The sequence below is a fragment of the Botrytis byssoidea genome (assembly GCF_014898295.1).
Source record: "Botrytis byssoidea strain MUCL 94 chromosome Unknown BBYS_005, whole genome shotgun sequence".
Classification (NCBI taxonomy): domain Eukaryota; kingdom Fungi; phylum Ascomycota; class Leotiomycetes; order Helotiales; family Sclerotiniaceae; genus Botrytis; species Botrytis byssoidea.
The window spans coordinates 620698-1174033 of NW_024065846.1; the positions used below are offsets into that span (position 1 = coordinate 620698).

Here is a 553336-nt window from a genome sequence, read left to right on the forward strand (position 1 = left end):
TAACAAGAAGATGTCTAATAAGCACCAAAAGTTTTGCAAAGTGATTCTGAATTCTAAATTCTGTGAAATTTTTAAGTAAGCAGTGAGCAGTGAGCAGTGAGCACATGGAAGTAGATTGGGGGTGGCTAGGGGGGAAAAGAATTGGATATCGGACAGCACGAAACACCCTTGGATACTTGGCGCGCTAAGAGAAATGGAGAGTGGAGAGTGGATTTTGAATGCTCAAAATGTTCATGCAGGGTGGGAGGTCTCAAACCAAAATAGCCCCTTATTTGAATTAGTTGCATGAAACTAAACTTATCAAAGATTAGTCGAGAGATTTGCTATTGCCCAATCTGATTAAAGCAGGTACGGAAATGCTAAAAACAGGGGTATTACTGCAAAAGTTCCATCTGTATTTGGTTGGAAGGGGAAGAAGACGGAGGAGGAGTGAGGGAAAAGGGAAAAGTAAGAGGGACGATCAAAGAACATACTCTGACTGGTCAACACTGAAAGGGAGATCATTTGAAGAGAGAGAGAGAGAGAGAGAGAGAGAGAGAGAGTGTGTGTGTGTGTGTGTGTGTGAGAGAGAGAGAGGAAGAGAGGAAGAGAGAGAGAGAGAGAGAGAGAGAGAGCAAAAGATTAAAAAGAGAGAGAGAGAGAGAGAGAGAGAGAGAGAGAAAATATCTTACCACACCACAACATGAGATTAATCATCGATCTATACTCCGTGCTAATGTTCACAAATTCATCAATCTGCCTATTACATTAATAACTATACCATCTCGTCTCACCAAAAAGATCGTATCATTCGCATCTTTATCGATCCTTCCCTTCTTACACCCCAACCTTGCCAGCTCGTCCACTATCTGCCTGCTTGCTTGGCGATTGTGTCCGGTACTTTTCATCATTTTTCTATCCTTCTATCATTGTACTCTACCTTACCTCCCTACCAAACTTTTGGATGTCTTTCAATCATTTTTACGCCTACCTAATATCTATATTTTGATTAATCTTTCGTCCCCCAATTTTAGGAACCGGCAACGAATCTTATGAACCCATATAGAACAATTGATGGATAACGACAACGACCTATGACGAACCAAAAGACATACGAAGTTCCACTTTCTACCACACATCATACGGATTCATACCAGAAAGCCTCTCCGTTCTCCACTCAGGTATTGAAATCCATACAAATTACATACATATGAATATCGCGTGCGTCGCATACAGCAATACATCCACAGGTCCCATACATCCCATCCATACCCATACCCATTTCCAACCCAGAATCCCCGTCCTTCGGCTCGAAAACGAAATTGAAGAACCTTTCACCCATTCAAGGATCCATTCAACTCCTTGCCAGTCAAGCCCATTAAGCTCACCAAAGCCTGAGACTTCTACAATTTCATTCCATCCTGGGTTTGGAATCATTGATTGTTCTTCTTTGAATTCTAGGAATACCATCCATCCACTGGATCATCGAAAGAAAATTTGATGGTCTTGCAATTTAGTATCTACCTGTGATAATACATTCGAAACCAGACATATAAAGCGTACTGACACAAATCGCATTGAGCGCTTCAGAAACAGCACATCCTCGGCTTTTATACTATTGTAGATCAAAGCAGGGCGGGTCCTCGCTCGTACCATTCGTGGCCTGCCCCAGGAAGCGGACGTGATTGTTCGACAGCCGGTCGACTCCTATTATACCGTGGGTGCCAAATACCATACCGATCTCATCAGTTGTCATACTGGCATACTTGTTTGTACCATTCGCGTTTCGATTGCTGTGCATTCTTTGCAGTTTCTTTTTCTTTTGAGGCGCCATTCACCATCTCAAGAGTCGCCTTCGTTCTATGATCTGAGAAAACAACGTTGCAATCTTAGGTCCTTTATCTACACTTAGTTGTTTCAGCTTGCCCGCACTTAGAGGATCTGTCGCCAAACGCCTTACACTTCGAAATCGGGACGAACTGAATTTTCATTACAAATTCGACTTGATTGGACATCTTGACGGTGATTTCTTACGGGCTTTCGACGCCTCTTGTTAAAGCATTGTAGCTTGCTGGAAGACATACCTACCCGTCGTTGACGACTCCGTTCGAATTCCAACACCCACCGAGACCTAACCTCCGACAATTGGTTTCGTCGCTTTGACAGCATCCTTTCAACTTATCAATTGATAGACATCTTCTACATTTTTCTTACTTGGCTCATAATGTGCCAAGATACATAACGGAAACGAGGACAAACCTTTTACCATTCGTAGCGTCGATCGGCCTACCCGACGACCTGAATAACGAATGAACACGACCACGACTGAGCAAGATAATAATGGCTCTACCAAAACCAAAATATTCTCTGGATGATTCCTGTTCGATACTCTATAACAATACATTATACGCATACAACAGCGAAGCGTTTCAATCGCTATCGTTAGTCCAAGGAGCGAATTGGACGCAGTTATCCCAAGGAGAATCTGTATCGGGAGGAGTGTGTGTAAAGGCAACACCTGCTAACGGACAGGATGCATTGTATATTGTCGGTGGAACGAGCAAAAATGCTACAAGCCTGTATACGGGTCTTCAACGATATAATTTTAATGATGGAACATGGGACACCTTAACTACTACAGTGCTAGTCGCTCAAAATCGACTTTGGCACAGTGCTGTATACTTGAATGCATCGGACTCCATTCTAATGTATGCAGGAAGTCAAGATGGTAGTAAAGATCCATCATCTCAAACCTTCACAATTTCCGCGTCGCCTCCATACAATGTTCTGTCATATGGGGCTTCTATTACACCCCCCGTACCCGCTGTGCAGCCTCTATTACTTCCATGGTCATCAGACTCGGCAATCTATATTGGCGGTACTGACACAAACACTGCCGTGATGGAATTCAATCCAACAACGGCCTGGGCTAACACAAACAGCAGCTTGGCCACTCCGATATATAACACTTCAGCAGTCAAGGCAGTTGTGATGACAGGCGATGACGGAAGCAAGAACCTTTATACTTTCGATATGACAGTGGCACCAAACACTGTGAATAGGACCATTCTGGTTGATGGTTCTGGAAGTCCCGTGCAAAGCGCGGAGGCTGTTGTGTCAACAAGTACCTCTACAAAAAGAGCTACGCAAGAAGTAAAAAGAAGTAGTCTTACGGAAGCTAATTGGCCTGCTTATAATGGTACACTAGCTCCAACATCTACCAGGACATCATATTCGGTCGCGATGGGCGCATCTGGACAGGTAGTAATATCAGGTGGAAATGAGGATGATGTTCTTTGCATATTTGGAGCGGGAACAAATTCTTGGGTTAATGCAACATCAATGTTGGTCAAGTCTACCACACAGCAAATTGTTATACCATCAGCGTCCCCATCGATTGCAAGTTCCTCGGTACCTACAAGTACTGGTAATACCACTGCAGCAGCCGCAGAATCGACCGATAAGGTTGCCGACAAGTTTCCGGTAAAAGTATTGGGTGCAGTACTTGGGTCTATAATTGGGGCCGCTCTACTACTCATTGGTGTGTTGATCCTTTTTCGATGGCGACGGAAGAAGAGGGATCTCAAAAACGCAGATGCGAATGGATATCCTCTCGAAAAAGATGGGTTAGAGTTCTCGGACAGAGGCCTGGCAAATATGCACTCATCAATGCATCCGCCGCGACATGGACAATCGGCGTCCCAAGGTTCATTTTCATCAATGGCCATCTTGATGGGTCGTATAGGACATCGAAGAGGAGAGGACGACAAAGGCAACGGGAGTGCGGGAAGTGGCAGCAGCAGTCAATTTAACAAGAACTACAAAACTACAATAAATGAGCCTACATCACCTGATCAGACTTACGCTCAAGATGCATTGGCAAAGGAAGTTTCATTCGGTCAAGATACGGTTACACCACGACCTAGAAATCCTGGAGCGCAGAGACGAGGCAGTACAAGAAGATCATCGGGGTGGAATCGATATTGGTCTGGTGGAAGTGCAATGACGAGTTTCTTGGGTTTTGGAGAATCAAAACAAAATCTTTCTAATAGTGACGATGACGCCGCCTCACGATACTCGGATCCAAGGCTGAATACACAGCTTAATGCTTCCAGACTTCCAAGTCAGATTACCACCACATCCGCTTTGGTCCCTCCATTGAAGATTCCGATTCCGGGGGATACTCCATTATATCGGGTTGCTACCAATAGTCCTACTGTATCGACCGCTGGGTCTCATTTCCCAGTAGCAGCAGAGATGTCTGGCAAAATTGAAGGGCTCCGACCTGACTCTTACGCAAGCAATGCTTCATCTTATGATGGAAGATCTGATGCATACTCGAGTGGAGTTCCGGAAAGTGTAAATGATCCGGACTCATGGGCAATGGGTAATCAAGGCTGGTCTCAAAACAGACCAAGTAATGCATATACTGTTAGTGTATACAACACCAACAGAGATACTGTTGGAGGGAATAATTTCTCGCTCCAATCACCTCAACCACCACCACCTACTCAACGACAAAACCAACCCTCAATCCCTTCGGATATGAGCTGGTTAAACCTTGGTACCAAAACTCGAATATGATACCCTCTCTTTTTGTACTGTAATCTCACATTCCAAACTCTCACTATATGTTCTTATCTTTTATTCGTCGACATTAGCGCTGCTGCAATTTTATGTCCTTGTTTACAATATATCCCGTATTGTTGCATATGCTGGGGGTTCTTCCTTGCACGGCGTGGAAATGGGTCATTATTGTTAAAAAAAAATCCGATTAGTCCGGCCGCGTCTGGCGTTTTTTCCTTTTTACCATATCTTTTCTGGACTCATTTCCACAAAATTCCCTCTCATGTTCTCCGTACTCGACTTTTCGTCCAATTTTTTTGATTTCTTGGATAACAATACTAGTACTACTACTACTGCTTTTTTCTTGTTGGCGAATACTGATGTCTTGTATGACATTGTACTGTACTAGATCTTGATCTTGCATGATCGGAGTTATTATCTCTTTTCTTTGGATGTTTGGGTTGAGGCGGAGAGTGTACCTTGCCGTGCAAAAAGATCTCTTGGGGAAGGGGGGTGTAGGAGATGTTGCATTATGGTATGGGCCGTTTATTGGAATGGATATAATGCTTAAATTTTGAGGAGGTGATGCGGAGGATAGGAAGTCGAAAGTGGCAGAGTAGAGATAAATGTGATGGTGGTTCGTTATACATGTCGTGTACGATGTAGTGGTGTGTAGTGAAGAGAGGATTCAGTAGTAGTAGTTGTTGTTGTTATTGTCGCGAGGCTGGTGATGAATGAGAATCTTGCGTATTCAAGAGATGCTATGTTGTTTCCGTGTGTGTGTGTGTGAGTGTGAATGACTATGTGTTTCTTGATGTGAGATGATGATCTGTATAAGTATATTGTTTGAGTTATTAGATAGGTATCTATACTTGAAACTTCCGTATCGTTCCTCTCTGATATCCCCTCTTCTTTCTTTGGAGAATGTATCATTGGTACCTATGGACAGTTATTTCACCAGTCAACCTACCATTTCGCATTTCGCATTTTGCATTTTGCATCCCTTCATTTCTATCTCATTTTCCTCCTATCTATAGCCATACATCTCGACTTTTACAAATCATCGACCGATGATGAGACAATGTTCAATATGCAGACAGATACGAGAGAAGAGTTTCCGTGTTCTTATTTTATAAGATGAGAAAGACGGGGGAGGGGGTAAACCTGGAGTTTGGGTTTGGGATTGGTTCTGGGATTGGTTCTGGGGTTTGATTCGGGGGTTTGGTTCTGGGATTTGTAGTGAGTGGCGGAATGGAATGGAATGTAGGTGGTTAGTTAGTTAGACTTTTGAGGGGGGGGGTTGGTTGGGGGTATGGGGTTTATGTTTGTGTAGGTAGATATGATTATAGAGCTGTAAATGGTCAAGTATTGGCCGGTGAATGGATACTCGATCCTCGTATGAGGATTATGTGATTGAGGATATACAATCTGGTGTTTTGCATTTGGTTTCTGGAGTTCAGATGAATGTCACTGTGTATTCAGATGGGTCTGAGATGGATGTGGGTTGGTGGTATATGGTATATTATTCTTGGTTGGTATGATATGACAGGTGGACGGATGGTCAATAGAGCGGTTGATGGAGATGAATATGATTATGATCTGATTGATAGTGCATTTTGATATGAAGCTCATTTCACAAGAGTTTGTGGATCAGGTGGATTTAGAAAGTTGGGGGGTGATGAATGGTGTTTCTTCAGTTAGGTGTGTTTTGATAGGGCTTGATTTGTTTATTGATTCTATGTCTCTTGGTTCTTTTCTTCGCTTTGGCTTTGGTGGTTGTGGACTTTGGGGGGTTTTCTTGGTGGATTATCTTTCTCTGGATCTCTACAATATATTTGTGTTGGTGATCACATTAGCGAGAGCATGGCTAGAGCTGGACGAGGAATCGAATGGATTTTGCGATTTATCGCCATCGTCTGCGTCCCAATCTACTTCGAAGCCTCGCCAAGAAATGACTGCGATGCAAGTTCCAATTTATGTTGCTTCACGACTGTGCCTGTTCGTTTTCGTAAAGTTCCATCTTTTGACCTGGACTATAATGGTATCATATGATACAAATACACTATGAGAGTTTGACAGTCGACGAACCCAAGAAAGCAAAAATGACATCTTGATATTATATCGCCTGATTCATCCCCGCGACTCCAAGCAAGCCTCCTAGCGACTCAATCCTATACTTCCTCTTCTTCAACCCTCCAAGAACCAACTCAATCTCGGCAGCCGAATACGATCGTCTATCGTGCATGATGATGATACCTCCCGGTCTCGCCATACTCAGAACATGCTTCGCGTTAATCCTCGCATTGTGGATTTGCGGATCATGAGGATAGATACTCCCCAACGCAACGCGATAACCCCACTGTCTTGCCTTCTCCAACATTTGCGCATTGAAGAATCCGGAACCGGGACGAAAGTACTTGGGTGGGATTTTGGAACCGGAGATCGGACGATTGGGCGGGAGAAGATCCTCGACTTCTTTGATTTGACGCTCGAGCTCAGAGATGGGGAGCGAGATGGATGGCTCGTCGGCCCAGGCGTGGTTTCCTAACTCGTGACCTTCGGCGTGGATGCGTTGGATTAGAGAGGGGTGCGAGGAAACTTGGCTGCCGATGATGAAAAAGGTAGCTTTGGCGTCGTAGATCTTGAGTAGATCTAAGATTCGAGATGTTTCTCCCGAAGGTGCATCGTCGATTGTCAAAGCGATGACGCGGTGGGCATTTGAGAGAGGAATTTGGAATAGGACGTCAGGATACTTCCATTGGAGGTAATTGATGACGAACTGGGGTGGTTTGTAAATGGTATATCCTAATAAGAGGACTATGAATAGAATAGCTAGGAGGACCAGGAGAATCATTTTAATCATGTGGAAAGATGATTGATGGTGTAGTCGAGTCGGTAAATCATAGGAGTCTACACCGCGCTCTTCGTCATCTATCTTGACATGCTTTGCAGGACCTGATGCAGACCACGAGGAGGCACTAAAACGCTGGATTCTGCGCATGAGACCACCTATTCTGAGACGCATTGGAATGTAAAATGTTGATGGCAAGTCTTAACCATGCTTATAAGTGTGTTTGTTCTCGGAAAATAGATGTCCTTGCTCTATCTAGGTCCATGGGTAGGTTCCTATGCATTGAGTATTGAAATAGGGGATAACGTTTTGTTCAAGTCAACATCTGATGTGGCTGAAAGTATTTACTAGGTCCACAGGTACCTAGGTACCGGTAGGTTGCTGCCCCCCTCTTTTCAGCCACATCTCTGAGCCACCAATTCTTATCGGACAACCTTATCTAATGGCCCGAGGTTTGTTTTTTCCATCTGGAAGCGATTCTATGGATGAGTGATAGTGATGAATGACATTGGTTGTTGGGTTCACCGGTTGTAATGATTGATGGTTTATTATTCCATTACTTTATGACATTACCTCATACTGTATCGGATTCCACGAGCAACTACTAGGTAGCTCACCATCGCATCGCACTAGAGATGACATTCTTCTAGAAGGGAAGGGGCTCACTGTATTATTGACTTTAAGCTAAAGATTCGGAGCTGCCCGCGAAAGTATGATGTTCATGGCAGTCAGTAGTGACTACCTACCTAGGTGTGTACCAGTATGTATCTAGTAATTGCTTACAAAGTTACACTTGAATGGCTGTCTACTGGAACTTTATTTGGTAGACACCTACGAATAATGGATCAACAGACCATCATCCTGTCTGTCTGTCTGTCTGTCTGTCTACTCTAACCTATATTCCATCCCATCTTGCTGCTCGCCAAGTGATAATCGTCTAATAAGACATGTAAAGTGTTCTATCTTAAATATAAGCTTAAACTTCATCTCTGTTCTTCACCACAATAAATGGAATTTGCATGGGAAATTACCAACTACCGGTCTATCGTACTGGTGTTGGTGGTATATATGAACCTGAATGCCTGTCATCAGTGTGAACCTTGAAAGTTAGTGAGTTCGTGGGGAACCGATGACATTCATCATCATTCTCATTCATGATCGTTTGTTAGATGCGGTGTGAGATTTCCAGCTGACATTCCAATTCCTTGGCATCTTTTTCCCCCCAATTTGCCTTCCAAGTACTAGGTAGGTATGTAGATATTCTTGAACCTATTCCCAAAAAGCTCAAGGCAATTCGATACGTAAACCGTATGGCACAGCCTCGTCTTCAATGTACATGCACATACTCGTACATGTACATGTAATTACTACCTAGCAGTCTTACAATCGATTCAATCCAATTATATTTCAACTTGACTTGCCCTTTATTGGCGCCTGAAATCTGATCCATTTCACGACGATTATCTATCCACGTGTGGTATTCACGTTTCTTGGCTCCAAACGGTCGTTACAAACAATTTGTGCTTGAGAAGATGATGCGTTAATTATCACAATCTCATCTTACTCTATAAGCCTATGGAGTTTTTTGAAGTTATCGGGTCTCTCTCAGGTCTGTTACTCTTGCGAAAATTTTCCATCCCATGTCGAACTTTAACTGATTTCTGCCCAACAGGTATCATCCAAAGGAGCGATTCACATCTAGAGTGTCTCATATACTGTGATCGCCTCAATAGAGCGTTGGATATCCATAGTACCTTTGCCGACTTTAACAAGGCTGCGAAATCACCTGAGGATACTTTGGAATTCCCATTGCATCGAAGTTATCTTTTGAGGACATCGAGATACATTCTCGTCACCATTTATTCAACAAACTCGGTTGCTTGTGATATTTTCGTCGCATAGAACTTTTCAGCATGACGGCAGAGAGTCTTGATACCGATAAAATTAAAGAATGGCGATCTATAATCACACTCATTGTTTTTGTCATAACTAGTAAGTGCTAAAATTTTCCCGAATATGCTGCTTTTCCAGAAAGACGTAGTTAGTTAACTTTACCGGAATCACATAGATATTATTGTCCTTTTCCCTTTTCATGTTCCAGTATATGTTCCTCGAAAATTATCCAACGCTTTTCTGGACACCTTAAGTCATTTGCGATTGATCTCGCCAAGGGAGGAAGACTATAAGCATGATCACCAAGATGGCGAAAGCGGAAAAGTCACGCGTTTCGTTAAATTGAACTTCCCTTTAAATTTCGTGACAGCGCCTTTGATAGCAGATCTCTTTCTACTCGCTATCTTGGCAATCGGCCGACAAGAAGTACACGATGGGACAGTTGGGGCAAATAGTATCAATCCGATTGATATCATGGTTTTCTTCATCACCCTAGCATATATTGCCATTTCGATCGATGCTTCTGGTCTCATCAGATATTTGGCATTCAAAGTGCTTCAAAAGGGAGGCAAAGTTGGGCATAGACTGTTCTTCTTCCTCTACGCATTTTTCTTCTGCCTGGGCGCCTTCATTGGAAATGATCCCATTATTCTGTCTGGTACTGCATTCCTTGCTTACTTGACCAGAGTATCGAGCAATATCATTCACCCAAGAGCATGGATCTTCACTCAGTTCGCAATCGCCAATATTGCCTCGGCCATTCTTGTCTCTTCCAACCCAACCAATCTTGTTCTAGCTGGTGCGTTCGGTATCAAATTTATCAATTACACAGCGAACATGATTGTTCCAGTAGTCGCAACAGCGGTTGTTTTGTTCCCATTCTTACTATATATCGTCTTTGCTGATGAAGCTCTGATTCCACTTTCGATTAAAATGCATGAGCTCTCCGAGGAAGCCAAGGCCAAGAAGCCTGTAAATCCGAATATTCCTAATGCTAAAGGAAGCTCCGGTGAGGAACAGGACAATGAACCCTCAGAAGATAAACAACTTTCTCTCGAGGAAATTATGAACCCTTTTGTCGATAAAAAAGGTGCAGCATTTGGAGCTATTCTCATGGCCATAACACTTATTATGGTTCTGGTTCTCAATGCTATTAGTCAGAGCAAAGGCGAGTATCCAGTGTTCTGGGTAACTTTGCCAGCGGCCTTTGTGATGTTTGTTTGGGAGATTTCATTAGGGTGGATTAACCGACATGAAACACGCGAGATCGCTCGCAACGGACGACACGAGGTCGAACTTGCCCGAGCTGAGCGAGCGATCAGAGAAGAGCAAGAAGCGAGTCGAGTCATTTTGGAACAAGAGAAGCGAGATATTCAAAGTCCGAATGGAGCTTCTTTGGTGCTAACAAAATCGCCCGAAGAGTTCGAGATGAAGCTAATGGAAGGCGAAAATGGCCCAAGGAATAGCCGAACTCCCACGCTTTTGGTATCGCAAAGTTTCAATGAGCAAACCCCAAAACCAAGTGATCCCCTGGACTCATCTATCTCAACCCTTGTTCCAACAGAAGACAATTTGCAAAACAATCGCTCTTCGACCAGTGTAATGAGCACACTAGATGAAAAGAAGGAACCAAAGCTCGCGGAATCTCTTTCTTCCCCACCAGGAGCATCGGGTCCACGGATAAGTCATAGATCGGAGTCAAATGACCGAGCAATATCTGAGAAAGCTTACCGCAAGGTCGAAGTCCAAAAGCAGCGTGGTCGTTCAACATTAGTTTCGCTTTTTGGCGAGGGATATCTATGGTGTCAAGAAACATTTCCAACTGTTACAGCAGTAGTTGCTCATCTTCCCTTCGCCCTTGTTCCATTTGCCTTTTCAATGTTCGTTCTCGTACAAGCATTAGTAACCAAAGGATGGGTTCCAGTATTCGCTTACGGCTGGGATCACTGGGTTGATAAGACCGGTACTGTTGGGGCTATTGGCGGTATGGGATTTCTCTCTTGTATTCTTTCTAACGTGAGTACCTCCTTATCAATACCTGGGCCCTCTCAAAACTAATCTAACCCCTTTACATAGTTCGCGGGTACAAACATCGGCACTACAATCCTTCTCTGTCGCATAATCCAAGCGTGGCAAGAGATCCATCGTGACAATGGTCTTCCTATCAGCGATCGAACTTTCTGGGGAACAGTATATTCGATGGCTGTTGGTGTAAACTATGGTGCATTTAGTACGGCGTTTAGCGCATCGCTGGCTGGCTTGTTATGGAGGGATATTCTGGCGAGGAAACATATTCATGTTAGAAGGCTAGATTTTGCAAGAGTAAATTTGCCAATCATCGCTATTTCGATGGCGGTGGGGTGTGCGGTACTTGTCGGACAAATTTATGTGGTAAGGGGTAATGGTCGTTATGATGTGTGAGTGGCTTTTGATCGTGGAAGATGGGGAAAATAGATTTTTGTTATGTATGTATGTATGTATGTATATATTATGATGACGAAATTAGATTTGCATTTCTTGTTAGTATCATTCAAAGGCTAGAAAGATCATTGTTGTCTCGAAGATTTTTGAGAATTGATCAGGGGTTGATTGTTTGATTTTGATGCAGACTTTGAGATGGTGATGACGTTACAGAGTTACCCGATTCATTGATTTCTTCTTCTTCTTCTTCTTCTTTTTCTTCTTCTTCTTCAAACTCCGGATCTTAACTCAACTCCCAATTAATTCATGCATTTCTGCTATCTGTATATCGGGATCTCCATCCAAGTCCTAACTAGTACAAAGCCTCTCAGCTTCGTATATCTCATGTCTAACGAAGAAATATACACACTATATTTCAACGTATACTGCTATCCTCCTGATGACTTCATCATTTGATATCACCGTGTAAGCGACGTGATGGAAGTGAGATTCGGAGTGTGAATCTTTGAGAAGAATGGAGTGGAGATGATGTGTTCGAAGAGGTATTTGGAGAGTTATCCTGGGTTCAGAAAACTTTTTTAAGGCTTTCTATTTGGGTTTCCGAGGGAGGCTGCCTAGGCATGGAAATCATCTATGAGAGATGAAGAATAGAAATACGTACGAAGTCAAAGTTCAGAAAAGAAATACATTTTCAGGATGGAGTGGTTTTTTGACGAGATAGGTTGCGTTTTTGAGAATGCTATGATTTGGCAGCTTCACACTGGTGAGTAGGTATAGAAAGTGGGTGGTTGTGTGGAAGGGTTGAGAGTAATGGACACTTGGGTTTTATTCTGCTGTTTTAGTTCCGTACTAATTTGAAGCCTATTCTACTTCGCGGGTTGTCATCTTGGATGCGAGTATCTAATACGGATTAAGTATCAAGTTCTGTCTGGTTACTGGAGATTTTACGCTGTGAGAGCCAGATGCCTATCGCATTATGTACGAATTCGGTATTGACCCTTGGCTTAGAAAGAAACTTGGAGTGTTTTCATCTGATCATCACGAGATGCACACTTGATATGAGATTACAGAATAGTGCAATATAGGTAGGTATCCGATGCTACCATTGATATATTTCACCCTTCTCAATGTTTGGAATATCAAAGGACGCTCTTGTAGCAACACTGGGAATAGTGTATATATTATGCACGTCCATCATCCAATATTCCTAGCATATACAAACCGTATCTTTGGAATCTGCCACCCATAACCCCTTTCCCGACGAGAAAATAGACGTTCCAAACCCGGATACATCCCTCTATCATCCAATTGAGGAAACCTCAACCCATCATCCCTATCTACTTCCCTTTTCACATCTTCCAACCTCCTCCTCACTCTCTCTTCCGCATCAACCATCTCAAACGATACCTCCGTATTTCCTCTTCCCACTCCCTCCCCACCCTCCACATCAAGCACAAAATAAACTTCTTCCAAGAACTCAAACAAATATAACACGCAAACTAATCCATACCAACCAACCTTAAACCGCTTCCTCCAATAATAACTATCCTCCTCATAATCTAAAACCGCATAATCCAGCGCCACCTTCCGCACATCTTCGTATCTCTGCATATGGCCCTCAGGATAACCAATCGATAGTTTCTTGACCGTGGAAATGCCTTTGAACCAGAAAATATCGGAATCCCAATTTACCAGATCGCTTCCGGGAGAGGCGAGAAAAGATGTGGGGCCGAAAGTTGCGGGGGTCGGGTGTCGAATCGGGGGGTGAGGCTGGATGTGCATTCGTTGGAGAGTTTCTAGCCAGCAGGTTTGTTGGTAGATAGAGCGGGATTCGTGGGATATGAGGAGCGAGGGATGGAAATGGGGTGAGCGGGATAGTGTTAGAGGCCAAGGATCTGAAGCTGTGGGTTGGGAGCCGAGAGCGGTGATGTGGATGCGGGGAAAGGTGAAATAGATAGCCCATACCATGCCGCGAATTTCGGAGGGGAGTTGGGAGAAGAAGTGGAATTCTGGGAGAGGGTTGGTGGGGGGTTTGGATGCAGATGAGCGGAGGGGAGTCAGGGTGAGGAGTCTCGAGAGCTGGCGTGGATGACATGGTGAGAGGAATGTTTTGATGGATCGTTTGGACCTTGGAGGGAGGGTTGGGAGGATGGTGTCTTCTTGTTTAGTATGTGATAAATGCATGGTGATTATAACAACCGGATATAGATAGTCGAGGTAGCGAGATGTTGAATATTCTTATTGTATAAAATGTGTTGACGATCGAATTGTACAGATTTGAAATCAAAAGCATCTAAAGAATCATCCTCAAACATTCGAATAGCATTCATCAGAATCCCAGCTGCTCAAACCCCGAAAAGAAGCATCTAAAATAAGGAGTTCAAAGCAAACGCACGCCAATGCATCCCAATACTTATAGCCAAACGCATGCGAAATTTCTCTCCTAATCATGCTCTCCGATATCCTCAGACCAGCTTCGACGTGGATGATACATGCATATAGTGTAAGCACTACGATGCAGCGTTCCGGGATTTTCCAAACTCGACCTCTCGGAGGATTTAGCTGGATCCACAGTTGGACGGTGATGCATGTAAGACAGATGGGAAGCACGTGGCACCCATGCATCTCTCGTGCCATTCATTACTGATCAGAGCATACCGCATCTTGCAGAGCTGTTGAGATGAACTTTTGGGTATTGCATTGGGGTTGGAAAATGCAAGTCGAGCCGAGAAGAAATCTTTGTGGGTTTTGTATACTTGGATGGATTTATTTATCCGGTCTAATGGTAGTAAATTAGTTCCAATTAACACGTTTTTTCTTTACTCATTTACATAGCTATATTATATATCGCTATATTGTATTGTTATACAATTGCTTCTCCATCTCCTCGATATGTTGATTGACATCCATAAGTTTTTAAACCTATGTAGTTTTGAGTCTTTTTGAAGAAAAGTAAATATAAGGTTGTTTTGAGTTGTAAAGGCGTCATGATATAGTTGATGGAACACGTCCTGCCCTTATCCCCTACCTTTTACAAAGCTAGGGGGCGCGCTCAAGTTGGATACTGGATACGGTAAAATTGTTTCAAGCTCATATATATATCATCTAATGAACCTACAGTGAGATTGGAAAGTGATAAATGAATTTATTTATCAAAATTAATATCAACACACTACTATGTAGTATATACAGCGTCAGAACCAAATATCGGAAAAAACTATCCACAATACAATACAAGAAGCCAAATTTTCATTCCGTCTTTTACTCTCCAGTTCCTCCCAATCTGTCGTCTCCGTCGAGTTCGAAGATACGTCAAGATGTAACCTAAGGACGTTTAGTAGACAGGAATCTTAAATGCATCAAAGGTGTAAGTCCAGCTATCAATCGAAGCCTCATCATGGACGCAATCGAAAGTAGTACTGTTGCTCTGCCAGAGAGGACGAGTTGGCCATTGACAAAGCATCTGAGTCTCGCCTGCATATGTACCCGAAGATACAGTTGCATTGAGAGCAATGGGCTTGACTCCATTTTCAACCCAGTCGATCATAATTTCCATTTTATCCTCGGGATAGGGACCAGGCTGAAGAGAGTTGGTTCCGCAGTGGGCTGCACCAGGAACAAGGTAGAATTGATACCAGTTCTGGAGTGCCTCTAGACCCTCTTCAGCAGTAGCATTGCTGTACATAGCGGAACGAACGGATTGCCAGTAGTGTACGGATGAGGCGGATGGAATACTTGGATCGGATTCACCGTGGTAGTGAAGCAACTTACCCCCAGAAGATTGGAAAGTAGTTAAATCAGGGAGGGTAGTTTGTAAGCTATCCATATATCTCACCATACCAATGTTCATCCACTCAACAAGAGTATCGTAAGTAACGTTATCAAGGTCGGAAAGATTGTCGAGATCGAGCAATTGAACGTACTTGGTGACATACGCTCCTCCAGTAGATGGAATGCTAAGTTCCCAGGATCCAATGTTGTTGTTGTACGTGGTAGCGGCATCTCCAAGGTTGGAAGCAATCTGCCAGGAAAGGTATGCACGCTCGTTATCGGAGTTGTGGAGACCGTCATAGATGGCTTGAGCGACAGCGATACCCTCAGCAGTCACTGTTCCATTCTGGGCAGGTGTAGTGCTGGTTGTACTACCTTGTGCACGCTTACTGAATCCGAAACCGAGAGAATAGGGGGTAGTTGCTGCGCAGTAGTATGATTCGCCGATAATCGAACTGAGGTTGAAGTTAAGCTTGCAAAGATCTGTGCGAGAAACCACACCGTCTGTTCGTCCATCGAGAGGATCGCAAGCAGCGATGGTAGCATTTACAATTTTATCCATCTCTCAAGGTGGTGGGTAGTAATCCAATGTGTGTTCAACGGCGGATGAGAAAACGTGATGGACTTGTTGCTGCGCGAAACGGAAAGCCGGAGCACCTGCAATAACTCCATCGTATTCCTCGCCCCAGCGCTGAACTTGACTCATACCCTCTCTTCCTCCATCCGAACATCCTTCATAATAGGTATAGACCTTTGTGTCATCGGAAAAGCCGTAGAAGCCCTTCGTAAGCGTCTTTCCAACCTGAGTCATCTCACCTAATGCTTGGTACCCAAACATGTACGTCGCGTCCCAGTTGATAGATCCGTTGCCATATAGAACTACCTCATCATAACTGTAGTCGAAGGCGTCGTACCCTGCATCAGTGGCACCACCAACGGCGCCATATGCAAGCCCTCCAGTTGCGTCACTGGAAAGAGAATAACCACCTCCACCAGCGACGTAGAAGCGATTTTCAAAATCTGAAGGACTTGGGAAAGCATACTTTATGACCACCTTATCGCCCTTTCCAGTGTGGGTGTAGGTTACTGTAACATTACAGTAGGTGTAGGTGGTAGTGCTACCCATACCAGCAGATGCATTGTAGACAGCGCCCGCTGTCACGGCTGAAGGGATCAAATCGATATCTAGCAAGGTTCCATTTGCAGGTATTGCGGCCTGAACATTGGATACAGTGCATACATCGGAAAGCGATGCAGCATTCACTGTCACCGCAAGAGCTGCGGGAGCTGTGCGCGAAGATTGGCGCATATTGATGAATCTAATCAAAGTATTGAACAAGAGGAATAAGAGTGAATCAAGAGAATGTCTGATTTAGGTTGAAACAACGAATGTGAAGCAAGTGCCGAGAGTAAATCATCACCGGTACTTGCAAAGAATTATATATACATTATTACAGGCTTAATTGAGGCATTGAACGGGTCCGTTCATCATCATGGTCTCGAGATGAAGATGACCAGGAGGATACCGTCGCCGCGTCATGTGCAGACGTATAGGTTGGCCCATAAGATTAGCTTAAGGCATAGAAACAAAAATAGGTGATTGTCTTCTCAGAACGAAACGAAACGAATAGTCAAGCAGTTCCTTCCTTAGCCGCGATTGACTACACCCCTCTTCCAGGCTTCGTAAGCTCCGTCAAGAGGATGTCACTGCAAACCTAAGCTTAAAAACAAATACTGCCACGATATAGGGCTGGGTTGGAATATCCCTATCACTACGAAGTACATGTGGCGTATACCAGTAACTACCGTGCATGATTACGTAATTACCTGGCGAAGATCACCAGGATCTCGGTTTAGAGTGTGTATACTCCACTTAGTCTACATTGCATGGTGGATCGAGACAGGCCTTATATAAACGACGATGTCACTGAATGTAAACCATTGGTGGCCAAGCTGCTTTTTGGTAGTGAAGTACACAGTTATAGACTTATAGTATTGAAGACTTCGGGACCGAAACTCTTGGTCAACTTGATCGCAGCTGTGATTGCAAAATTGTGCCGCGTGTCGCTTGTCCTCTGATATCACAGGCTTCTAGCTTCAATTTATATTATGGTGGCTGATGTTGAAGCCTTCTAGTGTATATGAGTTATCGAATTATTCTTTGGAATATGTACAAGCCATACGGTATGATAAAAAACTGATAACATACTAAAGTACTAGAATCTCATAAATTCTTTAGTGTCTCAGCCACATCCTTTGAGCGCATAAGGATATTCAATAGATTTCTCCCTTCCTCAATAAGCGATATTGAAGCTATCTTAATTGGACTTTACTTGGATCCATTGAACCCGGTATTTCCTTATCTTTTCAGCAGTGTAAAGTATCATGCAACAATATCAATAGTTTCTATGATATGATTTTCGATATCGCATGTTAGAATGCGTAATAGAAAATGCAATACCCTTCACCACAGTGGGGCGTATATTCAATACTTGCTATACCGCTTCAACTACCAGGACTTGTATTACATGTGAGCTAAAGATAGATACATATGTATCGATCTGAATGTCATAGTCTGGATGTATTCTAGTACAGAATGAGAGCATCCACAAGGAAACTGCCGATATTCTACAAAGTGACCACAAAAAAGGGAGAAGCGAATTAGATTAGAAGGTGTGCCATGGAAATGTTACAGAAATGTAGACACGTCTTTGATAAGCCTGCCTCATTATTTGACAAAGGGCAACGAGTTTTGAAACTACCTTCACCTCACGCTTTGTACTAATCGGCATGAATATCAAATGCAACAAGTGTAGGAAGTAATAACCTTGGTCTAGGCTCACCCCTATCTTACTGCCGGGCGAGAAAGATAATAGCGGTGACAGTGAATCAAGCGTCAAGCTGATCAGCCAGCAACGCTCGGAGTAGAGAGGCGCGATTATGGCGCAAAAAAACTGACCAAATTATCTTTTCAGCTTCCAGAAGTCGGACGGAGAATGAGCTGCAAGATATTGTCTCAACCCCGTTAGGATACCAGCTGTAATAGATTATGTTGCCCCATTCACGAGGGAAATAGATTGAGACCTACAGATAATCAAACAGATACATTCTTTTTTTAGTTCGGTCAATTTTGCCCGACCCAGAACTCGTATTGTCTCGAAGCAAGTGCGATAAAACGTTGGAAAAGATCGTAGCACCGTAACATAAATAAAGGAAACACCACTTCTAACTCGAGTTGTGAAATCTTGTCGAGTATTCATCACCACTACCATCGTTATTCTGCCTATTCGTTATTTCTCTGAGCCACTCAAAGCGAACGCGTATAACTTTAATGACCAGCAACAGTGATTATTAAACTTGCCTCGTCTTTCACACAAGAATAAATCAGTGCCTGCATGATACAGTATAATGCAAATCACGAAAAGGGGTTTCTCGGATGCAATTCCAAGTGTTCATAACGACCATAATGGATTCATTATCTGGAACCGCATGAAAACTCTAGTAGATAAGAGGCCTAAGACAAACCGGCCTCGGGATTGCTCATCCGTTTCTGGTTTCTTATCCTTTGATATTCAAAGTGGGCGATGGGTTGTGTTAGCAGCTACAAGGTACGTGAAGTTACTTACAAGTGAAATCTTCAGAGGTAGTAACAACTGATGTGTAATTAATTGAAAAATTCTTAAATATTATTGCTATTAAGCACACACATTCAGGAGACTACAGACCAGAGCTTTCCGGCTATTACTAATATTTCCCTTCTAGAGAATCACGATGAGAGAAATAGTCGAGCAAAAAGTAATGTTGATACTGCAGCCAGATTGAACATAGTTATTAGTATGAAAACCAGACTACGTGATCTAATAGCCTCTGGTCTGCGAAGTAAGATTCTCAAGGGGCATGTAACGGATGAGTTTCTCCACTATAACGGCCAACTTGACTGTATTATGAAAGGAACAATTGTAATTAGGGTCAATTGAAAAGTTTGGTTATTCTCATTTGTGCATTAGTAGAGCCGTTACAGAATTTGGTTAAGAGAGTGTAGGCAATGACTCATGTTTCGAAAATACGTTATATTTGAGGATAACAAGGCTTAATTTTGTTGGATCTGAGAGATATTCTACATCTCTGCTCACAACTTTTTGGGCGATGAAATTGATCAATACAAAATCGATCAAGAGCCCTGTTGGTGAGGACAACGCAGAAATCGACCAAAGTCAGTTCGAATATCTTGAGAATTATTTCAATGATTGAATGCAGACTGAACAATCGAACAATGGGTTCTGATACTAAGTAATTATAGAATGAATGTATTACAGGCTTTGAAAGTTGAGAAATATTCTATCAGTTTACAAATCTATAAGAGTTCCTAACTTTGAGTTATTCGTAATGATTGCCGCACCTAGATGTCATGTTCCTCAGACAAAAAAGATCAGGACATTATTCTCTAGCCCTAATACACAATCTAAATGTAAGTCCTTAGTACAACAAGCAACAAACACAAGATTGTTAAGATCCAATAATCTACTAGGTCGTCAGTTCCGCAACTCGTGTCGACTAGCAGTAGTTCGGCTATACTTATACAGAAGAACCAATATAAGATGGAATTTATTACTGACATAGAAGTTTGTATATTCTCCTACACGTAGAATTGTATTTAGATTGAAATCGAGAGGAAGAATTAGAAACTTATAAACTTATGTAAATAAATGTTAATGATTGAAAATTGATATCATAATATGTCTAATTATAAGCGTCTTGTAGTTAACTCTATGAATTTAACCGATATTAGCGGCGCTAAGTAGATATTGTATGAGGATCTAAACATTAATTACGATTGAAAGACTACTTCACTCTAAGCTTAACTCTTTAAATAGATGTTCTGATAGATAGTACTTAGGTATACAATATAGAACTCTATCTAAATTTGATTAAAAAGTAAGATTCAAAGCTTGTAAAATTTTGTGGATGAAATACTGATTTTTTAAATTCTCTTTGAATATAGTATAACTGTAATCCACACAAACAAATATCAAATACAAAAGAGTTAATTTACATCTGATTACTTTCCCTAAGCCCTGTAATGTTATTTTGCTCTGGGCTCAAGCAAGATAATTTCTCAGGACATACTTCTTCGAGGGTTTTCCATTTTTGTATCTTGTAATTTACAAGTTTCACTTGATTAGATCATTATATATTTGAGAGTGTGTTCGCTAAATAAATTTCAAGAACAAGTACGAAGAAAGTGTCTCTCTATCAAGATAAAATTAATCAAGCGTCAACTGGAAATTTCCACGTGCACAGACAGAAGGGGGGAGGGAAAAGACCGATAAACAAGCGAACGCATCTCCCACTATCTTGATGTTCACAACAAGCTAAGAAAATCATATCCCAAGCTTTGTATTGTATGATATTATAATTGACTTTGGAAGATTCTACCACTTTCCTTCAGCCTGCAATTATATTACAATAATTGTGATCACCTGGACTTCGGGATAGGATTTCAACTTCTCGGATCAAACTCCTCCATCTCACATATACAGATATGCAGTCGCCTCTGAAAGGAGATCTGATCCCGCAAGATGGAGTGGCATTCAATGACGAATGCCAATATTTCAATAAACTCAATTCCTTGATGCAATCAATCAACACTCATCACTGCGGAAAAACATCACATGCCCACATATTTCACCAAGACATACAGTTTATCTCACGTTTTTCAAGCAATTGGTTGTGTTGAATGGATATACCAACGTGTATGTACATGGAAAATATGCAGGGGTAATAGAAACTAATTCATTCTATTAACCTTCTTCACATGAAGAAGGAATGCTAAAATGTCTGGTGTTCTCATCCCACTCTATGAATGGATATGCCACGTACACAGTATGCATGAGAGCGGGATGGAATATGATCGATGTAACCGTTTTACACGTCAGTATTCCGACAGGTTGGAACGCATTTTTCTCCGCTGAGCCCCGCACATAAGCCAATCAACTCGAATTGCGTTTCTTCAGACGTTGAATTTTAAATGAAGTTTATTAGTCGATTTGCTAGAACGATGCCACCCTCATCTAGCTAATGCAATTATATCCCGAAAAACCGTTTGAACTTTAGTACCGTTGGTACCGTTGGTATCGGTGAGGTTTTTGGTAAGAGCATTGCCGGAGGAAGGAGTAGCAACAACCAGTAGCATGATAAAGATTGAAAATGGCTTGGCGTTAGCTTCAAGGTGATAATTAGGGCTGCAATCGAGCTTTTGGAAATGTCAATTACAATACTTTGTAAGAACATAAAAAGCCCAAACGTTTAGTGAACCAGTTCAATTCACCAGTATTATCTTGAACGCTTTACTTTGCTTCTTTTACCTGCCACCATGCCTACCGAAGAGATTTTCGCGCAGTCCCCCCCCTTCCCCAACGATGTTCCAACAGCTGAAATCCCTATAATCTCATACAAAGCCCTGCAGAGCAATTCCTCTTCTGAATCGGATAGGCTCTTCGATTCTTGTAGAGAGCATGGTGTTTTCTTGCTTAACCTGCGTGGTTCTGAGGAAGGAGAGGCACTTCTGAAAGATGCTGAATCCATGTTCAAGATTAGCAACGCCACTTTTGATCTTGAGCAGAATGAGCTCATGAAATACGTCAGCGATCCTCCTCGGGATCTCAGAGGGTAAGTACACAAACATAGCTCATTTTAATTTCGCAAAGAAAAAAATAAACTGACATCTTGATAAGCTACAAACCAGTTGGAACTTTGAAGACTGGCGATGGCAAATTCGATGCCATTGAAGTTTACAACGTCAACCAGGACGACGCACTGGGTCTTGAGCCAAATCCAAAGCCCGATCCTTATCCATTTGTTGAAAAAAAATCTTCAATTCAGTCATTTTTCCGCCGTGCACACTCTGGGATCTGCGCTGTATTTTCTCATCTCGACAATCACCTTGGACTCCCGTCTGGAACCCTAGCTTCTACTTGCCCAATTGATAAGCGCTCAGATACATCCCTTCGCATGGTATACACACGCCCCCAACCCGTTGTTGACCACCGTGTTGCCTTCGCGAGTCATACCGACGTCGGCTTGATAACCATGCTGTTCAATGTTGTTGGCGGCCTTCAAATCCTCCCTGCAGGCGTCGAAAACAAGAATGAGAATTGGTTATACATAAAGCCACAGCCGGGCTGTGCAGTGATCAATTTGGGCGACACTTTGGTCGAGCGTACTGGCGGTGTCTTACGTAGTGCTTTGCATAGAGTCATAACACCTCCCGGTGAGCAGGGAATGCATGTCAGGAGGAGCTTAGCATATTTGGTCCGGTGCGAGAATGATGGGAGTATGAAAAGGTTCAAGGGCAGCGGCATTCCAGCCTTGGCGAAAGAGGAGGCTGATCAGTCGAAAACCGTACGAGAGTGGGGTGAGTGGAGGATCAGACAGATCATGAACGGGGACTTAAAGCCGCAAACAATGGGGGGAAAAGCATTCGTCGGGGCGCCTGCTATCAGTGTATAAGCTTGATAAATATTACGGAAAAGTAAACGAATCTAGCAAAGCTTTAATAGATCTTATATTTTTCATTATTTGATGCGTCTTAATTGAGCAGAGAGAATCGAATCTTGTAAATTCAAAACAGCTCGTGCTTAAAAGTGTAAATTAAAAGTAACATTCTAGGGAAATTGGTACCTCCATTCAAAATGCTAGGTGCCTGGAAGTCATTCAGAGTCGATTGCTGTACTGTCTAGGGATTGAATTTAGGGATTGAACAGGAAACTGCCTAGGCTAATTATTGGCGAAATTTAAAATGTTATCCAAAGATGTGAAAAAATACCGGAATAAAGAGTGCTCGAGTCTTAAATACTCTCACAGTCCCACTACAAATCCGAATCTACTGACAGCATTTGAGCTTGTACATGTGATGCGAACAGCGTCGCAACAGAAAACTACCACGATATTATTTAGCACAAAACTAAATGTCCAAGTGGTTACTTTTTGTCTTTATAGCTTAGAACTTTAAACTGACAGATCAAGTATTGGATAAAACATAGAGAAGCGACCTGATTACTAATCAAGAAAGATGCTTAACATTCCAATTCGCTCTGGTCCAGGATAACCTTAGAGGAATCGTAGGAAATCAGGCTGAACATTCGACGACGAGAGTGTCACAATTGGAGAAAGCGATGGAGTAGTTATGATCTTGAGAGATTTTATCTTCATAAAGAGAGAGTCAGCCATTAAGTGTCCCGCGAAGACAAGACAAAAAATAGTCATGAGGCAATTCGAATCAAAGGTGACTAGAGCTTGAGATTGAAATTGAGGAAATCGCGATTTTGAGGAAACGCGGTGATGAGAGTGATAAAGAGTTGATCGGAAAATGCCGAGGAGAAATAGGGTCAAACAAAAATAGTGGTTTCTCTTGATGGGAATCAAAAAGAAAACGTGCTATCCCTTCGAGCGAAAGGAAAAGTTCTAGTACCTAGATATAGGTGCTGATATTGCGTGCTGGATGACGAGAGCACTTGACGAGAAGATCTTTGATTGGCTCGGAAGATTGCCGAAAAGGGGTATGTTTAATCATTGCAAGAACATGAAAACAAAAATAAAAGCTTTAACGAGATCCAGATTCAAGTTCGACTCTGAAGCAGCTAGATCTAGGCTCATCTTCAAAGCATTCTCGGCTCTCGCAAAAATTGAGTGTAAGATTTGTTCTCATTGCATTTATTCGATTATTTCTTATCAAGTCGATCGATCCTCTCCCTTAGTTTCCCGATCTCTCTAGGCGTAGTTTTGCAACAACCTCCAACAATGATATCCTTCCACAATCCCCTATCTCTTGCCCTTCTGACAATCTCAAGAACCGCCTCATCCCACTGCAAATCTTCTTTTCCGGGTGGCTCTCTAATTTCCCATACTTTGGTAGAGGTATTATAGACTTCTCCCTTGATCGTTCCATCGGGATATACTACCAAAGATGGCCATTCACTGATATCCCCTTTCTCGATTAAAGCCTTAACTTCTTGCTCAAATTCCACTATCAAAGATTCAACTTTTCCGACTTTGGTACAATTCAGACCGATTCCAAATGGTACTGGAGAACCATCTTTGTTGCCCAACATTGCTTGTACAATTTGTTGCACAGAGCTTCCACCGGGTAAGCAATTTCCTTCGCCAGGGAATACACACGTGATCCAAAATGGCTTGCTTCCAGCCGTTCCACTGTTCGAGTTTTCAACTTCTCCCATGGATTTTCTTACACCCTCAATCTCCTCCAATAATGGGATGGTTTCAAATGCCACATAGTCAACTCTATCCCAGCATTTTGGATCTCTCGAGAATACTGAAATTCTCTCATGGTGCCATGAGCTTAATTGTTCGCTCGATTTATGGTCATCATCGTATTTCCCGGTATATTCTTGTCCCGGAGCCATGATCGCACCGTATGCTCCAAGGCTTAGTGCAATTCTGCCATTTGAATCTCTTTTGGTGGAAAATGCATCGGAAGCGATGTCTACAGCGCTTCTCATAATGCTATTTACCTCCTCCTTGTCCCCATCTTCTTTTCCCGAGTTAGAAGATGAATGTGAATGAACAGCATATCCTGATCCTCTAAATCCCTCATAACTCGTTTGATAAGTTGCAGTTAACAAAATATCAGCACCAGCATCCACAAAGGATTTTTGAGTAGCGAGGAGTGTTTTGGGTCCATGGGGATGAGTTGGAATGAGTAGCTGAGAAGACCATAGAGGTTCCTTTTCTGTGAATTGTACTTGGTGGGAATCACCTAGGGTAGTGCCAAGACCTCCGTCAAGGAGGTGGATTTTACAACCAGGGGACATTTTGAGAAGCTGTAAAATCTGACGAACACAGGATAGAGGATCGACAGAACCAATGACAGTTGGAAAGTTGGACTACAAGTCTGTATGTGAGATACAGTAGAGGGCAGATTGAGGAAGAAAAGTATGCGAAGTGGGGTATTCAAAGGGTTTTCTCTCGGCCCGCTCTCGCTGAAAAGATGGCGTTATCAATGGATAGCCTTACGCGGCAGATTAAAAGTTACCTAAGAAGACGCGATGAGTAGTTTGAGGGTTTAGACTTGCTCTTGCTTTGAAACAACAGCATCTACATAAAGATTTTGTTTGGACTACTCCCCTCATGCTTATATCATCCACACAAAATCCTTAGTCCTCCCCTCCAGAGAAAATGAAATTGATAATAGCAAAATTATGGAAAAATTGATCAAAGCCTCTTCTTTTTGCAGCTAAGATGAGAAGTCATTTGTGTGTGTATTACTTGGAGCGCACTTGAAGTGTATTGTCTCATTTCATAGAAGAAAATGTAGAGCTTGATATTCCAGCTCTTCGATACAAATGATCAATTGCTCTCGCCCAAATTTGGTTGGTTGCCTCGAGGTTGCATGCACACGAGTATCAATGCCAAGATTTTCACATGTCAGCCACATTTCCTTACGCCACAACTATGACGCAGCAGCCAGTCAAGTGAATCCAGGTATCACTTATCATTTCTTGAATCTCGAGGTGTCCTTTCCACCTCTCATGTTCATATTTGCGGTCGAATCTGCATACCTAGAACTCTTTTCTACATACTACCATATCTTATTGAAAAGTCTAATACTACACGAAATCCTAGAATATTCTTAAGTACCGCATCCTATAAGCATTTTCGAACCTGGAAGAATGACATTGCCTTCAGATTATTGTGAGTCCTTCAGACTATTCCACTCACCCATTGAGATGGCCAATATGCTAATAGTTTTCATTTGCTAGATGCCGTTCTTGGCGTACCATCCACTGCAACCCAGCAACAGATCCGCAATGCCTACAAAAAGTACAAACTTCTTCCCTACCCCTCTTTCCAGATCACCAACTAACCTTCGTCACTCAATAGAGCAGCTTTAAAAACCCACCCCGATCGGGTTGCCTCTGACTCCCCCGAACGTGCAGAAAGAACCCGTAAATTTCAACAAATTAACGACGCATACTATACACTCTCGGAACCCACTCGTCGTCGCGATTATGACGCTGCCCGTACATATCATGGATTTGGCTCTGGAGCCTCCACAGCCTCCACGTCTATGGATGATGATGAAGAAATTCCCGATCCATCTGCTGGACCTGGTGGATTCCCATGGTCTAGTTTTGGCTTCTCGTCGAAGGCGAAGAACCCAGAGGAGGAAGAGAAATTTCAAGACGCACAATTTGGAGATGTATTTGAAGAGATGTTGAGAGAAGAAGGAATGGCAGAGAATAATAATTCCCCTACCGGGAAGTTCTGGAGTATGGTGGGTGGATTGAGTGGAGGAGCTATGGGATTTATTGTTGCGAATTTCCCGGGAATGTTAGCTGGAGCTGTGGCAGGGAATAGGTTGGGTGCTGTGAGAGACGCCAGGGGAAAGAGCGTTTATTCTGTTTTCCAAGTAAGTTGAGATTGAGTGTTAAACGTGGGAGAGAATGAAAGGAAATTATGCTAATATGTGTGCTGTATAGGAACTCCCTCAAGGCGATAAAGCAAGACTATTAAGTCAGCTCGCCGCAAAGGTTTTCAGTCATGCTGTGGGTTCATAAATTACGATTTGTCACGAATTTGAAGAGATATCTTTTGCTTTGGACTTATTGACAATGGGGCTGGCGTTAGAGGACTACAGGGTTAGGTTATTGAGGGTATTGGGTACAGTTGATACAATACAGCAAGCGAACAGGAGATTTATACGATGGTCGGGTAGCGTGGATAGGTCAAATTATGTATGTAGATATCCAATACAGCAGCATAAGGAGCTGAATTTTCAATGTCCGTGAGGTAAATCAGGTGATATGTTAAGGGGCTGCACTACTAACGGAAAAGAAGTCAGGCAGATGAAACAAATAGATCGTGGGGAGCATTCTTTGAAGATGCATGTATTCGTGTTCGCCTGCAATTAATAGGCAATGGAAGCTTGATACTGAGCGTCGCTTGTGAAACTCATCAAGACCACCAAAAGTATATGGCTTGAGTCTGGAGAGAAGATCGAGTTAATCCTACTATGTAGCCGAACTCACTCATTGATTCCCCTCATCTAATCACATCATGAAATTCCAACTATATTCCAAATCTTTTGTATTCAAGAACAGTTACACACTATCACCTCTAATCATGGTATCTATATCCGCAAAAAAAAATGCAGGCTTTTGTGAAAGAAAGAAAGCGAGAAGAGAAGAAATCAAAAGGAAAAGAATCGACCCAAATATCCAACGCCATACCCAGCCCGATCAAGATATCCTCATCACGTCATGTCACCTCATCTCTCATCCAATTCGCAATCATTCCAGACTCCACATCAGATGAACAATTTCGCCAACTTCATCGCCCCTCCTACTCCTTCCATGCCGCCCGCCAACATTCCCAATTTCCCCATTGCGCCTCCAGTGCTCTTCACGGTACTTCTCTCATACTCGTAAGTTCCATTACCTCCATTTCCTCCGAAGAATCCGCTTCCCCCACTTCCCCTTCCCTTTCCGCCGCCAATCAACTTGTCTAGTCCTCCAGGTAGCCTAACCCCGAATTTTTTCAATAGTCCGGCTAGCGCACCACCTGTTATGAGAGGCATGATCACGAGCATGAATACTTTTAGCGGGTGGCGCTTCATGTAATAGATGAGATCGCGCAGAAGTTCGCGCAATTTGGCATAGATGCGTTTTAAATAGTTGGGACGAGGAGAACGCTTGTAGTGGGATGTGGAGCGGGGGATGCCTAGAAAGAGGAATTTATTAATTCATTATTCGATTGCGCGATGGGAATATGGATATTAGATAGATTGAATTACGAAAACAATAATAGAATTGTAGAAATAAATAGAGATACATACCAAAGAAACTACTCCGACTAGAATTATGTTTCGCATCTCCGCTGCCAAAAATGCTGTCGGTGCCTCGCGTACGACTTCTGGAACGCTCGCGATGGCTGTGACTTGATTTGGGAGATTTGGGAGATTTAGGAGATCTGGGTGATTTGGGAGATGTACCTCCTAAAACACTTCCGATAATTCCAGAAGAATCTTTGTGATGGGTAGAATGAGAGGAGGAAGGGCGTTTTTTGCTGGAATGCGAATGAGAAGAGTGACGTTTTGAGGAGTGGGAGCGACCTGATTCGGAGGCGCCATCAAACCAACCCATTTTTGCGAGATTTTAGGGTTCTTACTTTGATGTGAAGAGAAAGAGAGGAATTGAAGAATTGTTGATGTAATTGAGAGTTGTGAAAGGGAACTAGAAGTAATAGAGAGTGAAATTAAAGTAAGTGAATAATGTAACCTCAAACCCTACGGATAAGTAAGGTAACCGATACTCGTCTCGTATCACCAGGTTATGAGGGGTTCAGAGCTTCAGTTCTTGTTCGCCCGCCGCTATGTCCAAATAACGTCCCGTTCCTAAATTTTCCCGCAATCAATTCAATCGATAATAATCGATAAGGAGAAAGAAACTCGTGGAGGAGTGGAGTCATGACCGAACCACCAGTTTCTGCAAAAAATGCAAGACAGAAAAAGAAGTGGAGGAAGAAAAGGTGGTTCTTGACTCTGTCTTCTCGTCTGGAAAAAGAAAAGTAAGCTTGCACGGTTTGCAGAAGCATCTTCTCACAGCTGACAGGTGGACCAAATGCGAACTCCTCTAGGATCAGTGCCATCCCAACCTCCTGAATTCTGGCGGTGAAGAGAAGGCTAATGCATGGATTCTGCGTGGCTACAGGGATGCCCCAGTACACGTGACAGTATCGAGAAGAACGGTTGGGGTGCTATTTGTGGGAAGGAAACCCGTTAAGTATATGTCCCATGTGGGCATATCGTGGTCGTAGTTTGTTGAGTTTTGAGTTGGAATGAGATATGGGAAAGTAGGGGAGGGGGGACGAAGGGTTTTTAGATTTGTGATTTGCGAGGCATTTAGTTTAAAAGAGCGTTCGTTGCGTGAGTAGCGTTGTCACAGTCTTGGCCGTGAGGGAATTATATATATGGTCAAGAATGCATAATCTTATGTTGAAATATCATGAATTCAATGAGACCTCGAATTTTATCCGATGAGTTGGTTACCATTGTTGAATGAAATCGTTCGGAACCCTTCTACCTAGGTAGTCAAGTAGGGCCTCATTATATCTGCACACTCACTGATGGACGCCCTTTCGGACGCCCTACAGGGATCGCTATGATGGCATGAGATGGAAATGTAGGCGCCTTACAAGCCAGAAGCAGCTGGAATATATCACTATCTTCGCTTAAGCCTGCTGTCGATATTGCATCAATACAGGCAAGTTTTTCAAAACTCTCTAAAAGTTGATCCAGTAATAGTTCGTCGACTTTATGACGATGATATTAACATGCCACTGCTAAAGCATTCAATTTCTCATTGTTTTCGAAGATTCCTGATCTAGAATTAAGGAGTTCCTCGTCTACTTCGAGTCTGTCGTACTTTACATAGGGCCGTACCATAACAGTTTGAATGGCTGCATTTACCTCCAGCACAGCGATTTTTCCTGTATACGTTGCCATTTGTCATGGACTTTTCGATTGGGACGCGAATATCGTCTTCTTCTCATCAAATCCCACTCTAAAGCTGTTAGTTTCTTCTACCTCGACCTCTAATTCAATACATGCTCCATACTCAATCAAGACTTTTGCAATGTTCTCAAGACCACTGCCACAGAACATATGGAGGGCAGTAACTCGCTGATCTGAGTAGCCACGATCGGCATCGAAAAGTGAAGGAGGCATGCACCATTTGACTTCAGCGTTTGTAGAAATCCACTGGCTTATTTTGTGTTGAGACATGTTGAGACATGTTGACTTGAAGCTGCAAGGTTCTTCTCTTTCTTATTCCTTCCAAGAAAAATCTTGAATCAAATTTATGGAACACCTTCGTTGAAACGAAAGGGTTTGATCGAGAGCGAGCTGCACGAAGTCGACCCCTCTTGCGCCCTCTGTTGTGCCACTTCAAGACTTGCCTATGAATTTTTACACGTTTGTGGTCCCTTAGAAGATATGGGTCCACTTGTCGACCTATACTTCCAAGCCCTCTTTTCTCGCTATCGAAATATGGCCATCTCTGGTAAATTATGCTAAGAATGATTTTCACCAACAACCATACAAGCAATTATACCGACTACTTTCATGCCATCTCAACCCACCTGTACTCGCAAGAACCTCGTACTTCAGCACCACAGCAGGACTTTCATGCTTGGAATTGTCGGCTTCAAGCATTGTAATGAGAGTGTGTCGAGTGGAAGATGGGTGAGAGGGTGGGTGATGAGTAGAGGTGATCTTCTATTTCAAAGCTTCCACGGTTTGCCATCAGGAGACTGCTAGTGAAATTGAGACCTGGTCTCAAAGAATTAAGGTACACTTATTCAATCTCCAATATGATTCCAACACTTGCAGGTTTAAACCTATTCATAATTTGATCATACCTACCTACCTACCTATATGAAGATCACGCTTGAAGGTTATTGTGGTTGACTTGAACTGGTCTGACTAATCAAACCATAGTAGAAAAAAAAGCGTTAGCGTGTGCCGCTCCCGAGCCGCTTTTAAAGAGAAAAAAAATTGAAGCTGGAAACAAGCGACAAAGCCCTCTGTAGCCTCGCCTTCTACCTACCTACATATGTACCTAATCGGAGCGACTGACTCCTCCAAAGAAAATTTACCCAAATATGGCGCAAGCAACAAAAGACAGCTTTCTCGACTTGGAGAAGTATCGCCTACAACTTGAGGATAACATAGCAAAACTTCGAAAATCGCTACAGCACTGGCAGACGTGGGATGCGGAATATGATGGCTTGAAAGAAGAAATTCTTTCAGCAGATCCTACCCCAAATCGCGAGGAACTCATCTCTATCGCGCGAAGTTACGAAGCCGATCTGGTCAAAGGAAAAGAAATCGAAGATATACTTGGTACTAGTACCCAAAGAAGCGCCGAACAAGTTGTGAATCTGTTAGATCGACGACTAGACTATGTTCAGCAAAACATCAGAACAATCGAGAAGCAAATCGAGACCGCAGAGGAAAAATTGGCCAAAGCGACTATCATTAGTACTCCGGACGTAAGAAATGAGGAAGGACTTCCTGTAACAGAAATCATCGAAGAGTTGGATGATGAAGGAAATGTCATTTCATCAAGACTATCAACACCAGGAAATGTGAAGCCACAATTATTAGAGGTACTACACAAAGCCGGAATAATAGAGCCGGTATCAAAGGATGAATCGGGTGTCGTGGAAGAGGTAGAAGATGATGGACCAGCCAGCAAAGCTTCAATACAAGTCGACACTACCCCCCAGGCGACCGAAACGAAGAGCGTTAAGGAATCCACCCCACCCACTACATCTTCCAAGCCTGGACCGAAGAGTGTGAAGTTTACAGATGATTCGAAAACAGAGTCCGCGGAATCAAATGCAACGATTTCTCCAGCCGCAAAGCGCCTTGAACAAATTATGCAAGCTGCGAGAGAATCGGAAAAGCTTTCATTTGAACCTGCCGTCATACCTACCGATGAATCTCCAGAGGATGCTGCTTTACGACGAGATATGTTACAATATGGAATGTCAGAAGTTGGATCTGTAGTGGCGGAAATCAATCTAGAAGATGGAAGTGACTGGGAATCTGAAGACTATGCAGACGATTCTGATAGCGATGATGAGGATCAATTTGGAAAATCAACACGTCAAGTTATGGATGATGAGCTCCGTCAACGTATGATTGAGCTTGAAGAAAAGCTTGGTGTTAGGATGATGGAGAATGTTGGAAAGAGTTCTGATGATTATGGCATGGTCCAAGAAGGAATTGGACGGATATCTATTAGTGGCGAGGATAACAAGGACTCTAGCAAGGGAATCCTCACAACCTCCAGCAAGGGAAAATTGAAGGATTCCAATGCCGCTAATTCCGATGACTCTTCAAAGAAAAGCGTCAAGTTTGCAGAGGAGCTAGATGTTTCACCAGCCCCCGATCAGCCAGTCACCTCCTCCTCAAAGGCCGAGATGAAAACTGCCCCCGTGGGAGACATCATTGAGAGAAAAGCTCCAGGGCCATCTTCTTTTGCTCCACCTGTTCAAAAGAAGGCTTCTCGTTTCAAGACATCTCGAGCTCCATTAAGCAATAGCACTAATGGCATTTCTTCTACCACTTCGATCACCACAAATCCTTCCCATCTCAAATTATTCCCTGCCACTCCAGCTACCCCTAAGCCCTTCTCTCAACCAATTCAATTTGCACCGGCCATCGAAAAGCCCCGAGAAGTTCCCACAGGTCCCGCAAACCGTACACTCGCGCCCAACATCATCGAACGAGATGTACCACATGACACCAACGCAGCCCCACCAGATGAATTTGATCCGCAATTATTACACCAAGAAGTTGCGACTGAATATCATCGAATGAGAAACAAGATCATCGGTAAACAAGGTGGATTTGGTCCGGAGGAAGAAGGTGAGATTGTACCATTTACGGAAGAAGAAGGGGGCCCAAAGAAAGTTAGTAGGTTCAAGGCAGCGAGACTGGCGAAATCTTGATGTTGGTAGGTGTTTTGTAGACTCGAGAATTCAAATCACGACAAATTTTTGGTGGCTAGTCATCAATACACATTTCTCTATTACTGTCAAATCTTGCTATATTTTCTTCAATCGAGCCTCTTTAGCGATCTCATTTCAGCCTGCTGCATTGAATGTTCAGCCAGTCAGATGAAGGTCCCAAGATCTCACACACTGCGGAGATTACTAGAATGCACTTGAAGCATACAGATCAATCGCGCTCTTATCAGTAAGTCATGGGTTTCCTCTCATAATTAGTCACTGGTGTACACTCATATCATACTTTTCTCAGCACAATGAGGCTAGCGTTACAAACATTGCTGCGAATAGTACGTATCTATATTTCTTTCGCGCATTCTTCTTCTTTCTCCCGCTTTTGAGGCATTTGATTGGAACGTACAAACATGACAATTGATGTACTATGCAGCTTCAATCTGCTAGCACATTACAAACGTTCCTAGATTGACTTTCTTGTGCAAGCAAGCAAGACTGGGCTCTCTGACGTCGCGATCTCTATTCCGTGGTTGCGGGGATTCGTTTCACCCTGGACATTCTTTTTTAATTCTTATGTTTCTCTGGTGGTATGGTTCTACACTGTATTATTCTTAAAAATAATCCGTAGAAAGGCTTTGAGTACTCAACATTTAAGATTTGTATGACTGGATATTCTTTGTGAGATTTCGTCTTCAGATACTTTTCTTTTTTTAATGTCTTTTTACATGGCCACTGTTTGCTGGCGTCTCTTCACATGGATTGTAACATTTCCCGAATTCAAAGGAGATTCATGACCGCGATTGATAGTGACAGAAACAGTAACCTCTGGACGTTTCAATTGCTATTCTCACCCAATACCGCTCTGGTAACATCCATAGCTCGGCCGACTAATTGAAGAAATATGGCTTCTATTAGTAACCGCTGCAAAACAGTAACCCCCGTTTTGTGTTCACTGGGGTCTTCAGCCTCAATTCAACGATTAGTAATAATTGGTCGATATCAATCGCTCAACAGACAAGCGACATTACTCAGGTTACTTCGCGCACTTGAACGCGGGCGTCGAGCCATTCTGAGAATCTTCGACAGCATGTGGATAATACACTGCGCAGGAGTTCCGCATCTTTATATGTCTTCCAAATCTATTTGCGAATTTGCGATGAATTATCATACTGTTAAGCAAAAGAAACATTGTCTGAAGATACACACATTCGCGAAATTTCATCTCGGGAGTCTCAGAAGTATGTCAGTATTGACTTATAGTTCCTTCTCTCACATTACATCAAGTCATCTATCGGGTATCTCATAGGCCCAGTCCGATAAATAATGCTTCATGTTGCTTCGAGCCAGCCATTATGCCCCTCTTTCTCTCAATATCTCCATCCGCGAGAGCAGCCCAGGAAGGAAAAGGGCTAGCAAGGACTTCCACAGTATAGTTTTCGCACCATTCTCCTGAAGTCCCGAAGAAGCCCGAAGATGTCAGCTAAATAAAATAGCTAGCGCTGAGTACCCAACACCAATTAAATTTCGAGTTTCGATTCAGCTCGGTAAAAATTTGACATGGGCGAAGTATTGTATTTCCTCTCTGGATACTTACCGTATTTTCAACCATCTTCTACCCAACTGCTTGCGAAGATCGAGAAATAATATTTAGTCTGTCCATACATAGTAGTGACACTCTGAAACCGCTTCGGCGGGTAGGGATCTATTCAACATAATCCAAGTATCTTTTATGTCCCAAACCGAGTTCTCAGCTCGAGGAGATAATTTCGACGAAATTTAACGTTCTGTCACGGCAAAGCTCACAAGCGATTACGCATTCACACTCTGCCTACCCACTTCACGGTACTACTTCAAGTTCGATCAAAAGAATCTGCACAATATTCAATAACTTGATTGTTCTAGGTGATCTGTTACGAAAGTGAATAGGGAATGATTTGGAGCGTCCTTCGCTAATCTAAATCGCGTACAATTTCGCATCTACTCAATTTGAATTCCAATAATCGACACTGGCTGCCACTCTCTCAAGAAATCCAAGTATAGGATAGAGCTCATTTATTCGTCTGTAAGTGATGTGTTGGCTTCAGTCATTCTACATTAATCAATACCCAAGCCCCCTTAATGAATTTCAATTTCAATCCTCGACACACCCCTCGCCTCCACCACTCTCGCCAAATCCCCACTCACCACAGCCCTCTCCCACCACCGTCTATACCCTATCGCGGATCTCGGCCAACGAGATTGTAAATATTGGTACTGTTGATCTTTTAACGGTTCATCCTCATCATATTCTCTCTCTGGCTTCGACCACGCTGCCGGCATGTCCACACCCGGACCATAAATATCTTCCATGACCACATCACCATCTTCATCATAATTAACACTTTGATAGCTCCAGCCCGAGCCTCTTCGTGCTGTGATGATTGTTGATATATCAGGAAATACTTTACTATCTAGATCTGGCGACATTGCTCCATCGAAAGATTGTTGTTCGAGCGATGAGCGATGTTGAAGGATTTCTGATGTGAGAGAATCGCTGTTCATTTCACCGTTGGCATAATCGTCCGGGACATTTTCACGAATAGTACCATCTCTCGACACACTTAAATTTGTGAAGTCTCTATGCTTTCCATCATCCAAACGCCAGATTTTGGCAATTCCATCAGTACTAAAAGCCCAAACTGTGATACCATTTGTTAAATCAATCGCAAGATCGACTACTCCAGAGCATATACCAATTCTCTGACCTTTTATTCTAATTGGCCACATATTTCCCGTAAGAATACCAGGTACTGGATGCCGAATGAGATTGAGCCATTCTTGAAGTCCCTCATCAGGCCACCAGTCCAGCCATAGCATGTTTTTAGAATTTTTAGGAATGTTTCGTTTGTGGCTTACAGAGCTCTCTAAAGCATTCTGAGAGCTCTGGGCTGCATGAAACACATCTCCGGGAACAGAAAACATCCAGATACTCTGTTCTGTCCAACTTCCAAATGCTGCCACGACTCTTACTCCCCAGCTTAGATCAGAGCCTCCAGCATAAACCGTTGGACTACCCCTACCTTCCGGTCCCTGAAACCAAAATTTTCGAAGTAATTTGGTAGGTCCTCCGACAGGGGCATCACTGCCTAAGCAAAGTGCTCCTGTACTTGGATCTGTAAATAAAATATGATATCCATCACTTAGTGGTATGGCGCGATAGTGATCTGAATGATCAACCCTTCGACCAGAATCACTACGGAATCTTCCCACTGGTGTTAGTACCTGCTGAGTGTGTTCTATTTCCTCGCTATTGTCCCCGTGGCTTCCGCTCCACCCAATTCTTTGCCAAAATGAAGCACCTCGTGGTCTTCTTCCATATGATCTTTCGTGTACAGCTGTACACTCACTGGGTCTAGCCGCACCTATAAATTGATTAGCGGGTCTTGCGCGAAAGTCGCTATCCAAATTAAAATTTATGTCCAATGTTTACGCTTAAGTTACATTGCTGTCTCCTATGGGGTACACAAGGTGACGATAACTTACTGCTAATAAGTCTCAGCTTCTTCGCCGAGTCTACACTTTTACGTGGAGGCAAAAAGAACAAAAAATCACTTGGAGCGGTAAGTGGAAACCATCTATTTAGATCCTGCCCAGTCAAAGCATCAACCCAATGCAACTCGATACCAGCCGAGCATCCAAAAGCCACACATCTTCGTTGAGGACAAATTGCCACAGAACGAGGAGGGTCATCCTCAGAACAAAGATTTCGATATATTGAACGTGGGCCGGTTTCGACTGGCATTTCTCTTGCATCTGAGTTCAAAACTCTATGAGCTGGTAGCTTGCTTCGCAATCGACTTCCTGCTCCAACAGAGTGGAGGCTAGCTTCCTCAGGAGGGTATGAATTCTTCGTGGCACTGGCTGATCGAAGCGCTTCATGGTATTCTGGTCGTTGTATAACCCCTGGAGAAGTACCATCACTACGAGTTGTAGCTATTCCGGGGAAAACGAAAGCGGTTGTAGATCTTCCAGCCCTTTGCACAGGAGCCGAACTATCCAAGCTAACGCGATCGAGAAATGAGACACCATGGTGAAAATCGTTTGCTGGAGAGAGGGAAAGATTTGACCGACTTGAATGAGGCGAGGAAAGATCCGAGGTCTCAGGATCCGAAGAAACAGGGGGAGCAATATTGCTAAGAGAAATATCACACACAAGACCCATGCGCCCATCAAGCAAAATAGCAATTGCATATCTATGTGAAGAAGTATCCATACTGCATGCTAATACTCTGTGTGGACATATGATACTGGTGACTGGACGCAAAGAGCCAGCTTGAACCTCATACCAATCATCCACATCGCGATGGCTTTTGTTTAGTTCGTATACATAGACTAGACACCCATTCGCAGCCATCAAAAACTTCCCACAACTACTCACCGTGAAAATGGTTCCAGCAGGAGTTGTTTCCTTGTATTGAACAGCGACTTCTGTGAAATCCACAGTCGAAGCTTGCAAAAAAGGTGAATCCTTTGATTCTAGTGGAAAGTGGTCCGGGCTTACCGGTACTTTAGACCCCGTCCAATCTGGACCAAGAGCACATTCTCTCGAGATTCGTTTGCTCATGAACCATTCATATTCGGAGCTACGTCGAAAGGTCGAGCTTTTTGTATCGGAGATTTCCTGTTGACAACTAGTCACCCAACCTCCACGCCGGATCATGTTTTCAAGAAGGGAACGATCTATACTAGTAAGAAGCCATGCTCGGCATGTATGTCTGGCTGAATTAAAATCAACCGGTGTGAGGTAATTGTATACTTGTTGAATGATTTCTGTTGGTAATTTCGAGAACGTGAATGATGTTGATTGACGAGCAGATTCTTCCAATCGAACAACACTGGGTAGACGATTGGAACGTGATTCAACCGGTAAAGTTGGTTCGGGAGAAACAGGAGAGGAATTGCTGTAAACTTTTCTAACTGTCCGTGTGAGTGGTTCGATTGGAGATATAGTGGAGCTTATAGAACTTCCTCCAGAAGTCCTAGATCGAAGTCGACTCTTTATCTCTTTCGCCTCAAGGGAGCCATTCAGACTGCTTGGAGATGTATGTCCGCTAAGTACCTCCGAAAAGCTATCTTGCTGAGATATCCCTCTTAATGGTTCTAATACCTGGTCATCTAATATTGCAGCAGGATCATCCGGGTTATCATGAAGAGTATGACTTCGATCACGCCTTCGTATGGGCCGGCCATCCACCTCGATGGTTGTTTTGTTTCTTCTAAGTCGTGATTCAGCCTTTTCAAGAGGATTGCAATATCTCGGGCTTCGTTCTAATGTTCTTCCACGTTCAGCTCCTTTTCCTTTATCACGTTTCTCCTGGTTTTTTGGGACAACGTCGAGTTGTGAAAGCTCCCACGGGTTGTACGGAAACTGAGGATCGACAACTGTATCATTAACTGAAGTTATCTACAGGTATATGAGTTAGTGTCCAAGTTTTATCACTCTCATCGAAAGATCCCAAAGCATACGCATTGATGATATACAGGCATGATTGCTTTAGACGGGTCTCCTTACTAAATTTGATAAGCTATGGGACACGGAGGCTTCATTCACTCCTAAAGCCGATGAGCGCCGCCTGCCCAGGGAATCTAAATAGATGTAAATATTAGATCATTAATCCTCCTCTAATAGCAACCAGTCACAATCGAGTCAGGTACTACGAACCAACACATTGCTCCAATACCCCACCATCCAATCGTACATCTTTCGATGTGCTGGATGCGTCTCCAACGGTCATGATATGTCTTGTCGGGGATTCGTAAAGAGATGTGACAGCAATCGAAGAGTATGTTTTCCCAACAGCTTGCGGACAAGATGTTGAAGTGTGATCGGCAATCGCTCTTGATAAGAGAATCTGGGAAGACGTTGTGTCGACAGCCCCCGGCTGGGTGGCTACGTTATTAATAATAGTTGAATGATAGGAAATAATTGGCACTACTAGGAGATTGTCCTTATGTTATGCTTTTTAGGATCTTCACTAATGAATGTTGAAAAGTAGAAGGTCGATTTTTAGGTGCAGAATTTTGTGTCATCTCTCTGAAAAGACGATGTTGAACAGTAAGGATAAGTCACAGTCTTTATGGCGGAAAAGGTTAGGAAAAGATAGAATTTCCACAAGTTCAAGCTTGTTGCAATGAGAGATAACCTTTTAGGAAAGAACACTGGGTATATATAATTCAAACAATATCAAATCATGAAATGAAGGCCCGACCCACCCCTGAATAACACGACCGAAAACGCCATTCATGCCATTAACTTCAGGACCATAACTAACTAACCACTGCCTCATGCTGACAATAAGATATACGCTTGATTTACAATTACATCATACATTTTCATCGCCAACTTCTCTCCAAATGTGAGTATCGCCAAGACTCAGCGAACTTGCGGCAGATTCTTCACGATTTAACTGTGGAGTGCTACCATTCGGCTCGCTATCTGGGTCGTTGTTTATCCAGATCTTTTCTAATCTATGTAAGGTCAGTATAGAACAGTAAGTTTGCTTGGGAACAACATACGGTACAACGAGACTTGGGTTTATATATCTCATCCCTTTTTCCCTTGCTTCATCAACTGTGCTACCTCTCCTCCGAATGTGTCCTGGAGGTCTGTCGATGCCAATATTTTCGCCAGCAATATTTATGTCTGGATCGCTATCTCTTCTTATACTTCTCAGAGCGATGAACTTAATGAATGGCTGGAATGTTCGACGGAAATAGTAGCTGTACCAGATTGTAAATGGTATGAGAGGAACAACAAGTATAGCTGGAGTGAATGCTTTCCTCAGAGCAATAACTCCGGCCATGGTCAGTTGGAAGAAGCCTAAGCCGACAAGAAGACGATAGACTATCATAGGCCAAGCTCCTCCAGTAGCATGTTGTGGATGGTCCATGGCATATAGAAGCTGATACTTGTATGTGTAATAACCTAGAGCAAAGTACGCCATTCCAAATAATAGGACTAGATATCCTGCTGGCTGTATACTATAGACCATGCATAGAATGTAGATAAGAAGTGCTGAAGGAAGATAAAACCCGTAACTAAAAATAGGTGGCTGTACCAGCTCAGCATAATCTCTAGGAGTCTTGGCACCCATAAGTGTGATAGGGTACAAAGACACACTCCCGAATTCCAGCAGCCTGAAAGGTAGAAGACCGAGAGCTTGTAGCAAAATAAAGTTGGTATAAAACATGGAGAGATCAGAGATTGACTGGGCTAGTGTATATGCAATCTTCGTTGTGTCTTTCAATGTTTCCTGTAATACTGGCCAGAACTTACTCGCTGCGCCAAAAACGGTAAAAACCAGGAATACATTGAAAAATGTGAAGTAGAAGTTTTTGGATATGACGGAAAGCTCTACTTCGCCTTGTGAGATTGATCCTTGCCTGTTTGCAAGGTAATCATACAAAAATGGAATTGCCAAATTGAGTAATGAGACAACAAGTGTAGGCAAGCCAGTCTGGACCAAAGCCTTGAGTATATCGTGGCTTTCCAAAACATCCGCAAGACCCGGCCAAACCTGTCGAATCGAGCATAAACTGACAAGACCAGCTAGGGCAGCCACTGGAATAAGCCAAAAGATGGTAAGTATAAGAATGAAGATAGTGATTGTCCAAGAACGAATCATACGATTTGATCTAGGTAGATAAGTATTCGTCCAAACTATATCTGATGGTGCAGGAGCTGGCCTTGCCATCAGCTGCATTGGCGTTGGGTCTAGGAGGGCTTGCACCGCCATTTGACAAGCGGGAATCGAGTCCATGGTGACAAATGCAAGTGCTGTAGGGCTGTATTCCTTTTTCCTTGCATCATTGATCATATCATCTAGCCTTCGTAGCTGTTCTTCGTAGTGGTCGATTGTATCTACTTTCCTGCTCTGAAAATTAAAAAAGCCGTACCAGATTCGCGTAGCCGGTCTCGGTTGATCGTGTGAGGTAATGTGATCGCTTCCTAAAAGATTATCACCCTCGTGACTTTGCGATCCATCCTCAGCATTCGCATCAGATGCCGAATGTTGTCTCCGTATTGGCCCTACACTCGGACGTTGTTGTTGACCAAGATGTACAGTCCATGCCTCTTCAAGCCTCCTTACGACTTGCACTCTCTTGTCCATCATGTCATCAAGTTTTTTCCAGTTACGACATAAAGTCACACTCTCCACTTTCCCTATCTGAAGTTTCTCCAAAAATTCTGTGATCTTTTCTTCAGACCTCAAATCCTCCGGTATACCAGAAAGTTTGATTGTTCGGTCGGTAATTGTGGATTGGCTTCCCAGGTAGTCCTGGCGAACCCTGATTACGCGGTGGGTTTGTCTATTCATGAAAAATATTGCGAGTCCAGTGAAAACGTAGGTGAAGACAAGGTATGACCAGAGATAGTTGGTATCAGGTAGTTTATCGTCAGAATCTTTTGGTACTTCTAAAGTCGAAGCCCCGTCCCATCCGCCATGCCAACCGTCCAACTTTGAGTAATCTGGAATATCGGGAGGACTCGTTGTATTTCCAAATGGATCGAATACGTAATAGTAGTGTTGATTTATTGGGGCAAGAATGGCAGCTGCCATGATAAACATGACCCCGAACAGTTTCATTGACATCTTGAAAAATGATAGGAACTAATTGAAGTTAGTGATGTTCATTCTATTGGTGAAGTAGGTCGTCAAGACATACCACATATGCATCTAATCCAGCAGATGCAAGTACTTGTTCTTCTGTGACTCTATACAAAATAGGCATCCAACCAAAAAAGGTATCCGGAAGCTCTGGCAGATTCGCAGCAGCATCAACATGTCTTTTGCGCGCAGCATATAAACTCTTCCATTTTGGTCGCAGAATCTACAAATATCAGCAAAGTTCCATTGATTAGGCATACTCTGGTCGTTACTTACACAGAATCCAAAGAAAGCAGACACACCGAGAGTTAGTGAAAGGACCAGTTGAACATATATCGCAGTCTGTTGTCCTTCAACATGTGTAGGGTCGTATGTTGGACAATCCTTTTCCGGTGCTCTGAGAGCATCCATAGTGGAAGCCATGATAATTTTTGGTAGACTGTTTGAATTATTGAAAGAATAACATTACCAACAAGGTAAACAATTAATTTAGCTGAAGGAATCCATCTTTTGTTATGGCGGTGATGGATTGCCAAGCTATGACGCTTAATCGTTATGTAAGCGGGTTAGCCAGGAACATTAGGTACGTCCAGCCACCGGCGAACATGGGTGACCTCGGGATGTTGAAGCACCGCCACATCACCATCAAACTTCACTTTGAAAGACACTACATCACTTCGAAGCCCTCTCTGCTGCAAAGCGATTGATATAGGAGATTGGGTTGAATTCAACTTACTATTTGCTGGTATCAAGCATGATCACATCTTTCCTCCTCATTCTGTTGATTGGGGTCTTGTCAAACAAGATTTGCTACGGATTCATTCTCACTCCTGTGGACGAATCTCCCTAAAGAGATTTGAAAGATCTTCTGGAGCGGAGCGAAACAGTCTCCACGGCAGTAGCATCGCGGAGCTTCAGATTAGTGTTTTTTGTTTCAAATGTTTCTTCTTCACACATTTCACATAGGAGATGATGATCATGTGAAGAGGCCTCGATATTTTGGATTGATTACGATTTGTTCTTTCTATCATCTACTATGCACAGAGTGATGCTTGAGATACTCATCTATGCGTCTGAGTTACCATGTCAGACGGTCATGGCAATGGGACAGGAGCTTGATTCAACAAAGTTTCAAGAGGTATTGAGGCTTATCCTATGCTTCATATCAGACATGAGCAAGATTTTATTCAATTCTTGTGCTGGAGATAAGTTCATGCATTGAAGTGATATGATCTCGCCGTACCCACAACGTAATGGTTGCATGATCAAATTCTGTGTGAGCGTCGGAAGGTTCTACTCTCACCTAGTAAATAGTAGGTAGTCGTGCGGTATTTTTGAGTATGGATCTTTTGATGTTCACACAGAACTTATTGCCTTGTACACATTATAGATACATGGTCAATATTTGAGGCAGAAAATTCCAAAACTGGATTATAATAACTACGGATTTCAAGTCTTGAATATAGCTATCAAGGGCTCCAGGCCTCCTGTTATCCAGCAGTAATTTGAGAATTCAAGCTTACCTAAGTCAAAAGTTCAACTGCTCCAGTGCTCCTTCCATTTGTGTTCCTTCCTTCCTCTATCCTACTCTCCCTAGTGTACTTTTATCTCCATATGCATTTCATCTTTCACCTTCTGCCTACAATTTCGATGATTCCAGATCCATCTCCATACATTTCAACCATTCTCATTCTTCTCTATACATCCATCTCCACGACATCGACTCTCCTCACATCCTTCAGTTCAATTCATTATATATAAAATAGAATTGAAAATAATACTGAAGGCTCATTATGGAGATTGTTCCGGCTCAGCCAATTCCTGCAAAACCGACTGTTATCTTCGAGGCAAGACTTCGATCATTCGTTGAGGATGATTTAGGTTGCAATGATTTGAAAGCTGTATGGAGATGAGACAATCCCAATTTTCGTTCCAAAGATCTGACTAATCCTCTATACACTAGACTCACAAGGTTCTTTCTGAGTTTATTCAGAAGCCAGAAGTTGAAGACATTATTTGCAGCATTGACGTTGACATATTGCCTCTTCTTGCACGTAGGTCTCCTGGCATCAATTATCTTTCTTCGTTGGAATCAATACTTATCAAGAATCAACAGAACGTAGTACTGAGTGGGGGGTCAAAGGTATAGCTTTACATATGGAGTCTTTAGTCCCAGTTGAAATCGTCGCCGTTGAAAATCAAGAAAAGCCTACTCATCTCACACTTCGAGATGTATCAAGCCGTTTCTGTGTCTACAGGATGCATGGTACTCCGCCACCGCCACCGTTGACACGTTCATCTGAAGACCCCGATGGCGTGGATTCAGATGTTGAATACGATGAGGATCCAGAGATACCATCGGCTGAAGTTTTTGACATGCCTCATCATGATTTTGATGGATGTTGGGAGGAGTAAGTTTCAAAATGATTGTCATCAAATGCTCTTTTAACTAACGCTTCGCACAGGCTCATCTTTGATCAAAATCATAAGGAAGATCTGTCTTGGATGATATCGAATATGCGTAGGGACAGCTTTCCAGTGGCGTTGAATTTGTTTGTTAGCTAATTGGCTGTTAACAGTGTTGCTTTCTGCAATCGCAGTACCTGCAAAGAAAAAAATGAGTCCAATGGCTCTTTTTCATGGTGCGTCTACGCAATCCTCTATCCCTAATAATCAGAATTAAGTCTAATTTTTATGGGGTTACCAATGACCATCATTGCTATTAATGCAATGGTGGCTAGGTAGCCCCCCCACTCAACCTAGGTCCTCCAGGAACGGGAAAGACAACACTATGCCAAGCAATTGCACAACGATTAGCCATTCGGTTGGTCGAACAATTCCCACATACGAAACTCATCCAAGTCAAGACAGCGACGCTTTTATCGAAATACTATAGTGAAAGCGCCAGCCAAGTCGATGATTTGCTTACCAAGATCAAGATAATGTGCCAAGTCAATCCAAAACGCATCATCATTGTGTTGATTGATGAGGTTGAATCTATTGCCGTATCAAGACACTCGGGTGTTATGCATGGAGAAGCTCAGGATTCACTACGAGCCACCAATGCTCTACTCACTGGTTTTGACAGGGTCAGAGCTTGTCCAAATGTTGTTTTCATGTCGACTTCAAACATGATTGATTGCCTAGATGAAGCATTTGTCGATAGATGCGCTATTCAGATTCCATTTCAACCACCTTCTGAGGAATCTCAATACAAAATCTTAAAGGCAAGTGTGTTAGAGCTTGTGAGAAGACAGATTATCATAGCCGATGTTTCTAGACTCATAGATCACACACAGTTGATACAATCCTGGCAGGAGGCTACTCTCTACTCCGTCTTCCAGAATGAAACTCCTACAGGAAAGCTGCTCTACATCATCATTCAGTTGAACTCTCCGGCTGCTAAGGGAAAACTTGGTATATCTGGTCGATTCCTAACACAGATTCCTGAACAGGCTTTGATGAGATGCGCCAGGCCAAACAAGATCTTGCATCTGGCTGTCGCTTTGGATTGCATTAAAAAGTTCGTGGAAGATTTGTTGAGTTCACGGGTCCAGAAACGAAGACCTTCGGAACTTGAAGCACAACCAGATACAAAACACCACTGCTGCTGTCATGCCAAAAAGGATGGATGATCTTACACTGATGAGATGGATTTCAAGGATTTGAGATATCAATCGAGGCTGATTGATACTTGAAACGCGAAGCAAATATGCATAATTGTGGAGTATTTTGCATTGTGTACTCATGGGGAAAAATTCTAGGCGAAAAGCTTCTTCAACCACTCATCATTTAGAATTGCGTTTGTTGCTGTGTCATCAAATGGCCGAAATTGTAGAATCAAACAATTTGCTGTATTTCAATGGACCTGATTGTTACACTACTGGATGATTATGCTTTCACGTTGACTAAGTCCATGTGAATAGAAAATGACAATAAAGTACTTGAGTCTGCATGCCTTAAAATTCTGATTTAGTAAGCTTGATACTTCATTTGAGTCTCGAGTCTTGAGTCCTAAAATCTGAATGAAATGTGACGAAAATGATGTGATGAAGAATGGAGTGACAAAAAGTTGGTGCGCAATTTTGCACAATGTTGAACGAATGTTGGTGTAGTTTGTTCTTTGCCATGATATTAGTATAGACAGCTGTAAACCTCTATGGGATATCATGTAGAGATATCGTACCTACTAGGTATCTATATTAAGTACTGGGTACCAAGCAATATATATGTAAGATCCAGCTATGACTCCTGAGATGAATACATATACAATCCCAAATTCCAAATCGTTCTTACTGTCACTTTAGATTTTGGGGAATTTAGAGTTAGAGACTTAGAATTGTTTGTGGTAAATGGTACGATGGTAGTTGTCTAGAGGGTCGGAAGATACTTCGGGGGTTGGACTGGCTCTTGTGTGGGAGTTTGTGTGGGATTTTGATATATATTATTTAGGGCTCTGGGTGTGGGTGTGGGTGTGGGTGAGGGGGAGGGGGAGGATGGAGAGGGATGGGAATGGGGATGTGGAGGGTGAGGGTGAGGGTGAGGGTGAGGGGATAGAAGATACCTTTACGAGGGAGGAAGTGGGTATGTGGGGTCTTTTCTAGGTAGGTAGGTAGGTGGGGAGGGAGAGAAGGAATTCCCATTCCCATTCCCATTCCCATTCGCGAAGAGAGGGGTGAGGGGTGAGGGATGAGGGGTGAGGGGTTAAGATGTAGTGTAGTGTAGTGTAGATATTTGGGTAAGTAATATGTAGGTAATATACGAAAGAGAAATGGTTGATTTACAGAGGGTTTGAATCTAGCTGCTTAGCTTTGAGGTATGGTAGGGTATTCTGGAGAGAGGGAAGGCAGGAAAGATTGTGTGGTTGTGATTGGATGTATATGTATATATTTATGCATGGAGAATGGGGATGGGGAGCGGCGGATATGTGTATTAATACCTACCATCCGGCGTTTGGGGGGATTTTCAATTCTTCCGAGAAATGCGAGAAGGTGGTGATGATGTTCTGTATGTGTGTGTTCACTTGAGATGAGAAGATCGGGGCTTTTATTGGATGTTTATTGTAGACTGCTGCTGATGCTGCTGCTGATTAAAAGACTGGTTGTGAGTGTTAGGTAGAGAGTAAGTCACTGATTGAATCGCAGTCCGGGCTCCAAAATATATACAAGTGATAGTCATGGAGAGCGAGGAAGAAGGGAGAAGTGAATATGGAACGCTTTTCATAATGATGAAGCGAGTCGATAATTACCTAGCTAAGGAGACCTGGTTTGAGGATAGATTTTGCGCGATTGTTTCAAAGGCTTTGAAAAATTCCAATCTTACAAAGACTCATTTTCGATCAAGTATTTAGATTGTAGGATTTTTATCAAAATTAATCGATCTTTGAATGAGTCGTGATTCTTCTCTTTTTGAAGCGTCCCACAAACCCGTGCACCAGCTGTTGGAGTCTAGATCTGTGAAAGAATTTAGATAGAATTTGGTTCGGAGATGGAAAATTGCTGTACGAATATGTGAATGGAAATGATGGGAAATTGAATTCCGTAAACTTGATGGGCTATTGACAGAGTGTGTAATACTGAGCTGGACACTAATCCCCTTGTTGTCCCTTGAGAACGGAAGAACTTCAAGTATCAATACAGCCTGTTGTCGGCAAAATGAGCAAGTCGATGGTGGTGAGTTGAAAAACGGTGACCTTATCGTCACCATCATTTAAACACCAAGAAGTCATACAAAGTTGAACTCTTGCGGACCAACCAGCGAAAGGCGCTGGTGGTTTGACTCAGAAGATTGGTAGATAAGGATTGATGAGCTCATCACTATAACCGTCATCTTCTTCACTACATGCGCAAATAACCGTCCTCCATTACTAAATAAGGCTGTCGAATACAATAAGAACATAGAGTTGTACGACGAGACTTCTCAGATGTAGAACGCAAGCTCCAATTTCCTTCCTTTCTTGTCTCATCGGGCCATCCTAGTGGGAGCCAGTGAAACCGGCTGGACTGCGAGACAATTCTTTTTCGGCATCGATGATGTCCATTCGATGAGTGCTGTGATTGACGATTCACAATGAGTTCTGTTGTTGGAAGGTTACTCTCACATCCACATGTCCGAAGAAAAAATATCCCAATCATTTCGAGATCCTGTGGTCCGAACTTGGCCAAGTTGTGTAACCGGCAGGCCTCGACGGGTACGAAATACGACATTAAAACCTGGAAAACTTCCGGGAGAATGGTTTCCATTTCATGTGTCTGTATGGTTTGTTTCCTTAAAATCTGAAATTGATGTGTATTGAGGTATTCGCCATTAGGCAGCAAATGTGGTATTTCCTACAAATACCGGTATATAGATTGATAAGGATAAATGATATATCGCGTTACATTGCGTTTGCATCACGGCATAGAAGGAATCTATTCTTGTTCCTCGTTTCTTTGAAGCCATCTCGAGAAAGTTCTACTCGTTTGGGTCTTGACTCATCGTGTAACCACAGAAGCTCCAAACCTTGAAACATATCAAGATGAAGATGGTGGTTCGTGATTAGGAGGCGGATCAATTCGTAACGAGGATGATTGGCGATGATAACAAACATCAGGAAGAGGTTGCAAGCGGCCCGGTTCGTACGGTGCGAATTCTGAGATGTGATAGGATTTTGTGCCCAACGCTCATTAATGGATGTAGATGACCTTATTTTTGATCTGGATATCAAATTTTCCCCATGTCCCAAACGAGGTAGTAGACATTGCAGATCATGCAATCTATCGGAGCTTTTCACCGCATCAGCCAGGAAACGAATTTAGTCGGGAAAAGTCGGTTCAGAAAGTTGTGCATCTACAGAGAAGGGAGCGCGGTAGATGTTTGATATGGAAGGGATTATTCCATATTAAGCCATGTTTGTAATATCCATTCCAAGTTTTGTGTGTGGTTGAGCGTTAAAAAGAATCAAGAGGAGCATACGACGCACGCGTTTGCATGGAGATTGGTGAGTGGTCCAGTGAAATTTGGCGTCCGTTTGATATCTTACTACTTTCTACCTAGTCTCTAGTATTTACCTGAAGAAGAGTACTAGGTAGTATTATAAAGTAGGTAGGTAACCTTAGTTACTCTGTCGTCTTCCAAAAAGCGGAGCGAGTGAGCGAAGTACCTACACTCGTGCAGAAAGACAGCCCACCAGTAATTAACTTTTCAGGGATTTAATGATCAAGCTGTGGCTGATGAGATCGTTTTTTGACACACATTCTATGAGTTCTAGCCCTTTCAAGTCTTGACTAGAGCGCCAAGTTTCCTTTTTGGAGGTGGAGCTTCTCTGCCTTGGAAATAGATATAACATGAATTTGGAAGTCAAGGAAGGAAACAGGTGAATGGATTAATAAATGATACATGATAAATAAATAACTAAGTACTCGTAAACAAACAAACAAACAAACACACAGATAAATGGATAAATGGATAAATGGATCAATAGAATAAAGCATTGAATATATCTGAGAATTGCATTTTATATGTCACAATAAATAAGAATGCAAACCGCGAAACATTACCAACTACATACAACAAAGAGTGTGATAGTTCTGGTGCCAATGCTAGTCAGTCACACCTAGGTATGGAGGTCTGTACTGACAGATGTCTTTGAGTTTGTGGAAACCAATTCAATACGAGTCCGAAACATTGGTTGGTCGAGAGGAATTGTTGAGTAGGTGTAGGTAAGAATAGTTAGCTACAGAGGTCCTGAGCACATCACCACCATCAAAGGCTTTCTTGTGATCAAGTTGACGGTGGTTTTGATTGGTTGAAATAGAGTTCTTGATATAGACTTGGTAGAGGCACAGAGTCGCGAGGTACTTTGGCCACTTACCGTACATAGGTACACATTAACCTTACACGCTTGATGCCAAAGCTAGCTAGATGGCGCGTTCGTCCTAGTCGTGAGGGGTCTTGACTGTTGGGGAACGATGTTTCCACGTATATACTAAGGGACTAACCTTATATCCAAGATGATCTTCCGGGCTGGGCTATAATTAACGATAAATGGCTCAAGTATACGGGTATCTAGGGAAGATATCTTGGTATACAAAATATCGCTTGACGAGAATTGGTATGGAACAATGAACAGAGAGACAGTGAGCGTTTGCTCTGAAAGAGGATATTATAATCTATCTTAAACATTTGATAGAGAACAATTGCGGCGGGATGTGGATTCACATTGCATACTTGCATCTCTAATCCATGTCATGATTGTCATGATTGTCATGTTATATTCATTTTCTCGTGCCTGACGTAAACTCAATGGATAAATTGCTCCGGCTATGAGATAATGGTTTTTATGAAGAAACGGAATTCTCTAGAAAGTACCATGTCAGAAACTTTTTAGCTTTGATGTATAAAAAAGAAAAGAAGGAAAGAAATAATTGGAAAAAATCGAAAAAACTCAGATCATATTGAACGAATACCACCAGGACTGATAGATAGATATATCTACCGACCTCCTTCTACTTTCCTACCTCTCTCTCTCTCTCTCTCTCTCTCTCTCTCTCTCTCTCTCTCTCTTTACCATACGAGCCAAAGTATCGACTGGTACCACGAAGAAGTATACCTACCTAGTACTTCACTTCATACCTTACCTCATCCTGCTAGCATTGCATCTCTCCCACATTTCCCCAACCCAAAATAAGTCATAAATCATTCGACTAGTTGAATCCAACTTCCAAACTTCCAACTTGTAAGTTGAAACAAAGCATGCGTGCTTCCTCTGCTCTGTTACTGGTCCGGCAATACCCTTGTGTCCCTTGGAACTTTCCCTTCCTTTACACCTTTCACCACACCACGTATCGGCCTCCAGAAATATTTTACTAACTACCTTCTCATTACTCGTGGAACAGACCAGACCAAACTTCAAATACAGCTCAGCCCCTTCAAAACAAACACAATCCCTCGTTTTCTCTATCGGCAATCATATCTATCGATCTATTTGTTGCATTACTTCTTGCTCTGCTTTACACATCTACCGCCATTCCTGATTTCACTGATTCGATTTCACACAACTGCCCCACCATCTATCTATCTACCTATCTATCGATCGATTTATTCACTGCCCCTCCTTCGAACTTGCTCTCCTCGAATAAAGAAAGTTCCTGTTAAGCTATAAAGCTACACAACACAACCCAGCATACAATCACAAAGCTCATGATTGCGCGATTACCAATTTACAAAACAAATTACATTGAATTTCATTCTCCTTCTTCGTTCTTGAGGATCTCTCCACAAATTTCATCATGACCGTCTTTGTGGTCTCCCTGTAAGTGTTTCCCTCCCAAAATCATTTCGGTGCTAGACGTATGTCTATTGTCTCTCTGGAACATCACAGTTGAAATCCAACACTGTTTTGTACTACAATACATGCCTCCAGAGATCCGCAAGTTATGCCATTTAACTTGGCAGGCTTCTGGCTTTGAAGTTACAGAGATTGGAGACATTTGTCTGGCTGCCATTCCATCTAGCTTTTTTTTTTGGACAAAAACTAACATGAGTATTTCTATTATAGTTTTCTCCCAAACACAATTAACTTCAAACTTCCTTCCAATAATTCTCGTCCCCCTACCAGATCCAAGCTTCACCCAGATTCCCAATCAGACGCTTCCCGCTCTGGACGTCCAGGTGCTGCCAGAAGAACTACTACCAGAATCGATACTGGCAAACCAAGTCTTTTCGGCCACCAAAGAGATATCACTCCCCCAGCAACACCAATACACGATGTTGATCATGAACAATTCTTCGCTCAAACCGACCCTTTAAATCTAAAAGCCTCCCTTCCCATACAAGAGAACCAACATTCCATAATCGCGCCCAGCGATCCCCATTCACCAGCATGGGGTGCAGGAAAGATGTTCAACCAACCACGCTCCCGAGCCAGTTCTCCTCCTCCCGCAGATATTCTCAAACATAATAAAATGAAGGAGAAGGCAGAGCTTCTTGGAAGCGCTGGAGTTCGTCAACCACAATACAAAAGAAGTGACAGTCATGATAGGGTTTTTGCAAATGCCGAATGGGAAGTTGAGCCAGCGGAGCAAGGTAATGGGGGTTTAAGAAATGCCGTGCAAGCTGCAGTCAGAAGCGGAAACCTTGAGGATAAGATTTGGGTCGGTACACTAGGAATGCCAACGGATGCTCTCGAACGTCAACAAAAGCAGGACATTGACGATCGTATGGCTACGGAGTACGATTCTTTGACGGTTTTCTGCAAAGATAGCGATTTCGATGGTCATTATACGCACTATTGCAAGCAGATTTTATGGCCCGTCTTCCACTACCAGATTCCCGACAATCCCAAAAGCAAGGCTTACGAGGATCATTCTTGGGTTTATTATGTCAAAGTGAATCAAGCTTTCGCAGACAAGATCGTCAAGTCATGGAAGAGAGGTGATGTTATCTGGATCCATGACTACCATCTTCTACTGGTACCTTCAATGATCCGTAAAAAGCTTCCAGACGCTAAGATCGGGTTCTTCCTTCACGTTGCATTTCCATCTTCAGAAGTATTTCGATGCTTGGCGGTTCGCAAGGAACTACTTGAAGGTATGTTAGGAGCAAATCTTATTGGGTTCCAGATTCAAGAGTATGCACGCCATTTCTTGCAAACCTGCAGTCGTATCTTGATGGTCGAAGCCACAAACGATGGTATTCAACTCGAGGATCGATTTATCGATGTTATTAATCTCGCAATTGGAATTGATCCCGTTGCTCTGGATATGAACCGCCTGGACCCTAAAGCTACCCATTGGTTGAACACGATGCAAGAGAGATACCGTGGTAAGAAACTCATTGTTGCACGAGATAAGTTGGATCATGTACGAGGTGTACGACCTAAGCTCTTGGTATGTTTTCTGTCTCCTTTATCAAATCCTCGGTGGAATTACTCGATGATACAGAATTCTTGATGAAACTCTCCGTGAACAACTACTAATATTTCTCTCCTCACAGGCGTATGAGCTGTTCCTAAACAAATACCCTGAATGGCGAGACAAAGTTGTTCTTATCCAGGTAGCAACCTCTACCACAGAGAATGCCGAACTCGACGCGACTGTTTCAGATATTGTTACTCGAATCAACTCTTCATGGGCAAATCTCGCTTATCAACCAGTCGTTTACCTGAAGCAAGATATCATCTATCCACAATACCTAGCTTTACTCACAGTCGCTGATGCCTTGATGATTGCAAGTCAGCGTGAAGGAATGAATTTGACATGTCATGAGTATCTGTTTTGTCAAGATGGCAAGTTCGAAGGTCACAACAAGCATGGATCTCTTATCCTTAGTGAATTCACTGGTAGTTCTTCTATCTTCGGTGGTAATGAGCTATCTGTTAATCCTTGGGATTATCGCCAATGCGCCGATGCAATCAAACAAGCTCTTGAAATGGAGGATGAAGAGAAAGAAGAACGATTCACAAAACTTCATGCAGCTGTCATGCACCACACAGGAGAACATTGGTTTAACGAATTCCTTCATCGCCTCGACAAGGTCTATGATGAGCAGCACAAGAGGGAAACCACATCTGTTCCTCGTCTCTCGATCAACATACTTGGCCAAAAGTATCAGAAGTCGGAGCGTAGGCTCTTCATTATTGATTATGAAGGAACTTTGGCATCATGGGGCTCACCGAGCAGTATTATTTTAACAAGCCCGCAAGTAAGTGGTTTTGAAGTACTTGATCTCGGGTAAATGCTGACAGTACATAGCGCACAATTGATACTCTTAATGATATTCTACAAGACGAAAGAAATACAGTCTATGTAATGTCTAGCAGACAACCAGAGGAGCTTGACCGTTTATTCAAACGAGTTCCACGTCTTGGCCTCATTGCTGAAAATGGCTGTTTCCTTAGACAATTTGGAACTTCGGAATGGACCGAGATGGCCGACCCCGAAAAAATGCGCGCATGGAAAGATTCGGTTGAAGGTATCATGGCTTATTATACCGAGCGAACCCCAGGATCTTGGATTGAGACAAGACACTGTAGTTTGATCTTCCATTACAAGAATGCTGAAGACTTCGAAACTGCAACTCGACAAGCAGGTGATTGTGCAAGCCACATTAATGATGCATGTGTTGAGCAAAGAGTTAGAGCTCTTCCTCTTGAAGGTACGGATTCCTAGCTTTTTACATTACAAAAAACCTACTAACTTCTATTATAGGAGCTGTTGCAGTAGAACCAATTGACTGGTCAAAGGGTACAGCTGCCATGAAGATATTCGAAGGCCTTGCCAAAGACATGTCACCTAACGCTGAACACACTTCTCCTGTCGATTTCTTACTAGTGATAGGTGATGGTAGAGATGATGAGGTTATCTTCAGATGGGCCAATGATTTGGGCAGAGCTAAGAAGGTTGATAATGTTACAACTGTTAGTCTGGGGAGTAGAAATACTGAAGCTGGGTATACACTTACCCAGGGTGTTACTGGTATGTCTCTACTTATCACAATTGTGTGATTGGTCGATTGCTAATGTTTCAATAGGTGTCTTGACAGCTTTACAAAAGCTAGCTCAATTATCTTAGAATGTTTTTATTGATGGGTTGCATTTCTTTACAAGAAGAAATGATTGAAATGGGATAGTTTTCGGGAATAACACACTGAGACGATGATATAGATGATTTTATGAATGGTTCTAATATGGCGGCATAGCGAGGGCGTTCTTTCGTTGTTATCTTTTCTGTTTCTTTTCCTCTTTCTGTAAAGTTTTTTTTTTCTTTTCTTTCCTTTTGGATTGGATTGAGGGAATAGAATTAAACACATACTTACAGACAGAACATACATACATATGTTATGAGAAAGTACTCGGAAATTATGATATACATATATGCGTACACACACACAGGTATATAAGATGATGTGATGTAATATGATGTGATGTGACATGACATGACATGATATAATTTGCTAGCGCATATTTAAAATGGTCTTTTTGCCTTAAGCCTCTGATTTCAGATATCCGAGATACCCCCCAAAAATTCTACAACTCAACTCTATTTTTTTCCCCCTCCGTCTTCCGCTTCCTCGTTTAGGATATGTGAGTAAGTTGCCTAGGTAGACAGGTAGAGGTAGAGGTAGGTGTGTAGAGAGATGACAAAGTAGATGTTGGAGTGAAGTGGATAGATGTGGTGGATAGCGAGTGGGTTGAGTAAGTAAGTAAGTAGTAAGTAATAAATAAGTAAGTAAGTATTGAGATATGAGATGAGATGAGATATGAGAAGGCTAAAATAGAATAGAAGATGGGAAGATGGAAAGATTAAAAGAAATGAACTAGCTATACGCAGCAAAAGATTCGATGTGAAGGAGGAGGGGGGAGAGAGGTAACAGAAGAAAAGGAAATATTGCGTGAGAGAGTGATGGTGAAAATGAATAAAGCAAAAAGACAAAGAATGCACAGTAATCTACATTACATCCAATTCAGACTTGAGGAAGAAGAAGCTTATAAATAGAGCAAAGAAGAGTGTTCATAAGATTGAGATCACAGCACCCTTGCAGCACCCTTGATCACACCAAAAATCAAAATTTATAAAATAATTGTATATTTCATTTCATATATACGTTCAATATATGCCTATACTACGGGGAAAGAATATGGGCATGAATAAAACAAACGAAAATCCCGGTCCGGATCCAGATCCAATATGTTTGATGGTATAGTTGCCAGTCCAGAAGGGGGGAGCTTTCAAGTGAGTAGTAAGAGGTATTTTAGTCAAAAGGGGTGGGGCGGGGAAGCTGAAGAGATGGGTATTGATGCGTACCTTGAGTAGCGAATGCCGTTGATGTTGATGTGATTTGAAGTTGAAAGTGACACATAAAACTGGAGTGAAAAGGTATGGAATGCTGAGTGTTGTAGAGTAGAGGGAGAGGGGGGCAGGGTAAAGGAGAAAGGGTAGAGGGGCGGGTCGATCAGAAGGTACGTACCTCACACAAAGAGAACAATAAATCAAGAGGACAAGAAGAAATACATGAAAGACAAATATATCATCGTCCTTGACCAACCACCAGCCTTCAAAAACACAATTTGTAGAAGAATGCGCATGCAGATATACTCCATGCATGAATGACCTAATAACCCTCCAGATACTCCTCCAAAAACAGAAACAGAATCCATGTAATGTCTCGCCGAACAATAATAACTTTCCCCATATTCCATGCCTAATATGCTCATCTCTATAGAAGTGCTAACTATAGCTACCTAGAGTAAAACAGGTTCTTATTTACAACATCTCCTCGTCCTCGCCTTCATTTGTGTATCCACCAAACTGATAATTCTGAAATTCTCCATATCTGCAATGATCGAGTTAGTAAAAACCACGTGTGCAGAAAAGCTACTCAAAGATGGGCAAGAATTTGAAAAGGTGGGGTTGTACTCGGAGTGGGGATCGTTTGAGGTGGGGTTAAAGAAAAAGGGGAGAGGGGAAAGGTCAAGGTGCCAACACATTAACTTGAGATATAGGGAATACTCACTGGTTCTCCATCGCTTCAACATTTGGGTATCCATGAACGGCCTCGACATTGTTATAGACTGGGTCTGTAGACTGTTTGTATTGAGGTCCACCAACCGCCGATCCAAAGTGCGAGTAGATATCCTTTGAAGGACCAGTCGATTGTTCGTATTCTCGTGCAGCTAAGATTTCATAGCCAGATGCCATATAAGGTTCAACATGCTCAACATGATTCCAACGGGCATCTCCACCTTGAATTGGCGTCAATGGAGCGTGGCTACTACCATCACTCATAGTGTCGTCGTCCATACTTGAATCTTGTGTTCGAGACATTCTTTCTTCCATCATTTGACGTTCATATCTCATCTTGGCCATGGACTCTTCCTGCTCAAGACTAGTAGAAGGGCCAGCCCACAGATCTTGTGCCAACGCACGTCCTCCATTGTATGGTGGGCAGATTCTCCATAACTCAATCAATCGCATCTGCTGAGTAGCATCTGCAGTTTTGAAAAGTTCGATCTGGGTAGGATATAAAGAAGACGAATCGACACCATGTCTGGCAAGTATAATATCTACTGTAAGTTGATCTGTTTGAGGTGGTTCGGAAGCAGGTCTGGCAGCTTGCTTAGCAACATGTGCGGAATGGGTATAATGTTGAGAAATTGAGTATGTGTATGTTGGTTCAACTTCCTTTGGCTCTTCTACGGGGGCAGGAGGAGGGTTGTGGAGGGAAAGGTTACGAGCGAAAAGCATCGCGAGCTCTTCTTGTGTAGCCATGACGTATATGTGTGCAAGTAGTTACTCGATACTATGGCAGATAGATGCGTTAGTTGGGCTATTTTGAGGAGAAAGGGCAGAAGAAGGAATAGCATACCTTATGTTGTAAATGATTTGATAACCTGCAAGACACACGTTGCAAATGATTCTGACTGTTGCGGGATGTCTTTGAGAAAGCAGAAATGTTCGAATCGAATGTTGACCTGATTTGTAGTAAAGGCTAAAAGTCAGAGGAACATGCAGGTATGTATGCAAGAGAATGGAGCAGCAGACTGTGTGGACAAATGCAAAATGATTTTGCTTGTTATTATTGACTATGCTATGTATGTACTGAAGTAAAGGGGAAGGAGGATAGAATTACTCCCGAGAGAGATTAAGGGAAGGGAATTCTGAGATTGATTGAATAGAAGTGGTGGCGGAGATGGCGGGTAGGGGAGGGAAGAAAGATGGGTGACCTTTTGTAGGTAATGAATGGGAGGTATTGGTAGGAATTGGTAATGATTGATAAATGAGCTTATTTGGAATGGTTCAGCAAAGTAGCGGTACCCAATCCAATAAGCCACAGAAGTTGGGATGAATCTGAATGTTTCAAGTGTCTTATAATCTCGTGTGTGATTGTGATTGTGATTGTGATTCTTTTCCAAACATTTAATGGCAAAGGCAAGATAATATAGTAAATTGAAAAGGGTTTTGAGAGTTTGTGTTTATGGGAGTTTATCGAGGGAGAAAGTCGAAGGAAGGATGGAAGGAAGGAGTTGAAGGAAGATAGATGTATAGATATATATATATATATATATATATACTAGGTAGATATAGATATATATATATATATATATATATACTAGGTAGATATAGATATATATATATATATATATACTAGGTAGATATAGATATATATATACTAGGTAGATATAGATATATGATCTCAATGTGGATATTGATATTCCCCCTCATCAATATGCTCCGGACTAATACAAATATCGTATCGTATCGTATCGTATCGTATCGTATCAAAGAGAGATAAGCACGTGCTACTCAGTAACCCCTCTTTGTTAAATTATAAAAGATGATGAAAGACGAGACGATAAAAGACGGTAAAAGACGATATTCAAACCATGAAATCCTATTAAAGAGAATCAAAGGCGGATGATTTTCTATTTTCGAAACATATTGGGCTCCAGCTGTTAGCGTCACACTGTTAATTGCTTTATCTGCCAATTGTTCCATGACACGAGTATCACCTGGGTTCAATTTGCGGGCTCGACTGGATAAGGATTTTCTTTCATTTCAGATCTCCATGCTTTACAATGCAGTGTGCACATAAAAAAATACAGATGAACAACTGTTTGTAGATCATTAGGTACCAATTAATTAGATGGATACTGGGTATGTATGAAGGGTGTATCTCCTATGTCTCCTATGTCTCCTATGTCCCCTATGTCCCCTATGTCCCCTATGTCCCCTATGTCCCCTATGTCCCCTATGTCCCCTATGTCTCCTATATCTCCCTTTAGTTGATTTGAGTAATAAAACTCATCTACCCACTACAAATACGCAATCAAAGACGCTCCGCTGGGCCACTGCCGTGGAGGCTTCTTCGCTACGCTCTAGGTTTTCCCATCTACATCTTCTGGTTCAAAATATTAATATTCATATTCATGTTCATATTCATTCAATTATCTGATCTGAAGACCACTTACTCCGTACCTAGTATTTGAAAGAGTACCGATGAGTACCTACTGTACCTACTGGGCAGGTATTAAGAAACATCCATCCGTACGCAGAGGAGCTGGAGCGAAGCGAAAAAGCCCCCACGGCAGTGGCCCAGCGGAGCGTCACCAGATCTAATCCAATGTTGTATGTATTCGTATATCGTTCGTATAAACTTTGAGAAATCTCTATACTTTCCTTACCTTTCATCACACGCAGGTATAAATAAGATGGACGTAAAATGGAAGTATATCAATTTTAAGGCCAAAAAGATGATGAATGAAAATCAAGTGACCTGCCATGTGTCTGTATAAGACTTCCCTTCGCTTCTCTTCTCTCCTCTTTCTCAGCTCAGTGACGCCCTCTCCCTCTTCCCCTCAAAGCCCCCCCATGTCATTATTGTCATTGGGTATCTCGGTATTACCTATTGAGCATCACTTTCTGTCAGGGGTTCATGACCCTTTGCCTTCTTTCAACTTTCTTTATCGCCCACCACTTGACCTTATCCGATCATTTTTCCGATCATTGTTCTTATCGTCATGTGATTCAAATCCGATCTGATAGATATGTACATACCTTATTTTTAAGGCTTGAATTTCAAAGATGACGCTAAGAGCCGCCCTCCAACCTAAACGCGTTTCGTGGTGGCCTGGAGCTCTAAATATACAGAGTCTAAAGAGCTTCATTAATAAATCTCTCTCAAATTTCACCACCGTATCCCAATTATTTGTCTTTAAAGCTCCCAAATATCTTCCATTAAAATCTTGAAATCATGGTAAGCTTCAATTTATCCAAATTGGCAGTTTGGATCCAGTAAATGAGCTTCTTAAGCTAACTTCCTGCCCTATATTAGACTTCGATAGGTACAGGTTACGATCTCTCGAATTCCGTCTTTTCCCCTGATGGACGAAACTTTCAAGTCGAATATGCAGTAAAGGCAGTTGAAAATGGTGGAACCTCTGTTGGAATCAAATGTAAAGATGGTGTTGTGCTTGCAGTTGAGAAAGTCATTACCAGCAAGCTCCTAAAGGCGGGAGCCAACAAACGTATTGCGACAATCGATAGACATATGGGTGCTGTATGTACAATCCTGATACTTGGATGGTCATTTTGAAGTGATAAAATGGCTAATGATCCTTTTATAGGTATCTTCGGGATTAGTACCAGATGGTAGACATTTCGTTTCCCGTGCCCGCGATGAAGCTGCAAGCTGGCGTAACGTTTACAAAACTCCAATTACAACCGCAGATTTGGCTAGTCGAATGGGTGGATATCTTCAAGCATATACTCTATATTCATCCGTACGACCATTCGGTATAACTGCAATCGTCGCAGGCTACGATTCCGAACAAGAATTGCCAGTTGATGGACAAGTAGGAAGTGGACCAATCATTGGTTCCGGAGGAAAGGTTGAGGGCAAGAAATATGGAGGACCAGGTCTTTACATGATTGAACCAAGTGGATTATACTGGGGTTACTATGGAGCTGCTACCGGTAAAGGACGTCAAGTCGCAAAGGCCGAATTGGAGAAGTTGGATCTTGCAGCTGGCAATTTGAGTTTATTAGATGGTGTTAAGGAGGCTGCACGAATTATCTATGTTGCACATGATGACAACAAGGATAAGGAATTTGAGCTTGAGATGACTTGGATTAGTAACCTTGATGGGCCAACAAAGGGAAGACATGAGGAAGTACCCAAGGATATCCTTGAGGAAGCTGAAAAATTAGCGAAGAAGGCTTTGGAGGGTGACGATGATGAGGAAGAAGAGAAGCCGGCTGAGACGGCGGCTGAAGGAGATAAGATGGAGGAATAGTTGAAGAAGTATGTGTGAGAACCTCACTGTATCAACACCTGCCTTCACATTTTACATGGCTCAAAAGGTTTTGAGCTTGATCACAGCATATGATACTCTAATGATGCATTTTACGCCCTGATCTGAGTTTGGTTGATTATTTTGACTGTTGAATTTGGTGAATACTTTGGATTGTGATTCTATAACTTAGCTGGGTTGCCTGCGTTATCTGCTTCAAGTTAGACATGGCTCCATGATTACAATCTTCGTTCACATTAATGATTGAGAAAAGGTGGTACGTTTTCTATTCTACTGCTTTCATTATATAGCGTTACGTGATCCGTTACAGACAAGTCAGTCTGACGCTGGAAAGTTCTAGGTGGTTGAGAAGAGTCAACAGTTACCATACCTCCCTACCATTTAGCTCTAGTATAGTGTCAGGCAAACTTTCCCATTTTTCAGATTTGCAACAAAACCTCTCCAACGTTATTCTATTGGGTGTCGTATGCAAGGCAATTTACACGTACAGTTAGCATCTTGTCTCTAGTCGACAGTGGTGGAAAATTTCTCCTCAATTTAAGATATGCAACAAAATTCTGCTATATTATCTTATTGGTTGCATAGTTCTTACAATCTCATTCAAAGCCAGGAGCTCCTTCTCCACACAATCTTCTAGAAATAGCAGTCGCCAAAATTCGTCTGAGAAATGGAACGAAGTTACAGTGCAGTAATTTACGGGGTAACGCCTCTTTGTACTCTGTCCCCTGGACTTTTCTCCCACTTTGTAATTTTTGCGGTGACCAATTGTCAAGTTACCATCCCTTCGTCATTTCATTTGCCATCATTACAGTCATTTATCCTGGAACTGGATTTCCATGGGATTTAGATGATAATGGCGGCGGCGGTAAGGATCCACATAACTCATGGTTGATTCGTACATCCCCTGGAGAAAGAGCTGAATAGCTTGAAGGTTCTCCGCATTTGGCTGATACTTTTATCGATCATTGCCTCTGCAGTGAGTCGAATGGCCGTTTTCAAGACCTAGCGATTGGTACCCGGTGAAAACTGGTGGGCACTTTCGGGTTGAAGCCTCGTGTGAAGATGGGAGACTGCTAAATCTTCAGGGGGTGGTTATCGTCACAGTATCTGGGTCTACTCTCATCAATTATCTAGAATATACCTCACCTACCAAGAAGAAGCACAATTTACAAGAAATTCTCGCATCAATAATCGATCAAGTAGAAGAATAGTTTTTTCTTTCCTTTTCAATTTTACCCCCGACCTATTTCAAGGCCCATCCCATCCACCACCACACGCCTCCGTGGCCACTTCACCCCCGCTCTCCTGATCCTTCCTTCCAAAAGCCTTGGAGAGATAAATACTCTCCCATTCACGTGGATCCGTGACTACAGAAGAAATAGTCAGAGCATATTAACCCATGATGATTTATCACCTAATACATTACAGTATATGCAACCCCTCCCCCCAGTCCAGTAAACCACAAGTGGCTAACGCGTTGGGCAGAAATGTATCTCCTGGGTAATACCTGGCTAGCCACCACTCGCTACGGAGTACCTAGTCGCATCGCCTTTCGTGATGTGTGCCCTTTTCTTCCCGAATGACTTCATGGGTTTCTGCTCCTCCTTCTCCGTCCGGGATATATGGTGTGGTGTCTTCTTTCGCTGTATATTTATTTATTTATTTATATATATATGTATAGATTTGAGCATACTAGAGACTCTAAACTAAAACTCGAGATTCTAGCTCTAGCTCTAGCTCCAGCCCTAGCTTCTTCCTCTAATTCGTGCACCAGTATACAGGAACTCGGGAGTTGTACATTCAAGACTTATATCGCTTCGAGGTCTCGATTTTCGAATTTCATCTATCAGTTCCTAACGTTCAACCAAAAGCAAGAAGTCAAAGCAAAGTAATCATGGGTTTCTGGTCATCGCGAAAATCATCTCCTTCCCCGTCCACAACACAACGGGAGAATGGTAAATCGAAACCAAAACCGGCTCCGAAGAAAGCAGTTCCTCCTCCTTCTAAACCCAAATCGAAACCCAAACCCAAACCCAAACCTCGTCCAGGAAGAATAATCGTACATTTTGTTCGTCACGCCGAAGTATTTTTCCCCCTCTTTCAACCCCCTCAAATCCATCCTAACCACCCCCACAGGGCTACAACAACCTGCGCGAGCGCGGCGCCGGAGACCTCACCGATCCGCTCCTCACACCCCATGGCAAATCCCAATGTCTAACGCTCCGCACACAATTCGCGCATCTCCATCCCCAACACATCCTCTGCTCGCCGCTACGACGCACGCTGCAGACGGCACTGCTCGCTCTCTCCCCCCGCACCCGCATCCCCATCACCGTCGACCCGGATCTGCGCGAATACGGGTCCGTGCCGAATTGCACGGGGTCGCCGGTGGCGGAGCTGAAGAGGAAACATGAGGGTGTAAAGTTGAAGATGGATTTTGAGAGGGTGGAAGACGGGTGGGAGAGGAATGTAGAGAGGGATGGGCGGTTTGTGGAGGGGAGATGGAGGAGGAGTCGCGAGCAGAAGGAGAGGAGTCAGCGGGTTTTGAAGAGATTGTGGGAGTTGGGGAGGGAGGGGGTGAAGGCGGCCGAAGGCGATGTGGAGATTTTGGTTATTTCACATGGAGATTTTTTGCATGGGTTGACGGGGGATTGTGAGTTTTTTTTTTTTTTTTTTTTTGAGTTTTTTGTTTTCTTTTACTTCCCTGCTCACCCCCTTTCTCTTCACATTCTTCTCTCCCTCTTCCTCCCCCTTCCACTCCAATCCTCAAAATTCCAATCCAAAAATCCAAACTAACCAACTCCCCCCCCCCCCCCACCAGACTGGCACAACGCCGACATCATCTCCCTCACCATGATAAAAAGTAGTCGTGGCTATGGATTTATCGATCCGCCGAATCGGTTTGCGTATCATTGATTTTATTTTCATATCCATATCCATTCTCACTTCCATATTATCATTACTATTATTATTATTTCTCAGGGGCTGGGAAGGGGAGAGATTGGAGGTTCGTTGGTTAGTTTAGATTGATTGATTGATTGGTTGATTAATTAGTTTCGCAAGACAATTACGAACTCATCGTTATCATCATTATCATCATTGTCGTTAAGACTTCCGATGAGATGTAAGATATGAGATATAAGATACAAGATATATAAGATACAAAATTCAACGTTTAACGTTTCTATGATGACTACGAGAGAGATATAAGACTATCTACCTACCTACCAAGCTCATACCAATACCTATACCAATACCAATACCAATACCAACATCAACATCAAACCCCCACCAAACATAAAAATACCAACTAGCCTTCCGAGGGAATGCATACCACATAGGTAGCGATTATTCAGAATTACTTGGAGATGAATGGTGATGATGTATTATTCCCACTCCTCTTACATATACCTAGCTACCTACCCACCCACCTGCCTCCTTTCTTCCCTTCACATTCACATCCCATATAACACAATATAAACAATATAACACAATATCATTCTTAAATACACTCATTTATTAATTCATTCCTTCATTCATTTATTCAACACAATATACAATATATTGTTAACACCTCTATTTATATATTCATTCATTCATCTACATACATACATATCCTTGTTTAACTCTCATAGCCACATATATATATACAAACATTGGGAGAACAAGTAAATAGATATTTGATACATTTCTCTCCTTTCCTCTCTTCTCCTCTCTTCTCCTCTCTTCTCCTCTCTTCTCCTCTCTTCTCCTCTCTTCTCCTCTCTTCTCCTCTCCTATTCCTCCCCCTTCCCTCTCCTCCCCCTTCCCTCTCCTCCCCCTTCCCTCTCCTCTTCCTTCCCTTTCCTCTTCTCTTCTTCCCCTTTACTCTCCTCCCTCACACTCCCTCTTCCTCCTTATCTTCCCTATCCTCGCCCAAAAAAAGTCCTCTAATCTACTCGTATAAATATTAATTGTTGATATCAAGTAAGCATCCATTCCGGATACTTTGCCGAGATATATTGATTCAATGTTGATATTAATACAAACATGAAAAATATTAACATAAACATAAACATAAACATAAACATATATCATATACAAGTCACATACGCACACACACACACACTACGCATTATACACCACAAACATATTCAATTCAATACAATGCAATTAAATCCAATCAAAATTAATCAATCCATTCAATTCTCACATCACATCACATCGCCTCACCCCACTCTTCAAACTACATAACTCCTCACTCTACACACCTAAAGAAAGATGAAGAAAAGAAGGAAAAGAAAAAACAAAAAAGAGAAAGCTACCTAACAAAAACATATAAGAAAGAGACACACACATAAATGAGCGCTAATCGCGAACCAATTACTCCCCCAACGCCTCCATCCATCCATCCATCATCTCCAACGTGTGTAATCATCATAACTCATATCATAGCTTCTGCTCTGCTCTGCTCTGTTCTGGTTCTGCTCTGCTGTTCCATGCCATCAAATCTTGAGATCCATCCGCCTATCTTCGAGCAACCAAAGCTACACTTGATAGTCATCAACTCCAATCCAAATCAATGCAAACCAGCTGTGTTTTCTGATCATCTTTCTCCATCTCTCAAAATAGTGCATAGATATAAGACTACTCGACCATGTATCTGCTGCATCTTCGTGTCTCTCCATGCATGATGAAGTCCTCCTAGATGGGAAAGAAAGAAACATGTGAAATCTACGTCATCCCATGTCATCCTAGACAGTGACCGCACCAGCAAAAAAATCAGGCTATCAAAAAGAAGGCAGTTGCTCCTTGATAGAACCAACTAAAGTTCTTATAGTCTTTGCGAATGGATATTAAGAGAGAGTAAAAGGAGAAGGGTATCTTTTATGATCGATTGCTCCAAAACCAAAACCATCTCAAATACGAGGTATAGAAAGGAGAGAAGCCGTTGATCTCGCATACAAAAGTGGAAGAAATTCTATCTCGCTGAAAGATCATCATCATCATCATTATTGAGCGCCGTTATCATCCATTTGTCTTAACATAACCAACATCTGTTATACCCACAGACAATCATTGACATAGGAAGAAGAAATATTTCGTGGTTTTCTTACATTCGAAAACATGAGTACCGTTGACATCTCAAGATGCTACTTCTTGTTTATATGCCATATCTGTCATACCACTTGCTCGTTTCTGATCAACAATCTCTCGAGCATAAAAATCCACAAGCATTGTGCCATAAGCCTCTAATACTTCAACGGGAACAGATAATCGGAAGTCGTTTAATAATAAAAATTGAAGCTCCAAATGGTTCAATTCATTCAACGGCAATCCACCAACCTAGACAGACGTTAGCATAAGGAAAGAAGTATTTCATGATAAAATTTACCTTGGCGTATCTAGAATTTGTGTAAAAAACATCAGAGAAGAATTTGCTGGCACAAGTGACACCAGCAATAACCAAACGATGGATGTTAAAACTGTCAACTACAAAGAAGTGGGAGAGGGGAAACTGAGCCAATCCAGGTTCAGGATCTTGTGAGTGAGAGTATTGAGCATTTTCAAACTCGGATTTGAGCTCAGGAACGCTTCTAGCTCCTGGTGGGGTATCCGCCAAATCAGAACCCTCTGCAGAATAAGTAGACGAAGGTCGAGAACCATCTAGATCCATGGCTTCTTGTCGCATGGCATTTATGGGTTCCGCATTAACTCTCTCCGTCATTCTATCAAAGTAGACTAACAAACTCAAGAATACCTCGTATGTTGTTGGGCAGTATTTGTGTATTCTGGTTAAGTAACTCAAAATGGTAATGCTAGGCACATTCTTTCCGTGAAATGCGAGTACGCTCGAAGATAGTCCAGTAAGATTGGCTGTATTTTCGGCAGATGGAATGGATCTTTGTAAACTTTCATGTTGACGATCGTTTGTGGTGGTGATTTTGGTCAAGAGTCCGGCTACCATTTCGATAATATCTGTAATGGGCATACCACTGATCTCGTATTTTAATCCAGCCTCACCTGCTGTCCGTGAGCCTCCAATCTGACCTCTGGATGAAAGGAATTCTGGGCTGGCGAAACTTTCAATATGTGCCAAATCTCTAACTTTGATCGTGTTACCACCATAATTCTGTACATCATCGAGAGACTTTGCCGATCTTGGTATTGTCCGCTCGGATGTCCCAGATGCCATTCGAGGCCTTAAAGGAGAATCGGTGCTCAAAGTATGCGAATGCTCGGCTCGTGTAGGAGGCGCTGAAGATGGAGGGAAATTTCGCTGACTTGTAAATTGTTGTTGTGTATGTGAATTCGGGTTTGGACTGGAACTCGAAGGAGGAGAGATAGGTTCGGACTTGATATGAGGCTCGGTTTTAACTCTGGTGCGGTGGTCTACATCATGAGAGTCACCATATTTGGCTTGCATATTTGCGCTTGGAGGAGGGGTACCATCATCTACTGATGTGGGGTGGGGGTTCGGACTTGGTGGAGGCTCGACTCTCGACCGGGAAGGTTGTCGATATGGTGAATCCTCTGAAGAACCATGATGCCCTGCAGCGGGTATCATTGTATGGGGGTGGAAGCGTGATGAATCTGACACAAAATCAATCACCGCAGCCATATCAAGAAAATGTGATGGTCGTGAAAACCTGATCAGTCGTTGCGATTAGCTCTTCTGTTCTCTCCCAAAGACTGCGATGGCTTGAACAATATGGAGACGAGAGAGAATATAATAATGATAGGAATGTCTTTTTTCAAAAGTGAGCGCCGACTGAGTCCTTGCTGTTGATGTAGGGTGGCTAGGATGGCCAGAAGGTTCAGAAAGTCTTATCGTGAAGGTACTTTGCCTATCGATCGGTCTTTAACTACCTAGTAGGTACCGGATAAAAAGGTAAATGAACAAGCCAACATCAACACAATCCTTCCTGAGTCTTTGAACATCTGCCGACTATCTTCTGGTGCAAACTTCCATTTCTCGAAGATTGTTTATGAATTGTGAGATTGCGACGACAAACTCCACGGTTGACAAACGACGCGCCATTTTATGGCCATTCTATCAATCTTTCGTGGGGGTAACAAGAGATTCCAATACAACAAAACAAACAGACACACACACACACGCAGAGACTGGGCACTGATTGATGACTTGAATAGGCAGGCATGCACCGTATTGGCACCGATATAAAGAAGATTCAAAAAAGACTGAGACTTACCTGCAGCATTCCTAATCAAAACAATTTAAAGATTAATGGAGGAAAGAGGACAAATTTCTCCCACGAGAATAGAAAAGGTTGATATTTTAATTGTTTTGTTGTATTAAGAGAAGATGAGTAGGGTGACAAGTGTAGGTCGATCGAGAGAGGAAGAGGGCAAGAGAGAGAACAGGTCGTTAATCATTTGATAAGTTTGATTGGGGGGGGGGGGGGATTTTATTATTATTATTATAATTATTATTGAGGGACGTGAATTATGGAAAAGAGATTTGTACGGAGAAGGTGGTTGATTGATGAGTACTGACTGGGTAGATACTGGGTATGTAGGTATGGGACTATGTACTGACTGGGGCGGCTGGACTGTCGGGTTGAAAGAAGATGTGGAGAGGGCGCTGGGTGTGGTACAATCGATTCACTACCACTGGCCGAAGGCTGCCCGACTGCAGTAAAAGTACCTAGTAATAAGTGCAAATAAGTTACCTATGACGAAAAGTTGGAGATCTACGAGAACCCTGGATTTACGAGGGAGAGAGAGGATTGCCTGAGGTAATAAGGTAATAAATAAATCATGGATTGAATCGCACTGATCGATCAATCGAATTATGGAGATAGAAGATAGAAAAAGAAGAGAGAAAAGAAATACGAGAGAGTATTGATTCATATAGTGGATTTATATATATAACTCTAATAAATACATTGAAGCATCAATCAATATCTCCCAGGCCCTAGGAAGGGTTCATACCTACATACTCAACTTGATACATTCTTCAATGGTAGTCTACCACTCTCAGATAGACTACGCTATCTAATTATCTTCCGTTGGACCCAATTACTTTTCGCCGTCAAAATTCTACTCATCTAGAGCGAATCGATATTTCCTATCTATCTCAAGAGTACGTAGGCATCTATGTAGGCAAGATCTTACCTATTCTCTATCATGAATCTAGACCGGTATCGCACTTGAAATCTAAAAGGAGTTGTTGGAGTTAACGCTTGTGTTCCCTTCAAATTCATACCAAGAGTACCTAGTAACCACAGGTACATCCATCCACAACTCAACAAACCGAGATACCCTTAATTCCATATCATTAAAAGCATAAAGAAGATCCTATTGAATCTTCTTCATTTAAAATTGCCCCGTAGCCTATAACAATCACACATGTTGTAACCCTGAAAAGTATCAAATCATACTAGGTACTCCTACAAGAAATGTGATACGATTAAAATTCGGAAAGAAAGCCACACATGAGAATCTTCCTATTCTTAATCTCACCGCTTCAATTAAAATGCAAATTTCCCTGGATTGACCACCATTACGAAACCTTGCAAATAAATCCATTGCGTAAACTCCATGGTATTATGGTCGGGTTCTATTCGTACATTGATTCATCATCTATTGATGACGGACGGTATAATTCGTGTCTGGCAAGTACAGATGCCTGTTTGCTCCCTTAGCCGTCAAAACCACCATTCTAATGACACCTCCGGAACTCCCATCCCATTTGATAGCCTCCTGCAATGCGCCCTTAACAAAGTCAACAGCATCAGCCTCTTCCATACCTTCCTTCCAGTTTGCATCACAGTATCCGTAGATGTATGTTGAGCCGGAACCTCCAATAGCATAAGATTGCTTGTGTAACGATCCTCCCAATGGTATTGAGTAGACTTGACCTCCGTGTCGCTCATCCCAACCAGCAATAATCAAACCAGCACTAAATTCAAATCAGAACAAGAAACTCGCGGAGTTGAACATCATTCATACCTCAATTGATCTTTGTTATCGTAGCAAAGTTCCTGAAACATAGCGGCGGCCGTTTGTGTAGTTGGTGTTTTGCCATTCAAAACTCCATACATTCCCAGCTGGTAATGAACAATATCCGCAACAGCTTGGGTATCAGCCGCAGAACCCGATCGACAACACCAAATTGTATCATGTACTTGGGTGAGCTTGTCTGTAACTCGATTTGCGATATATGAGCCGGTTGTTGTTCTACTGTCCGCACCTATCCAATACAACCATCAGTAACTCGTATACCCCGCAGATTGTTAGTTAAAAGAACTGACCCAAAATGACACCATCCTTAAAGTTTATGGCCATACTGTAATCAATGTCAACGCTGATCTCCAGTCGAACATTATTGTTATCGTGGTCTCTAGGCTTCTTACATGGAGGTTCCTAAACTATCATATCAATCAGTAAAGCTCAAAATGTAGGGCTAGGATACCTAGGTATCTTACTTGACTTCTCCCTTCTTCAAACGATCCATATCCACATGGATACCATCTTCAAGAAGCTCTCGTTAGCTTTCACTCCACTGGTAGCTGAGTTGGATACCGAAATACCTTCATTCAACATTCCTGTGTTTCCAAACTCCATCTTGAAAGTTTTAATATTGGTGTTATTTAATTTTGAATATGTAGAAAAAACAAATGCGAATCGTTAATCGTTATGTTCGTTGGGGTGGAAGATGAGCTACCGATTTGAAGCTCTCGAACAGGCAGACCTTAGACGCGAGGCAAGGCAAGCAAGCGCGAAGGTGAGGCAGATCACGTGGTGATAATGATTTGAGCTTGGGCGGTTATTCCCATTTCTTAGGGCTGCTCCCGGTGAGATTTCTTAGGCCTCGTAAGTTGGTAGCTAGCGTGTGCCTAGTCTTCTTATATACATACCTAGCAGTGAAAGTTCGAGTTCAAGAAATAAATATTTACGAACTAATAAATGCTATTTACAATTTATACAAATGGATACCGGGCGTGATTGAATATCCCCTACCTATTACAATCCAGATAACAATACCCCCAATACTCCAAAATCTAATCAACGCCCTCTTTCGATCAGTTCCTGACCTCGATTCCTAATTGTACATGGCCTTGCATACCCATAGTTGTGAGAGACCTAAGGCAAGCTCTTTCTTGTTCTTGCGAATGAGAATCAGATAAACGTGCTTTGTGCCAGACGAGAAGCTCCTTTCCTGGACTAATGCTCAATTCCAAGTGCTTTAACCTCCCCGAGTCAAACTACACCCATTGTATTAGCATCACATCATCCCCTCAAGAAGATGCTTGAGCTCAAAGGAGAACCTACCCTTCCTTATCCAACTCTAATGGTGTGAAACCCTCTCCCTCCCCCTTCTTAACCTGTGTCTTTGCCTCGCCAGCTTTCCCCGGCTCACCATCCTCGGCACATCCACAGTCGTAGAAGTCTCCAATCTTACTACAATCGAATATCTCCTTCTTCAAACGCTTGTTAACTTCGTTATGGACATGACATGCCCACGCCGCTGCCGTACTCCTCGTTGCCACTTGAGGTGGATATTTCTTCAATAGCCCTTGGAAATGTCGCGCACAGTCGCCACATGGATAGAGGCGCGCAAATAAATGGATATAAGATTTCAAAGCCGAGCTGTCTTCTTCTGTAGGCTTATCGGGGAATTTGGCCATCATCGTGTGTAGAACTTTCCAGGCTGCATGGCCGAGTTCCGCTCTAAAGGGTGAGAATGTTAATAAGTACAAAGATAACATCATTCCAACCGTATTTTGCAGATGAGTGACATACTTTAACGTGGCATTTTCCAGCTTAGGGGCAGTGGCTGCTCCATGAAGAAGATTGTCATCGACGAGAATTGGCGTTTTATCCAGAGGGAATTCGGCGTTATAATCACTCTCTGTGCCATAATCTACAGCTCTCGTTCCATGATTTTGATTGCGAAATGTGAGTACAAAGAATATGCATAGAAAAGCTGCTACCGCTATTCCCGCAAGAGTAAAGTGCGGCTTTCGAGCCATGATGTATTGTGACCGAAGAGGAATTATTTGTACTGATGATTGTGATATGGTTGGCTAACGGTACAGAATAAGGGCCAACTTCTTAGATTGAACTCGGCTCCGAATGTTTCGATGAATACCACGTAGCGTTGTTCGAGATGTCAGCAACAAAGGAAAAGAGAAGCATTAATTCAAAGTAATGAATGACAAAGTTAGTTTGAGAAATCAGTGAGGAAGAAACTAATTCCGAGCATTCGACAAATTCATCTCAACTACCTACCTACTTATTTAGGTACATACATAGCGTGATAAATTCCTATTTTAGCAATCACCGTCCCTCGAATAAATTAATTCCAAGACTCTTATTCGTTCTATTTGACTGTTTCATATTCATTCAAGATCTTATCTTGATTGGCTACAAAGCTGTAACATTTCTCTTTCTCCACCCCCATTTATTCAGGTACATTTCGGAGCATCATTCCTCCCTTCCGTCATTTCTGCCCCGCGTTCTCCGAGCTCGGAAACATGAAATATTTTTTGAGCTAGATGACTGTGTTGTATTTACCACATCTCCGTGGAAACATTGAAAGACTTATTAACAATCTTGAATCCTTCACGATCTTAAATACTTGCTGTGCTACTTCCAAATTTCTGGATATCTTGACTTTCAAAACAAATCTCATCAGATTTTTTTTTTTTTGCAAATCAATATGACTTTCCCCCCACCCCCTGTTAGCACAATCGACTGGAGTGATATTGGCTTCAAATTCCGTGAAGGTAATATCAATTTCTCTGTCCAAGCCTTCCTACCATTGCTCAATTGATTGCTGTCAGAAGGCTCGTCAACAGAAAGCTAATTCTTCCTTCAGTCAACGGTCATATCGAATCCCACTACTCAGTTAAAACCGGCCAATGGACCCCTCCAAAATTCATTACCGATCCCTACCTCCGTCTTCATGGCATGTCCCCCGCTCTCAATTATGGCCAACAAGCATACGAAGGCATGAAAGCTTTCCGCACTCCCGGAGACTCCTCCATTACCATTTTCCGTCCTACCAAAAATGCCGCTCGTCTAGCCCACTCTGCAGAATTCATCTCCATTCCTCCTGTTCCTGAGAATGTCTTCATGGACTGTGTACATGCTGCTGTCTCTTTGAATGCAGAATATGTACCACCTCATGAGACAGGCGCTGCCATGTATATCCGACCTTTGATCTTTGGTTCCAGTGCTCAGTTGGGATTGAGTCCCCCAGAGGAGTATACTTTCTGTGTCTATGTCCTCCCAGTGGGTGTTTACCATGGTGTACATCCAGTTAAGTGCTTGATTCTCGAGGAATTCGATCGTTCTGCACCACATGGAACCGGAAGCGCAAAAGTGGGAGGAAACTACGCGCCAGTGTTGAGATGGAGTGACAAAGCCAGAAACGAGGGATATGGTATAACATTGCATTTGGATAGTCAAACGCGCAGCGAAATCGACGAATTTTCTACAAGTGGATTCATTGGCGCGAAGAAGGAGGGGGATTCCATTACATTGGTGGTACCGGATAGCAAGAATGTTATTGCTAGTGTAACATCTGATAGTATCTTGGAAATTGGAAAGAGTCTTGGATGGAAGACAGAAGTTCGCTCGGTTAGTCAATCCTCCCCTCCTTTGTTTCTTGCGCATTTCCCGTGTCCCATCCATTTTATTACCTCCATTTCGCCTTCAACATATTCTAACTCTCATCTTTCTAGATCAAATATGAAGAACTCCCCACTTTCACCGAAGTAATGGCCGCCGGAACTGCCGCTGCTCTCGTCCCAATTCGCTCCATAACCCGTTACTCCGATAACAAAACTACAGAGTATATCCCTTCATCCTCCGAAGAACCCGGTGCTATCTGTGAGAAGCTTCTCACCACCCTTAAGGGAATTCAAGCAGGAAAGCTTAAGGATACATTTGGCTGGAATAAAATTGTCGAAAAATTGGACGTCAAGGACTTCACGACAGAGACAAATGATACCAATGGTTTGAATGGAAATGTGGATAAATTGCCTTAGATGTCAAGGAGACTTTCAATTGAAATAGTCTAAAAAGAATGATAGCGGCGTTGAGTGGCTGGGCATTAACAAATTGTACTATCTACAAGGTATTCTTCAATAAAATTTAAAGTGCGAACCCTTAGGAATTAAGACTTCTCCTCGGATTTCGTGCAACTAATTTAACAGCGTCATTACGTCATAGCCCCCAAGCGCCCGTTTTCTCGCTTAGTCATTCGGTCTGGATCTTTCTTATTATTACGCTTCTTCACGACCAACCATGCTTCGCGAGACACGAAATCAAGAAACAAGTAAATAAATGAAAATCATCCATCCATTTGGCACCAGCATAACATGATTAATATATCGAAACGACGTGAGATGGGGACTTCTTTATTAAGTGGAGGTTTCTTGTAAGGTTAGTGGTCGGGAATCAGAGTAAAAAGGCGAATGTATGGCCAAGGGTTCTCCGGATCTTTTCTTTGTACACCGGTGAGGCAATGCTGGTCATATGCTACTTTTTTGGTCCTTGATTTACACTATCCAAGCTCGGAGTTATAGGACTGATGAACATTGGGTTCCAATCAAAGGCAATAGAGTATATGCGAGGACTTGCAGGACTTGGGGTGAGATTTATATGATGTCGATGACCACAGACTTCATCTCACTTTCATCTCACGACTTTTCTTGCTTATGACGCGAGTTTATATGTTATACACATTTGTATATTCTGCTGCCACGGTATACTTTTTGCTATCACCGTAACCTTGATTTTTTTCCATACTCTGGTTTACATAGAATCACTTTTACAAGCCCATTACAAAACCACATCTCACAATGCTTATCCGCATACCCATAAATCTGCTTTTCCTGATACCTCTGGCAACCGCGAAAACCACAACTGTTACAACAGTCACGGAATCAGCAGCCTCTCAACCAACTTCTACATCATATACCTCTGATTCTCAATTCCAATCCGATATGATCGCGGCGCACAATTTCTATCGGGCAGAACAAAATGTTAGTAACTTGGAGTGGAATGATACCAGTGCGAAAATTGCGAAGAATTGGTCCAAAGGTTGTGAATTTAAACATTCTGTACGTCAAGTCCTTCTTTTCTGTCTCCCGCCCCCTTTCTCAAGTTGGACACTGCACAAATTCAAGCCTCCAAAATAATAACAAATAACTAACACCCATTATCAGGGCGGACCGACAGGCGAAAATCTAGCAGCCGGCTATCCCAATGCGACCTCATCCGTCGACGCCTGGGGTCTCGAACGCCTCAAATATTCGTACTCCTCTCCAGGTTTTAGCGAAGATACAGGTCACTTTACACAATTAGTCTGGTCAAACACCACATCTGTCGGATGCGCGCGTACCAATTGTGCAGGCGAAAACGATACGCCGGGATGGTATGTAGTGTGTGAGTATTGGCCAGCAGGGAATGTTGTAAATGGGAGGAAGGGGGATAAAGAGGAGTTTTTTAAAGACAATGTGAAAGAGCAGGTTAAAGGGGAAGCGAGTGATACGGTGGAGAGTGGAGTTACGAGTGCAGGGAGTAGTATTGCGGGAGGTAGTGTGGTGGGGTGGAGGGGGAGAGAAGGAGAATTGAGATGGGGTGTTTTAATGGGAGTTGTGGCTGTAGGGGCTGCGGGGTTAATGTTTTAAGATGTGTATTTGATTGGGATTTTGGGACGGGGAAAGGCGAATGGAGGAGAGACACAAGAAGGGTGTTTTGCTTAAGCGCGGTGTTTGGGGCTCTGTATTTACCCTGGGAAAAAGGATACAGACATGATATCAGGTGTAGAGGAACTAGTTTGGCAATTTGTTCAGTCAGAAGAATATACCCCATGATATAGAAGAATGGGGCTAGGTACCTCCTCGATGGATTTGATATGTCACAGGGCAGAATAAATCTTAGCTATTCCTGTTCAGGTATAAATGCGATTTCTCCATTCATCATGAAAGTGCTGATATCAATTTTTGTTTCTTGACAATAGCTCGATGGATCAGCAATACGTGTATTCGGCTAGAGTAGAAAATGGATAAAATAAAAGGGGGGTGAGAGGAGAGTGGGGCTCAACACAACTGGAACTATTGTTACCTATGATTTTTTGTTTATTTCGAAGAGAAGCTTTGTAAGTTGGAGATATGAAGTTTTGACATCTACGATTGAATTTGAGATGGAATGTTTTGGGAGTGGATGTGATGCTTTGTTATTTATGTTATTTGTGTACGCTTACCTATTTATTTATCTATCTACAAAGAGAACATCGCTTCGCTCTGGGAGGTCGATGTACATCTAGGTAGGTATTACTTGTTGTATTTTTGCATGGCAATTTTCTTAATCGAGAAAATCTATTTTCGATACTAAAGACCGGAGACTCTGAGAGCGCTGGAAACGTGGTCTGGAAGATCAGGAACGAGTATACAGCTTGATGCTGATGTTGTTTTGCAGCTGCGGAGCTCACTACTCGGATTGAGAAAGGCCTGGACGGGTATGTATTGTGGAATAGAATGAGGATGAGTGTTGATAATCGTATTGGGTTAGAATTGGAGATTTGTTACGCCTGAGCAGTAATTGTATCCCAAATGATGGGCAGTGAGGCCTTGTAGAGTTATCTTTACTGTAAATTACCTAGAAATTTCACAGGGAATTAAATCTCCTGCTCATTCCCGTTCCTTTGTTTTCTTGGTGAAAATAAATTCTCTGCATCTTATTTATTTGTACGTGTTATGATCGCATGCTGTCTAGCCTTTGGGGAAGATACATCCATCCTCATTCTGACCATATAATATTCTCTTTCGTCCAGTACTCAGCTCTTGATTCCTTACTTGAGCCTCGCATTTCAAAAAGGAAAACAAGACCTTTTAATCTCAAGATGCGCGTTATAGATTGCCCCCCAAGATTGATGTGTGGTATTCTTTACAGTCGGAACTCAGGATGCTGAAGTAGGTAAAGCTTGGTAATTCCAGAGGTGAGCATACGTAGTAGTTTGTGGGAATTGAAGAAGGTGCGTCTCACCTGTTTGCCATTTAGCCAAAACTTTGGGGGAAGTTTCCGTCTCGAGCAATTATGTTCGATGTGAATCTTTTGGTCATGATAGAAGCTTAATTCGATGCAGCACGAAGACTTTTCAAACAATTTTAGGCTTGCAATCTTCGGAAATGAGGAAGTATCATCACAGTCTTCATCACACATGATTCACAGAAGCATCAAAGCCCTCAGTAGAACAGGTCAATTCACACGAAAACAGCAGAAATTATTGTTGGAAGAATACATTCTCAGCTTAACTTTACTTTATAAAGCCAACAAGCATGTGTGTTGCCGCAATGAGCGCGGAACAAAATACCTATCATCTCTCCTCCCACCTCCAATAGCATCCCATATCAGTCTGTGTGAACCTGTATACACAACGAACTCATAGCTGAACATATCCTTCAACTATTTCCCACATCAAAGTAAGCTGTGTGCGCTCTCCACGAAGCACAATGCTGAAAGTTCATTGTCCGACTCTCGTCAATCGACCAGAGAAACCACCTTTCGCAGCCATTCTTCGCAAAATTGCTCGATCCCGGATCCAATCAAGATTCTATTGTTCAGTTAGTCAGGATATTAGAAGATGCAGAGAGAACTGCTTACCGGTAGTTGAATCCTCCTCAACCAGATAGTTCTCCCCAATCATCTGAGTACATTTCTTTGCCCTAAAATTCTCAGGTAATTGTCTTTCTAAGGCCAGGATTATGTCTCCCAACGCCTCCACCGGGTAAGAAAACAAATCTTTGTCACGAAAGCTAGAGGTCTTCCCCCAGCAACTGTGCTCAATCACAAAGCGTCGAAGAACACTGCCCTCAGCAGTATTATCATAGACGTATCTACAATCTCTAGAAGACAGATTTGTATTACAAATAAAGATTTTGTTACAAAGAACGCGGATAGTATAATTCTGAAGTCGGGGAATCAGAAACTTTTCGGCCAAAATCCAAAGCTAAAGCAGGGCACTATCTTCAGCCATGCACTGGATTATTGAATCGAAATCTTTGTGGGCGGCATTCAACTCTCCTGAATGAACATGGTCGAACTCCTCTCGGTAAACCCATTGCGTCAATAATCGAAATACCTCAGGGACAGTGTCTTCAATACGATAAGTCTGCGTTTGTCCCTCGACAAATACGCTATTGAAAGCACGATTCCAGACTTCCGAATGTTCGCATGCGATTTGTTTGTGGATCTGAAAGGTCTCTTGTTTGTCGCCTGTGCCAACGATAAAAGTGACCATTTCGTTTGGTGAAGAGAACGGCTTCTTTTTAGGATTTGTTGGAGGAGGAGTTGCGATCTTCTCAGCCGGCGGCTTAACTAGCGAAGACATTGTTGTCGTTGAAGTGGAAATCAGGTAATCGGTTTGTGAGATAGACGTGATGTGGTTTGATCTGGGGAGATATCAATTACACTATCGAATGGAAGTGGTTGTAGAAATGATGGAGAAATTATGATTTTGGAGGATGAGAAAAGTCTTTATAGGTTCGGTACTAGTCGAGTTAATATTACAGAACTTATTTTCGTTGAAGATGAAAAATAAAATGTGCAAGCAAAGTGAATGTTTAGTGGTTGGACTTGAACTGACTTCAGTGGCCTACAAAACGTTGATGTTTCAATCCAGTAGCGACTTTTCACTCAATTCGATGTGACAGACAGATCCCATTCATAAAAATGCCTTTAAAAACGAGTTTCTCATTGTTGCATTATAGTAGGTACGATTAAGGAGCTCGTTAGTATAGAATGTGAACCTCCAACTCTCTTTCAAGACCGGATCCAACTAACAACATCCAATTTCCTACGCCTTCAATCCAATAGTTCGCTAATACCGATTACCAGAATTCTCTGCATTCCTTCCTGTCATATCCTTTTACACCTATTCGCCTATACCATCCCGTTGAAAAATCAGGAAGACCTTCCACGGCCAGATAATTTCTGATTTTTCAGCCACCAAGAAACCACTGCAATTTGTCGCCATTTTTCTTCTTGTATGAAGATGCTGTAGCTTCCACTTTGTCCTGATCCTCCAAAGCTTGCCTACATTCGAAATCTTCATATGAGGGACCTACTTGTATACAGTCTAAGTCCGGACAGCAAACTCTTATACCGCTTATGGGATTGCATTTCACTAGTCCCTCTTTAATCTCAAATTTTCAAGAGAGGCAAGAAGAAAGAACTTACTGTTCATTGGTTTACACTTGGGCAACTCGGTGATATCGTCCAGTCTATGCGGCGGTTTCATTACTTCAAGAAAATCCCACTTGCTTGCTTCTTCTATCTTCTCTCCCTCTGACTCAAGACTTTCATCCATATTCGAGTTCAAGTTCAAGTTCTGTTCAAGTGACAGATATGGTTTCCGCAGTATATCCAGAGTTTCTTCGTCTTCAGACTTTACATCGGAAGGTGGACGGCATTCACTTATGCTTGAACTCCTGGAAATGTAGCAAACAAGTGACGGGCAACAGTATTCACCTTTCTGGAAATCGCAAGATGCTATTTTTCTAGTCATGAGTTTTCATAAGAGTGTATGAGTTTTGGAAAGGTCAATACGTACAGCCGGCTTTGCTACAAGATTCCTTCGCAGCAACAGTTTCATCACCTAGTCTCAAAGAAACCTCTAACTTCATACCAAAATCTTCACCAACCTCTTGATGTTTAGACTGAGGGGCGAGGGTATTCAGAACTGTCGAAGCCATTCCCCCAAATGCTCGAGAAATTTCACGGAAAGCATCCAGTGTCGATCTAGTAATCGGAGGCGCATTATCTTTTTCAAATTCGCAAACATGGATGCCATAGCCGTCTAGCTGACATTTTAGGCCCGAGTCTCTACAACAGGGTGTTTGGGCACAGCGACCTTATTTCATTTTAGTACAGCGCGATAGAACGAGATAAGAGGAAGGTTTTACCGCCTTGCTTGATGCATGCTCCATCTTGGGCGGTCGCTTTGGACCCGATACTACCAGCTGGATTTAAGACAGCAAAGGAGGATGCGATCGATAAGAAAAATATGACTTGTAATATTGGGGCGATGAGTAGCATCTTAAGTGGCAATCTTTGTCGTCTGTTATCGAGCTGCTATCTAATTTAAGGGGGGCGAGGGTCAACGAGTTTTAAGATCGTTGGTCAATGTTAATATCGCGATTCCCCGCATTCTTGGATCCCGTATATCGGGAATCGCATTCCACGCACAATTTAAGTTTTGATGTTTTACATTCCAGACCGTTGAGGCGCGGCAATTGATAGTGAATCACTAAAAAATCACGAGTTTTGTAATTAAAATGGAGAATTCATATTTGTATTGAAATTTGAAATAATGTTCTCCGGAAGATGTTGGCATAAATTCTTGGTGTGGCTTATACAACGCCATTTAGCCAGCGAGTAATATGTTGCGCTAGTGTACAGATTTCTAGGCTATTAGTACCTCTTTTCGGTGTGCGCTTAGAGAAGTGACATTGGAGGAAATAGTGAATGGACTTTCGATCGATCAGAAGCTTGAATAACCAAGGGATTGAAGAATCTTGATTATAATTTTTAGGATAGTTTTTGTTCAATGCGGATGAAAGTTGCCATTCTTAAAATTCGCGAGATCTTACGTCAAAAAATTGAGCATTCGGTCGACCCAAGATGTTCAGCTCCGAATTCAAATATGACCAGTATTCAAAAGAAATCATAAATATGATGAATATTGAAAGGCAGTAAGGGTTTCTGCCACTTCCTGGCGTCAGCTATGATGAATATATATTGTTGCTTCCTTTTTGTCTGCTAGGATGAAATGTTGCGGATCTCAAGAGGATAAAGTTTAAATCAAGGTCCGAGTGATAATGCTAGGTAGGTAGTCAGCTCCCCGGACCTACCTATCGGGAAAGGAGTCAGCGGAAGAACCTCCATACTGTATGAATTTGGCCTCCCATGATTAAGTGAATGGTGAAAGTGGATTGCATCCCAAGAGAATTGGAATCTGGAAGTTTCTGCTGAGATTTCCATTTCAAAATAGGCAATAGGAAATAGGAGATGGATGATTTTTGTTTATTTGTCAACTGAGAGCTAACTGCTAGAAACGGTGAGGTTACAGCTGGACTTGGTCTAACGGGCTACCATACCTAGAGCCTGGCTACTGTACGTAGGTGTTGTTCTGCGATGTAGGTCTGGTAGCTTTTAGCCTAGCCTTGAATATCGGGTCACATCGTACACGGCCATACATGGATCATATTGAATGGTCAGCATGGGTAGGTACTCTAGAGTCTGTTTACGCAGAAGGTAGCACGATCTAAATGGCACGATCTTCAGAGCTCTTTTTCACTACTTCCTCATCGAAATGTATCTTCTCCATCCTATTCATCAGTCTGATATCCATCAACAGTATGAATTGGTATGATGCAGCAGCTGTGTCTTAGCTGACTATCTATAGAAATTCCAGGTAGTCCGGGCTGAGTTTGATTTCTTTTTATATGTACGAAGAACCACTTTTGATAGAAGCCCCCGTAATAACAATAATAAGTAACAACTCTCTACTCTAACAGAGTTTGGAGAGTGCATTTACCCCATTCACGGAGCACGGGAAGATTTGTACCTTTGGGTCTAGCTTGACTTTCCTGACCCTCCAAAAACTCGTAGTTGATAGAATCGTGAAACTTGAAACCATTCCTTAGGAAAAGTAACGTCTCTATGACAGCTCTTGTCAGCATTATAAAGATTTAAGACTCGATGTCTTCTCAAATGCTACGCAGGATTTGGAATTTTACGCGGCGAGTCAGGAAAGGATCAACCGATACCGATGCCAATGGCAAATATTGCACAATCCCATCGTTGCTTCCCGTTCGCACGGGCCACATACGTCCTTTCCTGCTGCAGTAGTGGTATTATTAATAAGCTTCAATGATAGGCTTTCTACTCGTAGAAACTAATTGGAAAGTAAATGGCAAGCAAACACACTGTGATACTCGTATATTCTCTCAATTTCTGATCCTGCTCTGCGCAGTCATCTCCTCCGTGATGATGAGTATGAAGTATAAAGTGACGTCTTCTTTGGCTAAATTTTACGCCCTTGAAGTAAGTCAAGATCAATAATGTATCACGTCAAGAGATATGAAGTAGGTTGGTTGTTATTACATTGGGGCAAAATCTTCCATTACCGGTATCAAAATTCAAGATGATAATGGACTCTCTCGTCTTTGTCATGCACGATCTTTAGCCTTGCCAATTCCCACCTTTTGTGAATTCTTTGGTATGCTTTGATGAAGTTGGAGGAGGGGTAACTGAGATATACTGTACAAAATTTCAAATTGCTCCCATCGAGCCCATTTTTAAACATTTGTTTGCTTCTCCGAATTCTAGAGCTCCTTGCACTTCACGCATAAAGTTTTCGATATCCTTGTCATTACGGAGCATTTTCCGTGGCTGGTGTCGATAGGGATTCACTTCGATCTCCATACCATCGCAACTAACCATGGGATCGCTCGTCGAGCGGTCTCTCTAGACTTCAAGCTAGACCAAGACTTTGCTCAAATAAAATTAGTCCCCATGCACTGATGGATCTCTATATTGATCACCATTTCTTTTCTACACGTCAACCAAGCGTCTAGAGATGGATACATTCAATATTCAATATTCTGCTTGGTAGGATACAACATGCTGAATGATGTCCAACATAGATACAACACCTTCCAAGTCGGTGGTTTACCCATCGGTTGAAGAGTTTCAAGTCGAACGGATATTTCCTATTCGAAATCTTGTCAATGGAAGAGACCTCGATACAGAATCAACCTCGCAGAATACCGACGATGTTTCTTCATCGAATTCAAGCTGTCGAGGTCCTAATTCGGCTCAAGAGCCTTACGATAAAGATGACATTTTGAATGACAGCCATTCCGATGGCTCTAGCGAAACGAACGTCTTGCCACCGCCTTACCCACCAATAACTCCCGATGACCAAATTCGCAGATTACCTAAATATTCAATACATGACTATTCCACAAAGATTGAAGGTGCTGAAGGCCCATCTGAGAACGAAGATAGGAAGATGTCGCAACGTTCACAATTGATCCCTTCGAAATCGGGTCCTCCAGGCATAGCCCCCGGCGAACCTGTGAGAACTGAGGAGCGGACATTTTTCAAGTGTGAAGATGAACCTATACATATTCCAGGAGCAATTCAACAGTATGGTGCATTGCTAGCCTTGAGATATAATGATCAGGGAGATCTCATGGTTCGGATCGCCAGCGAGAATGCGTACAAAATATTAAAATATACCCCGGAGCAACTCTTCTCGTTAAATTCTTTCCTTGACCTTCTTGGCGTCGACGTTCGCGAAGATTTTATGGCACGAGTGGATCATGCCCTTCGAGCTGTCACCAAAAACCCATGTGCCGATACCAAACTGGATGTCTTCTCCATGTCAGTTGTTGCACACACAGGATTGGTAAATCTTTGGTGTGCGATTCATATATCTAAAGGCACAGATGATTTGATCATCTGTGAATTTGAACCATTTTCTGATGAAATGTTTTTTTCTGAAGAACCTCATAATACCACGAACGATTTACCCAAATTGCCGACGCGAACTATCGACAACGAAACAGTACTTGGAGAACGATTGAAAAGTATCTCCAGTGGAAGCCAACCTCTTCGCGTATTGCAGATTGCAAAACGAAAGGGCAGACATGCTGTTGGTTCTTTGGAAGTGTTTAATGCCATGACACAAGCACAAGAGCAACTTGCTGCGTGTACTTCGGTTCAAAAGCTTCAGGACGTCTTGGTGGGCCTCATATTTGACTTGACGGGCTTTCATCGAGTCATGTTCTATCGATTCGATTCCACCAAAAATGGATGTGTGGAGGCTGAGTTACTCAATCCCAAAGCCAGTGATGATATATTTAGAGGACTGCATTTTCCAGGTTCGTTTTTGAATTCCTCCGTTCCTCTTCCATTCCAAACGGATCAGCAATAGCTTATAATCGATAGCTTCGGATATCCCCAAGCAGGCTCGGGACTTGTATAAAATCAACAGGATTCGAATGCTCCATGACCGAGATGAAGAGACCGCGCGACTCGTAAGCAACGTTTTAATTACTTTGTTATTGTTTTTTGTACAGCTATGTAAAGACTTTCCTTTTTCTTTTTTTTCTTTTGCCATGCGCCAGAAGCCACGATAATCAACTCAGCCTGAAATGTTTGGAGTGTTTGTTACTCTGGAGCAAAGCCGAACTTCGCCGTGCTGACAGTATGAAAGGTCTGTCGTGATCAGTCAGATTTTGAAAACCCCCTGGATTTAACGCACGCTTATTTACGCGCCATGTCGCCACTTCATTTGAAGTATCTTTTGAATATGGGGGTACGTTCGACAATGTCAGTTTCCATTGTAATTGATGGCGATCTCTGGGGACTTATTGCATGCCATGGGTATGGCAGTCATGGTACCCGCGTAACTTTACCGATGCGCGAACGTGAGTATTCTCCGAGCTGTCATACTCTCTTTCAGACTGATTTTCTAGATTGGTTGTTGTCTCTAGACGCATCAGATATATGTTGTATTCAAAAGAATCATTTCCCTATTTATTGTTTCGAACACGAAAAGCTAATTGTGCTATTCGTTATATAGTCGCCAGAAATATTGGAGAGTGTGCTTCAACAAATATTGAGCGATTGTTGATGCATCAACGTATTGAAGCTCGCAAAGCACCACGTCAGAACCCAGGAAAGACACCTTCTGGGTTTATTGCGGCATCTTCCGACGACTTACTACGAGTATTCGATGCCGACTTTGGTCTTTTGAACATTCAGGATGAAGCCCGAGCAATTGGAAAACTTCGCCCCTATCGCGAGGCATTGACTATTCTTGCATACCTACAGTCTCGCCATTTTACTGAAATATTCTCCTCGCACAATATTACAAAAGACTTGCCAAAACTGAAAGATTCTCCAGGAATCAGCGCTGTAGCTGGGATACTAGTCATACCTCTTAGCACCGGAGGGAATGATTTCTTGGTTTTTTTCAGAAGAGGCCAACTTCGCGAAGTCAGATGGGCGGGTAACCCTTATGAAAAGATCAAGCCTGCAAAAGGGCAGTATCTAGAGCCAAGAAGTAGTTTTAGTCGCTGGACACAGACTATCAAAGGAACTTCTAAAATATGGAACGCTGATGATTTCGAGACTGCGTCTGTGCTAAGTCTTTTGTATGGAAGGTTCATTCAAATATGGCGACAGAAGGAATCAACAGGACTTAACCGAATGACTCGCCTTCTATTGAAAAATACTAGTCATGAAGTTCGCACTCCGTTGAATGCCGTTGTCAACTATCTCGAAATGGCACTTGAGGACAAAATTGAAAGTCCAACCCGTGAGTTGTTAGACAAAGCTCATAGAGCTTCAAGATCCTTGGTTTATGTCATCGACGACCTCCTGAAGCTCACCAAAGCTGAAGCTGGCCCGGTGAATTCCATGAAAGATGTTTTCGATCTTTCAGCTACAGTTTCAGAAGTCATGTCAGCTTTCCAAAAAGAAGCTGTCCGAAAGAATCTAGATTTGACCGTCACAATTCAACAAGGCATCCCAGAAATGGTGAGGGGTGATGCTACCCGATTGCGACAGGTTATCTCTAACATTACAAGCAACGCATTCCAAAACTCCGTGGTTGGCGGTGTCAAAATTGATATCAAACCCATACAGATATGGCCAGCCAGCACTGTTATTTCTCTCACTGTTCAAGATGTGGGAGTCGGAATGTCGGAGTCACAGCTTGATGAATTGTTCCAGGAGTTTGAACAGATATTGGATGAGGTTGATTGCTCTACAACTAAAAAGCCGCCACAACCACTAAGTGATGTGAGAGAGACACTTGGTATCGGCCTTGCTGTAGTCGCGCGATACGTCCGTAACTCCAATGGCCAAATTCGGGTACATAGTGAGGTAGGCAAAGGGACTATATTCGGCATTGAGTTACCTTTTGAACACGCCTTGGCTGCATCAAGTGCTCAAGATATCCCAATTAGTAGTACTGCTAGACCGATTCGTCCATTTTCCGATTCCGGAAGCAATTACGATGAGAGTGAGAAAATGAATTCTAGTTATACGATGTCAACTTTCGGAAGCACTCCTTTAGCTACACCAATCGAAGAGGGTTCATCTATTACTACATCATTTTTCGATCTCGCAATGCATTCGAAAGAAGAATTTGTCGAGCCACCATCCGCTCGCCGAAGATCAAGCCTACCTTTCTTAACTATGATCGATCTTATGTCAACAAAGAAATCGCTTTCGATCCTAATCGCAGAGGATAATCCTATCAACTCAAAGCTTCTGCATAAAAGACTCAGCAAATTTTTACATAAACCTGAAGTTACAGCTGAAGGGCAATCATGTTACGATCACTACACATCTGGAATCAATAATGTCGACGTCATCTTGATGGACTTACAAGTAAGTCATCACTCTAATCCTATTTAAGATTGATATGTGACAGCTAACATTTCGTAGATGCCACTTGTTGATGGTACGAAGGCAACGAGAATGATACGCAAATTTGAGAGGGAATATCTCGAATCACATCAAGTCAGGAGGAGAGTTCCTATTATTGCTGCTTCAGCCTCACTTACAGAGGAACAACGATTTGATTATATCGAAGCGGGGTATGCTTATTCCTCTTTTTCAATCTTTATCATTTACGAAAGAAACTAATGAACCTTCTCTTTTAGCTTCGATGGCTGGATAATGAAACCTATCAATTTTAGCCGACTAGATTTTCTCCTACAAGGGTTAAATAACCCGCAGCTCAAACAACGGGCTCTTTACCTTCCAGGGATGTGGGAATTGGGTGGATGGTTTTTCGCTTGAACATTATGTTCTTGTTGTACAAAAGTGTTATAGGCGTGGCACGTGTTATTCTGGGCGTTCTACACATTTCATACTTACGTAGAGCGCCTGAGTTCAAATAAAAGGTGTTTCGGGCGTTGGTTGAGTACTACTTGGGAATCTGACCATGGCACTGCAATTATTCTGCCGGCTGGAGTAAGGGACTAAGAAGGTTTCGATTTTGCGACTTTGCGACTTTGCCAACAGGAAGAGTTCCTTAGGCTAATAGAGGGGTGGATTAGATGAATGTATAATATCAATTTCTGTGGGTGCCGAATTTAACTACGGGGAAACGGCGGAGGGAATGGAGGAAGAAACAAATGTGAGGTGAATTATGGTGCTTGAGCCGGATGATACGATGCAGGATTCGGTTACAGGATACTCGACATGCCAGATCGAAGATGAATGAAACTGTTTTCGGGATTGGGGATGGATAGGTCTAGAATCGAACGTGGGAACAAAGATGACTAGGGTACTAGAATTCAAAGCTTCTTACAGCCAGAAAAGTTGTATGTTCGCTCGTGATGAAAGTAACCTTTTTGTGAATGGTACATGTGTGACCCCTTTTGAAAGGCTTAAAAAATGAATCAGGATTGACTGTTTGATAGAATTATAGAATCTTTTGGAATATTATGTAGATAGTGGTGGCTTGATTTGATTTGGTGTAAATTTTGGGTTGATATTCCCCTCTGCTCCCCTGTTTTTTTCCAAATCTAAACCAATTGTCATACCCTCTCGTGCGAAAGATAGGACGGGAGTTTCAATTGCAAAAGGCGGCATCAATTGTGGTGAAGTTTTTGCATATTGTCTCTGGGTTCATGATGGAGTTGTAGTGTACTGGTGACTATGCGCATTTGGTAGCTAGTGAGTCAAAGGTTTATGCCGAGATCTTGTGAGTTTACAGAACTTTTGAACTAGTGACAATGCGAGCTCATGTAAATGGGAATTTCTATCGCTCGTTGTAGGTAGAAATCTGGTATCGGTTAGTTACCAGCCCCCTTCGTTGAATAGTCGGAAGCTAAATGTGAAGATGTAGATATTCGATCATGTGAATCTAATGGTCTTGACAATGACTAGGTAGGTATGGCAGAAATCACTGGGTGGGCTGGGAGTGATTTCATGTAGATGACGTCATGAAGCTATGCTCTAGCTCACGATCTCAGTACGTACTCGATGGAGACTGTAAAGATTTGATATATAACGCGCATAGGATTTGTGATATACGGATTTGCGAAGTCCTTTCTTTGCTGAAGATCTATCTAGTGGGCATATTATTTCTAGTCAACAGCAATGATTACCAAGTACAGGAAGCCCTCCTGCTTGAGTGGAAAGTGCTTCCTAAGTCTTGCAATTGTTTCATGCTAAATGCCTGTCGCCTTTATTTTAGACCATCAAATGTGAAACATAGTACAATACCACAAGGTCTAATGGATCTTCCCTTAAGCTACATCTATTCAGTTACTGGCAACGGTCCATTTGATGAGGAGTGTCATGGGATCAATTCGTTCAAGGGGTTAGTTCTTAGCCGTGTCTACCTAGTTAGGGTATTCGAAACCTAATAATTTGCGAAGGGTTTGCTAGACTCAATACTCGATGCTCTTGGAAACGTTACCACGTACTATCCAAGAAATACTCTCAACACAAAAATGTTTGATATCTGTCATACTTCATCATTCAAGAGCTCTGGATGGTCAATTGATAGAAAACCCATCAAACGCTAGAGTGATAAGATCCTGTTCTTGATACAATTGAAAGATATATTAGATATCTTAAATTAGGTACTCACTATGAACTGATTCGGGATATTGAAGAGGGGTTATGAGGCCTTGATATATGTCTGTGATACATGAAGGATTTGCGATTGAAAACGCCATCTAGTCTAGACATCTGGATCTATATCATTGTTTCATTGCTGGATTTGTTTGAATTGGGGAATGCCAAAGAAACATATAGTTATATATATATGTCAACTCGGGGTTCATTATCTGTGGAGATAGTTATTTACACTTATCAGAGAATGACGCTCCGCTGGCCCTATGGAAGCCACTGCCGTGGAGGCAGAACAAATATTTCATCGGATAGAATGTCTAGATGTTCAACCCCCAAAGTACTACGAATTTGATTGTCTAATCCGAGTTAATTGGGATATTAGAAAGAGCTAACTCATGCCAACTGTCAAGTCTGGAATGCGATATGTCTTCCATTATGTAATATCTACGTGTAGATCTCTATTCCCAAAGCACCATATCATTGTCTAATTCCAAATCGGACTTTGAGAAGAGCTATGGTGTACATGATGTAAATGATATGTGAATAGCTTCGTTATCAAGTGCTTAGTAAATGATCATTTCCTAATTCGGCTAGAGCATATATTTAGTGGGTGAGTCGAAAATCTGTAGCGCACAGGGATTTCTATAATACTCGTCTCCCGCCCGGTCCCTCTTACAACCTTTTGTCGCGTTCTGATTGTTTACTTTTGATTCAAAACATTAAATTCTGTGAATTCTGTACATTGTACCTTCTCAACAATCAATTAATTTTCGACATGGCTCGCAATAACTACGAGGATACTTTATCCTCCATCTCAAGTTCTCAAAATCTCCCGCAACGGCCCAAGAGTCGATTTCAATCAAACCATTCCATCAGCTCCTCCTCATCTTCTCGTGATCTCAATTTGAATTCAACAAATACTCAGCACCATACCGTCAGCGACGACAGTCATAACACACTCAATTACTTCGATCCCGATGACTCCGCAGAGCAATGCTTTATGTCAACTGAATTGGATATCGAAAGACTGAAGCGTAAACAAACACAACGTCCGGATATTGACATTCGCGATACCGCAAAAAAATACAATCGATGGAGCCCAAGAAGAGAGCCTGATATATCTGCCAACATTGTGGATTTCAACAATTTTTTCGAAGACTTCACAGGAGGATCTTCTCAAATTAATGGAACAAATAACAGTTCTAGATTGGCATCCAAACTTCAAAGATTGGACAGATTGGACCAAGATCATACACCTTGCCGCATTTCAAAATCGAAAATGTCTGAACGATCAAACTCACTCTCGAAAAACAACTCCAAAATGAACACTAGAGCAGCACCTGAGTATGTCCAGCCTGCAAATACACCAAGACGAGTTGTCAAGAATACACTTGATGACCACGAATTTTCCTTGGATCTATCGCATCCAATCCATAACAAGGAAAACATCCTACCTAAACAACGAACACATATCTCAGCAAACTCCCAGCATGAGAAGATTGCTCAAGCTGATTATAATGAAAGACAAGTGCTTGCAGAGCTCGAAACCCTTATCAAGGACCATCCAGCAAACGCATCTATCAAATCTGGCAGATTTGCTAAAGCTGCCAGCCCAACCTTTACAATGTCCACTACTGTTAATAACTCATTCGCAATTCCGGAAGTCCACAACATCACCAAGTTGGTAGACACCACATCAACTTCTTTACTTAGAAAAGTTGAAATTCTTAAACAACCCGCCCACCCTATGGGAAAAGAGGAGGTCGACATCTATCGCTCCATTGACGAACTTCAACAGCAAGTGGCTATATTGTTGAATGAACGCAAGGAGCGCGATTTTGTTATAAACTCTCTCCAGAAGGAAAGAAGGGAGCGAGATTCTATTATGTCTTCTCTTCAGAAAGAACTGAATGAGAAGAGCGAGCAAGATAACATCATATCTACTCTTCGCAACGAAAAAAAGGCACAAGACGCCATCATATCTACCCTTCGCAACGAAAAAAGAGCACAGGATGAAGTCATATTCAACCTTGAAGACGAAAAACGCGCACACGATGCAATTACAACCACTCTTCGCACACAGAACAATCACATGAACGAGACCATACGAGAACTCGAACGTGATGCCCATACACAGCGCCAAGAAAACGAGCAGATGATGAAGTCCATTTCTAACGTCGAGGCTATGGCGAGATCACATCAGACAGAGAAGAAGGCAATGGAAAAGACCTTGGCCGAAATGTCTTCCTCAAATGAGGAACTCAAAGCCGATATTGAGAACATTTCAAAGCAACGAGATATGGTTCTTGCTCGTTACAAGAACTTAGTCGAGCGATTCGACACTCTACAACATTCAGCGTCAGCTGAGACATCACAACGTCCAGTAGATGCTGAGACGTCACCATCCAAGGAACATGACAACATTGAGCTATTACCAATTCAACTACCTAAGACGAATGAGACATCGAATGGGCAGGAGAAGATGGCCCAGCATGATGAAGAAGAGGAGGAGGAAGATTGCGATGAGGCTGACATGACCATACGTCCGACCATGGAGCCCCAACTTGCACTGGAGCAGATCATGGCAAACGTACGCAAACAAATTGAGCAAATGAGTGCTCAACATGCAGCTAAATCGGCTGAATTACGTGCTCTGGATAAGAGCAAAAATCTCAGACTGAGAAGATCACTTGCGGAATCCTTGAAGTTGCTTGTCGATCAGATTTCTTCACACAGCGATTTCCTATATCGCTTGAAGGATGTTTCCTATGCATTCTAATAATTCGAGAGAAGAAGGGAGGATGGATTGAAGTGTCAGATTATAATGTTTATAATGGAGTTAGGGGTATCAAATGGTATCCGGTATGGAACTTGGTGTTTTTCTTCTGTTTGCTCTTCCTTTGCTTGTTTTATATTCAATGGAGTAACATGAAACACTATTGGGCTCTGGACGAGAGCTTTTTCTCATCTTCTTTTTCTTGTGCTTGTTATTTTTGGACAGGAGTTTTCAAGGGATAGGATAATGGAGTGGTGTGTTGAGATTTTTTGTTTTCGAAGGAGTTATTTCAGGAAAATTCAGTATCGATACCACATCATGAGGGACTTGGGTTAAAAACGGGACAAACGGATCACAGTTAGCATTGTTAGTATAGGAATAACAATGAACATTAAAATGAATAAATACTCTTGCCAATCATTTGAGGTGATTCTTTTTGTAAATCTTTGAGTCTGCCTTCCCCCAATGATCCACGTGGTAAAAGACAAGGTGATTGGTGTGTATGCGTGGGGAAATTCAACTTCGTTGATATAAATATGTAAGATGAGCTTGCTCACTAGGAAATTTGCGATGGGATATTGGACTATCCAGCAACTTGAAGGATGGGAAAGATAGGTGGGAGGGAGTATGGAAGGGAATGTGAGGAAATGGAAAAAGATAGGTTGGTGAGTTGGTGTTGACTCGGTCAGAAGAGAAGAGAAGGGATGGGATGAGATGGGATTAAGATGCATATTCATTCTGGACTTCATGAGCTAATAGCTTGTCCCCGTCGCCAGCGAGTCGACATGTGGAAATATATGGACTTTAAGAACGATATGAACATGGACAGAGATGCAAACGAACTGTGGTATACGATGCTAGAAGATATATTCATATATCAACTTCATGTATTGTGGATATTACTCTACAGCAAATCAGAGTTCGTAAGCAAGAAGCAAAGTATAAAATTCATTTCCAGGGGGTATCAAAATTATTCAAACAGCCTTCTTTCCCTCAAACGCCAATGCAGCCCGTTCCATAAATGCATTGAATGCCTTGATCTGTTTGAGGACGCCTCCATCATCACTTGCACTGCTTGCCTCAGAAGCAATCCGCTTCAACATGAGCTCTATATTTGTTTTCCCGTCATCCGTATTATCGGAAGAGGATTTTCCTCGCTCAACTGCAAGTTCGATATCATGAACTGTTGTGTTGAGAACTTCCCGTTGCTGTGATGTAAGATTAGTGACAGGCAATTTTGACAAGACGGGAGCATTACCTGAGCATCATGAGAATTTTTCTCGTGAGCAATTCGGATTCCATCCATGCGTAAAGCGACTTTCTCTCGTTCTGCTCTCACACGAAGGATTTCCTCCCGCAAAGAGAGCTTCTTTTTCTGGCCTTCACGCAGACGTTTCTCAAGAGAGTACGAATTGTCGAGGTTGATTGTCTTGGAAGACATTAGCGGAGAAGGCAACTATTAGTAGTTGAGTACTTACATGTTCCAGAAGGCGGACTCGCAATTCCTTACCAAAACTATCTACAGCTCGCATTTTGGTTTTGTATTCAAGTCTTTGAGCAGCGTCCTGAGTTTTAACAGCATTATCCCCAAGAGTTTCTAAGCCAGCAGTAACTAACTCTTGGCAAATTTGACCAAGAACATCCACCGCATTGACACCTGCTCTTGTCGCACATGGTATTTCGGAATTCAGGATCTCAGCATCCGAATCGTCCTCATCATACACAGGACCTTTCGTCAAACGATGTACAATAACAGGTATCGGGCTTCCTTCGCGAACCTTCTGTTTCTTGTTCTTTTTCTCTGCTCTTTGAGGTTTGGATTTCGGAGGTGCTGGTTGGCGTTGCTGTACTGGGCTAGTAACTTGCCGAACCCTACCTCGCTTTTTCTTTGCGATGGGAGATCTTGGAGGTGCAGCATCTTCTGGAATAGATTCATCGGAAGCAACAATACTTCTAGATATTCTCCGTCCTCGACTTTTCTTCAACGTTACTGCGGCTTCATAATCGTCTATTGCCTCCGCTTGCTCGGTATTATTTTCAATCATTTCTTCCTGTTTGGCTCCTGCATCTTCCTGCAAAGCCGATTTTCTACGAGATCGTCTCGGTTTTTGAGGTAGAACTTCCTCAATGTCATCGTTAGTAGTATCCAGTGTGTTAGCTGCAGTAAGAATTGATTCATCTACGGCTAAAGGTTCAAAAGATGGCTCGTCTCTCTTTCTTTTGTTCCGTGATGGGCGTGGTGGCTTTCTATGAGATTTCGTTGCTTTCACTGCAGCGAGTGCGGCTTCTTCTTCCAACGAAGTGTTTGCGCCCACCAACGAGTCTTCCTCGACCTCGATCTCGACCTCGACTTCTTCCAATCCAATTTCATTTGAAGGATCCCTTTCGATGGACTCAATTGGTTCGGAAGGGAGATGGGTAGGTGATAGGACGGTCTCTGCCATTCCTGATTCTAAAACATTATCCTTCGACGTTTCTAATATTGACAAGTTTGAATGGTCCGTCACAGGTTGCTCTAGCTCTTCATCTTCTGGTAAATCATATACATCTTTCCTAGCAGAACTCCGAGAAGACCGCATGCTCCTGGTAGAGGAAGATGGTGGTTCATCAGTCTCCAACTTCCTTCTCTTTGCGGAAGTATTTGCATCGTTCCCAGTATTAGATCTTATAACATTATTCGATTGTAAGCCCAGTATATTCGAGGATCTTTCACGACTTCTGGTCGCAGTAGCAGGCGTTTGACTTATGGGCTGTGAAGGTAACTCGGGTTGAGGAGTTTCTGGATTTGCTGGAGCTTCTGGAAGTGAATGTGCAATTGTTGGAGCTGGAGTTGGGACTGGAGATGGTTCTGCTGCTGGTGGCGGTGCAGCAAAAGCTGGTAACATAAAACCGAAGTCGACATCTTTGACTTGACGTCTACACAATCGATGGTCAATTCCGCATAACGGAGAGGGGTTAATTCTTAGAACTTACTGGGCACCTCCTCGTAACCGTTGTTGCATGCGCTCCTCTCTAGCTATGAATCAATTAGCATTAACTTATTCCAACAACAAGTATCGGCTTACTGGACTCCATTTCTACTTGATTGGGAGAGGATGATATCTCTCTCTCGTCATTGAAGTCGCGTTTGTCTTATGTTTCAATAGATTGAGATTGTAATATTATAAATGCGCACTACAGCCTGCTTACCCACACCCTATCACGCTTGGTTGCCCCAGTGATGGATTAGCATCACCCAATATATTACTATACACACGACTAGTTGAATCCAATCATTCAAATGCTCATACAATCCTTTGAGGTGGCGTTGTGAAACGCGTTGTATTGCTATTGAAATGTTTGCTTCAGTGTTGCCAGGTCGGTTCCCTTTCACAATCTTCAAAGGTCTTTCCATTTTGCTATTCAACGTATGGTGCCATAATGGATTATATACCAATTCCCTCCTTCATCAGCAAGGCTCTTCAAGGAAGAAGTCAACCCAGGAATCAAGATGTATCATCAAAAACTCCCAATCCCTTGAGTTATCCTAAAAGCTCTTTGCCTTATGATTCTCAATTATTCAAGAACCCATCATCGGAATATCGAGGTTGTCCCTTCTGGGCATGGAATACAAAGCTCGACAAGGGACAACTTCTCCGTCAAATTGATTATTTCGCAGAAATGGGGCTGGGGGGATTTCATATCCATGTTCGCACTGGTCTTGATACGGAATACATAGGAACAGAATTCATGGACTTGATACGTGCTTGTGTCGATTATGCCGAAACTAAAAACATGTTGGCATGTTTATACGATGATGATAGATGGCCTTCTGGAGCTGCTGGTGGGAAGGTTATTGAGAAATATCCTGAGCATAAAGGAAAACATCTCCTTTTTACACCTCATGCTTACGGAACGATACCACTTGGCGGGTAAGTTATGAACCAATCAAATCCCCCCCATGTTCTGATTCAATTCATCAGAGGTGCTCCCGCGTCTGCCAGAGCTAGTAGGAGTGAGAATGGACACCTCATAGCAAGGTTTGATATTGAATTGGATAACAATGGTGCACTCAAATCAAGCCGCATCCTGAAAAATGACGAGCATGGGGAGAATGTGTGGTACGCCTATGTTGAGACGAATCCCAATTCATCTTGGTTCAATGATCAAACATATATCGATACTCTTAGCGAAGATGCAATGGCTCGATTTATTGAGATGACGCATGAAGTTTACAAGAAGAAGTGCGGCGACAAATTTGGAACTGTTATACCCTGCATATTCACCGACGAGCCTCAATTCGCTACCAAAATACGTCTCCCTCATCCCCGAGCTAACGATGATATATTTCTTCCATGGACCACTGATTTACCGGAAAGTTTCGAGAAAGAGTACCATGCTGACATTGTCGAATCCTTGCCACAAGTTATATGGAATCTTCCAAATAACAACCCAAGTTTATCAAGGTATCGATATCATGATCATGTTTGTGAAAGATTTGTCTCTGCTTTTATTGATCAAATTAGTGGCTGGTGTCGGAAAAACAACTTGTACCTGGATGGACACATGATGGAAGAGCCAACGCTTTATTCTCAAACTACTGCTCTTGGCGAAGCTATGCGATGTTATCGAAACATGGATATGCCGGGCATAGACTTACTTGTTGATGGTGTCGAATACAATACAGCGAAACAAGCTTCCAGTGTTTCTAGACAAATGGGTCGTCGAGGTACAATGTGTGAAATATACGGTGTTACTCATTGGTATTTTACATTTGAGGGCCACAAAGGTTGTGGTGATTGGCAAGCAGCTCTTGGTATTACTTTTCGTGTTCATCATCTTGCTTGGCTAAGCATGGCTGGAGAAGGGAAAAGAGACTATCCGGCGTCCATCAATTATCAAAGTCCCTGGTACAAAGAGTATGGTTATGTCGAAGATCATTTTGCAAGAGTTGGTGTTGCAATGACCCGAGGAAAAGCTGTTACTCGAGTTGGTGTCATTCATCCGATTGAGAGCTATTGGTTATGTTTTGGTCCTGATCAAAGTGGTGATGAGGCAGGGTCTCGTGATCGTGCATTCTCCGACCTCACAAACTGGTTACTTCATGGTTTAATTGACTTTGATTTCATATCTGAGAGCTTATTGCCAACTCAAGTGAGTAAAACCCAGAAAGGCAAAAAGCTGACAATAGGATTTTGTGAATACGAAGTGATTATTGTGCCAAATCTACGTACCATCAGATCATCAACTCTTAACATCTTACAAGCATTCTCAAAGGCTGGCGGGCATGTGATCATTGCTGGTAGTTCACCCGAGTAAGTGATAACTGCTTTACAATTATTGGCTCTGCTTATTCCTGGCTTATGATTTTTGTGGTTGAAGAGTACTAATTAAATTCTCTAGATTAATCAATGCCGCAGCCCCATCAGAGAAGCCTACAATCAAGCATAGCATTAACGTATTCTGGAGCCAGCAGAATATTTTGTGTGCACTAAATGAATATCGTGATCTTCGAGTAACGGATGAGAATGGCTCATCTACTGAACATTTGTTGTATCAGATGAGGGAAGACGGAGCTGAAAGATATATCTTCATCTGTAATACAGATCGTAATTCTCCAACCATGACGAAGATTGAGCTGAGAGGCCATTGGGATGTTTCCGAAATGGACACTTTCAATAGAGAAGAGACTCTGGTGGGCAGTCAGCTTTCAAAGGACTGGACACAATTGCATTATAAGTTTGAAGGATGCGCAAGTCTTCTCATGCGATTGAGACCAAGAACAGGGCAATCTATCACAGAGCTCTTACCATTGAATAAGATTTCTGAGAAAATCCCTATCCTTGAAGAAGATATTACTCTCGCAGAAGTAGAACTTTCTGAGCCAAATGTCCTCATACTTGACTATGCATCCTACAAACTAGATTCTGATGAACATTGGTCAGATTCCACCGAAGTTCTCAGGATTGATAATGCTATTCGGGATCTACTGAAATTACCTCACAAAGGCGCTGCATTTAGACAACCTTGGTCAATACCGGCTTCGGAAAGAGCACCTAAGACGCACGTTACCATGCGTTTTCTGATAATTTCAGCATTTATGATCAACGTGCCAACCAAACTTGCATTGGAATATGTTCAAGGAATGAAAATAAAGTTAAATAGGACCGAGCTGGATTCCCCAAAATTTGATGGTTGGTGGGTTGATGAAGACATCCGAACTTTGGAAATACCAGCCTACACAATCAGACCTGGAATGAATACTCTTACACTTTCTTTTCCCTTTGGCATTCTGACAAATATTGAACGTCTTTATTTGTTGGGCGACTTTTCTGTTGGTAACAGGCATAATAGCTCTCTTGGTACCGATTCATATTATCTCCAACAACCGAGAACTGTATCTTGGGGAGATATCACAAAGCAAGGTCTCCCATTCTATGCCGGAAACTTAACCTACATCTGCGATATATCAATACCACCAACAAGCCCTAACAAAACTATTCATCTTTCAATACCTGAATATTCTTCACCAGTACTCGTCGTGGCTTTAGCTGACACAAAACAAAAGCTTGGGCGAGTAGCTTTTCAACCTCGAACACTAGATATCACAACTCTTGGACCAGGAAAACATAAGATTGCAATAACAGCTTTTGGGAATAGGTATAATTCTTTTGGGCATGTTCATTTGCCTGATGGACTTACGAACGGTTGTTCCCCGGATACCTGGAGAAGTAGGTTGTCCTATTTGCCTCTTGCCCTCATGATCATCTACTAATTAAATTAGCTGGTGGAGATTGGTGGACAGATACTTACAATGTAAAACCTGTTGGTATATTGGAATGTCCGAGTTTGAAGTCGGACATGAAGCTTATTTATGCGGCCGACGAGAACGACGAGGAAGGATGGGAAGTGATTGAATGAGCCCTGTCTCGCGAAACAATTTTCTACGTAGCAATAATTTCTTTAACTTTACAGGTCTACTCTATCTCCACTGTTTATCGACCCAGGAGTTCTGAAAACTGTCCTTGAACCTGCTGAATTCATCCTTTCCAATTTAATGTCATGTGAAATCCCTTCTTCAACAGCTACCACATTTTCAGTTCCATTTCCATTTCCCCCTTCATTCTCGCGTCTCTTTTGAATCCTTCTTTTGATCCGAGGTAGAAGGTTGAAGTATCCACCACAAGCAAATATTCCACACCAAAGAATAAACTCCGAGGCGTAAATCACTATCCCAAGTATATCAAGGTGTGGTTGAAAGACTAAGACATTAGTTTTCATTTAAAGATGGACCATGAAGAAACATTAGACTTACAAACAGAAACTAGAGAAAATACATCTCCAGCAGCATCAATACCTACAAAGATGAATGATATACCACGGACAGTACGATGAACATAGATATCATAGTAGTGTGTCAATACTCCAGCAGACAATAGAACAGCTGATGATACACCCATCAATATGACGGGCCATTCGAGATCTCGACGTTGACCGGCCTGATGTGATCTTTAGTGACTGCAACCAACTTATTGCCGTGCATGATATTTAGCATACCTTCAACCCCGCCACAAATGCTACTTCAATTCCTTCAAAGACCATCCCAAGACCTCCCGTAGCCAAAACACATTTCTTCAAACTCCAACCCTAAATCTCAAGATTAGCACTCCATAATGCATTCCTCACACACAACCCCTCCCCTCCGTTCCTCCATCCTAATCAGAAGATAAAAAACATACTTCACTATAATACAAGCACTGTCCCCAAGTGATCAAACTCAAAACAGTTAGTATCTGCGGCTGCACTAACAGCGCAACATTGAATCCGGATGCGATATTAAATGCCCCTAAAGGCACGCCAGCACAAGCCCAGAGTAGCATCATAGAGCGTTGGAGCCCGATTGTGTGGTGCCGATTATAATTTATTATGATTTGGGGTATGAGCTAAGGGGCTGTTAGCTTGAGAATTGAGGGGAGTTACAGCGGAGAATATGGAGGTGGAAAGAGAGAGGAAGTGATGGGGCAAGGAGGGGGTAAAACGCGGGGAGGGACGTACTTGGACGGACCAACATATTGCACCTAATGTTCCGAGAACATTAGCAGCGATAGGAATATCCATTGAGAATAGAATTAATAGATTTGACAGATTGTATTGAGATTGAGAAATGAGAAATTTCAAAGAGAAATCGATTTGTTTTGTTCGAGACTAAACTTTATGATAGCGATATCGGACAACGCCACAGCTAAAATCTTGGACGACTCAATGTATCATCAATGTCACCCGTCAAGAGTTTGTGATCCTGGAAAAGGTGCCCGAAGAGCTTAGAACCCTCACTGAATGAGCATTTAGCATCAAAAGATAGACCTGTGGTCTGAGGATTTACCGGAGCCGGCTGCTAGAACAAGCGGGCACTCCCAATTCGGATAGTCTTATCTAGGAGAGCATTATCCGTCGGCTAGTGGTAGGGGGTATCACGAAGATTCAGTCTTTGGCGAGGATTAACGACAATTGCTCGATATTATTGACTACTTAGTACCTAGGGAATTTATAGCCGGATTTATGGTGAATGATATCTTGAGCCGAAGTAAATGCAGATTGTCATGAATCATTCAAGCAGATCATTTCAAAAGGGTTATTCTTCCTATTTTTATTCCATCCTTTACTTGCAAGGGCATTGCCATTATCATATTCCCTGGGAGATCCGAACTAATGATAAATACTATACAAATCAAGTAGCTATTACTTGTAAACCAGCAAAGTGGAGATTTCGTAATTTCCCGATGAATAAAAACATTGCCGCAGGTTCTTCTATCTACACTATCAAACATACTTGGCCAGTAGCGAGTTCGAAGATTAGAAGCTCTAAAAATGGGCAGCTCTTGAGATAACGAAGCTGGGTGCTTTTGGGTGAGAGGTGAGCACCTGGAAGGTGCGATGCCTTGCTATAGCCTTCCTGTATGATACTCGTATTTTTGAGGCCAAGCACCTGGCGCGTGAAGGTGGTGAGAGAAAGGCATATGCGGGTCTTGAGCAGCCATGCCATGACTCTCATCATCGTCCACGGAAGATCGAGAAAAATTTATCACTAATAGTTTCCCTGCCCTGCTCTTTTCTTTGCCTTCTTTCTTCATCCTGTTTCTCGTAGATCTTTCCTAGCTGACCTGCAACTTGTTCACCAGCTTCGATTTCGGCTTGGATTGCTCGCTCCTCGACTAGTCTTTCATCATCGTTCAGTCCCTCAAGTCGCTTCTTAAACGAAGCTTGTACCTTTGGCGAAAGATCAGATGCCTTGAGCTTAGTATTTTCTTGTGCAGCATCCGATTGACCAGGTCTTGATTTTGATATGAGTGGAGGAAATATAGGCACAGGTCTTCCTTCTGCCTTTGCTTCTTCAATCTGTTTCTCTTGGTCAATCATTCGATGGTATAATGTATCGGCATGCATTTGAATCTGTTCATCGACTGCGGGTGGACGATCGTATGTCGATAAGTAGCCTAAAGCTTTCAAGAATTTCTATACCAATTAGATTTCGAACTTCTCATTCTTGGTGCGTGCAAAACTTACACCTTGCATAGTATAACATCTTTCAAGCTTCCTATTCTCCTCTCTGCACATAGTTAATCGAGCTTGCCATCCTCCTGAACGAAAACACTCATTCACATCCCATTGTTCCAAAGCGCAATTCTCCAAAGCTGCCCTTCCAATCTCTGCCTTTCTATATTTGTATCCGTCGATAACATCTTGAATCTTTTCGGCATCCGATTTAGCTGCTTGCTCGACCTCTGCTTGTGGTTGGTACGTTTTCCATAAGTGTGCGTAGCGTCCATCTTGGTATAAACTCTGCGAAGGCACACTGGGTTTTGTAGGATCCTCAATCGTACTTGTCGATGTGGGCTCCGGCGTTTTTGTTTGCGACGAGACTGTTGTATCCGCAGATTTTGTAGAGTCGTACTTGACTGGTGATTCTTTTTTAAGAAATTCTCGTAAACTAGGATCGAGATTCTTTAGAGGATCTTGGGATTTATCCTTGTCGCCATCATTTGAATCACCCCAAAACCAACCCATTTTGAATCTGTGAATCTTTGAGAAACGCGGGGGACCAAAATTTCCAGAGCTGGAGAGCTTGTTCAATGGGGTGCTTAGTCATCAGGGTGGATGGGGAAAACTAGCCCAGAACCTAGCGATGGCACGTTAGGAACGACCTTAAACTTTGAGGTTACAAGATCTACAACAATAGAGCTTTGCAGTCATATATCACTGGATCGAGTTACAAAGTTTGGTTATTTTGTTATTCGCTTTTCTGAATTTTTTAGATATTATTTTCCTCCACAACCGATGTATGGTTCAAACTAAAACATCGAACGAGACATTCGCTCCGAGAGTGGTATATGTTTTTATTCAACCCCGACCGCCACTCCAAGAGTGGTATATATTAAACCCAAGACGCTACCAATAACCAAGCAATACACAGTCCTTTCCACCCACATTTCCCTTAGACACACGGGTGGCCAATCGACGCTTCTCTAGCTCACATATTGTATGGACACTGTGGAAGCGGGCGGTCCTTCCCACATCGATAACAGCCCTTCATACACACCGAGCCCTCATGATCGCTACCGCCACAGTTAAAGCAACCCTGATCAAAGTACTGAAGCACTCCAGTGGTCCGGAATTTCTCTTCTTTATCGATAAAACACCAGCTTTTCTACCATTAGGCATTGTCTTCGGCTGAATGGTTGGGGGTAAGGGACCCTTAGCTTTCTCACAAATTGCTTCTGTTTTAGCACGATCTTTCAGAACCTTTGGCGAACTTGGATCACCAAGAAGGTTTTCGGCGACGCTGACGATAGGCTTAGGTGGCCTCGGGATTGAGGTAGAAGGTTGAGAAGGCTCTTCTTCCTCCTCGGTTTTGATCATGTTATCAAGTGCTCGTTCAGGCTGGCGTGGTGCTCCAGAATTGCTCATACGTGATTGGCGATAAGTGTCTGGCAACTCATTTACTACGCCCGTGAATCTGTCTGAGATATCCCATTTTTTGTGGCTCTGGACAGACCACTGAGCATAGACTCTTCTTGTAAAGGTTGAGTCAATGTATTTAGCGGAAGATGATGTTGGAAATCACCAAATGTAGTAGTTACTGCGTTCAGAAGTACACTTGGCTGCTGTAGAATGCAGCCATTGACTCCATCAAACATGGATTCCTCTTTTATTGGTGATCTGGGTTGTGATTGATGAGGTTGTTGTGAACCCGAGTAAGCATTACCTGCAAAACGATCATAACCACCGAATATCGATTCCTCTTTAGGCAATACCTTGGGCGGCTGTTTAGAGACAGCGGGATTGAAGTTATAGAATGTAGAAGTATTGCTATGTAGAGTTGCATTTGGCCGTTGTGTGATAGAGCGACTAGGGCTACCAAATATAGATTCCTGCTTCAATAGAAGTTCGGGCTGCGATTGATTATGTGTTGAACTCAAGTGAGCACTTTTCGCAAGGCGATTAAAGCCACCAAATATAGATTCTTGTTTTATTCGAGGATTTTTGTGTGATCCAGGATTGGGATTGCTAGGCTTAAAGTTGTCGAATGTAGACGTACTTGGCTGCGATTGCTGGGCATGTGGTGCATAAACATTGGCACCGAGGTGATTACGTCTCGTGCTTATTGTCTTTCCACTACCAGTGACTCCACCTCCACGATCGCCGCAACCAGAAGTCTCATGTTGATTACCACGTGGTGGAGGATGTTCGTTATTGGCGCTATCCATTTGCGGACCATAGAAGCTTTGCTCCTCCTTGATGTCGGCAGGCCTATTGTGTTCTACGAATACATAGAAAGGACGATCGCCATTGGCGCCACCCATCTGCTGGTAATTGGAAGTGTTCATTTGACCATCGCGGATATCCTTTTGTTCTGCCTTCCATTCAAATTCGGAAACTGAATCTCCAGCATTTAGATCTTCGTCTGGACCCCAATCATCTCTCTTGAGAATACCAAATCGTTCCTGGTAGAGGTGCAATGTTTCTTCCTTCTCTCTGACCTGATTATCTAAAGTCGCGATTCTATCTTGAAAAGTGACCATTAAATTGGGTGGTAACTTGCCATCAATAGTACCATTTCCAGTGTGCGCAGGATGATTCTTGACAGCCTCTCCAACATCTGGATGCGATAAAGCACCGTCTGGAATAATTCCTGGAGTGTCCCACGTTGGATCTCTGTCCTCTTCCTTACGCCAATCAAGTCCTCCTAGTCCTTCATTGAATCTTTTTTAAGCATAAAGCGGAGCATCGGGTGTCCATGGTCTATAGTCCTTCTGCCAAAATTCGGGCATTTCGCGAATATCTTGCGAATGTGCCAAGGGAGGCTTGTTGTTGCGCATCTTTAAGCGATAAAGCAAATCTCCGCCAGCTCTCTTCTTCGAATTTGTACAGAGCTCATGTGGATGATCAACAGTCTGACATCGAGGACATCCCAACAAAAAAGCATGATAGTCAATCGATTCCGCGCATTTCTTTAATTCGTGCCCGAGTCCCCCGCAAGCTGCGCAAACCAATTTCTCGCGTGGCCTATTTGGTGAGCCCGATCGATTAAGCTTTTTTCGAATTGAAAAAGGGTCCTGAGACTCATTTCCACGTTTGGTTGAGTTCAATTGGCGAGAAGGTGCGTTTTGACGCCGATGAGCTTGTGGAAATCCAGATGGTGGTGGTAGCACATTACTCGGGCTATATTGCTGTTCAATCGGACCAAATCTGATTCGTGCCTCCATATGGGCTTGTTGCCAGGGATCTCGATTTACTTGCGGCGGGTTGTGTGGCGCAGTTTGTTGTCCACCACGAGGGGCGGACTGGCTCCCCTTCGATCTGAAACTCTCTAGAAGCCCAGAACCACTACTGCGATTACTACTACGGCCACGGTCTAAGTTTCCACCTCTATATAGAGGTGTTCGATGTGTCAAATGAGCTGTCGGACCTCTGTGGTTATTTTCATAAATAATATCACCTTGATGCGAATCTTCGAACCATTTACTGATAGGGGTTCGGGCTCCGGTTGATCCTCAAGCATTTTTGCAATTTCTCTCAAGAGTTAGAGGCGTACCTCGCTTTGAGTTTGACTGTGAATTGTATGATTCGGAATCCATCTTGAATCCGTGTCACCGAAGACTTATTTGATAACGTTCTTTTCATTGAGAATTTGTTGAATGTGGTTCGTGAATTGTGACTCGTGATTTGTGACTTATGGTTCGTGGTTTGTGGTTTGTGATTGATTTTTGGATTGCTTGGATCGATCTTGCGTTGTTGTGGAGGAAAGGTGCGAGAACTTCCAAAAATACCTAGTGGCAAGCGAAAGGTGAGCCTTTTTTATTCACGTGTCGAATGATAGGAACTATCTATGCCTTTCTAGGCGGTATTCAGTCTCTTCGCATGTCTCTGGATTATCGGTAAAATTGCACAATCCCTAATACATATATCTATTTGAAGCCAAGTTTACAGGTATTACCATCCAAAGTCTTCACGATATTTGAAGTTATAAGATCTACAACAGCTATCCTTATGCAATAAATACACTATTTGTGGGAAACTAAGTATATTGCATAGGAATCAAGTCCTATGTTATCAAGAAGGAAACAAACAAATACATTGCACGGACTCTAAACCCATGATCTACCGCAAAGAAACAAATAAATCCTCACACGGGGGCCTAGCCCTCGTGCTATTAGTGAGGAAACATATGTATTCCCCAGAACCGAGTTTATAGTAGAAACGCCAAGAAAACCGCTGAGAAGGCTTCAATCCATACCTCTCTCCTCTGATCTTCGCCCTCAACTCCCTGTCGTTACCCACACCCTTTCGTCCAACAATATTTTACTCCTAATGCGGACCGAGCATATAGGTCGACAGCAACAGCTTGTCGAGATCAGAGGTTTTATGGGCAATCTTGGAGTTTATGGCCGCGGCTGCTCCATTTCCAACATCCTATCGTGCAATCCTTCTTTCTATGATTCTTCATCCCATAATTATACCGAGAGCTTTTGGGAAACACAATGGCAATGCCACCCGTCATCCATATGCTGTTATGGTTGATACAAAGTTCAGTCGGTTTCCCATTGGGCATAATGTCTGGTGCACAGGGTGGCCCGCTTGCAAAGCAATTCGGATTCGCAGATTTGGATCGTTATCCCTCCGTAACGTTGTTGAGTGGATGATTTTGACTATTGATTGGAACCATTGAGCCAGGAGGAGAATGTACGAATCGATCTCGATTAGTCGCTGGACGCTGATGATGAATGTCGGTATCAAGTAGATCTATAGGCGAAGCACCTCTCCATGTACGTTTGACACGATTTTTGATTGCCCAAAGCCATTGGCTGTCGCTACGATGGATAGGCATCGTTGATTGTCTTCTCAAATAAACAGATGGGAAGAATTAAATGAGTACAATTGAAGGAAATTATTTGATGATATCTTTATGATTCGCGGAAGAAGTTTGGATGATTGTTGGTTGTCAATTTGAATATTTTGACGGTTGGTGTTGTGGTTGATGGGAGAAGAAACGAAGAGCGAAGCAGAGCGACAGCAACAATCAATCACTTCACTTTCGTTTACCATTTTTCTTACCCACCAAATCTCTTCCAAAATTTGGTTACCTGGATAGTTGCCAGTTTTCTCACTTCTCTCTCATAATTGTAATGGTACTTCTGTAACTCACAATGCTTTTATGAGGTGATAGTGAGGCAGTCCTCACTCGTCATCTTCATGTAGAATTCCATGAAGTAAGTCTATATCTTCCTTAATAACAAGGCATAACTAGAAACTTTTGAAGCCTCTCCCAATAACCGGAATATGTTCCTATGTAAGACATCTATTGATGCTAGAGAGACTTCGCCAGTAGCGTTGTTAGCAACTGAATAGTTTGCAACTTGGGAAGAGAACGCAATAATTCGCCGTATATATATATTGACCTACAAGCAAAGCAAATCTTTAAAAAAGTCGTACCATTACATGTGACATCAGCCACGAAGTGTATATCCATGACTCTGCGCAATTGTAAAAGTTTTGATGGGCCATAGGCAAATTGGAAAACCTTATTTGGCGGTGATAGTGATCATCTCTTGTAATAGTAGTTACACGATTCGAGCAGTAAGCTTTAGCTAAACCCCTCATGCGAGCCCTGCCCACAGAATCTGGGAGCTCCTGTCGAGTTCGATTGAGTTGATCGAAGCTTCTCGGCGCATTACCAAAAATTCCTCCTTGCTCAATCATCAACGGTGCTGATCGCATGTTTGGATCGGGACTTTGTATCGCCCATGCAGAAATTTGTCCGTCACTGACAGAATGTATTCGGATTCGAGGCGAATCTCAAGCTCTATCTCGTGAGCTCCCGGAGCGAACATAGTTTGTTCGTTACGCGGGCATAGCGTATTGCTTTTCTTGTCCAAGAGTGGCAGTAGAAGGAGCAGTAACATCAGGAATGGCACCATCACTAGCAGCTGTACAATGAGCTTCCGTAGCGATGTCAACTGACATGGTGATATATCTCTTTTGCTCAGCCTATAAATAATCGCGTTCGGTTTGGACTGCACATTCGATAGCAGCATCGAAGAAAGTGCTTTTGTGCCAAGTATCCTCAACTCTTGTTCGTCTTTCTCATGAAATTGTGACAGGTGAAGGCACTGATCTCTATAGATGTTGTATATTATACCTCAATTACGGCCTGTAACGACTGAATAGTCCTCGTAGCCTCTTCAATGTTCAACATGATCCATACAATAGGTTCTTCTGTATTCGTGATAATTCGAGGACTTGCAACGATTTGTGGATGGGAAATGAGTGGACTATATCCTTATCTATTGTATTATTCCCATGAAGTGACAGATCAATCGCTGAAATCAACTCATAGTTTGAAATCTGATCATAGTCTAAATCCATCCATACTTTGTAATGGGGGAAGTGACAATAGAGATATGAAGTATCAGATTGAGGACAGGCTATTAATAATCTCAGAAGTAGGACGCTTTTTGTTCTGAATGTTGAACCCCAAAGTCTTAGATTCAACCAGACAATAAGATGAACCAAAAGCAAGATGCTCCTCGGTTCTGTAGTTCAGAGAGCGAGATCGTGTCCGGATCTGAAGTCATCATATCTGATTATTGTCAAGCAGAGCATTTCACATTCAAAGATTTTCAATATTGAGCTCAAGTAACCATCTATTTTTTTAATTTTCCAAGCAAAACACCAAACTCCATAACTCCATAACGAATCATTAAACGCCAAATTTATCTTTTTTTTTTCTGATCTCTTCTTCTGCACTGCAATACGGATCAATCAGTTTCGAAAATTCCAACCATCATCCTTTGGCGCTTCTTCTATCATTCTAGTATCTGTTTTTCTGCTTATTTGACTCGCTCTATCGAGAGACTCGCGTCTGGAACTGCGCTTTTCGGGATCGCGAGAACTTCTATGTGAACTTCTGCGACTAGATTTAGGTGCCCTTGGGACCTCAGTTTCGTTTCCGGAATCAGATTCCTCGTCATGCTGTGAACTCTCATGTGTAGCACTCGACCTTGAAGTTCCTGTCGAAGAACTTGCTGCAGATGCAGGGGCCCTGGGGTTGCTACTTCTCTTGGAAGCACCAGATCCCCTGCTTGTCGAGGAAGGCTCAGCCATTCTAGTACTACCACTATCTTTCCTGTGTCTTTCAGTCTCCTCACGTGGTTTATCATACTGGACTTCGTTTGGGTCGTGGCTTCTTCGATGAGGCTCATGTCTATCCCTGACAATATCAACATTTCTACCATGTGTTGTGGGATTCAATAACCTGCTGGGTGCAACACTTGGTGGCGCCCGCTGTACAGATTCCGCATAATCTACATATTCGGGATCAGGTTCCATGAGCCTTAAACCCCGAGCAAATTCTTCCCTTCTTCTATCGTCATCCTTTTGGGATCTATCACATAAGAATTAGTCTTCGCGAAGTTCAACGCAACCAACATAGATTGACAAATGGCACGGGGGGCTATAACTTACCCCTGAGTATTTGATGTTCTGTGTGATTTGCTTTTTCTACCTGCATCAGATTGCCGTAATGTTTGATCTGACTGCTCTGACCGCTCTGTTTGCCCTGATGGTGAGTCACCTCTCTTAGATCCTCTACTATTATTTTCTATTGATCTATCTGGTTTTGGTGGTTTGCCTTCTGAATATTCAGTTGGGGTACGACTACTGTGAGTTCGCGCTCCTGATCTACTTCCTGAAATTTTGCTTCTGGCATCTTGCTCTATTGGTGCATTTGTGTTCGATTGTTCTAATTTTCTTGTTCTTGATGAACTTCCTGAGATTACGCTTTCATCATCTTGCTCTGGCTTCGGCTTTCGACTTGATCGCTCTGTTTTTGATGTACTTCCTGAAATTACACTTTCATTATCTTGCTCCGTTCGACTTGATCGCTTTGTTTTTGATGTACTTCCTGAGATTACGCTTTCATCATCTTGCTCTGGCTTCGGCTTTCGACTTGATCGCTCTGTTTTTGATGTACTTCCTGAAATTACACTTTCATCATCTTGCTCCATTCGACTTGATCGCTTTGTTTTTGATGTACTTCCTGAGATTAGACTTCTATTATCTTCCTCTATTGACGCCTTTCCACTCGTCTGCTTTGAATTTGGTGCACCACTCTCAGATTTCTGATGTGTACTTCTTGCTTTTGATGCGCTAACTTCGCGAGCTTCTGACTGGGTGTGGTAACTCTCAACTGAGATCTTGGGACGAAGCGTTGGCGGACGTTCTTTATCTTTGCTTTCATCATCATTTCGCTCTGTCATCATCTTTTTTTCTGCGTATCCTAATTGTAATGTTTCGTTCTTAGGAACATGACCATTGCTACTACGACCCGCACCGTCTTGATCCTTCGAGCGCCTGCTGCTTTCACCAGCTTTCTTGCTGGGATCTTTAGGATGTTTGTCATTTTTACTGCCCTTGTCCTCTGGTTCTTTTTTTGGTTTATGGTAGACCAAAGCATTGGTTTTTGTCCCATCCTTTTTTGTCCTTCCTTGTATTTCTAGTATTCCTGTATCTTTCCTTTTCAGTGTCTCTTTCTGATCCTCATGGGGCACCTTTTTTAGATCACCTCCAGTTTTGATAACCTGTTTAGCTAATTTGATTTGTCCTCCTATGGCTGTTCCTGACATGATGGCTTGCTGTTATAAAAGGAAATTGGTTGTGGCAAAGGTGTTATGTTTTTGTAGTAGAATAAAATGAATTCAATGAACGATCTCGATAGTATTGCTACTTGCTTGGATGGTTTAAAATGTGTTTATCAAGGTGATGATTGTGCTGATGATTCTATTGAGTGTGTTGTATGTGGAATAATATTTGCTATTCAGAATACTCTGGTATATTTATACTCAGACTCATGTTACACACCCGGTCATCCCAATCATCAATTCCAACTGAAGTGTTCTGTTGAAACCAATATTAATTTCAGATAACTCGTGATGACCTGGTCTCTAGTGCAATCTATTACTACAAACATGCCATAAAGCAGAAATTTGGAGACCGGAGACAACTCACCATGTGGTTGAAGCAGGATTGAGATTATCAACTAGGTCACATTCAAAAACACCACTCATGTAAAAGAACATCTTATGACCTAGCCTAAAATTCATCTTTGATGAATTTACGTACGGCCAAGCCAGTTATATCGAGATGATCCATTTACTGGACTAAAATATGGTTGAGCGATCAACATGTGTCCTTAAGAGGTGGCCATTGCGTTGACCTCTGGTGTCTCTTCAGGGCCACGCTAGAGATTACTATTACCCGCTTTTTGATCGGTTAGAATTTCATGATTCTATTCATAGATTTTGAATTTTGGGGCTCTGGGTCGCTAGACCCCTTTTGAGCGCCCATGGCGCGAAAATCCCACGGGTTGAGTTGGGTAATGGCCGCGACGACCGCCCACTTTAAGCGCAGCGAAACACAACAGTTTATTAGCAATTGTTTTGAGATATTAAATAGAGCAGACATCCCGGGCTGTAATATACTCTGAACCCCCCCCTTTCTTCAATTGACAATTTTCAATCGGAGTTTTATTGCTACTCGTGCCGTAAGCGAACACTCCCGTCCACCAGTGGGTGAACAGACTCACGGGACAGTACAAAAATAAACTTGTGAATATCTTTTGATCTATTGAATCATTTATTTTAGGAATTGTTATAATTCTTGAATAGAGATGAAACAATCAAAATACGAATTCTGATATCAAACAATTGAAGAATGAATTTATGAAAAATATTGAAAATTGGGAAGTGTCCCGTTAGTCCATGCACCCACTGGTGGTCTCCACAGCTAAACGCGAAATTATCTACAACTCACTTGATTATGATACTTACTCCAGAGAACTTTCAAGCAGATAATTAAATTATCGAGATCTATAGAGAAGAAATCGAACGTCCATGAAATAGCCACTACACTTACACAATACAAATATCCGATTTAAAACTTCTTTCTCGATTCAAACCTAAAAATTCTAGTCGAATTTTATGGGTGTTCTCAAAGTGTCACATACCCGTGTCAAATCCGCACACATCTTCTATTAGTAATTGCATAAATCGTACTCAATCACTAGCATCCGTAACACATCATGGATCAAATCAATCCCTATACTTTCAAATACTATAATAAAACATTCCCGAAGCTATCTCGTAAAAGCCACATGGGCATACCTAAAACTACCCCTATCTGTCCACCCCATCATAGCCTCCTTCTCCAATCTAATCCAACCCAACCCAATACAAATCTCGTCCCATCCCATCCATCAAACCCTAAATCCCAAGCTCCACTCCATATCAACATATCAACACATCAAAACACAAGAGCAAACAAACCTACTACTGATAATTCCCAATACCCAGAAAAAATCAAGACCTTCCACATTCCACATTCCAAACTAACCAATATAATCAATATAACCAAGCAACAAATTGAATCAACACATATATACACATATAATTCAAACCAATCTCTCACAACCCACAACCCACAACCCACCCACTAACCCACTCACCAATTTCAAAATCTCAAATCACATTAAGAAAAAACTAAGTTCAATTGTTTATAATAATCAAAAAAATCAAAATCCCTTCTACCATGCTAGGAATGAACATCGACTCGAGCTGTATTTACCTCACTTTGCATTTGCCTGACTACCTATCTACCCATACCCCTACCCCTATCATCAACAAGAACTTTCCCAATCTACTCCTCCAACAACTTCTTCACCCTCCCAAAAACAACCTTAACACTCTCATTTCTTTCGCCCTCGAGTGCCTCACTCATTCCCTTTATCATCTCACCCCTCACCTCCTCTCTCCCCTCACTCCACATACCAAAAACTCCCGCCTTCCACGCCTCTACAATCATTTCCGCCGCTTCTCCCCTCTTAATTCTAATTCCTTCACTTCCGGCTCCACTAGCCAATTCCAACACTTCAAAAAATTGCGCACACATTTTATAGTTATTTTCCTTTTGTGCATGAGTCCTCTTTCTCAATCCATCAAACAACACTTTGATACGTTCGTAAAGTGTTGCGCGCGTAGTTATTGTCATGAGAGGTGATTTGAGAAGGGGAGGAAGGGTTTCGATGAGCTTTGGAAGATGAGTAAGAGGTGATGGATCGAGATGTTTAATATTGATACCTCGAAACAAAGCTTCGATACCCGCAGTTATTGTTTCCGATTCCGTGGACTCTCCTCCCTTGCTAACTCCATCTTTCTTCCTAGAATCAGAAGTCGAAGTAGTTGTACTTGTATCCATGTGATCTTCACTACTCAAATCTTCTAATATAGGTGTGATCATATTATAGATCTCATCCCACATATCTACCTCTGTTCTTGTTTCTGCATATTTGCCTAGTTCTGCAAAAGCGAATGGTCGATAGATGTCATTATTACGTTTAGCTTCTCTGATTGCAATCTTCTTTGTCTGAGCTGCGATACTGGATTCGGCATCTAGGAATGCAGTAGATGCCTTTGCGAATTTCACAAAACTAGCCAGTACAATTTCCTTTCCGGCAAAAGTTTTGAGTGCAAGAGCTTTTTCGAGAGCAGGCCAAATGAGAGCAGATGTTTCGGCAGGAATCGTCGGCGATGTGGTGGAGGTTGTGGATTTGACAACATCGGCTATAGTTAGAGCGGCTGTATGTTTGATAGTCCATTTGGGAGAGTCAATATATTTGAGCACTAACTCGTTGATTTCTCTTGTATATAATAAGACCGCTCTGCTTCCCCCTACATTTTCATCCCAAGTTTTCTCAAATTGCTTCTTAGTCGCATCGTCGAAATCATGCTTAGCAAAGAAGACAAAAGGGACTATAATATTTGGAGTCAGCGTTTAATTCGGGTTTAGATTGCACATTCGACCTGAGCTAAATGTTTGATGAATTCGGGTATCAGAAGAATTGTCAAAACTTACGGAAATCGGAAGCCAAAGAGTTGAAATGATCTGTGGCGAATTTGGAGATAGCATAAATCAAATCTGACGATACTTGGCGGCGAGTTTCATCCTCGGCACTGAAATAAAGGTCTTGAGAATAAGTGAGAAGTCTAAGAAGTGCTTTATCAGAGGCCAATCGAGAAACATAGCCAGCTGCACGAGCATAAGACGCGCTGACAGCATTATTGCGATCAAGGACAGATTTCTCAATGATTTTAAGAAAGTGGTCGGCGTGAGGGCGAAAGGTGACGCTATGACGAGTTGCGAGACTGACAAGAACACCACCGCAACCAACCTTAGATGGCATACCGACAGTGGTCTTGATCACATTTTCGAGGTGAGGAATAAATTCTTTCATGGTAGGTTCGTCGATGATATCAAGGCAACGCTCGATAGCTTCCATGAGGGGAGATTGAGTAACAGCATTTGTGCGGGCACTATCAATTTTCTCTTCGGTGAGATTGTAATGAGCGGCACGTAGGTATAGATAGTCAACACCTTCCATTTCCATAGTACTCAAAAGACCCAAAAGTCGCTCAACGAGATTGGGTACAAATGGCAAAAGTGCTTTACCACCACTCTTGATAAGTTTGAGTACGGTAATGGTTGCGAATGTTCGGACTTCTTCGGCCGAACTTTCGAGGCCTTGATCTGAAAGTAAAAATGGCAACACATCTTTCAACATTGCTTGTGCATGCTTCGAAGATGTACCTGCCTCTACTTGTCGGACAAGTATACCAGTAAGAGCCATACTAGAGTTCGCAAGTCAGTGAATGTATATCAAGGAAAAATTCCGGAGAAGCGATTATCCAGAGCAGCGCTTCCAACGCTAGAGCTGTGAGAGATGATGTAGAATATATAAAGGCAAGACATCCCAATACTGTCAGATATCCTAGAATATAAAAAACGGACACAACACATACCTAAGAGACAAAGCTGCTTTTCTCACGGATCCCTTAATATCATCCAGAACTTTGAAAGCCACATGCCAAATATCATGAAGATATTTTTCATACTTTTCGAAATCTCTACCTTGAACTAAATCAGCAATGGCAGCACAACTTGCTTCTCTTGTTCGCCATTCTTTTCCTAAAATACTTTTCAACAAATCTGTAATGATCTCGTCAAAATATTGATTAACAGTAGCATTTGAGTCTTTGACGAGTGCACTCCAAATATCATTCATGGACCGCTGTACATTAGGATTTGGATCAAATCGATATCGGTACAATTTTGGGTATAACTTGGGATCAATCTCAGATTCGGAGAGAATGTTACTTAAACCAAATCTATAAATCATATGTTAGCGGACGAGTCAGAATTCAACATGGAAGAATCAATTACTTACCGACCAAATGCTGCTCTAGTAGACCAAGTAGCCGCATTTGTAGCAAGAGACATAAATTTGTACACAAGACTTTGATCGCCAACCTCATTGGCAAGACTAACAATATCCTTGTATGATGTGATGGATTTGCCCTCGCCGGTAGGAAGTGCACCAGGCTCAAACAATTCAGTTTCTTCATGAACCTTAATTTGAGTGCTGGTACCAGTAAAGCTTGCCACAAGATCCTTGACAAGTCTTTCTCTGAGTTCTTTATCACCTTGTTCATAAACAAGACTTAAGCCCCGAGAAGCAGTTTCTTGTACGATTTCTTCACGTGCTGAAAGCAGTCCCATGAATGCAGCTTGGCACTCACGTAGTCGTGCTTGAATTTGCTCCAAATGTCCACTGTATTGAATTAAACAGAAAAGCCAGATACCAGATGCCTTTTTGAGTGATGGCTTCGTGGTTTTACAGTCTTGTAAAAGCTTTTCAAGAATCTTCTCAAAAGTATGCGATCGTTTGGGACGTCCAGTATATCCAGCATCAACATCCAAACTGATTTGTAAGACCTCCGAGTCCCAACAAGCACCAACGCAACTGAGAGCTTCACCAATAGTGAAATGAATTTCAGGTTGCTTCAACTCATACAAATCATAGAGACCTTTGATGATAGTATGGAGCGGACTATCTCCTGTGGAAGTATCAGGCTCGTCGAATATAATGGAAAGGCGACCCAGGGTTGACATTGCCTTCTCATTTGCTTTCTTGGCCTCAGCAAGTAGAAGTTTAACAAGACCGTCGATTTTGAGAGGCGATTTCTCTATAATTTCTGTTGTCAAAACTCCCGATGCACTTGTCTGACCAACAGCGTTCAGCACAGCTTCTCTCGTTGATACGTCTTTTACACCTTCGATTATGGTCAAGAATTGTGCGAGAACTTCTCCTACAATCTCTCCTTGAATAAAGCTACTACGTCCGTAATAGGATGATCTACTTAACACATAGCCCAGTGCAAGAATCGATCCGTGTACTTTATTTGCATCAGCACCCACAGCCGTTGACCAGAGTTGTACATCAGTCATGAGTATCTCGATTAGTTTCTCGAGAGAACCTTCATCCCTATCTGAATGAGATGCGAGGATACCAATGGCTTGAGCTGCAAGGAATCTGGTTGCAACATTATTGGATCTAATACACGGAAGAAGTTCAATAGATCTCTCCGCCAGTCGACCAATAACATCCTTTGGCGCAATTGAAGCGATTTCTACAAAACATTTGCCACACTCTCCTAATCCATTTCCATCATTACGTAGCATACCTTCAAAAGCAGCTGAAAGATAGGTGTATAACGCGTCCTGATCAACAGTCATGATATGGTCTTTCATGGCTTTCCTTGAAATTTTGTCAGAGCGAAACAGTACATCTAGTTGGCGTTCCCAGTCTGCGTCGATTCCAAGGGGCGTTTCAGTCTTTTCCAGAGCACGTAACAATATTATTCTCCTGCAATAGTTTATAGCTGCTGGAAAAGCATTAATTCTTGTACCGGAGAAATTTCCAAATACAGACACGCTGTCGACTTCCATACCAGTTTTCATGGCATTGGCAATATTGGAGTTCTCGACTAATGCTTGAGTGCCGAAAAAGACTTTAATCATCTCGTTCCATTCAGGAAGTGGGCATTCGACAGAAGCACTGGTAGAATTAAGAAGTCGATACCAATATGGATCCTGGATAAAATCAGTTTGAGTTCCAAGCGAGTAGTTGCCGATAGCCTAGGTTGTAGCTCAAAGAAAACTTGTAATTTTAGGAAAGCTTGAAGGCCCCAAGAATGACTCCATAATCTGGACCTAATTGAAATGTTTTACAGATTTAAGAAGTTCTCTTTATCAAGCTACAATTCAGACTATTGGAATGTCAATATGGATAAACTTACCAGACCTTTTGCTCCCTCTTCTATAACATCACTACGCTCATCTGTGCGTGCACTTAATGCAAGGATATCTATCCAACGAGCTACGATATCGCTATACTCTAAGCATCGATTTGCCCAGCGAACAGTTGCAAAACGAGCACTTCTGACGATTTCGCCCTCTTCCTTGAGTGTCATATATTTGAGGAGTAACAATCTGAGTTTATCCCGAAGATTTGAAGATAAAGGTGCTTTGAACGCACTCAATAAACTCGCTAATGCTCCTTCTATGCTCACAAAGATATCATCAGATGAGCCTTCTTCTGTGAGTGATCGAAAAAGCCAACGAATTAAAGAAAGATCCTCTTCAACAACGATGGATGGTGTAGTCTTCGCAAGTGAGCCAAGAGTTTCATAAGCTAAAGCTCGTAAAGAAGTTGCGTCGGAAGATCTCTCATGAGGTATTGGCCATCCTTGATCTTCAATATAAGTCCTTAAGAATCCGACAAGCTGTGGTGCAACTTGACTGAGATCGTGAATGGATCCTATGCGAGATACCCAATTCATGTAATTGAACAATGCATTTCGAAATTTAATAGTTTCTAAGCCTGGTGCAGGGAGATTTGTGTTATCATCAGGTTGAACTCCATCTTGCACAATTTTGACGATATCAGTAGGAAAGGTAGTTGAAATTGCGGACTTCGTTAAGAGTACAAGCACCCTCGTCTTTAGCGCGGGTTTGAGACTAAAATAGATGCCTAGCAAATTGCGTACAATTTCAGCATCTTCCAATGAAACACTTGAACGCTTTACTAGGTCGTCACCAATGCTCGAAATACGAGAGTTGGTGTCAGCAGACGCGAACAATGCAGGCAAGAATCTCTCCTCATCTGTAAAAGCACCAGAAGCAAGAAAATTGAGGACTGTGATTTTTGTTTGGGTGAGATTCAATCCTTCACTTGAGGTTGGATCCCATGCTTCTTGTTTGCCGTTGAGTGTTAAGAATTCGTATTCTTTGACGGTAAGTCCTGGGCAAGTTACTCCAGATGGCGCTGCTCGTACAATAGATAGCAGTACAAGCTTTCCAAACCACGATGCTATAAATTTTGAATCTTCTTGGTGTTCATCAAGACCTAGTTGGTGCCTCAATTCTGTATCTTCTTTACTTCCACGAGAAGGTACTTTGAGTTGCGGTAAGAGACGAAGAAATAGATTAAATATAGTAGCACAAGTTGGCTTCTCAGCATCTTGAGCCAACCCATGTATTAATGTTGGAATTAAATCCATTTGGTCCTGGAGACAAATTAGACCAAATGATCCGCCAAAGTCTCTTAAAGCATCACTTACCTTGGAAGATAGTTTGCCCACACTTTGTTGAATGAACATGAGATCAAAATGCCGTAACATTGATGATTCTGGATGCTCTTTATATTGCTTTAAAAGAGCTGCCACGGGTAATACAATGTCCCTGCAAAATTAATCAGTAAATTTTCAAGAATATCGAGCAAGAATCCCTGACTTGTTACCAGCAAGGCGAATTTTGATATGTTGACATGTTGAAATGACCTATGACAACTAAATTAGCAAGCATTTTCATTGGCAATAAATTATATGACGCTCCTCCGGCCCCCCAGGAGCCACTACTGCGGGGTAACAATATTTGGAGATATAATATCAAGAGTGACAGGACTATTTAGAGAGAAGCTTTCCTCTATCCTCCACCCGCCCTCCCCACCATTCTCCCCGACCACGTACTTCCCCCAAAGAAATCAAAAACCACAGCAATATCAACAGTCTCCCCTCCTCACTCTTTTCTGCTCCTCCAGACCCAAATCCGCAACCAAATTCAATAAAAATAACCTCAAACAAACCACGTACCTTATTCCTAACACTCTGATGTTCACTCGCAAGTTTAAGAAGCAACGGTGGCAAATACGGTTTCAATATAGCTTCAAGTTTATCATCTTTCGCCAGCGCAATCCGCATTTCCACTTTCCCAACGAGTTCCAGTTCTCTAGCTTCGGTAGTTGTCGCCATATTGATGTAATCTCAAGGTTAAGTAAGGTTCCAATCCTCTGTATGTGTATTCTCTCGGTCTACGAAATTTGAAATCGTGAAAGAAGGTAGATTTCTTTTTTTTAATAGAATGATTATCGTGAAGCAGAAAGAAAGCAAGAAAATGAATTTCGTATTATTTGAAAGAAGTAAAATGAAAGCGTTACGAATTCATCCGCGCCTTCCAGCTTCCTTCTTGTGCGCGTCAAATCTGCCTTAAGATACACGCCGGTGGAAGATAATCACGTGACGTGTCATCATTTTGGTCTTAAATACGAGGCATTTATACTGACCACCTCAGTCAAACCAAAAACTACAACTCCTATTTCCATGTTGATTGAATAATTAAGAAACAGTTATTTCAATATCCAAGGGTGAAGAAACTAATCGAATTCAATAAATATGCCATATTGTAAATTCAAGAGCCATTTTTTACATTTTCCGTGATACATAACCTCCAGGAAACAGAATCTGGACGATTTTCCGTCCCACTTCCCATCTCATTCAAGACAAGATTGTTTCCTTGATTTCATTCACACTGCAAACTTCATTGGGTTATAGGACTGGTATTAAGGTTCTAGTATATGTTGTTATGATTCATGTGAGAGTAACGCTTGGATCTGATATTCGAGTGACATGTTCATGAGAGACAGGCTGAATTGATCTTTCCTTGAATGCCACCAATGAATCCCTCAGTCAAAGCCGTACAAATGAGAAGCAATAGGTAGGTAAAATGGACAAGCTTCTAAAACCTAGGTTTCCTCCCTCTCCTTTCCTCAAATCCTCTTCCATAGCCTTGTACTCTGCCCAACCACCATCTTCACTTCTTTCTTCCTCAAAACCGTCATCCCCCCCTTTCATCCTTCATCTTTACTCACCCATCGTTCCTCAATTACCAAATCCAACCACAGGCCGTCACTGTACTCTCTCCAAGCCCGCAGGCAAACCTATCTCTCTTGAAGGAGAAAGCATAATAGACAAGTCAACGTCAGAATGATTTCTCGGGCCTCTCACGTAGTCCAATTGAACAATGGAACAGGAGATGATTCAATGGGGAATTTCATAAAATGCATTAGAACAATACAGCCTTGGTCGTATACTACTTACTATCAAGTGCAAACACAATAATTCAATACAACTATAACTCACAATTCACCATTACCATTGACGTTCACGAAAGTCCTTATGTACACGATTCATTCAACAAGAAATCAAAAAACAGTTCCTATCATGCGATTGCATTTGGTTTGGAGACAACAAGAAAATAGTGTTAGGTGAGTACGTTAGGCTATTCGCTATGACAACATTGATATGTAAGAAATCCGAGGGATATCTAGACCAGAAAAAGCACGCCAACCACAGAGTACGCAATCCCCCAATGTGTAAAAACTTATAAAAGAGATTACGAGAATGGGCGATCTATTGTCCTGCCATAGAGGCACTGTGTGTTCTGAGAGGAAAATATGCATTCTGTCGAGCAGATACTTGTACGATCAAACTTCAAGAATCCTTATCTCGTGAGAATGAGGAGAAAAGGGTGACCATTTGTTAAAAGACAAGCAACTGACTTGAGAATACCGCAAGGAAACATCGCAATCAGAAAAGAAAAACATTGATCATCAGGATTCACAAAATCTTGGTGCCTTTGACAAATCGCAAGTATTTGCAAATATGCACCTAATTCTGCTTTTCATATCAACTCCTATGCCCTAGCCATCATGCTGCAATCACTCCACCAGCAAGCTAGGTATATTCCAGCCACTCCAGAAGATGAACAACATCAAAGAACGAAGACGAAGAGATTCCGAAACAGTTAAGAGATCTAAGATTCAGGTGCAGGGGCAGCCTCGGTAGCTGGCTCATCTGCCTTGGTCTCTGGCTCGACTGCCTTCTCAGCCTCCTTTGGTGCATCACCAGCAGCGGCAGCCTCAGGGTCACCGTTGTCGGATGAAGTCCAGAGGGTTAAGTTATCTCTGAGAAGTTGCATGATAAGAGTGCTGTCGCGGTAAGACTCCTCGGAAAGCGAATCAAGCTCGGCGATAGCATCATCGAAAGCTTGCTTGGCAAGATGGCATGCACGGTCTGGGGAGTTCAAGATCTCGTAGTAGAATACAGAGAAGTTAAGAGCCAAACCGAGACGGATTGGGTGGGTTGGGGTCAACTCTGTTTGTGCGACATCGGTAGCGTTCTATTTATGTGATTAGATCGTGTCATTCAATGAAGAGAGTTGGGATAATGTATACCTTGTAAGCCTCGTGAGCAGCAGTAGCAGCAACCTTGCGCTTATCACCAGAGGCAAACTCGGCCAAATAACGGTGGTAGTCTCCCTTCCTGTACCAATCATTAGCCAGAAACTCAGGAAGCCGTGGAATCCGGCGCAAAGAAATGTGAAGCGATAAGACTTACATCTTGTGGTAGAAGACCTTGGACTCTCCAGACTCAGCTTTTGGGATCAAGGACTCATCCAAGACGTCGAGGACATCTTGGCAGACCTTCTCCAACTCGGTCTCGATCTTTTGACGGTAATCACGGATGGTGGAAACGTGCTTATCGGTACCCTTGGACTCCTCTTTCTGTTCGATCGAGGAGATGATGCGCCAGGAAGCACGTCTGGTGCCGACAACGTTCTTGTAGGCGACAGATAAGAGGTTACGCTCGTCAACGGTGAGTTCCCCGCCCAACTGCATCACGCGTCATCAGTATTTTGTATATCGCGCCGCAATCTGCAACGGCAAACAAATGAATTTGGGAGTCGCATACCTTGGCCACCTCCTTCATGTATGTAACCATCTCATCGTAACGTTCAGCCTGCTCGCAGAGCCTAGCAAGGAAAGTCTTGCTGTAAGGTAGTCGTTAGTACCACGTACGTCAAGTAAAGGAGGGTTTTGGGAGCCGCATGGAAACAAATCGAATCATACCTTTCACGCTGCAATTATCATAGTATTAGCATAAAGCTCGAAAAGAGTAAATAGACAGGACAACAATGTAAACATGCTGTTGGATGGCAGTTGGGGGGGAGGGGGTAAGATTCGGGAATATTGACAAACGATGGAGGGGGAACGAATTCAAGGGAAAAGTGAAATGGAGAATGAGATTCACAGTAGCAAGCAAAGGGATTTGAACTTACTTCAGTAGTCATATTTGCTGATGTTTGAAGGGTATTGTTTTGTTGTAAATAGTATTAGGTAGAGAGAGAGTCGAAGTGGTTAGATGGAAAGAAGGTTTTGTGGTTGGGTTTCTTGGTGGTTTATTAGAGAAAGATGGGAAGTTTGCAAGTGCAAGAGTTGGGTATTAAGTGCGAGGAAGATCCAATCCATGGATCTGGTGTGAAGGTAATAATGGAGAAACTGACGCTAATTGTGATTGATTCAATAACCGAGCGGTCAATATTATATGATTGATTGTTGTTGGTAGGAGGAAAGGACTTGGAATAGATGTGAATGAATGCTTTTTTTTCCATGGTAAGATACGGTAACCATCAATTCATTGGAAAATAATTAAAAAGAAATAAAATTACATGTAATTTAATTCTGAAGGGAGTGAATACGTCCCAGTATTGGATTATTGGATTATGAGTGTGATATCGTCACAAACGGAGCACAATACCCAAGTTCAAGGGATTTCTATTGACTTTGAATGACACAAAGCAATCCCTCAACTCAACTACCTACCTAGGGAGGGAGGAGGGAGGAGGGAGGAGGTAGCAGTACCATAGTGTGGATGTATCAAATAAAAGATCTTCACAAGTGAATGAATGATTCACATCACATCACGGAGTATATTACACAGGATCCTATGGGACAGGAGCCAAAGAAAGAAAGTTTTTAGAATGCTTCTAGAATGAAAGATAATGAAAGATATGGTGATATGGTGATATACATCCCTCATACTGTGTACGGAATAATGTCAATAACAAAATTGATAAGTAGAGTCTCAATTCACTGGCACGGAGATGCGACATTTGTTAGCCAATACCTCAATAATCATTATTTCATTGGTCTTCATTAACTGAGGGGTTCAATAGATATTACCCAGGTAGGTACGAGTAGTTGTGGTCGGTATCTCTTCTACCCAATACATGTATGGCCTCACCTTACCTATCTTCTCTTCTCTTCTCTTCTATCTTACCTACACCTACACCTACATCCTATCAAAAGAAGATCATTGAAACTTGATATCTGGCGGGCTGATGTACAATGATGAAGGAATGAGTCAACTTTTGTTGTATGGCAACCCTCTTAAATTACACTCCTTGACAAACAGCGAAAGGATCATATCCTCCCTACCATACATTCAAAGGCATATCGAACATTACGAGATTTTAGAGATTCTAAGGAGTAATCGTAGGGATTCTTCAGAAACATAAAGCTTGGTCTGGCCTCAACTATGAATAAAGTCATGAGTCCCTTGATCCATTAAAGGGTGTTGGTATGGGATATCTGCCCCACGCAGATGTGGATTGTTTCCCTTGTGACAAGTGGAAATTCAACAACAACCTCAAAGAAATGTTTGGAGTATCCGCATGGCGAAGTATTGTTCTTGTCTCCCTAGTAGGTGTAAAGTCAGAAAGGATTAAGTCTTCATCAAATACAGAACACTTTACCAATAATTTGTCTCATTAGTGAAAAGGGTCACCATCAATTCCAGGGTTTAGTTGCAATCTAGAAAATCTAGGGATTGAAGGCAGAACTTCCGGTAATCTGATAATGGGGAGCTATCAAGGATTTGTGTCTCAAGTCTATTTCCTACATATTGGTTCAAGATCATATTATAACTTATTCGCCTTCGATTTGATCGGGATCGACAAAGCCCCTGTTTGCTTAATTCTATTGCATGCTTATGCCTATGCCTATGCATTCAATCCCAAATTTCAGACGAAAGACGAAAGACGAAAGACGAAAGACGAAATACCAACCTGCCTTCAGTCAGATCAAGCGGTTCATCACAACGCTTATGAGATCCGAGGGCTTCAGGAGTGTTGGAAGTATATACCTAGTATCTTGCTTTCCTGAAACTATATATGGTAACAAATGAGTTCTCAGAACAGTGGGGAAAAGTGTGCTTAGAACTCTAATACTGTACAGCTGGCGGCATTTTTATCATGCGACGAAGGTGGGAGTTAAGACTTAGGAGATGCCAGCAGTGACCCAGCTCCCCAGCACCTATGTTTTTCCGACCCATCAGAGAATAATGAGTGACGAACAATCATGTCTACCTACCTCGTGGTAGGCAAGGATTACTACAACTTATAACCAATCGGAGACCGGTTGTTGATGGAGTTGGGACGGATTGAAATGTGAATTTTCCATAGAACCCAGTTAATAGGAGGATCCGAAAGAAACGAGGCTGCATGTTAATAAACCAAGCTTCATGTGAAGAGAATCAAGAGATGCCGTTGGATCTAGGTTGCCGAGTTATATCGCTTCCTGGGCACTTTCGGTGCACTCGCTTCGCCCCCTCTGTTCCTTCTTCGTTCCAACATGAAAGCTCATCCTTGTGAATATCTCTTGATCAAAAATGAAGTTGAGATGGAGGGAGTACATCAATCATGAGATTGATGCTTTGCTACTCCTGGACTCAATTCCATCGGTGAATACAATCGTTTCTTCGGAGAATAAATATTCGGATACTAGAGGTAGTACGCTGAATCTGCTCTTGACAAACAAACGGCATCAAAGTTACCCAGGCTAGGTGGCTGGCGGGTTCTTCTTTCAGATGAAGATACGGTGCCGGTGTATCTGTGAAACGAACGCCTTGAAAGGTCTGTGAGATTGAAACCTGTAAGTATCATGCCTTTCATCTATCACTATCATGCACCTCCTAAGGATGGTGATAAACAACGATTCATTCCATCTCAATGAATGAAATGACGCTCTGCTGGCTCTCCGAGGGCCACTGCCGTGGAGGCAGACAATGTGAAAAGGAGATATAGAAGATTGTTGATTTGATATTATTGATTATTCGGGGTCCAATTGAAAGATATAATCCATAAATAGATGGATAGGTACCTAGGTGAATCTATCTGTCCAAGTTACAACATGCACAGGCAGGTCGGTGAGTAGTCCCAACCTCAACGTCCGATTCAAATATTCAAAATCAATATCCAGAATCAATATCAATTATAATCTGTACCTATCAAGAATAGAGACAGTTACATATCTCCAAGAAGCAGACCTTCATTACTCAATTACTTCTACCGTTGCTTCTACTACTTTCTAAAGATCAACGCACAGACCAAGCAGTATCAACAATCAAGCTTCACTCAAGTCACAAATGATTACAGTTACAGTCACAATCACACTCACTCTAAACATGCGCATCCGGATCGGCAATGTCATACCCGTTTCAATGAAAGGCGACTTCTTTTACTAATCAATAATAACTAAGGGAATCTGGATAAAATCTGGAATTTCAACCAATCAAATCAATATATGATTCATGATTTATGATTAAGATAGATTCCTAGAAAGGACACTTGTTCAAGAAAGATACTACCCAGATATTATTAAATAATCCCATCTCTTTTTACTAGTAGAAACCTCCAGATTCATCATCTTGTTTGAATAGAACATCTACCCTACCTACAATAGAATTCTCTTTCTTGTTCAACCTACTTCTTTTAATTTTTCAGAAAAAGGAGATCTGTCCATAATTCTTCCTATTTAGATGAGACAATCAATTTGAACGAAGTGGCTATTATCGCTACAATCCTTCCTCTCTCTACATATTGCCCCACGTTGTCTTCAACATAACATAAAGTCATGGACAGTGCATATTCCCAATCGACCTCTGAGGTCTTGGATCATTTCTCCGTATCCGAATCTCAAGGTCTCACAGATGCTCAAATTACTGCATCAAGGGAGAAGCATGGTCGTAATGGTAAGCACGCAATATCCCTCTCTCCAGCATCATTTGCGCCGGTTGAATTAGAGCTTTAGCTAATCATAAAACAGCTATCGCAGATGAGCCTCCAACTCCCATTTGGGAACTTATTCTCGAACAATTCAAAGATCAGCTAGTTATTATTTTACTCGGTTCCGCAGCCATTTCCTTCGTTTTAGCTCTTTTCGAAGATGAAGGAGGATGGACTGCTTTTGTCGACCCCGCAGTGGTATGTTTCGACTCTTCCGCCAGCATTGACTTTTTCGCGGTGCTAATGTATCAATACAGATTCTTACTATTTTAATTCTTAATGCCGTCGTCGGTGTATCGCAGGAAAGTAGTGCGGAGAAAGCAATTGCGGCCCTTCAAGAATACTCAGCAAATGAAGCCAAAGTCATTCGAAATGGACATGTCACTCGAGTTCGTGCGGAAGAGTTGGTTCCTGGAGATATCATCACAATCGCAGTAGGAGATAGAATTCCTGCAGACTGCAGAGTCCTCGCAATTCAGAGCAACAGTTTCTCGGTCGATCAAGCCATTCTTACAGGAGAGAGTGAGAGTGTTGGAAAAAGTACCGCGGCTGTCAAGGATTTGAAGGCCGTTAAGCAGGATCAAGTAAACATGCTTTTCTCTGGAACCACTGTTGTCACTGGGCATGCAACTGCAATTGTCGTTCTTACTGGATCTTCTACAGCTATTGGTGATATCCACGAAAGTATTACGGCACAAATTTCGGAGCCAACTCCACTCAAGCAAAAACTCAACGATTTTGGAGACACTTTGGCAAAGGTTATCTCGGTTATCTGTATTGTGGTCTGGCTTATCAATATTCCTCATTTCAGTGACCCTTCTCACGGAAGTTTTGCCAAGGGTGCGATTTACTACTTGAAGATTGCGGTATCTCTCGGTGTTGCAGCTATTCCAGAAGGTCTCGCTGTTGTCATTACAACCTGTCTGGCCCTTGGTACCCGGAAAATGGCCGCCAAGAATGCCGTTGTTAGAAGTTTGCCTTCAGTAGAAACTCTAGGTAGCTGCAGCGTGATCTGTTCGGACAAAACTGGTACCTTGACTACAAACCAAATGAGTGTCAACAAAGTTGTCTATATCAATGAAGCAGGTTCTGATCTTGAGGAATTGGAGGTTGAAGGAACTACCTTCTCTCCTAATGGTAACATTCTTTCAAATGGCACTGTGGTAACAGATGTAGCCACAAAGTCGAATACCATCTTTCAAATGGCCGAAGTAGCAGCTCTTTGTAACGAATCTGCACTTGCATTTGATTCCAAGTCTAACACTTATTCAAACGTCGGAGAACCTACTGAAGGCGCTCTACGGGTCTTGGTAGAGAAGATTGGCACCTTGGACGGAGCTCACAATCAAGCAAGAGCCAGCATTGCGGCAAGTGACTCTCTCCACCACGCAAGCTCTTGGTATGAAAAGAGAACTCCTCATCTCGCTACTTATGAATTCTCTCGCGATAGAAAGAGCATGTCTGTTCTTGTCGGAAACGGCCAGGAACAAAAATTGCTTGTCAAAGGAGCCCCGGAAAATGTTATCAATCGTTGCACTCACACTTTGATTGGATCCAATGGCAAGAGAGTCCCACTTACAGAGACACTTGAGAAGCTTTTGTTGAAAGAAGTCGTCGAATATGGTAATAGAGGTCTACGGGTTATCGCACTTGCCAGCGTGGAAGATGTTGGATCCAATCCATTATTGAAGTCGGCAACTACTACTACTGAATACACCCAACTTGAGCAGAATCTAACTCTCCTTGGTCTTGTCGGTATGCTTGATCCCCCTCGCCCAGAGGTAGCAGGATCCATCCGAAAATGTAAGGAAGCCGGAATTCGAGTCATTGTCATTACTGGTGATAACCGCAACACTGCCGAAGCAATCTGCAAACAAATTGGCGTTTTCGGAGAATTTGAGGATCTTAAGGGCAAAAGTTACACTGGCCGAGAATTTGATAATCTTAGCGAAAGCGAACAATTGGTTGCTGCTAAGACTGCCTCATTATTTTCTCGTGTTGAACCAAGCCACAAATCCAAGCTCGTAGATCTTCTACAATCAGCTGGTGAAGTGGTAGCTATGACTGGTGACGGTGTCAATGATGCACCTGCTCTCAAGAAAGCCGATATTGGTGTTGCTATGGGTTCTGGTACTGATGTCTCTAAACTTGCTTCCGATATGGTTCTTGCCGATAATAACTTTGCTACGATTGAGGTCGCCATTGAAGAAGGTCGATCTATCTACAACAACACTCAACAATTCATCCGTTATCTCATCTCCTCCAACATTGGCGAGGTCGTTTCTATCTTCTTGACAGCAGCAGTGGGTATGCCAGAGGCTTTAATTCCTGTTCAACTTTTGTGGGTCAACCTTGTTACCGATGGTCTCCCAGCTACAGCTTTATCATTCAACCCTCCTGATCATGATATCATGAAGAGACAACCAAGAAAGCGTGATGAAGCGTTGATCGGTGGCTGGCTCTTCTTCCGTTACATGGTCATTGGTGTCTATGTCGGTCTTGCTACTGTAGCTGGTTATGCATGGTGGTTCATGTACAACTCTGAAGGACCACAAATTACCTTCTGGCAATTATCTCACTTCCACAAATGTTCGGCTCAGTTCTCGGATATTGGCTGCCAAATGTTTTCAAACGATATGGCTAAATCTGCATCCACGGTCTCCCTCTCGATCCTTGTTGTCATCGAAATGTTCAACGCTGTCAACGCTCTCTCTTCTAGTGAATCTCTTCTTACCCTTCCTCTTTGGGAGAACATGATGCTAGTCTACGCGATTGCCTTATCCATGGCTTTACACTTTGCACTCCTCTATACACCTATCCTGCAAACTCTCTTCTCAATTCTCCCATTGAACTGGAACGAGTGGCAGGCGGTTCTTATTATTAGTGCTCCTGTTATGTAAGTTTTTTCCCTCTTGACATTTTATGACATCTGATTTTATCCATGTATGATCTTGGTTGCTAACGTTTTTAATTACTAGTATCATTGATGAAGGCCTTAAATTCTTAGAAAGACAATTTTTCATGCAAAAATCAGCAATTCAAGAAAGACCAAAGAAAGAATAGACTGGTCTCCGTGGATTGGCTTGAAGAACGAGCAATTGGATGGGAATCAAAACAGCTGTTTGGAATTGCTGGACAGAAAACGGTGGAGATGCAAATTATTAGATTTTGGTAAATATTAGATTAACATACATGTACGATACCACTCACACAAAGGAAGGGGTATTGAACTTGAATCAAGAATATAAAATTACACATGCATGATTACCACCTGTTTTACTTCTTGAATATCTTCGGAAAGATATCCAAATTTTACCGAGTTCATTCCTAAAGACGCCGTAGTGAAATCGTAATGCAAATGGCTACGTAGATGTGTCATTTATGCTCGTTTTGTATCTATCAAACCCTTAATGCCTTGGCTGTTCGCTAGATAGATCTAATACTACAAATCTTTCCTATCTTGCGTGCTTGCTATCTGCACACAAGAAGGCATCTTTCACTGCTTCTTGTGAGAATCCCTGAGCATTGTCTTCATACCGTCGTATGCATCGTTTTCTGTCAGGGACACGGTTTCGTATACCATCAAGATTACAACTGCGCCCTCCATCGCAATTACGGCTTCGTTATAATTCAACACCATTTAATCTTGTCTGCCCTTCAATAACCTCTTGGTAACCTTGTCCTTCTCAATGATATAAACATGAGCACCCCAACCTGACAAGGCATCTCTGTCGACTGCGTTCAAGAGTGCTTGTGATATTGTCTCGAAGAGATCTTCTGGTCCCTGCATTTGAGAATTGAGCTGTTAGCATTTTATGTGGTTTATGTGATAAAACTGCATCTATTCCCGGAAAGATAATTTGCATAGAGCCGTTCCAGAAGTCGATCCCGCAATCATTTCAAGAAAAAAAGCAACCAAGAGATTGAACTCACCAAATCTGGTTCCCACAATCCTTCACAAGTACCAAACAATTGATCACTTGCAGTTCCACTAACAATGAAATCCTTTGCGAAATCAATACAACCAATACTATCAAAACCACAAATGAATGGCTTCCCAGTCTTCTGATCCAATCCCGCAACCACAGGACTAACGAAAAACGGACCAAAGCGACGTTCATACAGCGAACTCGAGACGAGATTCGCCATGGTGGTGGGAGAGATATTGCGCTCTTCGCGGAGTCGATACATGTTTACTTTGTAGCGGAAGAGATCCGAGACGGTGGACACATCTGTGGCAAGACCGGTAAGACCGAGATAGACGGAGGGGCCGTAGGAGAAGATTTTGGGAAAGTTGTTGGAGACGGTTAGGGCTTGGAGACCGAGACGGAGATCGCAGGCTATGGCGACACAGTCTTTGCCTACCATGGCTACGCAGGCACCGCCATCTGAGGGGAATGGTTAGTATTTGCGGTTTGGGGTTGGGACATTGCAGCATAGAGTGGGCAGCATACTGATGGAGAATGGAGAGCTCTAGATGTAGGTGTTAGCTGATTATTCATAGCGTAGATAACATGTTTAAGATATGTATGGTTTAATGTAGTTAAGGCAAGCTTACCATTGTAAATGAAGTGTACGAATTCAGGGTATCAAGGACTGGGTAAATCAGAGAACGGCCCTTTTACTCTTTTTTGTAAAGAGATTCGCAGATAGAAGGTTTGGTGATTCAAGTTGAAGTGGTCTGGGGTTATAATATCGAGGTTGTAAGAGAGAGATATGGACAAGGTAGACACGGCTGGCGCGTCGATGTTGAGCTCTCAAGCTGACGCTTGGGCCAACAAGGCAACGATTATGAGATACGACAGGTACCATCAGCTATCTAGTACTTATGAAATCATTTTACACTTGTACAAAAGGAAGGAACTTTGGATTGGAATTTATATAATACTAGGTACTCTTTACTTGCAGGAGTGAATTCGAAGCAAAATATATTCTTGGACTTGTTTACTCATTTTTCATTATAGATTAACTTACTTGGTTTGACTTCCGCCGTACTCTACAAGGTTGCTTGACCACGAGCTTGTTAACACCCCGCCACAAACCTCCAACACCCTTACAAATATCACAGAACTTTATAGAAGGACCCTCCGAATACAACATAACAACTTCGACCTTGAATAATTCTATTTCTTTGAAGTCGATAGCGATCACTCCCAAAGTTTGATAGTCAAACCATTCTATAATTTATAACACCCACTGCATTAACCACCAATTCCTAGGTATGGCTTCCAACGTGGTAGTCATCGATAAGGGCTTCAATAGAGCAACCATAAAAGTCACTCCCGGAACTTTCATGAGTGAAGTTGTCTCGGAAGCCTGTAAGAAGCTTGGAAAGAAAAATACCAACTACGATCTCAAGAAAAGCAACGACAAGCCCATCGATTTATCCCAAACATATCGTCAAACTGGTCTCACCACCGGCGCAAAGCTCACCTTGGTCGAAGCTTCCAGATCACCCGCTCCAGTTTCCATTGCGCTCCAACTACCACAAGATCTCGCATCTGCGGCTCCGGGTGGGAGATTGAAAGATACTTTTCCTAGTAATACAACATTGTGGCTTGTTCTCCGCAAATTCGAGTCGAGCAACGGAGTTGCAAATTTAAATTTCACGGGAAGAGGAGTAGCGCAACTACAAAATGGCGCTTCAGGAGCTGGTCGCATGGTGTATGAGATGCCGGTGCTGAATGTGATGGGAAGAGAAATGGCTACATTTGGAGATCTACAGAAGACGCTTGCGAATTTGGGATTGAATAAGGGGACGGGATTGCTGAGACTTACATTTCGACAGACGGATCAACCCATTGAGGAGGCTATGAAGGATATTGGAGAGTACTTCAAAGAGGAAGAGCAAGAATCCGAAGTCTCTTCCGAAACGCCGCAGAAGACTGAAGCTGTAACGGATACTGCTACTCATCTCCCTCCTTCTGAATCAGAACCACAAAATGAAGACACGATTATGGAGGATTCTGACCCTTCAGATACAACTCCCTATTCAACACCCACACCCGCCGGCGCAACCACAAACACTACACCTTCCAATCCACCTCCGCCCTCCTCGACTGACCCCTCAACCTCCCCTCAAATTCTTGGCCCCGACGGCCTTCCCGTAGTTGTCTTCTCCGCTCCTAACAACTCCACTCCCCGCGCAGCCCTCGCCCCTCACAACGACGCCGATTACATTCCTACCATCCACCACGCCAAATCCGTGCTATCTCGTCTTCAAAATAGTTCTCAAAACACGAAACTTCTTTCATACGATGAGGAACTGGCGCTTGAAACATCCCGTCAAGATCGTCTATCCAAAATCAAAGAAATCCCTCTTCGTATTCGATTCCCAGATCAAATGGCTGTCAGTAAATCCATCACTAATGAGTCTCACGGAAAATGGCTTTATGAATATGTGCGCGGATTAATCGTTCATGAAAATGAACCGTTCAAATTGATCTATCAGGGCAACAAAGGAAGAGAAACAATACCCAATGAAGATAGTAAATTCTTGATCAAGCATTTGGGAATTCAAGGTCCAACGGTGATTAATTTAGCGTGGGAAGATTCGGCGAATATTGAGGGATTGAAGGGGAAACCAGTGTTGAAGGATGTCTATAGGGAGAAAGCTACAGAGCAGCCAGTACCCGTTGTGGAGAGTGTGGAGGAGAAAGAAGAGGAGAGAAAGCCCGAGGAGGTGAAGAAGGATGATGGGGGTGGAGAAAAGAAGAAGAAGGGATTGCATAATCTTATTATGAAGAATCTGAAGAAGAGGTAGATGGAGGACGGGGTGTCCGAGAATGGTTGACGGATGGATTGACTTTAGCAGTGTCTATTTAGACTCCGCCAGTTGATGCCTGAAGAGTGAGTTGTGCAATAGGTGATAATGATTTATGACAGTATTCTTAGGGCGGGTGGTTGGACTCCTTCGATCTTGAGACATTATATTTTTCTTGATCAGGCTGGTAGGAAAGGGAATCATAGCGAGAGGCGTTTTTATTACTCGTTTTCTCATTAGATCAGAGTGCAAGACATGAAAAGTCAATGGAAGTATCCACATAGCAGCTAAATATCAATGACCAGTAAAACAATTTTGGAAGGTATTTTATTTTTGCCCTGAAATCTTTATGAATGCTATTGTTACTAGCAACTTCAGATCCCAATTCCCAGAATCATAGTAACTCGTAAAATTATTCGTTGTTACAGCTCCAATTCCCATGCGCTTGACTTGTGTAAATGTGGAGATCCATCATAAACCCATATATCAATCCATTGTATTGGAGAGATGAGATGTGATTTTTCGTGGTGAGAGAATATGAGGTTGGGAATTTAGTGACCGGCTCTGCGGGACTCGGCAATGACACCTTGGAGCTCGTCGACCTTGGCCTTAGCACGTCCGAAAGTACCGAGCTGTTGTTAAGTTAGTGTTTGTTTTACGTACTAATACAACGTGGGTGATGTGAGATCAGTGGAAAACATACCCTCTTCTTTGCGAGCTTACGGGCACGCTTGTCCTTGCTGTTACGGAGCAATTCGATGACTCTGCGCTCGTATGGTGCGAGACTATTGAGAAGATAATTAGTCGATTGTTTCCTCGAGAGAAGATTGGAAGAAACATACCCAGAAACCTCCTTGACGATATCTCTGACAAACGCAGTGCGCTTGCTCAAGTGACCCTTGGTTCTGCTAACCTTGGGCTTGGAGACACGAGCCTCGGTTTTCTATATATCACAACATAAATCAGCCGGTCCATCTTCTAAAATTTTCGCAAAGAAGATCCTCCAAGAGGTGAGACGGGCGGGTTTTTGGTTCCCCGAAATGGGAAGTTTCATGAACATACGTGTCCTTTGTTGAGACCGACGGCGAGGCCGGTACGAGCTTGCTTTTCGGCGGCCATTGTAGATGTTGGCGTTGGGATTGTCGTGTTGTCGATGTTTGGTTGAGAGCGCGAGGGAGAAATTTTGATGTGATTGTGAAATTTGAAAAATCGGAAGTGTGGTCACGTGCGAAGCTAGTGGGAGTAAGCGAGTATGAAATCTTGGCGTTTTGTGTGGAGACAGCAAGTTTGGAGAGACAACCTCAATTATTTGCGTACCCGGGTAGTATAAAGTTCCTTTTTCTCCTTTATCTTTTGAAGCGTGTTCAAATTTTCAAGGAAAAAGAACCATGCTACAAGTATGGTTGATTTTTCGACTGAGTTCCTGAGCAACTCTGTATTTGAAAAGAGCATAATACAACACAGCAACAATGGTTTGTCTAGCATTCAGTAAAGCCTTCCGTAAAGCCTTCCATCATTTCTCGAAATTCTACGGTGAACGATGGCATTATGAAGTTTTCCTTAATTCCTAGCAAATTCAAAGCTTCTGTTTGAGGTTATTTTCCAACCTCTGCTTGGTAGTCAGTACTCATCCAAAGTTCTGAGAAATGGATTGGCAGGTGATTTGGTAGCATGGGGAGATGCAATATATGCTACTAGCATGCAGAACCTGCCCCTGAATTTCGATCATGCTTCCATGGCAGTGGCCCCGGAAACTTAGCGAATCTTTAGCTTTGATCAATGCATCTATCGATTCTACTGGCATCATGAGAGCAAGCTATCAGTAGTCGGCTATGCTGCTTGAAGGCTGATGGCTTCTGGAAGGAAGGCTTGTGTCAGGCAGCCCAACTTGGGGAGCAATGATGTTTCGAGAGATATTTCCTCTAAATGTGGTCCCAATATTGATGATAGAATCTGAGTGGCTGATCTACCACTTATAATGGTTACAGAACGTGAAGTAGACCCCTTTTTTGGCATGAAATCCTCTCAAAAACCTTAGATGCAAAGGTCAAATCTCCTAGGACTTTCCCTATTATTGTTACTATCTATTGTTTCAATGTCCTCATATTAAAGACTTCATTTTCATAATCGATTGCCATCCCTCTTTGTAGTCTTCCTTACAATATGGTTTTCAACGTTTTCAACGCAGGCGAAATCCACTTCGCAATTCATAAGAAAGCCTCGTTGGAGGAGTCCAATGACATGTTTATCCTCAACAGCTAGATATTCCATTTTCATTTGATACAGAATACCAAATACTCACACAGTTGACAGATCGCATCCAATACTGGTATTCAACATTTCAGGACTCAGCTTACATACGAGAGATAAGTTTTATCCTTCACCCATTAGTTTCCCAGATCGTGAATATGTAGGTTGCTGGCCTTGTAAAAGGAGCTGGTTGTTTTGGTTGAGTGCACATAAAATTCACTTTGGGCCGAATATATTTGCTTATTTCATCTCCAGTCCTGAAGCCTCCATGAATAATTCTTGAATACGATAGATTATCCAATCCCAGCTTCGAGAGCATACGCCATACTAGGAAATATGGAGAATAACGGTTCCGAAATAGACCCCGCCGTTTCCCCCGCTCCCGACTCCCGACTACTAGTCCTCCAGGGACCAGAAGGTATGATGAGTAGGCTCCATAAGGCATCATCTAATGGCGAGGCTAACTTATAAAAATATCAAGATTATTAAGAAGCTATCCTCACAACTTTCCAAATATCCATTGGGTAACATGATAAAAGGCTGCAGGGTATTTCCATAAAAGTGTTCCTATATGATGTCTATCTATATCGTCTTCCAGCCTGTATATGACGTGACCATTAATCCAAACATCAACGCCTGCCCTGGTTGATAGGGTTGAAAAAGCCATTCTGCTTACTTGAGCCCTTCGTTCCAGACCAGACCACTTACTGGTATTACTCTGTAGATTTCAAAAGACTGTTTAGTCATACAACTCATCCAACTTATATTGATCACCAAATATTCCCCGTGATACCTGATTCTAGAAACGTTGAAAGAATTCTGCTCACATAATTCGGATTTCAAGTCGGAACGAACTCCGCACTCTCACATGTCGCGTTCCGCACTCGGAGCTAAGATCTCCTTCAGGGGTCACAACCAATCAGAGGTCATGAAAAATAGCTGATCAATTATTATATCTCGGACACCGGGAACCTTTTTCTCTTTTCTAAATTATATGTATTCGAGATTTCAGCCTCTTCGGTGGCGTTCAGCCTTATCATATAATATAAACAATCGATGCAGGTGTAGTACGAGTACAAGATAAAAGACTTGGAAAAATGGTCTACGTATCTCTCTCTCCAGATGAAAACTGTACTAGTTTTCTCCCAACAAGTCGTCGTGGATAAATTCAATTGACCCCTCCAAAAATGGTATACTCCGTAAAGTCAAATATCAGCCAATTTGTCAACCCGAACACTCCAGAAGAGTCATGTCAAATGTTCTTCTAATAATCTTTTGAATACGTGGACTGTGATTAGTCAATGTGAAATTATGATTGATAAGATTGGAGAATTAAGTGGGTCGAGGTTTGCTTCGTTATCATTTCTATTTGGGAAATATTTGCACTTATTATTCTCATATTCTCACACTCTCACTGGCTATTTCCTTGAGAGAAGTGGAGCTAGAGATAGAAAATGGAATGGACAGAGGGGCATCCGATGGAAATACTAACTCGATATGGAAACTCGATGCAGAAGGCTTCAGGAAATGTTGGTGGATCGTACTGGGTGGATTTGAACTTTGAAGACGAGGAGGTCTGTGAGGAGTGAAGTGAGGAGTGTAGTGAAGTATAGTAAAGTAAAGTAAAGTAAAGTGGAGGTTACCGGTCACCTAGGTTTCAGTTCCGTACTACTAAAGGTTGAAATCTTACCACCTTCATCTTTTCAATCTTGGGAATATCATCAATAATAGTGATACCAGTAGTGTGTGAGAAAGATTCATTCACTTCTGTCTTTATCTTACTTCTCTTGTCTTCTGTAAGTTTTTCATTCTCTCTACTCTCTATTCTTTACTCTACCTCGTTATTTGCCCTCGAAATCTTTCAATTCGTTTGCTTTTCTTATTTGATATAAAAAAGATATAGTGTAAAAAGAGAATACTTACTTACTTTTGACTCTTTTCTTCAGTAGAATATCAACCAACACATACATCATAATATAACCTATTTTTCAAAATGGCATCCGCTACTCGAACCTTTGCTCGCGCAGGCGCTGCATTCAAATCCACACCTTTCAGATCCGCCACTCGTACTGCATTGAGTGCTCCTCGTCAGGCATTCCGTCAACAATCTCGTCGTGGATATGCATCTGAGGGACCTGCCAAATCTTCCTTCCCTCTCTCCATCGGTGTTGCTGCTTTGGCCGTTGCTGGAGGTGCTGGATATTACTTCATCTCCCAAGGTAATGGATCACTCTTGAGTGGTTCTGCCAAGGAAACCGCCGGTCTCTTCACACCTACATTCGACGATTACCAAAAGGTGTACAACGAAATTGCAGAGAGATTGGAAGAGAAGGATGATTATGATGATGGTTCTTACGGACCCGTCTTGGTCAGATTGGCGTGGCATTGCAGCGGAACCTTCGACAAGGAAACCGGTACTGGTGGTAGCAATGGTGCCACTATGAGATTTGCTCCAGAGGGTGATCACGGTGCCAATGCTGGTTTGGTTGCTGCTAGAGATTTCTTGGCTCCTATTAAGGGTAAGTCGACTATTTCACTTTTTTGTAAATGAAGACATGTTACTCCTCCGGTGCGGGTGAGTGGGCCGGGGAAATAGAGACCAGCTTGGAAAAGTTAGAGAAGGCTTTCTATACTGGTTTTTGTAGATCCGGGCGCTGGGAGCTATGGAATTTCGGGGCTTGTCCTTATCAACCGTGGAGCAAGTGACTTCTTACTAACATCTTCACAGAGAAGCACCCATGGATCTCCTACTCTGATCTGTGGATCTTGGCTGGTATTTGCGCCATTCAAGAAATGCAAGGTCCAGTCATTCCTTTCCGACCAGGTAGACAAGATAAGGACGCTGCTGCTTGCACACCTGATGGACGTCTCCCGGATGCGTCCCAAGGTAACAAGCACTTGAGAGCTATCTTCGGTCGTATGGGATTCAATGATCAAGAAATTGTTGCTTTGAGTGGTGCTCACGCTCTTGGACGTTGCCACACTGATCGTAGTGGATTTGAGGGTCCTTGGACTTTCTCTCCAACAGTTGTCACCAACGACTACTACAAGCTCTTGTTGAATGAGAAGTGGAACTGGAAAAAGTGGAATGGTCCTAAGCAGGTATGATTAACCCCGTCCCTTTCCATTTTTGGACGCCAAAGTAGAGTAAACTAACATATAATCTCTAAATAGTACGAAGACAAGACCACCAAGTCCCTCATGATGCTTCCTACCGACATGGCTCTCGTCTCCGATAAATCTTTCCGCTCATACGTTGAGAAGTACGCAAATGATGAATCTCTCTTCATGAAGGACTTCGCAAATGTCATCACCAAGCTCTTTGAACTCGGTGTTCCTTTTGCAGAGACTACCGAACAAGCCCCTATGAAGTTCAAGCCTACTGCCTAGATAATTCATCTCATCGCCGAATCAACTTTAATATAGAGATATGAAGAACCGGAGATAGCAATGGGTTAGATGGATCGATAGACTTTGTTTGCTTATTCCTTTTTAGAAGCGGGAGTTTGGTGAAATAAGATATCTAGATGAATGAATTGATATTCTGTCATTTGAAAGAAACGTCATCATCTTAGGCAGGCGTGGATAAGATGAAACGATATCCTATGTGCTTTGGAAGAATGGTAATGCAATGCTGCGTCTGACCAGCTTTGACTGCGTCGGGTGGCTTGATTGTTACATCCTCTCGGCGTGAGGAGATAGGAAAAGATGTTCAATAGGAGATTAGATTTGTTACATAGAGTAGAGAGTAGAGAAAAAGAACATTCCGCCCACTATTTGAGTCCATTAGGTTTTTGTAGCTTTGAAATAACTGCACATCTAATGAATTTGATGTATAATGAAAAAGGAAATTTGAAGAGAGGGAGTGATAGGCAAGTAGATATATGATGATCGCTTGCTAGCAGCTAGCTCGAAGGAGTTGAGGAAGTAAGGGGTGATGTTTGAGAGGGATGATGAGACAGGGTTTCCCGCACTGAGGGGAAGGAGGAATGAGGGGGACGTAGCCGGGTCCGCTTCAGTTCGAAGCACGATGACTTGGATTGATGGATGTAGGATTAAATTCATTGGGGATGATTGTTTAGATTGTTATTCGGCACTCTATTGGATGGGGGCGAAGGATATGTTTTTGGGGGGGGAGAGGATTGTAGGAGTGTAGGAGAGGTGATTAAGGAGGTGAGAGATAGGAGATGGGAGATGAATTTATTAGGTGTGTGGATGGATACTTTTATTACCACCTATTTTTTTACCGGATCAAGATCGGGGATTATTATTTTAAGGTTAGAGAGGTCTTGAGTTCAGCAGAAGGTTTTTTCTAATGATGGTGGGAAATTTGAATTGAATTGAATTGAATTGAATGGTTGTAACTTGTACGGGTTCTGTGAATCTCTATGGGTCTGAGGGGAGCTTGCAAATGCGTTCAAGACCATATTTTTATATTCGTACATCTGCAGGGAAAATGGATTGGAAATGTCTTGGTATTGTATTGTATTGTGATTAGTGGGTATCGAGCATCAAGTATCACGTCCTTTAATGTACACCTGCGTCCAGCAAACTCCATTCCATCCGTCCATTAGTACAAATCTTTTGAAGATCTTCAGTAAACCATGTAACAATCCAGCTCCAAACTCAGAATTCACAAATATCAAGCTCAAAAGTGATACTCTGGATACTGTACTCCCACATCCCCCGCAAAAGAAGCAGTGACAACATACTTCGTCTTCCCACCCCATCCCTGTCTATAAACCAGCGCAGAAGCCCCGGTATCCATATCCACACCCCCTTTATCCGGATCCGGAAAGCGACAAGCCGGTTCCTCAGTATCCTTTTCTCCAGCAGGTTGATGCTCAAAGTCATCTGGATAAATAAGACAGGCTGCTCGACGGGGAAACTTATCAGTGTAGCGCTCATCGAAGATTCTTAAGATCATTTTTAATTCCGGCTCGGGCTTGACGGCGAAATACTGTTCTTCCCGTGTGTCAGCGGTGGTGAAGTGAGTTCCTATCTGTGCTTGGAACGCAGGGAGGTTAGTGGTTATGAGGCCGAAGTCAGGGAAGGAGGAGAGGAAGCGGAGGAGGGAGCGTATGTTGGGGAGTTGTCTCATCAAGTGTGTATCCATTGTATACTCGATGTTGAGGATAAGATCGCGAAGTTGGGGGAGAATGAGCTCTGGGTAGTTGTGTGGCTGGAGAGTGATGAATAGTTTGGGGTCGAGGGTGAGAGGAAATGGGGTGGGGGGTTGAGAGGGGTAGTAAAAATCGTAGGGAGAAGTTAGGGTTATGGCGATAGGAGCTTGAGTGCGGAGTGCTGAGTGGTCTTGGCTGGTGGGATTGGTGACCTCTCCAGCGAAATGCTTTGGTGGTTGAAGTGTGGTGGTCTCTGCGCTGCCTTTCTCGAGAGGTTGGTAGGGAGGGAGGAGAGGGGTCATTGGTGTAGCGGTAGTGACCGCAGTGTCTGGAAGAACGAAGCGACGTGGAGGCGAAGCTCTGTAGGTTGTGTGATTAGTAAATTGGATGGATTGAAAGTTAGAAGAGATACTTGCTCATATGAAGTATGATCATATTGATGATTCTGATGAATCATTGCAGCCAGTTCAGACGCTTTCTCAGAAGGCTCCGATCTGGGGAGTTGATTGAGATGCTCGATAGATCTCTCGGGCTCATCGAGGAGACTAAGCGATTCGCTAGTCGAGGAGCTGCTGAAGCTGCCGAAGCTACTAGAGTATGGAGAAAAGTAGGGAGAAGCACTGCGAATGAAGTAGGTGGGATTGAAAGACATTGTGAAGAGAGTTGCTGTTGATAGATTGAGAATTGGTTTTGGAGAGATCGAAGAATCGGTCAAGGCAAAGAACAAGATGAGATCTTTGGTGAAGTTATACTCTATTTAAGTAGTAGAGTAGTGGTGTCCGTTCTGCGTTGCTTGAATAAGCAGAAGTGACAACAGGAGAGAACAAAACTAGAATCGAAGTGAGGAATTGAATTACTTCTCAGAAGATCTGGGTTAAATGTCGCTATGAAACTCTGACTTTATTGTCAAACCTTACCGGTTAGCTGACTCATAGAGAACTTGTCGAATTTCTATTGTCCACACATAATTTTCTGTTGAGAAAACCAACAGTGAATTTGAGATCGGTAAAATCATGAACGGACTGACATAGAAAAAGATCACAAACATGATATTCGCTTTTGAGTACCAGAAACTCAATCACAACAATAAAAACTTTTGCTAACGAGGACAATAAGCCCACCATTTCTCAATGGAGAAGAAGTAATAGCGTATAGCTCGCTGAATTGTAGTTCTCAACTGTATGTAGGGTTTGCTTGGTGATAGGATCCTGCGATCGAACTCGGGCAAGCTTATACATACATGCTGGGCTATACTGAGGCCAGCCGCTAAGTTGCTTGAGTGTATTGTGAGCCTTTGCTTTTAAGAAGATTCATTTACCTTGATATTAATATTTGACAGAACAAGGCACTATTGGTGATTGAAAAAGTGGTAGGAGGGATACTATCATCGTGAGATGACTAACATTTCAGTCGAAGATCTCAATCGTCCACACTGCATTTCGACAACCAAAACATTCAAATGGTTCCTCTAATTCAACTCATCCCATCAAATAACACTCTGCACGCAGAGATTACTCTTTCAACCGAGTGGCGGATACTATCAATGGAGGAACTTAGATGACCAAGTAAGATCATCCAATAACCTTTTGTTATGACGATTTGATAACCTCGACAGAAAGCTTTCACGGTATTGGGAAGAATTTGAAAGCCAACCTTAGAGAACCTTCGCAGTGTTGTCCACACGAATATCTCGTTGAGTTGCACGAAAAGAATCATGGGACCAGTGAGAGAGACAGATTTTAGCAGGCAAAAGACATTAGCCCTGGGTTGCCTAACATGGTCGAGACCATGTATCTCCTAGCAAGCATACAAAAGCTAATGTACATTGGACAATAGTAGCTTTCGGTCTGATATCTTGGAAATATCTGAGCGCCCTTAATAAGATGGAAGGACAAATGGATATAGCTGTGCTGGTCATATGCTGTCAAAGTCCTCGGTCGACATATGTACACGGCGAAGAACTCAAGCTAGTAGCAACAGAATGGGATTGAAAAATAAGGAACTAGGAGAAATACATATAAGAGAAATATGTATGTCAGCTTGGAGAGATAGGCACTACCAAACGTTTGGTGTAAATTATTGCTGATTTCCAACAACAGACAACTGGTGAAAATCCTTCCAATGCTAAGATTATCAAAAACTCTGCATTTCGCATATGATTTCCGGCCTGATACATTCCATATTTCAGGGTGGGAGCACAACAGTCTCTGCTGGCGCCATGTCTCCGATCAACCATGGCTCGGGTGTACATTGAAAAATCGCCACATTAGAGCCTTACTAGCTCCTCCTCTCAATGCTATTCCACTGTGATTGAGCGAGTTATGGTAGCTAGACCATTTTGGGATAAAGAATATCGACGAGAAGTCAAGTCTCTCCCGTATTATTGAAATTTTGATCGTTCAATCCTATTTTGGGTATTTGGAACTCTCATATACTTTCACTGGAGTGACGAAGGTAGAATTGTGTCATCCAAACATGAGAAAATCATTTCAATAGAGACAAACTTCTCCTTTGGAAATTGAACGCCAGAAAGAGGAAAAAAGGTAAGATCTCTCGGAAAGGATCAATAAGGAGAAGTCAAAGTAAAATGCTGGGAAAGGTCGTTGGTGGCTGCTTGAGCTAATTTGCACCACCTTCCATTTAAGATATCAAGGTCAACATCAATCACCTCCTCATTCCGACAAAAAGACAGCCGGTAGAACAAACTCTTGCTCTTGAAGATAACCAAAATGAATACCAGACTCAGTCGCTCAACAAGAATGAAGCAAGCAAGCAAGCAAGCAAGCAATGATAGCCAGCAGTACTAGAGTGGCTCTTTAGATACCGAGGCATTCATTAGACGCGGGGTTGGACATATTCACCAGCATTTTGAAGCGGTTTTACGACAACTAGAGGGTTTTTCGTTGACCACGTTTAATTTTCTTATTCAGCCAGTCGTAAGTTTGTTGATTTTGTAAGTATTGTAATGAGAGAATTAAAGTCAAAGGTCGGAGCCCGTGCCCTACTCTAACCGATTTCCCCACTATATGCACATCCCTACTACATGCACAACTTTGGAAATATTAATATTATAGCTTCAAATATTAATGATATACTTTTAAAGACTTATATAAAGCTTACATTAGATTATTTGAAAGGGGTTCAAGCTCCTAAATATATTCAGACAGCTAATTTCTTCAAAATTGATTAATCCACATTCTTCTAACAATATAAAGGTAAAACTATCTTAAAAAAATAATTTCTTTTTAATACAAAATAAATGCTTTTTAATAATTAAAAGGAGATTTTAATTAATCAAATTAATAAGCTAATACAAAAATTTATTCTTTCTATAAACTATATAATTAGAAACCTTATAAAAGAGATTTTAAATAAAGAAATAAAAAAGAATTAAATTAGCAATTTTGTTAAAAGGTATTTAATACATTTTAAAAGTTAATATCTTCATTGTATTAATAATTTACATATAAAAACTAATAATATTATTATATTTGATTACTTTTATAATCTGGTTTAAGCTATTTTCTATTATTATTAATCTTTATTATCTAAAACACTTTTACTAATATCCCTCTTTTTTTAATTTAATTAATAAAAATGATTATAAAATATAATATATAACTAAGAGATATATACAATTGAAATAAAAAGGATTTTATAATTAATATAAAAAGAACTATAAAAAGGATAATAAATACTAGTGCTTATAATAGAGATAAAATAATAAAAGCTAGATAAAATAAATTAAAAGAGTTTATTACTCTACTGATAGCTATATATACTAATGGAATAGTTTTCCCTCCCGCTTTTATTTATAAAGAAAACTTAGAGAATCTATAAAATATATGAATTTAGAATATAGAAGAAAAGAATAAAGCCTATTTTGGAATTTCAAGCAATAAATAATTATTGAATACTTTTGATTTATATTAATTTATAAATATATTCGATTCTACTATATATCAAAAAGCAAATAAAAGATATTATTTATTTATTATTAATAATCACTTTAATTATATTAATATAGAATTTCTTTTAAAATACAATAAATTAAAAATTATTATCTTAATTCTCCTCCTTCATTTTACATATTGATTACAATCTCTTGATATTAGAACCTTTAGTATTCTTTCAATAAATTACAATATATTATTGAATAATTTGATATACAATAACAGGGGAATTATTGATATAACAAAGTATATATTTTGGAATATATTTAAAAAGGTTTGGAAGCTTATTTATATAAGATATAATATTTTATAATTCTTTAAAAAAACGAGTATATATTCTATAAATAGAAGTTTTATAATTGATTATATTACTCTAGAAACTCCTTTTATACTACCTATATTATTTAAAATTTATAAAAATACTCTTACTACACTATATATATCAAAAGCGATATATAAAATGAAATTAGAATTTCATTGCATTCCCACCCATAAGATCATTTTAAAGCTTTTTAAGATTACAACTATATTAGAAACTGAAGCTTTTATATAGGAATATAAATCTAAAGATTTAGAAGAGACTCTAAAGCTTAAAAAAAGGAAAAGAGCTTATTCAAAGTATTTAAATCTTATTAAAGAAAAGGGGAATAATACATTTTTATAGTTACCCTTTATTATTATTAAAACTAAAATATATTAAGAAAATAAAGTATTTAAAAAGAAACAAGAGAAGAAAGCTAAACTTCAAATAAAAGCTGAAAAGAAAACTAAGAAGGAATAAAAAAAGATTGAAATAAAAGAAAAAGTATTGTAAAAGAAGATTGATTATTAGATTATATATAATATAAAAAAGAAGATCAAAAAGATTCTAAAATTAACGAAATCTTTAATTAAAAGAAATAAAAAGTTCCCCAAAACTTCTTTTATTATAAATCTAATATCAATAAAGATTATAGAGTTCTCTAATATTATAAAGACTAATAATTCAAAAGAAAAAGAGAAAAAGGTTATATTATAATCTAATAAAGAACAAGCATTATAAATTCCATCGAAATTCAAAATCTAAAGATTTTATTATATTTTTAGATAATATTATATCTTGTTATTTATTAATTAAATTACTAGCTTTTTATCTTATAAATTGGAATTGTTATTAATTTTTAAAGTGATTCAAAATGGGTAATCAAGATTGTGCATATAGCAGGGACGTGTACGTAGTAGGGAAATCGGTTACCTGCCTCAGGAGAATTAAAGCCAAAGGTCGAAGGCGTGCCCTGCTCTGCCTCAAGACCATACAACACACCACCAACATTCACACAAACAAACAAACATTTTCCTCATTCGAGGTCTTTTAAATCTCAATCATATCTTGAAAGATTTCATCTCTTGAATTTCCTTGGGTAAAGGTTTGATTTTATCTCAGGTTTCTTGTCACTTACAACTGTTCAATACTGTTCATAAAGCATCCAGCCAATGACATCATCCCAAGCGACAATTATATATGATGTATGGGCTTTTCATTCTATCCTTGCAGATACCGGAATTTCACAAGCTGGAGTGATTTTGATTCACGAGGGCGGCAAGTCAGTGGAAAATGATTATCATCTTTGTGTCTATCATACATCTCGGGATCTTTCAAGATGGCACACTTCCTACGAGCAATCACTACAATGTTCACTAGGTGGAAATATGATCTATAAAGGTAAAGTCTTCGGAGACGACAGGTTACCATTTGACGCGATTTGTCGGAGCGTGGAGCCAGTAGCGAAGAAACTTGGTGTACCATTGAATAGCGCTGCTGACTGGATTGAAACATGGGAGGACTATATGAGTCGTGCAAATATCGCGCACATTCTTTTCGACAGACCTGAAAAGCTCCCTATTGAGCGTGTCGGTTATATCCCTTCCTCAAAATCACGGAATGAACATCCGTCATCGTATGCTTTCGAATCTGTTGATTGGAACAACATGGCTTACAAGCCGCAAAGAAGTGCTGTACCAGACCAGAAAGATTATCATAATTATCGGAGTTCTAACATGGAACCACATCATAAGTATTACGCGCGGCAGCGATATGTATCCAGAGATTCAGAATCTTCTGACGATGATCTGGACTACCTTGAGGAAGAGGAGGAATTTCATGAATCCCGATCAGGAAGACATTCTCGCTTACCTAGAGGGTACAGACAAGACTACGAGCCAAGTGAGAAGCCTGAAAACAAGAAGTTAAAGTATGCAGGCATGATTGCTGAAACGGTGACAGCTAATGCCATTGGAGACGTGTTTGGGTTGATATTCGAGTCTGTTATTGGAGCTATCTTGTAGGGAGTCGGTAGCAAACACTTTATAATTCTAGTTTTCGGTTTATAGCATTGTATACAGTATTAAACAATTTTCTTTTTTGCTCTGATCAATATTTACATGTATCCATGGCTCGAGATCACAGCAAGAGATTTCTTCTCCGTCTTCATGCCTAATATGTACATTGAAATACTCGAGCATTCTTAACCTTTCTAACAACACTCAAGGCTTCGCACAGGACTGAAAAATACCGCTCCACAACTTCCGAATCATCTACTGCGACGAATAAAATTAGCGACACTCGCTATCAATAAGTTTGATGTCTTCACAAGGAAGCACAAACCTTTGGATTTGGGATTTCATTTTCTCCTCGATCATCTCTGGCTCTCCGAGGGCGTAGAACTTGTCTTCGTCTTCTGAGTCTACATCCGCTGGCAAGATTCCTATTCACACGTCCACCCCTGTATTTTTGTCTTTCTCCCCTCTCGTGTGTCCTTACCTCGCACCCCAATCTTCTTCTTAACCTTCCCAACATCATAGAATCACACAAACCTGGGCGCTCTATCTCACTTCTTCTCCTTCTTCTTCTAGCATCTCTTTCTTGCTGCCTCTCCCTCCTCCTCGCCCTCTCTCCACCCAGCTCTCTATCTCTATTCTCCGTGAGGATGCTTTCCACCCAAATGCCCTCTCGAGCCAAATCCAAAAATAACATCTTCGACCACTCTGCTGGCTTTCTCAATAATTCTATTTCTTCAGCACTACAATGTCGTGAAGTTATCGAAGCACATATTTGGAGGTAGAGAGGTAGGGAAGAGGCAAGAATGTTACCTTGCCAACTAGATCTACCACCAATGGGGCTAGGTAGTGAAGACCCGGATGCGGATGCGGATGCAGATGAGACGGAGGACGAGGGATTGTGTGTCGTGTGGAATAGATATGGGATCGGAAATTGATTTGAGGAGGATAACGGGGATTCTGACGTGCATGTAGGCATGGGTATAGATGAGGTTGAGGACGGATATGGAACAATGAGAACGCCTTCTTGAATAACTCCCGTCTCGCCATAAGCAACCCAAATCTCAAAGACTTGCAATATCTTTTCGCTTCCCATGTTTCTTATTCCCATGTTTTCTATAACTGTTTAACTTTCCGATATAGGGTTCCGAATATGTCTCTTTTGCACAATGAAGTGATGAGGAATAGGGTGATGAGAATAGTAGTAAATTTGTTGATGCCTTTTGGGTATAAGTACAGGCTTCTCTCTGAACCATATATAATGATTCCCAAAGCATGCAAACGAGTATCCACGAATCTCGCATTTGCTCACACGTAAGCAGTCTAAATTCGCCTCCTTTTCCAAGCTCTCCCCACAGCTTATCATCCATAATCTCATCGATCAAGCATTATGAAAACCCGAAACATCAAGATCCAGAGGCAGCCAAGTTCCCATGCGCGCGCGTGCGACATCTCACCTCATCGCATCTCGATTCTTCCCACAGCATCCGTAACAACCGAGCCCCCGAAATCACTTCAAAGTGGAGATATAGGTCTGTGAACCTGTGGAGCACTAATGATAGAGCCCGATATACCCTGAAGTATCCATCATTTAGAGTATAGTGTACCGTCTTACAGTAAGCGGGGATGTCAAAACCCCTGAGAAGTCGGAGCCCAAGAGGCCGAGAATATTCCCAGTAAGCACAACATTTTTTTCCAGCCGATGAAGTAATAGGGGTGAATGTTTCATGTTTCAAGCTGGAAATTGATGTCTGTGATTCATGTTCGATACTTTTAAAAGACCAATAGATGGAAATGTGAGGACAAGAAAGGTACGTATGCTACTCGTAAGTGGTTACTAGAACATCTGTTGAGGTGTGTGCTTATCGATGCTCGACTGTCGTCACATGATGCTTTAGCTCAATCTGGCCAAAGTTTACTAAACTAGCAGGACACGTCTGCTAGGTACGCACCTAATATAATTCTCCATCCAACACTTCCAAGCCCCGCGTCAACAAAGGTTACGATCATCATCCTTCACAGCTCCAAGCAGGCCGCGATTACAATAAGCTACAATCATTCCTTCTCTTCTGGTTTATTCTGCAGCCTGTTCCTGTATCAAGACATTTGGCGTACAGGCTTTTTGATACTTCTCTGTCTTCCTTCATGGCTGATCCATGAGAGCGGAGTTTTTAGGAATCACAATGTTGGTATTCAATAGAAAGTTGTCTCTGTTTTTGGATCAAAGTTAGAGCCAGTGGTTTGATCTTTTCGCTCCAATGTCGCCGTCGCGAAATTGGCGGACATCTACTGATGTTCCTATGGTATCCAATCATTCGGACTGGTAAATTAGGCCAAGCTTCCAGTCCAAAAGCGATACGGTATTGAAAATGAGATGTAATATCTCAACCCAATTGAATCATCCGATTGACTCCAAAAATCAAAGCTTTTTGATTGCCAGACTGCAGTCCAGTCCATTGGAAACTCAAGATACTTAAATCCATATTCAATCACTCATTAAAGCCTACCCATCCATTTGGCATTATTGTCATCTTGCGCAGTCTTCCTAGCTCATTTCCAATTTACTGCAATAAACATGTTTTCGATTTTGGCCATATTCATACTTTCTTTGCGGAATGCCTTCGGTCTTATTCACCACTGTGTCGGGAAGCTGCATCCTTCCCTTCAAGGATAATTGTGAGACGCTTTTATGCTCCTTTGATCACTACAATTGCGTCAGGCACTATCAGGTACCAAGACTGCCAGATGCACCAGAGCTGTCATGGCTATCACTGCTTTAATTCTCTTGGAACTTACTAGTCAAACATCGAGTCCACTTTGGTATCGAGTCACTACTTAGAACATTCAGTAACAACCCTATGTAATTCCTAACATTAAATATCGCTCCCTCAACCCGAATATAGTAGTATTTATTTTACTCCAAAGCCAAAATTGCTCCGGTTTCTTCAATTCGTGATGGTTGAATCCTAGCAGCAGTCTCGGCTTGCTTCATGTCCATTATTTGGATTAGGGATCATTCGATTAGAAGGAAAGAGTTTCCTGGACCGGTGATAATGAAGTCGTCTTCGTTCTTGATTTGAGGTCCTATTGGCTCATAAATTCGTCTACAAGCGGTGACTGATAGCTAGGACACATGTTTCAGTGGTTCATTTCGGCTTCCCCTTCATTGTCGTACAAAATCTTTTCAACACGTTGCACAAATACCTAGAAATGAACAAGGAACACTGCGAAGTATATGCTAGTGAATTCTTGAATCATATGGGCTTGTTAGCTTAGCTGCCGAGTCATTCATACTACTCATATCATCTAATGCCTCAATTTCTCATGCAGTCATTGCAATTAGTGATTTACACGGTTGGTACCGAGACACGGCGACTTTCCGGCCTTACATCGGTGCCAGGATGTCATAGTAATACCAGATGACCATGCGAGCCCATCTTACTGGAATGCGGGGTGCAGGTTGGATAAATATATATTATATGCCATGTGGCTTCAGCGCCTTATCCGCTTCTTTGGTTTGTGGAGTAAAGGTTCTCATAGCCTCCAGTTGTACGAGTTTGAGAATATCAGAACAAACAAAACAGCCAATCATACCATTTAATATATATATATATATGCATCGAATGTTGGTGAGATATTGAGTCGACATGTGATTCATGCTGTTCATTTACCTAAGTATTTTACTCATAGTTTTACATTAAAATATATATGAAACCGACGAAAGCCCGTCTGCGCCATTACTTGTCGTCTTGTTTACTACGGCGTGGTCTTTGGTTCCACCTACTTTAAGATGCAACCTATGTTTTGGCACCACAAATGAGCTTCTAATATGTTCGTCTGACCACCTAGACCCTTAAGATTGGAACCTCATCACACAAATATGTCATTTCTTATTTCTTACCCACAATTTTGAATATGCCGAAAGGTGATTTTGATTCCGAATAATCTGATTCGACAGTGTGTACTGCCTAGAAATTAGGAAGAAAGTGCCGTGGTTCCTGATTCACTCCGACATGGAATGTTCGCTCCGATTAAATTTGTGCTCGTATGACATTATGATAATTTCAAGAAATCATTTTAGTTTTAAGATCAAGTGAAATCCGGGGAAATTTGTGGAGATTAAGGAATCTTCTTCTCACTTGCTGGCCTCTTTATTAAGACAGAAGACTTGAGCTTTCAACCATCGACCTTCGACCTTGAACTCCCCAACACACTGACGATCAACTGTCGAGTTCAGTCTTCAATATGCTTTTCTTTCAAGCAATCTTCGTTGTCACATCTGCTGCCACAGCAACTTGCATGACAATCAAATCTCAAGATGTCCAAACCAATATTGAGAAGAGACAGAGCTGGAAATCTATTGGCTGCTACACTGACAATGTTTCTGGTCGTGGTCTGACCACCCCCGTATCAGTATCTGGAGCCATGACAAATGAAGGTTGTCAAGCCTCTTGTTCGGCAGCTGGTTTCTCATACGCTGGTACTGAGTATGGAGGAGAATGCTGTGAGTTCCTTACCTACCCTACCCTTCCTCAACCCTCCTTCGCACTTCCATTTGCTGATACATCTATGAACAGGGTGTGGCAACTCAATCATTAATGGAAATGGACCTGCCGCAGATGGTTGCAATATGGCCTGCAAGGGTAATAATGCAGAGATGTGCGGTGGACCAAATCGTTTGACTGCATTCCAGAGTGGTGGCGGGTCGAGCACAACTCCACCTAACACCTCTAATCCGAGCAAATCCGGAAAACGCGGTATCACATACGATTCCAACAATGTCCATGGCGATTCGACATATGGAAATATGCTCAAAGGATATAGTAAGATTACCTGGGGCTATGATTGGGGATTCAAGAGTAATGGTTTGGATTCAAGTATTGAATTGTAAGTCTTTTCTCTCTCGCTGTTTTTCCCTTCCTGTCTGCTTATTTACTCCTTTCTTATGAGTTGAATACTTATATATAACTGACACAATTCCCAGCGTCCCAATGCTTTGGGGCCTCCCCAAGATCATGGATCAAAACTGGGTTTCTGCCGTACAAACCGCAAAAAGCATACTTGGTTTCAACGAACCAGATCTGACTTACGAACAATCTTCCAACATGCTTCCTGAAGCCGCAGCCGCTGGATACAAATCCTACATTGAACAATTCAAAGGGCAGGTGCGCATTGGTGGGCCAGGCGTTTTGTGGAATAACTGGAATAGTGTAAGACTCTCCCACCCAATCCATTCCTCTCAATCCATTTAAACTCTCTCAACATTCAATCCTCCCACCCCCCTCACAATATCCAACTAACCCCTCCCTCCCCAGTGGTCCTCAGGCGGCTCCTACAGCTCGCGCACCTGGACGCAATATTTCCTCGGAAACTGCACCTCCTGCCACATCGACTTCGCCGCCATCCACTACTACCAAGACTGCGAGCCGAGCTCCGGACAATCGGGCACCGACTGGTTCATGGCCAACGTCACCAACGCGCACGAAACCCTCAAGCTGCCCATCTGGATCACGGAATTCCAATGCTACGGCTCGGATGCGCAGCAAGCGGCCTTTTTGAGAACCGTTCTGCCGTGGTTGGATGCCCAGGATTATGTAGAGAGATACTCGTATTTTGGCGTTTTTCCGGGCTTTTTGCTCAATGCGGCGGGGACCGCGTTGAGTTTGGCGGGGCAGGCGTATGTTAGTTAGAGATGGGGGTTGGGTTGGGTTGGATTTGTTTAGATGGATTGTGGAGGGTGGGGATGGGTTATGGGTGGTACTCTGTTTTTTGGGATGGCTTTCTTTTTCTTATTTTTTTCTGTGAGGGTGCAGGCACCGTGGGATAGAGATGGTTTATTTCTTGATGGAGGGATTGACAAATGAAGAATTTAAGACTTATATTTGAAAATGTTTGAGACTAACAGTGAATGCTTTGAATCTTCTCATATGTTACCCATTCCATTCCAAAACTGAAATGGCTTGATTGAAGTTACTTAATAAGTAGGTAGTTCCTACCTCAAATCTACAAATCCGAAAACTTCTGTGACCATCTTGAGGAAGAAAAAAATCTCATTGTATAATTTATCCAAATACTTAGGAAATGTGGAAGCATGCAAGCAGCTATGTAAAGTAGGCATAATAGTAGGATAAGAGGCTGGCGCATGACATCTTTATCATGATTACTCCATTTCCTCATCTCTCATACTTGTACAATTTCCTAACCCATCTTCGTTACAGACTCCTGGGGAACGGGAGCAAGAAATATGTCGTAAAATAATTGTAACTCCGCCTTGAATACTCTACGCCCAAAGATCTATTGGATCTCTTCGTAATGTCATTAATTCATGTAATGTTTTTACACATTTACATTTCCGCTCCTGTCTCTGACTCCTCTGCCTAGGTACTACTCTCATACCATGCCACTCTATGAAAGGAATATAAACTTAATATCCACTGTCCCAAATATCCTCTTCACTCTTGATCATTTCCACAACCGGTGTTTTGGGCATAGCTCTCTTCATCTTTTTTCTATCCTCCTTGGTCACTAATCGCGGCGTAATCGGCATCATGGGTGTAAATGGTTGATAAGGGCTATATGGTACCGTGCCTCCACTGAAAGGTGTTCTAAGACCTCCCGTTCTGAGACCTCCGGTTTTCTGTCCATTATCCCGAGGAACGCGTTCGAGAATGGTGGTTTTAGTGGGGAGGTTTGGGGAGAGCATATTTTGTTGAAATTGCTCGCGGAAGGGGAGGGAGCGGGTCGGTGCTGAGGAGGCGTTGCTAGCGGTCTGATAAGTGGAGGTAGAGCCGATAGCTGTGGATGATGAGGGGGAATCAGGAGAGGCAGAAGAACCATTCGAGGTTTGGGTTTTATGGAGGAGAGAATTTTTGGAAGGAGCGGCCCGAAGAGGTCGGGAAAACATAGTTTTGGTGCGTTCTTCTGCTGAATGAGGAGAAGCAGTATTTGGTTCGGATTTGAGGGAGATTTGGAGATTGCGGGTGTTAAGGGAAGGGAGTTTTTGTTGAGGAGATACAGGTGATATTGTGTCGAGGGTCTCTGCTATACTGCGAGTAGGTGACCCACCGTTAGATGATGTGGAGCCGTACGGGGCTTGATTTCTTGGAATTGGTGGCGGAGCTCTATGCACGTATCCTCGTGGTGTTAAAGGCTCTTCATCCGACGCGGCATGTGAGAAAGTGGTTGAGTGTGGTGTTGCAATTGGAGATGAAATTCGTAAACCCCGAATTCCCTTTCTTCGTGGAGATTTAGGTGATTTAGGTACAGATCTAGGAGAGGTAAGAGCTGAAATTATGGAGGATGCTCGAGAATGGGTCTTGGTTGATTTAGCATCGTTGATATTGATTTCCGAAGGCTTGTGTTTTCCAAGTTTCCTTGATGATTGTTGAACTTGCTGTGGTACTACCATAGATACTCCTCCAGGTACCTTAGGAGGTGGCATGTTTCTTACATCCATTCCCGCAGCCTTTGCTTCCTCTTGCTCCATCACATGGGCGTATAAATCCTCTAGATTTCGATTCATCATTTCTCGATCAGCTTCAACAATTTTATTATCAATACTAGGTTGACTCTGATGCGAATATATGCTCTGATGTATACTGTGATGTCTTTGAGTAGGGTAAACGTAGGTATTTGTGTATGATTCGTGTACTGAAGGAAAAACAAAGGCGTTTGGGTCGGGATTGATTGCTGGTGCGAAGCACTTTCTATCGGGGGATGGCCAGGAGAAGTTTCGAAGGTTTGATGGAGAAATTGGAGTTGGACCTGATGATCCAGTATAAACGCCGGCAAATGTTGAGTCGACTAATTCCACCTCCAAAGCTCTAGCCTCTAATTCAACTTGCCTTCGTAATCTTTTCCCCAGAGTAATTATGAGAATTCCCACGATACAAAGAGAGAATAGATATGCACCTATAATACCACCGATCTGAGCTGGCAAAAGTGCTTTATTTCGTGAAGCTCCGGCTGAAAGAGGTGGACCGTCTTCTGGTGGTGGTGCTGGAGACCAATCTATTCCCAATGGATTGCTTCGAGAAAGTTTTCTTGTTGATACTGGATTCGCGAATACCTTGATAGGTAAAAGAGCGAAAGCCGAGAAGATGCAAAGAAGGGACGACAATGAAGTGGATGTTGAGCAAATCAAAAGAATGGACGATGGTATATTGATACGATCTGATTCACCTCGAAGCATTTTGTGTATGTGGTGATACGATTGACCTCTTTTATAGCCTCAACATTTCCAATGGAGCATATTGTAAGCGTATCATAAACTCCCGTTGAAACAATTTTAGATATTTTGAGATAATAAGTGACATGAAGTGTTCCAGCTTTCCAATTTCAAGGGGGGATGAATTGATGTATATACGGGAGTGAAATCCTCCAAAGCCGGCAAAGCTGCATGCTGCACAGCTGCATACTATTATTATTCTGCGAGAGATGCGCACCTACATACCCACCTAGGCAATATCGAGTATAGATGTTCGAGTGTAAGGCTGTCTGGTGAATGGATTGGATGAAGGGTATCAAGTGATAGAATATTTATTTGGTCGATGTGCATTTTGTATGGTCAAGGAAGAAGAGAATGAAATGCTCTCATGGCAATATTTCATAGCGCCCGGAAGATAGATTGACCAATAGAATGATAGAATAAGGAGAATTACCAGGGATCAATAGGGAATATCAACAAATAGAGTCAATGCAGATACTTTATTGGGAGAAATATCCAGCGGTCCTCGTTTGGGCTGCAGTCAGATTTTCGTATGATCCGAGAGTGAAGGGTGATGAATGTTGTGGTTGGTTGAAGAGATGTGAAGAGAGTGAAGGGTGCAGAAAATGAGGGAAATGGGAGAAAATGTTACCGTCCTATTATGCTCGTTCTGCATTGTGATTGGACGATGGCTATGGATATTGACATTATTTTTTAAGCGCCCGGGAAAGAGGTGGGAGGTTGGGGTCTAACCTAGAGTATCTCGAGAGTCGAGAGTGTCCTGTCACTGTCAGCCTGTCATTTATCCGGAAGTGGATTACAACTACCACAACTACCGCAACTACCGAATCTTAATATTGATATCCATATCCATATCCATATCCATACTGGGGTAACCTTAAAAGAGTCAAATTTCTCTCAATGGCTCTTGTCGTAGCTTCTTCCATCACATCATATCACATCACACCAATCAATGGCCTTGATCATCCTCATCATCATACCAATTTGGACGCCAGCTACTATTTTATCAACACACGGATAACATCAGAACAACTGCACAGGCCTAGGTCCATGGTTATGTCTTGTGTGGCACAACAGTACTTTGGGGCGGATACCGACAGGAAGAAACGAAACAATCTTTCGATACAATTCTTTGTACTTGTACTCTTCTTCCATATATAGCATGGCATTGGCATGACTCAAAGGCTTCATAACCTCACTACTCAGATGGGTAGCCAGGCCAAGCCAGATTCAGCAAGCCAGACTAAAGTATTAGAGATCAACTCTCTTTTCGTGAAGAAATTTTCATTCCTGGATCTCATCATCCACACATGAAGTGTACCTACTACGTAAGGTTACTGTGCTTGATCGCGAATTGGGTCCTACTTCAGTTCACGGTCGTGGGTGGTGTTAACCTGCGACCGATGCTATTATTATAACATGTTTCTCGTACGAGACCTCAATTGACGTAAAAAAAAAAAAGCTTCCATGTCTCGTTATGTTTGTCTGTTTGCTCTTTTTCTTCAACATTGTCACAAAGTTTGTATAAGTAAAAGCTATCGTCAACTCGTCAAATCAATTATATTAAACATCTAAATATTCATCATACTTGGAAGACCATTTCAAAGTCATGTCTGGCCACAGCCCAGATCTCCTCAATATTAGCGGTCCCGTAGCTCTCTAACAGTTTCTGAATCTTGCATGCGTCGTCCAGATAGATGAATCGATTCTGATTTACCAATGCCAATAGCATAGTCGCTTGGTTGGAACAAATCATTGTGGCCCTCGCAATTTTATGCCAAGTAACATTAGAAGATCGAATATAGGCCACGAGCACTTTTGTGAGGTGATTAATACTTTTTTGCATACAGACAAGCGTATCCTTAAATTGACCAAATTTGTGAAGTTGTGCTGGCCAACTGCAAGTATGGCTTTACGTACCTGTAGCTACCTGCCTGCTCGGGTTTGACTATAAGATTGGTCGTAATGGTAATATTCATGGAATCGGATGTATTTCCGGGCATTGCCAGAAACTCTATGGCCGCTGAGGTAGCCACAGCGGGGCTTGTAAAACCATACGCGCTGACAACGGTCTTTGGCTTCGTTAAAGTAGGGTGTTGCTGAATTTTGATGGCAGAGCAGAATAGATCATTGCTGATTCGGTTATCAAAGGCAAGCGTGGCTTGAGGTTTCCGGGCTGTAGTGCTATCTGGAATTGTGCCAATACCTCCCCAGATGTTGTTTGGCGGCCGGTAAAAGCCGCCAAATATAGTCTAGTGACGGTTCCAAGATTTCCTGAGACGCCCTTCAATATTTGAAAGAAGTTTGATTTAGTTCTATTCTTGGCGTTGATTATTGTGACATTCGCAAGTACGATGTAGAAGTTTCTAGAGGTTAAACTAACCTCGACGCTTCCAATGATGCTGCACGATCTCCAGCAACAGTAAAACCATATGTGACCATCGCCTCATGTACTGATAAGCATAACACTCAAAAGATGAGGTTAGTCGACGTCAATCTTAGGGTACCGTGCGGATGGATAATAGAGTGGTTCATGAATAGTATGGAGTTGTGCTGTTTGTGGCGGTACTATTAGTATGTGAAATTACACCAGCTACCGCCACAAACAAACGACGGCTTTCTCGTGTCTTATTTTGAATCGCGAACTTAGGTATCAAAGCGAGGAAGAAAACATCCATGTACTACCACGAAGTTTGGTGTTGAAGACAATGATCGGTGAAGATCTACAGAAGATAAATTAATACACGCTCCTAATAATATCCGAAAGTGGCTAATAAATACTGACATCATGCAGATGGGGCTGAGATGTGGCGGGTATATACTCAGTAGTAGCAATGTTTTCAAGCCCATTCATCCAGAAGCAAAACCTCAGTAAAGTTTATGGTGTATTCTTCAGCTACACACCATTCACTTCAACCAGATATAGCAATCAGTTAGCTGTCGATGCTAGATCTTTCTTTTACGGCCATCGTGGGTTTTGAAAGAGCTAAGCAGTAACAGAGCTTAACAGGATTCACCTGCCAACCGAAAATTCTGGATAATTGAACGATCAATAATCGCCGACCTTAAAATGCTGGAATTGTCTCACTGGGGTTGATTAAACTTTTGATACCCTTCCTTGAAAAAGGAATCCTCCTAGAATATCACTCAAATAAGCTTAGTTGTTCAGCTGGCTAGGGCATGCAGTTGGTAGGTGAACCGTTCCATTTAATACTGTTTCCAGTGTGTAATCGTAGGCTAATAATTAGCCTACGATCTGGTCGAAACCACTGTCCCGGTATCGAATCAATAGTATCGCTTCATTGATCACAAGCTTCTTATTGTGATCTTTTATAAATTTTCCTCATCGATCGACAGATCTCACATTTTATTTGGTGTTGCGAGCAGAGTGTCGGTGTTCAATTGTGACATGTGTGCTAATCCACAAAGTTGACCCTGTTAGGGGTTCTATCGTCTGTGCTAATAAGCCTTAATATTCCAGAAGGGCGGAATATTGGTCACATCGGGAATCGACAATAAAAATTGTGATCATGAATCTGAAGTAATCAAGCAAAAGATCTACGTTCTGCCTCATATGAATTCAAGTGCGAATTTATGAGGATGGCGACAAGATATTTGTTATTGTTAGCAGATCGTGGTACAGAAGTCATCTCATCGTAGATCTGCGACATTTCGATTAAGGTTCACCTAGTAACTCTAGTCCAACTTTAATCAAACATATATACCATATCAAGAGACAAGTCAAGACCACCATGTGTCCCCTATCCCCTCGAATCTTTGGAGCAGTACATCGTGAATCCAAAATCCGCCACGTTATTAGGTCTAGACCACCTCTTCATAGAAAATTAATCTTACAGAATTTGACTCTTTTATATCTCTTCAATCTAGGGTTGAAACCTTTTGCGAATCGTAAAGATCTATCATCTACTTTTGTGTCTTTAACAATGGATGCCCATCGAAATAAAATGGAATGACAAATTATGTTCCATGATTATTAATATATCGACGTTCCTGCTCGAACCTCGAAATATTTCTCAACATATTTCCCATGTCTTCACCGATAGCATCCTTACCCGCACCGGAGGGTTATATCGTGAACTTTGACAATCCAGTAAGATATGAAAACATAACTGGATATTGGGTTTTTGGCGTCGGGATCATATTGAGCTTTTCGTTTTTGTGCATGAGGATTTATACAAAAGCGGTTGTTTCGAGGAGTTTTGCTGCTGAGGATGGTAAGTTGCTGATATCATACTGCCACATTGACGGATTTGCTAACTGATCTTCGGAATGCAGTCTGTTTGATTTTGGCCTGGGTGAGTGATTGAATTGGAGTGGATGCCATTGGATCTCATTTATTAATTGATAGAATAGCTTGCGGGACTCAGTGTACAAGCACTTTTTGTTTGTGCGCAAAACCCAAGAGCCTACTTCTAGAAAACAAAGCTGATTGATTTTGCGCAGTCATGTGGGTTCACAAAGCCATGGGAGTACACGCGTGGGAAATTCCCATCGAACGATATCACTTATACGGAAAAGTGAGTCTTTCCACCACGTACGCAGGGGCGTCGACGAAATCTCTCCATCTAACTTCTCTCTCTGTTCTAGCTGATCATGAGCTCTTCGGTCATCTATGTGGCCTGTCTCGGATTATCCAAATTTTCGCTCCTGCTCTTCTACAACCGTTTATCACCCGTTCAATGGTTTCGCAACGCCGTTTACTTCCTCATGTTTGTAGTTGTGGGCCATAGTTTCGCTCTCATCTTTGCGCTTATCTTCCTGTGCAAACCATTGGCTATGAATTGGGATTATGATATTCTAGATGGGACGTGTATTGATCGAACTGCGATATACATAGCGACGGCTGCTCTGAATGTCGCTACGGATATTGCACTCCTTGCTCTGGTCGTTCCGACGATTGTGGATTTGCAAATGCCGAGGATTCAGAAAGTGGGCTTGATTGTGATTTTTCTGGTTGGGTCGCTGTAAGTGGATATTCCTCTCTGCTTGGTTTGCAATTTATCTAGTGTCGAGGAAAGAGACCGGGTGCTGATTTTCGAGGATATAGAACGTGTGTGACGAGTATGATACGTTTGAAGATCATGTTGCCTCTTCTCGTAGCAATGGATCAGACATGGGCTGTTTCGGTTCCTTGCATATGGATGTGAGTATTTTCCTTTCGATCACCCATCACCATCACCATCACCATCACCATCACCATCCCTACCCCCCACACGGATTTGTAAAATAAAAACCCCCCAACTCAAAGTCCGAGCATACTAATCAATTCCCCACAGTATCGTAGAAGCCAACCTCGTTACCATCTGCGGCTCCTTCCCGATCATCCGACAGTTCGCCAAACACGTTGCGCCGGGCTGGATAGGCGAAACCACGTGCGATTCTCTCGAGCACTCGGGCTCTCGTCTCGTTGATCTCGAAACGATAGGGCAGAAATCGTCCAAGAAGAAGAAGTTTAGATATGGCATCGAGTCGTTGGATGATGATGTTTTCGATTTGAAGCTGGATGGGAGGTGTGTGGAACATAGGGTGGAGATCACAGCTATTGGGAGAGCCTTAACGAGAGAGAGAAGTATTGGGGATTTGGAGGATTATGGCATTGAACCGCATGCAAGATAGAGATTGGTATTTACTAATATGGCGTTTTGGGAAAGAGATAAATTATAGGAGATAGATATACATTACTGATGAATTCAATAATTGGGCTGAGTTATGGATGCACATGGATTTTGTTTACAAAATTACTATTTCACCTATTCCTGTATATGGTTACGGATATAACTCAAACAAGCGATAGAAGTAGAGAGCATAATGAATCCTCAACACAATGGCTATTCATTTGCAAAATTTACTCGAAGGGGGTACTTGGTAGTCATCTGAGATTCAAGTGAAATTTTTCTCTCGTTAACTACAGAACTTCTTTCAAAGATTCAATAAACGGGGTCCCACACGACAACTCCTCTCATCCAGTCCTATCAAATCATCCCTAACCTTTCCTTCAATCACCCCTTCTTCCGTTCAGGAAAGAAATCCTCTAAACGGATCCGACGGCCTTGACAATAAATGCACTTGCGGTTGGTGCATCATTTGAGTATGTCAAATCTAAAACATCCACATCATTAGTAAACGCATTCCCAAAACTCTTCATCCAGATCCCCGATTCTCAAATTTCAAATCTCAAATACCCCCTCCCCTTTTCGGAAGAAAAATTAAAAAAAATTCGAAAGAAAGAACTCACGTGTAGTAAATCCACCACTTCCGGTGCAGATGATATCCTGATCATGGCAAATGCTCAACACCTTACTGCTTGGGACTGTTCCCACAGTCTGGCCGTAGTTTGGGTCACCAAACACGACTACTGCGGCAATCTTGGCCGTTACAGCTGCAGAGAGTGTTTTGGCTGCCTTGTGCACGAGTTGCGCGCCTTGGGAGTAGCCGGAAAGGACGAGTTTGGCGGAGGGGCATTTGGTGGAGGCGGAGTTGATGAGGGTGGCCATGGTGCTGGAGCCGGCTGAGTCACCACCGGCGAGGTAGCTGGAGGGAGGGTTAGTTTTGGGTGGAAAGGAAAGATAGAATGGTAGTGAATGAGATTGACATACCCTAAGACACTGGCGGAATAATCAACACCTTGCACTGTAACTTTGGCAGTTGTGAGTGCAGATCTCAAGTTGGTGAAGACGTAGGGTCCGACGTCCTGGCCGACATTTCCCTCTTGAATATTGTTAGTGAGATGGTTTTGAGGAACAGCAGAAAATGCAAGGAAGAGTCGGATGACTGCAAAAAAAGAGGACCGGGGGAGAATATGATCTTGAGCATAAAATATGAGTTTTTTAATACAAACATACCTTCATTAGTACCCCTTGCGAAAATCACAATGACGGGTTTGCAGGCATCGGTAGTTAAGCCATTTTCCGTAGTTACAACGGCAGCAGCAGACTTTTTAAAAAAGTGTGCGGTCGTAGCGAGATGCTCAGTGGTTGTAACCTGGGCTGCTGCTTGAACTTCAACTGCTGCATCGACTTCCGATTCTGCAACTGGAAGAGCGAAGGCAAGAGAAGAAAAGGAAAGGAGGAGGGGGATTGAGAATCTCATTTTGAAGGTGCGGATTTTCCTGACCGGGGTCTGACTGAAGAAGTGGTATAGGAATGGAGTGAGGATGAAGTGAGAGGAGGTGGAAGGACCGAAGAGAGTACAATGAAGATGGCACTCGAGCTTACGGATTATCCATAGATCGAGGAGCAGCGAGTATTTATGTTTGTACCAAGCCTCTTTCCCATCCTAATTTCTTTGTAAACCTCGTGCTACTATCTCCTCTCTGAATGGACATCCCGAGGTCGTTGCAATACACGCTTGCATACATACACACATACATACGAACTAAGCCAACCGGAGCCACGTATCAACATAGGAAGTTCGGATACATCTCTGCACCAGCATGTAATGCCAAATTCAAAATAGCTATTTAACCAAACCCCTCTTTAAATTTCGGACTTACTCCCACTCTTCTCATATCCAGATTTTACCCACTCTCCATCTCAAGCCAAGAAGACAATCGAAGCCAAGCTCCATATAATTCATCTTTCTTTCACATCTTTGGCCAATTGATTGACATTAGCCAAATCAAGCATTGCACCCTCTTCATAAATTTGTGGGTTCCGGACCTGCGTATAGATGCAGGTGATGAGCCATTGTAGATCGGACCTGCCCGTATTGATATATAACACCGTGCCTTTGAGCAGCAGTTGTAAAGCAATGGTATTGGCATTAACACTGTTATTGGCATATAGTCACAGCCTCGGTTCTCTTGACAACAGGCGGGGAAAGAGAGGGAGGAGAAAGTTCGATAGATGTTCTATTCTTTAAACTTTCGGGCTTAGGTCTTGGCCGCAGGTTCGGAGGGTTTCGGGTGGACATCGGATCTCTGGATGAGTATATCTTCTTAGAAAGGAAAGAAGGTATGAGTTAGCGAGAACAACTCCAAGTGGATTATTGAAGTGTTTGCTTTATCATGACTTCTATTGAGACTTGTGCAAGAACTACTTTCCTTGCCGATTCCAAACAGCATTTCGTATGTTTCGATAATGCTGATGTATTGGCATTTGTTTCCGGTCTAATTTTGCTTTCAGATATTGTAATCCAGAGTCCTATGATTTTCATTCCGCTTTGTGCGTGCAGGAGAAGTACAACACTCTATGTAATATACACCCAATACTTCTGGATATCTGCAGCGCCCAAGATTATCTAGTCGACCCAGCCAATCCAATTCCAATCGTTTAGAATAACCCGTCTCCATAACCTTGAAGATTCATGTGAAACTGTCTTCCGTCCAATTCATCCACATGCCTTCCCAACGAAGACTACTGGTCCGTTTGCTGTATCATTGGCAATGAAAATGACTAAACAAACTTGTCTATTCTTGACAGAAAACGAAGCAAGATACAGAAACAAAGACAAATCATCAAGTCAGATACCCACTTAAGCACCTTGGCCCGTGGTATCTCCAAGCTCTCAACATTCAAAGCGATGCTTGTCCCGAATTTCCCTGCAGATCCCATTCTATTCAACCCAACCTCCAGCCTCCAACAAAACGGCAGATTGCGGGGGTGGAGTCCTCTACCTAGTAAGTTCTCCCACCCACTTCACTAATTTTCCGTCTTCGGGCATATACTCCGAATATAACTTACTAATCTCTGCAACCTGCCCACTCCACCTCTTCACACTGTTTTCCGTCAAAAGGATAAGGATTAACTACCGACATACATCAAATATGATACGCACTGTATGCGAATTTCTTGGGGTGCATGTCACTTATGCATGAGAGGTATATGGAGTTAGGTACTTTCCATGATAGGAAGGAGAGTATGTTATGGAGATCATTCGGTCTTTTCTCCATTGCACTTTTCGGGGGATGAAGTGTTTAAAAAAGGAAATTTAAGGTTATTGATTACATCATTTTATTATGGAAGATTTTTCCTTGCATCTTCTACCCCATAACCTCTCTTGGCATTGATCCTGTTGACTGGGCATCAATTTCTACCGAGGCATGATATGAAAATAGAGTTATGGTATATGGAGTAATGAGAAACTTTGAGACTGCATTGTACTTTGTAGCAATCTCGAGAATTCTACAATGATTCTCAATGAAAATTTGAACTCAAGTACTATTTGCAATTACCCAAGCATCCAGGCACACATGATCCGGCCTATGCCCTAATCTTTTGACCATATATTATACAAAAGTACAAACTCAGTAAACAATCACAGATTCCTACTGACACAATTCCTCATCTCGATATAACCAATGCAAAATCCCGCCTCCTTCCCTCATCTCAAAATCTTTCTCCTACCAATCGACCCAAACACCTCCCGGTAATACTCCCCTCATGACTCCCCAATGCCCTTTCGCACTTTTATCCTGCCATTCCTGCAACCTCCCTGTCTCATTCCTCCTCAATACCCCCGCAAAAGCCTCTTCTCCCTTCTCTTCTCCCAGCTTTAACTCTTCGTCTTCTATCTCCCACTTGGGCAATAAAAATGCTCTTCTCGCATTACTTCTCAAAAAATCCTTCTCAATTGGTTTTCGGAATGTGATTGATGGCACAGAAGTTCCAGGATCCCCAGAAGGTGCTTCGAAAAGAGGCTTTTTGCAAAAGATCACCATGTTAGTGAAATCTTGTCCCGTTTCCGCAATGTGTTGATCTGTTGGTGCTTCGGCTTCACGGTAAATACGACAGGTAGGGAATAGTGAGCGAATTGTACGATGAATGATGAGGAAAGGGGGAAGCAGGAAGTCTCCAGCGTAGTTCTATAGATAATTAGTATAAAAACTTGTAGAATGTCAAGAACGATAAAACGTACAATGGCGATAACACCACCTGGTTCCAAGATGTCATGAAGATCCTTCAAAAACTCATATGTAAATAGTTCAACAGGCTCAGCTCCGCCTGTAAATACATCGTGCACAATGTAGTTGAACTTCTTTCCTTGAGCTGCAAAATTTGATGCGACAGATACGGCGTCCTCAATAATAGTTTCTTGAGGCTCAGGAAGAGAGAAGTATTTCTGGGCGAAATCAACAACAACGGGATCAATCTCCACCAAAGTAGTATGAATTCCATGGGATATCAGAGCAGCTGGAGTAGTACCAATACCGAGACCACTATTTCATGTCAGTAAAATGAACAATTCGTTATAGAGAAATCCGAGAAACCCACATGACCAATGCACTAGCATCCTCGTCTTTAATTGGCTTTTCGACTTCAATCAAACGTATTGCCTCTAGCATCACAAAAATTCCATAAATAGGCTCAGCAAGTCCTTTGGCTTTTTTCCCATTGACCAACCATTCTCCTCCCAAAAGACTATGATCACAACGCATAGCACGGAATCCATTGCCCATCGTCAAACTTTCAATAACGGACACATACCCAGTCAGAGATTCTTTTCGTTCAAGGATCGACCAACCATTGGCATTCATCGTACTATTAAGTTGGTTTATCGCATATGACGTTGGAACATGTACATTGAACAATGCAGTATGGAATAGTGCTGGTAGTATCCAAAATAGAAGCTTCGAAGGAGCAAAAGCTGAATATAAAGCCTGGAGTACAATTTGCATTCCAAGACGCGTGAAAATGACGGATTGACCAATGTATTGAGAGATCTGATTTGCAGATATATATTCCACGGTTTTGAAAAATATGTATGAGAAAATACCTGGTGCTGCATCGGATATCCAAGGCCATCGACCAGATGTGAGTTCTAAATCGTCCAGTGTAGTAGCCGTACACGAGACGGAAAGGATGAGCAGAGGTAAGAATGTGAGTCCTTCCGTAATAGGAGGCCCAAGATTAGCTCCCATATAACCACTCAACTTGAAGAGGAAATACTGGATCACTGGAATGTAAGCCGCAATAATTGGAAGAAGTTGGACTGGTCTCCTGATTGGAAGATAACGCCTAATGAACAGATTTGACGACCAGCCTAAGAAGCAAGCCGTCATGACTCCTTTCGAATGCCATATTCCAGCTGGATATGATCCATAGACTGGGGAGAGAGTAAGTTGAGAGACATTTGAATATATGGCGGCGAGCGAAAGGAGGGTAGCTGATTGAGCTAAGACCCAAAGTTGAGATAAGATAAATCTGGTTGTGGTCTCTTCTTGAGCTTTCGATGCTAAGGCTTTGAGCTCTTTCTCAAAATTATCTTGAGTAAATGATTGTAATTGTTCATCATTTATACTTGTTGGTTTCGGTGATTTGGAAGGTTTTGGGGATGATTTTGGTGCCATGATATCTATGGTTTGAGGTAGTCCAGAGAAGAGGGGTGAGGTGAGGTGAAGTATCCAAACTCCCACCAGTAATCTTATCGAGCAAAAACAAAAGCAACAAATTAAATCCTCAGCATTACTTCCACAAAAGAGAAGGATTCGACTTTATATTTGAATGAACTGATATCTGAATACGTTGCGACAATCGTTTTGTTTGAGGCCAATGCGTGGGTTCTGAAACGCGAAAGAACCACAAAACACGTGATGTTTTAAAATGAAAGAAGAGGAACAAGTCCTCGCTCGGAGTTTGATGGTTTTGTTCCGTAAGAGAGTTTAGGATGAATTGGGTTAAATTGGAGTTTTGACCATGGGATGAACTAGTGGGTTGAGATTAAGGACTTGGACGTGTACTTATTTATCATTACCTCGTGATTCATACATTCAATTCAGTGGGGGATAACTTTCAAAGCAATGGCTCGTTGTTGGTTTGCAAAGTAAATAAATAAATAGGTATATAATAAATAATGATACTACATTTTTAGGATAACGAAAAAGTTATACAGGATGCCATCGTTGCCCTGCGGAAGAGGGCCCAACATGAAAACCCTCGACCCCTATTGGGATGAAATATAATCATACAGGATGCCATCGTTGCCCTGCTGCCGAAGACTCAACATTAACATCATCGACACCCCTCGCAACTCCATCGACAACATAACTCAGATCTTAATGCCCTCCAAGATAGGCTTAGCCTCCTCACTCTTCCACCAACTAACTCCATCCTTTCCTGGGTACTCAAATTGATCCATGCTTGCTGCCTTCATTTCAACACTGTAGCCTGGCTCCAATGGAGTCTGGTAGTAACCACCCTTGATGACAGATGGGTGCTCGAAGTGCTCATGGAGATGGTCAACATATTCGAGAACGCTCAACTTTCCACTGACTACGACGTAATCAATGGTACTCAAATGTTGAGTATATTCTGGAAGTCCGACACCACCACTGTGTGGAACAATAGGTACACCGAACTTCTTGGCCATGAGGAGGACAGCCAAGACCTCATTGACACCTCCCATTCGGCAGGCATCAATTTGGCAGACATCGATGGCTCCGCTTGCCAAAAGTTGTTTGAAGATAACTCTGTTTTGGCACATCTCACCAGTTGCAACACCGATTCCATATGGTTTGAGAGCTTCACGAATAGCCTTGTGGCCGAGAATATCATCAGGAGAAGTGGGCTCCTCGATAAACCATGGCTTGAACTCTTTGAGTTGTTGCATATATTCGATAGCTTCAGGGACAGACCAAACCTATATGACTGTTAGTTTGGAAATGAATTATCACTATTCTGATGTAACATACCTGGTTTGCATCAACCATAAGAATATTGCCCTTGTCGTAGCCAATAACCTCCCTAGCAATTGACAAACGTTCTCGGTCATCCGCAACAGATGTTCCAACCTTAAGTTTGAAATGTCTGTATCCCTTGGCCAAAGTTTCCTCCAAGAGCCCCTTCATCTTATCTTTGCCGTAACCCAACCATCCGGCACTTGTGGTATAAGCAGGAACAGCCTTGTTGTTCAAGGCATCTTCAATTCTCTTTGCCTTTCCTCCCTCTTCAGCCTTCAACATGGCAATGGCCTCTTCAGGTGTAATAGCATCAGTGATATAACGGAAATCGATACAGCTGACGAATTCCTCAGGGCTCATGTCTGCAACAATTCTCCAGACAGGCTTGTTGAGTGTCTTTGCCCACAAATCCCAGATAGCATTGACGACGGCTCCAAGGGCAAGATGAATAACACCCTTTTCTGGACCAATCCATCTAAGTTGTGAGTCGGAAACGAGATATCTCCAGGTTTGACCCCAGTTCGCGACGAGGGAAGAAAGGGTACGTCCCTTGAGACGATCGGCGACATGGTCGATTGCAGCACATACGATATCGTTTCCACGACCAATTGTGAAAGTCTGCGAGAGGGAGTATAGGTTAGCAGGTTATAATTAGAGTCACTGAAAGTAGATAAAACATTGTAATCATCTTACCATGCCATGACCGGAAAACTCAGAATCGGTCTTGAGAATACAGTATGCAGAACTGTAATCTCCAGCAGCGTTCATAGCATCTGAACCTGTCTTGTCGAGAGAAGTGGGAAATCGAACATCGCGAGTATCCCAACCTGTGATTGTAACTTCAGCCATGATGATTGATGTGAGGAGAAATTGTAAGTAATAGAGGTAAATGAAGAAATATGAGAATGAATGATTGAAGAGGAATAGGAATAGAGAATTGTAGAGGAGTGATTGACCTACAGATTGGGAAAGAAGCAGACAAATATATACCAATTCAACGAGCCATTGAAACGTTTGGGAAGAAGTTAAAAAGGCATAATCATTGGCTCAACAGTGGGGCAATTGGACGGAAGTCGAAAGTTCGACGATGATTTCTGTGTTGTTTGCCTGTTTGGTCAATGACATTCAAGGATTTGTATTGGTGGAAGAATAGGGTTTCCTGTCAACCCCGCGCTATTTTTTTTTGATCATTTACCTCACAGGCTCACAGGCTCACAGGCTCACACGGTCCTTTTCCAATCCTCACTTTCCCCCAATTCACTCCAATCACACCTCACCGACCCCTCGTAACCCCCTCGTAACCCCCTGATTCGGAACCCCCACATTGTTCGAGATTTTGGTGGGAGAAAGAAAATCCGGGTGAGACTAAACTTCTTATATCCCAGCTAGTCGCCGGTAGGTATTCATGGGATTCATGGAATTCATGCAAATACTTACACTTGGAATCAATCCTAAATTGTCCCATCAACCCATCATACGCCAGCAAGGTTGCAAGATTAATACTGTGTGCTTTTACTCTCTCTTCCACTTCTTGAAGAACTTTATACTCGACGAAAGACTTGGTATAACCTCGTCTTCTTCGCATTCAATTTCCACATCATGGCTTAACTATCGTTTCGAAGGCCTTTGTGGAAAAGTTACACTACACATTGTTTATTATTTGATCAAAGCGGAGCGAAGGACACCTCTCGTGACACTTCATGCATTGAAATGTCAATAACTGGATTTGACCCCACCTATGGACCGAGTTAATGAGGTTGCTCGACAGTGGCATTGAGACTTCAAATAGACACAATGCTCCACTTCGTCAACTGAGAGCATAATCATTCATAAGGGAGGAACATTTGGCGACAGTAACATACTCAACCATCTGTATTTCTTCTTCTCATGAATTTCTTGATGGAAAAGACACAAGGGTATTTTGATCACTTACTAAGTCTTCTCGAATACCCGTTGCGCAGACCCTTTCAGGTTTCATGCTAATATACCCGGAGACTTGAGATCGACAAATTTAAGCCTTTCAGGGCCCATACACGTTCTTTCAGCCGGAGTTATCAGTGCAACTCTCTTACTATACGTGCTGGGCCATCTGGCAACCATTGCTAGAATCGATACCGTATTTGGATCGGTTTGTACCTTCGTTATATATGGACCGAGAACAATTTTATTCATTCTTCTGGATTGATTTTCTAGAATGGGAAACTGTGCAGACGTCAGTAAGTAAACGTATGCAATGCAGAATACAAAGAAAGAGGGTTGAAAAGATCAAGAATCAACAAACACCTATTTATTGTTTCCTTTACGGGGAATCAAGGCAAGATATGAATGCTTTTTTACCTAGTGGTACCAGCAAATGAGCTACTCGGCTTCTCAAGAAGATTGCCTGGAATTTAGAGGAGTTTTTGGACCCGAACATTTTCAATGCATGTACACATTACATTGCACTGTATGTTTCACATTTGCTGTGTCGTTTTCCCTATTAAACTACCAATTGGCGGCATACAGATGCTATACTCGATTCCTTGTTGTTGATCTTGTGGGAAATACAGAAAATGAACGGCCCGTTCAGGTAGAATTTCAAAGCAATCAAGCTCATGCAAAGTTTTAACAAGATAGGCTCCTGCCTTTAACTCAGGATACGATTAGAAAGTCCTCTTAGAAATTGATTGGGAATTCAGAGTGCAAGATCTTGAAATAAAACAATCAACGATATGGATGTTTAGACAAGGATGCAAATCCTACCAACATGCTTTATGTTGGTCTGATGCATTAGATGCATGGGCAGCACACATTACTCTCCTATCAAAAGACAAAAAGAAGCAGCCCAAAGATTTTTCCTGGCGACGGTACTTTATTCCCAAACAGATAGAACAAGCCATATGAAGCGTGGCTGAGTAGACGGTTATTTTCTATGAGAGAATCCGAAAAGCTCTCCGTTGTCTACCGCTCCTTAATCACTGTACGAATAGATACTGCTGGAAAAGTCCTATAGCCATACATTGAGTATCAATAATGAATTCCCAAGCCCTCAATTCGTTGACTACCAAAGTAAAGAATTTGCAATTACTTCCAGATGTTCACTAATGCTCTGTAGGGATCGAAGTTTTTCTACTCAAACGGAACCCAATTGTTTCTTCGAGGAGTTACCTATGGGTCGGAATCTCTAGATATATTGGCTGACAGAGAAGCATGCGAGCGTGATATCAAGGCATTAGTATCTCTGGGGATCAACGTACTACATGCTTATGGGATTGACCCAAGTCAAGATCATGGGGAATGCATGGAAAAATTCATGGAAAACGGTATTTATTTACTAATCGACCTATACATCGCGTCTACTTATATCTACACCGATTCTACTACATGGACAAATCAAAAGTTCTCCGTCTATACGGATATCGTGGATGCATTTGCTTTCTACACGAACACACTCGGATTCTATCTAGTCGACAATCCCATTACAGACAGTTCCACCTCTTTAGCACCACTCTCTAAAGCAGCTGTAAGAGATGTAAAAGGTTACATCAAAGCAAGAGGTTATCGTTCTATACCCATTGGAGGATACGTTCTGACTGACAGCGAATACGCACGAGAGACCTATCAGCTGGCTGCAGATTACATGGCCTGTGGAAATTCCAGCATTGATTTTTGGGCGTTGACAGATTATTCATGGTGGGACAACTCCACGTTCACCTCTTCAAATTACTCTCGCCTCACCGAAAGCTTTTCCGACTATCCATTACCAAAATTCCTCGCAGACTATGCATGTGAGGTCACCACGGAAGATTACAGTGATGTTGCCGACCGGATCTTTGATGAAGTTGGCACCATATATGGCCCGGAAATGTCGGATATTTGGTCAGGCGGAATTGTGTATGAGTGGGCGAGGTCCAGCGATTCAGATCCCAATGACTATGGTAAGTAAATCTCTTTGGAAAGATGTACTGGATTTTTTACAGTGTCTTGACAGCTCTGGTAAATTTAACCGACTACACGATCCAGCTCAATCGAAATTACAAATCGCTCTCAACACAACTTGCTGCGATAAATCCTTCTATAACTCAAATGTCAGCTTATATACCAACTGTTACAACAGCGCCATCATGCCCGGATGAGAACGCAACTTGAGGTATACGCACCCATCCAACATCTGTTGCATTCTGCTAATATCAACAGCCGCTTCGACAATACTTCCTCCAACAGCAAATACCCTAGTATGCGATTGCATGATAGCTTCTTTACATTGTAAAATTGACCCATCAACATCAGTCAACACAATCGCATCAGTTCAAGCAACTCTATGTACATCAAACTCCACCATTTGTGACGGATTTACATCGAACGTCACTTCTTCAACCTATGGCGCATTTAGCGTTTGTTCTCCTTGGCAACAGGTTTCCTGGGCTATCAATCAATACTATCTGAATACAGGTGGTTGCTCACAAAAAACAACGACGGCAAGTCTGCAAGCCCTCAAAGCTCTAAATTCTAGCTGCATCAATCTTCTAGCAAAAGCCGGTCTGTTGGGCAAAACACCAATTTATTCAGATATAACAATTGCAAATTCTACCTCAGACTCAAATATCACATCCGTATATTCCGACACCTCAACTGATAGCTCCAGATCCTTATCTGGCGACACCATCGCAGGAATAGTAGTCGGAAACCTTCTAGCAGTCATCGCAGCCGGTTCTCTCATCTTCTTCTATCTACGTAAAAGAAAATCGCGAAAATCTCACACAGCCCAAGAACTAGAAGCTTCCACTCCCGGTCAACACGGTACACAAGCTGAACTTGGGAATGACGGACAGAAAGCGGAGTTATGGGCGAACGATACATCTACCAATACAGGAACAACTAGTCCGAAGGATTTGGCCCATGAAGGCGATGCGATGTTACCGAGAAATCAAAATGAGAGTCGGGAAATCTGTGAAATGCCTTGAATTGTGCTTTAGGGGTTTTGGGGGCTAAGGGTGTCCGGACTGTGTAGGTTAGGAATGAGGTGATAGGATTACCAGGACTGGTGTTAGGAGGGATTAATATAATGGTTTGGGAGGGGGAGGAAGAATGTCTGTCTATCCGGAAAAGGAAAGAGAGCATTGATATCACGCGCACAAGAATGGCTACTCGCCAAGAAACTTTTGCATAGATACCCAGAGTTACGAGAGAGAAATGAGGAGTACAGTTTATGAAGACATTCTATATTAAAGTTAATAATCAGTTTCTCAATCTAATGCTTAAGAGTTCATATCAATAAAACCACGTTCGGCTTGTGAGTGATCGCTCACAGATTAGATGGAAGGTGAACAGACGACTACAAATCTATCCCTCTGCAATCGAGTTTCGTCCGTTCACTTGTTCGAACTATGAACTTGGACTCAATTATGTGAAAAATGTGAATTTACAATTTACATAGTTATATTTTGACAGATACTCCAACCTACGTATGTAAATCGAAAGAACACATACCAAGTCCTCGCTTTGAATTAAAGAACAATAGTCGAATGTGTAGCAAGGAGTTCCTCCATGTCAGAGAACCAAGGAAAGTAAATTCATTCAGGGTATCAATATTTTGCCAGCCAGTACACCTACACGCGCTTTCAATTCCCAAAACACCGTGTTACACCAGTAATCATCAAGCAGTATGCCATGCCATCATCTGATCAAGACATCCACTGTATCCATATCATCGAAACCCGCCTCTTCCACTGTAGAATCAATTTCCAAATGATCCCCATCGAAGCTTAGAACAATTTTCTTATCCGCGGGTATCTTATTCGTACTTCTGAATCCATCTACCAATTTCTTGATCGTCGTTGTGGGCTTCACATAAGTTTTAAATTCCTTGATATCCTTCGATTGAGCTTTCAGTATCAATCTCATCTTGTTGACTGGCTCGGGTACGACTTCAACAGGTTCTTCTTCATCATCGCTGATTTCTTCGGCTTCGGCTGCCTTGCAGCATTCGTCCCAGAGATCGTTTGTCCATGCCTCCATATGTATTCTACCACTATTGAAACCCTCACCTGTGGTATCGACATCGCCATTCGTGTTAAAGTCGAGGCCAAGGGATGCGCATGTCATGGAATCGAACAATCTTTTGTTTCTCCAGGTGAGTAAAATCGAATCTTTCAATTCTTCATTCATGTGTATTCCGTCTATTTCCTGTTTCCCACACCAAGCCTGTCGAACTTCTCGAAGACGCTGATGAAGTTTCCGCCTGATGATTAAATTCTTGGTGTTTTCCAGTCGAGACGATATAAAAATTTCTAATGTAGGTTCAGTTTTCTTATTATCTTGGAAAACATCGTCATCGACTGCATTTCTGTCCGGTTCATGATTTTTATTTGCCCATTCGACATTACTCCTATGTTGGGCTAGATCCGCAAGTCTCTTGTTTTCTCGTGCCTTTGCCAATAATTCCGGAAATTCCTCTTCGGAAAATGCATCATCGTCGTCGTCATCAACGATAGGAATTGGTTCGGCCGATGTTATAATGGGAGAGGAACTTCTATCCATTCGCTGCGTAACAGGCGCGGCATCGTCGCTGTCGCTATCGCTCACAGATATATAGCCCTTTGCAATAACTTTCTGTTCTCCGCTCTCCATATTTCTGCTATGTATATCTTTTGCAAAACGACCCATCAAACCCCCCGGCGAACGACGCTTTTTCTGCGGGGATCTTGTTTGCGACTTGCGACTATCAGGTGTCGATATGGACGATTCCCTAAGCCCATCAGCATATATACAACACCATATTCTGCAAATCCATAAAATAAATACCTAGCCGGTTCCTCATCTTCCGTCTCACTACCCAAATCCACCTTCCCACGCACATCCTCATTCGAAAACTTCCTTCTCTTTTCCACTCTCGGACTTGAAGATGATTTCTCCCTGCTCTGCGATGTCCGCTTTCTCTCTAAGCTCGCGACCTTCTTTTCCCTCTTAATCTCCCTCTCCCTAGCATGTAGTGGAAACAGATCTTTTGCGCGACTAAAAGCATCTGTATGGTCCATCCCGGGTTTAAGCTCTGGAGCTTGCGCTGGGGTCAACTTCTTCTTAAAAAGAGAGAACTTTTTCTTGGCTGGAGGCGCCGATGCACCAGTATCGAGGTCTGCCATATTTAGTTGTTATTTGTGCGTTTTTTTGTGATTATCCTGATTGAGTGCATATGAAATTGAGGTCGAGATGTAAATACGGGGAAATTTGGAGGGTTGCCGTTGCGAGGCTGCATGCGCTAAAAGTACCGGTAGCGATACCGATGCTTCATTTACTGCCATTGTTTGTGATATTCAAAATTGTCTCCATCAACGATAAGATTCTATCAAAGTCATATTGGTATTTCGAAGAACGATATGGAGAACGGCGCATTACAACAAGGCGAAGGCAAGGATCCTTCTTCCTTCCTGTCAGAAATCATTGGCTCAAAAGTCATTGTAAAGCTCAATAATTCTCTCGTCTTTAAAGGTTAGCTAGCTACCCATACCTCTGGTCCCTGTCTAAAACTTACATTTTTACAGGAGAATTACAGTCCGTCGATGGATATATGAATATCGCGTTAGAGAAATGCGAGGAATGGGTTCATGGAAAGAAGAAGACAGTTCATGGTGATGCTTTCGTGCGGGGCAACAATGGTGAGGATTCTTCCAGAACATCATTCAATATAAGCAGCTAATTCTGTGTGTCTCTTAGTCATGTACATATCGGCCGATGAATCTGCTTGATTGGCACAATAGTGGAAAAGCATTGGGTGGGAGTTATGGAGTGCTATACAGGAAGGATCCTTTTACGAAATTCATGATATCCAAAAGACGACGATGGGATGCGACGAGGTAGCAGAAACTGGTGGGATTATGAGCACAGCCTTATAAGTAGGTGTGCCGATACTTGAAATTCGCGGAAACAACAATGGAGCAGCTTCTAAAGCTATCTAAGGCCATCTATCTACACTAGACATTCAAACCCTTGAGGTCCAGAAGAAATAAGTCTTACCATGCAACGCAACCTCACCATTCTCATTACGCTCAGCATCCATTCCCTTTAACGATCCGAGAACCTTCTGCTTCACTTGTTCTTTCTTTTCAGACTCCATCACCGCTATAGCACTCAAAGTCCCGAACCTATTCCAAATAGCCTCATCACTCAACCAAACCGTCCACTCAATATGATCTTCTCCAAGCGGTAGTGAGAACTGCGGTAAATCCTGCGTGAAAGTATCTTTCAAGGTTTGCAATGGCGTGGAATCTAATTGATCCTCAAATACTTGTTTCCATTTCCCGTGACGGAAACGTGGAACCTCATCTTCGCTGCTTTCAACAATGTCTTTTAGAACCTGTTCCCATTGTGTGGTTATTGTTCGACCGTCTCTTGGTGAGTTATCTGCATATTTTGTGATTAGTAGTAAGCGGAAAGACATAAAGTTACAACATACAATCTTCTATGTTCCACTACAACAGACCTGTTAGCATCTCAGTCTACGCCTTCATGCATCAAGACTTCTTACGATCATTCCAAATACTCCTCCAGGTCTCAAAGCTCTATGAATCTCCTTCAGAGACTCCTTTGTAGCAAACCTTAAGAGGCAAATCAGTACGAAATTTCGCTTTCTCACGACTTCATCGCCTATCACTCACCAATGCCAGGACTACCAGAAACCTGAGTTAGCAAACGTTCTCCCATTTCACCCGTATTCCTAACCCATGAAGCAACTCACCTGCGAAGCAATAACCGCATCAGCCCAACCCTCCTCAATCTCCATGTTCTGTGCACTCCCCCCAACAATCTCCACACTCCCTTTCCACGCCCCCTCATTCCCCTTGCCAAACTTCCCCCTCAAAACCTCCTTCATCTCATCATGCGGCTCCACACACTTAATTGCAAACCCTTCCTTCCTCTCCGCCAACAGAGTAGTAAATTTTCCCGTCCCAGCTCCTACATCTACAATTCTAGCTCCTTCCACATCTTCCACTCCCAGATTCTTTAGGAGTTTAGAGACTGCTTCAGGTGGGTAGCTTGGACGATGTTTGTCATAGTCCGAGGCATTGGAAAAGCCGTTTAGGGCTTCGGGAGCTAGGGTTGACATTATGGAGAGATCTACTTGAAATTTGATATTAAATTGATGGCTGTAGATGTTGTGTAAGACTCAAGGGATTTAAATGTAATTATGTATTTTGGTTAGGGGTTGAATGACACTACGTCAGCGATATGCCAGGGGAGCGGACCGGCACCGTAAATCGCAACCGCATTTGCAAAACTGGTGGGGAAGATATGATCGAGATTCTGAAGCATTATGGATGTTGTGCAAGAAAAACCATGTATTATTTTATATCCAAAGTTTATAGAGAAAAAAGAATTAAGAATTGCTATCCCCTGAAATATTCCACTGCTTTCAAAAGACTGTGTATGTACCATATCAAAATTACTACAATAGCCGCCAACGATTGATGTCTTCTACGACTAGTCAAACTAGCATCATATCTCGAACCCCACGGCACTACATCCCTCACTACCTATTCGGTTCAAATCTAACCGTTCTTGCCTCGAGAACTCAGTGATGTTTCTAGTACGGAATTCCGTTAGTCAGAAGTTGGAACTGATCATAGACTCCAGTCGAATAACTTCCATAACTCCTCTTTACCAAACCTCTCATGAATACCGCAGCCTCAGCCTCCGTCTTTTCCAACACAAATCTATCCCTGAAATGTTGAATAGACTCAGGCTTGAAGCAGGGGAGACCAGAGTCCATCATAAGCATAACGAGTTGCGACAGCTTCTCTGTATAAGGTCGAGAGGCCAAGTAAGCCTTTACGCATAATTCCTCGAACCATTTAAAGGCCTGATGTTCAGTGCTTCCTCCCATCACGGCTACCATCTCCGTTGTGAGCTTGAATGGCGCTCTTTCAAATTTGACACCTCCAGGGGCAATGTCAAAGCAAAAGCCAAAATCAATGTGTAGAATGTGACCAGCGTCGTCAATCATAATGTTACCATTGTGTCGATCCTTGAATTGCAACAAGAAAGAGATGACCGAGTAAGCTGCCATACTTTTGACAAAGTTGGCGCGCGCTTCTTGAAACCTAAGAGAGTCCTCGTTTCCATATTTCGATATGAAATAATCATATAGACCATTCACGGCTTCTCTTCCTAGAATATCACGCGAGATCGAGTTTGGCAAAACATCAATAACACCACAACCAGGTGCTGTTGCAGTAACACGATACGGGAAAACGTAAACATCGAGGCCGACGTTGTTGAAGATTCCACGGAACGCAGCGATCATTTGAAGAGCGAGAACGTCTTGACGACAATCATCACCAACTTTGAAAATTGCTGATTGCCAAATCTCAATCGAATTATCCGTTGGGGTGTCTCCGCTTTTATTGGTTTCTTCGAGCAAATCATCTGTGCCTTCCATGTCTGCACCTATAGTTTTCTTGATGCGGAACGTTGCCATATATGGTGCTTTTGCATGACTTTGCAGGGGCTTTCCAGATTGTCGATCGATGCCAATTACCACACCATCAGGGTTACTAGGGAGATATACTCCAATCTCCACCTTGATCTTGCGCAACTCTTCTTCAATTTTCTGCTTCTTCTCTGGCTTGGGTCTTTTGATGTATGGCTTAAGCTTGCCTGAAATACTAGTAACTTCGTCAAAAAACGTGAACTCACGCTCATAGAAGGCTTTGTCAACACCCGAGAAAGATTCTATCATGCGATTTGTGACTTTGTCGAGTGTGGGTTTGACAACATCAGGCTGGACTTGTTAGTTTAACACTTTGAAAATATGCGCGCCACTTACAATTTGTGAATCTTCATCTTTGAAAGCATTGGCTTTCATGTTCCAGATAATTTGATGCGCGAAAAGTTGTGAGAACTTTGCAGTTTCGACAATATATCGCTCAACATATCCAAGGTCATCATAGCGCAAGGTTTGGACTATCTGTGGCACGTAAAAGAATGTGACATCAACAGAATGACTCTCCAGGGCCCGCATAGCATACTGAACGATGAAGGGATGATTTCGGTATGACGGTAAGAAATATGTAACGGCAGATATCGGGTTAACAGGAGCCCAATATAAAAGGTACTAATTTTGTCAGCCTGTTAATAAGCAGTTCTTTCAAATCACGTACCTTCATTTGGAATGCAACATCAGATGGCAAAGTATCGCCAAGTAATATATGGACTGCTTCAGGCTCCGATATTGCTTTGTCGGGAAATTGAAGCAAAAGCAAGCGAACGTCCTGATGCAACCTCGCCGAGGGAAATCTAGAAACAAGTTGAATCGCCAAAGATGGGCTTTCGTTCCAGGCAGTTTTCACCAGAGGAAGTAGCGCTGCATCGTTAGGAATTTTAACAGGGGCGGGAACCTGGATATCACGACCTTGACGTAGAGGATCAAGCCAAACATTTAGTCTTATCTGCTCACTCTCTATTAATATATGGAGAAGCTCTTCCTTTGCATGCATCAATTGGAGCATGGCTGTGGGCTTGGAGCCTGTCATGGTTACGCTTCTAAAAGCTAGAACGACATCATTCAACAAGCGAGTTTCGGCTTTCAATTGCAGACGATTTCCACCAAATGACCAGCGAGGAGCAAATGTGAACCAACTGAGGGCAGCAGAGAGAATCTTGTCCTTCAGTCTAAACTTCGAGGGGAGATCGAGGGTAGTGGTATGTCTCAGGACTCTTAAGCCGAATAGGACGATCTGAAATCTTATCTCTCGAGCAAGCGGGTGCCCCGTGGAGTGTTTAAAGCTATCCAGTGTCATTTCCAGGATTCTCAAAAATGTCTTCTCGGTATGTGGGCTGCCAAGGCGAGTCGCGTTGAAATGACTACTGAGGAGCTGTAGGAGTCGCGTATGGGGAGCAAGCATATTGTTGACGGCCTGTTGCTTTTTGGCCAGGACTTTCCTATCGCTAGGTGCGAACTCCTCCTTTATATAGAAAGGATCTTGATGGCTATCAACTGTTAGTTTGCAAGAAAATGAATATTCGAATGTACTTACATGAACATGCCATTGAAAATTCCAATTTTACGTTGTGAGGTCAATTCCCATTGTTGAGCGATTTCCATCAGAATTCTTGGTTCCATGCTTGGATTCTCGTTGATAACGCCAAACCACAAGGAACCCCCAAGTTTAATTGACTGCTTGGTAAAAATAGCGAAAGGTATGGAAACAAGATAGCGGATGATAGCACATTCATCTTTGTCACTTCGGCAAAGCAAAGCAGCAGCTCTTCTTAGCACATCGCGGATCTCGGCAATTGCTATGTGTTTCTTTGCGTGAATTTGTGCTTCAAGTTTGGATAGAAGTGATACTGCATCGTTACAATCTTTGTCAGACTCCGATGTGATCGAAGGTCTGTGTTCGTCGAGATGCATGGAGCGCAGCCATTCGGCGTTGTGATCAGGAAGAGTTTCTGCATATCGGTACTCTTGCCTTGTAGTATATTGAGCAATGAAATCAGAGGCCGTATTGATATTGCAGTCCCCGTGACGATCGATTGCCTCAAGCCTCTGGTCCATACTTGGAATGACTGCTCCCATTTCGGAAGCAAACGACCGTCCAAGGGAGATATGACCATAAGCTCCTTCATCATCATATTCTGAGAGGTATGTCTGTAGCAAACCCTTTACATTTGCAGGAGCAATATTAATCACTGCTGTGACCCAGCCTTTAGCCTTTTTGTATAAAGCATCAAGGGTGCGACGACGGAGACCATAATCATCAGACAATTCGATAGTTATATGTCCTTTGGCGGAAGTAAAGGAGGATCTCAACCCATATTCATCGGTTTCAGCTTCTAAACAACTTACCCATAGGAGTGACAAAAGTTCAAGAAGTGCAAACAAAGAGGATTTTTGACACAGAGCAGATGGCACATCTCGAATTATCCTGTCTGCGCAGTTCATAGCAGCTTGTTGGACCCTTTCGATTCGATAGCAACAACCAGTAAATATTGAGGCTAATTGTTTGGCAACGTACGGAGCTGAAAAGGTTGGGTTTAGGCCTGTCAAAGATTTGCGTAAATAAGTGTCCATAACAGCAGCGGTGACACTTTCCATCGCGCTGCTCATTTCACCTCTACGCATGCTAGGCTCAAGGAAGTAGGTCAACGCTTTGCTGCAATCGCCTGCATCAGCCCGTAGCGTTTCAAGCAAATAGGCAGCTTGAAGGAATATGACTTTACGATAACTAAGGGCACTGATTTCTCTAGCTTTACTAGGAAGAAGGGCTGTGAGTCGTTTTTTCTGTGTAGTTTCGTGATCTTGACTGATTCCTCGACGTAATACTGTATTCAATTCGATATCACTCTCCACCTGCTCACCTCGCTGCTCGGCAACAAGAGGTTTCGAATGAATCGCCAAGATACGCAATTCTTTCAGATGCAGCTGACCGCGCTCAGTGTTGGTAGTAAAGCCATGGACAACAATGTTAAACCAAGCATCCCGTACTAAAGATGACAGCTCCTCGCTGAGGTCATTGTTGGACACCATATTATTAGTGGAGAAAAAAATTGCCAAGGGCTGCAATAGTTGCGCAATCTCCTTGGCTGCAGCTTCTACGTCGCCTTCGCGTGTGTTCTGCCCTTGGTGGACATCGCCTCTGCTAATGATATCCTCTAGTAAGTTCTCAAAATATATGTCATACAAGGGAGTGCCTTTTTGCAAACGAGAAGATAGGAGGTTTCGGCCTTTCATCACCTAAATCGAATTAGTTGGTGAAGCTTTTGCAGTTCTTGTAGTGAACTTACAGCATGAAGTATAATTTCATTATTTTTCATGACACCCATATGAGTGATTTTATTATAGAGTTTAAGTAACGATCGAAATTCCAGAGGGCCTCCATGTAATGATAATTCTGCTGCTGCCGTGATGATACGAGCATCGATTAATTGGTTGATTTTGTCAATCTTTTGAAGAAGCATAGACTGAGCCAAAGCAATAATTTTAGAGTCTTGGCAATTCTGTGCAATAGCGCATATAGCTTGTACGACGTTGCCGTATACAGTAGATGTCTCTTCTTCTGTGAAGATCTCCAATGATATAGAACTTCCGTTAGAATTCTTTCCATAAAGAGTTGACTGTGCAGCTCCATCCAAAGCCAAATCTCCGTTGGGTGTAGAAGTGTGTTTTTCTGGGTGGCTTGCACCAGAATTAAGAACATTTCCTAACGTATAAAGGGTCGTTATGATGGCATCCTGGGATAGATTATTCAGAACATATGCGAGACAGGCGGAGGCGATCGCATTTGTATTCCCTTGTGGATTGCTCTGGACAATGAATCTGGGGAGAAGGCGGCTGACTTCTGGAGCTAGCTGAGGAGCGAGTTTGGAGACCAAGGCCATTGATCGAAGGACAACATTGGCCAATGTATCATCGGCCATTTGCACAGGATCCGCCAAGGTATCTTCAAGCCAGGACATCAATGTTTCAGGTTCAACTTCATCATCACTTACACTCAACATTGCGCAATTCATATAGGTAGTTAAAGCACTTGCTTTGACGGAAAATGCAAGTCTTTGCTGCCAAGCAGAACCCAAACGGAGGTAATCTGCGCCGTCTTCGAGAAGACTTATTTCATTCGAAGCAATATTTGCCAAAATGTTAACCGTTTCAGGATCAACTTCATCATTGCGAGGAGTGTTGGGTCTCGAATCCTCAAGACGTGACATTAATACATTCAAAACGTCTTTGTTTTTAAGGTTCTCGACATCGACAAGTAGAAGCGATGACCCTGCAACGAGCAGCCACATAAAACTCCGTTGTAGAAGCATAGCACCCAATGGGCGGCCAATAGCTGCATAATGGCGGACATATCTCTTCCACTCCCTTACATGACTGCTCTGAAGATGGGTATTACGAATAGTTGAGAAAGCGGTCTCTACTGCGACCAAAAATCCTTCTGACAAAATAGCCTTGACACGTTCACACAAGTCTAGTCTCTCCTGTGCGCTCCAAAAATTGACCAAAGAAGCTACTGCATCTAAGAATCCCAGAAGGGATATCGTTACAGTGGCAACGTGAATTGCCTCCTCAATCTCCGTAGCATACTCTGAGCTAACTCCTCGGTTTTCCGTAGCAGTTTCGCTGGCATGTACACAGTTGTCTAGGTATATCGATAACTTCTCGGAGATGAGCTTTTGTAGGTGGCCATGTTTGATACCAATGGAGAGAAGGGCGGTGGTAAGGTTATAGCTTAGTGCCTCGACGGGTGATGGTTCGATCGCGCGAAAAAGGGGCGATTGCACAAACAATTGTGTATGCGCCTCAAGAACGTAGGGGCCCAACTGACTGGTAAGCTTCTCCGCGCTGTATGTATTATCGATCAGGGGAGCTGCTTTGCACAGGGCTAGAAGTACTTCAAATTCCCTAATGTTCTGCTCTAGGTATTAGTATCCTGTAAATAAGGAGACGTTCCCCTTTTCGTACCATAGGAGAGCCCGCCAATGAGCCCGGTGAATCATTGTTGATTCCATTCACACGCCCAGATAACTTATTGTTACCGGGAGAAACACGACAGAGCCTCTCAATATCAGAACCCTCAAAATTTCCAGTTGATGACGTCGCAGAGAGTTCAGCAATTTTAGCCAGGGCATTTCGCCTTATGCTTCTTGTGAGACTTTAGATAAGAGTTTAGTGTTTGTAGATCTTCAAAAAATAATCAAACAATATATCACACATACCTAGACATTTTTATTTGTAAACAGCAATCAGCTATTTAGACATTTTTATTGGCACCTGGGTAGTTATCGTGGTTAAATTGTGTTACTGGTATCTTGAATTTCTAAGGATACAATAAAGTTGTTCCGTTGTAGCTACCCCTGTCAGAAAGATTGGCGCTAGTTATCACCAGGCTGAAGGTCGACGCGACATCTAGAGTGATACCTTTGAACCTCAAATCTCAAACCTCCACAATATTTACCAAAGTCTCCCAAATACCTCTCCGCACTTCAACTCCAAAGATACCCAAATACGATAATCAAGATGTCCATGTTCAGTCAAAACCCATTGATGAATGGTCCAAATTACTCCTTCAATCAAGCTCCAACCAAGCAAGCTGATGGTTTCACACAACATCATGGTTTCTACCCGTATGTATCTTATGGGAGATTCACTGGCATTAAAACTAACATCATTTACAGATACACCGATAACGGTGGTTCTACTCTAGCAATCTCAGGTTCCGACTTCACTATCGTCGCCGGCGACACCCGTTCCACATCCGGATATAATATTAACACAAGATACCAACCCAAAGTCTTCAAGATCGGTGGCACAACCGCTGCTCAAGATGATGCTACTCTCGTTCTCTCCGTCGTAGGATTTGCCGCAGATGGAGAAGCACTCAAGGAACGCCTCGATGCAATCGTCAAGATGTACCGCTATCAACACGGCAAGCCTATGAGTGTTAAAGCATGCGCTCAGCGATTAGCAACTATTTTATACAGCAAGCGATTTTTCCCATACTACGTTACCGCGATTCTCGGAGGTTTGGATGAGGAGGGAAAGGGAGCAGTTTACAGTTATGATCCTGTTGGAAGTTATGAGAGAGAACAGTGCAGAGCCGCAGGCGCTGCTGCAAGTCTGATCATGCCTTTCTTGGACAACCAGGTCAACTTCAAAAACCAATATATCCCAGGTAGTGGAGAAGGACATGCATTGGCGGAAAGAGAAAAGATTCCGTTGGCTAGAAATGAAGTGGAGGATTTGGTTAAGGATGCATTTGACAGTGCGGTGGAGAGACATATTGAGGTCGGTGATGGTTTACAGATGTTGATCATTACAAAAGAGGGTATTGAGGAGATTTATAAGCCATTGAAGAAGGATTAAAATGCTCTTATACAGAGCGGTGATGCGGATTTGTATTACTAGCAAGGCATGTACATCCTCGAGCAATTGCCTTTACGAGACCAGGTCTTACTCGAAATTCATGAACTTTGCCACGACGTCCAAATGATTATGCATGTAGTTGTTTGACAAAATACTTGCAACTCGGAATCATATACACATATAACAAAATCTCCAGTGAAAAGACACAGGTCAAGTCGGAACATACATACGAGCACACATTTTTCTGCTAAGATTTGTATTTTCTTTTGACTGGACTAGTAATACATGCTGATTCGAGGACTATTAACATATTTCGGAGCACTGCAAAGTGATGCTCGATAATCTATAATGGCACAGCTCTCGATTTCGGGCAGACAATGCTCTAGTGAGCCGAGACTCTTGGAGCGGTGCTGAAATAATGTTGTTGGATTTGTTTCCGAAGGTGGGACCATGAAAATGTTCAAAAGTAAAGGCTGTACTGACGAGGCTCGAATCGTCGGGGCAAATAGAGAGTATTGTTACCAAATCATATATCTTCTTCTAGGATTCATGCACTTGACCCGGTTGACGAACAATAACATTCTCAAAGTTTGTAGTATATGATTCAACCAGCATAAAATCAGGGCCATTTGGAGAATCAAGCATCGCCAGAATCTGACCGCCTCCATCTCCTACAAGAATACCTTTTACACAAGGGTCAAAGAGGCATTCAATATCTGTTGCAGAATCGCCATAATAGGCCGCTTGATCATCGGTGTCGAGGTCCCAATGTTTAAGCAATCTGTGCATTGCGCTTGATTTCGTGTCCGATGTAGTTAACGGTGTCATGAATTCTCGGCTATGAACGTGTAGGAAGTGATTAATGAGAAGTTGGGTACTAGCAAAGGGGCCGAAATCGCAATCCGGGCATTTGGATTCAGTAGTGTTGAGTCCAGCTTCCCAACCCCATTCAGGACCCCTCAAGATTCCTGCTTCGTCTGGAGAATTCGCTACGATTGGTGCTTCGATAAAATATCCCAAATATTGCTCCAAAGCGCCCCTTATGAAGTCCTTTGAGAAACTAACTGAGACGACCCCCCAAGAACCATTTCGTTTTTCAATCTCATCTATAATTTCCCTGAAGCCTTCTCTGATCACCAATTTTCCCTCCAAGACATCCCGCGAACCAGCAGCTTCCCATTCCCTTTTTGATATGCCTGCAAATATACCTGAACTACTGATGCGGTTGATGCTTCTAGTCTCAAGTTCCTTCTGGCTTCTTTGACGCTCAATTATCCCCTCCAATGTGTTCCATTTCGGCTCGTATCCCTCAATGTGAGCACGATACTCAGCGTCATATGCAGTAACGATTTCTTGCCAGACTGTAGTGAAATCTTTCGCATTGGCAAGATGATAGGCAATAGCAGTGTCTGCAATGAGCTGGCTAGTGTCCTTCATGGTAATTGTGCAATCGAAGTCGAAGATGAAATGAGTAATTCTTTCGTCCCTCGGGTGTGTCGTACGAAGAACCGGAAGCGGATCGGGCTTCATGATGTTTGATGTTCTTCTTTTGTGTAATAGACGATTAGAATCTTAACCAGAGGGTATGAGAATGAGATTCGTTGGCTAAAAAGTCGAACGGAAGAAACCATGAGCAAAACCTGAACGGTATAATCATAGCGACTTGGCTTATTGACTGACCACTTGATCCAACTTGCCAAACACGGTAGGTATCTTGTAGAGAGTCACTTCCCTGAGGTGAGGTCTATATGTTGAAGGCAGGTGATGAGCACATGATTATAGATAGATAGAGTTTATTGCAACTCGAATAGAAGTCGCAGACCGAGAGAAATACCTACATAGCAAGCCTTATAACGATCCTCAATGTTAGATACAGTCCTAGTGACTCAAATCTCTCTTAAATTTCAGAGTGTTACATAAGAAACCAAAGCAAAAAGGCTTTTCGAAATGGTAATGCGTATGGTGGGAGACTTTGTTACCAATACTAACACGTGACTATCCAGGTACTCGTTACTGACTAGCCATTCACGTGCCATTTTGTTTTTACAGCAGCGATGTGTTAGTGCCTTGATTACTAAGCATTTACAGAAAGCACCTCAACGACCACTACCCACCCAGGACTTACTCGAACTACCTCTCTCTCATCTTTTGATCCAACAACACCAAGACATTGAATTTGAAGATGCCTACTGAATTAATTAATTCGCTGAATTCGAGTTTTCTCATCATATCAGATAGTTCTCATAATTACCATTCATAGAATGTTCTCACTGTTTCTGGCAAGTTTCCAACGCCTTCCAGCATTTTCCAGCATTTTCCAGCATTTTCCAGCATTTTCCAGTGATTGCTTCATGCTTCAATGGCCTGATGTCTCCTGATTTCAAACCCCGCATCTGTTCTCTGTAATTCTATTTGCTCTCAAACATGGTAGTCGTCATTCTAGAAAGTGCTGGTGTTCAATTGAATATTGATCATTACATCAATATCGTAAATTCTAGTAATTGCTAGAAAGTCCAGGAGTCCATCAAATTAAATATATAAAGGTAGGCTCAATCTCTGAATAACCTCTTTTCTTTTTTCATCATCAGTACAACAATCTTCACTACAATTTCATGCAATCTTGTTATCGAACAACTTCAAGACTTCCAGTCGCAACAACTATCAAACGAATTCTCAAACCACAAACAACCACACGCAAAATGTCTTTCTTCCCACGACACTACATCACAAACGAGGCTTCCTCCTTCCATCCTCTCTTCCGTCTTCTTGACGACTTTGATCAATACAGCAGTGGTCGCAACGACAACAACTCTCGTCACCACCGCAGCAACGTCATGAAGACCTTCACTCCAAAATTCGATGTCAAGGAAGCCGGTGAAGTCTATGAGCTCCACGGTGAGCTTCCAGGTATCGAGCAGAAGGATGTCGAAATCGAATTCGTCGATGACCAAACCCTCACCATCCGTGGTCGTACCGAGCGCTCTTACACTTCCGGTACTCCACCAGCTGGGTTCGTCGAAGATGCACCCAAGTCGTCTGGCGCCATCACTGAAGGTGGTGAAACCGAACACAAAGACAAAGTTCACCAACCAACCGTCGAAGATGAAGATGCATCAACTCCAGCCAGCACTGACGCCAACACTCAAATGACCAAGGCTAGCGAGGAGAGAAAGGCCAAGGAACCTGAACACAAATTCTGGGTTTCTGAGCGTAGCATCGGTGAATTCTCCCGATCTTTCAGCTTCCCAGTTCGCGTCAATCAAGATGCAGTCCAGGCTAGCATGAAGAACGGCATTCTTAGCATCATCGTTCCAAAGGCTAAGAAACAAGAAGGCCGCAAGATCACCATTCAGTAAATCAATTACTTCTCTCGATTTATTTGTTTACTTCTACGATATTACGAATGCATCAACGGAAGGAAGGAAGCGAGGAGTACTTTGGCACTGGCATTTTCTTAGCGATGGATTAATTATGGTGTTTTAAGGGAGGAAAGGGAAAGGAGCTGGAGGTGATAATGGCAGAGTTGCTTGCAGGAGAAAATTTATGGTACTTTGCTACGAGTTTGACTTGCTCTTTATTTTTCTTTGTTTGCTAGCACTAATCCTATGTACTTACATAAAAAATATTAAAAAAAAAGAGCACTTGATATCAAGATGTATTGCCTATCCATAGCCTTGTGAAATTTGAGTGTGATTTCAATAAGAGGGAAAACCTAGCTGACTGTAATGCATCTCCCTTCTAATGGTACCCAAAATGCCAATGAAGAACAGTACCAATTTTGCATGCCGGCCTTTACAGCTTTCACTTTACCACAAATCTGTTTGAGCTTTGATTTTGACACAGCTTGAGTCCAAAAGATAGATTTAAGGTTTACTTATTGTAATATTTGCCACTGGCATCCTGTTAAGTATTTGGGCGAAATGAATTAATTAGAAGGTATGTGTAGCAGACCAATCCATCGTTTTTAGTAATTTTCATACATGAAAACTCCCACTTTCTATCTGGTCGATTAGACTTGTTACTGGCAGCTTGTCATTAGGTGATATTAGCAGTCGAGAACCCTCGATCTACACTCTGATCACCATATGCCCATTTCGTTTCAGATGATTTCACTGCTTACCCACCCCTTTAAGACACATCCACTGAATCCACACTCCTTCATCTTGACACTGAGAGTCTGAGACACCTGATAGGATAAGCGATGCAAAACTTCCGTCACTTGCCCAGTGCATATCTAAAAGACCTGACGCGAAAGCTTCATTTAAACCAACGTCGAACGCTCCATCCCGATTACCAAAATTAACGCAATCCATGATTTTGATGTCAATCACTCGAAACAATAAACATAAGTTTGACCTTGAAACTTCATGATGAAAAAAGTCATCTCGTAGATATTGCATCTGGTCCGTCCGTGTATTGTAATCGTAGCGGTCAAGGACCATTCAAATGATGGAAGTGAGGATATCTACACGTCCCTGAATTTTTCATATAAAAAATAAATTGACAGACGAGGGCAAAACCGCCAAACAATTAATCAATTCCATAAAAGCCCTAATGAGATGTCGATCCCCAGAGCCTCGAACGTGTGGGATCGATATCATTGGTTGCTTATCAAGGGATGGAATCTTTGATGATACCTTACTACTCCTAGAAAATCCTACGGTATCTAATTGATCCTTCCGCAGAACGTATCATTCCAGACGTCTGAGAGATTGCTTGGCTGGGGGAGAGACAATGTTCACTCCCACGCTGCCATGCCGTGTCCACTGCCCAGCCATGTTATCGCGATTGTCATGAACACATCGGTGAACTAACTACCATGATCCAAGAACCATTTAAGAAACAATATGGGGTTTAATCTTAAGCTACTGCAAGGACCCACATGAAATGCCACCAACAGCCCTGCAAGAACCCGTTCACCCGTCAATTATGATTTGTCTAGATTTCTGAAATATCAATATTTGAGCATTTTAGAATTCGCTCTTCGTCACGATCGTTCGCGGCCTTTATAAGTTTCCTTCATGCCGTGCGACGGATTCGTATGGTGAACGGTAGATTGAGACTAGTGAATCTATTAACGGCTGCTATTGTATTGACTATTTTTTTTAGTAGCACAATGGCATCTATGTATAGATATATTATTAGTTGTTCATCTTTTGGCTAATTCACGCTTCATATGACGTTTTTCCAATCTCTCAAATCGCTGTCTAATATTCACCAATGATCGATTTATTTGGCTTCATCAATTTCATGTTTCTAATAAGAATTTTGAAAACAAACAAAGGTACTCCCTGTATGCTCCAACCTTGACAGGCCTGAGTGGAGCTTCGATTCTTCGACGATTAGATGAATTTATAATCTCTATGCGGACATCATACCAAAACATGTAAACCATACAATTGTCTGCGACAAGCGAGATATCCATGCCACAACACCAGTGTAACAATCATATCACAGATGATATCAACCTTAAAAGGTTCGATCAATCGCCACCTGGGCAAGTACAGAGACAGTAGCTACCTACCTATTGGTTAGTTAAAAGTGAATCAAGATTCGACAGCATGGACCCATGGGGGCGTACGACAGGAACAACAAGGAGATTTGCCATGGAACCGTGATAGATTGCAGCCCCAATCGCATCAACGAATCGCCTCATTCCCGTGAATTCTTTCCAATTCCTCATTCAAATTATGGAAGAGATGAGTATTGGAGACGGTAGAGCTTGTCAATATCCGCTTAGTGGGTCGAGGAGATTCACTTTGTGGGTCGACAGGGGAATCGTTATCAAAGGGGGGAATAACCCGGGATATCAGCTTTGATGGCCTTTATACCTGACAATTAGACGCGTGTATATATGACGCTGCCGTTCGTCTTCAGTTCACCTTTTTCTTTTTTTCTGTATCCATCGATCAGTTACACTCATTTACAATATAGTAATCACACATTCATTTAAAAAACAATCAATCTCTTCAAAATCCAAACACCTTCTCCAAACCAAAAACCAACCCAAAAAACTTCAATCTATCAAAATGCAGTTCAACATCCTCGCCCTTACCGTTGCCGCCATGGCCTCCGTCGCAGTCGCCACTGAGTAAGTTCTTCCGACTTCGAAAATTTAGATCGAACTTCAATATTAACAACATTCATAGGACTGTCACCGTCTACGCTTGCCCAAGCTCCACTGGTCTCTCCGGCTCTGCTGCCACCGCTGGTGCTTCCTCTGGATCCTCTGCTGGAGAATCTTCCGGCATCACCTCCGGTTCCACTGGATCTTCCTCCAGTGAATCCTCCGGCCTCACCTCCAACCCATCTGGTGTTGCTGCCCCATCCGGTGTTGCCGCCCCAACTGCCTCCTCCGGTGTCGTTACCTCCCCATCTGGAACCAGCTCCCCAATTGCTTACGCTACTGGTGCTGCTGGTCACATCCAAGTTTCCGCTTTCGGAATGGTTGTTGCTGGTGCCGTTGCTCTTGTATGTTCTCAACCCACAACCTCTCATCTCTAACATGAAACTAATCCATAAGCTAGCTCATCTAAATTCTTTAATCGAGCATCGAAAGGCGTCTGGATCATTAACGATGGCGTCTTCAATTCTTTCGATAATTTGGCCTAACGACGTATCTTTTTCTTTCGTGATCCAGCGACGATATACCCTGACGTGTGATCTACACTTGTGGCGCAAGTTGGATGGCTAATTTGGTTCAATTACGGAGCTGCTGGATTTTTGCAGAGGATGTGGATGATGCTTTGACATCGACTTCTCTTGTACATATGATACTTCATTGCAAGCATATTAAATCAACAAGACTACGTCGATTTCTTGAGCTGTGAATACTACAAATCAATAATAAAATAATCTCTCGGTTCATTGTGAACTTCATGGAAATTTTTCTTTTTTCACTGTTCGAGTCCCATAGTTGAGGTGATTTTTTTTGCAACTTGGCGTCTGGGGATCTTCGAAGTCCCGACGAGCACCCACAATTTCCATTCATATCCGTTCCAGATATACACAGCGGTACTCTACCTGGAGCTCTCTGAAATCATAATATGATAGGCTGAAGCAACCCACAACTTTCGTATGGACACTATGTACCTACGCACATCACAACCTCGACCAAACACATCCGCAACATACCATCGTTCCAAACAAATAACAGCAATTAATCTAGATATGCCAAGGATTCACACTAAGCCGAAGACAAAAGATGCAGGAGTACTATTCTCCATGAATATTGATAGCTACCTAAGATAATTCATAAGCTTATCTCTACATATTTGCCTTACCTAGGTACCTAGGTAGTCTTCAGTCCGTTGATTAGGTTAATCACTTTACCTTCATCAAGACCACCACAGCTCTCCGCTGCAGCGGCTCTTTTATCTCTTGGGGTTTAGAGATTCCTATCCATCAAGCAACATCATAAGTACTAGGGTCTTTGATCATTGAACATTACTGCTGTCCAATCTGCTATCCACGTAACATATTCCGTAGCTCCCATGTCTTGGGAAATAACATATGAACCTATTGCTATCTACCTTTACGATTCCATCAGTCATGAATCAGCGAGTTCGTGTTAAATGGTTGCATTTAATTGACCTAGAAAGCATTTATCCATACTTATCATATCGCAGGTGTGTAGGTAGGCGTGGTAGGTAGGTATATATGGCAAGTTAGGAAGAAAAGGGGAGGAAATGAAGTTACCAAATTTCCCTGCACGGTCGTGACTGTCAGCCCCAGCCAAGAAAAAACCCCTAGCGAGCCTCGCCCAAAATTCCCGTCTCCAAAGCTAAGCTTCCTCATGCACATGTAAATCAAAGCAAAATATCTCCATCTCCTTTTCCACCATACCACACACCACACCACCAAAATGGCACAACCACTCCCCCGATTCTCGCGTCGATTTCTTCAACAATCTTCGCCCTTTCAATCTCTCCCACGCACACGCAGTTTCCGTCCTCAGTTCCATGCGAATGCCAAATCTACGAGAGGTTACTCAACAGGAGGACCTAGTAAAAGTCCATTGAAGATCTGGCCTTTTGTTGCTATTACATTGGTGGGAAGTGGTGCTTATGCGATGATGGTTAGGAGTAGAGCTGGTACTGGTATGTTATGTGTTCTCCTTGCTATTGGGTGTGGATAACTGGAGTGAATGCGATTGGAAGATTGGATGGGGACAACACATGGGATTGATGCTCTTGCTTGAATGGATCTGAGGGCCGCTTTAAGTCTTGGTGTATGACCATGAGTCCATCACCGAAATCACTTCATCTCATGCATCCGCTCATTATCCATGATCCATCTATCCACCCATCTACCAAAATTCCCTTTCCCTTTCCCACTACTTCCCTTACCATATTCAGCAGCAACTCATCTCTAACATCCCAAACCACCAGACATGGCCCCTCCAACTCCCCAACTCCCTTCTCCCCCAAAACCAACACCAACCTTCTCTCCCGAAAAAGTAACCATCCTCTTCGTTCTCGGCGGTCCAGGAGCCGGGAAAGGTACTCAATGCGCCAACCTCGTCCGAGACTACAACTTTACCCATCTCTCCGCCGGGGATCTACTACGAGCTGAGCAAGAGCGTCCCGGCTCTGAATTCGGAGAAATGATTAAAGATTACATCAAGAACGGTCTTATAGTCCCCATGGAAGTAACAGTTCAACTGCTCGAAAACGCCATGACGGAAGTCATTTCCAAATCCCCCACTGGAACTGGGAAGTTCTTGATCGATGGATTTCCACGCAAATTAGATCAAGCGCATAAATTTGAAGATACAGTTTGTAAAGGAAGATATGTGTTGTTCTACGATTGCCCCGAGGCGGAAATGCAAAGGAGATTGATGGAGAGGGGAAAGACTAGTGGCAGAACAGATGATAATGCTGAGAGCATTCAGAAGCGTTTCAAGGTTTTCATAGAGACGAGTATGCCGGTTGTGGATTATTTTGATAAGCAGGGCAGAGTAATCAAGCTCGATGCTACAAAGACCCCAGAGGGGGTTTATGAGGAGACTAGGAAGAAGTTGGAGGAGAAGTTGGGAAAGACATTTTGAGAAGGGTCGCGGATACACAGGTTTTGGAAGTCGGGGATATGGAAATGGATATAGGTAGATTGCATAGGAGGGAGTTTGATAGATATATGGGAGCAGGCAAGGAGGGTATAATCCGGAATAAAGATCAGGAAAGTAAAAAAATACCTCATACAGAGTATGGAAAAAGGCATACAGCAGCAAATAACAAACATATAATACGAATCAGGGATTGACATCCTTCATTCTCGTTAAGATTCGATACTTTTAGAAATCATAAACATCAGGCATGTTCAAATGTACATCTCATTCGATATGTAGATTTCTATTCTTAATCTTCTTTTCACTTCACGCCCTTTTCATGGCTTCATATCGTGGCTTCATCGTGAACATGAAAATAATGGATGTTCTCCTACACCATTACCAGATGCTAATGCAAACCATTGCCTTGCTTGCCACTGTACAAACATCTAAGAACGCCGACGAAACGAGGAACCTTTTTTTTTAGACCAATCCATGAATTAATAACAGCTTTCATGAGTTGATGTCCTAATCAGTACCCATCTCTACCATGTTATCACTTCTTCGTCCAGCTCTCATCCCCTGAGTACCAGAAACCTTCTTATCAGCCTCTTGGATTTCTTTCTCCTTTTGAGTTTCAGCAGCTTGTCTCTCCCTGCTGATAACCTCCTTTACGCCTCTCAAGCTCTCCTTCCATTGATCCAACCTCGTGGCAACCTCACGCCATTGCTTCTCTCCAAATACACGGTATGTGGTTCTGTGAATAAGGAAAATTTGCTTCTGTTGTGATAATTTGCCCTCAACCAAACCAGCTCTGATAACGTCGATAACCCACATCTCAACATCTTCAGGTGCGACTTGCAATGCTTTGGAAATGCGCTTGTATTCGAGTTCGCGGGTATGGGTCGAGGCAGCCAAGCTAGCCAAGGTCAAGAGCCGCATCTTACGATGCAACTTGCTGTTGTCCAAGTTCTCTTTCTCGACGAAACCATCGTGCTCGTCTTGGAAATCATTGTAGTCCTCAAGCTCCTTCTCGGCGAAAATTTCAAGGAGTTCAGAGTAGATTGCGTGGGAATCGCTCAAGGCTTGAACGGCGGGGAGGGAAGTAAGATCGTGGAAGTCGAAATGGGTGTTGGAGAGAATTGCGGTTCTTAATGCTTTAATGGCGAGTTTCTGAGCCGATTCGGAAGCAATAGCTTTCTCATCTTTGCCATCGAAAGTTCGGAGAGCTTTGAGAATATATTGGTATGATTCCCTAAACGTAGTAAGATTAGTAAAATATACTCGAGTGACTGAGATTGACTTCAAACGTACTCCTCCTCGCCGGAATCATCTGCCACTTCTGCGATCATTTCGAAAAGTTTTCTTTGCTCCTCCTCCTCAATCTGCCATTCAATAATCCAAGTGTCCAATTTCTTCAACTGTGGTCGCAACATTTCGTAGTTTCCACTGTTCTTAATGAGCTTAAGAACAGCTTGGAAGACATTAAATCTGGTCTCATTATCTGGTTGTAAAAGGTTGAAGATGGTTGTCAGAACATTCAGCGCGAGGCCTGGTCCATTCAAAGGTGATGTAGTAATTGGCTTTGCGAGGTTGTCGCAAATTCTAGGCAGATACATGTTGATATTTGGAGACTGGTTGCAGAGGTAGACCAATAGGTTGTATGCGGCAGTAAATTCTTTCTCTGGGGATGAGTTCAACTTTTCCGAAGCAGTGACAAGTTTCTTTAAAGCTTCATCCTTTTGTTTTCCTGCGAGGAGGGGTTGAACTTCTGGGCCGATTTCAAGGTATTCGGCCAGCTCTTGTGCCAAATCCTCGAAAGTGCCATCGATGAAGACTTGCTGCGTCGCGGGCGCCATATTTGCAGAAATGATCGAAATGTGGTTGAGGCGGGGAGGTTGGGGTCTTCGATGGGGTAAAAATTACGATTCTTGAAGTTGTCGGTATCAAAATGTTCTCTTTCTCTTGTGGGATGCGCTAACCGAGGGGCTAGTACGGCGATATTTTTACGACACATATCGGTATCAGTACGTACGAATGTCAATGGGTACTTGAAAGAGACAAAGAATGAACAATCATGAGATTGTACAAGATCAAGATGGATATAAAGAGAAGAGTGAGTTGTCACAATTTTGATTTGTACGCCTACTATTTGCTGCCATGTTCATTTTCATTCCGTAGCCTAGTGGCGAGGATATGAGCGAAATTCTAAGAAACTGCTTGAAGTACCTAAAATCATTAATTAATTTCGAAAATTATAATGAAAAGATTCCAAATCTTCTCAGTTAATTAGGATACGATTTAAATATTGAGGAAATTTCACTCCGTGAGAAGAATCGTCCATAAGTTCATAGTTCGAAGCTCAAAGCCAATTCAAAAAATGCAGAGAATCCAAGTGGGTTCATCAATGGCTTCCGGTGAACTTTGTTTCCGGTGACCCTTGGGAAATCTTCCTGTGTGAGACTGCTTTCAAATGGACCTTCACATTATTACTTCTAATGAAGACAATGTTGCAAGCTCTCGTTGGTCTCGCATTTGTCAACCTGTGTTAAATTGTACAGCACGGGCATATGTTTATGCCTCCTGTCGGCGAAATCGAGCATGCCGAATTTGTAGCAGGAATTCTCAAGTAATTCGTGTGGATTTGTAAACGAGTACTGTACCTTTCACTTTTCCGACTCTGCCATACTTTGCATGCCTAATATGCTACTTTCTCTGACAGAGGTGTTCGAACTTCTTGGTGCTGTCGTCAAAGGCATTAACGAATGAATACCTACGTTATACTGCCTTCACAAATCTTCGGAAACTGAAATTCTAGAGTATCACCAGTTCGGTCTTTTACTTAATCGAGATGGAATCTCAACATCATGCCCACACTGTTGTGCTCATCGATGGTGTATACCCCAATCTCTTCGAATACGTTACTCAGAAAATTAGACTATCGATACTCTACCAAGCCTGGGGGTAAATGTGCTAACTATGCAAAGATTGTTTAGGGAGTGGTTAAAATTTGAACTTTCCGTTTCAGTTCTTGCGTACACTTCTTTGCAGATATTAGTGACCCTTTATTTTTATAACCAAATGTTTTTACAACATTTTACGGAGATGTGAGATATTCGGTATGTGGAGGACCCGTTCCTAGTCAACCCTTATTGGACATACCCAATGATAGAATCAGGCGAGCACAGGGATTTTTGTACAAAGTGGGTTCTAAGCTGGTTCACAGGAACAGAAGAGAAGAAATTGGAATGCCTATTTGTCACCCAGAACCCCTATGAGCATCAAAAGCGATTTCCTCTCCTATTGAAACCTTATCTGAAACTAACCACTAGTTATTTGTATTCACTTCTTCAGATGGAGATGTCTTTCCTACTCAATAGTTCACATCAATGATTCCAAGTGGTATCGGACCTCATCAAACGTTCACCGCGGAAAGGTCTCATTGGGAAATGCGTGATAAGGATCTATTGAGGTTTCTCGATTCCAATATTTTCGTTTAAGAAGGCCTTGTACCAGGTAGCTAGAAGTGGGTTTTATGTTTAGCTTTCGCTGCAAGGTGTACTTATAGTTATTTCCAAATAGTATCTCGAACATGTATTATGTGATGATTTGTTTCCAGACGAACAATGAAGAATTTTAAGAGTAAGTAAGGTTGTGGTTCTATTGGCAAATTTTCAACTGCCAAATGCTTAATGTCATTCCGACGAAGAAAATGTATAAGCTAACAATAATCGCTGGACTTTTTCTCTTGTCATCAATTTCACACGTACTACACCTTATAACCAATCGATATGGTTATGCGCGCGTATGCGGCTGTATTATGCGCTTCTTCAGCATCACATAATTCCGGAAGATGAATAATTTTTGTGAAGACTATGCGTTTCGACCATACATGCACTAAGCGCCACAATCACCCATTGACAATAAATAGAGCGAGGGTCCTTTCATGGGCTAAACGGTTGCTGACATTTTATAGGATAGCATTGGTTGCTGGGTCATGTATCATGTTATTAGAGAGGTCTATCTTGCTGCTCTGTTGACCAAAGTTAGTGTCAAGACCCTCGTATCAGGTGTAAGCAAGACTAGAGGAAACAGTTCCGCATCGTGTATCCATCTTTCCCGCGATATAAACTAGGTACCTCAACTGAAACTTAAGGTGTTCAGAATATTCAGAGACATCAGGTTTGATGCCATGTTATATCGAGCACAAGAATACAGCTTCAGAATCCTTGCCCTCCGGACCATGTTTTCCTTGGTGAAATTGCCACGCTGCATATCCCACCAAAGCCAAAGTGACCTCGCTCAAAAGCTTGTAAAGCTTGTTGTTAGCCAAAGATTTGGCCTGTTCTCCCCATACACTTATGGAGATCATGCGAAAAGATCTGATTGTCTAGCGCTCAGTCAGTCCTAAGTGGACATCCAAGATCTTGCAATGATTCTCAATTGTATTCGGAGCCCGAGAGGCATCTTCTGCCTACAACAAGCTCGCTGGTTACCTTCAATTACCCTTGATAACACTGCTGCGAATGTCAGCTGTTATGAACTGAGTGATTTGTATTCGCTGAGATCATGGAATTTAAGTTCAGTTTGCCGCGTATGAGTGACTTGTAAGACGATTGTACTAACGGAATTGATAATTCATGTACGGGTGAATCAGATTTTGCTTAAGCCTTTGAGGATCACCTGGGCATGGTCTATACGATCCCAGTAAGATGGTAAGGAATGGTCGTCAGTGGTAGCGCTTTACGTCTTCCCCTAGTGCTGAGCGATAAGATAAGGTTTAGTGTGATGGTTCAGGACCTACGCGGCACTTGTTCTGATGCTATTGCATGTCTTTCAAGAACTGGAAGAAACAGATCGTCACTTCTGATTCTCAATGATATGAATATTTCCGAGGCCTTTTGGGAAAAGAAGGGTTGGTCATCGCTAATATATGAAACCGAGTGGACATAGTTGCTATGATAGAACTTTAAGTTTCAATAGAAGTCAATAAGTGCTTGTACGAAATTATGATGCGTAGCGAGGTTTCCCAGTCGAAGTACGATCACTCGATAGCAGAGGGTATACCAAGATACATATATTTCAAGATAACCAAGATGGATAGTTGATTTTGTAGACTTACGATGTTCATGTGTTTGATAGAAGTCTGGAGAGCTAAGATAGAGGCGGTTATAGACGGCGTCTACTGCCACTTGGAGATTGTAAGTATAGGAGGGTGACAAGTGGGGATGCCCGACTTGGCCTATTGTTGTTATCAGTTCCGCTGACATAGAGTTTTCAATGGAATTCACTATTCTCCTAAACATTCTCAACTTGTAGATGAAAACAGCGTTTGGATTTCTTTATAGTCGGAGATGCGACGCGATCCTGATGTCGATCTTTGTAGCTTGTTCGTTGGGTGTGGGGGGTCGGGTATGGATGCGTAAGACATTGAAGAGTGCCTAGATGCAACTATGCTTCGATGTTGATCCAATGAACTTGTCATATGTCCATAAACGGATATTGATATGCCCAAAACATGAGATTTACCAAGAATCAGATAAGCCTTTATTTATTATTTGAATCGTGATGCCTTTCAATCTCACTTGGGGTGGTCGAGATCGAGGATTTCAGAATCTGAATTTTGGTGGTGGGGTGAACTGTTGTGTGGCAAATTTCTGCAAACCCCGGATCATCGAGCTGGGAAACTATTTGTGACCACAGAAAAGGAGCTCCAAGGGCACCACAGGATATTTCTGGTGCTACGATGTCTGATTGCGGGATTCATATCTTACCGGAATACGTTTAAATCGTCGAGCTTTCAAGTTCTGGAAACCCGCAAACCCTAATGGTATCCTAAGGGTTGCCGGCATATTGAGGCTTCATGCTTTTCTCCAGAGCTGTTGAATTTTGCTGAATTGGTGCTGTGTTTCTGTGTTATGTTTCACAGCTAGTTGCGAGATTATGGGGCTTTAATAGCTAGAGGTCAAACCTTTTTCCGATGCAGCGAAGCAAACCTTGCAGTTACAGACAGTGCAATATTCATTTGCAATGCATGAAGTATGTTCTACTGCGATGTGACTTCTGGGAATCCACGCAAAGATAATTTACCGACTTCGCGGGAAGTGCCTCTCAAAAATATACGACTAGAATGAGAGTAATTAACGCCATCGGCGAAGGTGGGTCTCCTCCAAGCAAAAAACAATCATTGGGGGGCCGAGGCCCAGAGACAAGAACCATGGGTGCGACGGGAAAGATCCTGTCCAATGCCTTCGACGGAGAAAGCATACTCGGCCATGCACTCACAGCAGATGTGACATGCCCAATTTACGATAAATGACAAGTAGACTAGACTCGGAGTTGTACATCTTTGGGAGCCACCGAAACTTTTCCAGGTTGAACACCATGTTCACCTCCTCCATCTCTTATACTCACTGCTGGGGCTGGGGTATCCTCCAACAAGCTATGCCAACTTGGGGGTCGAGCTAGATCGTGCATGGGTGTCTTATAAGAGCACTGCTAAAGAGATATTCAGTCGGGTATCAGTGAGAGGACCAACGATATATGCTATGGGAGTTGCACTAGCCTAGTATAATACAGTCATGCGTGTTGGTAAAGGGTAAATTTCAAGAAACAACATGCGATATTTATCATGAGCCATCAAAGGAGACAGTAGAGGAGCCAGCGTTGTAGGCGGCAAACATCGAGTTGTCCAGGGACTTTGAACAAGCGATCTAGAACATGATTCTTATGTAGTGTGGCGATCAGAGCTAAATGGTTATGCTCTTTCTATAAATTGCGCAATCACTCACACCGTAAATTTAGCACTCATGAAGGTGCTAGTTGAGATCTTCAAAGATACCTAGCATCCTGGGAGATGGGGGAACTCAAATATGAAGTGGGCATTCTTTTGCTGTGATTTTCCTTACTCAAGTATCGACTGGGTATAATTGCGGGTATCTAGAAGGTTGGCACATGAAATGTACACATTTCCGAGACATACTTGTTAGAGACGCTAAGGTGAACTGTCCCCTGGAACCTTATGAAACCTCAAACAGACCCTTAAAATAGAGTACTCGGTACCTTCCTGGTGATGCAATAGAGTTACTTGATATACTTGGTATCTGCTTCCTCTACTCTACCGTCACTGAACGATGAATTCTTCTAACAGCACAGCAAACTTTAGTTGAACGTCAGTGGTCAATGTTCAATGGTCAACACCAACATCGATCATTAGCGTGTGCAACTGAAGCTCTTCTAGCCTTCAGGAGCGACACCGAGTGAGAAACCTCAGAACTAACAAGCTACCCTGACCTGGTCAGGGCTTAGCCATCCGTCAAACTTGACCTCCCTTCTTTGAGGGAAAGCACGGCACCTACAATGCTTGATAGAATGTTGATATCTTTTCTGTTAAAGCAGCATTGGGTGGCGAGGACTGTTTCGTCGGCAATATTTTGCTTTTCTCTGTTCAGGCAACGGCTCCTCTATAAATTTTACAACGTAGGATGATTGTGCATTTTCCCAAGTACGCCGGAGGTAAGCGGAAGTCACGATGAGAGTCTTCATGAGCTTCTATGGTGATCGTTTACTTGATAAGGCTGGTGCACTGTTGATCATTACTATACAAAAGGAGTTGTGTCTCAGCCCCAGTGTGGCGTAATTGACCATGATATTGGCAGCACCTAGGTATATTCCATGGTGATATACTTTTTACCTAGCTCACCTGGGAAGCCTCGGTATTACTGATGAAAACGTTACGAGAAGACGCACTTATCATGCTGGTGATGGGATGGGCTATTTTCAGTAACAACATGTCAATTACGTATAGGATTAAACCTTGCGTCGTTGATGAATACCGTCAGTCTTCAATTAGCTACAACCTAGGTATTACACGTTTCGCACAACTTATGTAGCTAGTTTCCATGGAAAAATGATGTTCGGGGAGAATACCGGTAGAATTACATCCCACCCAATATCCATACACCCGAAAGCATCCAATGATTGTATCGGAGTTGCGCCATTCGCTTCGGAGACCGGACCCCTTACCGAGAAGTTACTTTTCCAATCATGGTTTTGGACATCAATCCTTCTTTTTCTTCCCCACAATGACGATTCAGGGTCCATTTCCTTGGATCGATAACAAAAAGAGCAACTTCTTGATACTCAAGAAGAGACATCATCTCCAGTCTCAACCCTTCCTCCCACACAAGCAACACCGAATTGTATGCTTTTAATGATTTGCACATAGAGATCCTCAAGGATTGTTATCTAATAAAGTTTAAAAAAAGGTAGAAATCAGTCGATAATTACTTCTTTTCATTGAAGGGATGATATCAGCCGTTGACATTCATTGATATCCTTGAATAAATCTATTTCTAGTTCCGTCCATCTTTATCATATTCCGCACACTTGCATTTACTGTTTAACAAGCGGTTATTTGAAATAGTAACAACTATTAGGTAAGCCATTAAAAAGACTAGATGCTTCGGAATCGGTACTTGTGTAGTCTGTTAATAATTTGTATGTTGACAGAAATTTCAATACGCGGCTGTGGGTAGATGAAGGGGCTTGAGTCTTGATACGCTTAATAAAGCGAAGAAGCGGACACCACTTCCGCATTTGTTGAATTTTCACGTCGGAAAGAGAGGAACCTACCTGTAAGTTGGTTTGATTGGCCAAAAAGACAAAAACTCAAATCCAAACCATATGAAAAATTGCGCGCCATTCACACGCTATTTCATAGTGATGATGCCTAACATTTAGTCGTCCGTTGTCCGTCGTCCATCGTCCCCTCCATCCGTTCGGGGCTTTTGTTGTGATCGCAATAGGTAGAGCAAAAGAAAGTACGTTCTCTATGAATCTGGTACTATCAACCAATCGTAACTATGGTTTTTGAGATCAAACATGGCTATGACCTCAACTGATAACTTCTGTTCATTTGCAGAGTGGTGGAATAACCTGATGTAGCTCACTCACTCTGCTTTAGTACGTTTCGTAAGCCAATGATTCTTTTTCCTCGTACGAGCAATGATTTCATTGATTTTATCGGTGGCTTTATACACGTTCCATGCATCAAGCCACAACAAACTTTGCCTAGACACTTTTGTTGGATCTCCATACAGGTATTTCGTACCAGCCCAGAAAGCAGATACGGGGTCCGCACATCATTACTCAAGATATTTTTCGAGGATGGATCAAGACATATGAAATTATATTGATATGACTGTTGAAGATCTTTTCAAAAGAAAGAAAAAAGCCCCCAAAAATATCAATATTGATGCCTGTAGCGTCTAGACAGTATACCACGATGCCGGGTAATACTTGTATACCTCAGTACTTAAGTTTGAAGAATTGTCTATCTATTTAACTACTGAAACCTTTGCAGAAACTCCCGTTTGCATCAATATCCAATCAGTTTATTCGCCACTTCTTATACTAGCCGTGTTAACCTTACCAAGGTATACGCAAGTCTCCATCCTCAAGGGTTCTCCTGTACAGTAGAACGAAGTAGTGGTAGGCGAAGAACTCCTAGGCAAAATAAACTGCGTTCCTTCCCTTTTACAGTTTAGTCAATAATACTCGCTCGAACCATGGAATTCTACAAATCCCATGAAATTTTTACCATTTTTTAAAGCGGCCTTCAAGCTCAACAATCAATTTCCCATCATGGGTATCAGGCCAACTCCACCACAATAAGATGTTCGATTCTCCTTCCTTCTCTGCCCTAGATTTGGCTACCTGAACACTGGTCCCATGCCAAAAAAACATTACTCTACCATGCATGATTACAATCTAGAAAGCTAAAGCCAACACTATTTTGTCGTTATAACTTTAGATGGGTTTACAAACGACGTTGTGGCTTATAGATAATGCTTTTTCTTTCTCATGAGCAGACTTTACCGAATATACTTAGTGTTTTCGGTCTTCGTACTTTCTGAATTTCCTACCCGACAGTAGTGAGGGTCAATATCTACTTAGTACACGGGTGATATTTGCCTTCCTACATGTTCCTGACGATCTCTACCCTTTCTTCTGACGCTCAAGTCCCTACATCAAGACGAGACCACCGCCACAAAAACCGTTCCGACCCCCTTCATACCCCGCGTGGCCTTTGATTTCCAGCCGATAGACAGTCAACTTGAGATTAGACCTTATCTTTACAAATCTTTAGCGCTGCCTCATTCTATATTTTGTTCGTAACTCATTCAATAATTCTTCGATATTCTACAGCTCGACAAAGACATTCTGACAGGAGAGCAATCCACATATATTTCAACTGTCTGGAATCTTGGCACCGAGTTAATTTCACAGCTTCTCTGTACTACATTGCCTGTCCTTGTTGATCGACTGCATTCAAACATCCCGTCATTTTTCTATGCCCTTCCTCGCCCTGGGTTTGGACAGCTGCTTTAACTACTATCAACCTCTACCGAACGAGCCACGATTAGACCCTTGTTTTTGCCTCCTCCACACAATCTGATCAGCTTCCCATCGTGTAATCTCGAAGTACTGCCACACTCGCTACAAACTTTATATCGACTTTTACCATCCCGTGTTCGAATTGGCCTCGAACTCAAGGCTTCCTTCTGGACACTGTGTTATACTATATTTTATTCTAATTGAGCTTTCCGCATCAACTCTTCTTTCACCAACGAGTCACAATAAATCACCATTCTTTTCATCAACTACACTTACATTGCACACTTGCCTCGTACTTCAGTGGGTGATTGGCACGTGGAATCCCTTCTGACTCCCTGTCAATACTGACTTTGCATAGATCGGGGTTATCGTCAGAGCAGTCAACCATAAATCCATGGGAGACTCATCAGTTGTCGGGTCCAGATCAAACGATGGCGGATTCCCAGATACTTCACAAGTTCTAAGACAAGATGCTGCGCAGAATCCAGGAACTGAGTCTCAACAGGATAGCTCAAGGAAAGCTTCGAACAGACCCTCGCAGTTGACCAGCACTCCGTCGAACTATGCCCCGAACTTGGCATATTCTCAACATCCTATGTCGCATGCAACACCGGAATCTTTCAACATGACAACACTTAGTGTTACGCTTCCAGACGTGTCTTACCAGAATTATGGCCAACGATTTCCTCAAAGCCCCGGCGCTCCTCTGCCTTTTATGTATCATACGCAGTTCGCAAACCAAGGCATCTTAAGTCCTCCACCCACCGCTTCGTCATATAGTACCCCATACCAGACGCAATATGAAGGCTATGCGTCCAATCAGCAAATGCACCAACAGCATATGCATATGGCCGCGACCAACCATCAGTTCTATGTTGGTCAAGGATATATGGGACAGCCGCAACAATACCAAGCAGGGTCGCAATACTACGTACAGCCTGGTAGTTATGGACAGCAAGGCCAAATTTATACAGGAAATCAGATGGGAGTGCAATATCCACAGCGCGGTAGTTTCTCTGGGGAAAATAGACCTACGTCACAACATCGCAATGATTTATTCGTCAATGTGACGGGTCAGGTCGGGAAGTCTAATAGCGTTGGTAAGTTTTAGGCCTCTTAAAATGGCTTTTGAAACCCAATACTAAGCAAATCGTAGTCTCTAGTCCAACACAGTCATCGGTCGTCAGAGGACCTCCACGAAAGCCCCGCCAAAGTGGTATGTTTAATCTGATTCCTGGCTCGGATTTCATTTGAAAAAGGTTCCTAAAACTAATGAATTTGCGCTAGGACACGCGATCGTGAGCATAATTACTTTTTCCATTTCACATACCATATCGAAATTTATATACCCATCCTCATATGTTCCCTCGATTCTGCATTAAGCTTCAAACTTATTGGTTGAATTGGAAAGACCTCCTTGATTGGCAATAACTAACCTTTCTATGCTTTAGTGGATCGGCAATTTGCCACCCCAGACAGATCTCATGAGCCTCGTCCTTCACGTTTGCAAAGAGACTGTTGGCCTTGAGTCACTTTTTCTGATATCCAAGAGTAACTGCGCTTTTGCAAATTTCAAGGATGAGGCTGCATGTGTCGCAGCGCAACTCAAGATTCATGATTCGAGATTTCAAACCGTACGACTCGTCAGTCGTTTACGGAAAGCGTCTGTTGGAACTGTCGGGGGTGTTTCTGTTCCAACAGGCCCAGCAGCTTTGACACTTCCACAGCCATCACCAATTCCATCGATTGATTCAGAAAATGAAAAGGTTTCAAAAGCCGCCGATGAAAAGGCGCAGGACCCAGATAGGGATTCTCCACCTCTCACAAAGGATAAATTCTTCGTGGTCAAAAGTCTTACAGTTGAGGATCTAGAATTAAGCGTACGAAATGGAATTTGGGCAACTCAGACACATAATGAAGAAGCTTTGAATAAGGCATACCAGGTAATTTTAATCCGAACTTCAGCCGAGACATTCTAACATAAAACGACAGGCAGCAGATAATGTCTATCTCATATTCTCAGCGAATAAATCAGGCGAATATTTTGGGTACGCACGCATGATCTCACCCATCAACGAGGACCCAGCAGCAGCCATTGAATTTGCGCCCAAGGCCCAGGCGGTCGAAGATCCCGATCTTCCCAAGGCAATCTCGACGCCAGCATCTGAATTTGCACCCAAAGGACGCATTATCGATGATTCGGCTCGCGGAACAATTTTCTGGGAAGTCGAGCACGACGATTCTGAAGACGTAGAGGAAGATGATAGATCCCAAAGTGGCAAGAGCGATGTGGAAGGCGATGCGCCGTCAAAGGCCTGGGGTAAACCCTTCAAGCTTGAATGGATATCGACGACTCGATTGCCGTTCTATCGTACACGCGGACTTCGTAACCCGTGGAATTCAAATCGCGAAGTGAAGATCGCGAGGGATGGGACTGAGTTGGAAACGAGTATTGGAAAGAGATTGGTGGGGCTTTTTCATAGGGTTCCAAGTCCTGTTGTGCCCAGTTTGCCTCAGATGCAGGGAATGCCAATGCCGGTGCCGGTGCCCATCCAAATGATGCCTCCGGGTGGATATCAACAGATGCGTGCTTATAATTAAGATGAAAAGGGACGTTGATGTGGATATCACTCAGATTGGGTGTGGAAGATGACGTGGAAAAGTCTTTTCGTTTTTTGTGTTCATTTTTCGTGTTGGCTCGGGCGCCCTGCCCTTCTTCTTTCATTGTATGCATGCATGCTGTACAACGCACGTTAATATTCTCTTTTGATATGAAAGCTTTTCGATCGATGCGAATCATGCGATGCAGACGACTTACGAGTCACGATTATTACAAAAGCATAACATTGAGGTTAATATTTCAGAAAGAGTCGGATTGCTTGGCGAGGCGTCACACGAGTGTTGAGCGAGCGAGCGAGTCTTGCGATCATGATTTTGGTTTCGTACCTGTGCGATTTTTGTGGCATGTCTGTATACATACATGTAGCCATGTTGTATTAGCCAGGTTCTCATGTAGTTATTATCTAGAAACCCCTCAAATATTTCGCTGTAAATCCATTCAATCTGCGATATTCTTCGTTCCACTCCCTATATCTCTGCTTCAATTGTTTAACTGCATTCATTCATTCATTCCCAAAACTAATTTTTCATAGACATTACCCAAAGAAGTTTCTTCGGCAAAAAAGAAAAAAATGATGTCCAAATTTGCCACCCTACACTACCTAGGTATCCATAGACAATATCATCCATGCACCTAAGAGTCTTCCCCGCCAATTCGTATTACCTCCGCTCCGGCATTTCGCCAAACTCAAACTCAAAATCAAACACGATGACAAAGATGTAAAGATCAGACCATTTTTTGAAAGAAAGCTTATAATCAAGACGGAATATACCGATGAGATGAACAAAAACATAAACTTTATCGAATTGGAAGGGCGTAAGCGGCGCTCCCCCTTAAGAATTTTTTCGCTCGCTTATTTACATATTAACATTCAGATGCTTCGTAGTTGAATGACCGAATCGTAAATCACAGTCAGGTGTCAATTTAAATTCACATACAAATAATGAACGTGGCGAACTCTCCTTCTTATCAAATATATTGCGGCGGAGAATAAGATGTGGCTGTGATTCGTATGTCTGGGAGGGGAAGGGATTTGCAATTTGTGCGATTTGAGAGGGCGTGTAGGTCCACGCATGTGAACACTAGGTATGGGTGTGCGAATGATGAGTGGCGATTACTGGTGATTGTAGAACCACACTGGAGTAGGGCGTACAATTGTGTAGCATGCGATTCATCACATGCGAAAAGTGATTAATCAAGGTGTACACAGGCTCGCAGGCTAAGCTTTGTACGTTATGGTATAGCATGTCATTTATATATTTCTTAATTGTTCTAGATTGACATATTTGTGACATGGAGATCCGAACTACCGCCAAGATTCCCAGAGATTTGGCATATATATAATTAAAGTTTATTGCGGGAATAATTTCGCGTATATTACATGCAAGGGACACTCACACGGGATGGACTTGGGTCGGAGAAGAATAGGCTATTGGGAAATACACTCACCTCACAGGTGTCCTTTCTACCCAAAAGCCACGAATTAGAGCCATAAGATGGAGTGATAGTTGAGAAGTCTTTTCTAGACCAGCCATTTCGCGAGACACTCTATTGAACCATGAGGAAAAGTACTTTAGCATTCCGATCAAGAATTGTATGTGCTTGCGAAAAACCAGCCAACTCTTTGGGTCGAAGAAGCGAGAGGAGTTGATGCAAGATTACCATTCTCTCGCTTGGCAGTTGATCGAAAGATTACTGACTGAGCTTTCTACTGTTCCCTAATTTTTTCGAAGTCCTTCTTCTAGGAACTTGTTTTGTACGGATTCGATATTAGTAGATACTATCCCATCAATACGACGAACACATGCACTCTGGGAAAGTCAGCTTTACGTTTCAGGACTCAATTACTTTGAATTCTTATGACACCTTCTTACTACTCGATCCAAGTATGTGATTATAATTTGGATCGTTTGATGAAGCCAGAATAAACAACACAAAGAGCTCATTTGCCATGTAGAAAATAAAGTTAATCGTTTGTTTTAAAACGTATTCGCCTTTGGTGATTATGACTACTGAATTTACTACTTACTACACATGACTTACGAGGCTTCAATCCTCGACACCAAAACCATTTTTCGGTGCTATTGCCGTCGCGGGAATTCTGAGCCGAGAAATATCGATGGGTAGAATCGCTCTGTAATCATGTCATCTGAAGGCATCGAAGGAAAACTAGGTTGCTCAGTCATTCCGCACGGTTCTTGTATATCCTCGAGTATTCTTTACTTTCGTCGCAGATGCTATCGAAAATGCTTCTTCTAAATCCTCCGAACCGCAAATGCGTAACCCAGGGAGGGTTCGCAGGACTTCGATAATTATATGTGACTTTGCTATCTCAGCAGGCAAGATGGCTTTGCAGCGTAGCAGTCTGTTTATGGGAAAGAAGCGCATTGATATGTAATCTCCTTATTACGACTTTGAGAAGGCGAGAAACGATATGTTTCATCGGTATATTGCATGTACAGAAATCCAGATAAGGAGAACCCAAATCCCATCTCCGAGTTTGCGCGCTGGTATCGCAGATATCAGATAAGTACAAGGTAGAGACTATATATACGACAAATGGAATCTGGAACTGCGTGGTTCAAACCGCCGATTTTCCACTAAAGTTTTTATTAACCACCACGCAATCGTAATGATGCATACTGTAGAATAGTATCGAGAATCCATAACTCTAAACTCAATCTCGAAGATAGCATACGCTTCCGTGTATTCATTATTTTCCTCTTCTTGGTCCATTTATCATGCTGTGGCGCTCACAAACGACTTTACAAATGCTCCGCCAGTAAGATGATGGTTCCGGGAGTCTAACAGCGGCGAGGTAGCTTGGGTGCTTTCATTTAATGACTTGCACTCGCCTTCCTCACAAATTCTTCACTCTGTTTACACCTCTCTCGACACATATCTTTTAATATACTACATTCCCGTATTTATCTGCTATCCACTGAAACCTAGCTCTTCCCTACTATTGAAGCTTGTAGGGAGTGGATTTTGGCATGATCCCCTGATTTGAATCTCATTGTGTTTGACATTAAAGTAACTCTCAATTCTCAACATTGATTATCTCACGCAATGACTCAAAGCCTGCGGTATACAATATTGTATATCCATTGCCGAAATCGTCACGGATCTATTCTCGATGTTTCATACTCTATCCACCGAAGCACCACCATCAATCCACGTCAAATGTTCATACCCAGACTTGTTGCTACTATCACCGTCGTCAAAATTCATTTTAATATTCATCATTTGAGAACGAAGCAAGTATGTATCCCATACCAATAGAGTTTGTTTGGCTAACTGTGCAATATATATAAGATAAAAAGGGGAGTCGAGAAACCGTGTGGATTTGTTGCACCTCCTTGACTTTTATAGTGGTCGTTGGATGGAGATATGGTCATTACTACTTTCACCGAGATGACCAAGAAAAAGGCTTGACAGTAGTTTGCTTGGGATTTAGGGAATACATTGTGATCTTTAGGAAAGATGTTTTAATACATGGCTCACCAACACTGTGGATCTGGTGAACATTGTGTCTTTTCTTGACTCCAACTTTTCAAGTGGGGGCTTTGATGCTGGTATGCCCAAACGAAGGTTTCCGAGTAATCTTATGACAGATAGCACATTCTTTTAGGGTATGAAGACGTACCCCTGATGAGACATGCCATTTTCACACAAGAGGCGCATCAGGAGGTACCTCCGAAACACGTTGTACTCAGTGTTCCCACTCGATCGCCCCAATCTCCCTAGACAGTTTGAAGAACACAACGAACATATTAGCTACCTACCGGGAAAAATCATTGACTCGCAACCATTATTTGACCGGCGTACTTTAACTACCACCATACCTTCTGTTAAGCAGATCAATGGATACATTGCAAAATACAGTTGCAACCTAAGATGCATCCGACGCGAGATTTCAGAAGCACTCCGTATGTCTGGGAAATACCTGCTTCGCCGGCGTCGCATAGGCAACTCATATTCGCTGATTGATGGAAAAGACTTTCATGAGAAGAACTCAGTCTTGATACATTCTACTGTAGAAGTCGCAATAAAGTTGAGACTGCCAGAGAGAAATGATTTAAAGAGGATGAAGTATTTGAAGACATTTATGAAAGAAGGTATAGGAACTCTCACAGTCCCCAATGTGGTCATTTTGACAAATGAAGTCCTTGAATCAAGTCCTACCGCTCCCATCAATTCATGGAGTAAATATGATAACAGTAGGAGGGATCCAGATCGGACTAAGCCCGTCGTGGTTCAAAAAGACTCTTTTAGGGTAGAGGTTATGCATCACCTGTCCAAATAAATGTCATGGAGAAGATGCCGACTCGTAGGACTTTGCTCTATAATTATAAATATTAATTTGTGACTGTGCGCATATCGCAGAACTTCCGAAGTATGGACTTGAATCAAAAGACAATAAAGATTATCACCGGAGTAAAGAATCAAGATGCGATTTTGACACTTGCCAGTACAGATGCATGTAGGATCGTAGCAGCACTTGTGGATTTGTGAGTCTGAACGGTTTTCAGTCATATGACAATATAATGCGCAACTCCATTGCAGAGACTCTACGATAGCATATGTTCAGTTGAGCAGTGCTAGACTGCTAGTAGATTATTCGGAAGATCAATGCCTTCTGGCAGTGTCTATTAAGATTTTTCCCGAATCTGTAATTTCTTTAGGATCGAAGTGGTAATCAATAAGCTTGTCCGGTATATTACTATATACACACCTGGCACGCGAAACAAAAGGGCTGATCGGGCTCTAAATTCACACCCTGTAGAATGATAATTATCATCATTTAACTTTAAAGATTGATATGGAAGTGAATACAAGAACATCTTAAAAGACTGCAAAGTTAGGGATTTCTCAACAAGACATAACACACGTAGGTAAATACTTCTTGAACAAGTCATGAATAAGTTCGTACACCTGAGATAGTGGCGTGCAACATCACCCCTTCCATACCTACCTACTTACCAAGCATGTATTGTACATGTTGTACGATCGTTCTTGCTTTTTCTAATCCTGATATCTACGACTGTAACCACACCACAACAAGCTTGAACTGCAAAAACGATCAAGATGAGTGATATTCGCAATCTGAGTTTTACACAGTTTCATGAGTCATGACAAGTCAGACTTGAGAGAATAAATATACACTCGGATGAGTTTGCTTGACACATTCGTCGAACGTGAAAAAGACTCAAGCCATGTAGCTCGCGTCCCTTTGCGCTTCATGGGCTTGTATGGACAATCTGTGATCATCACTCTTTCGATATTGATAAGATAGAAACCGCTTGCATGGCGCATCATATCATAGCAACTATGCGGTGTCACGGCATCGTGTGTGTCGACAGTTCATCACTTATTATATTCATCATGACAAGGCGATGCATCAAATCAAAAAATACAAATTTACAAAGATTGGAATGTATGGCCAATCATTGCGACCCTTCCTATAGTGAAAAAGGAAGCGCCGCACCCAAGATCGATCAATTTCTCTCCATTTCGACTGACGATTCTCAAGGTCGTGGAAACCTCACATCATCACGAATGACGACGGGTTTCTCACCGAAAATGCTTTATAGCGAATGTGATGTATGCGTTGTACTTCCGAAGAAGTTTGTGAAGAAGAAAAAAGAGAAACTTTGGGAAGTTTCTGAAGCTTTTTATGTTCAATTTTTTTCATTCGCTTAATCATCCATGATCGAGACCATCTTAGGATTAGTGTCAATCACCCCACCACTCAACCCGCGAAATGGGACAAGCCTGACAAAAAAACTTATTGACTGACCTATTGCCCCGCGTTGAATTATAATTTGTAACAAACTTCATCGTTTGATTCAAAATCTCCAGATTTCTATTCATTTAAAGTACGTGATAAATTGATCAATTCCCATCTCTTTTTCCTTCAATTCGAATCAATTACTTTTTTCACTCACACAGATTCTTGCAGTACAACACAATGTCTGCCCAAAAGACTGGTCAGTTAGTCTTATGCCATTCAAATATAGAACGGGAAGATCGTAATTAATAGAACCTCTTCGACTGACATGATTCAATAGCTATCATTTCTGTCTATGACAAGAAGGGGCTTCTTGATTTGGCCAAGGGATTGATCAAGCAGAATGTTCGTCTTCTTGCCTCAGGTGGGACCTCTAAAATGATTAGAGAGTCCGGTTTCCCAGTTGAGTAAGACACTCCTTACCTTTCACCGTTTGAGCTTGTCAACCTTGAAACCCTCATCACCAATGCGATAATATATCATTTACATCTCTAACGTGTAAAATTAGAGATGTTTCTGCAATCACTCATGCCCCAGAGATGTTGGGTGGTAGAGTCAAGACGCTCCATCCATCAGTTCACGCCGGTATCCTTGCTCGCGACCTTGCATCTGACGAAAAAGATCTCGCAGAGCAGAACATCGACAAAGTAGACTACGTCATCTGCAATCTTTACCCTTTCAAGGAGACAATCAACAAGATTAATGTTACCATCCCTGAAGCTGTCGAGGATATTGATATCGGAGGAGTTACTTTGATCAGAGCTGCTGCCAAAAACCACACACGAGTCACAATCTTGACCGACCCAGGAGATTATCCAGAATTCTTGGAAGAACTTGAGAAGGGCGATGTCACAGAGCGTAGCAGAAAGTTGTATGCATTGAAGGCATTTGAACATACTGCGGATTATGACGCTTCCATCTCGGATTATTTCCGTAAGCAATATGCTGGAGAGGGCGTACAACAACTTGCTTTGAGATATGGTGCCAACCCACACCAGAAGCCTGCTCAAGCCTACGTCAGTGAGGGACCTATGCCATTCAAGGTTCTTTGTGGCTCCCCAGGATATGTCAATCTTTTAGACGCTCTCAATGCATGGCCTTTAGTTAAGGAGCTCAAGGCCGCCCTTGGTCACCCAGCAGCGGCCAGTTTCAAGCACGTCTCACCTGCAGGTGCTGCCATTGGTGTCCCCCTCACAGCTGATGAGCGCAAAGTCTACATGGTCGATGACATTGCTGGTTTGGAGAATTCTCCTTTGGCTCAGGCATACGCACGTGCCAGAGGTGCAGACCGAATGAGCAGTTTCGGAGATATGATTGCGTTGAGCGATATTGTTGATGTTCCAACCGCCAAGATTATTTCCAGAGAAGTTTCAGATGGTGTTATTGCTCCAGGCTACGAGGATGCTGCCCTTGAGATCTTGAGAAAAAAGAAGGGTGGTAAATACCTTGTCCTTCAAATGGACCCTGACTTCACACCACCTACACAAGAGACAAGAACCGTTTACGGTATTAATTTGAGCCAACGCCGCAACGATATTGTCATTTCCCCCAAGTCATTCTCTTCCATCATCACACCAAAAGAGTCCGCCCCTCTTTCCGACTCAGCTGTCCGAGACTTGACAGTGGCTACTATCGCCTTGAAATACACACAAAGTAACTCTGTTTGCTACGCTCTAAACGGTCAAGTTATTGGCTTAGGAGCTGGTCAACAATCTCGCATCCATTGCACCAGACTTGCCGGAGATAAGGCCGATAACTGGTGGCTGAGGTTTCATCCACGTGTTCTGGGTATCAAGTTCAAGACTGGTACCAAGCGCCCTGACAAGAGCAATGCAATTGATCTCCTCGTCAGTGGCGAATTGCCAAAATCTGGTCCAGAGCGTGAAGGATACGAAGGGTTCTTTGAAGAGGTTCCTGCTGAGTTCACCGATAAGGAGAGAGAAGAATGGATGTCGAAACTCACTCAAGTTGCAGTTTCCAGTGATGCATTTGTAAGTTTATGTTATTTATATTCTCTCATTTTGTAAACTACTAACATTACTAGTTCCCATTCATCGACAATGTCTACCGTGCTGCAAGATCAGGTGTCAAGTACATTGCTGCACCAAGTGGCAGTCAAAATGATTCATATGTCTTTGAAACTGCTGAAAAGCTTGACATCACATTTGTCGAGCAAAGCATTCGTTTGTTCCACCACTAAATTGTCTATTCCGTAAAGTTCGGGATAGCGAGCGGATATTGCAAGGTTGGAAATCTTGCTTCAACCCATTTGAGGGAAAAATTCTAGAGATACCCTACCATAGAAACGACCCACAGGGCGTAACGTGATATGAAAATTCAACATTTGTGACTATTTTTTAATTGAGCTTTCAGGCACATTTTTTCTTTGCTATCATGCATGCTCATGAAGTACCTATATGTAATATAATCCACGTGCATAATCAGAGTAAGACAAAAATCATCGAATTCTTGCGACTTCCTGAAACGTAGGATTGGGCAGGAAATGATAAGACCGTTCTTGTCGACCCATCGGCCCAGACATGCAGCCATGACTTTCAACTGAAAACACGAATCTGCAACATGCAAAGGACTTTTTTTTAGAACATTATTATACCATCCGGGGTTTAATAATGTTGAAAAGGCGTTTGTAAATTGTAGGTGTCGGTTTTCACTGGTGCGTTCAACACCTGAGAGGATAGATGATGGGTGAATGGAGTCAGCACTAGAACCACGGTTTGTCTTGTGCAGCAGGGTGTTCGTACGGGTAACTGCTTGCATTAGTATTCAGTTCAGATAGCCTATTCGTGCTTATGATCTATTATATTATTATCGTTACTGTTCTTGTTATCGTTACATCTAGATTTCTAATGGAACGGATGAGCGGGAATTCGCGAAAGGCGTCTGGATTGTGTTTGTCTTTGATCTGTTCAAAATAGAAACAGACCTATGGGAAATATCTTGGAATGGATTGCATGGGTTCAATAAAAGATATCTCTGGAAAAATGATTTGAATTTATAGTTTGATCTAATCAATTTTTTAATACTCTACAGCCAGTAATACTGATACGGATGAATGTGTATGCGGGTACTATCACATCTTTTAAATATAGAATCTTTTATCTGGATGTACAATGTGTGTGTATGTACCTATGTATGGTACCTGCCTCGAGCCTGCATCGTGCAGTGCGTGGATGCTTGATAAATCTAATGGGTATTCTTTTGCATTATGATTAATTGCCTGGTAGTGTTTTCCTTCATACTCCGTAGATAAAGTTAAAATATCGCAAAAATAGTTCTTTAATATCGCAGGAAAATCTATCTATTGGATATCAATCGATATTGAAATTCTCTATCGATTGATCAAACGATAGATGTCCAAGCTTCTTTTGATAATGAAGGTTTGATTGGATTCTGAAGATCAATACGGTAGATATCGTAGAGAGACTTTGGTGATGCTGGTTAAGGGTCCATCAGAAATGGTACTTGTGGTTCTTACAGAAGTAGATGCCGCCAAGTCCGTGCTGATGAAGGGGAAGGATGGATAAATCGCGATTGGTGCTGACATACCTAGCAAGTTTTTTTTTTACCGCCCGAGCTAGTCCTCGCTAATGCGGATAGGCTGGGGGAGTAGTTGCTGTTTTAGTTGTGTAAGAATTATCTCAATCAACAAATGCAACCAAAAGTCTGGAATCAATATACGAATTGTGATTCTTGTCCCCTGTTCATTCATCGTGCACACCATGTTCAGAACTAAAAGCAGCATGTACATCACTAACAAATCATAGCCGAAAGATTCGATTTTCACTCTCACTCGCATGTGTTTCCTTCAAGCATTAATATCTGTTTCCTCCAATCATATCCTGATCTGCATCGTTCACACATCCAATATGCAGATGCAAAGTGCCAAAGAGGTCAGCCCGGGAGTATTGAAGGGAATTGAAATCCCCCGCTCTGCAAATCATCGATAAAGACCAGGTCAGAAAATGGCCCTGAGTGGTGGTGTAGTGAAGAGTGGGCGCCAAAAAAAAGATGAGAGATGGGTAGTACCACCTTACTCATTTGCTTCTACCCGTGTAATTTCTGCTTGCAATCTTCTGTCTTCTATATCGTTTTCAATTTTCTCTATCTCTTTCTGTATGTTCGAAAGTATCTTTTCTGTATTTTTGATATTCCTCTCGTGGCTGAAAAATCCAGCAAATGTCGAATCATTTATATTAAATCTCACTCAGCCTTGTGTTGAGACCGCAGTTCTTGCCCCCATCAATCTAGACAATATATCCACGGGAAGAACCACACACTTTCTACTTTTGTTTAGTTCGCGCGAATAAAAAAACGCATCTTTGATGCACACTACCAGCGGGCGTCTATTTTGGTCCCAATATCTGTAAGGTTAGACCCCACCATTCATCCAGTTATATTCTTTTCCTTCAGTGCGAGGCCAATATTTGGCCACTAGGTGTCCGATATCCTGGTCTTGCATCTGATCTACAAGTCATATCATTGCTCTCCATCTCCCGCTTTCTTCAAACAGTCGTGCGAAGCTTGGAATTTTATTCCAATTTCTTGCTTTTGTCATTGTTGCGCGCGCTACACAAAACCCTACGGCATCCCCTCATCTTCAAGAACTGTTTTGTCTTTTTTCTCCCTTGGTAGCTGGTCTCTAATTGTACAACCTTTTCTTCCTTTAACCGATTTACTTGCTTGCACTTCCATTGATAGTGCTTTTGGTCAAGTCTCTTTTGGCCTCACGATATACTCGAGTAACTTGCGTCAATTTGTTCTTCCTTTTCAATTCATCACAATGTCATGTTAGTAGTCTGACTATCATTTATCGTTGATGTATCCGTATGCTCATTGATTTGTTTAGCACCACCAACAAACAAGAGGCGTCCACCTCCCCTCACACAGTCACGATCCTCTAGCGATTCATCTACAGCTTCATCAGCTTCATCACTCAAAGTTCCTCGGACACCCAGATTCGCCGAAGCGACGGCTGTATACTCTCCTATAGATGATAAGAGATCACCATTTGCAGACCCTCCAAGCACATCAGATTCCCACGCCCCGAAATCACAAGCATACATGGCTCAACCCCAACCCTCCGATATTGGCTTCGGCTACATATCGGAAAATCAAAGACAATCTCAAGGTGTTCCGGTCGAGATGCCACTTACACCATCATCACCATTGAAAAGCGCATTAAGAGTACCCGGTACGCCGGGAAGAATGATGAACCCACTAAGTCCGACATTCCGAGAAGAACAGGTTCTAGAAAAGCATGAGGAAATGACTGAGAAGGAACAAGTCAAGGACTTGGTATGAGAATCTTCAAGACAATGATCTTGATTCATACTAACAACTGAGCAGAAAGTCAAGACCAGAGTCAGAATAGCAAAGCTACTACTAAGATTTGTAAATTTCAGCTGTAGTCTAATCGTTCTCGCCATGATCTCAACTTCCGTCACCATCTTCAACGCAACCAAAACATTACCAGCCCGAAGCAATCTTCCGCCCTGGGCAGAGGGCACAAAGACTTGGCCTCAGATAGTCGTTCTTTCAGTATCCTGTGTATCACTTGCACTTTGTCTCGTCGTCTTTTACAATTATTGGAGAGGAGGTCACAAGCGAGCAGAGAAGGTTGCGGTTTATTATACGCTCTTTGCAGTCGCCTACTTCATCTTCAGTACAGTTATGTGGGCAGTAGCAGCTGGTATCTTGCAAGGTGCAAGAAACTCCGGAAATAATAAAGATATCTGGGGCTGGTCATGTGTCGACAATAAAAGACGAGAAATCTTTCAAGAAGAAGTGGACTATGCCTTAGTCTGCCGATTGCAAGTGAGTTTCTCCCCTCGTTCAATTCATGCTTGTAATTCATTCTAACATCTCCACTCTAGTCCTGGGGTCTCGTATGTTGCATCATCGAAGTCGTCCTCGAATCCATCACCATCGCCATCTACGGCGTCGTCTTCTACCGCTACTATTCCAAACAGCGACTTCGCAAGTCCATGGCCGTTCGCGATCGCGCTCGTTCAGATCTGTACCTCGCTCAACTCCGTTCCCAATCTGCACCCAACACGCCTGGTTTTGGCCCCTTGAGCCCCTCCTACTCTCAATATGCCAAATCGCCGAAATTCCCACCGAGCGCGTACCAGAATGGTCCAGATGCCGAGGAGGGTAATGGAACGAGATTTGTAGAGGCAAAAACGTATGGTGGAATGAGTGCAGCGAAGCCATTTACCCTACAAGCACCTCCGATTAAAGTACAAAGCGCCACGCCGAAGATGGATCAGGGCGGATTCGAAGCTCAGACTCCGCCGCCACCACCTCAGCAGCAACGACAACAGAGAGTTGTGGAACATGTGGATGCAGCGCCTGGCGAACAAACTTACGCTAGTGTACCGATACCCGGTGCATATGCTAGTCCGCTTCCAGGTTCGGGGAGATAGAATTGTTGGGGAATAAGAAGGTGTGAATGTAGATAATTTACTTGGTTCTGTGGTGTGAGGGGGTGGGTGGATAGTTTTTGGAATTCTTGGGCTGGGACTTGGATTTGATTTTGAGTTCTCGTGTGTGATTGGTGTCTAGGACATACTCACCACACACCCATACTTTATATTGTCATTTATTTTCTTTTTCTCTATTTCTTTTTGGACTACCTTTTTGATGGTCGGAGTTTGGTCGGTTGGTTGGAAGATACTCCCTATAACGCTGCAGTCGTTTACAATTTTCTTTTTTATTTACTTCAATAGTTAAAGTGTATGGATGGATGGACGGATGGATGAAAGGGTGTGGATGAAGGGGCTAGGGGTAGCATTACACTACCACAGTATATTAGCGGATGAAACAACCGAACGAACAACCCAGGGGAGAGAGATGAGAGGAAGGACAGGATAAACACATCCACCCCAACGAAACCTGGACTCCGCAAGAAACCAGAGAAAGCAAAAAGAAACCCCCACTCGTTGAAAAGAAAGAAGCTGGACTTGAAATCTACATTAATATTGCTGGATGCAATTTTGGAAATACCATACGCATAGGAATCTGGAGGTGGAAAGATTCGCTAGCTAGATTGATTGCGCAATGAAAATGAAAGAATACCTACTATTTATCTATCATACCTTTAGAATTTTCTTGTTGCTTGTCTCTCGATGCGCGATTTTCGTTGATTTGATCCTCGTTTCATCAAATCCCATTCCATTCCATTTCATACCCACAAACTCACATCACAGCATCACATCACATTACATTAACGAGAAATCCACATCTCGAATCTTCTCTTTTCTTTCCCCACAAACCAATTTCCCTCTTTCCACACTCATCTCTCAATTTCTCTTCCTATTGCAATGCAATAGAAGCTATCCATCCCTAGTCTAGTCCACCACACACACATATGTAATCTTATATACAACTTGCAAGCCACCCGCTCTCCAAAACCCCAAGATTCCACAATCTGAAAAGTCTCTCTTAACAGCATCCCAGCGTCACATTGATGAAACCCCATCACACCACTTTGTCCTTCTCCCTAGCTTCTAACATGTATGATAATGTTGGAATCGACGTCTCATTTCCTTTTCTCTCCCTTGTATATAATCCATCTTTTATTTTATTTTATTTTCTTATACTCGTACATAATGTCTAATACCCACTCGTAAACAACATTTCCTTTTATGAATCATAGCATTTTACATTTTTCTGGTAAATTGGTATGATACGATGATACGATATGATGCTAATGAGCTAGGCAGTCATCAATCAAGACGCGCACCATCTTCAACTACATGCGACCAACATAGTAGAACATATTGTTCCCCTACTCCCACTCCTACTCTTTCTTCTCACTTGTCGTTATAATCTGCCTCTCCTCCTCTCCACTCCTGCCCCGTTCATAATCACCTTAAGAATCCCATCATTTCACATGCTCAACACCCACAACTCTCCTCTCAATCAACCTATTGACTTTCTCACCTCTCACCTCTCACCTTACCCCTCCCTCCCCCCTTCTCATATCTCGTTTCCCCTTTCTCATTTCCAAATATATCTCCTCACCTAACCACCACCTAGCACCCACGCATCCCCAGAAATGAAATCCGTGCCACAATCCGTGCCGCAGACCAACATGTTAACCAACGAATGTTTTGATTCTCGCCCCTTGGAAGATTTGATTGTTAGCCCTTTTGCATCCGTATCCGGATGGAACCGGGCTGGGTTGTTGTATAGCTTGTGTTAGATACTTGTATAGTATGCAATGTATATATATATACCGTCTTAACTCGACAAACTTGGAACCTACCTAACCGTATATTCTAGACCATCCAAAAGTTTAGTCTCTTGTAGTATTTGTGAGGAGTGATTGAACAGTTCTTAAGAACAAAAAGTGTCTTAAAGCTCGATTAGACATCAATGCAACGAACATGTATAGACTTCTTTGGCCAAATTCAAAAATGCAAAAATCGTGATCTTTTTATTGAATAGGTATCAGCTCGTAATTGCATTAAGAATTCCACCCATCATTCGTCTGTCTTCATCTTTTGCATTACTTTACCCCTCTAGATAAAATGCACAAACGTACGCACGCACGCAATCTCTGATATCTTTTTGATACTCCAGCATCCGCATCTCCCATAGCCCATAACCCATTGTACGAGTACAGTGTAGCAAAGCGCCCCCCCATCTCACAAATCTCCTCATTTCCCTCATCTCTCTCACTCAAGTGCCACGCCGCAAATTTATTTTCCAACGGCCTTCTCAACCTTTGCCTCAGCCTTCTTCACAACCTCCACGACACTCTCCTTAACACCCTCTACTCCAGTTCCAATCTTTGCCTTGGCTTCGGCCTCTTTACCTCCCCATCGATGGTATTGCATCCATCTGTATCCCTGTGTGAGTTGTGCGCCTTCATTTACGAAGTGGCAGAGAAAGAGAAGAGGATTAAGTGGTGTGACAGCGAGGGAGTAGCGCATGAAGGTTGCTGAGTAAATGCAAAGTGCCAAAGTCATTTTGCCCGAAATCCTATTTGCAAAGAGATTGTTAGCCACTTGGTTTTAAAAATATGAATTTGAAGTAGGAAGAGGGAAGAAGTCAGAGACATACAAATCAGGACTCTTTTGCGTGTCCATTACTGCGGCGATGGGAATACCGAAGTTGGAGACTGGACCCCAGAAATCTGATCGTAGTGTTAGTAGATAATCTCATGTATATATTCCATACGCTCTATGAGATTCCAGAGTTGCGAATGCGAAATCTGGATTTTGGAATCCGAGTTTCTCGAACCCGTCAATTCCCCACCCATTTCCCTCATTCTCACTCTCAATCTTTCCCAATACTGGAATCAACTTTCACCTCCTCAGATCACTTCAAGTTCTCCACGCAGCTCTCAATTTGATCCTGCCAATGCCCACCCATCCCGGAATCCCAGCTCTCTCTCTCTCCTCCCCTCTTTCCCAGTTTAAAAAGAATAAATGAACTTACGAGTAGAACAAACATAGCTAACCGCAGGGTTACTACGAATCTTCGCATTAATAGCTTTGACCAACGCAGCCATCTTGAATATTTTTCGAGGTATTCTGGATGGTGATGTGATTGTTGTTGTTTGATACCCAGCTGCCAAAAGAGGTTTTGATGGGACGGACGGAACTACGTGCTGGGATCGGATTTACCCTGAATTTGTCCGAGATTATATTTTGAGGTTGTGTCACGTGGTGACGGAACTGGATTTTGATGGGTGAGTTTTTGGGGAAAATGAGAAGAGAGAATGCTAAGTTTAAATCAATTTAATGATATGATTGAGAACTGCAACACCTGCAATGGGAGACTGAGCAAAATTATATAGAATTCAATTAGCGTTGTCGCGTTGCTTGCTTGCTTTTATGCTACAAATTTGCGAATTTTGGTATGTGAAGTCAAAAGCTACCCCTCAACGCCTTTATTCTGATTGAATTTAACCTTCTCTGCAATGCTCCCATCATGCATGTCCATGAGCTTCCTTTGGATCTCTCTTCTCTTATTTCTTCACCGATCATCATGTTCAATTTACCTTGACCCTTCATCAGATTATATGCAGCATGATCCTCTGAGAACATTCTTTTTAAGATTCAATTTGACATGATCGTGTAACCCATTATTCTCCAGACATCTATCTGCGAGGTGGAGCGAAACCTCCTGGTGGACCAGGTGGACCAGGGAATCCTGGAGGAGGGAATCCACCACCAAATCCTGGAGGTGGTGCACCTCTTCCAAATGGCGGAGGAGCTGGCATACCCGGGAAACCACCAATTCCAACAGCAGGACCAGCCAAGCCCCCTCTTCCAGCAGCTGGTCGCGCGATTCCAGTTCCAGCAGCCATAGCAGCTGATGGTACAGCACCACCTGGGACGCTGGCACCTAAACGAGAACTTGGATCTGCTGGTGGGGGTGATTCGACAGAAAGAGATATAACGTGTGTCCCCCGAATAATAGTAAGACCCAATGTACGCTTTTCTTCGGTTTCAACAAGAGGTGGTGCAGTGGAACTAGCTCCAGGTGCAGCTGTAGTTTTTGGTGCCTTGCGCTTGACGCGTCTGAATTCTTCGGTATCGGCGAGAACGAGGTTCATGTGCTATTGAATAGTTAGCATGACCCATTGGGATTGATGCATGGGAATTCGACCTTATCAAATGCTAACATCTGTCCGACCATTTGACGACCATCATTCATAGTCACTCTCATCCGGTAGTTGATCTATAACTCAATCAGTCCACATCTCAGGTCGAAAGGATCGCGCAAAGCTGCAATAGCTGCATTGAAGGATATCACATACGAGACCGGCCTGTAGAAAGAGTAAATGTCAGCCTATAATGTCAACACAAGCTTGTAATGGTTTCAAGAAGGGGGTATTAAACTCACCATCTTTCCCTGCTTGTTCGCCATGATGATGACTTTTGAGTGCGCGTTATTACGGCTCTCTGGTTTTCAAAGAATGTGTATAGAAGCTCGATGACTTCTTTTGATTTCACAGCTCTATTATGAGTATATGAGTTCTTGATATGAGGTTCTTCAAGATTGTACAAGGCTGGCTCGAGCTTCAAATGAAAAAGTATTGAAGCCTCAAACACGAGGCTACAAGAAATGCTTACCTAAACATCGTCGCCCACCTTTTAGGGTTTGTGCACTTATTAGCGAATATAACTTTTTGGTCCTTTTCGAATTTGTTTTTGAATTTGACGACCCACGACGAAAAACGACAATTCCTCACGACTAATCGTAACAGCATCATTCAAAATGGCTGCATCCGGAGAGAAGACCGCAAACCCCATGAAGGAGCTTAAAATCCAGAAGCTCGTTCTCAACATCTCCGTCGGAGAATCTGGTGACAGACTTACCCGTGCTGCCAAAGTTTTGGAACAATTGAGTGGTCAAACCCCCGTTTACAGTATGCATGCACCAATTTCAGCAATTATTCATTGGAAATTCCTTAACATTTAAACCACAGGCAAGGCCAGATACACTGTCCGTACCTTCGGTATCCGTCGTAACGAAAAGATCGCTGTTCACGTCACCGTCCGTGGCCCAAAGGCTGAGGAAATTTTGGAGCGTGGATTGAAGGTCAAGGAATATGAGCTCCGCAAGCGCAACTTCTCCGAGACCGGTAACTTCGGTTTCGGTATCTCCGAACACATCGATCTCGGTATCAAGTACGACCCTGCGATCGGTATTTACGGAATGGATTTCTACGCCTGCATGACCCGCCCAGGTGAGCGTGTTGCCAAGCGTCGTCGCTGCAAGACCTCCATTGGTGCCAACCACAAGATCAAGCGTGATGAGACTGTCAAGTATGTGTTTACTGAAAAAATTAATGTCGATTATTATGCTAACATTCTAACCTAGATGGTTCAAGAACCGTTTCGAGGGTATCGTCAGATAAGCGTTTCGATCAAAAAATATGGCATGGGCTTCGAGTATATCGATTCGGCGAGTTCTTTAGGATTTTGTCGTAACGTGGGCTTATGGAGTTATTGACAGGAAAACAAGGGGCATCATTGGTTGTACTTTACTGCATCTACGGATCAGATTACAATGAAGCAGTTCATCCAACTGTTCAGCTTGCTTCCTATTCGGATCAAGACTGCGGCCTTAGAGACCGACCGGCTTGCCGGCTTTTCTTGCAAGTGCTGATTGCATATTTGTGATATGAAATAAAACAAAATTCACACCAACCTCACATCTTAACTTGCTTGTTATTGGTGATATTATGAACAGATAGGTGTAATATCGCAGGTACTGGAGCAAAGCGATGGAATATATATGAGCCAAGTATAGTATTTCTTTACTGCAGCGCATTGAAAATGAAGAGTCCGAGATTCCAGATTGCTCTAGATTCATTGATGGGTGTGCAATAGAATAGATTTATAGCAAAATTAAAATCAATCTTCAACACTCTCAATCTAAACCAGTTCTTGTGAATGTCGAAAGTATTCAACCATACCTTCGAACAAACAAAGATCTGTGAGCAATAAAAGATGTCTTGCCATATATTTGAGATTGCACAAGTGTGTAGAGATTTCATGGAGTATACTAGTTATTTACTAGCTTTACTCAACACTCTTCGGGACTTCTTGATGTTCGAGAGATGGAATTTAGAAGTGAAGTCAACTTGGCCAGAATACTACAAAGTATCTGTACTTCAATGATTTTCGGAGCAATGTTTGAAGTCTATGGACTATTGTTTCTTCTTTTCATCTTCCTTTCTTTTCCACGAGAATATTATATACTACAATTTGGAACAGGAATGAAGATAATATGAAAAGAGACTCGAGTGCAATGAGCAAAAGAGGGTTTGAGGGCTTGTCTCTATATTGTCTTACAAGCTGTCAATTAAATTTCTATTAATGGATTGGAGAATGATAAATGGAGAATGACGCTCCGCTGGCTCTCCGAGGGCCACTGCCGTGGAGGCAGACTACTTCGAAAAAAGAAAATCAAATCATTCATTCATCGATTTCTACTCATGCCTCCAGGATACTTTGAATCTTTCGATATCAGAAACCGCAGACGGGAGTGAAAATCCAAGTCGGCCATCGGAAGTTTAAAACGCCGATGATCAAGGGTTAACCTTATCGCAAAGTTTATCTCTCTGATTCCCCAAATAAATGCATGGTGCGGTATGGTAGTCAATTCGTCATTGGTTTCTATGGATCCCCCCACATTCCAAGTTCACCACCACATCATTGGAATCAATGCTCGTGCTCGATCGATGGACCTCAATAGACTTCGATTTCTATCTCCAACTGAATTGTTCTTTGATATGATGATGCCTTGTGGATGGTTTAGTATGAGAAGTGGGAAAGCATAAATTGATACTCCCCTGCTTAGATAATAGTACGAATACGACAATGCTTTGGTTTGATGAAGTGTTCAAGATGAGACCCTTGATTTTCAACATGGTATACGATATGCCTGTCTAGTAAGTACATAGTAGAGAATCACGCCAGGTTTGCGGGGTAAAGTGATACTTTGACGTGAGATGTGTATTCGAAGATTTGGCTCTGATTTGGTGTACAGGATCGAAGATCGAAAAACATGTCATGAATCATAATTGTGAGTCGATTGATTGGATCAAAATGAATTCCTTTTCCAAGATCTCCTTTGTTTGATAGGTGAAGATAGAGTTTGATTGGCAAGGGGGTTGCGGATCGTATGCTATTGGATCTATCTGCACATGAAGCTTGAGGGGTTTGGAGGCTCGGACTAGCTGGCTGGGAATTGGTGGAGGGGAGGGGGGAGGTGGGGGATAGGAGAGATGTATAGAAGTATATTAGGAGAGCTTTTCTCGTGTTGGTTTTAATTTCCTATCTACATCTCATCAACAATCTCAATACAAATACCAATTGTCTTTACTACGTGTCAATCACAGAGTATCAATATAACACATTACAATACATTTCAATCAATCAGTCAACCAACCAACCAGCAACAATGAATTCCCAACAAACATCCGCAGTCAAGGGAGGAACTGGCAGCATTGCTACTCCAGCCAACAACGTCAATTACAGACGTGTATGTCTCCCTCACTTCTTTCCTTCCCTTCCAATACTCTCCTCACCAAGATGAACACACTTCATGCACACACCACACCAATTCACTCATACATTCATACTCCACACACTTCTTCCACTCAGAACCCCTCACTAATCATCAACATACAACATAGGGCTCTCAAGAAGGAACTCTCTTCTCCGGACTCCAGGCACAGAAGCGCTCGAATAGTGATGCGGCTACAAAAGCCAGACGAGAGAGTTTTGCAGAGCAAGCTCCTAAGGCGGGTTTCGTGGGACAGATGTGGAATTCGTAAGTGTTTTGTAATCCTTCTTTCGCTGTGTTGTTTGAAGAGGAGGGGAGAGATAAGTGGGCAGGGAATGTAGGGGCTTAGGATTGAATGGAACTTGGGCTAATGTTTGTGAATGTAGAATTGTCAAGGGGCAGTGATTCAAAATGGTATTTGGGGATATGAGGGGGAGAGATAGAGTGTGCGGATATGGATATGCTTAGAGCTATGGGTGTGAATGTGGGTGATTTGAGAAATCTAGCACAGGCGTCAGGAGAACGAATGTACAACGGGTGGAAGAGGGGATACAAGGTCGATTTACAACGATAGCGGGCATTTGTTATTGCTAGCGACGCAGTATGAACGGTGTTCGGATTTGGCGACTGGAAGATAGGGATGAAGATGGCTGACGTCTATTATTCATTATGATAACCCTTTAAATTATATCAAAAACAATTTCAAAACTTATCTATCTATCTGTTTATTCACATTATCACCTTGTATCGCATCACATTGTCCTGTGATATCATTCCCCATAATTTGAAATAACCAAATTCCTAATCCACTCCACACACATACACATACGAGTACACAAATTTACAATCCCTAAATCCACAAATCCCATCAAACAACATTTCCACTCCCCATCCAAACCACCCACCACCACCCACCACCCCCGATCCCAACTCCCAATCTTCACATCTGACAAGGAACAATCAACACCAGATCGAGGGGTGAAGTAAGAAGTGGATTCTTCAGATCTTCGGGGACCACACTAGTGATGTTCCGGTATCGAGTAAGTACCGGGATACATCCAGGATCCGGAGGGGCCCTGACCCGTTGTGGGAATCTTGGTTGTGGGTGGGGAAGGAAGGGATGGGATGGGATGAAATGAAATGTATGACGAGTTGATTTTGGGTATCTGATGTATCGCAACGCAACGCAACTTTTGCGTTTCGATACTACTGTACTGGTAAGTTGTAACTTGTAACTTGTCACTAGGCAGATATACTTGAGAAAGCGTGCGAGTTTGAGAGGAGGAGGTAGATAGGGTAGGTAGATAGGGTGGGTATTCGTACTCGTAACATGATCTGATTGATTTGATATACAAATACTGTGCGATGCCATGTTATGTTATGTTATGTTATGCTATGCTATGCTATGACATAATGAGCAAAAGAAGGATCTCCTACCGAGATCCAAAATTCTGCGTGTATGTATGCACTAGTATGTAAGTGAGTAATTCCAATCGAATTGCCATATTTGGGGTAAAAGCTACTACTAGGTCGTTAGTAGAAAACCTTGTCTACGATACCTAGGTAGGTATCTCCATAGTATCAGGTACCGGACCGGGTTACTTTACTTTACTTTGGGTTTGGGATCGATGCGGCAGGAAGAAAAGAATTCTCGCCTCCCTTCTGCGGGTTTGTGGTATTAATAGTTTCTTGATTCATCTGGTTTTATTTTGTTGGTAACTTTATATTTACATTGATTGGTATTTTGTACAGCTGAAGACGAATTGGGACTCGAATTACTTTTTGCTCTCTTTTACACTTGTAATTATATTTATCTTCTGTCTATTTATTAAGAAGAGAACTCTCTTGTATTTGGGAATCGAATACTAGTATTTCATTCATACATATATACATATACACATACGAATCTAGACAAAATGTCCAACTCCAACGACCATTCCCACGACGACATGAAAAGCACATCTGCTCTAAGCGATTTGCTGCCTTCGTTTAAAACTCCTGGGGGTAAGATTCCTATTCCTTCTTCCCTCATTTTCCCATTTCTCTGCGCCTTTTTTCCCTTCCCTTCGCTCTTTACATGATTACCTATTACTAACGTCAAATCCCAGTACAAAACATAGAATCGGCATATTCCCGCGCCGGAGCGACGAATAATCATACGCCTGGCCACGCTTCAGCACTCGGTTCGCAGTCGCAGAAACCGGGGAGTGAAGTGGCGCAGGGGGTGGGGAGTGAGAAGTTTAGTGAGGGGTTTAGTGATCAGAGGGTTGAGGTGAGAATTTCTTTTTTCTTGTCTTTTTTTTCCTCCATAGAAGAGAGATGGGTGGGGAGGGGGATGATTGTGGGTTGTTGAACTGGAAAGGAGAGTCTGGAGAGGGACTGGTGACGGGGGGGTATATGGTGTTGGGTGTGGGTATTGGGTCAAGTACTTTTGGGCAAATTCGAGAGGATAGGGGGTGATGTGTTCTGCAAGAGGAAATGTTTAGGTGAAGATAGAACATTTGGATTCGGGCTAATACTTGTGCAATTATAGCCATCTGCTGTTGGCAAACTATTTAATAACTTAATCAATGGTACGGATAAATCGAAGTGAGGTTTCGACTTTGGCAGAGAGGAAGATTGCAAATCCTGGGGTTGATTGGTGCAGCACATAACTGAGTGTGCACTCTCATCTTGGAATGATGTGAGTTCAGGGACAGGATTCGGGGATAGATGAAAAAGTGTTATGGTATCATTAAGGAATTACAGTGTATGATATATAGGATGTACGAATAGAAGATTTTAAGCGTTATGCGTATGACACTTTGTACTTTAAGAATATAACCTTATAACTTGTCAATGGATAGATATTTGGTACATGAGCTCAATCAACTACATTGCTATTTCTAATAAATACATCCATCACAATCCACCACCATACATAACAAATCTTACGTTACAAATTTCAGCCACAAAACCTCTCTATGTATAGTATACACAGTCACCATCATACCCTCCCTCCTATAATCCACACCTCCAAAAATCAAACATCCATCCCCTTTTCACTCGCCTAACATGGTCGGGCCGACGAATTCCTCCCGTCTAAGCATAAATATACACTACCGAGCTGATCACTTCCTCGCATATCCTTGACGCAAGATATGTATGTCGTACTTCGTTTCTTTCTTTCTTTCTTTCTTTCTTTCTTTCTTTCCCTTATCCTCGTACATTGCACATTCTGAAAAATATATCTGATCTAACTTAAGTTAGATTGCCGTAATTCGGTGGTTTAGGTTGATACAAACTCAGGTTAATACGATCAACACCACGAGATCTCATGGGTTTAATGATTTAGGTACTGAGTATGTAGTATGTATATATATGTATGTATACAAAGCAAATCTCCAACGGGAAGATAAATAAACAAGTAGAAAAACAGAAGAGCGAGATGGAAATCACATACACATACACATATACCTACAACTAGATAACTACTCGAGTATATATACATACGACTACTCTCTATCTTAATAAATGTGATGGATTCCACATATCTTCCTCTGTCGGGGGGAGATACTGTACTGTGTGGATTTTCTTGCGGTGTGCGGATGGATGGATGGATGGATGGATGGATGGAGGGATGGATGAGCTGGTGTTGAGATTGAGATTGAAATTGAAATTGCTGTTGATGATGATATTGGTATCAAAAAAGCATGAAAATAAAACAAGAAGAGGAATAAAAAGAGAGATAGATAGGAAATATAGAAACTGAAAAGTGATGTAGCGATTCATGATAGGAATGAATGAGAGGAGGGGAAGGGGAAGTGTATACAAGTACTAAAACAGTAAAACATCGGGAAGATATAAAATCAGAGTGGAGCATAAGAGCATACCAGAACATACCAGACCATCCTATATATCAACAATCGATAAAAAGAAATCCGAATAACTCATACATACATACCCAACTACGTTGAACTTTTCGCGGATGAAGAAGGGGGTGGAGGGATGGGGAGCAAAAGATGGATATTCTGTTGTATTTTACCTTTATATATTCTATGCATTTTTATTGCTATATTCGTCGCCTTTCGCTTCTTCATTTCAACGTGTCTGAGTTCTGGGAACATGAAAGGGGAGAGAACCCTATTTTCTTCAAAAAAAAAAATTTACCTTCTCTTGACATCAATTCCAAATCCATTACACACCCGCACTCACACACCCAATCCATCACTACAACTCCAAACAAACAAGACCATCATACAACAAGATCTGAACTGAGTTCCTAATCATCACATCCGAATCCAGTATACAGTATGCAGCATCTCCAAATCGCTCCAAAGTTCGAAGACGAGAATCTCACCAGCCAGAGAATTCCCCACGGTAGTCCTCGTATCTGTGTCCAAAGAGCAGAGAATGAATGAATGAATGAATAAATAAATAAATGAAAGATATATACATCGCCTTCTAATATCCAATTCTAACAACCCAATCAAGAAAGATGCTATGATATCATCCATCCATCTAACCATCAAAGAATGTTTCTCGATCGACAGGCCACCAGGACAGACAGATAAAAGTATTGATTAACATTCATTTACACAAGATATCAGGCGACCCTATGTCAGATGTGATAGCAGTAGGAGTAGTAGATACAACAAAAGTCCAAGATTCTCTTGTATGGATACGACGAAGTTTAAACCAAACCAAGTCCAAAGAGTAGCTTCATACGATGATACAAGACTACCCTGCATTCCTATGCTCTCCGAGAGCTAATTCGTATCATCTCATCTCATCTCATTTCTCTCTTGCTCTCATTTTATTTCATTTCACCCCAGAAAATAAAATAAAAAGTGCGAAGCTATGTACTCAAGTACGTGTATCATTCTCATATCGCATCATATCGCATCATATCGCATCATATCGCATCGCATCGCACCACCTTACTAAGATCTATGTAGCGAGACGAGTAGCGATGTAAGAACTACTTATTTAGTACTTAGCACATGCTACCCTTCCGTCTCAGTTGCGAAATGAAGTCAACTCCCCCTCTTCCACATGTATCCCTCCAGGTATCAACATCATCACACCCCCCTCCTTCATATCTTCCTCCCATTTCTACGCAAGAAATATATAGAAACCCATAAACTATAAACTACAACTCATCTAACAACGCTTTAATAAATTCCACAAGAAATTGAAAATTTCCACCCATACCCCTTTAAAATCCCACAACAAAACCTCTCTACCCTCCCATCTACAAAATACTCTCCTACGCACACGCGCACATATACATACAGACCGCACCACATTACTATTCCAAAATAAAACTCAAATTCAATGATCAAGATTCCATCCACCCACCCATCTCATAAACAAGCAAAAAACAAAAACAAACAGACAAAAACAAACAAACATAAAAAACCGAAATACCCTCTCTGCAATTCTCACACTCCAAATTCTCATAAACATTCAATTCAATTCAATTCAATTCAAATTCGTTCAATCTAACCTAATTCAATTCATTCTTAAAACATCCTCACATATAAGATTGCAAGAGCACGAAAAAATGTAAACTTTCCAGCTCACCTTCCTCCCTACCATCTCCACCATTCAATCACCTCGTAACTAATCTTCGTCTCTCTTTCTTATTAGAATGACTTGATAAGAAAGATGATATAGAAATAGGTGCCGTAATGATTGAGACTGTGTGATGAGTTTGACAACTATCATTCTGGCATCCTCTCCTTCGGGCATATAGTAATCAAATCCATGGAATGGATGCAAGTCTTCACTGGAGGACTTCGGATTTACAAATTCTCAATGCCGAGTTGTGACTTACTTGTGGATGAACTTGTCGGAGTATCATCACAGAAGAGATAATGTGACCAAAAAGTGTTTGTTGGTCACCTTCCATAGGCAAGATGCATGGTTTTGTTCATTATGTAAATTTGGCTTTTCATTCAGCTATCATAAATATGAAGAAAAACCTCCATCCAAATATGTGTATGGGAATCCTTCATGAATCGTCGTATCTATCAATCAATCTCATGCCTTCATACCAGGTATCTAGTTATTCATTTATTGGTAACTAAAACACCAATTTACAGCTTGTTAGGAGCGGTTTGGGTGGTTGGCCATTGGTAGCCAGCTGCGTCGCTAAACTTGTATCCGTAGGAAGAGGTGAAGTCATCCAAGACGGCGGGTCCACGAGAGCCTATTATCAGATTAGTTTTTTGTTGGTTTAAAAGTACAGGGTGAATAATGTGAATGTTTCTTACCGTATGGGTATTCCATGGGGATAATCTCCTTGTTATCGTCGAGGTAATGTAAGAGTGGGGTAAAGATTCTCCAACTTGCATCAAGCTCATCATCACGAACAAAGTTGGAGTGATCACCCTTAAGAGCATCAAGAATGAGGGATTCATATGCTTCTGGGATCTTGAGATCAGAGAATCGGCGGCGGTAAGTCAAGTCGAGTTCAGTGACAACAGTTTGCATGCTCAAACCTGGCAACTTGGAGTTCATCTTAATATAAACACTCTCGTTTGGTTGAATGCGCATAACAAGCTCGTTTCTTGGGATATCTTTGAAGATACCAGATGTGACATCCTTGAATTGAATTCGGATCTCGGTCTTTTGCTCGTTAAGAGCCTTACCAGCCTTTAGGATGAATGGAACACCGTCCCATCGCTCGTTCTTGATATATGCAACCATAGCACAGAAGGTGGGGCACCTCGAGTCCTTTGGTACGGTGTCGTCTTCCTTGTAGGAAGGCTTGTTTCCGTCTAAGGATTTGCCATATTGACCAATGATGACATTCTTTGGCTCGATTGCTGGAATACCGCGGAGGACTCGGACCTTTTCGTCTCTAACATCCTCTGCAGAGAATGAGATTGGTCTCTCCATGGCGAGGAGGGTGAGGACTTGTAAAAGATGGTTTTGCATAACATCTCTGATGATACCGAATTCGTCGAAATAACCTCCTCGGCCTTCGGTTCCAAAAGGTTCCTTGAATGTGATTTGAACATTATCAATGTGGTTTCGGTTCCACGTAGCACCGAAAAACTCGTTACCAAATCTCAAAATCAAAATGTTCTTGACCATCTCCTTTCCAAGGTAATGATCGATACGGAAGATCTCATCTTCCTTCCAGTTTGGCTCCAATGCCTTTTGTAACTCGCGGGAACTTCCCAAATCCTTTCCAAATGGCTTCTCAACCTACAAGTTGTTAGCAATACTATTCAATCGTGTGAAAATCTTGTATCTTACAATGATTCTTGCAACACCGGTCTCTGGATAGACGTTGGCTTTTAGTTGTTGGGATACAGTTGTGAAGACGGAAGGAGGTAAGGCCATGTAGAAGATTCTGTTGGCCTCTTTTCTTCCCTTTTCGAACTCCTCGCAGTGTTTTCTTAGCTCGATGAAACCCTCTGGCTTATCATACTGTCCAGAGATATATGTACAGATATCGCAGAACTCTTGAAGTTGCTGTTCCATATCTTTGGTGGGAGTCTTGATATATGATCTAACTCTCTTAATGTATTCCTCGTGGTCCATCTTCGTTCGCGCATATCCAACGATTCTGACATCCTTTGGGAGGAATTGGTTGCGATACTGTGGTGGCATTAATATTGGATCTTCGGCTGGAGGTATTCTGCACCACTTACGAGACCGAAAAGAGCTGGGAACTACAATCACATATGTTAGTGAGATAAAGAATCTAGGGCTAGAGGATTCTGCTTACAGTCTTCTTCTTTGCAAGATCACCAGAAGCTCCCAAAACAATGATAACAGTGTTGTCCTTCAGCTCAAGAGATCTGTAGTGGGGCAAGGCAATCAGTCATTATCCGGATGAAATGGGGTTGAGATGTCCAGAGAAAGGACAGAAAGCAAGAAATTTATCACAGTCCGAGAGACCCGGGTTAGCCCTTTAGAGTGAGCATTTTGAATATGTGATGAGTGTTGTTGATGTGAATAACCTTGTGTGAAGTACATTGGCCGAAGAAATGAACCAACTTACCCAGCATTGCCAGACTCCTCTGGTTTGATAACAGTGTCGGCCATTTTGTAGGTATTGTTTATGATATGTTGGAAAAGGGAGAAAGGGAGAAACAATCAAATTTTCCTGAAGATCAACAAGGCTTTTAAGTGAAGAGGGATTGAAAGTTTGAGAAGGAGCTCAAGAAAAATGTTGGGTTTGTCCGCTTTTGATGAAAGACTCGACCCCGCTAAGATTGATGGGATGTATGACGGACGAGAAGTATTTCCGGGTAGCCTCCGAACCCAAAACAGACCTGTCTTATGTTTAAAGTACCCAGTACACACAACCCAACCTTTTGAATTTCCTAATGATTTGTGATCTTTATACTTTTTAAATATATGTTGAATGGATTCTATTATATGGATTCTTTTTTCTTTGAATAGGAGTCAATATTCAATTCACTCTTTAGAACTCGAAAGACTTCGTGTGTTAATGATGTAACTCTTGCTCTCTCATCTCATTATAGTGAAGCTTTTATAAAGCTTCCCTTGGGAGCCATAGCCATAGTCATGCTCATCCACAGCCATCACACCCACATCCACATCCATAGCCATCGCATCCAATACCATCTATCTTCTACCTTCCAAGTTCCAGAATACCTTGTACCTACTTGACAAGGCCCGTCCGCCCCCCATTTATCACCGATGCTCTCTTGGGAAGATTGGGAAGGGGGGCTTCGATTTCTTACGGGTCCGATTATAAAGCATGTTGCATCGTAACTGATGGTAATGCTCGGTGAATCTTGACAAAAATGCCAATAGACCCCTTCAAGGAGCTCCCCCAAAGCATTATTATTCTATTGTTATACGTTGACAATGACTTCTTAAGCCATTTTCCACGAAAGTAATGCTGCTGTCAAAACAAAGAGAAGCAGTAACCCGAATGGCTAAATTAGCATTTAATGGTCGCTTGGGGCTCTAGAACTGTGCTTCCTTACTCGGGGCTTTGATGATTTGATGGATCGTATAGGTACTTTGGAGAGAGGAGACTTTTCGGCCAATCCTCATCCACCCCTACCTTTGTAAACACTCCACCGATCATCAAATCAATATCACCAGTTCACTTAAGAATTCTCAAAAGGCAAGCTCGGGAAAATCGTCTCGGGATTTGAAACATCGACTGAATAGACAAAATTTTGACTTTTCACTCTGTACATTCTTACTTTCTTCCGCTACCCTTCTTGGATTCTACAACAATGCTATGCTGTTCTCGTAATCCAAAGATGACTGAGAGGATGGTGCGAAAGAAAGCGAACCTGGTCTTTAAAATGACTGGAAAAATAGCCTCCGTCATGGTTTCGACGATGTCTGATATTGACACTTTGCATAGTCCTCTTCGCAAACTATAGCGACCTTAACATCTTTTTTTCTTCTCCTTTGCTGTTCCATGATGATGATGATGATGATGATGTGATTGCGAAATGGATACATCGGAACTTATTCCTAGAATTCTTCCGTTCAAAATCCCCGCTTCTTGATACCTTAAATTTCAGAGAACAATAAATCACGCTTCTGGATGCTTAGTCAGATATACTGGCAGCCCTAGTTTTTCGCTAAACTTCTAGGAATTGTGTGCATTCTGGAAAGACGAAAAAAACATCCTCGACGCCGACAACCATTTACGCCAAACCGATTGAAGTCTTCCCTCTCAAATCCACGAGAGACTTTCGCAAAAATGCCTACCGAAGCCGGACACAGACGTGAGTAACCCTGATTTCGAGATAGCATTGGCTGTATGAACCTTGGAGAGGAGGAAGTAGTTAGGGAAAATTGCGAAGTTGCAGTTCTCCTAAGACGAAAGCAAATTTGTTATACTCAAGCAAGGCCACGGTTTGTTCTTGAATCAATTGCTGACTGTTGTATCTTTTTAGTCTATGTTAAGTAAGTTTACAAATTATTCCGATCAACGAGCATATTCTGGATTTGAATAGCGATATAGAGGCTGGAGGTGGGACAAGGGTCAGAGATTGATGGAGAGGAGGTTTCGACAACGCACCCACGGATTCGACTGTTTGATCGAGATGGATTATTTGAGTTAAATTACCGGACATATACTGATATGGATATCTTCAGGGGACGCCATTTGAGCTACCAACGCGGCAAGCGCAACACCACCCCAGGCACCAGCTTGATCCAAATCGAGGGTGTCAACAACACCGAGGCTGCCAAGTAGGTTATATCACGATATTGGAAGATTTCTAGATCCTAACAGAATTACAGCTTCTACTGCGGAAAGAAGGTTGCTTTCGTTTACCGTGCATCAAAGGAGGTTAGAGGATCAAAGATTAGAGTTATCTGGGGAAAGATCGCTAGACCACACGGTATGAGGAATTTGAAGTGCTTCTCGCTGAGAATCAAATACTAATTTGTGCCAAAGGAAACTCCGGTGTCGTACGTGCTAGATTCAGACAAAACCTCCCACCTAAGTCCTTCGGCGCATCCGTTCGCATCATGTTGTACCCATCATCGGTCTAAATGGTTGGTTTGGAGTTGTTAGCATGGACTGGGAGGATGGTTGATGATAAGTCATATTTGGGCACTCGAAGAGGGCGGCAATAATGAGCACAGCCTTGCGGGTAGTATACCAATTAAGCAATTCAACACCACAATGGCCGTATGGGTATATGATTAAAAGTGCATATGGGATCGTCGTGGAAATCTTCACTAGACGTAGACAGGAGTTATCGATCAAAGGTTTCACAATTACACCAGAACGACACGGAAAGATGTGCTCCTAAATCTTTTGGTCTCACCCATGTCATTTATGCTTTCAAAACGAAAATCGAAGTTTGGTACAATGGTTTGCACGTTTTACTGGTTTCTGAGAACACACATTCTGATTTTGAGACTCTAGGCAGAGTAGCGCTCTTGATAACAGTGATTTTTGACAGTCCCGCCATGTATATGGAAACTGACTTGGGTACGCACTATAAAGATGGATATTGACGTCAAGATGGAATAGTGAAATATGATATCGGTACTTGACCGGGACCCCAAATCTACGGACTCCGCACCCCCAAAGTGATCCATAGGTCTCATCCCAAAGACTTGATCCGCTAGGTTAGCAGTAATCCATCCACCCACCCTCCAATGTTCATGCATCTCCTCTACCTCTCCAATTCTTCAGCCTACATGTCCCCCACGCATATCTATATATGAATACCACACTTCGCAACACCCGTAGAATACAAGCCGCAGATTTCGAAACACAGGTATCACACGAGCTGAATATGCCACATTCATGTATTCTTAGTGCTTTATGTATAAAAATACGATCTTATCTTGATCTCATTCCTCCCAATCATCTTATGAAGAGCCTCGAGTATGGAGATGTACAGATAGGTATATAATAAATCTTATCGACCGAGAAGGTTTGGCTCAACCACCCTCGAGTTAGTTGCATACAGTTATCAAGACATATAACGAGTTTCCAAGTCTAAGCGCCCCGCCCCTCCAGTTAAGATGCCTATTGAGCCTTCACTATCTGAAACCTGAAGCTACTTTTGTTTTATTATCACCGAGTTGGGAAAGTGAGGACAGAAAAAGCGTGGCATATATTAGTAGGTTGGTAGATCAAGGTAGGTAGGATTCAGTAACATGAGATTTTCAGCTGTCGTTGCATGCATGCATTTGATGGAAAGGTAGATAGATAGTTAGGAAAGATAGATCGATATATGCCAGAAAATCAAATTGTACGTGGAAGTAGACAAGACGACAAGATGACAAGACAAGACACGACGAGACAAATACCGAGAGTTCCGATTTCCGATGAGCTGATCGCGGGAGACGAAAGAGAGTTCGTGTTTTTACCTAGCTAGTCGTTCTTCAGCCACCACCATTTTTTGTGGGGGGGGGCGACCTCATCATTATTATTTTTTTATTAAATTCTTGAAATTCTTGGGAGTGGATGGATGGATGAATGATGGAATGATGGAATGATGGATGTATGGATGGATGTATGGATGTATGGATGTATGGATGGATGTATGGATGGATGGATGGCGAAAATGAAAACAGGATTGATTGAGATGTCTATATGCTGATGGAGATGAATTGGGATGGGATAAGATGCATTGGGTTTAGGTATGGCTTGCTTGGTGTAATATTGGCATTGATAGCTGTTTAAAGGTTAATGTGAGTGGTATGGTATTATTTTCTTCACACTTCTGGAATATGCATGTCTCGAAGAGAATCAAGAGATGGATGGGGGGTTGTTGGTGAATACTACTAGATATTAGGTCGTTACTCTTAAAACTTCAAGTCCAACTACGATGGACCAGGTCGGTCTCTAGAGGACTAGGTAGGTAGGTAGGTAGGTAGTATTCTCTCTATATAGAGTGTGATATTGTATTGTATTGTTAGATAAAGCTCGGAAACATGGCAGTCTCCGTTGCTTTGTTGCGCTACCTAGCTAGGTACACCAGGTAAGAAAACGAGAATCCGGCAATGTTGATGGTGGAATTGTGAAGAGAATGAAAATGAAAATGAAACTAAAAATAACTTAATAATGTGACTAAGGATAAGTATAAGAATACTAATACCCAGTAGTCATGGAAATACCGTTACTTCTTCTGCGTTGGTTCGAAGCTTTGAATGCACCAGAACTTCCCAGAATCCCAGAATCCCAGAAATCCCAAGAAATCCCAGAATCTCAGAATCGCAGATGCATCACTGATACTCGCACAGCACCAAAAGAGGATTCTGACCCGGGATATAAATAACTTGATTAGGACTAGTGGTAGATCATTCTTTTATCGTTTGATTTACTTTCCATTCATATCACCACACCATCACTTTTATGATCCTTTCCCTATCTTTCCATGCCATCCCTGCTTGGTAAGTTGTAACGAAAGAGCATACGAATTCCTGTCGCAATTGCCATTGTGGTATCGCTGGACTTCGGATCGAAACCAAGTTTCCGATGAGCGAAGAGTCTCTCATTGGTGGTGGGTGAAAGATTTTCATCCAAGCCATTCCCATTGAGAGACGTATCGACTTCGTACGATACTACCATACTACGATACTACCATACTACGGTAGGACAGCATACAGAGCATTGCTTGCTACGTCGATGGGATTTGTTGTTGGCTTACGAGTGAATCACGAATCAAAAGTGTACCTGGATGCGAGATATGTAGGTAGGTAGGTAGGTAGATGTAGATACTAGGTAGGTGTGACATCTCAAGATGCAAGAAAGCTATACGAATTACGAATTACGAATTCCGCAAAGCTTTAATATTCACTGGTGGTTTAAACAACTACCTAGTACCAGTAGACAACTTGGACAAGAGCTCCTCGTCATCAAAAATACCCTAATACCTAATATTATACTTTTTCCCTTTGCCTAGTATGGAATCCATCGACGGATGATAAATATTGATTCTGCTTCAAGACCCCCCTCCAGTGGCTGAATAACATTGAATGCTTCGTATTAACTTTTCTCTTTCCCCGCGTAAAGTACGTATGGTCGTATTTTTATTCTATACCTCTCTCTCTCCCTCTCTCTCTCTCTCTCCCTTTTCTTGTTCTTTGAGAAACACATTTGATTCTTTTCTCAATCATCATCAATCGTTTATTCACCTCCATTCTTCGTTTTCCTATTACCTACCTACGTACCTACGTATTAGGTGCGCACTTTGTGAAGGCTTGAAGAAAATAAGCTGGGCAAATAAACAAACATAAAACAAATCTGCATTCATCGGTCATCCTAAAAGAAAAAAAGGAAAGAAGAAGAAGAAAAAAACACTCGTTGCAGGATTTTCGATCAAAGTTCTGATTCACATCATACGAAACCATCAATCGTTATATCTGGAGATTATTTTTTGGGAAAAAAAGCTTAACATCAAACGCATTTTTGATCGTCTTCAAACTATCCACTACCGTCGTTCCATTTATCAAAACATCAGGTTTTTAATTCTCATCAAGCTTAATTCAAACATTGTGAAACGGGATATCTACTTCTGATATAAAGCCACCAAATTCCCAACCACCTACTTTTGACGTTCACGACCGAGACTCAGACCAAAAGGACCAACTTCATTTCAGAGTTCCACAAATATCCCTACAAATCTCTCGATATTACTCCACCACACCCAGGTTTCACGACGATAAGGCTCAGAATATCTTGATAAAAGTTGTAATAGACCCACAACAGCGACAATCACTGTCCACTTATCGACTTATACTTAGAAATATGCAAAACCAAAATCACCCGCTACCCTCGCCCCCGGGCAATCAAGAGCGGCCTGGGAACCGCCAAAGATCGAAGACTTCGTCTGGCTTCAGTTTGCATTCTCATAAGAGCAGTGGCAGTGGACAGAAACTTGATCTCACAGAAACACACCGAGAGAAGGAAGCAAAAAGACTTCATTCCAAAGCTGATCCATCCCTGGCCATGACGGAAGCCGAACCTTGTGAGTACTCATTCAAATCAAGGGATTGCACAATTCACATACTGACGATACCATCGCAGCTGCTGTTGCAAACGACGTTGCAACTTCATTAGCACCCATTCGAGCGATTCAACACAGAGACAGTCAGGGAAACCCCATCGGTTCGTTATCTTGCTCACTTTCACCATAAATCTTGTGCGCTGACTTCTTTTCTACGTAGCGGATCCCGATCGTTCAAATCCTACGAGAAGCAGATGGGAGAGACCTTTGGATACAATTCGAGCCTTTGAGGCAGCTATCGATGGAAACTATTCTTCAAGGAAATCAATGATACGCGGTTCTGGTAAAGAATTCCCATGCTTCTTGGTGCTCAGGATTTTGGCCTATCAATTCTGACGTTTTCACTTCACAGAATCCGATGTAGGCTCAACATACAATCGACGAAACAGTTACTATGCCGGTTAGTGTATTCCAATCATTTTTCTCATTTTTCTTGTTTGCAGAATTTTCTGCACACTACTTTTAAGACAGTTATCCATCCTGTTTTTTGTTGGATTTGAGCGCTCAGACTATGGTGGTCTGTGGTCTGTGGTAATGGCCAATGCCAATTCACCAACCGAGCACATTTTCGATGAGCTGAATGGGAATTTGGTATCTTGCATGCTCTAGCGATTTTCGTCTCCCAGTGGATTCTTGGCGCAAAGCGCGTGAAATTGACAACTGTCGTACATACGCTAACAGATCGCCATATAGCAAGTCAAATGCACAATGACGAACGACCAAGGTACTCTCAGCAGAGCTATTATGGAGGAGGACAACAACCTAACAGACAAAGTAGCCACTATGGTGGTGACGGACGGCCGAATGGAATGACCAAGCCCGATAGTTATTATACTACCGATAATCATGGAGGTCATGGCAATGGATATACTCCAAACAGATCTCGATATCCTCGAACAGCATCAGAACCACAATTTAACAGTGGTGTTTACACCGCACCTGGAGGCCAACAACATTCATATGAAACTGTGACAACTGCCTCCGGTAGTGGAATGTCTGGAGACGCTGCAGGATACTCAACCGACCCCAGCAGCTTGAATAGTTCAGTAGATGGGCTTCATGCACTACCGCAACAACAAAAAGAACCTGCCGAGACATATGGATTCAATGGGTTTGGAAATAACCCCCAATACCCTCCACCTGGAAATGGCATCAATGAGCAAAACGGGGCGCGAAGACAGCCGATTGGCCAAGGACCTCCGCCTTCTAACCATGACAGCACACCACGAACTCCAATCAACCTTGGTATCACCAGTGAAAACTCTTTACCTCAGAAATCGGTTGTTCAAATCACCAAATCAGATGCTAAGCCTCAACCCGAAAAACGGAAAAGTTGGTTTGGAAGAAGGTTGAGCAAGAATAAATAAGATAGATGCTGGTCATCCTCCAATATCTATCACGCTATTTACAATCTAATACGGATATGAGGAGAGAATAATCTTGGAGTGCATTGTTGGATGTATGGTATGGATTGTGTTCTAATGATATTCATGACGGGCAAACATAGGGGGTGGGGGCCAAGGGATATAATGGAATACACTTGGAAGCGGTTGGATGGTTTTTGCATCGGAAGGCGTCTGGTGTTGTGTTTCTTTGTGTCCACTACTATTCCCAAAAGTTGGTTAGGAAAGGAGCTGTGAGCTTGCAGGCCTTATGTCTGGCCTTAATTGGCTCCTTTGCCTAGAAGAAGATGATTGGTGATGCTTGAAGCCGACGAGTTTGGATGTGGATGGCTTGAATATGAAGATGAATATCTATCTGTCTACATAGTTCACAATGATTTAACAAACTTCTATCTACCCGATTTCTGGCATATTCATGATTTTATCTCCCCTATTATCACTTGGCCTTTGTGATGTGATTATTTGTTTTGTTTTTCCTCTAAAAGATGACTGACACATGACTTATTTTGATGTGATCATTCTTCACACAACCAAAGTCATCCATGGATTCTCATGATCGTAACGTTTTCAAATATGCATGACCGGTACCTAGTGTACTTCGATATATGAGTTTTCTTCGTCCACCGTCTCGCGATCTTTATCCACCACTATCTTTGTGGTCATGGTCAACTGATTTGATTTGATGTGATTTGACCTTTTGTTTCTTCCGTAGGATTTATGATGATTGATAGGAAAAAGATGAGCTATGAGAGAAACTCCTGAAAGTCTTTTTTGAGAAAGATGGATAGATAGATAGATAGATGAAAGTCGGGATTTGTATACTCGTGTAGGTAGGTAATGAAGGGAGAAATTTTTTTTTTTTCTGTTTGTGGAGAGATTTGACGAGGGAGTTTTGTTGTGTGGGAGGTGCAAGAGAGATCTCTTGTGTTATGTAAGACGAGGGAAAGATTCCCGAGGATGAGGCTTGCAGGAAAGTGCTCGTATAAGACTCGGACAAAGTTCCTCGTCTACAAAGACTTTTTGGATTCCTCTTCCTTCGCGGCGGCTTCAAGTGCTTCGCTCTGATCTTCTCTCATGGCGACGATTACGTAGCCGATGAGGACGACGTTGGCCATTATGGCGGCGGTGGCGCCGGCAAAGGTGGAGTTTCCTGGAATGTGTTAGGGGAAGGGAGATGGGAATTGGGATGAGAAGGGGGGGAGTACCTCGAAAGATGGAATTTAGAGTTAGGAAATAGGAACCTATTGGAACGACGATCATGGCGAGGGTGAACCCGAGGAGTTTGAAGATTACATGTCTGGTGAGGGAGGGATGTTAATTGGGAGGTTGCAAATTTGAGGATGGGTGAGGTGGTTTGTTCATGTGATGAGAGGACTGGAAGGAGAGGGGTGAGACGAGTGAATGTGAGGAGGGACATGTGATGGTGATGATAATCATGAGACTGATGTGAAAAATGAGACATATTGTGAAATTAGAAAAACATACGCAGGAACAGCAGGAGCAATATTACTCTTCCCTCCAGCAGCAGGTTTGAATTCTGCTTCTTTTTCTTCGCCGGCGGCGATACGGTCGTAGGGTGTTCGTCTTTGAGTCGCCATTGGATTGGTTTGTGAGGAGGTGAGGGGTATAAAAGGTTAAAATAGATGTATGTTTTTAGTACTTATGTGGAGATAGATGAGCAATCGGCTTTTGTTCAGTGATGTTATTGAACTTTGATTGTGACGATTGTTTTTTCTTGTAGAGCTGGATATCTGGCTGGCTTGTCTCTGTGGAACAATTCGATATATATGTATGTATGCATCAATTAGGAAGCGGAAGTGGAAGTAGACACTGCTGACTTCGCGCATCTCGCGAAAGAGGGCAATATGGGGAACGCGTTAATTGGATTTTTACTAGCGTGTTAGCGTGTCTTTTCATTGAGCGATAGTGGATCTTTTACTAAAACCAAAAGTTATTTCTACGACCTAGCTATCGTTGGTCAGAATAGGGCAGAATAAAGACCACAACGACAAAAGGATTGAAGGGTCAAGATTGATGGAACATTGATAAGAAGGTACGAGGAAAGCTCATCTTGGGAAATTCACTTTTGTTTTTGTCAGGGGGATCATTGAAAGGATAAGCTGGGGAGTTAAGGTGAACGAACGGCTGTGCCATCTCGCTGTCTGCAGTCTCGCCAGTTCGCAAGATTTCTTGTTCCTCTACTGCTTCTTCTTCGTCTTCCTATACTGCAATAATCTCTGGGAACGCAACCTATCTTGGATCAGGAATGTTCTGGACATTCTACCTGGAGAAATCTTGATTTTTAACGGGAAACAATTGCAGATTGCGAATCTACATCGACCAAGATCCAAACTTTATATTAATCTGATTCAATTGTTGCTTTTACAACTTGCAATTCTATCCTCCTTTAATTTATCGTCGAAGAACGAAACGCTCTCTATTTCTCATTCCAACAACATAACGACAGAAACGAATTATGGCTTCCAATTTTCCCAACCCCTCTCTTGTTCTTGATTCGCCTGCGGTAAAACGGCAAAGAACCGAATCAGGTTATACATCTATCAACAATTCTGCGAGAAACACAGATACCTATAATTCAGATGCGGACGATGGGGATGATCTTTTCAAGGATTATGTGCCTGACACGCCAGCGACAGCGAAGAAATTCGAAACACAGCCTACACAGATTATAGGTGCTGCTGGGAAGTTCGAGACTCAACCCACGCAGATTGGACCCACTACCAAGAAGTTCGAGACTCAAGCTACCCAGATAATCGATCGATCTGCTTCGCTGGCATACCCACCAAGTTCTCCAAATATCAACAGCTTGAATGGCGTACAAGTACCTGCTTCATCACCTTTACGACAATCGCCTACACCAAGGAAGTTTTTGGCATCTGCAATGGCACCCGCTGGTACTGAATACAGAGCACCATTTGGAATCAATCAAAAGCCTATCGCCCCTCCAAGGAAGATTATCAACTTGGACAGTGATGACGATGAGCCGTCATTTGTTGGAGATAGTTCTGATGATGATGATGACGAACTAGCCAGTGCGGATATTAAGCCTACATCGTTCGTTTCAAAGAGTGCTTCTTTTGGGTCTACAGGTTATCCAGATGCTTCGCGATCATTCAATGGCAATTCTAAATTTCAAAACGCTCTCGCCAAGGCTGTATACAATCCACAGAAAGGCATGAAACAACAAGGTCCGGAGAGAGCCAGGCCAGTCCAGGATATTTCGATCAACGACATTCCAGATGGCGAGCTTAGAATGAAAGCTCAGCGCATCAAGGACATCTTTCCAGGGGTATCTATCATGGAGGTCAAGGATGCTTTGCTTGTGACCAAATACGATTTTGATGCTGCTTGTAGCTTGCTTGCCAAAGATAAGCCTATTGAGGTGTCCGACGATGAGGATGAAATTAAAGAGATTGCTGCCTCAGAAATGGCCGAACCACAGATGAGAAGAGGTCTCGCGAAACCTATTAAGTCAATCAGGGACCGATATACTTCTACCCAAAATCAGTCTACGCAAAGACCGGCTCAAGTACCTGCTCAAGCTACCACGCCACCGAAAACAAGGAAGAGACTTATGAAAGGACGTAGAGATCCAACTTCACCTGCAGCTGCTTCTTCTCCAGTCAAATCTCCAGCCAAGTCTCCTGTGAAATTGGCTTCATCCCCAGTCATCATAGATATGTCTGATGATGATTCTGACCTTGAGCAGGAGGAGGAAACCGAAGAAGATCCTATTCTGGAGGATCGACTACTCAAGTACTTGAACAAATGCACATTGGATGATCTCATTGAACTTACCAATACCACCAAGAATAACGCGCAAGCAATGCTGGACAGTCGACCTTTCAGGAGTCTTGATGCTGCGAGAAACGTGTCAAACGTTAAGACTTTAAAAAGTGGCAAGAGAAGTGCAAAAGCTCCCATGGGTGAACGTCTCGTGGAAACTGCTTTGGAAATGTTTTCTGGCTACGAGGCTGTGGATCTCCTTGTCAAAAGATGCGAGGATCTCGCCAAGCCATTGGAAGCTGAAATGGCAAAATGGGGATTCAATTCTTTTGGAACTCGCAAGGAGGGAGAAGGTATTGAACTCGTATCTTTCGAAGATGCAGATTCTCAGCGCGATTCTGGAATTGGCACTCCAAGCAGCACTTTATCTACCAATGGCGAGAATGCTGATGAGGACAAGGTCGTATCCGCCAAACGCAGAAAAGCGAGTGTCGAATTCTTGAAGAAGCCCTCGCTTATGGCAGATGAGGTTGTTCTGAAAGATTATCAAATTGTTGGCTTGAATTGGTTGAATTTGATGTACGAGCAGAACCTGAGTTGTATTTTGGCAGATGATATGGGTCTTGGAAAGACCTGTCAAGTCATTTCGTTTCTTTCGCATCTTGTGGCTACTGGTCGGACAGGTCCCCATGTTGTTTTTGGTCCTGCTGCTGTTTTTGAGAATTGGTGTCAAGAGTTCCAGAAGTTTGCTCCAAAATTGGCTATTCAACCTTATCATGGTAAGTTCAACATATATAGCTTCATCTCGAGTATCTGAGGGTGCATTGGCTAATTAATTTTCAGGTCCTGCAGCTGAACGTGTCGAGTTGGCTGAGTCCATACTGGAAAATCGAGATGATATTAATGTCATTGTTTCTACCTACGATATGGCCGTCAAGCCTGCTGATAATAAGTTTTTCCGGAAGCTGGGAGCTGATGTAAGTCTTCAACAAGGATTAGTCTGATTTCAATTACTAAGTAGCCTTAGGTTCTTGTTTGTGATGAAGGTCACATTTTGAAGAATGGAGCGACTCAAAAGAATCAAGCTCTGAATAGGATTCCTGCTAGCTTTAAGCTTTTACTGACGGGTACGCCACTTCAAAATAATCTGGTTGAATTGGTTACTTTACTTGCATTCATTCTTCCGGATGTTTTCAAGGAACGAGAAGAAGACTTGAATTACATTTTCAAAGCAAAGGCTACAACTCGAGATACTGATCATGGAGCATTGCTTTCCGCTGAGCGTATTACTCGAGCCAGATCTATGCTGACCCCATTCGTCCTACGACGGAAGAAGCATCAAGTTTTGAAGCATCTCCCTACAAAGTTGTGTCGGGTTGAACGTTGTAGTTTGGAGCCAACACAGGCTAAAATCTATAACGAGCATGCAGATGCAGCGAAAGAACGGGCACGCAGGCGTCTTGAAGGTGTCAAGATGCCACCTTTGAAATCTGAAGAAAATAATCCAACTATGCAACTTCGCAAAGCAGCTATTCATCCACTACTTTTCAGACGCCACTTTACGAATGAGAAGATTGAGAAGATGGTCGATATTCTACGAAAGAAGGAGCCAGATAATTTCCCTCCCTCTGCTAAACGAATCCATCTTGTGGAAGAGATGCGCAATGCTTCGGACTTTTGGTTACACACATGGTGTGTATTATATCCATGTATCAAATCGTTTGATGTTAAGAAGAATGCATGGATGGACTCGGGGAAGGTGTCTGCCTTAGTGGAGCTTGTGACGAAATACAAGGAGAATGGGGATCGGGTTCTTATCTTCTCTCAATTCTCGCTTGTTCTCGACATTCTAGAATCTGTATTGAATACTTCCATGATCACATACACTCGTATCGATGGTGCTACCAAGATTGATGAACGTCAATCTTTGATTGAAAGATTCAGGGATGATACTGATATTACAGCTTTCCTCTTGACGACTAAGGCAGGCGGAACAGGTATCAACTTGATGTATGCCAACAAAGTCATTATCTTCGATGGTAGTTTCAATCCTCAAGATGATGTGCAAGCAGAGAATCGTGCTCATCGTGTGGGTCAAACTCGCGATGTGGAAGTTGTCAGGTTAGTCACTCGTGGCACGATTGAAGAAGCCATTTGGAAAATGGGTAGAAGTAAGTTGATGCTGGATGGAAGAGTGGCAGGGGAAGAAGGGGAAGAAGCGGGTGAGAGGGCCGTGGAAAAGATGCTGTTAGAAGGTGTCACAATTACGGATGAGGAAGCGGCCCCTGTTGCTGAGGGTCATGAAACTACACCCAAGAAAAATGTGAAGGGCAAGGCGACGGGGCAGAAACTACCGGATAGGAAGAAATCGGGCACGTTTCTCGATTTGGCGATGAAGGGGGCGAAGAAAGATGATGAGGATGAAATGCTTGTTTGAGATGGTTGGCTAATATATTGGTCGTACATGCTAAGCACAATAAGCGAGTTGGATTGTTTTCAACAATGTGATCGGGGTTTAATGCTAGAAGGTGGTTCTGTTTGCGTCGTCATATTATTTGCATTCAGTGGACCTTTTGGACTGGGGTGGCGTTTTGAGCTGTTTGGTATGGATTGACGAGGCATAAGACGTAATATGGGGAAGAGTTTAAGCGAGCGAGATTTGGGGAGGATTTGACTCATTATCTACTTTTTTTTTCGCTCGTATGCATGAGAAAGGCGATATGTCTGTATAAGAAGTTGAGAGGCATGAGCATAATGTGGATAGGGGGAATATGTTACGGTATACATAGATTACAAGACGCACTGCCAATGGGTGGAGGCGGTAGAAAGGTAGTGGATAAATTTCAGATGGCGTGTTGGATTCCTAGTGGAGATGTGTAGATGAGAGCTAGATGGAGGCTGATTAGATACCTGGGAATGGATGAATGAATATACAAATATCTAAAACTTCCATGCATACCACAAGATTATCAATAGGAACGCCAATCTATAGTAAGAATCAGTCCTGAATCTCCACTCGACGATTTTATTTTGAGGAAGGCAAAAGCCGACGCGGTATAGTTTGAGAAACAGGATGGTTTGAGAGAAGCACCAGTGGTTGCGTGCATTTATGGGACGCGCCTTAAACTTTAGACATTCATATTCAATGCTAATATCATTTGATTATCATGAAAACAGATGGATTGTTTTGTTGTTTGATCCTTACAAGAATTGTGATTGAAACCAAGAGTAGATATTTATTTACTCAAGGTACGCTACAACTACCAACCTAATTAGCCCCAACCCTGGTGAATTTAGCCTGTGAACTAGTTTCAAGCATGCACAGGCCAAGCATCACTTTCGACTCGGAAAAATCTCCAAGAGATGTTCATCATTGATATTGACATCTCGAGCTGAACGGAATTATGTGCATACCAAAGTCGTGTACCATTTCAATATCCGACTTTTAATCAACACATCAATATTTTTTTTATTTTTTTTCAGCTAGGATTGTTCCGGAGCTTAACATTATTTATATCAAGAAGACATGGCTGTTATATTGCACATCTAAATACTCTTCATTTCTGATGACTTGGTGCGCATGTAGTTTCGTTCATCTCGAGGATGTTTGATCAATTGCTCTCAAGCTTGAACCTTCACCTAGAATATATATGTATGGGGGTGCACTTTCTTTCTTTGGATCACGTTGGATTTGGGTAGGACATGGGTAGGAAAAGGCTTGAATCTTCGAGTCATAATTTTGGAGAAACGTCTATTACTGACTCCAACTGCAGATATTCTATCTTGGGCTTTTATGCGCCGCGCGATTTGACCAATTGGAACAAACCCATATTCCTTGCAACAAGACTGCTACGCCGTGGATTAGATTGCTTGTGGGAAAATATTCGTGATAAAGCCATCCGAACCTGGACTAGATGAGATTCTCATTAGACATCATAGGGAATATCAATATTGATGGTTGATTATCTACACAGTTTTTTGAGAGTTCAAAATGCCATACCAAGTGACACTGTGACTGATTTAGAGAACAGCCCCATCACTCATTCCTGATCTCAAGGCATGCCCATGACGTATGTACTCGGCACGCTTCTGGTCATCCAGACAACCACTGTGTTGAAAAGGGAGAACGATGCGCTGCAGGGTACTGTGGGATGTAATCAGATGCTACACCAACTGGATATGGCAGGTTGCAATACCTCCCCTGGTCGCCCCTATCAATGGTAGAGCAAACAAGGAACATGAATACATGTCCCTGCAGATTGTTGATTCCTTACTGTTGGAATCAGGAGTTCCGTATCTAGTCCTTACGCAAGCTATGTTTCACTGCTCCATTGGGATGACTTATTCTATTTATTAGTTATTATATAACTGGTGTGCAAGTGACAACAACCTCGAAACACCATTCTGCAGAGCAGCGTAGAGCTTGATATCTCGAATCCGACACTCTTTGAATCATTGATTTATCTTGGATCTACAGTAATAAACTTGAACCAACTAGAATCAATAAGTATGCAGAATTATTCTCAAAAAAAGCTCAAAGAAGCCAGAGATTTCATTGACGATTTGCAACGTCAGAATGGCGGAATCAAAAAAGAGTATGAAGAAATTCTGGAGCGTGACTTTCCTGAAGTTTTGGAGACAATCAGGAACATGCGAAGAAAGCTCGGGGTCTCGACTCAAATGTTTGTCTTTTTCACGATCAATGATGATTTCGTTTTCCCTGAAGGCAATCGTGCTTTGCTAACTTTTGCAGTTTGACTGAACAGCTCTATCAAAAGTCTACTCGCTTTATCTACGAGATCATCCAAAATGCGGAAGACAACAGATACACAATCTCAAACAAGTTGCCCTTCTTGTCTTTCACTCTCCACTCGGACCGCCTCATTATAGACTCCAACGAAGATGGCTTTACCCCGAAGGACATCGAAGCTATATGTTCCATTGGCGAGAGTACTAAAGCATCCGTCCAAGGCTATATTGGAGAAAAGGGCATCGGCTTCAAATCTGTCTTCAACGTTGCTCATAAAGTCCATATCCAGTCCGGGCCTTATTCCTTTGCATTTGAATATTTCAAGGAGAATTCCAAGGAAGATTCCAAGGAGGATTCTAAAGATTGTGGACTTGGAATGGTTACACCGATGAATGAGACCCCACATGAGCTTCCCGATGATGTTCGAACAAGGATGGTCTTATATCTCCATGTGAATAAAGATCGAGAGGCATTATGTCAAGATTTGCTAAATTTGCCAGACACACTACTACTGTTTCTCAAAAAGCTACGGCAACTGACTGTCAAATTTGAACTTCTTGATAGGGATGTTCACAAAGTCCAATTCTCTCTGACGCGTCCAAAAAACAATGGTCTCTCTGAGAATATAGTTCAGACTAAAACCGCAATCACGGGTACAATCAACTCTGTCAAATATAAGAGCTTCTGGGTCAAGAAGCGCCACGTCATCAATCTCCCTGCTGATTCCGCTCGTGCCGAAATCCGTGAAGCTGAAGTCATTCTAGCCTTTCCTATTGATGAAGATCATGTACCAGTCATTGAAGAACAATATGCTTTTGCGTTCCTTCCCTTGAAAAAGACCGGGTACAAGGTAAGCCAAGCTCGAAGATGTACAATTGTTAATACTGAAGCTAACTTGAATGATAAGTTTCTCATACAATCAGATTTTATTACCAAAGCCAGCCGAGAAGATATTGTGGATTCTGTGTGGAATAGGCAATTACTCGAGGAAGTGGTCGCAACATTCAACAGTGCAATCAATGATCCCAATGGGTTTCTTGAGCACGACACACTTCGATACAGCTGGATCAGATATATTCCCACAACAGCTATTACAGATGAATTCTGGGGACTCCTGCAACCCAGCTTGTTTGGCAAACTTTGCACCAGTAAATTCTTCTTTTCTCTGGATGGATATCGCTGGGCACCTCATCGTTTGCGGGTTTTGCAGAACACCTTTCGAGACGAACATCGCAATCCTCTACTGGCAGATAGTATTGTAGGCACATCTGTGTACGTCTCGGAGTCTTACGATGCTTCTGATATTCCTATTTTGGAAAAGATGAAAGCAAAGCATCTAGATACCGGGGATTTTTTGCAAAGACTAGAGGAAGATCTTGTTCGAACTCATGATTCTCGAATGAAAACTACGCCTCTGAGCAGCCCTTGGCATACGAAAATGGCAAATCTTCTCATTACTATGGGTCAGGATGATAGCAATAAAATGAAGATACAAAAACTGAACATCATACCGCTTGACAGTGGGGTGTGGGCTCGTCCACTGAATGCGAGTATATTTTTCCCAACTTCGGGTGGTGTTGACATACCGAAGGCTCTACCTCTGAACTTGGTCGACGGAGAAGCACTTGGAAATCCGAGCAGGAAAAAGCTCTTTTCGCAACTTGGGATAGCTGAGTGTTCACCAGAACGCATATTTCCTCTCATTGAGCAACGATATAAACTCTCCAATCGGAAGACTGATTCTGTTTCCGATATCAAATTCCTTTTCTGGCATCATGAAAAGCTCCCAGCTAATTGTTCAATATTCATGTGGTTATGGAATGGGGAATGCGTTTTACCACGTAATATTAATGACGGCGACTGGATTTATTGTAGGGAATCCAATCATGCATACGCAACGATCAAAATTATTGGTGAATCTATACCAATCGAGATAAAAAATGGCAGCCATGTCAGATATCCAGAGAAGAGTTACTACAGCGCTCTCGAAGCTTGTGGCATTCGAAATGGGCACACTGGAATTGAGTGGCTTCGGTCTCTTGGGATTAAAGAGACGCCGCAACTACGGCGTAGAGAGAATTCTTCAGATCCAAAACTTTCGATAGAATTCAAGCACATTTTAAAAAATCTTCCGAAACATATGCTTGGCACGTTGCAAGCAGATTGGATGCAGTACAATGAGACGGAAAAATGGGATAATTTCTTCAAGCAAAGGAAGGTTCCCATCCTTGCCTCATCGGCGATGATGAGTTTAAAGGACACATATCTACCAGTATCAAAGCTCAAAGGTATCGTTACAAGTCTGGGACTAGAAGAAGGATTCGGCTTTTTGGAGGAGTTGGATGGTATCTCTGAAATTGAGGTTTTCAAATGGAGCTTTCTCAAGCGATTCGGAGTTGGGGTGGATGAAGATGTTTCATTTTGGCTGAGGTTACTAAAGCAAGCTAGACAGAAAGATTCAATCAACCCCAGCATTGTCTTCAGAATATACTCAAGGTTACAAACCTACATTGATGAGTCAGACATTATAAGAATCAAGTAAGTCACCTAATGCCCAGAACTATTCTGACATAATCCGATCAACTAATGCTTATTAGGGAAACCTTTGAAGAGAAAATGATCTTTGTTCCCAGATCCAATTCTACCACGGATGACTGGGAGTGGAATAATGATGATGAATGTGTATGGAGTGGCCCTGAGTGGTTTGAACACAAGCCTCGTCTTCAAGCCATCAAAGAATATCAGATACTACAAGCGCTGTTTGTAAATACTGTTGAGATTCCCGATGCCACGTTGAATGACTTCCTAGAATATCTGGATTGTATTAAACTTCTTGACCAGAACGAATCCGAGGGCAACTTCAACGAACAGAAGTACAAAATCATCTTGCTGTATGATAAGCTCAACGAATTAACGGAAGATGGTAGCAGCTTAGAAGAAGTGGAAACAGTAAGGTACGTATTTAACACAAGCTAGCAAATGGTCTTTTTCTGATTAAGCAGATCGTGTATCGAGGAAAGCAGCCTTCTTTACTACCCTCCAAACAAGTTATGGTATGCCCCATCATCGTGCGTCTGGGCCACAGAAGATATCCAGCTCCCAGAGAAGATTTCTATCGCCACCGAATACAAGAATCAACGGACATTCTTTAGAAATGTGTTGGGTGTTGCGAAGCCAAATCTAGAAATGCACATTATTGCGCTCCAGAAACGCGCTCTTGAGAACCCAGATAAGGAGGGCATTCTGCGCGAGCTAAGAAACATATGCGCACTCAATCCGACTGTGGCATTACGAGATAAACTTTCCAAATGCAAGTGTTTCCCAGTATATCGACCATCACAGGAGGTTGAATGGTTGGACAGCACTGATAGCTTTGCAATTGTTGATCGTAAAGAGCACGGTGATGTTTTTAGGAACAAGATCAATGTGCTTGACTTTTCATTAGAAGAAGTCCATTCTGTAAATCAATTTCTTGTTGAGCTCGGGCTTGAAGGAAGATTCACATCGAGGGCTGTGAAAGAGGACACAAAGATCGAAGATGGTCTGTTAAGCGATGCGCTGACAAACGATTTGAGAAGAAAAGCATATGCCATCTGTCGGTAAGAGATATCTTTTTGAGCTGTTTGAGATTCATTTGCTAATGTGGAGCTCAAGGTATGCCGCTCATTATGGGAGTAACAATTCTAGATCTGCCTATGATTTACTGCAGGCTCTTGAGGTCTTCACAAGCGAGAGCATCACTAAGGAGGTTTCTATCACCCAGAACAAGAAGATCATATCGGTAAAAGTGCATACAGCGTTCTTACATATTGTGCAAGATAACAACCAACTTAAACTTTACGTTCCTAAGGAGCAGCGACAGAGGGAAGTCTGCTTGTCGCGCCAGCTACCCATTGAATTGCTCAAGCACCTTGGAGTACATAACTTCCGCAAGGGAGCTGAGCTCGGCTCTGTCATCAGAGCTACTAGTTCTTTTGCTATAGATGCAATTCTTGATTCAGATGGAATCATTGATGTACCCGGAATCTTCCCCCCAGATGATTATAGCGAAAGCGAGCCACCAGCGTTTGACGCCTCTCAGGATATTTCCAGCCCAGCCATCACTACTGATGTAGAAAGCAGAGTAACATTGCTCGAGCCCCACTACCGTGACGAGCCTCCTACCGAGCGTCATTACGTTCGAGCCCAATTAATTGATAATTCCCTTCGGACGCTGACTACGCCCGGCACATATCCGCCTGAAATACCCCCTGAGCGACCCGACCTTTTCAAAGAACTTCTAGACGCAGTCATCAAGCAAGCACGTAGCGTGCACGGTATACCAGCGGTTGACGATGTCCTGATAGCTGCCCTCTCTACTAACGCTCGTTCCGACACTAGCCTAGCTGTTGGCTCAAATGTGGCTGGAGAAAGCTTGTTTAGAATTGGCGTAGCTGGAGAGTTGTTTGTACGTGTCTTCGGAAAGTGTTTATTGTGGCTTTTCAATTTTGCTAATCTCATCTAGATGTTTGAAATAATGAAGAGCCTTGGCCTGCCCCTTTTCGATCTGGGAAATTGGAGAAGCACGATTCGACATCGAGTGACTATCCACAATGAATACAAAGATATGCCTCGCTGGAGTGGCTCCGAAACATCAGATATCGTATATGAAGACCATGACAAAATGTTGACTTCATTACTTATCACAAACAACTACTTTAACACTGAGGAACTCGGAAGACTGAGGTTTGCAAGTTCTTCTACATATTATATCGAAGTCAAAACAACACCTGGGCCACTTGATAATGCATTCTATTGTAGCCAAGGCCAATTCGACAGGATGGAAAGTATGAAGCTACAATCCGATCAACTAGTGAACGAAGTTTACTTGGTTGCTAGGGTTTTCAATCTTGGAGCTTCAGGTATGGGTTACAAATTGTATGTGGATCCTGCTGGATTGCGGAGGAAAGGACAGCTTAAGTTTACGGCGGATAAATATATTGTGACATCGTAAGAAGACCACAATAAGGTTGATGGTCATAAGCGAATTCCATCTCACTCGAGGTGTTCCACAGCAGGTGCTATAGTCTAGTTCGTGCTCAAGCGTGATCGGATCTTTGAGGAGGCTAAAATTATCGTTCCACAAATACAATGTTGAAACCCCTCAAGCCATTGTATTTCAGTCTAATCATTGAGCTAATTTGTACTACTGGGTGTGTTTGCAATCAGTTTGATATTTGGAGTAGAAAAAAAAAGAATGATGATAAAGTTGATGTTAGTGACTTCTCTTGGTAGATCCCTTCCTGATTGGTGGAACGGTACAGCAGTCCTCGATAGACTTAGAGGATATGTATGTTGTACCTGTCGAAATTAGTTGAACCAATCAATCACTACCATCATTATTATCGTTTTATCTTTAGAAATATGGACTTTATCAGCAGAAACAAAGGCTCAAATGGAAGTAAAGACAGACCCCGAAACATTCCTGCTTCTACCACCAGCAAAACCTCTCTATAAAAATACTGGTTTTTATAGTCTTCTCTTAGAACATGAGGTTATCTTTACAAAGGGCTTTTTAAGGCTTTTCAGGATGTAGATCATTTTTGAACCTTAAAACTGGACCTAAAAATATGTCCTTATAGATAGGTGCTACAATATACCACTTACAGCTTTCGAGTACAACGACAATGTCGATTTTACGTATAGATGATTTGGATGCAAGATAACCAGTCGGGGAAAACGGGCATTTGAAGTGCGAATGCCTCAGCAACTTTCCATTTTACGTATATATGATTCGAAAGCATGACAACCCGTCGGGGAAAAGAGACATTCGAAGCGCGAATCTCTTCACAATTCCCCACTTCACAAATCTGTGGAACGCAGAGCTGAAAATGTGGTGATATATATACTCCACTCCCCTCTTTCCTTTTGTCATTTATCTATCGACGTTCAGACAAAAGACTTCTCATATATCTCCTGGCTCATTCTTGATTATTCTTATATATAGAGATCTATTTTGATAATTGAACATTCGCTCAATCAATCTACTTCATTATGTTACCTCAAGGGCAGCCAGAACCCAAAGTCGTAACGCGTACATATAAACCTTTTTCGGCGGAATTTTTTGGACGGGTTGAGGAGACTTCGGATGAGGAAAGAACTACGCATGAGGGGAATTGTCATTGTGGTGCCATTGCTGTTCGTACTTTCCTCCTTTCAACAATGTATCCCACATGGAACTGCGTAGAACTCGTGTGACGAAAAGCCCCTGACTAACGCCACGCCAGTTCACTGTAACACTCAAATGGCCATTCCCCCAATACACCGTCAATTCGTGTACTTGTTCGATCTGTACTCGTAACGGATATTTGTTGGTTTATCCCATGAGACAAGATGTTAAATTCTTAGGTGGTAAGATTGAGTTTCTCTCCTCCCCCATTCTTGCAACGGAGATCATCCTAGAATATATCTAACCAAGCACTAGATTCGGGGGAAAAGATGGGATCTTATAAATGGGGTCATAAGGTTGCAGATCATAGGTTCTGCAGAACTTGTGGAAGTAGTATTATGATTGATCTGCGTCGACCAGAGACGTTTGGGGAAACGGATCCTAGAAAGGATATGGTGGGCATCAATGTGAGTTCCTATTTTTCTTGTGTGACCTTTTGGATTCTGCATTAGAAAATATACAAGGAGCATAGAACGTGGATATTTGGAAGCCAGCGCTTCTGGAATCCTCAGTGTTGATTATCGAAAAATGCAATGGGTAGAGGGTCAACTCCCCAACTTCTATGAAGAAACAAAATATCACCCTGAATGTTTATCATGTCATGAAATAACACCGAACAGGTACGAAACTTCAAAAACATCGATCTTGATGCAATGAGTTATACTTACTTCGATGGGAAGAATCTCATCTAATCTGACAATTCTCCTTATTCTTAAGCGCAAGCTGAACTCGTATTGTAGAATTGCGTTTGAAGGGGTTCTAAAGATCATCTCGAGGTGAGATGTTTAGGGTCTTAGAGCTCTTCAATAAAAGGCATTGTATTCATTGCCAGGTCGGGCTTATAAAATGTTGTTAAATTCATGGACTAGCATTTGCAAATTAGATGCAAGGAGGAAGGATGCATCCGTAAGGTGTAGCACCTGCATGTTGGTTTCTTAGACATCATGTAAATAATTCACAAAGAGGCGTGGAGGAAAGAATTACCGCTTCAGTATTTCACTCTGTGCCTCAATCATACGTCAATATGTTTAGATCATGTTTGTCATGCATCGAATCGAAAAGCATGCCGAGTGTATCGGCAAATGTTCTGTGCTCTGGATTATCATCTGTCTGCGTGGTACTCTCACTATAAGTAATTTCGAGTTCTCCATGCTTTCTTTTTACTCAAATAGTGTCCATATAATCCGAGTCTTGTTCTATAGCATTGACTGAAGCTCCATTCTCAACCAACATCTTTTCTTGATTCCCATTTTCAATTACTGCAATCCTCACTACCAACCCATCCAATTCCTTACCCAGATCTCCAAAAGTACATGACATCAACCAACAATGTCTCAATCCCCTTCCGTCAACGTTCTAATCATCGGCGGTAGTCCCGCCGGCCTATCCTGTTCTTCTCCCTCTGAAATTCGACTGTACTTCCTTGCTTATACATTCCCCGGGTCTCTTATACACCTATGCTTCCGATACATACATGGAGACAGCGCTTTAGAATTTGTTCATCTGCTACCATTTCTGTGTGTTGCTATTCCACCATTTCACCAACCCCCACCCCCCAAATCAAACAACGAAAGAATCAGAAAGACAACAAATAACACTCCTCACCCAGTAGACTAAAATTACAAACAACATCCAGACTAAAAAGAAATCACAACTCACAGCTCTAGCAATACTAGAACTAAAAGCCAGAATCAAAAACCAAACTAGGAAACTCAACAATATCGATATATTTACTTATTCTCGGTAAAGAGCTGACTAGGTATCTAGGTATCTAGGTATCTATCTAGGTTCTAGTATGTATGTATCTATCCCGGTCTCGCAGACTCTTCTCTTTATATAGGTAGTTAGGTAGGTAGGTAGAGATATAGGACGGAAGGGATGTGGGAAGGAAAGTGTATAGAAAGGTAGTAGATACATAGGACGGAAGGGAGGGATATAGAATGGAAGGTGTATAGAATGGAAGGTGTATAGAATGGAAAGTGTATAGGACGGAAAGTGTATAGGAAGGAAAGTGTGTAGAATAGAAGGTATATAGGTAGCCACTCCAGGAAAAGAAAACAAAAGAAAAGAAAAGAATCCAGAGTAGTCAAAACTAAAAACTAGAAAGATCGCAAGATTGAACAACGCAAAATCAAACAAACCACAAACCACAAACATCAAATTACAATTACAAAAAACTACAACCAGTCAAATACCTAGGCAACAAACACGTCCTTTTCTCCCTTTTCTGCCTTTCCTTCCTTCCTTCCTTTCCCTGCTCTTCAGCCCAAACCCCAAACCCCAACCCAATTCCCAAAACATAGGAAATTTCAAAATATCCAACCTCCTTCCCTGAAAGAGAAGTAGTAAAAAAAAAAGAAATCTATCGACCAAACTTAATAGGAAAAACTCCGCGCGTATGGTCAATACCCGGTATCCCGGTGACTTTCCCGGGTACAGCACTACTGCTACTGCTAGAACTCTTCATCTCCTTCAACTCCTTCACTTCCTTCACCCCACTAGAAATTTCCTTCGCCTCGATAATTTTTGCCTCGTCAACTTTAATCCCCCGTTCCTGTTCTTGTTCCTTCCCTTTCCCTTTCCCCTCTTTCTCAAACGCCAAGTAATCTATTGATTCCCCCGAACTATTAATTTTCGTGCCTTCGATCCCGCGGATTTTCGTCTCTTTTCCCTCCACCCCCTTAACATTCTGCACCACCACCACCTCCCCCTCCCCCCTCGCTATTTCCACCCCCTCAAAAACCAAATAATCCCACAACTCATTACTAAACCTCCCTTTCAAATCCCCCAATCCCCACCCCTGCTCCTCCCCAATCTCCCCCAGTACCCTCCTAAACTCCTCAACTTCCTCCTTATACCCCACCTCTCTCAAATACTCCCTCGCGCCCCTCCCTCTAATACTCACCCCCTCCCACTCCTTCGCCCAATGAGGCCTCACATTCAAGAGCTCCTCCTCCCCCCCAACACTCATCCTGCCCCTGTACCCCGCCCACAAATCCACCACCTCCTGACAAAAGGGCAGCCACTCCTCATCTCGCACCGCATCCGGCACGCTCAGAATCTCAATACTCGCCGTGCCCCAGCGATTTCCCCTCTGTGGCGCCATGATCAAATTCGAATCCCCCATAATCCTCAACTCGAGTGTGAGCCGCATCGGCGTTTCCGAATCGCGATAGCAGAGATTGATGATGTCCCACCAGGCGCGGCGGACGATGGTGTAGTCGGGGGTGCCGTTGGGGAGACAGGGAATGGGGATTTGGAATTCGAGGTCGCGGACGCGCATGTTCTGGATCTGGGAAAAGAGGATGGATGTCAGTTTTGACTTTGGAATGAGGAAAGAAGGAGGGAAGAAGGGAGATAACTTACGCCGCGACGGAAATGGAGACCGTTAGGAAGTGCGGTTTTGTATTCGACTGTTTTCTTTTGTTCGAATTCGTTGAATTCGAAGGGGGGGAGTGCGACCACTATTGATGCGTGTTAGAATATGCTTTTTCTCTCTCTTCTTTTTTCTCAAGAGATTCATCTCCTTTCTCTCCTTTCTTTTTTTTTTAGCTCTCAACTCCCCCTTTCTCTCCTAACCCTCAACCCCTCTCTTCTCACCAACCCTTAAAGACCAAACCCCCCCAAAGCAAAATAAAAAACTAAAAACTCACTCCCAAAAGTACTCAAAATACAAGCCTGCCACCTCCCAGGCAACAAACCAAAAACCTCACTCCTCGTCAACACACTCCCCACCCAGCCCTGAACCCACTGCACAAAAGTATCAAACGGGCTCGGATACTCGACTGCGCCCGCGGGATCCAGCGTCTCATTCCACGTATTGACCCACGCCTGCTGACTGCGCGTAAACCAAAACCACTCGCTGTAATAGTCGTGATTGGCTTTCTCTTCAAACTCGCGCAACGCGTCGACGTATTGGGCGGGCGTCCAGGATTTGCGCAGCGCGATGGGGATATCGGTGGGGGAGAGCGGGGGAATGGCAAGTGCGATGTCGGGTTTGGTCGGTCGCAAAACGGCGTAGCTCATAGGGGAGAGGAGGAGCGTGATGTGGGTGACGATGCCGAGGAGTCCGAAACATCCGGCTGCCGCGCGGAGGTGAGAGGGTTTGGTGATGGTGCGCTGAATTCCGTTTGCGTCGATGTATTCGATGGCTCGAACGTAGTCGGATACGGTTTGATGACGACGACCTGCGCCGTGACAAATGGGGCCGTTGACGCCACCTGCTGTGACTCTGTTTGTGTTAGTACATATTGACTTTCGCGAGTATAGCTGCAGGCAAGAATGTGCATAGAGATGGAAAAAAAAAGACAGTCAAGCATACTCAACAAGAATCACATCCACCGGCAACGCCCATTTCCCATGACCCACCGCCCACCTCCTAAACTGTTCATTCGTCACCGCTGCTCCAACTCTACAAAACATCTTTCCCTCTTCGTCCCGCGTCAAACTCAACCCCTCAATTTTCGGCGCCAACTCAATCGTCTTCAATTCATTGACATCTACCACTCCATCTCCATTCAAATCCACATCTCCTTTCTCCTCCGTAATACTCATAACATCTGGGATTTTCTCCACACTCTCCAAGTTCAACATACTGACCAGAATCTGTTTATCCTGTGAGAAAGTATTACTCCACGAATGTCTATACCCACTACATCTAACTCTATAGCCCTCAACCTTCGCCCACTTGACCAGATTCGACAGACCCAGAACCGTCGTAGGAACAAAAGTATAAAGCGGAGTATTCTTCACACTATTCCCCCAATTATGAAACGGAGCATTTTTATGGACTTCCATAATCCGCGTTCCCCTCTCATCTTCCCAGATCCGTGGCGATTGTCCACTTCCCAGCATCGAAGCATCCAACTTCGACGTTAAAGAAGCCACATCACTACTCTTAAGTAATGCACCCAATTGACCACCATGCTTCCCCCAAAACTCTCCCACATGATCCTCGACCTTCTGAATCATCTCAATATGTCCCCCCACCTCCTCCACAATCTCCCTCTCAATCTCCTCTTTCGCTTCCTGAATCTTCTTCATCACTTTACTCTGCACCAATCTCAGTTTCTTCTCATGCGCCTTCTCCCTCACCGTCTCCTTAACCATCTCCTTAAAATGATGTTTCACCGCCGGCGACGGCGGAATATAAAATTCCCCTTTGACTTTCCCCATCCCCATTATCTCCTCCTCCTTCACATCCTTTTCATCATCCATAAACGCTCGAATCTGCGCTTGCAAACTCGGTTCTAGTTCCTCAAATGCATGTTTAAATGTATGCGTATCCTCCAACACTCTCAGTAAACCTCGCAAATGTGTTTTGGGTTCCACATTCCGATTTCTAATGTCCCAGAGTTGTTTTCGAAACAAGTTGAGTTTGGTGTGGGGGAAATCATCAGCGAGTTTTCCAATGTGGTCGATAATTTCTTGGAGTATATATTCTGTGCTGAGATTCTCTAGAGGAGGGACGGGGAGACTTTCAAAATAATGAGAGACCATTGTAACTCGTTATACTGAGAGTGAGTGTGACCTCGATCTTCTATATACTATTTACTTAGTATGATATGCAGGGGGCAGATGCGAGATATGCGAGATGGGCAATTGTGAATAGCCGGTGGGGTAGTTGTTGGATTGCAGATTTAAGCGCCAAGTATACTCGTATATGAAGAAAAGTTTCTCAATGTAGAACAAGAAAAAAGTTTGGTTCCACAAGAATGAAGAAATCAATGAAGGAAAACAATCTCGGAAACAGAAACATGGGGAATATCAATTCGTATAAATAATCTTCAAGTAATCCTTCTCTCGTCTGCCAAAAGTTTTCCGCCGTTATTGAAAATGCCCCTACTAACCCTCCCCCAAAACTCACATCACATCAGGTCAAAACCGAGCAAATAGGTCAGCTATCTTCAGGCCTTACCCACCTCCCCTACATAGACGCGGGAATGCCTCACGTCAGCTACCAATCACGATCCCTATCACCATCTCAGATAATTGTCCCGTGCATCATCGTCGTACAGCTTTTCCGATTTCGTCAACTTCAATTGGTCAATCATCCAGTTCAGCTGTTTGTCTTGAACAGCCTTGTCGGAGACCATGACCAAATGTAGACACTATTTCTACACCATTTCTTCAACAATACCGCTGAGCCTCAGCTCATGCTCGGGTTTCAATATTTGGGGTCCTAATCGGGCTTTTCATGGCTTGTAGTTATAATCGTAAAGTAACCCTCAACGTCAATCTTTACGTGTTTTGCGCCAAACAACTGATTATTTCACCCGTAACAATAATTTGCTAGTCTCATCAAAAGATTCCGAAACTTGCTGAGAAGACAGTAGCTGACATGAGCCACCACTATCGTACAAACCTTACCAATTGTGTATATTGGTGATAGCTAACGGCGATTGAAACTTGCCCATAAGCTTTGGGTTCGAGTTCATGAAGAAAACAGATTGTTGATAGGAATCATCCAGTAGCTCGATCAAGACTCACCAATTGTGTGAATGGTCGGAGTGATGGGTGCTAAATTCCCAATAGCTGTCCAAGATATTGAATGAGAAAATCTTTCTTTGGATACGACTATAAACATCAGCCCAACAAAAGCATGCCTCAAAATTAAACACGTTTGTACGAAATGCCAAAAGACAACTTCGTAATGCGACCTATACCCAAAATCATAATAAGAGTGGTCTTGTAACCCTCGATACCCTGGGAATAATCAAAACGCCTATACCCTCTTCCAAAAATTCCAATCCAGTCTATGATGACCCGTAATGACCAACTCCTTTCTTACCAATTTGTTTAGACCCAATATTTCTCATCAAGTGACTTAACGAATATCCAATTGGAAAGGTTTAAATCGACCTCCAATGGTAGCGCATCTTGGACATTTCCTACGTGCTCCCTGCTCCGCCATGAGAACCTCGACACACGGCTGGCATATACCACATATGCATTCTGTACATGCGTAAGATTCTTTCAGGAAAGAAACGTTCTGACAAGCAGCACAGTAAATTTGTATATTTATTGCAGAGAAGCTTGGCGATGAATCCGAGAGCCCCTGTGATCCAATATTGAAATTATCGCCACTTCCACCACTTTCTACTGATGGAAAAGGTTCTGGAGCTTCAGCATGATACGATGGTGGAGTGAGTGCTTGTTGTAGTGGCGAAGCCTGATATCCTTGAAATTGTGATGCGGAAAATGGAGGCATTGAAGCACGATTCACTGAAACTGGGGATGGAGGAATCTGCATTTCCATTAGTATGCAAGTAAGGCCTTTGTATCTGCACATGGGACAAACCGGTGTTCTATCATCATCTACATCTTCTGTAGCTGATGTTGCAGCATCAATCAAATCTTCCCATCGCTTGCCATAAAAGGCACTTGAAGGTTCGGCAGATTGAGCTTTACGATCATGACTTAGGCGTCGCAGATGAGTGTGTTCCCCACGAGATTTTTGCCTCCTATGCTGTGGCTCTCGAGCACGCTTTGACACTGATTGTTTTCGAGGGCGACCTGTGCTTGTATTTCTTTGAAGTGGAGGAAGAGTAGACGATCGTCCTGGGGGCGATAGTATAGAAGGGAGAAGATCTCTGCGACGGTGAACATTGTAATGTGAAAATGGATCGCTAGTTGGTTCGCGATTGTTGGAATGAATTGGAGGAAGCTCTATAGAAGCTCGCATTGCTTGTTTGTGAGCTTCGTGATCTGACATCCAATCCTAGATGAACCCAATTAATATTTTGCATCCTTTTTGTTTGAAGAGTCAAGCTAGAAGAAGAACCTACCACTTCGGATTCCCACTCATTATCCAATTTATGATTGTGTAGCTGTGCGAGAGTTGCTGCAGCGCTAGCGGCTGGAAGCATAGAACTATCGTCCACGATTCTGGGAGTATTGGGGGCACTCGAATGATTCGAATGATCGCCATAATAATTCTGTCTTTCGTGTGTGAAACCTGTATACAGCATATCAGTCAAGATGCAACCAATGATTGAGACTTAAACTTCTACAGACTATTTGGAGTTGGAGCCGAGTTGGCAGTTGTTGGTGGTTGTGGTTGCGGTTGCGGTCGCTCAGAGGGCGGGGTATTGATCATGAGTTGAAAGCTTTCTTCGGTCGCAGGAAGCTTTGAGATGTAATGTTCTGGATGAGCTCTTCTAATGTGCTCTTGCATGGATCGATATCGTTTTTCCTGTCCATCTCACTCGCTTGTTACCACGGATTGAACCGTACAAAAGGAAAATAAGTTCCAAAGGGGTACAGCAGATACAGCAGAGTAGAGGCACTCACGCCGAGGCAACGTTTGCGACAACTGGAGCCATCTTGATTTCTCAGTGGACAAACAACTTCATTATTCGCATCTGAAACGGAAAAGGATGATGTCAACGAAGAACGAGGAGGCATCGTCAATGTAGACTCGATCATTACCAGATCACAATCGATAATGGGTGGTAATGGTTAATGGGTAGGTAGGAAGATAGGTAGGTAGGTAGATAAGATAGATAGGGACAGTATCGTCGCACTGTTGTTTCGTATCTGGAGGGGAGGGGGAAAGCGGGAATCTCTAAAAATGTATAATCTTGATAGCAAAATTTTGCATAATTATTTAATAAAAATAATATGGGAGGGTTAATTTCTTTTTTTTTTTGGCTTGTGGTTCTGGTGCTGTCTCTTAATGTGATTCTTTCAATGGGAACAAAGATACAAGAAAGATTGAAGCTCAAAGCTCTGGTTTTTTTGCAAATGATTTTCTTACAATTGATGTTTGAGAAAGAATGTGTTTGTGTGTGAGTGAGTGCGAGAGTAAGTTAAAGTAGTATGTAGATAGTATGTAAGTAGTATGTAAGTAGTGGTAATAGTAGTGGTAGTGTGAGTGTGGCACTGAAGGAAGGAATCTTTTGACTGAGGGGTCTTTTTTTCCTTGGGTGGATTCGGAGGAAGGAAGGGCAGCAGTTGGAACGCAAAACTAGGTAAGAACTCAAAACCTAGAAGGAAGCTCTTTGCTCTTTGCTCTTTGCTCTTTGCTCTTTGCTCTTTGCTCTTTGCTCTTTGCTCTTTGCTCTTTGCTCTTTGCTCTTTGCTCTTTGCTCTTTGCTCTTTGCTCTTTGCTCTTTACTCTTTACTCTTTTTTGCTAGTGGGGGTAAGAGTCAAGAAAAGAGCTTCGGATAAGAGCTTTTTTCCTCTTTTTTTTTCTTTCCCTCTTTTCCATCCATGCTTGTACATACTGGGTATCTTTCGAAGTTTAGATGTCTTTACTAGATCCGCAAGAGCCAATGAAAAGGGATACATCTGCAGCTTTGGAGCAGCATCAGTGGAGAGCTTCTACATTCTAACATGGAGAGATATACTCGGACGAGATAGGTAATACTGGGTGGGTGGGTAGGTAGGTAGGTAGATACCTTCTGATTGCTGTGAGCCGAGCTTACCTTGCTTCTCTCCTTGTCTCTAATATTCCCTTTCGAGCAAACCCTTTCATATTCGATTTCATTTGAGTACTGCACTACATACTTGCTATTGCTACTATTGCTATTGCGATAGCTACCTATACATACATACATACCTTGACACCTTGATTCAAAGAGCCAGAGACATCGAACCAACACAACATCCAAGTCAATATAACATGGCAGGCAAACCATGCAAACAAGCTCTCTCACTCTCATTCATCAATCTCACCAAACCCCCCCTCCCACGTTAATTTAGTCATGATCGGTCTCAAAGTGAAATAATATCTCATGCCACCCACTCCACTACTCTTACTCTTTGCATGCACCAGTATCTCAGCGGCAAAAGCAGGCAAATGGCCCAATATCGGACCATGAAAAGCTACCCTTTCCATAGCTAGTCCAGGTTACATCCCTCATACATAATACGCAGGTGCCGCGTTGGGCACGACATTCATGCGACCAATGCCATCCATTGAATCATAACAATCTTACGATCGGTGGAGAGGAGCTTTCCAAAACAAGTACCGCATCTCGCCTTCCTCCAATCAGACTCCCGTGGCATACTCGTGGATGGAGCACTTCTTGTCTCTCCAAACCAATCCCTAGGAAGCAATTGACAAGTAAGAAGTCGAGGATCCCCAAGTGACAAAGTTACTTGATCTGCTGATCTGCCGAAAAAAAGATTTTATTGGATTAGTCCTTCCGAATGGAGAGCTGGGAAGGGCAAGCCATACAGGATGATGACCTAGGTATGTTCGTATGCTACTGTACTTCGATGGCATCACGAATCACCGAATCACGATAATGGAATCCATCCTGATGGGAAAAATTCGATAAGAGCTCTTTTCTTTGCATTTTCTTTTATCTTTTATCTTTTATCTCTTATCAACTGGCATTGTTGCATTGTCCTATACCCCTTTGGAAGCTATCAAAGCAACAGTCGGAAACTGGAGAACCCTGAGTACAGGACATAGCATAGCATAGCATAGCATAGCATCCTTCCCTACCTAAGCTTACCACATCTTGACTCGAATGTGCATTGAGCATGCGAGTACAACTCTAACAAGCTTAATTTGCTTCACAAGCTCCTTTTCTAGAAAGACAATTCGCCAAAGGTCACACCAAAGGAATTGAAAACGATTTCAGTATAATTATGATTGATGCATTGATGAATCTTTCACATGTGAAGAATTTGTAGCTGCTTGCATATCTTTGTAACAAAGTATTTGTCTTTGGATTGTTATTGCAGTGGCAGTCTTATTGTATCGATTGGTCGCCGCTTGCTTTGAAGGAATTATTAAGTCAAAGGCCGAAGACTTGGTGCAAAGGAGATTTCTGCCAATACTTTTCAAACATGAACCAACTCCGTTTTGATTAATCAGGACTCAGGAGGAGATTCATGAGTCAATTGTGAAGCTATGTGAAGCTAGGTCTTAACAATTTGAGGATAATAAAAGCTCTCCCAGGTCCTGGTGATCAGTGCAGTGAGTAGGAGGAGATTGGAATGTACGAGATTTTAGTTAGCTCTTGTGTGTGTAGCTTAATCCTCGAGTACCTAGGTAGTTCGATTCAAGCGTTTACTTGCAGATGGGATCCATGAATCGTCGAAACCGTTGCATTGATTTTTCATGCTGCTAGTAAAGTTGGGGTAAAGTTCGAGAAGGTCTATTCGAAGCTTTCTTAACGGCCAGTCCGAGAAGATCTGTTCGAGAGTTCGCGTTGTATTAACATGTTAATGAACGGTAATTTGTGAATCCGAGATGAATTTTCTTCGTTCGGGTTGTAGTGATTGTAGTGTTCAAAGAGTGTGTCGCATGTCGTACTTGAAGAGGACTAGGTATGTCTATAGCAAATTGAAGAGGGAGGTGATCAAATGTTAGATACCTTGAAAAGTATATTCAAGCAGAGGTCGATATAAATTGGAGAACGATATCTCTTTGAATATTTACCATTCAACTTCTCTATATGAGAACAGCAAGTAGTAAATGACGCTCCGCTGGCCCCCTGGGAGCCACTGCCGTGGAGGCCGACTGACTAATTAGCTAGAGAATCTTCCACAGTCAAAATCTTGGAGCGCAGCGAGCTATGGGGGTTTGGGATTGGGGGATTGGGGGCTTGGGGGCTTGCTCCCAGGATGAATCATGAAAATGAAAGCCTATCAAATCTATAGATACCTATCTATCATAACTGAACCACTGGAATTGAAAGCTCGTTCTCGTACATGTACTCCCCTCCATTGCCATCTTCACATTCTCCTCTTCGCATTATATAAGATCTAACATTGACATTCTATCCTCACTCCCATTCATGAGGATTCACAAATATGGCTTGTCGTGCTAAGTAGAAGAGAAATAAATAGCACAAATACCAAAACACTCACTCGCGTTGATGATTTTCTTATTGATCCTGTCGATCATCCAAGTGAGGCTTGCAGTGTTTGTTTCTTTGCTGAGGCTATGACTTTCTAACCTGGTAAGACTTGGATCTTCATAATGAGGCTGATCCATTGTATAGGTACATAGGTAAGTGTCTATGATAGCAGCTAGAAAGTCTGGATTGACATCGAAAGTTTACATGAGATACTCGTTGCATACCGGTACCTATACATATATGTCCTAGTTTCCTAATATGCGTATACGTATCGTACTCACGAAAACATTCCAACTTCAAAGCTCGTACGTAGCTCGCGTATCGTTCCTTCAAAAGCTTCAATCGATCTTTCATCTCTTTCCCCACCAATCAAATCCACTAAACGGCATTGAAACAAGGAAAGAGGAACCACTTTGACCACTTTTACCACTTTTACCACTTTTCACCACTTTTCACCACTTTTCACCACAACAGCTGAAAGCTTCTTCGTCAAATCCTGCTTGAAAAATGATCGACGTCCTCGAAGCAGGTTTATCATTAGCCATTTCGAGAAATGAAGGTGCTTATTTTTCAGATGGGTTAATTATAGCCGTACGGTACTTCCGTAGAATGATCCACTTTCGAGATATTGATTGATATCGAAGCTCGACGAAATGGTATAGAGCTATGAAGTGTGAGCTTTTATTGAACAGATACAAGGACAATGATATATCATATACACGGTATGTTGTCGCGACGAGCAACTCGATTATGATCACCTATTCAGTAAGCTTCCTCCTCCAAAATAAGGGTATTGTTCGGTCAAAATGATAGGCGTTCGATAGATCCAAGTACAATAATTTCTCTATCGGGTAACCTTTCCATTTTCATCGAACAAACGGGGATTTTGATGAGTTGCCAGGCAGTGTGCCGCTTTGAATCTTTGCTTCTATAAACAACTTACTTCCACATCATCATCCCGCATTGGATCTTCTCCTATACCCTTTTAATAAATATGTCTGTCATCCAGTGCCCGTCTTTCGACGAGTATGTGGAATCACTTATCAATTTCAACTTGATTCATTGATTCACCACTTTGCTTCCATGTCAGAAAAATCTTTACTACCCATCTACTCCTACAATCCGAGTCAATCTATCTCCCCTTGCCGTCCTCCTTTTTCCTTTTGGCCTCACCCTCACTTTTACTTTTTGGATACTATGAGTTTTACAGATTTTCTCGATCTTCTCATATCTCGATTTGAAGATGTCCTTGACAGTTAAGCATCTCAACAATGATGCATCATTCCTCCTAACCTTCTCGCCCATCTCCCCCTTTCCTCCATCTCCAGGCGGACCTGGACGACATGAAAGCTCCTTTACTATCCTCCTCGATCCTTGGATATCCGGTCCTTCTAAAATCTTCCACCCTAAATTCTCAATCTCTCATCTCAATTCACCCTCATGCATATCTTCTCTCTCCGAACTCCCAGAACCAGATCTGGTAATAATCAGTCAAGATAAAACCGACCACTGCCACGAAGAAACTCTCAAACAACTCTCTCCAGATGGAAGCAAGACATTAATCCTTGCAGAACCCGGAGCCGCGAAGACAATCAAACGGTGGAAATATTTCTCTCCCTCGAAAGTCGTCCCTCTTAAACGTTGGGAAGATGCTCGTCAGCGTCGTCCTGACAGTATCCTTCGATTCCCCGTACCTCCCCAATCCCACAATGGGGTCGCAGGTGAAGTGACTATTGCTTTTCTCCCTCAGAAGAACGATCTTACAGGCCTGCATAATGCAATCGGGATAACATATCGACCACCCACCCTCTCAAAATCCTTCTCCCATCCTGATGAAAGCGCATACGCTACTCCACCCTCCTCACCCCACTCCATCGCCTCTACCCTCTCTAGCCCTACCGAGCGCGCTCTCTCTGTCATCTTCTCTCCGCACGGCTGCACATACAACACCCTTGCTCCCTACGCATCCTCGCATCTCGTCTCGGAAGCGGCTCTCCCTCTCACTTCTCTCCTCCACCCCTTCGATCGTATCTCAAACCCTTGGTACCTGGGTGGAAACATCATATCCGGTTTCCCCGGCGGCGTATCGATTGCCCAAAACCTCTGCGCCAAAACGTGGATTTCCGCCCACGATGGCGATAAGACGAGCACCGGAATGGCGACGTGGAGTTTGAGGAGTGAGAAGTGGGAGAAGGAAGATGTGGAGAGTGTGGTGTCGCCAAGGAGTGAAAAGTTTAGTGAGAAGAAGGGGATGGGTACAGAGGTTCTGGTGTTGGGAAGTGGAGAGGCCGTGAGGTTGGTCCACGCAGGTGATGTTTTTGGGTTGGGAGTGAGGATTGGGAGGTTGGATGGGGAGAATGGTGGTAATAGTGATGAGAGGATAGAGGAAATCAGAGCGAAAGATATTGAAGAAGTGTGTTGATTTGGGTTGCGATTTATCACGGCGAGATGGATTATACTAATGAATATCTCGGCTAAGGGAATTTACATGGAAAACTTGGTTATGGAATTGCAACCGAGGAATGAATATATTCACAATTGGGTTATGGACAGTCACTCCCATAGCAATGCTATCGCTATGAGGTATTAGGATCCATGGTGTTTTATCTCCTGACGTATACATTTTGTATTTAATTGTCGTTTCTTTTATACCATTATTTGAGTTAGGTTGGTTTGGTCGGTCGGTATAGCATACCTAAGTAGCCGGCTGGTATATAGGCTCATAGGTTTGAATACCCAGGAATAAAATGAATGAGTAATTTATACTCCTCACATCTCATCTGATTTTAGTTGTCGAGTGGGAAATATCTGTACAGGAATGTTACTGATTTGGTTTTTGTTTCTTTTGAAAATCGAAATTCATGGCACACACATCTACCTACCTACCTACCTATAGCGATTCCCTCCTCCTCCTCCTCCTCCTCCTCCTCCTCCTCCTCCTCCTCCTCCTCCTCCTCTTCTTCTTCTTCTTCTTCTTCCACGAAAAGATCACCAACCCAAGATCTCTCTAATATCTACACAACTCTAGTATCTACCTACCTACATAACTCTAAATACCTAAATAGGTAGATAGATTAACAGACACAGCATTCGAAAAGAAATCAAACAGTTTCAAACCCAAACAACAATAAAATAAGTAACAAAGCAATCTTTCTTCTACATACCTACTATACTATACTAGGTATATACTATATATACTATCTGCATATATACTTATCTCACTATACACTTATCTTATACACAAGCAGGATATGTTATTGCTATATACCTATACATACCTATACATACATACAGGCGAAACCCACACCATACATTTCCATTTCCATCCACCCATCCAGTAAATTTAAACTCTAAACTCTGAAACAAGAACACATGTACCTAGTATATCAACCACTGAATAAATATCGAGAATAAAAACGTATCGTATCGTATCGTATCGTATCGTACGTAGTATATAAACGTATCACTCTCTATACATACCTACATACCTACCTATCTACCCAGGTATCTAGGGATCTACACCTTCTTTCCCTCCTTCCATTCCCTTCCCTTCCAACCCCTGAAATACGCGATGCGATGTATGCGATGTGATACGATACGATGTATGCTTTTGCTGCAAAAATTGTAATTGAGGTTGAATTATCAGGTGGATGGACTATCCATGTGGATACGTATGAAATACCTGACTACCTACCTATACAAACACGAGAAACGAGAAAAAGGGAGAAAAGCGGCGTCAGGAAAAACGTAATGGAGTATAGGATTATGATGGGTGACTACCTAGGTACCTAGTATGTAGGAAAGATATCAGTATCCATTATCAATCTAAATATCGCAAAGGGGGGGTTTCTTTGGTATAACAGACAGCAAATTCGAAAGACCTTCGGTGATTGAAATTATATCTGTATGGTTTCTTCGAGAAGAGAAAGGTGATGAATGTGATTATTCTTCGTATTTATAAACTCAGACGACTGGAGAGTGTATTTTTACGAACAGAGATAGGAATACCAAGCAAGCTCATCAAAAAGATGGATGCACTTGCAAGTTCATGATCTTTACGGGAATGTACACCAAGTTATTCTCTTCCATTTCCTTTTCGCAACCTGCGAAGCAATGACTGTAACTCAACTGATAAGCTCTTCCCATCAATTTCTAAGTCGATATATCCCTCATCTATCCCTACCTCTTTACCGCCTTCCCTTTCAACATTGATTCCCTCATCGCAGCTCTAGCACTCCTACTTCCACCCAACTTCGGTCCTTTCATATACAATTCCTCCTCCGTCTTATCCTGAGCCCCCTTCTTCTTATCCTTTGCCGCTTTTTCAGACATCTGCTGTTGTCTCTGCAAGGATGCATGAGAACTAGCTTCTTCCCAATCCTTGCGGAATGATTCTGCGACCATTTCATCATTGGCCAATCCTGCCGTGTGATTCATTTCCTTACTCGAGGGCGCGGGCTCGTAAATCTCGAGACGATTTTCATGAAGAATAGCATCTACGAGGGCATCGCGTTGAATGTCATCGCTTCCTCTTCTTTTGCGACCACGCCAGGGTTTACCATCGCGCCCAAGACGGGGCTTTGGGAGGGGTTGTGTAGATTCTTCGAGTTCGATGACCTCACCTGCTGCTTTTCTGCGAGCTAGTTCTGTTCGATATGCATTTCTTGCTCTTGATTCTTCTCCCAGATCAATTTCGAGAATTTGACCCATTGTAGTAGGTGCTCTTTGAGATTCTTTAGATTGAGTTGTAGAAGTCTCATTCTTTGAAATTCCTGCTTGAGGGTTTGTGAATGGAGAATCAACGGATTGAGATGTATGTCCGAGTTTCGATTCTATATATGCCATCCTATACTATTAGTCACCGCACTTACACCCAAGCCGTTCTCTCGGGAAGAATACGAAATGTACTTACATATGTTTATCAACACCACTCCCCACTACTCCCATCTGCGGCGCAAATCGTCGCATGGAAAGTCCGCCTTCAGGCTGCGTTTCCTCTGCATCCTTGTCTTCATATTTCACCAGGGCATCCCCATCTCCTTCATCGTCATTCCCATCTCGAATCTTAGATTCGGCTTTGAACTCCACCCCTCCAATTTTCTTTCGTTGTTTTCGCAGACGTAGAATTTCTGATATATTCAGGGGCGTTTCTTCCAGTCCACCTTCTTCATCTCCCTCCTCTTTTCTAAAGGGAATAGAATTCGAAGCAATGAGCTCGTCTAAACTTTGTTCTGTGGGTATAGCTGCTGCCGTTGGCGCGGGCGCGTTTGTGGAGATTTCGGGTTTTATCTCGTCGTTATCATCTTGATTTCGCTGTCGATAAATCTTGCGCTTTTTCGAAGGTCGAAATAAAGGTATTGGGTCTGGGGTTGGAATTGGAGTTGTCATGATTGGTGTTTGGGCAGTTGATGAGCCCAGCGATTTGGTGTATAGAATATTGTATTTATAGTTGAGCAACTTGTAGGTGAAGGAAGGTGAAGCTTGGATTGAGGATGGATAAGATGTTGATTGTGTTAGCGTCTACTGATAGGCTTTAGCTACATGGTAAGGGTCCCTGTGCATTGGCAGATCACATCCGAGCCTCAGCTGAATGATATTAACCACCCGAACCTTACTGTCTCTAATCTTCAATAAGGTGCGATTAACTTTACTTGTCTCATTTATTTCCAAATAGTTCATCTTTTGGTACTGTATCTTTCATAGGTAGATAAGTAAAAGAGCTAATATCTATACCGTACAATATCTAATCAGCTAGGTATAACCTATATTGCATTTCCGTAAATGGCCAGGTGAGCAAGGCTAGTAAGTGGTATATTGTGGGGTAAGCTCCCGAAGCACAATATCAATTGAGGTTCCATCAGCACTCCAAAGTCTTTGGGATTTTGTTCGTCAACTTATTTCAACCTTCAATTGATTTGTATCCTTCGAAATAGCAATGTCGCGAAACGCAGCAGCTTCTGTCCTCCGAAGGGCTCTCCTCTATGGTATGCTATCCATCTGAACACCACATATGGAAGCTCCCTCATGGGAAGCTAACCTACGAGCAAGTGCCTTCATCTTCACCCAAGTTTCTAGAGAAATCCCGAGGGTTAAAGGTCGATACTGTTGCGTATGATCTTGAGGATTCGGTGACATTGGGGAATAAGGAGATGGCAAGGAAAAACATTGTGGATTTTCTAAAGGGTGAAAGACCAAAAGATGTAGGAGAGTATGTATTTTATGTCTGATAAGTCTTTTTGTCCTCTAGAAGGTGAAAACATATATGCTGATTCCACTATCACCATAGACTGGCTGTACGAATTAACTCTGTTTCATCAGGCCTCGCTCTACAAGATCTCACTCAGGTCCTCAAAAGTCAACACCTCGACACTCTCGTAGTACCCAAAGTTAATTCGGCTTCCGATCTCCACTTCATAAATGATATTCTTCGTCATACTCTTCCCTCGCGACATCCATCTACTCCATCGCCTTCTTCTAACCCAGTCAAAATACTCGCTCTCATAGAATCTGCACAATCTCTTATAAACCTCTCGTCAATCTGCCAAGCATCTCCCTACTTACATGGCCTAATATTCGCCGCTGAAGATTTCTCTTTGGATTTAAGCATTACACGAACACCTAGTCTTGACGAATTCCTATATGCGAGAAGTCACATTGCCACTTGTGCACGAGCATTTAATATCCCATCTACCATTGATTTAGTGTGTACATCATACAGGGGAAGTGAGGGACTAGCTCGTTTGGGAGAAGAATCTCTTCAGGGAAAGGGTTTAGGGTTTAATGGAAAACAATGTATACATCCTTCCCAAGTGGACGTTGTTCAGAAAGCATTTGCACCTGGAGAGAAAGAAGTCGAGTGGAGTGTACGAGTAGTAATTGCAGATGAAAAGGCGGAGAAGAAGGGGAAAGGAGCGTGGACATTGGACAACAAAATGATTGATGCACCAGTTACTGGAAAGGCAAGAGAGGTAGTTAAGAGAGCAGAATTGTGCGGCTTTGACGTTGAAGCTATGAGGGAAAAGTGGAAGGGTCAGGAACCCGAATGATAGGACAGTCAGTTCAGACCGTGTTTGCCATTGGCTGATGACTTTTTATCCAAATCTTTCCAGCGAAAGACTTTCATTTTCTACTGCCTCAATTCTCTATATGTACATTGTTATACAGATAGGTATTCTCTAGTAGTAGATGGCTAAACTCGTCCCCACCCAACCCACATCATCAACACCAGACCTATCCTCTCCTAGCGACTATAACTTTCGGTGGTTGACTCTCGGCGGATATTTTTGCTGGCTCAGTAGCTAAGCCAAGATGTTAGAGTACTCAGGAGAATTTCAATCCATTAGTTGGAGAGGGGGTAAACGTGATGGCGTGAATTCATCCCATGCAGTCATGAATTTCAATATCTTGTGCTCTTCATTAGCCAGAAGCAACAGCAGCAAGTCTAAATGGACGTCCATTTGTCTGAGAGTAGCCCAAGGGAACAGTGCCTACAGGATCTTGTGCTGGGTAATAGAACCTACTAAAGCATACACAAGAGATATCCATTCCTAGAGGACACATCAGTAAAAATGCTGTCCTAATAATTGTTTAGGTGGATTCCTTCGTTATGGTTGGGTAGCTTACCTTCGGTAACTGGAATGCCATGGAGGGATCCTCTGATACGCTCATCATCAAGAAATTTGGCAACGTCGAGTAGGATTAATTTGGGTGCTATGCTTATCATTGCATTCAATTTCAGGTCTCGATGATTGTGTCTCTCAATTTGGCTCAGGTATAAATCCACAAACTGGACCGAACTTGATTTGTCACCCTGTAGTAGCCTTCTCAAGTTACTGGCCGTAGCGGTGGTACATCAACAGTCAGTGTCGAGGCTGGTTGCACCGTGAAGCTTTCCATATTAAGTTAATGAATTTTCGCCTGTGGGTAAAGGGGAATGAAGGTGGAACAGATCTCTGTAGAGCTTTTTGTAACTACACTATTCGAAGAATGTGGACTCTTGTAATGATGATTATTAAATGTCTGCTAAACCAGTCAGTAATGTGTAAAGAGCACCCGCCATGATTGGAAGAATCGCGTGTAGAATGATGTATTGACCAAAGATCAAGCATGGCAAGGGGTTTCACTTAAGTCAGACGCGCCCTCTGGCTCGGGTGAATGTAGAATGATGGAATTCATACAGCGAGAGGTATATCACACGTGTAATTGAATATAACATAGCTGGAGTATCATAGAACTTAGACTGCGTTCGAAGAGACGAATCCGGAGTCCCAGCCACCAAAATAGCAGTTTCACAAAGAGAAATCCTTCGTTGGTAACAACAAGACTCACTACTACGGTACACTTTTAGGACATATATTGTGAGGTTTGTGTGTGGATTAAAAGATGGTTATTTAGAATGGTACCAAGAGCTAAGATATTGGCATTAATTTAGCTAATCTGAGCTAAACTAATTTAGTATATACACATAATTAAAAATATAACAAATATTGTAATTGAGAAAATACTTTGCCCTAAAACAAAATATATTTAATTCTGATTTCTATTTTTAAATATATATAAATCTATTTATTAAAAGTTCTAATTAATTTTACTAAAATTCTTTTATCTAATATTTATTAATTCTATTCTGCCTTTTTTTCTAAATATTAAATCAAATACTTACTTATTTCTCCTTCTTTTCTTCTATATAAAACTTATTTTCACAGAATTCTTTTTAAAATCAATTTAGGATTTTATAGAATTCTTTATATAAAAGAGTAATAAAAAGGATTTTATATAAAATCTAATATAAACTCAAGATATATAATATTAATAATTAAATATATCTTTATAAACTCAAGTAGCTTGATTCAATAAATTAAATATTCAATCCTTTTTAGGATTTTGAATAAACTTATGAACTATTATTCGATTTTTGTATTTCTATTTATAATATTAGATATATTATATTCTCAATATAATTATAAAAAAATATAATTTTTAATCTTAAAGAATATAGATTTATATTATTAATTAAAATAATATTTTATAAATATAACTATGAATTTAATTATATTAATTACCTCGATTATTATAGATTTGTATTTAGTATTATTCGTAGGTTTTATTAGGTATACTTTAGCCATTCGTTTTATTATAAATTCGGATCTAGCTCTTCAGAGTGGTATTTCCATCAGTTTTACAATTACTTCTATTATAATATCAAATGACTCTTTGATCCTAGATCTATATATTACTATAGTAATAGTGATATTTATATCTTAAAATATAAAATTTAATAAAACTATAAATAAATATGATAACACTATTGGTCATTACGAATTATTATTTAGAGTATTAAGATAATATCAAAAAGCGATTTTTATTATCTAATTAATATATTTATTATTTTTATTTATCTATAAATATCAAATTATACTGAATAATAGTTTAATATTTAATAAATCTATAATTCCTTTTTATATTTCGGAAACAAACTTTTTATTTTGATTAGAAATAATTGTATAAGGTATTTTCTATAATATTAGAAATAGATGTTGAATTAGGGAATTTCCTTATTAAACTACAATCCAAGTGTTTTTTCCAGGAATCAAAGTAATTGTTTTAAAGAGTTTATTTGTAATTGATAAAGTATAATCAAACAAATCCGGCATCAATTTAAATAAAGTTAAGATAAAATCGATAGATATTGTATAAAAGATATGTGGAGGAATTAGAATAAATTGTAGTGATTTATAAGATTAATATTAGGGAATTGATAACATTCTATATTAATAGTAATGATAAAGGAAAGATCAAAGTTTTTTAGATATATTAAAAATATAAAAACTGGAAGAAACCTTTTTGTAAATATGATTATAATCTGAATATCTTAATTGATTATATATATAATTGAATATTTCATTTTTTAAAGATATAGATATTACTAGTTTTTTTTATAAATATATTACATCAGATTTTGTATATAGAATACCTTATTTTATCTCAAAAAGCAGCTTTGCAGTATTAATTCCCAATTTCTCATTTTCCTTAATCTATTTAATTAATTTGATACACCATAAATCCAATATATATATCTATTTAAGTTTTTATAATCAAATTTCTTTAATCTATAGAATTACTATAGAATAGACTATAATTTCTGATATTCTATAGTTATAACTTTATTCTATCTAAATTGATTTCTGCTTATTTGTTTTCTTTTCAATAATATAAAATTATAATAAAATATCTGATATAATATTAAGATATTTAAACTTATATTACACCTCAAAATAGAATTAGAAAAAATATTCAGAACTTTATAAATAATAAGAATTCAATTGAACTAAGAAAGATATATTTATAGAAATTTAAATAATAATCTGAATACTTATAGAATGATTTGTATATATTATTATTAGAAATTTTGATAATTTAATTAAATGCCGAATTCTTGAAATTATTTAGTACAAGTTTATAATCTCTAATTCAATTAGTTAATAATTAGATTCAGTAGATGTAATAAGTTGAGAAAGAAATATAATTAATATAATAGATTTCTAAATTGACAAATTAATTATAAAATGATAGATTATACTATTAACTCCTTTTTTAAATGTATCTATATCAATATATAATCTTTTCTTAGGGTTGAAATAATATAAGATTAAAGATTTTTTGAAAACAAATTGCAATTTGTTAAATGAATTCCTTTTTTTAATAATAATATTTTTGAGTTTCAAAATTGCTATCGAGTTTTTTCTTTTAATCTTTATAATAACATTCTTATTATAAACACACAATAAACGATTTAGCTTGCTTTTTCTTTTTTGTAATATTATTAATAATTTTATATAATACGGGATATATTATTATAGGTAGCTAATAAAACCAAGATAGTATTCAAATTATTTCAAAAATTAAGGAAAAACTAAAGCTTAAATAATGGAAAGTTTGTTTTTTACTAATATAAGGTTAAATATATCTACCCTTTAACCAAGTAATATAATAGAAGAATAAACTAAAAAGTATTTCTTAGAATTCAAAATAATATTCGTGTTTTTTAGTTATAAAAAAACCTATTAAAAATATTTTAAATAATTCTTAAATATATAGCTAAAAATAATAATATTATTAATATAAACTCTCGCAAATTCTCTTTCCAATTTAAGAATAATATTGATATATCTTTGAATATAAACCAATAAATTTCTGAATTCTATTATTATATAAATAAATATCTCTTAACTGTAATAAAATGATATGATAAAGTATTTTTGATAATTCTTTTTGATGTATTATTAATAGAAAAAGCTAGTATAATCAATGGTGAATATAAAAGAATATTCAATCATAATTATAATAATATTGGTTTACATAGAGATTGAATATATATTAGAAATAGCGATTTGATTTAGTATATGAATATTTATAATAATCCTGTTTTTTTTTGATATAACTCCTTTTTTATCAATTATCTTTTTTTATATATAGAATATTAGAAAACTAAAAGGGATTAGTTTTATTGTTTATTTGAGGCGATTTTGTTTATAAAGTTTATTGTAAGTTTTGTTTATAAGGATTTGATTTTTTCGATTTATGGAATAAACCTTTGTCTTATTTGATCTAAATTTCTTTTCTTAGTTTTTATATAAATCGATCTTTATTTTTTTGTTTTTTAATATATTTGCAAAATCTTTTTGATCTTTTTAAATTATATAATTACTTATTATTAGATCCTTTAACTACTATTTTTGTATTTTATTTCTATAAATTATAATTTCATTTAATAGAATAATCTTTTATTTAATAAGTTCTAAATTAACTATATTTATATAACCTAAAATATTATTTGTATTATTAGTTATTTATAAGGTTATAGTTATTATAATTATAAGTAATCCCTTAATTAAAAAGCATTTTTTTGGTTTAAATATAATAGCCAGTATTTAAATAAAATAATAAATATTAACCTTATTTATAACTATTATTATCTAAGCATTAGATTCTATAATATTCTTGAACCTTAAACTTTTATAAATTACTATTTTCTTATCTATAAGGTTTTTGATTATAATAAAACTAAGCTCATTAGATATTAGATATAAAAAGGATATGAAATTCCCTTGTTATAAAGGTTTATAGATTATATTATAAATTGGAAAAGATAATTCATTATCCTTTCTATTTATAGTTAATATAAATACTTAAAAGTAAAATGAAATGATAACTTTATTTATAGTATAGATTAAGATTTTTCTCTTAGTCTTTTTTGATTATATTATAATCTTAGCTTGTAGATCTGTATATTAAGATAGAATTAAAATTTCGCTATCTAAATTGATAATCCATTCTTTTGGAATAATAATATTATTATTTAATAGGACTTTGATATTTAGTATATCTATAATATAGATTTCACAATAGAGATAAGTTATAATACCATTAGTTACTAATAGATAAAAATCCAAATTTACAAATTGGCTTGTATTATATCTTTAGAAATCTAAATCATAAATATTTATAATCTTATTCATAATGTAAATCTTTATAATAGAATATATTTCAAATAGAAAAGATTGATTGATTAAATTTATACTATAATCTGTATCGAAATAGACTATATATATTTCGTTTTGAGAATTACCTAATAATATTTTGATCTTAATATATCTTTAGCTCTTGAATATATAATCTAATAATAATTTACTTATTTTAATTATAGAATAAATTATTTGAGATTGATATTGAATTAAGAATAGTTCTTTAGGTTTAATTAATACAATATTTCGCTCAAATTGATTAATAAATTATAAGGGATAAGATAAAATAACTTTTGAAATATTATTGATCTTGAATTTCATTGAATATTTCACTGATTTATATTTTCTATATTGATTTCTGAGGTGGATATATAATTTATTTTCAATATAAAATATTTTCTAATAGTTATAATATTAATATTTGGTTTTATTAATCTTAATATCTCGGAATATTATAAGATCATTTAATTTATATCTAAAATCAATATCCAAAGAGATAGGCTTTGATTTCTGATTTCCTTTATCAAATCGAAAATCTTTAATATTATCTTAATATATACTATCGGATTTTGTATTAATTAATATCTTAATTTTTAAAGATTTAAATAATATTAGAGCAGAATCTTAAATAAGATAAATATGCTGTATATCCATCTCTTTATTATAAATATCAAAATCAGTATTTGACTTTTTATAATTGCTTTTCAATCTTTAATAATAAACTTAATTATATATATAATTATTATAATCTTTTGCTATTTCGTTTATAATAATAGCTTTTTCTATTTTATTCTCCCTAGTATTATAGATTCTTACTTTATTAGTTTTCTAATTTCATTTAGAATTCTGTTTTCAATATAGTTTTCTATTTAATAAAGATGTATTTTATCTGATATTATTCTTTGTCTTATTAATATTATATTTCTTATAAAAATTAAAGAAATTTTTAGAAAATAAAAAAGAATAAATAGATCTATGATTATTCTAGTATTATAATTTATTAAAAGAAAAATGCTTATTATTATATTAATCAAATAAACAATTATTAATAAAATTAAGATAATAGATATTAAATCAATTATTCTTTTTTTATCTGATTTGTTTTATAAAAATTAACAGATTTGTTTTTGTTATTAAAACAAATATATAAATATAAAGTTCTACAGCTAAATATTAGTGAGCAATGAGTATTTGAGTATATTCAAATTCAATAGTACCCGCATTCCAACTAAGAATCATAATATTCTAAATAAATTCTTCAGGATCTTTGCATTAATATATATCTCCAATAATATATTTAAACTTTTCTAACTTCTCAAATACTATATTTAATAATATATAAAAGCATATCTCTAATTTGATATATCAATTCTCAATACTAGTTTTTAGTTCAACTTATATTATATTAGATATTTTATTAATATACCAAAACTCTACCTTTCCATATAGATACTAATCAAATTAGAAAATAATAAGATGAGTAGCAAATAATCTCTTAATAATATCTAAAGATTTAGTTTTTACATAAACAATAAATAAAAATATATTATAAAAAACCAAAATATTATTCATTATTTCAATAAATATATTAATCTCATTATCCAAATCAAAATAATCTAAATCTTAAGAATAGAAATATGAGATAATTACTAATAAAGGGTTTTATTATATAAAAGCTTAAATTATTTATAGTAATTATTAAAATTATTCTATAGAAAAGATTACAACTAAAAGCTTTATTTTATTTGGCAAAGGGCTATCAATGATATTGTTTGATAATACAGATTATACTAAAAAGGATATACCAAACATTACAGAACAATAACCTTGCCTTGCAATTTACAGTATAGATAAAGTGTTAATAATACCTTAAGCTACCTTAACCACCCAATTATAATTATTAAACCAATTAATAGATATATTAAATATTTATTAAGAATTATTTAATAAAAGAAAGGAATTATTTAATAAAGATTTATATAAAAAAACAAATATTATTTAATTATTTATATTTAAATTCAGTAAGATTCAAGTAATAGCGTTCTATTATTAAACTAATAATTTGTTTTGAGCTCTGGGATATTTGATAAGAAAAGAATTAAATAATCTCATTTTTGATACAATCTTTTGAAGAATTATATCAAATCAAGCTTTTAACTTAATAATAAAACTATCTTACATTACTATCCAGAAATATGATATTTCACTAAAGTGTATTTAGATTTATAATAATATTTAGATATAGTAAACAAAATGTTTTTCTATAATTTAAAAGAAGTATAATAAAAGATTTGATTATAGAATATATAATATAATAAAGAAAACGATCTAATATAATAACTAATAATCTGTTTTAATACCCAAAATAGGACTTGCTACCATTTGTGAGATTTATATGTAGATTAAAAGATGGTTATTTAGAATGGTGCCAAGGGCCAAGATATTGGCACTGGCTTAGCTAATCTGAGCTAGACTAATTTAGTACATACACGTGATTAAAAGTATAACATATATACTTCGTATCCGCTTCCTGAGAACCTTCTTATGAAGATGTTGACGCTCCACGAATCAAGAAGGTGTATTCTGTCGAAGAGAAGTTTCCATACTTGGGAAGAAGATTGCCGAATTTTCACAACCATGTAGAAGCTGTGAATCATAGTGATCTGAGCACTCTTTGGTGTGATTGGAGAGATATCTTGAGGATTTATACTTTTTGAACGGTTTTGGTGATTAGTCGGTGATATTTTGATTTTGCTGGCTATTGTGTAGATTGGTTTGGCGGGCGTGCAGATGTGTTTGATTTGAACATATCACTATATTAGAAAATGGCCTTGGAATTTGGGGGTCTTTTTGGAAAGCATGTTGATTGTGCTTGTATTCACTTAGTAATTCCTATGCATAGTATTCCCTGCTTGAACTCATGCTGTTCTGTCTTCACCACCGCATTCAGCTTTGTAGCGGCTTCTCTTCCTTCTTTCATTCCCTTCTCTCTTTTTCCTTTTTTCCTTTCTCGGTTTCTTTGGCTACAGAGGGTCTGTCTGTCTTTGAGATGTACACCGAGTTCTCTATAGTCTGATTATATTTCAGTCTCAATAACCTATGAGCAGATCACAGAAATTCCTAGCGCGATTCAATGAATAAGTAACTGATTGGAGAATCGAGATGCTGCTTTGAATATTAAATGAAATCCCTCCGGTGCATATATATACACATGTACAGTTATGTATTGCAACAGAAAAACCCCCATGCATTCCGCAATATACAAATAATGAGTAAAACAAAAATTCGATAATTAATCAAATATGTATATGTAATCGCACTACAAATAGTTATAAATATGTAAATAAATAAGTGTATATAACAAGATATACTAGAATCGCGATACACAATATCGCAATCTCACACCTACTATATTAGCACGGTGTATATGTAAACTACCCACCAACAAAAGATCCGAAAACTCCAAAACTTCCAACTTCCCACCCAGGCAATCCATCAATCTCTATCTCCCTCTTGCTTCTCTCGCTCTCCTCCTCTCCTCTTCCGCCTCCGCAATCGCCTCATCAATCCTCCTCTCCTCCTCCTCCAACCTCGCTACCTCCTCAGCCGACATCCCTGGTTCGCTGAGGAAAGGCGCCTGTAGCGCCCCTTTATATACTTTCGGCACGTCTAAATTCGTGCGACTTCCGTTTCTATCCCCATTCATACCTACTGCTAAACTATTTGCGCCTGCGCCTATATTATCCGTATACGGTTCCTGATCAAAGATACTCCTATCTCCAATCCGCTCGCGACTATTTTCTCGACTGAGATCTACGATATTCCCCGCACTGCTGTGAACGGGGGATACGGGCCGAGAGATTCCGGAAGCGATGCTTACGGCGCGACTTCCTACCACTTCACTACGCAGCGTGTTGGCAGCTTGGCTGCGGCGTGGACTAATGGGTACAGGTGTGTTTGCTGTAAAGGCACTTCCGGGCGCGGGTAAGTCTTGGTGGAGATCATCGTCGTGATCGAATGTTCCGCCGAGGATTCCGGCACCGCGAGATGTGAGAGGGGTGTTTGTATCGCTGCGATCGGTGAGAGCGAGTTTTTCGGCGATGAAGAGGGAATTGGAGTCGTTGTTGTGTTTGAGAGAGGAGGAAAGGAGTAGATTCTCGGGAGTGCGAGAGGTGTTTTTAGGGGGGTTCTTGCGGCGGCGACGGAGGAGGAGAAGGAGGGCTAGAAGGAGGAGGAAGACAAAGATTATAGCGCCGAGGGCGATGCCAATTTTGGCGCCCAGCGAGAGTCCGCTGGAGTTCGAGGAGCCGGAGCTGGAGCTGGATGAGTCAGAGGTGCCAGTTGCACTAGCCAAACCGTCGGTACCGGTTGGAGTTAATATAGGTGTCGTTACAGTCGAGGCATATGATGTTGAAATGGGTATATTGGGCGCAGTTGTTGACGCTGGGATCACTGTTCCTCCTGAAGGCAAGAAGATTGTCGTGCTTGCTGTGACGGAGAGCGGAGTCATTGGAGCTGCATAGTTTGTTATGGCTGCTACAAACGAGCTTGCGAAAGCCGACAAAGATGATGATTCGGCTGCTGCTAAATCTGCTGTCTCTTCTCTTCTCTGATTAGGAGGCGAGGGGCTGCGTAATATCTGGAAGTATGGGCTGTAAGACTCGCAGAGGAAGCCCACGACAGTATCACTACCATTGCTGAAACACAGAAAGAAAGCTGAGTTCGGCTTTGTAAAGGTAGAGAGGCCTGCACTAGTATTATAGAGATTGACGTCTAAATTCGCCGTCCCTGATTTCTGGCGGTCGATTTGACAAGAGGGGTCAGCCTTTGGACATTCGTCTGCAATTTTGATTAGACCTGCTTTGAGAGAGACGGGTATCCTCTTGCCAATTACTTACATTTGAGAGGTATAACATAATATATGTTGGCCGATTCTGGTGCTTGGAAATTGGTAGTGTAACATAAAGCTAGATGTTTTGCGTCTTGTGGTCCTTGCAATCCAACTTCGAAACGGGGCGTATAGGACTGATTCAAAGACACAGTACGCTTCTCTTCAAAAGAAGGCCACGTGGTAGGATAATACCATGAACCCCCTTCAACTTCATCACCGGCAGCTCGAGAAGTGTTAATTTGCGGCGACAACGACGAGCTCCTCTTGTCCCCATAACTGTCCTTCCCAATTTTCCTCCCATCCGTCTTCCCGTCGTGACCGCCAAACGCCATGCCCAGTAACCCGCACCAGACCACCAAGACCCTCCATCTCTGAATCGATATAATCATTTCCAGCTTTCTCACTTCCTATTATCCCATTCATATATCAACCCAACATTATTGCTCTCTATTCACTTAATAATCTTCCAATATTCTGCGAACACTTGCCGCATTTGTTGTTTTCAAATTCAAATTCAAATTCAAATCAAACAAGTTCAAATAATCGTTTGCTCAAACAAATAGTTAATCAAACATACATACACACACATATGCAAAATTACCAAAAGAAGAGAAGAAGAAGAAGAAGGGGAAAAACTTCTCAAGAAAGCCTATATGACTAGGGAATATACCAACACGTTAATCAACACCCCCTACCCTACCCTTCCATACATACATAATCCATTGCACCAAAATCCTTCACTCTCAATCAATTAATCAATCATCGTTAGGATCTTCAAACATCCACGCTCACATACATAGCATAGAGGCGCAGCGCGGGTGGGTATGGAGAGTGAGATCAAAGTGAGCAGTGAGAATGGGATTTGGCGTGGATAGGTTAGGTTAAGTCAAGTTAGGATAATTTCTACCCTGAAGTAACAGGATGCGCATGCACGTTTGCGGGCTATTTATTAGCGCCCTCACCATTGGTTCGGTTAGCCCGTGAAGGATGGGTAAGCTATGCGCCCGCTCCCTATTTTCCCCCTCGCTCCCGCCAATGATGGGGCTCCATGTGCTGATTGGTATGTGTAGGTGGTACGCAAACTGTTTGTATGTCACTGTAGGTATGAGGGCAATGGAAAGAGTGTGTGAGATTTGGGGGCTGAGAGGGAGAGTGTACGCATGAGCAAATTTGTATTTGGGGTGGGATGGGTAGATCTTTGTTCATCTTGCACTTTTATCTTAGACGCGGACCCGTCTTTTGACCGGGTCTGATATTTGATAGACCAATTTTGTGATGCGCGGAGGTGATGGTGATGGTGATTGTGATTCACAATCGATAAAACTATTGATACGAACCTTATTTGCTACGCGCCTATCCCATTTTCTCTCTGCCTGATCATTTCACGACATAAGACGATGGAAACACGATGGAAGCAAACGATGTGGTATCACTATCCACAATCCATAAGCCTCTTCGTAATTCATTCGGTAAAGGATGTGAAGATCTCACACTGATATTGAATTATTTACTCGTCATACTTACCGCATCCAGGACCCAGGTATCGTTTTAAATTTGTGTCAGCAAACGATTGCGACCTTGAATGATTGACCGCTTGAGATGGGGAGGGGAGGGGGAATGTCGTAAATAGTTTTCAATTAAAATGATTGCAACCCAAGGAAATCCGGTGCTACTCCCGAGAGTTCAAAGTAGCTTGGTAATGGAAATGATGATACTTCGGATAACTAGATTGAAGAAAAGTAGATTGAGAAGTATCTTCCTTCGTTCCTTTCTTTTCCGATCGGGGTTAAGGTACAACCCTAAGGTAGTATACCTAGGTATAGTCATTATAGATGTTTAAATATAATCATTTTATATAATACATATGCCATCCTACAATATCAAATTCGAACATTTTAAGATCAAGTTGTATTCCATTATATAATCATACATCTCTCTAGGTAAAGTCCATTTTCACATCTACAAATTCATAAACTCTATCCCAATTGATCATAAACAATTATGCAGCCTTTGAATTGAACTAGAGTAACGGATCCAAATAACTCTATCCTAACATCAACGACAAATACAATCAATCAAAAAGATACACAATTATTTATAACGAATTAGAATCGATTGAATTGATCTACAATTATGAAAGCAGCCTATTTGAAGAAATATATGATATCTATTGAATTACAATACAGTTTCGTTTGCCTTTGCGAAATCACAATCTAAGTTTATTAGCAAATAGGGCAAATGAATTTGAACAAGTGATTGATACAAATGAGATTTCTATGACAATAGAATATAATCATGTGTTACCTTGGGGATTAGATTCTCAGACAGCACAGTCTCTGAATTCTTGACCCCGAGGCTTCATTTAAACATCTTGTCTTTCATTCCGGCTCCACCGTTTGGGCCAACTCGAGTGTGAAATGGTATTAATTTTAACTACCTATACGAGGAATAACCGTGGGATCCATATCCATGAGTCTATCTTCATGATATTGGTCATCTTTACAAAGCTTGAACAGATTCGATGCCGTGAATTGTAATCACCCGCGTGTTTCTGAGTTCGGCTTTAGCTGTTTTTATTTTGTCTTCGCGGGTGATGTTGCGTACACTACCAGCAAAAATTGGTTGTCAATAAAGATGATCGAAATTCCAGATCTTGCAAGTAAAATGTAGATAGATCGAGGTTGCAAATCTACTGGCCCGCTCAGGATGCGTGTTTGTAGGTCATGGTGTGCACTTCCAATAGCGGATTGGTTGCCAGTGAAGTTTGTCGAAAGCAGTCTTACGTCATAGTAGGGACTGTAAACTTGACGTCGTTTCATAAACGGGGATTCATTGTCACCACTCAAGATACCTGTATAAAGAAGATTGAAGTTTGTCAAAAGGATTACATTCCATTGCCAATATCGAAACTGCGATCTCTCACAAAAAACCGCCACGCATTATTGCCATGCAACATTTGACATTATCATCAAGATATCCAGTATTGGATGTCGGTGATACGTAGTCTAGACAATTATCTTAGGAAAACACAACCAACAACCTTGGCCGACAGAGCAATGTAGAAGTTATAACTAGGCACCCATGGTTTAGAGTTGAGTGTAGATATCTTGCTGAGTGGTATCAATCGGTGTATTCACGAAAGAATCAATCAGATCCGCGAGAACTGAACTTAAGTATCAAATAGGAAATTTACTCACGTGTTATTCCATTGTATGACCGCGTGTTATCGTAGTCGAGGAGATTCAAACAACCCGAAACTTTGAACATTATTGTAGGAAGAAAACTCAGACAGAGCTAACGACGGCGAAATCTTGCGATAATGAAGAACTTTCTGGAATCAAATCTGAAGCTGAGGACTTTCCATACTTTTTGAGGTTATGAGAACAAGGGGACGACAGTAAGAGAAGCGTGCAATGAAAAGTTGGATTATGATTGACATGGAGATTTCAAGAGTAGATAGACCTTTTTTTGAGTGAGCTACCTAGACGGCTTGGATCTGATGTAGGTCTAAGCAGATGACCACTTCATCTTGAGAAGACAAGAGAGTATAGATTGAAGTGAAAGTGATCGACCATGATCAATTCGGTCCTTTTCCACTAGATGTTCGTATTCAAGATCAAATAACTAAAGAGTCTTATTACAAAGCAACGAAGTTTGAAATTTTCTAACTATCCTTCAATTTATCAACTTGGATTGGGTAAGAAATGAGATGGCTCTCATACTACCATGATGTATTTCAATTTGCGCATTACCAATAATCTTATCACATCTTGAACTTATCATTTCCTTGAGTGAGTACTAAAGCAATATTACTCCGAAGCTTCGAAGTCCCGGGACGGCTCTAGAATATAATATAGATGGATATTCGTGAACGAAGTTACATCCAAGGTGGAAGGAGTGGCATGGAGATAGTTCGCGCTTATTTCTTGACCACCGTGCTCTAGTATCGTAGAGATTTTTTATGACGCGATGCTCTTGATCAATCGCACAGGCTAGTGATCGTCCACTAAAAGAGATCAACATCGCGCTGCAAGATTTGAACTTTGTACTCTTCTAATAATCATCATACAGTCTGTACGAGAAAATGGTACTGTGCGGATATGATACCATTATTGCAAGATGTATCGAAAGTGTGCCTGGAGTTATGCGTCCATTCCTGGCGGTGATGCTATATTCGTAGGTAGTAGATAGGAGCAAGAGTAATGAACTGGTATAGAGAACCTCGTGGAAACTTTCATAGACAATGCTATTTTGAGCAAAAATCGAGGAAGACATTTGAGATTGTACGATTCTCTCACTTGAGATGTTTGCAAAATCATGAACCATGATTGAGACGAAAGATTGGTAGCGTGGGGGTACACAATATATACAGATAGGTATAACGCCCATACTGCGATATCAAAATGCAGATCACAATAGTGAAACCATTCTATAGATATCGCCTCAGATTACTCGGAATGCGGTAGCTGTGAGAGAACTCCAGTCAAAGAAGGACCTGATAACAATCTCCCACTGAAACAGTAGGAGGCACTTCTAATTTCAAAGCTCCTGGGTTCTTGAGAGGAAGGGATTGATAGTGAACACGCTGATTTGCCTTAGACGTATTAGTCTATTGAGCTTCCCAGTATAGAATTCGTTCAATCTAGGCTCGAATCTTGTGCATTTTGAGCATCTGATACTGAATCAATGTGGAGGGTGTATCGAGCGGGTCAACTTTAATCAGTAATCATGATTTTGTGTTCGACGTCTTGCTGGGCTTGATATCTGCAAGAGTGTCAAGATTCAAAACTCTATCTATGTTTATGATAGTGATATTTGAATATTGGGATCGGAAATCCGGCGCGGAATTGTAAACGGGAGCCTACTTCCGTCTTCGTTAGATAAAAATCAGGTCTTTTTGCGAGTGACAGCATTGTGAATGCTATCATACGTGATTGGAATGGCATTTAAAATGCGACAAGGAGATTTCGGCGACCCCTCATCGGAGATTTGATATTAGCCATGTGCATAAACATGATTCAAGTGCCTCGTAGGAGCGCCGCTGATGAAAAGTGCTTATTCTCTGTAGTACGATGCGTGCAGTGATAACATGGGGTACGTTAGCAGGTTAATTTATTGCTCGGCTCCGATGCATACCTAGTCTAATCACATTTCTGATGTTGTTCATTGACCTTCCGATCATTTCGCGATAGTCATCTTTTGAACTTCGTCTGAATTTTTCCTAATGATTCCACGAGATCTCAAAATCCATATTCTGTCATTAACCAAAATAATCAATACAAAGTACAAATCTTCGAAGCAGGAAAGCTAAGTACCAGGTACTTACAAATGTACGCAGTACCGACCGGCAAACCCCCATGTTAACAAATAGCGCAGCGTGACGTGGAGAAAGATTGAAGGTTGAAAAACTAAAAATGCTCTGAAACTTGGGATAAACGGCTGTTCGCTTATTCTCCGAAGATGCTACAAACAATCATGTCAATCACTAACACCAGATCCGCTGAAGCCTACGCGTATGGTAACAGCAATGTCAAGCCCTTTAAATTGTTATCTTTACTTTCATTCGCGGCTTTTTATGTGTTGCCGTCTAATTTCTTATTTTTCTAATCTTGAAACGAACCCATGGTAGTCCCGTGGCTCTCTGTTCAGAATTCAATCCGCATTGTTGGTTGGAGGAATCTGTTGGATAATTCGAGGGCAGCTATCCAGATGTTTTCACTCCACCAATCGGTATCTTGATTTGTTTTTGTGATCTACATTCTATCATCTTTTTTGGAATGCTATTGGGTTCTGCGTTGATTCTGTTCAGATTCTAGTACCTGCTGGTGTTAGAATATGCATATGGATTTTTATCGCTTTTCCTCCTCACCGAGCTTACGAGTGGACAAAAAGACAGCAAACTAAGACCCAAAAATAGCACTACCACCACTGTATACAATACGCATCATCGCATTTTCTTCAATTGCATCTCGTCAATCTGTACAGGTTCCAAAATAGCATTTGGAATAATCTTGGCTGGAAAGGTCTAAAGAAATTGGCATTGTGGGGAATTAAGGTTCATGGATATTTTAGCCAAGAAATGAGGGGATACTTCTTACGCGTCCCACCGAGTTCGGTAACAATGAAATCCGGGGAAATTTCAACTACCGGCCTCGAATGGATCAATCAATGATATTCTCGCTGAGCATGGTACAGGAAAGAGTGTCCAAGATGTATATTGTTAAAGTCTCCAGGAGGGCTCACGAGATTAGTTCCGGAATAATTTCTTCCTTCTGCTAAATTCATTTCTCCTAAGCCTTTTCGCACTTTCGGACCCAACCCTTTCTTCAGTGGACCTTGATGATCTGGTCAGCTGTGGATAACGCTCTCGATAGATCTTTCCTAGTTGTTCAAAGATTAGTCTAATTGACAACGACAAAACTAGCAATTTTACCTTGAGCCAAACTACCATCTACAGTGAATGCAAGTGAGTATGTTTAAATCTTCCGTTCCCATGCATCAAACTGGGATTAAAAGTCAATATCACATTTCCGATTCTTCCAGCAATAAGAATGATGACTGGGGCTCAGGGGGTCTCAAGGTCAAGCTTTTTTCAAGCTGGTTTTCACAAGGTGCCAAGTAAGTGTATAAGAACGCCAAGTAGTCGCTTCCAAAGCCAAGAAGCCACACTGCTCATCAATACACTCTCATCTCTTGGCTCATCTTGAAAATGGTTAAGCTTTCTGTCTGTCTCCTCCTGGGAGGGGTTTCCGCTTTAGCTTCGGCTCTCCCTGCTGCAGCACCAGCTCCAACGGCAGCTCCAGATCTTCATAAGCGAGCGACTACCTGCACCTTCTCCGGCTCGGGAGGAGCTTCATCGGCAAGCAAGTCTAAAGCTTCTTGTTCAACCATCATTTTATCTGCACTTGCAGTCCCATCCGGTACGACCTTGGATCTGACAGGCCTTACTGAAGAAACTACAGTAAGCTTTTACTCAAAGAGCCCGAAGTTTGCACTATACTGACTGTCCGATCAATAGATCATCTTTGAAGGTATCACCACCTTCGGCTATGAAGAATGGTCCGGTCCTTTGGTCTCTGTTTCGGGAACTGATATCACCGTTACTCAGACCACTGGTGCTTACCTCGATGGCGGCGGAGCTGCTTACTGGGATGGAGAAGGTTCCAACGGAGGAAAAACAAAGCCAAAATTCTTCTACGCACACAACTTGATCTCCTCGAAGATCGAGAACCTTTATATTTACAACCCACCCGTCCAAGTGATGAGTGTTAACGGCGCAAGCGATTTGACAATTTCCGGAGTTACCATTAATGCAGAAGATGGTGATACTGATGATCTTGGCGCTAACACTGATGGTTTTGACATTGGATCCAGCACAAGCGTCACCATTACGGGGGCTAATGTATACAATCAAGATGATTGTGTTGCTATCAATTCCGGAACTGTGAGTCAATATCTTGTTGATTTTTCTGAGCAAGGACTAATAATTCTTTCCCCAGGGTATTACTTTCTCAGGAGGTGTTTGTTCCAGTGGCCACGGTCTTTCCGTTGGATCTGTCGGCGGTAGAGATGATAATATTGTTGAGACTGTCTTGTTCGAAAGCTCGGAGATCAAGGATTCGCAAAATGGTATGTCATCCACGATTGCGAGATTAATGCCTACTTTTCTTTAACACTCTCCAGGTATCCGTATCAAGACCATCTCTGGTGACTCAGGAACTGTCTCTGGCATCACTTACTCTGGCATTACCCTTTCCGGTATCACCGACTACGGTATCACAGTCAATCAAGCTTATGATGGAACCTCCGGTGATCCAACCAATGGCGTTACCATTTCCAAATTTATTCTCGAAAATATTACTGGAACCGTTGAATCTACCGCCACCAACATTCTTATTGAGTGTGGAAGCGGCTCTTGCACCGATGTAAGTTATCTCCCTCCAAATAGATATACACGTGATGTGATAAATCCAAGATCGGATTCTGACTTTGAATACCTAGTGGACATGGACCGCTGTTGCCATATCAGGAGGCAAGATTTCATCCGACTGTCTCAACGTCCCAACAAGCGGCGGTGTCTCTTGTTCCTTGTAGACACTTTCAAGTAAGACTCGTGCACGTAATCTGAACATGACAACGTCACTCATTTATGGAAATGATGATCTGTGATCACGTGTATCGAGGAGGAGGTTGATCAAACTTATTCTTTCCATTCTCACAGTCTCTTCGCATCTGTATATATTACCCTCCATTAGTAAATATTTTCGGAGCTCTCCGATCCATTTCAATATTGAATACCTAGTTGTTCCATCTTGGCATGTGTTTGTATTCGGCTCTTTGTACGAGAAAAAGTAGGCCGGAATTGACCACAGGCAAAGCCCTTCAACAATCCGATTGTTCCATTCCAATTCAGAGAATCAAATATTCAAATAATCTTTATATTGGAAGATTAATTAAGGTTTTATTATCGGTTGGTTAATCATAGAATTTATTAGGGTGATAATTTTGGCCTCTTTTTTCTCCCAAGTATAGTTCGGGTCCTGCTTCACGTGATAAAGATAAGCGGTTGCGTTTTGGTATCACATGTGTGTGTTACATTCTTCATTTGATCGATAGATGACCGAAACGAGATATGTGTCTCAGTGCCATGAGGCGTGTGAGTATCAGTTGAAAGCATCATTATGCAATTTAAGGATTATGCTCGTATTATGTTTGTGAAGTTCTATACCGGAATCTGATTTCCATTCGATGGATTGGATTGGATTGGATTGGATCTTTCGATCATGGGGCCAAGTAAGTCGAACCAAGTCCTTCCCGCCTCTACGAATATACTTGTTGAATTTCCAGACTGTGACTTGAGTGGGATCAAAGATGGATTCAGAATCTCGGTTTGGTAGGGCTGTGAAAGCTGGGAAAGATGGTTTATCCTGGAGGGGAATCAATCATCATGATGTAATAGTCTCTTTGATTCATCAATGATGCGAACAGGGAAATATACAAGACATACAAGACATACAAGACATATCTAATAATACACCATTACATACAACCATCACTGCTACCTTGTTCCTCAACCATCTGGGCACGTTGTGCGTTCACTCCTCTCGAACTCTACCAATTAGCACACGAGTATCGAAAGCATGGAGGGTGTTAACCTATTAAGCGCCGAGGTGTATCTAGAAGATTATGCAGGCACATGAATCCGGACCCTCATGATTATGCAAAGCGATAAGAGTTCCAGAAGTTGGTGATGTTGTATTGCATGAGTTTATGGAGATAAGAGATTGAACTCGAGCTCCCCCGCGCGCATAGCTTTTGACCAACTCAGCCAACAAGGTGTCATCCGGTTTCATCCCCTATTCTCGATAACACGCAATCAAATGAGAGAAGAGGAGAGCAGAGAAGAGAGGAGACGAAGAGAGGAGAGGAGGGGAGAAGGCTTAGTACTGTGTGTATTTTACTAAGACCGAGTACATTTCCCCATTATTACTCCAGGTCCGGTGATGGCCGAGGGCAATCTAGGTCATACGCCATACATACACTCATTCTACCTAGGGTTCATTGGGTCAATGAGAAGGAAGAGATGGGATTGTGGACTGTGGATTGTGCCTTGTTTGAGTTGTTTGTTTGCTTGTTTGTTATTGAACGTGGCTGGAGGCTGGAGTAATGCTGGCGGGTACATGATGTTCAGGCAAGTGAAAGAGGTGGAAGCCATTGATAAGCAATGAAACATGTCCCATATATCTATCTTCCTTCTCTTCCTCTCTCTCTCTCCCTCCTTCTCCTTCATTCATCATACCAAGAACTATCAAATATCAATAGCTATACTAGAAACATATTTACATTTTCAATTACAGTACCATCATTCAGATTGCCATTCACGACTTCTACCTAATCCATAATCAAGCCTTCGTATCTTACATATTCCTTCTTTATCTTTCTTATCCGGATATCAACATCGGATATCAGCCTCGCCTCACCTCACCCTCATCTGACTCACTCACCGAGCACATTCTCCTTTCATTCAACTGAACCTTTGTATTTTGATTCAAAGGACTAATAATCCAAGTTACAACTTCACATACATACATACATACAGCCTTCCTGCTATTCACCACTTAATTGTGTTTTGATTCGCAGTTTCTGATCTTGGAACGTGTGACTCTATTTCCCCGTGCCGCAACTACTCGTTACAGTCATCCGGTCAAAGTCTGAATCATCTTATTCACGAACCTTCTACTTTACTCTTTAATAAACCTTTATTTCTCTTTTAATAAATTTGCCTCTACGAACATCCTACGAATCTTCTACAAGGTGTTAAATTCTTTGAAATCAAAGACTAGAAACGATACAATACAATACCCTACCCTACAATACGATAAGTACGTGACCGGAACAGAAAGGAAGACACCCCTATATCTATTTTAAGGAATAAGTCAACACAAAGAAAGCTTGACCGCCACGTTTTTCTCTATCTTGGCCTCGTCTCTTATTGCAAGAAACTTCTCTCAATAAACATTCCAATCTTGCAACTTTGCGCCATACAAATCCATCAACCAAGAACAAGAAAGACGTACAACATGTCTGCCATTGCATCTAACACTCCAAGCTCTCCTATTCAACACCGAGACATTCGCTCTGAGGCCCAAGCCTTCAAACGTGATAAGGATCACTCCCAGAAATGGGTTATGGGGGTTCGCCCACTAGCTGGCGCGAACAAGACTTTCATAGATTTGACTGATGGTCCTAGCGATGCATCTGCTAAGGGAAAGGAGAAGGTTAGACCTCAAAAGTTATGGAGTCAAGTGTACGTTTGCTATCCTACCCATACAAAATATGAGAACCCCAAACTAATCCCACGTTCCTTCAGTGGTAGCTCCGACCGACATTACCGGAACAGTTCCAATGCTCCTTCAAAACCATCCGGGTCCCCATCTTACAATCATGGTCTTACTTCTTCTTCCCGTATCGCCCGCAAGATCGATGCCCATGTCGAGGCTGCAGATAAGACTTCCCATCCTCTCTCTAGATCTCTGCTCGATCTTCTTCCTACACATTACAATAACACATCTCCATCTGTCTCTACGGCAATCATGAATACTGGTGACGAAGGTGTTCTTTACTCTTTTGATAGAACAGGCACACCAAGTAACAGAGTGGACTTGGGTGGGCTGGTAGACCTTGCGGAGCAAAGATGGGTCAATGAACAAACCGAGAAGATTGTTAGGGGTGAATATGAGGTTTTGGATGCAGAAGGAGAGACAGTTCTTCAAAGACAAAGAGGCAGAAAGAGTCCCAGATCCAAGGCTCTTTCTCGTACTCGGGGAGACTCGAAGGCTAAATCTCATAAATCAGAACCACTTGAGGATGATGGATTTGAACTTATCTAATCTCGAATCCCGGCATGAGTCTGGAAGATCATGATCTCTAGTTGATCGTTATGGTTACCCCAGCATTGTATTCTCGTACAGCACATCCTGCATTGAGCCACAGGCATTCGGAGTTATTTGTTATCTTTTCCTTCTTTACATCTGGCATTTGGCGCGCACACAAGCATAGGATACCGGCAGGCAGCTTACTCTGGAGTTTTTGGTACACAGAGAAGGATAGCTAGCCTTTTATTTTTAGTTTCAGTTTCTGCACAGGCATTGATAGATTGGCCTGAGGTCTGATTTTTGTCTCTTATCCGGGTGCATTATGGTTATTGAGGTTTGCGCGGGGCATAGCATGGATAGCTTACCGGTCTAGGGATTGGGAGGATAGCTTGGTGCTTAGATAACCCTTTTATCAGGCTTTTTAATGAGTTTTGGGTTTGATGGTGTGTACAGCAGGAATGAGTGGGATGGTCGATACACTGGGTAGTTGATCTCAATAGTGTTGATAAGGATGAGGTGTTATACACGCGGAAATCGCAATAATGATTCATACCTATTACCCACCAGACTTCACTTTAGACTTCTTGCGCTATGTTTGTGACTTTCCCACTCTATGATTTACTATGCTTTTTCGCCCAGTGGTGATGATGGCTCACATCGAGCTAACTTGGGACAAATATGGTGACTTCGTCTGGTTTGACCGTCTGAAAATTGCCGAGTGTAGGGAAGGGAACAATGTTTGCGATCAATAAACCTGAGGTTTTGAAGTATATATTTTTAATCCATATTCTTCAGCGGGATGATGGCATAGTTATGGGGACGATGAACGGCGAGAGATAGTCTGAGTGTAGTTCAAAATCATGGATGACTGTCACGTGAAGGGCATTACGCGCAATGTGAACGTGTCTTTTTCCCTCGTTCACTTAAACCATTTCATGGCCGAAGATCCACAGAAAGAGAAAGAAAATAGTGAATTCCGGAGAAGTTTCAGGTTTTGCCTACGAAAGTATACTGTCGAGACCTGAATAATGGGACACTCTCTGGCCAGTTGCATTATGAAGAGATATTGATATGGTCGCCTCGGATTCGACACGCGTCTACTGATAGGTTACGAATAGTTCACTATAGTGCTCATTGATTATCGAAAAACGGGATTGAAGGCGCTAAAAACATTTTTATATTATATCCAGATATATACATTTAGAAAACAATTCCTACTACTGCCCTGCGAGAGTCATAGAGAAATAAAGGTAACGTTGCGGGCATGAAGCAATTAAGCCGACCCGAACTACTCCTCGTTCTAGAAGCCAGTGAAGCTGAAGCCAGCACATGCGGCGCCAATATCGTCCGCACCGCCATAGAGATTCAAGTATAAGAGGTAGGTCTAGTAGTCGAGAAGGAAGGACGAGCTGTTGGCAGAGGAAAGCGCCGAGTTGGCACGTGCAATAGCATCATCGAGCTGGGTGTAGACGGCCTAGGTAACCCATTCCTAGGTAGAAGGAACGTCGGAGCCGTCGGCACTGATAGTCACGTTAGCTAGCTCGGCTTGAGCCTGAGCAACGGCCCGGGTAAGGAAGGCAGCCGAGTTGCCGGCGTTGGTGACGGGTACGAGCCAGAGGCTAACGTCAAGGCCCGCGGCAGTGTCGTTGGTCAATCCGAAGAACTTTTGCGTGTCGGTGAATTCACCGGGGCGGTTGGAGATGAACAGATTGTCGCGGGAGAAAAGCATAGCATCTTCGTAGGTGACGCCGGCGATGTCGTAGAAGGTGTGGTCGGCGCCGTCAACGAAGAGGCCATTAATTTCCAGGGCGCGCTCCATGGCCCAGCCGCTAGGGCCGTACCAGAAGAGACAGACATCACCCGACTTGATAGTCGTGTCGAAGTTGGCGGCTTCGATAGCAATTCCGCTGCCGGCAAAGCATTCGGCTTCGAAAATAGTACCTTCGTAGGGAGTCTTGTTTTCAACATCAATATTGCCGCGGTAGACCGAGAAGGTGCCGTTGGCGTTTTCTGTGATGGTGTCGACGGTGACACCCTCGAGGTAATCGGCATCAATAAGATCGGTGTAGCCATCGCCGTTGGTATCCCAGAAGCGCACTTCGAGACCTGCAACAATGCTTGTGATGACAGAAAGGGCAGCGGCATCATAGCTATCCTCCGCGGTCTCAGCTTTATAGCCACCCAACCAGCTCTCGGCCATGGCGTTGGAAGAAAGCCAAGCCACCTGATTAAGTGTGTAGCCGTCGCTCAAGCAGTCGCTAGAGCTCTTGAAGCTAGCTTCGGTGCTTGGGATGGACCACAGGTTGATGTAAACCTGACCGGCAGCGATGAGGGCCTTGACACCCTCAAGAGCGCTTCCTTGCTCAAAGTATTGGTCGTATTGAGTAGCGGTGATGTTGGTGGCGTCGGTGCCCATGTTGATTACAACAGCGCGGAGTAGTGTACCATCAATCTTGCTACTTGAGTAAGCGGTACCGCATGTTGCCAAGGCGGTAGATGGCAGCATGACAAGAGCTGTGACGTCGGCGATCTTCATGTTTGCAATGACTTCGAGAGAACGGAGGAGAGGTGCAATGGAAAAGAATGTTGATCAAGACGGGAAAGAGTGTCAATTCGTCGTTGTTATTTGGCTACCCTCTTTACATGGTCGATATTTATCTTCTTTCGAATCTAAAACGGGTACCTAATTTCCATATCCCTATCATGCACATCTAGCTCGGTGCCGGAAAAAGCGTCGGCACTCAATCCTGTGCGCTCAGATATGTGGAGACGGCTTGGGCTTCGTCCCCACTGGATTTTCGACAATGTGAGGATCAGTACACAATTATATCTAGGTATATCACTCCCCTGAGTCTTCTCCTTCCTAAAGGAATACACAAAACCGTGAGTTCTCAATTTTTGTGGCTAATCATTTGCGGCTTACATTCGAAGATCCGCGGTGTTACACTCATTAGTCAGAAGGAGGGAGGCGGGGAGGGTAGCATATGAAAATTGTCAGATTCCCCACAAGGACGCGTGATATGGGGGTTTTCGGTCCCGAGATTGAGAGGCGATAAGGTGCAGAGAGTCCATCACGGACTACCGCTCACGCTATACACGATTCAAACTCCCGCTTATTGGCCGGATCAACGTTCCTTTCTTCCAAGCCCTAGTCTCTAGAACTTAATATCCTCAAAGTACTTAGAAAGGGCCAGTTAGAACGCATCTGCCAGCGGAACGCACACGATGCGTACCGGCCATATAATGGCTAAACTTTGAGCAATATTTTAGCAAAAATTTTCTCTACTGGAGGACTATGAACTAAATCGACTTCGTCAAAACAGGGCATCGATATCGATGAATCATTCCGTTGGCAGGTGGGCCCTTTCTAGTCTTCCTCAGCCACTGCACCGATGCGGTTTCCCCTGGAGTTTCCGATACAAACCATAATTAATTGAAGACAAAGTTACACCCAATGGAGCCCCTCAGATTCTATATTTCAAAAGCTTTTATGAGTGTTTTTACAGATTTTTTCTACTCTTCAGAGGCAAGGTTAATTGTTCGGCTTAGAGAAGATGAACCATACAACCTAGTCTACCTCTGTCAATTACTGGGCACCGCTTCATCGTATACACAACTGCAGGTCGTAATTAACCTCCCCAACCTCGTCACTCATCAGAAGCACTGGTTGCTTTTCCAGAGGAGCATATTGCCTGCTCGACCGTGCTCTGAATTTCTTTAATCTCGAAGGGTTTGACTGCATCACTGAAGCTCTTTTTCGAGTAGAAAAGTGGGTGTTTTGGAGAGGTAATCCTACCTCAAGTACACCCCTCGGTGTATGTTGCATGTTCCAGAGTCAAGATGGCGGTGATGTTCTAGAAATTCCCATGTCTTGACCTAGCTGCGTGCGTAGCCTCTCAAGGGTCTTGCGGTTCAGCGTTAGCTTCGTCCGTCTTTTCTTCAGCAAGATATACATCCCCACCGAAAACGAAGTTTTACTGTCGGCGCCAACAGCACTTTTCTTATTGGTCGTCAGAAAGCTGTTACAGAATCACTAATAGAAGTTACAGAAGAATATCAGATTACCGAATAAGCATTGACCCTGGACAGACTTCGACGATTCGACCGGTCGAATTTTCATCATGTGACTATCTAATGCAGGTTTTCGATGATTGATCTGATATCGGATTCGATCGCTTCAGGTAGATCTGACTTGATCATCAAATTGGGGATGCCTGACCGGTGCAGTGGGCGTCGATAATGCAGGTGGCGTTCGAAATGGATAATTCGATTGAAGTTGAATTGATTATAAACCGACTGAAATATCAACGGCCTCCTCCCACTATCACAAATAGTACCTTCTTTATTTGCTCAATAACGAAAACAAGAAGTAATATCCCTCTCAGGGGAACGGCCCGGGCGGCATCCCCTGTCGCTAAAATCATGGTCTCGGCACCGAAATCAAAAACATACTTTTGCAGATGTTCCTGCGAATCTGCTCGCGTATATCGGTATACCTACAGTATCCTCATATTTGCAAGCAATGGTGCCATTTTTATTCCGGGGCTGTGGCTATCTCCTTCTTTACCTAGGTAGTTAATGCATCTAGCCCTCCCGTTTTCGAGAATACATGCGTGCCCTGGACTCCACCACTTCCTCCGTGCGTGAGACTCTCATTCATAACATCCGGTCTTTGTTGTCCTGATCTGTCACATACTTTTAGGAGGCGTTGAAGGCCATTTTGTTGGATTTTGTCGAGGAAGTGGCAGTAGGTATGCTATAGACTTGCTGTCAATATGTTGTCAAGACAGTTAATTATTTGCGTGGCGTATACTGTCGGCTTGTGATAGAACAAAGTGCATATATAGAGTATCATCATTGGCACGTTCGTTTCGATCCATTGTATCTATACATCGTCCGTCAATCCGGTTATAGATCTGCTTGAACTGAAGCAGAGACTAACTAATATACAGAGCTGAACACACACACTTTACAAATTTTCCAGATCCATCAGAGAAGCATCGTAATATTGATATCTTAATTGCAATCTTGAATAGCTAGCCGCCAGTAACGTTCCTCCCCAGTTTGACAGGACTACTGTATTATAATGTACGTGAATTTTGCAAAGTGAACCTCTGGGTGAAGAACTATTTCCCTATGTTTTTCAATATTGTGATTTGAGAACTCTCAAATTGAGAGTATATCTAATAGCTTTTTTATTGTTTCAGAAATTGGTTCTATATTCTGTACGTACTTATTTTTCAATGTTGATCAACTGATTTGAATGTTCCATACATACCTAGTAAACAGACCGTACTTCTACCTCAACCAATGAGAATCGCGATACTGTTTTCCAAGACAGCAAAAGCTCAGACAGGAATATAATTTGATATAACGAAAATTTATTAATAAAAATGGCGTCGTGACGGAGTGGTTAACGTGATTGACTAGAAATCAATTCCTTTCGGGGGCGCATGTTCGAATCATGCCGACGTCGAAATCTTTTGGCTTTTTGGAGGCTAATGTGTGGTTTAACTTTATGTTCCCTTTTATCAATTTTTGCTCCCTCTTAATTTCCATGGGATGTGATTTTTTATATTCCTTCTAAGTTTTAGGGAAATTGTGGGGTTGGGAATTATTGTCATGTGGAGTCGCTGGGGATTGGATGAGGAAGTACAATATTTGTGGATATATATGGAAATTTATTTAAACTTTTGCGTTTGAACTTTGGGAGTTTTTAGTACAATGTAGAATAAAGGTATGATAGTATTTGATGTGGATTTTGAGCTGCGTGGTATGCATTCAAAGTCACCATTATGAATTATATCGTAAACACCGTTTAGAATGAACAATAGGCTTGCCTGGAGAAAGTTCTCTGCTGTTTGTGTATTCAAAGCACCGGGCCTCATTTCATGTCAGGATGATATGAGAAGGTTGATATTCAATCATCTCGGCAGCCGTCTGAAATTCAACAAGCCTGTTGTTGAGTCGCTCTCGAATACTGAGGCCCGAGAAACACTAGATATGGGGAAGGATGGAAAGGAGGGGTGACACTTCCGGCTTGGAATGAAATTATTTCCTACAAGCAAACTCTTCATTGTTAAATAGTTTTCTTCAAGTCGGAGCTTTTATCGACCATCAATATAAGATGGGTTACAGTCGATTTTAAGCTACATCTTTTTTTGCTTTGAGGTCTATGACATGGATTTAGGTTTCTGATTATATCAATGAGAGACGAACATGTTTTTTTCTATTGAATCTAAGTTGACTATAGATATTTAGGTTATCAAGCATTTGAGTGGCAAATATCATTGTTGCTCATGAGCTTTCAAAGTTATACATTCAATAAGTGATGTCGGCAAATCACGAATGCCCCTTTTTCGGGTCAAGAATGAACATCAGCATCGCAATTTATATTTTCCAGCGTTTTCAATTTTTGAATCCTCAAGAAAGCTTTTCCAAACAGTCTACTGTACAAAGGTCTTAAAACAAGAGGATATTCTTGCTTTGTGCCCTCACCTTTTTCCGGTGAGGATGTCTTTATCTCTCCTGGATTGCCTTTTCATTCAGCATCCCAAAACGTCAAATGGATTTTGGGCAAGGAAAACATAGTTCTTTATCATACCTCGAGAGAATGAGAAGCCAACATATTATTTAGTATATACGGGTACCAAAACATTAATGGCGAGTTCGAAAAATTCCCACGCATCTAACAAGAAGTGGTAATCTTCTTGAAATATATAAGCTTAATCTCGTACACGCATTTCCCAATTGCAAAAGAATGAACGAAGAAGAACTCGCTCGCGTCCTCAGACGCGATCCTAACATCAACGTCGCCAGGCCCCCACGCCAAAGACCTGAGCTGACTCAACCCCTCAAATGGGCTCTACCTACGCCCCACACCTTGAAGCAACAAACTCAACCACGTTTTAAGAAAATCCGTACAACCGAGCCCCTAAGATGGATCCCGCAAGATCACATAAAGAGCGCATGGCCACTCCTTCCTCAGCGCCCCCCTGTATTTCCCGAGCTTCCTGCGAAGAAACACAGTCTTGAACAGTTTGAGGTTGATGAAGAAAGAAAGAGGCAAAGGAGGGAGATACGCAAAGCCCGAATAGAGGCAGAATTGGCAAACAGAGTTCCTCCTCCGGCGCCTAGACCGGAAATTATGCCTCTGTCTCCGCAAGCTGCTCGCGCGCCCAGACCAAAAGATCCACAGACTGAAAATGTACGCAAAAAATGGCCGGGTCCTGGAGACTGGGAATTTAAATGGAGGCACAATTTACGCAAGGATGCAAATATGGCAATAAGAGATAGCGTTCCGGATGACATGTACGAGCCCCCGTTAGTCGGACCAATGGTCGATCGAATTCCTATAATCAAGAATTTGAAAGTCGAGATACCATTCATGGAAGATGCCATCTTTTATCCGAGTAGAATACCCGCGAGTGGAGATTGCTTTTTCGGTTCAGGTGAGTTTATGATATATTCTTGTTATCGAGTGTCGATAGAATCTCATGCTGACAATCTCAGTCTCAATGGCTTTGTATGGGACAACTCTATATTGGCACTATACGAAGTACTGTCACTTGTGGTTTTTTCGTTACGTGCTTACGCACCCTGCACATCCGCGGTATGACTCTTACTGGCATTTAAATACTTTTGGAGACTCCGATGGCGAAATGAATATGTGGCACCGATTGAACACTCCACAGGCAAGTCAAAGCTAGTCCATACTAGCCAATATGACAATGCAGTCACTAACCATAATTCTCACCAGGCCTGGCAATCAAGCGAGCTGTTCAATATCACAGCCGATATTTACAACCTCTTCATAGTACTATACGAAGCGCCCAATACGATCGATATCTTTGGCCAATACAACGCGACGCACATGTTTTTCCACCTCATCAACCGGAATCACTATGAAAGTTTGATTCCCGAGGACGACGAGGTTCAGTTTCCTTTTCCCGATGGCGTGATGATTAACCCCAGGCCTGGAAGAACAAAAATACGACCTTTCGGTTCAGGCAGAAACATTGTATTGTGCCTCCACCCATTGCGCTGCCAGTAATCCCCCTTCCGTCAGTGATAGATATGACTCGAGTTCTTGGGATCAATACCGCAGAAGGAGCTCTAGATATTGAGTTGTTGAAAATCGGACTCAGAAAAGAAAGAAGGCAGGCAAATGAGCGAAATGATCCTACAGAGATCAAGTGGTGGCTGGAAGCAGAAGCCAAGGACAAGGAAGAGGCAAAGAAAGCAGAAGAAAAAAGGATCGCCGACGTAGCCAAGGCAAAACCTCCAAAGAAGGTCACATTACCTACAAATGAGGAACTCGCAGCAAATCTCGCGAAAGTATTGGCACAGAAGAAGCCCGAGCACGGAAAGGATCCAGACAATCCCAAAAGCAAGAAGATTCCAAAAAAGACATTCTACGATCTCGATAGCGACGATGAGGACAGTGATCACAAAGAAGCCGAAAACTTGTTACCGAAAGATGAATACACACAGGGAGGAACGAAAAAGGAAAAATTCACCGGTTTCGGTCTGGATTACAGTGATGATGACGACGATAGTGATACTTTCAAAGCGGCAAAAGAAACAAGTAAAAAGTCACCGAAAGTGAAGCCGCAAAAGACTCCTGGAAATCCGGATAAGAAGATTCCTTCCAAGCCTCAAAAAACAGGAAGAACGCCAAAAAGACCGCCTAGGTGGTAAGGAGAAATATCTTGGATGTTAGAAATACGGAGTTCGCGAAGGAAATTCTATTGAAATAGTATTGAATGATGGCTTATTGCTTTGGCAAAGAGATGCTGGAGTTAGTATATAAGGGTTTTATGGAGTATGATTGGTTTTTTCGAGGAGAAACTTTGTTTTATATAGTATTCAATATTGTACCTATTTATGTTTGTCTTCAGTCACTAGATGAAGGGGTATCGTGATCTGGTTATTCGACGCGTGAAATTGGAAGCTGTGCGTGAGTGATAGATTTGACGAAGAATCAAAAACTATGAAACCTTTCACTATTTGTTACAGTAATTTATGCTGAGATAGTATTTTCAGGTATTTTATGGTTCTACACGTTTTCTATATTTGATCTTTCCTATACACTTGTCAGGTTACGGGGACAAAGTATTGATCTCATCATTAAGTGTAGTTTAGTTTAGTTAATTTCGAACAATTGATATATATTGAGATTCAAAAATGAACCTTATCATAATCCTGCAAATGGTTTTTACAACAGTATTTATTAATATATTCCACAGGATCATTTCCATAGGATTCATATACTAAACTTTCCCTACATAGGCCCCTCCTCCTCTACCTCCTCGATCAGTAACATAAACGCGAAACAATATCACCCCTGAAGCTCTCACTATCTGTATTCTTTGTCCCAAAATCATCAACTCCGGACTTGGACTCCCCTTTATCCAGCAGCCAATGCTCAAGCAACATCCCCCAAGCAACAAAGACCGCTTTATCCCAAAACACTAGCCATAATTCAAGCACTCGACAACAAGTAAGCACAATGATTAATCCCAATCCCAACCTCGCATTTCCCCCATCCATCCACAAATCCCTCCAAAATGTCCCAAAAATACGACGTCCACCACACATTCGACAGCCGAGGACCTCTCCAGCGCCCCAGCACCAGCGCCGACATAAGCGACTACATCCCGCTGCAAGCCGGTCGCGAAAATGTGCACGAACCCACCCCCTTCGACGTCCTCGAATGGCTCTCCGTCTTCTACGGCCAGAAAGTTCCTCCGCTGCCCGTGATGCGCGCGCGAGATATCGAAGAAGTTCCTGATCAGAGACTACGGGAAACCATGGAGGAGTATCAACTCCTTACCCCGACGGTGAAGGGCATGAAATTAAATCCCTTTACCGAAATTGGGATTGAGGGATTTCCATTGATTGAGGATACGATGTTTAATATCGTACGCAGCTATCCGGCTGATGAGCAGTATCAGGGTCCGCATAATTTGATTTGGTTGGTGTCGAATTCGTATTGGAGAGCGGGTAATTACATACTTTACTAGAAATCTTCCCTCTCTGTCTCTCTCATGAAAAACAAAATGAAATAAGCGAAAATACTAACACAACTCCAGTGGCCTGGGCCATCTACGGCAACTGGGAACTCTGGCCGCACGTAAAAGCCCATCACCGCATGGTGTTCGACCAAGTGCTCGCCACCCCCAAACATCCCCGACACATACTATACCATCGGCTGAACGAAAAGCGGAAAGGTCACAACAACCTCAACATCAAAGAGCGCCTCGGGATTCCCTACTGCGCCATCCGGCACGACGACATCCAGCAGGTCACCGCCGATATGTACGGCATCTGCCTCATCATCTTCACATGTCGACCCGCAGGCCAAACGGTGAACATTCCCGGCTTCAGTACCGACCAATCCCCTCGCCACTTTGCGCCGACGATCCGCGGAGAGTTCAACCGACCGCATAAATTCATCCGACTCTCCATCGGCATGGTGCCCGGAAGATACAGGCAACACGCCGATGCGAATCTGTTGCCGCTCTGGCAGATGTACGAGCCAATGATGCTCAACATACCGAATTTTCGACACTCGGATTTCAAATACGTACGTCCGATGTATGAGAATACACGGGGGTCATTACCCTTGACTGCGTCCCTGCGGCCGATGGATTACGACGGGGTGAATCATCCGTGGAGGGCAGTGAATGTTGCCTGGGCCGACGGGTATGGTGGTCAACAAAGGGGACTTCCCGATGCGCTTACACAGCCGGCGAATTGGCCCGAGGCGTTTCCGCGAAAACCAATGTCCCTTACGATTGCGATGGGATGTGTACTTTTGAAAGATGGTGATCCCAAGGATCCACGCTCTTGGGGTCATGATTCGCGTAAGATCGTGTGGATAAGGCCGGACAAGCCAAAGGGAGGTCAAATCGCACCGAGACCAGTATAGTAATTGCTATGCAGAAATGGGGGTATTATCTTCATAATCTTTTGCAATCAGCAAGGAGGTCTTTTTAATCTAAATATCTTTTCTAGAGTTTTAGCTGACGGAAAGGAGTATCTTTACTGAGTTTGTAAATTCGATTTAACAATCATATCTTATGCAATCGTGTAACACCATTCGATTTAATAAAATTAACCCCTTAAAAATTAAGAAAACAATAAAAAATCTATGCTCTTTCTCCAAGATTATACAGCAGCAATACAACTCTAGTCAAGAAATACAGGGATCCACTTGGAGTATATAGATTATGATCAGATAATTTACGAGGTACATTCACGATTCAAATAACGAGACTTTCAGAACCCGAATCCTGACAAATTCAAATCTCAAGTAGTATATATTCCGCATCATTCATACACCCCTCACCCTTACCAATTATTCATAATATCATATCCCTCGAGTTCTTTAAGCCATTCCCCCGTAGCACCTCAGTATCCCAAGGTTATTTACATATAAGCACTTGCGTACATCTCTCTCTACGGGTTGGGTTTGGCGAGGAATATAAGATGGGAATTCGGGTTGTTGCTGTTTCAATGGAAGATCTACTCATCAATATTTTGATTTTTACATCAATTAAATGTCCCCAATGTCGATACAGGGTGATTGACTACTATTCCTAATCATCGAACCAAGAGGGAAGATAAGCTCGGCATGTTCTTCCAATTCACGGCACAAAAATTTACACGAGGGCTGCGCGTTGCTGTACACACGACTGACTACAGCCCCATCAGACTTGGCTGCAAATAATAAGTGTGCTGAATTGCACTAAAGGTCTCAATTTGATGTAATATACGAGTAAACAAGAAGACGAAGTGCATCAGAGGGAAGCTTGAAAAATGATGGGAAGGAAAACTCGGGTACGATGTAGAGATTACTTACAATCTACACTCGACATCATGTCATTAAAGTTTACTCGAATATTACATGGCAGCACATGAGAAAGAAAGGGGGAAATATTGAAAAGAATTTTTGTTAATATGGGGGAGTTTCCATTTTTTTTCAAAGGAGAGTTGTTGCGTTTTGTCATGTTTTTGGATTTTTGAAATAATGAAAAATGCAAAATTTTAGGACATCCCATAACAAATGAAATAATGAAATCTAAGTATTCGCATACTTTATTACAAATGAAAAATGGAAGATGTTACCATTGTGTTTTTTCCGAAATTGCGAGCGGGGTCGTCAACGTCTTGTGTGAGTTTAGGTGGCGCGTGTTATGGCAAGTCTCATTGGGGCAAGATGATTTTCAGGGACATCTTCATCTTCTCTATCTTTCTGCGGCTTTCCAAACTTTTCTTTGAATGAATCCAGCCAGTGAGTAGTTTCCATGTGCTTTCTTAGATCCCTCTTTTTGCCTCTGAAGTCATGGCCACATAGCTTGCAAACGGTCTCCGGTTGATTTTTGACCTCATGGACGTGCAAAACATGAGCTCTCAAAGTAGCGGGATGGGTAAATCTGGCATCACAGCCTTCAACAGAGCATACACAGCTGTTTTCCGCGTGAATAGTTTCCATGTGTATAACAAGACCAGGTTTGGCCGCGAAAGGTTTTTCGCAGATTTTGCATGGGAATTCGCGAAGGTGAGTATCTATGTGGCAGTTCAGGCTTTCTAGAGTACTTAGCTTGCGATTACAACCAAGATGAGAACATGGAAAGGTTCCATGGTAATTCTTGACATGGAGATTGTAAGTGTGCACACTGGCGTATGTGCGGTTACACTCTTCACACTTGTTTTTGATCTCTCCATGAATCTGCTCGACGTGTTTGTTGAGATCAGTTTTCTGGGAGAATTTCTCATCACACTTTGGACATGGATAGTATTGGCTTGAATGTTTAGCCAATTTATGAAGACCCAGAGAGCGCTTGTCACGTAGATGCTTTCCGCATGAAGCGCAGATACAAGTCAAGCCGCTGGCTTTTTGACTGGATTTCTGAATTCTGTTACTCATCTTGACAAGTTGTATGTTTACTATGTAAGTCTTGATAACCGAATAAGTTTAATACTACCGTTGTGTGAATGAGTGGATGTTGTTTTTGCTGTATGAATTGAAAGCGAATTGATGGAATTACCTTGAAGGAATTCTGCAAGTTTTATGCAAACAAAAGCGGCCTGTTCAGATGTAAAATTGTTTTACTCTTGGGTGAACCATCGCAAGTACAAGCGCAGTACAATGCCATTGTATTTTTGTAGAAGTATTTCCTTGTTCCATGTCGGCAACAGAGACAGGATCGAGAACTGAACAATCCCTTGTCAGAAGTTATGATTTAGCACAAAGATGACTGGCAAATTCGACGGGCTTTAGCCTTATTAGTTTCTGCATTAAAATCGAGACGATTGTACATTTCAGTAGATATCATTTACAAGGTGAGATCTTATGCTGCTTCGTACCCCACATTCGACTAGTACAAGCTCGAGTAAACATTTGCAATGCTCGTCGTCATCTCATTAATGTAAAACGCATCACGTGATACTCGATATATTTTCGGGAACACAACCCCAGATTAAGCAAGGGAAACGAATTGTTTCCGTCCGATGTGTAGATCAAACAGCGTGAGACATCGAGGGTTCATCCCACCTATTGAGGAGGTTCTACTTTCCATGACTCCATGGATAAATGCAATTGAAGGCATGATGACACATGACGAGGTTGCATGCTGAATCTCCATATTGATATTCATGCCAGGAATTTCAAAAGATAAGCAAGTAAATGCAACAGACGAAAGGACAAGCAAATGCGTCTCGTAAATTCATCTCAACTTAAAATGATTTGATGAATGAGCGCGAAAATTTCCGATACATCATCTGTTTGAGCAACCCACACGCTTTGTGCAACATGGTCTCAAGTTGGACGACCCCTCATTACGACAATATTATTTGATCTGAGGAAGGAAGAGATGATATGAAAGGATTGGATGGCGGAGTTGGGAACCAAGAATGGAAAGTTTGAGAGATGCGCAAAAAGGCTTGTTTCGAGCATGTACAGAAATGGAGAAAATACATGGCGCAGCATGGATTTGGAGGGCAGGAAAAATAACGTTATCCACCATTCTCAAGCTTCTCAAGCTTGATTATGAGAGTCGTGACTCGTGAAAAGAGCACTTGTTTGATCCTCAATAAGAATGATTTCTCCAGAATGGTTTGATCAGCGAGTATAAGAAATACTATTCCTTTTGTTTCGCGTAATGGATTTTGGTGGTCAAAAAGTTCAGGAAGAGGATTTTTGAGTAATTGGTGAGGGTATTCAACTTCCAAGCTTGGTTTTAAATCTCCGCTCGACCGCTCTTCAACCAATAAGGAATCCTTTGGATAAATTTCAAAGGACCTTCAAGGCTGCAGCAGTGCATTCGGGGAGAGTTGGTACCTTGGGTATGGTAACATTTAACCGCTCCAAATAGATGGCATCTTATCTCATCTCATCTCATCTCGTCTCATCTCATAAATATAGATTGGGGAAGAGGCTGAGATATTATTTGAATATCGGAAATTTCCTCTTGCTGCGGTGCAAAGGAATCATTTTGAATTGGATGTACCAGTAAGAGACCGACGGGAAGGAGCATTTTTGGCTTACACACGTGGCACACAAGTGAGGTAGGTACCTAGGTAGGTAGATAGGTAGCACTGGGCAGTAGATCTAACAATTGTACGTAGGAGGGAATACGCAAGAAGATGATGGAAAGGGTACCTACCTAATACCTAGGTACTATCTACTACCTTACTAATCAAGAGTCATGAGATTTTCCTTTTCCTCCCATGGATAATTCTTCCTGATGTGCGGAATATGAAGAACATGAACTGTGAATCGGATCTTTTCCTAAAATTCATTAGGAGTGAGGAAAGGAAAAAAAGAATTACTCCAATGAATCATCTTCACGTGTTCTTTTACGGTCCTTTTATCGAACCCATGGAATGTGTTGTTGTGTTGTCGCCTTGTCGCCGTTGAGCCGAGTACAGTATCGTGTCTAGATTGGACTAGATACGTAGGTACGGTAGATTGTTAGTTGAGTCTGAGTCGGATCAATCACGTCAATATGCACCATGAAAATGCTTTTCATTGAATTTTCTTTCTTCACTCTACTTTATTAGTCAGGTCCTCTAGTCAGGTACCATTTTAACTTCTAAGGCTGAAATTTTATTGGAAGTTTTTAACCATGAATTAACCAAGAATTAACCGCCAATTCAGGTTAATTCAGGTACCAGTTTTTACAGAGAGATCCACTTAAATTTCGCTTGTCTTCCGAAGCGCCTATAAAACGAGATTTGTCTCATAATAATCCTTACTAGCCACACATCGGATCCTCGCCGTATCCTTGTCTTTCGCGTTCAAATTTAAGATTACGGCTGATTGTGGGGATGAGCTTTAGCTTTTGGAACTGGACGAACCGGACGGTATTGCAGTAAGGATGAAATGACTAACGGAAACACGCTTTTTCTGTTGTCTTGACTTTGCATCTGGACTCTGGACTGTTGAGTCCTGACTTCCTCTACTGGACCCATTACATGTGAATGAAGTGTAACAGAAGTGAAGCTTAGCACTGCTCGATGTTTTAGAAAGTGCAAAGACTGAAGTTTGAGACGATAAGAAGATAAGTCGACAGAAGAAAGAGATTTCGCATGCCAGGCGATGAGCTTCACAAATCACGATTCGTGAATGTTCAAAGTCAAAAAGGAAATGAAATGAAATGAATTATGACGATTAGCCATGGAGATGGGAAGATACGGTGTAGCGGTACTCCCGCATACATCCACGGTACAAACTTAACAGACCAACTCAAAATCCGGAGATTGATAATGTTCAACAGACTTCATTTTATTTTCATTTGTATGATTGTATGACAGAAACTTACTTCTTCCTTGCTCGTATTAGATTTCTCCCCATTGCCCCATTCACTTGATATTAACAATAGGAGAAAAGAGTCAGTTGATTTGATCGCTGAGATTAATTTTTATATTATCAATTCAACTTTATATCTTCCATTGCGGTGTAATACCATGTGGAATCTTATGGATTGCCTCTTTTGGATATAATCATAGAGATCTAGATTGATGTGTTCTAGGATTCCTTATGGTACAATGGACCATTTCCCACTCATTTGTCAAGCAGATCAAGCATATCAACCAAGTCAACCAAGTCAACCAAGTCAAGCGTACACTCAATTATTAGCCGGGCCAAGCTTCTCTACTTCCCCTAGTCAACCTGCGAAATTCACCGATTCCAACGTAACGTGGGCACTGAGCAGAAAGAAAAAGAAAAAACAAAACGTTGTCAGTTTACCCCCAATCCAATCACGGGCCACCTTTAGTAGGAAAAGACGTAGATCCACTTCTACTCGACCGCTCGCGCTCGCTCAGATATCTTCTTCATCTTGCGCCCCAATACTTCTTCCTTCTTCTCTCTCTTCTAACAACACACACCTTCATTAATCCCAATACCTGCAGCTTGCTTCAGACAACTCAATCAGACTTCGTTGGCAAAGTCTACAATCATTCAAAGTATATCTCAAGAAAACATACTCCAGACATCTATCAGATTCACTCACCATCATTCGATATCTACCCATTCACCAAACACAATACCCTTTTGACCTATTGTTCAAGGTTTGAGTCTATTGACCCAAAACACTCCACTTTCGAAACAATATCAAACATTATCTGCGCTTTGATCAATATCTTTCTGATATACATCTTCCTCCTCGAAGCAACTACCCACCAACGACTACTCAAATCTATTTAACGTTGGTTTCGATCCTTCAAAAACTATAACACACACTCCTCTCATACAATTACTTTCTTGTCAATAAATTCAAAAATCTTTACTCAAGAACTTTTTCCAAACAACCACATACACAATGCAGTTCCACGGTCTCACAGCATTGTTGCTTTCCCTTTTTGTCGCATGTGTATGCGCACAATCAGTTACCTCCACCACAACCTTCACATCTACATCTACCCACACTCGCACCATTACCGTATCTGAAGTCGTCGCATCTGTTACCTCCACCTACTCCACCTACAACACCTCTGCAATTGCACCTACCGGATCCGTTGGAACCATCATCGCATCCACAACCTCAAGAATTGGCGCATCAACAGCCTCTGCCGTACCAACCTTTGTCGGCGCAGCTTCAAATGTTCAAGCAAGCTATGGTGTAATGGGATTGTTTATCATGGCTGTTGCAGCGTTGCTGTAAACAAACAGATGATGAGACAAAAGAATGCGGGTCCATCTAGACGGCGCCGATCATGTAATTGATTGATCGTCATTCCTGCCCTATGGCATCTAGATCTTTTCTTGGAATGCGTTTCCAAAAATACCCTCTCTTCATCTCCCCAAAATAAGAAAAATTTCACACATGCGAAATCTTCGATGCGACATCTCATCACTTCAGTTTACTCTTCACACTTCTTTTTTTTTAACGAAAATTACCCCCCTTTTACGGCTTGACGATACCTTTTTTATTCTTTTTTGATTTTACTTCTCACGCCAGAAAATTTCATGCTCGCTTTTTTTGATCTTGTTTTCTCTTTTCGACGGAGCACGAATACCCCCGATTAACGATTAAAACATGCCCTCACACATATCTTTGATTCGTTACCTGGAGTTTTTTTCGATTCATCTTCTTTCTTGGTTACTCCCTCTATCCATACCTTGAAATTCCGATACGTTGATGCGTATACTGCGATGTCACTTGTGATAATCTAAACGTATGCTCTTTACTATGAATACCTGTCATATTGCAATGACTATTCACAATGAAGAGTACGTGTTTTGGAATTGGTATAGGTACGGGGAATCATGATGTGATTTATTTGGATCCTTTTTATATTTGATTTATGGATGGGTGGCTTGATTTGCATTGGCGGTCATTGGCATGGAACAATATTTACACCACCTTTTTTGTTGTATACTCGCCGCTGATCGGCTTGAGGATATTGGAAGAGGATGGGATTGGATAGAAATTTCTTTTCTCGATGAGACGCTTTTATACCTTTAGTTGTGCATAGTTTTTGTGGTGTGGTTGGTGATTTTTGTGGTGGTGCTAGATGCATGGAAAGGTGATAGGCGATGAATGCATAAAGCATGGAAAGGGGATGGAAAGATAGATAGAGAAAATGAGAAATCAAATATTAAATACATTGTTATTGATTATCTGTCTGTCATTTGTGAAGAAACCTTGTTTGTGATTGATTTGTACTTCTTGATGTTGTTGGAAGGATTGCTATGTAATATGTAGGTAGGTATTCATTGGAAGTATCGAGTGGCACTTCCTTCCTCTCTTCCGTTCTTTCTTTCATTCTTCCTTTCTCCATCTTATATGGAAGTATCTGCATATTCAATCCCACACATTTCTATAACTTACCTCGTATCCACCTAAATGATCCACCAACTCAGAGGGACAAGGATATCCAAACCTTAGTCGTCCTGATTGTTGTTGCTGTTGTTATACTCCGATAGGAGTTACATATACTTTTTTACATCATCTTTACCGCCACATCTCTAAATCCCCTCATCGAAGCCCCTTCTCAAATTCCCCCAACCCCAAAATCAAAAGTCCGTCAACTTCAATCGAAAAAGACAATATTAGAATGCGAGTACATCTATAGGAAACCAATGCTGGGTATGGTTTTCTTTCTTGCATTGGTAGGTTGGAGGTCTTGATATGTAGATGGATGATCAAGTGTTAATGAGAGAGATGTTTATTTATAAGTACTTGAAGAAAAATTCGAGACCCTGGGGAGGGAACTGACCCCGTCTTTTGGGGGGTGACTATCAAGGTGCAAAATTGAGGTTAGGTGAATACCAAGAAGAAAGGAGAAATAAGGAGGTGCATACATGTACTCATGGGAAGTTCCCGTTGTGCTCTTCACACTTTGGCTTTTTCTCATACTACCCATCATTATATAAACTTTTCACACATAAGTTTTAGTAAGTATCATTATGCAAACCACAACTTCGATTGAATTCCAATGCTCCAGCCCGCCTTGACGTTCTCGCTATATCGACTGAGATCTCTAGGTAGGTATTTACATTTAACATTCAACACGTGATTCCTTACCACTGATCTAGGAAATGCGAACGCGAGAAAATGATGTTATTGTTGTTACTTTCGGTCTCGTTTTAGTACTTGTTGTCGCTTTGAATAGGGTGTTGTTGATGTCGATGAAACGGTGCAATGCTATATATCGGTCAATATATACATCAACAGACTATATTATAGTAAAATATAAAGCCTACCTAGGTATAGAATACATGGTATCCATCATTTTCTGCACAACTCAAATCTTGTCCAGCGAGAAATAGGATACAGGGCTAAACAGATGCATCTTGATTACTTCCATCAAATTCCTTAGAAACCTTTCTCTTGTTGATGGCAATATGATGTGTTACTTTCAGATCATTGGGCTCTTAAATATCCCGTCTTGAATAGTAATTGAAAGGAGAATGAATCTAAGGGCGTAGTATGGAAGAAAGTTTGGATTAGTGAATCATACAAATGACTCCATCACCATGCCAATATTTCTATATGCGCGGCTTTGAGATTGACCGAGTAGTGCGAATCTCTCGAAATCTGCAATTCTGTAGTGTTTAAGAACGGGCTAATGTGCTTCCAAGATACTGGGATAGTATTATCAGAAAACCCCAAGACCGATAGAGAAGGAATTTCCCTCCATCAGTGGTGACTCATATCACCTGGGCAGAGCCAGACCGAGTAAGTCGATTTGATATATGATATCCAGGATATGGTTCTCACTTCTCACTTTGGTGTCAAAGACGAAATTGTCGAGTACATCCATAGAATCTTTACTCTATCTCCTCGTATATTTTCGTTGAGGAACAGAGGACGTGATTGTTACCACTAAATCTTCATTGCTGTCAATCTTTCTTTCTTTCCACATATGTCAAACTCCCCAAGCTTTTGGCGATAAGCAAGCTAAGTGATTATTCAAGCATTTTGTACACTTTCTATAACCAAAAAATCACTCTAGTTTACACAGAACGTTGTACTGAACTGAACTGAACAAGATCCTTGAGTCGACTTTGATCCTGATCTCAAGATTTGCAGCTCCAGGGAAAAGCTAAGCGACGTCTTAAATAAGTAAGAAGTCAGAAAGTGTAGAGAAGTGAAGATTGAGAGAAACTTCAAGCGGGGTAAGTGATTTTTGGGGGTTGTAAATACAATCGGGAAAGGGGGAGGATGATAAGGAGGGGTAATTGGAGAGGATTGGTGGATCAGATGTATGTGTTGAACACAAAGAAGTACATTGAGTTTTATTTGGTGAGTCAACAAGAGATATTCCACACTACTAGCGATTCAAATCTGAGAGCAAGGGTTATTTAGATACCGCTTATTGCTTTAGATTTCAACATAGATCGAAACCCCCAAATTACTTCACAGATAGGTTTGCAGCCAAACGGTCATTCCGATTAGAGAAGAGATTTCCTGCTGATCTGATCTATATCTCATTTTTCCCAAGTCCTACAATTGCAGAAATCTTACAACGTTACCGTATATGAATCTTCTCCGTTGTCACTGCTAAAATCATCACTTTCATTGTCTATAATAACATTAATAGATTAAATGACAACAGTAAGAAAAATAACAAATCCAAAATTCCTGGCTCAGCTAGCCAGCTGAAAACAACGTCTTATTCGCTACTCGCATTAGTATATCCTAATGGGGTTGGACTTGACGTCGGAGCTCACATTATAGCATGAACTCCTGGTCGGTAGCATCGTATGATTGAAAGACAGAGGAGAATGTTCAGCACAGACTTTTATACCACCAGGTTTAATTTTCCATGATGATCAGTGAGAGATGGGATTTGAATAATTTGAAGAGTAGATAAGGAAGATGAGAGAGTGTGAATTGGCGCGGGGTAAATCCTGATGTATGACTCTTAGGTGCTGTGATTTAGCCGAATGCATCAACGAGTTATTTAAAGACCGTTTTCCAGCTCGAAGTAAATCAAAGTTTTCGCAAAATCCATTGGACACATTTGGTTCAGGAAGTTTGGATTCGCCTTGCATCCGGTCTTGTTTCCGATATCTCAGAATGTATGGAAATGCTGCATCATATCCGTGGTTGACATCTATACTTCAGATAATTGAATACTAGTGAAACTTCACTGTCGATGAATTTTCGACGTTGTCGATCTCAAGCCGTTTGCTTTTAAATTTCCTTCGCGTTGTCATTAGTCATATTATCACTTCAGATCGTGATATAGACAGGTGCTATCTCAAAGCATTTGAATCGAACTGGCTTGAAACTTACACCGCTTGGCTTTGGTTTTGGTGCAATTTCAGCGAAGCTGTCCCATCCACACGAAACCATATCGACTACCTGCCAGTTCACCGCTGCCACTTTAGCATGGAGATACAAGAAAGGCATGAGTGCGAGCTTATATAGCTCATCTATCGTTCTCTCAGTGTGAGCTTGTGGTTGAGGGAATCAGTGAATCGGTAAAAAGAGGGGGTTGCGGATGGCAAGCGAATCCCCTGTTCTTGCTCTTCGACCACACTTTTGATAGTCTATAACGAATACACAACTTATGTATAAATGTTCTAGGACTCCCATTCCATCTTTATATGCACTCAGGAAATATCGCTCGTGCTACAGCTAGCATATCCGACCAGCATATCCAGATAGTTTCGCATCATTCCTAAACATTGCGTAGGGTGGTTTGAAGACGTCCTTTCCGGGGGTGGAGGAGTTGGAAAGGAATTTGATATTATGAGACTGATGATTTATTGTGAGCTGGTGATAGCTTCTGCTGCCCCTCGCCCCTTCGCTACTCTCAATTCCTTATATGGAAAGGACATTAATCATCTGTCCATGGCGAAGAACATGAGCAAATAAGGCGTAACGATATCTATAAAATGTCAGTCATCATGAAGAGAAAAGTAAATCATAGACGCATTCTAGATAGACAGGAATGATGTTTCCCGCACAGCTCGTACGATACTAGATAAGCGCAACCACAAGATATCAAATCTTCGAATTTTATACAAATTAGGATATGAGAGGGTTAAAACATCACCAGTTATCAGGCACGTCATATCAAGTACCAAGTAAATACCACAAAAGCAAAGCGCACGAAGCGCGCAAATCAAGCCATCATTTTCATCATCATGATACATTACGCGGCGTTGCAGTTAACTCTGCAGGGGCTGAAATTTATTGTACCAGGATAATGATTGGATGTGATTATACGATGCAATGGGGCTCTAGTCCGAAAACTACCAGCTCCCACAGATTAAACTATTGAATTCCTTCTCCATTCAAATACCCATGTTATCTGGCTAGCCAATCATCTGTATTGATATTCATGTGATCATTGCTTGCGATTTTAATACTGGACTAATATCAACGACTGAAATTTCGTGGACTTTGACGAAGCGCGAGTCTGATGTCTTGTCATGGTATTGGAAGCTTCAACTTTGATACAAAACTTATCCCCTGGTAACGGCTGTCCAGCTGTCAGGAATATTTAGGGTCTAGATTTATATTTGTGGCGCTAATCTGCATGTCAAATTCAGGAGCAGGGCCAATTTGTCATGTAGATTGAAGATCATCCCATCACGTTGCATTGAGTGCTCTCGCCGCACACCTGCATATCAGGTGGGTAATTGTTTAGTATCTAACACTGATTTTCGAAGATACTCAAGGAATGTACTTCTCTGATTTTCTTTTGAATGTCGGAGAAATTGGAGAAATCGAAAACATTCATGATTTCGTAGTTTTCGCTGTTAAGAATGATGAATCTATTCATTCTTTTCCTATTCCTTATTCAAAGCGAGGCAATCACCATACCTGAATCTCCACTTCCTACACCTGCTTCAAGCGTGCCAGTCCAATTGAGAGCCCGCCAAACGACGTCTTTTGGTACACTTTGCGGATATTCAAATGGCGACATCGAAATTCCTCGGACAGCTGAACCCGGATATGTTTGTCGCGAAGATACTATCGATAATTTATGGGGATTTTGCCCAAACACTATAGCTGAAGCTACCAATTGTGATTTTGCTGGCTACTGTGTCGATGATGGCACTTGCTCTACTGGTTGTGGGAGGTCTAGTTTGACACAAATTCAATGGTATGTACATTACTTGACTGTTGGACAAAAAGCCTGTCACTTGAAGACTAATTTTACTATAGCACAAATGCGATGCCTTATTGTTCAACAGCTTTATTAGTTTCCGAAGAACAAACATATACATATCTCACATGTGCGACATCACCAACCACCAACTTTTATCTGGTCAATCCAACAAGCAGTTCTGTGTCGACAGTTTCGTCGGCTTCAGGATCACAAGAATCAACAACACAATATTACTCTACAATTGTTGTCGCAACGTCCTCATCATCTCCTGGTACTCAATCAACTAGTGCGAAAGCTTCACCGAACAATGTTGGAGCCATAGTTGGAGGAGTCCTTGGAGGCCTTGCTCTTATTTTCCTTATTGTTATTGCTCTGATCTTCTTAAAACGATATAAACCATCGACTTCACCGAAAGGCGAGAAAGATATCAATGGGGAATCAATAGCCTTTACAGGACCTGTCGCCGACAATAGCGGATTGCACGAACTTTATGATTATAGAACAGATGCTAGGGAGCTTGATTCTACCACCTCGGCAATGAAAGAAAATTCAAATTTGAAGTCTGGAGTCTTGACTGGGAATGAGACAATAGGAAGAAATCCTGCGGTGGTTGAAATGGATATAGCGCCTTGATGCGTCCAAATAAATCACATGTGTTATAGATCTGAAGCTATTCTCCAAGTGACAATCATCTGGCCATTTTTGATGCAAAGGAGGTATATCGCTCGCAGAACAGTCATCGAACGGATATAGATCGAGGCATACTGATAATGTTATTGTCCCCTAGAGCTAGAAGCAGCGGAAGAAAGCGATGGCGACATACCTGCTTCAAGCAATTTGGGACTCTCCAGCCAGTAAGTGAAGCCATCCAGACCAGAATTCCACCTGCTGGAAGGACTATGGGTGGTCGATGAAACCACATTGAATCCATCCATCGAAATGTTGATAATGTCGACGTTGAACTTCTCACACTATCCTCCGGTTACGCAGAGGTGGACGGACCTATCGAATTGCACCATTAATTTGATTGGACAACATGTCAAGACACATGTGATCAAGCATTCTTTTATTGCATGTCGTGATTCTGGGAGAAGCGTCTTTTTGGGAATCCTTCACAAAACTTCAGGATTCCCAAACCCGCCAAAAGATTTCCTTCCAAATTCCCGGGATTTCCAAGACGGCCAGAAATAATCCCCTGCCCCCATCAATACTTCACACAAATTCATCCGCAATGATTCGATTGACATATTTAATAACTCTTGATCCAATATTAATATGTTACCAAATACATAATTTTAAGAAATGATGAAAATACTCTCTACTACTTGATTGAGTGTCAAAGTCAATTCTCAGATTTTATTGTTCACTTCAAGTGATGGAAAATGTTGATTTATATGAAGTCTAAGCTAGCTTTTTCTTTTTTGCATACCAACTTCCTTTTCTCGAAAGCGGATATCACTGATACCTCTACGTTTTATTCAAAGCTACCAAAAATGGAGACAGCCTTACCTAATTCTAGCACAAAGTTGATGCCGTGGAAGCAAAGGTTTGACGTAATGACTGAGGCTCTTTAGAAATTTCTCCTCAAAATAGAAGTCGCGATACGCAATGTATTCGTGCATCCGTTGTGAACAGGGAGGTAATCTGGAGTACGACTACCAGATCCAGATTTGCTATTTCCTAATCTGGATCTCTTCGGGAAGTTATGTGTAGGAAGCTTCTTCATACCAAAAGTCCCTCGAGTTGAAATGTGAGACACACTCACATTCATGGTCTTCTCTTCAATTCCTATCGCTCAATCCTCGAATCATGGCTTCAAGTCTCACAGTATCTCTCGTGGCAGCTTTTCAAGCAAGCATGGCTGTACTCCTAGTGATATTCTACGGTGCTCTATCGGTATACATGAAGCTTCTCGATAGCAAATCTGCCAAAATGATGTCCAAAATCTCCGTCAAATTCTTTCTACCAGCGTTGGAATTTGTCAAGATCGGCAGAGAATTACATGCTGGAGGAGGTCATCGTTACAACGTCATTTTGGTGTGGGCATGCTTAACACATATGATTTCATTTTTGATTGGTGCAGGTGCTCATTTCATCTTCGGGATGCCAGATTGGATTACCGCAACTATTATGTTCAACAATACGACAAGTTATCCTTTGATGTTGATTCAAGCTTTAGATCAAACTGGTCTTTTGAATCCGTTACTTCTAGAAGATGGAGGGACAGGATACAATCCAGTCGAACAGGCAAAGTCATATTTTCTTGTTTATTCGGTCCTCTCAAGTTGTCTGACATTTGCCATTGGTCCTCGTATGATGGATACAGAGTTCGCGATTGATCCCCCCGACGAAGAGGATCTTTTGTCTGCACTCGCACAGGTACAACAGGACAGAGAGGGTGAGAGTGAAGATGACAATGAAAGATTACATTTTCCGACCGAACACACCAATCTTCTTTCGCCTCAACATCGACCAGCAATTTCTAGCAGATCTACTTCCTTTTTCCCATCGAGACGTGCTTCGGCTACTATGACACCTCCTACACGAGACACAAATCGAGCAATCGTATACGAAAGACGTCCTTCCTCTATTATAAGTAGACGAAGATGGTTTGAACTTAGTGATCGAGTTCGATGGTGGTTGCTTTTCTTTTACGATTTTTTGAACGCGCCTCTTCTTGGTGCCATAGCCGGTGCAATCGTCGGACTTTCACCGATTCTCCACCGAGCATTCTTCAACGAAACAATGGACGGAGGAATTTTTACAGCATGGCTCACTGCATCTCTTGAAAATATTGGAATTCTGTTTGTCTCGCTACCAGTCGTAGGTGCAGGAGTATCACTCTACTCAGCCGTTACCAAAACTAGTGAAAAGGGGAAAGGCAAGGAACCTACTAGCACACCCTGGTTTACAACTTTCTACGTTCTTGCAGTACGATTCGCAATCTGGCCTGTTATTTCTACGGGAATCGTTTACTATTTGGCGAAAAATACAAATTGGGTAGGAGAAGATCCGATGCTCTGGTTCTCGATGATGTTCATGCCGTTAGGCCCGCCGGCTGTGAAACTTATCACTATGGTAGAGGTTAGTGATGCTAAGGAGGAAGATCAACACAAGGTTGCTAAATTACTCGCGGTAAGCTTTGTTATTTCTTTATGAAGAATGGTACCTAATTTCCAAATAGATATCGTATGCTATATCTCCAGTCATGTGTTTCGCGGTCGTAGGAAGCTTGAATGCATGCCAAGCGGCAAAAAGTTGATGGTTTTATTTCATGACTTTCTCGCATGCTCATGGATGGTAAATGCGGGAGATCTTTGGAGCCTTTGGGAAGTATTGTCAATCTGTGCGAAATATGAAGTTGAGATGGGTTTTAAGAGGAACAGCGGCATACAAGATATGCTGCCGTGCATCATTCTTCCAGCTATTCGCATTTCATCATTAGATCTTGGTTTTCATCATAGTATAGCTTAGATTTTGGTTCGTCAAGAGAATTAGAACTTATGGCGCCTTGCTTGACTTATTTGAATGCTTTCGCATGGCCCGCGCAGGGTTTAAGATGTCGCATCCCTTTACATGACCACCGACTATATGACGAAGCGATATATAAAACTTGAGTGGAGTATCATCAAGATGGTAATGAGTATAGTTTCAAAAAATTGATCTCCGTCGGGACAATAGACAAAATCAAAACAGTATTCACTACAATAGTATCAGTTACATACTACGTTTTCCTGTTATTTCCTAGCATTGCCACAGTGTGTACAAATGTACGTTTCTTTCTATTTCTCTTCTCGTTTCTATAGAAGGAGGGAATAAGAGAATCGAGTTTACCGAATCAATATGATTGAATTTGTTCTGTCTCTTGATAATGGAATATGTGAATATATAAGCGTGCGTAGGTACTAGGTACTAGAGGGTAAGTGTAAATGTAGCTGTGATTGTAATTCCTTGAAGCCTGAAATTCGAGCTTAAATTATGTTTTGAACTTTTGATGATTTCGTCCATTCATGCTGTAATTGGGTGGAAATTTTTAGGGGGAGATGAGTTTGTGGATGTGGATGTGGATGTGGATGATTGTGGAAGGTTGGGGGAAGGAAGGGTGTTGGGGGGTGTGTTGAGCGTTCGGCCATTTCTCTGGTTTGTGATTTATGGGGGATGGAGGAGAGGAGAGGGGATGAGAGATCGTTGAGTATTTACTAAATAGAGCAGATTTCCTCCTCGCGAGATATACATATAAAGTGTGTATAGTATATACATACATACATACATACATACATACATACCGCTCAGTTCTCTAGTGCATGATATCGATTTGATAACTGATATACATCCAGGTAGTGAAATCCATCTATCCATCTATTTACTCCATATACCCTCACCTACTCCCTGCTTATCACATATTACGCTTCAAAGCAAGGAAGGAATCAAGAAAATCCAAAAATAAAAGCAAACAAAAATGATCCCTGGAGAACCCTCCCTTCACCTTCTCTACCCCACGTACTGCCAATTCGAATTCGAATTCGAACTCGACTCCCCCCCTCCATTTTCCACACCCAACCTCCTCCTCTCTCATCTCGAGCTGGGCTTACGTGGCATCTGATTGGGGAACTGGAAGGGGATCATCGATAAAGGGGGAGAATATGGAGGGAGGAGTAGGGAAGGGAGAGGTACAAACATGATATTTTCGCTCTGCAGGTACAAGAAAGGATGTCGGTATGGGTGTGCAATTTCTAGATTCCTTTAATCTTGCATCTGGGATGGAGAAGAGAGTTTCAGTTGTCGATGCTGCGGATCCCTATCCCCGTGGCGTCGTGAGCGCGATTTCTTGGCTGAGAGGTGGAAGATGTGGTTACTATTTATTATACATTACTCGGGTGCGTGAGGACAGGTTCTCGAGTGCCAAATCCTATCGGCTTGCAATTTTTGTCATGTATGTGGAGCACTACTATTCAGTGCAGTCTATGCATTTTTGGATATGTCGAAGTTTCGCTTGAAGGATATACTCTTGTGGAACGTATACCTTGTGTTGTGTACTGAGGAATATCTTCATGAAGTACCGGGCCATAGCCCTGCTGCATCGAGTGCGAAATCTACTGATGCGATGTGATCTTTTCTTAGATAGAGCTTTCCATTTTCTTGCCATAATTGGGTTTATCTCGCGAGTTTCATAAATCAATTTGTCAATCTGTGTTGTTTAATGATTTTGTGGTGATGTTGATTTTTTTGGGCAGGGGATCGAAGAGGGAGGTCTTCACGTCAAATTGGAATTCCTATTTTCTTGATATCACCAGTGTCTTTTTCTTTAGTTGTCCCAAGTAGTTGGATTTCCGATGTATTCCGTGTAGGTTACACTACACTTTCACACCGCATCAATTAACTAAAGAATGAAAAGCATGCAGAATCAGTCTCAACAGCAACCCCGATCTGCTTGTGATCACTACCCACTTGGAAAATGATTACTTGATATATACCATAGATAACCAGTCGAAAGAAGGCCGATAACTCATGAATGAATAGCAATCAAGGGCTATGATTATTCAGTCTCCAGTCCAACACCAGGTAGTTCTTGATTCCGGGATCAATAGCTTACGTGGATTTCAGTGCATACATCTAAGGTATAGTCCAAGAGAGTATTTTTGATTGATCAGTAAATCTCAGTGTCCCTGTACCGCAATTCCAAAAGTTCAACGGCCAGCGAATAAAGGAAGGTCTGAAATCAACACCTAAGACTTTGAGCACTGACTGCCTAGTAGTAATGCGGGGTAAGACATTGCATCTCAGGAATTTAGCTGAAAATTAAGTTTGGGAAATTCTGCTTAGGATTTTGTTGTCAATGCAGCTTTGTAATTCACTCCCTCGAGCTTGCAAGACGTTGTTCATCGTGATCGTCAATTTTAACCGGGTAGGTTCGAGATTGGGAATAGTTTTGCTTTTGAGAAGTTCGACTGTAAATTACGTGAATTTCACGTAGCTACCTTGAGAAATGAAAAATTGCTTAGGGAACAGAAGAGAGAATCGATTTGTGTTGAATATTCCTGGGTTTCGAAAACGGAGTATACAAATCCTTATCACTTGGGCCCCGGGAGTATATTCTCAAAGGCTATGAAAGGCCATATTGCCAAGTTGACATTGATGACTTTACACTAGAATCAAGTCAATAGACATTGAAGTAATGTGAAGGAATGTTATATGAATATAAGCATGACTCAAACTCTATTACGCATGAGATAAAACTAACCAAGAAGCCTCATGCTTCGAGCGGTAATATTCGATGGGACCCTTGAAACGTAAGGTTTAAGTTCTTTGTAGGTCAAACTCAATAAAGCAAACGAAGCTCACTCGTTGATTTCAATCGTCCCTAGCCAGACTCTTTACAATGCACTCAACTCCATTTGCTTGGATTCGGATACATGCCCACTCACCGATAGTCCGAAGGTTGATACCAGAAATACCTTTCCAGGTCCGCAAGAACTTTCTTTTACGTGGAATACTTGGCATGGAAGTATAACCGACCAATTTAGGTTCTAGGTTCAATCTCGGAAACAAAAAGATATGCAGATAAAGAACATTGAAACTTGGTTGGTGTCAGATCATGTGGATGCTTGATGGCTGAATCACGTGATTAAAAAGAATAACCCACAGAGAAGCCTGCCTTTTTATTTCATATCAGGTCGGACAGAATAATGGATCGCCGAGAATTGTAACTGATCATGCCGTTGTACTTGAGATCTTTCAATTGAGACAATGTTGATGACTTCATCCAAATTCTATTCCCTTTTTGAAAGGATTTGCTACCTTTTGGGGACAAGCAACATACTTCAAAGTAATGATCGGATGGCTGTAAAGTGCCTTTGTTGAACCACGAGAAAATGAGGGATTGAGGAATCGAAGCTTGCATCCTAGAAATGGAAGCTTTTATTTATCGATGTGGATTCCTGCAATCAGAAGCCATAACACAACTCTAGAGGGTTTCCAACCTCGCATTTCGAAGTTCGGGTGGCTTCCAAGTGGACACAATTGATTCGTCACAACATTCAATTGTCGCTTCACCTCCACTCAAAGCTTGCGGTTGTCTCGGAAAATGGCAATCATTGACGAATCCAACATTGATCTTCTTGGGGTCCTTTGATGATCTTGAAGATCGAATGGAATATCAGGTTGATATATATGAATTAAGGAGTCGGTTTCCTCTGTTATTGTTTCAACAAATTGGGTAAATGTGATGTTCCCTACCCATCTTTCCATTCCTTTCTTTCGGCGTTTGCTCTCTATATGAAAAACGACGATCATTCGTCATCATGAACAATGGCTTTTGATAGCATCGACCCAGAAATTGACAAGAAAGCTTAACACATCATCCAAGGGAAAGTATGTGAAGTACATATGCATATCTATGAGGAGCTTCATCGATTGGTGCTCCGTGTAAGGAATCCACCAACTGTATGCAAGATTATCTCGTCCAGGTGTGTGAAGGATTCCCTGAACCACTTAAATCTGGGGAAAGGACGACTAAAGTAAGTGGTGATTTTTTAATAGATACCACACGGCAGATGTAGAAAAGTGGAAAGGTAAGAGAAGGAAGGGAGCGATTCCGGTGAAGAGACGAATGAGAAGACGATATGTTGTGTAAAGGTTGACCTTATCCAACCTTATTGAGAGTTTGGATGGATCTGTGTCGTAGTTGCTGATCTCAATAGTTTAACAACAAGCTACAACTCGAGATCAAGCACTGACTAGTGAGTGTATTGACCCCGGAAGATCAACGGTGTTAGGAATAAATATGGGAATGAATGTGGAAATTCATTAATAATCTAATCAATAAGCTACCAGTAGATGATCTGATGAAGAGTACGACCTCGAGTACCTAGAAGTCATGAGAATTATAAATCTGATGTTATGATTTTCGGATCATGCCGTTATGATAATCATGCTTCGGTAACGATCCTTTGCTTTCTCAGATACCAAAAAAAAACAACATAAGAGACTTGCAGATAGATGAGTTCATGGGATAGTTCATACGATTAATCGTACTGTACTCAATAGTATATACGAGCAATCACGCAATGATACGCAATACGACCTAGATGATGCAGTAAATATGTCGGTAGTTAGATTGAATGAACGTATTCATAATTCTTTATTTTCTTTCTAATTTTCTTGGATATTATTAATCAATCTATTCAGATAGATAGCTATATAAATAGGTAGATGAGTAGGTACTAATAATTAAATATCAAATACAACCGTTGATAATAATGATAATAACAATATTAGTAATGATAATAACAACCACCGATAATAATAATTGCAATTGTAAAGATGTAAAATAAAGTATAACTCAGTTGAAATACAAAGGAGCATGATTATATATCACAAGCTATCGTGTATCTACACATCCTCAGACATCGCACGGAGATGGCTTTCTTAAAGTTCCTTGTCAAAGAACGACGTCAGATACAAATCGGGTTTAGCTTGCCAAATTTAGCATCATTCAAGGTTAGTATGATTTTCTTTGCGGGGAAAGCCTTAGCGGCTATGAGCTAGACAGGGATTATGAGTGTTGCTATCGTTGCTGTGAGTGAATCACCTTGACCCCTTCCTCTTCACTTCACTTTCCTTCCCTTCCCTTCCACTTTCAAATTCATAATAAAGTCGATCGGGTTCCTCTCTCTTATAAGTTACTCTATCTTATATATCAATGAATGAATCTTCGTATCTCTTCCCTCTTTCTTGTCAATTCCAATTCCAATTCCAATTAAACCATAACGTTAACACTTTCTTCATCCCTTCCTTCTTTCTACCTTGCCCTTCTCTAGAATCATCTCTCTTTTCCATACAATCAATTCTACTTCATATTGTAGAACCTCAAATCAAACTATACGCTTTCCCAAAATTCCATACCAAAGTTCAAGTTCTTACCCCACACCACATACATACATTACATACCTACATAAACACACACACGCACACACTATAAAGTTACCAACCATTAGGTGGGTGACTTCAGCGGAGAAACGAAAAGAAAGAGAACAAAGAAACTTGTGGGGATAGCTCCGTTGATATCAATTCTAAGTAAACCAAACTTCATTTCATCAACGACAAAGGAATCCTTATCACACACGACCCAAATCGAATATATCAGCTTCCCTACCCATCACTCCGAAGCTGAGAGAGCAGCTTACGGCTATCTGAAGAATCTCTCATTCAACACTCGCCTAGTTTCGGCAATCAAACCATCAACGTCACCGACGTGATATTCAGCCAAATACATTTCCTACCTTTAAACTTTCAATCCAAACGCAGATATGTCTTCCAACGGTAATAGCAATAACGGTGGCACGACACCTCCAAACGAATCCTCTAGACCTCGTCGTGGTTCCATCACTGCTCAAACATTTACCAATATCTTTCGTTCAAACAGTACATCTGCCGGAGGTCCGGTTGGTCCGTTCCCGGGTCCCATTAGCACAGGCGCATCCCAAGATCATAAACGAAGAATGTCAATTTCTACACTTGGTTTATCTGGTGCTGGTGCATCTCCTACACAATCCTCGGCGTTTCCTTTTGGTGGCCGACGTGGAAGTGTATCAACTACGGCTTCTGAATCAATTGATGAAAGTGCCATTGATGACGAAGATGGACCTTCTAGAGGTACACCAACTACACCTTTTGCACGTCGTATGTCATTTGGTGCTCAAGCACTTCGAACTGTTCGTACGGGTAACGGTAGCCCGGGCACAAATGGTAGAACTCCTTCTTATACTACTTCTACATTATCCCCAATTCCAGCAGGTTCACAAGGTGGTGGTAGAGTAACCCCTCCAGGAACTCAGTCTCTACAGGCAAGCACGCAATCAAAACCCAGAACTCCCTCTGACTTTGCTTCTTCTGCTCGTCCAGGTGAAGGCGGTTTCAACTGGTCTGAGCAGCTTAGATCTCGTGCCGAGAGCCAAGTCTCTCAATCCCAACGTCCGATCATGTCAACCTCTCCCCCGAATAGTCAAAGATTTAATGTTCCAATGCATGAGCGAGCCAAGAGTATTGGTGACGCCCCAGCTCCACCCACTTCCGTCATTCCTCCTGTCGCGGCATCAAAGCCTGCTCGAAAGCAACCAGATGCCTTCCAGGAACGCATTTTGAAGGGTGATTTCTACATGGATTGATTACTATGAATACGTACACAAATTTCCTTTTGTCTTTCTCGAGCAAGAGCTTGAAAATGACCAGGAGTGGATCTTTCAAAGTTATGGCGTTTATTGATCAAATCATTAAAGGAACAAAGAAATTTCTTTACAACTATGGATTACAACCATCTGCAATTGCTTTCGCTACAATATAACATGGATACGGAATGTCGGATCTGCAGAATTGGGGGTTGAACAGACATGATGAACAATGGAAACAGAAACAACGGGAATATCCACAGCTCTAGAGAGAGCAAGAAATGGAAGGTTATTGGATTGGGTGATCGGATATCGGAGTGTACGCTGGACGTTTCATTTTCGAAATTTATTTTACTTCTTGGTTGAGGTTCAAGATGCTAGCTATAAAGCTTACTCGGCTCAGAATATGCTCAACGGAGCAAAAGATACAAGTAAAGAAAGAATTACTGAGCAGACTGGCGCTCTCGGACAGATGTGTGAGATGGAATACATGGATTCCTTGAAAAAGATCCAGACTGATGATTGATGAAACTCTTTGTATTGCTGGCGCTTGTACTTCGCTGGGATTGTGGGCGGATTGATTCGGCATGGCTTACTTGCTTGCTTACATGAATGAAATGAAACGAAATGTTGTTGGGGTTGGGAATGGGATGGAATGTTTAGTTTATGCGTCTGAGCCTTTTACGCAGCTGGCCTTCTCCTTTTCCAAATTGTACTTTACATGAACAAAATAGCTAGCTGTTCTCGGTTGACTTTCACAATGTCAGCGAGCGGATGGAATTCAAAAAACATGTTAAAATCAAAATTAATCTTGATCTTATTTTTCAAGTGTGAATTTTATTCCGACATATTGATTAAGTGTCCTGGCACATTCGACAACGTACTTGTGTGTGTCTTCATCTTCGCGGACTTCGAACTGGTTGACTACTACAAGTCTGCCTACCTCCAGCATTCAAATAGCCGGACATACATCGTACTACTACTACTACTACTACCCCATAATAACAATGGGTAGATCGGGGGCAAGCCCCCAAACCCCCATTTCTCGCTGCGGTCGGGGTGTTTGGTCGATAATTGGATGGGTGATGGGTGATGGGTGACAGGCATTGATTGGGTCATGGGTATATATGTATGTATGTATTTCTCTCTTTCTATTTAGTACCTAGTACATAGGATGTAGAAAGTTTGGGGATTGTGAATGGGATTTTATGGATGGTCTTGTGGGAGTGAGGGAGTGCTTTCCTGCGGAATTGGATTGGGCTGCGGAGGAGAGGATAGGATAGGATAGGAGAGGAGAGGATAGGAGAGGAGAGGATAGGAGAGGAGAGGATAGGAGAGGAGAGGATAGGAGAGGAGAGGATAGGAGAGGAGAGGATAGGGAGTGATACAGAGATGGAGAAGTGTATACGCATGTACATACATATGGATGTATGAAAAAACAAGGAGAAGATAGGTATGAGTATGCTAGAAGAAGCGAATGAAAATCGGGGACAAGCGTCACGGTTTGTGAGAAAACTCTGGGGTTGTATTAATTTTGGTTATTCTGCTATGACTCTGACTCTAACGCCCTGCATACATATGAGGGGTTGTTGAATGGAGGTAGAATGCGTACTCCTTCTCGGTATTGTACGGTATATCTTTACCTGTACATGTACATATCTTTCGTCTTTCTTACCACAGGAAATCATCGCTCCAAAAATTGGTATAGTTATAATATTGTCTTCGCTTCCTTTTTTCCATCCCTTTCAATCTCAAATCTACTCTATTTTCATAACCATGAACATTATGTCTACGATTTAATCATGAAAATCTATTGAACAATTAGCAGTCATCTCTCAGAAAGTAGAATCTCCTCTGGGGGCAATAAGAATACGAACCTGGTTCAGACTTGCAACATCCATACTAGCCATCCTCTTCTGCGCGATATGTCGAGCTCGTATAGAGCGTATACCCATCGGCGTTGATCTTCCACTACTTTCTGAGACTATTGGTGTGCTCTCCTTTGTGGAGGTTTCGGATGTGGAGGATGATTTGTGTTTATCTTTCTTGGATTTCTTGGAGGATTTGGAGGTAGAGGTTGTTTCTTCGGCATCCGCGCCTGCTGCTTCTTTCTCTCTTCGCTTCTTCTCTTTCTTTTCCTTTTTGCGTGCCTTCAATGCGGATTCGTCTAGGGTTTCATTTTCCGATTCGGAGGTAGATTTCGATTTCGACTTGCGATCTTTCTTGGATTTTTTCGATTTCTTGGATTCGGACTTGTCTTTGTCATCCTCATCTTCACTCTTCCTCTTCTTGCTCTTCTTTTCCTTTTCCTTTTTCTCCTTCTTGCTTTTCTTGCTGGATGTCTTCTCTTCGTCTTCCTGTTCCTCTCTCTTTCGTTTCGACGACTTCTTCTTCTCAGTCACAGGCTCTGGTGATTTCTCTTCCTCCTCATCTGAGCTAGAATCGCTTTCCTCACTACCACTTTCTGCTGCCTTCTCTTTGATCTCCAAAGCTTTAAGTCTCTCCTTCTCTCCATCAATCAAATCCTGAATTTTATCACCAATCAAAACCCCTCCCTTGACAAATCTAATGCTGCCCCATTTCCTCTCCGCGTAAATTGCTCTCTTCAAGTCCTCCCTCCCTTTCTGTTCTTTTTCGATTTCCGCTTCTTCCTTTCCATTCAACCTCCCCAACAAGTTTTGGAAAACGTCTAAACCTGTGCACTCCCCATGTCCTACTCCACTCCCTATTTTCGCACCCAATCCTAATGTATTATCTTTTATCACCACACGAATGTGCGACGCATTAGCTTCGGTATGGAATTCTGCGTGCGCGGCATCTTTTGCTCCAAGATATTCACCAGGTGTCCAGCCCTGTGATTTCATCATACGATGACCGAAACTGTCGGTATTTCCAGACCATCTTGTATTATTTGGATCGTGGGAGAGTTTTATTTTGCTGGAGAGATGTTTGTTAGTTTGTGATTGATTATGAACAATTCATTGAGAGGAAGCGATGAAGGGGGAACACACTTCTTGGGAGCAGCGAGACCCATCTTTGTGGTGGAATTGGGTGTGGTGGTAAAGAATTGAAAATAAAAGAACGTTTAATGATTTGGTGTTTGATGGATATCGAGAAATCGGAGAAAAAAGTGGTCGGGAACTTTTTGTAAATTTTAGTGGGGTAGGGATATCAAGATAGTAAGCTAGTGTCTGATTGGCTGTGTTGAGGAGCTTGAATTTCACATGCATCTCATCTCATTATCGACTTTCACTTTTCACTCAAACATTTATTCATTCAATCAACCTCAAGTACTCTTCTCGTCTGATATCGTGAATCTCCAAATTCATCAAGAACTCCTCACCTCAATTTGATATACACAGGATCAACTTCTTCAAAATACGACCCTCGCGTTCCCCATACTCTCGTTCGCAATGCCAGGTCAATTTACCATAGATGACGATGCTGAATCTCTCATATCCTCCCAAGATTCCGTTCCCGATATGGATTTTGTCGAAAGAGCCAACCAAATGATGGCCGATGTATTGTCACCTTTTATATCTTCCTTATACTTAAACTAACAAGATACCTTCCAGACGAAAAAGCGCCGTGATGCAAAGCGTAACAAAATTGAACATGAGCGTGCTCAGCGCATCAAGGAAGTCAGGAAGAAGCTTGGTGTGTTGTATGAGAATAAGAGAACCCAAAGGTGTGTCTTATTCTTTTGCAACTCATCATTCATTTTCATCCAGTATCCATATCTTGCACGGGATATGACCCCCCAATTACAGCTGTCGAACTCGAGTTTTGGCTTACATGGAAACTCATATGGTCTGTTACTAACGACCAGATAGAGGCAAGCTTCAAAAGGCCCAGTGGAAACAACTTCATTCCCTGGACAAGAAACGCCAAGAGCTTGAACGTCGTATATTGGACAGCATGAAAATCATCGAAAGTAATACTTTGAGCATAGCTCGAGAGTTCAACGCTGTTGTTCTTGCTCGTCTGAGTGCCATGGAGAAACTAGCCGATATCCAGGATGCTGCTTGAAGATATGTTTGTGGTGTGTACTACGTTTCTGTGTCAGCTATTGATATTGTCATGGGAAAAGGTTGACATCTAAGATACAAACATTGCTATTCATTATCGCTATACATATACTCACTCATAGATCCCATACTTATTTTAGGGCGTTGAACACACGGAAAGGTTAATCTGGGTTGGGAGTATGGTCGGAAGATACCCCTGAGAGCTTGCTTACTTATATTGCACATCATTAGCACAATATCAAACACTCATCTTTTCACTGACATCCAGAGTCCAAACACTTCCAAAGTCCCATTTAGTTTTTCTTTCATAACTCTTACAATTCCTCATGCCGCTAACTTGGTATCCGTACAATGCTATGTTACAATCAAAAGCCCTCTCCCTGGGCATCAAAACCCCGTATCCTCCTTCCAAAACCCAACAATCCTCCCTAATTCCGCAATCCCATTCCTAACCGAATCGATGATAACCTTGGCAATCCCCTCTCTCTTCCCCTTTCCTTTTCCAGCTCCTGGCATATTCGGTTCCTCACTCCCCATGGTGGGCAACACATTATCACTCGCAGACAAAGAGACAAAGAGTGCGAAAGGCGTCAACCATACACACAGTCCGAAATACGAAGCAATCTGCGTGAAATCCGGATATCCAGACGTATCATAGATAGAATTTGGGGTTTGTATAGGACCTGCTGCGAAATGGCGGAACCAAAGATAGTGGTTTACTATTACCAGAGCTAATGCCTATTATTAGTTTTCTGTCTGAATTCGGGATTGGGGAAAGGGGGGAGGAAGAAGGAGGACATACCGCATGAAATGAGGAACAGCGGATTGCTCAAGTGGACTACTGGGAATCGCCTCATATTCCCCAAATAGACTAGATGAGAGAGGATACTCATGACGCTGAGTTTGAAACTGAATCCATCGACCAGACATAAAAGGGCTTGGATCCCAATAATCGCGTATATCATTCGAGTCAAAAAGCGCTTTGCCATCACCGTGTGTTCCTCGACGAGCTCGGAAAGATAGTATAATCCAGAGGCTATACAATATATCAAGTCAGTAATCACACATATATACACAAAAAAATAGCATCGCCAATAGATTCAGGGGAGGCGCTCTAGAAACTCAAGCTCACGAGGATAGGTAGAATAAACTTACCAATGGCAGTAGTCAGGAAGCCAAACCCAACCGCCACGCCCAGATATCCGACAATGGGTAAGATCCACATGATGTTTGAAAATAGACAGTGAGATGTTATGAGTGCTGCATTATGTTTGCAGAGGTAAAAAGTGTAAATAGGAGGGGTTCTAAAGTTAGCTGTTCTTTACTTACCCCAGATATTCGGTTCGGTTGATATTCGGCATACTTTTTCTAGTACTAGAATTTTTATCTTCTTATCGCATTTATTCGCATCGAGAATTGATAAATTTGTGTGCAACAATTCCATTCACTCTATTTCTTAGAAAGTCCAGCGTAAACCTTGGACATACATTCTTCCTCAGGTATATTTTTATAAATAAGTAAAATCGATACCAATTCCCCAATACAAAAATGTCTCGCCCAGAAGATACACTGTAAGATTTCCCCTCCTCCCCTCCCCTCCATGCGACAATTCCCCATTACCATCTTCCTAACACACCTCTAGCCCCCCCGACCTTCACTACAATGACACCGAAGCGCGTAAATACACCACCTCCTCCCGAATCCAAAACATTCAAGCGAGCATGACCAACCGGGCCCTCGAGCTCCTCGACCTCACCACCCCCTCCCTCCTTCTCGACATTGGCTGCGGCTCTGGTCTCTCAGGTGAGATCCTCTCCGCCGTGCCCGAAGACGAAGGTGGACCACATATCTGGGTTGGAATGGATATTAGTGCTTCCATGCTCGACATCGCATTACAGCGAGATGTAGAGGGTGATTTGATGTTGAGTGATATTGGCCAGGGCGTACCCTTTCGAGCCGGAAGTTTCGATGCTGCGATTAGTATTAGTGCGATTCAATGGTTGTGCAATGCGGAAAGTAGTGAGGTCTCGAGTGCAGGACGGCTTTCGAGGTTTTTTGGAGGATTGTATGCTTCGTTGAAGAGAGGAGGAAGAGCTGTGTGTCAATTTTATCCAAAGAATGATCAGCAAAGAACGATGATTACTGGTGCTGCTATCAAGGCTGGTTTCGGAGCGGGTATTTTGGAGGATGATCCGGGAACGAAGAATGCGAAGTTGTACTTGGTTTTGACAGTTGGTGGAGGAGATGTAGAAACGAGTAATGGAGATATTACGGGAATAGTGAAGGGAATGGATGGAGTTGATGTGTTGGACGCTAGGAAGAAGCATAGAGAGAAGGGCAGAAAGGAGGTTAAGAAAGGTAGCAAGGCATGGATTTTGGGGAAGAAGGAACAGATGGAAAGAAAAGGAAAGGTGGTTAAGAATTCTAGTAAATATACAGGACGGAAGAGAAATATTGCTTTTTAAGAGGCTTGATTTGGAAAAGTTCACGTATGTATTTGCATGCAATGGCGTTGGGGAGACTGGGGTACGGAGTATCATGATATCAGTTATTTTAACAACAATGAAAGACATATTTTGTGTAACAACAGGGTCCGAATTATGATGATGCTATGCCCATATTTTCTAACAACTTGGCCCTGCAGCAATCTCGCCATCTATAAGAGTTCCCACCTGGCCTGGTGTACCATCGTTGAAATAGCAAAACAATCCAATAGAGATGCACTGCACGAACTCTAGTCTGCCCCTATGACAGTGGCCTCCGAAGGGCCAGCGGAGCGTCACATTCCATTGATGGTTCTTGTTGATGGGGGCAAACCCCCAGACCCCTATTGCTCGCTACGCTCGAAAGCTTTTTATCATTGGCCTATTCTCCATGAGGTTGAAATCAAAGATAGAGGCGATTGGACTCCCAGTGAAATGAAGGAGAGAGACGTGGTAGGAATAGGAGGAGCTCCAGATGAAACACTAAATCTTTGGACCTATATGCCATCCTTTTTGATTCTTTTCAAAATAAGAAATGTGGATTAACTCTATTATCTGTAATCGAGGTCATCCCGAATACCTTGATAGCTTCATTGCTAAAATTGGAAAAGACAAACATCACTTCAAAGTCAAGGAAAATCTGCGGATACAATGAATTTTTTATGCACTTCAACCCCTTAATGTACACGATCCATATCTAGGGTATTCTTTATACAGTCTATCCACCAATCTATGCAGCCAACTCCATCTTATCCAAAATAGCGCGAGTGAATTGGTTAGTTGAGCTGTTTCCTCCCATATCACGGGTTCTAACGGCTCTATAGGATTATTAGTGACTTGTAAAAATACAACTGGTGGTTGGTATCACTTACCCTTCAGCAATAACATCATAAACAGCCTTAGAGATTCTGTTAGCGTGGTCATCAAGACCAAGATGTCTCAAAAGCATAGAACCAGAAAGAATCATAGCAGTTGGGTTAGCTTGATCCTTGCCCTTGATATCTAAACCAACATGACGGCAACCAGGCTCGAAAACAGCAACTTCACGTCCCATGTTGCATCCAGGAACAAGACCTGGACCACCAACCAAAGCAGCACCAACGTTGGACAAAATTCCTCCGTACAAGTTAGGCATAACCATAACATCGAATTGTTGTGGTCTGGATACACATTGCATAGATGCGTTGTCGACAATCATATCGTTGGTCTCCAAAGTGGGGTAGTCCTTAGCAACATCGTTGAAGGTTTTGCGGAAAAGGCCATCTGCAAGCTTCATAATGTTGGCCTTGTGAATACAGGTAACCTTCTTACGGTTGTTGGCAAGAGCAAAGCTGAATGCGAATTTGGCAATTCTCTCAGACTTAGCGCGGGTAATGATCTTAAGAGATTCAACAACACCTGGAACTGATTGATGTTCCAATCCAGAGTACTCTCCCTCAGTATTCTCACGAATAATGCAAAGATCGACATCCTTGTGGCGAGTGTTGTAACCTGGGATGTTCTTGATGAGAACAATGGATGCGTAGATATCGAGTTCTTGTCTGAGTGCGACGTTGAAAGATTGGTGACCAGATCTCTCGACAGGTGTGTGCAAGATACCCTTAAGACCAAGCTTATTTCTCTTCAAGGATGCTATTGACTCCCGGAACAAGTCCTCGGAGTGTTTGTCTCCAGTTTCAACACCAGATACATCAACTTGTTCCCATTCGACCGGCACATTGTCTGCTTTGAAAATTGTCTTTACAGACTCGGCAACCTCGGCACCAATACCGTCACCAGGAATTAAAGTAACGGTATATTTTCCACCATACTTTGTAGGCTTGAAGATATCGGATTGAACAGTTGCGAAAGTTCTAGTGGGAGCGACGTGGGCGGTTCGCAAAAGGCTCTGATAAGAAGTTGGTATTAGCTTGTGACAGACTAAGAGAGAGACATAGACACGATTTGCAAATTAAGAATATGCAATTGAGAATCCTTCATTAATTTACATACTTGCGCCGACCTGACAGAGTTTCTTGCCAGCATCTTGAAAATGAGAGAATATTAAGGATTTTTGGTAGGTTGATTGTGTTAAAGAAAGCCGTAAATATTCAGTTGGTCGGATTACCCGTGAAAAGGTAGAGTTTAACCCGGCTGGAGATAATCAGCCTTTACCTAATTGGGAAACGGTATGTGGAATCGGTTTGTCACGGAGCGGAATTTCACGCTTCACTTGATTTTTTCACATTAATTAATCTTCGGAAATTCTAATCAAGTACTTGTATCAACACACGTATATCTACAAAGTAATCTTACAAAGTAGATTGATATAATTTGTGTATATTTGTTTCTTGAATATATATCTTTATATTCGTATGATATGGTAGAGTAAAGATTGGAGTTTTTTTTTCTAATTCGCTATATAAATCGACATAGGTACCACGATTCAGCATTTGATGGGAAATTATAAATGCCATTACGTTTACTACCTATCTGGGTATCTAGCACGTGTCTAGGTAGAGTGGGCGCTTCATTGAAATTCAATATGACGCTCCTCTGGGCCACTGCTGTGGAGTTGGAGGCTATTTCGCTTTGCTCTAGTTCTAGAAGAGTATATGTATACACGTTAGAACTTCAATTAATCATACTCTCATGCCTGTTATACGCTACTGTCAGTATCATCGAGGGGTAGTCTCGCCTTGCGGGGAAAGCTCGGGCTCTATTCTCTTAAATGCTCATTATCTCTATGCATGACAAAATTGAAGGGAGTCGAAGTACGCCCGAGTAGTCTCTCTCTTGTTCAACTTCAGTGGAATATTTGATATTCCCAAGTACTAGTTGATGTGTTAGAATGCTTGGGCACCAGGTGATGGGAGTTTGAGTGAGGTAATAATACAGGATTGTAATGACTTCGTTTGTCTCTGCATTAGACTTTAATACTCGTGTAGACAGACGTATTAAATTTCAGACCTCGAAAATTTATGATAATTCTGGTTGTATGAGGAAGTCAGGAGGCTAGTCCTTTGAGTGATATAATTCCGGCTTCTAGAATGGAGTGGGAAAAAGTAGTAGAGACAAGTTCACAAAGCCATTGTTTTCATAATTCATGGGGCCGTTCCCAGCATATCCCGAAACGGGGCATAATGAATTCTTTGACAATTTAGGTACCTTTCCGATTGTTAACGACATAACTTACTCACTGGAAATCTATGGGAAAGCTCAAGATGTCAATCACTCAAACATGACAGCTAATGCCGGACCAACACCCTGCGAGTTAATCAACACCTACTATCAGATATGTAACCATGTTACGACATCTCTTCATCACTCTACTCGCATCATATCATCCAAATCCTCCAATCCTAAGACGTCTACTTCCTCTGAAAAAACCATAATAACCTGTCCACAAGTGATCCATAACCTATCACTCCCTCCTCCACTAGATCAACGGCAAAAGTCTGAAACAACACTTTGTCCCTCGATCCTCAAACGTACACTCATAAATTCAGGATATGGATGCCCAGATTGCGAGCCAGAGTATCATCAATCAACCGATTATATTACGACGGGACAAGATCGCCGGGACGAGAAAATAGTGGACGAAGAGAAAATAAAAAAGAAGAGGATCGAGTGGTGTATGTTTGCTATTACGGAATGGGAGGCTTGGAAACAGGCAGCGCGCGGTCATGAATCATCGGCAAGGGATGGTTGAATAGTTCAAGAGGAATAGAATATGATGGACAAGAATTTAGTACTTTACAATATAACTAAATTACATCTTCCAAGGTCGCAGATTTGAGAAGTTACAAGACTCTGAGACAGTGCTGTCTCTTTATACGTAAACTTTGCTTCTTTTAATAACGTAGTGTGCTAGCCCTTCAAATACTTCAAATCTTATGTTTCTGAGTTGGGCGTAATTGGGATAACGTCCAAGCAATCTTGGTGTTTTATTCGCATAAACCTTCAGTTCTTTGTCTTGCTTTTCGATATTGTAGTATTGAGGCAACGATTTGCTATAAGCCTTCGATCTCCCTTTCCATAGCTTTGTATCATTGGTACGATCGTAGTGAGAAAAGTGAAGGGTATGGTAGGCTTGATGGCTAGGAAAGGCAGCTGATATTAGAAGTCGAGTAGTGTGATTGGTTTATAGTCGAAAAGAGTGGTAAGCAATACCATTCGCGGTAGTGATGCCTGTATCGGAGGTCAAATACTAGGATGAAAATCGATGATCGAAAAACCAGTAGGTATTACCATTTGCGGTACCGAGTTTTGGTTTGGATTGATGGAGAGATTATTCGGAGGAAGAGTGGTAAGATAGATGACATTCTCGCCCGCTCGGATCTAAATGCAGCAACAACCAGACTTTGTATATCACCGCAACTCGAACATTTAATGTTACCTTACGCTCAGCGGGAGAACACGAAGCAAAGACCATCGGGATTCTCCGTTGATATAATTCCACAATCCAATGACAGCCATCTCGAAATAGGAGGGATTCCGAAGCAAATATATGGCCTAGCCACACCACAAGTTATGGAGGTGGACTTTCGCACGGACCCATTGTCAAATTACAGTGATCTAGAAATTGAGGAGGTCCTTGAGCAAATATTTGGCTCAACCTTAGCACCGGTTGGAGTCAACTCTTTAGCGACCCCACCGTCAAATGGCAACGATCTGGAGAGCGAGGAAGCCGGTAAAAGAGAGATGGCTCAACTTAACCGTGGGTTGAAGTTGCGTTTTCTGTCAGACCAATCGTCAAACCCACTAATTCCTCTGTCCACTACGAGGGACTTGGGCCTTCCGGTAGATATAGTTAAGGGGGAGGGCTTGAGGCGGACATATGAGTTCCAGCAACCACGTAAAGTGCCTACAACCTCTCCCAATCATCTTGGAAAGCTGCAATTGATATTATAAAGGTTCCACATGTGATTCGCCCATCCTAAATGATGAATAAATTTATCTTCTGATCCTGAAATAAACCTATGGCCTGGAATGCTGCCTGTAAAACAATGCAAACACATTCTTCATTGTTTTCTGAAAGTTCGTATCACATGGTTTGGTCTACAGATTCCAGAAATGATTCCGGAGAAAGGGTTCCTTGCAGCTGACCCGCTACCTCAACACGAACTTTCTCAATTAAACCATAGAACCTAACGGTGGGAACTTGCTTCGACTTTTCCCCATGAAAATTGAGGATGTAGCGAAGTACAAAATTGCTAAAGCTTGGGCTTAGAGGCGAAGAATGAGAGGCTAACATGTAATGCCGTTGAAGAGAATGGCGGTTAGGCCATGTTCGTATGTAAAGTGTAGTAGTCATAAGCCAGGAGAAGGGTGACAATCATTGAATATATCCCACTCTGCCTTCTCACCCTCAAATAACGGCAGATTAACAAAACTTCGGATCTCGTTCTGTTCACGCCAAACGGCTGGCAGTTCGAAAAACATGTTCGAATTCTGAGACCATCAATTGAGATCGTTTTCGCGCTATTGAGATTGTCATCAGCATCCCCGACACTGAATCCATATGATTCTCTTTCATTCATGAACTAGAATGCCTCAAAAATGTAGCAAATGTTTGAAAGAATGACCCGTTTCCTCAAACTAGGTGCGTTCTAGGAAATCCTCCTCGTTCTGCATCTATAGAGTTTGTAGTTATCTAGCTCCAACTGGAGCATACCCTTGTTGCGTATCCCCTAGTCCAACATTTAAGCCCTTTCTCTTATCAACAACTTTTCTCACCGCTGCCCAACCAAGCAAGCCTAAAGTACCAGCAATGAAAGTCAGTACCACAATCTGATCCTTTCTGCTATCTCGTTGAAAGCACGTTGTGAAAACATCTTTCTCCTCGGCCTCTTTACATATTGGTAGTCGCTGAGCGAGACAGAATGCTCGATTACACAAAGTGCATGTTGCAGCTGGGGCACGAGAGTCGTGCTTCGAGTCTGATTTATCGGATGAAGAGCTCGAATGTGAAGACAAGGGAATGATGGTGCTATTCGTAAAGCAAGTACATTTACAAAAAGACGGCGGTGCTTTGATAACAATTAGCAAATAGAAAATCAACCATCTTGAACAGGTACCTACAGTCCGCTATTGTTGCAACAATCAATGTACACAACAAAAGCAAGAAGTATATGCCCCTCATCTTGTTATCTAGGGATGCGTCAAGTACTTTGAGTTCTGGGTATTTTAGATTACTCAAATACTGGTGAGATTCCTGTCGATGGGCGAGAAACTTTCCAATTACTTTGCTCCAACAAAAAACCCTCTCGATGTCACAATTGATTTTCTGGTGAAGTTGTTACTGTCATCTTTTTGCGATGTGATGATGCGCTTCCCCGGTTGTAAGTCCAAGGGTCTGCACATAATAATCCAAATAAGCTAGTGCTTTTAAGGACTAGCTCGTTTTGATCCAAAAAGTTCAAGCTCAAAGAGATATCCAAATAACATCATTGCACTTCAAACTACCAATTCACACACAATGCGTCGAATAACGAGAATAGATAGGTCTGTTGACCTCTTACGTACCCGATCTATATCACAAAATCCATTCGCATATCGTTGCTCATCATGCAGAAATCAGACTTCTTCATTCTCAACTTCTTTAAGAGGGGCAGACAAAGAATCACTTGGCCAGCGAGTGCGACGAAGTCTGTTCAAACAATCCACCGCCACATCTTCAGATCCTTACACCGGGCCTAGTCAACTGTTGGCGAAAGAAGCGGAACCAAAATTTGAACGGAAAGAGATAAGAGCACCTGAGGATGCTGAAGATTATCAGCCGGCAGACAATGGAAAGGAATTGGAAGTTATTGGTGGCTACGAGGCTTCCTGGGGCCAGGAGTTGGATGCCCAGTATCCATACAAACTTTTCTTTCCAGAAGAAAAGATCGAAAGTTCTGCAAAAACGACCGCAGCATTGCATCGTGCTTTAGTCGAAGTTTTCGCCTTGAGACAAGCTGGAAGGTCACTGTCGGAAATTTCTCAGACTCAGCCCGGTATTGATTTTACTGAGAATGTACAGATCAATCCTTCGGACTCGGGCGCTATTTTACAGTTTTTAGAAAATGGTTCTCTAGAACAGATAATCCAATCATTGGCACCCCCCATGGCGCCTTCCAAAAAGAGCAAGCAAAAACGCAAAGCTCGTCTCGCTGCAACCTCATCCATCGATGAGACTTCAGAGAAGACTGCGCCTACGGAGTCTGAAGAAGATGTAGCTGCCGACAGGTCGCCCATAGATCCTTTACACCCAGCACCTACACCCAAGATTGACGAGACTGTGAAGAAGGGAAACCCCACAGAATCGGAAGCAGATGTCGCTGCGGATCGTTCAACCGTGGACCCATTGAAGGATAGTGCTGAAGCGCTGGTCGCATCTTGGGGAAATTCGTGGCTCCAGATACCTCTCGCTGACCCAGCCATCAAATTTGCTGTAGGTTACATCATAAAAGTATTTGGTGAAGCATTTACTGATAATTATAGGTTGTTAAACGCACAATGCAATTAACAGGTCAAAGAATACCCGATCATGCAATCAACCATTCGAATACGGTAGAAAAGCTCTTACAACACCTCATCGCTCCACCCAAACCTCCAACCCTGAATAAAGCCTTGGAAGAAGAACAGATACTGTCATTACCAAATGTCAGTGTTATTGGAAAGCGTGTTACACCAATCGACAAGGAACGAAACATTGGCAGGTTGAAGGTTATCAGGCAAGAGTTCAAATCTCGAGGATTATCACAATCCCAAGACAGTGGGTGGACTGGTCGCCAGCGTAATAAGGAAATATGACCTGTGTAATTTGTACAGTACTCTATCATGACAAAATGTATTCTGCCACAAGATTGTTAAAGCCAATCGCGCACGTGCACTATTCCTTGGCTTTGCACTGGTTATTCTATTCAGACTATACTCCAGACTTCAAGAAGTGTTGTTGTTAAATACCTGGCCGGTCATGATCACATCTTCACGTTATTTTAATTCACTTTGCACTCTCCAGAGAGTCGTCCTGCAGTAGCTGTATCCTTCTGACTGTTTTATGCAGTGTCATTCTAAACTTCTTAATTCGCAACAGAAATTCCGTTAATTCCAACTCCCCTTTGCAGGTCCAATTGTCGATGACTCTGCTTGCGCCATCCATTGAGACTCACAAGCTGACTCCGTCAAGGCTACATATTTGATCTAATGACATGTTAGAGAAACGTTTTTTCTTCTTAGGTTGTTGAACTATCTTTTTACAACACCCTTCTCTGTAGATGTTCGTCGCTTATATCACATATCTTCCGAGTTTCTCCCACAAGCTAGCTACCATTCTTCTATGGAAATAATAAAGTATATAGTGGAATATCTCAAAACATTCGTTATTCTTGACGACTCCGAAATCTAGATGTGCTGAATGCTGAACCATGTTTCTCCGAAAAAAGTCTATGTCATTCCCTGCCCCTTCATACTTATCCGACTTCCCCCACACAGCAGTCTCATATTCTCGTTTTATATTCGCCAGCAGCAACAGAGCTTTAAGTTTCCAGATCTTCGAAATGCTTTCGAATATCCATTTTTTATGATCCTCTTCAAAGGTTCTAAAAATATCCGTTATACATTGTGATATACGAGCTCCTAGTGAGTACAATTTCTTCTACGAAGAGGCAATTAAGAAGCACTTCTTAACGCAATTCATCTGAACAGACAACGAAAAGTTTGATCATTTCCAAGATTTCAGAACGAACACCTGCAAAATTCTGTTCGAAGTCTCTCATCCCATTTTGTAAGGAAATATTATGTTATTTCTTGAGAAAGAAGACCAATGACTATGTTAGCCTGTTAAATAAGGTGGGAGGCGTGTATTATTTGCGACTTGTTTTCTAGAAGAAAAGTTGGATACCTTTGCAGAAGTTCGAAGGAGAGTGAACGTGAACGTGAACGTGCAAGGTGACATATAGGTAATAGGTATGTATACATAAATTGTTAAAATATGGAGTAAGTGTATAACAACCACAAAAGATCTAGTTAGTTATTGGCTTGTTGGTGATTCAGGTATCGACAATATCGGTAGAGAATGATACAAATCACACACACACATCACATCACATCACAAATCTCCCAAAAATCTCCCAAAAATCTCCATTCCCAAAAGAACAAAGCCAAATCGGGGAAAATAATAATAAAATGACATTTTCGAAGCCCCAGCAGAAATCTCTCACTTTCAAAAAAAGACAGAGACTCCGCCTAAACCTTATCTAAACCATGTCACCCCCCTAAAAAGAATCGAGCAATCATTGTCCCCCGTCCTAGCCCACCAAAATCTCCTCGGGGAGAAAAATCCCAGCAAGCTATTCCCAAGCTCCAACAATATTCGACATCTGTGGTGAAAATAAGTTGACGAAAGCTCGGCATGGCCGAGAGTTCAAAATCTTGTATTTTGTGTTCGGTAATCCCAAAATGTGTTGGCCGATCAAATATCCATATCAATGATGTGATATGATACGATATGACGACGACGTAGAAATGAAAAATATATGATTTTATGTAAAAAAAAAATTGAAAAACAATAATGAATCGAAGTTTCCAACGGCGCAAAAGTCTAGCGCAATCTGTGTACTGCAAAAAGTCTAGTCTAAGAGACAAAAATCAATGCAACAAGGAAGAAGAGTATAAGAAATGTAGAGAGGTATCGCTACAATCAGTCGAACAGAATGCTACGAGACGAAAATCTTCGTAAGCAGCGTGTCATCCTGTTCTCGGCGCGAAATCGTAGGCAATGGTATGAAACCACTTACAATTGCGCAAGCGCAATATCGGCAGCATAAGCCAAAGCGAACGCATCTCTCTTGGCCTTGCGGCAAGGTTGTCCTGGACGTCCGCACCATGCCTCAGCATTGGCCTCAGCCTCAGCAAGAGCTTCGCGCTTGCATGGTTGACCGGGGCGTCCGCACCAGGCCTCAGCAGTGGGCTCAGCAAGCGCCTCAGCAATAGCTTCGGCAGCACGCTTGACGGCACGGCAAGGTTGTCCGGGACGTCCACACCAGGCCTCGGCTTCGGGATCGGCCTCACGCTTCTCCTTGCATGGTTGTCCGGGGCGTCCGCACCATGGCTCAGCAGTACGCTTACATGGTTGTCCGGGACGTCCGCACCAAGCCTCTGCTTCGGCGAGAGCCTCACGTTTACATGGTTGTCCGGGGCGTCCGCACCAAGCTTCGGCCTCGGCAAGAGCCTCTCTCTTGCACGGTTGTCCTGGGCGTCCGCACCAGGCCTCAGCATCGCGCTTGCATGGTTGTCCGGGACGTCCACACCAGGCCTCAGCCTCGCGAGCAACGACTTCGGAAACCTCACGGGTCTCGATGTTGAGGGACTCGAGGAATGCATCAGTATCCTCGACGGTCTCGGCAGTAGCCTCGGCAAGATCTCTTGCGAGTCTCTTGGCCTCGAAGCAAGCTCCTCCAACCATGTTGCATCTCTTGATGGCAGCCTCGGAAACATCGGCTTCGGCATCACGTTTGCAAGGTTGTCCTGGGCGTCCACACCATGGCTTGGCGAAAGCCTCAGCGACAGCCTCAGCGGCGCGCTTGTTCTTGCGGCAAGGTTGTCCTGGGCGTCCGCACCAAGCTTCGGCCTCGGCCTCGGCGAGAGGAGTACGTTTGCATGGTTGTCCGGGACGTCCGCACCAGGCTTCTGGGAGAGCCTCGCGCTTACATGGTTGTCCTGGGCGTCCGCACCATGGCTCGGCATCACGCTTACATGGTTGTCCGGGACGTCCACACCATGCCTCAGCGACAGGGGCAGCGACGGCGACGGCCTCACGCTTGCATGGTTGACCGGGTCTAGAAGTATATGTTAGCAATGAATTCTGTTAAGAGATAAATCAAAGGGAAAAGAAATTGTCTTACCTTCCGCACCATGGCTCTGGGACCGCGACGGCGGTGGCAGTAGCAGCCAAGATGGCGAGAGCGATTGCGTTTGTGAACTTCATAATGAATGTAGTTTGAAGGTAAATGATTTATAGAGTGATTGTGGGTGTAAAATCTTAAAGATTGAATATGGGTAAGGAGAAAAGAAGAATCGTATCAAAAGCAACGAAGTTGACGTGATTTATAGATGATTGGATTATGCGCTGTTCAAGATGAACAAGAGGATAAACCGGGAACTCCGTACCTGCGGGTCCAAAGAATCTTTGAAGAGATGTCTTTCTATTGAAGATTGAAGAGGAATATTTCCTATTATGGGTCTCAATAAGTTCTGGAGCAAGAGAAAAAGTACTGTGACGACAAAGGCTTTGGAAACAATTTCTTTGGAAGGCCGACCACTTTATATCCACGTAGTGGGTTCAACATGATGGTAAGAAACGTCGCTTTTCACTCCATGAACAGAGTTTTTACAGAATTTGAAGAAGCAATCTCCGAATTGATTGCGGAATCGATTATCATCTCAACTTATGGCGGATTGAGCCGATGTCAATTGCATTTCATCTCATGTGTAGATACCCACACCTCATGGACTAAGAGCAATGTTTCCTGACTTCCCCGCCAGATTCACTCACCTTGCAGAAAATTTCTTCTACATCAAAAGACTTTTCTGCCACTAACAGAGAATCTAGTCAAAATTTCAAAGAATACTGTTTCAGATTCTATGAAGATATATAAAGAGTGAATGTCTCGTGACTTTCATGGAAAAAGAAGTACTCTATTGAGTACTCTATCAAGATCTCATTGAGCACCCCTTTCGTACTCGCTTAAAGAAGAAGAAAAGCAAAACACACGATTTTTTTTTCATTCATCCCTTAGCCCACCCAATGAATTGGCATACATCAACAGAAAGCGAGTACGAGATGAAGGTATTCTCAGACTAAAGATGAATCTAGAAAACATCAAGAAGATTCTAGAACGGGCTTATGACTAGAGCTGCAGGACTTCGTTTGTTGATTACATGGAGGCCAAAAGAGGCAAACATGAAGACAAACATAAGGAAGCACACGATATCCTTTGATGAGTTTTGATAGACAAGTAGAATCATAATAATAATAATACCGGAAATACCGAGCAAATCGTAACAAAATCAAGTGGCCTAACGTGTTGAGAGCTTTGATCGGGACAAAAAGATGAGATATCAAGATTCAGGATTGAATTTGGTCTGATTCATGAGCTTTTACGAAGCGCGTGGGAACTGTTTTGGAGGAAAGAATTACGGCAAGCTTCGTACAAAGCTTAAAACGGACGAAACGAACTGTCCCTAGGTAGCCACTGACTTACTTGGCGTTCGCTTACTGCAATGTTAAGATGTTCAAATGCCAAGGATCCTTAGAGATGATGTGCAATCATTAATATGAACAGAGGAATAACGTACACCCAAACCAAAAACTATGTGATGAAATCTTCAAAACAGCCATTGACTTCAGGGCTGTGGAGCTAATTGCCTCTTGAATTGAAACGTAATCGAACATTTTTCTAAGCTACAAATATTTTGTTACATCTACCCAGAACGTTACTATGCTCATCGACCATTCTTCTTATTTCTCCTTGTTGCTTTGCCATTGCCGTTGATTGCAGTGGTCTTAACCTTCTCAAGAACTTCGAAATCGTCAGCACCGGAAGAGCTGGATGCTTCTTCAACCTCTTCATATTCTTCCTCAACTGGAGTTTTGTTCAAGACACGACCAATAGTTTTATTGAAAGCGAAGATTGGCAAGCGGAAAAGTGCAGTCTCTCTCATGGAAGGGGCAGGCAGCTCGTCAAGCTAAGTTGTAAGTTAGTGAGATGTCGAAAAAAGTTACGGAGCCACTTACATCAAGCAAAAATTCTTGGGTTTTGCCATCCTCGTCGGCTTGTTCCAAGTAAACATTATTGGCAGAGTCAACCACGAGAATTTTGCCATTTTCAGCAACAACTCTCTTCTTTGGTCCAGTAATAGAGGTTGGAGTTCCGGGTGCTGATGCCTTAGCCTTCTTGACTTTCTTTTCAGTCTTGTCAGTCTTGGAAAACTTCTCTTGCCTGCGTCGCTCTTTGCGATTCATTGGTTGCATAGGATCGGCATCACCGTCGGTATCGGTTCCAGGTGTAGCGGCTGCATCGAGGCCAGGAATATTGAGATTGGAATTCCCACCCCATGCAGCATTTCTTGCAAATGTGATGTACCTTTCAACAAATTCGCGCTGTCTTTTCCAACTCAAATAGAGGGCGAGATAATGACCTCCACCTCCAACGAAGATGAAGAGACCCACAAGCACTGAGCCAAAACCAGGACGGAATCGAGCATAGTAGTATCCAGTGCCCTTCCACTTTGGAAATCCATTTTTCAAGAAGTGATCGTAACGTGCGCGACCCTCTCCCAAAAGAATTTTATTTATAAGACCCAAACGTGTGAATCGATCACTAGCTTTTTGGTAATGTGCCTTGATTTCAGCTTGCGAAGGACCCTTTGAGACATTGGCACCAGACTTCTTGTTCTTGGACTTTTCGCCCTTTCCTGTAGATTTATCGGCGACGAATTGAGCCTTGACCTTATCGGGATGTTGAGTACGGGACTTCTTCTTGTATGCAGCTCTTATTTCCTCTTGGTTGGCAGATGGCTTAATGTCGAGGAGATCGTAAAATGTAACCTCAGGGCCGTCATGGGTAGCAACCTCGTTCTGCAGACGAAAGATTTCCTGGTCTATAATTTGCTATGAGCTAATTGATCCATTCAAAGGTGTGCAAGACGTAATCAAGGTAAGGAATTGGGCCGAAATTGTCAAATATTAATGGGATGGGCTACATAAGCCAACTCACCTTCTTTACTCCATGCTGCAACGAAGGCCAAAAGGCAGGCCAATATGGCGAAGGTATAGAAAGAACCTCTCATCTTGCCAGAAGGAAGCAGAAGCTAAGAGTATCAATTAGAAGAAGCACACCGATGATGTGTCCCTTCTGTTATCAATACTTTCTTACTTTCTTAATTTACAGGAACTTTCTTCTGGTGAACGGGAATTATATAAAGATGACAGCGAGATTTTTAGGAATCAGACAAGGATGACCGCTTAGTGAAATTCTGGACTGGTGTGGATTTTGGCTCATTGGGTAGACTCGGTATTATGGTGGTAGCTGGAGGTATACGATAGAATAGATAGGTGTTCTTTGATAGGCTCAATGAGTTGAGAACAATCATACCAAAGGTAGCCAAACAAAGTGATGTACATACGAGTATAAGGTACCATTATATCTTACATTTCACACCTGCTGGAGACTGGGTGGGTGCTATTTGTTATTTGCTTATTAATCATCCATTTGGTAACAATTCCATAGGTGCATAGGTTGAGCGATGGGGGAATCTCATCGTCGCACAAAGTTATGTATTTTATGTCCTGAATGTATAATTATATGATTATATGTATGGTCTCCAAGGTTCCATGCCTTGCTGTCTCCAATGATGAACAGGAACGAGTGGGTAGTCTTGAGATAGCTTCATGCATTATGCAAGTACACGCTTCTCTCTCATCCCTCCATCCCTCCATCCCTCCATCCCTCCATCCTTCCCATCTCTCGTACTTACTCGCCCTTCGCCCTTCCAAGTTCTACATCGGTATTTCTAACCCAAAAAAACGCCTACCGATTTACCCAAAGCTTCACCGCAACCCATATTAAAATCTGTACTACTGATCCCACTTGGAACTTTTCACTCGCCTTTCTTTCCTTCTCCTTCCCCTTCTCATCTCTTGATTCTTCTTCTCTTCCAGAAGATCTTTTACAAGAACTTTGACGAAGGAACTTCTCGAATCTGCATGTGTTTCAGGTCCCTTATTTAACCCCCCTGGCTGAACGCCCGGACTCTTCCTCTATTGAGGCTTTTTTTTAAATTCCTAATCTTCCTCCCCGGCAGCTCTTGCTGGGGATCTTCTACAGAAGGTGTAAGGGGCCAATCGTTCGTTCGTTTCCTTAAGGGATAAATTCATCACGAAAGTTACTCTGCGCAGAGACAATCAAGTGCATCCATCTATTGAAGATTTATCTATTGAATCTTAATTCACTTCTACACTCACGTACGCAACTCATTCGTAAGTCTTTTCTATTATGACCAATTGATGATATTCTTTCATTCGTGATTTCTACCTAACTTGCTTCCATTATCTCCTGCCTATTTGATGACGAATGCTGACCAGAGCTTTTTATATATATTGACAGATCTCTTAAACAAAGGCACTTCAAGGGAAAAGACTTATCTTCGGACTTCTGACCCAACCTTCTTCCTTCTTTACAATTCCATTCAAAATACCATTGAAAATACTATTGAAAATACAAGAATCTTGAAGAATTCTTCAGCGATTCACAAAGTAGTCCTCTACATTCATCAAATTTTCATCAAACATTTGGATTCTTCTCACCAACAGATATAATGTCTCGGATCAACATCCCGTTCGACATGATCTCGTCCAGATTCAATCTGTCCGACAGATTTTCCGGTGTGCGGGCACAATCTCTATCTACTAGATTTGCCAACCTCAAGCCTGTCAATGAATTCTTCGATTTCAAACGCCTTTCCAAGCCGGCAAACTTTGGTGAAGTTCAGTCCAGAGTCAACTATAACCTTGGACACTTCGCCAGCAACTACTTTGCTTTATTCATTATGCTTAGTATTTATAGCTTGCTCACCAATCTCCTACTCTTATTCGATATCATCCTCGCCGTAGGAGGAATGTGGGCTATTGGAAAGCTCGAGGGCCAAGATTTGAACTTTGCAGGTTTCCAAGCTACATCCTCGCAACTTTACACCGGTCTCTTAATTGTCGCAGTTCCTCTTGGGATCATTGCGTCACCATTCACAACGCTTCTCTGGCTCATTGGAGCAAGTGGAGTTAGCATCATAGGACATGCCTCATTCATGGACAAACCAATCGATGAGGCTTTTTCCGGGGAGGCGGTCTAGACGGTCGGCCGCAATCTCCCAAATCTATGCCCCAATGGGGAAGACCATCAGGGGCGAAGGGGAGCAGGAGGAGGAGGCAGTGGGAGCAGGATCAAGGACATTGGCAACAGTCGCGTGTCGAGGAGCTTGATAGCGAGGGTGATCCAGATACACAAGGCGTTGGGTTACATTTGGGCGAGAAACGATTTGCAAGCGATCCGCTTCATTTCACAGGTATAGATATTTCTTCAAACACAAGGCCTAGGCGAGGATATTCATATGACGAGGCCGAGCGATCTTCCGAGTCCGATTCCGAGTATTCAGACTACCACGAAGGTGGTGACAAACAATTAGCTTTACGAGGGGATAACGAGGAAGCAATAGTACAAGGTGCTCTAGCTCGTATTCGACGCGCTCAAGAAAAGGGAAGGCAAGATGTGAAGCTCACGCAAGAAGAGCTTGATGCATTAGAACGCCGACGAATTCGTATGCAAGCCGCTGCTGCCGCGAAAGCTACCAGAAAAGGAAGCAGCGGAGGCGGAGCTGAAAAGAAACGACGAAGCGATCGGAAAATTGTTGATATTGCATCTCTTATGGACCCCAAGCCAGCCAGTGATCCAAAGAAAAGAAAGTCGAAAAGAAAATCTGGTAGTTCTTCACACAGTGCTGCCGCGGGACCTGGAATTATTGTTGATGGACCAGATGGACCCTCGTATACTCCAATAGGTGGCTACCTTCCTTCGGACAGAGGCACATCTCGTTCTCGTTCATCAGCACGTCATGGCCATTCACCCCCAGGTACGAGTCGACATTTCTCTGACGGCATGCGTCCTACTTCCCATAACAACAGTCCTCGTCGTTCCTTACCCGAAGAAGAAAGCTGGCATTCTACCAATAACAAACGGACTTCTCTTTCTTCTCAATACCATGTTGCTGATCCCTTTGATTACCAGGTTACCGCTGATCAGCCACCCCCCGCCCCGCAACAGTACACACAGTCATCTTCAGGTCGTCATAATTATTCTGGTCCGGCCGATATTTCTTACACTTCCGTTCGACGCATTCCACCACAGGGCTATGCTGCCACCGATAGGATCCCTTCTGATTCATCCCTCAGACATCGGACTTCTCCGAGGGGAGAAAGAGAAGTCATAACTATTCCTGATAGTAGTGAAGAATCAGACTCAAGCGATGAGCTAGCAAGAGGAGTACAAGTTTTTCCAGAGGAACGAGAACGAGTAGTTTCTAGGAGACCTGCACCTGTGATTGGGAGTGGGAGTGGAAGCGGGAGAAGAAAAGGCAAAGGAAGATAAAAGTATGGGAATCTCGTTTATGGAGCTGTGCAATAAATAGACTTTAACTCTTTGCTTTTCAATGAATCACTTCTTGCCTCAATTGTGTTTTTATGATTTGTGAGATGTAGTATATATGGCTTTGATCTAATTCAGAGCGTCGGTGATGGGATTATACTTGTAATATCTATAAACGCACCTGCGTGATACCCACATCTTCGGGCTTGATTGATGGCGATAGGAATACTTGAATCTACAACTATATGTCTGCATGAACTATATATTGAGTAGAGAATTTTGAGTAGAGCAAATGGTTATGCATTGTATCATGATTGAAATTATATTTGTATTGATTGGAGTGAGTTAGTGTCGAGAATTGAGAATCATTGTGCCGATTACCTATTACCTATTCGTGTTCCTTAATTTCCCCTATTCATTTCTCTCTCCTATCTCTCCATCAAATTACTCTCTCTCCGTTCTCCCCTCCCCCTTCACCAAAAAAATAACTTCCTACTGAAAACTCATCCCCAACACCGCACCCACATCTCCACCCCTCCTATTCAAATCCAAAATCATCTGACCAAACAAGCCATTCGCCCAACTGAACCATTGGCGACTCCACTGATGCTGATCAAACGAATTGATCGATTCATGAATAAGACCTAGTCCGTCGGTGCTGCTGACGATTTCCTTGAGGGTGCTGTAGATCTCGGTTGGGGAGGAGGAGGTCAGGATGCGGATTATGCTGGCCATGGGCCAGGCGCGGCCGGGACCGACGTGTGGACCGCCGACACTGGGAAGGGTGTTAGTGAGGGGAATGATGGGGGACAGGGGGAAGTGAAGAGAGAGGAGATAGACTTACGCGTTAATAACGGGGCCGCGCATGAAATAGGGATTATCTTTCGAGAGGATAAACTTGCGGGTGTTTTGATAGATGGTATCATTCACGCTTAGATAGCCTAGGAAAGGAGCTGCAAGGAGAGAGGGGATATTGGCGTCATCCATACGGTTTGCTGGTGTTGAGTTAGATGATGAGCTTTTAATTTGCGAGTTCGAGAGATAGATGACTTACCAGAACCGAATCCATCGACTTCGTAGGCGTATACTTTTCCGTAAACGGGATCATTTACAATACCGTGTTTGGTGATGGAGGCTCGGATGCTACTGGCGAAGGTGTGCATGTGGTCTGAGAGATCTTGTTGGCCGTAGAGTTTGGCCATGATTTTACTGCATGATTCGAGGTAGCGGGAGAACATCATGTTTGCTGGGATGAAGAGCTGGTAGATGGTTCTATTGTTATGGGATGTTGTAAGTTTTCATAGTGTCTTCGATTTTTGAGGGGTACTACTTACGCATCGTCACTGGGTCTAAATGCAGATCGGATCAGTCCAGTGCCTTCTTGTACGGGATTTCCAGCTCCAGTGTTACCCAGTGTCTCTGTTGAACTGGTTGTCTCTCGTAGCCATGTGTATGGACTTGTATTGACACTGCCATTAGCAGCATAAGTTCCGATCAAGAGTCCCTCCGTTGTGGAAATGATGGTCTCAATAGCATTGACCCAATTGAATTTTTGGAAAAACTTGATATCCCCCGTAGCATCGTAATAGTCGCTGGAGATCTCTAAAAATGCAGCCAAAGAGTCTAGTTCGTATTTACACTCAAAAACAACGCTGGTGGGTTCAGCGGGAGTAAAGGTATCTGGGTTTACTTGATTTTGCTGTGGTGGAATTCCACTTTCGGCGGGTGCTTGGAAGGAATTGCAGTATGGTGCTTCGAGGATATATCGAGCTTGGAGATTGATGACACCTCGATAGAGACTTGCGAGGGAATCGTGAGACGAATCATTCGTTAACAATGGCAAGTAACTTTGCATCTGGTTTGCCGAATCTCGTAGCCACATCGCATCGATATCTCCCGTGATCAAGAACGTCAATTCTTCTTCCGCGTTATCTGCTGCATAGCCTCTCCATTTCACAGCTGTATCGAGAGAATTGGGAAATGAGTTCTGGAATATGCGGTAGAGATCAGGGTCTGCAATCACCGACTCCATATCGCTGATGGTTTTCTCTACAATTGAGGAGTTGAAGGTCCGACATGCTGGTTCTGGTCTCATCCATGATAATGCATATCTCCCACTGCTAAGGGGTGGATGTTGTGTGAGAGAATATTGAGAGTAGTCTGGACATTGTGCTTGGACTCTAGAGAGCAAGAATGCAGCCGTAACGGTGACGTTATTGGAGAAGACTCTCATGGTAGTTATGGAATACTCTAGAACCAGTGATTTGAAAGGATGGTCTAGACTTGAAGTAATTGAGAGAGGAGAATTGGTGCACCTATTCCCTACAGTAAGTGCATATGAATCTTAACCCAAGCAAACTCTGATGGGATATGATCGTATATACATGCAAGTCTGGCCAACATCGGTTAATCAGGTACGAGTTGTATTGAGTTGTTTACCCCGCGATCTCCTCTCAATTCACCACACAACCATGCCGGTTTAAAAACTATTCACTGGCGCGTGAGATCATTATGCTTTTGTCAAGCTCCATACGTGACTCAAAAGAGGAAGGCGTAAAGTATACGACCGGACGATTCGTTGCAATTTCATCGATTCGCCCACACCCATGTCAGGGCAGATGCACCAAAAGGTCATTTGCTATCCATCGGATAATGGCATAATAGATGGACTATTGAACAGTGAACACCTTGTTTGCACAACTGCACTTGCTTGTTGTCATTGTGGTGCTCTTAGTCAAAAGGTTGTGATCTGCGAGTGTTTGCGGGGTTGTGCTTGCTTGGCATACGAGCATACTTCGCGGTAATATCTGCCCGAGCCGAGATATTGGTTGGTGAATGGTGTGGTTTAATTCCCGAGAAAGTCCCGGTTGATACTTTCGTTCCGTGATCAATTTGTCCCTACGAGCTCGCCTATCGTGCATCCTTCCTACCTTGGTTGAAAGTAGTAAGATGGTGATCTGCTTTATTAGCATCTAATAGTCGGGCTCTTCAAGTGGCCGACTATCAGTGTTTAGAGTGTGAGGTGGTGTCTTAGAACCGTGATGTCTACTACACATGTGGTTAAGCTTTCACGACAGTCGTTTGTACAACGAGAAGTATTGATGGCTACGAAAAAAAGACAGCTGTGTTTGTGTATGAGAATTAGAATAAGAATGTACCAGATCATGATCATGATCATGATCATCTCTTCTGTTTAAGGGAAGGATGGCAGATGAGTTTACCGTTTCCATAGTTTTATACTTATCAGTTGCACGACGTTTTAGGAATAGTTCAATTTGTATGTGATACTTTGTATGCGCGTGTTCATTGCCATTGTAATTGTAATTAGAGATAGAGTAGAAGCTGGTTGCTGTCTGTATCGTCGTATGGGTACACACAACGGTGGTTCGGATTCGATGTATTCTCGTATTCTAGTAGTAGACGGCTTCTGTTGAGTAGGTAGGTAGGTAGGTAGCATTAGCTTATCGTTAGGAGCAGGACAGGGATTATTTGAACCATACACACAATCATACAATACTGTATGTACATCTTTTAAACCTATCTAGTAGCTATCTAGCATCTATTGATTTTCTATCATCACGAAAAGGCAACTCTCACACATCTTCATTTCCAATTACCTCTCACTACTTTTACTTTTATCGTACATCCTAATGAAATGATTAACTGAACTGTGGAAATTTATGCTTCGCGATTTTTTGTATGCGCACGCGTAGTGGGGTTGATATAAAAAAGATCTCGAGCTTATGGACATATGACTTCGACTAACATCGAATATGCGGGCAAGATACAGCATTCGCAATTGCGGTTTCCACCTCGGGCACCGGTTGGTGCCCTTGCGGATACCATTGCGAATGGTTTCTACACAGGCGGAACCCGTCAGCGGAAACCAGCGATTGAAGCATGAGAGACTCGCCAACAAAATCGAGCAAAATCTGAAGCGTAAGAAGTTCGTCCAATCGAACGATTGGGTCGATGAGACACCGGCTGGACAGAAAAAGATATTAAAACCATTCGATGAGGAATTCCACAACACTTATTTACCCAATGTCGTCGAGTCCTCCTGGTATAGCTTTTGGGAGAAGCAGGGACTTTTTAAACCACAAACAGATAACGACGGCAGCCTTAAACCGAAAGGAAAATACGTCATTGCTATGCCACCACCCAATGTGTGAGCTGATATATGTATTGGTAATATGGCTATCTGCTAACGCCAGTCGCAGGTCACAGGCAGATTACATATTGGGCATGCCCTAGCAGTTTCATTACAAGATACCCTTACTAGACTACATCGTATGCAAGGCCACTCAACACTCTATATCCCCGGCTGCGATCATGCAGGCATTGCGACCCAAGCTGTTGTCGAGAAGCAGCTTGCCAAAAATCCGAAAGATGGAAAGTCCAAAAAGCAGGATTTTACAAGGGATGAATTTGTACAGCTATGTGAGGACTGGAAGGAGGTATATCAAGAAGCGATTATCAAGACGATACGCAGACTAGGTATCTCTCCAGACTGGGACCGCATTGCCTACACGAGGAGTGAGCCATTTTCCAAAGCGGTCAATGAGAGCTTCGTGCGGTTTTTTGAAGAGGGCCTCATCTACCGAGCTAATAAGCTTGTGCATTGGTCATGCAGCCTTTCCACGTCTATATCCACGCTTGAAGTTGACCAAAAGGAGCTTCAAGGAAGTACCAAACTTAGTGTGCCAGGTTATGACAAAAAAATCGAATTTGGAACATTGACATATTTCAAGTATCCAATTGAAGGATCTGATCAGACCATCGAAGTTGCAACAACAAGGCCAGAGACAATGCTGGGTGATACTGGCATTGCCGTGCATCCTCAGGATGATCGATACAAGGGTTTCATTGGCAAGACCGCGCAACATCCATTTATCGCCGACAGAAAGCTAAAGATTGTCGCCGATGAATATGTTGACAAACAATTTGGAACTGGCGCTGTCAAACTGACGCCTGCTCATGATCATAATGATTTCGATTTAGGCAAAAAACATAACCTCCCATTCATCAACATCTTGAACAAAGACGGTACTCTCAATAGCAATGCTGGCCCTTTTGCTGGAGAGAAGAGATTCAATGCGAGGTACGGTGTTATCAACGAACTCAAGAAACTCGGTCTCTATACGAAACAAGAGCCGAATAAGATGGTTGTACCGATTTGCAGCCGATCCGGGGATATTATTGAGCCGTTCCTGATACCCCAATGGTGGATGAGAACGAAATCATTGTCGAAAGCTGCAATGGAAGTAGTCGAAAATGGCGAAATCATCATCCAACCAAAGACGCAAAAGGATTTATTCTTAGAAAGAATGCAAGATCCCGAGGACTGGTGCCTGTCGAGACAACTATGGTGGGGTCATCGAATACCGGTCTGGGCAATCAGTATCGAGGGTGAAGATTGTGGAAATGATGCCGATGAGGAGCACTGGGTATGTGGCCGGACAGAAAGCGAAGCTCGGGAAAAGGCAGAGCGAAAATTCCCCGGCAAGAAAGTTACACTCAGGCAAGATGATGATGTATTAGATACCTGGTTCAGCTCTGCACTTTGGCCATTTGCCACCCTTGGATGGCCAGAAAAGACGTCAGATCTCGAAAATTACTTTCCGACTACGACTTTGGAGACAGGTTGGGATATCATGCCAGTCTGGGTCAGTCGTATGATCATGTTCTCTTTGAAATTGACTGGAAAAGTGCCCTTTACTGAAGTCTTCTGTCATGGTTTGGTACGCGATAATGAAGGCCGGAAAATGTCAAAGTCACTTGGCAACGTTATCGACCCGATCGATATTCTTGATGGGATCAGCCTAGATGAATTGCACCAAAAGTTGCTTCATGGCAATTTGCCTCAAAATGAAGTCAAGAACGCCATCAAACACCAAAAAAAGGCCTTTCCACAAGGTATTCCGAGGTTTGGAGCTGACGTTTTGCGGTTCTCGCTCATAAGCCAAACTCAACTATCTGGCAGCGATATGAAAATCGATATGAGAACGATGACTGGCTCCTCTAGATTCTGTAACAAGATCTATCAGGCCACGAAATATGTCCTTGGAAAGCTTGGTAGTGATTTCGTTCCTCGAGAGAGCAGTGCTTTGACAGGAAATGAGAGCCTCCCAGAGCGATGGATCTTAACAAAGATGAACACAGCTGTGAAACAAATTAATCAAGCACTAGAAGAGCGTAGGTTCGGACTGTCGACCAAGATTAGTCAACGGTACTTGTACGATGAGTTGTTTGATATTTATATTGAGAATTCAAAATCGATCATCTCAAATGGCACACCCGAAGAAGCTCGTTCAGCTATGGATACATTGTATACCACAATCGAACATGGCTTACGACTTCTATCTCCCTTCATGCCCTTCTTGACTGAAGAGCTCTGGCAGCGGCTACCACGCAGACCAAATGACAATACACCTTCGATCACAATCGCTGAATATCCACAGTATGAGCCATCCTTCCATGACATGAAATCTGAGGTGGCTTATGAGCTTGTGCTAGGCTGCTCGAAAGGTATCCGTTCATTGTTAGAGGACTATGCTGTCAAGGACGAAGGTGTTGTTCATATCTCCTGCCTTAATCAAATGTCATACGATACTGTGTCAGCGCAACTCCCTACGATTCAATCACTCTGCGCAATCCGTCGCAAGACACCAGTGAAGATCAGTGTTGCGAAGGCTGGAGAAACTAAACCTACTAACTGTGCAGTTTTCCCTGTTTCAGCTGATGCAAACGTTTATCTTGAAGTCAAAAATCGCATACAGGATGCTGCGAAGGAGGCTGACAAGTTCAGAGCGAAGATAGATGAAGCAAGAAAAGAACAAGTTGATGTGTATACCATCAAAGCAGAGCTAAGCAAAGGTTCCGATACTATTCAGTTTTACGAGAACCGGGAGCGAGATATCGATGCAAAATTACAAGCATTACAAGAGACCGTAGAGATGTTTGAGAAGATGAATGTTTAGGCTGTGAGGCCCTGCTGGCTGACAACATGACCGGATAGTACCACCTCACAGCAGGATTTGATCAGGCTAGAATGTATAAAGGATTCTGATGGAGGAACGTGAAATGGCAGGAGAAATGTGGTCACTAAGTGGCCGTCTTCCACTAGACTAGAGCATAGAATGAGGCACTCATGCTCATTGTATATTAGAGATACAGAGTCCTTCGAACTCTCTACTCATAACCAATAGTATAACCAATAACTCACTTCCTGATATGCGATGTGATTTGTGAGAAATGCAATACATCATTTGATATTATCATAATTTTTCATAATATGCGTGCCACATAGGCTCTAACATTCACATGCCCGTTCCAAGATTCTATTTACCGTCTACTAATGACTTGAAGGCTTGCAAAAGATCATCTCTCAAATCCTCCCATCCCTCAATTCCTACACTGACCCGCAACAACTTCTGATCAACAGTAGCATCTGACATTGCCCTCCACTCAATCAAACTCTCTACACCGCCCAAACTCGTGGCGTGATGGAACAATTCCAACTTGCTGGGCAACTTCTTCGCGAACCCTACTTCTTTTAAGACGATAGAAAAAACCGGTCCAAATCCATTTGGCATCTGCTTCAATAGCCACCCATCCTTAATATCCTTTTCTTGCAAACTTGCATGCTCAACTCTCAGCACCGCCTTCCTCACCACCTCTGTTTCGGGACTATCAGATTTCAGAGCATTATGTAACCACGAAACAAGATTCTGAGCTGAGGCCGATTGCTGCTTGACACGAATTTCCAGCGTTCGAACGCTGCGAATACCGAGCCATCCTTCCATCGACCCCATCACATTCCCCAGCATCACTCGCTCTTTCTGTAGCCCCTGAAACCAACCATCTGCAACATGTTTAGGATTCACAGTGAGAATACCACAGAGCATATCGGAATGTCCACCGATATACTTGGTGCCGCTATGCATGACGATATCGGCACCCCACAGAAACGGATCCTGCAGAGGCGGCGGCGCAAACGTCGCATCGACGCATAGGAACGCGCCGCGGGAATGCGCCTTCTCGGCAAAGAGAGTGAGATTGCAGGCGGTGCCTTGGGGATTTAGCGGGGTTTCCACGTGGATGACATCGCCGGGGTGGAGATCCTCGGCGGGACAATCGAGAGGGAGTTTTTGGAGCCCGGTAAGTTTGGTGTGCACGTCTATGACGCCGTGACAGCCGTGATAGCCTTCGCCGATGGAAATGCGTTTGGGGTTGAGATAGACGAGAGCGGCGTGGAAGGCGGAGAGACCGGATGTATATGTGAGAGTGGGGCCTTTGAGGATGTTGCTTAGGATTGCTTCGAAGCGGGTGGTGTTGGGGGTGCTTATGCGAGAATAGATGTGGCTATCGTGTGGTGCGTTGGGCTATCAAGTGGTGTTAGTGATGAGGTTGGAAAGATAGGAGGGAGAAAAATGCTAAAGGTAGATCATGTGATTGAAGTGTTTGAATGGACGGCGGAATACTCACATCTAGCTCACTTGCTGCAACAAGATCGTCTGGATTATTACTGTAGCGAAAGATGGTAGATACGTGCAGAGGTGGTGCAACATCTTGACCTTTGTTGAGGAAATCGTCGGCGTGTATGGTTTGGGAAGAGAGTGATAATGCAGAGAGTCCTTGATTGGGGGTGTGATCTTGAAGATCTTGTTGCCCATCTAGACCGGGCTGAGAAGTTGCCATGGTTTTCTTGTCTTGTAGATGACTTTACACTCTTTATATGCTTGTGTAAGTATGAATGTAGTTGAATTTGAATAAATGCAATGAAATTAGTTCAAGAGACTTGAACGATTATTTGTATCGATAAAGATTCGTTGCTCGGTACCTTAGTGTCAAGTCGATGGAGTAAAAAAAACTGGAGCTTTGAGATGAAATAACCGCCACCAATTGCAGACTCATGCATACTATAACCAATTATCAAATTCGAGATTGAATATTTTGAACAGAACAATTACGAACTGGCAAATGATCACACATATATCTCTATTAGTCAGTAAAGCTATGGAGGCGTAAATCATGAGCTTTTCGCTGGTAAAATTCACAGTTGTTTCTCCGCACGCCCTTCGCATTGACAATCACAATGGCGCAATGAACACGCCTTTGACAGCAACAATCATAATCGATTCTCCACAATTAGTTGCCCCAGTCATAGGTATCGCTAAAACCAACAAGTTCCCCTTTCGATTCTAATGCTACCTTGTACAAATGCTAAGAAACGGTGAGCTGTCAAAAGGGTCGAGAAGCTTGAGGTTTAACTTTTAGATATTTTAGCTATGCATCAGTTTGATGCTCATCTGGAAATTAAATGATATCTTTGCTGATATAGACTGATAAAATGCTCAATCCGAGTTTGCAACAGTCGCAGCTTGCAGTTTCTCTACAAACAGCTCCATTTCTTTCTTCATTATCTTTTTGTCCTTACACCGTTCTGCAGTGTCGAAACTTACCAAAACCGCTTTATTTTGCGATATCAAGAACTTGGTCTCGTCTAAGGAACCATGTATAATCCCCAATTTGTGTAATTGTCTGATGACGGTCTGGCAAAGAGATAGGTCGGCGGTAGTAGCTCTCCTACCTTCAACATTTTCCGTTAGCAAACCTATCACGCGTCCACCTTCAGTTATACATCCAAGAAACTTTGGGATAAGGATATTGCGATTATGTAGCCAAGAGTATACTTGAATTTCGGCGATATAGTTTGTTTCCCAGTAGAAATTGGCAACTTTAGCACAGACTGGTCTGTCGAAGGCTGGGGATGATACCAAATGCACATTGGGGTCTAATTTTCGAAGAAATTTGAGTGAGAGATAGTCAATATGACTTATTGGCTTAGGAAACCATGAGCTATCAATTGTAGGGAGGGCAGCTTTGAAGGCTTCGACCACAGTTGGTATTCCACCTACTAAGGAGATTCGGGCCAGGTTCCAACTTTCGGCATCTCCGTCGGATGGCAATGGAGGCAATTTCTTCGAGAGAAGATAAGGAGAGCAGAGATCTCTTGCGAGATATGTTCCAGCATCAATTGTAATATACTTGAAACGCTTTCCATCTACCAGAATCCGAAAGTAACTAGGTAGGATGTTCTCGATATCGGTATCTTGGTTCAGTATTTCGATTCGAGGGTGATACATCGGCAGCGGCCAATTTCCATGGTGTGATGAAACAATGATGTCTCGTACTGCAATGGATTCGATCATAATCTTGTTTGCCAACAACTGTTGTTGTTTAACATTTAGTGTTCGGCGAATGTTTCTCTCTGATACCTTCATATAACTCGGTTTCAATGCCTACCTAGGCCGTAGAAAGAATCCTACGATTCATCAACCTGTTAGTTGACACAGAAGGAATTGCCTTGCCACAAAACCACGAGTTGGTATGTTGGTGTCATTTCACCTCCTGCCTTGTGCTGAGGCGAGCATGTGAGGAATGTAAGATATGCCATATACTTGCATGTGTATGATGCTCAAGACAAATTGTCATCATTGTAGATGACCAGTCTGATGTTTGAAGTTTCAATATCATGTATTGTCAAATTGTGGAGACGGCGCTAGTCCCCGATTGATGTAGAAGTTATGATTTGTAAGCACCACACATCAATCTTAACATGTAATTTGCTGATACTAACAACATCTAAACAGATTCAAGAACCATCAAAATTCATATTCTGAGACCGTTGATGACGTTCTCCGAAATGCTGGCTCGTTTCATGATATTGTTGGTTTGATTCTATTCCTGTACAACTACCTCGCCACATCGGTTCGTTGGCCCCGACCGGCGACCACCACAAGGCCAAGGTCAATGAGAACAATCGCTAGGTATCTCTAAGGCTATCATACCATACTCGCGCGGTTATTATTGCTCACGAGAAACTACACGCGATATATTCATGGTAAGATAGGCAGATGACTTGAAGAATGAACTCGGCGAGGCCGCGTCCATATATTATGGAGATCTCCAGCTGGCTTTCTTTCTGGTCTGGTTTTCTCTTTCAGTAAATATATTATCAACTATCCAATCTTAAGTTGCCAAAATGGTCTTTGGATGGTCTTCCAGAACTGCTTTACCACCCACAGTTGGGTCAACAGATGGAAGGAATGGTCATGATTATACCTCTCTCCACTGTGTTTGTATGGCCCGATTTCTTTCTCTTCCAACCCGTACTCGATGAGCATGTGAGTCAACTGCGCCCGTATACAAAGCCGTACATTAGGTAGCTGTTTCTCGGATTTGAATGTAGTTTACATATCTATTTTGAGTCTCATACACCCGGATTTGATTCAAGATTAACTTTTCTGTGGTAAAGAACAATTCTCTTTAACCTTCAAAATGACTTCCGAAGATTCAATACTCAAATCATCAAGACTTCACCACATAGATACATCATCTAATGGCGGTGTTTCTGGACCTTTCTGGGACTCAAACGAGCGTTGCTTTTGGCTGATGAATAACCGTCAAGTCTACACGCATCCTGAAAATTATAGCGGAAGTTCTGCTTGCGCAACTATAGCATCGGCAAACCCTGATTCTGCTTACCCGTCCGGCTGGTCTAGGGGTCAACGCACGCGATCACTATCGGGTTCTGACAGTTCGCCAGATTCAGCATCACATGAATCCAAACGCATTCGCCCGGAGTCTCTTGGCGGTGCACTCCCAAAGAATACACAATCGAAACAGCCTTTGCGTCAGGGTACTCTGGAACAACAACGCAAGTTTCCACAGTACGATTTATCCAATCTTCCACCTCCACCCCCCTTTCCTCCTCAAAGGCCCCAATCGGTTCGTTTTTCCCCAAATATATCTTATTCGGATGACCCTGTGAAAAATCATAACCCAGGACCATCCCTACCCAGCTTCCCTCAACGCTCTCAATCTGTTCGTGTCTCAAACGAGCACGATCAAGGCTTCACTCGCTCCAGAAATCCATCCCCCTCCTCTCCCCCATCTTCCTCTTCACGTCTCCAACATAAACCCCTTCCCACTCGTCCCCAATCTTTCCCAGCCTCAACCTCAGCACCATCGTCATCATCAAACCTACCTTCAAAATCCACCTCTCCCCTCCCCACCCCCTACAGCACCCATCCCCCCACCACCCGCTACACCCCTCCCAAATATCTCCGCGATCCCGAACACGAAGACGAAGATTTTTCCTCCCCCTCCTCCGCCTCGTCCGCCTATTCCTATTCCAAATCCCCCTCTTCCTCCTCCTCATACTCACACCATCGCGTCCCCTCTTCCCGCGACCGCCACGAATCCCAACGTCACCGCACGCACCACCGTCGCATCGAATACGACTACGACACTGATACCGATCTCTCCGATCAGAAAGAAAAGAAACTCAGAAGACAGAAACGTACTCGTGAACGTACCCCTGACGAACAGAAGAAACATGAAAAAACTTTGAAAGGTATCGGGGAGACAGGAAGAGGAGATATGGGACGAGCGGCTTTGCTGGGAGCCCTTCCTTTTGTGTGCCTTCTGGCGAGATTGGCGGCTTAATGTATTTTCTTCTTCTCTTTCTACTTCGAGCTTTGTAGCTTGCTCACACTCTTTTACGTATTATTGGCTGGGTCTTGGGATTGTTTATTAGGAGGATAGGTTTGATTTGGGATTCATGAATAAATTGTGGATTGGCGGGTGAAGTGTTGGAGTTTGGGTGTGTCTACCTACGTAGCCGTCATGCGGCAGCCACTCTTTCAGCGATTCGTAAAAACAATAGAAGACAAACATTTATTTCGAAGAACTTAAAATCCTGCCTTGTGAAATCTTCCTTATATATTATCACGTTGATTCATTCGTTCAACATCCCAGATGTGCTCTATCTTCGCTACGTTTCCAAATCTATGTAACCAATGTAAAAATCCACGAAGAGAAAATAATTGAGAAAACCTAGTGATCATCCATTGTCATAATGTCATTATAATTTTGTGCATATGTCTCATTTGCATCGCATCCCGAAAATATCCCCGTGGCTCCGATCAAGAATGTAAATATAACTCCTCTCGCCTCCTGTCAACCTTCAATTGATTCGTCACATGACTACGCATTTTGCTGCATTCTTCTTCTGCTGCGGCTGCGGCTGCGGCTGCGGCTGCACCTCTGAATCTTCTGCTACAATCGCTGGTGAAGTAGCAGGTCGCGAATCCCATGTCACGTCTGTCCAACCTGCACTACTTGCCGCATCGCTTTTGTGCTTAGTTCTCTTTGCCATCATACTCTTTCTCCAGCCGTTTTTCTTAGCATTTTTGACATTTCGTGACGCACTGCGCTCTGCTCTGCTTGGTTGTCTGGTAATAGGTATTGGCGGTATATTGTAAGGTGAGGTGACTCGAGTAGAAGTTGCACTATGGATTGTCTCGAGACGTTGGAGAGGTGGACGTAGGCTGTTTGGCGACGCAGAATATCTTTGCGAACCAAGGCTGGTTCGTCGAGAAGGAGAACCATGACCAGAAGGAGGACGAAGGCCTGTGTTCGGACGGTTAGGGCTTTCTCCGTAAGTCCCAGCGGCTGCACGGGGTGGTGTAGACAGGCGACTTGATTGCTCAGGAGCAGTATGAGAAGCTTGTTGAGATTGATTGATAAAACCTTGCAGTGGCACAGAATCTCGAGGGTTAGAGCCAGAACGACGTCGAGATGGATCCCTGAGAATATCTGGACGTCCACTTCGACTATTGAATCGCGCCAAAAGATCGGCACTAGGCATCACTAACCCAGAGACTCCGTCCACAGGAACCTCCACAGGTGCAGAATTGACTCTCCTCCAAATAGTGATAGGTTCATCGGTAGACTCTGAGAGAGCTGAGCTGAAAGGAGTGTCCCCCATCCGTGGAAATGTTGAGCTTTGCTGCACAGCCCGTACATCGGGCGTTCCCTGTGCTGGTACTGTGTGTGAAGTAGAATTTAGTTGTGGAGGATCAGACTCGTCTCTTTGTTCTCCGGCTATAGCGGTCGTAGGTCTGCTATTTTGCATAAGAGAGACTTGATCATCAACTGTTGTAGTCTCCCAATCTAACAAGCGCCTATCAAGAGTTGCATTCATAGGCTGAGGAATGGGGGAGACAGGAGATTGTAACGTGGCTCTCATAGACGAGTTAGAATTGTAATCGAGCATGCTATTCTCGTCATCGTTGTGTTCTACAGGAGGTCGGGAGCTTTGCTGGGGCAAGGACCGTGTAAGGCTTGGTTGTGGAGTACCGATTGGGGAAACATCATAAAGGCTGTCAAAATCAGAGGTCGTAGGACGTTCATCAAAGTTTGCAATGGAAGGACTTGTCACTGGTCGAGCCACCTCTTCATCCACAGGGCTAGTTATGGAAGGTGCAGTTGTTGTATCGCTGAGGGACCGGCGTAAAGGGAACCTTTGCTCCCGTAAAGCTTCAAGAAGAGGTCGTTGAAGAACTGGTGCATCCAGTCTTGGGAGGTCAAGGACTGTAGCTCGTTGGTTGTTCGCTGCTTGCATCAGCCTCGCATGATCCGCAAGTATAGATCTTTGAATATGTTCAGGGAGTGGAGGGACCGGATCTTTTTGATAAGGAGGAGGTGGAGGTTCCCAGTTGTCTGCATCGCTTTCGTGTGGATGCTCATTACGGCCATCTGCACGGCGGTACTCGACATGTTCCTGTATCATAGAGCGAGGATGTAATCTTCTATTGACGGCAGCAGCTGTGGCAGCGCGGCGTAGAGTCGTACCTGAGCGAGGTGCGGCATTCGCATAGGGGTCATCAAAAGCTTCTTGGTCATCATCAATAGAAGCCGTCTCTCCTGAATCAGTCGTATTTCCTAGGCTGTTCATTTGTCTAGGTAAAGGAGGAAGCGTGACGTTAGATGAATTGCTCATGTTAGGCAGTGCAGGAATTGGTGGTGGTTCCGGGCGTGTCATAGTGGTAGCTGAGCGAGCAATACTAGCACGGTAACTTCTTCTCTGTGCTACTGTTCTTCTCCTGACAATTGCCACCTCTGTGTCTATGTCCCTATGTTCTTCCTCTAGGATTTCCGGATCGTCTCGTTGGCCCACCTCTATGGTTGTTGTAGTTTTCTTGCCGTTGCTCGTGCCACAGGAAAAATCTAGGACACAAATACGGCCGCCATCTACCGGACTCATACTATCATCCTCGTCTATGATGCATTGGCGTTTTACTCCCGGTGCAACCGCTATAAGTCTTTCACCTTGGAGCTGTTTTGATTCTTCTTGGACCCAGCTCAGAGCACTTACTCCGTCCAAAGTGGTTATATGATAGCCTTCAACAAATGTATTGCGCGACTTGTCGCAGAGAAGTTGCCATTGTGGAATACGAATACTGCTATGGTCCAAAGATCGATTTACAGAGCGCAACGATGGGGCGCTGTTTCGACGTCCGATTTGACTTAGAGGTGTGCCTGGTGCGGTTTCTGTATTACTATTCGAGCCCGCAATGATAGGTGCAGGATCCAAATTCTCCGGAATTCCCCAAAGCCAAACGCTACCTCGACTATAACCAACTGCTGCTAGATCTCCAGACTTGTTTGCTGCTGCTTTTGATGCAGGTGGTTCCCCATTAGGCCCAACAAAATGAACTTTACCATTGCGTAAATCATCCATCCTTACTGCCCGAAAAGTTTCAAAAACTCGATCATATGTAAACGTCCAGCTTGCTTCGTCATCATCTAGACTGGGTAATAGAACTGCATGACTACAGTCTCGGCTACCAGTGGGGAAGAGTATTGAAGTTGTCCAAAGAGCACTTATGCTATCTTCAGGGGAGACGCTCCCAGGATCATAATATGGCGCGGTCAAGACGACGGTACTAGGGCTTCTAGACTGTAATGTGGTGCCCAAAAGTAAGTCAGAATCACGAGAAAAAGTCAGAGAGTCAACCCCATAGGCTTTTACAGCGCGACTTGTACCGATCTCACGCAGAGAAGTCAATTCTACTCCAGAGCTATGAGCGGCGGGTTAGCAGCACTTCGACAAGTAAGGAGCAGGGTAATAACGAAAGATATGGACAAAAATTTCCGATATACTCAGAAGAAGAAAAATTGGCTACAAGGAACAAAGTAGAAAGGATGGTTTAGGAAAAGTTATCAGATGCAATGCACTTACTCATAAGCCGCGGCAAGGACTTGTCCGGTTGGTGAAAGAGCGATGGTCCTTGGTGTATGATCTAGTGTTACAGACCTTGTATGCTTTGGCGGACGCACAGTCAGGTCGTAAAGGTTGACCTGAAGATCGGTCGACAATACAGCAAGTAGAGATCCATCATCTGTAATTGTTGTCGCTGCGGGTCGTCGCAAGATCTTAAGTTCTCGTATGATGTGAACCTCCGGGGCCGTAACATCTATTATGTGAATTCGAGATGAATTATAGGCTAGAACCAGAACTCCACGAGGAGAGATGGAGAAATGGCAGGCCTCACCTCCGGGCGCACTGGATGAGCCTATCGATGTCGAAACTAGATTGATGACTGTCTCTTGAGGTCGTAAATATGCTTCAAATAAATTACGCCTGACCTCTTGGGCGAATAGACCTCGCAGACGTAGAAGACTGTCCTTATCCTCTAAAGCAGGATTTGTTTTATGTGCGGCCGAGTAGGAAGGACATTGGGTGAGTTGGTGCGAGTAAAGGTAGGCTTGTTGCGAGATGCCCCTCCATCTTGAATTCAGTAGAACGAGGGAGGCAAAGGTATTGGCATTGGTAAGAAGAAGGATTCTACAAAATACGATTAGATGTTTGACATAACATTTTTAGTTCATGCGCTCACTGTAGAATGATATCTTCAGGTAGCCTTTCAAATGCGCTCTTCTCCATCTTGTATGTTTCTGACAATTGTTCCTCAGATCCGACCGAAGGGATTGAACTTATCGACGCGCTTCTATTCGACATTTTTTGTAATTGAAGTCTATTGTCGTAAATTCATTTGCGCTGTATTAGAATTACTGCAATGGAAAAGAATCCAAGAGTGTATCTGGCTCGCAGATTCGCATGCGCGAATACGGGTTCGTGGATCTCGACAGGAATATTAATTGAGCTTAAAGCTTAATGCTTAATGTAAGATTAATGTGATAGGAAAGTTCGCTTGAAACATGGTTGTAGCTAAGCCTCCAAGGCTATCAAGGCTATCTTCTCTTTCTGAGTGAATGTTATTGAATTCAAGCGCCTTCACAGCTAATTGAGGGTGCAATGAAATCAAAGTTGTAAGCAACGAAAGATTGCCTGGGGATCAGTGATGATCGACGTCGCATCAACAATCGAGGGGGTCCAGCTGCCAATAATAGCACAAGTAGGGATTGGGGTAGAAGAACTTTTATTTCTGAGATTTATACACACAAATAAAATGGGAAGGATGAGGGGGCGAGAGAGAAGTTGATATCTTGTGAAGTCGAAGATGTTATTCCTCGTAAATAAGGAGGTAGACGTATATTCTATTGCCTGATATCTCTATGTATCTACCTATGTATCCATGTATCAATGCTATGTTTACTGTATGTATCCCCTAAACCTTTTGTCTAATCAAGATGAAAGGATCAAATACTTCCTACCTAAGTACCCAGAAACGGCAAATTGAAGGATCTCCATTTCAGGTACAAATCAAAATCCTAGACGCTCGGGAAAATGGATCTATGGGTTCTTACGAATGAGAAGTCACATATAAAAGCTAGTGGTACAAGATCCTACCCAATCAGGATATCTACCGCCGAGTAAAGTTTCGGACTCGAGGCTTTGCAGGTGTTGAACACATGAAGACGCTCTTCTTTGTTGGGTATATCTACTGGATACCTGGTATCTAACAGTTGGTCAATATATCACCAATAGCTATCCAATCGACTAGATCTATAGCGCGCCATGATATCGGCTGAAGCATCAGAGAGAATCATGTACCTACCGAGCACTTATTGTAGATGGATATGATTCAATCATACCAGACCACGATTCTATGAGGAAGAAATACCTACCTCTCTACTTGGAAGTCTATCCAGGTAGATATCTAGGAATAGCTCAAGTTATAGATCCCATTCGTCTAAATAGATAAGACATCGATATCGGTATCGGCATCTTGCAGTCAACAATAATGGAGGATATCTCATCACGTGCTTATTTGATGCATTACATAATTAATTACTTAAGACCCCTTATTAGTCATTATATGGAGACTTTCATCACTTAGATCGAAGCTAAGCTCAAGCAAATTTTAGCTTCGCGAGGCCCTTTTCTTGCTTTCCAATCTTCATTCCACCTTCCACCTTCCATCTTTTCATCTTTCCATCTTCCCATCTTTCCATAACTACACATTTTTTCATGAACTTTATCATTTCTTTTTCATTGTCTCCTTCTTTCTGTACATCATGCCATTGCAAGACCTTGATTATGAGGAACTTACCAATACCTTAATTAACAACTTTAATATTTTAGCAGATGAAGTTCAACTTCTAAGTGATAGAAAAACAATTCTAGAACACAAACTGCGGTATTCGCATTCTCAAGTAAGTTTGAATGTTTTCTTCACAATCACACCCCCTCATGTCTTTTTAATGATGTACACAAATAGCTCTAGAACAAAGTTACTTGTTGCAAAGTAGCAATGCCGATAAACTACAAATTGTCTGAATCTTTTGACTCTCGACGTCATTTTATAATTTTTGAATTAGTTTTGCGCAACCAAGACTAACATATACCTTCATAGTATCAATCTTTGGCAGATAAATATGCCCCCTCAGACCCTGAGATAGCTAGTACACTGGCAAAGCTTCAACTTCCTCCAGATTTACAAGTAACTGTTCCTGATCGTGGTGGGTTTGTTCCTTTGCCACTTCGTAAGCAACCAACCTCGAAGCAGCAGACTGCCGTTGCAATAAGGGACGGGAGAAAGGCAGCGCAGCGTCTTGCGGCTTTATCTGGAAAGTCTGCCGGATCTACAACTAGTAAAAGTATATCCGGTGGGAGTAGTAATATGAGATTTTCAGCACATCGAACCTCCCTTTCAACTGTTCTCGAACAAGATTTCACTGTGCCTGGAAAGAAGAGTTCATTATTGTGTCCATTTGTAACTATGCCTGACGGAACGAAATCCATGAAGAACCCAAATGCTCAGGATACCAGCACTGGTGAATCCGATCAACCTTTGACTCCTATCGATAACCAAGACCCCACTCCCCACCACTCCTCAGATCCTATATGTGCGCAAATGTACGCCGAGACGATGTCGTCCCCGCCCCCATCAGCATCAGGCCCTGGAGCTCAATGTCCAATTCGATATCTCAATCAGCATTCACCTGAAGAGATTGCACGATACTTTGAAATTCACAAACACGAAGTTCCCCGCAGTCATGAAGTTTGCGTCAAGCGATATCAACGAAATGAGGATGATGTGAGGATGCTAGATGCGAAATATGGAAACCTTGTGAGCATGATTCAGGGCCTGGGACAAAAACATCAGCCAATGTTACCTACGAAGGAAGAGCAAGAAGCATATGAGGTTGAGCGCGCCTCTAATGAGAGAGTGGAGAATTGGGCAAATAATGTCAGTGTTGATGGGAATGATTCGCTGCCTGGATCTCAATCTTCTCCCGCAGACGACAGAGAAAGTCGCTTTGATAGGCCAATGAAGGAAGTTAGGGTTGGGGAATCCCCAAGCAGACCATGGGGAATCTCTGTTCCAATCTACGATCAGCCACCATACCATAGACCTGTATCCCCACCACCAGCGCCTGTATCGGTTCCTCTGGACAATTATTCGAAACCTCCTGGGAAGTGTCCGTTTGGGCATACTGCAGGATCGAATGCGCAACCAAAATCAACACAAGAATTACCAGCAACTCCAGTTGATGCGCAAAGACCAGCAGGTTGTCCTTTCAGCCAAGGCCAAAAGGTACAAAAAGAAGAGTCCCCCTCTACAAACTATGTTGCGCCTCCCATATTACACAACCAACCGGCCTTCATTCAACCAGAACAACTCCAGATGCAGGGTAATGGGCCAAAGATGGTTTTTACAGGGCCCGTATTCATAGGATATCCGATCGAACAGGCAGTGGCTTTCATGAAACAGTATCAGGCACAAAATGAATGAATATACGATTTGACGACGAATTATTGACAGCGAATGGTTTTGAGATCTGGTTTTAGCGATGGCGTTTTAGCGGTGCATCTGGAGTGAGTGTAAATGGCGTTCTTTTGTAGGAATATCATTCTGTTTTCTGCACAACTCGGATACTTTTGGCCGAGACAGGCACACATTAGGTTAAGTTCATAGTGAACAAGCGTCATGAAATACCACGAATTAAAATGTTCAAATCAAATAATACAAAGATGCTACAGAACGAGCAAATGTTTTCATTGCATCTTCAGATGTTGATGGTGTCAAAGGTCGTTATACTCTTTTAACTTCTGACTAGATATCTTTATCGTCTTCTAACGTAAAGAAGAAATGCATAAACCATATCCCCTTTAATCATTTCCTTCTTCCGAACGCCAAATTGTGGTGACACAATCAGACCCAATCAAACCCAGTATGTATCCAGTATATGTTTCATACAACATGCCTCATCATGAATTACATATCAAAACCCCATCGAAATCTAAGTTCTCGTTGTCTTTCCAATATCCGCTTCCTCATCTAAATCTCCATTTGCAAAAACATGACCCTCATCCTCATCTACAAAATCCGTGTATCCCGTCTGTGCATCGTTGTCCCATAAAGATATATCATCATCATTCATCAATGCCGCATCATCATTGTTAGCATCGCTGTATTCTGCGACGACTCTTCTACCGGCAGCCACATCCCCATTTGCAGCTTCAAGCTCCTCGATCTCGAGTTCTTTGGCGCGCGCCATGGTGCGCTGGTAGATTATATAGCCGACGGTGGCACCGAGTCCAGCTCCGATGATTATACTGGCGTAGTTTATTAGTTTGGTGGAGGTATCCATTTCTTCGTCGCCGGCGAGCGAGCCCAGACGACTGCCAATGAAAACGTGGATGAGGAGTTTGGGAGTTACCAAGCCCGTAGCGAGGGCATAGTTGAGGGGATGCACAGTGGGGAAAGTGGCGATGGCGGCGTTGGAGAGGGAGTATGGGAGGGGGCAGAGACGGATCATGCAGAGAATCTTGATGCCGTCGTGTTTGAGAGTGAGAGCAAGAGCTTCAAAGCGTTTATCTTTTCCCACGAGACGATGTACATAGCTAGAGAGAATGGTTCGGGAAGCTAGGAATGAACAGAGAGAACCTGCTATTGTTGCGGTCGCCACAATGATCCAGCCCTTGGGGACTCCGAAGACAAATCCGGCAATGGTGATGGTGGAGGAATAGCCGATGAGAGGTGGGAATGCGGCGACGAATGTCATGGCCCACAGAATCATCCAGCCTCCCCGCATATCCCGCCAGCGTTCTGCGAATGGAGCAAGACTGGCGAAGATTTGATGTTGATAGACTAGAAATAGAACGACGAGAATAATATTAAGAATCGCAGCCATAATGGCCAGGCATTTTTGAAGAAGAGAAAGCTTTTGCCATGTTGAAACGAGCTTTCGTTGTAATTTTTCGGCCTTGCGGAGAATTTGGTCTTTGAGGGAATTGGTAGGTTGGCTTGAATATGGCGAGGCTGAATTGTTTCCTCTTCGCACATTGGAAGATATACGTCTGGACCATGGTGGCCTTTCTGCGTGTTGATCTGGAGAGGAAGGAGACTCGAGAGGACTTATGGGTAAAGCCAAAGCTCTCGCGGTCGAGCTGTAATCGGCCGGCATTGTGGAGGTTGTTCGATTTGTGCTTATAATATGAACACCGAAATGATAGATAGTTGGTTGATAATTCGGCTTCTGTGGCTCACAGATCGAAAGTTAGGCGATGAAAAGAGCTAAAGTATCGTCGCAAGATGCATTGATAATATCGTCCAAGTGAAGACGTTGTTTGATAGATGGTTTCTGCCCGGCATGTAGGGTCTCGAGGGCTGTGCTGATGGATTTTTTGAAACGGCGGAGAACGGAGATGCGATGCTCACTAATAGCGTAGCTCGTATTTTAGGAAAGTAAAAGATGGATTGAATGAAAGTATAACAAAATGAAAATGAAAATGAACATCCCACAATCATACCAACATATTGGTGAGAAAGGTGTTGATTTTGAAGAATCACCTAGGAGAATTAATAAGTGGTATATGTATGTGTATATAGGTAGGTATGCATCTTCTGTATCTCATCCTCAAATGCTCGTATACCTAAACTGGAAGTGTTATCTCCAACGCGACGCCGCACTCTTGCTTCTACGTCACTTTTGTCTCTGAATATCAATCCCTACAATTGATGAATACCTAGGTAGTAGGTACCTACCTAACTAGTACTCAAGCTTTTATGAGGGGTCGTGGAGATCAATCACATGATGATCGATTTGGCAGAGCAGCAAATTGTGAAAAGGGGTTACCTAGTAGGTATGTAGGTAGTAAGTTCTCTGGGGGACCGAGTCAAATCGTTTGAAGCTGAAAGGAGATACTAGGTATTCATCATCGCGAAGGTGACATTATTATGTTTATTATATGATAATTATAATCATAAGTCTAGGTACAAAGCTAGTGAGATCTCGTGGAAAGAAGTGTTACAACTTACAACAGGGGCTTTTCAGGTACACCCCTTGTACAGTAATAAGTAGTAAGTAGTTCATAGTCGGAAAAAAGCCTTGAGCTCGATGTGTATATACATATATGTATGTATATCCTCAAATCGTATAAGTAAGCAAAAAGTTAAATTGATACCTATCAAAATCAATCAATATGATCAAGTAGTATTGTGTTGTACTCTCCTCCATTGTCCTTCGTATACTTGAGTGATAATACTCCTTCATGCTCCTACTTCTGCAGCTGCTACACATACTAGGTATGCTTTTTTCTCACCTCACCGCTTGCATGGCTGTCCTGTCTGTCTAGTCAGCACATCAACGTATATATCCAATACATTCATTCTACCTCTCCCCTATCCTCTCCTGGTGTTAGAATATATCATTACTACGGACTATATTTTGCTTGGCTGACTTCTTGCTGTACAAATCGGATCGACCCAGCATTCCAACCAATGAACTTCCATTTCTTCTAGAAACTAAAGGAAACCCTGACCCCGATAGGCCAGCCTCATCATCTTATGGAGAGCTAGAGGTGCTGTCCGATATTCCAAAACCCCACGAATCTACCTGTCGAAAAACACAATTTGGAAATAAATCCCCTTTCTTTCTCTTTGCTTCCTTTTCTTAAAGTAAATCCATGTTCGCTCGGAAAAAGAAAAGTATATTCTCTCCCATCATTCATCTGACAATGTAAGAGCCTGGTGCCTTTGTTGTGTCGAGCCTTGCTACGGATCACCGTATTGTCTTGCCTTACTGCGTACATCTTTCGAGGTGTCTTTCCCTGATCGAATCATCAATCGCGAACTCCGGTCTCACCTACCTTACATTTCTTAAACACCCCCCCCCCCCCCCTCAACATCTTTCTTTTTTATAAACTTTCTACACTTTCATTTCTCACCTCTACTTCCTGTGAAATACAACCTTCCTGAAAGCCATACAATAATCTAATCCGATCATTACTCAAAGACCCTTGGCAAGATGGTGGCCGACGATACTTACGAGATCTGCCTGCCTATCCTCGAAGATGCTACCCTAGAGGACGAAGACAAGACGGATAAATTGGAGGACTTACTAAAGAATGAAACTACAATGACAGGAACAGTTTTGGAGAATGCTGTGTTGGATGTATTATGGCGATATCGCGAGAGCGCTGCGAATGCCGCTAACTCACCACCCGCAATGCGACATACAGTCTTGCGTCGCCCATCCCCTGCTCCATGGCAGATTCCACGTGGTGGAACACCATTATCTTCATCCCCTCGTCTTGGAGTCAGTCCCCTTGCTCCTCATGGATTTATGCCGCAATCATTTTCTCGAACAAAGTCTATCCAGGGTTCCCCTTTTACCTCACCGCGACCCTCCCCACGCCTCGCATTTTCCAGCCCTGCGATCCCTCATAGTCCAAATCTGAACGCGTACGAGTTTCCGACTGATACCAGCCCTACGCAAGACATATATGGAGATTATGGAAGTGAAAATGTAGACTGGCTTGTGAATGATGATGCCGTTAGTATCACATCATCGTCCGTCGGCGGAAGTGGCCTCAACGCTGCAGCTGCTGAATACATTTCGCCCCAACAAAGCGACATGAGCTCTCATGAAATGTTACGGTCAATTTTTGGCCCCTCGAAATCAGTTGAAGAAATCGAAGCTGCACTTGCTTTACACGGATACGACTTGAGCGCTACTATTGCTGCTTTCATGGATAGTCAATCTGCCGAAGCTGCAGTACAAGCAGATGGAGATGGTACCAAAGCCATTTTAATTGGTAAGTCAATGGCAGCGGACGTACCTCGACCGAATACTCCGGCTGGGCAACAACGAAGTGGTGTTGTCTGTCGATTTTGGTTGTCTACTGGACAATGTCTTCGTGCGGATTGTAGATTTAGCCATGATTTAAGTAATCACATTTGCAAGTAAGTTTTATCCTACTCCTATAGATTTACACCCCTCATTTTTATGCAGGTATTGGGTCATGGGCAATTGCCTTGCGGGAGATACATGTATCTTTAGTCACGATCCCTCATCGTTTATGAGCCGACTCTCTCTCGAAGGAGGTAGCACGCCCCCAACTTCAAATGCACAACCTAGTTTCCAGTTCCAAGATTACAATGCATTCCCGTCTTTACAATCAATGCAAGAGCAGTGGCCAAACTCTTATTCGTCAACAAATGCATTCAGCAACTATCAACAAGGCGGCTTCACTCCACCGCCCGGTTTCAAAAGTCTGCAAGGTTATAACAGTGATGGAAGCCAGCGATCTCGGCCAAGTAGTCGAGCTAGAGATGCTCCCGCAGCTCCAGCTCTTGATGACACAGAAGCATTTCCATCGTTGGGCGCTGTGAGTACAAAGGGCAAAAAGCATCACGGGAAACGAGGTGGTCATGGGCACAACCACAAAGAAAACAACAGCCCCAGCTCCCTTGCCGATGTAGTAAAGCTATCCCCTTTACCAGGCCCTGGTATGATGCAAGAAAAGAAAAAGATTGGCAGAAACGGTAGCTCCAATAACGTTCGCAATGGCGAGAACAGCGCTGCTGCACAAGCTATATCACCCCCTCAACACATTCCGTGGTTAGAAACAGGAGAAAGAGCCAATAAAGCATACCTCAAAGCCAGACAAGATGCAATCAAGCATGGTGGTTTGAGGAACAAATTCTTACAAAGGTTAGTCAGTGAACCACACTACACAATACATTTTTATTAAAACAACTTAGTGCCGCTCAAGCTTGGAACCGTAATGATGCACGTGCTGCAAAAGCACTTAGCCTTCGTGGTCAAAGTGAGAACGATCTCATGAGGAAAGCACACCGAGAAGCAGCTCGTGAGCTTTACGAAGAACGTAACAAAAGCAACTCCCCAAACGCCGAGCTTTACGTTGATTTGCATGGCCTTCATCCCGAAGAGGCTGTTGAATACCTTGAGCGCGTCCTTCTAGACAACAGCAAAGAATCAAGACCCGTTTACGCTATCACAGGTACAGGTCATCATAGCAAAAACGGCAAAGATAAGGTTGGCAAAGCCATTCGTACATTCTTGAACGAATGGAGATACGCATACCGCGAATTTTCAGTCCCTGGTGATAGAAACAACGTGGGTGGTATTTTGGGCATTGACGCTCGATCTTATGACAAGACTTTGTCTAGGGAAAGCAATGGCGCAGATGGTTCGAAGGAAGAAGTTGATATCTTGAGTCAAGGTCATGAGATCGGTGGTGGTAAAATCAAGCTTCTAGTACGAAACCAAGATCGAAGTCAAGATGTTCCTAAAGGACCTAGCGGTAAAGGTCGATGACCCAGAATTAAAGAATAAATAAATTATTAAACAATTTTAATTATCTGTCCTCTACATCTTTGCTCCGGATTTCTCTTCTTTGATTTTATTCCTGGCATCAACGATTTCTGCGGCTGACACATTCCTTTTCTCTTCAAGATGACCCGTGCTTTGTAATTTAGCAATGAGCTCTTCATCCCCAACATGGGCGTTGTGCTACATGGTGTATTAGTTTCAAGTAATAGCATGCATAAGCGGGAACCCACCTCGAATTCTGGCTCTTGCTCGTATGCAATCCTAGCCGCATCTACATATAATCAGTTAGTGATGTCCTCTATAGTACTCAAAATTCTCAACTCACCAACCAACATCCTCGCTGTCATCCCCCATACTTTAAAGCGTGTCAAGCCCTGTTCTTCCTGTTCCTCAAGCTCCTCAGCAATAGCAGCCTGTCCGCCCTCTTTGACCTTCGGCCTCGATACCTTCTGGTTGGTAATCGGAACATAGAAATTATGCATTCGCCACTTAGTATCGTGCCATTCATGCCAAGCACCACTATACCAATCACTTTTCTTCCCTGGTAATAAAGATTCATCTTCTTTCCTCACTTCATCCTCCATTCGCAAAAAATTATGAAAAGGAGCAGAAAACACGGCCGCCACTTCTCGGGCATCGAGCCGCGGCATCAAATCCTCTTCTACACTAGCTTCTCTCCCAATCGTTGCATTATCGGCGTGGAGAAATGCAACGCAGGGTCGTACAGCTAATGCAGTTCTAGCTAAACTAAATGGAAGCTGACATAGATGTTCTATTCTGAACGGAGCGGGGATCTTGTGATCATATCTCGGCAGGCCGATTTCCTCACTAGCTTCTCGTCGAGCAATCTCAAACGGCGTCTCGGAAAGCGCATCGGCTTTTCCGCCGGGAAACGCAGCTTGGCCGGAAAAGTTTCGGAGGGTGGTCGAGCGCATGGTGATGACGACTCGGAGGTCTCCTCGTCGGTCCGCAAAGAGGAGCACGAGGACGGCGGCTCGGCGACTCAGGGGGAGGAGATTCCATACTGTGTCGAAGGGTGGTGGTTTGTAGGCACGGAGTCGTGCGAGTGCTCCCTTTTAGATATTGTGTTAGGCGGATTGAGAGTTGGGTGTTACGCTAAAGTGTCTACTGGATGTTGAATGACATGTGGAGAGGTACTTACTCTTGAAGCTGCGGAAAGCGGAGCCATGCTACTCGCATCGAAGTATTGTGCTTCTAAAATGCTTTGTTGAAGTTCTGCTACCTCATTATCCTCAATCTGAATTGAGTTTTCTGGAGATAATCTCGAATCTTTTGAAGTTTCATTCATACTCTTTGATAATACCTATCAAGTAGGTATTTTAGTACATGATGACAAGCCGAGGTTGAGACATGAAGTCATTGAATGGGTGTGGGGTAATGCATAAATAGGAATGGTAACCTTAACATAAATATTGCATAAATAGTATAAATAGTTACCTACCTACTGCTATCAATCTGGATCCCACAAGGTTTCCTACATGTCAATACAAGGGTGACTCCTTTCTTGGGCGAATGTTCCTGCCATCGGCCACTTTGATGGAATATGTATGGTGTGATATAGATGGAATATGATGGAATATCTGGGCTGAGCATCTCCATTGGTACTGCAGATTGCAGCATCCTCTTCCGGTCTTTGAAAAGAAGAATCAACGGGATTTAGTCGAGATAGCTGGAGATACACCGTTCTCAATTGTCCACTCTTGATTTGTTCATTGGATTAGAATCCTGTATAAAGATGGACGAACCAGCCATTTGCTAGCCGTTCAATAACCTCAACGGTACATAGCTAGGTCTTATCTCGGCACATTTGAGGCCATTATCACATTTGCAAACGATGGAGAAATAAATTATACAGTCATGCCAGCTGAAATCCCGTTCACAGCAGCAGCTTCAACTGCTCATACTACGCATTCCGAGACACCCATTCAAAGAAACCTCATTGAACCCAACAAAATCTACGCCGCAAATTTCACACAAGGTGATCTCGCCCTTCCACCCGCCAAGAAATATGCCGTTGGTACATAAACACTTTCCAAAACTCCTCTCTCCAACTTCTGATTCTTTCTAACATACTCCAGTAACATATATGGATGCGCGTATTGATCCCTCCGCAGCTTTTGGCATCGCCCTCGGCGACGCCCATGTAATCCGCAACGCGGGAGGTTCTGCACGCGATGCCTTACGCTCGCTTGTTATTTCCCAGCAATTGTTGGGGACGGATGAGATTTTGCTGGTTAAGCATACGGGATGTGGAATGCTTACGTTTGGGAATGAGGACGCGGTTAAGCTTGTGAAGGAGAGGTTTGGGGAGGGGGCGAAAAAGGAGCTGGATGTTTTTGGGGGCGAGTTTTTGCCGTTTGCGGATTTGGAGGGGGAGGTTAGGAGGGATGTGAAGTGGTTGAGGGGGATGGAGGTCATTCCTGAGAAGGTGCGGGTTAGTGGGTGGGTTTATGAGGTGGAGAGTGGGAAGGTCAGGAGAGTGGTTTAGAGGTTTGCAAGGTGGATTACTCGAGGATTGTGTTTTGTTTATTTTGAATATCAAGTATTCTTTCCTGATTTTGCAGATGTTCTAGAGTCATCGAAGACAGGCAAGACAGACACAAGTGTTGTGATGTTGTTCGTCATTTCCTTTATCTTAAGAGGAAATTGCATTTCTATTTCGCTAGTGATCTTGTTTTCAACCCTCCAAGTTTCGTCAGGTGTTTATTGTTCCGCATCTGCCCTGCATATACATTTTGAATGTCTGGGAAGGAAACCATCAATGTCTATCGTTTGTCACTTGTTTCAGTCTTATCGTTTGATCTCCCCTGCCTCATCATATGTCCCCTCTATTCTGTGAATGTGAAATCAAATTTTGATCGAAACGGGAAAGCGGAAAAGAGTGACACTCAAGCTTGTGTGTTCCGTGGTAGCCGTGTGAGCAAGGAAGTCACTACTCGATTTAGATGTAGGAAATAATCCGAACATCTAAAGAAGTAAGGCCACTGAGGAAACATCATGTATAAACAGCAATTTTATATACACGCAGATTCTGGCTTTTGATATTTAAACCCATCTCCAATGTTCTTCTTGTTCTAACAGATATCCTTCCCACCACCAATCTCACAGTCCTCATGCTGGTACTCTTTCTGCTCTTGTTCCTAGGCATTATCGAAGCTCTATTGAAACGAAATCTAGTAGTCGCGACCAGAAGCCGTAGCAGACGGCAAGAAGTTTACTTGTGCTATAGCCAGCAGGAAAGGAAACACCAACCGAGAATTTTCTCGGCACGGACTGAGTTCTAACTTACAACTTGCAAGTCAACAACCAAAGATTACGGTTGCCTTACTTGGTCGGAACAAACAAATCCTCATCGCGATCCATTCAAGTGGAACAACTCCAAATTTCTTCGAAAAGGTCTTTCTTAGTATGTTTATGCCACTAATATCGTCGTAAGCTTCTTTCCTAATGTGGCGCGAAGTAGTTACTCCCACCTGATCAATATGCGACTAAATTAGATCGTTGGGAGTGGTATAAATAAGTTCCAAATGCTTTCTTTTCTTCTTCATCTTTCTTCTCTTCTACATCTCATTTATCAACTCATTCAAACCACATTTCCACTCACGTCGCTCAACTTTCAATACATCTTTCTGATGTTTATGTTTCTATAGATATCATCTTCCTCCAAGTATTACCCTCGATTTTATTGATTCTTGTCAATCGTTGATGGTGCTCGTAGCAGGTTTTGAGCATGTTTTTGCTTAGCTTAAAGGTAGGGGTGTCTTTTCATGAGTTCTTATTCCACGCAAGGTGACAGCGTGACGGTCAAATGGGACGTACATTTGGTAAGGGGTTCGACTCCCTGAGGCCTGTACTGGATTTGAGCTTGTGATTTGATCTACTGTACTCCATTGCAGTCGTTCAGCTTGCTGGACCAATCCTACTCAGCGGCCGCGCTGACCCCCTATTCTTCCTTTTCTAGAACGCTGTTCGTCGGACTCGAGCTCCGACTACTTTTGCTATTAGGAACTTCTCTTTTTCAACAGAGTGCTTCCGACCAATCTTCGCAGCGCGGTCGGCTTTTACGTTCCCTTCGACTCCTGAATGTCCAGGAACATATCGTAACGCGACCCCAACCTCAAGTACGCTCAAAGCTTCGGACGCAATGATCCCTGGTACAATCATTTGCTCTGCATAGGTAAGCTTTTCCAATACTTTCAGTGAATTCCGAAACTGATCAAATAGTCTTAGTGCACCATAGCAGTCGCTATAAATCAGGATCTTACTCGGCATTCGTTCAGCTCCTTGATTGCGGCACATGTCCCATGCTATCTCAAGAGCTCTCACGATAGCATATACCTCGAGAAGATGGGTCGAGATTTGGCCTCGAATTCGCCAAGAAAGTTCGTCCCATACATACTTGGAGGAGTGGTAAGCAATACCTATTCCACGATCAGAAAGCTCGTTGCGAGAAGCATCAGTCCACAGAACTAATCTATCTTCATTCGAGTAGGATTCAAACTCTTTTGCGGCGTTAGCGAGTGCAGTTTCTCTGGGCTCAATAATGACGACCCCTTTGAAAAATTTATCCTCCAGATCTCGTTTGGTTTCAGGTTGTAGGAACCCTTTTCGCATGTGGTCGCGAATTGGTTTTGGTGCCACGAGACTACTTATGGTTGATTGGCCACAACCAACAACATGTGTATCAAGGGAAGTTTGTTCGTTGATACCACAGTCTCTTGAAAGTTGTCTAGCACCCCGCGCCTCATGTTTGTTCTTTAATATACCTTGCTGTCGCTCATGTTCCCTTCGGGCTTTTCGAGCAATACGAGATGGGCGGACTATTCTGTGGGTAATGGAGGAGATTCAAGCAGGTGCTTTGTATTTAATAGGGATTCTGGTCAGATGTTTGGCGAACACTCTACTCTGTTAAAGATCTTTTATGATAAGAATTACTTGCCTGCTTCAAATAGTGTGTGTAACCAAGTGTGTGACTGTACTGACACTTCTGTTTGCAAATAGTTGCAAGGGATATATTTGTAAAACCGACTTGGGAAAAATATGAGGTTTTGTGTAGTATCTTTGCATGTAAATTGTATGTTCTTCTTCTGACAGTCAATTAGAGGGCGTAAATCGTTGATTCTCTTATTATGCCGATGAGTATTGATTGGTGATGAATATCAAATTATTTATGTGTCTAGAGAAGATTGGGAGGCGCTGCCTCGTGAATGAAAAGTGGAAAGATAAAACAGAGAGAAGATAAATTCTGAATTTGATGGGAAGAAGGATGGTATGAGAAGACACATTATATATGGGAGATAACCATACTAGATACTTACTAACTTAGTTAGAGCTGAACTAGTTCTACTAGTTCGACGATAGTATGAACTGGTTTAGTAAACGAAGCTCAGGTTCACTAGCCAAACACGTGTTGAGCGATCGGTGCTTTCATCTTTGAAACTTGAAGTAGAATGGTTCTGTAAGGGCATGAATTATATGAATAAGCAGTTTTCAAATCCAGCTTCTTCCAAATTGTACAAAACTTAGCTTCAATCTTCAGCAGATTATAACGTGAGGAAAGATTTTGGCCCGTGAAGCAAACATCGAATTCAGATCTAGTCTATGGTGATTTCGCAATCGTGATTTACTCTCATCGAATATGAAGATTGGATTTGTTGTAAACTCCTAGTGATATCTAGACAATGTGGCCAGTCGTTATAAGTGGTATTAAGGCGCGTCCACGTAAGCGAAATAAATGAGGCAGAATTGAATATCTTCAGAGAGTGCTTGCAATTCAATTGTGATCTTTGAGTTTTATATAATTCTGGTATGTTAGAAGATGTAGATTACATAGTAGCTACTATTTCGTTTCATGTTTTTGAACTGTTATTTATGATTCCAATTAATCAATAAGTCGGAGTACTCAAATTCGGAAATCCATTTCGCTTACAAAAAGGGAAGATGATTGTATGGGTATTTTGTGCAATTATATTTATATATTCATACTTTTAACCCTTCTATCACATACGACCATAGACTGAAGAGAATTGGGCATCCCGTCCGCTCTGCCATACACAAGCTTCAGATCGGTGGATTAGTAGTTGGGTGGGTGACCACCAGCGAATCCCCACTGTTGTATGTCTTTTTGCACTTTTTGCTCATTCGGGTTGCCAGCGAAGGAGGGGGAGGGTAGGGAGCGACGGTCGAGGACTCCTTCGATGAATGTTGGTAGCTGGGCGGTAGCTTGTGAGAATGTCTTGAATACCGGTTTGTTTTGTTAATACTTAGCATCAATTCTATCTAAATCGTCGAGGTTATCATGAGGTCTATTCTATCACCTGCAAATCTTGCTTTGTAGTCATTCACAGGAGAGTTCTGGTCATAGAGACTGCGGCCCTCCTGCCATTCATTACAATTACTCCCACAATAGAGTAACAGAGTTCGTGATCACGTTGTTCAAGTCAAGCGGGAAAAGATTAAGTAGAAGTAAATCATTCATTACTTGACTGAAATTTGAACCTGTCCGGGACAATAGGAATACATGGGGGGACTCATGTCAAGGTTATTTTCATCGCTCTGATTGGATATGTTACCTTAGAGGGAGCAAAATATTGGCACCACTACTTTAGCTTTTGACGAGTAAGTTGACATGTCGCAATGACAGAACTAAAGTAGAAAGTCTAAATGATTAAAGTTCCAAGGGAACGCACACTTATGTAATAAAATTACGCAAGAAGATCTCGACATTGACAGGTTCAAGGTATGTTTGAAAACATCAATATCGAGTAAAACATACACGGTGATACTGGTGGCTCCTTGTGAGCCGCCCACTTCAGAGGAAAGTACTGACACACCACCCATTAGAGCCATTGCTATGGCCTGGCAGCTCAATATATATCTGTGACGACAGCAAGAGATTAGTCCACACAGACGCACTGTTAAGTCGCACTTCACAGACTAAGACAGTTAGGTATGAGCCGTTCAAGCTCAAAAAGGATACAAGTGAGCTCTTTCTTTGGAAGAGTTTCTGGGTAGCCATTGATACAGTCTGGACAGGAGAGTTGGGCAGCCCTTGAATGCTTGGTGATAAAGACAGTGTGCAATTACATAGCCTAACTACTTGCAACTGAATCTACCATCAAGCCGAAAAGATGGTGGACCGTCATATCCCGGAGCTACAAACCATGACAAATGTGTGTTTTCACGATTTCAAGTAAGATTCTCCGTTGGAGCTAACCATACAAAATCACTCGATTATTGAGCTATAGGGGGATTTCCACTTTGATATACATGTATGCATGAATGAGAGAAGGTAGCTAGCGTCGTAGAATAATGATTGGCCGGCAGTAAGGGTTTGTCGAGGTTTGCTTTTGCAATTATTTATAGTTCACCTTTAATCGAAAATAATGACAATCAAGATCGAAACCCGAATCAGAATGAAGTACTTTGGCATTTAAAATCATAAACTAGGTAAGCGGAGTAAATTAAACTCGTCTAATACTACAATCTGGTCGTGATCGTCGTTAAATATGGATATCTTTTTTGCCTGAAATATGAAAGAAACACTCCATAGCCGTAGCTATGAGTTCGCTAAATGCATAGCATCATTAATCATCATTAAAATGAATCGGGGAAATCGTCGAAGATAAAAAGAAAAACAAAGGGAAAGAAAACATTAAAACACATGATCCAACCATCACCGCTAAACCCAAAGGGTATCAATTATTTCATCACCACTCCCATCTAACCCATATTCCTTTCCATTCATTTCTACGTCCGCCATTCTGGTTTTGTTTTTCGTGTTTTTTTTCTCTTTCTTCAAATCACATTGGTATCGGGCATACTACTCTGCAAACTAGCAGGAGTTCGGCTCCTATCACTTCTCCTATCCATATCCGCTCCACTCGCCGGACTATAAACCCTTCCTACTGGCCCCTTGCCCATTCTGGGTTTGGCAACCAAAACCTGAGCAGGGCAAACCACGATTTCCTCATCGCCTTGTCCTAGATCATCACCTTTCTTCACCACAAGTGGAAAGAGTACAACTCTGACGACAGCTCTTTGTGCCTCGAGCTCCTCATTAGAAATGGTATCTCCGCTGCGCTCATTCATGAGTGCAGCATTGAAAGAGACTTTGCTGGCGAGATCGCCATTGGCATCATATTCGGGTTGAAGTGGTGGTAGCATCATGTATTCTGCGCGTTGAGTGCGCATCTCTATGGATAGATCAACGGCAGCTTTTATAACACGTTTGAGTTGTTCCTCGATTTGACCTTCAAGGTGACTAGGTGGAGGTAAGATTTCTGTTAGGGTCTCCAAAACAGCATGCACCACAGCTAAAGTATCTTGTTCTTTTTGTCTGGCGAATGACTCTCGTTTGGATAACAAGGTCAAAGTCGTAGCACGCCATTGATGAACGGCTGATGGTGGTCCAACTTCAGACAATACCTTCTCCAGTGACTTGAGCTTTTGTCTTTGTTCTCGATCCATGCCAAATAAGTAGCGAGTGAATATAAATTCCCACACCATTGTCATCGTCATTGACATAAAGACATCTCGTCTCCTCACTCTATCCGCAAGATAACTGTCCACATCTGAGCCATCTAGAATGGCATTATCGAGTCGATCAATGGTTTTATCGTTGTTGATTTCACTCGTGAGTCTACAGGCTCTCATATCAGAGAACTTCGAGAATCTCAATACCCATTGCTGCACATGTTGGCAGAGTTGTTGACAAGCATTATCGAAATAGTCCTCGTCTCGGATGATCAGGAATTGAGCGTCACCAGCTTTGGCAGCTAGAATTTCCCTTTGCATTGCCCGAATTTGTTCCTTGGCCACATCCAATTGAGATCGCAATGATGCAATTTCCTGGTCCCTTTCTTGTATAGCATTATGTATGACGCCTTGTACTTCGCTCTGTAGGTTGTGATGAGCCTCGCGGGCCTGCTGGAGTTCGCGTGAAGTTTGTGCATGTTGTGATTCGAGTGTGCCATATCGTGCATTATGTTGTTGACCCAATGTAACGGCCGCACTGGAAAGGCCCGCATTTACTTCAGTCAATCGTTTGACCTCATCTTGCATCGATGACAGTGTTCGTTTAAGTAGATCGATTTGCGCATCCCTTTCTACCAAGGCCGCAGGTGCACCTTGGCTTGATCGGAGCATATGTTCGGCATGAGCTTTAGATTCGGCGAGCGCGCGATTTTCCGCAGTTAGTTGATCCAGTTTTGATTCGAGCTCCAAGACTTGCATACTTTGTCGTCGTCGCATACTGTGAGGTCGAGTTGGGGATCGTGGTGAGCCCATATGGCCTTCACCATAGCCATCCTACATTTTTTATTAGCGGTGAAAATTTTTCATCTTCAGATTTCTGCAAACTTACGTAGACATCGGCCATATCTTGCGCCCTGGCTCGGCCCTCATTTGCAGTTGGATTTGCAGTATTTGTTAAAGTTGTCGATGTAGCGGTATTGATGGAGGCTGGATCAATTTCCTTAGCGAGATCAATGTTGCTTTGTTGACGGAGTGATCTTGGATCCCCGCTAATTTTCCGGGCGCTACGACGAAGTGGCGGTGTAAACGAACGATTGGTCTTAGCGCTATCGGGGAACTGTGGCGCTTGAGGCGCATCTAATGGAACCGGTGTTCGCAATCGAGTAACACTGATATTTGAAGCGGATCTTTGACTTTTGTGACTTTGAGCACTTAAAGGACGGCTTTCTTGACTTAACTTCCTTGCTGCTGCAAATCCCGATCCTGCTGCTGCAAGAGCTGCACTTCCAATTAAAGATGGAGAACTTTCGGAAACACTTCGCTGCTCAGTTCTAGAAGTTTTTGGAGTTTTAACTGGTTCAAGGTCCCCATATTTGTTTTCCTTTGGTTTGCGGTACTGGAGGTCAGGAAATTCGGAACGGTGGACACGATGCCTTCTATGCTCTTTTTCTGGCGTCACTGGTTTGTTGATTGCTTCTGCTCGAAGAGGCTCAGATAACTTTTCCTTGGATTTCGTTTGAAATGCCTTAAGTCGTTGAGATCGGACAAAGTCTACATGATTCGCTTCTGCTAGTTCCCCACGACTTAAAGAAGTCTTGCGAGTAAGTTTATGCTTTTCTTCATGAGGTGAATGTGCTCTGTGAATTGCCTGCGTTATATGTAGATCTGTGTGCCCCTCTTCTTTGCGTCTCTGAGATGGCAGATCATCAATTCTATGGCCATATCGTGTCAAATCTTCCACAACTTTTGGTCGTTGCGGCTTTTCAAGATCAACTGTCCCAGCATCTTCATCTACAGAAGGCCATGCCATGCTATCGATAGCTGCATCTGTTGAAGATACGGGCGCTCTAACACGCATGGAAGGCGAATTGTCTCTCAAGTGAATGCCACTATCACGAATGTCTTCATGTTTGCCTGCAAAGTTTCCTTGAGGAGGAATTGGAGAGTCGCCGATAAAAGCACTGTCTCTGTTTTCTACATTGAGAGCATTCTCATCCTCTGATTCTTCTCGTAGCATTGTCAAGCCAGGTGTTCCAGGTCGAGATGGAGGACGGGATCTTGATCTGGTTCTTTTAGCTCGTTCGGCTATCGGAGAAGAGATTGGCGAAGGACTGGTTTCTCTAGCTCGGGGCTCAACAATAGTAGTTCGCAAGGCTTCTTGGATTGGTGCCGGTAAGAGATCTAGGTTATCGTCAACCTCGATTGACTTCTTCCTTCTTTTCTTCTCCATATCTCTTCTCGATGGTCTAGAGAGGTACTCTTCTGACAGATCTCCTCTTGGTTCGCGTGCAGGCGATGATCGTCTTGGGCTTGAAGAACTGCTCGAAGCATAGGACTGGGCAGCCAGCGCTATTTCTTGAGTTTTGTCGTCATTGAGATCAAAATGGCGAGATGGCGTGGGTGTTGCACTTTCACGATCCTCCATTATCAATGATTTGGGATGGGTCTCCACCATTGGTTCTTGAGAAGCTCCAATATGCTCTGAATCTTGTACAATTTGGCGTTCTACAATCGTAGAGTCGGCAGGAATTTGTGTCGTTGGTTTCTGGACGGCCTCCATTTGTTCTGGCTCTTGCAAAATGGCGTCTTCATCTTCCGCATGCTCAGTGAAAATCTCTTCCTTTGGCTCTTGAATGGTGTTAGCCCCCTCTGGCTCATGCAAAATAGAACGTTCCACCTTATCTGACTCGGATGTTTTGGCGGCTTCTTTTTTCTGCATCGGTTCCATCTGCTCCGGCTCTTGAGTAAACCTTGCAACGTCGAGAACGGGGCTAAGAGATCTAGGATTTCTAATCTCTTGAGGTTCTACAGCGGCAGCCTTGTCAGATGTCTCAATCATTGGACCCCTGATGTTCCCTATCTGTTCTGATTCTTGCAAAATCATACTCCTTTCTCGAAATCCGTCACTGTCATATTCATCATTCTTCGTCTGCCCAGACGCACCCTTCATCTCTTCAAACAATTTTGAATCCTTGTCTTCTCTTGGTACAGAATCATCAGATACGTCATCACTTGGTGCTATCTTGTCCATGCTTAGTCTATGCTCTTCCTCCTCAGATAACTTTTCCGACCTGGGGCTTTCTTCTTCCTCAACAGCTTCTACTTCTAATTCCTTGCTCTTGCTAGCCAAAATTGCTGCACCGACAATTGCTGCAGTTGCGGCTACTGCAGATGGCATCTCTTTGCGCTCCTTCATTGGTTCAATTCTCGATAAATCTTCCCCCATTAATGACTGGAAGTCTCTGATATCGGTCGACTCTCTTTTCGTATTCTTCTTTCCTTTCTTGGCGGGTGGTCTAGAAAATTCGTTCGCTTCGGATTCTTTGACCGTGCTGGCAATATGAGAATAGAATTCATCTCGGCCGATATCTTCTATGACTGGTACAGCCCTGATAACTTCTGCTTCGGGAACTTCACCTGCCCAAAAAGTTCGTTGATCATCTTTGGGTGTTTCAAGATTCATCGTGGCTTGTCGTTTTCTCTTGTCTTTTTTGGAAGGAACTTCTACTGATGCAGCAGAGAGATTATTCGACTCATCGATAAGCTGCTTGAATGAAGATGATGAGGGAGATGAAAGCATATCTGGTTCCGTAATTGAGTTCGATGTTGGAACGGTGTTTCGTATTGGAATAGGAGAAGTCAGGAGACGCTCGCCAGGATTGACATCTTGTATATCGGATACCGCGACGGTATTGGCCAAGGCTGGGATTTCCGATTCTGGGTCTCGTCCTCTGCTTGAAATACCCTTGCCCTTTTCATCGTTCTTATCGTGTGACATGTCAAAAGGATCATGCTCGGAAACAATTTTATCAACCTGTGGAATCTGGAAAGATGTATGAGTATCAGGTACGTCCTCAATAGTTGGAAGTAGCTCTTCAAGCTTTCCAGAATTTGGTGGAATATCCTCAGGAAGCTCAGTAGCAACATTGGGAACCTCGGGCTCCAATGGGGTAGACAAGGTAGATTTAAGTCTCTCCTTGTCCTTTCTCGATTTCTTGGTAGAAACCGTACCCCATTCGTCCTCGGTTTGTTGTTGAACTTCCTTTGGCATGTCTCCAGTGGGAATGGCCTTAAAGTCATCGAGTGTTATCTCTGTAGGTACTGGCTCCACAACATCCGGTACTCCTATTTGGGTGTCTTTGGGGATAAACTGTACCGGTGAAGAAAATCCAAACTCACGATCATTTATATCCTTGGAATTCTTGGTTAAGACCCCAGTGACATCATCATCTACTGGTCTGTGCTCTTCCTTTGGGTGCTCCTCATTTAGCATCTCTTGTGGTAAATAACTTTTTGATAGCTCATCGGCTGGAATTGATCTGTGCCCCTCCAGTGTAATCTCTTCAGAACCATCATCGTTTTGTTGTACGGTCTCAGGCATAGGGGCCGAAATTAATTCTTCTGCGTGTAACGGCTTGATAACTTCCGGAACGGACTTTTCTGCGGGCTCTTGAGTAAGTTCTTCAAACTCGGGCTCAACAGCTTCGACAGGCTCTCGTGAGGCCCGAGGGGTTAAATTCATCGGAGTATCTTCTATGGAGAAAGATTCAACAGCATCTAAGAACGAATCTTCATCGGTTTCGGTTATATCTCCGTTTGCCAGCTCTTTTACATCGTCTCCCGTGAATGGAATATCTGTGATCTCAAGCGGCGTACTTGTAATTTCTGGGGCTTGAGGTGCAACATTAGATTGCTCGCTCATTGGTTGCAAGACATCATCACCCGTCTCTTGCGCCTCTTTCGACTCCTCGATCGGTCGGGCCCATTCATCTCTTTGTGTTGGTTCAGTCTCAGCAAGCAGACTTTCGGAAAGAGGCTGATCATGTATAGGGTCCTCAAGAGTAGAATTGAATGATGTCGTCTCAAGGGCAGAATCGATAGCTTGTTCACTGGCGATTGGTTCTGTATTCGATGTAGATTCAAAAAAATCTGGGTTGGTTTGCTCCACATTTGCAATTGGCTCAAAACCTTCGGAAAGGATATCTGGCGAGCTTGGTACAGGTTTAATGTTAGAATCAAATGTCATTGACTCGGAGTCAATTTCTAGCGCCTGGTTTTCTGGTACTTGAGAAGAAAAAGTAACGTTGGTTGGATCTCCGGAGGTTTCCGAAAAGTCCAAGTTCTGTTCTCCTTCCTCCTTGTCCTTTCCAGATTCATTGGCGAAAACAGATTCGAGATCCCTCGCTGATTCTTCAGGTACGATATCGGAAATTGACATATCTGATTCTAATTTTGTTGGCTCAATCGATGATTCTTGTGGAATTGACATATCATCCATGGGGATTGACTCGGCAACAGGCTCTTCGATGCTGACCTCTGAAGATTGACGGATTGATTGCTCAATTGGTAACTCTTGTGGAACAACCAATTCTTGCTCAGAAATTTTGGAATCGATATCATGTTCATGAGGGATGGGTGCTTTTTCAGTTATTTTTGGATCGACGATATCTTGTGGAAAGGACAATTCTTTATCTCCAGCTTTTTCCTCAAATACCACTTCTGGTGAATTGCTTGGTATTGGACGATTTTGAGACTCAGCTACAGGCTCTTGTCGAAAAATTACTTCTGGTTCAAATGATTCCTGTTCAATAGGTGATTCTGGCAAGGCGACTTGTTCTGGCTCGACAGTCTTTTGTTCAATAGGCCATCCTGAATGGTTCACCAATTCAGGATGTGAGCTTTTCTGTTCGACATGGTGCTCTTGTGAAAGAGTTGGTTCTCCAACGATGTAATTTTCAGAATCGAGCCCCTGTTGAGATGGAGTTTCTAGTTCAGATACATCCCGCTCGGTTGGTGATTCTGGCAAAGAAACTTGTGCAGGATCAACGGCATTTTGCTTCAGGGGCGATTCTTGTGGAATGACCAGCTTAATATCAGAGCTTTGAGGATCAGTTGCACGATCTTGAACAATAGGCGCTTCTCTGATGACTTCTGGCTCGGTTGGAGACTCTTGTGGAAAAGACAGTTCTTGCTCGAGGGATGTTTGCTCAATTGGTGATTCTGGCAAAGCAATTTGTGCTGGTTCAGGAATGTTGAGCTCGATGACTGGTTTCTCTACAACAATTTGCTCTTCCTCTGGTATTGGCTTAACGACCGAGTTTTGTACAAGACTAGATTCAAAATTGGAAGTTTCTGGCACAGTTTCTAGCTCCTGCTGAAAAGTTGGCTCTGCACTGATTGGTGATTCAACTGTTGATTCTTGCGGTAAAATGTTTTCTCCGTTTTTGATTTCTGGCTCAAATTCCTGTGACTGAGGTGCCTCCTCGTCATCAACGATTGAATTGATCATTGCATTTTGCGGTAGGAAAGTTTCTCCGTTTACAGATTCCGGCTCAATGATTTGATGCGGTACTAAGGATGGCTCCTCGATGCTTTTTGGTTCGCTTGATGACTCTTGTTGTACAATTGGTTCCTGTAGTGTAAGGTCATCTTCCTTGGAATTTCCAGACTCGACAGTTGGTCCATGAGAAACGTTTGTCGATGGTTTCGATGCAATTGACTCGATTACTGGCACCATAAATACCTTGGGATCTTCCTCTGTTTGTTCCTGCTCAAGGGAATGTTCTTGAAGCTCTGTTGGTTGCTCAACGATCTCTCTGACAGTCTCCACAGGTTCTATGCCATGAAGTTCCTCTTCTGAAGCTTGATTGATTGGCTGGGAAAGTTCGGTCATTTCTGACGTGCTGTCCATGGGAAGCTCAAATGATGGACTTGTGTGAAGGGATTTGCTCTTCGTTTCATCCTCTTTGAATTCTATGACTAGAGCATTTGAAGAGTTCGTTTCTGGCAAGTCCGTGGTATCTTTGGATTCAGATTCAAGGTCCCGTTGGTCAATCGGCACATCCACAACCGAGTTTGGAGTATCATCTTGTTTAACCTCAACATTGGTCAGAGTGGGAATCAACGTATCCTCGTTGGCCATTTGCACGCTCTCTGGAATTGGCTCGGTGGAGTTTGGAACGGCTTCATAGTTTGATACATCAACGTCCGCTTGAATCGGTAAAGGTCCCAATGGAGCTTGAGAATCAAGGTCTCCGGAGTCTAGAACAGGTACTTCAGACTTCTGCTCTTCCCTTCCTTCGTTGGATTCCTCGGTTGGAACTTCAGCGGGTGGCTCGACATGTTTTCCTTGAAAAACGTGTTCAATGCCATCAGAGATGCTTGGAGTTGTAATGGCGTCCATCGGTTCAATGCCATTCTGTTCGGTCTCTGGGTTGATCAATTCCGAAAGAAACTTGGCTTCCTGTGGCTTGCTGAACATTACTTCTTCCGAAGATCTATCAATTGGAGGTTCTGAGACAACTAGTCTTGCTTCTTCCGTTATTGGCTCAACATCTTTTGTTTCGCTCTCGAGGAGTGGGTCTGATGAAAGAGACTCTTCGGCCAATGGCATTGGTGTAGCAGACTTGCGCTTTTTCTTATCCTTTCTCGACCTCTTTGGTGAGACTGAAGCAGGTTCTTGGGAAGACTTTTCTAGAATGGGAGACATCGGTTCTGAAAATTCCAATGTTTCTTTGCTTGCAGGAATCTCAATCTCGGAGGGGGTTTCAATTGTCTTCTCCACAACATCTGAAACTGGTTCAAGTGCTTCTGCGGGTTCATGAACTTGATGCTCGACGTCCTCGGTAGGATTCATCACGATGTCCTCTGGCAGTGGGATCGATGCTGCATGCTCAGAATAATCCAAGTTCTTAAGACTATTGGGCTCCTTGATCTCTGAATTGATAATTGTTTTCTCAGGAATTGGGATTGATGGACTGAGGTTAGGAGACGGCTGTAGACTTTCGAAGTTTGTAGGTTCATCAAGTTCGATGGCCTCATTGATATCATCTTCCGGAAGTGGCACAGAAGCAGGCTCTAAGATGTCACGGCTTTCTTGCTCGATGGGCTCAATTGATCTTTCGAGCGGCTGTTCTAAGGCTCCACGATTGCTTGATTCCGTGGTATCGAAAGGCTTTTCTAAGATTTGTTCCTCGACAAGAAGGGTTTCTTCAGGCTCTTTGGTGACTTCGATTGGCACCTCAGGCTCTGACTGGGACTTATTCTTACTCTTCTTGTTTTTCTTGCTTTTCTTGGACTTCTTAGTGCTGGGTAAGGTCGATTCATCTTGAACTTCCGTTTCCTCAGCAGGATCAATTTCGTTCGGCGCTTGAACTGTTCCAACCGTTGCTGAAGGCTCAGTAGATAAAAGAGTCCCTTCATCAGTATGGCTTGGTTCGAAAGTTTCCAGAGCTCCTGACTCCTTCCGTGGAATAATTTGCTTCGTCAAAGACCCATTGGTATCCTTGTTGATTTCCTCGAGAAGTGGCTCTTGTGGTAAGATAGACTGATCGTTGTTATGACTTGGCTCGGCAGCTTCAACCTCTCTCGAATCTTCCTCGAACACAATGTTACTTGGTAAAGTAGGCTCATCAACATTGTCTGGCTTCTGAACTTCAATAGTATTGTCCAACTCTTCAGAGAGAGGCTCAACTGACAATCCAGACTCTTCAAGGCTTATATCTGGTTCGACATACTCGACAGATGCCATGATATCATCTTGAATCGATTCATTTGGCAAGAAAGATTCATCAACCAAGCTTGGTTCAGAAATATCGACATTCTTCGTGGCTTTCTCGAGAGTGGATTCATTCGGTGGAGAAGCTTCATTATCAATAGCGCTTGGCTCAGTAACACGGTCAAATGATGCTTGTGGTACATTATCATCATCCTGAATAACCTTGCGAGGAACATTTGAGGACTCGTTTGATCTTTCAAAAGTTGCTTGCTCCGGACTATCCTCCGAAAGGGCTTCTGGAACGAAACTACTCTGTTGGCCAATCGAGTGAGGAGGTTCAGAAGATCTGCTCTGGTTCTCAACAATATGTTCAGGAATTTGCTCAGGCTGTGGCGATGAAGTAAGACGATCCTCATGGATAGCCTCAGGATCAAGTTCCTCAGTCTCCCTAGCGGTTTCGACAAATGGTTCAGGGACATCTTCATTTGACACTTCGGGAGCTCGACTCTCTTCCAAGGTAGGTTCACGTTGAAGTTCGGAAGGCTCGCTACTGCTTTCAACAGATGGCTCATCGATTTCCGGTGCTTGAAGCTTGAGTTCCTTCTCGATCGCAGCATCTCTCGACGCATCTGCCTCTTCCTTTGGCATTTCTTCCGACGCTGAGGATTGCGAACTTCGGCGTTTCTTTTCATTTTCCTGCAATTTCATGGTTGGAACCCCAATCATTGATTCAAAGTTTTTCATTTCTTCAACTGGTGTATCGATAATTGGCTCGGAAGTGAGTTCATGAGATTGTTCGATGAAAGCTGGCTCTGCCATCAACGACGGAGTTTCTGGTCCTTGATTGGCGGATTCCCCAGCTCTGAATGCTTTGGAGGCCTCTTCGGATATGAACGATTGTAAGCTGAGACGTTGTTTACCCTTTTGTCTTCTGGATGATTGGTCATCTTGTACATCCTCTGCCGATTTTGTGACAGATGGCTCCATGATTTTTTGAGCAGTCTCTTGCTTGGGCTCAATGGGTAAAGGTTCTTCCTCGATGATTGCACTTGGCACTGACTCAAGATCTTCGCTTGCGATTTTCTTGCCCTTCTTCGAATTTGTCTTCGGGTTTTCGCCTGCGAGAGCCCATTCCTCAAGTTCCGTAGTAGGTGATGGTGCTTTGACAAGCTCAGTCTCAATGACCTTTGGCATGGCGGACTCAGACACAACGCGTGGTGTAGACATGAAAGATTCGGATGCAGCGCGTGCTGTAGATGGTCTTGGAGGGAGTCCTTGCTCAGCAGCGGCAATTGCGGCCTTGTCCTTCTTTTTGCCCCATCCCAAAGCTTGAACCATTTCCAAAACACCCTTTTTTCTTCCTGTCAGAGGACCCATAAGACCAGAAAGTCCTGCTGTCATTGGTGCATCGTTAGGAGTTTGCTCTTTCGCGGGGATCGTAATAATTTGTTCCACAGGCATAGTATTTGGGTGTTCAATTGGCATTCCGATATTGGACGACTCGCCAATGGGTTTGATATCCTTGGCAACGGTATCGTCTTCAATTGAATCCTGTACTTGCTTGCCACGCTTGTTCTTATCTTTCTCAGACTTCTTGGGAGGTGCAGAAAATTCGATTTCACGGTCTACAGTAGAAGGCTTCAGAGGCATGTCCGGAATTTCTTGTTTAACATCAGCAGATTCTTCTCCTTGCGTCTTGTCCTCCTCGATGTTGGCTTGATCCACATTCTCGGAAACAGAAACTTCCTCAATGGGTGTCGGTTCAATCACATTTTCTTGGCTCTTGTCAAGGGTAGCAGATTCCGGCTTAGGGTCGATGGCAATAGAAGCTTCATCGGGACCTTGCAAATGCTCAGGCTCGAGGTGCTCTGGAGAGGCATCTACAGGCGTCTTTTCTTCCGAAGTACCGGGTGTCATCATGTCATTGGAAGGATTAGATGCAAGCAGACTGTCGCGATTCTCCTGTTCCTTGGACTCCTTGCTTTGGCTCTCTACCTCGGGTTCTGGTGCTGAAATGATCGAATCAATGGGCGTCTTTTCGGTCGTTGCTGGCTCTGGAAGATCCTGGTCGATATGCGTATTTTCGATAGTCTCTGGCTCTTGCACAATTGTGGAGGTCTCTTCCAAAGGAGTCTGTTCCTTGATAACGTTCTCGGCGGGGACACTGTCCTCGGGAATTTGTGGCGTCTTATCAGCCTGGGCAATCTCCTCTGGTTCTTCAAGTACAGCCTTGATCGCTGGATCCTCGATAGTCTCTGCCTGAGGGGTAGGGATATCTGTTGGCTCGTTCAAGTTTCTGATAGCATTATCTGAGGAAGCAATATCAGAAGGATCCCCTTCGTTTTGATCTTGATTAGCATGCTTTTCACTTTCATCGTCTCTCTCGTCCTTGGCACTACCAGATTCAAGTTCCTCCTTCAAATCCTTAGAAAGCACTTGTTGGTCATCTTCATATCCAGCTTCAAATCCACCCCGAGCTTCAGTCTCATTGGAAATTGGCTTCTCTTCCTCTTGAGTCTCGATTGCAGACACTTGATCCCGTTCTTCTTGTGATGGATGATTTTCTTGAATGCTATCTTCAATCTCCGCAGGTAATTGGCGAGGGAGAGATGATTCATCTTCTTGAGAGCCGGCTGGAAGTCCACTCAAGTCAGTGACATCGTCTCCAAGCCCTTTAGAAACATCCTCGATCACAATTTCTTGTGGCTTCAATTCCTCTTGTGATTGGTTTGCAAGTCCGAGTTGATTATCTTCATGTTCAGCGGTAAGGCTATCAGAACCATTCTTATCTTCAGGAATATCATTGGTCTTCAATTGTTCTGCGCCAATAACAGTATCCCCGGCAGTAATGATTGGTAGTATAGTTTCTGCAGCTGGAAAGTAGTCCTTTTCATTTGATGAAGAGACTTCTTGAGTGCCGGCAGTCCATGGCGTAGCAGGAGTGATTGGCCAACCACCAGGTCCAACCATTGGTGTTGGTTTCTCTGACACATCCTCCGGAATAAGACCAGAAATTGTCGGCTCCATGGGTCCTTCTATGTCTGCAGTCTTACCCTTTCTGCTCTTCTTTCTATTCTTCTTCGAAGAAGGAGAGGCGATGGCGTGAGTCGTATCATCATGGTTCGGCGTCTCTTCAAAAGTAAGAGCTTCTGGTAGTTCCTTTTCTTGCAATTCAGGTACTTGCTCCTGCTCCTGGGTGACATCGATTGGGTCCTGCTCGACATTTGCAATTCGTTCCTCCTTTGCATTTCTCTTCTCCTTCTTGCTTTTCTTGGATTTTGGAGTTGAGAACTCTTCAATTGGCTTAACATTGACAGGCGTGGTAGGTTCTGCTTGAATGGGTTCTTGAACTAATTCTTGAGGCAAATATAGAGGATTTCTCGTGAAATCTTCAGATTGGGAAACCTCAGCCTCATTGAGCTCGGGTTGTGCCACATCTTGTTCTGGTTGCGGATCAAGAGGAGTCGGCTTAGACTTTTTCAACCTTTTCTTATCTCTTTTTGATTTGGGGCTAGCAAACTCGGAAACTGTGGGTGTGATATCACCAGAATTTTCAGGCAGTACAGAACCATTGAATGCTTGTTCTTCGGGGCTGGCTAGAGGAGAAGATGGTTGGGAAATCTTGCGGGGAACCTCTGACGATACCTCAAGTGATGGTTCTCGTGTCGGACCTTCAATCATAGATTCGACGATTGGCTCAGTAGTGAGTCTTTCCAGTCTAAGAGCATCAGCTTTTGCCTTCTTCTTGTCCTTCTTCCTGTCCTTCTTGGACTTGGGAACAGAGAATTCCTCGATCTGGTCAATCTCAACTGATGGCAAAACTTCTTCCATTTGGCCAAATTCCTGCACTTGCTGTTGCGGTTTATCAGCCGATTTGTCAATTGAAGGCTGTTCATCCATAGGTTTGTAAGGCTCTACGCTGTCCACATTTCTTGTCTTCGACTCGGGTTCGAGGGATAGAACATTTTGGTCTACTTTCTCGTGTACTTTCTCCTCTTCGAAGTTCTGAGTAGGATATTCAACGAGTTGAGCCTCGGGGCTAGCTGCTTGTTCGATAAGATCTCTCTCCGGTCCGGTCACGTCATGTGGTTCACTTGAAGCATAGTCGGATTTTGGTCCTTGTGTATCCTCTTGACTGGGGATTTCGTTTCGGAGTTCCAATTCGGGCTCCTGAGACGATACAGCTATTCCATTCTTACCCTGATTGTTCTTGAACTTTGGTGTAGAGAAGTTATCTACGGACTTGACATTGTCCCCCTCAACTGGACTGGAGAGTTCTTGAATGGGCTCCGGAGTATTCTCGGCTTCATCATGAATGTCATCTGATTCAAGCGTCAAACCTTTGCCCTCATTTTTCTTAAAATTTGACAAAGGAAATTCTTCGGTCTGTTCGACCTCCTCTTCAATACTCATGGTTTGATTGCCCGAAGTTCCACTTAAGATTTGCAATGTCTCCTCCTGTTCGGAGGGTATGTCATGTGACTGAGATGAATATTCTAAATCGTCGTTTCCACTCTTTTCCTGGATCTCTTGAGAAGAGCTTGGTTCCTGTTCATCCCTTGTACCATGAGATGCAATGGCAAGGCCGGCTGCCGTTGCAATTCCTGCGGCTCCAATGGCTTTAGCTACTGATTCAGATGATGATTGTTCATGAAATGCATCAAAGGATAAAGTTTGTTTTTCTTCCAGTGAGGGGAAAGAATCTTGAAGAAACTCCACTGATGGCGCTAAGTCTCTTTTAAAAGTAATCGCAGTCGGTGTGGATTCTCCGGAGGTATGATCATCGGAGGGGAGGCTGGTTGAAAGTGGGTCTGGTGAAGGGCGGTGAAGGTCCAATTTTCCCAAAATGCCCGATTCGGGTAGATCCGCCACGTCAAGTTCTGAATTGGTTCGGGACGGCGGTAAATGTGGGAGCGGGTCAATTATCTCTTCTGGCACGAACGACCCACGTCTGTTAGTCTCTAGTAGATACAGGGGCTTGAATTCCTTGGTATTATCCCACGACATAGGTCTTGATCTAGATCTTGGAATTGTGGCTGATTCTGCAATTGGAGAGGGATGGAAAGTAGAAAAGGGCGTATTACCAGTAGATCTCGTTATAATAGGTGAGGCCGGATTGGATCGGTTTCCCATGACGAATTTTAATGGCACGGCACTTTGGCTTGGAGATTTTACAGGAGTCTCCTGCAAACTCTTACGATTTCGCGGAGTCTTCTCCCTTGGCGTACTTACAGTCCGTTTTTCAGATTCAGGTGTTGTAGGTCGACTTTCTGGAAGTTTGGGCAGGTCATCAATTGGTTCACAATTAGGTGAAACTGAACCACTTGGCGGCAATGGTAAAAGATCTCCATATTGAGGGTCAATTGAGGGTCTGATTTGTCGTTCGATAATCTCTGGATCCAATATATCTTCCTCTCTTTCCAGCTTTCCCATATCCCCCGTACTTCCCTCGCTATCATTATTATTAGCGGCATGTTGCTGTTGGTGCTGAGCAGAAATTGCAATTGCACCAGCAGCAAGGCCGGCACCCGCGCCAAGGATGCCGGCATTATCTAAAAAAGAACCCTTCTTCGAATCTGAACTTTTACTCCTCTTCCTCTCTCCATCATTCCTAGAATCTTGCACACCATCCTCACCGCGTGTTTTTTGGCCATTAGTCTCACTTGAAACCAATTGAGAATCACTGAAAGATTGGCCCTCAGTTATTCCATCCGACGTTGAACTCCGTTTTTTCTTTTTCTTCTTGACATCGTCAGGATCATCACGGCTTCCTTTCGTTAGTTCCTCCTTTGCTGCTTCTGCCTTTGCACCGCTAAAGAAACCAAACAACCCACCACTCTTCTTTGGCGTTGCTTCTTTTGTCTTCTTCTTTGAATCTTCATTATCATCGCGAGTAGGTTCCGAAGCAATTGGTCGTGTAGCATCGTTATTTTCTTTGGTGCTGCTGCGATCTTTTCGGTTCTTTTGTGGCGAATCTTCTTCGTCCACCTTTGAGCTACTACCAGCTGATAAGATTGAACGCGATGAAGCCCACAATGGATCATCGCCATCTCGACGTGATGGTCGGTCTGGATCTCTCGATAGCTCCATATCTTCAAAATTATCAGAGGCTGGCAATGAGATTTGTGAAGGATCAGAAGAATCATAACGTTCACTCTTGCTTCCCAATTTATCCTTTGACTTTCTTCTCAATGATCTGCCAGATTCGGAGTCAACCTCTGGAGGGGGTGAGTCAAATCTAACACTGTCACGCTTCGACTTTCTAGGGATTTTGGATTCGTCGCCATTTTTGATATCATCCATGGAGAAGGTCCTGCGACTTTCACGTAATGGAGACTCGACTTTGCCATCGTAAGTTGATGAGCGCTTGCTAGATTTCCTTTTTGGTTTTGAAGCAGATGAATCAAGGTCAACATCTTCATACGTCGATGATCGGGATGACTTCTTGGACTTCTTGGGAGTGTCAACAGGCTCAACATAACTTTCCGGTTCTTCGACTATTTCGCGATTTGGTAGAATATCAACAAATGAAGATTCTTCCCTCAGAAGTGATTGTGTTCTTGCTTCCTCCTTGTCACGTCTCCTTTGTTCTTTTTTGCTCTGCCTAGAGGTATCAAAATAGTCTTCAGGTTCTTCAACGATAACACCAGTGATTGGCGATGATACATCACCACCACTTCGTCTCCCTTCTTTTTCAAGCCTTTTCTGTTCTTTCCTATCGAGATTGGGTGATTCTTCATTGGCAGGCGATACACTCGACCAATCTTTCGGGGTTTCTGACACCTCGCCCATGACAAAGCCGCGGTTTGTAGAGCTTTCACCCAGAATGTTTGAGAGGTCGTCGATGGATTCTGCCCATGGCGTTTTGTATTCATTAGAGCCAGGTGGGGAATCACGTTTTCGGAACGCGAGATCGTCAACCACGAGATTAGGATCGAAGCCACTATCTTGCAAACCTGCTGCCACTGTTGCAGTAAAATCCAAATCGTCGTCGAAAGCACCAGGCATATGTGAAGTTTGTGGCGAAACGGGCTTGGGACCGACGCTTGGTGGGCTATCTCTTCTCCTATGCTGAGATAAACTTTCCCTTCTGTTATCTCGAGGTGGGTTTTGACTTCTCATTTCTCCATATGGACTCTCGGGCTCTACCGTCACGCCTCGGTACAGACTTTCTCTGTCCACATCTCGAAATGATTCTCCGTATGGACTCTCAGGCTCTACAATCACACCTCGATACAGACTGTCTCTTCCCATATCTCGAGGTGGACTATCTCGCCTCGGTTCTCCGTATGGACTCTCAGGCTCTACCACTACGCCTCTGTACTCATAAGGCCTTTCGTTACGCTCCTGTTCCCTTGCTTTCAAGATTCTAGCAAGTTCACTGACTTCGGCACGCTTGGGAGATTCAGGTCGCTCACTTTCCCTAGCTTTTAAGATCCTAGCGAGTTCACTTACCTCGGCTCGCTCAGGTTTCTTAGGAGATTCAGGTCGCTCGGCTCGTTGAGGAGATTCAGGTCGCTCCTTTTCCCTTTCTTTCAGAATTCTAGCAAGTTCACTGACTTCGGCACGCTTGGGAGATTCGGGCCGTTCACTTTCCCTAGCTTTTAAGATCCTAGCGAGTTCACTTACCTCAGCTCGCTCAGGTTTCTTAGGAGATTCAGGTCGCTCGGCTCGTTGAGGAGATTCATTTGAGCCTGCTACTGCGGCACCCATACCGGCACCAATAATGCCCGCTGCCATTGCGGCCCATGAACTCGGGGATTTCGGTTCAGTCGGCGACTCCGACTTTGGCTCTGAGAATCTTGGCTCCGAAAATCTGGGCTTCTCAGGAGTTTCTGGGGAGGATTCGGAAGTGTACTCGTCCTTTGGTTCGGTGGGGCTTTCGACTTCAAAGTGTTTTGTCTCGTTTGGACCCCAGGTAACAGCTTTTGAGACTGTGGACTGAGTGGGAGATGGAACAGAAACATCAGATGAGCGGATAAGATCACCCCTTGGACCGATAATGATGGGAGGAATGTCTCTTCTATCGCGTTTTGGACGATCTTGATCATGTGACTCCTCTTTTGATCGGTATGATGGAGTCTGTTCGCGGACCTGTGCTGTATCGCTAGGCTTATCTTGTGATCGATATAATGGGGTTTGTTCACGATCCTCAACTTGATCTCTAACTTGGGGTTGGGTTGGCTCGTCTTGCGATCGTATAGAAGGTTGTTCACGCTCTCCATCTCTATCCTTGGTCTTAGAATGACGTTCAGGTTCAGGCTCAGGTTCAGAACGGCGTCTTTCAACTGGGCGATCATCCGACCGATTGGAGCTTTCCTTCTTCACGTTTTCATTCTTAGCCATAGTGGCAAACTGTTTCTCGGGTGACGGTGTTGAAGTAGGAGTGGGCCGAATCAAATTCAACATAGGTCGAGGCAGTTTAGCATCAGCATCTTTTGTCATGAATGGACCCTTCAAATCAGCTTCATCAACCTTATATCGCCTGCTTGGAATGCTGTAGACTTTTAGATCTCTAGGCGTCATGATATAATCAAGCTTGAAATCAGCATTTGGTGCATCATAGGGACCTTTCTTGCGTTCATGCATGCCAGGAGGAGTGACAATTCGTGGTGGTTCTTCTTCTGACTCTTCTTCATATTTGTTCATCACAGAGCGCTCAGGTGATGGAGTGCGAGAGCGGCGGACTTCTGCAGCAACTTTCCTAGCCATGAGAATTTCACGATAAGCTCGATCCGCTTCTGCCATAACTTCATCGTGCGATTGTCCCGGGGCTTCGGCAGAATCACCGTCTTTTGAAACATCCTCAGAGTCAGTTCGTCTCTCTCCTCGTCGTTTCGATGATCTTGATTCTCGGCGACTTTCCCTAGCCAAAGCAGCAGCGGCGGCGGCAATAGCTGCTGCCTCAATAGGAGCTGTAGAATGTTCAGTTTCTTCATATATCATCTCGGCATCATGAAGGGTTCTAGCATGTTCGTTGTATCGCTGTTCCTTTTCAACCTTGATGGAAATCTCAGTGCGCGATTCGGAGCGTGAGATAGAAGATGATTCTTTGATCGATGAATTTTGCCTTCGATTGAAATCCGGTTCACGATCGACAGTAACGACAGCAGGTGCAGGTTGATCTTTAGCCTGGCGGCCAGAGCTTTCCTCGCGAGAAGGTGTATCTGCAACTTGATATTGGAATGGGTCCGCGGGTGTGCGAGCCATTGCCGATATTTCTGAGAGTACGTGGGCTCGTCGCTCTTCGTAGTTGTCTTCAATGCGATCAGGTGCACGTCGCTCTTCGCGTCTCTCTCGTCGTCTCCTCTCTCGCTCCTCTGCAGCAGCATCGGGATCATCACGACTCCTTTCTCGATTCTTATCACGATCAGAATTAGAAGTGGAGCTTCTAGAATCATCTTTTCTTCGCTCCTCGCGACGTTTCTCTCGTTTTTCATCCCAAGTGAGATTACTATCAGCGATAGAAGATTGGTCATAATCACGACGGCGCTCTTTTCGGTCTTCATCCCGAGGTTTAGACGCGCTGCTATCGGCAATTGAGTATTGATCTTCCTCGTAGCGTCGCTCTTTTCGATTGACAGCGCTTTCACTATAGCTCCGATTGTCTCTTCTATCATCATCACGATAATTCTCATTTTCATCTCGACGACTAGATGCAATTGCAGCTCCAACAGCGGCTCCAGCTACGCCAGCTAAGGCCGCGCTAGCTAAAGATTTAGATCTATCAGAAGAGCTTTTCAAGATCCCGCCGGATTCTGAACGAACGTAATTGGACTCGTGATAAACACTATGAGAAACCGGAGTGATGGGTTGAGGCTGCTGAATTGGAACTGGTGCAGGTCTAGAAGCATTGTATTCGGACGAAGATGCTCGCGCCACATCGAATCGAGAGGGATCGTTGGTGGGGACTGGGAAGACTTCTTGAAGAGGGGTCTGTGAACCACTTCCAACACCCTGGGTCCTGCTTATCCTGACCCTTTCATGCACATACAAAGTATCCACCTGTCTGTCTGGATGGCTGTAAGGAATGTAAGTGTGTTGACCAAAGTCACTACCCGACTCCCATTGCACGTCTTCGAAGCCTACAGCCCTATCTGATAAATACCCATTGAGGGAATTCTCTGGCCCAAGGAGTCTTGGATCGACCACGTTACTCTTTCGACTCTTTGGGCCGTGGGTCTTCTTGCGTCCGAACAAGCCAGCCTGGCTTTTCTTGCCAACATGACTACCACCTCCGAACGCCAAACCAGTATCAACACTTGAATCTGACTCGTCATCAGAAGCTGATTCCCATCCCTCATCATTAGGGTCGGTTTCGTATGGAATGGCCTTGGAAGGTGGGAGGCCACGCTCATCCCTTCGACTAGAATTAACGGTTTCAGGACCAACGCGCCCATTCTTACCATTCTTGGCGTCTTTGTTGCCATGATCGAGTGCAAGTTTGGCAAGTCCAGCAATTCCAGCACCTAGAGCCAAAATTTCAGCATCGGTAGTGGGTCTTTTCGAGCTTGTAGGTCTGGAATTCGTGGAAGATCGAGTATCTTTCAAGTTTTCCTTGCTAGACTTATATCCTATGGTTTCCCATTGCCTGTCTCTTCCATCCCTAGCTCTCACACTCCTCTTCCTTCTGTACCTGAGAAATCCGGTTCCAAACGCTAAATCTTCATTCAAAGAGGAGCTTGATGAGGTGTTATGTTTCGTCAATTTCTTGCTTTTCTTCTTCTTTTTCTCCTTTTTCTTCTTCGAATCAGACTTTTCGGATGGTGTCGAGAAGAAAGACCTGAAACTAAAACCTTTTGTAGGAAAATGGCGAGAGATATCTAGGTACGAAGAAGTAGATGATCCTGATGTACTCAAATATTCCGTAGGTCGCGGCCCGTATTCCATTCCTGAAGGTTGGCGCATTCCTCGTTCTCGTTCAGATTTCTCGCGCTCCATCATTTGTCGTTCATGTTCTCGTGCTCGTTCTGGATCATAGTATTCTGCTACCGTGATCGTATTCTCTTTATCATATGTTCCTGTTCGTGATGGGTCCATGGACATGGTAGTTGCAGTGGTATCATAATGAGCAGTACGTGGCGTATCGGGATGCGCGATAGAGCTTTCCATGCCCGGATCGAATCGACCAGTTCGCGGTGTATCAACAGACATAGTGCTCTCAGCAACATCATATCTTCCTGGCCTAGGAGCGCGGCCTTCGGCATAGCTTTCTCCGCCATTGAATCGCCCAGTTTGTGGTGTGCCACCATTGTAAGAGCCTTCTCCGCCACGATAGCCTGCAGCTCCCGGTGTAACTGCTGGACGTCCTCCAATCGCACTCTCTCCACCATAATAATGATCGTGTCTCGGTGTCTCTGCTGAAATAAAGCTCTCTCCACCATCATATCCTGCAGTTACTGGTGTGTAGGGTGTGTAGGGTGTGTAGGGCGTCATGGGCGTGTTTGGGGGCATAGACCCGTATCTCCTATCATTTTGTCCGCGACCCGAAATTGAGCTCCCCTCTCCATCAAATCCCAAATTTGGAGGCGCGCGTCCATTATATCCTCGTCCTCCATTACCATTCCCATTGCCATTGCCATTTCTATTTCCTCTCTGCGCAATCGATGGATCTCCTCCTGTGCCATATCGATCGCGTTTCTCGGCCATTATTCCGTACCCTTGGGTAGGGACTTCTTCTTCTCAACTTCAGCTCCGGGGTTCGTATTCATTCGTGATCATATCATTAACATATCATCCAGTTTCGTAAATGATTTCGTCAATCGGAAATCGTCGTTTTGTATATTATCCAAATTCGTTATCAATTGTGTTCTTAAGGTTTGGCGATTCGCAATGGTAAAATTGTTTAAGTTTGACGCCCTAGATGATTGAACTAAGGAGGGGATGGGGACGCAGATGATAGCTTGTGATAGACCAAAATCTGGCTCCTTTAGATAAAATTTAGAGATTGCGTTTCTTTAGCTAGGTAGAAAAGTAGAAGTGGAGAGGTAGCGTAGCCGTGGTGAATTGTGGTAGACTGTGGTAGACTGTGGACAATAGACCACAAGATGGGGCGGGCTGTAATTTTAATTAAGAGGCTGGAGAAAGGCGCCAAATGGAAAACAATCGGGGATCAAGCGAATCTCGACTTTGGATTTTAGTGATGTTTAGTGGTGTACCGCTGGGTAATCCTTGATTGAACGCCACAAGCAATGTTGATCTTTAAAATGATTTTTTCATTCAGCTGAAGTTTGATTTCTTGATAATACGAGATTCGTGGGTTGTCAAGTCAACGTGGGGGGAGAGAGAGAGAGAGAGAGAGAGAGAGAGGGAAAAGAAAAAGAATATATCAATTCAAATGATCGTTGATAGAGTGAATCGCTATTGCTGCTACTGCTCTTGTTATCGTCGTATTGTTGTCGTTATAGTCGTCGTTGTTGTTGTCGTTGCAGTCGTCGTCGTCTCGTCATAACACAAAAGAGAGAATTATCGTGATAAAGTAAGATCGAAGGAAAACTACCAAGTACTGAACAAGTATTGTAGTTACTCTGTCTTTCTTTTGAGATGGAGTCTGTCTCTCGTTTCTTAATACAACCTTCCCATCCCTTTAGAGCTACATTGTTGTCGGTGGGTTTCTCTCGATGGATCCCCAAGGAGACCCCGATTATTTACAGTTTTTAACATTTCAGGGCGGTGAATATCAAAGCCTCTCATGGAGTTCTTCACCTTACATGAGAGATACTCTTGGATGATTGGATTCGGAGTTTGACATGACGAACTTGCTTCTTGCCGGTAGATTGAGTCAAGTTGCATTTGTTCCATTCAAGCTGAAATATTCATCCCTTCGATCAATCAATCAATGAATCTCTACTTCCAATCTCCCTCCAATACATGTTCAAAGTTCGAACCCATTGCAAGTAGCAACTATCCGACCCATTCTTTTCTACCCGGCGCCAGTAATGCATCTCTACCAAATGTGGCAATCACCTCTCTTTCCTCCCCACCATATTGGCCCAGCCAAAGCTCCTCCCTCGTGCAGTGAGTTAAGTGCACGGTGGGTATGTAATAATAGTGGATAGCGTGGGTCGAAATCACGACTCGGTGTACTATTTAATTGAACCTCAAATTCACGATTACCTCTCGATTACCTCTCAAGTACCTACTCAATTCCACCACCATCAACCAAGAACCAGCCAATTTAAAATCTTACAATCACCTACAAAAAAGTCCCTCCTAAGTCGGAGCGTATGAAAAACCATGAATTGGACATTGATCTACATCTACGTGTCAGTTTATGCACAGGATGCACAAAATATGCACTGCAACATTACCGAGCTCAAAATGCCAGCTCATAGGTTGATGGATATGTGAGAGGATTCTAGATTATACATCGTGATTGTACAGAATTTAAGTGGAATTCATTTGTTCTCTACCCACTCGTATAGTTGGAAATTAATACTTCTAATGCAAGAAAGCTGAGCTGAGAGATATGTTTTGCTTCCTGGCGTTTTGCTGTTTATCGGTCAAGTGCTTGAGATTGACACTGAGATTTGTAAGTACAATGAAGTTTGAATGGGCTTGGGGCGAAAGAATTCGAAGAGCATCTGAAGACTTACCATTTGATAATATACACCTTTCTTCCGTAACAACGCTGCATGATCTCCCACTTCCAATACCCTACCTTCACCCAACACAAAAATCACATCTGCATTCTGCACAGTGGCTAGTCGATGTGCTACGACAACCATTGTTCTACCTGTTGCCGCCCGTTCAAATGCTGCTTGTACGAGCTTTTCGCTCTCGGAATCCAGACTAGATGTTGCTTCGTCAAGAAGAAGAATCTTGGGATTGCGAATAAGCGCACGAGCTATTGATATCCGTTGTTTTTGTCCTCCTGAGAGAGCAACTCCCTTGGTACCGACATTAGTATTGTAACCATCAGGGAGAGACATGATAAAGTCGTGAATTTCGGCATCACGGCAGACTTTATGGAGGGTTTCTTCTGGAGTCGACTCATCAACTCCTAAATATATGTTCTCTTTGATGGTACCTTCAAACAAAATAGGCTCCTGTGCTACGAGCGAGATCATTTTCCGGTATTCTCGAATATCAAGTTCGGAGATATCGGTGTCGTTACATAATATTTTACCCTTCTGAACATCGTAGAATCTTTCAAGGAGACTGACTAGTATCGAATTTAGTAGATTATCTTCCATATGACAGATGTGGAATTACCAATTGATGTTTTTCCACAGCCTGAAGGCCCAACCAACGCAGCAAATTGGCCTTTCTTAATCTATGATGGTCAGCATCCTCTTCATCAACCTCACTACAGATTTAACTTACCGTGATATTCAAACCAGTAAATATTGGAACATCACGAGTGGGGTACTTGAACCAGACATTTTTCAATTCAATCTTCACCCCGCCCTCTATGTTCTGGATTTGCGACGCTGATTTTCCAGTTATTTTTGGCGGTAGCCTAAAACTCAATATTCTGTTTGCTGCTGCCGATGCTTGTGCCATATCTATCGCGAGATTAATAACGAAGAGCAGAAGAAAGTTCATCACAAGAGTACTAACTAGGACCAAAACTCAAGAGACTTCCAGCGCTCTCAGCACCGTTTATTATAGCAATATAGACCACAAAAAAGTTGACTGGACCATATTCTCTTGAAGCAAGGAGGCTACCACCATACCACTAAAAGGCAACTCATATTAGCTTTTGTGTTCGGATCAGTTCCGGTTTGCAGTACAACAAGAGGAATTCCCTAGATCTCAGGATCGTTTCATGCATTCAACCTCCAAGCTCGTGTCTTAATGCTACAGCACCTTAGAATATGATTAAAAAAAACTCACAAATGCTAAAGCCATACACCCCAGCCCCAAACTCTCGCTAGCGGCGAAGACAATCGATGAATATCTGCTCTTCTTGGCGTGCCCCTTTACATGCCACTTCAGCAGCTCCTCATAACGGATGCAAATCATATCCTCCAAGGTCAGCGAGGTGACTGTTCGAAATGCAGAGATTGCTTCGGCCGCAAATTTTGAACTTTCAGCAAAGACTGCTTGGTTCATCTTCTCAAATTGAATTTCATACCGAATGCGATAAAAACTGCCGCAAATCAATAAAGGAAGGGCGACAAAGGCCACCACGCAAGTCAGCTTCCAGCCAAACACAAAAGCGATTATGATGCAACCAGTAATGTTACAAATCGCCGTCAGCACCATGGCCATATTAATACCAAGTAGTTGTTGAAGTTGTGTTGGATCATTGGCGACACGACCAGTGAGTTCACCACTGGAGTTTTCCTCTGCGTCAAAAAAGGCAATCGGCTTATGTAAAATACTCTCAAAGTACTCTTGACGGTATGTGGAAGTGATGTGGCCAGATATGATGGTTGATGAATAGCCCATGATGAACCAAGCCATACCAGCACCCAATCCAAGAACGAAGAACATTAAGGCGTAGTGTTCTGTGGCAGCCTTAAGTCTGGGTCCAGTCAATGAAAACACTGAAATGATCTGTGCAAATAGATAAGCTTGAATAGGATAAGCGGCCCCAGCAGCTATAGCACCTATGGCAAGCATCAGGTACCATTGCGATCGAGCGCGTTGCTCGTACAGAAAAAGTCCGAGACTTCTGGTGAGACCCTTGGGTTTGTATGCCACTGCTTTCTTTTGTTCTTTCTCCTTTTCAGCCACACTCATATCCCGTATCAAGGGGTCCATTGTCTCCACTAAATTGGACTCCTCTTGATAAACATCCCCTAGAGATAACTGTTGGGCATTGACGAGAGCACTATATGCGCCGTCCGGGTTAGAAAGTAATCCCTCATGGGTTCCCTCTTCGACAAGTTTTCCCTTCCTCAGGACCACAATCTTGTCAGCCTTTTTGATTGTTGAAAGTCTGTGAGCAATCGTGATTGTTGTTCTACCCTCGCTCACTTTATCTAGCGCTGCCTGAACAATCTGCTCTCCTCTTACATCGATTGCACTGGTAGCTTCGTCTAATATCAAGATCTTTGGTCGCTTGATGATACTCCTAGCAATTGCCAATCTTTGCCTTTGTCCACCGCTTAGCTTGATACCAGCATCACCAACTTGTGTATCATATCCCAAGGGCAATTTAGTGATATACTCATCAGCAAAAGCTTCTTTACATGCCTCTATAACAAGCTTCCTCTTCATTTCGGCATTTTCGAGTTCCCACTCTGAACCAATCAAACCATATTCAACATTTTTAGCTATCGTATCATTGAATATAAACGGCTCTTGTTGTACAAGGCCAATTTGTGTTCGCCACCATCTGAGGTCGAGGGATCTCAACTCGTTATTTCCACAGGCAATAATACCGGATTGAGCAACTGGGTCCTGTTTCTCATCGTACTCCTCGGGAGTATTTGTTTGTTCTTCTCCTTTCTTTTTGTCTTTTTTCTCGTCTTTCATGGCGCTTGGAGGTATTACTATTCGTTGCTCCTCGAGATTGTACCATCTTTCTAAGAGACCTAGTCGTAGGTCGTCAATAATCAGTCGTGTAAAAAGTGCAAAACATTGGGGAATTGAATGCAATAATGAAAAATGCACATACCTACGATAGTACTCTTGCCAGAACCAGATGCTCCCACGATAGCCGTGATTTTACCAGATTCAAAACTCATCGATAAATCATCGAGAACCTTGACATGGGGTCTGCTCGGGTAGGCAAAAGTAACGGAGTTGAGAGTGATGTCTTCACGGGCTGATACCTCAGGCTCTTTGAGCCCACTGGTATCGGGTCTAGGCGTGTCGATTACCGCGAAAAAGTCTGTTGCTGCTGTAGCTGCTTTACCAGCAGCCATGATGGGTGCAGCTGTTTGACTCACTGCCATTGCAACCATCACCACGGACATTAATACAATTAGTATCGTCCCGACATTCTCCAGGTGGCCTTCTGAGAAAAGCCGAAAGCCGAACCAAAAGCATAATGCCATTGTACTGGTATCAATGATTAGTTTGATGTCGGCGCATGCGAGCAGAAGAAATGTGGTTGAAAAAAAATGAGCACTGATCTGAGTCAAATCAGTGAGAAATCAAGTACTTACGCGTAGATAGCAAACATGACTGAATCGTTGTTAGTAAGTAAATGAGAAAGAATCTCATAGGAAACACGTACGTGGTGAAAATTGAACACCAACCCAAGGACTCATCTTCAACGTTCGCTTTCGAGATTCTTCAACCCATCCAGAATATTTTTTCGCAGTCCTATCTTCAGAACCACACGCTACAATCATTCGTATCGACCCAAAAACTTCACCTGCGACTCCAGAGGCTTTCTCGTCGGCATGCTCGATGTTTTTTGACATTTTCATAACAATTGGTATGACAGTTCCTATTACCATCAGCTTTGGCAAGGTAAAAAGGACAAAGGTAGCAAATGCATAGAGGAAACTCAGTGCAAGATAAGAGGAAATTCTTACCATAGACCAAAGCAACAAATAGAAGAACTGAGCTAGTTACTAAAGTCAATGCCCAGCTGTAGGTGAATGCAATTGCGATGGCTGTGATTAGCATTGCCAAATATTGTAAAATAGTTCCCAGTTTCTCCGAAATGCCCACTTGCAATGTATTTGCAGTAGTTGTGATTGTATTTGATGCCTGTCCACTAGGTAGAGTATCAAGGACACCAACAGGTAAGCTGAATAATGCCTTCAAGTAATTGAGTCGTAATTTGGCGGATATTCGGAGGCCAACTAGACGAAACGTGAACATTGAGATGTAACTCAAAATCCATCTTGCGATGAACAGGTAAGTAACGAATAAGCTTCAAAAAGTTAGTTCAGTTTGTACTTCCTACTTATATGTTGCCTTCTAGAGTTCGAATCCCAATACGGACAAGCTACATGGAATTCATTATGGGCGTCCACTAGTCTAAAATGCACCTCGACGACAATGGGATGACAACTATTGATAGTCTTTTGCAACTTGCATCCGTATGATGAATAGGGAACCCTTGGTACATTGAGTCTGCTCCAACACATCCAAGATCTGTGGAGCATTGAGAGCTCCAATCTCAAATGTGAAGTAAGCCTGTACTATTGGAAACTCCGAACACTTGCCCGTTTTTTAAATAAAAAATTCCTTGGATCACATGGACATTTGATACATTGGATAGAGACGGATACTATGCAGAAAGGATCGCAAAGAACTGAAAAGAAAACCGGTTCACGAACGTAAGGTTGTTGATGGTACTGGTGAATTCGGCCTTGGTAGTAGTCGTACCAGGTACAAAGTAGTCTGAAAAATTGCCCACCAGTTTACCTGCCATGACCTTTAGTTAATGATTTGCAATTGGAGTGGACATATATTTACCAAAAATAATGTTCACGAGCGGTAAAGTCTATCAAAATATCAGTCAGTCAAGCGACCTTCAATGAATTTCAAGTGCTATAAACATACAACTCCAGTCCCAATTTGTGCAAGACATGCAATGGTCAATACGACCTTATCACCCGTAGTCGAGTATGAAAAAATTCTCTGCCAGAATTTATTAGTTTTGTGTAATCGTTGCGAGGAACTTGGCAACATATTACCATAAAATCCTTGAATGATGTCTGGTTCTGAGCCTGACTGGAATATTTATCTTTGACCTCATCCTCGTTACTCTGCGTCGCGGTGTCTCCATCACTCTGTGTCGCTGGGAAGTTATCGGCGTTGATTTTCTGTTTATCCATGTTGACACTATATCACATCTCCAGCCGAAATAAATGAGGTGTCGCAGGATTTTTCTTTTTAAAGTAACCGTCGCCAAGAAGTAAAGAAACAAAGAAGGAATGTAGAAATTAAATCAATATGATAGATACGAGCAGGCAAACTTGAGATTTGAAGAAAGTCAAAATGAAATGATCTTTGATCAAGCGACGTGTTCGATTCCTAGAAATTGTTGTTGTCGTCGATGCCTAGCTTGTGTTCGTCAAGATACTGGGGAGGGGTAAATTAGTGTTTGACTCAATCTAAATGTACGGTGGGCGGTCTTTTGACGAGTTTATGAATGAGAATTTATTTGATCGAAAACGGAAAGAACAAGTTGTTATTATATGTGAAGGATATTCACTAAACAATAAGAAAAACATGGATTGATACAAAAACACTGAATTTGAAGGGATTACATCTCATCTTAATTACTGCGCTGATTTGAGTGTACGTACTTATTTCAAGCCTGCCAAGTGGGTATGGAGTAGGCACATCTTTTCTCATTCTCCATCTTACCCCCAGACTTACTATATAGACGAATACGAAATCCGAAATACGATCCCAATACGGAAACACGCTTCGACCAACCCGAGACGTAGTGTGAAGTTTGATGTGTGCTTAGTCATCCAGAGCAGAATGGCTGGACTGGGAAAGGCAGATACCTTCAGCTCAATTAACGTCGAGTGTCTTCCTGATCTGTTGGACTCTTCTATATACTATCCAAAGGTTTCTGTATATCCAGGTGGTCCTGTTTAGTAAGCTGGTAAACACAATCTGATATTCGAAAACGGGCATGGAGTATTCTCATTACCATGCCTTAAAACGGTCTTGAACCCTCTGGACATACCTCCCACATTATTCATGAAGATGTATCATTTACCACTTATCATCCAACCACCCCTTCTAGTAAAATTTACCTTCAATTTCCTAATCACTCCAATAATCCATTATTCGCCATCATAAACCAACCCCTCTAAACCACCATCGATCTGCACCCCATACTCTCTTATCAGTCACCCACATCTTTCAAAAACATACGCATATACAGCAGTGAGCCCCCCAATACTCCCCACATCCATAAACAACACATGAAGCATGCACATATCAAGCACTACACTCAAATATCCGCATCCTAATCGGTAAAGGAAACAGAAACAATGAATAAAGAATACAAACAAAAGAAAAAGAAGAAAAAAAGACAGCGTGGTCAGGACAAAGAGAGACTCAAAGAACCAGGGAAATCCAAACAAAAGAGAAAGCCAGCCAACCAGCCAAAAACTCAACATCAAGAAAGTAACTATGTATCCCCATCCCATCAAAATCCTGCCCAAACAACACTCGCCCCCCCCATTCTACAATATAAATACTCCCCCCCTATATCCCCATTACCATCTCTTCCCACTCCCACTCCCATCTAACCTCACTCCCCCAACCCCTCTCCACTCAACCTCACTCCCATCCAATCCATCCCCCACCCATCCCCCACCCCAACCCCAAACAAAAACAAAAACAAAAAAAATGAACACCATAACCCCCACCCTCCTCCTTGCAGGCCTCTGCACGCTTCTCCCCCTTCTAATCCTCATCCTCTGGCTCTGCGGCTGGCGCCACCCATCGCAGAAACACAAAGACGCGTTGAGGATGCAGATGCGCGAGTGGCCGCGCGAGCGATGTAGAGGTGGGAGCACACCGGAAGAGGTAGAGAGACAGCATGGGTTTAGCTCTTTCTTTCACTTTTTTTTTTCTTGAGGAGTAGAAGGGAAGAGGAGGAATGGAGTAGAGAGTTAGGGGATTTCTGGCGGGCTAGAAATCTTGGGTGGGTGTATTAATATAGTTTTTTCTGGTGTTTGTGTTTATGTTTATGTGGAAATGGGATTTGTATTGTATGTTTGTGTTTATGATGTGGGAGTAGGTAGGTAGTTAAGAATGTGATATCTATACATAGTGATGTGAAGTCAAGTAATGTCCAAAGCTATCAGTCAACAGGGAAGGGCCTAAAGGTCCTTTCAAGACCAGACAAATGATCTGATTGAGGTTTTTCTACAAATGTAACCCCTCATCTACTGGTGTATATAGCAAGATAGCCAATACAGTATATCCAGATATATTCTGCCTACTGCCTGACGAGGTAAGAGATAAAATGAGATTCTTGCATACATCTATTCTCTCCAGACATATTGGTCCACCAAGCCGTGTGCTCAAAACCTCTAAACACAGGAGAATTTTGCACAGTTTCTGTACATCCGGAGCAACAAGACAAGTAATTAATCCAGCCTTTCGTCCGAGAATCACTGCATTCCTGGCGGGTAGAATAAGTTCAACGACCTGACTGATTTTGTATTGACAGGCGGAGAGATCGCGATGATGAAATGAGATACTTGGATAGGTAACAGAAAGGCAGAGATTAAATTGAAATGAAAGGTTGGAAGTCCGAAACGAAGGAGGACCTATAGAAACTCAGCGAGAGATGAGGTACTTTTGACAGGATGGCTGTGTAAGTATGATGCAGTGAACTACGGTTAAAGACACCAGTGGAGGTGTCTCGGGTCTTTGGGGAGATATGAAAGCAAAAATATGAATGGATAGATTTTACTCTACCCTCGCGTTGACAGTTTATAAGTTCACATGTGATATACATGTGCGGAGGTGAAATTGATTAGTAGACGAAGAATACTCGAGTTGATTTGCAACCTCGAATCCAACTTTTTCTTTGAATTACCATGTGTGTCCATCGACAATAACAGAATACGATAGTTGGTGACCATACGACATTAGTCTTGCCCTTCTCCAAAAAAATTACGTACGACTTACAACGTCGTCAGCAACATCTCTTGACGATTGGATTTGCCTTGCTTCGACTTTACCTCATTAGACTTGACCTAGGTTTGCCCCGCTCAATCCTGCCTACCTCATTCTTGCAGCCTCATCCAGGACTCTACTCGGCGTTGCCCAACCCAGAGCTTTGCAGAGCAGGAATCTTGTTGTGATTATCCAAATCAAAATTGCTATCAGACACTGAGCTCCACACACATCGATACATCCGCAATAAGAAGCTCTATTTAGAAATGCCTCCGCTATCAAAATAAGCATCGCCTTCCAGTGGATTGTTGTCAATTGGATAATAGCTAAAGAAATAAACATGACTCATTACTTTCCATCATGACTCAAAAACGAGCCTCGTCATCCCATCAAGCCGCGTAGCTGAAAACTCTCTCATTCCTTTTTGCGCAATGCAGGCCAATTTCTGATAGGAATATAAATTTCTTCCTCGTTTTTGATTGAGTGTATACTAAGGAATTGGGTGGAAAGTGGCGTTTTTAGTGAGTAGCGCTAAAGATGTACCGTTCGGCGCTAGCTTCCTTGGGTAATGATATTTGTCGATTTTTTTCAGACAGTCATCCGACGGTAAAATGATTGAATAGCTCAATCATATTCACGCAGTGTTATTTAAAAATTCGTAAATAATCCTGGGGCGGGGCGGAATCATGATTGAATGAGGGGTTTATTATTTTGGTACTGAGCACGATAGTCCATTGAAATTGCAGTGTTCAAGGAGGATTCTAGATGGTTAGATTTCACCTGAATAGGTGAATGCTTGCGCTCTCCATTCTAGTATCAAACTATCCGGACCAACCCAACAGAATGCTGGTGTGAAGCTCCTTCTTGATAGGATACATGTCTAGACAGCACATTACGAGGCCGTATTTATGATAGTGGCGAACTTCCCACGGGTCTTCGAAGAGGTCAATGGCGATGTATAGAAAAATTTCAGCTACATACCTAGTAACCAAGATCGCTGTAACTCATTAGCAAAATGGAAATCCTTAGGTGTGGTAAACCAAGATCGCATAGAAAATAGAAAACTGTTATTGGAGAGCCTGAGTATGGTCATTCATCTTCTCATCTTCTCATCTTCTTATCTTCTCATCTGGGCCGGAACCATAAGGATTCAATCCGTGAAATAACTCATGACACGAAACTCATTGTACTTCCGACATAATTGCTACACTGATGTTGTACGAATCTGATGATATTTTATCATGTGTATGTGTGTACACCTAACCTCACCGTGGAAATTGTATCTGTCTAATTGAAGAACCACATGTATGTTCTCAGTCAAAGGGTAGATGCTGTGGATTTGAATTGAGCAAGAAAGGCCCGGCCCAAGAAATGAGAGCTACGATGATTAGTTCTCAGAACTTACTGATCTCTGAATCCATCGACGATGAAAATCTAGCGGGATTCTCATTGAAATACTGAGTACAGTTCATGACCATTCAGATTCAATCAAAACAACCAAATATTGCAAAACGACTTTGAGTAAAGTCATGCTGATCTAGTACTTCTAGAGATGACAGGTATCTCTTGATGCTGTGAAAATTGGAAATATACCCCTCCTTCGTGCGTGATGTCAAACAATCGATTGCTGTACGAAGCAAACCTTCAAAATTTCCGAGATAAAGAAAGACACTCCGGTTTCAACTCCGGTCCTAACTCGTTCGATAACGGAGATAATCGCAATTGTGAGCACTAACCCAACGGCAACGTGACGTGAGCAAGTACTCTCCTGCACGGGATACCCTCATTTTGGATACCACCCCGCAATGTGAATCTCGCTTCATCAACTCGGTTGGACTGGTGGAACCCGCCCCTCATTTCTTCCTACCACAAAACAAGTTTGGCCGTATGCCTTTTGACCGATCAATAGGGCGGGATGACAGACTCATCCACCTGACTGAATTGTGATAGTGACTGTGATAGTGATAACCAGTAGTAGATCAACCGACGAACGAGCAATATTAGCAAACACGTGAAAGATCTTCCAGCATATTCAGAGGCTGCTTTATATGAGGCGTATTAAGGATTTAGGAGTCATCAAGCATCTGTCTCGAAATCTCGACCTCATTTTAAGAAGCAAACCATTTGCCTTGTCTCGCCCGGCCACCCGTTTATTTGTATCCACGGGTTGAGGCTGAACGAGTACCACGTTCCGAGAAATTCGGATAGGATGAGTCAAAAAAGACATGAAACGCGGGTACCCTATAATCCAAGGGCACTTCTCCTATTGTATCACCTATCATATTGTCTGGCCCCCAAAACAGCAAAAATTTGACCCAAAGTATGATTTGTGTGGTAGGAAATGTCTCATGAGGCTGATACTTCAAGCTCCTAAAGTTGCGCAATAACTTTTATTGGGTGCGTTTTTGTGACTCTCAATGCGCCTCTTGAATCCGATGACCCTTTCGAGGTCCAGAATTTGCGCCCACACGTATAAACTGCCCAAACGGCTACAGCAGGTAAAATTTCTTTTTGGGCAGAAATGAAAATCTATCGTCATACGCACCAATTAACACTTTTTTTTTCCTTCTTTGCGGCAAATGCGAAAATTAATCTTTTTGCGTGATAGAATGTCTGGCTTCTCTTGAGAAACTGGAGGGGAAGATGGATGTTTTTTTTTTCATTCTGGGCTTTTTAGACCCTACAGTACGTCATTCAACATACATATTGGGCCTTCCGTTGTACGACACGTGTGCATAGACTGCCTTATACAGTGTGTGGGAAGAAGCCTTATATGTATGGAGAATTGAAAATTGATGCTATCGATGCAAGTGAGAAAGACTTTTTCTCTTTAAGCAGTAGGTCAATAATTCGGGTGCAGGCAGCTAAGAGATTCAACCAATGTGTGTACATACAGTACTTTAGAGTACATCTCAACGGGAAGCGGCACAAGGGTAAGTTCTCGCTGCTTGATCCTGTACAACGTTGGTTTCCGCAAACAAGGATTCTCTAGACGAATAAGATCTGAGGATCTGTAGATAAATCATAGAGAGCTCCAGCCACTCATGATTCAGAAGGACAGAAGTAGAGAGCCTTTTGATGCATAACAGTAAGGGAGCCGATCAAGTAGTGAAAATAAGAAGATGTGATAGAGACGGTGAAGGAAGGTTTGCATCAAACTGACTCAAATAGATGAAGATTCGCACACCGAAAGTTTGGATGAAAACTCTGCAAAAATCAATAAATCCAAGAAGCAGGGCTTGAGACGCAATGGTAGAAAGATTCGGAATATACCTAGGTAGTCAAAGAAATTGATGGGTATCACCGCTGCCGTATAATATCATATATGTTTTTGTTGGTGGATGATTGTGGAGGGTTGAGAAGTTAGGAGGGGCAGTAATTTTATGTACGAAGTAACGATAAGTCTGTCTCACCATCCATTGATAAGTACCAGTACCAGATAACGTAGGAAGGTAAACGATTGATTTAATGGCGACCCAGAGAAGTCACAGGTGTGTACTCAAGATAGCAGCATAGGCATTATTACATACATACATACATATCACGACTCCACCTAGGTAGTGTTTACTTTCTAGTCAATGCTGTAGCACTTGCACTTGCATTCGTCTTTCATTAGGGTTAGGTCTAATTCTTAATGCCTGTGTACATTATGAACTATGAACAGTTCTATGCAAGAAGAACCCGCCGCCGTGGAATTTTCCATTCATGGTTGTCCGTTCCAGGGCTCATTTGATGCTTAGGTCCGGCAACTCTGCAGATAAAATGCATGACAAAAGCATGTTGATATGCATCACTACTTTAGTATGGATCTCTTCTTTTTCTTTTTCTTTTTCTTTTCTTTTCCTTACCCATTTCCCATGAACTTACAACCCTACGGTTAATTGGTGACCCCTTCTTTCTATCGTAAATTCATTTTAACCATCTAATCCCTTTCATTCGGATCTTTGTACCTCACTCAGATTGAAGATTAAATAAAAGCCAATTATTAATCGTACTGGGAATGAACAGATTTCTTCTTTGGCAGTGATACGAGTACGGATATTCTCTATCTACATCTCTCTCTCTCTCTCTCTCTCTCTCTCTCTCTCTCTCTTTCTCTCTCTTAAATCATGGGCAGCGTGTGATTCATTGAAATGACATGGTACTATGATGGTGGTAGTATCCTTCAATCATTCCGTGACATCCAAAGAAGTTCACACTTTCGCACGGCAGGTAATAGGTATCCTCCGCATCATGGTTTGGATGGAAAGAAAGGCCGAGTCGTAAGTTCTCAGGGTACACATCAGGATCTTGATTGGAGGAATGATAAATAAAATTGATTTTCCTGGCTGCCCTGGCTTTCCTGGCTCTTTTGGCTCTTTCTCACTCTATCACTCCTCAAGGTTTCATTCGATATAAATTAATCCATAGACGGGTCCCGCCCCCTCAAAACCCTGCTTAATACTACTGTACATATCATTCCAAGAAACCCGGAGACGAAGAGCATCGAACCCATATTGACGAACATGGAGGAGATGGAGGAGATGACAAGAACAGTTGGGATTACAATCTAGTCCTGAATAGTTTATTGTGTTACCCGAAGCGGAGAGTGGTGAGCAAGTGAACGTGAGCGTGAATATCCATCTACGTATGAAGATGCTTTTCCATGTGATATTCCGAAGGAACGTCCGGATATGTCCACTTACATTCAAATACTACCAATGTAATGGGAATTGGTTCTTTGAGACTTGCCATGATGTATGTAGGTAGTGAGGAAAGAGGATGGACGGGGTAACCTTCAACAAAAACTTGAATGCTCCTAGCAGTTCCGAATATCTATCTCTCTTACTGTAGATAGTAACACAATTACACATCTATTCATTCAAAACATCGATAATCTCAAATCCCCTCGAACTTCCTGCCCAACAGATTACTTAAACGGGCCCTTCTTTATTGTACTAATGGTACTGAACCTGCATGCATGTAAGTGCAATCCATACATCCATACCATTCATACCGTACATCCTCGTATTGTACCAAGGAGTCTTTTCCTCCACTGTGTACATCCATCCATCCATCCATCCATCCACATCCAGTCAATTCCCTCGGACCCTATCAGCCTTCCGCAGTATGGAAATATCGGTGTAACTCTTACCTGATTGTCTTGAATTGATTCACTACGCGTACGTCCATAGGGTTCCCTAATAAGTGTGGCCAGCTTCAAGGTCGTGCGCAAAGCTCAAAGCTCACAGCTCACAACATCCACCAGCGATTTGCTTTCAACCCCTCATCTTATCAGCTGCTGACCTTTGACTCGACCCATTTGTCTCTTCCGTGAGCAATCCTTCAGTCAATATACCTCCCTAGTAGGTACCTAGTAGACAATATTAAGATCTTCATAATCCCAAAGTCGATATCGACTATTACAAATCGCCCAATCAAATTTGCCACGCTGAGAAGAACGGATGGAAAGAACACAGACAACCTCCACCACATGGCCTGAAAGCAAATCGAATTCACCCAAAGATATCCACCACCACTATCGCCATCACCCAAAAGTCTCCTCTCATGCTGAGAACCCTTAAACGAAGACACCCTTAAAAGATCCAGATAATATCACATTCATTCTGTACATCAAGCTTTACCTGCACACTACAGAGGTAGCTACTTTATTGTATTCGATCAATCAGGAATCTCTAAAACCAATCACATTCGTCCCAACCTCGTTCTCCCAAGGTTTCCCAAGGTTTCCCAATATTATTCAATTTCGTTCAATTTCCTAGATCCTTGAAGCTTCCATACTATCCACAATTTCGATCTTCGCTTTCTCCGCTATTCACTTTACGGTATCGCGAGAAGCCGCGGCAACTAAATGACTTCTTCCCCGTTGAACCGTTGATATAATTTCTGGCGTCTGGGTACCTTGATCCCAAAACAAGTTGAAGCTACGAAGATCTGTGCGTGGAGTAATTCCATGCTGGTGTGTCATAGAAGGGTTTCAAGCTTCGAATTCTGCTTCTTTTTAAAGTTTCTTTTTTTGCGCATAGTGCAATCCACATTGTCTCTCTTCAATTTCGCTACGAGAGGACTTTTCCCTGAGATAAGACGACTCTGCCGGGCACAGACTGCTTCCATCCCGCTCAAGACTCAAGAGTCAAGCCAGACAACTCTGAATCCAAATCTCTATCAACTTTACGCCCCAGGGGTTCCTTTCACACACGACGCGCACGATTACCGATTACGATAAAGGGTTGTTCTAGACAATTCCCGACGTTAATTCGCACATTCCCAACCCAATTTCCAAATAATTACATGAAAATTCTCTCATTCGTCGAAAGTCTATTCCTCCGAAAGTACCAAGAAGGGTCGAAAGGGAAAGGGTGTTTGTCATAGTGGGTAGTACACAACACACCACACACGATATCAACAATACCACGCAATAGAATCAATATCCACGAGAATATTGGGAAAAGTTTGCAGGAAGTTGGAAAGGCAAAGGCATTCCGAGTTGTATCTTTTTCTATGATATTCTAGGTACCTAGGTATGTGATGTGATTAAGTACTTTCTTTCTATCATTCTTCATCCACTGCCTACCTACCCTACCTACCCTACCTGCCGACCTACCACACAGTACAGACCATCTGTGCCTGTCTGTTGTACTCATATTCATCCTCACACTCATCACACCTTACCAATCAATCTCCTCACTCTACTCATCATTATCAACATACATGATACATCCATCCACTTCGTTCCACCAATATCTATCTCATCATCATTATTCCTCGTACTCCAGCTTTCTTCTGTTGTATCAGTATTACTCACAAGTGCTGCTATCTTTATCGGTGGAATCCACTCATCGATTCATCATCATCCACTCTTCAGCATCCCACACTTCACTTGGAAAAGGGCATTCATCCAATTAACCTCGCGAGATCAATAAAAAGCACAGCACAGCACAGCACAGCCTTTTCTTTCTTTCTTTCTTTCTTTCTTTTGTCCTTTTCTTGTTTTTCCTCTCGTCGGAAGACTCATCGCCCATCGCCCCCCCCCTTGAATCGATTATTTTATCAAGACACGATCGCATTCCTTTCCCAGCTCGTTGAAGGAAATCAAGATATTTTTAATACTAATTCCAGGCTAGGATGAATCTATAATAAATTAATTCATTAATTGATTTTGATTTTGATTTAATTACTAGGATATTCCTGTTCACCCTTGTGGCTGATGAATGAGCACACGAACCTTGTCCTGCACTCACTGCACATTTTCGGGTAGAGTTGGGTTTGTGTGTTGGCTGCAGAGAGGAAAGAAAAAAATAATTTCGCTATCCCTGGCTAAGACCCATACTAGGCTCATACGCACAATTCCTACCCACCCTTAACCAAAATTATCCGCGCACACATCTAATTCATATTAAAATACACGAACTCCCCCAACCTCTTACAATCTTCTCCTCGATCGAATTTCCACTCGAATAAATTTTGAGGGAAAGAGAGAGAGAAAAAGGAAGATAGTTTTTTGCCCCCAATTCCGACCGAATCGAAATACCATATACACTCACACACGATTGATAATATCTTTCAAGCTGTCGAACTTTATTCGTCTAGCTTCTACTAGAACATTCGAAGTCGAGATAATTATTTCGACTCCGAACTCTCTTCCAAGATATCCTTTTGAAGGAGTCAACCGGCAGTTATTGACATGTGTGGATCAACGATAAAGGTCTCTCCTCCTTCTTCTCGTACCGACTACATACCAAGGTGACGGGCTTGTCACATTCTATCGCGTCTTCGATCCATTGGCGCGAAAAACTAGACCTTTCTCGTGTTTCTTCCATTTCCTTTTCAACCCTCTTACTCTCAGGGTATTCTTTCATCTCTTCTCAAGATTTCATCACAACATACATAATAGGATAACATGTCCTTCTCATACACTACACCTCCCGGCCATCCGGGCGCCGCTTACTACGGCTTCTCGACCAGCGCTTCTCCTTCGCCTGCCGGTTCACCATCTGGATCCCCGGGATATACTTCACGACACCCATTCCGAACCCACTCTCGACATACAAGTTATGCAGATACTACTACATATAGAGCGTCCGCTACTGAGGCGAGGCCTTTCTCTCCTAGATTTACTTCAAACGGATACTACGCCACTGGTGCTGGTCCAAATGTGAGTCGAAACAAAAGTTCTTGGTCATCACCGCCGCCGCGTCATGAGACGAAGGCTCAGTATTCTTACTCCCACCGAACCCCTGATGGGGGTGCCGAGGACGACGAATATTATGAATATTTAGAAGATGTAGACGGGACAATATATTTGTGCAGAGTGCCTCGTCGATCGGCGGCGCACACAACTTACAAATATAGTAGTCATGGTACTGATAAATATTACAACCAGAGCCCCAAGTATGCTGAAGATCCTGAGTCACCATACAGACATCGTCGAAACACTTCAACTACAGCTACACCTCAACGACCAGCGACCACTCGACCCGGAGCAACTCGCCCTACGGCCACATCGACTCGGACCAAACCCCAACCACCCCCGGAAAAGGCCACTGAAGCCGATGCGCGCCGACACCACATCCCAGCCGGATACTCGTTGAAGAACTGGGACCCTACCGAAGAACCCATCATGCTCCTCGGCAGTGTTTTCGACGCCAATAGTCTTGGCAAGTGGATCTACGATTGGACTGTCTACCACCACGGCCCTGCTACCCCACTATCCGATATGGCCGGTGAACTTTGGCTATTACTCATCCAATTAGCCGGCAAAGTCAAGCGTGCAGAAGAGTGCATGCCACGCATTCGACAACCAGATAACAGAGAAATGGTCGACGATTTCATCGAGTCTGGAGAACGCTTGACAGACAAGTTGAAGAAACTCCTCAAGGCATGCGAAGCACCTATGTTGAAGGCAGGTCGAAGCGGAACCAAGTCCGCAACAACACAACTCGGCAAGAACGCCGGTACCGAATTTGTTGACTCTATCTTCGGACGCGACAGACAACTTGAACACACTGAGAAGTTCATGGCATCAGTCCGATTATGGAACATGCGATTTGACGCCAACTGCGAAGAAATTCTCCGCAAGCCGGGTCAACACGCTTAAATACACTATACACATGTTTAAAATACATTAAACAGCAAACAAAAAAATATTATGGATCCATACACAAACGGATTAGAAGGAGGGAGTTTGTTTATTTCTTCCATCATCTCGATTTCTTACGAATCAAAGGATACCCATGGGACCATTATGAATGTGTTCTCATTTGCTTTGCGGGGCAGTCATTGTAAGATAAAAAGGATGGTTTACAAAGGGAGGCGCAAGCCAAAACTTTCCGGTTCAGTCAGGCATTGGGCGGGGTTTTTCTCTCTCTAAAAGATTACATTTGCATGTTGGACAAGGCATGTTTATTACGGCGGATTGGGAAAAAAGTTTATGCATTTTCCATCGGCATTGGAGATTGTTAATTAAAGGGATGTAGTTTGATGGATGGATGGATTGATTTGTTTGAATTTTATTTCTAAGATTATCACGGTTGTTTAAAGACATGCGGCGGGATTTTTTACGCATTTATGGGAAAGGGAAATGGATTGGTAGGGTTCAATGGCGATGGCAAATTTGTAATAGTAGTTTTTAGTAGCTCGACGGGGCATGGTTGCTTGCTGGCTTTGGCTTTGCTTTGGCGTTTGCCCATCACACGGCACGGAGACGATTTCGAGAGATCGTAATCGTCTGGATATACCCTTCATATACTTCTGTTTGAGTTTTAGCTTTGTCAATCATCGGCTGCTGCGAATAGTTTCAATTCATGGTAAGGACATTTTCTCTTCTTCACCTTTGCGTCGCTTCGAAATTATGTGTATATGCATGATTTGATAAGTTTCTGGATGTTGTCTACACTTGAGTGCATGGTGACTAATCTCTAACATTGTGATTGTACGAGCCCCCTCTCACGTAAGGTACCAAAAACTGACTGACTCATGCATGTAATCGCAAAGAATTTTGGGGGGGGGGGGGGGTTGATGACTTCATTTTTCGATGCAGATGTGTAGACCAGTTATGCATGTGTCATGTATGTATGTACATCACTTCGCCCCCTTGGGTTTCAAAATAGAAACAGTGAATACACGCTACCTATGCTCCAAGCTAGCTAGCTAGCTCGCTACCGTAATTAATGTCTAACGTTCACAAAAGGAATGATGGAGTTGGAGTTGGAGTTGGAGAAGAAAATATAGGTTAGGTGCCCAGGTAGATGGGGAAATTGGAGGGAGGAAGGATGTGCGTATTAGAATGGAATGGTATGGTGATGTATTTGTTGATGGTGTTATCTAAGGTTTGGGGTTGGGAGTGTAGTGTAGTGTAGTGTGGAAATACGCAGATTCGCAGGTGGATGAGGGAGTTGGAGTGTGTTTGGGGATGGGGATGGGGATGGGGATGGTAGTGTTTAGCGAGTTTTGATATGGAGATGAAGATGGAAATGAAATGAATATCTAGGGATCTGCGGTGCGGATGCATGCTGCATGGCGGGAAATGGGGAGGAGAGGAGAGGGGAGGGAAGGGAAGGGGAGATCGACGTGCTATGTATGTATGTATGTAGTGTATGAAGATCTTGGGAGTGAGTAGATAATTATATCATGGATTTTGGTACTCTTTTCGGTTAGTGAATCTGTTTTTATTTTTGTTTTTATTTGTCTATCTATTTTTCTGTTGGTCTGGTTGAGTTGAGTTGAGTTGAGTTGAGTTGTGGTATTGATATCTATCTATATATCTATATATTATGAGGAATATCAAATCAAATCAAACCACATAAGAATTAGAATCATGAGATGAAATTGGCTGGATGCTTGGAACTTGGATGGCTCGCTGGATGGTGGAATTGATTTCGGATGCGTGTTCGATGTGGAATTGGATGGGGTTGGTATGGCTGTGGGATACCGTATGGATGTGTGTGTAATTAGGAGTCGTGATTGGAAGGGGGTTACATGATGGAAAGGGGAGGATAGAAGATAGAGGATGTGGTTTGGAAAGGAGGAGATGGAAAGGCTAAGGAGGAGATGTTGTGGAATGCAGGGGATGGAAAATGGAAAATTGGTATGAGATGGATGGTTGGATCGATGGAAGGATATTCAAAATGGTTCTTTTCGCTTAATTAGGTAGTTACTGAAATATTGAATGGATGCTGCGTGCTATTGAATTTGTCGTATTGTATCGATTGAATTCGTTTGGATTGGTTCGATGTTCAATAGTTAATTACATCATATATTATAGTTCGATGTTTCAAATGTTGTGAGTAAATGTATGGATATGTCAGAAGGTCTAGATCTGGAAACCATTCTTTTTCTTCTTCTTCTTCTTTTCATTTCTTTTCTGACCGTGTAGATTTGTTTGTGACGAGACTAGACAATACATACATACTGCATATAGATTGGATACAGTTACGCTGCCCTAAATGCAGCTCGAAGGGAAAACACGGCGATGGGTTGGGAGTAGAACAAATCATCATCGCATGGTCCTTCCAAGCAAATCCCAAGTTCTTCCTAGTCTCTTCTGAATTTTCATTCGATTTTACCCAGAACCAGTAGTGTTCCCATCACATGTAGCTGCGAGGCTGCCCATTTGTGACCCCCTTCTCGGGAAAGGGTGTGCTGGTGTGGTGCACTAACTGTCGCTCACCATTCCACACAACATCTCTTGGGAGATGATTTTGGGAGGGGGGGGGGGGCGTCCCTCCATCTTCTTACAGTCAGCGGAGTTGGCTTCGCATTCGTTGGAATAATATATCTACATATATGACGACCCCACCCACCTTGTAAGCGCAACTAGCCATATACTGGGTGGAAATGGTATCACCAATATCACCAATATCACCTAAGATTTACCTTTTTGCAGATTTGTATCATTTACATGAAAGCGTGAAATTTTAATCTTTGGAAAATGATAGGTGGACTGGGTCTCGTCTTCCCCCTTTTTGAGATTGTATTACTATGATGCAGTGTTCTGTCTCCAAAATGATGTGTGCTTCCCCCTGACTCGCCGCTTGCGTTCTGGGACTGCGCATGCAATGATGAATGGAAATGGAAATGTTGTGAAGCATTTTCTTCGGGCCTTCCATGCTCGGGCTGACTATTACTCTTGGAGAGCACGAACAGTATCTGTGTGTTAAGGTTACTTGTGCAAATGTGTTTGTTCTGATATGATTTCAAGATGTCAATATGTCGATATCTCAGATTAGAGTATTTGATGTTGACGTTGTTGTAGCGCTTAAAGCTGGATAGTGGGATATGGTATGAATCATCGATGCCCGAGCAGTTGGGTTGGCACTTGATGAATGATCTAAATCTCTAGATAAGGGCAGAGCAAAAGTACCGAAAGCAAGCGTGGACAACCGTTACAATATTTTCAGCTGTCGCGGTTAGATAGTGATATGATTGGATGATCTAGGATGTTCTCATAGTTTTTTTCAGCACCGTTTAGGTTTGGGTTTGGTGACGAGACAGCCCTTTCTTCATCATCCAATTCGTTCTTGGAGTATTTTGAGAAGTCATAGAAACTTGGATTTCTCTTGCGCCAACCTCTTCAATATCACATGCACATTTAGGCTTCCGTTATTGGGGACCCTAAGCATCATCATGACAATATCTGGCTTGATCTGGGATAAGATGAATCGGTAAATTGGAAATGGAAAGACGGATGATGCTCAAGACAGGGTAAGTGGATAAATCCCAAAACACTCACATACCACCATGTTGTGCGCTTACGGTCACACAGCATCCGATACCATTCTCAGTACAGTATCACACACACACAGACACACACCTCCTCAAAGAAGCTGTGCCTCTTCTCAACACTGCATCTGTGCACATATTTACAATAACGAACTATTTATAGTTCATTCTTATGGTAGAATCACAACAGCCACAAGCTATACTCTCTACAGAGGTAAGCGACGGAAGGGTTAGAGAATCTGACCTGCAGCAAGGCGTGGTAGAAAAATGTATGTATGTATGTAACAGCTAGAAGGGAAAAGAAAAGGAAAAAGGAACAGCCTTGTCAAAAGTAGATTAGAGTAATATCGATAATAAACGCAAGGATTCAAGATTAGAAGTTCTGAGCCTCCATAAATAACGACCAGGTTGTAGATATAGGTACCTAGGTATATATATAATAGAACGTGGAAGGAATTTAATCTTCAGGGGTGAGAACGGAAAGAAACGAACGAGGAAGGAACATGACATGGTCCAAGCCCAAAGCTAAATTAGCGTGAAGGGTGGGTGCGGTGCGTCGATAAACGGGAAAGGAAGAATTTGAAACGAGGGGGAAGATTTGCCATGTTTTTACGATACAGCTAGTGTGCATGCAATACGAAGAAAATATATCAATATTTCCAGTACGACCTAGTCTCCTTGAAGCATCTCACCATTTCATACCCACACGACTTACGTCAAGCATCAACGTAACGGAGCGAGAAGGTTAGTTGCGGAACGTGGAACGTTGGACGGAAGAAGAAAGGAAGGGAGACTGCGTAAGTTGTATGAGAGAGGCTTGAAACCAGGGATTCTCTGGGAGAGATGCATGGGATTGAGTGAGTGGATTGGACGCTTTGGTAAGGTTTAGGTTACTTTTACGACCAGCGCGGACAATATTGCGTACGCACTGTATCACGGTATATGTACATGCAAGAAGGGAGAACGTTAAACGGCGACTAAGAAAATCTCTGGGAAAGCATCTGTGGTGAAAGACGGGAGTTTCGGATTGTGCAATTACCGTGCTGGGCTGAGACATACATATCTACATACTAGTTGTTGGTACATGTCTGAGCCGCACCTTAGGAACACGAGTGTGCGATAACGATTGCGAAAATTAGAGTTAGAACGAGGAGATTAGCCTCAAAGGCTGAAGGATTTAAGCTATCTCTCTAGCCTTGTCTATATTCCTACAAGGCTGTTATACTTATTACATTTTGCGGATCGGTCTCGGAAGGAAATACCATACGACATCATGCATTATATACGGTTATTCAAGCAGCCTCGTCTGCTACCAATCGCATCCTCCGCGTCCTCATCTTCCCCTCGAATACTCTCTGCGAAGATTACCATTACAACGGATTTGGGCGAATCGTATTTGATGTCCGATGTCAAACTCCGTGCGGAAATAGAAATCGATGGGAGAAGTCTTGGAGGCGGAAAAGAATATATATGGAAAGGCACGAATGGGACGAGGAGTTTAGAAATTCAGATACCGATTAAAGTACCGCGTGGAGTGGAACAATGGGCGACGATGATTGTGGGGCCCGCGGAAAATACATATGGTGTCGATTCTCTGGAGCATGTTTTGGGAACAAGCCAGAACGAGGGTAGAATTGTGAAGGTGAGGAGTAGGAGTTTTGACCTGAAAACTGGAGCCACGAGGTCGGAGGGTATGGCCGAACGGGTTTTCAGTACTGGTTTTGGAAGACGGGATAAAATTCATATTTGGGAAGAAACGGGAGAGAGTATCGCAAGACACATCTGTAGGTTTTTCTCGGGTTCAAGGTAGGTGGATGTTTTTTCTTTTGGAAACTAATGCATTTTTATGATGTAGGGGATGCGGGTCTAGTGCTCTCATCATATCTATCATCTCTTGGGAGTTCTTCTCGGCCTGTCGGCTCCCTGCCTACTCTAGAAAAGTTTCTGAGCACGCAACAAGATATTAATATTCTTGAGCTGGGAGCCGGGTGCGGAATCGTAGGTATTACGCTCGCGAAGGTCTTCTCGGATCGAATTAACAACATCCTACTCACCGATCTCCCCGAAGCCTCGGAGATACTGGAGAGGAATCTTTCTGCGATGACACCAGATTCAGACGTCTCACTCTGTAACTCCTGCTCTCACCAAGTGCTAGATTGGTCGGCCCCGCTTCCGCGAGATGTGCGAGGCGAAAGGTGGAAGTTGGTGGTGGTGGCGGATTGTACGTATAATCCTGATGTAGTACCAGATTTGGTACACACATTGACCAGAGTAAGAGATGGAAACCCAGGAACGCTAGTTTTGCTCGCGATGAAAGTGCGACATGATAGTGAAATGATATTTTTTGAGCTCATGGAGAAAGAAGGGTTTGGGATTGTGGAGAAGTGCAAGGTGCCGTTGGGAATGGTGGGGGAGGAGGGCCAGGAAATCGAGATTTTTGTTTTTAGATGATGGTGAATGATTGTCGTTTCTAAGGGGTGTCAATTTAGTCTATCGAGATAGCTCATTTACTATACTATATTAAAAAAACAAAAACACTTGGGTGCGACTCCCCATGCATTTCACTTCAACCCATGCCGATTTGATGACTATGTCCCAACAAACAGATTCATCTAACTTCATGGAACTTACTGCTCCTGCTACGTATTATACATCCACTATCCCTTCATCATTTTGGTATCTGTGCATGTAACACAATCGATTAATATGTGCACATAGTTCTGTGAATCTAGAAACAAACAAACAGGACGGGAGAGGATGAAGATTAGGATGAAGACAGTCGGAATAGTAATGATCTCTTCTTCTTATCATTTATCATTTATCTTCCACTCAGCTATGTATTCACCTCGACAGCATCTCAGATACACCCATCTAAACCTTTCCATCCCCTGTCACCCCCCTCCTCAACCATTTATCTGACAAGAAATTCCACCATCCTACGAAAACTCGCGAATACTATCCTCAAGCACCCCCTGTAGATTTAGTCCCGCGTCCCCATCATCCGACTCTTTCCACTCTCCAGGACCATTCTCTTCCTTTGCCTGACGATAACTCATGACTAATTCTCCACCTCCTTTTAGCAAATCCTCAAAGAGCGTGCGTCTCATAAGCGCCATTTCTCTCCCTCGATTCTTCAACAGCTCACTCACAAGCACCAGGGCATTTTCCCGATCAAGACGTGCCATTTCCGCTGCTTGCGCGTGAGGCTGTACGGGTTCCGGTTCGGGGCTTTGAAGCTCGAGACCTAACGATCCGGGAGATCCGCTTTTTGAGTTTGATGAAGGTGTATTAGTTGCAAGGGCGGGCCTGTATTCGAGGAGTGGTTTACCGGTGAGCATTTCGACGAGAGGTTGGAAGACGGTTACGTCTTGCATCATATCGCTAATGCACTGTGCGCTATCTGGATATCTAGCCATGAGAGCGAATACAAACCATCCTTCGCTTCTGACAATTGGCCATTTAGTTTGGGAGACCATGAAGCTTAAGGGCCGTCCGATGTCAGGATGGCGAAGTAGAAATTTTCTTCGAGTCTCGTTTAGTTCTTCAGCCGGTCGACCTTTGTAGGCTGTGAAGACTCGGCATACAGCTGTAATTAGACGGGAGATCTCCATTTTGATTGGTTCTACATCTGTTCGATCGAACAAGCCAATTAGGAGAGAAATGTTTGAACGTTCGTAAGCTGGTGAATCCTTATCTGTCGAGAGGCGTGCACAGACTCGTTCGACGTTTTCCATGGAACCATTGACAAGCTGTCGACTAAGAGATATGGATGATAATTGAATTGGTTGTAGGATGTCAAGAAGCCAAAGTCTAGGAAGCACTTCGAAGGTACCGGAGCTTCCTAATACTTCCTTGTTTCTCAAAGGCAGCGCCAAGTTTTTGAGAAATCCAAGTGCAGCATGGAGTAATTGCGAATCGTTAACGTTCTTGAGTATAGATATGAGGGGTAGATGAACTCGAGCCGTGTGTACAAACAATCCACAAGCTTCGTCATTACGTGCAAGGTTACCTAACATAATACAAGCACAGACTTGTAATTGTATCTGTTCGCTTGATAACCATCGGCGTAGCGAAGAAGAAAATGGAGATATAACTGGGCATGCATCTTTGAATTCAGGTAGGGCCGAGATATCAGACAGGGCCGAATTCAAGTTGATGCGCATTTGCGACAATAGCTTTGCATCGTCCTCGTGTGTTGTTGAGGGGCCGATTGATGGATGAGAATCGAATCGCGTATACGAATCGACAAGAACAGCTAGAGCGGTATCGAGCGCCTGGGGAGTTTTGACCAATGTTCTCTGGAATTTTTCGTGTCCCAGGTACGCCACAGCAGTGTTAACAAGAGCGATATAATCATCCATGTCCACTGGATTTTCTCGGTCTGAAGCCAGTTTCAATAGAACCATGGGCGTATCATCTGGTGCCGTATCTGGCTCGGAAGCTTTGCGCAAATTAGTCTCAATATTGACTGATATTAAACATGACACTTACGTTGTTGTATAAGCAGATCGAGTAGTTTACATACGTATCCAAGGAAATGTACGCTATCTTTGAATCTAGGACTTGCAATCAGTGTAATGAGTTCTTTGCTTAAAAATGCACTAGACGCATGTTGTTGAGCAGGAACTGGAAGAAGTTAGTAGTTAACTATTAATCCGAAACTTAGATTGTACTAACCATAATCCACGCAAACATTATAGAGAACTGGTATTGCAAAAGCGAGTAAATTGGTATCTGACAATTGAGAAATGATCAAGGGTATACAATTTGACGCTACCACACGAGCCCTGTTTTCATCTATCTCGTTGTCAGTATGATAGAATAGTGTGGGGATGTCTAGCTTACCTGTATCCGCACAAGAATTCCCCACCAAACGCAATATTTGAAGTTTGAGAGCATGACGTAAAGTATGTGTACTTAATAACTCAAGAAAGAAATTCAATGTACCGGAGTCTCCGAGAGGTACTCGCCATTTTGCTATTCCAAAGTTAGAACAATGTCAGATTACTGAGTGCACAATTCAAGAATGGGCCATCACATCCTAATAGCCACTTGACCACGTGACACCGAAACTCAAGTAATAGACATATATTTGCAAATCAGAAGGTGACTCACGATCTCTACTTCCATCCGCCAGCTTTTCTGCAGCTTCATTGATTGACGTCGAATCTTGCCACCATAATTGCGCCAAGGTGCCCAGTACCGCCTTTAATCTTTCCGTCCTTCTCTCTCTATCCTCTATGTCCACCACCTCTTCGGCATCATCATCCATATCCATATCTTCTGCACTTACAGATTCCTCCAACTTGAAGATATCTGCAATGGATGATGTCATCTCTTTCTGTTCTGCCTCAGTCAAACACTTTTGTTTCTCTTTGCCACCTTCAAACGATGCCGGAGGAGCGCTCGTATTTGAGTCTCCATTCTCCAGATTCATTAGATCAACAGATCCCGTCTCATTACCAGATTGCGGGCTAGTGTTTACTCTGTCCACCATGATTGCAATCCTACAGACTTGCGAATGCAGCTATAGGGGCTTAAGCCTTTGGTTATGTAGAGCCAAGGAATACTGCGCCACAAACTCGTTTGCAATCTGATATGAATAAAGAGGAACGAGTGATGCAGCGCACGAGATACAAGGTTGCGAATGTAAAGTCCTAGTCTGTATTTTTCGATTTGTGTTCCGATAGGTTTGAAAATGGTGAAATAATGTTTCAAAAGGTACTAGCGGGAAAAAAGTGGGTGTTGACAAGGAAGATGATAGATACTTTATTTTAACGTATGAGTTTGAGGGATATAATAGTATTTCTGTAAGACTTGGATTGGTAATCTAGAATCAAACACGACAAACTTATGAGATATTCCGAGATGAAAACTTGCGAAATCCAGATCGTCTTCACCTGTGATGAGGAGAACTCTAAGAAAAAGGAGATGAATCGGTGCATGGCTGACATGGAGTGACATTCACTAGCTCCATCTGATTGGTGGACCCAACCGGATTATCCCCGGAAAATACGAAGTATACACATAGTATCCATGACTGACTGATATTTGTAACAGGCACACCCATCTATGCATCTATTTCCAACTCTCAGTGGTTAACGATACTAGCTGACTTAATCTCTACCAATACTACATACATTCCCAAACTATATACCTACACGACACAACTTTCCATGATCAGACAAGTTTCTAAAGCCATATATTCATTCAAGGCTTTTTCCATCGAGTAGCATTATCGTGTCTCTTTCTCAATGTCCGTCCATACCTAATTAGTAAGTATCTAACGTCCGTATCGGTAGAAATTATTACCGTTTGTCAGCAAGGTGATTCGATATGCATCCCAAAGATGGCTTGGAGGGGGCTTTGGGGATATGTTGACGCGTATTGACCGCTGCAAAGTTGATCCGAATGCAGCAGCTTATGAGTGACAATTATACGAGGCGGGCTGAGAAAAAGGGCACTGGATTGACATGTAGGGATCATTTGAGAATATTAGAATATTCTAAAAGGCATTAAATTCATTGGTCAGATATCCAGTAGACATCAATGTGGTAAATGCTCGCTAAAAATTCTCCTTGCTATACCCAACAATTTCCCTTCGTCAAACACCAAAACACGTTTCGGTCGCGAGAATATAATGCTTTGGGTAGCTAGATGTCCTTGCTTGGACAACCTTTCTAGCATGCTACACTGTGCTTTCCTTAATTATCTTGGACATGCTTGATGCTCCTCATGCGAATACTGAAAGAGTTAGATGTAAGAAGTGAAGAGAACATGCTAGTTTACAAAGAGGTCCACAGAGAAGTATGAAACGATAAGATGGCGAGGAGGCTGCAAAGAATTTTTATCGTACAATCTTTTGTCACGACACCAACTAGATCCCACAAAATGGTGGATATCGAGGAATCAGACTTTAAACTCGGGGTACCTCGTAACCAATACCAAGGCCAATAGGATCAGAAGCCCTCGATTTCTTGTTTGAATGGCCAGAGGAATAATGACCATCACGTTTTCTCTTCTCAACTACCGGTTTAGTGACAGTTCCCCAGATCTTGGACTGCAAAAGTTCACTCTTTGCTGTAACAGGATTTGGAGTATTGGTTCTAGAAGGTGCAACCTCAAAAGATTCACGAGGATTAGCGCGTAGCATTTCATTTGCACTTTGAGCAGCTCGGCTTTCTTGGATTTCCTCATGGCCCACACTCCCACGTCCGCGCCCTTCGAATCTAGAGCTATTAAACTCCTCAATATCCTCAGCTGAAATGGTACTATCGCGACTTTCGCGTCGACGTTCGCGAGGTGGGAGTTTCGGGGTGCGGTTGGCGTAAGCTAACCTAGATGCACTGTGTGGCATGAATTGTGCAGAAGGAAGAAGTGTTGATTGCGCAGTGCCTGGACGCGCCGAAGGAGGTGTGTTAGGCAACGAAGAGAGGGATTGAACACCACGATTATGTCTATTGACTGGGGTGTGTGGGCCAGCACGCTGGCTGATGAGAGGAGTGGACGGTGCACTATTGTTTTCATGGTGAGCGGCAGCCAAGAGAGCGGCAAATCCAGGTTCTTGGCCATGTTCGCGAGATTCAGCCATCGAGCGACCGGTCATGGGAGTCTGATGTGGCGTTCGACGGTACTGTTGTGGAGTAGCTGGGTAACTGTTATGTGATGGCTTCGGCGTAGCAACATGAAAGAAACCCCCAGGGCTGCGCATAATATTGATGTGCTCTCGATTCTCGCGAATACGTTGAGTAAGACGATCATTTGTCTCATTAGCGGCCTCCAATTGGTCGTCCTTTGCCTCTATTACTTTCTTCGCTCTCTCGAGACGACGTTTGATGGTTTTGTTCTCTGTTTCCAGGCTCTTACAAATGGCCTTGAGCCTTGAAACATACTCTGGACTGGGTGCATGGGGTTCACTTCTCCCCGGATATGTAAGTTTTAAAACCTGGACTTCTCGGCGCGTCAATTCATGTTCCGCCTCCAAATGCTTAATAGCCTCCTCGGACTCTAGAGCCAGAAGCGTGTTTTGCAATTTGCAATGTGCTTGTTCCATACGAGATTCTCGAATTGCGTTCTCCAACTTGCTGTTGTCGGAAATCAGCATCTTGATCATTTCTGTCTTTTCTTCTGTAGACGCGTCCGTAATCTCTTGAGCAGTCGGTAGTCGGGTGATGTTGGGAAAAGAAGCTGCCTTGATTCCATTTGAGTCTGTGGCACGCGGAGATCCGAGATCAGATGGCGAAGTTGTTGCGATTCTCTGATTTGGGAGCGATTGATGAATATTTGATATCTGAGACGATGGTGGAGGGGTCGTTGATGATGAAATATGTCGACCGAATGACGAACTTTGCGTCAACATATCTTTTACTGCTAAGGAGTCATCGCACTCAGATTCTCTAAATTCACCTTGCGAATTGCCGGCTAACAAGAGGGATGTTGAAGGTAAGCGACTTGGACCTTCATCTTGAGATGAGGCCAGACTTTGAGTGAGTTGGACGGCAGTAGAAACATCGGGTGGAGTCGACGCATCGTCGAATGAGCTAGTGGAAGCCATTGGTTTTAGTTTTGTGTACTTCGTAGAGGGGATTATGTTGTATGTCTTATGGAAATATTAGCAAATATGAGCACATGTAAGACTGATAACGTATTACAATTTCCCAATTCTGTGCGGAGCCCAGGGACAATGGAATTGATTTGCGAGCTTGCTTAGGCTTGCGCGATCGCTGGTAATATCTTTAGGGAATCGCAGATGTATGAGTAGTGTTGGAAATCAAACGCGCCCAGGTTGAGGAAATGTGAAGCCGGAAGGGATTTTGTTTTGCGATCGACTTGTAGGCGACTTGTTTGCGATGGCTACAAGACTAATTGCGATACAACTTACGCTGATATGCTAAGGGAGCAAATGCGATTGAAGGGTAAGTGAGAATAGAAGTAAGAGGTTATTCTCGCGATTGTAGTATGCATGTATGTAGGTATGTATGTGTATATGGTAATGAGATAGATTTGTTCATATGATGTGTTGTTGTAAGCTAGAGTGATAAGAGAGGGTTGGAGGTGGGACAGTTATTTTGCTTTGCGATGGTTTGCAGAAAATGACTGGGGTTAGCTTCTGTTGCTAAGGTGATTGATAGTCATGGTTGGTCATGTGGGGAAGTGAAGTTTGAGATGGAAGCTGAAAGGTAGAAGGCTGAGGATGAGGATGAGGATGAGGATGAGGATGAGGATGAGGATGAGGATGAGGCTACACTAAGCCTATCTGAAGCTAGTTCGATGTGAGAGGAGATTGATGAAAGAAGGCTGACACTGACTATCTCCCTGTTTACCCAGCTGTACATGCAGGTGTAGCTAGAAAGTCAAATAGAAAGTGCTGTTATGTAAATCGGAGAAAACAGTTATTGATCTACTCAAGTACTAGGTAGCATGTCACTACCTACATAGGTATATATGAAGACAATCAAACACCAAGATACTAAACTAATAAATGAGAAGAAAAAAACATATGAGTTTCGTTTCTCATTGCTTTTTCGTTGCTATTATTGTGTAGCACTGTGTGATAGCTATTATCTTCTTGCCTATCCTAGATATCTCATGTACCTATCATGTACCTATTTATGTACAGAGTAACTATCATTCATATGCCTATCTACCTAGTATCCTTGGCTTTGCCCAAGCTCGGACAGCTGGACCCATTTGAGTATTATTTGGTGTATTATTATGAACTATATGAACCATCAGGCCTTCCTTCATAAGCTCAACTTGTAATAATCCTGTCTCAAGTTTCAACCCGACTCAAGCCATGCAAGTCTTACAATGTATGTAGCACTATCAGTCAAACCTACATCACCCATCACCCATCACCCATCACCCATCACACTACCTAGTACCTCAGCCTACCTAGTACTTACTACCTACTAATCATCTCCCAATCCCATAATCCGAGCGCACCCCCCCCCCCCCCACCTCAGACCATCAGTTCTCCTAATCATTGATAATAACCCACAAGGTAATAAATAAATTACCAACTATTCTCCGGAGAACTGAGCTTCTATGGCGATTGGGAAATGAGATTTCAATAAGAGATCCGCTTTGTAAAAGCAGCTCTTGACACGGTCACTCAATTTATTATCTGTTGATCGGGAGAAGGAGAGAGAACCTTTAGAAGTCTCTTTTCTTCTCGCTGATACTAGGTACAATACAATACAATACAATACAATACAATACAATTCGTGCCGTCAGAAGCTTAAGGTAGTTTATCCATCGCTTTCCCCTTTCCTTTTCTGCCGCCTTTGCGTACCTTGCATTTGTTTATAGGGGAAACCTGTTTGTTTACTTCGAGCGTCATCTTCGGATTTTTACGAATTCACATAGCTCCGGCAAGGTATGATTGTTAATTGAATATACTATTACTTTCACGAGTACATTCACAATCATGGACAACACTCCAGTCAACAAACCAAGGCCATCTGGTCTTCCTAGACCTTCACGTCTCCCTCGACCTTCAGCCTCGAGGGAAAACTTGCGACAGCAACAGCAACCTTCCCGGCCTTCGAGTACTATAAGCAATCCACGTTTGCGAAACACAACGTCGAGAGATCAACTATCTGCACCAACATCCTCGAGACAACGTATCACAGCCCCTGCTGCCAGTCATCTACACCCGCGGCCAATACAGCCCAAGACAAGCTATAGTTCTTTCCGAAAGCCTCCAACAATTGAACAAGAACAGTTTCGGCCAACTTCAAGTGAGGATGAGGATGTGAAGGAACACAGATTCTCTCCAGTAATAAGCGATGATGAAGAGCTGTTGAGTGGGAGCTCGTCTTCTCGACCTTCCCTATCTGAACGAACGATGGAAACACTACAGCATATTCCCCCATCACCAGCTGTTCGGAGGAGGCAATCGAACTTTTTCAATCCCTCGGCTACTCCACGTTCTGTGTCTCGCGCAAGCTCATCCTCCAGACCTGGATCCAGTTATCAAAATGATGGGTTTATGAGACCACCATCTCGCCGCTCTGCCAGCTCAAGGCCAACATCGAGTGCAGATTCTGCTCAATCAAATACTGATTTCAGGTCATCTTCGGGCACCTTCCGACCTCCACCCACGAATTATCAAGCTTCTACACCGATGAAACGACCAAGTCCCGCAAAGACACTCAAGACGCCAACGGTTCGAAGTAGCTTCAGTCCTGGAAGCATAGCACAGCTCCCATCCCCCGGTAATGCTTTACAAAGATCTCCAAGTCCGGTAAAGCCAGAGAGACTGCCTACAATAAAATCTGGTAGCAAGACATTCAGTGCCCGATCAGTAAAGGAGCGTGCCTCTGTAACTGGTCTGTTTCGCAAACCATCAATGCCTCTAATGGACCAATCATTTGAGGCGGACAGCATTGGTTTTGACCCAAGGAAGAGGTCAATGAATTTCAGGGATATTCCTTCTCAGTCTGTTATATCGGCGCCCAGTGAAGATGTTACAGAGAAACGCACTGCCATTGACAATATCAGTCCTATTGATAGAAAGAGATCAATGAACTTCAAGAGCATTCCTCATAGACCTGTGACATCAGCTCCCAGTGGGTCTGCTTCAACCGACAAAGCAGAAGAACCAGCTGCGCCAAAATCATCTTCATCTCTCAGGGACCAGATTGCGAAAGCCAAAGCAGCAAAGCGAGCTGCAGCAACCGCAAGTGCCGCGAGTAATCACGACGAAGTACCTGTAGTTCCTACGGCGACTTTTGATTTCGGTCTTTCGGACGACCCCTTTAATCAACGTATTGATCCAAACGCCAGTAAAGGCCTCCTCCGCAAACGAATTTCTGCTGCACGGACCGATGGTCGCCTTAATATCGCTGCCATGGGCCTCAAGGAAATGCCTGAGGAGGTCATGTCTATGTACAACCTTGATGCACTTGGTGATCAGGGTGGATCGTGGGCTGAAGCTGTCGATTTGACCAGATTTGTTGCCGCTGACAATGAGTTTGAAAATCTTGGTGACAACATCTTTCCGGATATCGACCCACGTGAAGCCATGGAAGATGATGAATACGAAGGCAACATTTTTGGTGGCCTTGAGATATTGGATTTGCATGGCAATCTGTTGAAAGAGATCCCTCTGGGTCTACGTAGACTTGAGAACCTGACATCTTTGAATCTGGTAAGTTGGCTAGTCAAAATTTGACGCATCAGAATAATCAATTGCTAATTTTCAGTAGTCAAACAATAAATTAGGTAATGAGTGCCTCCCAATCGTTACGCAGATCAATTCTTTGCGGGAACTCAAAATAGCCAACAATGGTCTCTGTGGGACTTTAAGTCCAGATATAGAGTGTTTAAAAAATCTCGAAGTTCTAGAGTTACAACATAACGCTCTTGATACATTTCCGGACACGCTATCACAATTAGATCGATTGAGAATTCTGAATATCACCGAGAACAGATTTCAATCATTGCCTTTTGATATTCTTAGCCATCTACCTCTCATTGAGCTCATAGCTGTCAAGAACGGCCTCGTTGGTATTCTCGTGACAGGAGACGTGAAAAGCCTTCCACAACTTCAAGTTCTGGATGTCACGAGTAATGCAATTACTGCTCTGTGCGAATCAGAGCTCGAACTACCTTCGCTTCACCAACTGAGCTGTTCCTCAAACCGCATTGCAACTTTTCCAGATTTGGCTTCCTGGGTATCTTTACGAACGCTTACAGCCGAGGATAACAATCTTTCCGAGCTGCCAGTTGGATTCGTCGACCTTGTCAAGATCAAAAATGTCAATTTTAGCGGCAATAACATTAAAGTTCTGGATGACAGAATCGGTCGAATGGAAAGTCTTGACGTCTTTCGAATAAGTGGAAATCCACTCAGAGAAAGAAAGTTCTCAGCAATGTCAACTGAAGACCTAAAAAATGCTTTACGAGCTCGAATTACACCAACAGAGCAAGAGAAAGACGGGTTCTTGTCTGAGCCAAGTACCCCAAGCATCTCCAGTCGACCTTCGTCTTCTCATTGGCCCGTTAAAGATGGAGGGATTCTCGATCGATCTAGCACGACTTCTCACTCCCTCAATCCAGTGATAGCTGCAGAAGTGGCTGCACGGGATACAATCAGAGTTTTGCACTTGCAACACAACCAATTCAAAGAGATACCCAGCTCTATTGCTTTCTTTGCATCTACTCTCACCTCCTTGAGTATCGCTCACAATGAATTGACGAGCGACACGTTTCTAAAGGATGACTTAGACCTATCTGCGTTGAAGGAGTTGAACCTTAGCTCCAACACTTTCAACTCTCTACAACCACTCATACAGCATCTGAAAGCTCCTAACTTAGAGAAACTCGATATCAGTTTCAATCGTCTAACTTCGTTGCCTGTTCTGAAGCCTCATTTCCCTAGCCTGATATTCCTCATGGCATCGAACAATACGATCCGCGAATTGCTGCCGGAAGCAGTTCAGGGCTTGAGACACTTGGACTGCAGCAGCAATGAAATAAATAGTTTAAACTCGCGGATTGGGCTTATGGGTGGACCAGATGGGTTGCAGACTTTGAATGTCAGTGGAAATCGATTCCGTGTGCCAAAATACACGATATTAGAGAAAGGGACAGAGGCTACACTGGCATGGTTGAGAGACAGGATACCCTCTGCGGGTATGCCTTCAGAGGAAACTAGTCCGACAGATGTGGATTAGAATGTGATCTATTGTATTAACTTGAACTATCAATGTACTTAAACGGGCGTTGAATGATACTGAGTGGGAGGAGTAATAATTCCCTTGTGGATGGGGAATTGGTTATCATATATCGTATAGTTTTGTAATCAAGATTGTCCTATGGACTATATGTAATATTTCAAATCCTTTCAAATAACCTAATCATCCCAAAATCATGTTCATGGCCTATACATCTGAAAAGCAACCTCCGAGAAAGATAATAAAAAAGGGGAAAGGATTCTCGAGAAGCGACACGTGACACCGTCGAATTTTGGGCTCTAATCCAATCGCGACCGACTGACGAACTCCAGCTGTCCTCAAATCAACCCAATCCCGAGAAGAAAGCAAAACCACAACTTTCCTTACGAACCACACTCCTTTGCCCACCTTTGAGAAACTGCCAACTCATACACGCATCACACACACCGAAACCCTAACCTTATAAAACACAACAACCCCGAACCTGAGCAATCGCACACGGAATCGCAAAGATGACGCGCGCACAGCAAACTATCTCTATTGGCTTACTCGTCACTTCGGTATGTTTTCTGCCTCTGATTTTGTGAATTGGTCATCATGTGTTGGGATTATTCTGTGCAAATTTGCAAACACACAGGAGGATGTTACGGCAGATTCGGGGGGCGAGATTGGAATTGGAAAGAGAAATGGACGAATGATTACTGATTCGAGGGATTTTACTTAGTTATACCTGGCAGTTTACTTGGAGTTAATACCTCTTCCTGGAAAGGTTTCTGAGGAGGTTATTCCTGTGGTACGTTATGTTTGTGTTATTATCTTTTCTACACCCTTCACCTCTCCTCTCTTCTCTTCTTTCCCTTGATGAGCACGCACCGAGGCAAAGGATATGGCTACTTGTACCATAACCGTACCATCTCTTCCCGCTCACGATGCCGAACTTCCTCTTCCTGAGAACTGGGAGAAAGTTCCTCTCTCCCCTCTCATAGGTGATTGGACATACGAGTCCTTTCCCTTCCCTCCGCCCGCTTCTCCCTCCTCGACTTTGTTTTCCCGTCGTGATGGCTCGATCAAATCGATAGCCACAATATCGATCGTCGCCCACATCAAGAATATCATCGCTGACTTGGTATTGTTCTTGCGCAAATAGTTGCCATTCTGGGTGTTGGTTTCGTTCGGAGCGTATCTTTTGGGGAAGTTGGGCTATGGCGTTTTTACGTTTAACGATGTGCCAAAGGCGCATGCCGAATTGATGGAGGAGATTGAGTTGGCGAGGAAGGATCTCAGAACGAAAGGTGTCGATGTCGATTAGATGGTGAAGGATGACGTATTTCAGGCAAGGAGAGGTAGCGCGAATGGATATTGAGTGTCATATTGACAGCGGGTCGGAGTCGGAAGGTTCGATGGAAGGAATAAATTTGTCGCATAATTGAAGGGATATTCTTGACATTGGCGTGCTATTCGTTAAGGTGCCGAGGGATGAGTGAAGAGTGTGTTCTACAAGACCAATCCGTGATTGAGCAGATCTATCTACAGTATGATACAAAGACACAAATGAGATCTACCGCATTCCCTTATGCCTCTACGCCGTGAGCGCCCGGTTCTTAACATTTTGCACTCCAGATAAGCATCTCTAGGTGCTTCGGGTGTACCGATATTCTCCTGGTACTTCTTGCTCTTGTTCTTCTATTTGATACCATCTAAGTCGCGGAAAAGATTTGTCTCCGTTCCACCCCGCCTCCCCTTCTTGAAATATCCATTACCCCGTCGTGCGTTCTCTTTGATGCTTTTCCTTCAACCTCTTTTCCTGCGCCATGAAAGCTCTTATGCCAACCGGCACTCCCTCGAATAAATTGTCGGTATCCCCTCCTATATCCCAATTTCCCTCACTCCCACCACCATCATCATCCATACTCGTAGCCGCCTGTGCCAAAATCCCCGTACTTTCTTTCCTCTTTTCTTTCTTCAGCGCTCTATCCGCATCTTTCTTAGCAGCAGCCCATTCCTCTATTTCATCTCGATAGCGATCCCAAACACAATTCACACACCCACTCATACAACAATTATCTGGTTCTTCTGGGCGCTGCGGGACGAGCACTCCTGCTATACGCTGACTTTTGCGCAGGATCTCGGAGCGCCGTTCTAAAGGGGAGGATAGACGAGAGGAGAAAAGAATCGCAGGTTCGGGGTCTGCGGCGGGTTCTGTAGGGGAAGAAGATGAGGTTATAGGCGTATTTGAGGGAGAGGCAGTAGTGGGGGGCGCGGAGGATATTTCTGGCGAAGACGAGGAGAGGAGTAAGGAATAGTAGTCGCCTACAGGGTGGGCTTGGTGGGCTGGTTTATTAGATGTAGATTCATGGCGCGGAAATGAGGGGAGCTGGCGGATTGAGGATGGGAGTTTGAGGCGTTGTGATAGTCGGAGTAGGGTTCTTTGTTCCATGTTGTGTAGTTTGGCTGCTGTATTGAGAAATATACTCTGTAGAGTAATTTAAAGGATTTATGTTATCATAAAATCATTAGAGAGGCAGTTGGATTTCCAAATGGTTGGTGAATCCTACGTAGGTGAAGAATCGGCGGCGGGCGCATTATTTATTTTTCGGGGATTGAAGCTTCGGAAAGTTTTCGAGGAACGTCATCGCTGGTGAATTGGAATGGTCAGCATCCGTAGTAGTATTGAAACTTCACTCCACATTCAAACAGCAACATTCGTTCCAGGTCCAAAATTGTAATTGTATTCAATTATGACTATGAGTGCCTCCCAGAACTGTTATAGCTTGAAAAGATGATAAAGATTTATTAATGTTACCATTTCTGTTTAGTCATGATTGTAGTGAAGTGGTAACTTTATATTTCTAGTTGTCTCGCGAAATTCCTCCGTCGCGTCCTCCCAATACGCGATCCAAAATTAAAGTAAACATTGCTTTACAACAACGCATGTTGTTCCAATTGAAACGGCAATGGGATAGCGCAAGACACCCGCGGATATGGCAGATAATACCCCCTCACGTCGTTCGAAGACTCCAATTCCCACCGCGAATGTCCCACCAACCCCGAGTCGCATTCCCGTCCCTTCACAATCATCGCGTTATCCCTCATTTGCCTCTCCAACGAAGGCAAGCTTAGCACGTCACAATCCGCAGATACTCGGCAGAGCCACTTCTACAGGACCGGAAGTTGGCAGATCTCCGAGTAAAGGGAGAGTACAGAATACTTTTGATAGAGCGCTGGGAAATACACCGCAACGAGAAAGAGGAAGGAGTGTTACTACTGGTGCAGAACGACCGATTTCAGGATCAGCCAGAGATGGTGCAATTACTCGGACACCTACGAGAGCTCGATCGATTGGAGGTGGAATGGCATCGAAACCGAGGAGAATGTCAAGCTCCCCTGCCAAACGACCAATCGCTACCGAAACTCCAAGGAGCAATTTCAAGCCCGCGGCAGAATTTGAGAATATTCAGGGAATTGCGAATCCATTCAAAAAGACGGGGTTAAGAAGGTCGCCCGTACCGGGGCAAAGTAGCCAGCCTACTGTAGAACCGCAAGAACAATCGCAAGAGGATTTCAATCCTTTCAAGAAAACCGGGCTAAGGAGATCACCACCTGCTGCAGTGCCAGCTTTAGGAACAACTGTGCCTCAAATGTCTATTGAAATGGATGAATCTGTCTCTACCACTCCAAAAGATTCAGCGCCTTTATATGCCTCTACCACTCCAAAGGACCCAGTACCTGTATTTCCTTCAACGACACCCAAAGAACCGACACCTGTATATGCTTCAACTACGCCGAAAGATCCAGTACCCGTTCAAGCTTTAGAGCCTTATCTGAGAGCTCCAGAGGAAGTGGTCATTAGGAGCCGAGGGTCAAGTCAACTTCGTTCTTCTCAAGCTTTTGGGTCTAGAAGTGTTCCGGGTACCCAGGTTGCACAATCATCAGAATCTGCTTTGCCTGCGAGCCCTGCCGAACCCTCTCAAGCTTCAGAAGAAGAAGAGATTGTGCCTGACTCGCACACCGCCGATCAGGTTGTTTCTACGACTCCAAATGATCCTGTACCACCTCAACTACGGACCTTGCAAACAAATGACCCTTTCGTAATTGATGTACCTCAACAACAGGAGCCAGAGGACGAACCTCGAGTTTCTGAGCTTCCAAAGTCCGATGATGTAAATCCGTTGATGAGTGATGACTCTCCCACCGAGCGTAAAGCGCGACAATTATCTATGCCTAGGCCAACACAACGACCACTATTTACATTCTCGGAAAAGACATTTCTATCTCCATCTAAAGCAAGGCAGAAACCCGCAACACCAGAAGAGCCTGACCTGCCACCGACACCCACGCAGCGTGGTATCGCAGACCCAGTTGTCACAACAGCACCAGTTGGAATACACAATAGCCCAAGCAAGACTGCCAGAAGGAACAAGGCACTAGGCGCGAAGATGAAGTCATCTCCATTGAAACCACTTGCAGAACCTCCGCCAGAAGTAGACACATCACAAGAACCACCCGCTAAGAGACGAAAGTCGGCTAGATTTTTGATTCCGCATGATCCACATGCAGCGAAGAGGAAAGTTAGAGATGATCTTCTCAAAGAATTGCAGCAATTGCAAGCCGATGTCAGTTTAGCGAATCAGGAGAATGAAAGGATACGTCTGCACTACGAGTCAAAAAGTACAAAATCGCCAAGATCATCAAACCCTGAGGAGATACTAGATTTACTCTTACGCTCAACTGCAATTGAGAAACAAGACAGGCCAGAAAAAATCAGCGCTTTGAAAGCCACTAATCTTTTTCTGCCATTTGCTGGACGGCGTAAAGCCCGACAAGCAGTTATGCCACCAATTCAGAAGCCTCTTCCATCCCATCTTCCTGTAGCACTTGACGATCCACTTCCGCATTTGCAACTATTCAGCCATCTGACATACACATCGAATATTACTCTCCTTCCAGCTGCGCCCATGTCATCCAACGAATCTGCTACGGAACTCCTGGTACCGACCTTACAACGCCATCAAATCTCCGCATCCCATCCTTCTGGACTTTTCATCGCACGCCTTTCTATGATAGTCGACACCTCTTCTCTAACCATATCCTCCCTTAATGTGGATTCATTGGATCCCAACGCAGAGCCTGAACTCGGACCATTTATCCGGCGACGAGCAAGTGGTGATGGGCCGCACGTAAAAGATATTGGTACAGTGTGCTGGGCGATGGGGAGGTGGACCGAAGTATCCGTAGCGAGAGCAAAGTTTTGGTGTGATGCTGAAAGAGAATTTGGGACAGCAGAAGCTAGGAGGAAAAGTATAGAAAAGCAAGGGAAGAAAAGAAAGAAGAGAAAGGCTATTGAAGATGACGAAGTAGCTGATTGGGAGGGAGAAGAGAGCTCCAGAAAATGGACGAGAAGGGAGTTGTTCCGACAGATGGGCCGGACTAATATTGTTCTTGATGGGGATGATGTCCAGATTCGAGTGGGGTGGAAGATTGGTTTTGACTGGATCGGTGATGTAGAGAGTCATCTAGATCTTGATATAGGCTTGCCAAATAGCTGTAAGTACCAGTCTTCCTGGCATCTCATCGAGGATTTTGTGATACTGACACTCGTGTAGGGCATAAACAAGACGATCGTAAGAGTTTGAGTAAGATCAAAGATATGTTCGGAAAACTGGTCAAGGAAAAGGGGCCACTGGGAGCTCTGAGGATTACTATAGGACTTATCATGGCAGAGTCTTCATGATGGATTAGGAACTGAAATTAATACTATATCTTTGATACCCTACTGATTGATGAGCAATAATATTCGGCTGATAACTTGGAGGGCTATGCGAAAGTCTAGATGTAATGTTCATTGTCAATTTGACAGAGATATTGGAAGATTATCTAGAAAAATTTATTCACTCGAGCCGATGTCATTCACCACTTGAAGATTCTCGGTCGACTACCGAGCTTTTTTTTCCAGCCTACTAGATCGAATTTGATGAGCAGTTGGAAGTAAAGTTCCGTTCCAAGATGGGTGAACATAGTTTACTCGCAGTGAGGGCTTGTACCTGGCAATATGTCTGATTCCGAGTCGTTGAATATTTTTGATGTCACAGCATTCTGGTGTTATAAGTTTTGGGTAATGAAAATTTGAGGTATGCTGAACACTGTGTTTCACTGAATCATAATTTCGAACGTGTACTTGTTCTAATCTACACATACGTTATAAATGAATTCAAGCTCTTCGGGGGTACAGGTTGAATTCGTGTATTGATTTGATCTGAGTTTATGGCTGTCACTTCTCAACCCTGCTTAATCCAGTATAGTAACACTCGCTTCCATATTCAATCACAAACCTAAGAGAAGCCTATGATTTTCCTAGGTTGATATAACTCATCAATGCTCGCTATCTCTTCCTTGGTTAATTCAAAATTAACAGCATCGACCGCCTCTTGAACTCTCTCAATCTTTCCCATCCCAACGATAGGCGCGGTAACATACTCCTTGCTCAAGCTCCAAGCCATGGCCACAATCGCCATACTGACACCTCTCTTCTTCGCAATCTCCTGAATCTTCTCATTAATCTTCAAGTCCGCCTCCGTCAACTCATTCCCCATGAACTTCCCATTCATAGCTTTTCCTCTGTCGCTTTCTGCAGCCTGATCATGAGGCCTGGCTAGATACCCCATCATAATCGGACTCCACGGAATCATACCCATACCAAACTTCTTCAAACTCGGCACCATCTCCCTCTCTTCCTCCCTATAAGCTGCGTTATGCAAGTTTTGCATACTGATGAATTCCGTCCATCCGTTTAGTCGCGCCGTATACTGCATTTCCAACAACTGATGCGCATACATACTTGACGCACCAATGTACCTAACCTTGCCGCTTTCAACCACATCATGCAGGGCCTTCATCGTCTCCTTTATCGGTGTGCGGGGGTCAAATCGATGAATTTGTAGTAGATCAATATAATCCAGATCCAAGCGCTTCAAACTCGCATCTACGCTATCGAAGATATGTTTACGACTCAATCCATACGCATTAACATAACCGTTTGCATCTCTATCCTCAGGTGCCAACTGAAGTACATTTTCCCATCCCTCTTCCTTCCTCTTGCCAACCGGCGCACACAATTTTGTGGCAACAACGATGTTCTCACGAGGGAATGCATACTTCTTGATGGCGGCACCGAGAATCTCTTCGGATGTTCCGTTGCTGTAAACATTTGCGGTATCGAAAAAGTTGATACCGGAATCATAGCAAGCTTTGAGGATAGGGAGAGCCTCGGCTTCTTCAACGGCCCACGTTTTGAAGCTTCCCCGACGATCGCCGAAGGTCATGCAGCCTACGCAGATACGGGAGACTCTAAGGCCAGATTCACCAAGGTTGGTGTATTTCATTAAGTTCTTGGCCATGTTGGAAAAGGAGTAGTTTTGCTTGCTGATATCTTTTGTGCAGTGGATTTAGAATGAAGTACTCTTTTTACATGGAAACTGATGCCTTTATATACACTTATGATACAGGTCAGAGGGCTTGACGTCACCCGGAGTTTAGACTTAAGTCCAGACTTCAACAATCAACAACTCCAGCTGTGTGCAGGCTGGCGGGGTAGGGATTCCCCACGTAATCTCAACTACCGGTAGATACTCAAAAAAACACATTGAAAGATCGTTTTGACGACCAGGTTTATTATGAAGAATAGTCGTTTTAAGCAAACCTTAATTTTAACACATCGTTTTAGCTTGCTTATCCCTCACCACAGCGAATCTCCATTTTCCAGTATATCAAAGAAAAAGACAGGTATAAGTATGGAGTTAGGTTATAATACCTTTAAGGCCGAGATTGAATAGAGTGACAGGATAGCACAACCTTCCATTAACGAGAGAATAAGGGGGTCAGTCCTATTCATTCCGGCAACCAGCAATATACGGCGCCATATACAGAATAAGCATGTGTCCGATAACACCAAACAGCAAATATAATAGTAAGGTTGCCCAGTAAGAGAAGAAACTCGCAGAACATAATTTTCCAGCATAAACTTTGCTCAATTGATTGCACCAAGAATAACGGTGTTTAAACCGAAAGATAATATCATAAATTACGCCACCCGTATAGCGCCTAAGTAAACTCTACGCATTCCATTCAGTCCTTGCCCGCTAAATCAGCGATAGTCCCTAGTTTCTTTCCGACCTGGGTAGCTGCTCCAGCTCTTGCACCGGATGATTTTGCTGCCGGTGCAGCAGGGACCTTGTGGATATTGAATGGGGAGTTCTCTGCTGCGGTATATGCATCAAATGAGAACAGGGAATAGAGGTAGAGTCCGAAAAATGCGATAATATCGTGGAGTAGCCTATCAAAGCTGAATTGTCTTGCCATCGTGGAGCGCGTAGGAGCAGATCCACCCAGTGTTTGTCCTGGGCTGGAGAAGGATGGCTTTGGTGCACCGGCAAGTTTCACAGCATTCTCGATGGCGGTCGTGAGCTTACGAACATCTGCGCCTTGAATAGTTTCGATGACAGCGCCGGATCGAAAGATGAGGAAGGTTGGCATGCTAGTAGAGTTATGAGAACGAGCTCAGTTGAGTATCGAAGGGCCTTGCTTACGCTCTAACTCCATATCGCTGGGCTATGGACTGCTGATTATCTACATTAACTTTCGTAAATGTAACACGATTTGGCTTCGAGTGCTTGGTAGCTAGAGATTCATAGGTTGGGGCGATGGCTTTGCAGGGTCCGCACCAGTCCGCATAAACTGTATGTAATGTCAGTGATATGCATCCATTGCATTGGGGAAAGTCAAATTACAGTCGGAAACAACTATAGTTGATGAGCCTAGCAATTTGCTAAACTGCATGGACGATTCGATATGTACCGCCATTTTTGTTATAATAATATCCTGCAAGTTTTGAAATGTCAAGCAATTGAGTCGTCAGAATGTTTGTCTTGTTGCTTGCTTACAGATGGAGCTTATGAAAGCTTGAAGTGGAGATCTGGTCTGGTCTGGTTCTTTATCGGGCGCATAGACTATCAGATTCTGCCGCTTTATCGGGATAACCTTTGACCGCCTCCATATATATTTTGGAAAGAAATCCAAAGGTTCCAAATTATTTACAAAAATGGGTAGAGGAGAGACCAACGCAAAGGTATGTTTTCTTTGATATCACTAACCAGTCAATGGATACTTACGTATTTGATATTAGAAGCGGAAGCGCCAGGCTGAAGCCAATGCTACTGGGAATGCCAATTCCACGGCCAATGGACAAATGTCTAACGGGAAAGTGACCGCTCCTGATGCGGTTGATACTTCTAAACCTACAGCTGTATTTCAACCCAAGAAAGGTCGAGATTGGACAGTTAGTGTAGCTTTACCGGGAAGTATTATTGCCAAGTACTTTACCTTTGCAAATAACAATGACAAAATCATGCTGACTTTTTCAGCGCCCAAAGCCATGATCTAAAAACATCTATGGCGGGTCATATTGCCCGCGCCCTCGCAGTTTTCTGCGTCGATGAAGTCATTGTTTTTGACGATGGCAATGCTCGTCCTGCGAAGAAGCCTAAGCATCTGGCCACTAAATCCCATAGTTCTCAGCAGAAGCCGCCTCTGGAAGACGAGTACACGGCAAAATCAGATCCCGATCATTTTCTTACCCATCTACTCAGCTTTCTAGAGACACCTCCAAATTTACGAAAGCATCTATTTCCAATGCATGAGAACTTAAGAACGGCAGGCGCGTTGCCTAGTATAGATTTACCACATCACTTGAGGGCAGACGAGTGGTGTATGTATAGGGAGGGCACTACATTACCTGGCGCAGATGAACATGGAACATTTGTGGAAGCAGGATTAAGAATCCCAGTTACAGTGGCGGAGCAGATACCAGCAAACAACAGAGTCACTCTGAAATTTGACGCGGAAGGGGAAAAGGCCGCAAAGGACAAATCTTGTGACACAATCACAGCAGAAGCTGTAAGTCCAGAAGAGCCAAGAGAAGAGGGTGGCTACTATTGGGGATGGAATGTTAGGAGAGCCAAATGTCTAAGCGACGTGTTCACAGAATGTGGATACGATGGAGGTTATGATATGACTATTGCAACCTCCGAGCGAGGCGTTGATGCCCAAGATCTATATGATGATGAGGAACAGAAAGTAGGGAAGTTCAAGCACCTACTAGTCGTATTTGGCGGCGTTGCAGGCCTAGAAGTGGCTGTGAAGAATGATGGAGAACTACAGAAACTGGGTGTTGTAGAGGCAAAGGATGTCTTCGACAGATGGATAAATGTGTGCCCTGGTCAGGGAAGTCGAACTATTAGAACCGAGGAAGCTGTTTGGATAGGCCTAATGGGCCTGAGACGATTAGTTGTCAACAACGAATAAAGAGTAATTCAATACCCAAGGCTCTTATTCACGGCCTCCACTACCGATCTTTGCTATCTTCATTTGCACATTAGGCGGAATTGTAAACATTCCACGCAGAAAATTAGAGAGATCAAAATCTCGAGTCTGCGTCATAGGACCACTCTACTTTTAGACAATCAGACTAGGTAAATGTTGATTGATCTTTGTCTCTCTTTGTCCCATATTTAGAATCTCTTCGACTTGCACGAATGACTTGTGAAGCTTGTTGCCCTGCTTCAACTATTAACAATCTTCATTTATAGAAACTTCGATGCTTTGTCTCAGAGAGAAAAGGGGGATTCTTTTGATAAGGCTTTATGTCTTTGTTAGCACCGTTGCTATATATGACAGCTTTTTCTGGAAACAACATTTTCGATTCCACCGAAGCGAACGTTTCAAAATTATACATATACTTCAAACCCCCGTTTTCTACGAACTATCTCAAACTATAAAACCTGCTCATCACTAAACCTATCACAATGCAGCTCATCAACTACCTCCCAATACTAGCCGTGCTGTCCCCAGCACTAACCCTCCCAGCTCCAGCTGTTATCTCCACAAATCCCAACACCCTCACCCCCATGTGCATCAAGCAACTCGACCCCAAAATGTGTATTCTCAACTGGAATACCAACACCATGGCCGTCAACAACGACCTATCCAACCCCAACAACCTCGTTGCTTACGCCCGCGCAACCGTTTACTCAAACACGTGTACCGTGATTGGAGCCATTAGAAACGGGCTCGTCCAAGATGTCCTCATCGATGCTCAGGGATGGAGCCAATCACTGATTCTCCGAAATGTCTTCGATGAGAAGAGGGGATTCAAGGTTCCTCGCTGGAGCTTCAATGGAAAAGCATACACGGTTGATAATTGCGCTTGTTTCGATGGTCGTTTGTTGGGCGAGCCAAAGGATACACATGTCTGTGAATGTTCATTCGAATGTGCATAGATCTATAGTTTATAAGATGGTTAGTTGAAGAGTAGGGTTTTTTTCTACTCTTGCGTTTTCTTTAGGCTATTGTATTCGGTATCTCTTGTATACTTCATTTCTTTCTTTCTCTAATTTCTTTCTGTACTTCTTTATTCGAGAAGTACACCACACTCATTTGGCTCTTAACTTTATTTTCTTTCTTTTCTTTTTCTCTGTAAATACAAATATCCTCAGTCACTTCAGTCTGTACTCTCATATTGTGACGTTCTCTCGACGAGACTTCAATTGCATCTTTTTCTGTGAAATCTCGTTGATACCTCTTTTCTCCTATTGTTTTTTGATAACTTCCCAATATTCAACCTTCAAAATGTAATAATTATATAAGGACTCACGCGCACTATGCTCAAATAGAGTCAAGATCACATCTACTCTTCTCTAGCAACGACCTCTCGATCTAGTTGTTTTATAATTGTATTCATCATAAAGAATAGCGTACATAGTAAATAGTAATAGTAGCGCTTCCTATAACATTAAGTAAACAAATCATGCCGACACATCTAACACTGAAAGTACAATGCTGCCTCTAGAAATACAACATCCAAGCGAAGCCGAATTCAACCGACCAACATTCACGCTTGAAAATGTTTGAGCATTGTACGAAAAGGAAGAAAGCTCCTCAACATCTGCATCCGGTTGTATTACCCAAGAGCGCAGACTACCGCGATCACTTTTGAGACGATGGATCTGAATTGTAAACTATGAGAATGATCTATCAAACCCCCGCGCCCCTTCCCCCAAAACATCAGTAAACGCCAAAAGTTGCAAAATCCATCTTCCACTCCTCATTCAAAGAACTAGCCATCAAGTAACATGAACAGTTCATCTCCTATAATCCCGAGATAAACCTCCCCCTCCAACTTCCCAATAAAAATAACAAATCAAACGAAAATAAATCGTCATCGAGCCCCTCCCTCGCCAGCATAATCCTTCCGATTCAACCAGAACAGTCAATCGTAACTTCCTTTCTACCCAAGCAGCAATTATATAATTGGCGAGCTGACGCATCGCTACTGCCACAAATAGAACAAGCCACCGCCTTAACATCTCACTCTTTTCTTCCCGCATCCGCACTTTTTTTGCCCTGTGACTCCTCTCCATAGCCGCACATAAAGCGCGACTACAGTGAGAAAGGGTTGTCGAAAAAGAAGAATCCAAGCCGTTGCGCGATCTTGACGTGCCCTAGAAGAGCTCGATCAAGATCGCCGACTAGACTATGATCTTGCATTTCATCCTTCTTACCTGAAAGGTCGAAAGGGAATTCCTAAAAGCTTTATCAGTATGTCACACTAGTAGTTAGTTTATTTAGTTGAAATCAGTATTGTTTTGGGACAGCATAAAAGAGTAATAAATTTGTATTTGCGCGCAATGTAATGTATTCGTGTCATGTTTGTAGAGATCGATAGCGCCTCGTCTGTTTGTCATTGAAGATCCATGGCATTTGACTTTGACTTCGTGTCGATCATCTAGGGTAAGGTCAGTGGTCAGTTGAGACAATCATCAGAACCGGTCCAACTCAAGTCTGCCAAAATAAGGAAAATAAAGGGAAGCAATGAAATCTGCGAAGCTATTTTACAACTCAATGACCTTTCGTGCATTGAACGCCAATTGGGTATCTTGATCGACTTTACCCATACGCCTTGGTAATAAAACAACCACCCCTTTGCACTGCATACTCAGCGACCTGAAAGAATGTCCCGAGAAATGAACTAGGTGTTACACGGCTCTGGGCCTGAACATTACGTGAACTCATAACTACTCATCTTCAATTGGACCAACTATTTGTTCATGTAAGTGGGCAAGGTGGTCTCTTTGAAGCTTGAAGGATTCGTAGTTCCCACCAATGATACATCGAAGAAGACTTTGATTTTGACGAGTTTTAAGGTCAGCGTGTTGCAATGTGTTCATACTCTGCTGCAAAGCAGAATAGGCAGCAGAAAAGCATTCTTGAATTGCGGGAGTGTTTTTTGAACCACCTGAGATATCATTGTCGGATCTGTTTGGGTCGATTATAGAGAATTTCGGGCTATCAAAATCTCTGTAAAGGCCGCGAGGAGCTGTGGACTAGTGGTATATTAGTATCAGGACAGGACTGATCGAGAGGATTACTTACCTTCGGGAAAAGTTTAGGTGGGTTAACAGAAATGGCGGTGGTACGCGTGTTGAATTCGTTGCCATACAAGTCGAGGAATTCCATCAAGATCTCGCCAAGATTATGTTCTGGTATCATAGTTCCACTCTTTACCTGTGGCAAGTTCTGTAGAAGACTTACAACAAGACAAGTAATAGAAAAGCCTCCGATGCCACCATTGACAGGCTCATTAAGACCTCTCATTGCCAATAAATGCTTGATAATGGTAACCAATATGGGCATTGCAGGAAACTGAGCTTTCCACTCTTGAAAAGTCTTGTTTGCGATGAGGCCTGTGTCGTTCTCAAAAGACATATCAACCTTCAGGCCAGTGATGGCATCGACCCATTTAGCCAGTGGCACTTTAGCACTGGTGATCACGTCGATTCTGCCAGTATTAAGACGATCTCTTTCAATATTGCTTTTCACCCGCCAGATATGACTTTTGCTGCTGTATTTAGGCCATCCACCGTCCATGAACTCATCTGACACCATAACAACATCCATGTCAGCGGTAGGCAGATAGAGACCTGCAGGGAAAGAGCCGAAAGGTAGGATATCAGCATCAGGATAATATCTGCGGAAGTTGTTCCTCAAGTCAACAAGCAACTTTTGTCTAATCACTTCTTCAAATTTGCGAGGTTTTACATGATAGTAGAAGTCCATTATTTCTTTATGTAGCCTTGAGAGTAGTATTAGCTCTGAAATATTTTTCGTTGATAGATTTATCACTTACCAAAGTCCCATGTTAGAGGTATCAGAATGGTCTTGAAGCCAAGGAACATCATTCACACCAGGTCCAGCACGCCACTCTTTAAGAAGAGTTCCACTGGACTTGGGAGGTTTACCGGGAATTAGCTTAGTCACAAGTGGTGGAGGCTTGATCACATCGTTGGCGGTACGCTTCCTGCTCCCTAGAGCGGGGTCGGTTGATAGATCCAATGGTTTAGATGCTCGCTGGGGAGTCTGGAAACCATCCATGGGCATGCTATTGATGCTAGTTGATTGAGTAGCGGTATCTTGTGATTGCTGAGGCATGTCAAACTTTCGAATGTTTTCGAGGTGACTGAAAGATTTGGTTGAACTAGGTGCGGATTGCTCGAAAGCTTGAGGCTCGTAATCATCCTCTTCACTATCAATACTTGCGGGCGCATCGAGGTCGAAAGAAATGAAGTCGTCCTGAGCAGCATCGACTTTAGTAGCACCTTCTTGACCAGTTGCGACACGGGCTTTCCTAATAAGTTTGACGACATCCTTCTTCTTTCGGTCAGATTCGCCTGGTGGTGGAAGGGCCGTGTATGGATCAGGATTTGACCATTTTGGAACACTGTCGCCATCTGCAGCCTTTGCGCTGGTTCGAGCCATCTTCTTCTTAGGTTGGCCGTCATTATCGTCATCATCCGACATGTCCATCTCAGCTTCGTCACTATCGGATAAGTCGCCGACATCTCTGTATTTAACATCAGCAGAGGCATCTTCATTCATACCTGGCATGAGTTCAGGAGTAGGCGAGCGTTTTCCTTTCAAGAAAACTCGATCTGCTGCCAGTCTTGGACCACCTCGACCGCGGTAGCCGCCACGTCCTCGATTGTTGTCGCGTCGATCTTTTTCGCGACGACGACGAAGATGATCATCATTTCTATCTCTGTTGCCACCAGAGTTGGTATTGCGACCTTGCCCATGGGATTGAAATCTATCGGAGTTTTCGAAATTGATAGACTGTGGTGCATCGTAACGGAAATCAAAGCTGGGAGCGGGGGGTGGAGCGCGATAACCATCATTCATACGGTAAGGATCTCCAGCTCCAGAAGGACGACGGGGAGGTTGTACACCAGGAGCATAATTTCCGTAGGCCGGTGGAGGAGGATTGTGACCGCCAAATTGGTACATGTCGCGATCGCGGTTTGCAGAGTGGGGAGCATAACTATCGTATTGAGGAGCAGGAGCAGGGCGATAAGAATCACGACCCATGTCGCGACGATTTCTTTCGGGTGTATGATAATTGTTGTTTCTCTCATCTCTATCTCTTTCCCAGAAAGTTCCAGGAGGTCGAGGTGGGAGGCCATTGGGAAGAGGCGGTTGGCGCGACATTCTAAATTAATGTTTTGCAGATAAAATATCAAGGTTGAGGTTGAGGATCGAATTGTTGGATGGAAAAAGTTTCCTGAGAGATGGGCAGGAGCGTCATTGTCTTATTATTATTTTTTGAAGATGAATCGGTTAATTGTTAGCATGGGACAATCCGGCCAATGAGCTGTACGGCAATCTGCCATACTAGATGCGAAGGCGGTGCGGGTTGGTGCGGGGAAAGGGACATCCGTCCCACCGAGTCAGGTAGTCACGTTGTAGCAGCACGTACCAGTGATGAGTAGAAGTAGTGAAACTTGGCTTTCCACAGTACCGGTACGAGTATTACTCGTATTATTGTATTATTGATCGATGCTGCACAACATGTAGGTAAAGATTCAATTATACGACATGGAATCCTTTCTCCAGGGCTACTCTTCTACATTCACATGCATCAGTACAAATCAATACCTCCAGCTTGCTATGATGATTTTGGAGTCTCATTCATTGGCTGCTAGTGACGTGCAGCGGGAGAAAGAGCTACATTCGTGCATTCATGAGGTTGATAATCCATATTGATTGATATTCATACCTAGCCCTTACCGTTACATTGATCATTCATTCACTTGAGAGCTTGTGACATGTGATTGTACTGTACCCCAGATTTTGTGCCGAGTAGAGCGCTTTTCATTCCTTCCATTGTTCAAGTGTAAGTCAAGTCCTCCCTCATCTAATAAATCTCTACTTTACTTCCTTTAAATCTCTTCTCTCTATTGTTCTGTCGTGAATACTACAACTTATCAATATCAATTCATTATTTCCGTTTTGGGAAGTTCTAACGCAGTCCGTTGATCTTTCTCCTACATTTCCTTCCCCTTGTATAGCCTGTTAATAGAAATGACGTTGTAAATAAATGGCTGCGTTCGTATGTCACCAAAATCTTGCCCCATGCTTAGCCTTCTCCCAACAATCCGTCTTTCGAGATCTTCAGGACCTCACATCTAACCAGATCAATAGGATACTCCTTGGCTGGATCAAATGTCTGGTACTCCAAGTTTAAGAAAAGACGACCATGGCGGATCCTTAACAACTCCTTCTGATCCGAACCCTCCGACAATAGCTGCATTTTCTCCAGTTACTCTATCACATGCCTCATCCGCGAACAAACAGAGATCAACTATCTTGGTGCATCACAAGTCCCCCTTATTACTAGCGACTCCTCCGCAGATTACAAGAGCTTTAGCATATTCGCATCCTTTTCTATTGCCCCTCAATAAACTTGTAGGGTTAATAACATGGACGAGTGGAGATCCATGGGAGAGCTTCTTGCTCGTCGCTAGTTTTTGGGCCTTTGTACTGTATGGAGATGTTGTGATGCGATATGCGGGACCGTTGGTAGTTGTTATTGGTTTAATACTGGGGATGTACTCAAGACGTTATTCCCCATTGTCGTCAACAAGCTGGACAGGAGAGAAACAGAAGAAGGGTCACAAAAAGGTCGACTCCGAAATCACAAATACCAAGCACCAGAAAACTTTGGACGAGATCGTGGAAACCTTGAAAATATTCACGTCAAGATGCAATGTGCTCTTGGATCCTCTTTTACAATTGACGGATTTTCTATCGACCCAGCGAACAGCAACATCTGCTACAACTCGCCCGGCACTTACAACACTTTTAATACGAATCCTTCTTATCACACCCGTGTGGATTATCCTTACTTTGCCTCCTTTGCAGGTTATTACCACGAAACGTATCGCTTTGGTAACGGGAACAATTTTCTTGACTTGGCATTCGCGTCCGAATCGAATAGCAAGAACCATACTATGGAGATCCTCTCTCGTTCGTCGCATATGTACTGCTTTGACTGGTCTACATTTAACAGATGAGCTTTCACCAAACACAAACGGAACCAATTATAAGCCTCCTCTACCACCTCGTACGGCATCCTCATATGCCGACGCATCGTTAGCAGCAAACGCAGCAATAAAGAGAAGACCAGAAGCACCAGGGGTGAAGTTTACATTCATCTTATATGAAAATCAGCGTAGATGGGTTGGACTAGGATGGACAACATCATTGTTTGCATATGAGAGGGCTGCCTGGACAGACGAACATCTGAATGCTGTGACTCCGAAAGAAGATTTCGAATTGCCAGATGTAGAGGGTGGCGGCGCAAGGTGGAGGTGGGTTGAAGGTAGTCGCTGGCGCGTAGAAGGAGCTGCCGAATATGATGAAGGTGGATCTAAACCAAAAGCCGAGAATGACGGGGGAACAGGGTGGATATATTATGACAATAAGGTATGTGCAATCATGTCGTTTTCACTTGTCTTTTACATGTAATGCTGACCTTCTGCAGTGGCAAAACGGTCGCCGAGGCCAAGATGGCTGGGGAAGATATACTCGCCGCAGGAAATGGTACCGTGACGCCGAGCTTGTTGAAATAACTTCGAGCACGGAAATAACGCCCTCACCAACCCCTACCCAAGCATCCGCAAGTCTAGATTCAAATTCTGCTCATACGCGACTTTCATCATTCTCAGGTTCTAGATCGAGAAGTCCCCCACCAGAATACTCGGATCGGGATGATGCTAGTTTGCGGAGTAATAAAAGTGGTCGGCTTAGCAGCAAGAAAAGTAGTTTGAAAAAGGAACACTTAGAAAGGGGAAGTAGGAAAAGTAGCGTGAGTCTACAATCGGAAGGAGATGACGAGAGGCCCTTCACGAGGCCGAGAGCAACGGACTGGGGCCTAAGTGATGATGCCAGGATGGGACTGGAGTAGACGGATGGTAGGAGGATTTCGGAATGGGGTTTGGAGTAATTGTGGAACTGGGATGAGGCATCTGGGAGGAGAGATTCGGATTTCTCACGGGGGATTAAAGGGATATTATACCATCGCGTGTGTGAATTGTAAACATTTTATTTTTGCAATATTAATTCTCTAAAGAAGATTGCACATAATCTGAATTTTGGGGAAATAAATTTTTGTTCTTTGCCTATTCATTTGTTCGCTTCGGCTACCCACCCCTAATGCTTTTATCCCTCAAACAAGTACTTTGAGATGTGCTGTACAAGTAAAGAAGAACCTATTGTACAGATCCCAAACCCCAAACCATTCCATACCATCCTTCTGACCCACCTGTACCGTTCCATTTCATACACCATATAAATTACCACTGAGCTCTTTCATCCCGTGCCATTTGTAAACCGCGACTCCCCTCCCACGCGCCTCTGGATATACGGAAAATCTCCTTTCAATTTCTTCCATGTATTTATGCTCCCGCAACCTTTCCTAATGTTCCAGCCCCTCTGCTTGAGAAAATACCCATGATTCCAAAGCCAACGTAGAATAAGGCTAAAGGATAAGCGACTAGTCCTCGCATCCCCTTCATTCTGCCGACCGCGCAGAACATCCCACTACTACTATATGTACACCACACAATCGCCAATGTGGTTAGCACATACCCAACTAGTCCATCCATTGGCATAATAACTCCCACCACGCTCGAGAGCACTAATGGCAATAAACAATAACCCAGCACACTGGCACTTCGTGGAAATGTGAGGGTAGAAGAGAGATGTGAGGGACCGACGGGTTGCTGAGAACTAGGATCGGTGTTGAGAGGTGGTGACATGAGTGAAAGAATTAGGTGAAGAGAAGAGGATCCAAGGAGCGCCAGCCCGTATATGTATCCGAAATGTACTTTTCCGGAAAAGAGGAGAAAGGTTCCAAATAATAGGAAAAAGAGAATGGGTCCCGCGAGATCGGAATCGTCCATTATGTGTTGATCGATATGCGCAAGGGGATTCAGCACTGCTAATGTCTATGGATTCAAATCAGTATCTGCGCATTCTATAGAAGCGAATAGTATCAGGAGAAATAATCATACCTTACTCCTAATATGACCGAAATTCACTCCCAATTCTTCCAACAACGGTGGTTCACCATCATAACCCTCGGTTCCAAAAGCAGCCAACCACCCCGTTCTCAATCCACCACTCTCTCCCATCCGCCCACTAACCCCCGATGGTACATTTCCTGGGAATCCAAATCCGCCGCCTCCAGCGCCAGGATATGCTTGCGCGGCGGGAGGAGCTCCATATCCATATGCTGCCTGTGGTGTTGCGTGACTGGAGACGGGGCCGGGAGCGTATGTTGAGGGGTAGAACTGGAGGTTTTGAGCTGCGGTGTTGGATGCGCCGTAAGGATTATTGGGGGGAGGGGAGGAATAAAATTGCGACATCTTTTAAAAGATGGAAAGATGAGAAGCTCTAAATTTGTATTGCAGATTGGTCGATATAGGGTTTACAGAGTTGCGGAGCCGTTGTGGAATGGGAGAAGCATTTGTGGTTTGTTTTGGTTATTCGCAGCGGAGGTATCTTAAGGTGTCTTTTTTGGGGGTACCAGCTAGCTGGAGGACTGATGACGGTTACTAGCCTCATTAGGCATGCATTAATAGATTTCTTTGAATCCCTGCCAATCCGGCCGATGGCGGAAGTTTATTCCGGGAAAAAGTCTAGAGATTCACATTATCTCTCGACTTCTGGTAAACAGTGAGTGACTTTTCCACACCATAATTCATTTTTCAATTGTCTGGGACCTGTTGTTGACTGTCGCAGTTCCATCATCATGGTATGTACATAACAAGTCTTGCCTCACAAGCTCCACATACATCTTCAAAATGCAGTTTCTACAACTGTGCCACTCTTTCACTCCAAATGGGAACATTCTATAACTGACTCAATGAAAGGCCCATCGCATCATAACCCAAGTCGTCATAACCGGCTCACGAGTTCTTGGGCGCGCCCTCACCGAATCCTGGAAACAAGCGAAAGCCTCTTCAGCATACCAAAAGGCGCAACAAAATGGTTCTGCTTCGGGTGGTCCAAGTTTCTCCTCCAATGGTCTCACATTAGATGAGGCCTGCAAGATTCTCAATGTTAAACCACCAAAAGAAGGCAAGATGGATATGGAAGATGTAATGTCGCGGTTCAAGAAATTGTTCGACACGAATGATCCGAAGAAGGGAGGAAGTTTTTACCTCCAGAGTAAAGTGCTGAGAGCGAGAGAGAGGTTAGAGGGCGAAGTGAGGGTTAAGGCGGAAGCATTGGAGAGGGAGGCCGAATTGGAGAAAGGGTGGAAACCGAAGGTTTTTAAGGACCGGTGATAAATGCTATTGAGGTGCGGGGCTGATGGGTGTATAGGATGGATAAATTCTAGGGAAGCAAGACGGTCGAGGAACGATAATATCCCGACATAAGCTTGAACTGATGGACGACGTTGAACGAACCCTGAGTGAATCTTCCCCGCGGATAAATGGATGTGCAAACTCTTCCCTCTTTTGTATTAAATACATAGCATGGCGTTTTGGGGTGGGAAAGATTATGTGGGTATCCTGGTCAGCATTTCTTGCGTGGATGTGAGAGGTTATGTAGATACTGCATGAGAAAGACGGTCAAATATGAACAGATGTTCCAATCTACAATATGTTGGGGCGAAATTATATTTTTGGTTTGCATTTTCGAGGGGGCAATATTTACTCCAACTCGCCAATGACTACATCTCTGTTTAGATCTTTCTACCATTCAAAAATTTCCGTGATTTTGTTCCTAACTAAAGGCCCCCCTGCACTGTCGCTTCTATTGTACGTCAGTGTCACTCGTCTTCCATCCTTCTCGAATTGAGGTTCCACATCACTAACTCTCGCCCAATCTGGAATATCGGCTGCTTCCCTCACATCTTCTATCCCATACTCCTCAAGTTCTATTACCCTCCTCCCAACTCTTGCCGTCATACCAGCATTCCAGATTCCTTCTTGAAGACTGGGCACGCGTTCCAATAAGGCAATGGCTTTCCTCCTTACGATCGGGTGGCGACATACGCTTACGACTTGATAGAGAGGTCCGATGATACCCATATCTATTTGGAAAACGGTCGTGGCGAATGCAGGATTGGAAATGACCTCTTCTGATAACACGATGATTTTCTCAAAAACGGACAAAAACGGGTCCCATAACATTTGGTTATCTTTGACGCCGCGCGGTACATGCGCATTCATATATCCGCAATGGCTTTGTATTTGTAGAATTGCAGCGCCTATTTTATCAGCTTCGGAAAAGGTATCACTATATTTGAGAATGTAGGCCTAGAAGGCGAATAGCCATTTGTGGGCGAATTGAATAGTTTCCATTTGCCAATCATGGAAACGCTGGTTGAGTTCCGGGGAGTCCGGTTGGCAGTTGAGCTTATAGAGATCGATCCGGAAACGAGACCAGAAGAAATGGAGCGAGTTGCGAGCCTGGGAAAGAGAAGTGAATATCGCTGGAGGGTGTGCTGTGAAGTGAGAGCTCTTGAACTTGTTGTAGAGGGATTGGTCGAAAATGTCGATCATCTTTAAGATAATTTATTAATGTCCGACCTTTGTATCACCCGCAAGGGAGCGTCTCAAACTTACTTGTGTAAGAACAAAATCTGAGCGCAGATATAATTCTTCAAGAAGTGACATCGGCAAGTATGGGTAGCTGGAAGTCTCGAGCGAATCATGATAGTATCTCTGAGAATTTTCATCATACGTGATCTCGCAAAGTATCTTACTACCACTTTCCTGATGTGCGGCTCCATGGCCATAATTACCTTGCATCATCTACAATTCATGCAAGTTAACATTGATTGGTGCTTCGGCATCCAGTAGAAAAGCACTGACCTCAAAAGCAGAAAATAAAACGCAATTGATTAGACTCACACCCATAGCCTGTCGCTCCTTCTTTGCAAATGGTTCCACCAAGCATTTAATGGCTCGATTGTACTCTAAAAGGGGGAATTGTTCTTCGGCAGAAGAAAACAGCTTATTCGAGGAAGTAGAACGAGAACTCCTTTCTTTGCTGTGATGCAGGGCTCCCAATGCAATAACCGCATGACGAATGGAAGGCTCGTGATGTGCAGCTTGAGGAATCATTTCTGACCAACAGCTTTCCTTACCAAAACCACCCATCATGGGAGCCGTCATATTAACAAAGAAGTGAAAAGCCTCTCGCTCTCGATCAGAAGTGAGAATTACTGAAGACGAGGGTGATTGTATAAGTGCAGTACTTGTTTCGTAATCGTTGTAATCGGAATTGGAGCTTGCAGGAGAGTCACTGGACTCTTCAGCATAGCCGTCACATTTTCGGCCGGTGGATACACATCGTTGACATGATGGTCGTCCCTCGTCACATTTCACTCTCCGGACTGGAGAAATTTCAGTTATATACCTATTCTATCTACATTGAGACACGGGAGAATCATTGTTTCTTACATCTACACAACAATTAGATATATGACACACCAAGTAGCATTGAAGATACATACTTACATGTCGCACACCCCGTCTTGGTCTTCGGTCTATAGGCCCGTTTTCTTTGGCCAGGAGCAACTCTAGGCATGATGATTTAACTATCGTGATGTTTTTTGAAGAGTTGTGAACACAAGTTCGAGAGAAAACACGATTCAACATGTTGTCGAACTTTAAATTTAGGGAAGTAATAAAGTTCACAGGAGGTGACTTGAGGCTGTGAGTGGGTCTGCGCCCTGTAAGGTTCACCTGGTGGTGGTTAAGGACGGAAAGCATGCGCCAAATCCCCGTGATGCCTTTTGGCGGAGTGGCCATGCGAAGAGCAATTGCAAGTAGAATCGCACAGATGGTATTGAACTCGAGCAATGTCCCATCTTTATGCAGCAGATAATCTGTGACAAAATTTATTATCGCAGTTAAACTTGTTCAAGAATTCTTATTTGTTAAAACTGGTATTGCGTATATCTAGTACATAAATACACCCCTTAACCGATGTCCCTACATCTTGCACTACCCCACATCTTACACAAATTTTTTAACCTCAAAAATATCAATTTATTAAACTTATATTGAATCCTATATTAGTTATAAAAGATTGTTTAGAATAAACAATAGCTCAAATTAAAACTGAGAAAAAGCCCAATATAATTACTATTACGAAAATCTATAATATCAATTACTCTATATTATATTATCGATATAAAGAACAAATAGCTTTTTGTATCTCTGTTTATAAGGATATTCATTAATATTTTAATAAAAAGCAAGAAAAAGGATTAATTAATTAAATCAACAAACTGATACAAAGATCTATACCTCCTATAAGCTATATAATTAAAAACCTAGTAAAAGAGATTATAAATCAATTTATAGAGAAAAACTAAATAGCTCATTTTGTTAAAAAACATTCAATATATCTTAAAAATCAATATCTTTGATATATTAATAATCTATATATTAAAGCTAATAATATTCATTATCTTGAACATTTTTATAATCTAATCAGTATTATTTTCGATTTATTATTGATTTTTATTATATAAAAGCTTTTGCTAACCCTACTTTTTTATTTATTTAATTGATAAAAACAATTATACAATATAATATATTACCGAAAAATATATACAATTAGAATAAGAAGGGTTTTATAATTGAACTAATACAATCTATAAAAAGAATAATGAATGCTAGTACCTATAAAAAAGATAAAATAATAAAAGCAATATAAAACAAATCTCAAAAGTTTATTAACCTTTTAGTATACATTTCTACTAATGATATAGCTTTACCATCTATTCTATTATATAAAAAGAAATCAGAGAATCTATAGAATATATAAATTAATAATATAAAGGAAAGAGATAAAGTTTATTTTGAAGTATTAAACAATAAATAATTATCTAATACTTTTGGCCTTATATAATTTCAAAACGTTTTTCAATATTATATACATTTAAAAATAAATAAAGAATATTATTTATTAATTATAGATAATTATTCTAATTATATCAATATAGAATTTATATCAAAATGTAATAAATTAAAAATAATATTATTGATTTTACTATTATATTCTATATATCGATTTCAATCTTTTGATTACAGCTTTTTTCTTTCACTTTCAATAAATTATAGTATAATATTGAATGATTTATTACATTAAAGTAAAGGATTATTTGGAATCACAAAACACAATTTTTAGATTATATTTAAAAAAGCTTAGATTCAAATTTGTACAATATATAATATACTCTTTTTCTTTGAAAAAATAGGTATTTATTCTATATATAAGAATACTACTATTATTAGTATTATACCTGAAGCTTTCTTTATACCTCCTATATCAATACAGCTATATAAAAGTAAATTTAAAACATTATATATTATAAAAACTTTTTGTAAATTCAAATTAGAGTTTTGGTATTAAAATAACCCTGAAATCATTTCAAAGCTTTTTAAGATTGCTTTTATTAATATAACTCAAGCTAGTATTCAATTATATAAAGCAAAAGGGTTAGAAAAGGTTATAAAAATAGAAAAAAAGAAAAGGAATCAATCCAAAAGATTAAATCTAATAGAAGAGAAAACAAATGGGATATATTTATATTCTCCTAATATTATTTTAAAAGTTAAGATATATCAAATTGTTAAAGAGCTTATTATTGAATAGAATAAGAAAGCTAAAAAGCTAAAGAAAACTGAAAAGAAAACTGAAAAGTAAAAGAAGTATTTAAAGGGATAAAAAAGAATTAAATAAAAAGAGATTGATTATTAAAAGATTGGGTGGAAGAGGCCTCTGTATTGACTATATTACTACGTGTGTAAACATATTAATCCTTTCATAGTATTATATAAAGGGATCAATATACTTATCTATAGTTTGTCTAATTTAGTTTATTTAGATAACTATATTATTAATTATTATATATATTTAATATTAATAACTTCTATTTCTTTTAATATTTCCCCATAGGAATTACCACCTTTAATCTCCCCAATCTTTTATATTTCTATAATTTCAATTCTAGTATATTCTTGAATCTTTTAAATACTATTTTTATTAAAGATTTAATTATTCTATTTACTATTATGTTCGATGTATTAATATAATTAATTATTATCTTTTACTTTTCAATAAAATCTTTAATAAAATAATAGTATATATTAATATACTTTAATTATTTATATAAATACAGGTTTTTAGTTAGAGTTATTACTTTTTGATTATCACCTAATAATTAAATAATATCTCTATATATAGATATATATTCTACCTTTCTAAGATCTTTAAGCATTTAAATTAATTATTTCCCTTACTTGGAGAATATTGCCATTAATATATATTCAAACTCAGTATTCAATATTACTATTGAATTCTGCTTCTTACTAGCCTATAATATTAGTTCTCCATAAAACATAACAATTCCCTTAAAAATACTTTTCTAATTATATTAATTATTTATTTAATCTATATCAATAAAGATTTTTATAATATCTACTAATAAATTATATTCCTTTGCAATTTGATATTATACTCCCTTAAATCTATATTTGAGTTTCTAAATAATTATAACCCTTAGGTATTATATTAAATTTTTTATTCCTATTTTATGACATTTCACTGGCTTTACTATGTATTATAACAATTAGCCTAGTATAAAGAAGATATCTAATTTTATATATATTATTAAATAAATAAGATTATCTATAATTTATTGATATTCAATAATATTAATTAATTTATTATTTTCTATAGCTGGTTATAGATATAAATAATTAGTAGTAGGTATCTTTTTAGTGTAATACTAAATATATGAGATTTCGAATTTTGTAAGTATAGCTTCTAGATATTCTTTTTAATCCAATATAAATAATTTGTTTGCTTAATCTCTTATAATCTTAATACCTAAAATCTTGCTAATCTCCTTTAGGTTTTTGGTATTGAAATGTAAGAAAAGTGTTGTAAAGAATCAATTGAATTGATCTTTTGAGATTGAGAAGGTAATTATATTATTAATATAAATTAATAAATTGAATTATTAAGTAATATATATATATAAATATAAATTAATGAGATTTTGAATAAAACCCTAATTAATTAATTCGGATTTTAAAAGTTGACTTCAATCTTGTTTAGCTTACTTAAAGCTATATAAACTTTATAGTGTATATAAGATATATTTATTTGATATATTAATTTTCTAAGATGGTGTAAGGTATATCTCCTTCTTGAGATAGGATTCTATAAAAGTATTCTTTATATTGAAATGTTAGTATTTTAAATTTTTCTTTGCAATAATCACTAAGAATAAGCAAAGTATATCAAGTTGTACTATAAAGGCAAAGATTTCATTATAATCTTTTCCAAGAATTTGATTAAAATCTTTTGCTATTAATTATACTTTAAATCTTTTAATTTTATTATTTTTTATCTTTATTATAAATACTCATTTTATTGAAATAAGATTTCCTTCTTTTGATAGAATATACTTTTTTTAAATACTATTTTTAATCAATAAACTAATCTCCTCTTAAACAACTTACTTCCATTTTTCATTATATTCAGGATCTAAGATTGTCTAATTATATATAATAGGAATGAGGATTTCTAGGATCTATTTTGTAGGGAAGGCTATATCCTTATTTGTAAAGCTTTCTAAGATTATTTGAAAACTTTTGAACACTTTTGTTTTAATACTTAAATCGATTCTTAATATAAGGAGTATAAAGATTATAATATATTCAATAACATTTTCATCTGGATTTATTAAAAGTATTATTATTATTACTCTTATCAATTTTTGGATATGCTTATTTAACTTACTATCGTTTTATTTATATTTTCGAAAAGAATATTTTTCAGGGGGATTTATATTTATAAATATAATTGGAATTTCTATTGAAAATTTATTGATTTTAGATGTTATATTTAGTATCTCTATTTCTTTCATTTCTAAAGATAGAATTGATTCTATAAATAAATTAATCTCTACAATATTTTTTTTATTATCTTTATTGAATTTTTGAATATTATTGATTTTGAATATATTAGGGATTACAACTTTCAGGGATTTAGGGGTAATAGCATCTTATAGAAACTCAAATAGGGATTCTTATATTTCTTATATTTTATAAGGTCTACCTCTAAATCTTTTGTTAGGAATAATATTCTTTATGCTTTAAGGTTCTGATATAGAGTTTCTTATTCTCAAATCTAAGTCTCCCCCTTTTTTGAATTTGTTTATAATTATTCGGCTTACTCGTATAATATAGTCTAATTCTAGCAAATATACCCTAATATGTTTATTGATTGTGTATAAATATTCCATAAAGATGCCTATTTGGGCTGTATCTTGTAGTTTATTATACTATTAATTCTTTAGGATTGTCTTTGGATTGATATATGCATAGTATTTGCTTCCCCATATTCTATAATAGTTGATATCCGGGGTTGATTCTATGAACACTTCGATCGGGCTGATAATACTATCGTCAATGATTGGTCCAATGTTCGTTCTATTCCTGCAATATACATTATATTCAACAACTTTGTTTCAGAATTCTAATAGCAATCCAGCCTTTTTTAGTATAACTCTTATATCAGCTTCAGCAATGCCAATGTTTCTCTTAACAGCTTTGTTCTAATAAAATAATGCTATAATAGTTAGTTTTGATTAGGTTTTAAAGTTTCATTCTTTAATAACTTAAATTAATTCTAATATATTATCAATTTGAGCAACTACTATCTTATTATTAATATTAAATTCTAATTCAGTTTTCTATTTCTTCAATTTTGATATAACTTCGTCTTTTATTTTCAAGGTCAAAATCCAATTCATTTTTATTTAATTGTTTATAATTAATAGGAAATAGCGATTTCCTTATAAGGATTTTAGAAATGAATTAATAATATTGAAATAAATAAGATCTAATCTTCTCATTTTATAGAAACTAAATTATTTTGAAATTAGATTCTTTATTTTAATAAGTATATATACTTTATATATAGGAATCTTAAATAAGACTTTAATTGGCTTTCCTAATATTATAATTTTATGGAGATTCTATATTTTCTCTGGGCCAAAATGGTTGAATTATCTATATTATAATAAATAAGTTTCTAAATCCTTTTTAATCTTATTTAAAAAAATATTTAAAGTAATCTCATTTGACTTAATATTATTAATAATCTCTATGCTTTATAGAATAACATTTTTATATCCTTTTGTAATATTCGAGATTATATAAATTCCTTTATTCATTTTTATTTTAATAATATTTATTTTATTCTTTCAAAAGTATATATAATCTGAATTGAATTTGCCCTTAAATCCGGCTTTACAAATCTTTCTGTTAAAAAGAAGATTAACTCCTAATTCCGATATATATAATATTTTTAAAAATAAAACTATATTATTATTTTCTAGCTTCATTATAATAGTACCTATTTAATTATAATATATAACTCCCCTATCAATTTTTATTGTTTTTCTTTTTATCTTTTTAATATTTCTAAAGAGGGAAAGTTGGTTAGATATATATGAGGAAATATTAATATCTGTGTATTAATAAGAAAGAGTGGTTTTATGAATAAGTTCTTTAGAGATACAGCACTCTTTGTTATCAGACTCTTCTTCGCTTTCTAATAAATCAAGATTAATTAGAAAACTCTCGCTATTTGCAAGGTAAGCTTAATTACTCTTTCTTTTAGAAAATAATATTTTGATTATCTTTTTAAGTATTATTTTTCATTACTGGACTCTATAATATTTATAAATCAGAGTTTGTACAAATATGAGATCTTTGCAATTATATAGAAAGTGACTCTTTTGCTCATAAAGATGGTAAATATAAATATTGACTATTTCCCCTCGATTTTGCTATATTAATAGACTTGATTTTTTGTTATCTTTTTGTTAATTTGAAATTATATACTTTTCACTAATAGTATAAACTTATTTTATTTCTTAAATATTAAGCTTTTTAATAATGAAATACTTAATCTTATTTTTTATTATTAATATGCTTTGAATACTTATAATATTGATTATTGTTTAATATTTACTTAAAAAACTTTTAATCAAAACTAAAAATAGAGCTTTATTTTTATACAAATCCTTGAATATAGAGTTAACAATATCAAGCTTACATTAGTATTCTTTCAATTTATTCCAGGCTTTAATAATAATTATCTCTAAATAGCTAATAGATTTGAAAATAAATGTTTAGATTATTATTAAATATAAATTAGCTGTGATATTATTAGTTCTTAAATACTTTGATTTCAGATAGTTTTATAATATTCGTACTATATTGTACTCATCAATAAGCACTTCATTATCGTTACTAAGTGATCTACATATATATAATAATACACTAGCTTTATCTTTTAAATATTTGGTCTTTTTATCTAAATTGAACCTAATATTCATAATTTTGTTTTCTTTAAGGATTAGAAAAACTTTAATACTATCAACTTCCATCCCAACTTCTCTAATCTTAGTATACTCTTGTAATATAAACTTAATTATATAGAATTAATTCTTTTCTTTCAATTATATTTTTATTTATCAAAACTATTAATTATAGATCTCTTAGGTGAGATTTAGAATGTTTTTTATTTGCTTTTTGGTTTTGTTTATTTTGATATTTATACAGAGAATTTGCAAGATTTTTCTTCCCCTTTTTCTGTATAAATAGATCTATATAAATTGTAAATATAGATATAATTAGCATTATATACTTTTTATTATATTATATACATATTTATTTATAAATAGCATCACATATTCTTTTAACTCCGTAAATTAGTGGTAATAGTAATCACAGCATTGCGTGCTGCTCGTAGAGTAATACCGCGTATTCTTCAACTTTATAAATTGAATCGTGATAATGATTACATTAATAATATCCAGAGGCCATACTAACCGGGTCTTATAACCTATTAAAAGATTAGGTGGAAGAGACCTCTGTATTGATTATATTATTATGCATATAAACATATTGATTCTCTTATAATATTATATAAAGGGATCAATATGCCTGTCTATAGTTCATTTAATCTAGCCCGTTTAGGTAACCGTATTACTAATCACTACACGTGCTTAGCACTGGTAACTTCTATTCCTTTTAACATTGATTATCAAATTCTATAGGAATTTAAAGAGTATAGTAAGAAAGCTTATAGAATATCAAATTCATTTATTAAACAAACTAAAAGCACCTCAAAATGTTTTATTATATTAAATCTAATATTTCAAAAAACTATAGAACTCTTAGATAATAAAGAAATTGATATTTCAAAGAATAAAAGAGAAAAAATGGAAACTAGGATTAAGAATAGATAAGTAATCATAATACCAATAAGATTTAAAATTTAATTATTTTATAAATCTATATAATAATATTATACTATATCATTAACATTTCAAAGTTTCAATTGAATATCTTATAAATTATAATTATAATTAAATATTGAAGTTGTAGTAGTAGTGAATTTGAGGTTGTGCAAGATATAGGGTTGTGCAAGATACAGGGACATCGGTTAATTGAGCACAAAGATAAGGTCAAGGTTACCCGAAAAATCCGCAAACTGGCCGGTTACTTTGACGAGGCCCATGCAAGGCAGCGTAGCTTAAATTGCTGAGATAAAGTCATACTCTGAAAACACTTACATTTTAACATCTTATATAATGGTATCACTTCTCATCGAAATCCGAGTGTCAAGATAAATTTGGCAGGTTGGAAGTTTATGAATTCATTAATTTCATTTTTGATTCAAAATAATGGTTCATTGATTTGATTTCGAGTATTGAAAAGAGTGTACATTTTCAATCTCCCGATATTCTATCCTGCTGAAGGACAGACAACTTTTATGCTCGGGAAAGGGGTTCCGGGACGTCATTTGATATTTTCAATTAGGATTGTAATATTGAGCAGAATTTTTGCATCTACCGCCTGTCACGGACATGATTACTGTATTAGTTCATACCTTTAACTGACTGTCACCCTGTGGCAATTTGGCGAACAGTAGCCCGTTGAGGATCCCACCTCCCTTTCCCCCCAAAATACTGCTCGATAATGAATTTCAAGAAATTTAAAATATTCTATTAGATGATTCTGAAAAGTGGGTAGTAATAGACTACGCTCGTGAAGTAACTTGTGTTGACAAGCTATCATGGAAATATCAAAATGACAAACATGATATGAAAATACATTATGTATCCGCAATCCTAGTTCATCCAATCTTATGAGTATATTTCAACTCAATAAGGGTAAGCCCCCATCCCTTCTTGAGCAGCTAGCTACCTTTGGCTTGGAGGAATCTTCCAGCAACGTGTAGAAAACGAAGACCAGTAACTCCAACGACCTGTTTCAATCGATCAATCATGATAATAACTCCAACTCAACCTATGAATCTCTATAGCGCAACCTCTAACGCAGCCCTAAAGCCGAAGCCAATTCTCTTTCTCAAGTCATAAAATATCTATTTCCAACTCCAAACATTAAGCTGTTCATGATAACTTGTAAATATTACACCATCTGAACGTCGTCAGTATCACTATTTCCAATTTTCTGCATCTTTGTCCTAAAGGGGACGCTCTTCCTCGCTTTCCTCCCTGGAATGCTTGAGTCTGGATCCGCCATGATGCGGCCAGGGTGAAAGATGTTAAGAATAACGAGAGCAAAAAGCATTGGAACAGAGTCGAGAGAGTACTGGAAGGCTTCGTGGTTGGGAATGCTACTTTTAAGGCCTTGGGAGTATTCAACGAGACGGAAAATGATTCTGATCTATGAGGTGGGTTAGAAAGATATTCGATAAGCTGGGGAAGAGGGGTGTGCCCTACAGTTATCAGTAATATGACTGCATATAAGGCATAGAGTAGGGACCATGCTTGTCGTGGAGTATAGGTCTTTCGACGGGACTGGTCACGAAGTGTCTGATGGAACTTGAAGGCGAAGAAGAGGAAGACGAAGATGAAGAATTGCTGTATTCCAACACCAATCATATAGACATGAAGGCCTAGAGCAATGTTAGCTAGCTCAAGCAAACGGAACCTACGGAGATCACACACCATCTAAGATTTGGCTTGAGGTTGCGGTGTCACTGGATGCAGCTCCAGCTCCGTAAACCTGAATAATAAGTGCTCTGAGTTCTATGTTAGCGCTGGATTGAAACTTTTAGAGATTTGACTAGACATACACAATATCTAGAATCACAAAGTAGAGTCCAAATCTCCATGCCATTACTTTCCATATCGTAGCATCTGTGACATAGTTCCAGATCATCCTTCCCATCACCATATACGTGAAGGCATTTGTGAAAAGTGGTGCAATCTTGACGCCTAGGTTAGTCTTGTTGATCAATGTTAATTAAGGGAGTCACTCACCAGAATTAGAATAAACCAAGCTGCATAATCTCCAAAACTAGCAGGACTATTTATACTGGCAACTCTGAATATATACGTGAGAGTCTGTGCTAGAGCTGATGCTACAATGACCCAACAGTATGCCTTTCTATGGAGGATAGCTTGGGCCAAGTGAGCTACAGTGGTGAGAGCGAATAGTACGGCAAAAAAGTAGGCGGCACTGATGTTGGGACAGAAGCTCCACTTTGTATTAGGGGTATAAAGGGCTAAGTAAATCAGGACTTGCGGGTGATGGAGGGAAGGGATATTTGGAGCTCACCAGCACACGTTCCATTCATTTTTGAAGACTTATATAAGAAACTCTGTTGTGAGTATTATTATGTACGAAAGACGAAAGATGCAAGATTCAGAACTCTACAGATGCTGTGAATGAACTCTTTGCATAGAATTGAAGTCGATTATGATGGTGAAGAAGTCAATTGAAGAACAATCTGATGTTCATCTGGCACGTTATACTACGTTATATATTTTGAACTTCGGACACCATACAACCCCATTTGCACTCGTCGGTGAGGCGCGGACAACTCGCTCGTATGGTCAATCATAATACTGAACATAACACTATCAGACTGTCCAATGCAAATATTGGCATAGAATCATTGATATGATTCGGTGATTTTCGTAGAATAATTCCCCATAGTCCCGGCTTGGCTTGCTAAAAGGCTGATATGGATTCAGACACAAGGACTTGTTTGAGAAGCCATGATTCGTTGAATCGTAGGGGCATCTTCATCGGATCAAACTTCGCAATTTGACGTAGAAGGAGCTGAAGTCGTTCAGACAATGGCTGCTATCTGGGGCAGTCACCTCGTTCGGACGACTGTTGGTGAAGAACAATAAGCGGACCTCGACTATTTCGTCATTCTTTCATTGGTCTGGTCGTAGGTACACCCTGCTTATGTCTGTGCGTAGCCTTGTTTCCGTTTGACACTCTCGAGACCGACAGAAAAAGCCGAGTGTCAAAAACCTACGGAGTTTACGGTATGAATAAAAGTACTACTTCTCAAATTCTCTGTAATATATATCTTTGTGCGGGTTCGGCGTTCGAAGTTTTCTGTCAATCGCGGGGCACTGTGATTATACTCCTTCAATATCCTGCTAATTATCATCCTGGTTTATCATTATTCCTACACTACATGGCGCAATCATATACTTTGAATTTTTCTTTCTACTCGAGCAATTCCTAGTAGTCTGTATGCTTTTCTGACAAATCTGCCTTGGCCGGTAATCAAGGCCTTTCCTATATTAGATGTATTGTGTTGTCTATCACTGCCAAGCATTCCTCTATTGATTGGAACGAAACATTGTTTTTATCACTAAAATTACTATATTTTTAGCATCTCTACAATTCCGAACGGTAGTCGTTCGCCATTGGATTCAAGTTTCTCAACCAAACCGGGGGGCAACGGCACTTTCAAAATTCTTGATCATGTTCGTGGAAAGTACAGCATCAATGGCTACAAGATCCGAATGGGCCAGGTTATCTGTAATGCCTTGTTAGATGAGCTAGCATTGTCGGTTGCGGTAACGCCAGAACAATAACTCAGCGGTTGAGCGGTGGTGAAATTGTAAAAGCAAGACCGTTTGGACCCAGCAGATCTAGAGGAGTGCATAAACTCATGCATCTCTGACGATAATCGACTCTATCACGGACTTCAGACCAATAACAATATCAGATCCTTTGGATTTAAGGGTCCAACATCGGCTGAGGTGGTCGCAAGATATGTTATCAAGTAAGTAACATTGAACGTTGCAGACCCTCTTGGAACTTCATATTCAACTCTCGAAGCTTAGGAATGATAATCGAATACAGGCTCGTAGGTCTCATGTCTCGACGTGATCGGCGTCAAGCCATGGTATGTAAGAGGACAGGTTATTTTTCGTATGGTGTACACATTGTAACGAACAGTCTCTCTAACAGATCCGAGTGAAGACGTTCGCTTCCATCTTCGCTCGCCTCCGCCCCAGAGATCGTCTCGGTCTCGCAGTTAAAATACCATACACAGCCGTCCTTCTTCCCTCCGACCATGCTACTTTTATCACTGCGACTTGTACTCATGTAAATTGTGGTTAGGGTATCCGTTGGGGTTGATTGTTAGTTTCATTGTTGGGGCCGAATATTTTATGCGCGACGTTGAATCTAATCTAGCCAACACTACGCCGGAAGACCTTTCGGAAGGATTAAAAGCACGGATAGTCATGCGGGTTAATGAATATGCGAGAAGTTTAGCAAGTAAGGTCATACAAAGATGAAAGCTGTTTCAATAAAGAGTTGATTGCATTTTAATAATTTATCCCTGGGCTGAATTCTGAGATTTCCCATATTTCCCTGTAATACGAAAATTAGACCAGACCATGTAGGAAAACCTACTCATACGCCATGTTTTTCTCCTATCCTTCGAACCAAGCCGAAAATTTGTAGCAATCAATGAGAAATGAAAATCTCCACGAACTCCCAAATATCAGATTGACAGAAAACAAACCCAATCCCACTCATCTCAAGCCACCACTTCTAGCACTCTCCCCAACCCTAACGCTCTCATCTTCCTCCACATCCTTGTTCCTTAAGCTATCCCTACCTCTTCCAATGCTCACACTGGCCGACGTACTAACACTCTCACTTCTTGGTCTGTTCAAACTTGCATCACTCTGTCTTCTATCCCTAATCGTCCTCTCCAACTCCCTAATCCTCTTCTTCAGCGCCTCATTCTCTCTCTTCACATTCTCTAATTCCTGTCTTTGAAGTGCTGCCTCCTCATATCTTGCTGTTGTTGGCACGCTTGTCGCACTGCCAACTTCACCCGCAGTACTACCCATCGTTGGTACATTACCTGATGAATAATCACGATGTGGTAGCATACTAGGTCGTTGCTGGTGATAGAAATGCGAGAACTGATCCGCATGTCCATAACTACCGCTCAATGGTGCTGGACTACTGGCTCCGGATCTGTGAACACCAGTCGCGGAGTTTTGGCGACTGAGGGAGATAGCCTGAGGTAGTGAATCGACGCGTCGAGCGGCAGGGGCGGCGATTCCGCTGGCTGTGCTGATACTACCTGCCGTGGCAGTAATGCTTCGAGTGGAGGTGCTGGAAGATGTGCGGTGATGGCGACGGTGTGAAGGAATGGGGTGATTAGGCCCGGATAGGAGATGGTTCGAGTTATCTAACCCATCTGGATGACCTGCGGAAGTGGACGAGGCATTTGAGACGACAGAGGCATTATGAGCAGCACGAAGCATACTCAGTTCGCGGGTTAATCGATTTACCTATCATAGCATCACAAGGATTAGTATGTATAGCCAGAATACAAAGCTTTCATTGTCTGAAAGATTACTAGACGTTTGATAAACTATCGGAGTGTACATACGACAGCTTCTTGTTCCTTCTCCAGTTGCAGATGTAAATCGGCAGCCGTCAAAGGCCTTGGGTGTCTTAACGGTCCAGGTCCCATTCCTACACCAGTATTATCTCCTGAAGGAATCGTGCCAGTTGCAGATGTGAGAATATTATTGGAAGGCGACGTCAAAGGAGGTGAAGCTGCAGTGACAGCACTTTGATTCGAAGGGAGAATATTTAAGGAAGAAGTCGATAGATTATTTGGGGAAGCCATTACTTGAGAAGTGCGTCGGGAAGAAGTACGAGATGTAAGGCGTGGAGATGCTATAACCTCCTGAGGTCTTGGAGATATAGGTACTGAGTTTAGATCTGGTGCCATCACTTTCACCGAAGTGAGCACGGAGTGGATTATAGACTTTCGCGCGACGACAAATACACGTTTATGTATTGTTAGGTTTCAAAAGTGCGGGACCATATTATACATAGGAGTAGGATTAGAACAAGTTTGTAAATCAATCAGTTAATCTAACTGTAACGAAATCATAAGGCTGTAGCACTATTGCTGAAGAACGGTTTGATAACGCATAATTTAGAAAGCTTGAGGCTACCTAGGTCGGGGTACCTAGGTAGTCTTGGCATGTGGCTTATGACTTGTGGCTGATGCTCAAAGATTAGCATTATCACATGATTTTATGTAAGCCTAGAGTAAAAGCCCCGAGTTCATGTCACAGCGAAGGGATGAAGTGGGGGTGCAACTTTCTCTATGACGTATGAAGCTTAGAGGGGTATATAGAAAAGGAGAAGCTTGTTTCTGTTAACCTTCATATCTAAAACTATACACAACTTTACTATCCATCTCTCAAGCTCAATTCCTCTTCATCAATGTAAGTTTATACTTGATCACTCACATACTCAATCATCTGCATCAACTTAACATCGTCGTTGGTCCCTCGCTTCGTACAAGCTAATCTCTACCTCCTATTCCATGTTTCATATAACAACACATCTCAAATCCATTCTTCAATCAAACTAATTATCCCTAGAATCATCTAAACACATATACACACATCCATCATGCCTGAAGGACGTCAATCACCACCACCTGAGACCCAATCCGGTGCTCAAAAAGGTGCTCCCTCCGATGCCAAGGGAGTCAACCAAGGAGGCAACAACCAACAAGACAGCAAATCTGATCTTGAGGTACGTAAAGTTCATACCTGCTCGTGGAGTAAACAATAGTCCAGATTCAATACTAACACACTTTTCACAGAACCTCTCCTCAAACCCAAAGGGACCTCTCGAGGATCACTCAAACGAGACTCGCTCAAAGACTGAGAACTAAATGCGAACTGATATGAGAGTGTTCGGGATAATGAATGGAAACATGTGTATTAGTTGCACTTCTAAAGGAAGTGTACGTATTGATACGATATGAGATGATATGATACCGTCATGAAATGGGAGGAGTTAAATAAGACAATGAAATAAACTCGTTATGAAATAAATCTGGTGTGATGTTGGCTGCTGGCTTATTACTTCCATCGTGAAAAGTGCGATTTGTATCAATATTTCCAAATAAAATGCAGACTATCTGAAAAGATATAAATTTCCACCCATTAGTTCAATGAACAGTAGAGGGGCTCAATGTTTTCGAACAGTCTTGTTGACCTATATGCAGGTCTACCTGTCCATATCTCAACAACAGACTAGTACATAACTAAGTTAACAAAATGTTGCCATGCATCAACGTCACGGTTTTCTGAGTAATTATGTGGACACAAGCGTTCCTTTTTACAAAAACTACCAAGTAAGCAGAGCCCTTTGCAGTCACAAACAACATCATAGCAGGAAGGCACGTAATTGTTGTGAGACTTATGATATTTGATTCGCAAATTGATCATTAACCTTCATATTCCCCCAACGCATCGCTTGCAAACAACCGTCCAACTTAATCTGATAGTTCATCCCCAATATCCGTTTTCTGTAACCATTCCATTCACACCGATCCCAAAAAATTGCCACTCTCATCAAAAACATCAAAAACCCAAAACGCTCAAGCAAAGGTTGACTTCTCAGATTGAGAATCGAGAGGTGCAACCTTGGTTGAGTCCACAATAGCTGCTGAATCAGCTAGTGAGAAAGCTAAGTTAGCAGGTAACTAATGATACAATTTGATTTCCATGACCAGCAACGAAACAAACATAAAAAAAATTGATCTATTTGCAACATCCAGTGCAAGCACATTGACCTTCCGCGCAGGGACAGTCTTTACTGTCTCCACCACACTTGCACGTCGTCTTGTCGCTACCAGCAACCTTCTCCGTTTCGGCCTTTGGACAGGAGTTGCAGCTGCACTGACCAGGAGCACAGCCACATTTCGAGGTGTTACCAGCGCAACCGCAGGTTGTTTTATCAGAACCTGGAACCTTCTTGACATCGGACTTGCCACAGTCGCTGCATGCACAGGACCCAGGGGCACACGGACACTCTCCTGAAACTGAACCACACTTACAAGTTGTCTTCTCGGTACCAGGAACCTTTTGTGGAGCTTCCTGCTTCTTGATATCTGCCAAACGACGGGCCTCGGCGTGAATATCCTGAACTTGACGAGAGGTTTGTGTGTAGAAGTTGACAAGCTTTTGACCAGTTGGAGTTCCGGCGGCCTTCTCGTAATAAGAGGTTAATCCAGAAAGGAGGGAGTTGGCCTTTTGGGTAACACCATAAGATTGATCGACGCCCTTGGCCTTCTCGGTGGCATGGTACTTGCTGTCGAGACTGTTCAAGGTGGCGAGGAAGCGGTTGGATACTCCATGCTTTTGGTCCAGGTCGATAGCACGCTGAGCAGCGGTATCTCCAATGACGTAACCATGGGCGAGATATTCTGCAATGATGCGGCTTCTTGGCTTCTCCTCCTGGGTGATATCGTCGCTATCACGTTGTTCATTGGAAGTATAATGGCTTTCATCGTCATCGTTGGATCCAGATGCACTTGTAACCTTAACTTGGGTAGATCCAAGTTGAGTGTTGTCGAGTAACAAAGCAGTCTTAGCTGCGGTTTCCTTCTCAAACTGAACGGTGGCGTTTTGTGTCTCTCCAACGGAACCAACTTCAAGGCTGGTAATCTTTCCACTAAATTGATGTTAAAGTCTTGCAGGTAAAGGAATGGGGTTGAAGCTCACCAGAAGCTGAAGAAGTCTTTAACTTCTTTCTCGCTGGTTTGCGAGGAGATGTTCTTGACGTGTACTGTATTGGCAGACATGATGAGGAGGATGGATGATAATTTGTGAATTTGTTTTATTATTGAGTTGTTTGTTAGTTGCAAAGAGATTTGACTGAATTGCGTTGAGTGTAGAAAAAGTTGATGGTTTTTTGTTGAATTGTATCGTGGCTCTTTGAATGTATTTGTAGCATGCAATAGAATGGGAAACAGGGGCGAAAAGTGGGCAGATCAATATGGCCAAAAACAAGAGGGGTAATTGCGTACGTCACTGTGGCGTATGTGGCTTGTGTAGGACAGCGAAGCTCAGTTTACTCTACATAGGCAGAAACACCCAATCAAAGCTCATGATCTATCTATCGCCTGTGGTTTCTGGTAAACTAGCTACTCCGTACTAGGTAGGTACGTACTAGGTAGATAGCCACGGAGAAAGGACTAGAATCTTCCGACCATTGTGCATTTCCATCATTTGAATATTATCCACGCGCGTGGAGTTTGATATGGTATCAAGAGAAGAAGGGCGCGAGGGCGTAGCATTTACTAGTCAGTTACCTTACGTAACGGAAGACGATTTAACATGTGGAAGTGAGAGCACGTATTTATCGGCACATGTAGCAGAGATCTATTGACATTGGAACGAAAGCACGTGAATGGAAAGTACATGCCACTTATGTTCACTCATCGCAGGAAGGTACCAGATGAGAAAGGATTCTTTTCTCATCGAATAATAGCAAGTCATTAACGTAGGAAAGTGCGGTTGCGAGAAAGAGTAGAAAGGTACAAGACGCTTGCTTCATGAACATCACGAAATATGACAACAACTTACAACGCACAGTATACCCTATCGCGATTCTAGTGAGGCCATCATTTTACTGGCCGTCAACAAACAGCATCCATTGGTCAACACGCACCTTTAACGTTGCTCATTATGGGGTTTCAACTAGACTTAGCGGCTGCCGAAGACGCAGATATACTTGCACAAACGCATCTGAACGCCTTCGCTCAAACGCCTTTGCAACGTATTCTATTTCCAACAGAAGAAAGCCTTGCAGGCTTACGTGAATGCCTTAAACAGGATGTCCTCCTAACTTTGAAAGAAGGAAACGTTGAGAGAATCAACCTGGTAGTGCGAGACACCGATGACATGAAGAAAATCATTGCAATAGCCAAGTGGGATCTGCCTGAGAAGATCTCACGGGCCGTTTGTCCTCTTGCTCATATATTCCCTCCAAAGGATGCCCGCGGGGACCTTATCAAAGAGTACAGTGCTAAGCAGGAATCTAATAAGATGAAGGTCATGGGTGATGCCCAATGCTATCGTAAGATTATCCCGGGTTTTTTCAAACTAGTAATCCCACCACCACTATACTCGTTGTTCGAGTAACCATCCAGAGGTATTTGTTTATCAAATCTTTCAGGTTTCATTTTTGGTCTCAGATTTGATCCACAACTCGTTCTGACAGCGCAAGATAGGTCTCACCTCAGTCATCACTCTGCCTCAATATAGGAGACGCGGAGCTGGAACTTTATTGACTAATTGGGGCCTGTTGAGAGGGGAGAAAGAAAAAATTCCAGTATACTTGGAAAGTCCCGTTTCTACTTTGTCCTTCTTTCAGAATTTGGGCTTCATCCCTGTGAATGAGTTTTCAATGTCCTTACCCCGGAATCGAGCCCCTGCCTATATCCACAAAGAATCATGTATGGTCCGAATATTTCGAGAATGTGCTGTTAGAGAAGAAGAAATGGACTACTGGGACTCAAGTCTCGATATTGAAAGTCTAATGATTGATTACGAAGCTGGCATCAGACCTCAACTTGTAGTGCAAGCTATTTATGACCGCATCGAAGCATATCGAAATATACAGCCATCTTTGTGGATTCACCTTCAGCCCATTGAAGATGTTATGGCTTCAGTCAGAGATCTGTACAGGCGTTGGCCAGATAGATCCAATAGGCCACCACTGTGGGGTGTACCTTTCAGTGTCAAGGATAGCTTTGACATTGCTGGGATTCCCACCACGATTGGATGTCAAACACTGGCACACACTCCTAAATCTTCATCATCAGTCTATCGACGATGTATCGATGCCGGTGCACTTTTTATCGGAAAGACAAACATGGATCAACTAGCTACTGGCATGACAGGTTGCAGATCTCCATTTGGCACGCTGCACTCAGTTCTTAGCCGAGATTACGTTGTTGGTGGATCGAGCAGCGGTAGTGCCATAAGTGTTGCCAAAGGCTTAGTGTCATTTTCTTTGGGCAGTGATACCGCAGGCTCGATTCGAATTCCCGCAATGTTTAACAATATTGTTGGATTCAAACCTACCAAAGGAACTGTTTCAGCTCAGGGGGTTGCGCCAGCTTGTCTCCATCAAGATTGCGTTTCTTTTCTGGGTGTCACTTCAGAAGTCATTGAAAAAGTTTGGAGGGTTTGTCAAGGATTTGATAAAGAAGACTGTTTTGCCAAGCCTCCAACATTCCAGATCTCATCACGAGTATATTCTGAAGATACCAGAGATTCCAAGGATGCCTTGCCATCATTCAAGTTTGGTACACCACCGGACTCTGCGCTTGAAATTTGTATCCCCGTCTTTCAAAAGCAGTTCAAACTTGCAATTGCAGTACTGGAAGAGCTGGGCGGCCGGCGAGTGGATATAGACTGGACGCCCTTCGCATCCGCCAACGAGCTTCTTTACGGCGGGACGTTCGTTCTGGAACGACTTACAACACTACCCGATGGCTGGTTCGACAAGAACAAAGACAAGCTTCACCCAGTCATTCGCTCTGTCTTCGAGAATGCACTCGCACGTAAGAGCACAGCCATTGATGTATTCAAAGATCTGCAAAGGCAGGCAAAGTACAAAAGAATGGTCGAAGACATTCTCACGCTAGATGATGATTCCCACGAATTAACCGTCATGGTAGTTCCCACTGCACCTTTTCACCCCACCATTAAAGAAGTGTCGAAAGATCCCATTTGCATTAATGAAAAGCTTGGCGCCTTTGCTCATTTTGCCAATATTCTGGACCTAGTAGCTGTAGCGCTTCCTTGCGGGACTTATAGAGCTGAAATGAGTGACACGGAAATCTTGCCGTTTGGTATTACACTCCTGGCGGGAACGGGACTGGATCAACATCTTCTGAATCTGGTTAAGAGATTAGAAGATCCATTGAGGAATATTGAAGACGAATTAGGATCAAACACCTCGCTGACAGAGGCCGAAGAAGATTTAATGAGAGCTTCTGAGGAAAATGATAATTTGGACAATACGGTGAGCGATATTGAGAAAGACACGACGGCAGAAGCTGAAGTAGAAACGAGGGAAGGTGTCGAGAATGATAGCAACTTGGAGGAAGTATTGAGGAAAATCGAAGACGAAATGCTGAAAGCTCATTCGGACAGTGATGAATTAGAGGAGAAGATGAAAGCACAGATGAAAACATGATGAAATCTGTGAAGGAAGATAATATGATTTGAGGGATCAGTCAGTGACAACGGAAAAACATTCGGTGGAGACTTGCGAGTACCATGGTATATTACAAGAAACGTCGAAACAGTTTCGAAGCAGAAGTTCCAAGATCGATGAGGCAGCACTGATTCTTGATTTTCAATCTGGACCCAGACGAGGACAAAAAACTAAGCCAGGTACATATTTTTTTCGAATGTGCCATTCCAGTCTCGCTCCCTACTAGCCAATCCAGGCCCATGTAGCATTCTATTGATAATTCTGCAATAGTATACAGCCTTGAAATATTGATTGAGGGGGCTTGAATAATTTGCGCCAAGTCAGAATCAAATAGACTGGTGTGGTCGAGATCTATATAAGGTTATTACTCATTCATCAATTCATTGTTAATATTCATATTCCATCATATTAGATACTAAGTTTGGCTGTCAATTCTATGTCCAAATATCAGTCTCTGCACTCTGCAGTACATTAGATGAGGCGCCAAAATTGAGAATTCTGATTGAGCATGCAAACATCTTCCATACACAAGCAATTGCGTCCGGAGTTCATTCGACTTGGGTTGAACCTATACAATCTATTAAAGGAAACGATGATATCTGCTCTGTTCCACTCAAATAATAGCAGTTCTGTGTATTAGCATCCCATATAACTCCAAGATTCAAAAGTACCAATGATTAACATATCACTGCTAACGAAATCGATAAATCAATAAACAACAAACATTTTCATATCGATGACCCAAAACTCAGAGCTTTTCAGGCCACCCGCCATCTGATAAGATATCCTTGCTTCTTCCCTCGATCAAGACAGGCGCTGTCCCTCAGCTCGTCTCAATCAACGAGAGTACAGTTCCGCGCGCCTTCGTTCACTTGAGCCCGAGTCCTACTAGTGCACCATTGATCCCATCTACAACAGGCTCGAATCCCAAAGGGCCCAAAATTGTCCACAAGATTTGTCGTGCATGGAGGGTGGCTGATGAGGATGCAATCCCCTAGATTTGCAATCGTGTTAGAAATGACTTTCTAGTTATGTATACAGGAATGAGCGACCGTAGGGGTGTAGACTTGCATCATATTTGTCATCCTTTTGAATGACTTCGGAGTTCTTGTTCTCGGCCGCGGTATTCTTGGGTGATTCTCAGTATTTGCAAAGTGTGAACAAGCTAATTGAGACTTACAGTGACGGGGGCCGCAATAGCGAGTGGGAGAACGACTGCTGCGATGACGAATCGCTGGAAATACATCTTGAGAGGCTGGAATGACTTGGTGATGACAGTTGTGGGCTGTAAGCTAGGAAGTTCTATGTTTCGAGAGACTAAATGAATTGGAAGGGAAAATTGCAGTCAATGGGGGCTCTTTATATATTCTTCTCCCAGGATCGTTACAGGATGAACCAGATTGTCATTTTCACCATTCAGCTTCCACGAGGTCGAGCAAAGACGCGTCACCTACGATGCTGAACTCTACGAGGAAAGAGAACGCGATACTGCAAGTCTTTGTACATTCAATGGAGAAACAATGGTGTCCAATAATGGGGCTCCGAGGACATTCCACATGGTTTCTGGAAGAAATGATGGTCCCGCCGTTGTGGTATTCAGTGACATTGGAACGATCAACTCGCACCGGCGATCTGAGGCTTTGATGGAAAGAGTTTCAAAGATTTCGTGTATCTGTTCAGTTAATTAAACATCGTTGGCAAAACTTGCCAAGATACTCATTCCAGGTAATGTGATCGGCCGCCAAGACGATACATCACCTCGTTGAGATATGTTAAATCGGCAGTTGAATTACCTGAGTGATCACTTTATAGTGGATGCCGAAGAATACTGTTAGATCGTTTCAAACATGTCTGGATTTCAGGAGCTAGTGTTCGACAAGCTGATGTTGCCAGTTGTCACAATTGAGCAAAATTTGTGAAGACATATATATCGAAGCAAAATACTTTTTCAAAAAAAAAAAAAAAAAAAAAAAAAAAACACCCCCGCTGAGGTTTGACAAGATGAAAGTGATAGGTCATTTCCTTGAATAACCATGCCTCGAGAATCGCAGTTGGTGAGAGGAACTTCAACCCTAAGAAGTATCAAGTATGTATCGGCTTAGAGTGTTCGGCCATTCCGCACCGACGTTACACTCTTGTTATCGGCCGGCAGCGCTATTACAGGCCGAGATCAACAGACCAAGAAAGTTTGCAAGACATAAGAGGACTATGAATAGTAATTGTACAGGATGACTTCAGATCTCTCGCGTGTAGCGTATCTCCGAATAAGACTGGCGGTGCGAGCTCCGGACGACTTGTCACAACATCATAAATCAAGACGAATAATCTGCTAGTACACCCCCAAAAATGTCATTTGCTCGAATGTCGATGAAATCGATCGAGATTCGCTGTCGAGCGAGAAACTGATAGGTTGAAAGAGGAGCCGGAGGTATTCCTCTAGGCTAATGTCTACCCTACTTCTCAACCCAATAAATAGAACATGATATACAAATCCCATACGATACGATACGCAATTCCACAATTTGCGCATCATCTCAATGTCGTGTTAGTCGAGTTGTACGCCTCCATTGCTGATCCTGTTGTTGTCGTTCGTTATTACGAACGCTGGTGTAACAGAACAATTCTTGCGATACCAAAAATTAGTGGAGATGAATCGCCTGACGGAGATATCTCCTGTTCATCAAAGGCGTGACTTGATTTGATGGCATTGTCGTCTGTCTCTTAAGTTAGCTAAGATTTGTATATGGCAACAAAAAGATATGCTTCATGCGCAACGTACCTGATATGTATGTGAGTAGGTAGCTATCGGAAGTGTCTTCCCATTTTGCTCTGTCCCTAGACTGTTTTCCCTTTAATATGTGACGAAGATTTGGATTCTGTACTCTGTATACGATCCAGAATATCCTAATTAGCTACCTGCCTACCTCGTATACCTCGCACGTCTAGTACGACCACCCCACCTGGGCAGAAGTAGTGCTCCTAAAAACAACCTTGGAAAGTTGTTCTGTATAACTAAATGTATAACATTGTGATGTCACCGATACTCATTTAGTCTTGCTTTTGTTGTCATAAATTCCATCAAAATATCTTTATCATTGATGATAATAAGTCCTCAAAGAAGTCAAAGATGGTAAAAGAAAGTGTTGGATCAAGAAGAACTAGGTAGGTATCCAACTTCGCCTCCTGGCACTTCGCCATTCCCGCTTTATAAGCTTACTAATGAATGATTGCTTATGTAATGAAGCCAGTAGAAGGAAACCCTTTGTTACCATATTACATAAAAGAGAATCATGTTCGTTCATTGGATTAGATTCAAGAATTGGCACCTTCGGAGGCGGACATCATCACCGGTGATGTCTTGATCAAATCTCCCATGTTATTTGATCGGAGGCTTTGGTCGGAGGCATCTCCACAGAATTCAGATCCCTCTTATGCAACCTTGCAATTTTAAATAAATATGATAGTTAGACGAATGGTCAACCCGTTTTTGTGATGCAATTTATACATAGTGGTCGTCGCTAAATCCCGAATGCCATCACATTTTTTTTCTTTTAACAAAGCAAGAACAAAGTTTATCATTGTTTTAAGGGAGAAAAATCACTGTCGCATGTGATTTCATCCTTTGAGTCAATCTATTCTTTCGAGAAAGTAACCCTGAGTACTAGGTACCCGGCGTCTCTAAATGTTCCAACAGGCACCTTTGATAAGAACAGTGGCAGCAATATCGCCAATATAATCAGCATCAAATATAACGTGGTCATTCAACAACGATTCCATAACAGGCAGCCGGAGAAATTGTTTTATAGGAGTTACATTGCTATGCTCTATCCTCGCTGAGCCGACCAGAAACGAATGCGCCGCAACGCTGAAGGGATACGATAAAACATCCATTAAGAACACATCATATAATCCGTTGTATTCACGGAATCTCTCCACGGCGAAGGAATCAAGTTTCAATGAACCAAGACTCGGCATCTAGTTCCACTTTTGGAGCAGCTCCAGTGCGGAAGGACAGAGGACCGATCGCGAGCCAGGCTAGTGTTTCCCTTCACCAGTTTTCCCATACATCCTTTCCAAAGAAACCTCCAATGCTGTGATATGTGAAAGCATTGTGTTATAATACTGGTAAATTGAACTGACATTCAACTTCTCAAGGCTTGTGATGTTTGTCGACAACGGAAGCAGAGATGTGACGAGAACCGTCCGAAGTGCGGTCTTTGTACACGCTTGAAGATAGACTGCAACTATAGGGAGCCCGTCCCGACAAAGTAAGTGCTGCAAGGCATGTATGTTTAGGACGATTCGATGCTGCGAACGGGACTTGAAATGTTTTAGTCTTCTCATCTGTAATGGATCTTACTAAGAGCGTCACAGGAAAGACAAAACCATGGTTGAAATCCTGGATCGAGTGAAAAATATAGAGAGTATACTCGAACAATTTCCTCAACTCTCGACGGGCATCGCAGAGTTCAAGCAAAGTCAGACGCCACTTACTCATTCATCATTGAACGACCCCCTTAGCTTTAAACCCGAGGGACATACGTTTGCAACCTCGTTCTCCCACCCAAACGAAATAAACACAGGTCGAATACACACAAACTCTATATATCGTCACTATACTGCTTCTCATAAGGTTTTGCTATGGCCGGCTATACAGCAACTTCTTCTACAAGTTGCGCCATCAAACAATGGCAACGGCAAATTTCTGGAAAGGGGGTCAGTATTCATGCTTAGAATACAGGCCTCAAGACCTCCATTATCCTTAGATATAGATCTACAAGAGAAACCGTTTGTAGGCATGCAATCATTGGCGAGTAGAGTAGTTGGGGGCTCGCGAACAACATTCCCGGGCTTGTCCCAGGAAGCTATGCTTCAACTGGCAGTGTCTTATTTCGATACGTTCAACTTTCTATACCCTTTCATGGACAGACAAACTTTCCTTTCTGATACATTAGTGAAAGTGGTGTCTGAAGGATTCGATGGAGATATGGAATCCGTTGTTGCCTTGCTAATATTCGCGCTTGGAGAAGTAGCGCTTGAAGGATCCTGCGGCTCTCCTGTCGATATCTACCAATCACGGCCTAGTGGCATCAGAGGCGGGCCGGGGCCATCCAAGCCACTAGGACTATCCTTTTTTAATGAAGCGATGAAAAGAATTGGTTGTGTCTTGACAGAATGCAGTCTTGAAAATGTGCAGATGTTTTGCCTTACAGCGTGCGTTTCAATTTCAATTGATATGAGTTGAGGAACTCGACTAATTTGATACTTGACGTAGATTATATTACCAATCCTGTTACCGCCATCTGGTAATTATTGGAACCAAGAACCTGAACGAGTGGCAGTTGATGTAATATTAGGACTTTTGGAGGTCGATGGTTTCTGCTTCATCAGCATGTGATATGCTTATCACATCGTCAGCATACCAATGCTTCCTTTTCCTTCTCAACACCTTCTGACCAAATCATAGGGATAGCTTTGACTGGAAATCTCCGAAAGGCGACCTTATCAAACGTGCGTATTGGCATTGTGCCACCATGGAGACGTGAGTGCTTTCATACTTCAAATTCCTTTCATTGTATTGATAGATGATAGGACTTTACACCTCGACATAGATTTGCCACTTACCTCTATGATGAATCTCGAGATGCACATTGAGATGCCACTTTTCCCCATGCCAATTTGTGACGACGATTTAAAAGGGGACCAGGAATCCAATTGGCAAGCACATAGTTCTTCGGTACTAGCATTACGAAGAATTTGCGTCCAGATGCAGAATGGAATTTCCGAGAGTAAGCATGCGAATCGCAAACTTTTTTCACTGTTTTGGACAAAACTGACTTCTCAATCTAAGTGGCTAAGATGGACGCCAACTCCTCTTGCTCGGAAGGTTACACCTTCCTAACCGCAGCCGGAGTACGACAACTCGCATCCCAGCTAACTCAATGGCGCGGCCTACTCCCTACCGCACTCCAATGGGCAGAAGATGAACCTGCAAGTTTTCCTTATGTGCAAACGCCTGAACGAGATATCGGGAATATCGATCCCAATTTCACATCTCCAATATCACAACAAAGTCCTCGTCCGGACCTCTTCTCCACTGATATCGACCAGGAACCGGTCAGGTATCCTTATGCATATGACATACAAGTTGCGACACTTAGAACTAGATACTATTATGCCAAATATATGGTTTATCGACCTTTTGTGTATAAAGTATTACATTCTCCGGAATTGGTGACGCCAGAGGATGCCCAAAATGTTGCGGAATGTCTAAGAGTATGTTATCTCTACTTTCATCTTTCTTTCTTTCCCTTTTACCGTTACCTTTATCTTTGCTTCGTCCCTATTAACAGTACCCACTAGTCCTGTCTCCTGTGGCCCATTCTCCTCTCACCCCCATCCCGTTGTAAACGTCTAATACCTTACCTCTTCACCTGGTCTCAGATATTCCTTAGCATCTTGATCATCGTACATCTCTCGAAAGGCAACATTATACTGAAGGATATTTGTGATAATCTGTGTGGGGAGCGATACCATTCAGAGATTGATGAAACTGTGAGGCTAATGTTGGATTGGATTCGAGACTTGAAAGATGCTGAGGATCCAATTGCGCTTTGGTGTTGGAATATGCTGAGAGGGATTTATTGGTAGGTCTTTTATTCACACTTCATCAACACTCGTCGATGGTAGGCACGTGTGATGGTGGGGAATAAAATTCGGTAAAGACGTCTCTAAAGTTTGGATGTGGCTCGGGGATTACGTATGACGACGCACCTGGGCAGTGAATGAAAGGAAAAGGAATGATGCGGCCGCGTGCTTAGGTATTTATGATGTGGCGGAAAAGATCAAGGAAGCTACCTATGCATAAATGGATGATGAGATGCCACAACGATGTTACGATCATGAAGAACCTTGGAAGGTAGAATAAACATCGAAACCCAGTAGTTAGACGAGGATCGCCAATTAAAGACCCAAATTCGCCAGAATACAAAATGTCTATCGCGTTACATGTCTTAATCCCAATATAGCAGCCCACCACAGCGTGCAGCGTGTACTGTAACCCGGTAATCACAGCTTTGACTCCTTTCTTCGTACGAATGAATCGTCTAGTAAATAATCGGGATATCTCTTTGCTCCAGCCATTCCTCCTGGGAGCCTCCCTATTTGGACTCGGTTAGTAGAATAACTTAGCGAAGGTGAATGAAGGGGTTGGGGAAATGAAAAATTAGGAAATAATAAAGCGTACAATTTCCTCCGTCAATAACCAAAACTTCACCATTGACAAAGCTGCCCGCATCGCTGAACAAGTACACAGTTCCGTCTGCAATTTCCTTTACTGTGCCATATCTCCCCAACGGGTTTCTTCGTTGCGCATCCCCGCTAGCTTCGCTCTCCTTATCGCCCAGCCGTGCCATTCCCTCTGTTCCTTCTATGGGTCCTGGAGTAATCACATTACTAGTGATTCCCCGTGGCCCGTATTCCAACGCGGCTGTTGCAGAAATAGCGTCGACGCCTGCTTTTGCTGCTGCTGCGTGCCCCTGAAGTGGCATTCCTGTGAAGTGGAACGCGGCAGAGATGAAAATTATGCGACCTCCGGTGTTGGGATTAGAAGCTGTGTTTGGATGGTCAGAGGCGGATTTTATGAGGTGTGGGAGAGTCGCTTTGAGGGTGTTGAAGGAGCCGAGAGTGTCGATTTCAAGAACAGTTCGGAAAGCGTTTGAGGAGAGACCTTCTAGGGGTGAAATGAAATTTCCTGCTGCTCCAGCGCTGTTGGAGTGGTCATGTTAGATATTGCCATTGATACAACTGAGGAAGGGGAATGGGTAAAGCAATCGTACATAACGAAGTCAATGCCCCCTAATGCCCTCACGCATGTCTCTACCGCACTCTCCAAATTCTTTATGTTTCTCACATCCACACCGCCAATTCCAATGACCTTCGATCCGTAACGCGCAGTCGAAATGGACTTGGCCATAGATTCAGTCTTGGATGGATTGCGTCCGATAATACACGCGTTGGCACCTAGGTGAACCATTGCACGCACTTGAGCGGAACATATCGAACCTGCTCCGCCAGTACAGAAGACGACTTTGTTGTCTAAAAAAAACACGATTAGCGTGCGAAAATAAAGCAAACTGTGCTGTCTGTTAGAAGTTCATACCGAAAATACCGTTCCGCCAGACGTCGGAGAGATACTCTGATCGAGGTAGAGCCATGTTCGTTTATATCTTGAGGATCAAAGGGGTGTTTGCAATTTTGCGGCGGAATCGATAATATAGAATAGATACTTATACTACGTTGTTTTTACGATTAGTTCCTAAATACAACAGCTTATTAGGATCAATGGGAAAACCAAATCACTTTGGATTACTGAACTAACCTTGGAAAGTAAGACATAAACTACCTAGGTACCCGATTACAAAATCCGGGGTCTCAAGCCTCGGTCCGGCTATTCATTGATAAGTTCCGCGAGCCAAGATATGATTACATAATATCATAATCGATCCATTGATCCATTAAAGAGAATGACGGCGGATTTCCCTTAGTTTGGATTAAATATACCTGACCAAATCAACAACTTAGATCCCAGTTTATATCCATCACACTACCTTTGCGTATTGAACAATCCTTCAGCAAGAGCATATCTGAGAAGGATACTAATCGGTGACAAGATGTCTACAAAGACTGTTTCGACTTTGAAGTTTGTGGGATCGATTTCCCTTGGCCTACTTACTGTAAGTTGCTTGCATCACCCCACTATAGCTTGTCATTCCAGACTTTGGAGCTTGTTATTCTATTAGTTTATTATCAGCTTCTATCCTCTCAATCTATTGTGAATTCAAGGGGCTGATAATCATCAAAAAATAGGGCGTTTCCTATACCCTCTCATCTCTCACGATCCCAGCCTTCCTAACCCTCCCATCCGCCACTCTTGCATCTCGCTCCTACAGCTCCCTGACTACTCTCGCCACAACACATACTCGTGCGCTCACATGGATTTCATCCTGGTCTTTCCTTCTCGCCTTTTATTTCTCACCCCGAGGACAAAGACATCCATATCTCCTCTGGACCTCGCTCTTCGCCGCCTCAAGCTCAATCGTTGATAAACTCATCCCACTTGCCATAGGCTCCACAGGTCCAAGACGCATTGCACAGAGGAAAAGATCAAAGAAACCCATGAGTCCCAGACAAATGGATGCAAGTTACGAGGTATTGAGCAAGAGCGCTAGAGATTATGAAAGTGCGGGGTTGGCGAGTAGTGAGGAGGAAATGGATGATAATGTCAATGGGGAAGAAGTGAGAGAGGAGATGGAGGGATTCATGGCCAGCCAAGTTGTCAGGACTGTGGTTGCCGGTTTGGGCTTTGCGATGAGCGTTGTGGGTATCTGGGGAGATGGAGGGTTCACTGAGGTCGTTTTTGTGGATGTTGTGTAAGTGAGGATGAAATGGGTTAAGGGTACGGCTGTGAGGCACGAGATATGAGATATTTAACGAGGTATATGACATTGACGAAAGTTGAGAGGCGTAACTTTGATGCGAGCCCTGGGTTAGCCTTGAAGCTTGTATGGTGGGATTGGTCGAGAAGCTTATAGGTGCGATGGGGCGGCAAACGATAAACTCCTATTCTTTATTATGTACGGATGTTGAAACATCTTATTGATTATAAAACTTGCTCTTATCTCAATGTTCGAAATTTGGGCTTCCCTGTCTGATAATCCGATAATGGTCCAAGGATTTTGGGCGCAAAGGATTAGACGCTGTCTGTCGTTCAGTGTACAGCAAAAATCTATGGAGACTTGATATTTAAGGCAAAGATCTTGAAATTTACATTTCTATGCTACTACCTTTTCTCACCCACTCCATCTCTATTTCTAAGATCTCTGCGGCACTCGCACCAATAAGCCATTTTAATAGCCATCTCTACGATGCAAGTAATACATTTCCACAGACTTTGAACTCCGGGAAACATCCGAGTGTGTGAAGATATGTATGCGAGTACATCCATAATTCAACCCTCTTCTAGCTTTCTATATACTTAGTACCTTTATCCTTTCTTATAAAGACCCGATGGAGGAGTGTATGGTAGCAGTGCCTCCGTGGTGCCGCTCAATGTCGAAAGTGAGTGTTGTTTCGCTTTTGAATATCGAAGTTCTTATCGAGGCGTTCTAATAGTTCGGACTACAAGATACTATGGGTGTAGGAGTCTATGGGTTTGATTGCAAAATGTAAAGAGCAGAGACGGGTCAAGGTAAAATGGAAGGGCGACTGCTAATCGGCGAGGTTATTTTGATATGAGCTTTTAGGGGATGAACAAATGACCAAAGAGATGCTAATGCCGAAAGCATGGGATTTGATAGAGCATGCGAATGATGAACAGGTCGAGTGGTGGTTTGAATTTCGATGAGACCGTTTCGTCTCATCCACAACTGAGCACAGAAAGTGCGGGTGGAAAGAAGAGGATTGAAGTCCTGTTTCTTGAAAATGACTAGGATAGGTATTATTCTGAACTCTAGGAAATCTTTGTGATGAAAGTGATGAGGAAAGTACGTTTTTAGGATCCTTGTGCCTGGAAAATTGTGCGTGGATATTGTTTCATGTGCAAAATGATATTGATAGAATTGAAAAAACCGTCTCCATAATTTACGGAACAACGGGCCCAATTGTGTTTCCATGAAAGAATATATGTACCAAATACAGACTCAATAATAATCTATAAACAAGAACCTGACTCCGAGTCACAATCTCCAGACTAGATGCAACTCTCATCGCTCCCGAATGTAGGTTCAGCCCATCATAACCCTCAATGCAGTATTCGAATTATCCCTTTCTCAACACAAAAGACCGAATTGCGGAAACCATGAATATAAACACTCGATCCAAATAGCAAATGCACTTTAGGGAAGCCACTAACACCAAGATCTCATCCACTTGTATTGTATCGTTTGGGCCGTATATGGATCCTCAGTTGCACCCATATCATAAGGACCAAACGTCTTATAAGGTGTCTTATACTCAATCAGCTTAGATTGAGCATTCAGTCCAGTCTTGATAAATATTTTTGCGCTGTAGCCATCATCACAGCCTGTGAGAGTAAAATTCATCCCTGTAGTTGCATCAGGCACGACGTCGGAGGGAACCCATTGATTATAGCATCGAGGCCAGGAATTGTTCATGACGATACCTTGCCAGCCTTCGATCAGCCATTCGGAAACTACCGTAAGACAAGCGTTGGTAGGAAGGACAAGAAGTGGGGGAACTGTGAGGCATTGTGTTTGGAATCTCATTTTGAGAAGGATGGAGTAAGTTTATGCGATTGTTGATGCAGAAGCGAGGCTTTTGTGACGGTAGTCTGACGAGCAATGACCTCAAAGTGAGTAGAAGAAGAGATCAAAATCCAATGAGTGTGAGTCGATATTCATCATATAAAATCTGTGCAATAATGCCCGATTTATATCTTCATCGCAATACACTTGAACGATCTTAGCGAACAAGAAGGAAACCCCCTTGATGGCCCAAAATGTGACCAACTTAGCGCATCTCTATAGACTCCCACTTGCCATTTCCTCATCATTGCCAGACTCATTTCTTTGCACTCTGTTATTGAAATTTAATTCATGTTCAAAAGGGATTCAGATTGGGATAATGGGTCATGTCTGGCGGTAAACAATCCTTCGCGCAAATACTCATACGATGTAATATCCAAAGATGGGGCCAAAGTAAGATTAACTCCAATTAAATGGAAAAAGATACAATCTTCTATGGTCGCTCAATCGAAGAAATCATGGAATGTGTTCCTAGATGCTGGGGGTTTTACAGCCGCCTTCTATTTAGATTGAAAAATACAGTGCTGTGCTGTGCGACAGAGCAGACTAGACGCCTTGAATATTCTAGACACTGTAAATTGCTATAGTTCCAGGGTACGATTTACACTTTCCGTTCGACTTCGAATGGTAAGATCTGCTTTTTTTAAGCCCTAAAATCACAGCCCTATAATTGCAATCACTTATTCTATGTAGCTCGATATTCAACGTTCGGATGTCTGCTGATTGTGTAGTTGCTTGAACAATGCCGAGAGGCCACACCAGATTATCTAAGAAGACAACAAGAGATTGGTAAGCTGGTCTCGATGGAGTAAGGTAGGTCTTCGAATGCTTCATCTGGTTGAAATCCCCTGGAATCACGACGTTGCCAGCGCTACTTTTTAGCGACGGGCGTACAAGCTGTAAGTGGCATTATTTGCACGTAGAATACCATGCTCAAATGCTTTGATTAACAAGCTGATCATGGTATTCGTGATGAGTTCGGTAGCTTCGTTCGGCTTCATATATATCTGGTCTAAATTGTGGCAATGCCAAAATTCTGTCGAAACATGACACCAATAACAAGATATAAAAACCGTTATAATCATCAGTCGACTTGCCTTTCGAGGGTATTGATCGTCAAAATTGATGCACAGCCGGTGTAAGACTATCGAGGAATCAATGGGCTAATCTTTCCGCCGCGATATCGCCTCATCTGTTACAGTATCATTAGAATAGCGTGCCAAGTGAGATAAATTGAGTAGGTTCGATTTCTCGTACTACAAGAGAACCTGTAGTCCCATCCTAAAGGTGTAAAGAATGGAAATCTTTGCGATGCGAAAGTCTCCATCGAGAAAAATTCGATAGAATGAGGTAAACTCGATGTCACTAATTAGCTGTGATACGATGAATTTACAGACCATGAGGGGCTGCCGAGAAAACGCTCAACCCCGTTGTATCCCCGTGGCACATCGACTCGACATGAATAAATACACAGAAGAAAGCCATATTTACATACCTCAAATGCTCGGATGATCGTCCATCATATGGAAAGTTGACTTCGTAAAGCATCTCAAGCATATACAGGTATGAATTCTTGCGCATGGAAATGTTTTGCGTCTGACCAGCTGCTTGGCAGATGTTTGAGCTCGACAAACACACACCCACTGTAACCTCGCCAAAGACCTCTAATACGGACACGAGTAGCGAGTATCTAAATACTCAATTAGGTGTTTACTGACTACCAAAGTAAACACATCGTGCGTATGCTTATCGTATGTATCTTCTGCTTCTTCTTTCTCTCTCTTCAAATCTCCCTTTGCTTCTTTTCGTTTGTCACTTTTTCCTATATCTGTCACTTACGTTGATACTTCGCCATTCTGATCACTATTATATGGCATGGCTATCGTGGGTGTATACTAGTGATCATCTTTTGCCTGTTCAGAACCACTTCGGTCTTTGGCTATCTTCAATTTGGATTTCAATACATTATTCCATCAATGACCTCCCACCTCTCCAGCTACAGCTCCAAATATTCTTAGATACTGGTATAGTGTGGGATGCGACCGGAGGAAGTTTCTCTGTCAATCTCCGCCCTTATCATGATTCTCTTGGCATTCTGCATGCTCATACTTTTGCAGATTTTGACACATCAAAGGGTCCTTGGGGTACACAAAGTAATACCCATCACTGTTACTCGGCGAGTGCCACACCATTCTTCCATATTTTGGATAAAGGGGATTTGCAGTTATATCGTTATCTTGTCGAGTATGCAGCATTCACTACGTCCTTTGAAGCATCATTTGTTATATTGTAGACTCATCACCAAGAATTGGGCTGCATGTATGGGTATCTCGCAGGCCAGCTCCTCGCTGCCGTCTGACTCTGAAGATTCCCTCCGAATTCGGTTCACAGATTCTAAATTTTCCCTTTCGATCCTTTCCGCATCTTTATGGTGCCTGTCTCCAAAGAAGTCAACCTTACTTTTCACTATCATATCTTACTCCCCGCACATCTGCATCGTGCATGAAAAGCGACTCAATCGTAACCCCTGAAATACGGGTCGTGACAACTTTACTTTCTCTGCGCACGGCCGCAGAAACTATCCATCTTCTCAATAAATGGGTTATGTGATCTGTTAGTCCTTATTCTCACGATAGTATGAGCCCCATCACCTCTCCAAGAAAATTGGTATGCTTGTAAACCTGTCGCATTTTCTATCTTTCCATCGCTAGTCTTATTCAAATTGTGGATAACCTATGAACATATGTGTATCTTTTCGGCAATATAATCATATTAAAAAACGTGTATGGGGTACGTATTCAAGGTTACTTTGCAAGGAATTCTATACCCGGGATGGAAGGTAGCGGTTGCATTGATATGGGACTGATCCGAATAATCCTAGCTATGGATTGAAATCGTAGTAAGTTCGATCAAACCTGCCAGGCTATTTGAATGCTGAATTAGAGATGCTCACAACATTCTAGGAAGCATACTTCCGCGAGTTTCCTATGTTCAGAATAATGGCCTTGTTTCGACTCACAACATACATGGACCTTGGCCATGAGGAAAGGAAATAGTTCATGATGGCGTTTGATTGGCAAATAAATTGATGCATGAAGAACTAGCTGGTCGATGGATATCCAACGGCCCTACATCAACGGTCTTTTCTTAGAGCCCGTGTTTCCCTCCTGTCAAAGGGAGCGCCTCTCTCCGCACATCCGGGAAAACGATGCTTATATTTTCAACAGCTTTCAAGGTGAATATCAGGGGAAATATTGGCATTAAGCCCCACGCGTGAGATCCAGTAGCAAGATTGCTCTGCCCACCTTATCACAACGATGTGTATTGTCATATTTGACGGGGATCGATGAGAACGTGACATACACATTATCAATCTTACCCCTCCACCAGATGGAGAGTCGTCGTCAGCATTTTCGTTACAATTCCCCGAACCATCAAACTGCCCGATGCAGAGTTTACTTCTTGTAGCATGAGAAGGGTTTTAATACTTGGCATAGGTGAACGGGTCCGTGAAGTCTATCACAAAAGTTCAAGTTGACTCTGTAGTTGTATCGTGAACTTTCCATCAGGTCTCTTGGCGCCTGGCTAATGAGTATTGGGAAGGAAGTCTATCGCCAAACCAGCCGAAATTACTTCAAGTGACAGGTTTACGCTTCTTGCGAAATAAGCTTTGAGCGCGGTGCAATACACACTGCTCAAACCATATTAACGCACGAATCAGCCAAAGTTTGGCCGGCATAGGCACACATGAAGCAGGTCCCTGTGGATGCTTGCTCTTGCATTCATTTAAAGATCTAATCGTTCCAACCGAAATGGTTCACAAGGTATTGTTGCAATCACAGCTCGTAGCGCCGCAGGAATAGATGTATGGCGTTTTTCCATGTGATATCGGCAACCCCTCTCGTTACCCCTTGCGCTGACATGAAGTAAGCTCTGCATCTACATGGCTATCGACAACTCTTCTCGAGAATCTTGGAAGTTCACTCGTGCTGGCATATCTCCAAACAGCATTGCATAAATATTGCGTAGACATTGCGTTTACGGTGAAGATCTTCAAGTTAGTAAACTATAGAATTGGGTGAGATGTTCTCTGAAATTTTCTGAGGTTTTGCTTTCTGAGGAGACGATATTGAAAGCTCTTGATGACAAGTGGGATTAACGGGTTTTCATCAATAAAGCTTAAGCCAACCGCGCTTACATGAGCGACAACTTACCTTACGTATTGCAGCCCAAATTCCCCGAGAAGTGCGACCTAAGATGGAACTTCATACTAGCGAAAATATGCAGCTCGCATAGTTGTACGCCTATTAGCGCCACTACTTTGAAGAATCTCATTTTGATATCCATTTTGGAAGATATCGCAAGCGTCGGGTAGCTTCATTGTTATCGACATCAAGGGTTTTTCATCAGGTGTAAATGAATCAATATTTCGCGATACACACCCCAAGCCTTCTCACTGCATTATTGAAAATACCACCTTCTGAATGCTATTCACTTCTGGCTCAATGGAGCTCAGGAAAGGGTATACTTGGCGTGGGAGTGGGTGAACGACTCTGTGTGCGTTCGCGAGATACGACCTTCTCTCTTCGAAGTGCAGATATGGAGACGAAAGATGAGGATATCGTCGCAGTATCCGAGGCTCTATTCATCTTCACAAGGAAAGAAAAGGATATTGGCTGTGTTATCGGTGATATCTCAGCAGATAAGTAGCATCTAGTCGACTATTTAAAGAGTGTGGATGATGGCGTTGTCTTCAGTTTCCAAATCAACCAGCTCTTTCTATCCTCTCCCGGGTCTTGTCGAAACTCCATTAAATTCATCATGAAGAATTCATTCTTTAGTTCATTGGCAAAATTTTCCTCACTTTCTTTAGCTTTGGCATTGCCAACAGCAGAAGTTATCCCATCCGCTCTTGAAGAACGGCAAAGCTGTGCCAATACTGCAACAACCAGGAGTTGTTGGGGACAGTATTCGGCATCTACAAATTCTTACACTACTGTCCCACAAACAGGTGTAACTAGAGAGGTAAGATGGCAATCTGAACCTTTTTTCACAATCATCAAAGCTCACTGTAATGTGTAGTACTGGCTGGTTGTCCAGAACTCAACTCTCAGTGCTGATGGAGTTTCGCGCCCGACTCTTAACTTCAATGGTACTATCCCAGGACCTCAAATCACGGCAGACTGGGGTGATAACGTTATCGTCCATGTTACGAATAAGCTCACTAACAACGGAACATCTATTCATTGGCATGGTATCAGACAGTTGAACAACGCTCAGTACGACGGAGTTCCAGGTAAAATTGACCATGTCCCATTCTATATCCCAAACTAACACTCTCCACAGGGATCACGCAATGCCCAATTGCTCCTGGGGATACTCTAACATACAAGTTTCACGCAGACAATTATGGTAGCTCCTGGTATCATTCCCATTTTATTCTTCAATATGGTGATGGACTCTTTGGCCCACTCGTTATCAACGGCCCTGCAACCGCCAACTACGATGTTGATCTTGGTATGTTGTTCTTGAATGACTGGAATCACGTACCTGTTCAATTATTCTGGGATAAAGCCAAGACAGGAGCACCACCGACACTTTTGACTGGTCTTATGAACGGTACCAACACATACAATGGAGCTGGTAAAAAGTTCCAAAAAACTTTTACACCAGGCAAAAAGTACCGTATCAGAGTGATCAACACAGCTGTCGACGGCCATTTCCAATTTTCTATTGATGGTCACAGCTTCCAAGTCATAGCAATGGACTTTGTACCAATTGTTCCATACAACGCTACCAGTATCCTTGTAAGCATTGCTCAACGTTACGATATCATTGTTACAGCTAATGCTGCGGTCGGAAACTACTGGATCAGAGCAGGATGGCAGACAGCATGTTCTGGTAACACCAACGCTGCCAACATCACTGGCATCCTTAGATACACTGGTTCTAGCTCTACCGCTGATCCAACGACTACCTCCACTGTAACGGCAAGTACGAGTTGTTTGGATGAACCATTGACAAGCCTTGTTCCGTTTGTACCAATCAACCCAGTTGCCAGTTCTATCATGAAGACAACGTTGACCACTGGTGGTGGTCAATGGCTATTCAATGGAAGTTCTTTACTTCTTAACTGGACCGACCCCACTCTTCTCACTGTCTTGAACAGCGGAAATATTTGGCCAACAGAATACAATGTTATCCCTGTTGAGTCCACTACGGCGAATCAGGGATGGGCCGTTCTCGCCATCTCAGGACCCAATGGGTAAGCTTTCTACCACTATCCACTAATTCCTTTATCGCAAACCATACTAACGATCTAACTTCTAGTCCTAACCATCCTATCCATCTCCACGGTCACGACTTCTGGACTCTCTCCCAAGGTACCGGAGCCTACACCGCTACCACAGCACTAAATCTCGTGAACCCACCCCGTCGTGACGTGATGACACTTCCCAGCGGCGGGCATCTTGTCATTGCTTTCCAAATCGATAACCCCGGCTCTTGGCTCATGCACTGCCATATCGCATGGCACGCATCTGAAGGTCTGGCTTTACAATTTGTCGAGAGCGAGAGTAAGATTCTACCGACAATTGGAACAGCTGATGTGTCCACTTTCCAAGACACATGTGCAGCTTGGAATGCTTGGACTCCTACTGAGCCTTTCCCACAAGATGACTCCGGAATTTAAATTTCCTTCTGGAAATGAAGGATTTTGAGACGCAGGGCTTGTGGATCGTGGGTGGTGGAGGGCTATGGAGGGGCAGCGCGATGATGATTCCTCGAATCTTGGGGGAAGCGGATGGACTTTGATCCATGCAAAGTTGATATGGGGTTTTCTGGCACAGGAGATGATAATTGGTGAGGCAATATACGTACACTCTCTAGGATTTCTACGTCGATTTGTTTTACTTTACTATTCTATTTTTTGGTTCAATTCTGTTCTCATTTCTTTCTCCACTAAAGAACTTTTGATTTGGGCTTTTGGGGTCGCACGATTTGTGTGCTGGCTTCTCTGGAAAACGGGCTATCGGTAATGAGTGCCGTGATTGTATATAGTTCTGTTCTTGATTTGTGAATAGTTATTACTTTGTCCCTCTCGTGTTGTTTTGTGAATGAAGTTGGATCTCTGGCTCCCTGAATTCATGTATCCTGTGTTAATCTAGACTATCCCATTCCATTGTGGGATATTTTTTCTTCCAATATGTGTCATATTGTCAGTTTTTGGTGCTCCCGAAATGCAAAATCCTCGGTTCTGACAAATTCAAGAGTAATTCAAAGCCTTCACGCTGACTTGATGTTTGCTGTATCAAACGTCATAGTCCGTGATATTGTGGTGCTTCAGGCGGGAAGACTTATAGATGAACCCTGAGATCGCTAGTGAAGTCATGTGATTCTCATCGAGTGCCAATGAACGCATACCTCAACAATCAATAGCATGAGTCGGATATGCAACACTGAGTCAGCTTCATTAGATATCGCAAGTCTCCTCATAATCTCGGCTGAAAAGAGACACGCCTCAGGGCTATCATTTGATCGATATGTCTATTGATCGTTTACTGATCTGCTATCTCTCGCCTAAAACAACTCGCTTATGGGTAGGCAGGTATCTTTCTCTCCTCGCTTCGATCGGGGAACGATTGATCGTGTATGATAGAAGCAGTTATTGAATCAGGAAAAAGACATATGAAGCATATTAAAGGGTATCGTCATTTAGCATTTCTAGTAAGATTCCTAAATTGAAACTACTCTTGTCATATAGAACTCGCTTTTACCGCACTTTTCAAGCGTTTTCTTCAAATCGGAAACCTTTGCTAGTCATGTCTGGATACGAGTCCATTCCAGACAAATAGGTCTGTATTGAGATCTGCGAGCATTCTGAGGCGGCCAGGTATTGGTCAGACTTTTTTTGGAGGTTCCTACTCGCTCGAAACTTTGATGGAGGAAGGCTTGGTGGGAAAGGAGGATGGGGATCTTCTGTGGGCAATTCAAAGTTCTGCTCATGGGAATCCTCGCGCATGGAGCGTATAATTCGAATATAGATATTTGGAGGTATCCAATCCATGGGTTTCATGTTTGTGGCGCTTTAGGTCACTTTTATCCACAAGATCTGATCCGACAAGGTAGGCTATATTCATTTTAACCGTTCGGTGATGGTTGGTCAGTATCTATTGAGGAAGTAGAAGAGGCCTGGGACCAATCATGATTTAGGTCTTGTTGATGTATCAACGTTGCTCTGACTGGGGGGGGTATGAAGCTGACTGAGCTATCACTAATGCAAAGATCTCCTGGACCTGCGTGTCAAGCTCGCTAGTAGCAGAAGAAACAGATTGGACATCCCACATGCCCGGTCCTCTGGGCAAGATGGATTGATTTTTAAGCCTGCAAGAGTACGACATATTAGGTGAAGGCAGCGCACACTGAACTGAAAACTTATGATTCGACTCTGACAAATGATCTTCGCAAAGTCAACTGAGAAAGAGCTTTGCGCATGATGACCGAGCTTTATCGAATGCCCTTATTATACTTTGAATATTGGTCTTGACATTGTAATCTTATACGCTTAAGTTGATATCAGCATATTTCATTTGGTTTAGATGGTCTATAGAAACTGGCTCAACACAAAGTACGAGGAACATCAAGTGCTTATACCGCTGGTAAGCCAAGGAGAGGCTGAAGTTCTTTTACCAAAATACCTTTTACGTGGATAACATCAGAATCAACTGGATACAGGTGAAGGGTACAGTTCAATCGAAGCTAGGTGTCTAGATATGTGTATCTAGATGTGCTCACCTAAAATATGAGTCTCAGATATAAATGTATCGAGAGATGTATATCTGAGCATGCCTATTCAACCATGACTACCTAGAAGTCAACCCCAAACATATGATTCTTTATTCAAAGATAACAAGTATTTACAAGAATATTTAGATGTATGTCCCCTAGCTTGAATCTATACATCTATAAGGTTATCATATAGATTCCATAATCAATCTTAAGCTTTCATCTGACAGATAACAAACGATTCTCTTGATACAACTCTAAGCGCTCAGCGGCTACCAATCATAGCACTTAAGTTGGTTATGCATTGATATTTTGTGATTACGCTAAACTCTTTATAGTAACATGATGCTTATATAATCCCTCCTAAATTGATCAGAATCAATTATACACAACACTCAATACATATCGCACCACAACTGACATTCTGGTTCGCATTTCAATGCCAATCAACAATTTCCGCAATTCAATCAATTAAATTTTAATCCTTGTATCAAATCTCATTTTCAAATAGTTCCCCGAAAATCTCAGCAACCACGTTGTCCAATACGCAAGGAGCCATCGACGGTCCGTCCGTTGGGCTAGATAATATTACAGAAGGAGAGCACGAATTGAAGTTGGAGGAAGAGCTAGATCGGACTCAATCACCACCCCCTAGATACCCTAATTCAGAGCCATCGCATTCTACGCCTTCTTCACCACGACCCCCACCCTTTTCTTCTCTTTATACTTCAACTGCCGAAGCTGTCGAGGCTTACAAGGTTGCCGTCACTGAAGCAGGCGCATCTCTATCTCCATCTCCTGCTGCTCCGGAATACGTACCTGTCGCGTCCGATCAAAATCGACAATTTCACGAAGCTTCTAGTTCCTCAAGAGACGTCGAGGCGGAAACAAAAGCTGCACTACCGCAGGACACTAAAGGCGAATCCTCGAAGAAAGACGACGAAAACGAGCCACCACCTGCATATTCAGAAGGTTCAAGTCCACTCGACGGATTCGCATATCTGATGGCGGCCGCCGGAGGAGCTGCGAGTATTATTACTCAGGTGCAGCAAGGTGCAGCACCTATGAACACTCTTGGAGGTAGGGTTTGATTATCATCAATTGCTGGATGAATCAATTATTGACGTACTCTAGATGTCGGCGCAGATGAGAACATCACCATGGACCTTCGGTATGCTATAAATGGAACATTGAAATCAATTGTCCGCATCTACTAATCTCGTAATTTAGGGGCACTCGGTTTACCTTGTCTCGAGATGAACTATTAACACTTCCTGAATTCGTCCTCCTATCTCTCTTTCCCAATGGCTTACTACCGGACGGCCATTTAAGTACCTACCACGAAGGAGATGCTTTCCAGGTTGATGTCCGTGATACTCCATTATTTATTCGCAATATACTGTCAAATTTAGACATACATATAGCTGACCTTTTCTCTCAGTACGATCCTGCATCCTTACAATACATGCTTGAATTCTTTCGCAACGTGGCGCAAACCATTCCATCGGGTTCAAACTCACCGGGACCAGACGCCGACGCTATACCAATTGAGCCAATGGCAGGATCCGCCAGGGAGATGTTACAAGATAGAGCAGGGATAATTGTTTTGAGAGAAGACTTGGACTTCTATGCAATTCCTCCTAGACCTGATATCGAACAATCGGAGATGATAGAAGTGAAGAGAGCGGCCGGGAAGGCATTGTTGAAACAGGATGGTATATTTTCTGGATTGAGAAGAAGTGAAGAAACAGGTACAACGGAACAACATTTGATTGAGATGTTGACTGCTGGGTATGTTTATTTTTGATGAGATTGCCCATAGACTTTCAACTAATACAGAAACAGAGGTTTCAACCATGACGATCATTGGGGTCACCGAGCAGGAGAACCAAACAAAGCTGTTATATGCAGTCTCGCATTAGCTCGCCTCCGAACTGATATCCGTGGCAACGAGATGGGTAGTAATGCTGTAGGTATGGCACAAAAGCTTCTGCTTTTTTGGAGAAAACCTGCAAGAAGATGTTGGTGGGAAGGTGTCGAACTGGAGAACGTAGAAGGTGTGGAGGGAAAATTAAAGGTGTGGATTCGAAGAGTGTGGACGTTGGAGATGAGTGTTATCGGCTTACGCTGAAAACCTCTTCTTAAAAATAATTTCCTTTGTTTTCATACCCTACAATTTGTGTTTTTTCATCCAGGGAGTATATTCAGTTCGGTTTCAGCAACATACATCCACTGGGCAATATTTAGTGGACAAAAATATGAATGACCGCCGTATTTCAATAGGCCGTTCTCAAACAATGTGTTTGGCTGCCGAATTTTTATAGTTTCCTGTTGCTTTGCAACTTTATCTTTTTTCTTATAGCGATGCAGGTGTTCGATTCATTGGGGGAAAGGGCAACTTGTGTATGGAATTAGCATAATTGTTTTCATCTTACGATTTGGCATTGGTTTCATAGTTGTTTGCTGGTTGTGGCCCTTGTGGATGAAAATTGGTTGAGTAAATCTTGCATAGAAAAGATTACTAGTTGTATGGGAGCACGAACGGTATGGATGTGATCTAAGTAGTAGAGGGCGGTGTGCTTATGAGGGAAGAGGAGAGGGGGAAGAAAACTGCACACGAATGAAGCAGATTGGTTGCAGTGAATCCGTAATATAGAAAAATGATACTTATTTGGTCGCAGTGCGAGCAGGTACAAATGCGTCTACTTCTCTCCTGACATCACTGGCTGCACATTTATAATCTATTGATTTGCTTCGTAACATCGCTAATATCTCAGTGTTACATGATGAGATTGAAACCCCAATCACAAGGAGGTATGACATCAATCTCATGCATTTATTTCCGCTGACAGTTTTAGGTGGAGTGAGGAGACATGGTGTCGACTGCGTCATCCTAAGATCAACATTTTCAGAATTTTAAAAGGTTTAGAAACAGAGAATTCTTGAGATAACAAGGAAACCTTTCAACCCAGAAAAATCTAGATATACTCTGATATCATATCTTTTCGTCGATCATGCAATAGTCACCTACCTTTCGTTCGCACTCTTACAGCCATTCGAGAAGTCTCGTCGTTTCAAAGACAAGTTGGATCGCCTTCTTTTGCTCGGTATACCTACATTACAAGACTTATCGAGAACTGCTTCTAATTTTTAAGCTTAGGTAATAACTTATTGTTCGCCATGCTTTTGGTTTGGCATCCAGAGAGTAGTAAAGGGGTTTAACTAGTGGTTTTATTCCTGACAGCAATTGTAGATTGCCTGTTTCCAAAAGAGTCCAAGCAGTGATCCTTCATATTTCCGGGAAAGGGGTTTGGAATAGTAGATTAAGCCATCTGGGGGCACAGCGGCACCTTAATACTTACTGTCATACCCCTTCAGGATCTCTCTTCACATCTGGCAAGCAAAGCATTCTTAGGCTTCTTTCTTTCGCTGTAGCCCAATTGATGTTCGATGAAATAGTCTTTCCTCTAAGTCTGAACTTGGTGCGCATTTCGATTTACCTCCCATTGTCTGAGAAGGTGGCACAATATCATTCGATTGTTCCCTGATATTGTTTTTGATTTTCTAATTCGCGAATTGAAGTGTGGCTCACTGTTCAATGGCATTTAAGTTTGTTGTATCGAAGAGCGGCCGGATTCATTACTGACAGCGGCTATGAGGAACACTTAAAGAATGCGAGTGAAGGTAGTATAAGCATCGAGAAGCTTAGTGCGAACTACCCTAGCAGCTCTTGGTATCGAGAGCCAGATGTATTCTTTGTGCGATGTGGAACTGCCTATAAGTTTTGTTGACGTTGACAAAAGATTGCTGTCACGTACAAAGCTGTATCATCCATGAAGGGGTCAAGTAAGTATGGCATTGTTGTTTAGCTTTATTATTATGTTTTTATTGGGCCAATAATCTTGAAGAGAGAGACTGGGGGTGAAATAGTAGATATACAAGCACAGGTCATATACGTCTGTATATTCGAAGCCGTTGAGCCTTTATCCTTCGAGTCATTGATGTTCACTGTTAAATCGATACTCGAGAACACCTCCCGTGTCAGATAATTTATTCATTGTATATATTTTTCTCGGCTTTAAAAATGAACACTTTCCATCCTCAAAACAATCCAATTGCGTTTCCTTCCTTAACATCATTCATCCCACTCTCTCCACTTGCTCCTTGCCATATCCCTCTCCTTAGCCACAACCCATACCCCCCTCCATAGCATCGCTACTCACGAACGATCTTCCGAACATATTCAACACCATACCTACAGACCCAAACAATCCCCCAGACAAAATGACGCATCAAGATTGGCATCATACCGAGTATCATTATTCATCGCATTCTGCAACATGCTAAACTGTGCCCCGTACATATCTGTGGTGTTCTCCATCACAAAATAGCTTTGAGTTCGTCTTTGATCTGATGTACTTTTGAGATAGCTGTGGAAATTTAACGCGGAGCTAGGAGGGTAGAGATGGATATTGATGGTGTTGCGCGTGATGATGTTTTTTTCGGGAGGTTTTTTGCTGGGATAGATCGACGGTGAGATATTCTGCGGCTAGGCTGATGTCTCTGATGAGAAAGCTGTCCGGAGGGGATGGGGTTGTGGGATGGGGACTCGGAAGTTATAGGACGAGGGTGAAGGATCTCGTTTACAATATCCTGTAGACAAAGACTCAGCTTCAGTATCGATGTCGAAAGCTATGTCGGGAGAGAGGAGGAATAGGTCGTGTGTGTGTTTAGTAGTTAGCAGAGAGCGAGTGATAGGATCATCGTTGGTCACTTTTGGAATCGTCGGGCTGAGGATTTTCTGGGTGATGTGGGGATGGGGGGATAGGAGGATGTGGCAGTAGCAGTGGAAGTGCCATACTGTTTGCTAGGAGGATTTGGTTTGTGCTTATTACTGTGCTGGGAGTTGCTGCGTAGTTCCATGTATCTATGCATTGCTTGAGAAAGCATGGAGAGTTTTGCTATTGTTGCTTAGAGTTCTTCTATGATTGAGCTATAAGTACATTGGAATACTGACAGCTTCGCTCCAAGTACACATGTGGTAGAAGAGAATCCATATACAAGTGTGAAACTATCAACCATGGTCTTTATTGGTTTTCACAATCAGGTATTCACATCATCTGTCCGCTTTACATGTGCAATACTCGCTTCTTGTTTGAGAATCAGGAGGGCTCTATTCGTATCATAGATGATGGTACGGGGCCTCGTGAACTTTCCGAAGACTAACTGAGCTAAACACCCTACGGTCGGGGATGGAGCCGGATATACTAGTTCCAGTATTATTGAGCAAGCAGCTAGGACTAGGTAAATCGTGTTTTCTACTAGGGGAGGACGAGCGAATGTATTGAGCGCTTCATAGTAAGAAAAACAAAACGGGATCATGTCAGATGGAGATGGGAATACATATGAAGTATCACTGAACAATTTTCAGCTTGCAAGAAATCTATAGCGATACGTAGTCTCTTGGAATTGGCAGTGATGGGCACTACAATGATAGAATGAGACTTCTCACAGTTACATAGGTACAATGTCACAACAGAATATTATTGGGACTTGAAACGCAATGCATACATGCTTAGAGACCGGCAGACTTACTACCGCCAAATGCTCGATATCAAGGTGTATCTTCTAAACTCGATTGACTTTTAACAAGAAACAACGGTCCTGCATGCCTTAAGATTTAACAAATTGCATTTCGAACATTTCTAACCTCGTTCACTGCTTTAGATATAACTCTTCACTATGAGCTCATAGATTGGCTGTGAATACCCATTCAACTTTGAATAAGCAAGGGAAATCCATGGATATGATATCATGGCAATCTCATTATCTGATGCCTTAATTATCGACATCTCGATCGCCATCTACACCGCCATCTTGCACAGAGCCTCAAGAAATGCTCTCTCAACAAATTCAAAGTCCAACTGAAACAACCGCCAGTAGTTAGCATCCCCGTCTTAATTCTCTAGCAGCACGTCAAAGCGAGGTGAAAAATTTCCCCCCAAAAATTAAAACAAGACACAGCCACTACTAAAAGCACCAGCTACCGGTCGCTCCCATCCGTGCACAAAAATATTCTCGAACTTTCAGCCTCCCCATAAACTTTGTAATCACAATTTAGACAACGGCAATTTCACAACAAGGAACTTCCTGCCCGCGACCTCACAGACAGATGGAAATGACGAGTTTCCCACCACAGACACAATTTCCGAAGAGATGACAAAAGAGATTTGGCATATCTAAGTACCGTATTCCACATACGCGTCAAGCGGCCTAGTCAAGCCACGCGAATTGAGTATGCGGTGTTTGAAATGCCATGTTTGCGCGAGAACTAGACTGAGAGAGAGAGAACAGAGTATGGGGGGTATAGAACACGAGATTTATATTTGGTGCTTTGTTATTCCTCCGAGAGGATTCTCTGGCTGCATATCGGTGACGTCTTGAGGGTTTGGACGCCCGCAGAGTCATATGTACCTGGTATATGTAACGAGTGTTGCCCGAAGAGCCCGCAGAGGGGATGGATATCAGAACTCCCGGATTCGGGTACGAGAAGAATGGAAGACGTGATTGGGGGCTTGTGAGACGTAGGACTGAGCTGAAGTAGATAGATAGGTTTGATTTGAGGAAAGGAAAAGATATTGATGACTAGATTGCTGTCTATCTAGTTGGGGCCAAAGAATTACAAAAAAAGGATAATTGAAGATAGAAAACATGATATGGGATAGCGTTCCTATAGATCTTTCTCAAGATAGTCCCTGCAACAAATTGAAGGGAGTGAAGTATAGATATACTAGGTAGATACCTTGTTCTTGTAGAAATCACCTTGTAACCTTACTTCCATTTTCCATTTCCATTATATGCAGTGCATCCCATCAATCTCACAGTCCATGATCCATGGGAACAGAATATGAAAATATCCGAAAAATACAAACTGGTAGTAACATAGCAACCATAACATTGCAAAACCTCGGACGAAAGGCCCTCCCTCCGAAGCAGTCGCACGTGGTAGAACAATCATGTGATGACACAACATTGCACAAAATACATAGGTACATAACAGGTATGTATGTATGTATCTTATGCTGTCTGTCTGTCTTTGCCCGGTTGCCAAGGCAAAGAACCCACTTCCGTTTAAACTTCCCGGCATGGCCGATATTTGCTGTGCCTCTTGTGAAGGATCATTTTTAGGTTTGATTGGATGTGGAGTTGTTTGAGGAGGCTTCTCCAAAATCTTGAATTCCTCAGGTAAGGAGGGAAATACTACTCTTTAGCTGATATCAGGTTCACAGGTAGGTATATGTACCTAGGTAGATAGATATATCTCTTTCCGATGCATCGAAGCGATTTAAAAAGGCATAATCATCGATTTGAGAAAAGACAAAATGTCCAATTCATGAAGTTTAACGAGCGATATACATCCATCAAGCCTTTGCTAATTGACTATTGCTAATCGATCTAGAGCAGCTAACCTTCATTCATTGTCTTGATCTTTCTTTCCTTTTCCCTTTCTTTTCTGTCCTTCGTTTGTTCTCCCGTTCGATCTCCCTCGTTTATTTAATTCGTTTACACTCTCTAACCTTACCACGGTTCGGCGGTAAAATAATCTATTCTCGCCATCCGGCAGAGTCTCGACCCTCTTCAATGTTTGACACGTTGATGAAAGGTAATTTTAATTTTCTCTTCTACCTAAAATGATTGACCTTTCCGATGACAACGGTGGAGTACATTGTACATGTTCCCATTTTCATTTCCCCAGAATGCAATATATTTTCTCTTTGGAGGATGGAGCCACGCGACCAATGATCATCTCTCGAAATCCATAAATGGGCGGAAGCTAATGATTCTTCGAATGCAAGGGAGAGGAGATAGGCACCTTAGTAGGTGCAGATGCATATATCGCCCTCTTATTATTAGAATAATATGACGCAATTCGCAAATCCTTATTGGTTTCGTGAAGCTGCACGAACTCTCCTACTGCATGCGTAATCTGAGGTATTGGTTGGATTTCAAAGGGAGAGAGAGAAAGATCCCTTGGAGATAGGAAATTGCAGAGGCGGTGATGGATGCAGCGATTTGTTTGCGCCAGCACAATACGTTTGGTTTGGTCTTTGGGTACAGTACAGATCGACGGCACGGTATTAAATTGTATCCATAACGGCGATATTTGTTTTCATATGATATGCTTGATTATTGTCTCATCTGAAATGTTCGGATGGGAACGTAGATGCATAGGTATATAGTTCTACGATGACGGGTTTGAATAAGAGCGCCATAAGATGAGGAGTAGTTTCATTCTTCAATGAAAGACGAGTTCGTCGCGCATGGCATATCCATATTCCCTTATCTCCTACGACACGAATCTAACGCGTCGGCCGCTCCAGATCGCGATCTCACTCTCTCTTGTGTATATGTAGAACTAAATTTCGGATTCGGATATCACTCCAAAAATCTGTAAAATGTAAAAAGGAACCAAGGAAAGAAAAGATCAGAAATTTTATGTGTTTACCTGGTCATCCCAGATGCAAGGTAAATCTCTACATAGTATGTCGCCGAAGCCCATGTCTCATTCCGTACGATCCATGGTTCTTGAAATCTAGATACCGCGAGAAAATATACGGTACCGATAATTATAGGCACGCTTCGTACCAAAGCAGTTGTGGGAATATGGGTTGCATATGCAGCTGCGGATAACCTCACGTGTACGGTGCGTGCATGGAGAATAGCGATAATGTTTCCACGAAAGCTGGAATGGGATTTTTTTGGATGTTGTGCCTCTGGAGCAAATCTGGCTATCGGAGTCTCTCCACATCGAATCCACACACTGTCAAACAGGAAGAGGAAACACAGTTCAAAGTGCACTTGCGATGGAGCTCTGAAAAATTTCCGTGGCGTGCGGAGTTTGCTGCCGGTAGCAAGGGATGATGGATGTATGTAGGTGTGAGTTGTCAAGTGTCTAATTCCGGGAGGGGGAGATCGGGGAAGGGGTAGACCTAGCTCGGCGGCAAAAAATATACAAGGGGAGCTTTTTTGGGTCTGTACCTACTACCTAGGGACCTTGAAACTTTTTCTGATAAGTGAGGAACCATTTCCAGTCCCTCCCTGGTGCGTGCTGTACGTACAGATCTTCAAGGCCCGGATTTTCTTTTATTCACAGATGATAATGATGATGATGAAGATGCGCATTGCGCCGGAAAGCAACTCGGTCACGAAAATCGTAGGAGTGAATACCATGTTGGGAGGAAGAAGCGGGCAGTGGGCTGTCAGAAAATGTCTCGCTATTGTGGAAGAACCTAGAAGATGATCTAAGCCGTCCCTGTTTGCTCTCATATGTATTATTTACTTTTTTTACGTTACATCTTGTTTTCGCCTTTTTCGCTTCACTTATCTCCGCTAGAACGCGTAGAAGGCCAGAAGACAATGAAAGCTTCCCTTCCATGATCTATCACTTCTCATGTTATCAAAGCGTCTCCCTTGAAAAAACCAAGATATTGATCTACCGTAGTGTTTGTACGTCGCAAAGCGGATCAATCAAAATCGATCAGCTGAAAAGCCCGGCGCATCGTATTTCATACATGTCTAGGTAGCTTGCTCTTGTTGTTACTGATCAGGGAACGAAATCTTGGTTCGAAAGATGGCGACATGCAGGCAGGGACAGGGTTGGTGAGAGAGCTGTACCGCAATAGATCTCATACCCTCCTTGATTGGACAATTACACACGCGAGTCTATCAACAATGACGGGGAAGATGCTTTATGATGGTACGGAGTAAAGAATCCTCCAATGTAATGCGATGCAAGTAAGGAAGAAAGCAAAGCAGAGCAAGGAAACACAATCCATTGGACATATACGATATCTATCGCGCATTAAACAGGATAGTATGATTGCAATGCCATTTTCACATACCTATTACTTTAAAGGTAGTACTTTTAACCTTCGGAATTGACGCCGATAACATCTTTCTTTCGCCTCCCCCTCATTGCTCAATGCTTTTCCATGATGATCATAACCCCTCGCCAAAAGAGGGGTTGGGGTTTTGTTTACCTTGAAGCCCGAGCGTACCTACCAAAAGCAACTAAATAATTAGTTTGTGCATCGCAACCGGTTCGATGTATAGCTTCCAGCTATCCAGCCATTCGTAATCGTTGAATTGAGCCCATCCTAGAACCCCTGGTGTGGCGGCTCTGAGCCTTTCTGAAAGTGTAACCATATTACCATAAGAACCATTGTCTTCGGATGATGCTTACTTTTTCCCACCTCAGCCCTGTTGGGAGGATAAGAACACTTTGTTATGGCTTTGTGATTTAATAATTGGGAAATCAATAATAAATCCTCCTTGATTCAATTATCCCAAAAGAGCTCTGCCGGATTTTCATATTGAAAAAAACTCATAAGCTGGCTGCATAATGTTACCGTAGTGTTCGTCGGCATCTGAAACAAGCATACTGTACTATCTATCAATCACGTCTTCTTCCATGTCCCCCCGCGAAACATATGATGGCACAGAGGAGATACGAAATGGAGTGTTGTATGAAGACTTCGGATGAAGCCTAGGTATTCCTAAGGATATATAGTATACCGATGCTGACCGCAGCAATACGGGTTGCAACAGTATCATAACTCTATATGATCTTGGCGGGAAGATCTTTATGTTTGTGATCAGATAGTTATAGTAAACATGTGTAATGCATTAGTATTCCCAAAGAAGAGGAGGGGAAAGAGACGAATGTATCTTATATTGAATGTGGTCTCATAATATTCTCGTTGACTCGTGAACCAGATCGACACCCATGATATCCCGATAACCCCCAAAATATCCCTCGCTTGTTTCAGGATGTAAACATTGTCGAAAATTAAAGGCGGAGATCGTGTTTCTTCCTGTCACAAGTAGACGACGACTGACTGGCCCGCATGTGTGTGTGTGTTGTGATATATTTTTGATGCTATCAAGGTTTCAAGATATGGATTTTCCCGATATTCAAAAGAGTTATGAGGCATTGGAAGACTGAAATAAGTTGTGGCGTAGTAACTGATCTTATTAATGTGATCTCTCTCAGATTCTCTTTGATCTGAGCGACTGGCTAAGGCTAAGCTAGCCGGGTCACATGTTACCTACATCGTACATCCGTTCTGATAATTGCGTTCGTTGCAGACCAGATTCGCATGTTGAACTACCCTATGTATGAGCCACCCATACCTTATACAGCAGTCTGGAAAGTATCCAAACTTTAGATGCTTATAGACTTTGGCTGGCTAGGTACCCTGACATCCAAACTTTTATCGTACTTCACACTCAAAAGCTCTCCCTTCCTTGTTTTCTAGATGCCGGCCAATGGCAATGGGACAATGAAGCGACACTAACTAAGATGAACGGCCACTTGGGACAGATAACAACCGCGTGGTTCATTAGTTTTTGTCCTCCTTCTTTACGGGACGGATCATAGTGAATCTAGGGTGTTAGGGTACGCAACTAAGAGGCAGGCGGAGGCAAGTGTTTGTAAAGTCGTATGTTATTTTGACAGTGCACAGTGAACATCTCGTAGTTATAGTCAGTATCAACTTTTCTAGAATAAGATGGAATCAGGTGTAATGTATAACGGCGATTAAGCTTTCTCATCCGAGGGCTTTTGATCACGTTGTCAGGGTCAACTGTTACATGAAGCATCTTGAACTCTGTATGATATACGTGAAGTGCGTATGGTATCTATGAACCACCTTCGTATGTATGGACTGTAGAGTAATGTGAGAATGATATGTACCAGGTACCCACAGTTCATCAAGATCAAGCAGCCCCAGCACCTCCCCGATGGAACCGAATGAGGGAATTCACATACCCTTGACCAATCACGATGACCTTGAGATGATGTAGAGTGCTCCGTATTTTCCTCCCTCTCTTCATTCATAAATGCAGGGGAAAAGCGAGCTACGTGAACAAACGCGGGTCAGTACATTGACGATACCTAGTAATCCCTAGTAATAGATGGAACTCTCAGGTTTGCTTAAGTTAATGCTATATCTCGATTGGATCCACCTAATAATGAGTTGCTGGGTTTAAGTGCTGAATGCCTGGTTAGCTCGAGGGAAGAATCCACCACGATCCCAGAATTGCGATTTAACCTTGACGGGAAGTTACAAATTTACAATGGAGAGAAAAAGTGGTAAGAGAGGTGAAAGTGGTAGTGGTAGTGTAAACCTTGGATGATTATCCCGCTGCAGCCAATCAATGAGATGAGAATAAAGAGACTTTTCCTCTTCCGACTTAACTTGGATGAATTTACTCTCAAAAGGTCTTACTCCGTAGATCAGAATCCAGCAAACCAAACCAAAAGCCTTTCCTTTCGTTCGCATACCGCACCGCACGCTTACCGCATACCCAGGAGTCTAGGACCCATCCATTCCCATCCCATTTCATCCCATCCCATCCCATACCGCATAGCTACCTACCGAATGCCATATTATCGCAAACTGAATTGTGCAGGTGCAGGTGCTGGTGCTGGTGCTGGTGCTGGTGCAGGTGCTGGTGCTAGGTAGCTAGGAGTAATACCTCTCGATCCATATTATACTCTCTCATATTAGGTATACTATTATACTATTATACTATTATACTATTATACTATTATACTATTATACTACCAGTACAGTCCTATCTATCTGATCTGATACCTCGTACCTTTTTACTTTCTCTTCCTTTTGTTTTGAAAGGCTGCCGCTCTATTCTTTCATTTCAACCTTCTTTGCCCATTCCACGCGGGGGGAAACATTTTTATACATTCAATTCCATTCAATTCACCCAAGGAAGATTCATTATTTCCCACCAAACTTCACTACTACCTATTACACACTCTTTACATGACTGATACTACTACCGGTACTACTCTACCTACATACATACTCACATATCTTCCTATCTACCTACCTCCCATCTCTACAGCACAGGACGGAGGAATCGACTTGACGCTCAATTCCTCCCTTTCTTTGGTATCAGTCGAGAAAAAGCAAAGAGAATTGTGTACCACATTTCATATTACAATTTAACGCCTTCGATTTATACTCCAAAAAACGTTACTTTACAATTCATTACTGTCAAACATCGAAAAAGAAAGAACTGCTGCTGTCTTTCTCAATTTCTAGTGTTTATTTACCCTATCTGCGATATTGGTGTTTTGGAGCACTTCACCCCCCAACCCATTCCTTCTAAAAAGATACTCTCCACACCACCACCACCACAACCACCACCACCACCACCACCACACTCACTCACCACTACCTACCACACACCATCTCTAATTTATACCACATCCATTACCCAAGAAGATAAACTAAAACTTCCTCTTGGTATGGAATACTTACGATACTCATGAGGTTCTTGACGATTACGATATTTCCTCCGTTACTTTCTTCTCCTTCTTGGTAGTGGTGTAAGCAATACAGTGAAAGATGAAGACCATTCCCAGTGTAAGTGCTCCAATCTACGTTCTCAAAAATTCAATTGAGATCTTGTGCCTCATTCGACTTCACTCATTGGTCTCCCTGCACAAGTCTCAACAATTTTTAATTTTTTTTTACAACATTCATCTTCATTTCTCTTCTATCTTTCAACACTAATTATTATTTCTCCTTTTTACAGCTTGTTGCTTCAAGTACCGTCGGTGTCGCAGCTGCGGGCCTGGCATTGGGAAGTCCAGACCAGTCGACTCCTCCCTCTCGCACACTCTCGAAAAGAAGGAAACCTGGAGATATCATTACAGATGTCGACAATTCTTCTAACCTAGGTACACCATCTATCGTCTCACGACCCCCTACGAGTTCTACCATGGCCACGCCAGAAAGTCGCATTCCTTCTGATGCACCGAATTCCTCATCTGCCCCTGGCTCCCAAACCTTAACAACATTCCTTCGACGTTCCTCGAATGCAAAACTCGATTCTCCCACCACATCGCAAAACGGCGCGGCGCGAAGATGGTCACTACTGCGATCGGGTGAAGGACAAAACGATTTCTCGGGGGAGGAAGTGGTAAGGGATTCTTCATCATCTCGCAGTTCCTGGATTCGGAAATTATCTATACCAGTCTCAGGGAATAGCAGTCCTAGATCAAGTATCGCACCAGAATCGCCTTCTCTTGCGCTCTCCCACGGCTCCGCGACACCTATATTGTCATCCCCTCGGGATAGTCCCACGCAATTGTCCCCGAACAAACTGGTCAAGAGGCACTCATCGCAGAGATATCGTAGGGAACCAGACTCGAGTGGATCGAGAGCGCAGGTACCGACCTTACGGAGACCAGCTACCAGTCATCAACGTTCGGCTACGCTGCAGCAACGATTCATCGATGATTCTCCAGGTACGAAAACGCAAGCGCGTCCCACTGCTCCAAGGCGGTCAACGGTATCCACACATGCTACACCCTTGAGGAAATCTAGTGAATCACCTCGCAGCTCCTGGCGTATGTACTTCAACCCCCGACCAACCAGGTTTTTCAAAGAAAGATCCGCCGGAAGATCAGGAGAAGGGAATGTGCATAATTTTTTCTGGACCTCAAAGCGCGTGATGCCAGATCATACCGTTCGACCGACTCTGGTCAAACCATATTTAATCACTGTTTCGACTGAAGAAATGGAAGGGTATTACGACGAAGGAGGGCTACTTTGTGACGGACCAATTGACCAAAATACAATGGAAGACATCCCTAGTTCGCCCATGGATGAAGATGATTCAGAAGATCAGAAGCCTCCAAGGCGGTCACTCTCTATGCACTTCACTTCACCGACCACATGGATACCTCGGACAGGAAGCTTAAGGAATAAAAAACGGAATTCAGATTCTACGACGCAGGGCGCCAGGCGTCATGTATCTGCACCTCTACCATTGGATACAAGAAGAATATCGATTTCTGCAAGTGGGCCTGCCCCACATCATTCCCGACCATTCATGGATCAATTGGTATTCCAGAGAGAGCCTCGCTCTCCTACCGAGGACTTCTCCCCGGTGTCACCATCGGATCCCTTTGCCCATTTCAATTACGCTCCCCGAAGGAATACATCATCGCCATTACCGCCTCTCAACCGACTATCGTCTTTCAACCTCGATTTGGCTCGTTTGGGCTTGTCATCGTCCTCGTCGTCAGCCCCTCTTCGAAGTCCTAGTTCACCTCTGCCAATGTCTAGTACTGCTGCCACTTCATTCTCTTCTACAATTCCTGGATCAACAAATGGTGCATCGTCATATCATACCGCATTGAGTTCGAAACACGGCTTGTCAGAAGTGGGAGACAGAACTTCGACCTTGATTGGTTCAGATAATGAGATGAGAGGATTTGCATCTGGTGAAGATGAAGATCTGGATTTCCAAAGTGAAACCGTGTACGATTCACTGAGGTCGGGGGCCACAAGTAGTCTACGATCACAAAATACGCCCCTTGACTCAATGTTTGACGAATCCCCTCCAAATATCGCAAACGCCAACGGACATGGAAAGGCTAAGAGGCTTTCAATTCACGATCTGATGGCGAACGGCGCCTTTGGGGAAATTGAACATCGTATCGTTGAGGAAGATGAAGGTCAATCAACACCAGTAAAGCTTCTCAAAACTTCTTCCGACGTCGCGAAATCAATTTACGCTATAGATGCAGAAGAAATTGTCCCCTCTTCGCCACCAAGCTTTTGTATCGCTTCAAAAGATTTCGCTACACTGAACTTGGACAACGATGAAGAAGACGAAGACTGGACTCGAGATGAAGAGAACGAAAATATGGAAGCGGGAAACCAACTGTCACCGCCAAATAGCTTGTCTTGTCGTCGGGTCAGTCCAATAAACAGAGGAGCCCTTGCAGATGTTACTCTTAGTGGTTCCACAAACGGTAATCATTATGCTGAGCGACCCAAGAGCAATTTGTTTGATTGGTCCGAACCATCGACATCGGAGAAAGATCTGCTTGGAAGTTCCGCTCGACCTAGGACAGCACATGTTAAGCAACTCGCCTTGAATGGACGAGGTGGGAGAACTGTCGGACGGAAAGGCCCCACCCCATTGCATATCAGAAGTCAAAGTGTTCCTTTAGTTCCCGATCTCATTAATCAGCGAGACCACACAAAGCTGACACCAAAATTTGGTACCTGGGGTTTGGGCGCAAAAGGCGTAAGTGAGGACTGGGATAACGATTTTGAATTCGAGTCAAACGATGAAGCGGGACTTGAGGATGGCAATCTCAAGATTGAAACCGGTGTAATGTTCGTGCCACTCGCAATTCAAGCCAGCCAAGCAAACGTCGTTGGTCATGTTGGACAGATTCGAGAAGTGTGCTTGCTGGTCGAAGATCTCAAGAGGTTGCGTCTTTTGGCTCGGGAAAAGGACTTGATACATGGACCTTCAGCACAATTGTGGAAGGAAGCGGAAGGCATTATTGCTTTAGCTGTGCCAGATGAAGAAGATCCTACTCTCTCGCCCCCTCAGTCTCCTACATCTATTTCTTTTGACCAGGACTTTGGCGATAAGTTCATCGATCGTGGCCCTGATGCTGAAGATGTCGCTATTCCAGATGTTCCGATGGAGGTCTTGGATCGCTTTGGAAAACCTTCGGGGTATGTATATGATGGTAGCACTGTTCGACGACGTTCAGTATTCTCGCCTGAAGATGATATCTTTGGAACGGGAGCTGTCATTCACAACCCCCCTCTCAGAGACAGTCTACGTCCTCCAGCTGTCCCTGTTCGTTCTTCGAGTGCGAAAAGTGCGGCTGAAGTTGCCCGCACAGTCATGGAAACCATGCATCAACACCGTTCTACTTCAGATCCTTGGTTGTCAGAAGTGGTTGAGCAATCTCCAAACAAAATGCCATTCGACACGACCAGTCTCCGCGACTTAGTCCATCGTGCTTCGGTTTTGAGTCGAAAATTGGCCGACATCATCCGTGAAACCGATGGTACTATTCAAAGTCCAGTTTGTACACCTCATCGCGAGTCAAGCCCGGCATTCACTCGCGTTTTCACTGACCCAACGCTATCCCCTGCTTCAAAACGCCTTCCCCGAAGTCATAGCAGCAACTCTATGCTCAGTGGCTCGATGAATTCCTCACCAACAAGAAGCTTGGGCCAAAGAATGCACATGATGACTGTTGTATAACAAACTACCATTCTCATCACACAACATGAGCGTTTCACTTTGAACAGTTATTCACGCCGACACGAATTCTTGTACATACACAGGTCGTTTAATGATGGCCGTAATTTCATTTCTGCATAGCGACGGGTTCAAGCTGCCATAAAACGTTCTGTTGTTGACTTTTTTTCCTTCTTACTCACATGCATCTCCTGGATCTTCTTGCCAACCAGGGGGTGCTTCTTCTAATGGCACAAGCCTTTCATACCATTGCATTCATCACTTAATCAGCATATGTTACTTTAGCACGAATGCATTGAAGAGATCAATTCCGACGACGGACCGAAAAATCATAATGTTTTTCTTTTACTTTTTACTTTTTACCGGATTTCCGAATGTATCGACGGATTCTTTCAAACGACATACATGACAACCACAAAAATCCAAATGAACCTCGGGAGATGGGAACAAATTTCCATCCTTCTCGGGCTTTTTCTTGATACTCTTACCATTTCACACCAACCTCTAATTTCTGGCGGTAGACATCAAACCGGCACAAAATAGTGCACGCTTGACGGCGTTGAGGATACAGATAAGAGATTCTGTGACCCTGTATGAACATATTATATCAGTGTACGAAATAATTTGGGAGATCAGACGAGATGATAAGAGTTGGGTGGCTCTTTCCGAAGCAGGCTTTGTTTGAGTCAATTCTTTTTTCTTGCTTCTTCACTTTATCTTTTTTGTTGCGAGGAATTTGCATGGATCATTGCAAGGCCTTAATGGCTACGGTTCGTGATTGATTGCGAAAGGCGTCAAAAGCGGGGGAGTTTGGGTTTTTGTTAAATTTTTTAAGTGTGAGATTGGAAAGGAATTGGAGAGGATATGGATGGGCGTTGAAGATTGAATCGGGATCAGAAAGTGCGGGTACTGGATAGCAAAGTAGGCATCAAGATGATGGCGAAGATGGATTGGACATAGGTATTTGGTAAATTCCATGATGTGTATATCTTCCATGCATGTTAAGAATACACGGAGAGATGAGAGACCCCATGGGATACACAAAAGGGGAGAGCAACAAAACATGGAGCTGAGAGTACAAGAGCAAATAAGATAGGATGAAAGCAAAAATCAATATACCAAAGCTTTTCAAAGCCATTTATACACGTTCAATTTTACTTCTTGACTTGATGTGAGACTTGTATATACATAGACTTGTAGATATGTGGATGTGTAGATATGTAGATATATGTGTGTGTATATGCTCGTGCGTCTGTGCTGTCTATATGTGTCACTTTCGAGTACCGACCCAAGATCTACATGAAGCCCTCCAGCACTAAAAAAATTCAACAAAAGATCAACAAAAAGGCATGAAAAAAGCGAGCACTAAACTTGGGGAACTGGGCTTCTTAGCGTAGGTTACTAGGCTACTACCGTTAGCTCGTCGCAGATCAACGATACCGAGGCTGGGGAAAATTTAAATTCCCGTTGATTGTCTGGTTTACCCCGCATATGTGAAGGGCGCTAGAAGACTGGAAGGCGAGGAAGGCTTGAAAGATGGGGGGATGGGAGGATGGGAGGATGGGAGGATACCCCATTTGGTATGTTGGAGTTGTTCTTTATTCTGAAATTGACTTTGGAGAGAGTTGGATTGGATTGGGATGGAATGGGGTAGGATGGGGGTTGCTTTATGAGGTTTGGGGATTGGGGTTTGGTTATGGGGATCGGGTGGCGAGGTTGGGGTTTGAGAGATTGGAAGTGAGGGAGAGGTATGGGATGAGATGGGATGGAATGGGGATGGGGATGGAATGGGGTGAGACCTAGAGCAGGAGGATGTTAGGATGCTGGTATTTTGTTGATGTTTTAGTGTATTCGTAGGTTAGTAACTTAGTAGCTTAGGTATTAGCATGATAGTACATTTAACAGTAACGAATCGCGGAACGGAACTTTGCTTCCTCTTGTCCGTGGAGGTGGTGGTGGTGGTGGCTGAGAGGTGGAGTGGAGTTAGGAGTTTAGGTTTGTTTGAGTTGGTTTGATGAATTTGATGGTTTGAGGATCAATCTTGGGGTGAGAGAAGAGAGGAGAGAGGAGAGAACGGAATGGTTCCATGTTGTGGGTTTAGGGGTGGTTGATTGATTGATTGATTGATTGATTGATTGATGGGTTTGAAGTTTGGACTTTGAACTTGGGGATGCGTGGTATAGGTGGTGTAGTGTAGTGTGAGAAAGCATTTGATGTCGGTGTTGAGATTGCGTTCGTTAATTCATTTGTTTGGTTTGGAGGTGTTCGTAGATTATATAATCAACATGTAGTTGAGCAATTGAGATTGAATAATGTGATAAATCACATCACCATGTAATACATTATCACACTCTGCATCGATCAACGAAATAGACAGCAATGTATATACTGTACTCGAGTAACAAGCGAGAACGAGAAAAAAAGTAAAAACAAAATCTAAAGTGCCGGTTTGACTTGCCACTTCTCCTTCCACTAACCCATACTTTTCTTGATTCCGCTCTCTTCGATACACTGGGCGTGACGAAGGTTTGTGGGGTTAAGCGAGGCGCGGTGAGGTAGGTGTGTTAAGGTTAAGGTTACTGAATATCCTATGCCATCCTCTCATCGTATCATTCGTATCTCTGGCATGTATCGTATGTACACCAGGTATTAGGTAATAAATGCCCGGTACATGTTATTTGTTCCGAGGTTCTGGGTCGAGATTCAAACCCCTCTCTCCTGTTTGGGGGATCGGTGGTCTGTTTTGGGATGGGTGATGCTGGGGAAGACGAGGGACTAGGCTGGATGGGGAGGATTTTCCGTTCGCGTTTGACTAGTGCGCTGTACTGTGGCGTAGGAGATGGGCATCTTGTAACGGGAATCGCGTGAGTTGTTGGGAGGGAAGGAGGGGAGATTTGTGTTGAGGGATGATGGGTCTAGCTATTGCTTATTTGCTAGGGGGATGGGTAGTCGTGATGTGGAGTTGGATGTGGGCATTGCATGCCATGCTCTTGCAAGGAAAGTTCCCCAGATCTGCAAGCCATGAATGGTGTTTGGACTCTGGAGAAGACCGTCCGGGGAAGGGGACGCTATTGCAAGTTTGCAATGTGCAATCTGGAGAATGAGAATGCACACGGCAGGCTTTGGGATGGGGCTTGCATGGCACGGATCTGCGCGTGGAGAGTCTAGGTATTGCTGTTGCGATGATGGATGCGTGCTCAGTTTGAAAGTGTATATAATAACGCAACCGCCGGGTCTTGAATGTGCGGGATTTTCATTTTCATTTCTTCTTCTTCTTGAGTCGGGAAGCTTGCATTTTTCTTTTCTCTCCTAATGCTATTGTGCTGCATCGCTTTCAACGGTTGATAGTCAGTCGTCTTGATAACCTATTCCATCTCATCTCATACTCTTGGCTTTCACCTAGGAAAACATCACATCCTATCTAATCATGTCTTCACTCGATACCTCACACGATGATATCCATCACGACAAACCATACGTGCAACACGTCGCCGGTGGACCCGATCTATCCCGTCAAATAACTCTCCAATTAAACACCGATCAATACGAACGACTATTCTTCCAGCCCTCATCCGCCAAAGGTGATCTGGTCAAACGACTCGGTAAGTTTCCATATCCCAAACTCCCCATCCCCTTTCCAACCCACCCTACCCACTAACCAACCCCAGGAAACCCCACCCTCCTCGGCCTCCTCGGCTTCCTCGTCCCCTTCTCCTCCACCGTCTTCTCGCTCCTCACCTTCCAAGGCTCCTCCACCTCCTCCCTCGTCTCCGTCAGCGGAACCTTCTACATGTTCGGCGGCATCGCCATGATCATCGCGGGCATCTGCGAATTTGTACTCGGCAACTCCTTCCCCTTTTCCGTCTTCATAATCTTCGGCGTGCACTGGGTCTACAACGGATACCTCAACGATCCCCTGCACGGCATCGCCGCCTCCTATGCCAACACCGTCAACGGCGTCGCGGTGCCCGGCGCTCTGAGTCAGGAATACAATGCCGGACAGGGAAATTACGCCGTCGTCATGGCACTCGTCTGTTTCGTCTTCCTCTGCGCCAGTCTGAGAACCAACGTCCCGTTTGTAATCGTATTCTTCACCTTGATATTCGTTTTTGGTTTTTTCGCAGGCGGTTACTACCAATTGGGATACAATCCCTCCGAAGCGGGCTTGGAGAATGCAACGCACATGTTTAAGATTGCGGGCGGATTTGGATTTGTGACTATAATAATGGGATGGTGAGTCTCTCCTTCTCGATTCCTTTTCTTATCAAGACATTTTAAATACGCAACGACCAAATGCTAATTAAATCTCATAGGTATCTGGCCGTCATCACATCGTGTGCCACGACGGGCGTGCCATGCCCATTACCGATCTTCGACTTGAGCTCCAAGGTCTTTTTCCGCAATAGGGAAGCTGCCATGACAGAACATGCGGGTGCTGTTAGGACTGATATGGTTTAGGTGTGAGAATGAGATGCGGGTCTGCTTGACATGAGGAAATGCTGAGCGGGTGTAGCCTGCGTTGAATTGTATATGATCAATATATAAGGACTATGTGTTAATGAAGAAACTAATGAAGGTTGGATGTATGTATATATGGATAGTCCTTCTATATTAAAAATTGACCCAATTTGAGTAATAAATAAACATATTGATAATCTATTCCGATCAGAACACTATGACCATACTTCTTGATGTGTTGTGAATCCTTGCGAGTACGCAAGTCACCTTCACATCCCCAATCATTAATCTTATATCATAACATGTCATATCACTTTTGATAACACCCATGCCACAGGTATCAGGAAAAACTATTTCGGTACAACAATCCGTGGTAGAATTCACACAAAACAAGATAGTAATGGGGTCAAGCAACGATCTTGCTATTAACTAGACTAATTTTCGGTACAAAAATTGTATCCGGAGATCCAAGGCAATGCTAAACTAGACCAGATATGAAGTATGCATTGATCCAAATTTGGATCATTCAAAAACCCGCCAAAATGACTTCCCAATTCGTCAACGTAATGAACCACCACATGTATATCCAGTATGTGAGAGATGAAAAGCAACAACGTATATCCTGTCATATCATATCATAAGGTATCGTATCCCAAAAAACACCAAATTCCATCCTGTACTCAAGTCCCATATGCACCTAAAGCACCCCTGTATATCCGACCGAAGTAGCATGAGTTCCGCCTTGTATATTATCCAAAATATATGGTTCTCTTAATGAACTCTTCAGCTTTCCAGACCTCGCCCTCCAGCTTGAATGACCAAAACACTTCCTCTAACTCCACTGCTAATCAACGCCTCCGCCGCCACTCCAACAGTCTTCTTCATTTCCTTTCCGCTCTCCCCACTGGCACTCTCCTCATTAATTAGCGCCATAGCGAGTGAGCTTCTACCTCTGCCTGTAACAATTAAGTCTCCTGCATTGCGAGGACTTTGACCCATTTCAACCTTTGCATGATGTAAACAATCGGTCAATGGGGTTGTAGTCTTAACATCGACAAAAACTACTCTATTCGTCAATGGTTGAGGTAAGGAGTCTCGTAATGTATGTAGAAGAGCGGTGTCGGACGCAGCTGCATTGTAAAGCTCCTCAGTATCGACACGCTCCGTGATACGTAACGCCGATCCAGAACTACCACCATGTTGAGAACCGGTAGCAGTAGCTGGACGAGAGCCATGCTTTACTTCAAATGTCTTGGGACTATGAATAGGAGTGATAAAATGAATGATAGTTGCTGTGATGTTATTGTTTTGCGCAAGTTGAAGAACAAAACGAAGAGCGACACGATCATCAGCGCCACCGAAAAATGGAAAATAAACGTGGTGACTGCGATCTGCAATAGGAGCAACTCTTTCTGCACGTTGACTACTGCGAAGACTGAGTCGACTAGCACTTGATGAGAGATTGCGAGGCTCCCTCAGGGTTGGTCCACCAAAGCCACGATTGACAAAAATGGCAATATTGCAGCTAGCGATCTCAAGCGTCTTCTGTATAAAAATATCCTGAAGGCCGCTGGAAAATGAATCATGATGAACTTCGTTGACTGGTAGCATACTAGGTTCGGTCCAAGGGATGAGAACTAGATCGGAAAAGTTGTCTGCTGCTTGTGTGGTCAAAGCCTCGGCATAATCCGACTCAGGAACGACGGAAACACCACCTGAGACGGCAACGTTATTTAGTTGAGCAAAGGTGCGGAAGGCGTTGACGACTGGATCACGGTGTGTGTATTCGTCAACTTCAGCCATGACTGAGGAAGTACGATCAGTGAGTTCTAACAGGCGAACACCATGGACCTCAAGCGGCTGTTTTTTTGGAATTAATGATGAAGGAGTACCATCCTCATCTACTGTTTCCAATTCGGCTTTCGACCTGTGAACTTTGGTAACCGTACTCGTATTATCACCCCCCAATAGTGCAATGAAAGTGAACAAGCTAGGAAGACTGTCAAGTCTGAGGTAGACAAGAAGTCGTCGGACTTGAGTAGAGTCCAGCTTTTCCAAAGATCGGTCTGGAGTATACTCATCACCTTCAGGGTGAAGTCTGTTACCTTCCCAATCAATTTCTCCTTTCTTCCAGGCCTCGAGTTTCTTCTGGTACCAAGGCGGGTATAGTGCGGTTGTTAACGGCGTTGTGGCAACGGTTGTGACAAGTGCCATCACAACAAATATGGTGAAAGTCCTTGTCGACAAAATTTTGGCTTGTAAACCAATATTCTGGTTGTGTCAGTAGAGTCCATGTAACCGGTTTCACACCAAATCAACTTACAAGGACAATCAATTCAACGAGACCTTTACAACTCATCAAAACTCCAATACTGAGACTTTCACGCCAGACAAGCCTACAAGCTTTGGCCGCAAGCGTACCTCCGATGATTTTGCCTGAGAATGCAACAACAATGATTGCAATAACATAGCCCCATGTCATTCCATCGTTCAGTAGACCAAGATTGGTACTCAATCCAGACAAGGCGAAGTAAAGTGGTAGAAGTAGCACTGCGACTAGATCTTCGATCTTTTCTGTGAGATGAATAGCAAAACCACCTTCATGGGGACATATGAGTCCAGCGAGAAAGGCTAAGATTCAAGTTAGCGAAGCTTTTATCAGACATGATTCAAGTTGGCCTTACCTCCAAAAATAGCGTGAACTCCAATGATAGCAGTAAACCAAGACGATGCCAGGACAATTAGTATTGTGAGAGCAACCATTCCTTGAGAGGGGCCATTTTCAAGACTTCCGTTGCGGCGAAGAATATACCTAAACACAGGACGAACAGCGTACACTAAGAAAAGACACCAGCCAACACAAACGAGCAACACCCATAACGCTGCGAGCCCCGATCCGTTATTGACCAAGGCAACGCAAAGGGCTAAAAGAATCCATCCTGTCACATCATTACCAACTCCAGCAGCGAGAACTGTGACTCCGACGGGTGTAGCGAGGAGGTTTAACTCGGTAAGGATTCTACAGAGGACAGGGAAAGCTGTGATCTATAGTGGATGTCAGTAATCAATTCAAGTAGATGGAGTTTGATCTCGTACCGCAAGAGCTGTGCCGACGAATAGCATATAGACCGGAAATGAGATAGGCACAGTTCCCGGATCATGTCGAAACTCGTTATAGAGACCGTAAGCGACGGCGCAACCCAAGCCAAAAGGCAATATCATTCCGGCCAATCCAACACTCAGGGCTACTCTCCAGTTACCAAGGAAAAGTCGCATATTAACTTCTAGACCAACAAGGAAAAGAAAGAGTATCAATCCGAGATTGGCGGCCATGTTCAAAACCGGCATCGAGGCAACGGGGAATATAGTTTCTTGAAACCCAGGAATGCGCATCATGACTGAAGGACCCAAAATGATTCCGCCTATTACTTCTGCAATGACTCGAGGTTGCCGAAGCTTGGATAAAGGGTAATGAAGAAGACGACAGAAGATAATGATGATGCCCGCCTGTAATTGAAAGCAAATTAGCCAAATCCATTTATGATGCGCAAAAGGCCGTTTTGTTGATCGAGCGGAATTATTTTGTGAATTTGACATTCTGTAGGTCTTTCTGCAATGACGGCATGAAGCTCTGCTTGAACGACCATACGTTCCACCATCGATGCTTGCAGGAGAATGCGCAAATAAGTAAGAAAGAAGCATACCTGAATGATGAACAAAACAATAGGATTTGAAGGATTGTAGACAGTAGGGTTTCCGCCTTCTAAAATTCCACCCTGAGGGGCGGCGCGATTTGTAGAAGTGGCGCTGACAGCACTACTGGCTGCTGTGACAGTAGTCGCAATCGTCGTAGTGAGGGTCGCCATGACGGCGGTTTGAAGAGGATATGGTCGTTATCAAGGCGTATTGTTGAACGAAGGAGATCGAACCTCGAAAGGCAGAAGAATTGGAAGAAAGATGATTGATGGAGTCGTCAATTATTAGTATGAATGCTTAGACGTCAAGGTAAGCTAGGTAGGTTTTAGTTATTGAGCTACCGAAGTATGTTAGTAGAGGGATACATCTTATTAGGTACATTCAACAAAGAGATGAGGGGACATACCTTTTTAACATCTGAAGATTCAAGGGTCTAGGATAATCGTAAGCTTTGAATGATATGTTTGTAAGTGTGTGATAGCTCTTGGCTTGCAGGATCCATTTTGGAGGACTGGAAACATTATGATTGGAAGAGAGAGGTCAAGATAATATCATAAATTTAAGTTTGTTAATGAATTGAATTGAATTGTTAGTATGTTTTGACAATTGACGCCAATGTGGAGTGAATGTGTGTTAGTGAAATAAGAAAAAAATGTGTCGAAATTGGTGAATGTTTGAAATGGCGGGGGGATTCTGGGGTTCGGTTACTTACCGTACAGACTTACTACGAATTGTATTGGTTACAACTCAAGAAATAGTGGACAAAGCCTGAGATGAACAGGTACGGAGTGGAGTCTTTGAGACTTTCTGGACCCTTGCTTATCTGTTATCACTACGACGTCTAGAAGTATGATCAATTTAGCAGTTAATTATCAGCAATTACTCGAGTAGGAACCAGTGAAATTAATTCAAATGTTTGCTAAATGTACCGTACATTCTTGTTCACTTAGAACTAACCGAATGGACATCTATTTAGCAGTCAAAAGGGGCTGTACAGAAACTAGAAAATATTAGAGAAACTCCCCAAGAAATCCAGAAATGGGCCTAGACTTCATTCCTATTGGTTAGGTATCGCCATGTGGCATTTCCCATCTGTGCTCTTCCTGTCGGATATCCCACCTACCTAGTACTTCTAAAATCTCTCAAGCTGACAAGCCCAGCCACTTCGAAACAGCTTGTCACATTTGCAATATCACACCATGAATCTTCAATGCATGTGTGACCCACGTGCAATACATCTTACCTCGATCTCATAGAATTGGTGAGATAAAAAAGCAGAGCAGTGGTTCCTTGATCCTGTCTCATGATCACCGACTCTGAGTCGCGAAGCTTGTTCCTCGTAAAGCGTCTGGAGTAAAGGGTCGTCAATGAGCATGGCCGCATTGTGGCGATGGTAGTAGCCCAAGCCAAGCATTCAAGCCTCAGAAAAGAAATGTCTTTCAATTTTTATAGTGAAAATCTCTGAGTATCGCGGCTCGCTCGCATTTTCGTTAGTGGGATGCATTGTGAGTAGGGGTGCATTGAGAGCTAGGGTGAAAGCTTCGGTACCTTATATCTCATTGACCTGGTATATCAAAAGCCATCGGAAGAGTATTGGCAACCTCATCTATTTCGTCTTCATCACAAGGTTGGATTCAGCCTATCATCTCTTCAGGTTGTTGTACTCCGTTGGGTAGCTGGGCTTTTAAATCTGCGGGAATGTATAGAAATGGATGATAACAGTGGCGACGAGCAACGGGCAACGTTAGAAAAAGCAGCTACTCATCCTTGAAAGCGACTTCTCCATCAAGTCGCCCTTCATATCCCGTGCTGGTATTGAGCTGGCGTGCCGCGTATTGCCGATGTTTCAGCCGCCTCTCCTGATGAGATTATCCTCATGATCATTCTGTATAACTATCGTGCTTTGGGGCTTATGAGAATCATGTACACAACTCATGGATACATGGTACACCTGTTTGGAAAGATACTTCTAACCTGGCGAGAAATGTATGAAGAAGAAAGTTTTCAGCAATACTTAAAGGAGTCTGATATTGGGTACCAATACAACCACACCAATGCGGGGTATCATATTTGATATAAATCGTCCTACCGAATGCACTTCTCGCGTGTAACACCTGGCTGCGAATTTTGAAGAAGTCTCCGATTTTGTGAACTTCTTCACTACGTGCGTCGAGCACCCCTATATCAAGATTCCTTGGAAGTGCATTACATCGATGGTTGCAGATTATGCTAGTATCTCAAAGATCTGCGAACATTCTGATATAATGTATCCACTGTGACTATTCCAAAACTTTAAGGATATTGCTTGTAAGTGTTTTCTCTCATGAATAGTAAACCTGATTCGAAGTAGGATGACAAGAGAGACGGGATACACAGAGCTTTCCTTCGCCCACTCCAGTTTCGTGGGCGAGGGGTAGTTAATATATCCATATCGAATAGTTCCCGACCCCCACATCTATGAGCTCCAAAAATACTCGGGAAATAACTTCCAGGTTTGTGCTACCACATTTACTAATTCTGAAACGCTAGGCTCTTCTGAAGCCAATGGTAACACAAACTTCAAATTTCACATCCAGTTCTTGATATCGAAAAGTCATGCGGATGAGCCTCAAGCAATATGAAATTGTCTTTAATCGTCTCCTCAACGATTTAGATCGTAGTAGGCTGACGAACAATCTGAAATCAACTGAACCCTGATCAAACGCAATACGAACTTTCAGGGGCCAAAAGCCCGCATATTATGTCAAGTCATCCCGCAGTTGTTAGCTGTCCAAGACTTCAACAATCCGAGCAGGTCGACTATCCCACGATTGTATTATGACAAGATACTTACTTGTAGTGTAGACCTCAATGAAAATGTATTGATAAAATATAGCTATGCCTTTCGCATCGATGGTCTGTGGTACTGTAAGTTGAATGAGTGCCGGAACCAAATAGACGAATAGGAAGCTGAGCAGGATCTGCAGAAATGTAAAGTATTGTCTGCGCCGAAATTCCGTTTTTTGAACATTTTTAAAGAGGAATCTGAACTGGTGGTTTGGTCTTGAAGAGAGAAGTTCAGATTACTTTTATGTATAATCTTCACAGATGATGTAATGAAATTCTATAGTTTTTGATCCTTCACAGCCCCTATAAAATCTCTCAGAAATAACCATCTTCCCTTTTCCACCCATCCATTTTCCCTAAAGTTATTGGCATAATGAGGGAAAAAAGATACCACATCTTTCAATGTCTCATCGTGTGCCATGACAACTAGTACCTCATCCGATGCATCCACTTCCATGACCTTTTCAATCGTTCTCTCTGCCTCGTCTACATCATGCGCTACCTCTTTTCCATCATCCCTTCGCGCTATCGCGTAGAACGGTTTGTGTCTGTCATTATCGCGTAGAAGAGGCTCAAAGAGCGAACCTGGGCAGGTTATCCCGTAACTCGGCAAAGGAGGTGGTGTGAGAAATTCTGAAAGAGGATGATAAGGTGAAGGTCGAAATTCGCCCCCGTGATGACACGCATCACCTCCCATAAATACATACGAATTTGGATTCGATTTGACCTTAGCTAACGCACACATGTGGCCTATAGTATGCCCCGGACTATTGAGCAAATAGAAAGAACCATCTCCAAAGTAATCAAATGCATCGAAGCGGCCAATTTTGAGACCGGAATTGAAAGCTATTTCACGGAGTTCACGATCGGCATAATCGCTTTCAAGAATAGGGGAGGAATTATCGGAAGGGTAACCCGGAGTGAAGGACTCTTTGAATCCGGGGCCAACGACCAGAGCGGTGGATTCGTCGAATGTACTAGGATCTCCAATATGATCCCAGTGCCAGTGACTCCAGACTACGGCTTCAATACTGGCAGCCAATACCCCATGTTCCTCTAGTTGCTCACGTACACCTTTCTGAACAGTGACTTTCCAGCCGCCGTCTTTGATACGTTCGGTAATGCGGGGAGCGAGATTTTCCCAGTCTTTGCGGACACCAAGATCGAAGAGGAGAGAACGGGAGGAGGGATGCTCAATGAGAAATGAGTAGGCGGGGATAGAAAAGTGAGTGTGTCCAGAAATAGCGGGAGAAACAAACTCGGAGAGGGGAATACCAGATATGTGAGAAGTAGTATCGATGATACGGACACTTACGGTGGTGGAAGATGGGGGAATGTTAAGGTTTGGAGCTGGTCTTGGCATGTTTGCGAAGGATGGAATCAGTCACGAGGTGTTCAATATATCAGATATGTATACTTAGCAGATCTCGCACAAACTGATGTGTGGAAAAGTGTGAATAGTAGCAACGAGTGTGTTTGGCGTGATCGTTCTGAGCTACTTACTAGTTCTCCCACCAATCGAAGTTATGGGTCCTAAATATGATCTACCTCTAAACCAATCCAGAAACTCGCAAGTGGTATTTGATATCACAACTGGCGGGAGAGTTTTGAAATGAGGAATGAAATGAGGAATGAAATAATGTAAAATATACCAACCATACGAAGTTTTTATATACTCTTAGCATTTGATTCGAGTCAATGTGTGACCTATACGAATGGTTGCCATGATGATTCACGACGTGGCTGGCCATCCTGAAGACTTTATCATATAGATGGGATACAAACAATGAGATAAGGATGCCCAGATAGGTAATGCTGCATTGCATCAAATAAAAATGACGGATGAGGGTTTCGTTCACGAATAACCGCAGTAAGGCTAAAATATTGTAAAATGGGGTACAAAAAGCACACAAAATATCATTGTTTCATATGTAAATGCTGGAGAGAGAGACTGCGACTGACTGATATAGCTGGGTATCCAATGATATATGCACTAGAATTCTTTATAGAATTCTCTATTGTCGTACATTTAATACCAGCAGCAAAAATGTATCTACATAGCAAATACAACCAATTATCTGTCATATAGTCAACCAACAGGAGTGAAATTAAAGATTCTGCAGCAGGCGAAGTCCGCTAGTTTATCTACCTAGCTAGTTATAGTACAGTACGGTATACTGCATACGACCAGTGACTCCCCGGACACTGGGATCACGAACTTTTTGAATAATTTTATTTTCACAACTCTTTTCAGGTAAACTCCGGGTGTTTAAGTTCAGTAAAAAAATCTTGGAATAGATTCACATTTTCTTCGTCAAGTTACACAGATCTACATATCACATAAAAACATCCTACATATCATATTAAAGATGGTTGTCAAAGAATATGTGACCTATAACCAGGTATGCGCGCACACAGAAGCTCAAGATGCCCCTCTGACCTTACATTACCCCTCCGAGCAAAGAAGCACCACTGACAACCTTCCTTAGGTCCACAAACTCTGTCAAGAAGCCGCACCACGTATTCTCGAAGACTTCCAACCTCAGCTTATGATCGCTATTGGTGGTGGTGGATATGTCCCCGCGCGTATTCTGCGATCGTTTTTGAAACAACCTGGAAGTCCTAATATTCCAATTCAAGCTATTGGTCTTTCGCTATACGAACAGCTTCCTCCTACACACCCCTCGGCTTCAAATACTCCAGGAGAGGTTGAGCAAGTGGGCACAAAGGTTACCAGAACTCAATGGTTAGATTTGAACAGCTTGGGTAACATGGAGAACTTGGTCGGAAAGAGAATTTTGATCGTCGATGAAGTTGATGATACACGAACCACTTTGGAGTATGCTGTTAAGGAGTTGGAGAAGGATGTCGAGCTTGCTAGACAAAAGCTGGGTGGTCAAGGTGAAAAGACTGTCTTCTCTATCTTTGTTTTACATGTAAGTGATTCATCGATTTTTGATATGCGCGATTAAAAAGGGGATTTACTAATGCGTTGACATGGACAGAACAAGAACAAGGAAAAGAAGGGTACGCTCCCTGAGGATATGTTGAAGGATGATAGATATCTCGCCGCAAGAACCGTTGAGGATGTATGGATTTGTTATCCATGGGAGGCCCAGGATATTGAAGAGCATGATGAAATGGCTCGCAAACAACCTTCGCAATAGATTTTCACTTAATAGATTTAGTTTCAAGGAATCAGAATAAAGTAAAACTCCAGCATCTTTAATATTGTTTTATGGCCTTTGGACGAAGATGACCGAACTGACTCAATGTCGTGATCCTGTATCAATCCTTCCGTCATCCTTGCATTGAGTTCGCAACTTCCTTTCTATTACAGAAGCTCGCAGAACCGGATGTATATCGTGATAATTGAGCATCCTTTCTGTCATTCTGGCATGGAATCAGAAGCCTATCAGGAAATTTCATGCAACTTCTTATCTTATCTTAGCGCCGAAAACCTTGAGAGGTGCAGCGGGGTAACTGGATTACTACTCTCAGCGGGTTGTGACTGTACCACAAAATCCATGGATGCTCAGACAGATACGAGTGAGTCGATAAATACTCTAGGATGAGACGAGTGGGTGCGACCTCGGTGAGCACCCAATTTGAGGATGATAAATCCAAATAAGTTTCTCAATTGTGACCAATATCCACTAATATCACCCCGTGTGAGATGGATTACGTGTGAAATACTATTACGTTTATTATCTCGTTCTGTTCTCATCGTCTGTAAACTCAATATATAAAGCCTCATTGCCTTTTCCGAGCTTCTAGTATCTATTCTATCTGTAATTTATGTACACAATTGCCACTGATCGTTTGACTTTACTTACATCTACAATCATGGGCGAAGTTCCTCAACAACAAGAGCATATTTTATGTCTTCTCCCTTTTCCAGAAGATGCCAAAATTTTGGATAGGTTGAGACAGAAGTATAACGTGGAGATCACATACAAACAGATATTCTTTGGTGTAGGGAAGGCATTGGACCTTGCGGATGTGCCAGATGGTGAGTTACCTGCCTTGTCATTTCATTCTCATTTCCCAAAGTTCCGGGCCTCGGGGTTTTCTAACAATTTTATTTCGCCTCTCAGAAACCTGGCATCATGCAACTATACTCGTTACCCTCTCATCCTTCCCTCCTTCCGCCGAGAAAGCGAAGAATCTCAAACTCGTTCATCTTTTCAGCGCTGGCACAGATAGATTGAGCAATACTCCCATCTGGAAAGACACCAAAATTCCAATTACAAACTCGTCTGGTGTACATGGACCGCAGATATCAGAATGGGTTATCATGCAGATCTTGAGTCATTCGCATAAGGAGAAGATAATGCTTGAGTGGGAGAAGAAGCATGTTTGGGGAGATTTTAAAGAATTGGGTTCAATGAGAGATTGTGTGGGTCAAAGACTAGGTGTTCTTGGGTATGGAGCGATTGGCAGACAAGCTGCGAGAATCTGTAAAGCTATGGGAATGGATGTTATAGCTTATACGGCATCGCCTCGCACGACCCCTGAGTCTAAGAAAGATGAGGGTAAATACATCGTCCCCAATACTGGCGATCCAGATGGCACACTTCCGTCTGCCTGGTACTCCGGACTCGACAAGGAGAGTCTGCATAACTTCCTCAAACAGGATATTGATATTCTCCTGATCTCCGTTCCCCTGACACCACAAACTCGCCACTTCCTTTCCGCAGCTGAATTCGAAATATTGGGATCTAAAACAAGCGCTTTCATCATTAACATTGCCCGGGGTGGTATCATTAATCAAGATGACCTGATTACATATTTGAAGAAGCCATTAAGTGAGGGAGGTTTGAGGGGAGCTGCATTAGATGTTACGGACCCAGAACCTTTACCTCAAGATAACGAACTATGGACCTTGGAAAATGTGGCTATTACACCTCACGTCAGTGGGCTTGGGACGACGTATGCGGAGAGGAGTTTTGCAATTTTGGATGCGAACTTGGAGAATATAGAAAAGGGGAGAGACCTTATTAATTTAGTGGATAGGGAAAAGGGATACTAGGCGTGCTGTGAATGGTGGGAATATTGGATATAAAAACGCTAGAAATGGAACCATCATATGACTTGCAATTTGAAACTTGGAATAGGATAAGTTGAGAAATTGTAATTTTTGAACATTTCCTAATGAGCCTGCACAACACCACTTGCATCTGCCTGTGCTGTGATTCTCTTCTTGTAAGCCTGCACGTCCCCAGGGAATTTCTCCACGGTTCCGTTATCACAAACCCAAAGACTTGTGCATACCGTTTGCAACATTGTAACATCGTGACTAACCATCAGCACACCACCTTGGAATGCATTCAATGCTTGACTCAACGCATCCATAGCTTCAATATCCAAGTGATTGGAAGGTTCGTCAAGAACCAAGATATGTGGATTTTGTAGAGATAGACAGGCGAATGCGACACGAGATTTTTGACCTCCGGAAAGAAGTTCCATCTTCTGAAGACCAGTCATACCGGTTATACCGAAGGCACCGAGGTGACGACGATATTCTTCGTCGGTTTTTCCGGGATAGGTCTTGGTCATGAAGCCGACGGCGCTGGTGGTTAAATCGAGAGCATCGACGTGATGTTGTGCGAAGAAACCAATGCGGAGTCGAGGATTTTGAGAAATGAGTCCTCCAGTGGGAGAGAGCTTTCCGATGAGAAGTTTGAGAACGGTGGTTTTACCGGCTCCGTTGGGTCCGACGATACCAATTCGAGAGTCGAGTTGTACGTCCAGGTCGACATTGCGGAGGAGAGGCTTGTCGGGAGTATAGCCGAAGGATACATCTGTCATTTGAACAATTGGAGGAGAAAGCTTTTCCACCTCAGGGAATTTGAAATGAACCGTGTAGACGGATTCAGGGGCTTCGAGAATCGGCATCTTTTCCAACTTTTTGATTCTGGATTGGGCTTCAGAGGATTTGGCAGCGTTGTAACGGAACTTGTCGATGAATGCTTGGAGATGAGCACGTTGAACCATTTGGTTCTCGTATTCTCGTTGTGCTGTCTTGCGGCGTTCTTCCTTTGTAGCGTAGAAAGATTCGAAATTGGCACCCTTGTAGTAGTCGAGACGTTCGGAATGTTGATGGATGATATCAGTTGCAACTTCGTTCAGGAATGCTCTGTCGTGAGAAACTACCAAAACTGTACTTGGATATCCTTGAAGGTAATTGGCAAGGAAAGTGATAGAAGGAACGTCCAACATGTTAGACGGTTCGTCAAGAAGTAGAAGATCAGGTTCACAGAACAGGGCTCTAGCCAATGCCAAACGCATACGCCAACCACCAGAGAATGTCTTGGTAGCAAATTGTTGTCGTTCAGGAGAGAAACCAAGACCTGCCAAAATGGTTGCAGCTCGAGACTCGGCTTTATCAGATTCCATCTCTGCAAGCTTGCCTTGAATATCACCCAATGTTTGATCGAGACCCTCACGCTCTTTGTCAAGCTTCTCTGCTTGCTCAGAGGTATCGGCCATCGATGATCTTTCTACTTCCATGTCTGCGAGTTGTTTGGAGATTTTGACTTGTTCTGCAAGTAAGTGTTTTCTCCATACATCTGCATCAAGTACAGCTTGTAATGCAGGTGTATCATCTCCACTGATTTCTTGCTCGACGTGAAGAATAGAAATGTGAGTAGGTACAGCCAATTCTCTCCTTGCCAAAGCTCTCAATAGAGTAGACTTTCCGATACCGTTCTGACCTACCAAACCATATCTTCGGCCATAAGCCAAGGTCAAATTTGTGTCTGACAAAATTCTCAACCCACCAATAGAAACATCGATATTGTCGACCTTGATGTCCTTGCTCTTTGTAGATTGACCCGATCCCAATTGCAAAGGATTGACAGCCATGAAGAACTCTTCATATGACTGGGCGTCATCGGGTTGATTGATAAGTTTAGAAGCCTCATATTCGACGGCCTTGAATTCCTTCTTGCTTTGTTTAGCAGCAATCTTTCTTTCAGCTTTCTCCAACTTCTTTTTATCAACTCTTGACTCCACTTTTCTAACATTTGCAGATTCCAAATCGACACCCCCAAGAGATACACCCAAAGTAGACGACATGTTCCTCTGAGCCCCAACTTGGATGGCTTGGTCTAATCGTTTGGCAGCGGAAGAGAGCTGCTTATTCTGCCCACTCCCATCAAATTTTTGAACCCATTTCTCCACTATCTGATTGATCTTTGACTGGTTCTCTGGGCTTGGGTCACCAGAAGCTGATAGTAAAAGCGCGGAGATAGCAACCGCTGCTTCTGATAATGGTGATGGACCATTTTGGTCTGCTTCGACATATGCGTTTGATGCATGGGTGAGGTATCCAACTGAATACTCCGATAGAACCGGATCAATGTTGGGTAGGAAAGCTTTGATCTCGTTTTCCATGATGATTAATATGACACAGAAAGTAAAATATTAATCTGTACCGTCAACAAAGAGACCCTCTACACATCGGCTGCTTTGATGCGAATTGCCTCACGAATCCGAAAGTTTATTTTCACGTGATCAGCGGTCTCTCAACGTCCGATACACTAAGCCCATTGAGTAAATTAATCCCCACTAGTGTTTTATTTGTTTACCAATTACTCCTGCCTAGCGGTGAACAACAAACTCCACTATCCACAAGGACATCTCAGCAATCCTTAAACCTCTTAATACTTCTCTATCTGCCACCTCCAATTTCTCAATACCCAAACTCCCACATCTCAATACCTCAAGACAGGAACCTAAATCAACCTTCAATATGCGTGAAATCGTATGTATTTCTGTCTTTTCATCTACGACTTCTACGCCTTCTTGCAAGACGCGTTGACTTTACCCCTGAAAAGCACCCCACTATATATTTTTTAAAAGTAACATATCGCTGACCAAGTAACTTTTCGATCTACAGGTTCATCTTCAAACCGGCCAATGTGTAAGTTAATCCAGCCAGATGCATCCTATGAGCTCTACTGACCATCTACTCAGGGTAACCAAATTGGTGCTGCCTTCTGGTACGAGATGCCAACTCTGCGAAAGCTCTGCTTCGCGACAATCTCAGATTCAAACTAACCATATCACAGGCAAACTATCTCTGGCGAGCATGGTCTTGACGGTTCCGGTGTGTAAGTAATATCGGAAGCTCTTGTCTCGTCTCTAAGCGTTACTGACATGACTTTTACAGCTACAATGGTACATCTGATCTCCAACTTGAGCGTATGAACGTTTACTTCAACGAGGTATATATATACACAATTTCGACTCTACGAAAATCGTCCGCTAACCCCTACAAGGCTTCTGGCAACAAGTATGTTCCCCGTGCCGTCCTCGTCGATTTGGAGCCAGGTACCATGGACGCCGTCCGTGCCGGTCCCTTCGGTCAACTCTTCCGTCCAGACAACTTCGTTTTCGGTCAATCCGGTGCTGGTAACAACTGGGCTAAGGGCCATTACACTGAGGGTGCTGAGCTTGTCGACCAAGTTCTTGATGTTGTCCGTCGTGAAGCTGAAGGCTGTGACTGTCTTCAAGGATTCCAAATCACCCACTCCCTCGGTGGTGGAACTGGTGCCGGTATGGGTACGCTTTTGATCTCCAAGATCCGTGAGGAGTTCCCAGATCGTATGATGGCTACCTTCTCCGTCGTTCCATCGCCAAAGGTTTCCGATACCGTTGTCGAGCCATATAACGCAACTCTCTCTGTCCATCAATTGGTTGAGAACTCTGACGAGACCTTCTGTATCGATAACGAGGCTCTTTACGACATTTGCATGAGAACCTTGAAGCTCAGCAACCCATCTTACGGAGATCTTAACCACTTGGTTTCCGCCGTCATGTCCGGTGTGACCACCTGTCTTCGTTTCCCTGGTCAACTTAACTCAGATCTCCGAAAGTTGGCTGTTAACATGGTTCCTTTCCCCCGTCTCCATTTCTTCATGGTTGGATTTGCTCCTTTGACCAGTCGTGGTGCACACTCTTTCCGTGCTGTCACTGTGCCAGAGTTGACTCAACAAATGTACGACCCTAAGAACATGATGGCCGCTTCCGATTTCCGTAACGGTCGTTACTTGACATGCTCTGCCATTTTGTAAGTCTGCCCTATAATCAACCTTCCAAAATCTTGCAGATACTAACTTTTTTTTATTAAAGCCGTGGTAAGGTTTCCATGAAGGAGGTTGAGGACCAAATGCGCAACGTCCAAAACAAGAACTCATCCTACTTCGTTGAGTGGATCCCCAACAACGTCCAAACCGCCCTTTGCTCCATTCCTCCCCGTGGTCTCAAGATGTCCTCCACCTTCGTTGGTAACTCGACATCTATCCAAGAACTTTTCAAGCGTGTCGGTGATCAATTCACTGCTATGTTCAGAAGAAAGGCTTTCTTGCATTGGTACACTGGTGAAGGTATGGACGAGATGGAGTTCACTGAGGCTGAGTCCAACATGAACGATTTGGTTTCCGAGTATCAACAATACCAGGACGCTTCGATCTCTGAGGGAGAGGAGGAGTACGAAGAGGAGGCCCCAATTGAGGGCGAGGAATAGACGTTTAACGTCGTTCCTACTTTGCTTCTATAAAGGAACGACGGGCTGGTTACTGATCTTGCATTAGTGGCAACACGATGTCGAATCATATTTATTGATAGCAAGGTTGATAATTTCTCAAGTGTGGTTTGTGTTAGTGTTTTTGTTAATTAGGAGCGAGTGGTATTGAGGGCGTAGAGCGACTGAACATCGTCGATATCCTATGAAGTAGTTCACCTTGATGGATTAAGAAATCAAGAGTATTTTACAACTTGATGCCTACTGCAAAATTACATGGTGATGTCAAATGTGCTCTCTGATATACTATCTAATATCGAAAGAGTCTACTAAGAAGTTTGGCTAAGATAAAATTTCACGTATCTATTGTTGGGGTGGTCTGTAAGGAAGTGTATCTACTGTACATTCATTCTGAGTGGTTCAGGGTCGTCAAGATCATCACTTCAATGCTCACACCCAACGCGCACACGAAGAGTTTTTGTTTAATTCAAGCTGGTCAGAATCGCTCCACTTCTTGAAAAGTATCAATTTCTGAATCCAGTTGGACGTACATTGAGGAGGTAGTTCCATAGAGGCACTAACGGTCAATATCGGGTGTTTTTGAGTTTCCACTTCCCATACCTGCAACACTGCAGCAGTCACGAAAATTCTTTTCTCGTCTTCTGATAAGGATTTCATGTCATGTATTTTGGTCAGATCATTTCAATTGGCTATCTTCCCTTTAACTGCCACATCTGACAGGGGAAAATGGTAAGGCTGTCAATTGCAACTAACTTCATTTGGTTATCTTTGTGGCTGAAGAGGTGAAAATTTTGGTTTGATAAGAAAAACATTCAAGGAGAGCGTGTAGTTCAACCCCACCATTTCATACACTATTGTTGGGGCCCTTCCCTCAATTGAATCCACAACTGACATTACTCATAACTTTCCAAGAATACAAACAAACTTGACCTTCTCAATTACTCCTCATACAATTTTCACATATACAAAACTTCAAAATGGCAAAAGATAAGGTAAGATTTAACCTCAAAACTGTAGGACATAGAAGGGGATGGAGCTTGAGCTGATGCTTGTTGATTCTAGGTCTGTCTCGCCTACAGTGGTGGTTTGGATACCAGCTGTATTTTGGCTTGGTTGATTGAGAAGGGATATGATGTTGTCTGCTTCATGGCTGATGTTGGTCAAGAGGGTACGATACTCTGCATTTTTAAGAGAGTAAGACTTTACTAATGAGAGAGCAGAGGACTTCGAAGCTGCCAAAGCTAAGGCCATGAAGATCGGAGCTGTTGCATGCTATGTTGAGGATTTGAAGAGGTATGCAAACTTATTCACTTTTTATGGAAGAACTCAATTGACATTATATCCAGAGAATTCGTTGACGAACTTTGCTTCCCTGCCGTCCAATGTAACGCTATCTACGAGAACGTATACTTGTTGGGTGAGTCATACACATATACTATATAAGAAGATCGAGGAAGAGCTTCAAGGCTAATTGGGCTGGGAATCAGGTACATCCCTCGCTCGTCCAGTCATTGCTCGTGCACAAATCACAGTCGCCCAAAAGGAAGGGTGTATTGCCGTATCCCACGGTTGCACTGGAAAGGGTAATGATCAAGTTCGATTCGAACTCGCATTCTATGCTCTTCAACCAACCATCAAGGTCATTGCCCCATGGCGTCTACCAGAATTCTACGAGCGTTTCGCAGGCCGCAACGATCTCCTCGAGTATGCTGCCAAGGCAGGCATTCCAGTCAGCAGCACAAAGGCAAAGCCATGGAGTATGGACGAGAACTTGGCACACTGCAGTTACGAAGCTGGTATCTTGGAAGATCCAGATATCACCCCTCCAGACGATATGTGGAAGTTGACTGTTGACCCATTGAAGGCTCCTGATCAGCCAGAAGACTTCACTCTCGTTTTCGAGAAGGGTCTCCCAAAGAAACTCATCACAAATGGCAAGACCATCACTGATTCAGTCGAGCTCTTCCTGGAATCTAACGCCATTGCTCGTCGTCACGGTGTTGGACGTATCGATATCGTTGAGAATCGTTTCATCGGTCTCAAATCCCGTGGATGTTACGAAACCCCTGGTCTTACATGTCTCCGCTCCGCTCACGTTGATCTCGAAGGTTTGGTTATGGACCGTGAAGTCCGTGCTCTTCGTGATCAATTCGTCACCTTCAACTACTCCAAGATTCTCTACAACGGTCTTTACTTCTCGCCTGAGCGTGAGTTCATTGAGGAATCTATCGTTGCTTCCCAGAAGAATGTCAATGGACAAGTCAGATGCCGCGTATACAAGGGTACCTTCAGTGTTTTGGGTCGTTCCTCAGATACCGAGAAGTTGTACGATGCAAGTGAGAGTTCAATGGACGAAATCGGTTCATTCGCTCCTGCGGATACTACTGGTTTCATCAGCGTTCAATCTATCAGATTGAAGAAGTATGGTGAGGCTAAGGCGGCTGCTGGTGAAAGACTATAGATGGATCTTGACACCTTGATGGCTTGAACTTAGTCTGAGTCTTGGTTTGGACCTGAGACGTCCGGGGACTTGCAACATCGCACAAAATTCAGATGATGCACTGATTGTCTCCAGTCGTCGGAGTGCAGTTGGGGATTGAGATTTAGTAAACTAAAATGCTACACAAAAGTCGCATATGAATGAAAACAGACCAGCTTGTTCTTGCCAGTGCCGCTTCAATTCATGATGATTTATGTGTTTGTTTCCAAGAAAAGACTTAATGATGATTACTAAGAGATATCTGGATCTGTTCTTGGTCATGCACTATGCCGCACTCGCTTAACCCAAGTATTCCCCCTTCTCACCTGCATCATTTTCATCTGATCTCCCCTGTGTCATTGCATCTCATCTCATTTCGTTTTATGGTTTTAGATAGATGCCGAGGTGTACAATACAGGAGTTGCATATGTATGCATGCGAGACAGTGGCAGAGAACCGTTGGAGGTCCTTGGTTTCTTTGGTCCTTGGGCTCTGGTAGAGCATTGTGTAGGGCTTGTTAAGGTGGTAATTCGTCATGGATAGGGTTTATAACGGGGGAGCATGTAGGGGTTTTACATTCTTTGTGTAGATATTTGAGGTAAGTTCAAGGCAAGGTAAGGTAAGGCAAATTAGAGCGGAGGGGAGAGAGGAAGGGGGGACGAAGGAAATGGGAAAAGAGTTTAGGCGACTTTGGCGAAGGTAGGTCCACAGACGAATGTACTGCTGGGCTAGTAGAAAATAATTCTTTCTATAAACAAGCTTCGATGGGAAAGTGCATGCAATCAACGTACCAAAAAGCTTCGTTTAAAAATTTTGCCGGGCGCAAAGTTTTGCTTGCAATTATTTTAGTTGGCATCTACGTAATCTAACACTGCCGTTTAGAGGTGACGTGTTTGAAAATGAAAAGTAAAGGTAAAGAGAAGGGTTACAAGGTGGGTGGTATTCGCATTCAGAGACACACTTTATCCAGCAAAGCTCTAAAAAATGCCATGTGCCGACGTTGCATTATGGAATGCATAGAGTATAGGAGGAATCTTATACATGTATTCTGCATGGAACATGGATGGAATATGGGATATGCATGGAATGAGGTATAGAGCTGTGAGCTTAACGAGGCATTGTGTATCGGAATTCTCCATCTCCTCGCTTCAAGGGGAAATCTAGTTTCTCGGGGTTTAAACACGTAGATAGGGTGGACTGGGATATTGATGGCTTACACTGCCTCTTTTTCGGCTGACAATGGCGATTGTATGTTTGCTCGGTACGTATATGTGGAGGTGGTGGTGTGGTGGTGGATGCTATCCATCATGTTTCCTTTTCCATCTCCTCCTTTGTTTGGTGAGTACGGTGGTCGGTACAAGAAAGCATGTATGCACGAAGTATGTCATCATCTCGCGTTCTTCCCAAAACATAGCAAGTTTCCGATTCGGAGATATATAAGACTGTACGCTGCGAATATGTAGGATGGGTGAGTGAAGGCGGTGTGAAATCTGTGGTGGGTGGTGTGTTAAGGGGAGGGGAGAGCGGTATTTCTCCTACGTAGGATATATATGATAGGGCTTGGTATATAAATGGGGCATGGGGTGCTGGCTTGGATGGGGTATGCTGTATTGTGTATGGTATGCGGGTTGGTGTGGTGGCACAGAAATATAAGCAGCGCGCGTTTTTCCGGTTTGGGAATCTCGGGATGGAGGATTATGTACATATAGTCATGGGATAGGGAAGTTAAGATCGGACAAGGAGAAATGGATTGTGTCTATTTTTATATGGACGACTGCAGAGGAGAATTTCTTGATGCGCCTCACTTTCGTATCTTACGGCTGTAGCTGTGCTGAGGGTTGGTTTGTGGTACTACGAGTGACATCTGTCTACAGAGAACACGCCACATATCATATCTTCTTCACCGACACCATCAAACACGTTGTGAATTCTTTACCGATGTATCAAACGATCGCAAAGGAACAAAAAGGAAGAAAAATCAGAAGAACAAAAGGAAACACGTGAAACCACCATCTGGCGCCGATAGCCAGTTCTCAGCGCCGGAACAAACTTGTCCCAGCCTGCCCAGGCTCGAAGATCGAGTATATGTACCGTAAGCCTGCGTCTCGTAGCTGCACGGATGTGCGGTATTTTGCAGATGGGACTCGTACCGTTCTGAAAAGAATCAGATGAATGGCTCCGCGTGTACGCCGCGTTCGAACCTGAACCTTTGGAGCGGTAAGACGATCTGGTTCGAAGATAGGGTAATACCCGTCTTACCTCATATTAGACTGACCGACTTATTACTCAGCGATACACTGATCAATGTACTTTGTAACATTTCTTGTAGTCAGAAGCATGCAATAAACATTTCTAGAAGTTTTCCAGTTTTGGTGCATCCTGGCAAATTTGGGGTTTGAATATTTCTAAAGTGGTGGTTGTTGGTTCAAGATTTAATCTCTAGTAGATAGATGAGTAAAGCAATGGGGGCCGAGTAAAACGTGGTTCGAGTGGATATGTGATGGAGGAGTGCATGGCGCACTCGTATAGGTACTGTGATGTCCAATCAAATTTTGGTTGAGCACCAGTGCGTACCTAGTAGGTGATAGGTATGGTACGTTTTCATCTACAGTAAGGGTTACAAAACACAGGGAAGAAAATAGACGAGCAAGATGTAGGATTTTGAATTGGAGACAATTGTATGCATGAGAATGGGGGAAATGTCCCCTTGGGGTAAATCGTATCGAGCCCAGGTGTCTAGACTCTGGATTCTGAAGGACGATCCGTACATCCGGAGAACAAGGCTAAAGGGGAAACTTGAAGATATAAATAACCTTGAAGTTTTTTGTGCCTCGTGGTTGAATTACCAAAGTTTAGTAGGAGGAAGGTAACGTATGAGTCGATACTCCACATTATTTAATGAATGTTGAATTTTGAGATTGCAATTGGAATGAATGAGACGATTGTGACAATAATAATTTGTGTGAGATCTAGATTGTGTCTTCAGCAAGGCACAGTGACTGGCTTTCTTTCCACCAGTAGCCTTGACCAAGAAGGAATATATGGAATGAATGAATCATTGTAAAATAATCTATACAATTTAAGTAATAAGAATCCAAACAGTTGATTGTTGGGGGCTGTCCCGTATATCCCGAGACAAAAGATTCAGGGCCTCAATATGTTGTACATTTGGATTGACAGATATGGCATTTCTCTATTGATTGATAACCATTGCCCGTGCGTGCCGTTTGTGGAGAATTATCTTCAATTGAGACACATCGCGCGAAGGAGCTGAAGGCGCAAGACGAAACGAAACGAGCTACTATATATCGTAGTAATCATCGTTATGGGGCAGATATAGTGCACTCGGTACAATAGTTTGCATGGGTACAATCAGAATGAGAGAGAAAGTGTGGGTGTTGATGAGATAGATGTTAGACAAGGGAAAAACGTGGAACCTTCAGCTGTCAGGGATGATTTTAGGAATGGTTCGTCGACATATTAGGAAAATGGAGTCAACTGTAGGTGTGGGTGGTATTGCGGCGTAGAGCACGAGGATACAGAGTTCCTCCTAAGTATGACCAGGTTCGAAACTGTATCGCGGAAAACAGGATTTGGAAGGTTGACGGGTTGAAGGAATAGCATTCGACTGAACAAGTAATTCGTAAGATCTCAAATAAAATGCGCCGCACACGATGTAGTACTGTATTACAACTAGATTGCTTCTAGAATGAAGAACGTAGGGTACCTGACATTCAATCGGATGAACTTTATGTAGTGCTTATTTCAGTGTGCATACGAATACTACACTGCAGCATGGTAGTTACGTGGTTTACTGAAGCATACATATGTAGCTAACAAATGCTATGAAAGAATTAAAGCGTTGACATCTTGGCAATTAAAAAAGACACATGTGACGCTCTAGGATGATTCCGCTGAAAGAAGCCCTCTTTTGAGAAAGCCTTGTTTGAGGTAGTACCGTACATCCGGAAGGAATGAGGAGGTTACTCGTACTTGTGTAAACATGGCTAGCTCAAGTCAAATTCGGTCCGAGGTAGCCAATGTCTCATCGATGGACTGTCAACCGCAGGTATTTTATGGCAGACGTAAATGCGGTACAGAATATTCTATTATACTTCCGGTCAAGAATCTTTAACGGACAATCTCTGTAAAGAATAGTGGATCATTCTTCGCAGCTGCATGAAGAAATCGGATAGGATAAGCATCTTACTTCTGGCAGTATCCAATGTTAATTGGCTAATCACCAAAATTGACATGGTGTTTCAGACGAACCTCGTGTGGACAAGGATCGAAGCGGGGGTGGATATATCGTGGCGCGTTGAGATTGCCGCCGGAGTCACTGTGGAGGCCAATCATTTATGTACCGGTCCGTCGATTCCTATGATACATTGCACCCAAAGAACCAGGCCATCCAGCTCTGCCGCATTGTAGGGGTTTCTTCACCCTTTCTAGAATCCAGACTTGTGTAACCTTTCTCATTGGGATCATCTCGATATGGTGTATCGATATCCTCTTTATGTTTTGTGGCGGATATTGAGATGATATCCAGGGAAAAGTCCCCTTCTTGGGTGCCGAAAAAGCTTGTTAAGATTAGTAAAGAATGAAATTGGTTCGGCTGACAGAATTACCTTCGCATCATAATACTAAATCTTTTGATGTTTCTCAGATCTAGAGGGGCGGCATCTTTCTTTTCGCGTCCCCTATAAGTGGGTTTCAGATCTTCCCACTTCACCAAAATCGATGAATGATCTGCAGGGCCTTTGAAGTCAAACTCCCAACTAATCGTACTTTGCTCTCTTCCATTGGGACTCTTTGGAAGCAATTCATCTTTGAGGATGAAGGTGTACATTTTTCGATCATTCTTTCCTACACTGAGTAGAACTCCATCGTACGCCGAGAGATCCCACTACAAATTCGGCTATTAGCATGAAGCCCATCGCAGTTGATTTCGTGATAAAGGGTTTTGTAGAATCGCCCAGAATGCATATTCGTCATTACTGGGAAGAACAAAAGGCGCTTCTGTATCTAACTCCACAAACAGGTGTAATTTCCGGCCGCCATACGACATAAACTTGCGTCTGTCTAGTAATACAACTCTGTACCTAGCCTTATGCAAAACAGAATTTCATGATGTTGCAATGGGATTGGAAGCCATGTACGAGTGTAGTATTCTAGATCGTGTACAGACAGCCCCTCATTGTCTCTCAACATGCATGTTTGATGTTCTAGCCGAAATGAGACTCCAGAGGGAGCTTTGAAATAGCTCAGCGAAGGTCATGTAAAACTGCCAGGTGCTATTGGACCAATGTAACGATTAAGTTTGGTCTGCGTGGAAAGCAAGCAACTTGTTTGGCGTATACGCTGAGCGCTTTAATGAATTCACTCGAAACACCAGGATGATTGAGAAAACCCACGCCTCGTCTATACTAACTTACAGTGTGATCTGCAGTCGTCCTTTGAGATGCAAAACCTGCACCTCCCAGAGTTTTTATGTCCAGTGTACCCCTGAATGTAGCTATAGAGGAAGGCGTGGAACATTCAAGATAAGATTGTGAAGCTCCACCTCGAACTCTATCATCGCTTGAGGTCCAGTCAAGGGCCGACCAGGGTCTTGGTAAATAAGGCGTTAGTGAAAGGGTGACAAAATGCTTCTGCGGAGATTTTATGCTTACTTTGAACCACCAAAAAGATCCATTACCAAAATCGATACTGATTATTTCTGTCTGGAACGTTAAATACTCAGACTCTTTGAAAATATCGTGTTTTTGATATTATATGATTTCTAGATAATGGTGGCCGTAATTGAAGGCCAATGGTATTGTTGGGAAGTAACAATGCTTCGATTGATGTCAGATGGAAGTTCAAGATATTGCCTAGTACTAGGAGAAGGGAACTTCCGTTCGGTTCTGTAAACCTAACTAGCAGACTCCTTCTCTGTAAGGCAAGTTTTGAGATATTTATCATTACTACCTGTAATTACCTACTTGCTTTTGAAGATAAGATACCGGTACGTAGGTAATAATTCCAAATCTCATCCCGTATGCATTATCCAATAGAATTGCAGATATCAATTTTATCTATATTTATATCTTACAGTCATAGTCATATATAACGTTATACCGATTCTCTAGGAAATCACCTTATTACATAAGCGCGTTTAATGATTTTCTACACTGTATTATAGTCCGTGCGTTATATTAAGCAATTGCAATTGTGGGGGTGAGATAGTGCCCTGTCTCCTGTCTACCTACTACCTACTAGGTAGGTATCTACACTCGGACTTAAAATATTTTGATGCACTTCTAAATGCTTTCCAACAAGCTACCAACAAAACAAACACCAACAGTAACACTGGCACTTCAAGGATCAAGACCGTTGATTTACAACAAAGCATGCATTGACCGTACGACTGCGGCAGGTTGATGCTAGCATTAGAACCAATTTCGGCCGTGGTTCTTCAAGGAGTATAACCCGAGTTGTACGAGCAAAAAAAAAGCTGGTCAGTTACGGATCCTTCGACCGAAGAGCTCTGGCCTTATCCTCCCGTTACTATACTCGAACTGTGATGGTCCCAAATCCCATAGCGTATCTTTTGTGACTGAATCACAAGCTCAACTGGAATGGAGACGGGTGCCCTCGAAGATCAAATCTCCATGTGTGAATAAGCATATGTGTGTGTTGGTGGCTGTGAGTGCATCTATTCTGAGCGTGGCATTTGGTGCACGGCAATGAAAGCCTCTGGATATTGTTTGAAATACACATCACAGCGGCTT

At 42.5% G+C, this 553336-nt stretch overlaps 165 protein-coding genes across 165 annotated transcripts; 84 read left to right on the plus strand and 81 right to left on the minus strand.

Moving 5' to 3' along the window:
• Nucleotides 1-2319: 2319 nt before the first annotated feature.
• On the plus strand, nt 2320-4563 carry EAE97_003002 (uncharacterized protein; the record flags this gene model as incomplete). The annotated part of the gene is made up of 1 exon (XM_038873514.1): nt 2320-4563. The coding sequence occupies one exon, from the start codon at nt 2320-2322 to the stop codon at nt 4561-4563; it is 2244 nt and encodes a 747-aa protein (XP_038735377.1).
• Nucleotides 4564-6661: 2098 nt separating this feature from the next.
• Nucleotides 6662-7570, minus strand: EAE97_003003 (uncharacterized protein; the record flags this gene model as incomplete). Its single annotated transcript, XM_038873515.1, has 1 exon — nt 6662-7570. The coding sequence occupies one exon, from the start codon at nt 7568-7570 to the stop codon at nt 6662-6664; it is 909 nt and encodes a 302-aa protein (XP_038735378.1).
• Nucleotides 7571-8720: 1150 nt separating this feature from the next.
• On the plus strand, nt 8721-11849 carry EAE97_003004 (uncharacterized protein). The gene is made up of 4 exons (XM_038873516.1): nt 8721-9005; nt 9069-9388; nt 9465-11305; nt 11366-11849. The coding sequence occupies exons 2-4, from the start codon at nt 9310-9312 to the stop codon at nt 11708-11710; spliced, it is 2265 nt and encodes a 754-aa protein (XP_038735379.1). The 5' UTR covers nt 8721-9005; nt 9069-9309; the 3' UTR covers nt 11711-11849.
• Nucleotides 11850-12904: 1055 nt separating this feature from the next.
• On the minus strand, nt 12905-13894 carry EAE97_003005 (uncharacterized protein; the record flags this gene model as incomplete). Its single annotated transcript, XM_038873517.1, has 1 exon — nt 12905-13894. The coding sequence occupies one exon, from the start codon at nt 13892-13894 to the stop codon at nt 12905-12907; it is 990 nt and encodes a 329-aa protein (XP_038735380.1).
• Nucleotides 13895-15044: 1150 nt separating this feature from the next.
• On the minus strand, nt 15045-16790 carry EAE97_003006 (uncharacterized protein; the record flags this gene model as incomplete). Its single annotated transcript, XM_038873518.1, has 2 exons — nt 15045-16043; nt 16098-16790. 2 exons carry the CDS (start codon nt 16788-16790, stop codon nt 15045-15047), a joined length of 1692 nt encoding a protein of 563 aa, XP_038735381.1.
• Nucleotides 16791-21854: 5064 nt separating this feature from the next.
• On the plus strand, nt 21855-22990 carry EAE97_003007 (uncharacterized protein; the record flags this gene model as incomplete). The annotated part of the gene is made up of 2 exons (XM_038873519.1): nt 21855-22150; nt 22216-22990. The coding sequence occupies 2 exons, from the start codon at nt 21855-21857 to the stop codon at nt 22988-22990; spliced, it is 1071 nt and encodes a 356-aa protein (XP_038735382.1).
• Nucleotides 22991-24201: 1211 nt separating this feature from the next.
• Nucleotides 24202-25311, minus strand: EAE97_003008 (uncharacterized protein; the record flags this gene model as incomplete). Its single annotated transcript, XM_038873520.1, has 1 exon — nt 24202-25311. One exon carries the CDS (start codon nt 25309-25311, stop codon nt 24202-24204), a length of 1110 nt encoding a protein of 369 aa, XP_038735383.1.
• An 858-nt stretch (nt 25312-26169) lies between these two features.
• Nucleotides 26170-27057, plus strand: EAE97_003009 (uncharacterized protein; the record flags this gene model as incomplete). The annotated part of the gene is made up of 4 exons (XM_038873521.1): nt 26170-26191; nt 26260-26320; nt 26381-26909; nt 26980-27057. 4 exons carry the CDS (start codon nt 26170-26172, stop codon nt 27055-27057), a joined length of 690 nt encoding a protein of 229 aa, XP_038735384.1.
• A 502-nt stretch (nt 27058-27559) lies between these two features.
• On the minus strand, nt 27560-29562 carry EAE97_003010 (uncharacterized protein). The gene is made up of 2 exons (XM_038873522.1): nt 28335-29562; nt 27560-28219 (listed from the first exon to the last, which is right to left on the minus strand). Exons 1-2 carry the CDS (start codon nt 28639-28641, stop codon nt 27807-27809), a joined length of 720 nt encoding a protein of 239 aa, XP_038735385.1. The 5' UTR covers nt 28642-29562; the 3' UTR covers nt 27560-27806.
• A 1597-nt stretch (nt 29563-31159) lies between these two features.
• Nucleotides 31160-33016, plus strand: EAE97_003011 (uncharacterized protein; the record flags this gene model as incomplete). The annotated part of the gene is made up of 1 exon (XM_038873523.1): nt 31160-33016. One exon carries the CDS (start codon nt 31160-31162, stop codon nt 33014-33016), a length of 1857 nt encoding a protein of 618 aa, XP_038735386.1.
• Nucleotides 33017-35143: 2127 nt separating this feature from the next.
• EAE97_003012 (uncharacterized protein) lies at nt 35144-42099 on the minus strand (the record flags this gene model as incomplete). The annotated part of the gene is made up of 7 exons (XM_038873524.1): nt 35144-36429; nt 36551-38471; nt 38767-38949; nt 39397-39535; nt 39584-41679; nt 41735-41899; nt 41953-42099. The coding sequence occupies 7 exons, from the start codon at nt 42097-42099 to the stop codon at nt 35144-35146; spliced, it is 5937 nt and encodes a 1978-aa protein (XP_038735387.1).
• Nucleotides 42100-43469: 1370 nt separating this feature from the next.
• EAE97_003013 (uncharacterized protein) lies at nt 43470-45311 on the plus strand (the record flags this gene model as incomplete). Its single annotated transcript, XM_038873525.1, has 6 exons — nt 43470-43577; nt 43640-43730; nt 43793-44087; nt 44142-44197; nt 44256-44318; nt 44440-45311. 6 exons carry the CDS (start codon nt 43470-43472, stop codon nt 45309-45311), a joined length of 1485 nt encoding a protein of 494 aa, XP_038735388.1.
• A 4794-nt stretch (nt 45312-50105) lies between these two features.
• EAE97_003014 (uncharacterized protein) lies at nt 50106-54538 on the plus strand. Its single transcript, XM_038873526.1, has 7 exons — nt 50106-50392; nt 50553-50968; nt 51215-52544; nt 52651-53358; nt 53409-53811; nt 53865-54131; nt 54187-54538. Exons 2-7 carry the CDS (start codon nt 50946-50948, stop codon nt 54225-54227), a joined length of 2772 nt encoding a protein of 923 aa, XP_038735389.1. The 5' UTR covers nt 50106-50392; nt 50553-50945; the 3' UTR covers nt 54228-54538.
• A 1381-nt stretch (nt 54539-55919) lies between these two features.
• Nucleotides 55920-56924, minus strand: EAE97_003015 (uncharacterized protein; the record flags this gene model as incomplete). Its single annotated transcript, XM_038873527.1, has 2 exons — nt 55920-55989; nt 56170-56924. The coding sequence occupies 2 exons, from the start codon at nt 56922-56924 to the stop codon at nt 55920-55922; spliced, it is 825 nt and encodes a 274-aa protein (XP_038735390.1).
• A 2482-nt stretch (nt 56925-59406) lies between these two features.
• Nucleotides 59407-60448, plus strand: EAE97_003016 (uncharacterized protein; the record flags this gene model as incomplete). The annotated part of the gene is made up of 3 exons (XM_038873528.1): nt 59407-59409; nt 59488-59712; nt 59780-60448. 3 exons carry the CDS (start codon nt 59407-59409, stop codon nt 60446-60448), a joined length of 897 nt encoding a protein of 298 aa, XP_038735391.1.
• Nucleotides 60449-62360: 1912 nt separating this feature from the next.
• EAE97_003017 (uncharacterized protein) lies at nt 62361-63382 on the plus strand (the record flags this gene model as incomplete). The annotated part of the gene is made up of 3 exons (XM_038873529.1): nt 62361-62549; nt 62603-63119; nt 63288-63382. 3 exons carry the CDS (start codon nt 62361-62363, stop codon nt 63380-63382), a joined length of 801 nt encoding a protein of 266 aa, XP_038735392.1.
• A 1215-nt stretch (nt 63383-64597) lies between these two features.
• On the minus strand, nt 64598-67861 carry EAE97_003018 (uncharacterized protein). The gene is made up of 3 exons (XM_038873530.1): nt 67660-67861; nt 65841-67095; nt 64598-65791 (listed from the first exon to the last, which is right to left on the minus strand). Exons 2-3 carry the CDS (start codon nt 67065-67067, stop codon nt 65591-65593), a joined length of 1428 nt encoding a protein of 475 aa, XP_038735393.1. The 5' UTR covers nt 67068-67095; nt 67660-67861; the 3' UTR covers nt 64598-65590.
• Nucleotides 67862-69052: 1191 nt separating this feature from the next.
• On the minus strand, nt 69053-70036 carry EAE97_003019 (uncharacterized protein; the record flags this gene model as incomplete). Its single annotated transcript, XM_038873531.1, has 6 exons — nt 69053-69371; nt 69422-69662; nt 69724-69758; nt 69826-69840; nt 69898-69943; nt 70003-70036. The coding sequence occupies 6 exons, from the start codon at nt 70034-70036 to the stop codon at nt 69053-69055; spliced, it is 690 nt and encodes a 229-aa protein (XP_038735394.1).
• A 622-nt stretch (nt 70037-70658) lies between these two features.
• Nucleotides 70659-71445, minus strand: EAE97_003020 (uncharacterized protein; the record flags this gene model as incomplete). The annotated part of the gene is made up of 3 exons (XM_038873532.1): nt 70659-70677; nt 70745-71143; nt 71216-71445. The coding sequence occupies 3 exons, from the start codon at nt 71443-71445 to the stop codon at nt 70659-70661; spliced, it is 648 nt and encodes a 215-aa protein (XP_038735395.1).
• A 384-nt stretch (nt 71446-71829) lies between these two features.
• Nucleotides 71830-73593, plus strand: EAE97_003021 (uncharacterized protein). Its single transcript, XM_038873533.1, has 3 exons — nt 71830-72201; nt 72294-73057; nt 73162-73593. The coding sequence occupies exons 1-3, from the start codon at nt 72135-72137 to the stop codon at nt 73465-73467; spliced, it is 1137 nt and encodes a 378-aa protein (XP_038735396.1). The 5' UTR covers nt 71830-72134; the 3' UTR covers nt 73468-73593.
• Nucleotides 73594-73903: 310 nt separating this feature from the next.
• EAE97_003022 (uncharacterized protein) lies at nt 73904-75400 on the plus strand. Its single transcript, XM_038873534.1, has 2 exons — nt 73904-74544; nt 74650-75400. The coding sequence occupies exons 1-2, from the start codon at nt 74284-74286 to the stop codon at nt 75112-75114; spliced, it is 726 nt and encodes a 241-aa protein (XP_038735397.1). The 5' UTR covers nt 73904-74283; the 3' UTR covers nt 75115-75400.
• Nucleotides 75401-77031: 1631 nt separating this feature from the next.
• Nucleotides 77032-77816, minus strand: EAE97_003023 (uncharacterized protein; the record flags this gene model as incomplete). The annotated part of the gene is made up of 3 exons (XM_038873535.1): nt 77032-77039; nt 77090-77331; nt 77467-77816. The coding sequence occupies 3 exons, from the start codon at nt 77814-77816 to the stop codon at nt 77032-77034; spliced, it is 600 nt and encodes a 199-aa protein (XP_038735398.1).
• Nucleotides 77817-78426: 610 nt separating this feature from the next.
• Nucleotides 78427-79522, minus strand: EAE97_003024 (uncharacterized protein; the record flags this gene model as incomplete). The annotated part of the gene is made up of 4 exons (XM_038873536.1): nt 78427-78611; nt 78665-78976; nt 79038-79337; nt 79390-79522. The coding sequence occupies 4 exons, from the start codon at nt 79520-79522 to the stop codon at nt 78427-78429; spliced, it is 930 nt and encodes a 309-aa protein (XP_038735399.1).
• A 1292-nt stretch (nt 79523-80814) lies between these two features.
• EAE97_003025 (uncharacterized protein) lies at nt 80815-81168 on the minus strand (the record flags this gene model as incomplete). The annotated part of the gene is given in 2 exon segments (XM_038873537.1): nt 80815-80989; nt 81002-81168. 2 exon segments carry the CDS (start codon nt 81166-81168, stop codon nt 80815-80817), a joined length of 342 nt encoding a protein of 113 aa, XP_038735400.1.
• A 600-nt stretch (nt 81169-81768) lies between these two features.
• Nucleotides 81769-86847, plus strand: EAE97_003026 (uncharacterized protein). The gene is made up of 6 exons (XM_038873538.1): nt 81769-83376; nt 83444-83532; nt 83712-83925; nt 84081-85897; nt 85955-86106; nt 86173-86847. Exons 1-6 carry the CDS (start codon nt 82119-82121, stop codon nt 86309-86311), a joined length of 3669 nt encoding a protein of 1222 aa, XP_038735401.1. The 5' UTR covers nt 81769-82118; the 3' UTR covers nt 86312-86847.
• Nucleotides 86848-88874: 2027 nt separating this feature from the next.
• On the plus strand, nt 88875-90878 carry EAE97_003027 (uncharacterized protein; the record flags this gene model as incomplete). The annotated part of the gene is made up of 1 exon (XM_038873539.1): nt 88875-90878. The coding sequence occupies one exon, from the start codon at nt 88875-88877 to the stop codon at nt 90876-90878; it is 2004 nt and encodes a 667-aa protein (XP_038735402.1).
• A 971-nt stretch (nt 90879-91849) lies between these two features.
• On the minus strand, nt 91850-93950 carry EAE97_003028 (uncharacterized protein; the record flags this gene model as incomplete). The annotated part of the gene is made up of 5 exons (XM_038873540.1): nt 91850-92083; nt 92134-92304; nt 92354-93791; nt 93849-93891; nt 93941-93950. 5 exons carry the CDS (start codon nt 93948-93950, stop codon nt 91850-91852), a joined length of 1896 nt encoding a protein of 631 aa, XP_038735403.1.
• A 345-nt stretch (nt 93951-94295) lies between these two features.
• Nucleotides 94296-97775, plus strand: EAE97_003029 (uncharacterized protein; the record flags this gene model as incomplete). The annotated part of the gene is made up of 4 exons (XM_038873541.1): nt 94296-94786; nt 94838-96169; nt 96258-97585; nt 97639-97775. The coding sequence occupies 4 exons, from the start codon at nt 94296-94298 to the stop codon at nt 97773-97775; spliced, it is 3288 nt and encodes a 1095-aa protein (XP_038735404.1).
• A 48-nt stretch (nt 97776-97823) lies between these two features.
• On the minus strand, nt 97824-98972 carry EAE97_003030 (uncharacterized protein; the record flags this gene model as incomplete). The annotated part of the gene is made up of 5 exons (XM_038873542.1): nt 97824-98116; nt 98170-98353; nt 98412-98501; nt 98594-98797; nt 98910-98972. The coding sequence occupies 5 exons, from the start codon at nt 98970-98972 to the stop codon at nt 97824-97826; spliced, it is 834 nt and encodes a 277-aa protein (XP_038735405.1).
• Nucleotides 98973-99905: 933 nt separating this feature from the next.
• Nucleotides 99906-100919, minus strand: EAE97_003031 (uncharacterized protein; the record flags this gene model as incomplete). The annotated part of the gene is made up of 2 exons (XM_038873543.1): nt 99906-100367; nt 100419-100919. The coding sequence occupies 2 exons, from the start codon at nt 100917-100919 to the stop codon at nt 99906-99908; spliced, it is 963 nt and encodes a 320-aa protein (XP_038735406.1).
• A 522-nt stretch (nt 100920-101441) lies between these two features.
• On the minus strand, nt 101442-102934 carry EAE97_003032 (uncharacterized protein; the record flags this gene model as incomplete). Its single annotated transcript, XM_038873544.1, has 2 exons — nt 101442-101872; nt 101908-102934. 2 exons carry the CDS (start codon nt 102932-102934, stop codon nt 101442-101444), a joined length of 1458 nt encoding a protein of 485 aa, XP_038735407.1.
• Nucleotides 102935-103120: 186 nt separating this feature from the next.
• On the minus strand, nt 103121-103990 carry EAE97_003033 (uncharacterized protein; the record flags this gene model as incomplete). The annotated part of the gene is made up of 2 exons (XM_038873545.1): nt 103121-103905; nt 103948-103990. 2 exons carry the CDS (start codon nt 103988-103990, stop codon nt 103121-103123), a joined length of 828 nt encoding a protein of 275 aa, XP_038735408.1.
• A 3184-nt stretch (nt 103991-107174) lies between these two features.
• EAE97_003034 (uncharacterized protein) lies at nt 107175-109036 on the minus strand (the record flags this gene model as incomplete). The annotated part of the gene is made up of 2 exons (XM_038873546.1): nt 107175-107796; nt 107877-109036. The coding sequence occupies 2 exons, from the start codon at nt 109034-109036 to the stop codon at nt 107175-107177; spliced, it is 1782 nt and encodes a 593-aa protein (XP_038735409.1).
• Nucleotides 109037-111104: 2068 nt separating this feature from the next.
• On the minus strand, nt 111105-117613 carry EAE97_003035 (uncharacterized protein; the record flags this gene model as incomplete). Its single annotated transcript, XM_038873547.1, has 8 exons — nt 111105-112216; nt 112320-113092; nt 113264-113629; nt 113689-115394; nt 115601-116869; nt 116924-117044; nt 117096-117142; nt 117455-117613. The coding sequence occupies 8 exons, from the start codon at nt 117611-117613 to the stop codon at nt 111105-111107; spliced, it is 5553 nt and encodes a 1850-aa protein (XP_038735410.1).
• A 1840-nt stretch (nt 117614-119453) lies between these two features.
• Nucleotides 119454-120770, minus strand: EAE97_003036 (uncharacterized protein; the record flags this gene model as incomplete). Its single annotated transcript, XM_038873548.1, has 6 exons — nt 119454-119819; nt 119875-119962; nt 120038-120312; nt 120392-120470; nt 120550-120557; nt 120759-120770. 6 exons carry the CDS (start codon nt 120768-120770, stop codon nt 119454-119456), a joined length of 828 nt encoding a protein of 275 aa, XP_038735411.1.
• Nucleotides 120771-124392: 3622 nt separating this feature from the next.
• Nucleotides 124393-127607, plus strand: EAE97_003037 (uncharacterized protein; the record flags this gene model as incomplete). The annotated part of the gene is made up of 4 exons (XM_038873549.1): nt 124393-124510; nt 124585-124742; nt 124802-127440; nt 127523-127607. The coding sequence occupies 4 exons, from the start codon at nt 124393-124395 to the stop codon at nt 127605-127607; spliced, it is 3000 nt and encodes a 999-aa protein (XP_038735412.1).
• A 577-nt stretch (nt 127608-128184) lies between these two features.
• On the minus strand, nt 128185-129105 carry EAE97_003038 (uncharacterized protein; the record flags this gene model as incomplete). Its single annotated transcript, XM_038873550.1, has 4 exons — nt 128185-128328; nt 128478-128932; nt 128999-129017; nt 129103-129105. The coding sequence occupies 4 exons, from the start codon at nt 129103-129105 to the stop codon at nt 128185-128187; spliced, it is 621 nt and encodes a 206-aa protein (XP_038735413.1).
• A 660-nt stretch (nt 129106-129765) lies between these two features.
• On the plus strand, nt 129766-131307 carry EAE97_003039 (uncharacterized protein; the record flags this gene model as incomplete). Its single annotated transcript, XM_038873551.1, has 1 exon — nt 129766-131307. One exon carries the CDS (start codon nt 129766-129768, stop codon nt 131305-131307), a length of 1542 nt encoding a protein of 513 aa, XP_038735414.1.
• Nucleotides 131308-131858: 551 nt separating this feature from the next.
• On the minus strand, nt 131859-132426 carry EAE97_003040 (uncharacterized protein; the record flags this gene model as incomplete). Its single annotated transcript, XM_038873552.1, has 4 exons — nt 131859-131939; nt 132011-132092; nt 132150-132250; nt 132370-132426. 4 exons carry the CDS (start codon nt 132424-132426, stop codon nt 131859-131861), a joined length of 321 nt encoding a protein of 106 aa, XP_038735415.1.
• Nucleotides 132427-135550: 3124 nt separating this feature from the next.
• Nucleotides 135551-136947, plus strand: EAE97_003041 (uncharacterized protein; the record flags this gene model as incomplete). The annotated part of the gene is made up of 3 exons (XM_038873553.1): nt 135551-136076; nt 136286-136659; nt 136732-136947. The coding sequence occupies 3 exons, from the start codon at nt 135551-135553 to the stop codon at nt 136945-136947; spliced, it is 1116 nt and encodes a 371-aa protein (XP_038735416.1).
• A 1258-nt stretch (nt 136948-138205) lies between these two features.
• EAE97_003042 (uncharacterized protein) lies at nt 138206-139332 on the minus strand (the record flags this gene model as incomplete). Its single annotated transcript, XM_038873554.1, has 2 exons — nt 138206-139040; nt 139154-139332. The coding sequence occupies 2 exons, from the start codon at nt 139330-139332 to the stop codon at nt 138206-138208; spliced, it is 1014 nt and encodes a 337-aa protein (XP_038735417.1).
• A 4990-nt stretch (nt 139333-144322) lies between these two features.
• On the plus strand, nt 144323-144958 carry EAE97_003043 (uncharacterized protein; the record flags this gene model as incomplete). The annotated part of the gene is made up of 1 exon (XM_038873555.1): nt 144323-144958. One exon carries the CDS (start codon nt 144323-144325, stop codon nt 144956-144958), a length of 636 nt encoding a protein of 211 aa, XP_038735418.1.
• A 245-nt stretch (nt 144959-145203) lies between these two features.
• On the minus strand, nt 145204-146045 carry EAE97_003044 (uncharacterized protein; the record flags this gene model as incomplete). The annotated part of the gene is made up of 3 exons (XM_038873556.1): nt 145204-145207; nt 145278-145377; nt 145487-146045. 3 exons carry the CDS (start codon nt 146043-146045, stop codon nt 145204-145206), a joined length of 663 nt encoding a protein of 220 aa, XP_038735419.1.
• Nucleotides 146046-149194: 3149 nt separating this feature from the next.
• Nucleotides 149195-150639, plus strand: EAE97_003045 (uncharacterized protein; the record flags this gene model as incomplete). Its single annotated transcript, XM_038873557.1, has 4 exons — nt 149195-149453; nt 149527-149836; nt 149934-150159; nt 150265-150639. The coding sequence occupies 4 exons, from the start codon at nt 149195-149197 to the stop codon at nt 150637-150639; spliced, it is 1170 nt and encodes a 389-aa protein (XP_038735420.1).
• A 734-nt stretch (nt 150640-151373) lies between these two features.
• Nucleotides 151374-153140, minus strand: EAE97_003046 (uncharacterized protein; the record flags this gene model as incomplete). Its single annotated transcript, XM_038873558.1, has 1 exon — nt 151374-153140. The coding sequence occupies one exon, from the start codon at nt 153138-153140 to the stop codon at nt 151374-151376; it is 1767 nt and encodes a 588-aa protein (XP_038735421.1).
• A 1676-nt stretch (nt 153141-154816) lies between these two features.
• On the minus strand, nt 154817-156441 carry EAE97_003047 (uncharacterized protein; the record flags this gene model as incomplete). The annotated part of the gene is made up of 5 exons (XM_038873559.1): nt 156425-156441; nt 155962-156365; nt 155560-155899; nt 155097-155360; nt 154817-154913 (listed from the first exon to the last, which is right to left on the minus strand). Exons 3-5 carry the CDS (start codon nt 155616-155618, stop codon nt 154817-154819), a joined length of 420 nt encoding a protein of 139 aa, XP_038735422.1. The 5' UTR covers nt 155619-155899; nt 155962-156365; nt 156425-156441.
• Nucleotides 156345-158929, plus strand: EAE97_003048 (uncharacterized protein). The gene is made up of 7 exons (XM_038873560.1): nt 156345-157411; nt 157473-157492; nt 157551-157584; nt 157641-157714; nt 157785-158161; nt 158245-158340; nt 158474-158929. Exons 1-7 carry the CDS (start codon nt 157225-157227, stop codon nt 158811-158813), a joined length of 1128 nt encoding a protein of 375 aa, XP_038735423.1. The 5' UTR covers nt 156345-157224; the 3' UTR covers nt 158814-158929.
• Nucleotides 158930-159228: 299 nt separating this feature from the next.
• Nucleotides 159229-160286, minus strand: EAE97_003049 (uncharacterized protein; the record flags this gene model as incomplete). Its single annotated transcript, XM_038873561.1, has 4 exons — nt 159229-159296; nt 159433-159728; nt 159794-159905; nt 160040-160286. The coding sequence occupies 4 exons, from the start codon at nt 160284-160286 to the stop codon at nt 159229-159231; spliced, it is 723 nt and encodes a 240-aa protein (XP_038735424.1).
• A 1999-nt stretch (nt 160287-162285) lies between these two features.
• Nucleotides 162286-164710, minus strand: EAE97_003050 (uncharacterized protein). Its single transcript, XM_038873562.1, has 3 exons — nt 163409-164710; nt 163053-163353; nt 162286-162999 (listed from the first exon to the last, which is right to left on the minus strand). The coding sequence occupies exons 1-3, from the start codon at nt 164482-164484 to the stop codon at nt 162538-162540; spliced, it is 1839 nt and encodes a 612-aa protein (XP_038735425.1). The 5' UTR covers nt 164485-164710; the 3' UTR covers nt 162286-162537.
• A 289-nt stretch (nt 164711-164999) lies between these two features.
• Nucleotides 165000-166662, minus strand: EAE97_003051 (uncharacterized protein; the record flags this gene model as incomplete). Its single annotated transcript, XM_038873563.1, has 3 exons — nt 165000-165773; nt 165826-166431; nt 166507-166662. 3 exons carry the CDS (start codon nt 166660-166662, stop codon nt 165183-165185), a joined length of 1353 nt encoding a protein of 450 aa, XP_038735426.1. The 3' UTR covers nt 165000-165182.
• Nucleotides 166663-168825: 2163 nt separating this feature from the next.
• EAE97_003052 (uncharacterized protein) lies at nt 168826-170756 on the plus strand (the record flags this gene model as incomplete). Its single annotated transcript, XM_038873564.1, has 5 exons — nt 168826-168861; nt 168908-169730; nt 169784-169880; nt 169990-170027; nt 170083-170756. 5 exons carry the CDS (start codon nt 168826-168828, stop codon nt 170754-170756), a joined length of 1668 nt encoding a protein of 555 aa, XP_038735427.1.
• A 712-nt stretch (nt 170757-171468) lies between these two features.
• EAE97_003053 (uncharacterized protein) lies at nt 171469-172934 on the minus strand (the record flags this gene model as incomplete). Its single annotated transcript, XM_038873565.1, has 2 exons — nt 171469-172540; nt 172597-172934. 2 exons carry the CDS (start codon nt 172932-172934, stop codon nt 171469-171471), a joined length of 1410 nt encoding a protein of 469 aa, XP_038735428.1.
• A 234-nt stretch (nt 172935-173168) lies between these two features.
• Nucleotides 173169-173537, plus strand: EAE97_003054 (uncharacterized protein; the record flags this gene model as incomplete). The annotated part of the gene is made up of 3 exons (XM_038873566.1): nt 173169-173280; nt 173334-173447; nt 173506-173537. 3 exons carry the CDS (start codon nt 173169-173171, stop codon nt 173535-173537), a joined length of 258 nt encoding a protein of 85 aa, XP_038735429.1.
• Nucleotides 173538-173770: 233 nt separating this feature from the next.
• EAE97_003055 (uncharacterized protein) lies at nt 173771-174895 on the minus strand (the record flags this gene model as incomplete). The annotated part of the gene is made up of 5 exons (XM_038873567.1): nt 173771-174192; nt 174245-174260; nt 174317-174386; nt 174447-174457; nt 174527-174895. The coding sequence occupies 5 exons, from the start codon at nt 174893-174895 to the stop codon at nt 173771-173773; spliced, it is 888 nt and encodes a 295-aa protein (XP_038735430.1).
• Nucleotides 174896-175045: 150 nt separating this feature from the next.
• Nucleotides 175046-181595, minus strand: EAE97_003056 (uncharacterized protein). The gene is made up of 7 exons (XM_038873568.1): nt 181507-181595; nt 181253-181442; nt 179575-181200; nt 177825-179524; nt 176949-177777; nt 176615-176902; nt 175046-176569 (listed from the first exon to the last, which is right to left on the minus strand). The coding sequence occupies exons 1-7, from the start codon at nt 181512-181514 to the stop codon at nt 175373-175375; spliced, it is 5838 nt and encodes a 1945-aa protein (XP_038735431.1). The 5' UTR covers nt 181515-181595; the 3' UTR covers nt 175046-175372.
• A 212-nt stretch (nt 181596-181807) lies between these two features.
• On the plus strand, nt 181808-182810 carry EAE97_003057 (uncharacterized protein; the record flags this gene model as incomplete). The annotated part of the gene is made up of 2 exons (XM_038873569.1): nt 181808-181914; nt 181966-182810. The coding sequence occupies 2 exons, from the start codon at nt 181808-181810 to the stop codon at nt 182651-182653; spliced, it is 795 nt and encodes a 264-aa protein (XP_038735432.1). The 3' UTR covers nt 182654-182810.
• Nucleotides 182811-183193: 383 nt separating this feature from the next.
• EAE97_003058 (uncharacterized protein) lies at nt 183194-184183 on the minus strand (the record flags this gene model as incomplete). Its single annotated transcript, XM_038873570.1, has 1 exon — nt 183194-184183. The coding sequence occupies one exon, from the start codon at nt 184181-184183 to the stop codon at nt 183194-183196; it is 990 nt and encodes a 329-aa protein (XP_038735433.1).
• A 1169-nt stretch (nt 184184-185352) lies between these two features.
• Nucleotides 185353-186009, plus strand: EAE97_003059 (uncharacterized protein; the record flags this gene model as incomplete). Its single annotated transcript, XM_038873571.1, has 1 exon — nt 185353-186009. The coding sequence occupies one exon, from the start codon at nt 185353-185355 to the stop codon at nt 186007-186009; it is 657 nt and encodes a 218-aa protein (XP_038735434.1).
• Nucleotides 186010-188499: 2490 nt separating this feature from the next.
• On the plus strand, nt 188500-189622 carry EAE97_003060 (uncharacterized protein). The gene is made up of 3 exons (XM_038873572.1): nt 188500-188744; nt 188803-189124; nt 189181-189622. Exons 1-3 carry the CDS (start codon nt 188683-188685, stop codon nt 189187-189189), a joined length of 393 nt encoding a protein of 130 aa, XP_038735435.1. The 5' UTR covers nt 188500-188682; the 3' UTR covers nt 189190-189622.
• Nucleotides 189623-190517: 895 nt separating this feature from the next.
• On the plus strand, nt 190518-191702 carry EAE97_003061 (uncharacterized protein; the record flags this gene model as incomplete). Its single annotated transcript, XM_038873573.1, has 2 exons — nt 190518-190752; nt 191044-191702. 2 exons carry the CDS (start codon nt 190518-190520, stop codon nt 191700-191702), a joined length of 894 nt encoding a protein of 297 aa, XP_038735436.1.
• A 525-nt stretch (nt 191703-192227) lies between these two features.
• EAE97_003062 (uncharacterized protein) lies at nt 192228-193558 on the minus strand (the record flags this gene model as incomplete). The annotated part of the gene is made up of 2 exons (XM_038873574.1): nt 192228-192954; nt 193014-193558. The coding sequence occupies 2 exons, from the start codon at nt 193556-193558 to the stop codon at nt 192228-192230; spliced, it is 1272 nt and encodes a 423-aa protein (XP_038735437.1).
• Nucleotides 193559-197246: 3688 nt separating this feature from the next.
• EAE97_003063 (uncharacterized protein) lies at nt 197247-197551 on the minus strand (the record flags this gene model as incomplete). Its single annotated transcript, XM_038873575.1, has 2 exons — nt 197247-197378; nt 197474-197551. The coding sequence occupies 2 exons, from the start codon at nt 197549-197551 to the stop codon at nt 197247-197249; spliced, it is 210 nt and encodes a 69-aa protein (XP_038735438.1).
• A 4940-nt stretch (nt 197552-202491) lies between these two features.
• On the plus strand, nt 202492-204698 carry EAE97_003064 (uncharacterized protein; the record flags this gene model as incomplete). The annotated part of the gene is made up of 5 exons (XM_038873576.1): nt 202492-203197; nt 203254-203313; nt 203385-203395; nt 203549-204040; nt 204090-204698. The coding sequence occupies 5 exons, from the start codon at nt 202492-202494 to the stop codon at nt 204696-204698; spliced, it is 1878 nt and encodes a 625-aa protein (XP_038735439.1).
• A 5837-nt stretch (nt 204699-210535) lies between these two features.
• EAE97_003065 (uncharacterized protein) lies at nt 210536-212898 on the plus strand. Its single transcript, XM_038873577.1, has 5 exons — nt 210536-210596; nt 210680-210707; nt 210789-210915; nt 211017-212499; nt 212553-212898. The coding sequence occupies exons 2-5, from the start codon at nt 210689-210691 to the stop codon at nt 212706-212708; spliced, it is 1785 nt and encodes a 594-aa protein (XP_038735440.1). The 5' UTR covers nt 210536-210596; nt 210680-210688; the 3' UTR covers nt 212709-212898.
• A 1629-nt stretch (nt 212899-214527) lies between these two features.
• On the plus strand, nt 214528-217723 carry EAE97_003066 (uncharacterized protein). The gene is made up of 4 exons (XM_038873578.1): nt 214528-215316; nt 215376-215824; nt 215876-216343; nt 216403-217723. The coding sequence occupies exons 1-4, from the start codon at nt 215310-215312 to the stop codon at nt 216952-216954; spliced, it is 1476 nt and encodes a 491-aa protein (XP_038735441.1). The 5' UTR covers nt 214528-215309; the 3' UTR covers nt 216955-217723.
• Nucleotides 217724-219234: 1511 nt separating this feature from the next.
• Nucleotides 219235-220049, minus strand: EAE97_003067 (uncharacterized protein; the record flags this gene model as incomplete). Its single annotated transcript, XM_038873579.1, has 3 exons — nt 219235-219517; nt 219599-219671; nt 219977-220049. 3 exons carry the CDS (start codon nt 220047-220049, stop codon nt 219235-219237), a joined length of 429 nt encoding a protein of 142 aa, XP_038735442.1.
• A 591-nt stretch (nt 220050-220640) lies between these two features.
• Nucleotides 220641-221413, minus strand: EAE97_003068 (uncharacterized protein; the record flags this gene model as incomplete). Its single annotated transcript, XM_038873580.1, has 4 exons — nt 220641-221102; nt 221153-221224; nt 221304-221312; nt 221390-221413. The coding sequence occupies 4 exons, from the start codon at nt 221411-221413 to the stop codon at nt 220641-220643; spliced, it is 567 nt and encodes a 188-aa protein (XP_038735443.1).
• Nucleotides 221414-221764: 351 nt separating this feature from the next.
• On the plus strand, nt 221765-222407 carry EAE97_003069 (uncharacterized protein; the record flags this gene model as incomplete). Its single annotated transcript, XM_038873581.1, has 3 exons — nt 221765-221915; nt 221976-222315; nt 222371-222407. The coding sequence occupies 3 exons, from the start codon at nt 221765-221767 to the stop codon at nt 222405-222407; spliced, it is 528 nt and encodes a 175-aa protein (XP_038735444.1).
• A 2051-nt stretch (nt 222408-224458) lies between these two features.
• Nucleotides 224459-224968, plus strand: EAE97_003070 (uncharacterized protein; the record flags this gene model as incomplete). The annotated part of the gene is made up of 3 exons (XM_038873582.1): nt 224459-224539; nt 224694-224830; nt 224950-224968. The coding sequence occupies 3 exons, from the start codon at nt 224459-224461 to the stop codon at nt 224966-224968; spliced, it is 237 nt and encodes a 78-aa protein (XP_038735445.1).
• Nucleotides 224969-226479: 1511 nt separating this feature from the next.
• Nucleotides 226480-227156, plus strand: EAE97_003071 (uncharacterized protein; the record flags this gene model as incomplete). Its single annotated transcript, XM_038873583.1, has 3 exons — nt 226480-226567; nt 226672-226835; nt 227097-227156. 3 exons carry the CDS (start codon nt 226480-226482, stop codon nt 227154-227156), a joined length of 312 nt encoding a protein of 103 aa, XP_038735446.1.
• A 3487-nt stretch (nt 227157-230643) lies between these two features.
• Nucleotides 230644-232606, minus strand: EAE97_003072 (uncharacterized protein; the record flags this gene model as incomplete). The annotated part of the gene is made up of 6 exons (XM_038873584.1): nt 230644-230756; nt 230821-231760; nt 231812-232156; nt 232210-232230; nt 232287-232359; nt 232563-232606. 6 exons carry the CDS (start codon nt 232604-232606, stop codon nt 230644-230646), a joined length of 1536 nt encoding a protein of 511 aa, XP_038735447.1.
• A 1651-nt stretch (nt 232607-234257) lies between these two features.
• Nucleotides 234258-235057, plus strand: EAE97_003073 (uncharacterized protein; the record flags this gene model as incomplete). Its single annotated transcript, XM_038873585.1, has 5 exons — nt 234258-234282; nt 234454-234463; nt 234656-234751; nt 234803-234903; nt 234960-235057. 5 exons carry the CDS (start codon nt 234258-234260, stop codon nt 235055-235057), a joined length of 330 nt encoding a protein of 109 aa, XP_038735448.1.
• A 3718-nt stretch (nt 235058-238775) lies between these two features.
• Nucleotides 238776-240401, plus strand: EAE97_003074 (uncharacterized protein; the record flags this gene model as incomplete). Its single annotated transcript, XM_038873586.1, has 5 exons — nt 238776-238995; nt 239055-239135; nt 239195-239317; nt 239387-239434; nt 239728-240401. 5 exons carry the CDS (start codon nt 238776-238778, stop codon nt 240399-240401), a joined length of 1146 nt encoding a protein of 381 aa, XP_038735449.1.
• A 442-nt stretch (nt 240402-240843) lies between these two features.
• Nucleotides 240844-242297, minus strand: EAE97_003075 (uncharacterized protein). The gene is made up of 3 exons (XM_038873587.1): nt 241923-242297; nt 241643-241734; nt 240844-241587 (listed from the first exon to the last, which is right to left on the minus strand). Exons 1-3 carry the CDS (start codon nt 242033-242035, stop codon nt 241445-241447), a joined length of 348 nt encoding a protein of 115 aa, XP_038735450.1. The 5' UTR covers nt 242036-242297; the 3' UTR covers nt 240844-241444.
• A 616-nt stretch (nt 242298-242913) lies between these two features.
• On the plus strand, nt 242914-246621 carry EAE97_003076 (uncharacterized protein; the record flags this gene model as incomplete). The annotated part of the gene is made up of 3 exons (XM_038873588.1): nt 242914-244963; nt 245028-245161; nt 245212-246621. 3 exons carry the CDS (start codon nt 242914-242916, stop codon nt 246619-246621), a joined length of 3594 nt encoding a protein of 1197 aa, XP_038735451.1.
• Nucleotides 246622-248693: 2072 nt separating this feature from the next.
• On the plus strand, nt 248694-253927 carry EAE97_003077 (uncharacterized protein; the record flags this gene model as incomplete). The annotated part of the gene is made up of 7 exons (XM_038873589.1): nt 248694-248866; nt 248938-249784; nt 249842-251472; nt 251532-251888; nt 251937-252533; nt 252589-253381; nt 253439-253927. 7 exons carry the CDS (start codon nt 248694-248696, stop codon nt 253925-253927), a joined length of 4887 nt encoding a protein of 1628 aa, XP_038735452.1.
• Nucleotides 253928-254967: 1040 nt separating this feature from the next.
• On the plus strand, nt 254968-255834 carry EAE97_003078 (uncharacterized protein; the record flags this gene model as incomplete). Its single annotated transcript, XM_038873590.1, has 4 exons — nt 254968-255111; nt 255201-255324; nt 255398-255549; nt 255763-255834. The coding sequence occupies 4 exons, from the start codon at nt 254968-254970 to the stop codon at nt 255832-255834; spliced, it is 492 nt and encodes a 163-aa protein (XP_038735453.1).
• Nucleotides 255835-257504: 1670 nt separating this feature from the next.
• Nucleotides 257505-260918, minus strand: EAE97_003079 (uncharacterized protein; the record flags this gene model as incomplete). Its single annotated transcript, XM_038873591.1, has 4 exons — nt 259464-260918; nt 258796-259373; nt 258509-258606; nt 257505-258434 (listed from the first exon to the last, which is right to left on the minus strand). The coding sequence occupies exons 1-4, from the start codon at nt 260639-260641 to the stop codon at nt 257505-257507; spliced, it is 2784 nt and encodes a 927-aa protein (XP_038735454.1). The 5' UTR covers nt 260642-260918.
• Nucleotides 260919-260924: 6 nt separating this feature from the next.
• Nucleotides 260925-264246, minus strand: EAE97_003080 (uncharacterized protein). The gene is made up of 5 exons (XM_038873592.1): nt 263435-264246; nt 263159-263336; nt 262930-263099; nt 262443-262862; nt 260925-262388 (listed from the first exon to the last, which is right to left on the minus strand). Exons 1-5 carry the CDS (start codon nt 263567-263569, stop codon nt 261969-261971), a joined length of 1323 nt encoding a protein of 440 aa, XP_038735455.1. The 5' UTR covers nt 263570-264246; the 3' UTR covers nt 260925-261968.
• A 3959-nt stretch (nt 264247-268205) lies between these two features.
• Nucleotides 268206-269384, plus strand: EAE97_003081 (uncharacterized protein; the record flags this gene model as incomplete). Its single annotated transcript, XM_038873593.1, has 1 exon — nt 268206-269384. The coding sequence occupies one exon, from the start codon at nt 268206-268208 to the stop codon at nt 269382-269384; it is 1179 nt and encodes a 392-aa protein (XP_038735456.1).
• A 1479-nt stretch (nt 269385-270863) lies between these two features.
• Nucleotides 270864-272350, minus strand: EAE97_003082 (uncharacterized protein; the record flags this gene model as incomplete). Its single annotated transcript, XM_038873594.1, has 2 exons — nt 270864-271808; nt 271875-272350. 2 exons carry the CDS (start codon nt 272348-272350, stop codon nt 271142-271144), a joined length of 1143 nt encoding a protein of 380 aa, XP_038735457.1. The 3' UTR covers nt 270864-271141.
• Nucleotides 272351-272616: 266 nt separating this feature from the next.
• EAE97_003083 (uncharacterized protein) lies at nt 272617-274265 on the plus strand. Its single transcript, XM_038873595.1, has 4 exons — nt 272617-272783; nt 272896-272946; nt 273011-273170; nt 273249-274265. Exons 2-4 carry the CDS (start codon nt 272898-272900, stop codon nt 274006-274008), a joined length of 969 nt encoding a protein of 322 aa, XP_038735458.1. The 5' UTR covers nt 272617-272783; nt 272896-272897; the 3' UTR covers nt 274009-274265.
• A 113-nt stretch (nt 274266-274378) lies between these two features.
• EAE97_003084 (uncharacterized protein) lies at nt 274379-275194 on the minus strand (the record flags this gene model as incomplete). The annotated part of the gene is made up of 3 exons (XM_038873596.1): nt 275140-275194; nt 274586-274981; nt 274379-274464 (listed from the first exon to the last, which is right to left on the minus strand). Exons 2-3 carry the CDS (start codon nt 274683-274685, stop codon nt 274379-274381), a joined length of 186 nt encoding a protein of 61 aa, XP_038735459.1. The 5' UTR covers nt 274686-274981; nt 275140-275194.
• Nucleotides 275195-282717: 7523 nt separating this feature from the next.
• EAE97_003085 (uncharacterized protein) lies at nt 282718-285132 on the minus strand. The gene is made up of 2 exons (XM_038873597.1): nt 284385-285132; nt 282718-284325 (listed from the first exon to the last, which is right to left on the minus strand). Exons 1-2 carry the CDS (start codon nt 284764-284766, stop codon nt 282989-282991), a joined length of 1719 nt encoding a protein of 572 aa, XP_038735460.1. The 5' UTR covers nt 284767-285132; the 3' UTR covers nt 282718-282988.
• A 5954-nt stretch (nt 285133-291086) lies between these two features.
• Nucleotides 291087-292471, plus strand: EAE97_003086 (uncharacterized protein; the record flags this gene model as incomplete). The annotated part of the gene is made up of 5 exons (XM_038873598.1): nt 291087-291338; nt 291396-291821; nt 291877-292006; nt 292061-292302; nt 292379-292471. The coding sequence occupies 5 exons, from the start codon at nt 291087-291089 to the stop codon at nt 292469-292471; spliced, it is 1143 nt and encodes a 380-aa protein (XP_038735461.1).
• A 1633-nt stretch (nt 292472-294104) lies between these two features.
• EAE97_003087 (uncharacterized protein) lies at nt 294105-296415 on the plus strand. The gene is made up of 2 exons (XM_038873599.1): nt 294105-295184; nt 295248-296415. Exons 1-2 carry the CDS (start codon nt 294958-294960, stop codon nt 295765-295767), a joined length of 747 nt encoding a protein of 248 aa, XP_038735462.1. The 5' UTR covers nt 294105-294957; the 3' UTR covers nt 295768-296415.
• Nucleotides 296416-297241: 826 nt separating this feature from the next.
• On the minus strand, nt 297242-298288 carry EAE97_003088 (uncharacterized protein; the record flags this gene model as incomplete). The annotated part of the gene is made up of 1 exon (XM_038873600.1): nt 297242-298288. One exon carries the CDS (start codon nt 298286-298288, stop codon nt 297242-297244), a length of 1047 nt encoding a protein of 348 aa, XP_038735463.1.
• Nucleotides 298289-302512: 4224 nt separating this feature from the next.
• EAE97_003089 (uncharacterized protein) lies at nt 302513-304452 on the plus strand (the record flags this gene model as incomplete). The annotated part of the gene is made up of 4 exons (XM_038873601.1): nt 302513-303203; nt 303265-303446; nt 303512-303755; nt 303821-304452. The coding sequence occupies 4 exons, from the start codon at nt 302513-302515 to the stop codon at nt 304450-304452; spliced, it is 1749 nt and encodes a 582-aa protein (XP_038735464.1).
• Nucleotides 304453-305321: 869 nt separating this feature from the next.
• On the plus strand, nt 305322-306685 carry EAE97_003090 (uncharacterized protein; the record flags this gene model as incomplete). The annotated part of the gene is made up of 2 exons (XM_038873602.1): nt 305322-305757; nt 305847-306685. 2 exons carry the CDS (start codon nt 305322-305324, stop codon nt 306683-306685), a joined length of 1275 nt encoding a protein of 424 aa, XP_038735465.1.
• Nucleotides 306686-307936: 1251 nt separating this feature from the next.
• Nucleotides 307937-308686, minus strand: EAE97_003091 (uncharacterized protein; the record flags this gene model as incomplete). Its single annotated transcript, XM_038873603.1, has 1 exon — nt 307937-308686. One exon carries the CDS (start codon nt 308684-308686, stop codon nt 307937-307939), a length of 750 nt encoding a protein of 249 aa, XP_038735466.1.
• A 3898-nt stretch (nt 308687-312584) lies between these two features.
• On the plus strand, nt 312585-312926 carry EAE97_003092 (uncharacterized protein; the record flags this gene model as incomplete). The annotated part of the gene is made up of 1 exon (XM_038873604.1): nt 312585-312926. The coding sequence occupies one exon, from the start codon at nt 312585-312587 to the stop codon at nt 312924-312926; it is 342 nt and encodes a 113-aa protein (XP_038735467.1).
• A 5504-nt stretch (nt 312927-318430) lies between these two features.
• EAE97_003093 (uncharacterized protein) lies at nt 318431-319470 on the plus strand (the record flags this gene model as incomplete). The annotated part of the gene is made up of 2 exons (XM_038873605.1): nt 318431-318831; nt 318894-319470. Exons 1-2 carry the CDS (start codon nt 318491-318493, stop codon nt 319468-319470), a joined length of 918 nt encoding a protein of 305 aa, XP_038735468.1. The 5' UTR covers nt 318431-318490.
• A 1176-nt stretch (nt 319471-320646) lies between these two features.
• EAE97_003094 (uncharacterized protein) lies at nt 320647-322099 on the plus strand (the record flags this gene model as incomplete). The annotated part of the gene is made up of 2 exons (XM_038873606.1): nt 320647-321972; nt 322022-322099. 2 exons carry the CDS (start codon nt 320647-320649, stop codon nt 322097-322099), a joined length of 1404 nt encoding a protein of 467 aa, XP_038735469.1.
• A 6046-nt stretch (nt 322100-328145) lies between these two features.
• EAE97_003095 (uncharacterized protein) lies at nt 328146-329003 on the plus strand (the record flags this gene model as incomplete). The annotated part of the gene is made up of 1 exon (XM_038873607.1): nt 328146-329003. One exon carries the CDS (start codon nt 328146-328148, stop codon nt 329001-329003), a length of 858 nt encoding a protein of 285 aa, XP_038735470.1.
• Nucleotides 329004-329235: 232 nt separating this feature from the next.
• On the plus strand, nt 329236-329529 carry EAE97_003096 (uncharacterized protein; the record flags this gene model as incomplete). The annotated part of the gene is made up of 1 exon (XM_038873608.1): nt 329236-329529. One exon carries the CDS (start codon nt 329236-329238, stop codon nt 329527-329529), a length of 294 nt encoding a protein of 97 aa, XP_038735471.1.
• Nucleotides 329530-330792: 1263 nt separating this feature from the next.
• EAE97_003097 (uncharacterized protein) lies at nt 330793-332037 on the minus strand (the record flags this gene model as incomplete). Its single annotated transcript, XM_038873609.1, has 3 exons — nt 330793-330813; nt 330881-331940; nt 332015-332037. 3 exons carry the CDS (start codon nt 332035-332037, stop codon nt 330793-330795), a joined length of 1104 nt encoding a protein of 367 aa, XP_038735472.1.
• Nucleotides 332038-332416: 379 nt separating this feature from the next.
• On the plus strand, nt 332417-333032 carry EAE97_003098 (uncharacterized protein; the record flags this gene model as incomplete). The annotated part of the gene is made up of 3 exons (XM_038873610.1): nt 332417-332524; nt 332579-332691; nt 332837-333032. The coding sequence occupies 3 exons, from the start codon at nt 332417-332419 to the stop codon at nt 333030-333032; spliced, it is 417 nt and encodes a 138-aa protein (XP_038735473.1).
• Nucleotides 333033-333418: 386 nt separating this feature from the next.
• On the minus strand, nt 333419-334256 carry EAE97_003099 (uncharacterized protein; the record flags this gene model as incomplete). Its single annotated transcript, XM_038873611.1, has 3 exons — nt 333419-333762; nt 333834-334067; nt 334187-334256. 3 exons carry the CDS (start codon nt 334254-334256, stop codon nt 333419-333421), a joined length of 648 nt encoding a protein of 215 aa, XP_038735474.1.
• Nucleotides 334257-334579: 323 nt separating this feature from the next.
• Nucleotides 334580-335496, plus strand: EAE97_003100 (uncharacterized protein; the record flags this gene model as incomplete). Its single annotated transcript, XM_038873612.1, has 2 exons — nt 334580-334602; nt 334674-335496. 2 exons carry the CDS (start codon nt 334580-334582, stop codon nt 335494-335496), a joined length of 846 nt encoding a protein of 281 aa, XP_038735475.1.
• A 748-nt stretch (nt 335497-336244) lies between these two features.
• EAE97_003101 (uncharacterized protein) lies at nt 336245-337539 on the minus strand (the record flags this gene model as incomplete). The annotated part of the gene is made up of 3 exons (XM_038873613.1): nt 336245-336332; nt 336387-337402; nt 337507-337539. 3 exons carry the CDS (start codon nt 337537-337539, stop codon nt 336245-336247), a joined length of 1137 nt encoding a protein of 378 aa, XP_038735476.1.
• Nucleotides 337540-338734: 1195 nt separating this feature from the next.
• On the plus strand, nt 338735-339205 carry EAE97_003102 (uncharacterized protein; the record flags this gene model as incomplete). The annotated part of the gene is made up of 1 exon (XM_038873614.1): nt 338735-339205. The coding sequence occupies one exon, from the start codon at nt 338735-338737 to the stop codon at nt 339203-339205; it is 471 nt and encodes a 156-aa protein (XP_038735477.1).
• A 503-nt stretch (nt 339206-339708) lies between these two features.
• EAE97_003103 (uncharacterized protein) lies at nt 339709-340407 on the plus strand (the record flags this gene model as incomplete). The annotated part of the gene is made up of 1 exon (XM_038873615.1): nt 339709-340407. The coding sequence occupies one exon, from the start codon at nt 339709-339711 to the stop codon at nt 340405-340407; it is 699 nt and encodes a 232-aa protein (XP_038735478.1).
• Nucleotides 340408-341145: 738 nt separating this feature from the next.
• On the minus strand, nt 341146-341638 carry EAE97_003104 (uncharacterized protein; the record flags this gene model as incomplete). Its single annotated transcript, XM_038873616.1, has 2 exons — nt 341146-341525; nt 341578-341638. 2 exons carry the CDS (start codon nt 341636-341638, stop codon nt 341146-341148), a joined length of 441 nt encoding a protein of 146 aa, XP_038735479.1.
• A 336-nt stretch (nt 341639-341974) lies between these two features.
• EAE97_003105 (uncharacterized protein) lies at nt 341975-343886 on the plus strand (the record flags this gene model as incomplete). Its single annotated transcript, XM_038873617.1, has 2 exons — nt 341975-342928; nt 342979-343886. 2 exons carry the CDS (start codon nt 341975-341977, stop codon nt 343288-343290), a joined length of 1266 nt encoding a protein of 421 aa, XP_038735480.1. The 3' UTR covers nt 343291-343886.
• Nucleotides 343887-345271: 1385 nt separating this feature from the next.
• EAE97_003106 (uncharacterized protein) lies at nt 345272-346465 on the minus strand (the record flags this gene model as incomplete). Its single annotated transcript, XM_038873618.1, has 2 exons — nt 345272-346316; nt 346383-346465. The coding sequence occupies 2 exons, from the start codon at nt 346463-346465 to the stop codon at nt 345272-345274; spliced, it is 1128 nt and encodes a 375-aa protein (XP_038735481.1).
• Nucleotides 346466-347982: 1517 nt separating this feature from the next.
• Nucleotides 347983-349329, minus strand: EAE97_003107 (uncharacterized protein; the record flags this gene model as incomplete). The annotated part of the gene is made up of 3 exons (XM_038873619.1): nt 347983-348225; nt 348275-349140; nt 349257-349329. The coding sequence occupies 3 exons, from the start codon at nt 349327-349329 to the stop codon at nt 347983-347985; spliced, it is 1182 nt and encodes a 393-aa protein (XP_038735482.1).
• Nucleotides 349330-350856: 1527 nt separating this feature from the next.
• Nucleotides 350857-351387, plus strand: EAE97_003108 (uncharacterized protein; the record flags this gene model as incomplete). Its single annotated transcript, XM_038873620.1, has 1 exon — nt 350857-351387. The coding sequence occupies one exon, from the start codon at nt 350857-350859 to the stop codon at nt 351385-351387; it is 531 nt and encodes a 176-aa protein (XP_038735483.1).
• A 26-nt stretch (nt 351388-351413) lies between these two features.
• On the plus strand, nt 351414-352679 carry EAE97_003109 (uncharacterized protein; the record flags this gene model as incomplete). Its single annotated transcript, XM_038873621.1, has 1 exon — nt 351414-352679. One exon carries the CDS (start codon nt 351414-351416, stop codon nt 352677-352679), a length of 1266 nt encoding a protein of 421 aa, XP_038735484.1.
• A 489-nt stretch (nt 352680-353168) lies between these two features.
• Nucleotides 353169-354909, minus strand: EAE97_003110 (uncharacterized protein; the record flags this gene model as incomplete). Its single annotated transcript, XM_038873622.1, has 4 exons — nt 353169-353451; nt 353521-353671; nt 353731-353948; nt 354011-354909. The coding sequence occupies 4 exons, from the start codon at nt 354907-354909 to the stop codon at nt 353169-353171; spliced, it is 1551 nt and encodes a 516-aa protein (XP_038735485.1).
• Nucleotides 354910-356227: 1318 nt separating this feature from the next.
• EAE97_003111 (uncharacterized protein) lies at nt 356228-359901 on the plus strand. The gene is made up of 2 exons (XM_038873623.1): nt 356228-356842; nt 356897-359901. The coding sequence occupies exons 1-2, from the start codon at nt 356450-356452 to the stop codon at nt 359654-359656; spliced, it is 3153 nt and encodes a 1050-aa protein (XP_038735486.1). The 5' UTR covers nt 356228-356449; the 3' UTR covers nt 359657-359901.
• A 115-nt stretch (nt 359902-360016) lies between these two features.
• EAE97_003112 (uncharacterized protein) lies at nt 360017-361376 on the minus strand (the record flags this gene model as incomplete). Its single annotated transcript, XM_038873624.1, has 2 exons — nt 360017-361060; nt 361164-361376. The coding sequence occupies 2 exons, from the start codon at nt 361374-361376 to the stop codon at nt 360017-360019; spliced, it is 1257 nt and encodes a 418-aa protein (XP_038735487.1).
• Nucleotides 361377-362032: 656 nt separating this feature from the next.
• On the minus strand, nt 362033-362962 carry EAE97_003113 (uncharacterized protein; the record flags this gene model as incomplete). The annotated part of the gene is made up of 1 exon (XM_038873625.1): nt 362033-362962. The coding sequence occupies one exon, from the start codon at nt 362960-362962 to the stop codon at nt 362033-362035; it is 930 nt and encodes a 309-aa protein (XP_038735488.1).
• Nucleotides 362963-363778: 816 nt separating this feature from the next.
• On the plus strand, nt 363779-365189 carry EAE97_003114 (uncharacterized protein; the record flags this gene model as incomplete). The annotated part of the gene is made up of 2 exons (XM_038873626.1): nt 363779-363903; nt 364055-365189. The coding sequence occupies 2 exons, from the start codon at nt 363779-363781 to the stop codon at nt 365187-365189; spliced, it is 1260 nt and encodes a 419-aa protein (XP_038735489.1).
• A 532-nt stretch (nt 365190-365721) lies between these two features.
• On the minus strand, nt 365722-369549 carry EAE97_003115 (uncharacterized protein; the record flags this gene model as incomplete). The annotated part of the gene is made up of 3 exons (XM_038873627.1): nt 365722-368608; nt 368770-369375; nt 369428-369549. 3 exons carry the CDS (start codon nt 369547-369549, stop codon nt 365722-365724), a joined length of 3615 nt encoding a protein of 1204 aa, XP_038735490.1.
• Nucleotides 369550-371009: 1460 nt separating this feature from the next.
• On the plus strand, nt 371010-372730 carry EAE97_003116 (uncharacterized protein; the record flags this gene model as incomplete). Its single annotated transcript, XM_038873628.1, has 2 exons — nt 371010-371147; nt 371348-372730. The coding sequence occupies 2 exons, from the start codon at nt 371010-371012 to the stop codon at nt 372728-372730; spliced, it is 1521 nt and encodes a 506-aa protein (XP_038735491.1).
• A 508-nt stretch (nt 372731-373238) lies between these two features.
• On the minus strand, nt 373239-374405 carry EAE97_003117 (uncharacterized protein; the record flags this gene model as incomplete). Its single annotated transcript, XM_038873629.1, has 1 exon — nt 373239-374405. One exon carries the CDS (start codon nt 374403-374405, stop codon nt 373239-373241), a length of 1167 nt encoding a protein of 388 aa, XP_038735492.1.
• A 1842-nt stretch (nt 374406-376247) lies between these two features.
• EAE97_003118 (uncharacterized protein) lies at nt 376248-378563 on the plus strand (the record flags this gene model as incomplete). The annotated part of the gene is made up of 3 exons (XM_038873630.1): nt 376248-377185; nt 377235-377936; nt 377987-378563. The coding sequence occupies 3 exons, from the start codon at nt 376248-376250 to the stop codon at nt 378561-378563; spliced, it is 2217 nt and encodes a 738-aa protein (XP_038735493.1).
• A 51-nt stretch (nt 378564-378614) lies between these two features.
• On the minus strand, nt 378615-379887 carry EAE97_003119 (uncharacterized protein; the record flags this gene model as incomplete). Its single annotated transcript, XM_038873631.1, has 4 exons — nt 378615-378758; nt 378809-378849; nt 378904-379651; nt 379741-379887. 4 exons carry the CDS (start codon nt 379885-379887, stop codon nt 378615-378617), a joined length of 1080 nt encoding a protein of 359 aa, XP_038735494.1.
• Nucleotides 379888-380456: 569 nt separating this feature from the next.
• Nucleotides 380457-381087, plus strand: EAE97_003120 (uncharacterized protein; the record flags this gene model as incomplete). Its single annotated transcript, XM_038873632.1, has 2 exons — nt 380457-380616; nt 380678-381087. 2 exons carry the CDS (start codon nt 380457-380459, stop codon nt 381085-381087), a joined length of 570 nt encoding a protein of 189 aa, XP_038735495.1.
• Nucleotides 381088-382556: 1469 nt separating this feature from the next.
• Nucleotides 382557-384067, minus strand: EAE97_003121 (uncharacterized protein; the record flags this gene model as incomplete). The annotated part of the gene is made up of 2 exons (XM_038873633.1): nt 382557-383419; nt 384007-384067. The coding sequence occupies 2 exons, from the start codon at nt 384065-384067 to the stop codon at nt 382557-382559; spliced, it is 924 nt and encodes a 307-aa protein (XP_038735496.1).
• Nucleotides 384068-386396: 2329 nt separating this feature from the next.
• On the minus strand, nt 386397-407220 carry EAE97_003122 (uncharacterized protein; the record flags this gene model as incomplete). Its single annotated transcript, XM_038873634.1, has 3 exons — nt 386397-387908; nt 387964-400755; nt 400804-407220. 3 exons carry the CDS (start codon nt 407218-407220, stop codon nt 386397-386399), a joined length of 20721 nt encoding a protein of 6906 aa, XP_038735497.1.
• Nucleotides 407221-408165: 945 nt separating this feature from the next.
• EAE97_003123 (uncharacterized protein) lies at nt 408166-414632 on the minus strand. Its single transcript, XM_038873635.1, has 15 exons — nt 414123-414632; nt 413989-414066; nt 413902-413929; nt 413763-413850; nt 413010-413353; nt 412706-412921; nt 412635-412653; nt 412142-412527; nt 410410-412058; nt 410134-410251; nt 409897-410078; nt 409786-409846; nt 409167-409735; nt 408882-409093; nt 408166-408824 (listed from the first exon to the last, which is right to left on the minus strand). Exons 1-14 carry the CDS (start codon nt 414261-414263, stop codon nt 409067-409069), a joined length of 3906 nt encoding a protein of 1301 aa, XP_038735498.1. The 5' UTR covers nt 414264-414632; the 3' UTR covers nt 408166-408824; nt 408882-409066.
• Nucleotides 414633-415439: 807 nt separating this feature from the next.
• EAE97_003124 (uncharacterized protein) lies at nt 415440-415700 on the plus strand (the record flags this gene model as incomplete). The annotated part of the gene is made up of 1 exon (XM_038873636.1): nt 415440-415700. One exon carries the CDS (start codon nt 415440-415442, stop codon nt 415698-415700), a length of 261 nt encoding a protein of 86 aa, XP_038735499.1.
• A 9281-nt stretch (nt 415701-424981) lies between these two features.
• Nucleotides 424982-426178, plus strand: EAE97_003125 (uncharacterized protein; the record flags this gene model as incomplete). The annotated part of the gene is made up of 1 exon (XM_038873637.1): nt 424982-426178. One exon carries the CDS (start codon nt 424982-424984, stop codon nt 426176-426178), a length of 1197 nt encoding a protein of 398 aa, XP_038735500.1.
• A 4240-nt stretch (nt 426179-430418) lies between these two features.
• EAE97_003126 (uncharacterized protein) lies at nt 430419-432287 on the plus strand. Its single transcript, XM_038873638.1, has 2 exons — nt 430419-431585; nt 431657-432287. The coding sequence occupies exons 1-2, from the start codon at nt 431075-431077 to the stop codon at nt 432250-432252; spliced, it is 1107 nt and encodes a 368-aa protein (XP_038735501.1). The 5' UTR covers nt 430419-431074; the 3' UTR covers nt 432253-432287.
• A 450-nt stretch (nt 432288-432737) lies between these two features.
• EAE97_003127 (uncharacterized protein) lies at nt 432738-435298 on the minus strand (the record flags this gene model as incomplete). Its single annotated transcript, XM_038873639.1, has 5 exons — nt 432738-434242; nt 434293-434427; nt 434479-434598; nt 434647-434778; nt 434917-435298. 5 exons carry the CDS (start codon nt 435296-435298, stop codon nt 432738-432740), a joined length of 2274 nt encoding a protein of 757 aa, XP_038735502.1.
• A 1419-nt stretch (nt 435299-436717) lies between these two features.
• Nucleotides 436718-438355, minus strand: EAE97_003128 (uncharacterized protein; the record flags this gene model as incomplete). The annotated part of the gene is made up of 1 exon (XM_038873640.1): nt 436718-438355. One exon carries the CDS (start codon nt 438353-438355, stop codon nt 436718-436720), a length of 1638 nt encoding a protein of 545 aa, XP_038735503.1.
• Nucleotides 438356-440230: 1875 nt separating this feature from the next.
• EAE97_003129 (uncharacterized protein) lies at nt 440231-443483 on the plus strand (the record flags this gene model as incomplete). Its single annotated transcript, XM_038873641.1, has 2 exons — nt 440231-441955; nt 442014-443483. 2 exons carry the CDS (start codon nt 440231-440233, stop codon nt 443481-443483), a joined length of 3195 nt encoding a protein of 1064 aa, XP_038735504.1.
• A 512-nt stretch (nt 443484-443995) lies between these two features.
• Nucleotides 443996-444792, plus strand: EAE97_003130 (uncharacterized protein; the record flags this gene model as incomplete). Its single annotated transcript, XM_038873642.1, has 3 exons — nt 443996-444043; nt 444208-444276; nt 444631-444792. The coding sequence occupies 3 exons, from the start codon at nt 443996-443998 to the stop codon at nt 444790-444792; spliced, it is 279 nt and encodes a 92-aa protein (XP_038735505.1).
• Nucleotides 444793-445239: 447 nt separating this feature from the next.
• On the minus strand, nt 445240-445920 carry EAE97_003131 (uncharacterized protein; the record flags this gene model as incomplete). The annotated part of the gene is made up of 1 exon (XM_038873643.1): nt 445240-445920. The coding sequence occupies one exon, from the start codon at nt 445918-445920 to the stop codon at nt 445240-445242; it is 681 nt and encodes a 226-aa protein (XP_038735506.1).
• A 289-nt stretch (nt 445921-446209) lies between these two features.
• Nucleotides 446210-449649, plus strand: EAE97_003132 (uncharacterized protein). The gene is made up of 2 exons (XM_038873644.1): nt 446210-449027; nt 449087-449649. Exons 1-2 carry the CDS (start codon nt 446465-446467, stop codon nt 449212-449214), a joined length of 2691 nt encoding a protein of 896 aa, XP_038735507.1. The 5' UTR covers nt 446210-446464; the 3' UTR covers nt 449215-449649.
• Nucleotides 449650-449812: 163 nt separating this feature from the next.
• EAE97_003133 (uncharacterized protein) lies at nt 449813-450877 on the minus strand (the record flags this gene model as incomplete). The annotated part of the gene is made up of 1 exon (XM_038873645.1): nt 449813-450877. The coding sequence occupies one exon, from the start codon at nt 450875-450877 to the stop codon at nt 449813-449815; it is 1065 nt and encodes a 354-aa protein (XP_038735508.1).
• A 727-nt stretch (nt 450878-451604) lies between these two features.
• On the minus strand, nt 451605-452339 carry EAE97_003134 (uncharacterized protein; the record flags this gene model as incomplete). The annotated part of the gene is made up of 3 exons (XM_038873646.1): nt 451605-452013; nt 452066-452213; nt 452267-452339. The coding sequence occupies 3 exons, from the start codon at nt 452337-452339 to the stop codon at nt 451605-451607; spliced, it is 630 nt and encodes a 209-aa protein (XP_038735509.1).
• Nucleotides 452340-452577: 238 nt separating this feature from the next.
• On the plus strand, nt 452578-454093 carry EAE97_003135 (uncharacterized protein; the record flags this gene model as incomplete). The annotated part of the gene is made up of 3 exons (XM_038873647.1): nt 452578-452604; nt 452662-452849; nt 452900-454093. 3 exons carry the CDS (start codon nt 452578-452580, stop codon nt 453837-453839), a joined length of 1155 nt encoding a protein of 384 aa, XP_038735510.1. The 3' UTR covers nt 453840-454093.
• A 246-nt stretch (nt 454094-454339) lies between these two features.
• Nucleotides 454340-454813, plus strand: EAE97_003136 (uncharacterized protein; the record flags this gene model as incomplete). The annotated part of the gene is made up of 1 exon (XM_038873648.1): nt 454340-454813. One exon carries the CDS (start codon nt 454340-454342, stop codon nt 454811-454813), a length of 474 nt encoding a protein of 157 aa, XP_038735511.1.
• Nucleotides 454814-456607: 1794 nt separating this feature from the next.
• Nucleotides 456608-459074, minus strand: EAE97_003137 (uncharacterized protein; the record flags this gene model as incomplete). Its single annotated transcript, XM_038873649.1, has 3 exons — nt 456608-456916; nt 456966-457665; nt 457720-459074. The coding sequence occupies 3 exons, from the start codon at nt 459072-459074 to the stop codon at nt 456608-456610; spliced, it is 2364 nt and encodes a 787-aa protein (XP_038735512.1).
• Nucleotides 459075-459963: 889 nt separating this feature from the next.
• EAE97_003138 (uncharacterized protein) lies at nt 459964-461832 on the plus strand (the record flags this gene model as incomplete). The annotated part of the gene is made up of 3 exons (XM_038873650.1): nt 459964-459975; nt 460068-461351; nt 461410-461832. 3 exons carry the CDS (start codon nt 459964-459966, stop codon nt 461830-461832), a joined length of 1719 nt encoding a protein of 572 aa, XP_038735513.1.
• A 490-nt stretch (nt 461833-462322) lies between these two features.
• On the minus strand, nt 462323-463294 carry EAE97_003139 (uncharacterized protein; the record flags this gene model as incomplete). Its single annotated transcript, XM_038873651.1, has 2 exons — nt 462323-462874; nt 462941-463294. The coding sequence occupies 2 exons, from the start codon at nt 463292-463294 to the stop codon at nt 462323-462325; spliced, it is 906 nt and encodes a 301-aa protein (XP_038735514.1).
• A 386-nt stretch (nt 463295-463680) lies between these two features.
• On the plus strand, nt 463681-464264 carry EAE97_003140 (uncharacterized protein; the record flags this gene model as incomplete). Its single annotated transcript, XM_038873652.1, has 3 exons — nt 463681-463683; nt 463802-464200; nt 464256-464264. The coding sequence occupies 3 exons, from the start codon at nt 463681-463683 to the stop codon at nt 464262-464264; spliced, it is 411 nt and encodes a 136-aa protein (XP_038735515.1).
• A 365-nt stretch (nt 464265-464629) lies between these two features.
• On the minus strand, nt 464630-466472 carry EAE97_003141 (uncharacterized protein; the record flags this gene model as incomplete). Its single annotated transcript, XM_038873653.1, has 5 exons — nt 464630-465147; nt 465259-465442; nt 465506-465694; nt 465755-466278; nt 466403-466472. 5 exons carry the CDS (start codon nt 466470-466472, stop codon nt 464630-464632), a joined length of 1485 nt encoding a protein of 494 aa, XP_038735516.1.
• An 8942-nt stretch (nt 466473-475414) lies between these two features.
• Nucleotides 475415-476588, minus strand: EAE97_003142 (uncharacterized protein; the record flags this gene model as incomplete). Its single annotated transcript, XM_038873654.1, has 6 exons — nt 475415-475672; nt 475729-475904; nt 475957-476030; nt 476085-476218; nt 476272-476516; nt 476570-476588. The coding sequence occupies 6 exons, from the start codon at nt 476586-476588 to the stop codon at nt 475415-475417; spliced, it is 906 nt and encodes a 301-aa protein (XP_038735517.1).
• Nucleotides 476589-477739: 1151 nt separating this feature from the next.
• Nucleotides 477740-478384, plus strand: EAE97_003143 (uncharacterized protein; the record flags this gene model as incomplete). The annotated part of the gene is made up of 4 exons (XM_038873655.1): nt 477740-477789; nt 477987-478043; nt 478100-478166; nt 478232-478384. 4 exons carry the CDS (start codon nt 477740-477742, stop codon nt 478382-478384), a joined length of 327 nt encoding a protein of 108 aa, XP_038735518.1.
• Nucleotides 478385-478567: 183 nt separating this feature from the next.
• Nucleotides 478568-480219, minus strand: EAE97_003144 (uncharacterized protein). Its single transcript, XM_038873656.1, has 2 exons — nt 479679-480219; nt 478568-479577 (listed from the first exon to the last, which is right to left on the minus strand). Exons 1-2 carry the CDS (start codon nt 480024-480026, stop codon nt 478804-478806), a joined length of 1122 nt encoding a protein of 373 aa, XP_038735519.1. The 5' UTR covers nt 480027-480219; the 3' UTR covers nt 478568-478803.
• A 196-nt stretch (nt 480220-480415) lies between these two features.
• On the plus strand, nt 480416-481192 carry EAE97_003145 (uncharacterized protein). Its single transcript, XM_038873657.1, has 3 exons — nt 480416-480531; nt 480691-480847; nt 480918-481192. Exons 2-3 carry the CDS (start codon nt 480722-480724, stop codon nt 480987-480989), a joined length of 198 nt encoding a protein of 65 aa, XP_038735520.1. The 5' UTR covers nt 480416-480531; nt 480691-480721; the 3' UTR covers nt 480990-481192.
• A 245-nt stretch (nt 481193-481437) lies between these two features.
• On the minus strand, nt 481438-482906 carry EAE97_003146 (uncharacterized protein; the record flags this gene model as incomplete). Its single annotated transcript, XM_038873658.1, has 3 exons — nt 481438-481777; nt 481890-482776; nt 482827-482906. The coding sequence occupies 3 exons, from the start codon at nt 482904-482906 to the stop codon at nt 481701-481703; spliced, it is 1044 nt and encodes a 347-aa protein (XP_038735521.1). The 3' UTR covers nt 481438-481700.
• Nucleotides 482907-483792: 886 nt separating this feature from the next.
• On the plus strand, nt 483793-486313 carry EAE97_003147 (uncharacterized protein; the record flags this gene model as incomplete). The annotated part of the gene is made up of 2 exons (XM_038873659.1): nt 483793-484183; nt 484338-486313. The coding sequence occupies 2 exons, from the start codon at nt 483793-483795 to the stop codon at nt 486311-486313; spliced, it is 2367 nt and encodes a 788-aa protein (XP_038735522.1).
• An 889-nt stretch (nt 486314-487202) lies between these two features.
• On the minus strand, nt 487203-487580 carry EAE97_003148 (uncharacterized protein; the record flags this gene model as incomplete). Its single annotated transcript, XM_038873660.1, has 3 exons — nt 487203-487328; nt 487406-487462; nt 487515-487580. 3 exons carry the CDS (start codon nt 487578-487580, stop codon nt 487203-487205), a joined length of 249 nt encoding a protein of 82 aa, XP_038735523.1.
• A 2710-nt stretch (nt 487581-490290) lies between these two features.
• Nucleotides 490291-490697, plus strand: EAE97_003149 (uncharacterized protein; the record flags this gene model as incomplete). The annotated part of the gene is made up of 3 exons (XM_038873661.1): nt 490291-490374; nt 490490-490602; nt 490631-490697. 3 exons carry the CDS (start codon nt 490291-490293, stop codon nt 490695-490697), a joined length of 264 nt encoding a protein of 87 aa, XP_038735524.1.
• A 24-nt stretch (nt 490698-490721) lies between these two features.
• On the plus strand, nt 490722-492985 carry EAE97_003150 (uncharacterized protein; the record flags this gene model as incomplete). The annotated part of the gene is made up of 7 exons (XM_038873662.1): nt 490722-491548; nt 491610-491640; nt 491692-491747; nt 491802-491876; nt 491927-492123; nt 492186-492610; nt 492698-492985. 7 exons carry the CDS (start codon nt 490722-490724, stop codon nt 492983-492985), a joined length of 1899 nt encoding a protein of 632 aa, XP_038735525.1.
• Nucleotides 492986-493402: 417 nt separating this feature from the next.
• On the minus strand, nt 493403-494550 carry EAE97_003151 (uncharacterized protein; the record flags this gene model as incomplete). Its single annotated transcript, XM_038873663.1, has 4 exons — nt 493403-493494; nt 493581-494101; nt 494173-494431; nt 494496-494550. 4 exons carry the CDS (start codon nt 494548-494550, stop codon nt 493403-493405), a joined length of 927 nt encoding a protein of 308 aa, XP_038735526.1.
• Nucleotides 494551-495006: 456 nt separating this feature from the next.
• On the plus strand, nt 495007-496969 carry EAE97_003152 (uncharacterized protein; the record flags this gene model as incomplete). The annotated part of the gene is made up of 2 exons (XM_038873664.1): nt 495007-495069; nt 495203-496969. 2 exons carry the CDS (start codon nt 495007-495009, stop codon nt 495767-495769), a joined length of 630 nt encoding a protein of 209 aa, XP_038735527.1. The 3' UTR covers nt 495770-496969.
• Nucleotides 496970-497241: 272 nt separating this feature from the next.
• EAE97_003153 (uncharacterized protein) lies at nt 497242-497619 on the minus strand (the record flags this gene model as incomplete). The annotated part of the gene is made up of 1 exon (XM_038873665.1): nt 497242-497619. The coding sequence occupies one exon, from the start codon at nt 497617-497619 to the stop codon at nt 497242-497244; it is 378 nt and encodes a 125-aa protein (XP_038735528.1).
• A 4860-nt stretch (nt 497620-502479) lies between these two features.
• Nucleotides 502480-504349, plus strand: EAE97_003154 (uncharacterized protein; the record flags this gene model as incomplete). Its single annotated transcript, XM_038873666.1, has 4 exons — nt 502480-502683; nt 502741-502954; nt 503005-503923; nt 503989-504349. 4 exons carry the CDS (start codon nt 502480-502482, stop codon nt 504347-504349), a joined length of 1698 nt encoding a protein of 565 aa, XP_038735529.1.
• Nucleotides 504350-506255: 1906 nt separating this feature from the next.
• EAE97_003155 (uncharacterized protein) lies at nt 506256-508573 on the plus strand (the record flags this gene model as incomplete). The annotated part of the gene is made up of 6 exons (XM_038873667.1): nt 506256-506284; nt 506954-507522; nt 507577-507613; nt 507673-507808; nt 507884-508233; nt 508288-508573. 6 exons carry the CDS (start codon nt 506256-506258, stop codon nt 508571-508573), a joined length of 1407 nt encoding a protein of 468 aa, XP_038735530.1.
• A 2124-nt stretch (nt 508574-510697) lies between these two features.
• On the minus strand, nt 510698-511524 carry EAE97_003156 (uncharacterized protein; the record flags this gene model as incomplete). Its single annotated transcript, XM_038873668.1, has 3 exons — nt 510698-510991; nt 511052-511232; nt 511460-511524. 3 exons carry the CDS (start codon nt 511522-511524, stop codon nt 510698-510700), a joined length of 540 nt encoding a protein of 179 aa, XP_038735531.1.
• An 8351-nt stretch (nt 511525-519875) lies between these two features.
• Nucleotides 519876-523557, plus strand: EAE97_003157 (uncharacterized protein; the record flags this gene model as incomplete). Its single annotated transcript, XM_038873669.1, has 2 exons — nt 519876-519893; nt 520066-523557. The coding sequence occupies 2 exons, from the start codon at nt 519876-519878 to the stop codon at nt 523555-523557; spliced, it is 3510 nt and encodes a 1169-aa protein (XP_038735532.1).
• A 2353-nt stretch (nt 523558-525910) lies between these two features.
• EAE97_003158 (uncharacterized protein) lies at nt 525911-528228 on the plus strand. The gene is made up of 3 exons (XM_038873670.1): nt 525911-527156; nt 527223-527787; nt 527868-528228. The coding sequence occupies exons 1-3, from the start codon at nt 526982-526984 to the stop codon at nt 528010-528012; spliced, it is 885 nt and encodes a 294-aa protein (XP_038735533.1). The 5' UTR covers nt 525911-526981; the 3' UTR covers nt 528013-528228.
• Nucleotides 528229-528795: 567 nt separating this feature from the next.
• On the minus strand, nt 528796-531878 carry EAE97_003159 (uncharacterized protein; the record flags this gene model as incomplete). Its single annotated transcript, XM_038873671.1, has 5 exons — nt 528796-530283; nt 530336-530643; nt 530697-531057; nt 531109-531519; nt 531717-531878. 5 exons carry the CDS (start codon nt 531876-531878, stop codon nt 528796-528798), a joined length of 2730 nt encoding a protein of 909 aa, XP_038735534.1.
• A 2933-nt stretch (nt 531879-534811) lies between these two features.
• Nucleotides 534812-535897, minus strand: EAE97_003160 (uncharacterized protein; the record flags this gene model as incomplete). The annotated part of the gene is made up of 1 exon (XM_038873672.1): nt 534812-535897. One exon carries the CDS (start codon nt 535895-535897, stop codon nt 534812-534814), a length of 1086 nt encoding a protein of 361 aa, XP_038735535.1.
• Nucleotides 535898-536903: 1006 nt separating this feature from the next.
• EAE97_003161 (uncharacterized protein) lies at nt 536904-537701 on the plus strand (the record flags this gene model as incomplete). Its single annotated transcript, XM_038873673.1, has 3 exons — nt 536904-536936; nt 537024-537470; nt 537540-537701. 3 exons carry the CDS (start codon nt 536904-536906, stop codon nt 537699-537701), a joined length of 642 nt encoding a protein of 213 aa, XP_038735536.1.
• A 679-nt stretch (nt 537702-538380) lies between these two features.
• On the plus strand, nt 538381-539566 carry EAE97_003162 (uncharacterized protein; the record flags this gene model as incomplete). Its single annotated transcript, XM_038873674.1, has 2 exons — nt 538381-538546; nt 538632-539566. The coding sequence occupies 2 exons, from the start codon at nt 538381-538383 to the stop codon at nt 539564-539566; spliced, it is 1101 nt and encodes a 366-aa protein (XP_038735537.1).
• Nucleotides 539567-539685: 119 nt separating this feature from the next.
• EAE97_003163 (uncharacterized protein) lies at nt 539686-541932 on the minus strand (the record flags this gene model as incomplete). The annotated part of the gene is made up of 1 exon (XM_038873675.1): nt 539686-541932. The coding sequence occupies one exon, from the start codon at nt 541930-541932 to the stop codon at nt 539686-539688; it is 2247 nt and encodes a 748-aa protein (XP_038735538.1).
• A 358-nt stretch (nt 541933-542290) lies between these two features.
• EAE97_003164 (beta-tubulin) lies at nt 542291-544066 on the plus strand (the record flags this gene model as incomplete). The annotated part of the gene is made up of 7 exons (XM_038873676.1): nt 542291-542302; nt 542438-542461; nt 542515-542540; nt 542610-542651; nt 542711-542765; nt 542820-543610; nt 543673-544066. 7 exons carry the CDS (start codon nt 542291-542293, stop codon nt 544064-544066), a joined length of 1344 nt encoding a protein of 447 aa, XP_038735539.1.
• Nucleotides 544067-545061: 995 nt separating this feature from the next.
• Nucleotides 545062-546545, plus strand: EAE97_003165 (uncharacterized protein; the record flags this gene model as incomplete). The annotated part of the gene is made up of 5 exons (XM_038873677.1): nt 545062-545076; nt 545147-545252; nt 545305-545377; nt 545431-545501; nt 545572-546545. 5 exons carry the CDS (start codon nt 545062-545064, stop codon nt 546543-546545), a joined length of 1239 nt encoding a protein of 412 aa, XP_038735540.1.
• Nucleotides 546546-550941: 4396 nt separating this feature from the next.
• EAE97_003166 (uncharacterized protein) lies at nt 550942-552258 on the minus strand (the record flags this gene model as incomplete). Its single annotated transcript, XM_038873678.1, has 4 exons — nt 550942-551143; nt 551192-551469; nt 551999-552173; nt 552236-552258. The coding sequence occupies 4 exons, from the start codon at nt 552256-552258 to the stop codon at nt 550942-550944; spliced, it is 678 nt and encodes a 225-aa protein (XP_038735541.1).
• Nucleotides 552259-553336: the final 1078 nt, after the last annotated feature.

Excerpts from the sequence above, each read along its gene's own strand:
- EAE97_003158 (XM_038873670.1), top strand. The coding sequence starts at position 526,982 with ATGTCTTCACTCGATACCTCACACGATGATATCCATCACGACAAACCA. Across the intron at positions 527,157-527,222 it reads TGATCTGGTCAAACGACTCG|GAAACCCCACCCTCCTCGGC; the intron begins GTAAGTTTCCAT and ends AACCAACCCCAG. Across the intron at positions 527,788-527,867 it reads GTGACTATAATAATGGGATG|GTATCTGGCCGTCATCACAT; the intron begins GTGAGTCTCTCC and ends TAAATCTCATAG.
- EAE97_003066 (XM_038873578.1), top strand. Across the intron at positions 215,825-215,875 it reads AGGAACAAGTCAAGGACTTG|AAAGTCAAGACCAGAGTCAG; the intron begins GTATGAGAATCT and ends ACAACTGAGCAG. Across the intron at positions 216,344-216,402 it reads CCTTAGTCTGCCGATTGCAA|TCCTGGGGTCTCGTATGTTG; the intron begins GTGAGTTTCTCC and ends TCTCCACTCTAG.
- EAE97_003056 (XM_038873568.1), bottom strand. Across the intron at positions 179,525-179,574 it reads ATGAAATTATACTTCATGCT|GTGATGAAAGGCCGAAACCT; the intron begins GTAAGTTCACTA and ends AATTCGATTTAG. Across the intron at positions 177,778-177,824 it reads ATTTTCAATGGCATGTTCAT|CCATCAAGATCCTTTCTATA; the intron begins GTAAGTACATTC and ends AACAGTTGATAG.
- EAE97_003083 (XM_038873595.1), top strand. The coding sequence starts at position 272,898 with ATGTCGCGAAACGCAGCAGCTTCTGTCCTCCGAAGGGCTCTCCTCTAT. Across the intron at positions 272,947-273,010 it reads CCGAAGGGCTCTCCTCTATG|TGCCTTCATCTTCACCCAAG; the intron begins GTATGCTATCCA and ends CCTACGAGCAAG. Across the intron at positions 273,171-273,248 it reads AGACCAAAAGATGTAGGAGA|ACTGGCTGTACGAATTAACT; the intron begins GTATGTATTTTA and ends CTATCACCATAG.
- EAE97_003065 (XM_038873577.1), top strand. Across the intron at positions 210,916-211,016 it reads GAGTCCGGTTTCCCAGTTGA|AGATGTTTCTGCAATCACTC; the intron begins GTAAGACACTCC and ends GTGTAAAATTAG. Across the intron at positions 212,500-212,552 it reads CAGTTTCCAGTGATGCATTT|TTCCCATTCATCGACAATGT; the intron begins GTAAGTTTATGT and ends TAACATTACTAG.
- EAE97_003111 (XM_038873623.1), top strand. The coding sequence starts at position 356,450 with ATGCGGGCAAGATACAGCATTCGCAATTGCGGTTTCCACCTCGGGCAC. Across the intron at positions 356,843-356,896 it reads TTGCTATGCCACCACCCAAT|GTCACAGGCAGATTACATAT; the intron begins GTGTGAGCTGAT and ends CGCCAGTCGCAG.
- EAE97_003048 (XM_038873560.1), top strand. The coding sequence starts at position 157,225 with ATGTCTTCACCGATAGCATCCTTACCCGCACCGGAGGGTTATATCGTG. Across the intron at positions 157,412-157,472 it reads GAGTTTTGCTGCTGAGGATG|TCTGTTTGATTTTGGCCTGG; the intron begins GTAAGTTGCTGA and ends TTCGGAATGCAG. Across the intron at positions 157,493-157,550 it reads TCTGTTTGATTTTGGCCTGG|CTTGCGGGACTCAGTGTACA; the intron begins GTGAGTGATTGA and ends TTGATAGAATAG.
- EAE97_003022 (XM_038873534.1), top strand. The coding sequence starts at position 74,284 with ATGCTTATCCGCATACCCATAAATCTGCTTTTCCTGATACCTCTGGCA. Across the intron at positions 74,545-74,649 it reads GTTGTGAATTTAAACATTCT|GGCGGACCGACAGGCGAAAA; the intron begins GTACGTCAAGTC and ends ACCCATTATCAG.
- EAE97_003145 (XM_038873657.1), top strand. The coding sequence starts at position 480,722 with ATGCCTGAAGGACGTCAATCACCACCACCTGAGACCCAATCCGGTGCT. Across the intron at positions 480,848-480,917 it reads ACAGCAAATCTGATCTTGAG|AACCTCTCCTCAAACCCAAA; the intron begins GTACGTAAAGTT and ends CACTTTTCACAG.
- EAE97_003075 (XM_038873587.1), bottom strand. The coding sequence starts at position 242,035 with ATGGCGACTCAAAGACGAACACCCTACGACCGTATCGCCGCCGGCGAA. Across the intron at positions 241,735-241,922 it reads ATTGCTCCTGCTGTTCCTGC|ACATGTAATCTTCAAACTCC; the intron begins GTATGTTTTTCT and ends CTCCCTCACCAG. Across the intron at positions 241,588-241,642 it reads TCTAAATTCCATCTTTCGAG|GAAACTCCACCTTTGCCGGC; the intron begins GTACTCCCCCCC and ends AACACATTCCAG.
- EAE97_003021 (XM_038873533.1), top strand. The coding sequence starts at position 72,135 with ATGACTTTCCCCCCACCCCCTGTTAGCACAATCGACTGGAGTGATATT. Across the intron at positions 72,202-72,293 it reads TGGCTTCAAATTCCGTGAAG|TCAACGGTCATATCGAATCC; the intron begins GTAATATCAATT and ends TTCTTCCTTCAG. Across the intron at positions 73,058-73,161 it reads GGAAGACAGAAGTTCGCTCG|ATCAAATATGAAGAACTCCC; the intron begins GTTAGTCAATCC and ends TCATCTTTCTAG.
- EAE97_003026 (XM_038873538.1), top strand. The coding sequence starts at position 82,119 with ATGATGTCCAACATAGATACAACACCTTCCAAGTCGGTGGTTTACCCA. Across the intron at positions 83,533-83,711 it reads ATGAAGAGACCGCGCGACTC|GTCTGTCGTGATCAGTCAGA; the intron begins GTAAGCAACGTT and ends ACAGTATGAAAG. Across the intron at positions 83,926-84,080 it reads AACTTTACCGATGCGCGAAC|TCGCCAGAAATATTGGAGAG; the intron begins GTGAGTATTCTC and ends TTCGTTATATAG.
- EAE97_003014 (XM_038873526.1), top strand. The coding sequence starts at position 50,946 with ATGACCGTCTTTGTGGTCTCCCT. Across the intron at positions 50,969-51,214 it reads ACCGTCTTTGTGGTCTCCCT|TTTTCTCCCAAACACAATTA; the intron begins GTAAGTGTTTCC and ends TTTCTATTATAG. Across the intron at positions 53,359-53,408 it reads TTATTTTAACAAGCCCGCAA|CGCACAATTGATACTCTTAA; the intron begins GTAAGTGGTTTT and ends GACAGTACATAG.
- EAE97_003080 (XM_038873592.1), bottom strand. The coding sequence starts at position 263,569 with ATGATCGAGTCTACATTGACGATGCCTCCTCGTTCTTCGTTGACATCA. Across the intron at positions 263,100-263,158 it reads CTCGGCTCCAACTCCAAATA|GTTTCACACACGAAAGACAG; the intron begins GTCTGTAGAAGT and ends TGCTGTATACAG. Across the intron at positions 262,389-262,442 it reads TAGATGATGATAGAACACCG|ATTCCTCCATCCCCAGTTTC; the intron begins GTTTGTCCCATG and ends ATGGAAATGCAG.
- EAE97_003018 (XM_038873530.1), bottom strand. The coding sequence starts at position 67,067 with ATGGCTGCGGTGATTGATTTTGTGTCAGATTCATCACGCTTCCACCCC. Across the intron at positions 65,792-65,840 it reads CAAATTCTAGATACGCCAAG|GTTGGTGGATTGCCGTTGAA; the intron begins GTAAATTTTATC and ends ACGTCTGTCTAG.
- EAE97_003123 (XM_038873635.1), bottom strand. The coding sequence starts at position 414,263 with ATGGATAAACAGAAAATCAACGCCGATAACTTCCCAGCGACACAGAGT. Across the intron at positions 413,930-413,988 it reads CACAAATTGGGACTGGAGTT|ACTTTACCGCTCGTGAACAT; the intron begins GTATGTTTATAG and ends ATATTTTGATAG. Across the intron at positions 413,354-413,762 it reads AGTACCATCAACAACCTTAC|CTTATTCGTTACTTACCTGT; the intron begins GTTCGTGAACCG and ends AACTTTTTGAAG.
- EAE97_003004 (XM_038873516.1), top strand. The coding sequence starts at position 9,310 with ATGACGGCAGAGAGTCTTGATACCGATAAAATTAAAGAATGGCGATCT. Across the intron at positions 9,389-9,464 it reads CATTGTTTTTGTCATAACTA|ATATTATTGTCCTTTTCCCT; the intron begins GTAAGTGCTAAA and ends GGAATCACATAG. Across the intron at positions 11,306-11,365 it reads TCTCTTGTATTCTTTCTAAC|TTCGCGGGTACAAACATCGG; the intron begins GTGAGTACCTCC and ends CCCTTTACATAG.
- EAE97_003060 (XM_038873572.1), top strand. The coding sequence starts at position 188,683 with ATGCAGTTCAACATCCTCGCCCTTACCGTTGCCGCCATGGCCTCCGTC. Across the intron at positions 188,745-188,802 it reads TCCGTCGCAGTCGCCACTGA|GACTGTCACCGTCTACGCTT; the intron begins GTAAGTTCTTCC and ends CAACATTCATAG.
- EAE97_003050 (XM_038873562.1), bottom strand. The coding sequence starts at position 164,484 with ATGGCACCAAAATCATCCCCAAAACCTTCCAAATCACCGAAACCAACA. Across the intron at positions 163,354-163,408 it reads GATGCTAGTGCATTGGTCAT|TGGTCTCGGTATTGGTACTA; the intron begins GTGGGTTTCTCG and ends GACATGAAATAG. Across the intron at positions 163,000-163,052 it reads CAGGTGGTGTTATCGCCATT|AACTACGCTGGAGACTTCCT; the intron begins GTACGTTTTATC and ends AATTATCTATAG.
- EAE97_003010 (XM_038873522.1), bottom strand. The coding sequence starts at position 28,641 with ATGGGTTGGTTTGATGGCGCCTCCGAATCAGGTCGCTCCCACTCCTCA. Across the intron at positions 28,220-28,334 it reads TAGTCGGAGTAGTTTCTTTG|GCATCCCCCGCTCCACATCC; the intron begins GTATGTATCTCT and ends TCCTCTTTCTAG.
- EAE97_003144 (XM_038873656.1), bottom strand. The coding sequence starts at position 480,026 with ATGGCACCAGATCTAAACTCAGTACCTATATCTCCAAGACCTCAGGAG. Across the intron at positions 479,578-479,678 it reads AGAAGGAACAAGAAGCTGTC|GTAAATCGATTAACCCGCGA; the intron begins GTATGTACACTC and ends ATGCTATGATAG.
- EAE97_003132 (XM_038873644.1), top strand. The coding sequence starts at position 446,465 with ATGGCAGATAATACCCCCTCACGTCGTTCGAAGACTCCAATTCCCACC. Across the intron at positions 449,028-449,086 it reads TATAGGCTTGCCAAATAGCT|GGCATAAACAAGACGATCGT; the intron begins GTAAGTACCAGT and ends ACACTCGTGTAG.
- EAE97_003126 (XM_038873638.1), top strand. The coding sequence starts at position 431,075 with ATGCATTATATACGGTTATTCAAGCAGCCTCGTCTGCTACCAATCGCA. Across the intron at positions 431,586-431,656 it reads GAGTATCGCAAGACACATCT|GGGATGCGGGTCTAGTGCTC; the intron begins GTAGGTTTTTCT and ends TTTATGATGTAG.
- EAE97_003085 (XM_038873597.1), bottom strand. The coding sequence starts at position 284,766 with ATGATTATATCGATTCAGAGATGGAGGGTCTTGGTGGTCTGGTGCGGG. Across the intron at positions 284,326-284,384 it reads TTATGTTATACCTCTCAAAT|ACGAATGTCCAAAGGCTGAC; the intron begins GTAAGTAATTGG and ends TCAAAATTGCAG.
- EAE97_003087 (XM_038873599.1), top strand. The coding sequence starts at position 294,958 with ATGTCTGCCATTGCATCTAACACTCCAAGCTCTCCTATTCAACACCGA. Across the intron at positions 295,185-295,247 it reads CAAAAGTTATGGAGTCAAGT|TGGTAGCTCCGACCGACATT; the intron begins GTACGTTTGCTA and ends ACGTTCCTTCAG.